This window comes from Malaclemys terrapin, chromosome 6 (assembly GCF_027887155.1).
Source record: "Malaclemys terrapin pileata isolate rMalTer1 chromosome 6, rMalTer1.hap1, whole genome shotgun sequence".
Taxonomy (NCBI): Eukaryota; Metazoa; Chordata; order Testudines; family Emydidae; genus Malaclemys; species Malaclemys terrapin.
In genome coordinates, this window is record NC_071510.1 from 42139309 (window position 1) to 42616142 (window position 476834).

General features: G+C 41.0%; 4 protein-coding genes and 1 long non-coding RNA gene across 11 annotated transcripts; 2 read left to right on the forward strand and 3 right to left on the reverse strand.

The window, feature by feature from the left end:
• Window positions 1–840: 840 nt before the first annotated feature.
• Window positions 841–286935, reverse strand: GLIS3 (GLIS family zinc finger 3). 4 transcript variants are annotated; one of them, XM_054031224.1, is made up of 12 exons: window positions 286902–286935; window positions 256535–256640; window positions 228138–228617; window positions 188341–188548; window positions 178630–179755; window positions 75830–75991; window positions 72647–72757; window positions 51189–51330; window positions 33738–33906; window positions 18111–18292; window positions 4310–4492; window positions 841–2727 (listed from the first exon to the last, which is right to left on the reverse strand). In XM_054031224.1, the coding sequence occupies exons 3-12, from the start codon at window positions 228520–228522 to the stop codon at window positions 2591–2593; spliced, it is 2805 nt and encodes a 934-aa protein (XP_053887199.1). In that variant the 5' UTR covers window positions 228523–228617; window positions 256535–256640; window positions 286902–286935; the 3' UTR covers window positions 841–2590. The 4 variants fall into 4 exon arrangements, with proteins under 4 accessions (XP_053887199.1, XP_053887198.1, XP_053887200.1 ...); XM_054031223.1 differs by lacking the exons at window positions 256535–256640; window positions 286902–286935 and adding an exon at window positions 240465–240951; XM_054031225.1 differs by lacking the exons at window positions 256535–256640; window positions 286902–286935 and adding an exon at window positions 240184–240202.
• A 44886-nt stretch (window positions 286936–331821) lies between these two features.
• On the forward strand, window positions 331822–408110 carry SLC1A1 (solute carrier family 1 member 1). Its single transcript, XM_054032573.1, has 12 exons — window positions 331822–332127; window positions 360336–360476; window positions 382501–382593; window positions 384371–384485; window positions 386866–386908; window positions 388356–388463; window positions 389953–390137; window positions 391376–391483; window positions 397354–397476; window positions 398062–398256; window positions 399004–399138; window positions 405989–408110. The coding sequence occupies exons 1-12, from the start codon at window positions 332037–332039 to the stop codon at window positions 406233–406235; spliced, it is 1584 nt and encodes a 527-aa protein (XP_053888548.1). The 5' UTR covers window positions 331822–332036; the 3' UTR covers window positions 406236–408110.
• On the reverse strand, window positions 349671–385148 carry LOC128839517 (uncharacterized). 2 transcript variants are annotated; one of them, XR_008445464.1, is made up of 3 exons: window positions 384763–385148; window positions 382266–382342; window positions 349671–351135 (listed from the first exon to the last, which is right to left on the reverse strand). It is a non-coding gene; the product is annotated as an uncharacterized LOC128839517 (long non-coding RNA). The 2 variants fall into 2 exon arrangements; XR_008445463.1 differs by lacking the exon at window positions 384763–385148 and adding an exon at window positions 383062–383152.
• Window positions 408111–433090: 24980 nt separating the features above from the next.
• Window positions 433091–467974, reverse strand: SPATA6L (spermatogenesis associated 6 like). Of its 3 annotated transcripts, none has more exons than XM_054031383.1 (13): window positions 467709–467974; window positions 465660–465797; window positions 462077–462125; window positions 461821–461862; window positions 457624–457748; window positions 451440–451517; window positions 450029–450301; window positions 448173–448284; window positions 445412–445455; window positions 442682–442875; window positions 437703–437796; window positions 435459–435575; window positions 433091–433584 (listed from the first exon to the last, which is right to left on the reverse strand). In XM_054031383.1, exons 1-12 carry the CDS (start codon window positions 467745–467747, stop codon window positions 435477–435479), a joined length of 1287 nt encoding a protein of 428 aa, XP_053887358.1. In that variant the 5' UTR covers window positions 467748–467974; the 3' UTR covers window positions 433091–433584; window positions 435459–435476. The 3 variants fall into 3 exon arrangements, with proteins under 3 accessions (XP_053887358.1, XP_053887356.1, XP_053887357.1); XM_054031381.1 differs by having other exon boundaries at window positions 450029–450304; XM_054031382.1 differs by having other exon boundaries at window positions 433091–433974; window positions 450029–450304.
• Window positions 467975–468031: 57 nt separating this feature from the next.
• On the forward strand, window positions 468032–476201 carry LOC128839450 (uncharacterized). Its single transcript, XM_054032479.1, has 3 exons — window positions 468032–468074; window positions 473227–473373; window positions 473655–476201. The coding sequence occupies exon 3, from the start codon at window positions 474864–474866 to the stop codon at window positions 475770–475772; it is 909 nt and encodes a 302-aa protein (XP_053888454.1). The 5' UTR covers window positions 468032–468074; window positions 473227–473373; window positions 473655–474863; the 3' UTR covers window positions 475773–476201.
• Window positions 476202–476834: the final 633 nt, after the last annotated feature.

Below are 476834 nucleotides of genomic sequence, written 5' to 3' on the forward strand. Positions count from 1 at the left end.
ATGTGAGTTAAGACAAAGGGCCAAATTCATCCCTGGTGTCAAAGTTCGAATACAATAGGGATTAATTTTACACAGAATTTCCAGATTTATGCCATACTCTTATTGTTACTTTTGTATAGTTTTTGTGTGTAAGTACTTAATTTTGTTTAAATGTTGTATACTTTTTACTGATAGAATAGAGGAAACTCTCCCAATTAAGTGTATATGTCTAGATGTGATAGAATATAGAGCAGGGGTGGGCAAACTACGGCCCACAGGCTGGATTCAGCCCGCATTCGGCCCGCCAAATGTTTTAATGCAGCCCTCAAGCTCCCGCTGGGGAGTGGTGTCTGGGGTTTGCCCTGCTCCAGCCGGGGAATAGGATTGGGGGCCGCTCCATGCGGCTCCCAGAAGCAGTGGCATACCTACCCCCCACCCCCGGCTCCTACGCACAGGGGCAGCCAGGGGGCTCCGCTCTGCACGCTGCTCCCCACCCCAAGCACCACCCCCACAGCTCCAATTGAAAGGATCCCCCTCCTGTCCTCTGAACCCCTCGGTCCAAGCCTGGAGCACCCTCCTGCATCCCAAACCCCTCATTCCCAGCCCCACCCCAGAGCCCGCATCCCCAGCAGGAGCCTTCCCGCACCCCATCCCCCTGTCTCAGCCCTGATCCCCCTCCTGCCCTCTGAACCCCTTGATCCTAGCCCAGAGCACCCTCCTATACCCCATACTCCTCATCCCCAGCCCCCCCCAGAATCCTCACCCCCCCCCCAGCACCCAACCCTCCCGTCCCAGCCAGGAGCCCCCTCCCACATCCCAAACTCCTCATTTCTGGCCCCACCCTGAACCAGAGCCCACACCCCCTCCTGCACCCCAACCCCAATTTTGTGAGCATTCATGGCCCGCCATACAATTTCTATTCCCAGATGTGGTCCTCAGGCCAAAAAGTTTGCCCAGCCCTGATATAGAGAGTCCTCTGAGCCTGGTGTTTTGCCAAATTCATCCCTGGTACAACTCCAGCAAAGTCAGTGCAGTTAAATCAGGAATGAATTTACCTGACAGATCATAACAGCATCTCATTATAAGCAGGTGTTTGGACAATTTTTTAAAATGTATTTTTCTAAACTAATGAGTCCTTTGGAAAAGTTTTGGTCTATTCTGTGAATAATACGTCAACAAATTTCAGCATGCAAACTTGCTGGACTGCAAAAATTTCTTTGGATCTTAGTCCTGCATATCGTGTCAGGCCAAAGCATATATATATATATATATATATATATATATATACACACATTAAGAAACCCCAAACGCTTTTATTCACAATATGGATGAATAATTTTAAAATAAAGTTTTAAATAAGTGATAAGAAAAGCTGCTTTCCAGGAGCACAGCAATGACAAAATCCACATCTCGACTGATTAACTTCATTCCCCACCTTGCCCATACACTTGTGGCTTTTAAGATGGCCAAACTGATTTGCTTTCAGCCTGGGCTAAAACTTACAGGCCAGCCAAAGGTTAAAAAAAACACAACTTAACAACTCAGTTGTAGATCTCTGAATAACCTAGTACAAACATCAACAAACCCTTAAATATAGCATGCCTTATGGAAAAGGCCCATAAAATTACATAAGGATGAAGCCAATAGGAATCAATATAAATTTAATAGGGTTTCATACAAATTGCTTTAAAAAAGCTACAGAATTTAATGGAGAATGATATCTTTTCTACAGGTTATTTTTAACCTTCCTATAGCATTCTACATCAGGAATATAACTCTCTTTTAAATTGCATATGGTTAAAAATTCTATTGAAAATTTATCATTATTTATTAAATTCTCCATAGCAATGCTAATAAGGGCTGCTCAAATATAAAGGAAATCCTAGTGCCTTTTTAGTTAAACTCTTCTTATTCATTGTATAAAATGTTAAAATGGAAACAATATTGAAAAAGGTAGTAATAGCCATTCTGGAAGGTTTAAATTCTAGTGGAATGGAACAGGAAACCAAAACAAGGATTGCAGGAAATCCAGTACCAATGCTCTTTGGCTCCAAGAAGCCCCAACAATGCTTCTAGCGGGTGGTGCCATGATGCGTCTCAAATTGCATCTCAAATTGTTTTCCCTTTTTTGTCTTTGTGTGTATCTAGCTATGTAAGCACCACAGACAAATAGGTTGTGCAAGAAGGTGAGCCTTTTAAAATGTTTGTAGTGTTCTCTGGTTTTAGTTCTTAGATTCTCCCCCCCAGCAAAACTGCATTCTAAAATGATTTTGCCGATTCGGCTTGAAAAGATTACATCCAGCAGCAGGTTACTTATTCAGTATTTGAATTCCCTTTGGGGGGGGAGGGGGAAGTAGTGCTGCCGTGCAGCAGATCAAAAGAAAAAGTAACAATTGCTAAAGTTTTGGCAAAGTTTTCTTGTTTTACCAACATTTCCCCCTTTGTTTGGCTGTTTTTATGAGGTTGAGTGTCTGATGATTGCATTTCCTCCTCTTTCTGAAACATACATACAGCAGTCTTATGGAGGAATGATATTTGTAACATTTGTTCTTGACTATCAGAAAGGAAAGATGATATGCAATAGAGTATTTGTAATTATAATTAGATCATTTTAGCCTTCCGTATAGACAGAGGAAAGCTGGCTAGGACAACGATCCACTGCATTTATCTGAAGGAAACTGGCGTCCTCAGACCCATTGCGCAATGAATCACCAAAGATACCTGTTGACCCTGATGGAAGATCATAAACTGGAAAAGAGTACAGAAATCATTAATTAACACCGACCAACTGTCTGTAATAATTACACAGAAAAATAGCTGGAAATAGCTTTTAAAAAAAAATACAGGGGTACTTAAAGGTTCAGATGAATTGCTTACTGTAAGGGAAAACCTAGCCCCATTGAAATCAATGGTAAAACTCCTATTGACTTCAATAGGACTAGGATGTCACCCACTGTGTATGTATAGACACACGTTATATACATGCACACACAAATTATATGCACTCTGTGTGTGCGTGAATATATGGATGGACAGATCCTGCAGCTGCTCTACTGTGGAGTTTCCCATAACTGTGCAGTTTAGCTGAAGATCCTTTTATTTTATCAATCTGCCTACTGCCCTTGGTTATGGGATTTCGACACATGCAATGTAAGATTAAAAAAACCAGCAAACTATTGCAAGATTATTCTGCAGTGCAGAGGACCCTATCCTGCAAACACCAAATTTCAGTGGGACTGTGTGCAGCACTAGATGTGTATTCAGGAGAATAACTGCAGAGCAGGGTCCTTATTTTGGATTTTTAAATGCTTGTGTAGATGGCTGCCATGAATCTTAAAACTGGCAGTTAGGTATATGATTGGGCTTTTAAGCACCTCACACCAGGATTTAGATGTGTAGCACATTTTAAGTGAAATTCTCCCTTGTGCAGCGGGTGGCACATGGCCTATGTATCACTTATTAAGTCCCACTCAGGCCCTCAGGCGGTGTATCTACACTGCAATAAAACAATTGCGGCTGGCCTGTGTCAGCTGACTGAACCTTGCAGGACTTGGGCTGCGGGGCTATAAAATTGCAGTGTAACTGAGCCAAAGCCCAGGCTCTGGGACCCTGTGAGTGGGGAGGGACCCAAAGCTCCATCCCGAGCCTGGATGTCTATACTGCAACTTTATAGCCCCGTGAGCCCTAGTCAGCTGGCATGGGGCAGGTGCAGATGTTTTATTGCAGTGTAGACATACACAGAATAGATCATGGGCCTTGAGCGTGTACTCCACCCAGGTGTAAATTTGACCTTTTCAGGGTAGTATGCAAATTCTTATAGGGAGCTGAGAGTGAACGAGCAAATTAAATCTTGATAGAATTGGTATGTGCACCACGGACTATTGTTGTCATGCACATCTAGATAAATGAATTCCTTGACTAAGAAAATTATCTTGGGCAAAAAGGTATAAAGCAAAACCAATGGCTTGATTAGATGCTACAATGCTTCTAGGAGACTGCAGGAGCAAAAAGACTTCAGAAGGCTCAGAGGACAGTATTTCAAAGTGAATACATGAGCTAGTGCATGTCTGACCCTGTACAGGAATTCAGAAGCTAGAGAAACATACATACAGCCAACGCACAGTCTGTATGCATGCCAGATGTTATAGAGATATGCCCAAACCAGATCTCCATAGCTAACACCCCATAAAGTTCCAATACACATCGGAACTTTGGGGTGGGGGATCAAGCCCATCGTCTCTAGTTGTAACTGAGAAGTCAGCAAAGCCTGGTTACATTTACAACTGGAATGTAGGTGTACAGGTATTTCTAGTTCACAACAGTCACTTACCTGTAATACCAGAATGTGCTGAAAAAGCTCTGTGGAAAACATCAAACCCTGCCTGGCCCATCGATGTGGGAACTAGACAGTCTTCAAAAGGAGGGACCATATTACAAGAGCCTCCATGTTGTATGTTCCTCTGAGCGTCAGTGTAATGTGGAGGGCAGAAAGTCTGTAGTTGCCCATAAAAGCCTAAAACAAAGAGAGGAGAGAAGACATTAAGTTACCTTGATATTTTGTCTGGTTGGCTCAGATAGAGAGACAAAGAACAATAGCAATGACAAGCACAGTGGGTGAAACCCTGCCCATACTGAGGTCAATGGGAAAACTCCCGTTTATTGCAATTGTTTTTCTGCCTTAATATCCGATTCACTATAATGTTCTCTGCAGTAACGCTTCCTCCATTAGATTTTGTCCCCACTGGCTCCTAACTACTTTAAATCCATCTTTGAACTATCCTGGTTCTAACACCACTTTGTGGAGGCAGCAGTTGATCAGGAGTCATTATAGGGAGACTGATGTTTTCATGAAAACACTTCCTTTCTTCTACAGTCCTGTTCAAAGATCTGATATCCTGCAAACGTCACTTAGCTTCAAGTTCAGGAAAAACTCTCGTTAAAGATAAGGAAAGATTTGCCGGAATAAGGACTGCATAAAGCCATAGGATTTGTCCCTGGGTTTAAGGTGGCAGATTAAATCCTATCCAAGTGCTTGAAATTGACTCTAAGGCTGTTGAAGATGGTGGAGACTGATGTACGAGGCTCTGAATGATTGGGTTGCACTCACAACGTATACATACTCTCCCTTAGCTATTCCTGCATGTAGACATCAGGTCAGATTCTCAGCTGGTGCAAATCAACACACCTCCATTGACTTCAATGAACCTATATTGATCTACACCAGTTGAGAATCTGGTCCATTATGTCTAAATCACTTGAAAACTCCTCAGAGGTTATTTAAAAAGAAGCCTAGTGTTTATGTTCTTTATTGACATTTTAATGACTATAACGGGCATACAAATATCCGGTGAGTTAATGTTCTACAAATATGGGTATCAAGTAAACAAGAGGAAACAATCTAGTACAGAGTGGGTGAGATGGTAGTTCTTAGTGGGCAACAGACAGGGCGAACCTGAGGCCATACAATTTAGTAAGGCATACAATGGAATGAGCTATCCCATGGAATCCTGCTCCTCCCACCCACTTACAGATTTGCATGTTAGGTCAAGGTAACAGGATTATTTGCTGGGGTTCTGAACAGATAAGATATTTATTTCAGGTTTCTAAAATGTGCGCACCACGAGTTTTAAAGCATGTGCCAAAGATAAAACCACCATTAGATCAAAAATATTTACAAATTGGCTCAATACCAACAAAAGGCTTTTCCCCGCCATTAGATGCAAGACCCCTCTTTCCACTCCCTCCCTCCCCTAGACAAGCTTGGAAAAACAGATAGGGCTTGTAGCATGCTCTGTTGTAATCAATTTAGGCTCTGGCAGACTCAGAGGGGAAGGATGGAAGAAAATATCAAAGCTGAGGCCCCTACGTAAAAACACCCATTATCAGCTCTCTCTCATTTATACCAGCACTTACCAGCTTGAGTGCCTTGCCTGATCTGAACTGCTGAAGAATCACACAAGGAGAAGAGGAGTTTGAAAGGTAAACAGGGTGCAAACCACCGAGGACTTTATAGTTTAAATCCAGTATCTTTAAACTTCACCCAGAAAGTGTGCATGACTATCTCCTTGCCCATTAAAAGACGAGCCCAGGAGCAATACAACCTCAGAAGATTTTGTAAGCAAACAATCCATTGTCTAAGGGCTGGTGTGCCATTTCTCATGCTGAAGAATATGTAACAGTAAGTTATACCAAAAAGCCACTGCAAGGAAAAATCACCTCATCTCAAATAGCAACTTAAGAAATTTTCTGTATCTCAAGTTTCTTCCACAGAAGTTGCTATCAACAGAAATGCTGATGTATTAGGCTGACTCTTCTAACTAGTACAGTTAACTAACTGTCATATGACACAGCCCTCCTAGAGTAATTTTCTTTTAACTTCTTAAAGTAATTTTTTTTCCCCCTACCAGCACTAAAATCAGAAAAAAACCATCTCTGGACATATCTGCAGTAAAAAAGTGATCGCTGCAGATTTGGGGCTATGAATCAAATTTGGATGAAAAATCTCTTCTCAAGCTGGAAGAAAAAAAAATCAGTAGCAAACTGGTTAATTGTAGTTTGGATGAGATGTAAAGTGAAGATAACTTTGCCAATTTGTGGTCATTAAAGATCCCAGCAGCTTTTCCTTATAATATAATAGCAAAAAGTATTATAAGGGGGTGTTAAACTTGGCGTGATGGACAAATCTTAGTTTGGGTACTTACCAGGGACAGGCAAGTCAAATACATTAGCCCAGTAGTGCAAGCTTTAGTGCTGTTAAGCAGCCTAATATTGCACAAATATAATTCAGACAACGTCATAGTCTCAGTCAGAGCCAAACCAAATAATTATAAATGCGTATTCATGATAACAGAGACTATTCAGCATCCATCTCTGGCCTCTGCTGATGTTAAGGGACTATAGCAGACTCTGATTTTCCTGGAAGTTAGCTGGTCCTGGCAGGTCTATGGATTGTCTATCCCCTAAAGAGTAGACATCTTGGTGATTTGAGTGGTTAAGAGAAGATGCAGGGCCTGTTGCTGACCCCTAAATAACTAAGAAATGAATAGCCAGCTACCTGATGACATGGAAGAAGGTAGAAGACCTCCTAAAGACAGTTGAAAGTAAAGGGAGTAGCCCTTTATGGGATGGCATTGTCTCATGCAGGGTTGTATGGCTGATGTTCATTCTCATGATGTTTATATTTGGGAGGAATGTGTCTAAATATCATTAAATTATAGGTCACTTGAATATGAATATCAGCCTATTTGTCCATTACTAATGATTAAACAGTGCCCAACCTGATTCATCCAGCACTGACTTATTTATAAAGAATCATTTAAAAAAATGAATACTTAATGCATTTCTAAAACTGCAGAGACTATTAAAAAATAAAACCCTTCCGACCTAGGATTGCTTTACAGGAGGGATCTTTGCACTTCGATAGCACCCTGCATGCAAGAGCTCAAAGCACTCTGCAAAACTGTTGTAGTCTAACTACGATCCAAATATATTTTCATTACCTTTCCTAGGAAAATGTCTATAAAGGACATGTGCTAAGTGTTTATGCATGGATAATGTATTTCATAAATATTAGTAAAGCAGCAGAGAGGATACACTGGAAAACATGCTGTATCACTTTGTGTGGTACAATTGATTTCCTGCCAAGCTGGAGAAAAGATGTGCAATTTAGGAACTTTCTGATTCTAATTATTTTTCCTTTGAGACTACAATCCTGTGGGCTCATTGAGGAAATATACCGATCTTGGCATGAGTCGCGTGTACATGTTTCAAAATGGAAAATGTAATACTTAAGTGGATATATATGGGCCAATATTAAGGATGGAGAAAGCAGTCTGAACCTTCACTTAGAATTCAGAAGAGGACCTATTTGTCAGTTTGTAAAAGCAGAGAGGAGTTTGATAGGAAACTTAGGTTCACACACATTGAGATAACCAACCAATATGTGTGCATGCATATACACACACACGCAATTTTGTCCATGTAAAAGGTTACATGGTAGAAACGACAGCAAATAAAGTTTTTTTAAGTTGCTTTAAAAGTTTTGCTCTCAGATTATTTTCTTTGAGAGGAGAAGGGACATTGGCTTACCCTGAAAGAAGCAGAAAAACAATGCACAACAATTCTGACCTTTCCCTTAAAGCAGACAGCAAATGTGTGCTATAGGCATTGCTAACATACTGTGGGCTCCATCCCAAGAGAGGCTGAACACTCAACTCCCACTGCCTTTAGTAGGACTTGTGGGTTCTTAGCAACTCTTCGGACTGGGCTCAGTGTTTTGAATACTTTTGTATTTAAAAAGTTTAATTGGAACAGAAATGAGCCAGCTTCCAAAGCATGTTAGCTATTTACAATAGATCTCCCCACTGCTCAGTGCTGACATTTAAGAATAAAACCTGTAGTAAAATAAAAAAGGAAAAACAATACTTTCTATAACTCGATTTAGACCATTACTATTGACAAACTTAAAAAGTGCTCTTAAAAACAACTGCTGTCTCAACCAGCATTGGGCCACATTGTGAAAGTTTACTGTTGAGTCAGACCAGTTACCAGAAACACAATCATTTCAATCTACAGTAGTCAGAGCCAGCTGGCAAGGCCCAGTAAGACACATGCTGAAAATGTTCTTTCATTGCTCTGAACTCATTCTTTATTTGTGCCTTTTCACAGCATCCTATTCTTACTGCAGAACAGTCTGGCAATAACATTGACTATTGCAAATTGTAGCCTGGTGCAATCACTAACTGAGCCCCAAAGTAAGCATAACGAGCCAAGTCCTCTTGTCCCTCCTCACTCACTGTGAGGCAAAATAATTTTGTCTGAGCAAGCATTGTACATTTTGGCCCAATCTAAAGAGAACTGCTGTTTTGTGCAGACATAATGGAGAAAAAAATAGAGAAAGCACACAAAGCATTTAATTAACAAATTCATCAATCATTTTTAAGCTGGAAAGAGAGAAAAATGCTGTATTCTTGGAATGCCTGTAGATAATAAACACTGTAATGTTAAAAAAGCCTAATGAAATCTTCAAGTATTCAAATGTATGTATTTATATGAACACTTTATGTCACCAGCTTACACCCAGCTATTTTAGACACAACCCAGCTTAATGGAAATCAGTGGGTATACATCAGGGTTGAACTTGTCCAAACTGGCTTAGGTTAAAAAAAAAAAATCATGTTATTACAGATAGGAGATATATTGTGGGAGAATAGCAAAGTGAAAAATGACAGCAACATTTTTGTTTGTTTTAGCAAATGTAGTACTAGTAAGAAAAAAAAAGTGCTAGATGGACACAACCTGGCAGATTGTATGTCCAGCAGCAATATACCTCAGACAAGAAGGCAATTCAATCGCTTGCCATTCTTGGCCTCACAGCTGGGACTGCCCACAAGGGAGCTAAACTGTGGTAGTGGTTTCTGTGCTCTGATGCAACATCTTTAACAGAACGTCTAAGAGACAGGTTTAATGAAGTTCCAGTAGCAGAATCATTCTTTAGGTCTATGGTTATAGACTCTATTATTTGCACTGTAACAAAATTATTATACGCCTCAGTTTAGTGAGGGATACTGGGGATGAGGCATCAGACTGGAAGAAACCAGTTGGACTTTCCAAATCCAGCTGGAGTTTGAAGGATTGACAGTTAGGAAAAACATCTTTTTATACACTGAACAAGTTAATGTGTAAGTCACTGAAGAACAGTAAGTACAGAATCCACTATGCCTTTTTTTTTTATAACTAAACAGAATAAGAGTAGTAGTGCAATTTAAGTTGGAGTCTGGAGCTAACAACTAATAGTTTATTTTTATTTCTAGCCATTCCTCCAAGTTCTCACGACAAGCTGATAAAACAGCAAGCACAGAAACAAATAAGACTCATCTTAAAATAATTGTGTCTGATCTACATAAAAATGAACATCTAATTCATATCCTATCACAGCACACAAAGGAACCATGTACTGTAAATGCTGATTAATAATGGACCCAAAGCATTACCTTTGGCGATACCAGGGAAAGCTGAAGAGACAACTGATTTACTGCTCCCAGTAGACACTCAAGAATGTAATAAAATACATATGATAAGATAAAAAGCAAATGTAATTCCTGTCAAACCATTGTAACATTCCAAATGTTTATAGCAAAGGTTCATACTGTGGCACTGTGCCTCAGATGGTGTGGTAGGCCAAGTCAGCTTCATTTTGTTTTGTTTTATTTGTTTAACACATCAACCTCGTTACCAGTAAGCCAGATGTTTCTGAGTTTGTGTTTTATTTTAACTAACCACCACCTCCCTCTATTCAAATTTATTCAATACTATTAATTACCCATCCACTTGACATGGCAAATCCCAGCTGTAAACATTGGAATTATAGAACATAGTGTGTCATTAATACCACCAGGCATGGTGGTTCCACATAAGGATTGAAAACATTATCTATCTATACACACACACACACACACGGTTATTTCAATTGTGTTTCCTTTCTTTTAAGTGTTGTAGTCAAAGATTGATGACTTCCGGACACAAGGCAAGCAGTTATTTTCTGGCATGATAATGTTATTTCCTGAGAAAAATGAAATGCTTATAAACAGAATAAAAGTAATAGCTGTGTACTTTAAACAGTTCTTCTAACAAAACTTATCCTGTACCAAGCTGAGGGGCTGACCCTGAGAGGTGCTGAGCTCCTCCCATGTACTGAGCATGTCTAAAGTAGGGTGAAATGCTGACTCCATCGGCATTCATGGTGCAACTCCCATTGAATTAAATGGAGCTAGGATTTAACCTCATGCCTTATAATAAGCAGTGATGGGGTGGTGAGGAGGGAAGGGGTCCTGTGACCTCAGTATCAGTGGAAGTCTCTGGGACTGCAGGCCCCAAGGGGGCCCCGGAAGGCCAATGTCTCCTCATCACAGACACTCCAGAGACCAGGATTTGGTCCATATTTCACTGTGAAAAGAAAATACATATGAGTGCCCTGTAGAAAATTGAGATGTCTGATCTCCCCTCTGCACACAAGCACAGTGAGGACTGTTTTCCTGAAAATTTCAGAGGACAGTGGAGTTCCCTCTGTGAGAAACCTTATTTTGTAATACAGATTTCATCAGCTCTCTGCAGAATCTCACAAAGCCTTTCCTGATCCCATTCTCTGAAGGACATCACTGTAAGTGAGACACGGTGAGTGAAATAATATCTTTTATTGGACCAACTTCTGTAGGTGAGAGAGACAATCTGTCAAGCTACACCGAGCTCTTCTTCAGGTCTGGGAAATGTATAGGTCAGATATAGAGTGATCACTTTGTGAAACATGTTCACCCACAGGTGATGTGATGTTTTTGTTTTGTATCATTTTCCTGTGTGTGTTGATTTGGGAGTGCTGGATGAACACTTTTTACAATGCTATCACTCTATATCTGATCTATCAATCCTCATCCTCAAAGGAAACATGCACCTCATCTTGTGGTGCTATGAAATGGTGTTTCTTGGTGCATATTTCTACTATTTCCATTAGACCATGCAGGCTATCAAACTAGAGTGAAATGATAATTTAGTGATGTTTACGCTATTTAAAAAAAAGAGAAATGGGTCACATCCTGTATTGCCAGAAGGCCTCCTAGTTGTGGAATGACAGATGTTTTAAAGTGGTTGCTTTACGAAGTTAACAATTTGAATTACTTTTGTAGCAACTAAGTTTATTTTCTCTAAAAATCTGATGGTTCCCAAGACAAATAAAAAATGCATAATTGTTACTTTGGTAGCTCACTGAATAATTCATGGCAGGCAATATTTGGGCTTGTCTACATGGTGCGGTAGTATGCATCAGTGGAATGCGAATTCCAATGTGCATCGATGTGTCACACACTAACTGGCCCACATAGAACCTGCTGGCTTGCACTAAAAGTTTCCTAGTGAGCACTAACTTAGTCCCATTTCAAACAGTACTACAGTGACATGCAATAGGGAATGTTTAGTGCGTGCCAGCAGGATCTACACTGATCAGTTAATGCACAACATGTTAGCACGAAACAATTCAGACACCACTGCTGCACACTGCCACACTGTGTAGACAAGCCCCTTGTTCCACTTTTGGCAATTTGCTCCACTGAATGATAATCACAAGTCATTTTCTTCTTTCATTATTCAGCCAGCTCTAGCTACTACCATAAACCACAAATAGGTAACAAGTATGGTCCAGACTTGAAGTGTAACCAGATTGTTATTGCAGAAATGACCAAAATGATAGCAGCAGCAGCAAATATCATTGTACCGAGTTAGACAGCTCTACTTCCCAGTGGACTTTGCCTAACTGGATATTGTAAGCACAACAAGATCCTTTTACTACAAAGACATGGCTTTTCATTATGGCTAGCTCCTGTCCCTCATTGCCCCACCTCATTTGTTAGTTTCTTTAATCTATTATGTCTGGTCTTAAACTAAGGCCCCAGTCCTGCAACTGCACCCAGGCAAATGGAACTTTCTGGGTATGTCTACACAGCAAAGAAAAACCCCACAGCTGACTCAGGCTCAGGCTATGGGGCTATTTCATTCCTGTGTAGATTTCCAGGCTCAGGCTAGAGACCAAGCTCTGGGACCCTCCCAACCCACAGGGTCCTAGAGCTTGGGGTCCAGCCTGAGCCCGGAAGTCTACACAGCAATGACACAGCCCCACAGCCCAAGCCCTGGGAGCCCGAATTGGCTAGCATGGGCAGATCTGTGGGTGTCTAGTTGCCGTGTAGACATACCCTTTGTCTACAATAGCCCCATTGACTTCAAGAGGGCTCCATACGGCAACAGGGATTCACAGAACAGATCTAGCCACAGGATCAGGGCCTATAACTGTAGGTTCTCCAGTGTCAGGACTATCTTTACAGCACCTAGCACAATGGGGCCCTGACCTAGTTGTGGGGTCTCTCGGTGCTATCAATAGTAAACAAATAATTTCTGCTTCACAATCATTATGCTTCATATGCACAGCTCAATACATTGCCTAAACGCCATGTAGGCACTTCCAAACCCACATGCAGCAAGCAATTCTACATATTTTTTATTTCACAAGAGAAAGTCTTCAGATATGACTATCTTTCCTGTGGAAGGAAAGGGAATATTTACTCCCTCAAACAATATTCTTTAAGGAAAAGCTCTGTAGTGTTCTGATGTTGGATATCCCCAGAAACAAGGCATGAGATCTCAACAGCTGCCAATGTTCTTCTAAGAAACAGCAATACCACAAGGCAAGTAGCTCATAGAGTATATAAGATGAGTCAATCTTGGACCTCCCACATCATTTTTTTTTAAGAGTTAGTACTTTGAGATTTCCATGAGTTTGTAAGATGTTTAAGTTTTCAGCAAGGGAAACCATTTACAATTTGTTTTGTTCAAGAGGCTTGTTGGCAATGAAGTCCTTTCTTCCTTGGTACAGCCAATTTAAACTGAGCTGACAAGTTTAAGACTACATATTAAGACAGAAAAATGTCACCATTGTTTGGTAGCAGATTGAGCTGAAAGTTCAGTGGCTATAGTTACCGCCCTCTAAATCATGAAAAGGCAGGTTATGAACTGCAGAAGGCTGAGGCCAACAGAGCTTCCCACAGCTACCTGATATATACGAAATAGCCCAGGCTGATGAAGTAGCTCCATGGTATTCTTCTAATACATTATAATGATGTTACTTAGAAGATTGAAATCCTTGTGTTGCTACAGGAAAACATAGCTGTGAACTCTTGGGAAAAAAAATAATTTTTTTGAAATGCCAAAGGGAGAGTTTAGTCCAGTAGATCAGACTTACAGGATAAAGCTTTCAGTGTAGTGCAGGGAGTGTGATATAACTGTGTATAACTCTTGCTGAAGTGAGAGGGGGTACCCAGCTAACAGCACCCATGCTAAAAGACAGACTGTATAATGCCAAAAAGTTACTTAACATGTGAAATGAAAACATAATTTACATTTGTAACACTTGTTACTGTAACTTACAGTTTCTCTTGAATATATAGCTGATGAAATCACACCCACATCTCATTGATACCTGCTTTAAGTGCAAGGCTCAGCACTGCCTCAAATATGAGTTGCTATTGATTCCTATATGAAACCCACTGACAAATGAAAATTTCCAACAAACACAAACTTTACTGAGCAAGGCCAAAAGTATAAAGTAAATAACAGAGGTGGGTCTGAAAAAGATCTGGAAACATGTCCTGGCCCCCAAAGCTTGGGGGTGTCTCGATCAGCCCATGAGAAAGAGAGTGAGAGAAAGAAGAAAGCTGCACAGTGTGGATCCTGAGTTAGATTCAAACCCACAAACCCAAAGTTCCTCCATATGCTGGATGTTTCAAAACTAGGATTTTGGCTCAGGCCCATCTCTAGGGTTACCATATTTCAGCGAGCAAAAAAGAGGACGGGAGAAGCCCCGCCCTAGCCCCGCCCCTGCCCCTCCCACTTCCCGCCCCCCCTGACCTCCCAACCCTCCCCCCGTTCCTTGTCCCCTGACTACCCCCTTCTGGGACCCCTGCCCCTAACTGCCCCCCAGGACTATCTAAGCCTCCCTGCCTCTTGTCCCCTGACTGCCCCAACCTTTATCCACACCCCCACCCCCAGACAGACCCCTGGGACTCCCACGCCCCATCCAACCACTCCCCACCCCCTGACAGCCCCCCCCCCAGAACTCCCAACCCATCTAAACCCCTCTGCTCCCTGTCCCGACTGCTCCGATCCCTCTCCCCACTCCTGCCCCCTGACAGCTCCCCCCCAGAACTCCCAACCCATCTAAACCCCTCTGCTCCCTGTCCCCTGACTGCTCCGATCCCTCTCCGCACTCCTGCCCCCTGACAGCCCCCCCCAGAACTCCCAACCCATCTAAACCCTTCTGCTCCCTGTCCCCTGACTGCTCCGATCCCTCTCCCCACTCCTGCCCCCTGACAGCTCCCCCCCAGAACTCCCAGCCCCCTACCCCCCCGCTCCTTGTCCCCTGACTGCCCCCTCCTGGGACCCCTGCTCCTAACTGCCCTCCAGAACCCCACCCCCTACCTAAGACCCCCTGTTCCTTGTCCCCTAACTGCCCCCTCCTAAGACCCCCCCCCCCAACTGCCCACCAGGACCCTACCCCCTACCTGTACCCTGACTGCCCAAAACTTTCTCCACTCCCCCCAAAAAGCCCCCCCCCCGTTTCTTGACTGCCCCCTCCAGAACCTCCCTGCCCCTTCTCCTGCCCCCCTTACCCTGCTGCTCAGAACAGGGTGTTGGGCTCTGTGCGAGCCGGACACGTGGCTGAGCTCCCCAGCACAACAAAACCCGGTCCCTGGCCCTGCACAACAAAACCCGGTCCCTGGCCCGGACCGGGTTGCAGGAGAGAGCTGCCCTTGTATCAGCACAAAGTGCTCTCGCTCCCGTTTTGCTACCCTGCATGGCAGAAACCGCTCCCAGTTGCAAAAGGGGAGGGCTGCACTTTGTGCTGAGACACTTGCTCAGAATGCAGGGCGGAGCTCCTCTCCAGCTGCTCCGGAATCCAGCCCGGGACTTCCCTGCAGCCCTCCCAGCCGCTCCGGGGGAGGGGGGAAATCCCGGACATTGTGAGTGCTTTACAAATTCCCCCCGGACGCTATTTTTAGCACAAAAAGGAGGACATGTCCGGGTAAATCCGGACGAATGGTAACCCTACCATCTCTAATAAACAATGCACGTAATGGATTAGGTCTCTGGTCTCTCTTAAATGCTCTTTGTGCTGCTGGAGAGGCGCAATGAGGATTCGATGCTATAGGGCAGCTGCTGAGGATTTCCCTACCACAGGAAATGCTGAGCTGGTTTCAGGCCCCTCAAGCCATAAGGGGTATTCCAGGATGGGCTGGGAGTTTGTCAGAAGCAGGGCCTCTTGGAGACCATTATCCACTAATGACAGTTATTGTAGTGACAGCCTTGTTAGGCCCTGGAAGCTTCCAGAGTCTTGGGGACTGCAGGAGTTAGAACAGGGGTGGCAAACTACAGCCCGTGGGCCATATCTGGCCCACCAGCCATTTTAATCTGGCCCTTGAGCTCCTGCTGGGGAGCAGGGTTGGGGGCCACTCCGCACAGCTCTTGGAAGCAGTGGCATGGCCCCCCTCCAGCTCCTACATGTAGGGGCAGTCAGGGGCTCTGCTCTGCATGCTGCCCTCACCCCAAGCGACGCCCCTGCAGCTCCCATTGGCCAGGAACAGCAGCCAATGGGAGCTGTAGGGGCGGTGCCTGCGGACAGAGCAGCGCACAGAGCCGCCTGGCCGCGCCTCCACATAGAAGCTGGAGAGGGGACATGCCGCTGCTTCCGGGAGCCGCTTGAGGTAAGCACTGCCCAGAGCTGTACCCCTGAGCCTCCCCCTGCGCCCGAGTCCCAGCCCCAACCCAATTTTGTGAGCATTCATGGCCCGCCATACAATTTCCATACCCAAATGTGGCCCTCAGGCCAAAAAGTTTGACCACCCCTGAGTTAGAAAAGTGGAGTAAAGCCACTCCAAGTCCACTGAGAGTGAGACTAGATGATCTATTTATTCCTTCTGGCCTTAAACTCTATGAATTTATGACAGCTGCTTTGGCATACCTGGGTATCTAGTGGAATAACTAGTCCATTTCTCTTATAACAATGCTTTTGTACTGGATAAGCCACAAGTGGACAAGCTTATTAGCTAATGAAGAACACCCCACAATAAGCTGATGACATCCAGTTGTATACCTCATATTCCACAAATGTAACCAGTACCATTACAATTATGTCACAATGCCTACAAGAGATTAGCTCCTGGGTGAAGAGAAAGCCGGCTCAGATTGAACCCATATAAAATCACAGTGATGCTGGTCAGAAAGGGTAAATGCTTCAAAGAACTAGACTGGACTTTGTCTTTCCTTTTCACTGAAGACATCCATCCTTCAAATCAGTAAAACGCCTTGGGGTCTTGTCTGAGTCATCACCAAGCCTAGACAATCAGGTGCCATCAGTGGCAAATAAAATTTAAAAAAAAAAAGGAACAAGGAGAAGCAGCAGCCGTTGCCCCTTGTTCCTTCTGCAGCTTGCTAGGAAGATTTTGTTATTTCTATTGTGATGATAGTGCCAAGATATCCTGATTGAGGAACTGGGCCCCATTGTGCAAGGCGCAGTACAGCCTATAAAAAGACAGTTTCAGATTCCAGAGTAGATCAGGCTAATCCAGAGTCTGACCATCTTCTTGGCGAGCAACAAGGCTCTGCTCTTGGAGAGTAATGGTCAGGAGATTGCAAATACTCCTGTTCAAACAAAAGTCTTTGTTCATGTGCACATGCAGGCCATTTGCTAAACAGTCAGGTGAAGAAAGCATGAATGCTCATGAATGACAAAGGCCATGAAAGTGGGGGAATTGTATGGATGTTCTGAACAGATGTTTGCAAATACTGTTCTACATCATTTGATCAGCTCTAGCAATGACAGACCACAGAACATTTAGTGTGACATTTTAAAAAAACATGCTCCCAATTTGTGCATGCAAAAATGAGAAATTGCATGTTTAACTTAGAGGAAATATTGCTGTCCATGTCAACATATTTTCAACATGTTAAGGTAATTACCATTCTGACTCAACATCAGTAAAAATTTATTTTCAGCTGCTGTTAATTTTCTTCTTGGCTACAAAGACTTATGTTTGAACAAAGAGGGAGAAAGAAGCTGTTAACATAGTGCAAATGAGAACACAAACTTGAAAGAACATGTATGTTAATGAGCAAGATGGCCTTCATCACTCCACAACTGCAAGGGAGAAAAAATGTCTGATTTCTTGAAAACCTGATGACAGGTTGGGTGTGCAGCTGGGAGACAATGAGGGGCATAAAACTGGGTATGCACAACACAGAATTATTTTCAGCCGTCCTTCATTTACAGCTCTGAAAATAATTCCACACAGAAACCCATAGCCCCTCACTTAGGATGATGAATTCTGAAAATGTAGGCTGAGAATCTTAAAGGAGCTTAAGGCAGTTAAATACCTACTTCCTATTGATTTTCAAAGGGAACTGGGTGCCTCACCCCTTAACACTCCTTTGAAAATCCCAGTGCTAGTTCTCAAAATCTTTCTTTCTCCTCCTTTTGGAAGTTTAATGAGTAAACAACGACATAAAAACAGCTTCTAAATTCAAGATGACTTTCTTACCTTGGATGTGGATGCTGTTTGGTTGAAAAGAGGGGTTTGTTATTGGCTGGTATGTCTTCACATGTGTTCCCGCAGTCTGCAGGAGATGGGGAGTCTGGGGTGTCCGTCTCTGCATCATGGGAGGGGGAACTGGAATTCTCCTGGGGCTGATATGGTGGGGAGATGGAGCAGGAGCTGCAAACCTGAAAATCATGAAACAGATTGAAGTATGAAGCCTACAAAAAATAAGAGCAAAAAAACGTTTTTAATTATTTAAATCACCAAAGTGCTTTAACAATGGGCACTGATACAGATTTCTAAAAGAATAGAGTGCAGTCCTAAACACTCACAAGAGTCATGTTCCAGTTTCTCAGATTAGATGGATAAACTATACCTGATCAACAACAATGAAAACCCAGTCTGAAGCTTCTACCAGGCAAACTCCTCTTAACTTCCAGGGGAGAGGCTCAGACAGTCCAGTGATGAGGATCACATAGATACTTAGATGGGGTACCTGACATCAGAGCCACTGCTAAATTGCAGGACTGTATTGTGGGGAGGCAATGGGATACCAGTTGACAAATGGCAGTCCTTCCTTTTTAGAAGGGCTGCAATCAGCCAATTCCGGTGCTTCTAAGGGCACAGAAACTGGTTGATGGATGGTGGGGCATTGCCTAAAAGAAGAAATGCTGGGCAGAGGCAGTATAGGATCAGTCCCAAGTCCTTTTTATTAAGTATTGTTTTCTGTTGCATATAATGCTTTAACAGCTCTTGGAAATTTTTCCACTTTATATTCAAGTATTTTGAAATAAATTATCTTAAACCAATATAAAATAGACATTAGTTTTCATAAAGATCTTGCAGTGTTAAATGATTTCAAGTGGAGATGAGCCTGAGCTTATCAATAGTTGGATCTGGATCCAATTTATGAACTCCCAAACCTTGGGCATTTCCTGAGCTAATGCTTTGATTCAGTTGGGAAAAGGAGTGCAACACTTCAGAAGATAGAGCCTAAACCATATTATTACTTCTGCTACAATAAGGGTATGGGTTTTTTACCTGGATGTATTTATGGGCTTCATGGAAGGGTTTAAAGCCACGTTAGAAATAATAACAACTACTCCTTTGAATTGTACATGTCAAAGCTCTTTACAAAGTAGGTAAGTAATATTCTCATTGAAGATGGGAAGCCAAGGTGTAGAGCGGTTACAAGGCTTGGCTTCCTTGATTCACATGACCATGCTTCATCCATGTTGCCTACCCAGCAACAAATAGTGTTTTCTAGGCAACAATGGAAGGAGGCTATAGTCTCACAAATAATACAGTAGGAGCTATAATTATAGTAATATTACCACAGAATACTCCTGCATAAAGTCATCACATGAGCAAGCATATTGAAATCCAAAACACCTGAGTTCTTCTGATTTAACAGAGATTTCTGTCAAACATCTTCTACATGACTTGGACCTTATATGGAACCCATTTACTATTTTTTGGCAGATCCATAGCTCATGTTAACATTATAGCAAATTTCATAGTGAACCTTGTATGCTTTACTGCTTGTTCTATTTGCTTTCATTGAGTAGCCCTTTTGTTTCTTACTAGTTACAAAAAGAAGAACAGGAGTACTTGTGGCACCTTAGAGACTAACAAATTTATTAGAGCATAAGCTTTATATATGCATCCGAAGAAGTGGGCTGTAGTCCACGAAAGCTTATGCTCTAATAAATTTGTTAGTCTCTAAGGTGCCACAAGTACTCCTGTTCTTCTTTTTGCGGATACAGACTAACACGGCTGCTACTCTGAAACCTGTTACTAGTTACAGTTTAGTTTGTCTCTGTATTGATTCTATATTTACATACAAACTCAAATTTATTACTAAAAAGATGTGTCTGTACAGGAGAAACTATAGAAATACGACCAGTAATGGGATAAATCATGAAGTCCTTACTAAGTAACTCAGTCTATAACATGTCACATATTTTTGCTGCTGCAGGTAACTTCTGCACTATATATTTAAAATATATGCAAAGGAATGTGGGGACGAAGTATGTGTGTTTTGCAGTAACAATTGAGGCTAACAAAAGAAGAAATATACAGTAAGTGTTTATGAAAGAAAATATAAGAGGGCTTTTAAAAAGTGCTACAACTGCAGGATTACAGGTTTCCCAAGAAAGAGGAAAGACTGGGGTTAGTTTTCTGGATAGCACTCACACAGAAAGATTATTGATTTGCTGCCAGAGATCAACAACAATGCACAGACTGGTCTTTTTTTACGTTATTATTTAAAGAATCGTGGGATATCATCCTCTGTGTTTTCAAAATTCATTTGTGAAAACTAATCAATGAAAAATGGCTTTAACCGCCAGCCAACAACAGGGAAAAAAATCCTTTTCAAAGACTTAAAATGAAAAGCACCGTTTTAAAGATTTCACATTTGATTTAACATCTAAAAAACCTTCCAAAGATAATACACCTCTTTGTATAGCTAGACAGGGATCCTTTTTAGTAGACTTTAGTAGTCTTTATAATGATTTATGAATCACTTCATGCATTCCTGGCTTACTCATATGGGTGACTATAGTATCTACATATACTTCCCTTCTGCTTCACAAAAGAGAAACTTGGTCTTGTTTCAATCCAGATTTGTCCCCGAATAAATCACAGTGTGTTACTGGGGGAACTGCAAATTTAATTTTGTTTCTAAAACAATCAGGATCAGCTTGTAACTGCTAGGAAACTGCCATCCTGAACTGTGGCCATGCCCTGCAGCCCATGTAAACAGGAATAGCCAAATTTGTAGAGAGCTGCCTTCCTCCATGCTTTCTGGGATCTTCAAAACTAGAACTAGTATGTTCTAGGAGCCATTACGCAGTATGCCATTCCTCAGTGGGAGCTAGGAAAGGTGTCCTGTAAATGAATGATTAGATTTGAAATGGTTTCAAGATCTGATAGGGGGAAACAAGATAATTACGTTATCAAAGCTTAAATGACCAGATTAATTTATACAATGTGACATGCATAGATGATTTCTAATTAGTCAATATGGATCACCAATAAATGTAATAAATGTCATGGTAAGTGTTGGCTGGACCTGGACATAATGCAAATTAAGAGTACAGTATGAGCAAACGGCTAGCAAGCATCAATACAAAAAAACAAACCACTACCACTATCACCAAGAAACCATGTTTGGTATTAGTAGTTTTTTGCAAAGTGACATGCCGGACCCGACCCAGCACACTGAAAATGATTATTTGGAGGTGGTGGTGATGAGGGGGAAGTTTTTATATGTTTGGGAAAAGAATTTGTACAAGTGGTTTGAGATTCTTGGCCACAGAATTGACTATTGCGAAACTGTTTGTGTATCACAGACTCTAAGAAGTGATTTGGAGGGGAAAATCCTCATTCCTGCAATTCCACACAAAACAGAACTTCTTTTGTTAATCCAGGCTGCTGGATTCCCTACACAGAACCCGATGTCAGTATTATGACTGCGGTATCAATTGACTGTCCTTATTCAAGCTGGTTAGAAACAAAGCAAAAAGAAAATTCCCATTCGGGGTAAACCTGACCTCTTAAAGGTTTTTTGATGGTGCTCCAGTTCTTCATAGAAGTATTCGAAAGAAGTATTTCAAAGAGTTGTCACCTCAGAATTATCCTGGCTAGTGTTCTTTTTGGCTAGCATTCCTTTATTTGATTTCACACTGCCAGTCTCAATGGGGACATGGAAATACATGACTAGCCTAATAATATTCAACATTGTGCTTAAACTGAAGCCTCTCACTGAGTTTGCCTCACCTTCACTACCTGATCTTCTTGAAGTTGTCATGTCTACTGAACTCTCTTCCATGAATTCCCCTTCTCCTTCTGGTTCTGTTTTCTCTGTGTGAATCGTCTACATAGCAGTGAACTGGTTTCAGACCAATTAATCTCTGAACTAGTGGCAATGCACTGACAAGCATCGGATTGTGTATGCATTCAAATAAGGTCACAGGCATTCCCCTTGTTTCAACCAGAAAAGGGAACAAAGCAAATAATAGTTGTGCACTTTTACACAGTTTGTAGTCCAAGAGAGTCAACTGTATCCACTCAAGCGTGCACAAAAATTGCACGGATTCAGGGCAAATGGATGCCAGAACAGACTTCAAATATTACTAGGCTGGAAGGCGTTAATGGTTGCCATTGGCATGTCTGTGATCTCTAGACTACCATAGATCTGGTTAAAACTGATGAACGTGCTACCCACCCTTCATTCAGGCTATATGGCAGAAGCAATTAAGCTCCTTTAATGGATTAAGATACCTGGAGACAATGGAAGCCACTGTCCCAGGCACTAGCCATATGGAAGGCTGACCAGACACTAAAACCCTGCTGGCTGTTTTTTTCCTGGGGACTGATTGCAAACACAGAGGCTGGGTCTTTGATTCGTTGCAGAGAGCTGAAAGCAACCAAAAAGAAAGAGAAAAGCAGCAAAAAGCACACAGAAGCAGTAGTGAGCATGGCCCTGCTCCCTGAGGCACAGGACTGGCTGGAAAGGCAGGCTAGGAAATTGTGAGCAAGAACACTGCCTGCTGTTTGTTTCTACTGTGTTCAGGGAATCAGGACTTTGTGTACTTTGTAAATAAACAGGACTGCACCAAAGAATAACCTGACTCATAATCACTATTTCTCCTACTGGAAACAACCCAGCAAGGCTCTGAATATTGGCTAACTATTCAGACCAAGGGGTAATGCTAGCTACTTACTGATCCTGGTGCTACCACTTTTCACTCCCTATTATTTTTCCTAACTCTTCTCTTCTGGTGTTAGTTCAGAGCTGGGAGATAAAAATGGATCTTCAAGTCCAAGAAAATGATAATTAATTCTAACCAGCTCTTAAACTTCTGCCTTTCACCCTGCCCAACAATTAGCTTCCCTCAAGAAGAGTTTACTGTTTGAAATATGCAATTCCACTTATTCTGCACTATGGAAGTCTTGTGGGGGATTAAAAGAGATGACAAATCAAGAATAAGTTCCTGTAAAATAATAACAGTAATAATATCTAGCTTTTATATATCATGTTTCATCAGTAAATCTCAAAGTGCTTTACAAAGGGGGCATCAGTACCCCTATTTCAAAGATGGGGAAACTGAGGCACAAAATAGTGAGGTGACTTGCCCGAGGTCATCCAGCAGGCCAGGGGGCCAACCAGTGCTCTAGCCACTAGGAAACACTTCCATTGCGTGGCCACAAAAAAGTATTTTTGTTAAAACAAATTAGTTGAAAGGCAAGGCAAGCATGCCTATTTGGAACTATTAAATTGGAGGGAAAAAATGGTTCAACAATGGTTATCCATGTGAAAGTATGACATGTCATGTTATCAGGGACCACTAGTGAAGATAGAGTCTATGTTGGAAGTCACTTTATCTTGACTGCCTACTTTTCTCAACATACCAATAAAATTTAGGAGGTGTGTAGCTAGCTTGTGCACAGCCCAGGGCCGGCTTCAGGCACCAGCGTGGCAAGCAGGTGCTTGGGGCGGCCGCTTCAGAGAGGGACGGCATGTCCAGCTATTCGGCAGCAATTCGGCTGACGGTGCCTCACACCCACTCGGAGCGAAGGACCTCCCGCCGAATTGCAGCCGCAGATCGTGATCGCGGCTTTTTTGGGGGGGCGGGGTGGGGGGCTGCTTGGGGCAGCCAAAACCCTGGAGCCGGCCCTGGCACAGCCAATCATCTTTGTTTACTCTGAGCATAAGTGACCCAGTAACTGACACACTGGATGTGTGACAGCAATGGGGAAAACTCTATAAAGACTGAAGATTCAGCTGTACAACCGATATTTCCAATACTTTTCTGAACATAACAAAATATCTTTGAGCTGGTATGGTCATAAGATCAGGCTCTTATTAGATTTCCTGAACTTCCTTCTTTTTGACTGTGTTGGGGAAAAAATGTAAGCTGCATGGGGCAGGCTGTTGTCTACCTCAGTGCTTTGTGTAGTGCTCAGTACACTGACTGTGCTCAGTAAAAAATAATCAGGAACAGACTTTCTCTACATATGTTAGTATTTCTAGTCAAAGCTAGGAAGTTTTGGGCAAAGTTCCAAGGCAGTTCTCATATAAAAATTAAAATTCCCATGACGCCTTACATTCTGGCTTTCACCAACTCTCCACATTTTGCCATTGTGGACTAGTAAAAAGTCCTGTTAGTTCACAGTCTACTATACCCCAGTGAAATGCACCAGAATTCCAGGTGTCTACCAGATCTGTGACACAAAAAAACTTTTGTTTAAAAACATGTTTAAAGAATAATGTGATTTGTTGCAAAACAGAATTACGTGAAACTCAATGTTTTTCTAACAATGCCATGAATATACATGTTTTGCCTAAGGTTTTACAAAGACAAAAATAGCAAAATTTTGCAGCTGTGACACAACACTCCTCACCCCCAGAAGATGGGCAAATCAAAACTAGATTTTCCACTGAGCACACAAATGTCTGTCATCCAAATGTGGCTGTTTTCCTTATCTCCGTGCCCGCTACTGTCACCAGCTCCACTGGCAGCATCACTGAGCTACTACAGAAACATTGATTTGTTCTGCTAGCTGTTCCAACTTGGCTGGCCTAGCAGGCTGCATTTGCATCACTGTAGGACAAACCCTCTTTCTTGTAACCTCCAGGAATGAGGAGACAAATTCCCCAGCAGTACCTTTTCTATAGCACTGGGGAGAGAAGACCCTTAGAATAGTTTTCTCTCCCTGAAAGTGAGGCAAGCATGTGTTCCTGAAACCCAGGATTGACCCAGTTTCCAAGGCCTGTCCCAATGTCAGTTATACAAAAAGTCCCAGGATTTTGTCCCAATTTTTGTGTGCACCACAGGCAGACTGTGGCCACCTGAAGGAACTGTCAGTCAGCTGAGCTGGTGAAATTGTCAACAGAATGTATGTGCACCTATAGCTGCAAATACCACAGCGATGAGCCTGGTATAAATACCTAGGTAGATTATCCCACCAGGCCCATCACTTATTGACGCCTTTTCCTGATAAGGTTTCCAATTAAGCCCATTTTCTGCATGAGTCCTTGTCACCCATCCTGATTTTCATGGTGCACTCCCATAATACAGGGACTGTCCCAATTCTGAGTGGCAGGAGTCCTGCAAAGTTTCAGGGCCCTGCTGTGTGCATACAGGGCTGGGGCAGGCTCAAGTGACCATTGAGCAATTGAGGGAGGCTCCCTGATTTGTGACAGCAGAAATGGTGTTGATCTGGCTGCAATACTCCCAATCACAAAGGTTCAAAAACCATGAGTCAGATCCCCCAAAACAATGATAAAAAAAAAAAAAAAAAAAGATTATATAGTGTTTTGGGCCTGTCTTTTGATTTCCGAACTGCTCCACCCACACCCAATGCATGTGTGAGACACTTAGTGTTGCCAACATGCTCAGATTTATTGAGGTGATTTTTGGCCCCTGCTGCTGGAACCTTGACCCCTACATCTGTTCATCTCCCTTTCCCCCCCACCAACCAATTAATTCTGCCTCTACATCAGTTCTGCCCCTTCCAGCCTCAACCGCATTCCTCCTGGGGCTCTTCACCCCCTTTCCCAGACCTGGGCGGCTGCAGCAGGGTCCCCTCTCCCACTTTTATGCTGGGGGGGGGAGTGGCTCCAGCCTCCAGTGGCTCTTCATTCTACCCTCTGTCCCTTCCCAGGCCGGGTGTTACAGGGAGGGAGTGTGGAAGAGGAAGCAGCAAGGGAACTGTCCCTGTTGCTCATAGGAAAGGAGGGATGGAGGCCTGAGCTGCTGGGCTTTTTGGTGCTCCTTCTTTCCCCCTCCCCTCCTGTGAGGATGGTGTTGGCTTCTGAGGGGAGTGGGAAAAAGCTCTGCCTGTCTCCTGCAGCAGCTCCGATTGGCTGCTCTTCCCCAGGAGGTGGGGCAGTGGGGAAGGCAGACAGCTGGAAGGCTTTTCCTCCTCACCCCCATGCAGGTCTGAAATTGGGGCTGGTGCTTCTTGTTACATGACCAGTCTGGTTCCAGCCCTGGCTGAAATCCCATGACTCATGAAAAAAATCAGGAGAACTGGCAACACTGTGGCAGGCAGTTGCCAAGCCACTAGGAAAGCTGCCTCCACTACCCCATGAGTGAGAGGGGCTGGGAGAAGTGTCTGCTTCCCAGCCTGTTCACCTGAGCCCTTGTGAGGGGAAGGGGACAGAGACCACAAGGGAACTCAGATGGGTCTCAGTTCCAGCTCCAACATCACAAACTCTCTCACACACTTTACACTTACTCAGCAGAAAGGCCACAAACTGCATGGGCTATGGAGATTGAACTAGCCCTGCTACATGTAAAGGAAATCCCCTTCCCCTCATATCAGGTGTGAAGCATGCCAGTACATGAGAAGCTTGCCCTGATGCATGCTTTATTTGTAGTTAAACAGAAGACTTCATTCAGCAGCATTGTCAAGCTCATGTCTTCACCAACACTAAAACCATGCATTTTTTTTTAAAAGCTGCAGTTTATGGTTATGTGCAAATTATTTGACTTTTTGCTTAAATGTAACAGCAGGCAAGTGTTTCTACATTTTTCCTTCCTAAAAGCTGGCAGCTGTAGTTTTCCACATATAGAAAGGAGACGGTTGCTTGGTTCAGAAGTAGGAGGCATTGTTGCTAAGACCAACCTATCTTCATATGAGGAAATGTGCACAGAATAGTCAATGGCACACTTCTACTTCTGCCACCAGGACTGGTGTCTCAGTTTGTTACTGAAAATGTAGTCACTCTAGGGGTTCAGGAGTGAAGATTCACCCTTGACTGATTCCCCTCATCAGCAGTTGAAGAGCCTTTTCTTACTGCCAGTGGCTACTCTGATATGATAGCTTAACCAACACAGTGGGAATTGAACTAGGGATCTCCAGGACTAAAAGCACAAGCTACTACAGCTTGAGCTAGAGCTCCTTAACTAGGGCTATAACAACTGATATCCATTGTGGGTCATCACAGAGGGGGACCTATAATACAATGATTGGTGGGTTACATCTATGCTAGAGAATTGAACTGTTGGTAAGGGCAAGTGAGGGCAGATAATCTCTCTAAAAAAGAGACAAAGCATGGAAACAGACTAGAGAGAAATGTCAGGTTTTGCTAACTTGGCTAAGGCACGGCCCAAGGTTTGATCAGTTGCTCACCTCCACCCTTCAGAGTCTGTCATTGTTAACAGGCAGACATTTCTTCACTAGCAGAAAAGATACAGCCTCTTGGCAGACAAGTCTCCAACTGTCCAAACCATGGGAGGAAATTACTGTACTGATTTCAGAATGACATTGTTATGTGCTTTAAGTGGAATCTTTCTTAGAGCCAGCCTGTTTCATACCACATACAAGAAGCTTTGTAATATGTGAGCATTAGCTGCCTTGACTCTTTGGTTAGAACCACTTGGGGGCTCTTGCTTCTGGAGGTCTGGCTGGGAATTACTTGGTGTTTTATAGCGAAGCCATAAAAAGAATATAACCACATACTCAAATAAGCAAATAAAAGCACTGCTCCCACTCTTATTATAGCACTGCAGTAATAAAGTTGAATACTTCAATTCGAAATTCTTCTATTCAACCATTAAAAAATTCCTTTCAAGCTAAGATTTCTCATGCTTTAGGAATACAGGAATTGCTATACCAGGTCCATCTAGCTCAACATCCTGTCTCAGACAGCTGCTAGTATCAGAAGCTTCAGAGGAACATGAGAGAACCCTCATAGTGGAGAATTACAGAAAAGCCTGCCCATAGGGGAAATTTCTTCCCAAACCCAGTCAGTTATTGGGTCATTTATGTCCAGAAACATATGCCTTAAGAAGCAAAATGTAACTGCAGACATTATCATCTGTAAATACAGCTAATCCCTTTAAACTGGGCATTTGGGAAAGAATGATCTTGTGGCAGTGGGTTCCACAAGTTAATGATGTATTGTGTAAACAAGTATTCATTTTTATTGTTTTTAAGTTTGCTGCTATTTTTATTTAATTGAATGTTCCCTTGTTCTTGAATTCAAAAGGGGATGAACAGTAGGCCGCATTTACCTTCCCTCTACCATACAATATTTTGTATACCTTTATCATGCCCTCTCTTAATTAAACAGTCAAAATCTTTTCAAATTTGGTGAGTATTAAAAAAATAAAAACAAAACAATTAGAAAAAATGAGTTTTATGGTAAAGATTATATGTGAGATTCCAGTTTTATCCTAACTTTGCTACCACTACCTGAATTTTAGACAGTTTGGATATGAAAATCTGGACCAAAACCAATCTCGTTGATTTGAGTTTTGGCATGGAACTAAACTTGCACAAGATGTGTGCTTTATTTTTCAATTCCTCTTCCCACAACTGCGAGGCTCAGGTTCACAGGGCTTTATCAGCTTCTCTACAGCCTCCCTCCCATTGTCCAAAGGGAGAGAAAGTTGAAGAGGAACCTCTGCTTCCTCCACGTTTTCTCCTTCTTATTGTCCATGGGAGTGAAAGAAATGGGAGTCACTATGGCTTCCCTAGAATCCTGAGCAGGCTGCCCAAATGTAAGGGTCGAAGAGAAGTCTCCTTGGAGGATGAGGTGTGCACTTGTCCAGGGCAACCATCACTCAGGCAGGGGAGAAAAGAATGTGTGGGAGGGGAGCTTAATGTTGAAACAACACAGACTTGTGTGCATGTGAATGGGTCAGTAGATTCTACATTGAATGACATACCATTACCTATAATGGGGCATTTCACCTTGGGAGATGATGGATGTGAGTATTTCTGCGGCTGGAAAACAAGTGACAGCCTTGTTCTGTTATAATGGTAGAGAAATTTCTGCTGGTGGGTGTGGAATTAGGTAGCAGCAACTGTTTTTTTTTCTTTAAAATTTTCGTTTTTGTAATTGAATATTAAAAGCAAGAACTATGTTAATGCAACATTAAGGTTGAGAAGTTAATCATTGAAAATGCAGAAAACCCAGTAGTTAAGGTTCTCAGGGTAATACTGTAGAACCTCAGAGTTACGAACACCAGAGTTATGAATTGACCAGTCAACCAGATGCCTCATTTGGATCTGGAAGTATGCAATCAGGGAGCAGCAGAGACCCCAAAAAAAACCCCAAAATGCAAATACAGTAGTGTTAAATGTGAACTACTAAAAAAATAAAAGGAAAGCTTAAAAAAAAGATTTGATAAAGTAAGGAAACTGTTTCTGTGCTTGTTTCATTCAAATTAAGATGGTTAAAAGCTGATTTTTTCTTCTGCATAGTACAGTTTCGAAGCTGCATTAAGTCAGTGTTCAGTTGTAAACTTTTGAAAGAATCATAACGTTTTGTTCAGCGTTACGAACATTTCAGAGTTACGAACAACCTCCATTCCCGAGGTGTTCGTAACTGAGGTTCTACTGCATTAGTGGAGCCACATTGCCCACTTAGAATATGCAGCACCTCATGTACTACATGGGACAATGGCAACAAAGTCTGCGGTAAGAACTCCTAAATTCTGTGGCAATATTAATTTATTGTATCTCCATGAAATATCCTACATTCTCATCCCTTCCGCAACCAAACACACGACGATGACTCATAGTGGGCTGTACAATTCACCAATGATTATTCTCAACCATACTTTGTTCATGATGGATTTTTTTTGCTTTGTACACTACATGCCCAGTTCCAAGGGCCTCAGCAGTTACAACATTATCTAGGTGGTCCAGGACAGATTCTCCTTTCCCTTCCTCATGTGTGCCATGGAAGAGGGAAGGCAGAGATTGTGGTCTGCTTCCCTAGTTCATCATCTCAGCTCCCCAAGCCTCTAGGCAGCCTAGCTATCCAGCCTGCCCTTCTGTCTCCCCTTGCTCCCTGGCTGCAACCTGGACTCCAGCACTGGCTCCCTAAACTCTGCACCAGCCTCTCCTCACTCCTGCCTTGTTCTATAAAACAGTGATGTGAGCATGCACTGTAGTCCAATTAACTTCCCCTTGTGCTGAAAGGTCCAGAGCAAGAGGCAGCTGCAGGCAGGTCCCAGCAGGCCAGGGAGACAAAACAAAATGCTGGGCTCTTGGCTCCAGCTCAGTAATTAATTTTGTATGCAGAATTCTGTGATCTCTTGGAGAAAATTGCATATTCCACGCTTGCATAATCAGTAAGGCCATGGGTACACTATGGGTGCGACAATGGCTATGGTGCCATAGCTATGCCATTATAACCCTGTAGTGTAGATGCAGATAACAGCAACGGAAGAGGTTTTTCCATTGCTGTGGGAACTCCAACTCCCTGAGTGACGGTAGCTAGGTTGACCAAAACATTCTTCCATTGACCTAGCTGCGTCTACACCAGGAGTTATGTCAGCATAGCTGCAGCACGCAGGTGTGTCTGTTTTTCATACCCCTGAACACAATAGTTATGTCAAACTACATTTTAAGTTTAGACCAGGTCTAAGTCGGTGGGTCCCAGATTGAGATGGCTGAGGCAGTTCATACCTCTCAGAACTATTATTTCAGGATCTTTGCACAAACAGACAAGTTTATTCTTCACATTTTCAAGGTTATCACCACAACCATGAAGGCTTGACATTTAATTTTTTTAAATGGAAATGGAGATTCTGCAACAAGGGGTGAATTCTGTGGAAAATTCCATAATGGCAGAATACACAGGGTCTTGGCTATATGCAGTGTTTTGTATTATTTCTCCTGTTAAATATTTGCCTAAATATATATAGGTGCCCTGTGACCAACTTATCACTGCTGTGGTAATCTTCACTCTCCTGCATTTAAATGCTTCCTCTTAACAGTGCATTAATGTAGTTATTGGCATTTACTCAGTCTTGAATCCAAAGTAGCCCCAAACAGAGATGGAGAGTAACAATGAAACAGTTTATGAAAATGTGTATATGGTTAGTGGAAAAAAAAATTATTGCCTGTATCATCATAGTGTCCTGAGGCCACAAACAGGATCAGGGCCCCAATGAGGTAGGAACTATTTATACACGTCACTATTAAAGTGCTTTGACAGTGGTCTCCCCACAGTAATCTTCTCAGAAATGTGCTAATAAGAGGATCCAGACTTGCTTTTTAAACAGCGATTTTAATGCTTATAATAAATGCTGGACTGACCCTGCTAGTGGTCTAGCAACAAAAGGCAGCGGAAACATCCCAATAGCATTTGCCAATATCCCTCAACTCCGACTGACAGGAACCCACTTCTACAGGGAAGAGGAATCTATATATCATTCACTCCTTGGCCCTTCTCCTAACAAGAATACTAACAATTTGCAGCAATGATGATTGTGTTTGTGATGAGGCACCTCCACTAGAAGTGGACTGATACTACCCGCATAGAGCAGGGGGTCTAACCCCTTTCAGCCATGACTGAACTAACTGAACTCAAAGTGGCAACCTAGACATGAAAGACACCTTAGCCCAATCCCCCAAGCCATCCAGTTCCTCCATCTTCAAGATAAAAGGCAGAGCTGTAGTACTGTTTTCATCATGGGGGAATTAGGTCCATTTATCAGCAACTGAAATCTAGGAAAGTTCTTTTTAGGTTTATATTGAACTTTTTATGCTTTTCTAATTACTGACATTTCTATTCCTCAAGAAAATTAAACACCTTGTGATACATTAGTGAACTATAGAAGTGTGTATTTTAGTGTGTTGAAAATTATGTAAAATCAGCAAAACTATATTTAAAAATTTCCATAGATATATAGTAAGAATAGAATATTTATATTAAAATTAGAGTGTAATATGTGTACCACTGAATTTATATCAGAATTATGTTTCTACTGAAAACCTATTTACCTAGAACTCATGCAGTATAGTCAGAATTCTGATTTAATATACTAAGTGGAAACCATTAACAGCATGCAATATCTGTTCAATAATCATTTAGGTAATATTTAAAGATGAAAACTGGATCCCTATCAGAGGATTTGCTTTTATATCACTGAAATATCCAAAGTAATAGAAACCATAAAGATGGGAGATCTTGTCCGTAACCAGCAATGAATGACTTCTGACTATGAATCATAGTCTTTTGTTACTGAATTAGAAGTCAAGTCCAGTCATCACACACTAGTCTCACAATAAGGAAGATATCAACTTCCTGCAAAAATATGAGCTTATTTCAGTTGAGAAAGCAGCTTGAGTTTACACCAGAGTTTTCAAAGCTGCAAATATCAAATAACATGCAAATCAGGGTCCCAGTCCTGCGAAGTGCTGATCAGTTCCTGAGAGGTGCAACGTGACCTGAACTCTAAAAATTCCCTGTGCTTGAGGGGCATTTATAAGTTCACTGGAGGCATGCAGCATCTTGCAAGTTCAGCTTGCAAATTTTCATGATTAAAAAAATTCCTCCTACTAAACATGCTGAGAACAAATACAAACACATGCAATAGAAGTTCAACCCATGTGCGTTACACTTCTCGAAAGCCAAGTCAGTCAGCGATAATCAAACTGACAACCTGCCCACTTCAACATGTTGCCAAGTAGCACAAGAATATAAATGCTAGTGAGGCTCTAATAGTCATGGCTCCCAAGCCACTTACATAGAGTAACTCAATAATTAACATTTTCATTCTTATTAAGAAAGAATCTCCATCTCTCCTCCACCTTGTCTTTTCTCCTTCAATGGGATTTTAAATTGGAGAGACACTATCCTGATTCATAAGCTTGGCAGAATTCAATATTTTTTTTTTTTTGTAATTTCAATCATTAATAGCGATGTTTACTTTAAAGCATTGTTTTTAGATGATCAATTTAACTTTTCATGGTTGTGCAAAAATTACAGGATTTAAGCATTTTTAAAATTTTATCTATTTAAATTTTTACAGTTGCAGGAAATTATTGGGGGGTCAGACAATAATTGTTGACAGTAGACATTGAGATTCAAAAGTTAAAGGTTTCTAACTATTAAGATGCAAATTATCAGCATCAAATGTCGAAAAACACAAAGTAAATATCCCTAAATCAAACTCTAATAAATTCTCACACAACATTTTGCTTGCTTTGCTTCTCTGTAAATGTTGATAATCATTGATGGAAATATATTTTTGTTGGTTTGTGTATGCAAAGTGAAATTGATGTTTACTGACATTAATCAATAAAAATCTAATCCTTCCAAGCCTACTTACAGTTTATAGCTTTCAGATAATGGACTTGTGGATAGGAGACTTGACTAGCAGTCTGGAGACCTGGGGTTCTATTATAGTTCTGTCACTGATCTACTCAGTGACCTTGGGTAAGTCACTTCATCCCTGTGTCCCCTCCTACTATTTGTCTTGTTTATTTACAGTGTAAGCTCTTCTAGGCAGGGACTGTGTCTTACTATGTGTTAGCACCTAACGCAACAGGACTCCAATGTTGGTTGGAGCCTCTGGGCACTATTGTAGTACAAATAATACATTTTAAAAAAGTAAGAATCTCTCTAAAACTACCAGTGAATGTAGCTAAGTAAATCCCAGAGGCACAACTATATGCTCTGGGATTTACTTAGAACAGTGGTCACTTACTCTACATTTGTTCACGAACACAAAATATATGTTAAAGTATCATCATAATCCGGCTGCGCTGTTAACATTCTAAACAAACAAGAGTAACAATAAAACTACTACTAAACTTAGTAATGTTCAAAGTCAATTGCTTCATTTTTAAAATGAATAAAGATAGTCTTACCTTTCAGTGCTTGAGTCTACAGTTGAGAGAGGAGGTAACTGGGATGGTGGGTTGCAGGGACTACTCTGTACATTATGCCCTGGAGAAGGGTGACTGACAGGATGTGATGGTGGACCACCCCCAGCAGCCGTTCCACTCCGACTTGAGTGAGTACTGGAGAACATTGTAGCTGAAATCCGAGGGAGAGCAATATTCAGTATCATGGTAGGCACAACATGATTTCAGTGATCAATCAGTACTATCAGGTAAGTGATCACCCTTTCTACAAATGATTTAATGCTAATTCTTAGAAACCAACTTTTTTTCAAGTCTTACTTTCTGTTTGAAAAAATGTTACTGGTCCATAAAAAAACAACCCAAACTATGTTATAATGAAAGAAACACTGGTTGGGTTTTGAAAATATGCACGCGATTGGACAGTTCACAATGGACAGCTGTCTAAAATCAAAAAGGACAACATTATGGACCCAGTCCTGGGAGTTTTGCTTGAATAAACACTGCAAATCTGGGGTCTATTATTTTTTCATATTGCAGAACAAGTTGTAAAGCTATAAAGCATAGTTCTTAGAGCTGATCTAAAAACTGATACAAAACATCACAATTAAAAACAAATGTTTACTACTTTTTGAAAATTTGAATACTTTCATAATTTTTCAACAAATAAAAAAAACTACTCACATGCTGAAGGGTTAACTTAAAAGCATTATAGATGTTCCTCCCTACATCCTAATGAGATGACCTAAAAATCAGTAGCTTCATTTTCAGAGATGCTATAAATGAGGATGCCAGCAATTAGCAACTGTGTGAGGACTGTAGACAATCCTTGTTGTCTTGCGGATTGTTTCAAAGGCAAAGAGTTTCCTTTCAAATGTAAAACACAGATGTTTTTACTTTTGGCAAAGCAAACCAACAGTAAACACAGGGAGAGTGACACACTAACTTGGCCCCTGATAAACTTAGGTGCTTTTTACTGACATCTGCATCAAGTGATGCAGTTGATTTTGGGTGAAAAATAAATACTTATTCTTCATCAAAAAAGATAAAGAGTACAAAAAGCGTATGGCTTAGCGAAACAAAATGGAGAGATACATCTTCAAGTTTCTGAGCAGAGGAATTGTGTAGGATAACACAAGGTATATGATGGAGAAATGAGATGAAATTAAGAAAATTAAAATGTAGGCTGCATATTAAGAAAAACTACCTAAAGGTGAGATCAATTAGACTGCAGAATGGTTTCCAAGGGAACTGTTAGAAGCCACATTGCTTGAGACAAAGCTAAATTGGAGAAAGTACTGTAGGGAACAAGCATGCAGTGATAGGCATATAGAGTGACCTAAGAGGTCTTTTCCATCTCCAACATCTATGTTTCTATTTAGAGACCTTAATCTGCTGACAAAGAAAAAAACTGCTTGTTTTCATCTGAGTAATGTAGGGATGTATAATATCCCCTTAGCGCGCACACACAGAGCTCCCATAACTGTTAGTGTGCCGAATTCTGCTTTTGGATGTGCACGTACACAGCTCTTATCAATTAACAATTAGCCATTGATATATAGATGGACCAAGTCCTGACCCACGCACCTAGTGAAGATGTTGACAAATAAATTCGATGTTCCCCTCTGGAGCTTTCCACAGAGCTGGTCTCTCTTTCTCCCTGTGTGCGTGTGTGTCTCCTTCCCTATTTATTGCAATAGTGGTGTTTTCTTTGCCCTAAATAGGTTCTGCATTCCACCCCTGCTCTGTCTTTCCTGTTTCTTGATAGTCCAGAAGAAATCCACCCCTTCTTTCCCCACACAGAGTAAGGGAAGCCTGCTGAATACAGACCCCTTCTCTAATCTCAGTGGTCAATGTCTGGGTGAGGTGCAGTCATGGACTCTACAAGTGGGCAGAAGAAGGGCTTGGTTAGCTTTATGGATGCTATGGAGCACTGTTTCAGCATCCATGGAAGACAGCAGCCTCCAAGTCATGCCATGTTATGTCACACAGCTTTGACTGCCTCAAAGCTGCAGGAAAGCTGGGGGCCAGCATTTGGCCCTGTGATATCAGATGCATATCAATGGGAAGATATTTATGTGCATTTCTAGAGCACTCATGGCTGTAGTATCTATGCATATGTGTACACAGCAGATGGATGGGTAGTTCTCAGGTTGGGTAGACATACACGTGCTAGCTCTGCTTGAGCTAATGCACGAAAAACAGCACCGTGGCTGCAGTGGCACAGTTGGTGGCTCAGGTTAGTTGCCCTAGTACAACTCCATGTGAGGTCCTAGGTACGTACTCGGATGGCTAGCCCAAGTTAACACCCATGCCACCACCGCCATACTGCTATTTTTAGCGTGCTAGCTTGAGCAGAGCAAGTGCAAGTATGTCTATATGAGCTAGGAACTTTCCAGCTCTTGTGTAGACATACCCTTAGATCTGAATCTCTAATTTCTCAATATACTGTACAGTACTATAGTAACTTCCAAATTATGTGGAGGGTCCTTAGCATCATTATTTGAGAAAACAAATCTTTCTGTTGTCAGTTTTTCTTAAGTAATTGCCTTTTGCTGCCTGATCTAAGTTAAGCACATAGTTTGAATAGCATGAAACTTAGTAAACATCTGTGACAACAAACATTGTTCTTACCTCCAATTTACCATAAGCTAGATTTGCATAGAAACATTATGAAAAAGGGCTTTATTTAACAAAGTGTTCCTCAGTAAAAAGTCTTTTTCCTGTTTCTTCAATAAATATGAAAGTCAATAGTTTGTATAATACTCCAACATAAATAAAACCCATCAAAAGAAATTCCCAGGAATAAATGCCATGAAAAAGCTATTGTTCCCCCGGGATCCTTAAGAAGCTCAGCATAGTTTCAGATAGATAGCCTTTTGGACTTGAATGTGAATCTGAGATTGAGTTACACCTTTTTAGGTCATCTAATTTTGGTAATTACATAGGAAAAATTCATGCTGCCATTTTCAAGGTCTCATCACAGGTGGATTTACCAACACATAAAGATTATCCAACAGGCATCTCTCTTCCTACAGATTTTCTCTGTGTGGAGCTGCATTCTTATGTATTCTATTGACATGCAGTAAAAATGAAGTGGATGGAGGGAAAAAGAAACCTGATTCATGAGTAAGAAAAAAGAGAAATAGCATTTTAAAATATTACAGAATTTATACTATAAAAAATTCAGTTTCTTCTCTTAATGGAGCAAGAACCCTGTAATTTAAAGGAACATGTTTAAAATGCAAAATTACCACCTTTCTTCTTGCAAACTACCAACTATGGTGTAATTTATTACCATGGATTTATTACTGTCAAATCAGTGCTCTGTCAATCTATTTCTGCCCCAAAATGCCTCTCTTCCTACCCATGCCCACAAAGATTTTGAGGCATGGTTGAAAATACTTCCCACTTAGAAAGGACAGTATAAACCTTTTGTTTTGTGGTTCAGCTTCAATTAAAGGTGCATATTTGCTAGCGTGTTTTTTTTTTTAAATCACTATATTTAACATTCCATTTGTATACGGAATAATTATATCATCCTTGTGAACAGGATATTTGGCATCAGAATAGAAAAACATACATGGCCACCTGGCTGCATTCAGGTCACATTTTCCCCTTCCCCATGTCTATCTCCCCCCTTTCAGCTCCCCTTTTTGTGTTTCCATGTTCAAAGGCCTAAATCCTCCTCAAAGGTATTTAGATGCCTAATTCCCATTTGATTTCAGTGGGAGTTAGATGCCTACATATGTTTGCCTGGGTCAAAGTCCTTTACAAACAAACATTAATCTTCACAACCTGGGAGTTAGGTTAGTAAGTATCATTATCTCCATTTTACAGCTGGGGAAACTAGGCAGAGAGCTTAAGTAACTTTTCCAAAGCCACAGAGGAAGTCATTGGCAGAAGTGGAGTGAGAACGCAGGGCTTCCTAAAACCACTAGACCATATTAAGGAAATCAAATAAAAGCTAGCAACGTGAACTGAGATTTACAAACCTAGCTTTCTGAGTCTTTTTGGCTTTTCTCTGATGCGTGTGTGCCTGGCATTTCTTTACGAAAAATCTTAACACTCAGCAGAGATTTTCAGGCAGTCCACAAGCTGAAAATGAAGCCATACCTCCTTCTTTACTAATGATACTCCAGATCACCTGGTCTGATGGTCTCTTACCACAGAGGAACCAGGCAATTGTATTCTTCCACAATAAGCAAGAAAATTCTTTTTTTCTTTATAAAAAAATCTTCTGAAATTTAGTTTTTTCCCAGGTTTTGGCTGATTAGGTTTGAGCTACTATTTTTTTTTTTGTTGTTGCTATTAGTGTTTCCTGTCAGAAGGCATGCAATTTGCCACATTTTAATATTTGGCTCTGAGGTAGCAGCCCACTGCAGAGTGTTAGCTCTATCTTCACCTTGGAGGTGGGGGAAGATATAAAATGGCAGAGACTCTTTCCACTGCCATAGAAAAGCCAACTTGATGTTTCAATGTGTTACAGCAAGTTATTGGACAAGGATGCTAGTTGCCAAAAAAAGGTCCCCAGGGTCTGAAACCTAGGGTGGGGGGCAGGCTTCTGATTTTGAGTACCAACCTGAGCCTGAAGTCTGTACTGCTATTTGTAATGCCATATTGAGAGCCCACGTCTGTAGACGTGGGCTCTGAGACTTGCTGCCATGGGTTTCTGCTTTCCGTGTACACATAATATGAGTAACAAAATAAAATCTGTCCAGTACGTACTGCAATAACTATGAGCCTGCTGTGATACAATATGTAATATGTCAGGGATGTGTGAGGAGAGGTTAAAGTTTACTGTCTAGACCCTTCAGTGTTAGCAAAGGGTCACAGCTGGTTTGTTGGCTGGCAGGCATTTGTTAAGTCCACAGTACTTTCTGATATTGCCAGTGATTGGCAGCTGGAACAATTGATTAGGCACAGCAGTTGAACATATTGGAAATTCTTATTACTTTTGTGATTAAGAGATGGTGAAATCCCCAAAGCAATAAAGTTTGTGATCTGGATTAAAACCTGAGGTTCTTGCTTCAACTGAAGGTCATTACATCATAACCTTGCCTGACTTACTTGTTCAGTGGATTGTAGTTTCTTTTCACTTTGGTTTTCTCTTAGCATGAAGAAGGGAAATAGAAATAACACAGTTGTCGCTTGTTACTTTACAATGGTAATGCTAATTCACCAATACACTTAAGCTTTCCTTCCCTCACAATCTGAATGAAAATCATTATCATGTAATTCACATAGCACCAGCAAATTGCATCCAAGTGGAAATAGCTACATTAAGAACTAAACTTCTAAAATTCAAAACTAAAACTGGTGAAGAAAGGGACAAATCTGAAGGATATGTCTGCATCCTGCATAAAATATGTAAGATATTAAAGTTAGTGAGTCCTTGTATATGTACAAAATAGGCCTGATCCTGACAATAACTCTCATTTAATGAGAACCTTTGGTGTTTGAGAAATTCAGAACTGGACCTCAAAAAATGTTATTCGAAGCTAAGGATAATGGGTCAAATGTAGCCCAAATTCTGTAAACATTTAAGCACATGCCTAATTTTATACACAGGAGTAGTGCACTGACTTTAAATGGACTACTCACCTGCTTAAATATAAGTAATTATATAATCATAATTGTTTGCACAATCCTGGCTTTACCAGAATATTTCAGCTAGATCATACTAAATAGTAACAACAGTAAGCAACCCTGATTTCTGAATATATATCAATGAATAAACACAGCAAGTTTGGTTTTGCTACCATTAATGGCTTCACATTATTCATAATTTGAAAGTATTTGGACAATTGCAGGGTATTCATGAAAATGTTTGTGAATATGAAATATTAGCAGGAAACTCTTGACTACTGTAATCTCCCAATTCCTGACCTTGACAAATCCCATCTTGCCCCATGTAAACCCATTCAAAATGCTGTCCAGGAAAAGCCTCAGGACAGAAAATAATGAAACGTCATATCTGAAGAGGTAAAGATGATGTTGAATTTGGCAGGCCCCGGCTTTGACCCACCTTTTTGTTCTCTCCTGTAATGCCTCTAAGGTTAGTTAAGTGTGCTCCATTCCCTGCCTCTTCAATAGTAGGTCACAAAAGATAGTTGGTCCTACAAAAACAGTGTTTCTTCTTGACTGTAATTAAAAGGTAACAATTGATTTGTTGCCCTGACTACATCACCCCCATCTTTTCATCCCTCCGCTGGCTCCCCCTTGTCCACTGCACAAACACAAACTACTTGTCTTCACTTTGATAGCCCTTCATGGCTTAATCACACCATATTTGCCATCTTTTAATTGGCATTGAGCTATTGCCCCCACCTCTGCTATGTCAACATGCCAGCCTTTATCACTCAGAAGGCCAGTTTTCCTACCAACACCTTCATGTTTTCTCCCATGTTGCCTTTTATCCACAAAGTCACTATATTGATTTCCTTCTAACGTCTCCTTAAAATTTACCTTTGTCATGATACCTAATGATTAGGCAGCTGATGTGCTGCAACAGCTGTGTATGCTTATAATAATAATTGTCTCAGTGTTTCCTAGTGCTCCTCTTATCTGTTTGTTGTATCCACCTGTTGCCTCAGATGCCTGTTAGCTGTTTGGGGCATGGAGCATCAGTTTGTTATATGTGTGTACAGCATCTAGCACAATGATCCCTGATTGGAGTACCCAGGCACTCTACATTTCAAATAATAATAATAAACCAACACTGAAGCACATGTGTAACATTACTCACATGTGTAAAGCTAAAAAAATATTAGGAACCATTAAGAAAGAGATAGATAAGAAGACAGAAAATATCATAATGCCATTATATAAATCCATGGTACACCCATACCTTGAACACTGTATACAGTTCTGGTCACCCCATTTCAAAAAGGATGTATTAGAATTGGAAAAGGTACAGAGAAGGGCAAAAGAAATGATTAGAGATATGGAACAGCTTCCATGTGAGGTGAGACTAAAAAACTGGGACTTTTCAGCTTGGAAAAGAGATGATTAATAGGCAGGGCCGTCATAGGGGGGTGTGGGGCCTGGGGTGGAAGTGAAGAATCTGTCACTTCTAGGACCGACCGTGCCCGGCACTGGCCAATCGCACCAGCGGTCCACAGGGCCCCCCAAAGTGTGGGGCTCGGAACAATCACCCTGATTCACCGTACCCAAGGGACAGCTCTGGTAATAGAGGATATGATAGAAATCTATAAAATCATGACTGGTGTGGAGAAAGTGAATAAGGAAGAGTTGTTTACTCCTTCACATAACACAAGAACCAGGGGTCACCCAATGAAATTAACAGGCAGCAGGTTTAAAACAAACAAAAGGAAGTATTTCTTCACACAGCACACAGTCAACCTGTGGAACTCATTGCTGGGGATGTTGTGAAGGCCAAGACTATAACCGTGTTCAAAGAAGAACTATATAAATTCATGGAGGATAGATCCATCAATAGGTATTAGCCAGGATAGGCTAGGATGCAACCATAAGCTCAGGGTGTCCCTAAGCCTCTCATTGCCAGAAGCTGGGACTGGATGACAGGGGATGGATCACTCATTAATTGCCCTGTTCTGTTCATTCCCTCTGAAGAATCTGGCATTGGTCACTGTTCAAAGACAGGATACTGGCCTAGATGGACCATTGGTCTGACCCAGTATGGCCATTCTTATGTTCCTAAGTTAAGCATGTATGAAAGTGTTTGTAGGATTGGGCCCTAAGATTTTTCTTAGAACAGTGGTTCACAACACTGTCTTCAGGACAATGTTGCAAAAATCTTCTGCAGAATCTAAACTCTTATTACAACAATTCTGTCTTTCTGGTGCAAAGAAAATCTAGCAAATGCGAACAGCTGCAGTAATCAGCTTGCTTCATTTTAGAGCACTGGAGAATGTGCAATTCATGACATTTTCAGAGAGAATTTATAAATTACACATTTTGGTTTATGTGAAAATGTGAAACTGCTGAATTTTTGCCACATATGGCACAATGAACTTAAAAACAAAAAAAAATTCTATATTACAACATTTAGGATTTTTTTTGGCACAAGAAATGCTAGGATATGGGGTACAAAATATTTTAGGATATAGGGATGTAGTAGAAAATATATCATTTATAAATTCTGACTGAAAATTTCATGATACTATAACACTGAATAAACCAGAATGACTAGGCTTATTTTAAATGACAACATAGGGCTAGATCCGTGAAGGGGGACTTACGCTCAGCATTGCAACACCTAATGTGTAGGCCCTCTGCTGCCCACTTGATGCCATAGCTGCAATTTAGGCTCCCAGGCTCCTTATACGATGTGTGGGGAGAGCTAGGAACCTAAGAATGGGATTCACAAAAGCCAGCAAGCTGAGTGGGGAGCTGCCTAAGCTAGCCAGTAGGAAATGCAGAGAAAAGTGATGGAGCCTAAGCCCTGCTCCTCAAAGGGAATTAGGTGCCTAACTCTGGCCCAGAAGGAGATGCCTCCCTCCACTTGTGATTCTCGGCCATGAATGCTCTCCTGGAGTTAGGTGCTTAAGCTGGGCCAGCCCTTTCTCACCAAAAAAAAAATGAGGAGGAGATAGTGATGGTGCCACCCTTATGCCCAAAAGCCCAGTGTGCTCACGTAGTATGTGGGAAACTCAGGTTCAAATTTGCCCCAGGCCCCGGGTCCCAGAGGGGCCCCCAGGAGAGTTTTCTGGGGCCCCCACAAGAGTTTTCAGCGGGTCTTCGGTGGCAGGTCCTTCAGTGCCGCTGAACACACCCAGAGCGAAGACCCGGAGCTTCTTCTGCTCCGGGTCTTTGGCGGCAATTTGGCGGCGAGGGTTCCTTCTGCTCCGGGTCTTTGGCAGCAGTTTGGCGGCGAGGGTTCCTTCCACTCTGGGTCTTCGGCGGCAGTTCAGTGGCGGGTCCTTCACTTGCTCCGGGACCTGCCGCCGAACTGCCCCAAAGACACGGAACAGAAGGACCCCCGCCGCCGAAGACCTCAGGCCCCCTGAATCCTCTGGGCGGTCCTGAACCACGGAGCTATAGGCCGAGTCTCACTCTCACTCTGGTCTGAGGAATATTTAAGTAACACTCCTGCAAATACATATGCACATGCTTAACTTTACACCTATGAGTAGTCCCATCAACCTCAATGGAACTACTCACAAGTATTGGACTTGCTTAAGTGTTTGCAGGCTCAGGCCTTCAATTATTCTGAGTCAAAGTCTACTCTGCCTTGCATCAGTGCAACACAGAACAGAATTTAGACCAAGGAGAAGTAAATTTATAGCTAGTGGTGAGGTTAGCCCTAAACATGCAATTTATATAGAAAACAGTAAAAATAACAAGTTTTCCTAAAATCTAGAGGGTTTATAAAAATATAGTAAATCTTTAGATTTTAATAATTGCTCAAATATTATAGCTTATGAAAAAACATTGTTATAATTATATATTTTATACTATTGTTATTATAACTGTTTTCCTATAAAGAAAACAGGAAGCATGTATATAATAGTTTATAATGCTAATTTTATTTTTTGGATCTGTTTTTACCTTTTTTTGGTAATATAAGAACCTTACATGTACACCAGTGTATTATTAGGATGATTATGCTCTATTGAAACTTCTTATATCACAATTCAGAATAGGTTTTCATTTTAGGCCTTGATACTGGAAATTTTTATGCATGTGCTTAACTTTAAGTAATTTCAATGAAATCAAAGGGACCACACACACGTAAAGTTAAAACACATTTGTACATGTTTGCTGAATCAGGCTCTTCAAAGGAAAGGGATTGTCTACACAAAAACGTAGTGCACAGCAAGCTGAGGTATGTGCTATGAAACTTTTTGTGCACGGTAGCCGGGTCCACATGGCCAGTAGTGCATGGAAACTAGTGCGCTGTAGATTCATACAATGGCTTCCCTTGCACTAAGTGACCATGGAGACAAGCCCTAAGTCATTTTTATGCATGATTATACTTTAAGCCATAATAATGTGCTAGTCTCAAAGTTTTTCACTTTTGCCATTTCTTAAAAGAAAAAAGAAAAAAAAAAAAGAAATGGTCTTGTACAGTTTCTGAATTAAAAAAAGACTAATGACTTTACTAGTGCATTCCTCTGAACCACAAAACTACAATGTTTTTTTAAATAAAAAAATCCCTTTATCCCATTTTCTAAAGCTAATTAAATGTAGGGATACTTAGGACCTTTAAATATGCAGTTTAGCTTTACAATTCAAGTCTAAATTAATGTTTAGTGGACTTATGGCCTGATTTTCAGAGGTGCTAAGCATCTGAAATCACCGAGAGCTCTGGATACGCAGCTCCTCTGAAAGCTAGCTCAGTGCTTTAAAGGGACATCCCAACATGGAGTTTTTAAATTGACTTATTTAAAATGATTCCAGTTTCTGATAGAAAACCCTTTAAATATTACATTCTGAATCAAAAAACGTATATAAGTGTTTTTCTGCTCCCCTGTTGATGGTTCCAAATATCTCTTCAGCATGGAAGAAATTGAATATACATGGAGAAAAGTGAAAATAGCTACAAAGAACGTGCTTTCAAATGCACAAACTGGGAAAAATAGAGAAAAAATATATTTCCACTAATTTCTTTCAGTAATAGTTTTCTTAGGCAATACTTGTAACTTGAGTAGGTACAACATTTCCAAAGAGAAATGTAATTTTCCAAATTGACAGTATCCCCACTATATATTTGCATCCCTTGGAAGAAAAGTAATTAAAAAATCCCTTGCTTTTAAATATGTATAAACTATTAAAATAACTCCAATTGGTAAAAAGTTTGATGAAGGCCACTGGTGACAGAGACATCTGCTCATGTCTATAATTGGAAAACAGCACAGACATATTTCAGGTGATATGTCCTGTGTAACAGTTTACAGTAAAAGTGAGTATCATCGATTTTCTGCTTCAGATTGTGTCAATCCTTTTTCTCCTCGACTTGAGAGTGGGATCATTTTTGCTGCTTCCATTTGTCAACTGGAACAGCAGCTTCTCTAGGGCACCACAGCCAACTTCATAATGTTTTCCTATTCTCTGCAGCATGAGTAATTTTAATATTGCCATTCCCCAAAAATCCAGTCTCTCTCTTTTATTGTTATTTCACCTTTTCATTATCCAGTAGCCCAGATAAGTAATTAATGAAATAATTTCTTCCAAATTGATTGGGTGGCTGTCAGAATGAAATGACATGGCTTCGTCTATCCCTGACATAAAATCCCAAGCTACCTGTCTTCTGTGCACCAAGAAAAAAGCAAACAAATGTGTCAACTGATTGATAGATGCAGCAATGAATAAACAAATGCGTTAGAGAAACCAGTCTATTAACTAACGAGAAATTACAGCTCGTAAAAGCATGATGATGAACTCTTAGTTTACAAGAATTGCTGTTCACTAGGAAGCAGAGACAAATAGCGAGAAATGAAAATTTGCCGATTTCCTCCAGGAATCCAAACAGTCACGCAATATTGCCAACCCAAAGCAAAAATCATGAATCAGACTGTAACATATCATGAAATAGGATTGGAAATCAAGCTATTAAAATACATTTATTTTCTTCACTACCTTCTATTTTTTTTTTTTTTTTTTTTTTTAGCCTTAAGGGAGAAGCTACCTGCCCCAAAAGATCTCAGGTTCAAAATTCAAACTTAAATGCACACACAGAAAAATTGGCTGCTTGCAGGGGACTCCGCTTTACCTCTCAATCTGGTTTAGCATTGACTCTTATTACTTATCCTTTCACTTTCTCCCTCCCCAACTCCCTCTACAGTCCCCTAACTGCTCCCCATTTCCCCCTGATGTTCTTCTATCCCTCATACACATCTCTTCCCCTATTCCCCATCCACCTCCTCAGACTCCTCTCATATTTCACACATGCCCATTTCCTCTTGTGATTATTTCCTGCATCTAGATTCTCATCTCCCTCCTCTTTACTCTACATTACCATCCTGCACCTACACTCTCCTCTCCTGCCTCCTCACAATCTCCCCAGTCTGCCCCGGCTCTTCACGTCCGCCCTCTAAATCCACTCCCTGACCCTCAGATCTTCTACCACTTCTCTTCCCTGCCTCCCAAATAGAATCATAGGATTGGAAGGAACTTCGAGAGGTCTTCTAGTCCAGTCCCCTGAACTCCAGGTTAAGTATTATCTAGACCATAGCTCAGTGGTTTGAGCATTGGACTGTTAAACCCAGGGTTGTGAGTTCAATCCTTGAAGGGGGATCTGGGGCAAAATCAGTACTTGGTCCTGTTAGTGAAAGCAGGGGGCTGGACTCAATGACCTTTCAGGGTCCCTTCCAGTTCTATGAGATAAGTATATCTCCATTTATTATTATTATTAACCTGCTCTTAAAAATCTCCAATGTCGCAGATTCCACAAAGTCCCTAGGAAATTTATTTCAGTGCTTAACAACCCTGACAGTTAGGAAATTTTTCATAATATCCAACCTGAACCTCCCTTGCTGAAATTTAAGCCCATTTCTTCTTGTCCCATCCTCAGAGGTTAAAGAGAACAATTTTTCTCCTTCCTCCTTGTAACAACTTTTTATGTACTTGAAAACTATCATATCCCCTCTCATTCTTCTCTTCTCCAGACTAAACAAACCCAATTTTTTCAAGCTTCTGCATATGTCATGTTTTCCAGATCTTTAATCATTTTTGTTGCTCTTCTCTGGACTTTACCCAATTTGTCCACATCTTTCCTGAAATGTGGCACCCAGAACTGGACACAATATTCCATTTGAGGCCTAATCAGCACAGAGTGGAAGATTTACTTCTTGTGTCTTGCTTACAACACTTCTGCTAATACATCCTAGAATGATGTTTACTTTTTTTGCAAAAGTGTTATACTGTTGATTCATATTTAGCTTGTGATCTACTATGACCCCCAGATACCTTTCTGCAGTACTCCTTCCAAGGCAGTCATTTCCCATTTTGTATGTGTGCAACTGATTGTTCCTTCCTAAGTGGGGTACTTAACATTCGTCCTTGCTGAATTTCATCCTATTTACTTCAGACCATTTCTCCAGTTTGTCCAGATTATTTTGAATTTTAATCCTATCCTGCAAAGCACTTGCAACCCCTCCCAACATGGTATCATCTGCAAACTTTATAAGTGTATTCTCTATGCCATTATCTAAATCACTGATGAAGATATTGAACAGAGTTAGACCTAGGACTGATCCCTGCGGGACCCCACTTGATATGCCCTTCAGCTTGTCTGTGAACCACTGATAACTACTCTCTGAGAATGAAGTATCTAAAGGGTAGCCATGTTAGTCTGAATCTGTAAAAAGCAACAGAGGGTCCTGTGGCACCTTTGAGACTAACAGAAGTATTGGCAGCATAAGCTATCGTGGGTAAGAACCTCATCTGACTTGCATCTGAAGAAGTGAGGTTCTTACCCACGAAAGCTTATGCTCCCAATACTTCTGTTAGTCTCAAAGGTGCCACAGGACCCTCTGTTGCTCTCTGGGAATGGTTTCCCAATCAGTTATGCACCCACCTTATAGTAGCTCTATCAAGTTTATATTTCCTTAGCTTGTTTAAGAGTAAGTCAGGTGAAAGTATTAAAAGCCTTACTAAAGTCAAGATCTCCCACATCTACCACTTCCCCCCATCCACAAGGCTTATTACACTGTCAAAGAAAGCTATTAGGTTGGTTTTATACTATTTGTTCTTGACAAATCCGTGAAGACTGTTACTTATCTTATTATCTTCTAGGTGTCTTCAAATTGATTACTTAATTATTTGCTCCATAATTTTTTCAGGTACTGAAGTTAAGCTGACTGGTCTGTAGTTCCCAGGTTGTCCTTATTCCCCTTCTTATAGATGGGAACTATATTTTCCCTTTTCCAGTCTTCTGGAATCTCACCTGTCTTTCATGACTTTTCGAAGATAATTGGCAATGGCTCAGTTATCTCCTCATTCAGCTCCTTGAGTATTCTCGGACGTATTTAATTGGCACTGGTGACTTGAGGACATCTAACTTGTCTAAGTAATTTTTAACTTGTTATTCTCCTATTTTAGCCTCAGATCCTACCTCATTTTCACTGGCATTCATGAAGTGATATATCCAATTGTCACTAAACTTTTTGGTTAAAATTGGAACAAAAAAGTCATTTAGCACTTCTGCCATTTCCACATTTTTCTGTTATTGTTTTCCCGCCCTCACTGAGTAATGGACATACCCTGTCCTTGGTCTTTCTCTTGCTTCTAATGTATCCCTCTATCCCCCTCACAGTGACAGAGTAGAGGGGGTGGCCATATTGCCTCCCGGCAGCCTGGATTCAATTGTATTGGAAATACACATTGTCTTGATGAAAATGCAGCAGAGGATCATAAAAAGCTAAAAACCCCACTCTGAATAGCAAAAACCCCTTGATAAAATCACAAGATTTGGCAACACTAAGTTTCTTACCTAGCAGCTTTACTCCTGAGCTTTCAGTTTCTGCACTGGGGCTTTCTCTAAAGTCTATTGATATCAGTGGCCTTTGGATCAGGCCATAGTGGCCCAGTTGCATTTCAAACTTGTGTTTCAGCATACAACAAATGTATTACTGGAACTTAAATGGAAAGTAAACTGATTATTCAATATGGATAAAAGTACAAAAGTTTGGATGCTTATGCAAACCTCATCCAAACTTCCTGAGTCTATAAAACTGAGCTAGAAATTAATGAGATTTCCAGTATTTCTTGATTTGAATAAGTCTGGAAATATTGATTCTCACAGTATATTGTCACTTTTGCTCCCTATAGGACCATGCAAAAATGGGGAAAAAAATCTAATGAAAGATGCTGGAGTCAGAGGCCATCTATTTAGCCACTAGTAAAGCATGTTAGGGAAACTACTAGCTCTACTCCGTGTCACTAGGATCCTAAAACACCAGTTGCAAGGGTGAGGGGAGTTCAGTTTCCATGACTATTTGGTCCTTGATCTCTCTGCTGAGACTGACAAAGAGAGTGCTAAATTGTGTCATTTATAGAGTGGTGTAGCCGGGTGGTCACCCGCTCCTGCCCGGAAGGGCTTAAACCAGCCCTTTGAGAGGGCTGTGGCAGGGGGAACAGCCCAGGCTGAGTGGGAAGCAGGCTCAGCTGGGGCCATGCCCCAATCAGGGCCCAGCTGGCCCTATAAAGGCTTGAGCCTGGAGCTCAAGCAAACACTCTCTCTCTGCCTTTAGATGGAGAAGGGCCTGGCTGCTAGGTTGCGTACCTGGGTACCTAAGGTGGAGTAGGGCTGGAGGAAGGCAAGAGGAGCTGGGCAGCTCCGGCCTGGAAACCCCCCAGGCTGCAGGCCTAGGGTAAGACCAACTGGGTACTGGGGTTGCAAAGGGGCAGCCCACGGGTAGGCAAAGGCAGCAGGTCCAAACCCCTTTGTCTGTGATGAGTGGCTGATACACTGCAGTCTGCCCCAGTGAATGGGGGCTAAGTGATGACTGGCAGTAGCCAAGACTAAGGCAAAGTGGGGATAGCAGGTGAGGGTTCCCCTGGGAGGGGGAGAACCAGAACTGTGGGGTTACTGCCAGGTTACCCCAGATAACGGGGCACCGGGTCCTGGGAGTAGAATGAGGGAAGGTGGCTCACCGGCCTGCAGATGGCGCTCCGGAGCTGGGACGAGCTAATTCCCACAGACAACCAGCAGGAGGCGCCGCAGGGCTGAGTCCTGCAACCTTAAAAGTGGACAACTGTTGACTAAGAACTGGACTGAGCTCACTAATTCATTTGGCCTACGACACTGGACAGCAGAAACTTCTGGTCCTTCCCAGCCTGCGCTGGATTTGAATCCGCAACCTAGAACTGAAAAGTTCAACAACACACTATAACACAGATTTGTAAAAATCTCAGCAGCTCTCACTGAGACATTTTTGTGAGAACGTGCTGAGCTCTTCTGGAATTCTGGCACTATCTGGCCCCAAGTCAGTAAGTCACCAATGAAAGATAATTTTTTGGGCTGGGGGAAATAACCAAACCTTTTCTTTCCTGAAAAAAGTTTAAGTTTGTATTCAGATGGATGAAGGTCCAGCAGATCAAGTGATTTATTCAAACTTCTTCAATATCCATCCCCTTCTCAGAGGGCAATAAAAGAGAATCAAATGTACACAAAATTATGTTAGTAAAGTAATTATGATAGAGATTCCATGTACACAAATGTAACTTTGAATTTTGACATTTCCCTCAACACTCAGGTTGAACGAGATTGAATAGACTACATGCATTAAGGCATTAAAAATTAACATCATATGAAGTAAGACAAAACAGTTCTTATATGAAAAGGGCCTGAGTTGTAGTCACTGTAAGAACCACAACTTTCAATTTCCTGACTTTTCTTTGTGTAAATCTCAATCATAACATTACACATCAAACACACATGAGAAAAATGACATTAAAAGTACTATATAGTTCAACGATAGCCTTGGGAAAAACAAATTGAGAACTGGCATGTCTTACCGCAAAATGAAACTACTATATAGTGTGTGTGTGTGTGTACACACACACATATATAAAACAGTCTTCATTCTCACTTAGCTAACAGTCTAATTGAAAACCTCATTGGCAAGTGAAAGAGTTAGCTGAATCTTACAATAAGGAGGAGAACATTATTTAAAATAGCCACTTTATTTTGTTATCCTCCTCACTTGCCAATGAGGTTTTCAATTAGACTCTCAGCTAAGTGAGAATGAAGACTGTTGGGAGACGCAACGTTATTCTAGCTGCTAGAATAATAGTGAATACTGAAAAATAGGTGTCTTTTCAGTTATCTAGATATTTCATACTAAATGCTGAAATGTCATTCACTGCATGTTACAGATGATCTTGAACTTTGGAAAATATTGTCACTTTTATTTTCTTAATATTTCAATATTTGCTTAAATTTGAACAGCTATACCACTGCAAATCAACCTCAGTCATTATTTGAGCGTGAAATTCCCAAACACTTAATTGAAACTATAAAAAGGGCTTGTTATGTAAACAATATAGATATGTTTATTGGTGGATTTATATTTACCTGTAGGACAGGGTTTATGATATCTTCTAACAAAATGCCACATTTAACCTAATTTATATACCTTTATTAGAAAAATGATATGTAGCCTACGAATAGCAAAGAGGGAAACATTCCCTTTCAGTTCTAAATCGAATTTAATGAACTTAAGGAGCATATAAGGAATGGGTGAATTGAACCTCTGGCAGGAGTCCAATTCCCATAGAGCAAACATATTCCTTACTGTGGTATGTCTTTTCATGTGCAAAATGAGACCTGCTAAAAAAGACTTAAATATCAGATAGAGACATACCTTTCTAATATACTGTACATTGTTCTGTTCTTCTCAGGAGCAGTTTAGGAAGCAAAAGAGGTGGATTTTAGAGAGTTTTCCACACATTAAAAATCCCAGAAGTATACATCAAGCATACTTAACTTTAAATGTTCTGGGATCATTTCCTTTCTTTTTACTATACCTGTGTAGATGTCATGAATAGGCCCTGGCGATCGTCCCATGGTATTGTCTGCAGCATCATGTGGTGAAGGGGCTGGTTGGAGAGGCTGAATAGTGAGGCAATCGTTGAGGATGTCCTGGTCAAGCTCTGAGCTTGATCGCAACTGAAGCACAAGAGATAAGAAGGAAAAACCATCATCACAGGAAAATGATCACCAAGATATTGGGCAGTGATAATGAAGAAAGGCTGAGGGGTTGGAGGAGGAAACTGAGAGAGAAAGATTCTTCTATATACAATCCTGAGAAATGACTGTTCCATTACTGCAGTGGTTCTCAAAATATGGGCCACAAAGCATCCTGATGGCCCACAGAAGGAAATATTTTAAGAACCAAGTGAGGGGGATGGAGCGGGGGAGGGGCAAGCAAAAGAAATTCACAAAAGATGCTCTCTTCTTTGCACAGTGCTCCACAGAATTGAAATACTGGCTTGACGGCTGCACATTAGAGAAACTATCAAATGGGACCAACATTTCCTTTATGAGCAGGGAAGTGATGTGTACAGTATAAACATTTGTAAGATGTCTTAAAATAGTGATCTCAACCTGTAGCTCTAAAGACACATGTAAGGTTTTGTTACTCTTATATACAGCTCGTCTGGAATTTATGGACCTGATTCTCATTTACACTAAGACCACTTTGGCAATATATAGTGGACATAAAGAATTATATTTACAGAGCTGAAGCTGTAAAATGGCCTTAATGTAAATGAGAATGAGGCCCTATGGGTCTAATTGGAAGCACCTTTCACTTTGCGTGGTCTCATGAGAGGCCATACAGAGAGTGCTAAGTAAGTGGGCTATAGAAATCCAGGATCTAACCCAATTCCTCCAACAATCCAGCGGAGGAAGATAAGGAGAAGAGAAGCAACAGAGGAAGAGAGAAACATCCCTGTTCCTCCCACATTTGGGAATGGGGAACCAGAGAAAGAGGCAACAGTGTTGAATGGACTTATGGAGAGCCACAAAATAGTCACAGTGCATGATGCTGATATTAATTTGTGATTTCATCATGTTGCAGGTCAGGCAATGTCGTGCTGGGATTGATCTGTTGGTGGCTTCAAGCAATGAGTCTAGGGTTTCCCCAGCTCTTCAAGGATGAGCTTCGTTGTCTCAAAGCCTTAAAAAAACATTGAATCATTCCCCACTCTGTTAGACCAGTTTTAAGCAGCATGACTCCTGCTTTACATTGGCATGACTTATTGACTTCACTGGATTTTCAATGGTGTCAAACTGGGGTAATGGAGCGGAGAATCAGGCCCATATATTCAAAGCAGTGTGACTATATTAACTATAACAGAGACAAATAACATTGAAATCATAAATGAGGAGGACTGTGATTAGTTAAAACCATTTGCTCGGCCCATGTATACTGTACATTATTTTCCTCTCTGAAACAAAAAAGTTATGCAACAGTGGTGCTTAATATTCCTAAGGGTAAAAGATCTTTGTAAGGTATGTATGTATGTATGTTTTTCTGGAGTTTATCTAAAGCCCAAAGCATAGAAAAAAATTTCAAAGAAAAAAATCAAGTTTAATATGAGTTCTGGAAATCAGTTTTCATTTATCGCCCATATTTACAATCTGCTCAAGGGCCCAGATGTTTTTTCTACTGTAGCCTGGAACCCCTGTCTGCTTTCTATTACTTACTAGTTCTTATGCCATTACTGCTACCAGCAGTAATATGGCCTTTTATGAAATTAAGTGCATGTGTACTCCTGGGGCCAAACATATTTAAATTCTTTTCATCTACAGTTTTCTTAACATAAGAAGCAGAAGTCGTGCTAATTTCTACCAAACCTGATTCATCATCATAATAATATAAAATAAAAATAATAATAAAACAAAGACAACCATCCTTTTCAAGAAAGATTTCAAACCAATGTTTACACAGAGTGAAGATTTCCAGAGGTTCCTGTGTAAATTGCTTGTTTGCAATTAATTGGTCCTTTTTACTTCATAGCATGGAACTGATCACCTTTTTCTTTAGGAACCACAGGCAGGTACAATTAAGGGAAAAGTAGTTAACAGAACTAAGAGAAGTGTAGTTTGAGTATTTACACATTAGATATGCATGTTAAACAGAAATGTCAACCAATATACATAAAGTACATTACACACATTTCTCTCTATTTTGCTTTGTTTGTGACATGTGTTTTCTATCTGGCACTGGGAATGATTCCCTCAGGACAATCAGTGCTAAAACAAAATTTTCTGACTTGCCCAGCGATCAGGAATAATTCTTATAAAAAACTCTGGAAGAAAGCTGTGTTCTGATTGTCTGTCTGCAGAGGGTTCTGAACCCATGTAATTATCTCCCAGAAAGACCACACTGATTCATTACGTTCAGCTCACATTTGGAAGGGTTTCTTCACAACTATGAGGACTAAAAACAAATGAAAGCTTAGATTCTGGAGAAAGAGGTGGATTCTGCAGTCAGTTGCACAGTTGCACAACAAAACTATAAAAAGGTCAGTCATGAGACATACTGCACACCCTTGCAAGGGAATAAAGGTGTTAGGGGCACCCTGTCTTCTCCATGTAGCCTACACTGTGGGGGGTGAGGGGAAAAGAGAAACAGTTGCCACAGGTCTGCTATTTTCCTTCCTGCAAAGGTGGCTAGGAAACCGGCAAGAATGCCTGGGCAGCCTTGTCTCCACCCCACTAATGCATCAGGCAGTGCACCGGAACCATTGCAGAGGGGGGATGTTATCTGTGCCAGTAAAAGGGCAGGTACAAGCTATATCCTCTCTGGAGCAAAAGAGATGGTGACTCTCAGCATCATAGTTTCAGCTGGTCAAAAAAATGTATTTTATTTCTTGCAAACATTTTTTAAAAAGTAGTCAAAAATTTCCACAGAATTTTTCAGGTTTTCATAGAAAGCCTGAAAACTGTAATTTTTTGGTTTACATTGTCAAAAACTAAAATTGATTTTTGGAGTCATTTTTTCCTGATTAAAACCCCCCAAATGTTGTTAAAAACAGAAATTCTCTTGTGAAAATTTCTGTTTTTTGTCAACCAGCCTATTTTCATAGAAAAAAGTGAAGAAAAAATGCTGACCAGCTCTATGTTGACAATCTAATTTCTGCTTTGCTTCTGTGAGAGTATATTTACATGTGCCCCTTACTCAGGCTGGGTTATAGGGATATCATCCATTCTTAAAGTAGTTTCTGAAATAACTGGACTTTGATTTGACTATGTAATAAGTCTCACTTCAAACTTGCAAATCAAATATACTGTATTCCTGGCTGTGACAGAGTCCATCTCATATGAGCATCCAGCTAGTCATCAGTGCAATTTCATTGTGACTTAAAACATGCCAATCATTCTACCCTTGAGCAGAGAGGCAAAGGTACGGTCTGTAGCAAGTTATCTTGCTGAGTGATAAAATTAATGACAGACATTCTTAACACACTGAGCATAGAGGTTTCCGGTGTGCCATTTCTTGGCCTGAATTCATGGCTGGCCCAGGTGCAAGTAAACAACCCAGCTGCTGAGCTGCTGCACAACCTTCCTTTATGAAATATTTGTTCCAAATGATAGATTTTCAACTTTAATAATTAAATCACCCAGCAGACTTGACAAGCTCTGTACTTAGAAACTTGAGCTGCTTCCATCACAATATGGGGATTTCTTTTAATATATAAAAACAAGGCACTGTCAACAGCGATTTACATTTGTTCCTCCCCCCATCCCCCATGACAGTTCTGCTAATGTTTATAAGCTCTCAGAACAAGAGATGGAAATTCTACTCCTGCCATTTTCTCATTTCAGATATGATTGAATAATCACCCAAGATTAAGTGAGTCAAGTGGAAGTAATTAGGAGGGAATAAGGGCCAGATTCCTCAATTTTCAATTTCATTGTATTTGAGTCTAAAAGCAGAGGCATTACGTTAGTTTGATGCATGACATATTTCCAAAGAAAACTCCTAAGAATCAAAGACCTTTTGTTTTGCATTTCTCTAGCCAATGTGTTTTATCTGGGTTGTGCATGTTTCTGCATAACATTGGTAGGTTCTTCTTCTTGTTCAACAGGAATCAGATGCCACAAAAATGTGTGTTTATGAAGAGTCTTGGCTATGAGAAAAGTAGTTTAAGATTTTTAAAATAGGATTCGTTTTCCCCAAACCATTTAAAATAGGATCATAATAACTTCAAAACCCTGCCTGGTATTCAATATTACTGTAGCATTTTAACATCAGTGCTTCTTCACAAAGACTGGGCCTCTCTCACCACAAAAACTTCCCAGCTTAATAATTTATGTCCAAGAAGTTTCAACCTAATTATTCTGAAAGCAACTTGTATGGGCTGTATGTACACTTGTATGCATAACAGAAGATCTCCACACATAGGGTCAAGTATCAATAACAAATGTGGCCACTTGTCTGGCACTTGTCAGATCTACTGTGGCTGCCGTGTCTTAAATGGCAAAATAAAACTGAATATCAATATTTTTAATGGGGAGAATTCTTTACACTAAAATGTCATAGCATTATAAAACCATTTTCTATGTATAGATATAAAGTGAGTTGCATAATTTATGAATCAATAATGACAACAACCCCAGCTGATAAGGACTGAGTAAGGCTTAGTGGTGGTCAAGTATGCCTATCACTGTCTGCCTGGAAGATGGTAGTGATGGAAGTGGAGCATGATCCTCTACCTTTGCCTCCACACATTTTGTGAATTTGTCTAGGAGAATATCCGGAAGTTAATATTTGCCTGAAATAGTACAGAGCCAAATCTCATGCCTGCTAGTCGAATGGCACTGATAGAGTACACCAATCTGACCACTGGAAAAATAAAAATTAAACTTGAAGCCAAAGCTATGTAAGAGTGTTTATTCATGCTATATGTTTGCATGGTAGATCACATGCTGTTCATACAGATCAACTTCATCAAGGTCTAATGCTCCCATGCACAGGACTAAATCATGCTGACAGTGGAAATTCTGCAAGTTTGTACTTCCCAAGTTTTTTTCTAATTCCTCCACTCAGAAGTAATATAGAGCTGCGAAACAATATAGAAGGAAGGGGTCTCTGTCGTGAAGCTCTTCGCCTCTATTTAATCACCTGAGATCTGTGCAACTTTAACAGATACATATACACGTTTTAAACAGCTTTTGCCGTCTGTTCTAATTAAAACACTTGACCAGTAAACAGAATGGAACTTAACAAATAAGACTAGTCTATCATCCACTGAGAGTAGCATTATATTTCAGTATAAAAATAAAATAAAAAAAAACACCTTATATTTACTACTCTTCACCAATAACTGATACTGAAGACCAGGACATGTTGAATACTAAGATAAAATATAATTCATTTTTGTGATCTTTCCTAAATCAAGAAAAAACACCCTAGATACTTCTTTTACTTTTGTATTAAAGATAAATCTAAAAAATAAAAACATCTGGTACCTGTGCACTAAGTTATCATTGGCTACTAGAAGATTATTTTTAAGGTAACAAAATACTTTGGTTTTGGAATAGTTGTGCAAGATAAGAAACATTGCTTTCTCAAGACTAAAGAATGTTGGAAGGAGAAAGACTGAACTGAATTTTACTATTACTGTGTATAGAAAACACCGCTTTCTTATAGATCAGTATATTCTAAAACTGTCATTGAGCAACTCACATTCTTTCTTGTCAGAAAATGATATAGAAGCAAGAACACCATTGAAAGAAGAAATTTCAGCTGGAGCAGAGCCTGTGGAACTTTCCAAAAATCAGAAAATAACACTGAAGCTTCTCTTTTTGAGAAGTCAATTAGAAATCCAGTGAGATCTGTCTTAATTAACCATTTACTGGATCAACCAAAATTGCTTGCTTAACAGTGGTTGTCATCTAATAAAGATTTATTAGCATTCTACAACATAGGCTTGGGGATCCTTTGGGGTAGTCTTGTAAGCCAGGAGATTATCTGTTAAAGGTGGTCTCTTCTGTAATTTTCACTGTATTATAGAAGCTCACATTTTCATAAAGGAAGCTTTCTTTGCTCTGCAGTCTAGTCATAGACATGAAAACTAAGAGAGACACACATACAGACACACACAGCTTCTTACAGAGCTCATCTCTGATAGTTAAACCCATTCATATTGCCACCATCTTATGTAAAACACTGCCTACAATACATACAATCTGTCCCATTCAAGCTGCTTTTCTTTGCGATTCAAATAAGTTCCTGGTCTTTGTTCATAGTGACCAGCAATCTAGCAGTGTAGTCCATGCCATTTTAAAAAATCATCTGTACTATTCTGTGTCAGATTGACTTGGAAATATACATAGCTACTGTATGTTATTGTCTAACAGCTAGTTTCTCTGGATAAATGCAACCTGACAAAGAGCCCAGTTATGCTGAATAATTGCTCTACTCCTTTGAAAAGAGATGTGCTTGACAGATCTCTCTTTTCATGTGAGTGGAGTATCTTCTAAGTAGGGTAATGAACAAGTGCTACATCCATCTGGGGGTCCATTGAGAGTGAACCCATCTTTTTTCCTTTGTTATGTGTGAAAAGTTGGTATGAAAATCTATATACAAAATAAAGAATGTTCTTAGTAACAGAAACACAGACGGGGTCAAACCAAAACCCAGATCTAATCACTTCCAAATTTTGGGAAATGTCATGGCCAGATCCAAATTTTGCAACATCCCCTCTTTCTAGATTGATCTGAACCAAAACCCCTGTATCTGAATCCTCACTCCCCAGCTTTGGAGGTTTGCACTGGGATCTAAATTTGATGTTTGGGCCAATTTCTAATAATAAATAGTTGAATTTTTGAAAGATTATTTTGACCTGTCATTGGAGCAGGACAAAACCTGGCAGTTTTGTCTAGGAGAGGGGTCCCCTGAACCTTTTTTTAGATTTTGGGTTCATGGGTTTGTAACCCTGTGAAACATGTGGGTAATATATGTATTCATTTTAAGAATGAATGGGTTTGGTGGTTATTGTGTTGCTGGCTAATATGTAACAAAGGGTTAAATCACTCGTAGGTAGCTGTGGCCTTGAGGAATCCAAAGACAACGTCACAATGGCTGTAGACAGAAACAGATTGTTAGTACTCAAATGGACACTAGAGATGTTAAAGGTCTTTGAAGCTCACCTCCATTAATGTGGAATCAGGATCTGGCTGAATCCCAGGATGTGAGTGGGGAGAGGAGAGGGGAAGGTTTCAGCTGGAAACTTCGGGGGAACCAGGGCAGCAAGTCTTTAACAAAGGACTTGGAAACTGTGTTAAAGAGCAGCCTGGTGAAGGGAGGCAGTCTGCAGAAAAACAGACTGTAACATGGCCCCTGGTGCTGGGGCACCACAGATAACTGGGGGGTCATCTAAACTTTCAAGGAATGGTTTCAAAGCTTAGCTAAGTCAATAAGAACATAGGCTGCTGTTGTTTTAAGACTTTCGTCTCTGTGATGTTTCTATGGATAAACAATACTTTGAACAAGTTGTTCTCTGTTACTGCACGTTCATATTGGTTATAGGTAAGGCTACGATTTAGTCCCGGGTATTTTTTGTAAAAGTCATGGACAAGTCATGGGCAATAAACAAAAATTCACGTCCCAGGACCTGTCCATAACTTATACTACAAATACCTGTGATTAAATCTTGGGGGGGGGCCACTGGAGGAATGTGGGGGGGGGCTGTTACTGGGGAGGGGGCGCCCAGGGCCAGTGGCACCAGACGCCGGGAGCCACAGACCGTGGCTGTTCCAGCTGGCTGGCTGGGGACTGCGGCTACTCCAGCATCTGCCCAGGGACCGCTGCCAGGGCCACCGGAGCAGCGCTGGGTGTGGCTGTCTTGGGGGCCCCCCAAGTAACAGCCCCCACACGCTCACTCTTGCAGAAGTCATAGAGGTTGTGGAAAGTCATGGAATCCATGACTTCCGTGACCTCTGTGACAGACACAGAGCCCTAGTCATCAGACCCCAGAGGGAAGCCTAAGCATGGGCCAGAAGCCAGTTGGACTTGCTGAGGATATGGCTGTGACTTGGGGATCCAGTCTAAAAATGGGGTGAATCAGGGGATTCCATCCTGAGGGAAGCGCAGATATGTGCCTGTCGTTTCGAAAGTGTATCCACAGAGAGACAGAGTGAGGAGTCAAAGGTACAGTTCACCCTTGAACCATAACACCCCCCACCCCCAAACACACATTCTGCTATGAGTTTCAGGTTCTAACAAACTCACAGCTCAACCTACAACACAGCCAAACCCCCTGAGTCTTACTGAAACTGGAAATCAATCTGGGGACTCTCAAACAGGGCCAGCTTTGCCCAAAATTTCACAAGCCTCAGTGAAGCTGTCCCAAGTTTTGGGTATCTAAGAAAAAACATTACGCTTCTACGCTCCCTTTATTCAAATTGCTCCTGAAAACACACTACTTCCATGAAGCCTAAAGTGAGTCGATTATATTCTTTATCTATAATTATCTTAATCATCCTTACTTTACATACATTAAAAAAAAAAAACAGAAACTCAAAGATGTGCACATCCTTGAGGAGGCTCAAAGCAGGTGAAACTCAATCTGTTATCTAAAAGTGCAATTCTAGTCTGAAAAGTGATTAAATAAAATCACTTCTCACTCAACTGAGCTGGTCAATGTGTGTATTCAGTGAGGTCTGCTTTCTTTAAGGACAAAAATATATTTCATTTTTAACTCCTGTTAGCCTGTATAGCCAACACAATTAAGCAAGTGAGAGCTGAATTCTATTCTTCAATAGAATTGTTTACTTAGTTCCAATCAGTTACACTTGTGTAAAACCAGTGAAGGCAAAAGGACTGCACAGGTAATACCAAGGACCTAATGTGGCCTGCAGAACCTTTATCACTCATAATCTGTGAGATTGTATATGGCACTAACACAGCAGTGACCATCAGGTTCTATAGCTCATGGACACAGGATTTCAGTGGGAAGAGTTTGATAGCTGCTTATATATTTTATACCCACAGTTGCTGAACTATTTACTGACAAGTCTTTGCGACAGCGTCATAGGAATATGCATAAAAATAGCAGGAAACAATCTCATATAAATCCTGAAGGGAGAGGTGAAAGGCATGAATGAAAAGGGGCATAGTTTGATAACAAAGGTGGAATACAGGTATAACAAACATTGCTGCACTTGTCAAATAAGGGATGTTTCAGTTGTGCTTTGATTCATTTTCTTTTTGGTTTGTTTTTTGGCCATGTGACAATATATTTATTTCTTCAAGTATGATGCTAGCTCTTCCTCCTTGAGCATGTACCACTACTCCATATCGCCAAAGCCTATACCAGCACAAGGGAAAGCTCAGGATTGAAAGCAGTGATGGAAAAATGTAGTAAGAAGTAGTCTATCTGTAAATATTAATGTCACGGTGCTTTGCTAATCTCCTGATTATAACAACTGCAGCAACCCCAGTAGCAAGATGAAAAATGCAGGTTGCTTTATTGTCTCTGTTTCCTAGAGATCAGAAGAGTCCTCTATACACCACCATTAAAATACCACCCCCATCTCGGAGCCTTCTCAGTGGGCACACCAAATACATTCCATGGTTTCTCAAGTCACAGCAACTGCTGCAATGATGTAACAACAACAAGAAATGGGGGTGTCAGCCAGAGCCAGACCTCTAATCACTTTCAAAGTATGTTTTGTTGTTTTTCATTGGCCAGGCTCAAAAGAACTGGTCACTCGTAGTCTCAAAAGTTTTACAACAAATTGTGTGATTAAATTCCTTAAACACTTCTGCCCATTACTAATCCCTTTCTTGCCAATGTCCCTTTCAGGAAAAATTGCTGCACTCCATGGTGCCTGATTTATATTTCATTTTGAGAACAGGAAGTAAAGGGATTAAAGTTGAGGATTAAAACACTTACTCTTTACCGCATTTTTTGTGCAGAATAGTTTCTTAGTTGCCATGGGCACTGCTCACTGACCCTTACCCTCTGAATGCACTTCTGTTTGCATTAATGACATATTTTAAATGGACTCCATAGAAAACAAGTTGGGGGAAAATATCCTTAAATTCATCTGCTCTCACAGCAAGAAAATAGATTCCTCCCCCCTCCTCCCTTTACTCAATTCTCTCCCTTTTGCAGTATTAACAGTGAAATCTGAACTAAGAGTTTGAACAAGAGCAACTTAAAACTGAAAGACAGACTCAGAATTACACAGGGCTGGTACTTTAGGAGCTGGAGAAAAGCTGTTTGCCCTGCTTCTGAACACCCGCCTTGTTATGAACAGTTTCTCCAGATACATGTAGGCTAATAATCTACAACATTGCTGTTTGCTGTCACTAACACAACACACTAATAACTGCTGAATATCAATAGAATAACGTTTCAGCCCTTCATGGTGCTTGCTTTTCTTGGCAATCATTCTGAGTGACAGAGAGAGGGGAAAAAAGAGTGAGTTTATTTGCTGCATTTGTAAGGCATTCAGCAAAAAGGCACTAACATTGTTTCCACAGGGAAAGAGATCCTTTTAAAATACTGGGGAAAGGATTAAAAAGACTAAGGCAAGAGAATGAAAAAACTAACTCGAAACAATTCTGTAGCATGAAATCTGAACCAAAGATTTCAGCAAAAGAAAAACCCTGGACATCGCGCTCTATCCATGCTCGCCACTAAACCCAAACACTGGCATAAAACTCCATTTACTCAAAGTCTATGCAAACAAACAGGTAACTTCAGCCGTACTGGGGTGAAATCAACATATACTCATAAAAGTTAAACAGAGAATTTGGCCCTACTGTGAAACAGTGTAAACAATGAACAATCAAGATGACATCACACAGCATTATATGCTGCTCATATTTATAAAACCGGATCTGTATTATTTGTGGAAGAAGGATGTATTTGTCAAAGCATCCCATGGCAGACAATAAAAGTAAACTATCTGTCAAGCCTTTTTAAATGTTTTTAATTATAGGCTGGAACTAGGGATGCGGGGTATGCTGCAAACTCTTGGCTTGAAGTGGGTTCCATTATATACAGAGTTTACAGTTTGGTTCAATGACTCTCAGCACCCCCACTATAAAAATTGTTCCAGCACCCCTGTTACAGGTTAATGTAGAACTATCATATGTCTTATAGCCTGAGGAAATATTGTTCAGTAAAGGAATGTCTTTTGGCTCCCCTATTTTTATTCTACCCATTTTGCTTGTTTTTTTCATATTTTAAGACTACAGTCTTATATATTTGAGGAAGTCAGACATAAAGGGAACAAAAGACAACCTGGTAAGGGATACAGAGCTTATCAGGATGGCCAAGCTCCAGAGGAGTAACAGTGATCCAGATTAGTTCCTGAAGGTGAAATTGACCTATGGTGCACAAATTAGGCACTGCATCACTTATACCATTTGTACTAGGAATGCATTGTGGGGGAAGAGGGTTGGCTGTTGGATGATGTAGCTAGCCAGTGTATCTTTGTAAAATCTAGGAGCTACAGAAGGGGTCTCTCTACTCAATGCCAGCATAGACTGGCAAGGAGGGCAATGGTTGGAATTAGTCAGGGAGTGGCCACATAATCCATGTTGATGAGGCTCTTGTGGCCCCAACACATAAGGATTGTGGAAGGGTTGTGGCTACTATGTCAGCACACATGAATAGCAGACACAGGTAGGCTGGAATTCAGCCCATGTGTCTTGATCTCAGGGTTGTAAGGGTGGATTTCACCTCCCCTGCCCTTCACCTGCATAGAGCCTAGATACTTGGACTTTATGCAGGGTTTTAGTCAAACTGAATTGCCTCAAATCCTAGTGACAATGGGCCAAATTCAGAAGTGATGTGAATGGCTGTATAAGAGATCCCTTTTCACTGGGAAATAGGGCCCCAAACCTCTGTACATTTTCCTTCCAGATAGTCTGAGTCACAACAATCCACCTCTGCTACCTCTGTTCTTCATGGTCATCTGCAGTATTTATCCAACCATTCTAGACTTCCTGCAGATCTGAAGGAAGTTGTCTTTTCTGATTATACAATTATCAGCCATATTGAAAAATGGTATTGATCCCTGAGCCACTACATTTCAATCTTGTTTATCTGCTTCCTGTTTGTTCTCAGGCTCCCTTATAACAGTGTTCACATCTCAGAGCCTTAATTTCACAAAGAACACAATCTCAACAGCCTGGATATTTAAAAAAAGCATTAATTCAGATTTACCAACATCAAGCTAAGCTTGTTTACTCCCCAATAAAAATCAAGGTAGAAGCTTAGAGGAGACAAGGGAAACTATGTACCCAACTAGAATAGATCAAAAAATGGAAAACATTTTGTAGTGAAAAACTTTGAAGTCATATTCATTCTGCAGATTTTGAAAAGGAACAGTTTTTCATGTATGTGACATTTTTATCGTATATTTTCATTGTAAATATTTGATTTTGAAAATTTTCATTTTCAAAGTTTTTAATTTTTCATTTCCCTCCATGTTTTTCAGTTTTCTTGTTCTTCCTCCCTTTGTTACAATTTGCCACTGAAAAAATAGTAAACCAAGAAAGACTAAATTTTTCATTTTCCAGTTTTGTTAAATAAGTTGAAAACATTTAAAAACTAAAATTTTAATATGGAAATATGTACTTTTGAAAAAGGCCATTCTTTCAATGACAAAAAAATTCATTTGAAAAATTTCCAACCAGTTCTAGCCTGAGCTACCATTCAAAGAACTAAAATGCATCTGAGAGTCAGTTCAGGAAATCCTGCTTTTAGTACAGCCAAAATTTTCTCCTTCAGGTTTTTTTAAACACCAGAAAAAAGGCTGAGCAAGTGTTCTTCTCCCTCCCCACCTCATTTACTTCCACAATTTGACAGAGCCAATATGAGAAACTCAGAAAGCCACTTGATGGACTTCATGGGAACAATAGCGTATGAAGAGCTTTTTTTTCCTGGGCTGTTTGTTTTATGAGCTCACTGAGAGCAGCTGTGCAAAGCCCCCGGTTTTCACTTTGCTAATTCTGGCACCAAAAAGGGAGATTTTTCAGGAAAAACGGAACCATGTTTGTAGCAAACTTGGCAAATGTTTGTATATTCAGTCCTTCCCCAGACCCAACTCCTCTGACAAATAAGATGTTCTACCTCCCTAGCATCCTAATAGTGACATTTGGGAGACCCCTGACTCTTTGGTGAAATAGAAAGTCAGGTGTTTTGCGACATCCATCAGACTAATATACAAATCCAATAAACTAACTCCAAGTAACTTCTAAAAACATCGGAACAATTTTTTGAAGTGTCATGTATCAGATACTGACTGTATGGAGTCAGTGGAGAAGCAACAAATAGCCTTAAAATGAAGAAAGAAGGGATAGCAGACACATAGCGCAATTGTTGTGGGAGAGACAAGAATGTATACCAGATAAATAAATAGCTGCCCAACGGTATCACTGTTTCATTGAGATTCACATTCCGCACTAGTGACACTGTTGTTCTAATCTTTAGCTGCTCAGCTGAATGACATTGTGTATAACTGTGGAGTACCCAGAGCAGCAAAGGTGGTAGTCTTTCAAACCTGCATTTACTAATGTTACAGAACCAGTAAAGATGGTAAGTTACCTGGCAGAACGAATCCAGGTTTGGTTTCTTTAAGAGCAATTTGAACAAGCTAAAATGGTGCAGAAACAGCTCCATAAGAGAGAGTCCTATTTAGTATCAGTGCAATGAAGCGGTCAATGTCTCAAAGATTGCCTTATAATAAATCTGAACTAGAAGGTCTAATGTTAAAAATAGTAAAGTTTGCAAATAAGGAACTATTAAAAGACATGGTATCTATATAAATAGCTAAGGACTCGATCAGTGGTTCCCAAACTTGTTCCGCCACTTGTGCAAGCCCCTGGTGGGCCGGGCTGGCTTGTGTACCTGCCGCGTCCGCAGGTTCGGCCGATCATGGCTCCCAGTGGCTGCGGTTTGGTGCTGCAGGCCAATGGGAGCTGCTGGAAGCGGCGCGGGCCGAGGGACGTACTGGCCGCCGCTTCCAGCAGCTCCCATTGGCCTGGAGCAGCGAACCATGGCCACTGGGAGCCGCGATCGGCCGAACCTGCGGATGCGGCAGGTACACAAACCGGCCTGGCCCGCCAGGGGCTTTCCCTGCACAAGCGGTGGAACAAGTTTGGCAACCACTGACTAGATGTTTGATCAAGATAAATAAGACAGTATTAGGTCTAACTTAGCTCTCACTTTTCACTTCAGGGCTCTCTCTTGTGGATTTATGAACCCCAAGAGAGGTTCTAAATTCATCGTAGGTGGTCTTGTTTACTTTAACTATTTAAATGACTACCAGGACTGTTTTACTGATATCACAACATAGGCGAACTTAACCTAACTTAATTTCTTTCTCTCTTTAACAATCTTTCAATATTTTTTGCAGAGATATGTTACATCACTGTCTTAGCTAAATAAAAGTGTCATGAATAACATTTGTCCATCAGTGTAATTATAAATACATTGGAAATTGTAATTAAAAGTACAGCCACTGCAGGAAATGAAGTTTATATCTTGGAATTATAAGACTGACATTGTCAACTAGGCTATCTTGTCCCTGCTTAATATTTATGGGAATTTAGAGGTACTATTTTGGCCACTGGAGGGCTCCAATAGGTTTTCCTTAATGTGACAGAAATATATTTAAAAAGACTAAAAAAGTAATCCACTTTGAAGTTGAAAGGGGATTTCTTGGTTCATGCCATGATCTACACACACACACACAACATTGAAGAAGCCCAGACTCCATTTACTGCATGGGTTACTTTTTTTTTAAAAAGTGGGAACAATAAAAATGAACAAGAATTATCATACATTTTACAAATACACTTTCCTTAATCAGGGCCCCTGGTGAAATAGTATATCGTATCTCAAGTATGTCTATATGAAAAGGATAAAGTCCTTATGTTTATACAGGACTGTAGTTCAGCTTTCCCATCAAATTTGTCTTATAAAGAAGTAATGATAATATTCATTTTCTAACTTGGCTTTGAGTCAATGCTGGGTCAACAGAACGAGCTGTGGATTTTGTTATTGATTTAGTTTTGTCATTTCCCATATAGTAACTTCAATACAGGAGTCTAATAAAGAAAAGGGCTATAGAATGGTCATGCTCAAGCACATCATCAATTAAACAGATGTAAGAAATTTCTGTGCAGAACATTCCTTTGAAAATGTTAAGTTTACTGACTGCAAAAAAACCAACAACAAAAACTTACTCATGTTGAGCAGTACCGCACTTCTTTAGTAATCTCCCTGGCTTCAGGGAACTAATAGAGGAATAAAGAACTACTCAATATGAGCAAAGATATCAGCATCTGGCCCTTAGTCATAAATTTCAGACAGGATTTTCCCAGAGTAAGGACTGCAGGATTTGGTCCTTAGACATTAGAAGGATTTACCTCTACCTAATATAGATGAATGGATATAAAAATTATCAGATGCCTCAGTTCATACTTTTCAGACTGCAGTGTAATAGAACAATGTTATAATCTAGAAATGGTTGCCAGATTTCATGAAATGTAAGGTAAAAACAAATATTACGAGGATTATCTGGGGCAAATATCCTGCACCTTCTATCCTCCTACTTTTCTACCTCCCATTTTTTCCTATTTGTCTATACACCTCTACCCCGATATAACGCGACCCAATATAACACAAATTCGGATATAACGTGGTAAAGCAGCGCTCCGGGGGGCGGGGGGGACGGGGGGGCAGGGAGGGGGCGGGGCTGCGCGCTCCGGCGGATCAAAGTAAGTTCAATATAACGCGGTTTCACCTATAACACGGTAAGATTTTTTGGCTCCCAAGGACGGCGTTATATCGGGGTAGAAGTGTATTTGCATGAATCCTCCTCACCCATTACATATTTGTCAGAAGAAATTAAATAACGACAGTAATTGTTTCTTCCTTCTACCTAGGGTTGCCAACTTTCTACTCACACAAAAGCCAACGCCCTTCTTCCTCCCCTACCCCAACCCTCCTCTGAGGCCCCGCCCTGGCTTCACCCCTTTTGCGAGGTCCTGCCCCTGCTCTTTCCATCCTCCCTCCCTCTGTCGCTCGCTCTTCCCACCCTCACTCACTCACTCATCCACTCATTTTCACTGGACTGGTTCAGGGAGGTGTGGGAGGGGGTGAAGGCTGGAGGTGCAGGCTCTGGGGTGGGGCCAGGGATGAGGGGTTTGGAGTATGGGAGGGGCCAATGGGCTGAGGCAGGGGTGTGGGATGAGGGAGGGGTATGGGCTCTGGGTTGGGGGTGTGGGTTCCAGGGTGGGGCCAGAAATGAGGGGTTCAGGATGTGGGATGGGGCTCCAGGCTTGGGTAGGGGGTTGTTGTGCAGGGGGGGAGGAGGAGGGCTCCGGCTGGGGCTGCAGCCTCTGGGGTGGGGCTGGGAATGAGGGGTTTGGGGTGTAGGAGGGTGCTCTGGACTGGGACCGAGGGGTTCGGCAGGTGGGAGGGGGGATCAGGACTGGGGCAGGGGGTTGGGACATCAAGCAGCTCCCAGAAGCAGCGGCATGTCCCCCTCTGGCTCCTATGCAGAGGCACGGCCAGGTGGCTCTGTGGAGCACGGTCCCATCCACAGGCGCTGCCGCTGCAGCTTCCATTGGCCATGGTTCCTGGCCAATGGGAACTGAAGAGCCAGCGCTTGGGGTGGGGGCAGCGTGCGGAGCCCCCTGGCTGCCCCTATGCATAGGAGCTGGAATGGGGACATGCTACTGCTCTGGGAGCCTCATGGAGCCATGGCAGGCAGGGAGCCTGCCTTAGCCCCACTATGCCGCTGACCGGATTTTTAGTGGTCCAGTCAGCACTGCTGACCGGAGCCACCAGGGTCCTTTTTCAACCAGGAGTTCTGGTCAAAAACCAGACACCTGGCAACCTACTTCTACCCCCAAATGCAAAATTTTCCCTGCAAAAGTCACACAGTCCTGAGGTCAGACTGGGCAATATTCAGTCCTAGGCCAGTGACAGCCTTTCTTTACATAAAAATCTGTTACTTCATGACACTACAGGGCTAGAAACTGGAGCTTCATTCCTTTGGGATGGAGGGATTCCCAACTTCCCAACAGAAAGCATAACACTTGCTTCTAGCCCTGGAATGGCCCGAAGTATTGGATATTGAAGCTGGGACATATTTATGTATAGAAAGCAGATATTATGTCATTTTTGGAGCTTTCACCTTTAAAAGGCCAGATTCTCATCATTTGTGTAGGTGCACTGAAGTCAAGATGCCACAGGATTGTTATATAATCATGAATGGGAGATGAAATGATCCTTGTGACTCTGTATTAATATGTTATCCATACTACAAAATGATTAGTGAAAACATTAAATGTGAAACATTTAGTTGCTTTAGCATATATATTTCTGAAGAAATAGTTCAGATACAGAATGTGTATGGGGACAGAGGAATGGTAAAGGTAAGGGAGGAGAGAAAAGAAAAGAGAAAAGCAGAGTCTATTAAAGAGACAGAAACAAAGATAGAATGATACTGGGACCAATTTTATCATAGCATATGCACCCCAAACTCCCATTACAGTTTATGAGAGTTTTGGTTGCATATCTTTAAAAAAAATCACTCCTAGTGAAAGTGGGAGATAGAATGAGAGGGGACATGGAAAGCGAGAACAGGAAAAAAGGAATAAAAATGGAATGGGGGAAAGGAAAAAGCAAGAAAACACAGATTGTAAAATTACTTTTTTGTTCATTCATTTAGAACTATTCAAATTGCTGAATTAGATCAGGCCCAAGTCCTATGCTGTCTGCAACAGTGACTTGGACCAGATACTTCAGAGGAATGTACGAGAAACCCCCAGGGACTAGTTATGGAATAATCAAGGTTCTTTCTAATCTCATTACTATGACGTTGACTTCTGTCCTGAAGCATGGGGATTTATATCCCCTATAAATCTGGGGATTTTTTAAAATTTTAATGAATGTACTGTGGATACACTCATCATCCACATAAATATCCGGTACTTTTTTGAAACCTGCTAAGCTCTTGGCCTCTATGGTATCTTGTGGTAATAAGTTCCTTAAGGTAGTTGCACATTGTGTAAAAAAGTGTTTTAAAATTTGTTGTCTTTCAGATTCACTACACTGAATTATTACATTTCCCTGGCATAAAAGGAAGTGTTTAAAGGAGGGGATAACACGGAAGTGGGGATGTCTTACAGCTGATTATAGGTCAGAGGCATTACAAGCCAGTATCCAACCCTCTCCCAATCTGAGCACTATCTGTACTTCCATATTGCTGACTTCCATAGGCCATGCTTAGGGATAGTTGAACCAACTGTTTTTAGGGAGATGGACTCCAACCATGGAGGCTGCATTTTTAATTTTGTTTAAAGATACTCTTATGTGTTATTTTTATCTCCAATTAAAATATATAGAAAGAAAATATTTTGTGTTGTTATTGTATACAGTTTTCTATGCATGACTGAAAGTCATTAAAGACTTTTTAAATAGAAGATTATCTGAATTGCATTTTAGACTTCTTTGATCAGATATTTGATATTTCTGGCTTTGCATTCACTCTCTGTTCTGATTCTCCTCTTCCCCCCATCCGCTTTCTGATGTCATGTAGGGAATTTCTTAGAAATTTCACAAGGTGAAAAACTAGATGTAGATAAATTTTTGGGTCTTATTTTCAATATTGTATTTAAAAAATAAAATACAAACTCTTGCTCCGATTTGTTGAACAGCATATTATACATAGTTTTGCCACTGACTTCAGTGGGTCAGGAATTCATTCCCTTAATAGGAAAGACTTCAATTTACATCAATAGGGGTTTTGCCTGAAAAAGAACTGCAGAATCAGGCACTTTGCCTTGCACAATAGAGCACAAAATCACAGCAGTGAAAAGTTATTACATGATAGATAGATAATCTATTTTGATTCTCACTGCAACATCCCTCTGGTCTACGTTACACAGCAGAGGGAGTGGCAAGGAGCTTTGAGGATGGATTATGAAAAGTTGTGTGGAAGAATCAGTGTAGCTTCAGACTGACATGGTGAGTATAGTAGTTTATTCCAGGGCATCTCCATTGCCACAAATACATTTTCCCTACTATTTAAAATCTGTGTAACATCAATAACATATTTTAGTGTACAATCTTGGATAGCTAGCAACTTAAGACACCAAAATAATGCCATTTAGTATGTAGGGGGAGGTTAAAATGAGGATTAGAGGCAGTCAGGCAAGATATATTAAATGAATCTATGACTAACAGGGTGTGACAGCAAAGGGTTTCATTCTTTTCAATAGAATAGTTCCCTAGGGCGGGAACTATTACTCCACTGTGCCTTTATCACCTTGGAACTTTTATAGTTATTTTTGATGAATTCACATTTTTTTGTAAAGGCTTTTTTGACATTAAGCCAATTTTCATTTTTAATTAAAGTCGTAAATAATCTTAATTCTGCCTTAAAAGGTTTATTGTTTCTTACTTTTTATTATTATTATTATTACCGCCAGGAAATATTTCAAATACCAAAGCATGATACGAGTTAGCAATTATAAGTTCTCAAAGGTCCAGTAACTACGCTGTACCCTTGTAAATATTATACACTGCGACCTCAGTGTATGTTTTTAAACATTTGGCTTGATTGATGCCACATTTCTTCCTTTGTTTTTTTGCTGGGTTGACTTATTTCCACTTCCACATATTAACCCATCTCAGATAAATAAATCCTTATCAAATGGATTGGATGAAAAACTAAACAACTTTAAGTTTAATTCTAAAAAAAATGACCATGTGAGGAGTTAAAAGGGCCAGCTTTAATCTGTTATAAGAGAAGAATGGAAAATGAATAAAACCATATGGGAAATGTCATCCTAAGAATGGAACCCCTCATACTCCTGCAATTTGACACAATTATGTACAGAGCATACCATATTATTTTACATTAAATTATGTAATGTTACCTAAGAGTTTAATACCCTCTGTTCAGATACATTATCCAAGTTTTATTTAATGTGTCATATGTAAACTTGACAGAACATTCAGGCACGACCACCGCTTGCCTCACATGCTGACACAAGGCAGTAAGTGGGGGGCACATAACACCCCTTTGCTCCTCTCCATGGGCTATGTGCCCTATGGTTCACAGTGCAGCCAGGAGACCAGTTTACACAGGACCACCACCAGCCCTCCTCCACACATGGGCAAGGAGAGGGCAGGTAGGGGTGGGTCAAGGTGCCAGCCAGCACAGTAATGACCACTAGGAGATTACTTTTCCCCTGACACAAGGGGGAATTAGGAAGTAAACTATAATTCCCAACAATTAAAATTCATTCCCTGATCTCTGGGAGCAGCACAGATACATGCTCAGGGCAAACAGTTAAATCACAATCTAGCCCTACATTTTGCAGTTTGTAAGACTATGCTTTAGTGTTTCAGACACTGTCAAAACAAAAAATTTTACCATTCAAATCAAGGGCAATCCATGCTGTCACCCAAGTTAAATATAGCCCCTTCTGTAGGGGTTATGACTCTAGGGTTTTAACTCTCTCTATATTATTCTAAGCCTACGTCTACACTTACTGGGGATTGACGCTGCTGCAATTGATGCAGCGGGGGTAGATTTACAGGGTTTAGTAAAGACCCTCTAAATCGACCGCAGAGCACTCTCTGGTTGACTCCAGTATTCCACTGGAACAAGAGGAGTAAGGTAAGTCGACAGGAGAGAGTGTCCTGTCAACACAGTGCGGTGTAGACACTGCAGTAAATCAACCTAAGCTATGTTGACTCCAGCTATGTTATTCATGTAGCTGGAGTAGCGTAACTTACCCCCGTAGTGCAGACAAAACCATCTCCATCCTCATCAGTTTTTTAAATTAAAGCATTGCACTTATCCTCATTGGTCTAAAACAGTATAACATGGTTTATAGTAAAAATGGGCTTGAGATGTGGGGAAAAAATCAGATCATGTCCTCAGCTAACTTTTTTTCCCATGGGACTGAGAAACCTGGGACTCAGCATTGTGAAATAGCTTGAGGTTTGAAAATGGCTGGGATGTATGAAAATATACTAATGTTTCTATAGGTCAGTTTGACCTACCATCCATCAATCCTCAATATACATCTATCGATCTCAGATTGGCAGCATAAACTGGATGTTGCATCACAATATACTTACGTGGTGAAAGAATTTTACAAATAAATCTCCCTTCTCAAAATTATTTTTCTATATACTGAGTTACATATATTTGTTATGATGAATCATTATATCAACAGATGATAATCTCTGTTGGACTTCTAATAAAACAATCAGCCTTATTGAGTTAAAACTGAAAGTATCATCTATGCACACACTGGATTTACAACTTGTTCATGGATGGTTTCTTTAATCAAGCAGTCCCAGACCAAGGCTCTACAGTTTCACAAGTGCTGGTACTTAAGATGTCTCAATACTTCTAGTGTTACAACATTACCCTCACTATATAATTCCTATGCAGAACAATCCTCTGGGAAAGTTACCTTTTTCCTGGCCTGTTGGTCTTTGGAAGAATGTGCCTTTACATGCTTTCTCAGGGAGCTTGGGTCTGTATATCGCTTAGTACATCCTGGAATCTGACATGCATAAGGTTTCTAAAACAAAAACAAACCAAAAAAGCACAAAGAAAAATTGGTTAAACCACAGATTATTTTAACTGGGCAAAATCCATTTGAAGTCTTGCTATTGATTGGCTACGCTGAGCAGTACCACAGGTAGAATGCCCAGTAGTTTAATGGCATGGTAAAGAGGAAAGGAAGGTTTGCAAGCAAGAGAAAGTAAATGAATCTTTTCTGATGTTTAAATGCCTATTTTTAATTTTACCATGCCATATTTCCTTTTACCTTATTATTCTTTTTATCATTATGAATGAGTATCTCCAGTAGTACTTACAATTATGTCACCCTCACAGCAATCTTTGACTTAGTCAGAAATTACATTCTTTAGTAAGTCAGGTAAAGAAACTGCAGTAAAGTCCTGGACAGACTGCTTAAGAGTTATAGAGGAAACCTGCTTCAGAAAGACAGAGAATAAGAGAAAAGGTTAGTCTACTATATGACAAAGAGAGGAAACAACAACAAAGCAACCTTTAAACACTACAGTTCTAAAACACTGAAGGCAATAAAAAGGAATATGCAAAGAATATGTATTTTTATGTAAAGGACAGGACTGTTTTTTTCATCTCTTAATTGCTAATCACAAATATACAATATTGCCAACATATACAATCCTGAAACGTCCAGGTCCATGAACGTTGTTTTTAGATTCACTAAAAGTCACATCTACTTGCTCTAACTTGCCTGCGCTCTAACACCCCTTAAGGTACTTCCTGAATTGTAGTTGCACTACAATATGGAATGTCTATAATATGTAAATATTAGAATTGTTGCAACTATTATTGCAATTATTTTATAAATTTAACTCTTTACTTTGTTCACAGAATATATGCAAACAGATCACATTTTTTACGAAATTGTGAACTGTCTGTATTGAACATTCTGTTCACTATTCATTATTTGAAATTTGCTATTTAAGTTGTGCGACTGGTCAGCTAAGTCATATGCTATTATTTCTGTTTCCTGATGGTATGCCTTTTATAAACTCTGTCTGCTTCTGCTTAAAAATAAATTTTATTTTGTTGTCAAACAAATTTTGTTTATTAAATAAATCTTGGCTAAAACCCCATAATTCACAAACAATATTTTGGTTGCATAAAATTTATTTTATTTTATTTTTTCCTAATAGAGTTTTGCCCTTAACTTCTTGATATGTACTCTCAATCTTAACTTTGCCTTAGTAAAACTTTTATCTAGTGATAACTATATGTTATTATTGATGTTTCTGATTATTGGAGTCTTGAGGATTGTGGAAGAGGGGGGAAATTTACTCCCTCAACCACGGGCAGGTTGTGCGGCTGCAGCTTAGCTCCTTCTAACTACTTATCTGGCTTATGTATGCATATTTATCACTTTAAGGTGACACATTTATTCTGTTTATTATCTTGAAGCACTATGTTTTAGATATTTTTTTCTAAGCAGCATTTTAACTGGCTTCCAGAAATTACAGGCTCTTTGCAGTGAAAATAATCCATTTCTGATGAGAAGAATGGTTCCCTCCCACAGAAAGCATTTCAGAGTGAAAGCTACTTTAAGACGGATCTCTTCAGCCATTCTCCCTCCTGCAACTATTGAACTGATGCAGGAAGGCCTAAAACTGTCCATTCACTAAATGAGAAACTTTTTTGTTTTGTGATTTGGAAAACTGAATCTAGCTGAATGTTCTGCTTTCTGGTAATGTTCTTAGCAGCCTCTCATTGCACATTCATTATATGTTGTGACATGGAATAACTTCTTATCTACAGAACCTGCAATACCACATAATGAATACCTATGTGTCTTAAAATAGAGCAGAACTTGATAGTAACCATTAAGGGCAAGATTCAAAACCCAATGGAGCCAATGGAAAGATTCCTGTTGACTTTACTAGGCTTTGAATCAGGCCCTAAGTCAATTGTTTATATTACATACCATTTTTTAAAAAGTAGCATGCCACATTTGCACTGATCACTAATCTACCAGTAATAAGAGTTAAGAGCCCAAATAAGGCTTGCCTTGCCCAAGTGAATAGTCCTGCTGAAGTTAATGAAGTAGTGTAACTAAAACAGACAGGTCTTTGCCCTTAATGTGTTCTGTATTTTGGGATATATTCTTGTGGAAGATACATTTTGATTTTCCAAAGTCTTGCTCCTATCTGAATGGGTTTTCTTATGCACTGTGGTATCTCTGTAGGCAAAGGCTAATACGTTCATCATCAGACTATTCTGTTATGGCCCAGGCATTTATGTCTTAATTCCAACTTCAAATTGTACTGACTGGAGATAGCCCTGATCCAAAACTTCACACCTGGAAATCTCCAAACTTCAGACTCAAACCTGGATCCAAATTCCACAGTGGTCCATTATCCTGTTTCCAAAAACTCCAGAATTTTGTGGTATTCAAAATCTGGATCCAAATCTGAATTTTGTAACCTTGGCCCATCTTCACTACTTACCTTTATATACCTCAGTCAGTAACCAGAGCCTCCTCAGAACATATAGGCCAGCAGACTAACTGTTTCTGTCACAGTCAGTCCCAGTGTTATTACAAGCAAAGGAAATGGGGAAAACTGAACACAACTTGGTAACTCTCCTGACTGACACTATGTCAGGGATGGCCAAATTTACTGACCCTTCGAGCCACATACGACAATCTTCAGAAGTTTGAGACCCAGAGTACACCTGCCAGGGGCCAAGGCTTGGGACTTCAGCTCCACTCCTGCCAAGCAATGGCAGACGCGCCCCGCAGGGCTGAAGCCCCAAGACCCTCCTCCCCGCTGGGCAGAAGCTCCTACCTCCCTCCCCCCCACCCAGTGTGGTAGGCGGAGAATGTAGAGGGGGTGGAGGGGTTTGCAAGCTGCACTTTAATGGTAAAAGAGCTGCATGTTGCTCGCAAGCTACAGTTTGGCCATCCCTGTACTATGTCATCTCTGCCACAGCTCAAACTCTATTAACTGACATCTCTTCCTATTCTCCCATCTCCAATTATATACAGTATTTGATGCGATCAGCTAAGAGAAAAAGGATTTAACAGGTTAACACGAAAACGAATTTGCGATCTTTTATTTCTTACAGTGTCCAAGTGTGTCCTCTGATGCTTGGCTCGATCGCTGGAGTTACTGAATGCTTTCTGACAGCCTGGATGCTGACAAAGGTAGGGCTTTTCCCCTGTGTGGCTTCGTAAATGAATCTTGAGATTTTCTAGTCTGGAAAAGGCCTTCTTGCAGCCCTCAAACTGTATAAGAGACAAGATTTTTTTTTTAAAAGAAACCCACATTTGAATGCCTTCATCTTTTAAAATCCAAGTGTAATTTTTACTTTGTAATTTAAAAATATTCAGTCACTAAATTAAGCATTTGTCTCAAAATGTACTGAGAGGGATTTCTCAAAGCACTCAGCACTGACCTATCTTCCTCCATTGAAATCAAAGGAATTTTTTCCATAGACTTCAATGGGAACAGAGTAAGGCCAACACTAAACACTTCTGAAAATCCTGTCCCACTGTTTTGTTTTTTCTTGTAGAGATGGGTCTGAACCAAACTTCCGAGCTGAATACCCTCACATTTTTAGAGAGTTTATGTCTTTTCTTCATAGCTCTGGCCATTTCATTTCTGCTCACATTAGTGACTAAGATGAGTCTTTACCTCTATTTAGACAATATAGCTCTGGGAAATGGAGCTGGAATTTCTCTCTTATAACTTGTTTACATGGCATGGCAGTGTGACTAAAGAGGTGTAATTTCTAATGCACACCAGCATGTTGTGCACTAACTGGACCATGTAGACCCTGCTGATGTGAACTAAAAATTTCCTGGTGCTCATTAACATAGTACTGTTTGTTAGTAGGCCAGTTAATGCACAACATATTGATGTGTTTTAGAAATCACACCGTTCTAGCACCCATTGCTATGCCGACAAGCCCTTAGGTACTTATATTACCCCTATGACTACTGTATACGAGCAACTCACAATCTTTTAATGTATCTATTTTCATATCACACTGTGAGGTCAGAAACCACAATTTTTCCCATTTTGCAGCTGGGGAACTGAGGCACAGACAGTGTAAGTGATTAACATAAGAATGCCCGTACTGGGTCAAACCAAAGATTTGCTCAGGGTCACAAAGGAAGCACAGCAGGGAATGAACCCCAGTTGCCCTAGTTCTAGGTTAGCACCCTGACCACTGGACCATCTTTCCTCATGGTTTTGTTCCAGCTTGCATATCATCAACAGAATTGAATAACCAAAAAAACTTCTCCAAAGCAAAAAACCCCATATAACCCACACCCTGTGAAACCCTAACCTTCACTGCCTTGTTAGTGTTTTTTGTAATAAAAAAACAAAAACTAAGCTATAATCACCATGCAAATATTATTTTACCTTTCTATTACAGGTTTTTGTATAAGGTACTAAAAATAAAGAGTTCATAATTAGACTCCATCAAAACAGGATTTAATCTATAAGGGTAACAAATAATGGAATACTGTTCCTTTCCCTAATGAGCTACTTAATCTACTCAAAACAGAAGTGCATCTCCCAAGTGCTAACACCAGTTCTTTCCTGATCAGGCTTCCACAGCATCTCTAATGTTAGGGAAACTAAAAACAAGGATTTCTGTGACATCAGGCATTTTTATATATGTATTTGGTTTCAATTAGACTCCATCAGTCAAGAGCAATTAATGCAATTAATCATAGCTGCTGTATGTTTCATTGCACAGTATTAGAAGCTATCTCCCAAATTACATGCTAGTTTGCTGTTCTTGTACATTTGCAAAGATAAAAATGCACTAGCATAAATGTCAAACATGTATAATACTGCAGATATAATGAGCGATTTCCAGAGTTCCTCTTACTAATTCATTTCACCTAGTCTACGAGCAATAACTAGAATAGGGGCAACTTTTAACTTACTCTGGAGTTCTATAAATAACATTTGTTATATTTTATTTACTGTATGAATGCTTGCAGAAGTAGAGATAGATGAACCATCAAAATGACTGACCATAATTTGCATTGGTTTGTAATTAATTAGAACTATAGTGAGAAAAATAGGGATCTCAACTTTTAATTCTTGGAATAATAAGTAAAGGATCAGATAAAATTCCACAGAATGAAGAAGCATAAGGAAAAGATGGAGAAGGGAAACAAAAAACTAGAATGAGGTGAATCTCTGGGCCTTGCTTCACAAGTTTTTTTTAAACCGTAGAAAAATAAAAACTGACTACACATTGCCCAGGCAAATTTAGGAGATGGGACAAGTTATATAACTCTGATTTAAATGCTACAGTATAAGAAGAGGCATACTCATTAGGGATGAGTGAGCCAACCCAAGCCTTCACCTTAAACTCAAACACAATGCATTTTTTTTCCAGATTCAGATAAATTCAGAAATCTTTCCAAACAATACAGTTTTCATTTTCACCCATGCCTTTGCTTCCTTGATTTACAGAACCAGAGATGCTAGTGATGAAATACTGAAGGGGAGGCTTTATTCAATGGTATTTGTGGCCAAGTTCAAACACAAAGTGGGAAGTATTTGAAGTCTCAGAAAAACAAGTTTTTGCAACACTTCTAACCCAACTCTGACAACCCAATGATTTTGAACATTTTTGTGGGGGGGGGAGCAGCAGGTTATCTAGATCTTGGGGTTCTTATCCAAAGTGAACCTCCAAAGCTTTTGAGGCTCTCCAATCACAAACCATCATCCAGAAATTCAACTGTGCTTGTAGAGGCAGGGGAGGGAAGCAAAAATATTGATTGTTCTAGGTCAATGAAATCTTGAGGGCAAGAGTCAAAATAGAAGTCACAAATGTAAAACATAGTGTTCCTCTATAGTACTTCCTTACTCTGAAATATTTTAAGATTGCTTGATTTCTCATGAGCCTATCATGAACCATGGAATTTCCCTTATATTTATTCCAACCACTGTTACAAAATTTTGTGAGAAAAACAGATGAAAAAGGAAAACATAAGGATGACAGGATTGGTACGAAAGAATAGCCAGTATTTTGAAAAAAAAAATCACTCAAGAACAGGTAGGTGGTAGCATTAGCGAAAATCACGGACAGTAGAAATTATATTATTTTGGCAAGTCACTAATGGTTCCAAGAGGAAAGTTTAGAACAGAACAAATTTCCATTCAAATGACATGGATTAAACTGTATATAGCTGTAGTATAAACTCTATTTTCTCAAGTATCTTTCAATCTTATAGGGTGAAATTCACCCCACTACAGAGATTCCAAAGAAGACCCCTGTACTGCATCAGCCCTGTGTTAATTACTTAGGCCTCGATCCTGCAGATAATTAAGTAAAATTAAGCATGTGCGCAAGTGTCTATAGGATTGGGGAATTAACACAGAGTTTATATCAGATTATGGGGTTAATTGAGAAATGAGGTGAATTTCACCCTAAAAGATATAGACATTAACATTTTTAAGAACTCTGCATTGTTGAGTAGAACTTGAAAATAATGAAAATATATTGAAGCTTTTTCCCCTCATAGTACCTTAATTCATGCATATGACATTCACAACTCTAGATATTGTGAATTCTTCTTTATCTTTTACTAGGTAATTGAGCCTGAAGTGTTGGAAAGTCCTTTTTCAGACAATACAGTATAAATGTTAATGCTGAAAAAATATTCTGAAATTTAGGGAATCTCTCATCCTTTAAAAGACAAAAAGCTCTGAGAAGGATATTCTTTTGAACTACATACAATATTGCATATTCCTTGCTAATAGGATTTCTGTTAAATTATTCCACAGAAGCCATGATTTGCTGAAGAAACAAAAAGTCAAGTAGATTGTAGTTGTATTTTCAAATGGAAATCTTCATAGTTTCCAAGTTATTAAGTGTGGTTGTGGAAGAGGATGTAACACCTTTACCGCAATTAGTCAGTTTAGTAGGTGCCATGCATCTGACATTCTAAAACTGAATAACACTCCTAAACATAATCCTGATTCAGTCAGATTTTCTGGAAGTATTAAAGTTTTGTGGAATTAATAAAAAAGCCCTTTGTAATGTTTTCCTAATCTGCAATAAAAGAATCATAGTTACTATATTTTTCTTTTTACTGTTCCATGCAAATTGAAACCATTAACCAGCTCATAAAGACAATTTCCTGGCTCAGCATGCTTCTTAATGTTGACCTAGAGTTTTCTTTAAAACAAATTCATTGGACTGTTCATTTATTTATATATGCAATTGTTTTGTTTCTCTTTACACAGACATTGTATATTAGTTATCAAAATTAGAAGTTTATAAACATGGGTAGAGCATATTAGTAAAACATTGAGTGGATTGTGGCTTCTTTATGACATCTACACTGATTTCATAAGAAATTTATATACCCACATACAGAGGCTCCATCCCCTCTATTTACCGTATGTGTGAATGCATACAGAAAAACAAAGTTTAAAAGAACATTAAATTTACAAAGGGAAGCACTCAGAAATCAGGTCCCTATGTAACCTTAACTCTTCTCCCCGTGCATATGCATTATAACGTTGGGCTTGATTCTCAATTACACTCAGACCCTTTTACACTAATCCAACAGTGTAAAGGGGTCTTAAAGTGAGTGTAAGTGTAATTTATGCCCTCTTTGGTACCCCTTTACCCTGCCACAAAAGTGCATAAAGTCTTCTGTGTAATTAAGAATCAGATCAATGGTCGTTAACTTATATGATCAAATACTGTTTTCCATAGGCGCCAACTCCTTTTAAGATTCGTGTGTGCAAGTTATCCAGTCCTGCTGATTTAAAAAGGTTTTACATCCTGCCTAAGAAACGTAAATAGAAATAGAAAACATCAGTGAAAATAACAGCTTTTCTCTTTTTCCCATTCCAGACAATAGGAAAAATAGCTTGGTTAGTTTGGCTTCATATAGATGTTGAATGATATGAGGGAGAGGAGTGAGTCTTGTGGGACTCTGAAAATGAAGGCTTTGGACATGGAAGAACAGTGGCTCATGGAATGTGTTTGGTCTGAGAGGAAGAACCTGACACACTTTCCTTTCATCTCATCAGCCTCTTGGAGGCAGGGCAAGATTATCTGGTGATGACATGCACCAAAGGCTGCAGCAGTGAGGTCCAGCAGGATAGGTGTGGAAGTACTTTGCTGCCAGTGGACAAGAAGAGATCATCTACCAAAGCAACATGTACTGTCTTTATATCTTCTGCTGGCTTGAAGTTGACCTAAGGATACAGGCAAAAGCAAGATGTCCCTGGAGACTGTTTTTGCTTGGTTCTTGTTTAGCTTGCTTTGAAAAGGGAAGGAGACTTCCATACTAGGCAATAATTTGTTCTTAGGCTCACCACAGACATGGAAGTATTTTGTAGATGTTTCCAGAATAGATTTTTGGCTAAGTTATAAGCATCTGAAAAAGGCTTAAGATTGCAAATACAGACGATCCCCGGGTTACACAAGACCCGACTTATGCAAATTCACACTTACGGAAAAAGTTCCATAAGCCAGAAATAGGATTTTCGAGTTAGGAAAATTTTTGCGTAACGTACGGTATACATTTCCGACTTATGCAAAATTCAAGTTACACAAGGCTTTCCAGAATGGAATGACTGCGTAAGTCGGGGGACATCTGTATAGGCACTGCTATAATACACACACACAGAGGAAGATATGGGTACATATAATATAGAGGCATATAAAAAGGTGATATACATATATGTATTTATAAAAACATAGTACCATACACATGAGGTTCTGAGATTGTCTTGGAATTGTCCCATGGTCACATTTTTTTTAAAAGCTTCCTTTGCAGCAGATAAAGGAGAAATTAATGAATCCAACAGCCTTTTATATCAATCTGCCATTAGTATTTTAGGTAATATGATACACTGCCCAATTATGCTCTTCTGTGTAACTACTGAAGTGAGTGGCATGAAAGGAATGAAAGATTTCCCCTCCTCCCCCTTTTTTAGAGTATGGAGGGAACAGATGTAGAAACTGCTCCTTAAATTGCTTTCAAACAATGGTGATGCATTTTAAACATTAATTAAAAGCCTTTTTAAAAGCATTTCCCTTCCCCCATAGCATTAGCAGAGTACTGCTCTATAAAAGGCATGAGGGCTTTTAAAAAATTGAGAGTAAGACCTCATATCAAAACCTTTTAAATAGCTTTTTATTCCCCCTGACTCTCTTGTCTGGCAATCCTGTGAGTGACACATAATTAGTGTCAGACATCACTCAAAACGCTGACATCAGGTGCTCACCAACAAGGACACTGCATGCCACAGCTGAGGTTTGAAAGGCTGGGTTCATTAAATGTGTGGTATGATTTTAACCTTTAGAGTACATAAATGGGGAAAATATAACACCCAAAGCTACACTTCATTGTAGAGGAAATATTTCTATCAGAGTGCAAGCACATTTTATGAAATGGTGCTTGTTTGGTTTTTTTGTATGCACAGTGCTTGTATAGGACTATATTATCAAACAGTGTATAGGCTGGGGGATTTCCTCCCTTCCAAGTTAGGCTCTCTGAAATCATAAAAAGCCATGGCTCCTGGAATTCATCAATTCCAGTAAACAACAGTGGGCTATGTGTACGCTTACTGTAGATGACTACAGTTGGTGTTTGCCAGACAATTCACTAAGTTCCTGATCCAAAGCTTATTGAAGTCAATGGGCATTTTTTGTTGACACCAAGGGGTTTTGGATCAGCCCTTGAAATGGCTGATAAATGCTGTTATCTCTGCTGCAAAAATAAGTTGCAAATTCCAGCAGAATTTGGAGACCCTGAATATGTGAGCATATATACAAAGAGAAAAAAGTTACAGACCACAGGAAAGCTTGGAGTAAATCATAGTTGGTATATTTCTACCTTTCATGAACTCATACACTGTAATAATAGATATATTTAACACAGATTTACATAGAAAACAATGCTTTCTCTGAGTCAGAGAGAATAAATTATGTAACACTATCAATGGAATAGATCAATCATATTTTAAGGAATTTTGTTGTACCCAAGTTGTCACTGCTGTAAACCATCTAGGGAGCTTTGCACCTGAGAAGTAAAAGATTTTGTCTGTGAATAAGACACAGGGTCAATAAAAACAACAAGGAGTCTGGTGGCACCTTAAAGACTAACAGATTTATTTGGGCATAACCAGACTCCTTGTTGTTTTTGTAGATACAGACTAACACAGCTATCCCCTGATACTTGACACCATGCAAGGGTTAGTAAATTATATCCTAATGTGATTTTAATTTTCAAATCTAAAATTCTTATGGCTAGACTGTGGACAGAAAGTTATATTCTGCTGTTACACCTGCACATCTGCAATGAAATCACAGCGAAGAACATGGCACATTGTTTAGAATGTTTGAAATGTGCTACTTTTGCGGGCAGTTACAGCTGAGTGCTTCCTCCCATGTTTCTCTTTGACAAACGCTCACTTTCTCCTGTGGATTGCCTCAGATGTTTCCAGCCATGGACTGATTGAATGTATCATTGAAATACACGTTTAATAGTTCCTCTAAGTTTCACTGTGGTGTTAACAATTCTGGAAGGAAAAACAGAAAAAGGGAAGCAAGGATCCACATCAATGGAAGAGCAGTACCTGTAGAGGGCTGTTCCCACACCACAAATTTCTCTTTGCATGTCAGCTCTCTCTACCAACAACCCTTTATACTTAGTATGTTTCCAATAAAAAAAAATATGAAACATGCATTGCAAATCTCTTCTTTCATATTTCATATATTCCAGAGATCTTCATATTTCTCTTAGTTATGGCACCCTCCTCCATATTCACACTTGAAGACAAGCACTGCACTTCCGGGAGAACCCCAAGGATATAAAATATGCTCAACTGAAGCAAAGTACTGTAAATCGGATGTTATTTATCCCACAAAATGTAGGTGTCACAGACTCATCCACCGTGGAAATGGCTGTTGTTTTCATTTGTTTTAATAAGCCTGGCCATTTCAGCCCTGGAAGACATTCCTGTTGTTGCAGAGCAAGTAAATATTATGACAAGTTTCTTGGAAAGAATCTACTACTGAACACATCATCTGGTAATAATTCAAAAGACACACGATTGGAAGCCAATAGAGGAAGAATGAACAACTGGGGAATTGGTTTATTGCTTCCCTGTGTTTAGAGGGTGTCTCTAGTCTTTTTTGTTTGACACTCTTCTCTCACTCCCTCTTCCGGTAGTTTCCAACATGCTGTCCTTGGTATTGCTCACATGTAATCTTTGTCTCTAAAACCCTTTTATAACAGAGGTTGTCCTGTGTATTCTTACAGCTTCCCCTATCAAAAACCTTCTCCCTTTGTTTAAATCTGTTCACTATTGTAGCTAATATTGCTGTCACTAAGCTCTGGAGATGTCAGTCAGAATTGGGAGCACTTCTTCCTGACAATGGATGGGATAAGAGAAGGGAAGAGTAAGATTCAAAGGAAAAGGAAAAGACATGATATAGGAAAGGAAAGGAGAAGTGAACATAACATTCACTCGCTAACATCTAAAATGATTTACAAAACACATGCAGCCTGAATGCTTTTTAGCTTCCCAATAAAGAATCATACATATTAGAGATGTAAGTAGGCAGTGTAGTTCAGAGCTGAATGTGGATCCAAAGTTAAGTTTTGGTTTGGCTCAATAGAGTGCATCCAAGAGAGAGTTGGGTTCAAGACTTCAAATCCAGATGGATTTTCACAGAAGTTCAGGTGGCAATGGGGCTTGGACATGATGTTCATGTTGGGGAACTTCTCTGTATTACAGTATTTTGACAAAGTGAGCCTCATGAAGGGCTAGGTTCTGATCTCCATTACCCTGGAGTAAAACTAAAGTAACTCCACTGAAGTCAATGAAGTTCTCCAGATTTACACTAAATTCACTATATTCTGTATTACACACACACAAAACAATCTGAATTGAAAATACAAAAAAAAAATAGCTTTCCTGTAAATATTATTAAAGTAGTTTGAAACTACAGCTAATTAAAATATAGGGCTTTGTTGTCGTAGATTTTAAAGCTAGAAGGGACCATTATGATTATCTAGTCTGACCTCCTGCATAACACAGGTCAAAGAACCTCACCCGGTAAACTCTGCATCAAGTCCATAACTTCAGTTTGATCTTTGAAAGTCACAGTCTGCCTCCCTCCTCAAAGGCAGATCACGGAGGCACTCTGTCTGCCTTAGTCATACATTGGTTAGTAGGTCGAAGCATGTGTTTTCACTCCCCTCTAGTCCTGTGCATCAATCCTGATGTCCAACAGCTGGTCAGTAGTGGGGAGAGCAGAACCATGGCTGTGGTTCCATTGGTGGACTCTCATGTTGGTGGCAGTGTTTTGACTCCCCAAACTGCTCGGCACTGTGTATACCAAGAACTGAGACTGTGGCAGCCTTTTGCACAATTGCACAAGGTGTGTGTGTGAGGGGAAGGCTCTTTCCACCCTCCACATGTCTATATAGAGCTAGCTGCAGTCTGGTCCAACTCTATTAGTGAACTCTTGTTATGATTCACAGAGTCGCTGTTTATTTTTCTTAAGGAAATAATGTTTTTTAAATAAAAAAAAATCCGTCATGGAACAAAGCCAAGAACAAAATGAAAGCAGTGAGTGCTCCTTTTGATCTCTCAAGAGCATAGTATTTGCTTAAAGAAAATATGCTGGAATAAAGTAAAACATGTTCATAAACACCAGCTTTGTGACCAGGAAATGTATGTACTTAAGGGAGTTAGCCTTAAAAAAATAGATGTGTTTTTATGGTTCGAATTTTTTTGACAGGCTGAAACTGATTTTAATTAAAGGGTCTGGTTAAAGAGTTCTTATTAAAACAATTACATTAGGCACAGTATAATTGGCCATTTAGTTATGTACATTGATGTTAAACTTGAAATGCTTGAGATAGAAAAGCACAATATGCACAGGATGAGGTATCTATATGAGAAAGAAATATGCTTGATCAAACCTCAACCTTTACTTAGAGATTCAAGGTTAGCTGGAAAAATGCACTAAATAATATACTGAAATTAGGTGTGTTTCCTCATTTTAAAATAACTATTTCCACTGCTGTTGCACTGGCACTTTTTTTCCCTTCAAGAACCTGAGAGGACAAAGGATGTTTCCTTACCTGAGCATAATTTTAATCTATACATATAAAGACATTTCTTTAAATACTAAAAGTTAAACTGTGGTTCTGCTCTGGATGGTAACTGCTATAATGGCCCCTTTTTACTGAACAGGTCTGCCTGTCTAGGAATATGCAGAACCATATTTGCTGTTTTCAGTGACAAAAATAAATTTCACATTCTCCCTTATGCAGGAATAATCTCAGTAAAACAGAAAAGCTTGCAAGTTTCAAATAATGGAATTTCTTTGGAATTCTTCCATCAGGAGGCAAGGTTTGCCCACCTCCAACACCCTTGATAAAGTAGTTAGTAGTTCCACCCTCTTCTCCCACGGTTCTTTTATAATCCACAAAGACCATAACATTAAAATGAATGCTTTTATTATCTTGTGCATGCGAATAGAGCCAACGAAGGATCAAAAATGTGACGAATCCCTTATGGATAATAATTCTTTGTATTTCTTTATCACCTTCCCATCTGAAGCTCATTATAACCTTTAGCCCAATGGTTTGGGCACTCACCCAGGATTAGGATACCCCAGTTCAATTCCCCCTTCTGTCTGGTGTGGATCCCTTGAATTTGAAAAGGGATCTCCCACCTCTCAAATTACTGCCCTAACCACTGGATTATGGGATATTCAAGGGCGGGTCTCTCTCAATCTCTTCAGTTGAAGCTGTTCCCCGGTGTATAAATAAAGATACATTGAGACAGAGAGAGAGAAAGAATTATTGAGTGAATCAAGTGGTTAGGCATAAAGCAGCTGCAGCATACTGGCCAGTTAATCTGGGTTACAACTGTTGGCATCACCATGCTGGTGCAAAGCAGCCTGAAGGTACACCCTAGTTTCCTGCTCCCTCCAGTCTTCCACATTCCCCTGCACACCTCCCCACAAATTCCCCATATCTTTCAACCCACCAACATCCAAATGTATGACAAAGATCCAAAGGGGGAAATTATTCATGTGGTAAACTTAAAATGCAGTGGGATTACTTCCTCTTTGTATAACCTCAGCTTCATGATTCTTTATTTCTGATGTAAGCAATGTTCAGTGATGAAAGTGAGGGGATGCCAAATTTGTATGGAACATAGGGAACTTTGCGGCTAAAATGAGTGCTGCCCCCCAAAACAAAATGTACTTGAGAGGTTTTTCCCTTCTATCTATAACTCCTCCAGGCCCTGCACACACCTCTTCGGTTTCCTCTTTCATCCCTTTCTGCTGAGTACATCTGGTGCAACAGACAGTTTTTAAAATAAAGTTTTAGGATTAATAGTCATTTCCCACCATTATTCTTCATAAGTGAAAATTTCTTCTTCTAGAGATGCTGGCACATGAGTTCTCCTCCAGAGAAACACATCAAGAATTGCCCTATTCCAAAATGGCCATCATTGCTAGTTTTTCTCAGCAAGACCGAGGCTGCAAGCTGCCCTCAGTTAAGGCAGTCTTCTCAAAATGGCCACCACTCTCTGGTAATTCACACAAGTGAAAGTGAGTCCTGTAAAATCTTGGTACTCGGTGCCAGACCTTTTTGATCTCAAATGTTCTCTTCCCAGATATTGGCTATCCAATCACAATTCACCTCTTACAATTTTTGTGTTGATAGGGTGCCCTATGAGACTGGGATATAATCAGTGCAGATGGAATTTTAGAAGATAGTATCAGCAACCTCTAATGACCATGTGCAAACAGTGATTTTCACAGATATGAAATTCAGCCAAATGAGGGTGAACTTTTGCAGAAACAGTGAAAAATACTTTCCAGAAACCAACTCTATAATCCTAACAATTTTCAAATTCTTTATTCAGAGCACAGAAATACTAGAGCTCTTCAAAGAAACAGCTGGGGGAGGGGGAGAATTAACATTAACCAAGCTGCTTGCTTTTCCCTATCCTCATCCTTGAAAATGACTGAATTGTTTTCACTGAGACATTAAAATAAAATCAATTCAAGGAAGAGAGCAAGCATGAAGAATTTCAGACTGAATAGTTAAAGTTTGGCAAAATTATAAGCAACTGAAAACAGTGGTTTATAATGCAAAGAGTTAGGCAACTTTAGCTCTGGTCCATATTGTTGCCAGCTCATACTATAATGATTCTGTCATAACAGGATGCCCAATTCTACGTTTTTTGGTACATGAAACATTTCCACTGAAGTCAATGGGAATTTAGGATAAACAGGGAATGTCAAATCCAGGGCTGGCTTTGGCTTTTTTGCCCCCCCAAGTGGTCGGCGGGGAGGGAAGGACGCGGGTTGCCCTGCCGGGCTTGCTACAGACCTGGCACTGGCTGGGGCAGACGGAGCTTGCAGCCCGCTCCCAGCAGGGCTCTCCCCTCCTCCGTGCTGCCGCCCCCTACAGGGCGGCCGGATTGGCAAACAAAACAAAACAAAACAAAAAAGCGGCCGTGCCGCCCTAGGATTGGGCTGAATGCCGCCCCATTGAATCTGCCGCCCCAAGCACGAGCTTGCTCGGCTGGTGCCTGGAGCCGGTCCTGGTCAAATCAGTCCCTTAATATATTTTTCTTTTTAGGTCAGAATCCATGATAATTATGGTGCCTCATCACAACAGAACATTGCTTACTGAAGAAGACTGCAGTGCCTAGCAGGTGCAAACTGTGGGATGTTAGTTATTTATTAAAATATCATATCAGTATCCTGCCTCTATGCTCTTACCTGTAACAACTTAATTAAATTAAGCAACCTAAGACTTGGTGTGAAGTACATTATGAGTTCTATATTAAATACAGTCTCAGCTTCATTCAGTTGCCTCTGGTTAAAGGGGAACCAAAGTGTGGTTCCAATGTGAACTAGTGTTTAAAATCCAAACACAGTCTCCTCCTACTCTGGACACAGCTACTTTTCTTGCTCTATTCTTCTTTTGCAATGTGCAAGTGCTCTTCTTTTTCATTATTCTTTATTCTTTTATTATTCATTATGCTTATTCATCCTGTTTGTTAAGAGAAAATGAGAGCAGAAAAGTACAGTTGGAGAAAACAAGGCAAAGGACTGTATTCTAGTAAGTGGGAATCCATCACAATAACAAACAGGCTAAGGATGTTTCTTTTTTGCCCCATAAGTAATCCACATGCAAATTTCCTGCAACATTCAATATGCACTTCCCAGCTCAGAAAATGTTTTCTATTGTTTGCTGCTTAGCTCCTTCAGCTTTTTCCAATTAGGCCCTGTTTGTTTAGGAAAAAAAGTCTAAAGAAAGGATTAAGCTGTATATCTTATGGAGAAAGAACATATATTAGAAATTCTTTTAGAATCTAGAGTATGCATTCTTTATTCTTCTATCCTGCTGGGAAGTGTAATAAGAATAAAGGAGAAAAAAAGCTTTTTTGCTTCATTTGATTTGCTCAGCTGAAAACATGCTTTTGACTATCTGGAACTAAATCCAAAATTCATGACAATTCAGATAATAGTCCCACGTGTTATAAGCCTCTGAGTAAAAAGCAGAGTTGTGAAAGCTTAAAAGAACCCACCTGGTGAGCAAACTTTCCAGACTTGTGAGTGCAAAGAAGAGAGGCCAGAATATGTGAGAACATGAAGCAGGACCTCTATTGTGGGACAGTGGGAAGAGATTTTGGGTGCTGGTGTCAGCAGTTCTGCAGACGTGTATGGCCCTGAAAAGACAATAACTTTTAAAATACCCAACAAATCTGACTATCAGATACACATCTGTATGGTAAGAAGCACGATACAGGGAGGACAAGACATCCAGGGACAGGATTTGGGAGAGACATAGCCCCATTGACTACTGTATACTTTTTCTTTGTTGAATGATGAACTGAAATTTGATGGTCACACTGCCAGCTTGAAATTAAAATAAGGAACATTTGTGTGAAAAAAGGGAACCACTAGACAGTGCAACAATAGACACAGAGATGTTTTACTTTGTTTAAATGAAAAGTAAACTGACCTGGACGTACCAAATCAAAGCTCAAAGGGCTTGATTCTCTTCTCACACAGATGTACACAAGACCAGAATCAGGCCCACAGAGAGTTATGGTTGACAGCAAGAGGCACTCTAAAAAAGTCACTTTCCCAGTTTTTGGTGGGAGTTTGAGAAATCTAATCTGATCTGCAGAGGCAATATCTGAGCTCACAGAGGAGGAAACATACACAAAAGGAAAGATAACTGCAATCCGTTTTTTCTTGGCGTTCTTACACTATGGGAACACGAGGGAAGGAGCATGAGCTTTGGATGGTGGCTCAGGTTCTTACCAGAGAGTACATTTTCCTATGAGACTCCATTTAGTGGCACCATGCAGACAGCTGGATGCATTGGTTTTCAATAAGTGGCTTGTTTGGGTTATATTACTTTAGTCCCAGATAATTCACAACTCTGCAGCCTCCGCAGACGCCATGCTACCAACAACTCTCCTCCGCTTTGCTTGCCTGCTCGGCTCCAAAGCAGTTGTAGAGGCACAAAGCTTCTGGGTAAATGGCCTCAGGGACCCAGAGCTTGGGGTTGGCCCACTATCTGTACTGGGGGGAGGGGAGAGGGGAATGAACTCTGCCCTACAGTGAAATTATCAAGGAGGAGGAACTCACAAGGGAATACTCTGGCGAACCTCTTCCCATGGGAGAAGATGATCTGGCCTTTGTTGTATAGAAAATGTGTGGTTCTGTTTTGAATTAAGTATCTAAAAGAAAATTTCTCTCAGTCAGTTTGATACATTCCAGTCACTTTAATGTTTTCAGTTCCAACTTACTGAGTGTCCAACTTGAAGCGAAAAACAAAATGCAAATCAAAAGCCACATCAAAGATCTGCCAGCTATTGCAGGGTTGGCTATGAAAACATTTTAACCAAACAGCACTAGGTTTGAAAACTCAATAGCTACCCCATGACTTTATTTGGCAGAAGTGTCCTGTGTGCAGTAGCCTGCAAATGGCTATGGAAGAGGCTTGGATACCATTTTGACTAATTCAGCAGAAATTTTGTTCCCCTATGGAACCATTTTTTACCATTTTCACAAAGGCCGTTTACAGAGAGCCAAAAGGGGCTGAGGCAATATTTGACAGTTCATCCATCCTTGCAAAACCCTAGGGTGATGCCTCCTGTGGATCAGCTCCCTGACTCCACCAGTCACTGGGAACACAAGCACTGCCTTGCAGGCCTCGTGCTCTCTATACAGGTTAGCGATAGGAACACACCAACCCCCAAGTCCTCTGAAGTGCTCAGCCCCTGCTTCCCTGGACAGTCACAGAACTCTCAGATTCACTACTCCCAATGGAATAGTGCACACCAGTTTACTAGAGTCACCTCAGGATCACCACTCTGCTTAACACATAGCACTTAGATACATGTATAGCAAAAATATATGTTTTTTATCAAAGAACTGCTCAGATGGTAGTAAGAATATAGGAAACAAATGGTTACATACAAAACAAAATCATACATATTTTCTAGAGCCAAAACTTTACTCCCAAGACAGTCCCCTGTTTCCAACAGGACATTTTACCCCAAGTCCTTTTCCCTGCATTTTCAGCTGGGTTGGCTTAGTTCGCCCTTTCATAAGATTAAGCCTACTGGTGGCTTGTTCTCACAGACTGAAGGATGCCAGGGTGTCTCTCTGCACTTTCAGATATATGAGACCAGACCCCTGATGTTCACCTGAAAATAGGGTTTCTCCCCCACCCCCACTGTTTGCCGCTTCTTGTTAATTTCCTTCTGAAGTCTCTGCAAGCTCTTCATTGGCATTTGACTCAGTATGCTAATAGACTTCTATTGTAAGACACACAATGATCCACCAGGGAAATAAGTGTTTCCCACCTCCTGTCTGGAGAAGTTTGTCTCAGGATACGCTACCTCTGAGTCACCTACCTTTAACTACAAGGCCTAGATAACATCATTTTCAGCATATACATCTAACTCCTCACATCTTTTTTGTACTCACATCTCGTAATGATTATGACTACTGGTGTGCCACAGGCTTTCATTAGGGACCTTACATGACAGTTTTTTGATTAACCCAGGGGATCTGTATACTCCTATATACCCCAGTTCCTCTGCCAATTGACAACAAGAGGTTTTGGGGTCACACCTAGCCATGCTTCATTAGAGCGAAGGCCTTTTTTTGGGGGGATACATTCTTATTTTTCACCTTAGCAACAAAATGCAAAACACAGACAATAATGACAGGTTTCAGAGTAGCAGCCATGTTAGTCTGTATCCACAAAAAGAACAGGAGTACTTGTGGCACCTAGTCTCTAAGGTGCCACAAGTACTCCTGTTCTTTTTACAGACAGTAATGAATTCCTATACCTAGCACTTAGATTCTGTACGCATAGGTACCTTGGAAATACCTAACACAGAGAGATGGCTCAATAAGAAAAGTACAAGCTGATCCTGTGTAAGCCATAGTGCAATGCAGACAGTGGTTTAAGAACATTGTGTCCTTCTATACAAATGATTGGTGCTTCTGGGAAAAGTGGCACCATAATGGGTTTGCAAACCTAATTACTAAATGATATATTGGAATAAATATTCATGGCAATTAAAAGAAAAAGAAAAACAACCAGAATCGCCTTCCTTTGCAGCATGGGGCACAGGTCACTTGCAAGTTTAAGCTTGTGTAAATGGTGGATTCTCTGTAACTTCAAGTCATTAAATCATGATTTAAAGATTTCAGTAACCCAACTAGAGGTTAGCGATCTAGTACAGGAGTGGGTGGGTGAGGTTCTGTGGCCTGCAATGTGCAGGAGATAAGACTAGATGATCATGATGGTCCGTTCTGGCCTTACAGTCTATGAGAATCCTGCCCTAGAATTCGGATCCTGTAATGGATTCTTTAGAAGCTGCACCATGAGGAGGAACTCATTGTCTGCTGATCAGCTGTTACATGAGGACAAGACCAGAGGCCTAAGCTGCATAAAGAGTGACTCACATCCGGGGGTGTGCCTGTTCTGAGCTAACAGCTGTTATGACCTTGTAATCACAGAAAACTCCCTCAGTGGGATCTGAAGGACTGTTCATTGGCCAGAGCCCTTGTTGGGGTTGGGGTGATTTCTGGTAAGCTTATTAGCATGAGTGTAGGTTTTTATTGTTTTAATATGTTTACTCTGCAATGTTTTTACCTTAATAATAAATGTACTTGCTTAAAAGGAGCTGTGCAGTAATTTATAACTGTGGCAATTACACTGTTCATAGCCATCAAAGAGAAAAAAAGGGAGAGCAGGCCTGCTTAGGCAGTCTGACTTTGCTGGGAATTCACAGTAGGTATGGAACTGCGCACCCTGGGAATACCCCCAATCAATGGGAGAGAAATGCAGATCTGTGCCCAAGAGAGGTGACAGCTAGGAAGCCAGAAGCCTGAAAGTGGATGCCTTGCTGAACCATGGAGGGGGAATACAGGTGCAGTTGCCCTGAACTATGACAAAGGTAACAAATTCATGTTGTTAGTATGGAAGTCAGAGATACTGAACCTTTGAGGGGAGCTGAAAGAGTTTGTAGGCTTCGTAGAAGGAGTAACATTTGGAAAAAGACTTAAAGAAGAGAGGCTTGAGCCACAGTAGACTACATCAGGAAAGGGTTCTTGGCAAAGGATGCCAGATGGAACAAGGCACAGAGACATAAGTGGGAGGAGAAATGGGGCTGGTTGGGTAAAGAAAAGGAAGTACGTCTGAAAGAATATTGTCACTCAAGTAAAGTACTTGTCAAATAATTATTTGTACTATAGATCCAAATCTATAACTGGTTGAATATTATCTCTAGAACAAATAATATCCTGTATTACTAGATGAACCACATCTAGGAGACAAGGGAGAACAAAGGAAACAAGGTCAGAGATGTAAACAGGGGTTAAGTTATGCAGGTCCTTGAAGGAGAGGAGAAGGTGCTTTGAATTGGAACAGACTGAATTAATGGATGGCTCAATAAGTGAACTGACTATAAAATGAGTCTGCAGTCTGTGAAGTTATGATTTTATTTTTATCCATATGGAACATAATTTTCCTCAGTGTATCTCCCATAAACTAGGTAACTGCATGTAGATCCACTGTGAATATTCACAACATTCAACAGTCCTTGAAATATATAATTTCCTTCTGTGGAGGAGTGTTCTGGGGAAGATACAATAAGATGCAGAACTACTTTTACACAGTTTGCAAGGCAGATTTGTGTGTCTATTAATTTACAATATATACTTAATTCTATTTTAATGATTCACGCCTTTAAAATGAGACAAGGTGAGATTATAAAGATTCTACTGATATAATTATAAGAGCACCACACACAATCTAATTAAAGATGAATGGGGAAGAAGAAATGACTCTGAGTTTACGCATTTATGAAAGAGATCGGTATCTGGCCACCGGAATTGAGTGGCAGAGTGAGAATGGCTCTATATCTATATTAACACATTCATTTCAGGGTATACTTATCTAATAGGTATTGGTCATGAATAGTAGTATACATAGAGGTGATCATCTCCGTATAAAAACTTCTATCTCATGCATGAACTTCAACAAAGGTTGTGTGTGTATAAATGAGGGGCAAATCTGAAGGGTCTGTAGGTTTTGCGGGGGATGAGCATCCAAGAGTTTAGATCCTCACATGAACTATCTCAATCTCCTCAGTCCACTGAGCTGGAATTCTCATGAAGCTGGGCTCTCTCATTAGATTTTCAGTACTTCTTACTTCCATTTGGGCTAGTGATGTTGCAAGAGCAATTAAACTACAGCATTTAAACCCCTTCCACCTTCCCCTTTGCATGCCAGCTACTACTGGGGAGTGCAAAGATCCACAATAATTAAATTAATTTTAAAAGAGTTAACTGAATTTCAAGTCTCAAGAAAGATTCAGATTGGGTTCAATGGGGGTTTTTGGTGACATGCAAGGTCCATTCTTATTTTAGCTAAACAAGTTGAGGATAGCACACTGTGCAATTCAGGAAGTTTTCAGAAAGGATGACCTGTTTTGTCCCACATTGTTATCCAAAGCAAGAGTCTGACCCTACTGATGAGAAAGAGATCATCTGGAGCCCAGGAGGTTCTATACCCATTATGGTACTCCCTTAATATGGTGTATCCTGTGGAGCCAATCAACATGACTCATGCGACTGATGATAAGGAGCACCCATCTCTTCACCAATATTAGGACAATTTATAGCACTGTTTCAAAAAATTTTTTTTTAAACCTTGAGACAATAACAATGCCTGGGCAGTGGCCTTATGCTGCTACAATGTTGCAGACAGTCTAATGGTACAACTGGTACAACAGATACTGTATGACACTGGACAGTGAGAACTCCTGGGTTCTATTCCCTTCTCTGCCATTGACCTGTGTGACTGTAGCCAAGTCACTGAACCACTCTGTGCCTCAATTCCCCAACTGTAAAACTAGGAGAATGTTTCTACATTTGTAAAGAACTCTGAGATCCATAGATGAAAAAAGATGCTGTAAGTTCTAAGTATTATTTATTTATAGAAAGAAGAACAGGAGTACTTGTGGCACCTTAGAGACAAATTTATTAGAGCATAAGCTTTCGTGGACTACAGCCCACTTCTTCGGATGCATATAGAATGGACTATATAGTCCATTCTATATGCATCCGAAGAAGTGGTCCATTCTATATGCATCCGAAGAAGTGGGCTGTAGTCCACGAAAGCTTATGCTCTAATAAATTTGTTAGTCTCTAAGGTGCCACAAGTACTCCTGTTCTTCTTTTTGCGGATACAGACTAACACGGCTGCTACGCTGAAACCTGTCATTTATTTATAGATAATTTAATTTTAATTACATAGTTTGCAGGCTTAATAAACACCTTTAAAAGTCTGCTGTGTAAGATTTTTTTATATAGAGGAGGGAGGCAGAGATAAGAGGAAGAAACAGGGTCAGAATTAGGGCCTCTGCCTTTTAAGAAACTGTCCTAAAATGTTCCATGTCTGGTGTATGCTCATTCTAGGATCCCTAATCGAAAGTGCTAATGCCTCTGTCACCATCATCTTTTTCTCCAATTCATTTTCTCTCTCTTTCCAAGCTTGCTTATATACTCTGTAGTCTCAAATACATCTGCTATAACTCGCTGAGGTTAGGACTATTTTCAATATCTATTATGTCACCATGATGTGTGCCATGTATAGACCAGGCATTAACACAATCAGGTAAGTGCATACCAGCTATTACCGTTTTACATTCGTGATCTCTATTATTTGACTCTAGTTGCTTTGTTATATAGTCTGAAAACCTGGATAAAATCTGAAAGATAAAAAAGGCTTGCATATAAATGTCTCAAAACACATACACTTTACCTGAAACACTCTAACTGAAACACTCTAACTTACTACAGTCAGTGTAGTTCTAAAGGGCTCTTACAAAAGATTTCCCTTTGCTTTGTTCCTGAGTTTATAATATGAACATTGCTTGAAAGGCCCAATTGTTTCCTTCGATGTCCTGATGTCCCGCCAAACAAAATTGAATTGATTGAAATACAGCCTGTTGATGCTTTTGTAAGACTATAGAAGCTGATGGCAACCTTCCACCCCTTTTGCTGAATGGTGTAATTGGCCTGCCAGAGAGGATTTGGGATTTTTAACACATTCCCTGTTTGGCTGAGATAACCAATTATTCTGCCGTTGCTATCAAGGCTGCGGACTTTTCTTCCTTGGGGTCATTAAGCTTGTCAAAACTAATTTGTCACCACAACTGCTGACCCTCATTGCCTCTGACAGCAGCACAAGTATCACACTAAACAGGACCTTGCATTACAAGAAAGTAAATGACTGATCAGAGCCCACCATGTGTTCTGAGTGTATGGCATGCAGTGGCCTTTTGACCTCACAAGAGGTGGAAACAGAATCAGTCAAATGGCACCAGTCATACAAACCATGTACTAATCATTTTGTAAAATAAGTAAACAAACAAACAAAATGAATACAGACTTGGAGGCTGAATCTGATCTGCAGCGATGTTATTAAGGTCCTATTTTTAAAAAAAGTCACCAATATTGGAACATTTCCATATCCTGAGGAACTGGTGACTATGAAACCAATTGTACAAAAAGGTGTTTAAGAAATTAATTGCTCAAAATAATATTTTTGGAAAGCTATTTAGTATGATAGCTTTCAGTGGAAGATATGGGCCTAACCCTGCAGTTCTTTGCACGTTCTTTACAATGGGAGTTTTGCCTTGATAAAGGGCTGCAGAAAGGTTCTTTGTCTATCATGATGCTTTCTATTAAAAAAATATTTGCCAAGAGTTATCCACAGTGGTGCAAATTCTGCCTCTATCACACTGGTATCAATCTGTTACACTGGTGTAAACCTAGGTTTAGCCCCACTGAATTCAGTGAAGATGCACCATATTTTCAGCTGTGTAAGCAAGAGAACCTGGCTCTTTACATTATCTTAATAGCTTTAGTAGTTCAGGGCCTGATTCCAATCTTACTTACACTGGTATAACATCATTGACTTCAGTAGAATACCTTCTGGTTCCCACTCATAAGGAATTAGAATCAGGCCCTCAGTTACTGTATAGTTTGGAAAAGTGATTTTGCATAGACAATAGAATGTTTTCAAAATGTCTTTTTAAAGTGCATTTCTAATGGCTTGCAATGGTCAGTGTTGAAACATTTTAGCTATTAAAATGCATGGTCTGCCTATCTGAGCTAGATCAAGACAGCAGTTTTACAGCCTTAGGCCCTGATCCTGGGAGAATTTTTGTACTCACTTAAGCTCACACATGGTGAGTAATGAGCAATCCTTTTGATTTCAATGGGATGATTGCAGTGCCTTAAGTTAATCACGTGAGTAAATCTTTGCAGGATCAGGACAACTGAGACAAGCTCTGCAAACACAGTGATGAGGAGAATTGCGTGGTCTCCCATATGAAAGTCTTCTTAATTTCTTTTATTTATTTGTTTATTTATTTATTTTATTTTATTTAGCAATATTTTTTCCTCAGTCTTCGGGAAGAAATCTCTTTAATGCAAATAGTCAGAGGCAAAACACCACTGCAAACAGGAACCAGTCTTAAGAGACAAAGCCTGCCTTTTGCCTGTCGGAATTACATTTATTCACACACGTTTGAATGACTTACAGTTCATCACTGATGTAATGACTTTGAACAGCAGTATTTTTATTTAAGAAATGGTTGTAGAATAAAAGAGGAAGAGGAGAAGAGACAAAGAAGAAAGAAACAGAGGGCAGTGCTGCATAGGATCCCGGCATTTTGTTGAGTCCTAATGATGTCATTCAGCATTTAATCTCGGGTGACAAGGAGGTTTTTTCCCTCCTTTCAGCAAAAGTACCGCTAAAATCTTGGCAAACCCCATGTTAACAAAGCCCTGCATTAGAAGCCAAGGTCTGGATGTGAATTTTAAGTTGTTCCCCTGCCACCTCCCCCCCTCCCCACCCGTGACATATGAGAGCAGACACAATCAAAAAATTATGTTTAAAAAGCCACATCATTATTTTGAGTTGTTTTTAACTGACATCTGGGATGGTGTCTTACAAAAAGTCTATTACCATCACAAGCAGAAAAATAAATAAGGGCAAGGGTAACTGTGGTATGAATAATGGGAGAATTGCCAAGTATTGCAACTTGCCAAACACCACAAACAAAAGCTTTAAAAATATGTGTGTTCTTTGAATAACATCTATTGCTGTTAAAATCAGGCTGGTGTGAACCAATTCGGGGTGTGTATGTGTGTGTGTGTGTGTGACAGATCCTCTTTGCCCCCCCCTGAATTCTGCCCATTTCTAAAATGGAATCAATTCTTTTGGCAATTTGATGAACTTTTTCTCTCTTTTTTTATTTTCATTCAATAAAATTGAAGTTGGGACTTGATGATGCCATAATAACAATGAGAATACAGGTATTTCTGTCCCAAGCAGAAGGAAGAAGTATTAGAAATCTCATGAGAACTAGTTCTCATGAGATTTACAGACAAATTTTGGAGAGTCAGAAGGTCTGGATGGTTCTTATAAGTATCCAGAATTATTTGTCCATGTTTACATTAACCAAAACCTGAATTCTGAACCTTTGGTGTTTGTCTATCACTATTTATAAAGACGGTTTTATTGGCTGGGATTAACATCTAAGCAACAACAGCTAATGGGCACATCTGAAGGATACTATCAGGCCTCAAATCACAGAAACCTTTTTGCACATACTTAACTTTAAGCATGTGCTTAAAAGTGTTGTCCTGAAGTGGGGCCAAAAGTTTTCCCATTCCTACCTACTAGAATGCTACTTGTACAGCTCAAAATTCTCAAAATGGAGAACAAAATGACACAAATATAGCTAATTCTCACATCAGTGTTGATTTACTTTACATCCATAATAGACATTCAGGTTAATTTTGCAAAATATTTTAACTACGAAAAGAGAGAGAAATGTCTGAATGTATCTGTTATACATATTACAGAAAAATATGTGTCACCTTAATTAAGCTAGTTACTCCACTTAGCTGCTGTAGAACCATGCAAAACTAAGGCCTGATCTACACTGGGGGCAGGGGTGTGTGTGTGTCGATGTAAGATACGCAACTTCAGCTACGGGAATACCGTAGCTGAAGTTGACATATCTTATTCCGACTTACCTCCGTCCTTAACGAGATGCGATATATCAATCCCCGATAAATCGATCGCTACCTGCCGATATGACTGGTAGTCTGGACGTACCCTTAGAGTATATCTTCACTGCAGAGTTAACTAGCGTTCTTATTCAGGTGTTGTCCCTAACCCAGCTCCTGTCCACACACAAAAGCCTCAGACCTGAGTTTATTAATGCTTTACATCCAGACTAGCTGGCCTGGCTGGACATATAAGCTAAAGCCACAGGGCTGCTGTCACTCAGGCTAGTACGCACTTTGCAGTGAGGATGCAAACTGAACCAGTTGAGTGCTGATAGTCCTCCAGTGCTTTCCCAAAATACCCACAGTGTGCCCAGGACAGACATTTTCTCCTACAATTCACTGGGAAAGAATCACACAACGACTCATCTTACTGCAGCTAAGAAACAGGGGGTATGTCCCCAGAAGTCCTAGCAGCACACGTAGGTGAGTGAAGCATCAATGAGGACACAGTCACTCAAATACGGTGTTGCAGTGTGGCTGCTCAGATCCAGGCTACACTTACCTGAGTGTTCAGACTCGGACGCCTATCACCTAAATTAACTCGGCAGTGAAGACATATCCTTAAAGGTTCAGTTCACATGGGGTTCAATGACTTTCTTTTAGATTTTGGTTTCGTGTTGCTGTCAACCACCTGAATTTCATTTTGAGTAAGAGGTTCAAACATTTGTTGCTCTCCCTCATTTGCTATGTGGCAGGCACCCAGCTAGTGCAATGTTAGAAATGTATGTTAGAAATGTCTGAACAGACAGAAAGAGAAACTCAGCCAAAATTGCGGAGTTCTGAATGATGTTGAAACAAAATCATAAACACAGCATAGTAACTACTGAAAAAAATCGGATTGTTCACTCAGACGTTTTAACGAGTTCTCTTTGGTCAAGCTTATGTCCCGTATGTGTTCACTTTAAACATTTGTGCAGTCAAGTTATATTGGCACAAACATCTACGGAAAGTCAGTTTCAAATTCGCATGCATGTCTGGGATCAGTAAGGTCTGATTCACCATTGCTCTGGACTTTGTGTAGTCATTTACACCAGTGCAAAATGAGTGCAAAGTAAGTGTAAAGCATTACCAGATCAAAAAAGTATTATTTTGGACCCACTTTCCATTGGTGTAAATGACTGCACTATGTGCAAGGCAATGGAGAATCAGAGACCTATAGCAGAAAAAATCCACAAAAATGTTATCTATTTTTTTCAAATAATTAATATATCTGAGGAAATCATAACCTGCTCATAGATATTCTCAGAAAAGAAAAATGGTTACATTTATTAGATAAATTATTTGCTCAGCTCTAACTATAAAGCCAACACTGTATACAGACCTACATTTACCATAATGATCTGACTCACCCTTGAAGAGTGACATGCATTCAACAAATTTTTAGAACACCTAGCCAAGATTTGTATTTATGGTGACGCTGTTCAACCTTTCAAATACAGAAGCACAAATCAGCTGGCTGTAGCCTCTAAGCACAGACTTAGTAATTTTAACTTCCTGAGATTTAGGATTTAAGAGTTCGAACTATCAAATATGGAGAAAATCAGTGATTTAACTGCTTTTTCTCCTCAAACTTTTGTGGCACTCTTTTTGGATAGAAACATGAATGAAATTTGACTGAAAGTTCACTTATATTTCCAACTGTCAGCAAAAAAAACCTAACCCTGTAATACTTACAATTTCAAGGAAAACTTACTCTTGCAAAAGGAAAATATACTGGGCAAAATTCATTCCCAGAGTAGCTCTAATGGCTTAAATGGAGTTAAGTCAGTAATGAATTTGACCTAATGGGCAGTGACTAAAATAGAGGAACGCTGGATGGGCAGGTCACCAATTATGGTGGCCATCAAAATAGGACTCAGTTCATCTGCAAATATAAACATTTTAATCAATTTCATATTTTGGGTATTCCATGGTGGGTTTTTTTTATTATTATACTAGATATAGTTAAATATAGTACAGAAAACAGACCAATACATAGATTATAGTGGCTGTTGGGAGGTATAGGCTCAGTCACATGTAAGTGATTGAATATTGTCCTTTTCGTAGTGGAGTTTTACTTTCCTAGTTGTCTGTGTTTGTCTCTAGGCTCCTGAAGAACATGATGATATGCTCTTTTCTATGTATTTGGACTCTTACTAGCAGCTGATGACTACAACAGTGTAGTATCATGCTGTACATTTAAATGGTCGTTTACCAGGCCTATTTTAAGAGCATATTTGCATAGTTTGAACAATTCATGAATCAAGTACTAGGGTACGTCTACACAGGGCTGAAAGCCCTGAGGCATGGCCACGGCTGGCTCAGGTCAGCTGACTTGAGCTCATGGGGCTCAGGCTGCGGGGCTAAAAATTGTTGTGTAGATGATAGGACTCGGGCTAGAGCCTGAGACCTGGGAGGGTGGAGGGTCCCAGACCTTGGGCTCCAGCCTGAGCCCAGCTGTCTACACAGCAATTTTTAGCCCTGCTGCTTGAGCCCTGGAAGCCCGAGTCAACTGACCTGGGCAAGTTGTGGGTTTTTTATCCTGGTATAGATGTATCCCTACTGCCCAGCAAGTCTTATTGAGAATTACCTCCAAGTCAAAATTTTATATAGCTCCTCGTCCTTCCGAATTGTAGAAAACCACAACCTGGCACCTGGTAGGTGAAGGTCTTTTTCTAACTATACACTGCAAGTATTTAACACTACACTTTCTAAGAATTGTGTATGGTTTAGCAACCTGGCTCCTATTAGCCTCTTGAGGAGCTCCTCATGCACATACTAAAATTCTATAGAGCTCTGATTCAAACAGCACACAACTAAAGCTCTGATTCAAACAGGTGTGCCTGCAGAGCCTGATCCAAATCCCAGTGAAGTTAAGGGGAGTCTTTACGGTGATTTCAATGAGCTTTGACTCAATCCCATATGTCTATAGGACATGAAAGACCAAAACTGAGTGGGACAGCACATACAGAAATTAGCTGAATGTTGAAAATGTATCCTTTCGGGAACATGTAAAATCCAGCTAAAGGTTCTAGTGTGAGAATTACTAAACTCTCATTATGCAAATTTCTAATAAAAGAATTTCATTTCACTTGAAGTTGGAACCTGGCACCAACAATAGAATTTTCATGCGTAATACATACTTTTACCTTCCTGAAAATGGAAAGAGTCATCACTGAAGTGAGCTTAGTCTCCATCACCAGTATGTTATGTGGTTTTTTCCACTCTGTTACAAAGGCATTACTTTTAGTTTTGATGACTTAACCATGTTTTGTGTCAAACCCAAGTTAAGCATTTAACCAGCTTTGCGTTGGTTGGCCCCTACATTTTGTCACTAAGAAGAAGTGTAATATAGGAAAATCATTTTATAATAAAATACATAAATATTTATATTTGCCAGCTATGTGGTGTTTTTCATCACTGGATATAACCTATTTAGGAAGGAGTCGGTGGGCAAAATGGAAAGAGGAGCAGCACTCTGTGTCAAAAATTGCATGATCTGTTTCCGAGACACTGACCAACCTGAAGCAATGATTTTGAATGCTTATGGATTAAAGTTCTAACCAAAGGGGTACTAACTGGTATCTGTGACAGGCCACCTAATCACACTAGGGAATAGGATGAGCTGCTCTTTTCACTCCTATCTATAAAATGTAGGAAAAAAAGATCATCAGGGACTTCAATCTGAGGGATACATGCTGGAGAGCCCATGTGGCTAGAACTAAAACATCCTTGGAAATTTTAACATTTATAGTTGACAATTTCCCAACTCAAAAAATATTGCCTCCAACATAGGGGAATACTATATGAGATCTCATCTTGACAGATGAAGAGGAATTAGTAGTTTCTGAGGAGCAAGTGATCATGAGTTGATTACATTTGTTATGTGCAAACAAAATAAAGTCCAAACAAGTAATATATGCACTTGGGGCTTTAAAGGGCCATTTTCCCAAAGCTGAAAAAACTTCAGTGAGGCTAGGATTTCACATCAGGTCACTGGGTTCCCAGTCCAGTGCTGTATCCCCTGCACCATGCTACCACCCTATGATATGAGATGCCTTCCTCTATGTGATATAGCAATGCCTTTGCTTGACTAAGATATCATTAAACAGTACCAAAAGATAAATAATTTACAGCACTTGGGCAGACATATTTTATTGCTTACAATATAAAGCCCTTATGTGCTAAACTCTCTGAGGGACACAGAAAGTTTCTGCCCTAAAGAACGTACAGTGTAAAAAGACAAGAACATGAGCCCCAATCCCTTCCAAAACTAGCTGTTTTGGACAAGACTTATAGCACAGGACAAACTGAGTAGCTGAACACTGCACAACATTATTCTCAGCTGCACAGCCAGAATCTGAAAGTGATATTTCCAGAAAGTTGTTCACAGTTCAGCCATTGTGTAGTCACAAGTTTGCAGGTATTTTATAGTAACCATATGCATTCACACTGTTCCAACTCTAATTTTAGGATATACTTTTTAATTGTGTTGATAACTGATTAATGTGACCAATATTTACTATGGTTACATTGCAGTGAAGTTTTCTACATCCATTATCTGTGTTGTATTTAGTCATTAGTCTTGTTTGCTTTCATTAGCAGCCTGGAAACCAAATTTAATTTTAGTTTTCATCTATTTTAAGTGCAAAGAGCTAGCTGTTAAGGTAATTTGAAAATCATTATAATTGTGGCTTCCCATATAAGCACAACTATAACTATGGCTTTTGGCATCAGTTTTTAAGAGATTTTCTAAAGCTGAGAATGTGTGTGTGTGTGTGACTAATGTCCATTAGGAAAAGGGGGGAAATAGATGCAAACAAGCTACAGTAGTTTGAGTCAAAATCTCAAATATGCCCTAGCTTTAGCATTTATATTATTCATCTGGGAATGGAGACAGACATCAAGATTCTGCACAAAAAAATCTGCAAGATACTTATTTGTTGTTTTTTGTAATCATCTTGGCCAAATTAAATGTTTTTAAGAGGGGACATCATTTAAGGACAAAAATTGACCTGAACGCAGGATGTGCTGAAGTTAATACACCTATTAGGAGAGGCAATGGGGACAGTGTAATCACACTGACATTGCAGGAAAACAGATATTTGGGATGTCAGCTCATTTTCTTTTATTATCAGCCACAGCCTGAGACAGTGTGCACTCTAGAATGCAGTATGACTCAATGTGACGAATTAAACGTGCATAAGGCGCATGTTACCATGTTGGGTATTTTCAATGTTTTCTTTCCTCAATGGGCAGAAGTGCTGCAGAACGTCTAGTGTGTCATATTAGATTCCAGTTTGATACCTCTACAGCCACCATGTCCCTCTAGAGCCCATCAAGCAGCTGAGACTTGATATTCATTATTCTAATCAGCTTGTTAAACACTTCCTTCACAAAGGTACTGGTGCCCTGCTATAACCCAGGGTCAGCTAAGGCGTGTATAGAGCTTTCTCAGCAAAGTAAGCATCAGTTATATTCCCATGCATGTGTAAATGTCACTCTAGAATAGCTTGCTTTCTAAATAAGCAATGATTATTTTATTTTAAAAACACTCATGGAAAATATTTTTTTTAAAATCCATGCTGTAATTAAGATATATCATAAATGAAATGTGTGTGTCTGTTGAGATCATAAGTGCCAGGTTACAAAGCCAAAGTCTAAACATAATAAGCACTAATCAGAGGTGCACACAGTAGCATGATAGGTCTGCAGTTATCTGATTGGCACCCTTTAAATGCTTTATTTGGTATATTTACATTTGAGCCTGTAATAAAAGTACTTTGAAAAAAGGATTGTCTCATGTGTTTAACAGATTATTCTGCTTCAGCAATTAAACCTATTACACTCTAGATTTCTGAAATGTTTTGCTACCTTCCTGACTATTAAGTTCTGGGGGCTAAAATGAATTCAGTTACCTCTGAATGCTCTTCTTTAGCATGCCAAGTTTATACAGCTGCTGACAGGCAGATAAAGTATGTACTTACAAAAAAACCCCAATTAGACAGAATACCATTTTGAGTGGCACCACTATGCTGACAAAAAGTTGTTGGAGAAATGGACATACTGCTGTTGCCAGTAAAAGCTTAGCTTCAGGGAACAGCAGTCTCCTACCAGGAATATGTATGCAATAGATCTTGGGAACTGAAGAAAGAATTAGAGTGAAATCCTGGCCCCACTGAAGTCAATGGCAAGTAGAGTCAAGATTTCACCCTTAGGATCTATGCCTCTCAATCACTTAAATGGTAGACAACATCTGTTCCATGAGGAAGAATCGATGGATCAGTTAATGACTACAGTCAGATCCCCAACTAGATCACTGCTTTCCCAGAAAGAGGAAATGACATTCAGGGAACACTTTGAAAATGTTCTGTTTTGAGAAAATGTTACTTCTCAGTAGCTATTGTGAGAATCTACACTCTGTAGCTCCAATGCAATCCCACTGAATTCACTGGGGTGGCATGGTTATAATAGCGCAGAACTTGACCCTTTCTATAATTTTCTCTGCAGTACTTGAGAAATTGCATGAAAACCAAATCTTTGTTTCCCAAGAGTTAATCTTCTCTGAAGTCACAATCCTCAGTTCTATTTCCACTACAATCATGGCTTCAAGTGAGAAATAATGAGACACAGCAGAGGAACAGTTAAGAAATGAAGATTGTGTTTTAATGCAAGTGTTCTGGTAACAAAGAATGAGGGAGGAGAGAACAATGAGGAAAAATAGAAGAGGCAAAGCAACAGATCTAAACACCCTTGAACTCTGGGGAAGTTTGGATCCATGCAATAGCCCTTTGCCCAGTTAAGGTTTCCAAGATGGGTCCTCAAAGCTTTGTGATACAAATAGTAATAGAAAGGTGTGCTCTACTGCAAGAGCACAGTAGCTGTAATGATTAACAATAACAAATGTTTACGCCTAAAAATAATGGAAAATACATTTTAAAATCATGATGGTAGTCATTTAAGAAACTTGCATTTCCTTTGCAAATATATAAAAAAATAAGTGCACAGACAGTTCCAATTCTCACTCATTTGTAACATTTTTTTTAAAATGTTACAAATATAATGTGTAAAGCTCTTCAAGACCTTTGTTAAATTATAATTCATTAAAACAGCTCAAAGGGTTATGGGTTTACTTCACTCTTCTTTTCATAATATTAAATTTTATGAATGAGATTATAAGGGAAGCCAAGAAAGTCTAAATAAACTCGTGATTTCTACGGCTTTTTCTGAATACCATCTACTGGATACATCAGTAATCTAAATAATACTTGCTCTCTTTTACTAATCTTATTATCTGAGACTTAAGCCTTCCATGATGTATACATAATAATAGAAAATGTTGCCTTTATACTCAACAGAAACTGCTAGGTTACCTCATACTCACCTTTTACCATTAACAAGGACTGCCTGTGTCACTAAGTGAATTTCAAAAGAATGCTACTCTGCTCAAAATTCCTATTTACTACCTATTATTAATGTGGTTGATGCACTTAGTGAAAAATGATATTTCTGTTAGTATGGGCCAATAGCTCTGGCTTATGCTGCCCTCTAAGTCAATCAGCACTATTCACACCTTTCTGAAAAGCAATTTTCCAGTAATAGAAAGGCAGGAAAGTTCACAGGGAATTTAGAATGAAACAGTTACAAGTTTAAAAGAACAATCTCAATGTTTTTTTTCATATATAAAGTGATAAAAGAGTGTAGATTGCAGTTTGAATAAGAATTTGGAATTCCCTGTTTACAACTTCTCAGTATGACTGAAGCAGAAAAAAAGAACATGATAGTAAAAGTATGCGATTTATTGAGACAATTTCATCTTCTTACTCTGGGTAAAATTACACTGGTCTACAATTTTTGAGAAGTTGTCTGCTTCAGAGATAAAATGTGCTATTTATTATGTATTTTGATGTGCTGAATTCAAATATGTCAATTAAAACAACTGATTGGCTACTGTTTCTAAGATATTTAAGTTTTTACATTTTATGTCTATGTATATTGTGTAGATAGTAGAGTTTTAATCATAAATTGTAAACCTAGGTCTTTTCATGTGTTTATGGTTGCTTTACATGATAATATTTCACCTGTCCTGTTTATGTAACACTTTAAAAATCAGCAAAAGGGTTATCTAAATAAAATTTATTATGAAACAAAAGGCAAAAAACTATTCTGTACATAGTTTAGTCCTATTCAGTGTCTACTCGGCGCTTCTTGGCTTGTCTCTTGTATTCATTAAATGGAGCATCTCTTGTCACTGTCCAGCAATAGTCTGCAAGCATTGATGGGCTCCATTTGCCCTGATAGCATTTCTCCATTGTTGCAATGTCCTGATGAAATCGCTCGCTGTTCTCATCGCTCACTGCTCTGCAGTTCGGTGGAAAAAAATGTAGATGAGAGTGCAAAAAATGTATCTTTAGTGACATGTTGCAACCAAGGCTTTTGTATGCCTTGAGGAGGTTTTCCTCCAACAACCTGTAGTTGTCTGCCTTGTTGTTTCCGAGAAAATTTATTGCCACTAACTGCAAGGCTTTCCATGCCGTCTTTTCCTTGCCACGCAGTGCATGGTCAAATGCATCATCTCGAAGAAGTTCACGAATCTGAGGACCAACAAAGACACCTTCCTTTACCTTAGCTTCACTTAACCTTGGAAATTTTCCACGGAGGTACTTGAAAGCTGCTTGTGTTTTGTCAATGGCCTTGACAAAGTTCTTCATCAAACCCAGCTTGATGTGTAAGGTTGGTAACAAAATCTTCCTTGATTCAACAAGTGGAGGATGCTGAACACTTTTCCTCCGAGGCTCCAATGACTGTCGGAGTGGCCAATCTTTCTTGATGTAGTGGGAATCTCTTGCACGACTATCCCATTCGCAGAGAAAACAGCAGCACTTTGTGTATCCAGTCTGCAGATCAAGCAAGAGAGCAACAAGCTTCAAATCACCACAAAGCTGCCAGTGATGTAGGTCATAGTTTATGCACCTCAAAAGTTGTTTCATGTTGTCATAGGTTTCCTTCATATGGACTGCATGACCAACTGGAATTGATGGCAAATCATTGCCATTATGCAGTAAAACAGCTTTAAGACTCGTCTTCGATGAATCAATGAACAGTCTCCACTAATCTGGATCATGAACGATGTTGAAGGCTGCCATCACACCAACGATGTTGTTGCAGGCTACAAGATCACCTTCCATGAAGAAGAATGGGACAAGATCCTTTTGACGGTCACAGAACATGGAAACCCTAACATCACCTGCCAGGAAATTCCACTGCTGTAGTCTGGAGCCCAACAGCTCTGCCTTACTCTTGGGTAGTTCCAAATCCCTGACAGGGTCATTCAGTTCACCTTGTGTTATGAGGTGTGGTTCAGACAAGGAGGATGGGAGAAAATGTGGGTCCTGTGACATTGATGGTTCAGGACCAGAAGTTTCATCCTCTTCCTCGTCTGACTCAAGTGAGAATGATTCTGGTGCATCAGGAACTGGCAGTCCTTCTCTGTGGGGTACTGGGCGTATAGCTGATGGAATGTTTGGATAATGCACAGTCCACTTTTTCTTCTTTGACACACCTTTCCCAACTGGAGGCACCATCCAGAAGTAACAATTGCTGGTATAATCTGTTGGCTCTCTCCAAATCATTGGCACAGCAAAAGGCATAGATTTCCTTTTCCTGTTCAACCACTGGCGAAGATTTGTTGCACAAGTGTTGCAGCATATGTGTGGGGCCCACCTCTTGTCCTGATCTTCAATTTTGCACCCAAAATAAAGGCGATAGGCTTTCTTAACCATAGTGGTTATACTGCTCTTTTGTGATGCAAAAGTCACTTCACCACAAACATAGCAGAAGTTATCTGCACTGTTCACACAAGTACGAGGCATCTCTGCTCACTTTGGCTAAACAGAAATGTGTCCCTTTGCAAAATCAAACACTGACAAATAAGAGAGCACGACACTGTATGATTTCTAGAGCTGATATAGGGCAATTTGTTCAGCAGAGTGATGTAAGCTTCGTTATGATTGCATCATCCATGACTTCTAGGAATAACATGATGCAATTCATATCATGTCTGACGCAATACCAGCTTCAGATTGCATCATTCATTGTTTTGCCTAAAAAGCAAGTACTGTCCAAACCCAGTCATAGATTTATTCATAGATCCAGTCAAAGATGTATTTTAGTCATTTCTGGTTTAAATTGAGATCCCTTCCCTTTATAACTCACTTATCCTCCGCCATTCCCAAGTCAAGGGTTGTATATACTGACTCAATAGCATATCTTGAAAACTAGAACCAATCAACAATTTTAAGCATCGTTTTCATTCTCAGTGACCCAGAATTAATAAAGTTTGACTACATTTATTTCAGAAGCATTTTGGCTGTAGAGCAGTGTTACTACAATCTATCCAATTGGACAGTGTATATTTTCAGGGCTTTTCTAGGACAAAAGATAGTAGGAGAAGCAAGCGTAAAATATGCAGAGTTAATCTTCCAAAAGAAGGATTCAGATATTTTGAAAATATCTTATCCCTCTCCATTTACCTCAGATAAAAAAGAACTTTCAAAATGTAGACAGTCAGACCATATTGCTGGGTCTCAAATCTTCACTATCTTATTTCTGAAAAGTGGTTTAAAGGCAATATAGCATTTGTTTGAGATGGAACTCCCACTAGTATTATGGGATGATGCACTATTGCTCAAAGGCAGATTGTGATTCAAGCGTTTCAGCTAACAGAAGACTGCATTAAGAGTCAGTCTACGCTCTCAATCCATGGTGGAGCTCCCTTTGGTATCAGTGGATATTGATACCACATTCCATGAATAGATTGTTGAGTTCTGGAAAAGCTTACCTCAGTTTTGGTTCAAATTTGATCAGAGATCATCTCCTGAGAAGCATCTCTCTTTAAAAATGAACTGAGAAATATGTAATGAAAATTACTTTGGCATCCTTTGTAACTTCTGGGATGAACAGGCTGGGCAGTTTTTTGCTAACTATTTCAGAATGCCATGTGTAAGGAAACATAAGAGAGGAAACTGCTTAGATGTGAGAGAAAGCTGCATGTCATAAACCTGCCTTTCAGATGTAGCATCATACAGGGCAAAGTGTGTTCCACATGCGAAAAAAAATCACACCTCTCATTTTCTCTTGGAAGCCAGCATTACAGACAATGGGAGAGATTCTCCGCTGGTATAAATCAAAATCAGAATAGCTACACTAAAGTCTGTCAACAGATAACCCCTCCCCCCATAGATGCTGGAACAAGTGGTGCTGGGGGAGCTGCCCCAGCCCTGGTGTGAAGTGGTTTCCATTATATACAGGGTTTACAGTTTGGTTAAATGGCTCTCAGCACCGGCACAATAAAAACTGTTCCAGCACCCCTGCATCTTCCCCCCGCATAAGCCCTTCCCAAAACCAAACCAAACCAATCAAACAAAAGATGCAATAACCAACATTTGTTGTGGGGTGATATTTTTAGAATTTGTTTTCCCATGATGGAATCCTTCTTTGGGGTAGCTGTTAAAATTCTGATGGTTTTCAGCAGAATTTTATGTAGGCTTTAGATAGCAGTTTCCCGTTAGCAAGACTATCACTGTGCTTTTGGGAAGGATAAATACTCAGAAAAGGTTCTACATGTAGAATCAAAAATAAGGTACCTTCAATGAATAAGACACGATTAATCCTCTGGCCAGGCCAGACACTGGTCCAATTCTGATCATAAAGCATACTGCTCCTATCAAGATTTTAAAGCTAAAATTAGGGACACATACAGAGATACTGCTGTGAACTCTGTTGAATACATTAGAGCAGGAGAGCTTTTGGGAGGGACAGAACAAATGTTATATATTTTGCTAAAGCACAGGAAATGCATAAGGTTTGGGGGAAATCATGTATTTCCACTCCTGGAGGCTGGTTATTATTGAGTCTGGATGCTGTTGCTGAAAGAAGGGCTGGAGTAGGAAAAGATGTTGCTGCTGAGGAGGCCAAAGAAATGCTCCTGCTGAAACTGTGCAGTGGCAGGGAGAGGAGACAACACCCAGAGGTGGTGGACTTTGGGGGCTTAGCTGGAGGGCCAAGTCACCTTTGCGACCTGACTTCACAGAAGACAGAGAAGAGCTTGGGCAATAATCTGTCCAGCCTCTCTGGACTGGTGAGTCCATTGGTTCACGTAAGACATGACATGTAACCATTGCAGACTTCTGCCTGAGCTTTCAGAGAGCCTAATACAATAGCTTTAAGATGTGAACCGCCCCATTCATCTCTATGGGTGCTAACTCGGATGCCAAATTAGATACTTTAAATGTCACTATTGTTAAATATTTCACTGATCAAAGCATGTAAGAAAGGAGGGAAAATCGGGGCCACCCAGCAAGAGGGCAAAAGAGGCAGTTTGCTTCTGCTTTGAGAGGGCCTCCAAATCTAGTGCCATCGTGACTAGTGCACGGGTCTGCAGCTCCGCTCAGGTGTGGGCTGGCCAATCCTCCGGCATGATGGAGAAGCAGCTGGCCAAACCTGAGTGGCACTGTGCCTCTCATTCAGTTTTGGCCTGGCTGTCCCTCTGTCATGACAGAGGAGTGGCTGGGCCAAAGCTGAGTGGCACTGCAACTCATGCAACAGGTCGCAACATGGGAGCCATGGGAATGGGGAGCCAGGACCAGCCCCACAGCTCAGTGTCCAATCCTCCCACCTCTCCTGGGGCCTCCCTCAGTGATAAAGCTTTGGAAGGGTGAGGGGGCCCATTTCAGATTCTGCCCCAAGCCCAAGCCCAAGTGAGGAAAATATCGTGAGACCTGCACCAGCACTTTTCAAAGTGTACATGAAGGACTAGCTGGGAGGTGCACAGATGTATGAATTAAGATATGGTAATTGCAGAGGTTGTAACTGAGTTCTTTGCCCAGACTGGGGTAGGGGAGAGGAGGGGAGGGTGGGGTGGAGAGTGGGTGCTCAGCTTTCATGAGCATAGGAAATGCTGTACTACCACCATAATCATTACCTAAAAACTCCATTGATATCTTTGCTCTTCTATCTGCCAGCCTTGCAATCAGTTTGTACTAAAATAAACAATTATCTAGTGGTTTAATTAAAATCCTAAAACATATTTAATTTATTTTTAGTGAATTTGTTAGCAACTGCTACTGTTGAGTGATTAATAAATTATTCTCAGAGATAATAAAGGATTTATTGCATTATTTTTGGCACCCAGTACAGTTTGGCAGCAATTGGCATACCAAACAAATAGACTACACACACAAAGTGCATGTGTATTTTCATATATAAATACATAAATTCCCAGATAAGAACTACAGTAACTGGAGTTAAAGTTGAGTGTTTACATATAACTAACTTATGGGTAGCAAAACATTGGAAGGAGTTGCTATTATACCCAATACAAGCATTACAAATCTAGGAAATTCAGAGCTAAGGTTAAAAGAAATCTAAACACGTTAAAGCATGGAAATGCTCAGTTAAGGCCCCCCCAAAAGCTTAACTACACCCTGCACTTTCCACACCATGCAATAAGCGTAGAAGTATGATTAGTACATAGTACTATTTATAGTGCCAGGTTCAGAAAAACTGATTTTTTAAAGACACATTAGGCTTTTTTTTTTCTTCATTGTTCTTTTTCTCCTGGTGTGTGTGTATACATATACACACACACACACACACACACAGATTACATATAGTCACTCCAACTTTAATTAAATATTGTAACTAAAAATGGTTTAATCAACAGTTGAATAACTTAGTTCAAAGCACAATGAGATGTTAGACTGCGTCAATAGTTCTCTAGTAAAATTAAACATTTCAGGGGTTTATGAAACATTCACTAAAGCTATTCCACACTGAAAGATTAAAAATAGTCCCAATTGAAATGAACCACATTTAGTAAATATGACTAATTTCTGTGGGACTACTTATGTGAATAAAGGCTTGTAATACCAGGCCCTAATTCCTTTTCTATGGTCCTTCAGTTACCGTGCATGCAAAACTCCTATTTACTTTAATGACAGTTATGTGGATTTAAGGGGCTGTGAGATAAAACACTCACATCTAACTGCCTGGAGATGACTGGATACTGTTTTCAAGTTACTGTATGTAGAAACAGAAGTACATCAACTTTGCTCCAAGAGAGCAATTTATAGGATGGAACAAGAACAGGCATCGCAGGCTAGGTCCATCCACTTAAATGTCTAAATATTTGAAACCGGAAGTTCTCATTGTCAGAGTAATTTCTGATCATTTGGATACCTTATTGCATGCTCATAAACATGGAGTAAACCATGGGAAAAGACTAAGGCCATCGTATTTAAACAACATCTGTGTTTTACTCTCACCTCAGGGGGTAGCAGGAAATGAGACTTGTTTGTTTTAAGAACATAAGGTATTTTGTTATTACTCCCTCAGACCCACACTGATAACATGTTTTGCATATAATACCAGAAAAGGGTAGGGGGTAGAGTAAAGGGTCAGTGCATTTATCAGTTTAAAAAATTAGCATCATGCTTAAGTAAAATACTGTAATCAAGGGTTTAAAAATGTGCTCATAGAAAATACTAGAGACTGTATCATCTGTTTGAATCACACACAGTGTCTGGTTCTGTATTCTTCTGTTTCTTGCTTTCTTGCTCTCAGGTTTTTATTCTCACTTTCCTGTTTCCAGTTTCCACCACATCAGCTAATTAAATACCAGAGTGGTGATTCTCTGCATTCCAATGACCATTATGGGTTTTCTATGTGGTCTCTCTCCAGCCCTCCTGTCCAGCCAACAGACAAGTTGTGCACTGCTCTACTGAATTGAATCAATCTGTTTTATTATGGTAGTGCCTAAGGACCAACCAAGAATGGCTCTCCATTGTGCTAGACACTGTACAAACAGTAGTAGACAGTCCCTGTCTCAAAGAGCTTACAATCTAAATAGAGAAGACTGGCATAGGTGGAGGAAAAGATATAACAAACAGAACGAACGATGTGATGGTAGCAAATGGCATGTTAGTTCCATAGTGATGGGAGGAAGGGTTGGGGATAGGTTTAGTTAGCAAGGGATCAGGTAAGTGGAGGGAGAGGTGACACTGAAGGGAAGGGGGCAGCAGGGCCAGGACAGGGGAGATGAAAGTAAGTGGGGCAGGTGTGAAGCTGAGGTGAAGAGACTGTGAAGGAGAGGATTGGAATGGACAGACAATCAGCCCAAGGCAGAGACAGTTCAGTCAGAATTATAAGAGTTCTCTGAATGTCCAAAGATCCTGGCTTTGGCACTTCTGCAGCTGCTCCTATCAGCTGGAGTCTCTGTCTGGCTCCTCTCTGCAATTTCCCCCCAAGTTTACATGGTGAGGGAGAGGACACCACCGGGTCCTTGTTTCCCCAAAGTGTGTGTGTGTCTTTCTTGCACAGTTTTGGTCCAGGGATGCTATGCTGCTGGGGAGGGTAGCCTCTGCTGGGCCCAATTTTAGCCCCGCCCCACTGGAACATTGATGTTGAAATGTGGGAAGACCTACGGAAAGATGACCTGGTGGATCAGCATAGCCCCTAAAAGTGGCAAAGGAACCTGCTAGTTATTGTGTCCCAAGCTACCCAGGACCTTAATGTCCTAGATCATTTTATAAAACATTACAGATTTACAACATTATATTAAAACTATAAAGGAACAGACACAATATTAAACAAAACAAAAAAAAAACCTAACCAAATTAAATTGACCATTTTTCTTTTTGTAGAATGGGATTTTAGTTTTATTCTCCACCCTTCCTCACTCACTTGGCTAAGCAGTTCTCCCAGGGTTGAATACACTGATATTGTATGAGCAAGGATCTCTCTTTTTACATAGGAACTTGATTTAGTCTTAAGAAAAAGTCTAGGAAATGGTAAGAATTGTTCCAGCCCCTCAAAGAACTTGGACCAAACCACATTAGGGCCACAGATCTAACAATCTTTCAGGCTTTTTTCTATATATAAAATTTGCATACAAGGAAGGGATAGCTTAGTGGTTTGAGCATTGGCCTGCTTAAACCCAGGGTTGAGAGTTCAATCCTTGAGGGGGCCACTTAGGGATCTGGGGCAAAATCAGTACTTGGTCCTGCTAGTGAAGGCAGGGGGCTGGACTCAATAACCTTCCAGGGTCCCTTCCAGTGCTATGAGATAGGTATATCTCCATATATTATTATTTAAGATGGTCACAAACTAGCACAGGTAGCCTTCATATTGTTTTAGCACAGTGGGATCAAATTGTCAGGCAGCTAGAAGGGCCAGATCCCAATGTTTTATTAGCCAATTAACCTCTGAGCCTTTTTTTTTTTTTTTTTGAGTTGACTACAGCAGAAAAGAAAGTAAGACATCAACTGACAATTCAGCTCTTTTGTATCCTCAAGTAGGGATCGAGGAATGAATGATTTTACATCCACAGCCACCAAGTTTTTTGAACATTCAAAAGTGGGGAAATGCCCCCACACTGTTCACTGTTGCTAAGTGAGCACGGGTCTAAGGAGAGTGACAGTGCTGCCAGTCGGCATCTGCATGGTGCCTCACTGCTGCTGCACTCTAAGGGAACTGCTCTGAAGGGAGGGTCCAGAGGGGACTGCACATTTTCAAAACCTCAGGCCTTGGGGTTTCATTTCATCTTGGAATCTCCAACACACAATGTACAACTAGGAGTAAAATTTCTTAAAATCTCTAATCAAAAAATTATATACATCCTTCCAAAAAGTGACTGTAAAAATGACTTTGAGACATGTTGGACCTGTGCTATGCAACCAAACAACTTGATAATCTGTGGTAAGTGATGCTGGGAAACTGATTCTTTAGAGTTAGAATATCATTGTGAGATTCATCCTAATGGACAAGAGTCTTCATCCCTTGGTCAGAATCTCTCCAAAGGTTTCCTCCATTTTCACTTTTCTCTTTGGGGCCCTACTTCTTAGTCTTCAACCTTCAGGCTGAGGAGCAGACAGGGTTTCTTTTGGAGTTCAGCAAATGAGAACTTAATCCTTGAAATTCTTTCCTCTCCTTTGAATCGTAACTAAATAATTTCCCTTTGATTTCTTCTTTGGAATGAAGAAGTTAATTTTGACCAGCTTCTCAAAATAAGGAGCAATAGAATTACATAACTAATTTTGATACATGCTCTTTGTGGACAATTTGTCATCCATTTCACACTTGCAATTACTGGTTAAAAAGGAAGCACCCAAAGCTCCTGAACAGATTAAATAAGGCTACTTAAAAAATTCCTGCCATGAGACACTCTCTCATATGCCTTATATGGTTCTCATCAATGCTAAATCCATTTGTTGTGTCTTTTGTACCCTTTTGTGTGGAATTGCAATGATTATTGATACTGTGCCTTCCAAAATGTCAAATGCTGCTGCAGAAGCCAAATTATCATGACTGATAAAAAGATCCTAATTTTCTTTAATGTGTGTTGAAACCTTACTTATAAGAACTACTAGCTTTTATCTCTGCCAGATGTATATTTTCACAAATTATAGTATATTTTCACTGAAAGTTCTCCAAAAGTATATTTATTTCAAAACCAAGAAATGATATTTTAGGCGAATGAGATTCACAAGAAGGTATTATTATAGTCACCAATTTCTAGAACTGTACCAGAAAAAAAAAAGTACTTTGGCATTTTAAAATACATGTACAGCAGATATCACCACTATATATGAAAAGCAGATTGTCAAGGAACTAACACTCACCCTGGTGCCATTATGCCTGTTTTTGTTCTAAAACTCATGTAGTTCACTCATCCATTCAACCAACAACCAGATATTACTAATAAGTAGTGCCATAATTAGTCATAAGCTTAAATTCTGTGATCTACTCCACCTTCATGCTTGGCACTTGGTTTGTCTAGTAAGCAGGTTGTGTTAGATTCCACCCATCTGATGTGTGCAACCTCAACATTAATGTTCCACAAACAAAATTGCAATATCCTCCATTGCATCACTAGTATAATAAGAAAGCGAACATGTGCCTCCTGGCTGCTATTTTTGTGTATCAGCATTTCAGAGCATAATTACTGAAAAGAAAATAAATAGAATTCCAGCATCCCTGAGTTCATGCAACGAACGGGGTTTTCCAGCCACTTTCCTGGATTGTAAATATAGACTTCTCAACCAGTAAAGGGGGAATGTCAAAATGTTCTGTGTTCAGATTTGGGTGTCTTAAATTAGCAAACCAGCTGAAAATCACATAGGAATAGATTCTCTTCTGCTTTTAGACATGGCTGAAATACTGTGAATGAAAATTGGTTTTCATAGGGTATCTGCAAAAGCACACAGTATAGGAACATTTCTAAATCTTACAAGGAGGTTGCTCCTCTAACTCAGAGAGGGGGATTCGCACAAGAACTTGAATCTTATTCCACCTGCAATGCAATTGCTTATTCAAAAAATAATAATAATAAAATTAAAAAAAATCCTCAATTGGCCTCTGTGAGCTCATTATGCCTTTACAGAATAGCACATTTAAATTCCTTTGTTTTCTTGCAGTGCTATTGTATTTACTTGTTAATGCAGAGAACAGAAAAGAACATGACATTCCAAAATGCACTCTTTCCCATGATTTATACTGCCTCTAACAGCATGTGGTAAATCTCCTTAAGGTTTTAACACAGCTGCATAAATAATAAAATAAAACTGTTTACTAGTATATCTGGTTGAGTAAAAGAGTTTGAATATAAACTACGGTTCCCCTGTAGGAGTATTTTGAGACTGTTCTTGGTAAGTCATGCACACTTGTGGCCAATCAGCAGCACAACTTGCTACGGCTGTAACTGTAGCAACTTGTAAAGGCTTAAATGTTTTACTACATTTCTGCAACATTTATAGGTCTGTTCCATTCTTTTTCAGTAACAGTGTCCCGTAACAGAACAAAGGAGAGTGTTTCCCTTTGTTTCTTTGGCTGAAGTAGTCTAGGCCCTTATATGACGAAGAAACAAAAGAGATTCTGGAAACAAGAATCATGGGCAACTCAGATATGAAAAATCAGAACCAGTGGGGTGCTGCCATGAGACAAAGTAACAGGTTGAAGATTTACTGCATATTGCCAATGGAGAGGTATTATACATAGTACGTTGCATACTGTAAATCTGATGACTATACCGGGTCTGATCATCCAGCCATTGACTTCAATGGGATCAGGATTGGGTTCACAATATAATCTATAACATCCAAAAGAAGCATATACCCAAAAGGCTACTTAGGTTTATCCAAACAGCCGTGATCATGTGCAAGATGAGTTGTCATTGGCTGAATTTTCCCTTAGAGTTGCTACATTGAAGGTATCGTATTTTATTATTTTAAAATTTTGTAGATAGCCTCTGCAATGAAAGCAATTGAAATCATTTTTTTTGTTCGAGCAATTGTCTGCTTAAAAAATACCCCAAACAACCCACAAATCTTTTACGTAAGGGGAAAGATAAAAACTGAGGAGAATGTTACTAAAGATGCCAGGAGCTCTGGTCTTTTGGCACAGAGATGAAATTGTTCCAAGAATGCAAGATTTATGAATATGTAATATTTTGCTGCAAAAGAAAAAGTATTTCAGTTGGAAGCAACATATTGAATCTCATGCAAAGGAATGATACCACAACAGAGTTCTGTGCAGTCAAATTTGCTGCTAAATATTTTCTCTCAATTCTTTGCCTTTCAGATGCTAATTAGAATTTATATAGTCTATTTTTAATCATTACAATTTCGATTGCACATTTATTTTTAGTTTCTAACTCTGAGGAAAATTACATTATGAAAAAGAGGACTAACTCTCTGTAGTCTTGTTCTAATACTTTACACAGGAGAATATAGAATGGCTGCAGGGCTAAAGACAAGTGCCCAGTTTGAAAAAAGGATTAATTTGGGTTTAATCAAAATAATGAATAGCATCATGCATAAAAATATATAAAATACATAGGCAGACCATATACAGTGTATTTGTCACTATTAAAAAGTCAATATTTAACAATTTACCAGATCACCTGAGATAGCCTGCTGTTTCCTATTCAAAGTACAGGGAAATAACTGGTATCTAAGATATTACTGCATGGTAACTATTAGTAAATTCTGAGTTTTTAATAGTGACCATCATATTGTCTTGGCAAGATTTTCAGAAGGGTTCAGCATTTTCAAAAGTGTTCAGTAAACTGACTTGGTAAACTGATTTCCATTGACTTCAATTGGGGCAGAGTTAGACCAACAGTGAAAGCTTTTGAAAATCTCATTCTATTTTTGAGCCTCAGTTTGAAATAAAATGCTCATTGAACTTGCAAAAATATATGTTGGTATGAATTTTAAACATAAAATGCCTGAGGTCTCAATGCAAAAGTGCACAATATCATGTTTAAATTTGAACGTGGAATTACTAAGGTTATGCATGCAGATCAGGTTGACTGAGTATGCAAATAAATGTTAGGCGGTGCATTCACCTAATTTGAGTGGGTAGTTGTGATAATTTCATGCACAAACAGGGTCACATATGCATGCATATTTTTGCATAGACTTCATATTCCCCATTTTGAAAATTTGGTCCATTCTCCGTAAAGGTATATGACATAATATATTTATAAATTGAACATAAATTTGGTACTGCAAACAAAGGGAGTCCATTTGTATTAGAAGTTTTCAGCCTGTGAGAAATGGGAATTTTCTAAATAAAAGAAATATGATGAGCTACTGTAACACTTGCTTCCTAATGCTAGTTTCCTACACTTCATTAAATATTAGTTGGAATACCCAATAGCCAGGAGTTTAGGGCACTCATCTGGGAATGTAGGAGACCTAGGTTCAAGTCCAGATCTGTATCAGGCAGAGAAGAGATTTTGAACTTGGGTCATCTAACCCAGGAGTGACCAACCGGTGGCTCCGGAGCCACAAGCAGCTCTTCAGAAGTTAATATGCGGCACCAACTCTGGGGCTGGAGCTACAGGTGCCAACTTTCCAATGTGCTGGGGGGTGCTCACTGCTCAACCCCTGGCTCTGCCACAGGCCCTGCCCCCTCCCATGAGCTGCCATGCCATGACTCCTCCCACTTCCCCCCAGAGCCTCCTGCATGCCACGAAACAGCTGACTGGGAGGTGCGGGGAGGGAGCGGGAGGCGCTGATCGGCAGGGCTGCCGGTGGGTGGGAGACACTCAGAAGGGGGAGTGCAGGGAGAGCTGATGAGGGGCTGCTGATGTATTACTGTGGCTCTTTGGCAATGTACATTGGTAAATTCTGGCTCCTTCTCAGGCTCAGGTTGGCCACCCCTGATATAACCACTAGACCAGGACACACCCATACCAATGTTCCCAACCTGCTTGTTCATAGCTATATTTGAGAAGGGGGTGCAAGCCCACTGATGTGCTCTGAGCATGCCTACAGAATCCACGTGGGGGGGGGGAGAATACCCAGCCGGGACTCCAAGCAGCTTGTTAGCTGGAGGACAGTGTCAGTGCTTAGGCAGCACTGTGCAGGCCCACGGATGGAAACTTAGGGTACGTAAGCATGTATGGGGTTAGGCAGCAGCTGAGTAGTGGTTATGAGGATGTCAGTGGCACCTGAATGTGGGACCTAGGTGCATATGAATCTATCCCTTAGTTCCCCATTTAGGAACTCTCTGTTTAGTGATAGTGTAAAAAATTTCTCCAGGACAAAGCGGTACATAAATCTGAGCCTTTCCCAAATCTGGATTCACCTGCTGATTGAGCCCCAAATAGGAAAATGCAGATACTGAAGGAAAAAACCCAATCCCAAAACAGACTAGAGTTGATGCCCCTGGGGAACATTTTTTATTTCTCCCCCCCCATGTTGATAGTGTAAGGTAAGTATAGGTTAAACATTTGTTAACCAGTGTTATGCCATATGTGTGTCCCTGTTTAGTTGAAGTGTCAGCTGAAATGTGAACTCTCTCTGCAGTTGCCTGGTTGCAGCCTTCTTTTACACAAATACTCATAGATAAAAGGGCCAGTGTGGGGGAGGAACCACTTGAATCATGTGCTCTGATTCTATGTAATCTGTCTGAGCACTCATTACATCAGCTTCAACCTGTGAGGGTGCCTCTGCTGCTCCCTTACGAGCAGGGGGGCTGGAACAATTTGTATAGTGGGGGTGCTGAGAGCCATTGAACCAAACTGTAAACCCTGTATCTGATGGAAACCACTTCAAACTAGGGGGTGCTGCAGCAGCCCCAGCACCCCTAGTTCCAGCTCCTATGTTTACTAGTCTATTCCCCCATCCCAATTATTCTTACTGTTAATCATTTCCCATACCTCTGCACCTAATGAATCAGGAGCATTCAGAAGGGATATGCGCTTTTTTTTTTTTTTTTTTGAGGCTTCTTTATCAAATATGTCAATAACGTCTCTAAACCTAATCTTTTCAGGGTCAAACTATGCATCTTTTCAGTGTCAGACTATGGAACTGTATACCATGAATATGCCTGCTATAATGTTCCATGAACCATATTTTAACCACAAAGACTAAAGAGCTATTTCAGCAAGGAAATATTTGAATGCCTAATCATCATGGCGAATTTATTCATTTCCTATTCAGTTTGAGCCATGGTTACTTATTACCACTAATGCAGAATTCATAACAAATGTATATAAAATAAAGGAGCGCTACTAGTATTTTTCCGTTAAAATATATTTGTTCTCATTGTTTTAACTGGCAGGGTTTGTTCCCCCTTGTTTTAATGGGAAGCTTTAAATGTGATAACTTAGGTGTTCATCAAGCAGGAATGTGGTTTACTAAAGGGAAAACACCAAAGCTCTATTTATTGAGAATCATACAATGAATATTCAGGGAACACTTCCTGCACAAGCCTGAATATGATCTGACTGACTAATTTAAACTCAAGTACTCAGTATAAGTTATATTTAGTTATGTTATGTTCAATATTATATTCTGACTGCGTGTGAGGCTAAAATGGATACGCACATCAATAAGTGCATGTATCCAATATGTGTGCATGGAAAATACTGTAAATGTAATTTGTGTAAGTTAAAAGGAAATTTAAAAACAATCTTACCACTTTTCAAAAATTAAGGACACAAAAATAATGTTTAAAATCTACATTTTCCAAACAGCTATAGACTTTAGTGTCAGTTGATCATGCGTGGGTACAGTGAGCATACAAACCAAAAGCATTCCTACCTTTTGTCCTACAATCCATCATATTTCCATGTTGGGTAGTTAGTTTTGCAGTTACCTAGACTTCTGCAACTGGCTCCATGGGGGCATGCTCTATGCAGGCAGATCCTGCAAGTTTGGTCCCTAATTTATGCACGCCTATACCCATTTGAAGTGCACTAGGTGCCTGATTACTTTTATGAGCATGCCCATGGCTGAAAACGTGGCATTATGGGCCTGAAACCAAAGTCCTTCCTTTGACTTTATAGGACTGTAAATCAGGCACCACTAACAGCCAAAATATCCCAAAGTACATAGCTGTTTTTTATTGCAAAGCAGCACTTGTTGCTTACAACTGACAGATTGCAGCTGAAATGCACAATGGGTAATTTACAAAGATCAGGGGCCACATGTTATACATATTCCAGACAGGGTCCTGTGTCAACAAGTATATATCTACAGTACAGGGAATAACTCAGCTCCCAAGAGACATCTATAGTTCTTGTATTAAAGAAAAAATTGCACATGAAGTTGAAACAAATAAGTTATTTTAAGTATGTAAAGATCAAGAGGTCAGTGTATAAAATAGTTGGACCTCTACAGGATTGCAAGCATAATTTAATGACTAAGAAGGCAAATTGTAGATTGCTAGAAAATTAAATTATTAGCCTCAATGTTAATTTAAGAAAGAGAACAGAGGCCAGAATCAGATATCAGATTTCGCAGAGGAAAAGAAGAAATGCTGAAGGAAATTAGAATCATACCAGAACAGATCAAGAAATGTATGGAGAACAGCAGAACTTCAAGATGATCTTATCAGGTTAGTCCAGGCCCAAAGGCATAAAAGCAAAAGAGTTTTAGCCAATGGGTAATGAGGTTAGTTAGGGAAACTGATAGTTCTGGCAAGAAGCTAATTAGAAATATTACTTTAAAAAGTAGTCAGGGAAGATCAAAGCAACTATCAAGCTGTAACTGACTTTGGTAGTGGGGGGAGATATTGAGAAAACTAATAAGAGTAACACCTGAAAAAACATTTTACTTAGCATTGAATCTTAAATGGGCAATCATGCCCAACAAAGTTATCACATACATCAAAATTAAATACACAAATTGTATGCAAATTTCATATCAACCATCCCTAAGCTTTGGACAGAGAAGTACAATTCAAACCAGGGATTTAAAAAACATAAAAACAGTACTGTATATTAGCCATCAGTTTTCATGTTTTTCCATATATTCGGCATCTTCCTGACTCTTTTGCTTAACTTCACAATCTTTTGGTATCACTTAAAATAAAAAGTTTACCTATTTGCACAAATTTTTCATTAAAACTGGCACATTAATTGTTCTAGATTTCTCCTGTTCATATCTGTATCACATGGTTAACTTTGCAAAAATGTGGCTGAACTTGTCACCCACCCAATGCTAGTGCATTACGTCACACAGAGCATAAGGTGCAAGTAGTAAGGCACTTGATCCCCTGCCTGTGAAGCAGTCAGAGGGAATCATGGGACAATATGCAAATGAAGGTAGAGTTACACAAGACAGAGGTGGGGTTATTCAAACAAGCATCATACACAGACCCTATGGCAGCAGCGGGTAGTAATAACACATATGCCCTAGATACCATAGTCAGCACCAGTTTACTCTGCCAGCTGTGTGCAAACACAGCAGCCTACGTAAGATGTGGTAACTGACCCTCTTAGCACCCTCTTGCGAACAGAAGGGCAGGCCCAAGGACAGCACTAGCAATCCCAGGCCACACTGAAGAGACAAGTAACTCGCTCAGGGCTGCATTATGGAAGTGAACACAGACTTTTCCACGAATATTGGGATCTGTGTCGGCCTCACTGGGTTGTGATGTTGAACCTGCTTCTTTTATATCCTTTTTATGCACACAGGGCATACTGCCAGGGCATGATTTGGGATGTGGCTTGCATATTGTGGGGGCAGCCAGCTTATTACACTGTCTCCAGTGTGGACTATAACACTGTCAGCAGGATATAATACTGGGTTATAATCTTGACTTCTGTTCTGAATAATTTTAACACCCATTTAGTCTAAAACTGATCTCATTTCTTAGAAAATAAATGCATTTTAAAATGTATTTTTCAGCTTCCTTTTGTTGGTGGTGTTGATCTGGTTTTTGTTTTGTATTTGAAAAAAAATCTCAAAAATGGTAAAGGAAGACAAAGGGTGTTCATACTGATTTTATCTGAACTTCAGGGAAGCCCTCCAGGGATACCATAGATACAGCTTGGGAGTGAACTCCCGGGGGGATGCCAGCACCCCCTCTAGAGCATGTCTGTTTGCAGACAACTAAATATAGCCCTCAGCTTGGACTCTGCCTGGCTGAAAAGTGGCTCTCCTATTCCAAGATAGGTGGAACGAACTCTATGTCCATAATCGACTAGATTGTATTGACTTGCCCATATTTATCATAAATTACATTATTAGGCCTCTATGGAGAAACCAACTCCGCCAGTACCGGTCCCAAGCCCAGATCAAAAAGGAGGAGGGTTGGTCGATAGGGTTGCTTCCTGTTACCGTAAAAAAAAAAAAGTTCTAGCTATAGAAACTACTCTCATAAACCAAAAATCACGGCCTGAGGAGGATGGAAAGCGTTCAGATGCGCATATGACAGTGGATGATCAAATCCATCAGGAAGTTGCCCACTTGATGGTCCAAATTCTGACGGCCAAAAAGAGTACATCCATAGCTACCGGGAACGTATGAACTCTAAATTGTGCAGGAAAATTAGCACAGGTAATCAAATAAATGGATAGATATAAAATTGACATCCTAGGACTTTGTGAAGTTAGATGGAAAGATCAAGGTATGACGCAAAAGCTAGATGCATTTCATCACAAATGTCTGAGAAGAATATTGGGAATAACATATAGAGATAGGAAAACGAATGAAGAAGTCAGAAAAATGACTGGACAAGCTACCGGCTCACAAATAATTTACAAAAGAAGACATCGGTGGCTGGGACATGTGCTGAGAATGGAAAAAGAATGCTTACCAAATACCACCCTTGAATGGAAGCCAGAAAACACAAGAAGAAAGAGAGGAAGACCACAAATAACATGGAAACGAACAATTCTGAACGACATCAGGCACCTCAACATGAAATGGGAAGATTTGGAGAGAAGAGCAGTTAACAGGCAAGGATGGCAAATGAGGGTAGCCCAATGTACAGCAAAGCACGGGATGGACTAAGTTACTAAGTTAATGGTAGAAATTGCATCTTCCTGTGTGTTTACTAAGAGCCTAACACAATGGGCCCAGACTCTCCGATTGGTACCTCTGGTTGCCACTGCTATAGAAATAATAATAATAATCATTCATAGACAGTACACATGTTGAAATACAGAGCCCTTTTAATGTCTACATTTACTAAATAATCCAAGTATGAGTTTGATAAATTAACCCATTGATTTTTGTTGAACACTTGAGAAATCATCACAGAATGGAAATTGCTTATATAAGATCTGAGGACTACAGCATCTCATAATATGCGGTAACCTTGCTTTTCAGATGTGCCAGCCAGGGAGACTTAGACTTGCTGTTCACTGGGAAACATTCAAAAATTCTCACAGGATGAGAAAACTGTTTCTGGGCCAGCTTCAGCTGCAGCCCCCACAGAAAAATGCATTTAATCCACAGTAGTCTGATATAAGCCATAATAGATTTTATACTAAATTGCTTGGCTAAATAATATATATTTCTGGCTTCTAACCTGCTTTCCTAAGTCTTACATAATATTGGCTAAACTGTTTGAGCCCTGCAATTTCAGTGACAAAGTGTTAGTCGTCTCATCATACCTACTATGCTGCTCTAGGTTTTGACTGGCAGAGAAATGAATAAGAGGCCAGTTCTGGATGGATAATCAGCAGACGGAACCAAATGGTAGACAGACAGCCCCCATCCCTGACTTAACTACAGATCTTTACATGGCCATAGGGTGACCAGACGTCCCGATATTAGGGGCTTGCCTTTGTCTTATATATGCAGCTATACTCCTCCCCTGCGTGCCCCCCACCCCCCTCAAAAAAAAAAAAAAAAAAAACGGTCCTAATTTTTCATGCTTGCTATCTGGTCACCCTACATGGACACAGGTGCAGGCCAAAACACTAACTATATTTGGCAGAAACATGGATATGGAACCAAACCCCAGCCAGATCTACATGCAGAAATCTATCATAACAGGAGTATACAAAGTATGTTGTGCTGCCCTTACAGTACACACATATGCCCCAACTTTTTCCATTTGTGCAAATTTTGCAAAGAAAGAACTGAATTTCACCCTTTGTTTATGAGGTTTTTTAAAAAATCTAATCAATTACAGAATGATTAGAAGGAATCAAATAAATAAAATGATGGGTGCTATATAAGACACTAAAATAGATAGTGTGAAAAAAGTAAATGTGAAATCCTTTCACGATACCACCTCATCCTATAGAAATGGAATGAAAAATAAAACAGAAAAACGCTATAAAACTGACCTGTAAATAAACAAATTCCAAATAAAGAGGGAACACATTGTTGCCAGAAAGTGTTGCACAATGTTGCTGATATTGTACTGAGTACACTGGTTCTGTTTTCAGTTCTGGCACACACACACATTTAAACCTGGAAATCTCTCTGCTATTTTGCCCCTGTGAGCCAGAAATGTGCCTGTTAGGTTTGCCATGGAGAACCTGCAGAAACAAGCAACTTCTAGAGCAAGTGGGAAATTCAAATTCTTAAGAAACCTAGTCAATGCAGGAGCTAAAACAAGAAATAACTAACATACTCTAAATTATAGTTGGGCAAGAGCTGCAAAGTCATGATCTGCATTCAAATTTCCAAAAAGTTCAAAGTTGTCTGTAAACCAGGCTTTTGGTTTAACCTATTAATGGCCCAAATTTGCACTCATTGCTGAAGCATTGTTGACGACATCTACCCCGAATAAATAGTGCAGGACTGTGCCAATAATCCACAACTGTTCAGATATATATTTTTTTTATCCTGTTAAGTTATTGTACATGCACATTACCAGGGATAATTTAGACCTACAATTCAGAATACAGTCTATACAAATTAAGTGGAATGACAGATACTTATAAATGCACACTGCAAATAAATAAATAAATATAAATACTTAAAGGCCACATACAGTCCTTACCTGCATGTTAATCAAGTGTAGCATATAGCCCAAAGGTAGGGCCAGATCATGCTTCTTATGAGAAAACCATAGGTGGGGCAGGAAGGCAAGAATAGTCTGTGAGGTTCCTTCAAATTCTTCCCATTGGAGAGTAGGAATTGCCTATCTCCACTGGGAGAAGCAGAGGTGCAGCTCCCAGAGCCATGGAGGTGAGTACAGATCACAAGGATCTGCTGGAGATAGGACCATCTGCACAAAGGTGTTGTGCCTCCACCCTTGTTGTTTCAGAGCCCTGTGTGGCTTTTCCCTGACACCACAGCTTCCAGACAGCCTTCTGCTGCATCAACTTTCCTATGGAGTTCTCACGGGTTGCCAGGAAAGGCTACTGTGCATTAGCCCCAGACCCATCTCCCTCAGCTTCTCCCTCCTTACCCTGGCACAGATCTTGGAATGGCTCTGTGGAGGCAGCTAACATGTCCTCTTTTGTGCAGCTGGGGGAAAATCCATGCCTGGAAGACATCCTCCATTTGTGCATCTGCGGGTAATTTTTCACACAGTGACATATGGGAACACTTCACTTAATAGTCTGTAATTTTACCTTTTGACATCATTGCCAGAAAAAGGCCTCACATCATTGCTGACTTTCTTTTCAATGTTCAGTTGATAATTTATTCAATTTAAATCTTCCTCTTCCTTTTAATGTTCCCAACCCAAGTACTGGACTGGATGAGCTGAGCCACACTAGCCTTCCCACAGGGATCAATAAATTTCTAAAAGCTGTCTGTGCTGTGAGGAAAGCCTAAAGTCTAAGGGCAAGGCTCCCTCTGCTTTTAAGATTACTGTGCTATGCTTGCAGCATTTTTCTTAGTCTCCCTTTTGTCGAGCACTGACACGGCCTATTCTTACAGTTGCACTGTTGTTATGCATACTTTAAGAACTCCTACACATGTCTGTGTTCAATCATTCCTTATTAAGTGAGACATCTAAGAATACTGCCACTCACAATTTGTCATGTTTTCTCAGGGCCTTTGATGACTGCATTGTTGTTCAAAGCTACTACAATCCCATTAACAGATGGCAGATGATAACTACACTGAACACAAACACTTAAACATTGGAAGGAATGATTGGGGTCTCATTGTTGGACAATGTAGCCCAGGAGATTTTCTGATACATGATCTGTAGCCAACATTCACAATGCATAACGTTTTCAATGTCAAAGAACTCTTATACAATTGGCCACCACAGGCATATCATCTGGTCTTGAGTGCTGGGAAAGAGGCAGATCAGACCCTTCTCTCCTAACACTCTCTTTTAGGAACCAATAAACCATTCCAGAAATATATTTTCAGGGTTTGAAAATGGCAGATCCTGTTAAAGATACTGTCTGTCTCTGTCTGTGTGTGAGAGAGAGAGAGACCAACTCATTACCGTAGGTAATAAGGATATGTTGTTCTGAGTGGGAACATATAGTTTTTAATCCTACACCTCTTCCCTGATATAACGTGACCCGATATAACATGAATTCGGATATAACACGGTAAAGCCGTGGGGGAGGGCTGGGCTGTGTGCTCTGGTGGATCAAACCAAGTTCGATATAACGCGGTTTCACCTATAACGCGGTAAGATTTTTTGGCTCCCGAGGACAGCGTTATATCGGGGTAGAGGTGTAACTTATTTGGGATAAATACAGCATTTAACTGTAATGATTGTTAACAAGATAAACAATCCGGTATTTGAAAATAGAAAATTCTCAACTCACAAGCTCTATTGTTGATTTTTTTCTTACCAGAAATCCAGTCAGGCTGTGTTGTCTAGTGTTTAGAGCATGGGATTGGAAGTCAGGAACTTTTTAATTCTAAGCCTACCTCTACCACTAACATATTGCATGGCATTGGTCAAATCTTAAATTTCCCTCTCAGTAAAATGGGGTACTATTATTTACAGACCCACCTTTTGAAAATGCTTTGAGATCCATGAATAAAATGTGCTGTATAATGTGTAAAATATTTTAAAATCATTCCCCAGTTAAATGAATGAGTTACAAAGTGATTGTTAGCCCCTTGGGGGAAAAGTTTTTTAAAAAGAAACAATTCTTCCATTGTGGGTTTCACTCTCACTCCCCCCACCCCCTATCCCCCATCCTACCTCCTGAAATGATGCTGACATTTAAAGTGCCATCAGGCTTTAGCATTAACTTAATTAACAGCAGGGGGGAGGGCAAATCTGTCCAATGAATCAGGTGTTTGACATCACTGTATTAGAGGTTCAAGAAATTGTATGTAAATAGACCTTATAACATTTTTCACTTCACAGAAGAGGTGGGGGAAACAAACTTTGATAGGTAGACTCCACTGGTCAAACAGTAAACTTAAAAATGAGCAGAAGTCCTTTTCTTGTAAAAGGATAGCAAGAATAGCATACTACTTATGAACTTCAAGGCTCTCAGTCAAAAAAAAGTTTACACCAAGTAAGGAACAGCACTTCTCGCCTTCTCTAATCCAAGTACTGTTGCACTTATCCCTGGTGTGACAGCAGGATCGCCCAACCAATATTTTCAACACAGGAATTTTTGAAAAAGTTTGTCTTTTGGCTTGTGCTAAACCCTGCATGCCAGAAGTACATGTTATGGATTGGAAAATCTATTCATTTATGTTCCCGTTTAAATACAAATGCTATCTCATAATCTAGAAGTGAGGCAACACTACTTGGCAAGCTAACTCCTATCACACGCACTTTTAACCAAAGTTTTGATGTTTTCAAATCAACAGCAACTTTTATCCTTGAACCCAGTACAGTAAATCTAAATCCTGTTCCAGTTATCCTTTTAGTATATCAACCACAGGCTATATCCCTTGTGCACCCAAAGGTCCCATTGACTTAAATGAGAGTTTTGTCACATAACTTATGCAGGATCAGACCATAGACTTATAAAAGTGTAGCCTACTGGTCAATGAGTGTTATGTGTAGACCTGATCATGAGTTTTCCAACAAAACTTTTTATTGGAAAAATGTCAATTAATCAAAATTGGAACTGTTTGCAGAAAAGGGTTAATAGTTTTGATGAATTTCCCACTGTGAAAAGAAACAACTGAAAAAAGTTTTGAAATTGTTAAAATGAGATATTTGGATATTTTGTAAATGAAAAAAATCCATTTTTCAGACTGAAACAATTTTGCATTTTGAGATTTGTTAATTAATAGTAAAACTATAAAAAATTAAAAAGACAAATCAAAGCAAAAGATTTTGATTGACCTGATCCAATTTTTTTCAGATTTTTCAGTTTGTGAATATTTTTGAGATTTTGACTTTTGGTCCCAATTCAGGTCAGGAAATTGTTTTGAAATATCGAAATTTTTAACAAGATAGAAAAACTATTTCCCAGCCAGCTTTAGTTATGTATCCCTTCTGTGCCCAATCCTCAGAGGACACAGGTCTGTTACAGTTCTCCACTTGAAAAGCTGGCGCTTTAGCTCAAGCTGTAGCAACACTTTCCTTTTAGCTCTGCAGATCCCTGATTCAACTGATGATATGTCAGCCAACATGGCAGCCATCACATAAGGAAGTATCCAGAGGAAGTATGTAACTCATTGGTCAGCATGAGTTACATGTCTCCTTTGTGCCCAATCCACAGAGGATGAGTGTCACAAAGCCTGGCTGTTTAGCTCAAGCTATAGAGATGCGTGGGTTTAGCTATAGAGTGCCCCAGGTCAATGCTAAGTGTGTCTTCCAAGATGGCAGCCATCATAAAAGCATAAATGCTACCCAAGGAGTTAAAACAATTTAAATGAGGAGCACTGTGATTCTATTGCTCTAATTAGTACAACTGCATGTTACAAGTTGGCAACAGCAGTGAGCCAATGAGCCTGTCATCACATCAGAAAAAAATAATTGTGATAATGAAAATGTGGATGACAGTTTTCTTTGAGTTAACACATGTGATCACCCACATACACAAAGACATTTAGTCCAGTTTAGATCAGAACTTCTTAGAAAAAACATGTTCTAGAAAGGATTAAGCACTCTGTGTTCTCTCTTAAGGATCCTCTTTCCCCCTTTTTGCTACTCAATAAGTCTGCGGAAAAGACAGAACCATCCACAGGACATCTTACACAGGGCAAGGAAAGCATTGCAGGGAGAGATATTGCATGAATTTGTTCAGTGTCTCCATTACCAAATACATGTATCAACAGTGCTTCTGACAACCATTTTGGCAATACACACACACAGAGCTTGTGGCAAGCTGATGTCCAAGAATGTTGGACATCAGGAACTAGATGCTTTAGGAGTCCCAGGACTCCTGGGGATTCCTAAAGCATCTAGTTCCTGATGTCCAACATTCTTGTCTATGGCCCGGTCAAAAAGATTTGTTGCATTGCCCCTGAATAGAAAAAAGGCATTGCAACTAACCCTTGGTTAGAATTAGGGCTGTCAAGGGATTAAAGAAACATAATTGCGATTAATTGTGTGATTAAAAAAAATAATTGCAATTAATCATGCTCTTAAACAATAATAGAACACCTTTAAATATTTTTGAATGTTTTCTACATTTTCAAATATATTGTTTCAATTACCACACAGAATACAAATTGTATAGTACTCACTTTATATTTATTTTTAATTATAAATATTTGCACTGTAAACAACAAAAGAAATAGTATTTTTCAATTCACCTAGTACAAGTCCTCTGGAATGGTGGCTGAAGCATGAAGGAGCATATAAATGTTTAGCATATCTGGCACATAAATACCTTGCAATGCCTGTTACAAAAGTGCCATGCAAACATCTGTTTTCACTTTCTGGTGACGTAAATAAGAAGTGGACAGCATTATCTCCTGTAAATGTAAACAAACGTGTTTGTCTTAGCGATTGGCTGAACAAGAAGTAGGACTAAGTGGACTTGTAGGCTCTGAAGTTTTACATTATTTTGTTTTTGAGTGCAGTTATATAACAACAACAAAATCTTGTAAGTTGCACTCAGTCTCACCATGCAGTGCCTCATGTGTGGAAGTTATCCACAAGCCCCATTTCTAAAAACAGTGTTGGGCATTAAGAGATAGGTAGTGCAGATGGCACATAATGCACTGATATGACCACAGTTGTCGGAGGGACGGTATTTGGACACTTCAGAACCATTGGACAAAATCAGCTTCAAACTGTGAAAAAACTAAATCACTAGGACAAAAAGGACACACCATTCCTTGCAGCCTACAACCTGGCAATGGCTTTCTTATGTAGTGTAGACCCATTCTAAGAATCCTGGGCTTCTAATGACTACAATTTTTGTATTATATAGGCAAATAAAGGTGATAAATAGTTTTTAAGTTTACTAACCTACTGGGAATGGTTCTAGCAGTTAAAAGGTGATAGGTTCACTTACAATAAGTTAATGAGCCCCATGAGCTTTTGAAATCACTTCCAATTTATTTTTGCTTGCAGCAGAGAAAGGCCAGAGAGTACGGGTACATATTTTTGTAGGTATAGTATCAATATTATTTCTATTTCCAAAAGATAGGTTTTTATTCAAAATATGTTTTGAGAGGAATATTTTAAAGCCATTTAAAGTTTGTTTCCTGATACTGTAAAAATATATTTCCATATTTGAAACAGCAAATGAAGCTTTTACAGTGTATTAAATATTTTACAAGGAATGAAACAGGAAAACTCTAATCCAGTACTGAAACCTATGAACTAATTTTAAGTAACGTTGAGACAGAAATGTCAAGGTAGATAAACATGTTGTGCCCTCTGAATCCCCCTTGTACCCTTTAACCCATTACATGTGATCTGACCATTTTGGGAAAAAAGCTACTTTTTGTTGTTTTATTCACTTTAATATTTTCAAGACATGCTGTGCAGGAAATTAAACTTCTATAGCCAGATTCTCCTCTCTCTTACACCAGGGTAACTCAATTATTTCAATGGAGTTAATTCTGATTTACTCCAAAAGTGAGAGGAGAATCAGGCTCACTGAATTTTCCCTCTGGTAGTTGATTTTTATGAATGTTATTGTTCATAAGAACATAAGAATGGCCATACTGGATCAGACCAATGATCCATCTAGTCCAATATCCTGTCTTCTGAGGGAATGAACAGAGCAGGTCAAATATCGTGTGATCCATACCCTGTAATCTAGTTCCAGCTTCTGGTAGTCAGAGGTTTAGGGACACCAAGAGTATAAGGTTGTGTCCCATCTTGGCTAATAGCCATTGATGGACCTATCCTTCATGAATTTATCTCATTCTCTTTTGAACCTAGTTATACTTTGGCCTTCACAACATCCCCCGGCAATGAGTTTCACAAGTTGCTCACATGTTGTGTGAAGAAATACTTCCTTATGTTTGTTTTAAACCTGCTGCCTCTTAATTTCATTGACACCTGGTTCTTGAGTTATGTGATGGGGTAAATAACACTTCCTTGTTCTTCACTTTCTCCACACCATTCATGATTTTATAGACCTCGAGGGTCTATAAAACCTTATAGAGTTGCTAACTTTCTAATTTTTGAAAACCTGCCCCACCTCTTCCCTCGAGGCCCCGCCCCTGCTACGCCTCTTCCTCAAGGACCTGTCTCTGTTCCACCTCTTCCCCCCATAGCCCCACCCCGCTCTGCCTCTTCTTCCCAAGGCCCCACTCTTAGTCAATCCTCCCCTCCATAGCTTGCAGCTCTCTCCTCTCCCACTTCCTCATCGCTTGATCTTCTCCATCTCCCTCCCTCCAGATGGCTTCCTCTGCTCTGGAGCTGGGACAGGAGCAGCAGCCTGACATGGAGCCTGGTGCCTGCCTACCCATGAGATTCAGGTAGGAGGCAGCCCCCACTGAGCAGGGGCTGGTGCAGGTTGATAACCTGGCACCACCCCTCACAACCCACAGTAACAGGACTTTTGGTGTCCAGTCAGCACATCTGACCAGACACTGCCAGGGCCCATTTTTGACTGGACTTTCCAGTCAAAAACTGGACACTTGGCAACCCTAACATATACCCTCTCGGTCATCTCTTTTCTAAACTGAACAGTCTCCGTCTTTTTAATCTCTCCTCATATGGAAGCTGTTTCATATCCCTAATAATTTTTGTTGCCCTTCTCTGTACTTTTTCTAATTCTAATGTGTCTTATTTGAATGGTTCAGCTAATGTTGAAAGGCTAGTACGTTTCAGAGAACATTTGAGAACAGGACAAGTTATGTTTCCTTTTAAGTTGAATGACTACGTAACATGCTGTGTACTGTGCTTGTTCCAGGATTCTGATAAGCTCTTACTGAAATCAGTCATTGTGGTAATTTTGCTTGACAACTCATTAGTTTCCTGTTAAATCCAGCCTGTTTCCCAATATTGTCTTTCCAGGAGTCTGAGGTGCTCCCACAGCATGCTCTTACTAATCAATGTTAACACTGTGAGATCCTCTCATGAAAGGTGATGTAGATAAGTGCAATATGCTTTACCAACATTAAGTAAGCCTCAAATTACAACAGCGTAGGTATTATATTGTATGATCCAAAACAACCAGAAAGGCTCCTAATATGACCCCAAACTCTCCAGGTTTCTCTTTCCCTAAGGCTTCTTCCTCTAGCTCTGCCGCAGTTCCTTTGCTCTCCGTAACCAAGGGATACCTCTCTTCAGGTACTCCTGGAAATTCCCTAGCCATGCCCCCCCTTCAAGTATGGTCTCCTTCAGAGCTCCTTTAAGCCAACTTTAACCTTTAAGCCAGGACCTAACCACATCAGCTGACCATCCGGGGCTCATTCACCTGCACATCTACCAATGTGATCTATGCCATCGTGTGCCATGTACATTGGCCAAACTGGACAGCCCATGTGCAAAAGAATAAATGGACACAAATCTGACATCAGGAATCATAACATTCAAAAACCAGTAGGAGAACACTTCAATCTTTCTGGTCACTCAATAACTGACCTCAAAATGGCAATTCTTCAACAAAAAAACTTCAAAAACAGACTCCAACGTGAAGTTGTAGAACTGGAATTAATTTGCAAACTAGATACCATCAGATTAGGCCTGAATAAAGACTGGGAGTGGTTGAGTCATTACAAAACCTAAACTTAATTTCCCCAATACTAATTTCTCCCTACTGTTACTCACACCTTCTTGTCAACTGTCTGTAATGTGCCATTCTCTTACCACTTCAAAAGTTATTTTTCCTCCCTTGGTAGCCTGCTGTTAATTGATTTATCTCGTTAGACTGACCTAACACTTGGTAAAGCACCCCCATCTTTTCATGTATTTATACCTGCTCCTGTATTTTTTACTTCATACATCTGATGAAGTGGATTTTAGCCCACGAAAGCTTATACCCAAATAAATTTGTTAGTCTCTAAGGTGCCACAAGGACTCCGCGTTTTTTTTGCTGATACAGACTAACAAGGCTACCACTGAAACCTATAATTGTTACTTTCTCTGATGGACCCTTCAGTAAAAGCCGGGGCGAATAAATCAGCCATGCAATGCACCCTACAGCATCACTAACTTAGGCTCTGTCAGACCAATGGAGGAAGAAAACAGACACAAAGGCCCTCCACAGAGACTGCCCTGTCCCCAGCCTCCAATGAACATCGCTAGGTGTTTCATTCACCTCAAGTAACCCAGATGCCATGGCACTGAGAGAGAGGATCTCTGGAGTAACCAGCACAAACCATAGCGGGCTTTATAAATTGAAATCTACACTTTTAAGTGAATGCAGAAACAAACTAGAAAACAGGGTAATATACAGAGCACTGGCATGTTGGCCTCCAAACATAAACACTGTTAAGTGGGCACTAACTTTGGGAAGTTTCAGTGGTCCATATCCCTGATTCCAAATGCAGCACATCATAGGAATCTAGTCTTGAGAGGACCCAGGTATGGATAGTTGGGGTAAAATCTAAATCTAAAAGGAAATAGTGCAACTTCCTTGCTAAGTGAAAAAGAAAGGATTGTAATACAAGGGTAGCATACTTTCTCACTCAGAGGATCATCCCATTTAATCTTAATTAGTCACACAGCCCCATCACTGTAGTATCTCAGCCCCTCACAATCACATTCAGCTTCATGCCACCCATGTGATGTAGGAAGCTCTATTATAAGCCTTTTACAGACAGTGAACTGAGGGACAGAGAGAGTAAGTGACATACTCATAGTCACACTAGAAGTCTGTGGCAGAGCAGGAATTGAACTAAGGTCTAGAGAATCTTAGACATGCACTCTAACCACTGAACCATCCTCCTAGCAGCTTCTTCAGTAGCTGCTATTATCCGGCAAGCATTGCCTCTGTCTGGGCTGGATTTAGCTGAAGCCAGCCAGCTCTCATCCAAGTCCTAACTCTGATTGGACACTGGGAAATTAGAGAACCATGCCATCTAGGCCCAATGAAAAATGGAGTGATCATCCACCTACTGATGAGACTGCATCCAACTGTATGTCCTAACAGCCTTGGAGAACAAGAACAGGTGACAGAACAGAACCCAGTGGATTACTTCACAAGAGAGCTCTTGGAACAGTTGAGCAATTCCCTAATACAAATCACTAGGGTAAGAAGGATGGTCTAGTGCACTGTCTCTCAGTCATCTAGACTAGTGACTCCTTATTCAAAGTAAAAAAAATTCACAGGCCCTTTGCATGTCCTATAAAAGAAAGAATAAAAATGTATCAATGATAACAATGATACGCCTATAGTGTGTGAGAGAGAGAGTGTGTATGTGTGTTGAGATTTGACAGAGTACTTGACCTTGAAGGGTGAGGGTGTATGTGGGGAATGGAGGAGCGATATTTCTTTGCGTTAGATTGTAATAAATTTTTCAATGTCTTGTGACCCCCCCGATTGCTTTCTGAGACTCCCCTCAGGGCCCAAACCCACTGATTGAGAAACACTTGTCTAGTGGATAGGGCAGCAGATGGGGACTCCGGAGACTTAGTTTCAATTCCTGGCTCAGGCACAGATTTTCCTTGTGATCTACCTTGTGCCTCATCTGTAAGATGCGGAAAATACTTTCTGATCTCACACTGAAGTGGTGAGGATAAAATCCAATAATAATTATGAGGCACTTAGATACTATGGTGATGCGGGATATATAAATACCTAGGTAGATTATAGTTCAAAAACACTACTCTAAACATACATAGTGGGGAAATGATTGCAGGTCTATTTATACAGTGAGGTACCAAGGGGGAGATACATTTCTCAATAGCTCACATACCACATTTTTTTCTGGGTTAAACTGTAAATCACCTGTATAAATAGTACATGATGCTTTTATGAATTAAGCCCTTAACTGGTAATGCTCTGGGGTTTGCAACTCTGAAAGTGAGACTCAATAAATCATGCAGATAGAGGGATCACTCGTTATGTAATTAATCAATGGTTTTATTTTAAGGTGATTAACATCCAGTCATCTTCCACTTTTGACATTCCAAAAATATTATTCCCTGATTGATTGTTTCTTTTGAAGCTCTGCAGAGAGTTGCACAACTCGTTACCAAGCAATAAAGATCTTTTTGTTGACACGCACGGAAACCTCTAATTATATGAGTCATTGTAGTTTTACAACTGAATAAACTGTTAACTAAATTGGAAAAAATTGTCATAGGAATGATAAAGGCTGCTTGGGAGTCTGACACCAAATGTTCCCAACTATTAACTCATGTCTTGTTTAAGTGAAGCACCTGCTTGTAAAGAAATAGATGACTGAAAGACTAAAGGTGAAATGTGATACAGCCCTTGACAGGCTGACTAGATCTGATTAGAAGAAATCATCTGGGTATGTCACTTAATGTGACAGCAGTTCGTTGTGCTGCTTTTAGAAAATACTTTCCCAAGCCTGAGCAAAATGTTTGATCATAAAGGGAGCTCCTTATATTCACATACAGAAACTTACAAGTATATTTTAACTGTCTTTGTAGTTCAGAAATCACTGTTATCTTTACACTGAATAGTTTTCTGGTTTTTGTAATGTATATCTTCAACCCATGTCTTGGATTTTTCTCTCCTTGTGGACCATGTAATCACTGAATTTTAGTAATGCGAATTTAGCCCCAACAGCAAAATAGTTCAAGAAAGTTTCCTGACAAACAGATCAATGTTATGTTGTGAATACTAATTTTTCCTCCCAACAGAAGAAGAAAATGCTTATATTTGTCTTCTATCAAATAACTTTGTGGGAAGCAGATTCATAATTCTGGCTGAAGTTCATTTTTTGAAGCTAATCACATAAGGGTTTGTTATTTTTAACCATCAGTAACAATTTTTTTTATCGTGTTCCCTACTTCCCCTTTGTGATTGATCTCGCTGGAGGCCCACTGCTGGCTGCTGATGCAGTATTTCACTTCTATCCAGTGAAGACAGGTATATAGAATCTGCCCTTCCCTGGTACATTACTTTGCAGCTTCAAACAGTGTAGCTGTTTCATCTGATTAGTCAATATGTCCAAGGGCTACATTTCCCACAAAGGGCCCAATTCAAAAAATCTTATGGCTAACTTCAAAAAGCCATACATGGTTCAGAAGCCCAGTGTAATTACTGATGAACTGAGTCACATTCCTGATATCAGTTCCCCTGTCTATGTTCTTATACATCAGAAAATGCAGAGACTTTCTTCTGGAATCAAGCATATAGTTATAAAAATTCCCCATAAAACAACATGTTAAAAGGTTGATCTGGTGGCCTTGTGGTGAGAGATATTCATTACCCTCTGAGAGAAACTAGTCTGAGCTGCTGATGGGGGAGCAAAGACTGAAAGACCCTTAAGGGAGGAAAGAGCTAATCATTCTACAGAAACAATGCTAATGTGCTATGCGGGAGTCACGACCAGGTCCACTTTGCTGAAGCAGAGGAAGCTAGGGAGGAAATGAGGGACCTCCCCTTCAATAAACATCAGCCAAGACATGATGGTCTCACAGTTAGGTGCATAAAGACATGCATACTTTGTGCACATAATTACTGGTGAGTGCTTGTGCAAACTGAATATGTGCATGCAAAAACGGCCATTATGCATTAAACACCTGATTTGCAGGTACAGGAACAGTAACTGTAATCCCAAATTAGGCATTTTTGTGCATGAAGCTATTTACTATGGCCAAGATTTTCCAAAGTGACTGGTGAATGTGGGTGTCAGAAATCATGATGGGGATGATCAGGCCTAGTGGTCGAAGCCATGGCAGTCAGGCCAAATGGCCAGAGCCAGGGGGTCAGAGCCAGAATCTGGAGTCCAGAGCACGGTTGGAGTGAGGCTGGCCTGAGAGCAAAACTGAAGCAGGACTAGGAACAGACTGGAGTGAAAGCAAGACCAAGGCTGGAGCAACCTAAGGTTTGGGGAGTCTGTTGCCACCATCATGCAGAAGAGAGTTCCAAACTCTGGAGCGATGTTAAGCAAACTTTGCTGCTGTTTCTCCTATGGGGCTTAGATACCTGCCCTGGGTATCACCAGACCATTTTCTGGGTTGTGGATTGGCTGGAAATCAGCACCAAAGTGACTCATCACCTTACAGGTTCTCAGCTTGAGACATTTTAAAGGACCCTCATTTTCAGAAGGTGCTGAGCAACCACCCTGTGAAAGTCAGGTCTCTTCAAGTTGTCTCCAGTTGGGCGCCCAAAAACGGATGCACCCAAAGTCACAAGTCACTTGGGCCTAATTTTTGGCCCTGACTTTTTTTCAAAATCTGACCCTTACAGTGGGGAGGCAGTCAGAAAACTGACTTAGTAAAATAGCTTTGTGGTATGATACATACAGTGTTGGCTTTCTAAACAGCTTGAGGATTTCCTAGTCTTATTTGATTAATTTACTCACAAAGGCTTTGCAACAGTGCTGCCAGGTGCAAGAGAGCAGCACAGGTCTCATTTGAAAAGGTAGCTCTTATTATCACATTCAATATATATTTCTAGATAGATGTTATAAACATCCTGAGAAGCCAAATCACCCAGATAGTTGGGGAGGCTTTGCTCCAAGTTGCTACTTTCTTTGGATTAAATATATATTTTTTATAAAGTTCCAGTTTTGATGCCATTGCCACAAATACCTTTCAGGATCACTACCATCTTTTTGTAAGAGTTCACATTTAAACATTTTACAAGAAGGGCAGTTTAGAACAGAAAGTTTTAATGACCCCTTAGAACCTGGTATTATTTACTGTGTAAATCCTTTTTAGCTGGCAGATTATTCACTTGTTAGACCAGATCCAAATGTTAAAATTCCTAATCATTTTTAAAATATATTTACCCTGCAGTATGCAGTTTTAAAAACCTCTTTATTCCAGCAGTTTTAACTTTTTTTTTAATTGGCAAAAGTCCCTGCAGATTTACTCCTACACTGATTTATTTTTAGTAATCAGAAATCATTTTAAAGGTATGACTATGAGTAGAGGGGAAAAAACATTTTAAAACAGTATAAATCTAATGGTTAGAGCAGAGTTGTTGGGAAATGAGATTCTTGGGTTCTATCCCTGTGTGTCCCCAGGCAAGCCACTCTGTCCCAATGGGCAGATTATTCTACAATTGCTTATTATAGGATTTCTTGCACCTTTCTCTGAAGCATTTGGTACTTGCAAGATCAGAGACAGGATAATGTGGATGAAGAGCCATTGGTCTGATCAGGCATGGCAATTCCTATTTTCTCATTCATCTTTAAAATAAATACCTTGTTAAAATACATACAAATTAATGGGCCTCTCACTTAATACAGAGCATACACCAGTGTAATTTACTTGACCGAAATGAAGTGATTCCTAATTTACAAGGATATAACTGAGATCAGAATCTGACTCGTGATCCTCACGGACATTCATGGGGCAAGAGTCTGCAACAATAGCCTCTCCTGACATCCTCAGACCTCCTATTGATCAATGAGAATTCTGTGCTTATAGGAAAGCAGAATATGAGAATAAAGATGCAACTTGTAATTCTTGTTACAGTTTGCTCAATTGGGGCCCAAATCTACTCTGATCCAATAATGTAACCCCAGAGAAACGCCACTTAAACCACCCATGTAAATGAAAGCAGAATTTGGCCCCACATTTTTGCAAAGGTAAGGACTTCAACATAGCCATGCTTTAAACTTTTCCCAAAACTCCCAAGCTGCCTGAGCCATAGGTAGAGGATGAGTGGTAGAGAATAAAATCTCTCTAGATAAAAGGCAAGCTCAGGAAGTTTTTACTTTCAACATTGTTGTTATATTTCTAACAGAGGGAAGCAGTGAGAATCATTTGAAGTCATGAAATGAAGCCACTCAAAAAGGCCAATCTCATAAAAGTATACTTCAGAAAGACTCACTTCTGCCTACATATGTAGGAACTTCTAGGGAGAAGAGAGAGACCTTTTTAACTATTACAATAAATTGGCAATGTAGCCCTTCCTCATTGGTGGCATGGCTACAATTAAATAGTCTCTCAAACATCAATAGAAAAAGAAATACCTTCTAAAATAAGAAAAATATCATCTGTCTAAATAACAAAAAAGCTTCTTACATACAGACATAGGGATACATTAAGGCAGAAAAAGACATCAACATTTGGAGTATTTTTAGATATTATGTAACATAGTACATCAGTCTAGTAAAAAATACTTTAGAAGAGTTTAAATGTATCAAGGAAATAGCAGCTGCAAAACAGGGATAAAACTTAAATAAAGTTACAAGATCATAAGACCTTTTCAAACACCCAGTCAGACCAGTTTGTTTTCACAATGATTTTAAGTCACATTAGTGGAAATGAGCCTGTATTTCAGGGGTATAAAAGCTTTCTCAGACCTGTGATCAATAGGTGGCAGTATTTCGTTCAACATCTAGCACCTCTGCGTCTCTAAGTAAACTGCCCCTTCTCCATACTCACAGATTAATTTCACCATTGTGCATGACCCACTTTCTTTCTCTAGGGGAACTCTGAATGTTACAGCTGTAACCACCAAACAGGCAGCTATACTGCAGGGATGAATATTAAAGAGGCTTATTGCACAAACTTCCTTGCCCAGTACTTTTTTCTTGTTCCTGAACAAAATATGTGGTTGTGTTATCCTTTTAATCAAAATTGTAATGCCACCCTCAAATTGCTTCATTGCATTCTTTCATTGTAAGTAGTCAAACATACACTATGACTTAGGAGTTCACAGACAGGCATTTTAGAACTTTCAAGTGTCGGCATTTAACAGATTGAGCATCTGAAGTAAGCGTTAAATGTGAAATGACTGGTTCATTAGTAAGGGATTCTGCTGCATCTTTAGTAAAGAATTGCATCACACACACTGATAAAGGGTCAATTTAACTGCTTCACTGCTGCACATCATGAGGAGTATGGAACGTCAAGAAACAATAATCTCGAGTTTTGTGCACTATACCATGTAGTACAAGTTAAAGTAATTCAGGTAGTTACAGAATACAGAGTACCTAAAATCTTAGCACAGATCCTGGAGCATAGGGCCAGCAATCTAGTTGTAAATACTGCAAATTCCTACAAATGGCAAAGTCTGCATTTAAGTGGCATCTGTTAGCATGTCTATAGTTAAAAGTGTGTCATCACTTTCTTGATATACCCAATATTCAGGGACACATGGCACAAATTCTGTCATCCAGACAAAATGAACGCAACCCTTTGGCTTTTTGGATTAAGTCAGCATGCTAGTCATCTCCTATTCCATTGACCTAGAAACCCCCCTCACCCATACTTTCAAGAGAAAATATAAATGTTTAAAGTACAACTGAGCTTGACCCCAAACCCTAGATTTAAACACATCCAAAACCACAAGCAAATTTGCATTCAGATCCAAACCTGCTGGCCATTCCTATCTCTGAGCTAAACCAAAACCCTGATCCAAACAACCCTGAACTTTGGAAAGTTCAGACTCAGATTCAAGCTGTGAGATCATATCATTAAATCTGCTGGTACCAACCAGAGTTTAATCACAGCTGACTGTCTCTATGCTGAGTATGGTTTATCCTGGTCTACACTGACCAGTAAATTGTGATCAGAATCATGTCAACTGACTGAATACTTCACAATCCTGTTCAAACATAAGAAGATTTTGTAATGGAGACAAGCTTTAAGATAACAAAGTTCAGCTCAGGGCTTAGCTACTCTTAGGGTTTCTACTTCAGACTGCTCAGATCACACCCTAAATCCTTCTTCCCCAGAGGGTCATCCTATCTCCCTTATACCCAGTTGAGCAATGAGTCAATGGCTTCTGAGTCACTAGAACCCACTTAGCCCTTTCCCAGTAGGACCAACCTTTGCAAACAGTGCCAGCCTCCAATAAGTGGGCTGTTCTGTCTTCTTCCAGTGGGATACTACAGTGCACCCACGGGAGCTGGTAAATCAGTTTACCCCCCTTTTTAGACTGCCTACCCTTTTCTGTTTGCACATTCACTACTTTGTCACCAAGAAGCAGAAAAAAACAGCAGCAGCAGCTAACTGACACTGTTCCAGAGCACCTAGCACATTCTTCATAGCCTTATTGAGGATGCTGGGCCTCAGAGAAGTGAATCACTGGTTGCCATGTTGGCTCCTGCTACACATCCCCCACCCAGAAAACTCATCCCTGCTTTAATTAAAATAACATAAACAGAGTTACACCAATGACAAATTTGGCCCCAATATATTTAATTAAGAAGAGAGATTTGAATGAGCTTTAACCACAATTTCCTGGGTGGAGGGTGATTTAAGCTTTGTATTTATATATCATGTTCTGTGTATGAAACAACACTTTGAGGTTAGAATTAAAGATTACAATGTCACTAGTTTATGTTTTAAACTAGATATGGAGAAGGCAGAGCAACCCAACAGTTCTTGGCAACTAGTACCTAATGAGTTATCAAAAGACTTAAAAATTAAGAAAAACACAAACAAACCAAAAAACCTCCAAAACAAAACAAAAATCAAAAACAAAAATAAACAAAACAAAAACACAATAGCAGGAAAGATGGGATCTCAGCATTCTGGGATTTCCTGAACACTTGTTTTTAATAAAGACCTCATGATATTTTTCATTAACCCTGTTGTTCTGGTCAGATGCAAATATGGGTAAATTTCTGTTTACCAACAATTTCCCTTCTAGTTTCACTTTGATATAATGTTACTCTTTGATTTCTGCCTCACCCTATAGCATAGTGTTATTGTCTGTTGTTCAGCGATGTGTGAAAGTTATTACTACATTATGTATATGTATATACACACCCCCACACACAATTTGTTAAGCACTTTGAGATCATTTTGGATGAAAGGTACTTTATAAATATTAGCCATTATCATTTCCTTGTTCTAGCAGAGCCAGAAATGCTGGGAGAACAGTCACATGCAGTATTTCAGTACTTCTACTTTCAGTCCTGGCCAGAACCAGAAACGGCAGAGGCATACACAAATCAAACTAACATCTCAAACCTCACCATTAAAAACATAAAACAAACAAAAAAATCTACCACTCTTCAAGTTGGGTTGGAGTTTTGGGTAAAATATCCTGCTCTTTTATTGTATCTGAACTAGCTCACCCATGCCTGATAGTGGAAACTGGACTCAAATGTGTGTTGGGCACAGCCTTGAACAGGGAGATGAAGCAGCTGCCCTGTGCTAGAAGAGTTCAAGGAGGAATTGCCTCTCACAGATTCCCTTCCTCGTTTCTTGGTGCAGGGAGAGAATGCCTTGGCTGCGCCATCCTTTACGATAGGTCAGCCTGCTCCCACCAATACAACTACCCAGCTTGTGTTGGAACTGCAATTGTTCCTGGCTCTTGCACAGAGTACAAAAAGGCTTTGTGCCTTCCCATACACATACACACATCATGCAAGGGTCAAGGACAAACTGGCCTGAAGATTGGTTAGCCTCTTTTAGAATGACAGTATAAAGAATGTTGAATTTCTTAAATATTTGTTCAACTCCACGCCATATCAAAAGGTCTTTGACACATATTGATAAGTTCTATTAACATTGCTTTCCCATTCTGTGAGGTAATGTGTGATGTGGGGCAAGGTACTTTCAGGATGACAGGCTAATGATTTAAGTTCAGGAGGACCTAAAAGATTCTTTAAAAAAAGGAAATACACGCTGAAATAAGAACATCCAAAAATAATAAAATTAGGTTAGCAACAGCTCCCACAGCTGACAGACAACAAATCAGTTGATAAGTTTCAATAGCTACATGAAAGAAATATACAATAGTAGGTGTTCTCAGGACAGAGATATGATTAAATAGTCTGTGGAAGAAGCTTACCTGAATTACAATAGCATGCCTTCAGTTTTCTGGGAAACAGAAATAACTTTAAAAAAAGGCACAGCCTAAACCAATGTAACTTTTATGGTGGAAAACAGCCAGCATGACAGGAAGTGGGGGAGGGAGAAAGCTGCATATCTACCCCTTTTCTTAGCTAGCATTGTGTTGATTACAAAGTATTAATGGAACTTGTTGAATGTTGTTCCTTGGAAATTATGGTCAGAGGGATGAAACAAAGCCTTTTGGAATAGAAAGAAAGAAAGAATCTGTATTTAGATTTGGTTAAATGATGTGATTCAATTCCAGTGACAGGAAGATTAAAAGGTCAGCACTGAGGATGTGTAAAAAGGACCCCCTCTCAGGGTCAGGGTGAGAAAGGGGATAGAGTTATAGGTTTGAAAGAGAAGGTTTTAAGTGAAAGTTTGGTTTGGGGGCACAGTTATTTTTATTTTTACCTAGCTTTATAAACATGGTTAGTTTCTCGATTTGTACTCAGTGCAATACTGTGCATATTGGGCATTGGTCAATTATTTTTCTGTCTAAGGTACTTCTATGGCCCTGTCACAGTAGTATATGAATGCCTAACAATCTTTAATTTATTTCTCCTCAAAACACTCCTGTGAGGTAGAGAAATATTATCCCCATTTTACAGATGGGGGAATTGAGGCAGAGAGAGACTAAGTGACTTGCTTATGGTCATACGGGAAATCTGTGGCAGAGCAGGGAATTGAACTTGGGGCTCCAGAACCTAAGCTAGTGCCCTAACCACTGGACCAGCATGCCTCTATTTTTGTGATCTTTGGATTTATTGCTTGTTTTGCACCTGCTCATTGTTGCTATCAGTAAACAGAGTATTTATTTCATAGCTCAGACTGTTCTGGGATGTTCATTTCTTACTATTCTCTTAGGTGATGTGTCTTTCCTGCTTTGGCAATGAAAAGAGGCATAAGAGCTGGCATGCTGCCAGCCTATGTAGCATGTGGGTCTCTCACTCACATGATTTCAAGGGTTTAGCTTCAGTGAATATAATGAAAAAGTATTACTGATTTAGTCCCAGATTCTGCCACCCTCATTCATGCTGAGTAGTAACTACTAGGGCTGTCAAGCGATTAAAAAAATAATTGTGATTAATTGTACTGTTCAACAATAATAGAATACTATTTATTTAAATATTTTACATGTTTTCTACATTTTCAAATATATTGATTTTAATTACACCACGGAATAAAAAATGTACAGTGCTCACTTTATATTTTTATTACAAATATTTGCACTGTAAAAAACAAAAGAAATAGTATTTTTCAATTCACCTAATACAAATACTGTAGTGCAATCTCTTTATCATGAAAGTTGAACCTACAAATGTAGAATTATGTGCAAAAAATAACTGCACTCAAAAACAAAACAATGTAAAACTTTAGAGCCTACAAGTCCGCTCAGTCCTGATTTCTTTTCAGCAAGTTTATTTATATTTGCAGGAGATAATGCTTCCCGCTTCTTGTTCACAATGTTACCTGAAAATGAGAACCGGTGTTCTCATGGCATTGTTGTAGCCGATATCGCAAGATATTTACGTGCCAGATGCGCTAAAGATTCATATGTCCCTTCATGTTTCAACCACCATTCCAGAGGACATGTGTCCATGCTGATGACGGGTTCTGCTCAATAATGATCCAAAGCAGTGCAGACCGATGCATGTTCATTTTCATCATCTGAGTCAGATGTCACCAGCAGAAGGTTGAATTTCTTTTTTGGTGGGTTGGGTTCTGTAGTTTCCAAATCAGAGTGTTGCTCTTTTAAGACTTCTGAAAGCATGAGCCATACCTCATCCTTCTCAGATTTTGGAAGGCACTTCAGATTCTTAAACCTTGGGTCGAGTGCTGTAGCTATCTTTAGAAATTTCACATTGGTACCTTCTTTGCGTTTTGTCAAATCTGCAGCAAAAGTGTCCTTAAAATGAACATATGCTGGGTCATCATGTGAGACTACTTTAACTTGAAATATATGGCAGAATGTAGGTAAAATAGAGCCAGAGACATAAAATTCTCCCCCAAGGAGTTCAGTCACAAATTTAATTAACGCATTATTTTTTTAACGATCGTCATCAGCATGGAAGCATGTCCTCTGGAATGGTGGCCGAAGCATGAAGGGGCACACGAAAGTTTAGCATTGCTGGCACATAATACCTTGCAATGATGGCTACAAAAGTCCCATGCGAACACCTGTTTTCACTTTCTGGTGACATTATAATCAAGAACCGGGCAGCATTATCTCCCATAAATGTAAAAAAACCTTGTTTGTCTTAACGATTGGCTGAACGAGAAGTAGGACTGAGAGGACATATAGGCTCTAAAGTTTTGCATTGTTTTGTTTTTGAGAGCAGTTATGTAACAAAAAAAATTGACATTTGTAAGTTGCATTTTCACGATAAAGAGATTGCACTACAGTACTTGTATGAGGTGAATTGAAAAATACTGTTTCTTTTGTTTCTCATTTTTATAGTGCAAATATTTGTAATAAAAATAACAATATAAAGTGAGCAGTGTACACTTCGAAGTCAATATATTTGAAAATGTAGAAAAACATCCAAAATATTTAATAAATTTCAATTGGTATTCTATTGTTTAACAATGCGATTAAAACTGCGATTAATCGCTATTAATTTTTTTAAGCGCGATTAATTTTTTTTAGTTAATCTCGTGAGTTAATTGCGATTAATCAACAACCCTAGTAACTGCACAACACCCACACATGAATCTGACACTCATCCCTGTCCCTACTCTTTGAGCTTTACACGGGGGTGTTAAAGGGGGTGCTAAAGGGGCTGTATCTTCATATGTGTGTAATCAAAATAGTTGATAATAATTGCATCTTTCTATGCTATCATAAAGTGTAGTCATGTCTCCAAACAACTTACATGGCTTTCTCCAGAAAACTGTGCATCTGTTTGGGTGGACAGGATTCATGGGCACTAAGAAGAACAGGTATGCATATTGAATGGAGAGTTGCTCTCCTTGAAATTGCATGTCACAAAGACCGTGGATGAAATCTTGGCTCCATTTAAGTCCATGGCTAAACCTCTTATTCTGACAATCTAATTTGGCAAGACTGTTTAGACTTCCAATATATTAATTATTTTCATTCTAAGAGTTAAGTATTTCAGAAATGTCCTTATTATTTACCATGTCCTCTTGCTTATTATCTTAACATACAATAACATTACAGCTCTCTCTTGTTATACCACCTTCGTTTTGTTTAGGCATGACAATGAGACAACCCAAAAATGTGCAGTAGGAAACAAATCTGATATTCAGTGAAAATGCTTAGTGGAAAGACAGACAATTGCTAAGTACTTTTTTAAATACTGTAAAATTGCTGCATTTTTAATATAACTTTTGTATAATATATACATCATTGAGATAAATACATCTTTTGTTAAGATATTAGTATTCCAAAACATTAAATTTTTGAATCAAGTGACTATACATCTCTTATTGTGCATGGCTATATAGATAAGGGAAGCAAATTAGGCTTAAAGAGGTTTAAGAAATAACCACCATCAGTTACTTCAATGAGGACAGCAAATGGGTGATTCCTAGGTTTTACAGCCAGAAGGGACCACTATGACCATCTTGACTGACGTCCTGCATAACACAGCCTATAGAATTTCACCCAGTAATGCCTGCAGCAGAGGAAATTATTCTTCCCTATTGTGTAAAGTGAAGGTTATAGAGCCCAGTAACTGTGATTTAACTAGAACATATCTTCTAGAAAAAACATCCAATCTGAATGTTGATGTTGGAAATTGTCAGAGAGAAGGGGGAAACTGAATCTCAAATGATTAAATTCACTTGTTTGAGAAGTGAAATTTCAAATCCTCTAATAAAAAATTCTCATGAACTATTTTTCCTTATTTGTTTGCTATCTAATATTTACTTATGGCACTGGATACATGCCATGGCAAAGATGTGAAAGTGTCAGAACTCACTTTCCCACAGTAATGTTTGTTGATGTTGCTTTTGCTATCATTGCAGGTAGGCCTTTAAAAAATGTGACTGGCCTTGTGGAGTGTACACTTTGGGCTGCTATTGATTTTGGGTACTGCTTTCAAAATCAAAGGGGACATAGAAGCAGCACTAGATTATGTCCATACAATCTGTTTAACTGTTCCACTTATACTCAGGGAAGGGACACATCCCACTATCAAACACATATACCTAGAAATAAAGTTAATGGGCCAAAGGCATCCCAGAAGTAAACAGTGCAAATCTCAGGGGAGTTGTGGGCAAATTAACTGTTGATTTAAATGGTGCTGTCAGTGGGTTGGAAGAGAGGTAAAATAGTGTGACTTGCACCAATTTGGCATTCATTTTGGAGTATGCAAAATGAATGGAATGTACATGCTAAGGGGGCAAAAGACCACTAACAGAAGGATGTTAAACTAAGTAGGGGACAATTGTCAAAAGTTGGACTGTGTTGGCTGGGAAGAGGGCAGCTGGTGGATGTCTGATTCAGCAAATCCCATAGGCAGTTTCCGCAGGCTGGGCTCCTATAGAGCACACTGTGAATATTAAACCTGCCTTCCATCAGCAGAAACTCAAGGAAAGGCAGATGCTGGTACCACTTCTTGGCCTATGTCAAGTAGTTCCCCTGCCTCTACCAGGGCACAGTAGCTAGTCTGGCAAAAAAGAGAATGAATCTGGACCTTGATGTCTTCCTGTGATACTTAATATCTTAGTTTAAAGAGCTTGGTATTTGTAAAACACAAGTCATGCCAACTAGTGACATGTTCTGCTAACATAGGTCCTCATACCACACTGGTATGATACATTTCTTACAGCCCAATAAAGCAAAAGGTGATGAATGATTTTCACCATAATTCAATCTGCTACCAGTTAGTGAAACTAATAGACAGTGAATAATGAAGGTGAATTAGGTTTACTCAAGATGTCTGGGTTTAGTGACAGCAAAGGACATTTAATTATACGTTGTACATAAGAAAAGTGTGTGTGTGCTTTATAATTATTCATATACCTCTCTATATTGTAGTAATTATCTTAAATAGAGGTTGTGTGACAAATGTATTGCATATTGTATTCAGGCACTATTAGAAAGCACCCAAGAAAGTAATTCAAAGAATACCTACTGTAACACAACATTATTTTAATTCAACTGCAAGGTAAGCACACAGAGGGCCAAATTCTTCCCTCAGATATGCTGCTGCAATCCCATTGACTTTAACTGATTTGAATATTACAATGCTTTAAATGCAGAATTACCACTCTAGCTGGAACATCATCTGAGTTCCAAATTCCACCCTGACACCTGTATAACTCTGACCAAAGTCAATGGGGTTAGGTGTGTGTGAGAGCAGAATTTAGTCCCAGTATGCAAAAGGGCTGTGCAGCATATTCTTTCTTTCTTTATATTTATAAACATATTAAAAGGTGCTTATCTATATACTATGGCATCCTTGATATAAACTTAAATTGTAAGTGCTCTTACCTCTTTCCCTCTTTATATTTTCTTATTAGCTGAAACTTTTTTATTATTATTCTTTTAAATACAGTTGCAGAATTATCAAGCATCTTTTTGTATTTTTTTAAACAATCAGTCAATTGCAACCTCATTAAAATGTAAATGTAAAATGTATGTCAGAATTAAATGTTTTGTTATCTCTTTTATGTACTTAACAAATTTTTAAAAAGCATGTTCAGGCAAAAGCATTTAACAGGTGTTACACTATTTAAAAAAAAAAAAAAACCTCTTGCAAGCAAGAATTGTGAACGTATATAGCCAAATCTAATCATAGAACTTCAGGGTTGGAAGGGACCTCAGGAGATCATCTAGGCCAACCCCCCCGCTCAAAGCAGGACCAATCCCCAATTAAATCATCCAACAGATTTTTGTCTCATATCCCTATGATAGTGTGCCCATCACACTAGACTCCTCTTTTCCCCTGAACACTTGAAGACTTACAAGCTTGCTTTTAAAAAATGCTGCTGGCCACATACTGTACTTGGGTGAATCTGTGAAACTACTTAAAACTTAAATATTGTCAACTATCCTGAAGAAATATTCATCTGTACATCTCCACTTGAACACAAATGTATTCAACTTGCTGTACCACATAATGCAATTGAATTTTATTTTTTATAGTTTGGCCCTTATAAGTACATTTATGAAATATTTTCATGTGGATAGCTGAGACTTTAATCTAGCAGAGAATGACCTAACAAGAACCCAAGGCTGGAAGCTGAAGCTAGACAAATTTAAATAGGAAATTAGGCACAACTTTTTATCAGTGAGGGTGATTAACCATTGGACAAAATTACCAAATCTCTTGATATCTTTATATCAAGACTGGAAGATATGTCTGAGCTATACACAAGTTATGCGTTAGTCAAAGACAAGTATTGGGCTCAAGACAGAGGTAACTTGGTGAAATGTAATCGTCTGAGATATACTGGTGATCAGACTAGATGATCTAACAGTACCTTCTGGCCTTAAACTCTATGAGTCTGTTTCATTAAAAAGCCTATAGACCAAAGCTGGAACTCTGTTTTGTTTAGTTGCCCTGAAATAATTGCATATCCATTTTACAGTTTTGCTATATCACATCATACCTGGGAATTAAAAGTATAAAACTGGAGACAGGGCCGGCTCCAGGGTTTTTGCCGCCCCAAGTGGTGGGAAAAAAAAAAAAAAGCGCCACGATCGCGATCTGCGGCAGCAATTCAGCGGGAGGTCCTTCGCGCCGAGCGGGAGTGAGGGACCGTCTGCCGAATTGCGGCCGAATAGCTGGACATGCTGCCCCTCTCCGGAGTGGCCGCCCCAAGCACCTGCTTGGCAAGCTGGTGCCTGGAGCCTGCCCTGACTGGAGACAGCAATTACACTGCCTTTGCAACAGTTTCTGTGAATGAGCTGAAGTTTCAAAATCTTTCAACACTTTTTAGGGGAGTCTTTTTCTCTATGTTTTGATCTTCTCTACCTTTTTGTTGTTTACAGAAATGAATCCATTAATAACATGGACCAGCATAAGTTCTGTATCCTTCCATATATGTTTAAATACGTTAGTAGTTTTAAATGTGGAGGGTGGGGGAACAGGCTGGTGGGTTTATTTGGTATTCTTAATCTATAAACATTTCTTTTTAGACTGGAATTTTTGAAGGTCACTAGATTGTGATGTAAACTAGTGTCCCAGAGGGTAGGGGTAGGTTGGCCAGTATTTGTTCCCTTAAAAAAACAAACAAAACAAAACTCAGATTTCTTGAGAAATACAGTTCAACAATCATCTCCTATTTTGTTGGGACCAGGTATTTCTGGACTCACTGTACTAAGTAGTAAATTCAGACGTAAGTTTGAATGCCTTTGATTATCTGTTTAAGTCAGTCCTTTGGAGATACATTTTCAATGTGATATATGATGCCCAATGCATTCTTGCACTGAACATTCACCCCCTCTTCATATTACATTAACAGAGTTACCTTGTGTTTAACATCAGAGACTTAACTTACAGTACATTGCAAATATTCATATATCTACGTTCTCGGGGGGAGAGGAGAGGGGTTGTGTGTGTGTGTGTGTGTACAACTCCACCAATGTATCACTGAGCTTAGCCATGAATCTCTTTCAGTCCCATCTACACAAATGTGACATTATATGACTGTTTGTTACTGTATATTGTCAGAAATACAGAATCTTGAAATGAACTGCTATGCATAACTTTTACAAAGCTGCCAGCTCCACACTACCCAGGATTCCCAGCTCCACACTACCCAGGATTCCCCCTCTGGTGGGAAACCCCCAGTTAAACAGGCTTTATGGCCTCTTTGTATGGTCTGAGCTGCATAAAGGGACCACATCATAGGGGAGAATTTGGCCCCAAGCACATTAGAATGAAAGTAATTAGAACAAAATCCTTGACTAGGGCTCCAAGGCACTGTGGTAATACAAATAACAGCAACAGAATAATGATAAATATGTGTATGTAAATTATAGAAAACAGTATGATAATATATTGCATTACAGTAAAACTCCTCGTTACAAACTAATTGGGGCTTGACAAGTTCAGAATATTGAAAAGTTCATAAAATTCAATATCTCAAAATCACAGTAGGTGCATGTGTTGTAGTATGGTGCACGCATTGCTTTCTTCTTGTCCTTCAAACCACTACAAAGTGATTTCCAAAGCACTGAAGGCATCAGAATGGGAAGGGATGTTGACTTGTTCTTCATCAACACTACTTTCATGATATGATTTTTTTTTCCCCGTTGGGAAAAATGGTTTGTATAATTGCTCATTCGTAAATGTGGTAAAATCAAGGTTCTACTGTATTTAAGTAGTATATCGTTAAGTGCCACAAAGTAGTGCTATTGTACTTAGACTTCTAAGGGGTTGCCTGCATGCTGTTTGTGACAGCCTCTCTTCCAGGACTGGTGTATATATATGAGTAAAGAAAGCTATACTTAGAGTATTCCCAGATTCCTCATTACTGATTTCTCCTCCACTGGGAAGCTGACTTGCAAGGCCCATAGGAGCGACACTGGTGTCAAGGGGCAAAAGTGATGATGATGTAATTAAATACATTATCCAGTGCACATGCATAAGGAGATAATGTTAAAGTTATGCATGCAACTATAAATATTGCATTTCCTGACTTTGGAGTGTTTAAATATACAATCTTAATTTCCTCTTCTAGTGTTTTGTATGGAATACACACCTACATACATTGGATGTCCTATAAATAGAGAGCAGATTATGCCTGAATAATTTGCAAAGGAGCAAATGTGCTTGGGGAAAAAAGGACACAAGGAGTTTCCCTCTTTCCACCTCCAGGCATAGTTATAGTCCTTGCATTCCTCTAATTGCAAAGACTGCCCAATTCTGGTATACATGATGACACTTGGCTTTCCAAAGGGGACAGAGAGGTGGTAGCCATGGACCTACCCCACTGCATTTGGCCTCTTGCAGGAGTATAAGGAAATATGTGGCACTCTTCCTTGTGGTGGTGTGCTCCTGGACGCATGGTGCCTGCCTGGGGATAGTTCACCTCTGCCCATATACTACACTGATAAATGCTTTAGAAATCCAAACAAAGATTAGAAATGACATGATAACTTCATGTCTGCTTTACTCACACCACTGAACCCTATCATTATATTTATATCTCTTGTTGTGCCTGTAGGGTATTATATCAATTAATCAGTTACATTAATGATGAAACGTCCTAAAGCTACACTTAATGAACTATGCTTAACAAAGCAGTCTTTTTTTTTTAGCAATTTGTAACACCACATCAAAACCAAAGGAAAATATTAATGAAACCCCTAGTTAATAACAATCAATCACATTGACCCTTGCTTCTTAAATATCCTGGCACGAATACATAATCACAAAAATGGTCCTGAGCTGCAAAATTTGGATAAGTGGTTGAGTACAAAAACCTGTCTATAGATGTTGCCTATAGATGTATAACACCAGTGTCACGGCTCCCACTTACACCAGTAATGAATCTGGCCAATTTTGTTATTCTCTGGAAGGACTGCTGTTGCATTACCATAAGTTCTAATTTTGATCAGTGAATATCACAGGTGATATCTTGCCAAAATCCAACAAAATAATTACATCTCACAGTAATGGGTAAAGATTCATGGGCAAACTACAATGTCACAGTGTCAATGGTTGTCAGCACCAATTAACTAGCGTTCTATACATTTTTCCAATATTTTCAACATGCAGTATGTTTATGAATAACATGAAGATACTGCATAAGTTATCCTTCAAATAAGAGCACTAAAGAGGACTAAAGGAATTCTGTCTTAGAAACAAATTGTGACTACTAATAAACATGTTCTACAAGCAGACAAGCCAACAACCATAAGTCTTCTGAAAAACATCATGCAGAGATATTAGGTTAGTGCCTCTGACCCATGGTCATGCTGTATGCTTCTGATTTATTAGCAAAAATCTTCTGACAGTACATAACTAACGTGCTGAGAGGTATAATGAATAACTCTTTGCTCTAGAAGAATTCACAGACTTTGATCAGTGTCCCATGAGGCAACAGGTCAAGATGAACCATAAAATCTGATTAGTATCAACTATCATCAGCCCACATGCTATAAATATTAGTTTGTCATTTTCCACCTTTCACTACTGAGCTCTGCTAAGCCATCCCTAGCAAAATACACTAAGAAATCAACACTCACTTCTGACAGTGTGAACCTGGAATCTAGTCAGACATTTTCTATTCGATAACTGTAACATTTTTCATCTATAAATATGATTTCACAGGAAGACAAAAATGTTTCAGGCTGACATTGCCTGTAATCACAGTGTATTTTGCAAGTCACTTGGAGGACTTGCATGTTAACTGCATGTGTTGTCACCAATTCCATAAGACACTGTAGAGCTGGAATGAAGAAGCCCTTCAACCATTATTTCAAAATACAAGCAGAGAATTTCTCTTTCAAGTTGGGCAGGAGATAATTTTAATATTAAAAGCCTGAAGTTGTCCATTGAAGTGTGCTATAAATTCAAGTACAGAATACTTATTTGTCGGTGAACACATTCCTCAATCTTATAAGGATAGGCTTGGATTTAATAGGTCTTTCCCATCTGTGACTTCTGTGAGCCTACAAAATATTCCTAATAATTATAAAAGTTGATGAACCAGTGACAAATTGAACATATAATTTTTTTCCCCCAAAAAATAAAAATAAAAATCCAATAGTGTCAATTATATTTTGTGCCTGACCCAGCAAGGTGCTGAATGCTTGCACCTCCCATTGATTTGTTAAGGTGCAAATTAAATGTCTAATGCTTACCTTACTTGGCAGTGCACATGGCAGAATTCGGGTACAGCCTCTCCTCTCCCTCAGAACATTGAATAGAAGGGCTAAGAAACCACAACCCACTTGTGCAAAGTCTGATTCTCATACTTTCTAAACTAGGCCAAATACAAACCAGTTTTCACTGGAACACTCAAGGGTACTTCTCCGTAAATACTAGTTCCCTGCCAAATGTCAACTTCCCAGCACCAGCCATTTCAGTTCTGCAGATGATCAAAAAGGTTACAAGATTTTTTTTAATAATTGGAAAAATGTATTCCCTACCACACATACGTCCTTATACTCAAAACCAGATGAGCTGTTTTTGCTCAAATTTACCAAAATAATCACATTTCAATAGACACTAGGCCTGCAAAATTTCAGCCTGAGAGTTGAAACTTTTGAAAGTCATGCACAATTGAAAACTGGGAGTTATAAAGGAAATGCTTAGACGACCTTAACTACAGTCATTAGTGCTTCGGCTATTGTATGTTTTAACATTGACAGAAAACGAGAAAAATGTCATATCTGGGGATATTATAGACAGAGCTGCTAGTTCTGCCTACAGTTAAGGTTGCCCTAGAGTTAAGGTTGCCCTACATTTGCCATCATATTATCCTGTTTTCAGTTGCTCATAATTACAACAAACATTAACTGTTCGGACTGAAATTTCCTGTCTCATGTGTCTGTCTTAGGCTGAATTATTTTGGAAACATTCGGCAAAAATGGTTCAGCCATTTTTCAGAACAACATTAGGGCAAATATGTTGTTTTGCTCATGTGAATAAAAATTCTTCCAACCATTTTGTTGACAGAATCTAATGCCTATATGCTTTGTAACAAGCATATTTCTGTTGAAATTTGGCAGAGGGGTGGCCTTTGTGCCAGGAATGTGCTTTTTGCTCTTCTCATGAAAACCCACCTATATTTGGCCAAGTTATTAAAAAAAAAGTTTGCACATGCTCAATAGAGACTGGTAGCTAAGTATAGACTTTAAGCAGGACTATAATCCATCTATTTTATAATTTCATTCCTGAATTGAATTTTCAGATTTGTCACAATAACTCTTCATAGGACAACTGAATTTTATTAGGGTTTTCCCCCCAGTAAAAAAAATTCTCAGGAGTGCAGAATCCTCCTTTCTCCAACTGAAGTCTATCAGAGTGCAGCATGCCAGCACTTCTTTAAAAAAATGTGTACTGTTTTTAATCACATTGTTCTGGACTCCTCTAGCTAAACAACCAACAATTGCTACACTCTAGAGTGATAATACCTCAGACACAGGTCACTTTTGAAACTAAAAAGTTAAAAACTTAAATCAGAAAAACTTAAATGAGTTTCACACAGGTTAACTGATGTAACTGCTCAGAACCATCTATGCAATGCCTCTGCTTTGTTGTTTGGTATTCTGATATTTTTATTTCAGATTCATTTGACATATATGGAGAGAGATGCCACAACAAAAGAAAAATCAGATGTCCAGGATAAATGCACAAGCTGAATGTGTCATGGAAATGGACATTATATTGATTTATATAAGTTATGTGGATGTCACTTCAGTAAAGAGCTACATCAAAAAAATGTAGTCCCAGCTTTACAAACTGATCTCATGACTCTGCAGAGCTACAAATGGAAGCTTTATCCAGTAGGAAAGGGAGATTCTCAAATTCCCAACTGGAGCCTGGCAACACTCATTCTAACTTTGGAAAGACCTATGATATTGGACCTTAAAATTATAGCATTTGTATGTATAGAAACTATTTTAGGTACTTTTTAGAGAGATATATGGCTTCCTTTGAGTATTCTAGAACTGGACTTCTCAGTTGAGAAGAACTAGAGTAATGGCAGATGTGAAGGTCAAAAACTCAGTTCTTTGAAAAAGAGTGAGAGAAGCTGGAGGAAGAGAAAGGAAGAATTGATGAAAGAAAAAAGTGGCAGGCAGTTAGAAAGCACTCACCAAATAGTATACATGGAAAAGTAAAAAAATCCCTATGAAAAAGAGGAAATCCCCATATAACTTCCATTACAGACACATATTACTGTGCTGAATGCACTTCACACCTTTTAATGGAACTTACTTTCTAAATAAATAACATTAACCAAAAGCAGAGTGATTGAACAAGGAAGTATGGAAGTAGATCTTATTAGTTCCATGATTTTTATGGAGACTTTACTATATATTTATTTCACTGGGGAGTAGGGAAGTCAGAGGTCTGGTTTGTAAATAATTTCCTGAGTGTAGCATGGAGTTTTTAAACTTTTTTAAAGAAATGACTTTAAGAAGGGACTAGAAAAAAGAGCATGGATATCGCTTATTGGATTGGAAATCAGGACTCCTGGGTTCTATCCCTTGTTTTGCCATTGCCCTGATGTATGACCTGGCCCAAGTCACGTCACTTTTGTGCCTTAGTTTTCCCAAACAGAAAACAGGGATAATGGTACTTTCCCCTCATTTATAAAGTGCGTTGAGATGTATAGATGACAGCTGCAATATGGGGTAAATCCTTCAAGGTGCTGAGCAGTCCTCTGACATGCTGAGTGCCCTTAGAATGCCACTGAAGTCAGCGGGAGTTGAAGGAGACTTACTTCACTGGATCACACCCGATCAGACTCTGTAAGAGCTAAATATTATTACTAATCCCCAATTTGAAGATTTCAGATTATTCTCTTACCTCACTGCGAATTGCTATTTGCAGGTCTGTGAATTGTTCAGCTTGAAGGGTACTGTAATTATATTGATATACCATTCAATGACCTTGGCGTATTCTTAATGAGATCTACTTCAGTGACACAACAATTACTGAAAAAGCTAGATGAATGATTCAAACAAAGGAAAACTGCTAACGTTTTCCATGATCAAGATCAATGTGCTTTGCAACGCAGAAACAGAATAAAATGCATTATTGCCTAAGTCTCTTTATCCACCACAAAGAGTAGCCCATACGTGTACAGTACATCTGGCAACAGAATCAGGTAAACAAATTAGTCTGGGAGATTAATTGTTTGTGAATTAAGGCCTTTGCAACAGTTCTTTCAACAGACTGAACACAATGCAGACATGACTTTTATTTTTAAAAAAAGTCAGAAATCAATATTGCTAAACTTCCTAGTTACTATTGTACATTGGGTCACAAGGAAAAGTCACCCATCCCCCCCGCTGTCCTTTTAGTGATGGCTCCTTGCCATTGGTTTTGGTGCTTAGTAGTACACACAACATCAGACTGACTAAGTCATGTGATTTTTTTCCTGTCCATAACTTACTGATAAGCTTTACAAAATTAAATAGCAAAAAAATGTACCAGTTGATGTGCTTATAAAATGAACATGGAAGAAACTTTCTTGCATGGGAATGTTTTTATACAGCTGATGGCAGTTTTAAGTAAGAGAATACATCCTGTCACCTGTTTGATTTAGCAAGACATAAGTGGGTACTCTAAGAACAGCCAGCCAGTCAATTGATTTAGTGCTGAGTGAAGCTAAATTGCCAGGCAATGGCAGCCATTTTCTGGTTAGGTCAGCCAAATGCCAAATGCCAGCCAAATGCCATAATAGTACTAAAACCTTTCTAGCATTCTGTTATTTTGGCTCTGATGCTAGAATTATGCCAAATTAAATGACAATAAAACCTTACTCACTTTGAGCTTGATTCTGCAGTCCTTGATTATGCAAAACTCCCACTATTGTCAACTGGAGTTTCTGTATGAGTAAGTTTAGAAGGATCAGACCCTTCATGTGTTTATAACTATCATTTAGTTCTAGTTATTCTCAAAGTGAACTGCTTTATTTTCTGTCTGATTTTCCTTCATGTATCATTCCTGAGTCAGCCAATTTCTCCACAGAATCTACTGTTTCTGTGAAAAAGAATCAGTACTGTATCACTCGATTATTTGCTGTGTCCTGAAAATGTATATCTATAGCAACCCTGCAAATTATACACACATGTATCTGTGTACCACCTAGTATCCCTGCTTCGTATGATCCAAAAAATAAACACATGAAAACCAGAAATAAGAAGAGAATAAAATCTGCTGACTCTCTCTCTTAACATATGGGGACTTTGAAATAACATTATTTAACAGAGGGCAGCCTGACTAAAACTGATAAAGTTTTATTACCATAAGCCATAAAGACCATGTTCTTGTACAAAAGCCAAGATGCTGATATTTTGTTGGCCAACTGAATGATTAGGAAACAGAGCCAACACATTTTAGATAGAAGATATACTATTAAGATATGTTCTTGGGGAATGAGAAGCAGAACTTTCTGAAATGGTTATTCTTAGAAATCTAAATCTCTATTTACATATGGCTGGTGAAGCAAAGCAGAATTTAAAGAGCTTCTTCACATAAAATAATGATTCACACCTAGATGCAAACTTGCACTCGCACACTGAAATGTATCGTAGAACCGCAAGGTTATGAACACCTCATGAATTGAAGTTGTTTGCAACTCTGAAATGTTTGTAACTCTGAAGAAAACGTTATGGTTGTTCCTTCAAAAGTTTACAGCTGAATATTGATTTAATACATCTTTGACTTTACTATGCAGAAGAAAAATGCTGCTTTCCCTTTATTTTTTTAATAGCTTAACTTTAACACAGTACTGCGTGTGGGTGTGTGGGTGTGTGGTCTCTGCTGCTGCGTGTTTGTGTACTTCTGGTTCCAAATGAGATGTGTGGCAGTTCATAACTCTGAGGTTCTACTGTACAGCTAATCAAGTCAGACCACACTTTACAGTTCCTGGGGTAAGCTCCTAGTTGAAACACACTGCAAGCCCATGTACTCTACACCTGTGTATTTGGCAGAACTACAACCTATCCTGCTCTTGAATACCTGCAGTGATGGTGTCAAAACCTCCATCTGAGCAAATAAATTTCACTGATAAATTGTTCCTGTGGTTAATGACTTTCTTCTAATCTTTTCTACTTATTTCCTGGCCCAAGCAGTCGTGTAGCAGAAATGGCCACAAAATTCTTCTTTTGCTGTGAAATGAACAGGACTTCGCAGAGAACACAACTGAAACAGCTTCTCTCTCCTTCTCATAGGGACAGCTGTCAAATCCTTTGTTTCCCTCTATTTCCACCCCACTTCCTGCCCCAACGCTGGCCACAGAGCAGTTAGATGTGATCAGTATTGTACGTACAGTGAATTTGCAGTGTCGTGGTCGCCATGTCAGTCCCAGGATATTAGAGAAACGAAGTGGGTGAGGTAATATCTTTTATTGGATCAACTTCTGTTGACTCTTTCACCAACAGAAGTTGGTCTAATAAAAGATATTACCTTGCATAGTGAACTGTCATTCCTGTAGCATGAGCTAGATATTTGTAATAGAGGGATTTTTCAGTAGAATCAAATGCTAGTAATACAACATGGTGTATTGATGGTTATTCATTTTAATATTTAAAAAAAAACATATGCTTCCAATTTTTTCCCAGTTTATTCCATGTTGCCACAATTGCAATGTGCCCCAGAACTGGCTTGCCAAAGAAATTGGGCCGAAGTGTGAAGATTGCTGGAGACTTTAAATCAGGCTTGCTGCAAAACACATAGGAACTTGCATAAAATCATGTATCCAGAAGCTCCCTCCCCTCATGTACAATCATATATCAAGCATTTCACTATCCTCCCAGCTGTACAATCCTGTCTGCAATCATATCAACAAATTATTTATTTTGGGGGGGGGAAAGTAAACCATTGCAACTATGCAAATTACTGCAAGTTCAGTTATTTAAAAACAAACACATGATTTTGAACAGTTTGAACTGTGTTTGGACATTTCAGATTATATTTACAGTCAGATGTTTCTATGAACAACAAACTGTTTGCAGAATGAAGCTTGGTATCAGTTTTAAAAAGTAATTAATCATCCTAAAAATAATAAAATATTCACCGTCCCTGGTTTAAACAGTCTTCTAGCAGATCTCTGTTTATCTACAGTTCAGTGAAACTAAATGAAAGAGGAAAATCTTGACATTGTAACTGCCTGTGGTATTACTGGAAACAGAAGACAGTACCTCAGGGGAAGGTCTTTTATCTTCAGCCCCAGGCTAATATGGATGAAAATATTCTAGGTCAGCAATTCTCAAATGCAGCTACCAGGGGCTTTTCTTGTGGCCACAGCCTCCTGGGTGATGATTGGGAGGGAGGGGGACAAAGCAGTGGCCCTTCCCCCAAGGCCACCAGCAGGGGCTTGTCCCAGCCCACTTCTGGAACCACTAACACTGTAGGAGCAGGCAACCAGTATGAGTTCTCCACCTTTCTGGGGGCGATGGGCTTGGGCTTCAGCCCGGGGTTGGTGGGCAACAGGCTCAGGCCATGCGGCAGCAGGCTCTGTCCCCCAGCTACAGGGCTTCGGAATCCGGCCCTGGGCTCACCCCCTCCCCCCACATCACCCAGGACCCTTGTTGTCTCCTCCAGCCCCCCATCACCTCTGCGCCCCTGCCTCCCTACCCACCTCCCCATCCACGACTTAATTTGTCCCCCAGCTTGCCAGGACTGAGTAACTCTGCTGTGAAAAGGGATATTAACAAATACACAGCTATCACTTTTTACTAGCTAGCAAGTCTAAAAAAGAAAATCAACCAAAAAGAGCAAAACAAGCAAAGCACCTTATTTGTGTTTCTATTCTGTTTAGGTCCAGTAAAGAATAGAGACAACTGTATATTATTTTTATTATTAAGTCTGCAAAAAAAAAACCTACATAAATAAACTACAATAATTTGGACATGTATCTGTGCATATTTATTTGTTTTTCCTAAAGTTAATTAAGTATTTTAGGAGAAATTGTCAGAGCAGCCACTAGTAAGAGATGAGGCCACCAAAAAATTGTCAGAGCAGCCACCCTCTGAGGCCACCAAAAAAGTTGCTGTGAGAATCCCTATTCTAGGCAAACAATAAATACAATACACTATCACTGCCATTAAGGATCTGGGACATGGTGCCTTTCATTTTCTGTTTGTCCTCTCCCTAAATTTTGCTGGTATTTTCTATACAAATCCAATATTACACAGACTTTCTGTATAATTTTAAGGCCTTGATTTGTTTGACAACATTTTCAAGTGCTATATATTTGGGGCGGGGGGAAGGGGGTAAATTAATTATATATGGTATTTATTAGGTTATAGCCTTGAATGAATAAATTCCCTTGGAGATTTGAAACAAGAAATTATTTGTCTGGGAGTCAGTTCTGGCTATTTTTTTTTCTTTGTAAAGATTTGAATCGACTTAAAAAGAAAAGCCTATATCATGTTACTGAATTAGATTTACAGTGTGTTAAGTAGAATTATGTGTTTCTCTATACATTTAACTGCAGAGCTGTGGGTTTTCTTCTGGAAAATCTAGTGAATAATCAAGCCAAAATATTGACTGGATTTAAGCAACAGAACAAGAGAGAAAGTAAACTAGGAGAGTATGAGTTGCTTTTTATACACTGAGAAATGAAAATGTAAAATTTACTATTCATAAAGACTTTCAAATTATCTTCAGTAGGCTCTGTTTTAATTTCAGAGAAGTAGGCCATCATTCTTGAAAATTTAGCCCCTGTACTTTACATGCATGCATTAATACTGTAGCAATTTTCCTCTATTTTAAGATTTCTTTTAAATCAAAGCTGAGATGAAGAATCATGCAAAACACAGCACTGAAGGACAAGAATGGATCAAGTAACAGAAATAAGTATGGCACTGAGCCAGATTCTGATCCCTTTGAGACAAGTTTAAATCAGGCACTTGCAAAACAAAAAGCCCACCAAGTCAGCTCTATGGTGCCTGGAAGCCTGGAGGCTGTCTAACAGGTAGATTCTCCCCATGTGTGGGTTCATTGTGACAGGACCATCTCCAGCTCCTGCTGGGTTCCAATAGGGGAAGGCAACTTTAATTTCTGCCATCAGCACAGTCTGCAGTACCCTTGGACACAAATTAGTCCAAGTCATCACTGCCACTTTTCAGCCTGAACTGATCATCTGCAACACCTCTGGAGGGGAGTTTGTGTCTGCCTTACTTTATTGCAACCATCTCTTCATGAGCTTTCCACCATCAGCTGCCCTTGAGCCTTGGTTTATACCAACAAAACACAGCATAAATCAGAAGTGTATTTACCTTTAGTCTTAGTTTTCCTAGTCCTACTTATGTGATATTTAATGGTGTTCAGACAGCAGGATGATGATCAATGTGTAAGAAACCTAGATAGAATAAATTTAAGCCATCTATGAGGAGTTCCCTTCCGGCTATCTTCCAGACCTGGATAGATACATCGCAGGAGCCATTTGCTTTGCAGTATATGGCTATGGTATATATGGTCGTGAGGAGCATATGAGAGATAAGGGAATTAAACTTCGGGGCTGATCACCATAGGTGGCTAGATGTTGAAGAGGGAAGGATATGTTTCTACAGAGATTATCACCCAGCAGTGATTTTTCAAGATGCATGGTGATGCAGTAAGGAGCGCTGCCAGCTTTTTTGCCGCCCTAGGCGGCGGAAGGTCCCGCCCCCAAAATACCGCCCCCGACAGAGGCGGCAGAAGGTCCCGCCCCCGAAATACCGACGACGACCGGGGTGTCCGAAAATCCAGCCGCCGCAGTCACCACCCCCCAAATGTTAGCTCCCTAAGCGACCGCCTAGGTCGCCTAATGGGTTGCGCCGGCCCTGGATGCAGTCTCATTAGCTGAGATTAGAATTTCACTCAGTGACCTTTTGCCAATTCTTACCAATACAGATCGGAATTAGCAAACCTCTACATTCAAAGGAAATGTCAACTCACACATGATACACTTTTTAGCAAATTCCCACAATTAAAATAAATCAATGAAACTGCAGATGGTTGATGTTTGCTTTTAATTTTGAATTAAGTTGCCTGTTGTTTCATTAATATTCTATGCTTTTGAGCCATGGGTCGCAGAAATTCATTTTTCTGAATTTAAAAGTCTGGGAAAGTATTGGTGACTCACTGATATATTTTGATGTATTACCTCTGCAGAACTACTCATTATAATGAATTCTGGAATATCCACTCAACCCATATGCATCTTTCCTTGACGTGTTCTGCCATAATGGGCCCAAAACAAAATCAGTATCACAACTAGCAGCTCAAATTCTTAATTCACACCATAGATTCAGATCTCATTGACCCAGACAGCCAGTCCTTGCCAGATGGTCAGAGAGGAACAAGCCTGTCTTTCACCACGGGCATGCTTACTAACAGGAGTACTACAGATAAAGTTAATAAACCCAACAATCTATTAAGTGCATAAATGTTCCTTAGTTCCATTGATGATGGAGTCGCAGGTTTCTATAAACATAAAGTGCAGACCTCATTGTCACACCATGTAACAACTTCTGTGCTGGATTGCCATCACATAAACACCTTAAACAAGTTTCGACAAGTGAGGCTGAATCACTTGAGGAGAGCTGAAAGATCACAGGACTGAAACTTTGTCATACTGATTATCTAAAGCCACTGCAAAGAAATCCTTGCATTTTAGTAAGCAGGCAAAGTAGGCTTTTCGCCAAACAAAAGAAACTTTGTCTTTCTATTATGTGACAAATCCTAATTAGAATCAATGATATTTAATTGTTGGCCCAGATAAGGGTTTTTGCATAGCTGCACTTTCTTAAAACACAGATCTGAATGCTACTAGGGAAATATCTCCATCAGCTTTGCTCTTTGATCGACCTTGTACAGGAATCGTGGCATTGCATGATGTTTACATCTGATCTCCTTGGGGTAATTTTGAAAGTGTAAACCACTAAAGAACATAGTAAAGAGCCAAAGCAATTTCATTTTGTGGGAATGTATTTATTGAAATGTACCAAAAGTACCTAGGGAGGCCTATTATCATTTTTGTCTTAAGCATATGCTAGTTCATGACCAAAAGAAAGCATTCCATGAGGGAAAGGAGGGGGAAAGCATTCATAACAACCCTTTGTACCAAGAAAGCTACTTTGTGAACAGACGGGAAATATTACATTTCAGTACCACAGGCAGCAAAACAGAACATAGAAAAAGAATTGCTTAGCACAGTGACATCTCTCTTAAACCATTCACTTGTGATCTTGAACTTTGTCATGATGTGTTAATCCTCAAGAGCTGAGCACTTGTGGGATGAAATTGCTGTCCATCCTCATAAATGACGGTGGCAGCAATGAAAATGGTGAGCAAAGTACCAAACCAATATTAAAAAGACACTGGAAAATGAGTATTCTAAACGGGTAATAAACAGTTCAAAGAATTATTGCAATGCAGTTGAACCCACTTACAGTGAACTCAGATGTAGTTAACAAAGTTGGCTCTAGGTATGTTTGTTGTCCCTAGGGGAAGGTGGTTTTAGCACCTCCATCACCATAGCTCCTTACTAGCCACCTCCTATTAATCTTAGCAATGCACCCAGGCCCTAATATGTATCCCCATCACTGCCTCCACCAAAAGGGCACCCTGTTTCCACTCAGTCTTACTCACAGGGCTGGTGCAAGGAAGTTTCGCACCCTACACGAAACTTCCACCTTGCGCCCCCCCACAGCCCTGCAGCAGCTCCCAGCCCCCCCCCTACCCTGAGGTGCCCCCCCCCCGGCAGCAACTCCTCCGCCTCCCCGAGGAGCCATGCAGCAGCTCCCTGCCCCAGCTCACCTCTGCTCCGCCTCCTCCCTGAGCACGCTGCCCCCTCTCTAATTCTCCTCCCCTCCCAGGCTTGTGGCGCCAAACAGCTGATTGGTGCTGCAAGCCTGGGAGGCGGGAGAAGTGGAGTGGCGACCGTGCACTCGGGGAGGGGGCGTAGGAACGCTGTAAAAAAAATTGGGGGCACTGCTTTTTGGCGCCCCCAAATCTGGGTGCCCTAGGCAACCGCCTAGTTTGCCTAAATGTTAGCACTGGCCCTGCTTACTCAGAAATACAGTGGACATGTTGACAGCAATTCAATAGAAGAATGACACTGAGAAATCAGCAGCAGTCTTAGTGCTATTATAGCACCCTGTTGTAGTGGCCTGCTTAGGACCCATCTACACTACGGTGCAACCATGTCAGGGGATCCCATTACAAGCTGGTTCCATTTTGTAGGATAGATATTTAAACCATGTCCCTGAACCATGCTAAAGCCTTGCACAGTCCAAATCCTTTGGAAACATGCTTAAGTTCCCATTTATACTATAAAATGGAAAAGTGTGGTAACTGTGTGGCATCAGTACTGTAACCTGCTTCACTGACATGGTTGTGCTTGTAATCCAGACAGGCTTTTAGCTTATGCCTAATGCCCACCCCAAATAATGAGACCAAGTATAGTGAAATAGAATGAAAACCTCAAATTATTTCAATGCTTCAGAATGTGCAAACTGCAACTCAGGTTCTAGAGAAGCTCCAGCTAAAGAGAATTTGTTCTGACAAAGATAAACAAACAAACAAACAAACAGATGACAGATTTCATTGTTAGAGAATTCACTGTTCGGAATACTTTAGACTTGCCTTTTAATTAACAAATATACTGATATTTTTAAAAAGATACCTTGTTCGGGAGGAATAGACAGTCCTCCTCCAGAATGCTCCCATTTCCTTTCATTCCCAATTCAGACTGTCTCAAGCATAAAGTATTTAAGAAATTATATCCTGGGGAAAGATATCCCCTAAAGGTCTTATCCCCCTGCATTTCAAATATCACACATTCACCTCTGTGCTATTGCAACATGCAATATAGCAGGGGTTGGCAACCTCTGGCACACAGCTCGCCAGGGTAAGCACCATGGCGGGCCAGGCCAGTTTGTTTACCTGCAGCGTCAAACCCTGTCAGACAGGTGGGATGGAGAAAGGACCAGAAGAGGTAACAGTAAATCAGAATCTGTGCATTGGGAATGCTGCAATCCTTCAATCAGAGTAGCCCTGACATGCTACTAAAATGGAGCATCACAATAAAGAAATTAAGGATGGAACAGTCCTCTTTGATAGAAGAGTGGGTGATATATTACATACCATACAAGCTGAAAAATGTAGGCTGCAACATGATCAAAGAGACCCATTCTGCCCTTAATTCTGAATTTCCTGGGTGTTATGGGTTCTTAACCCCTAGATTTTTTAGTCCATGCATGGAATTACCCACAGGGGCCTCGATATGCAAAGCCTTATGCATGTGCTTAATTTTATGTGCTTGAGTAGTCTCATTTAAATCAACTGAACTAAACAAGTGCGCAACTGATTGCAGGATCATGCCCATGAGGAACCCATTGAAGTCAATGGGACTGTCCATGTACATATAGTGTATTCTTGTAGGAATCTCAGGATCAATCCCCTCACTTGAATTTCTTTAAACGCTATGTTATACACATTCATTTCACTATTAACAGAAACAGTCTAACGTAAACTGGAATGCTGAAAAAAAATTAAGGTTACCTGAACTTTAAATAAGGAGCAGTGATCAAAACCCTTACGAGCAGTTAATTTGCCTTTGGTTTGCAACATATTTAACTAATGGAAAGTTATTCATGTGCACATACACAAAGACTATGGCATCTGTCCACTTCTTAACTATTCCATACAAACAATCAGATAGCTATTCCATAAGATTTGATCTTCAGCATTAGTTTTTAAGACCCACATTCACAAGTAAACCTTCATATTTGTCCTTCACTGTGCATACCACTGAATTTCACTGTGAACACTTGAGATAAACCAAAAGTGTCACATGTCTAGAACGTTCTTTGCAATGGGCTAGAGCATTAATTCTTAATTAAAAGCTTAATCCCTAGCAAATGAGTTGTCAGTACTCTGAGCAGAGGCTGACAATTTTTGTTTTATCTAAAACTGTATTTCCTTTTTGAAGTAAGAGACGTATTTCACAGTATTATTAACTAGTAATTTTTTATGTCTTCCTTTTTTAAAAATGCTATATATTTTGTGGGGGTGGCTTCTGTCTGTTTCTGGTGTAACAAATGGAGTCTGGGAGATACAAGTATCATAATTGGGGCTTCAATTTATCCAAATGGCTTTTACCATTTATCTTTCTAGAAATGTATTAGACATGTCTAATTAGACATGTCTACCAATAAATGGAAAGCTAAAAAAGCCTGTTTGGGGGTTATTTTTCATCATTTATTCATGCCACTCCTGATACAACTTCAGCCATTAGCAAGCATTGCTCTCCAAGGGCACGGTAAAGCTGGCAACCCAGATAGAGACTGGAAGTTACAAGGAAATAGAAACCTCATTCCACAAATTCTTACTCACATGACTAATCCTTAATTCTATCAAGCAGTCCACAGAAGTCAATGGAGCTACTTGCTTAAGTAAGACCTACTCACAAGTTGAAGTGTTTGAAGGATTGGGCCCATTATCTGTTTTCATCATAAACTAATGGATACATCTAATTTCATTAAATTTCCAGCCCAATTTTGTATATTCAGGTGGTTTGGATCCAAATGTTTTGATGCTTATTCAGACAAATCTCTGAATTGAAACCTCAAATATAAACCAAAATTCAGATTCAAATTTGTAGCTCAACCCTAACTCTATAATGAGCCAAATCCAAACTCCAAACCTAAGTCCTCTGAAATCTGGGAAGCTTTGAGTTTGGATCCGGATTCCAAACCTTAGGTTCAGGAGCAATCAGATAAGGGGTTTTTGTTTGGCCCATTAGAGAGAGACAGAACTTGGAACCAACTCTAGAACCAGATCCATAATTCAGGATTTGAAGGTTTGTTTCAAGCTCATTTCTACTTTTGTTTGACAAAAGCTTTATTGAAGCATCTGAAAATCTGGAAAACATTCCTCTAAAACACAGCACAAGAGAATGAAAAAAACAACATATAAATTAGTGTACTGCTATCCACCCACTTTCTATAGTGAAGTAATTATTTAAAAATCTAGTACTGATCACAGAAAAAGTGTTGGTACTATTTGGATATTCCATTTACATTCTTGGTTACTTTACATTCATGTTCTGAATTACAATGAAACAGAAAAGAAGACAATTTGGACACGTTTACAAAAATCTGAAATTAATTTTCTACAGATTAAAAGTCTGTAAAACAGAGAACAGCTTTTCAGGTAAACCAGATCAAATACCTCCTTATGGGAAATGAAATTTAAAATACCATCAAATGGAAGATTCCTAAAGTGTGTTCTGTGATGTGAAACTGGGTTTCACAAATAACCTTCCTGAAGATGACAGTGCCGCATCTGGGACTTCTTTCTGTATTTTTATATATAGCATGGATAACTATATGTATATACTCTAGTCTGGGATTTTTAGATTACTTTAGAGAGCCTATTGACAATGGATTTGGGCAACTAACTCCCTGAGGTTCCCTTGAAAATCCCACCAAAACATCTAACACAGTAATTGGGAGTAGTTGTAGTATCTCACTAATTGTTCTGCTCTGTGACTACATTATCTATTTCACAAACAAAACTGTGCTAAAAGAACATTATTTAGATCGCAATGTCAAGCTCCTGGAAGTTAGAAAATGCCAGTTTTACAGTGGCCTGGGCAACCTTAACGGTTGTCCCTTGCATGTCCATCCTGTGTGGTGAATGAGGCAGAGGTCCTGTGGAAAAAACAGTACGTGATCATATAATTGAAAATTGTATCAGAGCATATGCACAAGGGGCAGGATTAATGTTGCCTGGGCAACCATAAACATGGCATTTTTGAACTTTCAAATGGTTGACTGTGCAACCTAAATAACATTCTTTAAACATTTTTAATATATAATTTCCTAATTTTAAAAAGATAAAAACAAACTACTATGTACGATTGTAACAAATCCCTCATCATGCATTTTCAATGAGGTTTGAATGCTGAAATGTCAGCAGTGCAGCACAGATGTCAACCACTACAGAACTCACTACATTAGCAGTAGAAGGATGCTATCACAGAATTGGAGGTGAGCCACTGGCTACATGTGCTAGGTTCATGGGCAGGTCACAGGGAGCCTGGACTGACTCTCTCTCTTTTCCTGGGAAGGTAGGGTAAGCTCCTGCAGGATGTAGTACCCCCAGAGACGGCACGTACTTTGGGGAGTGGGCTCCTAGGCATTCCCAGTGCAGTGTCTGCTGTTGCTGTAGCTCCTGTGGCTTTGCTAGCAGCATGAGTCCAACTCTTAAGAACGTCTGTGTTCAGTTGTTATTTTGGCACATTGACAAAACTTTCCTCAGGAATGCAAGGATGAGAAAGGAAAAGCAGTTTTTAACAGTTTACATTTCTGCCAAACTTGAACAGAGTTTCATGGGAGAAAGAAAGGAACATCTCTGGCCTGAGGGTTTTCTCCCTGCCAAATTTAAAAGTCCAGTGGAGGTCTTAGAACATCTCAAAAAAGGTTGCAGTAATCTTTTATAATGGAAAGTGTTAGATGACCTCAATATAGGATCTGCTACTAAGCTTCCCCTATAATATAGATATCGTAGTCTACACACTGAATGCATGGTATATGCTGTACATAATGTATATTGTATATATGTAGGTACATTATTGGATCTCATTAGAAAATGGAAGAATTTCCATAAAGATTTTGCAAAAAATTGTTTCTGATTTTCATCAAAGTTTCATTTTTATGGAAATTTTCTGAGCAGCTATTATTCAAACAATACATAAATGCATCATAGAAGAGGTTTCCTTGTGTTTCAGTTAGTAATCACTCAAGTGTTTTAGGATCTTAGTCTCTCTTTGTAAACATATCAACTGTTTTATGTGTTTGCTAGACTGATGTGTCATGTGATATATTCTGGAAGCCAAGATATTTCTGATATGTAACAGATGTTTAGTTGATGTTGTTTCAGACCTGACAGGGGGAAATTACTGTTCATTTTATTTATTTAAATCACATCAAGCATATTAGATAAAAAGGAAAATTCAATATTTTTGTAATTATCCTACACTTCAAAAATATTAACAACAGCAGTAGCAGCCCATGGGACTATCCAGGAGGAACTAATGTCATGATTTGTCATGGTGGCAGCTGTATTTACCAGCTTAAACAAGATTTGGTCATTGAAAAATCTACAATTTAAAGACCGAACTATGAATCTTCAACTCAAATGTCATCTCCGCCTTACTATATGGATGTGAAAACTGGAAATCCACCAAAAAGAACAGATATCTGAATGCATTCTAAAGCAAATGCCTCAGGAAAATATTAGGTATAAAAATAGAATGAATTTATAACAAATGCCAAGATTTATCACAGAGTTCAATGACCTCTTATCACCAAACATTTTTTCCAGAGAAGAAGATAAAGTGTCTGGGACAAGTGTTAAGAATGAAGCCAGAGCATCTGTCATGGCAGGCTTGCCATTGGGCATCTGGAGAAACATGAAAAAGAGACTGATTGAAAGAATCCCTCTGTCAAAAACTACTCAGAGAGGGAACACTTGTTGGATTTAACAACACAGAGGACAAAGAGCGATCCAAGACAGATAGGGATGGCAGAGCCTGGTTCGTGCCCTTAGCAATGTCTGATGGCACAGGAAAGATTCATTTTCAGAGCTGTAGTGTGCTTGAGGGTGGTTCAGGTGTTATTAGAAGCAGAAAGGTTGTATTTTGTTTCAAAGGGAGAACACCTCTATTGTACCTGTATAAAAATGTGAAGAGAGAGCCTGAAATTTCTAACTGCATACTTCTATTATTACATTAAAGTAAAATATTTACGCTTATTATTTGCATAACACTGGCAATAAATTAATTAACTACCATGCATAGCTGCTGAACATTTAAGTACAAAAAGCATACACTCTAGGAAAAACACAGGGTACGAAATAAACTCACATGTACAGTAAAAGTCATTAAACAGTCAGCATTTGCCAAGTGCTATTGTACAGTTTTCACACAGTTACCACAGAACTTGCCTTTTCTAATATCGGAGGAAACTGGAAACCTCAGATACTGCTATGTGGCAACTGCTGGCAAACATTGCTGGGATTTTTAATGGCAACCACAGATATAATAGTCATTGGCATGTCAATATCAATTTTTGATTCAAGTTTCTCTGTCTCTCTTTACCAATCAAACCAGAATTTTTTTTATTTAGAAAAATTATTTTCTCCTAAATAAAAGCGAATAAAGGCGTACACTGGCCAAATTTGAATGTGAAACATTTACATTTAGATATAAGTTTAGATAAAGGCAATCTAATCTCCCAATTGTAATGTCCTGGAAAGATTCTTTTGGTTTCTTAACCAGGTAATTGGAAAATAGCAACAGGAGCCCCTAAAGAATCCATCACAGATTTACATGTTAGGACAGAATCTCATGAGAGAATGGAGTAAGTGTTAAACACTGAATGGAATTCCTTCTCCAAACACAGTCAACAGTGGGAAAAATCCCTCCCGTGCATGAAGCATTCTCCAACTTAAAAAAAAATGTACTAGGATATTTATTAGCACAGAAAAAATGTACCGGAAAGGGACAGCCAACTCTAGTGCCTAATCTGAATGTGCAGTTCTATCAGTAGATCCAGCCAAATCTATACAGGAAGCCTAACTTACAGGGTAGCTTAAACAGGTGCAGAACAACTCACTGTACTTGCAGTAAGTCTAGTCAGGACCAGTCTGCAAGTTTCTTCCACTACACCCTAGTTTCATTGTATGATCACTTCCTTATAGTCACACAGGTTTCAAAAAATAACTAGATAAATTCATGGAGGATAGGTCCATCAATGGCTATTAGCCAGATGGGCAGGGATGGTGTCCCTACCCTCTGTTTGCCAGAAGCTGGGAATGGGCGACAGGGGATGGATCACTTGGTGATTGCCTGTTCTGTTCATTCCCTCTGGGACACCTGACATTGGCCACTGTTGGAAGACAGAATACTGGGCTAGATGGACCTTTGTTCTGACCCAGCATGGCTGTTCTTGTGTTCTTATGTAGACCTCTGTAACTGTTGCTTTCACTGTTTCATGGCTAGTAGCTCTTGGTATGATAGTACAATTATATTCTGGATTACTGGGAATGAAATCCCCAGTGCATGTCACTAAGTTTGAATCTAACAAACACAATCATTAGCCACTCATCATATCTACTGTCAGCTGGTTGACTCACAGCATACACTACTTTTACTATATCTTTCTGAATCATAGCAGACTGCTTAGTCATGACCAGATGCTATCAGTGGCTCCGTCATCTCGTCTTGTGATATGTTACACGCTACTCCAAACCTCTATTTCATCAACATAAAGAAACAAGCTCATCCCTGGTATAAATCCATTTAATTTAATGGAGAAATTTTTTCTTGGCACTAACCTTACCTATGCAACCTTGTGCACTTAGATGTTTATAATCATTGGAAGATACAATATTGCAGGTTTAGCAGTTCCTTGATTTTTTTTTCAGATGTATAACTTAGCATAGAATTATGAAAGGTTATTTGTAGGAAGGAAAACTGAATTCTCTAGTTCATCTTAACCTTAACAATTAATTAGTCGGCATTAGTTCTGTTGGCCTTGGCGTAATATAGCTTAGAAGCATCTTTGACCCTATATTGTGTTGATGGTACATTGAAAAGCAATGTCATTACAGTACTAGGAGATTCAGTAAAATAGTCAAATGCACCATATATTACATTGACAATGGACTCCAACAGATAGACAGGTGCACAGAATATGGGATGATGAATGTACTGACCATGGCCTTTTCTGACACATGAATAAAAGGAGGATTTTTCTCCATTACAGACAATTGCCTGGTGCTAAGAACCATCATTTCACTGAAATGTTAATGCAGTATGACATGGTTAGCTTATTGCCTGAGGGTTATTTCATTTCCTTCTCTTACTGTCTCTGGAATGCCCACTCCTCCTCTGAAAGGATCTGACTCATCCACAGCCTCTTCATATCTCACTCCCTCCAGCTCCTGACAAAGTGCTGGATCCCTTAGTCTGACATGCCATCTGCAGCTGCCCTCTCTTACGGAGCTCTCTCCTTTTCTCACATTCCCTGCTCTGGCTCAGATCACTGTGGTGGTGTCAGGCTTCCCTTCTCCCATTCTTGGTGCTTCCAACCCCCCTTCCTCCCTCTTCCCATTCTTTATTCTCTTTTGAGCAAGACTCCAATTGACTCTTCTCTCCCTCTCCATGTTGCTGTCATCTACACCCACCAACTCCCCCCCCCCTTTGATTGTAGCTCCCTGGCTCTCTCTCTTCCTCGCTTCTTCCTCTTCTCACAATCTCCCACACTTCAGTGACTTCAGCTTCCATGTTGATGACTTGACCAACCCATAGCTGCGTGTCTCCTTGCCTTCACCTCTTAATTCAACCTACATCCCAGGTCATCAAAAGGGCCATTCACTTGACTTGGTCTTCACCACACATGGCTCTCTCTCTCTGATCTCTCCATTGCTGACTTCCCCTTCTCTGACCATGACCTGGTCTATTTCAGCATCACCCATCAGTGCCCTGCCCCCACACCTCAACCTTTCTGTGATGTCCAGATCATCGGTGTTGAAGACTTTTAATCTGCTCTCAGTCCTCTCCTCCCTGCCTTCTCTTCCCTTTCTTCCATTGTTATGGTTGTTGATTCTCTCCAATCCTCACTCTTCTCCACCCTTGACTCTTTGGGGTCTGCTCTGCCTACTCCCAGCCTTGGCTCACCTTCAACACTCACTTCTTCTGTTCCTGCTCTCATGCTGCTGAGCACCTCTGGAAGAAATCCCATGACCAGGTTGACTTTCTCCGCTACAAATTCATTCTCCCACTCTTTCAGTTCTGCCATCTTGCTAGTTAAACAGCTCTATATTTCCAACTTCACTGAATCCCATGCCCATGATCTCAGTCACCAGAGAGGGAAATCTCCTCCACAAACATAAATATGCTGATGACTCCGAGATCTACCTCTCTATTCCAGACTTCTCACCTTCTGTCCAAGTTAAAAACTTGGCCTGTCTCTGACATTCCTTGTGGATGTCTAGCCATCAGCTCAAGAGCAACATTACTAAAACAGAGCTCTTACTCTTCCTCCTTTCTTTCCCCCAACCCCTCCACACCACCTCCATTCTTGGTCACTTCACTCTGGACAACTCCGCTATCCTGCCTTTCACTCAGGCCTGTAACCTGCCTGTTAACTTTGACTCAGATGTCTCTCTAGGTCTTCATATCCAGGCTATATCTAATCCTTGCAGATTCTTTCCACATAGTATCTGTCAGCTATGACCTTATTTATCCATCCACACAGCAAAAGCTTTCATATAAGCTCTCATCATCTCAGCTCTCGATTACTGCAACATCCTTTTCTCTAGCCTTGAAAAATGCAATCTTGCCCCACTCATATACATTCAGGATGCAGTTACAAAGATCATTTGATTGAGCACAGGAGAATAGCACCTTCTTATTAACCGAAAATAAGTTGAGACATGGTATGTTTGCCTCTAAAATTAATCAGGCATAATTCAGAACACCTGCAATTATACATTAATGCATAGGGCAGAAATCCTGTAAAGTTGGAAAGCACCAACTAAAAAAAAAAAAAAAAAAAGGTCTCCATTTTGCCTAGTCTCTTCCCTACATGATAATCGTGCTTTGTGTTGCCACATTATATTTCATGCTTCCAGTGACATGGAAGAATATGCTACATACTCAGAGTTCATCAGGTTCAGGAACATTTGCTATATACAATCATTTCTACCCAGTCTAAGGTAAAAGAAATGCTATTCATTTTAAGTTTGAAATTATTTTTTTTTGCAGTGCAGCAAATCCTTCCTGTTGTCCTTTGGGTTACATTGTGCTCATAAAACATTAATTCATTTTTAGTGTTTCTAATAGGTCTGACATAAATATTGCATCTTTTAGTCACAATGAAAAGTTCAGGCACCTTACAATGACAAAAAAGCGTTAACTAGTCTTACCAATGTTTTTATTACACCCTGTAAGGTTTTTACTGGTACAATGTTAAGTGAAGAATTCCTCTCCATGTATTATACCCACAAACAATTACTTGGAAGCAGACTGACAATAGCTTCCTTGGATTGATTTATGTTCCACTTGATATAGAGAAAACCCAGTAAGTTCCTCCTAGTTGAATACCCATCAGCAGTTATTCCGAGAAAATATATGTTCATTTGTTGTGAGGTGTTACACTGATAGTTGGGAGACACCTCACTGATGCTAGTAGGCATAAGAGTTGCCTTCCATTCAGGCTAGATGAGGGGGAAAATTACATGTCCTTTTGTTTCAAGATAGCTGAAAGATTAGAAGCCACCACCCAAAACACAGGACACATATAAGGCTGCTCAGGAATCTGAGCTATGATGTCAGAAGGGTTTCACTGTGGGTTGAATGTAAATGCAAGGATGGGGGATTGATTTGCTTGCAACTGTGTCTCTCTAAGAGGGAGAAGGAGCACACAGAGCCGCACCAAGGTAGCCCCAGACACAGCCAGAAATGCCCTGGTAGTGTGGCCCTGCAGAAAACCCTTGAGAGAATGCTTTTTGAGTAGAGTGCTGGCTGAAAGATATGTAGAACTGTCAGGAAAAAAAGCTGTCTCCTGTTCTTTGAGTCCTACTGTGGTCAGGGGAACAGGACTTGTGTACATGTTTTATAAACACACAGGATTGTGTCAAAGAAATACCTGATTCTATCATCTATTTCTCCTCCTAACAGAAACAACTACCAAGATCTTGAATATTGGCTAACTGCTCAGGAAAAAAGTGTTAACCTGAGGCAAGACAATTTAATTATAACCAGTAATAAATATTCCACAGTACTTATCATGCAGGCAAGTTCATACTCTCATGGTATCTACTCCTTGCTTTATGAAAGTCTCACGTGTCTTTCTCAGGTTGGATTCAGAAATCATTCAGATAGGCAGAAAAAGTTATTTCTGGTCAAATGTAAAGAGTTGATATTAGAGAACACCTCTCCCTAACTATGTAGGTGGAAATATGGGCAGTCGTTCATTCATTCTAATTTTTTTTAAATTCTGTCTACCAGCAGAAATTAGTGCAGAATTAAACCTTATCTAAACTTTCATAAGCAGTGAACTGTACTTCTACCCGACAGGATCTGTCACTTTAGACTTACCGTGCATTTGTTTGGCTTCTCTCCTGAATGAACTCTCATGTGAATCAGCAGTTTGTAACGGGCATTAAATGGCTTGTATCGTCGAGGGCATCCTGCCCAGAAACAAGTGAAGTCCTCTCCCTTTCTCTGGTCTATATGAACCTTTTCTATGTGCCGCACAAGTTCCTCTTGCTGGTCATACAGAGCACTGCAATCTATCCAGCGACAGCAGTGTTTACCATTGAAATCATCTAATTCACCATCCTCATCCAACAAAGGGCCCTGGGCAGAGGAAGGCAAGGCAAGTTGATGGGAATGGTTTATGAGGTCATGCTGATGTCGGTGTTGATGTGCATGATAAGGGGGTGGTGGACCTTGTGGTGGAGGAGGTGGTAGAGGGGGAGGAGGAGGCATGTCAATTGTGCTGCTTGAAAAATCATCCACACGTTCACTTTTTAACATGCCCCTTGGCTGGCTGTCTATCAGAGGCATACCTTGTTGAACCACCATGTTGTTCATGACTGCCGACTGCAAGCTACTTTGTTCCAACTGCTGCATCCGCTGGTATTCCACAGTCCCATTTTCACCGTAACCTGAGAGGGTGATGTTGCTGTTAGCCACAAGAAGACCTTTCTGAGTGTTTGGAATAGAGCAAGGCTGGGGAATACAGCTTCCTCTTACTCCCAAGAAATGCCCATAGACCTCAGGCTGCGGGGATATGTTCGCTGGCGATGTCCTCGAACCATTGATGTAGGCAACCAGAGAGGTTGGAGACGTACGGATGATTGTATTGAAGTCAATCCCAATGCCATCAGACAAAGGCGAGAGAGAGAGGGCTCTTTTTTTGGAGCGGGCTGAATGAGATCTGGTTGAAGAATGGCGAGGGCTTGGGTAAGGGGAATGGTTATTTTCCATACCAAACAAGTAAGAGGGTAATGAGTTAGATACACTGTTGTTGGACATGGATGTTCCAGGTGGCATACTCAGTATGTCCCCTAGCTCACTGCCATTTTGAGATCCTTGGTTGGAAGGAAGGGAAGGAAGAATCCTGTAGCCATGAGACCACTCATGTTTCACACTCAGTGTTGACTGACTTTCTGACAGACTTAATGTTGTAGAGGCCAGAGACTCACGTGACATGAGGGACCTGGAATAAAGGCAGGAAAAAGAAAGACAGGGGTTTTAGAAAGTCACCTTAAAAGTTTGGTTCATAAATTTATATATTACTAATATACTAGTTCTTCTATTTTCTCTCAATTGACATAGTCTCACATAGTGTCATAGCAGGGACAATTTTTTTTAAAGTGCCCTCTAATTTTATGTTTTCAAGGGTTTGCCTGCTCAGTTACTACACCTGCAGGCACACACAGGCACTGCATGCATATGCTGGATAGTTCAGAAGCCAACTGAAAATCTGTAAAGCACTTTAAGAGTCTTGGATGAAAGTTACTCTATATGCCCCTGGATCCTGCACGACTGAAGTCAAAGGAACTTTGTCATTGACTTCAGTGGGAGCACAAGGAGGCTCTGAGTGCAAAACATTATGCTTCCACTTCTTATTAAACAGATATTAACTTCTGTTGAGTTGACCTGCCTATCCATCCTTTTTGGTGGCAGGTGTTGGTGGAGAAAATAGGAAGCCGATGAATAAGCAGACAAATAAGTATTAAACACAAAGGAAATTATAGACTGTAATGGATGCAAGATGGTAAATATCACTCTTTTTTAAGGATATAACTCAAGCTTAAAATGCAAATAATATCTAACTGTACAAAATCACAATAAGTGAATTAAAATAAAGAAGAGCAACAGTTGAGGAGTTTTAGTTTTGTTTTTATGATGTTTCCACAGCTAAGTCAGAACAAGTGTTTCAGAAATTCTCACCTTCCCAATCTTGTCATATAAATTCTTCCCAGAAATATCAGGAAATTTGCTTACACCTGGGATTTCTTAAGTGTCACCCTAACATCTTAAGCCAATAATGGCACTGGTTTCCACAAAGAGGCAGGAGGAAGAGAGGCAGGGTGGGGCTACAAATCCCAGCTCCAGCACAGACTTAAGCAAGTCAGTTAACCTCTCTGGGCTTCGGTTCCCCAGCTGTAACATGGAAATAGTAGAACTTCCCATCTTGAGGGTGTTGGGAGGATAAATTCATTAATATTTGTGAAGTACTCAAAGAGAGATGGGGTGATGGGGGCCTTATAAGTACCTAGACATACAGGCAGATATCATTGGTTAAGATAGTTATAGCATATGGGTTCAAGTTAAATTGCTGGATTTGTTACTTTCACTGCATATTTTGTGTTTTTAAGAAGCACAGAGTTTTGATTAAGGCACTGGACCAGTACTCAGGAGATCTGGCTTCTACTCCCAGTTCTGCCACTCACTTCTTGTGTGACTGTGTGCGAGTTACTTAGTCTCTATGAGTCTCAGTTCCCTCTCTGGAAAATTAGGTTAATAGCTTATCTACCGCACAAGGCAGAGGCTAAATTAATTAAAGCTTGCGGGGGGAGGGGAGTTTACAGGCTACGATGAACACCATAAGAAAAGTACTAAATAATGAAAAAATTGTCAGAGCACTTAGCCCCTGGGATAAGCATTTCTTTCTGTAATTTAATCTAAAGAACTATGCCTACCTGGATGTTATTTACATATACTGCCATAAACAATTGGTTAATGTTATTTTACTATGCACTTTTATTGTTCAAAAATTACAGTAAGAAAACAAAAACAAAAAAGAGAAATAAACCTCATCTGATATTTGCATTTACACCTCTACCTTGATATAATGCTGTCCTCGGGATCCAAAAAATCTTACCGCATTATAGGTGAAACCGCATTATATCGAACTTGTTTTGATCTACCGGAGTGCGCAGCACTGCCCCCCCGGAGCACTGCTTTACCGTGTTATATCCGAATTGGCGTTATATAGGGTTGCGTTATATGGGGGTAGAGGTGTATTCCAGATATTGCTATGGCAGGCAATACCAGGTGGAGCTATTACACATAGTCTTCCAAGTTCTTGTTCTTAGGGTGCAAGCAAGTTTTGACTCTTGGGAAGACATGCTGCATTGCCGTTCTGTTTGAGTTATGCTCAGTCTTTGTGTAGATACAGTTTCAAGAGAGAGGGAGCTGTGCAAGCACCAGGAGAGATTGTTCTCTGCCTTGGTATCTGATTAGAGTCAATTCTTGAGGAAGAGTTCTGCCCTAGGAACCAGGCACTGGGGTGGGGCTGAGATTGCCCTGCATGTTTTTTGACCATCTCATCTCAGAACTGGGGTATGCGTGTAATTAAAGGAAATGACAGTGAGAGTATACCCAGACGCCACATCTCTAATCTTTCCTCCTCTGGAAAATCAACTTACAAAGCCCCAGAATTCTGCTATTATTTGGAAGAGGTACAACACTAATGTCATAATGGGACAATGGTGTCAGAAGTAGGGGCAACACTCAATACAAATAAAGCCAAAATTCCATCTTTAGTTGTACTGGTACTGAATGTATGTGAAAAAGATATAGATATATAGTTCACAGTTTTGCTATCAGTTTTGATTAAGGCTAAATCCTAATCCCATTTAAATCAATAAGATTCTTATCACTGAATTCAACGTGAGCAGGAACAGCTCTAAACAATGGCTGGTGTGATATTTCCAGTGAATGAGGTAAAGTTCACCAAAGCTTACACAAATGATGCAATTGTATGCTGGCTGTCCTTGACATGATTCTGTTTGATACTACAACTTTTCACCTCTGAGATTGATAAATTTTTTATCAGATTAGTCAAATTGGAAGAGTGTATGAAACACTAGACAAGAGAAACTTAGATGGCTTTTGACACTGAATTCTACAGTTATATTGTTTACAGCTGAAAAATCCTCACTGTGTTTGTTTCTACTGAAACATTTACTCTCCTTAACCTGGGAGGCAGGGCCTGTTTGAGTTCTCCTGTTGTTTAACATAACAAGCATTTTACAGTGGTCAGGAGTCAATTGATCAAAGGCATCAGCTATCAGTAATTTGGGCTCATTGAGGGCTAGACTGTACCACAAGGACAAACCACTCCAGGAGCATCTCAGGAAAGAAACAGACTCAGGGAGTCATAATTGCCTCCCTGCTTCAAGGAGATAGTAAGTTGCAGCTCCCAGGGACTCTCTCAGCTCTGCTGGCTGATGTGCTTTGTTGGGGTAGGAGGTGGAGCTACCTATTCACTGCCACTCCTCAGCCAGCTGTTTCAGAGTGGGAAGTAAATGGCTTTGCAGCATCCCGAAGTTGCTTCTGCATGCCTGGTCCCAAGGTCCAGTAGACCACACACTAATGTAAGGGGAGAACTCTTGCTTTTGTTTAGGCACCTGCAAGGGCCCAAATTCTAGGCTGCAGTGTAGCCCTGAATACTACTATGATGTGGCCCTAAACAGATGTACTTACTCTCTGCTGAATAAGCAAGTAAAGTGTAATAACATTTGATTTTTACATGGTAGGCTGAGTATTTCTCTAGAAAATAAAATTGGGGATTTTTTAGCTTAATTAATTTGGCATGGATATTCCTCCTTTACATATAAACCAAAAATTGCCCATTCATAAACCAAAAAATGTGCATCAGGCTCAGGCGCATTCAGAAAGATATTGAAATGTTTTAAATGCAAATGGATGCTCACGTTAGTTTATTTTTAAAAAATGTTGCATTTTATAAAATTAAACTTGATTATGGCCAGAATTTCAAGGGTTCAGAATTCACAATTAGAAACAGACTGTCAGCAACCAAAATGCTGAACTCATTTGAAAATCTGTCCCACGCTGATGAGTAAATACTTACAGGGGACACTATATGTACTACTGTAAAGACTGAGCATCTGAAATAGTTATATAATACAGAGATCCAGATCCTCAGTTGGTGTAAATTGGCACAGCTTCATTTACTTCACATTATACCAATTGAGGATTTGGACCAGAATCTTTTAAGTTTACCTACAAGGCATTTCTATTTATGAATATAATTAGTCATTCTCCCTATAATTTGAAATGCAACAGTACTGTAATATCAACTGCTGATTTGAACCTTAGAAGTAAATATGAAACAAGAGTGAAAACCTTGTTTTCCTTTACTCATGTATGATCTTTGTTTCCCCTGAAAGAACTCCCCACACTTCCTAGGTCCCAGTACTGGTCCCATTGGGAAAATCAAAATGAAACATTTTGTTTTGGTCCATTTCAACATTAATTTGCATCAGGCTGAGCTGCCAGAGTGCATTATGGGGCATCACAGGAGATATAGGCCAGCCCAACTCATACAGAAGAATGGGGTCATGAGGCCCCCAATTACAACACACATATGACACTGCCGCAGCTTAAGCAGATGCAGTTTAATGTTGAACCAACCCAAAATGAAACATTTCAACATCTCTGAATTGAAACTTTTTGGAACAAGTTTCAATGTTTTGTCTTTCCATTCCAATTCAGGACAAAAACAAGTGTCAAAATATTGGAATTTCCGGTGGGATCCATTGGTGTTAGTTACTGGCATGTTATTAAAAGGAGAAATACAGGACCTTGAATTCTGACAGTTTTATGATTTCAGTTAATCTTTAGCAAATGTCTCTTTAAAATGAAATTACTCAAGTGAATTAAAATTCGGCAAAAGATGAGCCTAAAAATGGATACTTGGAAGGCACAACTTAAACTCAATAAAAGTGACACATTTAAATACCTGAGTATATACATATACAAAACACGCAAATATGGCTTTAACTGTAACTACATTATGACTGCTGTCACATTAATCATGATGGCTTTTGGCTCAGAGGCATGGCCTTGGATCTGAATGGCTGACAGTGACACACACTGGATGAGCAGTTAATTTGCAAGTTAGAAAACATATGGAGGCCCTACAGGCACAATCTTCAGTGGTAAAATGATGGAAATGCCCTCTTCACAATATAGCTTACAAATAGATGAAAACAAGATTTCAACCTGGTCAAATACTAGTATTGTTTTTAACCATTTCAAGATAACTCCTGAATTTGCAGTGAAGTAATGAGATACAGTAGAAGATATTTTAAAAAACAGTAACAGTTAAATTTTGTAAATTAAAAAAAATACATTTCAGCACTGAACACAATGGTTAGACCAGAGGTAGGCAACCTATGGCACGCGTGCCAAAGGCGGCACGCAAGCTGATTTTCAGAGGCACTTACACTGTCGGGTCCTGGCCATCCCTCCGGGGGGGCTCTGCATTTTAATTTAATTTTAAATGAAGCTTCTTAAACATTTTAAAAACCTTATTTACTTTACATACAACAATAGTTTAAAAAGAACAGGAGTACTTGTGGCACCTTAGAGACTAACAAATTTATTAGAGCATAAGCTTTCGTGGGCTACAACCCACTTCTTCGGATGCATATAGAGTGCATGAACTGATCAAACTGTCTGTACTGAGCTATCTTGATTATCACTTCAAAAGTTTTTTTCTCTTACTTAATTGGCCTCTCAGAGTTGGTAAGTCAACTCCCACCTGTTCATGCTCTCTGTATGTGTGTATATATTTCTCCTCAATATATGTTTCACTCTATATGCATCCGAAGAAGTGGGTTGTAGCCCACGAAAGCTTATGCTCTAATAAATTTGTTAGTCTCTAAGGTGCCACAAGTACTCCTGTTCTTTTTGAGGATACAGACTAACACGGCTGTTACCCTGACACAATAGTTTAGTTACATGTTATAGACTTGTAGAAAGAGACCTTCTAAAAACATTAAAATGTATTACTGGCACGCGAAACCTTAAATTAGAGTGAATGAATGAAAACTCGGCAAACCACTTCTGAAAGGTTGCTGACCCCTGGGTTAGACACACAGACAAAAATTCTTAAAAGTACCTAAGTCATTTACGAGACTAAGTCTAAATTTCAAAAGCACCTAAGTGACTAAGGTGTTATTTTTCAAAGTAGCAGCCGTGTTAGTCTGTATCTGCAAAAAGAACACGAGTACTTGTGGCACCTCAGAGACTAACAAATTTATTTGAGCATAAGCTTTCATGGGCTACAACCCACTTCTTCAGATGCATAGAATGGAACACACAGAAAGAAGATATTTATACATACAGAGAAAATGAAAAGGTGAAAGTAGCCATACCAATTGTGAGGGGCCAATCAAATGAGATGAGCTATCATCAGCAGGAGAAAAAAAAACTTTGAAGTGATAATTGAGATGACCCATGGAAGGTGTGAGGATACTTAACATGGGGAAATAGATTCAATTAGTGTAATGACCCAACCATTCCCAGTCTCTGTTTAAACCTAAGTTAATTGTATCTAATTTGCATATTAATTCAAGTTTGTCTCTGTCTGAGGGATTGGAGCAAATGTGGTTGTATCTTCGAACTTGGCTGTATAGGGTGGTGTTTATTAAAATCATGGTGGAATTCCTCGAAAGCTTCTTTTCCATGGGTCCATGATCATCTGGACCCATGGAAAAGAAGCTATCGAGGAATTCCACCATGACTTTAACAATTCCCATCCCACCATCAACCTCAGCCTAGACCAATCCACACAAGTGGTCCATTTCCTAGACACTACTGTGCTAATAAGCGATGGTCACATAAACACCAGCCTATACCGGAAACCTACTGACCGCTATACTTACCTACATGCCTCCAGCTTCCATCCAGGACAAACCACACGATCCATTGTCTGCAGCCAAGCTCTAAGATACAACCGCATTTGCTCCAATCCCTCAGACAGAAACAAACACCTACAAGATCTCTATCAAGCATTCTTAAAACTACAGTACCCACCTTCTGAAGTGAAAAAACAGATTGACAGAGCCAGAAGAGTACCCAGAAGTCACCTACTATAGGACAGGCCCAACAAAGAAAATAACAGAACGCCACTAGCCATCACCTTCAGCCCCCAACTAAAACCTCTCCAGTGCATCATCAAAGATCTACAACCTATCCTGAAAGATGATTCCTCACTCTCACAGATCGTGGGAGACAGACCAGTCCTCCTTACAGACAGCCCCCCAACCTGAAGCAAATACTCACCAGCAACCGCACACCATACAACATAAACACTAACCCAGGAACCTATCCTTGTAACAAAGCCCGATGCCAACTCTGTCCACATATCTATTCAAGTGACACCATCATAGGACCTAACCACATCAGCCACACCATCAGGGGCTCGTTCACCTGCACATCTACTAACGTGATATATGCCATCATGTGCCAGCAATGCCCCTCTGCCATATACATTGGCCAAACCGGACAGTCTCTATGCAAAAGAATAAATGGACACAAATCTGACATCAGGAATCATAACATTCAAAAACCAGTGGGAGAACACTTCAGCCTCTCTAACCACACAGTGACAAACTTGAAGGTGGCAATTTTGCAACAAAAAAACTTCAAAAACAGACTCCAAAGAGAGACTGCTGAACTTGAATTAATATGCAAATTAGATACAATTAACTTAGCTCTAAACAGAGACTGGGAATGGTTGGGTCATTACACTAATTGAATCTATTGCCCCATGTTAAGTATCCTCACACCTTCTATGGGTCATCTCGATTATCACTTCAAAGGTTTTTTTTCTCCTGCTGATGATAGCTCATCTCAATTGATTGGCCTCTTACAGTTGGTATGGCTACTTCCACCTTTTCATGTTCTCTGTATGTATAAATATCTTCTTTCTGTGTGTTCCATTTTATGCATCCGAAGAAGTAGGCTGTAGCCCATGAAAGCTTATGCTCAAATAAATTTGTTAGTCTCTAAGGTGCCTCAAATAAATTTGTTAGTCTCTAAGGTGCCACAAGTACTCCTGTTCTTTTTAGGTGTTACTGAAAATGGTACAACTTCCTAAGTCACTTAGGCACTTTTGAAAATTCTACCCAGTGTTTATACAACTAGTCTATCAGGGACATGCTATATTAGTAGTAAAATGGTCTATATAACAGTTCTTTTCTTTCCTTAATGTCTATGATTCTAATATTTTCATTTGCAATGCCAATAGCCATATTTTAAATTACAAATTCATGGAGACACTGCACGATGCGTTTGACATTAGTATAATTTGGTAAGCACTGGCACAACATACAAAGCACTGTACCAGACATAAAATACAGTGAAACCCTGCACCAACTGGATTTATTATTAGGAGTTTTGCTGTTTCCATCCCACAAGTCACCTACTGAGCTACAATTTTTCCATTGTCAAAAAAGTAATTTTTTTGCAGTTATGAAAGTCTTCATTCAGTAAAAGAACTACAAAGCATGGAAGCTTTGGACCAAGTTCTGCTCTTAAGTTTGTTCTATACCTAAAAGCTATGTGGGCATAGTTATGTTGGCCTGGGGTGTGAAACAAAACCCACACCCCTGACCAACACGGATATGCCAACAAACCTCCCAGTACAGATGCAGATATGTTGACGGAGAAGTGCTTCTGTCGACATAGTTAATGTCATTCAGGGAGGCAGTGATCCCACCTCAACAGAAAAATTCCTTCTGTCACTGTAGGCTGCAGCTACACCAGGGGACTATACTGGCATAGCTATGCCACCATAGGCTTTGTAGTGTAGACATAGCCTTAGTTACAGTGCTGTAAATCCAGACTAGCATCATTGATATAATGGATCAGAGTAACTCCATTTACACTTATCAGAACAGGTTGTGTTTAAGTACTTAAATGACAGTAAAATGAATATGCTTTTTTGTAATACTGAAGAGAAGAAATGTAACTCAGGACCTTGTATCTGATGGAGGTATATTCAGGTTTGAAGCATTCATAGCCCTCTGTAAGCTAGGACTGATCTGGTTGCATGCTGTTGAGACCTGGTTTGCAGGAGGTGATATAGGTCCCAGTCGCTGAACCATCATGGGACTGCTGGTGACAACTAGATTGCTGCAGCTGCCTTTTCCAATGGACTTGCCCCGAGGCCCATAGCCAAGACCTCCTAAAAATAAATGAGGCAGATTAGTTTTCATGTCTCTTTTACACATGATAAGAACAGAGAATTCACAATTATGTTGTGCCCATTTCTGTGGTACCAGTGAGGAGAAATTATAGGAATTGAGCATGTAAGATGATTGAGGGCCCTATAATTTTCTGCAAATATATAAAGCGATGTTCTAAAGTGGAATCAGTTATGCATGCTAATCAAACAAGGACAGAATGAGAACGAACAGACTTGAGTAGCAAGAGGGACCATCTAAGGTTAAATATTGGGAAAACCACTGTAAGAACAATCTGTGTCAAAGAGCAAGCTGCTGAAGAAGGTTACACAATCACTTTAACTGGAGTTATTCAAAGTCAGACAAGACATCCAGGAATAGTTGAGCCATAATTAGGGACTGGTTGAGTCCATCCCTGCAGAGCTCTGGGGGTCTGCCCACATGCACATCCTGCATCCAGAACCCTGCTGGGAGTGAGAGGCACTGCTCCACTGCACCGCTAGTGTCAGTAGCTATATGAAAGGACTGGGGATAAAGGCAGGCCCATATCTCCTTAGCCCACACAGACAGCAGAGGTGTAGAGGGGAGTGCATGTTGCACGCTGTGCAAAGTGAGACAGACCTGCTGTTGCAGCCTGCAGTCTAAAGGAAGTTTGGAGCCCTGGGAGAAATTCTAGCTGAGTCAGAGTTTCTCTTAGGGCTCCCACTGCAGAGAAGAACTTCCCAGAGCTCCTTCCTACCACACATAGTTAGTTCTTTAAAAGCCTTTAATCAATATTGCCATGATTCAAATTGATGGACTATTATACAGCAGTATGGGAAACTATCAGGATTGTAGGCAAGTTGGACATAACCACAAAACATTCAGAATATTTTGTGTCCTAAAGATAATGATTTAAGACTACAGAAGGGAAGTTTAACAGCTCACTTTTGTTCATAGAAGAGAAGATGAATGAGTTTAAATACATGTCAAGTACATGAAAGGCAGATGACATAAAGTAAATAATCCCACTGACATTACAGTTAGGTATAAGTACTAAAATTATTTATATCTCTATTTGTTCTTTGTTCCAAATCCTCCCCAAGCCAGAAAGGAGAACACAAGGTGAACATGATGAGAAGTCCTGGATCTTATCTCCCACTCCATGAGGCTTCCACATTAACACAACTCCTACTTTCTTCCTATTTAAAATAGTTATTTTTGCTGCTGTTCCCTCCTTTTAACCAAGAGTTTTCTGTGTTCCCATGTGAGGCACAGGGTCCATGCGTACCTAGGACTGACTGTTGGTTCAGGCTCAGAGAGAAGGATACCACCTACTGAATCACCATTTCCAGCAGCACCTGTGTGTGTCCTATGGATTTCACCAGCTGCTAACCTGACTGTGTTTTGCTTGTGCAACCTGAAAGGATCAATCCACAAGGCAGCAGGGCTACATATAAATTACAAGCATTGGCAACTTTCACACTCTCTTTCCATCCCTAATCTAACAGCAGAATGGCAGTAATTTACTAATGATCTGACTGGCTATAGTTTAATACTCTGCCAAGCTGTTCTCTGCAGAACAGGGAAAATGCATTAAAAACCACCATAATAGTCAAAGAGCATGAAACAGGCCCTGAAATGCTCCAAGTAAAAATGTTAAAAATAGCACTGAAGCACCGGAAGCTTTTATAGAGTTCTTTATGAGTGGGGATCACATTCATGGAAAGGGGGTTGGAATCCCTGAAAGTGAGTATCTAAAGGTAATTCCATATAGCACATCTTAGCACTACCTATAGACTCATAGAACCATAGGGTTAAAGGGACCGCAAGGGTCATTTAGTCTAACCCCCTATGAAGATGCAGGATTTGTTGGATCTAAACCATCCAAGACAGGTGAAAACCTTTGAAAACCTCCAGTGAGGGAACTTTCATGTATCAAAACAGCAGCTCTGTGGCTGTAAAGGAAAATCATGCCTCACCAATCCATTAGAATTCTTTGAGGGGGGTCAACAAACATGTAGTAAGGGTGATCCAGTGCATATACTATACTTGAACTTTCAGAAAATCTTTGACAAGATTCCTCTCCAGAGGCTCTTAAGCAAAGTAAGCAGTCATGGGATAAGAAAGAAGGTCCTCTCATGGAGCAGCAACTTGTTAAAAGACAGGAAACAAAGAGTAGGGATAAATGACCAATTTTCAGAGTGGAAAGAGGTAAATAGTGGTGTCCCCCAGGGACCAGTGCTGTTCAACATATTCGTAAATGAGCTGAAGAAAGGGGTAAATAGTGAGATGGTAAAATTGGCAGATGATACAAAATTAATCAAGATAGTTAAGTCCAAAGCAGAGTTACAATGGGATCTCACAAAACTGGGTGTGTGGGCAACAAAATGGAAATTCAATGTTAATAAAATGAAAAGTGAGGTGCACATTGGAAAACATAATCCCAACTATACATACAAAATGATGAGATCTAAATTAGCTGTTACCACTCAAGAAAGAGATCTTGGAGTCATTGTGGATAGTTCTCTGAAAATTCAATGTGCGCGGCAGCCAAAAAAGCGAACAGAATGTTAGGAACCATTAGGAAAGGGATGGATAATAAGACAGTAAATATCATAATGCCACTATGTTCATTCATGGAATGCTCATATCTTGAGTACTGCATGCATTTCTGATCACCCTTTCTTTAAAAAGATATATTAGAATTGGAAAAGGTACAAAGAAGAGCAACAAACGTGATTAACGGTATGGAACAGCTTCCATATGAGAAGAGATTCAAAATACTGGGACTGTTCAGGTTGGAAAAGAAACAACTAAGGGGGGCTATTATAGAGGTCTATAAAATCATGAAGGGTGTGGAGTAAGTGAATAAGGAAGTGTTATTTATTCGTTCACATAACACAGGAACCAGGGGTCACCCAATGAAATTAATAGGCAACAGGTTTAAAACAAACAACAGGAAGTACTTCTTCATGCAACGCACAGTCAACCTGTAGAACCCCTTGCCAGGGGATGCTGTGAATGCCAAAACTATAACTGAGTTAGAAAAGAATTAGATATATTCATGGAGAATACTCCCATTAATGGCTATTAACCAAGATGGCCAGAGATGCAACTCTAGGTGTCCCTAGCCTAGAAGTAGCGAGTGGAAGACAGGGATGGATCACTTGATGATTGCCCTTTTCTGTTCATTCCCTTTGAAGTACCTGGCATTGTCCAATGCCAAAACACAGGATACTGGGCTAGATGGACCATTGGTCTGACCCAGTATGACCATTCTTATGTTCTTATGTACACCTGCCTCTGGGGGTTACTATGAATTCTTCCCAGGGAGGCTCAGCCAAATCCAAAGAAAACAGAGAGGGATTTTTTTTTCTTTCTTGGCTAATCATTTGCACTTAGTCCTAAGCAAAGAGTAAAGAACTTAGTATTTAATAGATGTCCCTATGTTTTGGCTGAGTTCCGACTGGAAACAAGTCAGGAAAATAACATAGGTTGCCCCCTGTCCTCTTGGCAATAATATGCACTTTTTTGCACCACACCAAAAATAATTCATCAGCTGCTGTCATTTTATAAGGTTTTTCCATCTTGGGGAAGCCCAATGAGTTTTCTGTATCATAAGGGACAAATGGGTTTCAAAACAACAACAAAAAACTGGAAAAGCATGCTATAGTAACAGATGAAACCAATTGTAATTTGCTAGTATATCACAACTGTGAATGCTTGTACAGCCTCTGTATATAGGGGAAAGAAAAACAGATTAAGTGATTTGTAAAGAAAATGCATAATTTAGCTCGGTGAACTTGTTTTTTAGCTTTGAAAAGAAGAGCCCTGCTTCAGAAACCTGGCAAATGCAATCTGATATTTTCTCAGTGCTACACACCCTATGCCACTCTCTAGAAATGTTAAGCAACAATAACAGCATCCACTTTCTTAAATTCAAGGAGAGAGAAGCAAGAAACCAAAGACTATGAGATTATCAGGTTTCTTTGGGGGGACAGGCCATATTTTTGTTTATCTGGTCAAATGAAAATTTGAAACCATACAATTAGACTGTTGTTTATACATGATTAACCATGAGCTCATTGGAATTTACCTGCCAAAAAAGTCAGAAAGGTGATCAGTGCAAAAAGAAGCTGTTAAACAAAGAGACACAAGCCCCACAATACATTACATGGCATTTTTCACTTGTGAGTAAAGGGTCTGGTCTTTCAGTCCCTATATTCATGTAACTGTTAATGGGAAACTTTTGCCTTTCAATTCCTCTAACTCAGAACTGGAAGGGAGTGAATATTGTCTGTGGCTTTTGTTTTTTTGAAGAAGGGATGGGGTCACAATCTCGACCATCAAAGAAACATTAGTTATCAACTAGGAATCTGCTATCATCAGCTCTCACCATTTACGTTCCTTTGTTAACCCACGGTGAGTGTACCAGTGGGTATAAAATACTACCAAAGCAGAAAGATAGCATTTTACACTCCCTTTACACAGATGTAAATGGTGACACAGGTTCAGTGGAGAATCAGCCCTATCTTCTTTAACTCGAACTGAAATCAATGGGAGCCTTTCCCCCGACTTCAGTGCATTTCGGATTAGGCCTCAAATTCTAAGGAAAACTAACATTTATGAAACAGTGAATAATATTCATTATTTGAAATGATAAGAGGATCCTATTTCGCCTCTCACTCATACTGGTTTAAATCAGGAGATACTCCAGTGAAGTCAATGGAATCATACTCATTTAAAACTGGTGAGAAGGCAGAATTGTTCCAGAATTGGCTGAAAGGAATAATTGCAGATAAGTAGTGAATAATTTATTCCAAATCAACATAATACATGTAAATCAAAACAGTTTCCCCATCAATAATTAACATTAATAATTAACAAGTGTAAACAGTAAAAATATTTTATGGAAATATTTTAATCCATCCATTTCCTCATTCCTCAGCCTGACTATTTCCTTCTTTACCCTTTGTATTTGGTTAATAGCTAAGCCTCCCTCATCTCTGACATGCAATAATACGCCACTGCAATCTTCCCAAGAATGTGGCCAATATGTACAGAATACAAGAAAATCTAACTGCCGTACCTTGGCAAACTGAACTTCAGATAAATAGATCTTCTTGTTTAAATCATTCTCATACCATTTTGAGAGGGCAAGAGGAAGACTTTTTGTTTAAACATATTTTCTTCTAGCAGGAGATGTTGATGTAAAAGACAGTTAATTTTTTGTCCCCAAGTCTTGGTATCTGCTAGTTGTGTAATGTTACCCACATCATATCCTCAAACAATGCAACTATTTTATCTTGTTTTTCTAACTGAAAATTATTTTTAAAAATCGACAAATGATAGTACATCAAAAATGTCCAACTAGGCCAAAACTGTTTTAATGTTCAATATTTTGAATTAGACACCACACCAAAATCCAAATCAGTCTTCCAATTAAATAAATGGTGTATTATCTTAAAAAAAAATTTAAATTAATCATTCTTGCATTGTCCAGTCATCACAGAAAACCCAAACAATTCTTATAGTGATGCACTTCTGAGCTATGCAATATTACGTAAGATTTTTGCATTAATTTAATTGATCAATATGAAAATGTATATATTGAAAGGAGAGCATCATCTTAAAAAAAACATACTTCAGTCAAATTCTTTTACCTAATATTGGTAGAAGTGACTCCTAAGATGACTGCAACAGACAAAAAACATTTTCTCTATTTTTTCAGTCTGTTTACCTTGTGCACTTGATAGCACTTTGTGAATACTCACAATTTCCCCTGTATAGTCAGTCAGTTTTGCCTGTTGTTTGTGTGGGTCTCTCATCCAGCAATAAAGGAGGGAAAAATATTTTCCAGAATGAGATTGTGAAACTATAAAAATTGGCAGGATGACTCAGGAGCCAGTGTAGTACCTGAAATTATTTGAACACATTCTTTTAATCGGCTACATTTCAAGTCAACAGTGCCCCTCTGAACTACCTTCCATCACTCCCACACTACAGCGTAGTTCTTCATGGACTGTATGTCCTATCTAATGCGTACACCTTTGCTACAGCTAAACACTGCCTGCAAGGTTCTGTTCATATGGATCACACAGAAAGGCCATGAGCCTTTACAGTGGTTGCGGTTGGAAAAAATCCTGATGGGACACTTAGAAGGGGAAAAGCCCACTCCTGTGTTTCAAAGCTGCCTACCAACTCCAGTCAGGTCCTTCCCCTAGATCCTATAACCCCACCATTGCTGACTTCTGGGGAGTTGGTGACTATCCCCATGCTTCCTCCTTGAGCACAGTGTCCCCCTCCCTGACATTTTCTAGCTGCATGAGCCACCAGGTAAGAGCCACTGCCCTCCACATCTATCAGGCTCTTCGGAGGACAGAAAGCAGCTTGTACCTTCCTCATAAAGCAGAGAAGGAGGGAACCTCCCCTCCCTGCCCCTCAGAAGACAGCAATGTTAAAACTGGAGTGGTGGTCTCCCTGAGCCTTTTAGGAAGAAGCAGGAGAGATGGAGGAGGAGCCCGAGGATGGTACCTACTGCATCAATCCAGGTCTGCGAATCTCTGAGAACTTGGGACTGGTTCACAGGTAGGGCTAATGCCCAGAACTGAACCTGACTTCAGGAGGGCTCAGGGGTTGTAGCTGAACTACACTACATTTAGCCAAAATTTCATTTGATCTGATAAACATTTCTGAGATATTTTTACCCACATACTTCAGAGTACAAGCCAGCCACTAACTCCTTTGCCCAGAAACAATTTTACTGCGTGTCACGTGAAGCATGGTGGAGGTTCTCCTAAAGAACCCAGCTCCTGGAGTTATGTGACTATATGAGAGTCTCTGCTTTTTTATTTTCTTCTCCCATTCAGTTTCTAGCCCTCACAGCTACAGAGAAAAGCTTGACACATAACCCAACTGCATCCAACAGGCTCAGAAACCAGAAAACAAATAAAAATAACTGAATTTTTAAAAAAATCTCATGATTCTTAAACTGATTTTTTTTTTTTTTTGAGGCCTTACTCCTGAATTTTGAACACTTAGGATTGGCAACACTGTGTTAGAAAGAAACTTCCTCTGAACCATGTGGTACTGGCCACATTCAGAAACAGAATATTGAACTAGACAGACAGATTGTCTGCCCCGTTATGGCAATTCCTAACTCTTTGGCAATTCTTAACTGTTTACACAGGCCTTATCTTTACTATCATGAACAATAGTCCAGGTAAAATACAGTCAGCAGAGATCTATGATTACATTTTTTATTATGAGAAAATTGTATGTTCATAAAGTAAAAGATCTTCATTACTTGGCATCTTGGAAAGGCAGTTTCCTTTGCTACCAGAGCACATTTGGTAAATTAGCTTGCATTAATTTCCAAAGCTATTTGCAGTTCAGTTCCATGAGGTAATCAGGCATGTACTTTCAGCAGTGCAAATGTGAGACGAAGGAGACTGACAAAGCATCATGAAGAACAATGTCTCCCTTCAAGTGGAACTGGGGTAAAAAATTATCCAGCACTGACCAGTGCAAACAATACCATGCAGGTAATTAACTTGGCTGGTTCAAAGCAGACAGCAATGAGATCACCTACTTGGAAACAATTTTTAGCGTCTGAGTTTAGACAAATGAAAACACTGGGTTTTCTAATGGCTAAACTAAGAATGCACAATAAAATGTGAACTTTGTGAGGCTTCCAGGAGAAAATGCTGTAGCACAAAGACAATTTGTCAGAAAGTTTTTTCACTTAGCTCTGGAGTCCGCATATAGATTTATAACATTTCATATTAATTATGTATTGGTATTTACATTAGCAAGACCTGCATTGATAAAAAGTTATTTTGGAAGTGTTGTTTTGTTTGGGATTTTTTCTCATTTTGCATAAGGACAAATAAGTTATTGGTTAACTCCACATACCAGTCAATGTTAAACTGAAGGATTGGGAATCTTTTAATGCTCTTCTTTTTCACTATCAGTAAAGCTGCAATGAGTAGCTCTTAATTAATTATCAGCAATATTGGATAAAATGAGCTCTATGCAATATCAGTTTATTGTCTAAACTGATTTGTCAGCTGTTCCTGTTATTCTGCTTGACATGACATAGTGCACGGAATATCTGTGGCCAACACCTATTTCACTGCTGTATATGTACCCTATGAGCTTTACAGATAGACAACTAACTCAGACATTTTCAGGTATAAAGAACTTTTATTCTTGAAAGATGAATAAACTACTTTCTCCCACCCATTAATGACATACTATCGATACTATCCAGGCCTGATTTTCTTCTCACATACACCAGTATAAATCAGAATAACTCCACTGAAGAAAAGGGAGTTATACAGGAGTTAAAGCAGTGTAAGAACAGAATCTGGCCCTCCATCTCTAGATAGCAGAGTAAACGTAGGACAATTACAAATCTTCATCTCTTATTACTAGTCAGAACTTTAAAGTTTAGTTGTTATAATATCAACACAAAGAAAACTTTGAATATCATCAAAATGAAAACAAACACACATGAAAGAACAAGGAAGCGTAATGGAAGTCAGGACAATGGTTCTCATTCCTGACTCTGCCACTGATTCCGTGTCTGATGTTGGGCAAAACAAGTGTACAGTATTAGGGCTCACTTATATTTGCACCATTTATCATGCAAACTAAACTGCTTGAGCGGTTAAATACAACACATATCATGAAAACTTTGGGCTATATAATATATTGAATAGTACAGCTCAACGAAACATGTATCAGAAAGTCACTTTGAAATTAAACAGAGTTGCAGATAGTCACAAAATAAAGCTGGATGTAGCCATGATGTATTGGAAGATGTCACATCAGTGGAATTCATCATCATGTATTGATGCGACATCACCAGGAAGACACTGCAAAGCAATGTTAGGACATTAGACAATGACCATGGGCAGCCTGATTTTTGTAAAGAATGATTTTTGCAAAAAATATCTTTAATAATTTCAAAGTGAAACTATACTATCTTGTACATAAGAACAGCAAACTATGGACATAAACAACAAGCCAACACTTTACAAAACCAATGTCTTAGACTGCTACACCATTTCACCTCCCACAACACCTCCCAAGCAATATCACTTACTTTTCACTGTACCTCTGTGCTTTTCTTTAGATAGAGGATATATTTTTGCAATATCACATGAAATTCTTCAGGTTTGTCATTAATCTTATATATAGGCTGCTCATATGAGGCAATTTCTGTCATGCCAGCATCCCAATCTTTTAGAAGTGGGACACAAGAGCTTTTCCATTTTGGAACAATCACTCTTTTTGTACAGCCACGGGTAACTGGAGTTCATTTCTGAAAAGACTTTGTAGTTTCTGGTAGCGAAACACAGCTCTGACTCTGACAGGAACTTATGATTCCTTGCTCTCTCCAGAGGTCAAAATTGTGCCTAATAAGTACTAACCAGTGCAAGGACAGCCTCCCTGGTGTGCACAGGGAGAGCACATGTTGCAGCACCTTTAAAAGAGTGCAGTATGTACTCCCCTCTGCAGTCAACTAGCTTAGATGGCTTGTGTGGAGGAGGACATGACCCTGCTTCAGCCAGTCTCCCACCAACATAGCGCTGTCCATACCTGCTCTTATGTTGGAGTAACTTATGTCATGCAGGGGAGTGGTTTATTCACACCCCTGAGTGACATAAATTCTGCCAACATCGGCTGTTGTGTAGGCAGAGCCTCAGAAGCAGAACTCCAGTGGTCTGTTACAATTTACACCAGCTGAGGATCTACCCCCAAAACACTGCAGGGCTACTGCACAGGTGATACAAGAATAGAGAGGTTCATTGCTCCTCCCTCACCTAGAGCAAGGCCCATTCTCACTCTTCACATTTTAGCAGGACAGTCCAATCTTATTCTCACCTCACCAACACAAATCATTGTCTAGCAGGACACCAATGAAGACGTGTGCAATGAACAAGCATACAATTAATGATTTGTCAGATTTTAAATTGTGATTGTAATAGAAAATTTCTAGTGAGTCTTTTAGTATAGACCAGAATATTGGAGTACTGTTTCTCAGTAAAGTATCTCTCTCTCTCTCTCTCTCTCTCTCTCTCTCTTTCCCCAAGAGACTGATATGCACAAGTAGGACAAAACAGGCCAACTGCCACCACATAAGTTGAGAGGATGAAAGTTTTAACATTGACAGAGTTACAGGAAATGGCAGAGGTGTTATGCATGCAGGAATGCGTAAATAACTTGACATTACACTAAATCCCTACCTGCTTCCCAAGTTAAAGACATTGCGCAAGGATGCTACGTTGCTGTAACTTTTAAACCTGGAGTGCTTGAGTTAAATATTCCACATCTGAGCTTGCAGGAAATTTAAGTGGCGATTTCCTCCTCCATGCCAGTAATGCGAAAGTGCTGCTGATGTAGGTTCCATGTGGGATCAGGGACAGAGCAGGGCATTTTAAAGAGACAGCTTCTTTTTTCTTATAGTTATCACCTATGCATAACCTCTGCCTAAAGCAAACCAGCATTAAGAGCAAAATTTAATGTTGTTTCACCTAGAAGATTATATGAGTATGTTATCCTAGATGTCAATTTAACCAGGCAGAAATAATAAGCAAGCAGCCCACATAACATATGTATTCTAAGGGCTTTATGCTCAGTTAATTAGTTTAGCTATTGCTTTCATGGTTCATTTACAAGCTTCATGCTTCATTAAATATCAATACATCTCATCGCCTCCAAAAAACTTTTCAGTAAAAATACAATTGTCTTTTCAAGTGATAATCCTGTTAACTGATATATACATTTCAAGCATGTCTATCAGACACTATCAAAGTTTGAATTTCTACAGTAGCAGTATCTTGAAGCGGTAGGCAAATCTCAGGCTAGGCTAAAATGGGAAAAGAAATATTTTTTTAGAAGTGAATGTCTTTTGTATAGAAAGACAAAGACGTGTAGTTTTCAATATTAAATAAAGCAATGCCCTGATCGCTACATGCTCTGCTCAAGCCCCTCCATGATACCAGCTTAGCAGTTCTTGGCATTCCTGCATGGAAGAAGGATAGTCTTGGCTTTCCTTTCTACAAATCAGAGAGGCTCAGTTCCTGCAGAGGTAAGCCGTTTTACACAACATATAATTAGCCTGTGGAATTTGCAGCTGTATGGTATCACTGAGGCCACAAATTTAACAGGATTTAATAAAGCTGTTAATGTGGCCAATGAGAACATTCCCAGCGACATTAGTTAGGATGAACAATTTTTATATAAGGGACATAAACCCTTGTGCTTCAAGACATATACCAGCCTCCGAGTGGTTTAGGAAGAGCTTCACAAATGGGCAGGTTATCCATAATTGCCAACACTGAGGATTATTGCACCTTCCTTTGAAGTTTATACAATCATCCTCACACTCCATGTTGTTTTGTGGTCACTACTGCAGATTATATTAATACAAACAGAAAATGGTCTCATTCTAATAGTCTTAATTACACTGACTTTTACAGGCCAGCCATTATCAGCATTCTTCAATTTATGATCTATTTATGTTCCTTAAAAGCTGAAATGTTACTACATCGTGACCCACACAAAACCTTCCACTTGTCTTTCCACTCTTATCCCATCAAGTCACAGGGAGGCAAACCCTGGGAAAATTATACAAACCACCACAAATATTTAAAACATGCATTGTCCCTACATGCTTCCACTCATCCCAAAGCTTTAGGCATTTCTCTTTCAGTTTTATTCTTTCATTAGCCCAAGGCATGCTAATTAACTGGAATTTCCCAGGGCTTTTGTTGTTGTGACAAAAAAAAAAAAAAAAAAAAGCAAGCTCATTCCTTCATGTTAAAGTGCGTCCATCTACCTTCCACAAAGCTAGTGGGACTAAGAGGTAGGATTAAGACCACTTGAATGAATCAGGCCCTGTAAAGACTACTCCAGTTCCTGCCCTCGGTCTTCATTCTTGCCAAAACTGATTTATGGAGAATGACATCTTAACCACAGCTTTTATTTCACCAAGCAGGAGGCTGCTGAGTTTACATTGTTTGGGATCTGAAATTGGCTACTGAATAACATCTAATGTAAAGATGTAGGAAACAATACTGGCATACCAAAGCAACTGTGTGCATATGTGTATGGGGTGGAGGGTGAACAATCTGAAAGATTACAAGAATTTTTCATGGCTGGACGCGCACAAAAGCCAGGCATATGCATGCGCTGCACTAGAATAAAACACCTTTGTTGAAAAGCCAGAAAGTACTCCTGATGGAGACTGAAATCTTGTAAAGAAGTGCTGTAACCAGGGGACTGTGGGCAGTCAGAATTTTGTTTCTCTCAACTTTGCCTCTAAAAGTAAAGAGCAAGAGCAGCTTGAAATACATTTAATGTAGCCAACTCACCATATGACTATTGGTACAATTTTCAAATGTACCTAAATGATTTAGGAGCCTAGGTCCCATTTGCAAAAGTGACTTAGGCATGTAGGAGCCTGAGTCTCCCTGGAAGTCAATGGGACTTGGGATCCTAAATCACTTCAGCACATTTGAAAATGCTATCCTATACAGTTATGTGATCATCTTTCATTGTAGGATTTATAGTGCATTTGCCATGGTATTCTGGCTTGATTTTCATTAAGGGTGGACACACAACTTTCCCTGAAATTAATGGGACCTGAGGGGGCTCGGCATCTCTCAATATCAGGTCCTGTTAATAATTTAACTATTGATTTATTATTTTATTATCTATAGCACTTGAAATGTACATAAAGCTTCTCAGTTTGTAAAATATATATAAAATTGTTAATTACAGATGACATGCACCCCATTCTACAAGACACAAAACAGAGGCTACCCTTGCCTCTCGGGCAGTTAATTAAACACTGCACATATGCGCACGCACATGCCTTTAGCTCCAAGGCCCAAATGAATTTCAGTCTATTTAATTCTCCTGGGAAATAAAATTTAAAATGAAGAAAAAACTAGGGTGACCAGATCTCCCGATTTTTGGGTCTTTTTCTTAAATAGGCTCCTATTACCTGCCTCCCTCCCCTCCCCGTCCCAATTTTTCACATTTGCTGTCTGGTCACTCTAGAAAAAACGGCATGAAAAAATCATATCTTAGCACATAGGTAAGTCTCATAGCTATTCACACTGTAGATGCTTTACATTGTATCTACAGCTGTCTACCCTTCAAGCAGGGGTGTGATTCCCAGCTTGAGGAGAGATACTCATGCTAGCTCTCATCCAGCTAATGTGTTAAAATAGAGTGGAGCAGCACAAGTGGAGGGATGGGCATGCCAAACCCCAAGTATGTGCCTAGGGTCTTTGAAGGGTACCCTATCTTATCTGAATCTATTTGCATAGCTATATGTAAACTTCTCATTGTAAACTACATATTTTAAACAGCAGCATATGGTTGCTAGCACAGTAGCACCATGTCATTAAAAAGACTGGAGGTGGATGAGGGGTTTTAGCAGTTGGACTGGGCAGTGCTTTGGAAACTGGGATGGTTGTGAAAAAAGCAAAGGCAGTAATGGGTGGGGTGGGGGGAAGATAGCAGGAGTACAAAAAGGAAGGAGGAGAGATTGGGATGGACAAGAAAAGCAGCAGTGGTAAATCCTACGTTGAAACATCCCGCTCCGTCTACCTCATTTGACTTCACAGAGTCTGTGAAACGCCCCTCTCCCCAAAGGAGTTGCTGCATCAGCAGTTCAGACACTGTGTACGCACTGGCAAAGTGCAAGCACTGAACAGGCTGTGGTTATATACACACCTATCATTCCTATTACAGGCACTGACATATGTCTGTACAGGTGCTATGCAGATCTGTCTAACATTCACAGTGCATGTATAAGTAGAGGTATACTGCAAAGCATATTATCGAACCTTGAATTGAACTATGTAGGCATATTCCAGGCAAAAAGAGACATACTGAAGGCATATGTCTGGTACTTAAAAGGTATTGCTGCAGGCACTGGGCAGTCACTACTAGATAGTAATGTTCCTTGTAGCTGCATATTTTTGGTGAAATAACTGGACTGGGGAGCACATAGCAATAACAAACAGTACTGAGTGTCTTGAAGAGCAGGCACTGACAAAACTAAAAATCAGGAAAAAACTAGTAATTCTTAAAAACTGGCCGATCTGGGGAAGATGCTCTTTGTTACTTATGGGGCAAATTTGCCATAATAGCTTCTGTCTTTTAGTAACAAAGAGAACAGTTGCTGTGAAGGATCTTGGCTAATCTCAGTCTCTTTTGTGATTGGGTTATCACAAAACATACAGCAGTAAGCAGGGGAGTTCAGACACCACAGTGAATATGGCCCTGGAAATGCCACCAGTTACATAGCTTTGGTGAAGATTCGTTTGCATTTTGTTAGTCATGTCCATATAGGGTGACCAGATGTTCCATTTTTAAAGGGACAGTCCCGTTTTGGGGGACTTTTTCTTATATAGGCGCCTATTACCCCCCGCCCCTGTCCTGTTTCTTTACAGTTGCTATCAGGTCACCCTATGTCCATACAAATTTAGACCCTCCAAGCAAATCATTACATAAATGGATACTAAGTTGCGATATTTTAAGCAATTAAGATATTCTGTAGGAGAGACAGGCCAAAATAATTCTTCGGAGAATCAAGCAACAGTAAACTCTAACATACAGGGTTAAAAGCAATAACATACCTTCTGCAATAAAAATAATTTAAACTCTATTATCAGCAAATTATATTGCACCTTAACATCTGAATAGTTTGCTATTGATGCCACATAAAGCATACATGCTGAGTTTTTCTTTTAATTGTTCATAAAAATAACAGTGATAGAAATTCTAGTAGTTAACATCCCAGACTCCTTCTAACAGAGTTGTCATGTTCTGCTCCAGAATAATCTGGGGCTTTTTGAATGTTCAAAGAATATAAGCATCTCCTGTATGTTATTTTTCCAACTTCTTTACAAAATTATTTCTACTTATTTAACATGTCTCTTCTATTTGGCAGTATGTCTCTAATCTGTGAATTAACCTTCTTTCAAACTCATTTTTAACACATGAATCTCCTGGAAGACTCTCTTATGGAAAAGTCTGAAAACAGAATTTAATTGGGATAAAATGAACTAGTTTTCCATAGCAATTATTCTAAAAACCTAGAGAGTATAATGCAGAATATATGTTTTTAAACCATTTCATAGAATTCTATAGCAAGGATATAATTTTCTATTAAACTCTATAAAGTGTTTATATTTTCTACTAAGTTCTATAGGACTTTTCCACAAAGACTAAAACGTGAGCTTCTCCAATGGAAAACTACAATTTTTTGCTTCATGCTTTAAAGAAAAGCACATTCATAGATTCCAAAGCCACAAGGGACCATAAATTGTTTATATGCTCTGGAGACACCCTCGCAGCTTAATAGATACTAAGGTCTCAATCCACAAAACATTTACGCATATGCTTAACCTTAAATATGTGCGCAGTCATTCAAGTCAATGGGAATACTTGCATGATTAAAGTTAATGTGCATACATATTTTAATATGCTCGCTCTGCATAGCGCATTTGAATGTTTTGATGGGCAAGAGGAGAGCCGTTCACTCACAGTGAGTAGTGCCTTACTCCACTAATAGCCCCATTTCTTTCCATAAGACTATCTTTGGTGTAAAGTAATATTCATCATGAATAATGGATTCACAATCTGGCCCTATAATATTTTCTGGATCAAATATTCACTATCTCTGACAAAGGCAATATTTAAAAACAATGTTTTCCTATGAAACTTGTGTTTTTCAAACTCCTCTAACTAAAGAGCCACAGTCCCTACAAACTCCAAGTTTCATGCTCTCAGACATTTTCATAACAGCTCAAAGAAGGACAATGTAAAAATTAACCCTTCTAACAAACTAAAAGTTATTCTCCTTACTTACTATAACCTATGGTATTGGTTCTCTGCAAGACAAAACTTGCAATTTCTATTTTCTACTTCCATTCTCAGACACCGTCGGCCTGCTTTCTCTCTCATCAGTGCTGTTCCTCACAAGGGGCTCCTGGGGAAACAGGCTGGAAGGCAGAGGAAAATCTGTGGGGAGAGATGGGGCTCAGGAAGATATGGGGAGGTGAGTGGGGCTGTAAGGGGACAGCAGCAGAACAGGACTCTGTGTAAGGTAAGAGGACAAAAGGGCCTCAGCTCACAAGCACACTATGAAGCAGCACTCTGGATTGCTAAAGAGGCTAGATGAGGGATAAGGCCTGTTAGGGACAGGGACAGAGTGGGAAATATTGAGACTGACAGGACTTTCATATTGGCCACCAGACTGCCGTGAGATGAAAGCAGCTTTCTGTCACTACCAACCTGGGCTTGATTTGGATCAGCAATAGAGGTTAAAGATTTTACAACTCCTTATTAGAGTCACGATCCATCTAATCCCCTTTGTCTTTTAAACATTTTCTGGGGCTGACTCAAAAAAATGTTCCACATTTCAAGTAGCAGTGAAAATGCTCATAATAGTCTGAAACATTGAGATATTCAACAAGCCAGACCTATTTAATTTAATTCTACAGGACATGCCATGAGGCAAATGAAAGTCTCAGAGTTTAACAGCTTCCATATTTAGTAAGAAAAGGGTTTTTTTTTTTAAATGAGGAGAGGAATTCAAAATAGTCAGAGGAAAAAATGTAACGAACTAATGGCATTAGATGCTATGTAAGACTCCAGTTACAGTGAGCTGTTAAATATACAAAATTATGTTGTGAAACAGCTAATTTCCCCCACACACACACATCAGCAGCTAATACATGGCCTGATCCAAAGACCATAGAAGACAATAGTGACTTAATTGAGCTTTGTGTTAGGCCTAAAGTTCGTATGATCACACCATCTTTACAAATGAATAAAGAAATGTTGCACCCATTTGCTTTACTTATGGTTATTTTAAAGTACTACTTACATTTGTAGAAATAGTCTGTTTAGCAACTGTTATAAATATAAAATGCATAAAAATGCATATACATAAAAATTTATTTAAAAAAGGCCACGTCTCTTCCTTCTGCATTTTTAAAAGTTTGCATACAATCAGGAATCTTTTAAGATTTCATCTGCTCCTACCAATGACTATCCCTCACTTACAAACATCCTGTTGTTGACACCATAATCATTTCTATACCAACCAGTTATGATATCATAAACAACATTATTAGCCAAAATCTACTTAGATACATGCATGCAGTTTCCCTTAATTTCAGTGAGAACATCATGCTTGCATCTGAAGGCAGAATCTATCATGGAGATTTCAGATGAGGGGCTAAGCAGCAGAAGTAGATGAACACTTAAAAATACCAAAGATACCTTTTTAATGCAATTGTTAGTATGAAACAAGATAAAAGAACTATTGAAAATATACAGCATACAGATATCTATATATTTACATATATCTTTACATTTTTAAGGGTAATAATCTAAACTTTAACTATACTGATTCAGTACTACACTAATAGTTAGACATGAAAGTGTAATATTGTCTTTACAATGCATGTTTTACTCCTGCTAACATTAGTGTTAATGGCGGGTATGAGCTGACCTCTCTGATATGGATATGGCAAGGGATAAGGAACTCTGCATTCTTCTCTGTCTAAAACTTCTTCCTGACACTCATGACAATGGGGTTGGAAAGAGGTTCTGAAGCTGTGAAGGGGCTTCTGAGCCATTTCTCTACAGGCTGGAAGTTAGTGAAGCTGGGATGGGGTTTCAATCCAGGTCAGATCAAGTGACATGGTCTGACTAAATGCTCCACATCTCCTCTATTACACAGAAAAGGTTCCTCCTTTTCTTCCATCCCATTAAAACTTACACTCCAATATTTTCATCCATAGAGCCAGTATCCTAATTGTGGGAGGATTTGGGGAGAACGAGTAATGCTCTTGCTTCCACCATTACCCAGCAGCATGCCAGAAAAGGAACTCCTTCCTGCAAACAGTCCTCTTACTACATACACTGAGCTCCCAGTGAAAGCAGAATTTCTCCTACATTACAACAGTTTTTAATTTATTTACTAACAGAAATCTTATAAAACTTGTTTTACAATGTAAATAGAGAGAAACTTAATATATACACAATACACAATTATGAATTGGCCTATGGATGTTCCCATAGCTGTAGTGATGAGACCTACTACCAGCCACCTTCTTCAACTTTGTGTTATTGATCACATATTGTGGTCATGTTTTTCTATTCTTCCCCTTCCGTCTTGTGAGTTGTTAGTGCTGGTTAAAATCTTTCTATATCTCATGTTTAGGTCCAAACTTCTGGATATTTTTACATTCAGATTCATAACCTGTCACTTCTCTTCCACCACCTTGCTATGGTAATTCTACCAGGCACTAGGAGAGGAGTGATGAGTTCCTTCATTTCTTTCATAAGATGCAGAGTTTACAAGACAATTTAACAAAAATACTAAGGAATTATCTGACAGCTGACTCTCTATTATCTGATTTTGGAGCATGTCCATCATACATGGAGAAATTTTCCCATTTCATTACATTCTCTCCAGCATTTGCTTGTCCCTGTACACTAAATTTGTTTAATTTTAAGGGGAGTTAGGTGCCACTGATAAACAATATTAACATCATTTTCTTTTTTGTTTTTATTAAGGCTGGGGACCACTGTCCCATATTTTCTCCCATTTCTCAATTTTGGTGTCTATGTCTACATCAACTTTCCATCTTTTCCTGAATATAGTTATTTCTTCTAAATATACGCTTAACATATGTAGTAGTTTTTCAGATTCTGTCAGTTTTCCAAAGGTTTGCCTTTTTGAGGCGGTGGGGAAGAATGTAGGTTCTGATATATTGGAATATTAGAGTCTTTTGTGAGTTGTATTTCTTTTAGTGATCTCAATGTATTTTTTCCTAAAGAGCTGGCCAAATTGTAATATACCTATAAAAATTCTCAAATGTCCTAATTACCCAAGCTTTTACTGGGGTTAAATTCTTTTAAATTCTTTATTGTCTGCACTGGGTAATAGAGTTAATGTGTATGGACTTCGTTTTCTAAATAAATTATTCCAAATTTCTATTTTTGCTTTCAGAAAATGATGGTTTATATACTAATTTGGGCCTATAGGTTTTCTTTGTCCAGGAGATCCCATGGAGTTGATAGCATAACAATCTTGTTCTATCTGTACCCACTCTATGGGTTAGTGTTATTTGGCACATCAGGTTTCTGATCTGACAAGCCTGATAATAGTACTTAATGTTTGGTAAAGCCAATCAGCCCTTTTTCCATGGTCTTTGTAAAGTAGGGGTAAGTCTACGCTGCAAAAAATCCCCACAGTGCGAAGTCTCAGAGCCCTGGTCAATTGTGGCTTCCGATGCAGGGTTAAAAATAGCAGTCTAGACATTCCTACTTGGGATGGAGCCCAGGCTCTGAGACCCTCCTGCTTGCTGAGTTTCAGAGTCCAGGCTCCAGCCCGAGCAGGAACATCTACACTGCTATTTTGAGTCCCGCAGGCTGAGCTCTGTGAGGCCATGTCAATTGACCCAGGCTCTGAAATTTGGCATTGTGGATATTGCTTTGCAGTGTAGGCATACCCGAGATTGCTCAACTCTGGGTTTGTTATTTAACCAAATAAATTTGGTTATCATGGATTGACACTGATCTCAGAGACTTCCTTTGGAAAAGAGAATTAATTTAGAGTAATATATTCATTTAAGCTGCCACAGTTCTGCATAAAGTTTCATATTTGGACCAATTTCCCAGATCTGTTTTGATTTTCTTAAACCAAAGGAGTGTCATTAATTTTACATAAGTCTTGCCATCTTTTAGAAATGTATATTCCCAGGATCTTATTGAGTAGTTACCCATTTGTATTTACATTTACCTTTTATATCGTTCTGTAGATCAGAGGGCACACTTATAAATCAGGAGTTCTGACTTGTAGTTTATTTTAAATCCTGACACTTTGCCAGACTTTACAATTTTGTCTTGAAATTTGGGTAACGTGAGCTGGATTTATAACAAATATCATGACATCATCTGCATATAAAACTAACTTGTGTTCCCTGTTTCCTATTGTAATTCCATTTATATGAGGATTATTTCTGATCCATTGGGTGAATGACTCCATTACCACAGCAAAAATAAAAAAGACATTATAATTGGCATCATTGGTGTCTCTCTCTAAGGGGGAGTTTTTCTGATCAATATCCGTTTACTCTCACAGTAGCGGGTGGGTTGGACTGTAAGACGAAAATCTAAATGTGGGCCTAAACCAAAGGTATCTACAGTATCTTTGAAGGACTGCCAGGTCACTCTGTCAAAAGCTCTGCTTCTAGTGATAAAAAATAGATGGCACTCATTGATAGAGTCTGCAAAGAGGATCAGGTCTAATATTCTGAACATTATCTGTTAACTGCTAATATATCTAGGTAATAATGTTCTTCAGTCTGTTTGCTAGGACTGAAGCATAAGTTTTTGCATCTTAATTAGATTTTTAAAACATCTTTCCTGTTCCTTGAAAGGTAGGTGACCTTCATGCTATGCACTTTAAACAAATACCCGCAAGTCCTCTCGGTGCTGCCAAAAGTGGTCAAAGGTTAACAAGAAACACTGCAGATCTTATTGAACTGAACCAATGCTAATTAATAAAGACACTAGCGCTAAGATGATTTTTTTAAAAGCACTATATGTTCTGAGAATGCTGATTAATGAGAGAATAGTTACAATTGATTAGCTGTAGTTTGCAAAGCAACTGCAGATTTATTAATACATGTTCCAACAGTAATCTTCAATAAATATACACTGTAGATCAGTTACATTGCAGCTGAAACTGTTCTTAGAAACCAGGCTTTAGAGATGTCAGAATAGGATATAACAAGGTATACTTTAATACGGCTATTCACTATTCTTGGCAGCCAAAGTAAATTTCCCATTGTTAATGTCAGAGAGTGGAGAAGACTATCCTGCACTGATATTGAATACAACATGAACTGAGGTGAATGCTAAAAGATCATTCTGGCTTCTTTAAAATGTCTCCACAGTAAGAATATAGACTCCTTTTCTACCCTTGTAAGTAAAACCTCTAAGATGAACTAATAAAGTCTTTGATTTATTTTCAGTTTTCTACATCATATGTTTAAATAAAAGGATTTGAAAGGACACTGCTGAGCCAGGAGGTAAAAATGTTGAAAGCACTAGCGTCCCTTAGGTACCAAAATCCCATTGAAAGTCACCTAAAGGCTTCTGAAAATCTTACCTGTAGTCTACAGAAAAGATCTACTTTGAAAAATGTATATTGTAAAGTTGCATGGGTGGGCTTTTCAAAGCACTCAGAGTAGGCCTGACTCTGCACCTACTGAAGTCAGTCTTAAAAATATTAACTTCAATGGGAGCAGAGCGAGTGTTTTTGGAAATCTCACCCTGTAGATACTTTGTGTGCCACCTTAAAAGCTATTTTAAAAATTCATTGTTCCCACGTAGAATAAATATAAAAGAAAATATGGCTTTTGTCTCAAGCTTGTGCATAAACGAAGTTGTGGTTTACACTATGGAACTGTTGCTCCTTTCTTGCTAGTGTAAAATCAGGGGTAACTCAGGCCTACAGCTAAAACTTAGGTCGACCAAGCTACACCGTTGAGGACTGTGTAAAATTTCCCACCCTGTGTGACACAGTTAGGTCGACCTAACCCCCACACTGTAGATGTAGCTGGATCAATGGAAGAATTCTTCTTCCACTTTCCTGGACCTAGGCAAAGCCACTCAAATTAATGGAAAAATTAATCTGTGATCAATTAGGCTCTCTGGGTGTGTTCATTTTAGTTCATTTAGTGTTTTAATCCATTCAGGGGCCAATTTCTTTTAAAAATTACTGTAGTGCAATTCTTGTAACCAGGAAGTTGCATCCAAAAGCAGAATTTGGACCTAGAAGTATATCTTTTAGGATCAGGAAGAGAAGGAGGATATGCATTTCCTGATTGTCTGAACATGAGGAAAATATGGCAGGGAGGAAATGGAAAGTTCATGAGACTTCAACAAAAAAACAGGGAAATCTATTGTGCTGCATTTCTAATTTAAGCCTGTATGTTTTATTATTTTACCTTTGTATTTTGTGGGCCTGATTTAGAATGTTGCAGCCTTTATTTCTAATTGACATTTGTAATTCACTGTGATAGTATGAGTTGCAGGAAAAATTTTCAGCCATTTTGTGGCATGTAGATCAAAAGAGGTGTGGGGAGGGAGCTGGTGTTGATGGTGAGCTGGGTGTACTGCTGAGTTGCACGGTACTTAGATCTGGAAGTTGGAAGATGCTGCTTTGAAGCCTAGAGAAGGCAAGTCTACTGCACCTCAAAGTGTGGGAATGGTGGGAATAATAAGCCCATCTGTGTTACGTGGAGAGGGGGAAAGGAAGGGAAGGGGCAGAGACAGCAACCACAGCAACAAGGAAGGAGAGGTTAGGCAGAAAGATTCTCATACCGCCTCCTGCCCTTGCCTCCAAGTGAGTTGTAGTGCTCCCGGGGTTTTGAAGCTCTGAGCTGGTGTGTGGCCCCTTATGACACAACATGCATTTGGGTCATAAACTTCCAATTGCTAAGAACTGCTACTCTAGCTAGAGGAAGTGAAAGCTTTTTCTTACAATAAAGATCCCAATTCAGGTTTTATCTGGTCACTCCAACAGATACAGCATGATAGAGGAAATCAGTGTTTAAAGTCTCTTTTCTCCTGAGTTTGCAGAAAATCCATCCCTGCTTGGCCTAACCATTTGACACACTAATAGCCTGAAACAGAATATGGGTCAATTTTACCGCTGCTGCCTTTTCACAAAAAGGCACTTTTGAAAGCCTTTATGACAAGATGATCAGAGAGAAAAATTTCTTTCAGGAGCAATTACCCTATTCTGTGTTGGGATTTGTTCCATTTAACTTTCATCATGAACTGTAATGTGTGTTGAAGCAGGACTGGTATTTGAACAGTTAGGACAATAGAAAAAGCATCACGAATTGGGTGTCTTAGAAATTATTTTTCTCTCTTTAGCTTTAAGGAAATAAGCGAGAATACCACAATAGGTTTCTATTCACTACACAATATGTATGTTTGAAATTGACAAACATTACATGTGATTATCCTACTTGTCTAACAGAAAGCTAATGTATCTGACTGTTTTAGTGACACCCCTTAGTTGAGGTTAAATTAATTAAACAAATAGCTACCCAGGTGTGTTTATTAGGCACTTTATGAGCTGGGTTCCATCATCCTTAGTCATAATGAGGCATACCTTACTCTTTCAGTAGTTCCATTGATGATGAAGTCCTATCTTTTTACACTATAATTTTGGAGATAGGGAGTGCCTTCCTACATGTTTGTCCCGTGATTGGGTCTAAACAGTAAAGGAGATTTTTTCAAAACTTGAGGTCTATGTTCACCCACAAAAATGTATATGCACAGCCACACAGCTGGTTGCATGTACAAACAAGCTAATTGCATATGTTGCACAAGCACACAGTTGATTGAGAGTGCATATACGGACAGTATATAAATGTATCTTTTCACATTCAAGTACTTTCCATATGCTTATGCAAATTTGTTACTTGTGTGCATGCGTATTTTTTATAATTGAAACATATGACCAGAATTTTGAATATTTCTCCCTAAATTTTTATATTATTTGAGCCTGCAATGCAACATTTTGGGCCTAAAGGACAATAAATGACGATGGAAGTGCTGGGGGGCGAGGGGTTATGTCTGTCAGTTAACCAAATAGCAGTAAGATACAATGGTTCTGTCTTCCCTAAGCACTGCAAATGATCATTATGAAAGTGAGCATAGAAGTGTCTGTCTTCACACACACCAGCTGGACTCCTGCCATTGTCTCTTTTCCTTCAAATACACTGTTGTTTATAACAGATACAAAGGATGAGGATGAGAGCATCATAACACTATTAGCCGTGGTCTACACTAGGGGAGGGGATCAATCTAAGTTACGCAACTTCAGCTACGTGACTAACATAGCTGAAGTCGACATATTTAGATCGACTTTCCGTGGTGTCTTCACCGTGGTGAGTCGACTGCTGCTGCTCCTCCGTCGACTCCACCTGCGCCCCTCGTGGCGGTGGAGTACAGAAGTTGAAGGGAGAGCGCTCAGGGGGTTGATTTATCATGTCTAGACTAGACGCGATAAATCGATCCCTGCTGGATCGATCGCTGCCTGCCGACCCGGCAAGTAGTGAAGACATAGCCTTACTTACATTTTGATAAACAAAGACCTCTTCCTCCTTTACAGTGTTGTCATAGCCATGCTGGTCCCAGGCTATTAGAGAAACAAGATGGGTAGAGTAATATCTTTTAATGGACAACTTCTATTGGTGAGAGACAAACTTTTGAGCTTAAGTTACACAGAAGAAGAGCTCTGTATAAGCTCAAAAGTTTCTCTCTCTCACCAACAGAAGTTGGTCCATTAAAAGATATTACCCTAAACACCTGTACCTCTTCCTCCTGGCATTTTTGTGCATTAGGTTAATTTACAATGAACCAGAGATTTTGTTTGTTGTCAAGGACACTGATATGAAATCAGTAGAAAAGAAGCAGTGTTCACAACTTTTATTGTTAGGAAAACAGCTATCAAGTCAAGTTTGCTTTCTTGAAGGTCCTGGGCTATATCGTGGCATGAGAAGCAGAAATAAATAAATAGAAATTATATAAATCGGTCTTTATCCCTGACAGCAAAGAGGAGAAAATAAATCGTAGCTCATCTTTCCACATAATTTCATATTGACCTAGATGAGTGGGGCTTACGGGTTAGTACAAACTGCAGCTGCATATTAGCTTTTTGAAGCTTTCCAAGTTCCTCAAGGAAAAATGTGTAACTTTCCTGACTCCTATGTCCTGACTCCACTCTACTGTACAGATCACCATGTACTGTATTTTAATCATTGCCTATGTATATGCAGTGGCTAATTTTCCAAGTGTATGCACCAATATATGTTGCATATTGATTAAATAAATGACTGCCTCACCCATTTGTCCTCTTTAGGAATATCTGGACTTCACTTCAGTAAAGAAAAGAATAGGATTTGCAATATTACTGTAAAATATGGTCAAAGGCAAAGTGGTCAATAAGGACATCATCTGGAGCAGTCTTGCCCATGGTCCAGGGGTGGGAAAGGGCGAATCAAAACTTAGATGCCTTAAAAGTGCCATCGCAGAGAAGTATCACAGTTTCATCACATGCTAGCAATTTTGCACATAAAAGTGTCAAAACTTAAGAACATTTTTGTCATCATTTTATTTGTCCAACAAATTCAGCAACAGAGATAAAAGATATCAAATGCATTTTGTTGCTGCAGTTCATTTTTCAGCACTGTTAAGGGAATACACTAACCAGAATATAACTTTGTATTTGAAAACTTAATTTTTACAGCAGTTGTAAAACTTTTGCTCATTGTACAAAAGAAAATAAGCTTCTGATTTAATTATTTACTATAAGCATTTGCATCACACCCATCACAATATTATTTATGCAACAGTACAGTCTACAGGCCATAACTGAAGTCAAAGCCCATTGTGCTAGGAACTGTACCATCATAGTAAATGATATGCTGCCCCAAAGAACCTACATATTTTCTTCAGTTACTGAGTAAAATCAGATTATGGAAGTGATCAGGAGGAAGAAACAGATTTAGTTCAAGGGTCAACAGGTGAAGTTTTCTCTACAGTTATGTAGAACTACTGAGAACAGAAGCAAAAGATTTGGATTTAATTTAATTATTAAGTAATTTAAAATACTGGGGCAGAGGTGGGTGTTTGTGGAGGCACAAAGGAGGTAAAATGACTTGCTCAAGGGCACATAGCTAGTCAGTAGGGAGTCCAGCAACAGAAGCCAAGGATGAAATCCCGGCATCACTGAAGTCAATGGGAGTTTTGTCATTGACTTCAGTGGGGCCAGGTTTTCATACCAGGTCCCCTGAATCCCAGTAGCCAATCCACTAGACCTCACTGCCTTACTGGTATCTGTACTATCACTGAGAAGGTGTGTGTTTTCTTTTAAACACTTAAAGAAAAGCTTGCCCATTAAAACAAAACATAGAAAGGTACTAATTGCAGTGAAAAGCATAACATTCTAGTTCATTTTGAAAATAAGGTGCTTTGTAGGTTATAGCATATACAACTCCAAACGACATATACAGCTGGGATGGGACTTTAGGTGCAACCCCTAGAAAGGACAAAAGCCACATGGTACAGAAATGTAGGTGCTAATATACCATGAGAAAGGCCATGCTTGCACTATCCAGTGCACTAAGAAACAGGACACACCGGAAATCGCTGAAGACAGTTATTATGCCAAACAGAATCCCAAATATTTCAACATGGTCTTTTAAAAATGAGTCACAAGACCCAGACCTGCTCCCATTGAAGTCAATGGCTCCCTATCAAATTCAACTGGAGCAGGAGCAGGCATATACAGTAACTCCCCACTTAACGTCCTCTCACTTAACGTTGTTTCGATCTCTCGTTCCCTGCTCAACTACGGAACATGCTCCATTTAAAGTTGTGCAATGCTTCGCTATAACGTCGTTTGGCTGCCTGCTTTGTCCACAGCGGGCAGCCCCCCAATCACCTACCCTACGCCCCCCCCAGCGCCTCCCACCCACCAGCAGACCCTACGGATCAGCGCCTTCCCCCTCCTCCCCCCGGCCTCCTGCCCATGGCAATCAGCTGGCTTGCGGTGTTCAGGATGGAGGGAGGAGGAGCGAGGACTCGGCACATCTCCCCCCTCCCTCCCCTGCCTCCTGCCCGCAGCAATCAGCTGGCTTGCGGTGCTCAGGAGGCAGGGGAGGGAGGGAGAGCCTGCGCGCTGTGTCCTCACTCCTCCCTCCTGAACACTGCAAGCCAGCTCATTGCCGCGGGCAGGAGGCAGAGGAGGGGGGGGGAGCGAGGATGCGACATGTGGAGTAAAGGGGGAAGGGGAGGAAGAAGAGGCGGGTTAAGGGTGGAGGCTTGGAGGAAGGGGTGGCGTGTGCGGGCCGAGGGTTGAGCCCCACACCCTTGGTGCTTGAAGAGTAGGGGAAGCTGCCTCTGCTGCTGCACAACTAGCTTCTCCTAGCTTACAGCACCTTCAGCCTCCTTGCCTGTCTCATCTCCGGTGCCAGTGGGCTGTGCCTGTGTGGGGTAAGGCGGGAGCACCTCCCAACTATAGTACTGTACTGTATGGCAAAAAAAATTCCCTGGAACCTAACCCCCCCATTTACATTCATTCTTATGGGGAAATTGGATTCGCTTAACATCATTTCACTTAAAGTCTCATTTTTCAGGAACATAACTCAACGTTAAATGAGGAGTTACTGTATTGAATAGAGAATGTACCTCTTAGCCTATCAGGTCGGCCCACATTTTTGGACCAAATTTTGTTCTCATTTACACTGCTACCATCTGAATGATTTTGCACACATGAGAACTCTGGAAGGCCATATTTGCACTTCAGGCACAGAGCAGCTGTAGCAAGAATGGCTCCTCTTTACTTCCTATTAAGAACAGCTGAAGCAAAGGCAATAGCTGGGAAACCTGGGATTCCTTCCCTCTATCTTCTCCAAACATGGTGGTGACAATGAGGACCAAATAAAGCACTGAGATACCATGGTGAAGAACATGGTATAATATAGCTAAATAAATAGAAATTGTCCAAGGAAGGCACAATACAAGTGAGTACAAAAGTGGCTTTCAAAAACCTGCATTTGCACACGTCTGGGTAACTGTGCACAAAATTGCCTACAGGACACCCAGTTACTCAGTTGGGATGCACACATGCCTAATTATGCATTTTTTGCACGTTACCCCAGTGGAATTATGTGCCGCTGCTCATGCACAGAATTTATGTCTCCTCCAGATTTCTTTGCTTCCCTGCAGAAAAATGACTCTCTGACAGGGAAGCAAAGGGAAAATACAAGAGCAGTCACATGACCCTTCCCAGCAGTATGTTTTGGGGGCCTAGGACAGCCTGCAGAGAGGTAAATCACTGTGGGGCAGGAGGCAAGACTGGGGAAGACCTGGCTGGTGATTCCTACCCGGCGCTGGGCTCAGCTGCTAGTCCTCGCTGGGTTAGGTAAGACGGAACTTCCTCTTCCCCTGCACAACATCCAGGGCTGGGTCAGACCCCCCCCCCCCAGATTTCTCCCCCAGCTGCAGTAAGCTCTGCAAAGTCTTCTCCCTCCCCACTCCTGCTTCCTGTACCCATTGCTCCTCAGCTGCAGGGGGAGGGATCCCTGTACAGGGGAGATGCTCCCCCATCTGCCCAACTCCCATGCATCCAAACCCCCTCATACTCAGACCTTCCCGCCAAGCCTCACCTCCCCCATACTCAAAACCTCTCTGCTGAGCCCCACCCCCTGCAACTGGACCACCCCGACGAGCCATCTGCACCCAGATTCCCACCCCACTAAGCCCCAGTTCCCCAGTATCTGGACCCCCACTGAGCCCCCCACACCCAGACCCCCCTGCTGAGCTCTTTCCCACCCACAACCAGACCCCTCCACTGTGCCCCAGCCACCTTCACCTGGACCCCCACCCCAGAGTCCCATTACTGTTGCACCCAGAACCCCCCAACATGCCCCTGTGCATCCAGATCCCCCTGCACCCAGATCCCCCACTGAGTCACCTGCACTCAGATTGCCCCACACAAAACCCTCAACCCATACCTGGATGCCTCCACACTAAGCCCCTCCACACTTGGATCCTGCCTTGCTGAGCCTACCTGCCCACACTGGGTGCACCTAGCACAGATGGGCAAGGCCCTTGGGTGTTTCTGGGGCAGGCCCAGTCCTTGAGCTGTGTCAGGGTTGGGTGTAGCCTCACCGCTGAGTCCATGTCCCGGGGGAGCTGCACAGTGATTTCCCATCTCTGTGCGACCAGTGGCCTGTGCTCCCCAATGCCATGCTGGAGCCTCCACATTTATTTGACAAATAACATTTGCAGAATTTTAAAATATTGTGTGCAGAATTTTTATTTTTTTGGCGCAGAATTTTTAATTATTTGGCGCAGAATGCCCTTGGGAGTAGCATGTGCACCTATTTCCTTTTCCTGTGAAAATGCAGCCCTGAAATGTACTTAATACTTTGTGTTAATATAATGCTTTTCATCCAAAGATCTCAAAGTGCTTTAAAAATGTGGAGGAGTCATATTATCCCCAATTTATAAATGAGGAAACTGAGGCACAGAGATGTTAAGTTACTTACCCAGGTTACACAGCAAGTCTATAGCAAAGCAGGGAATAGGACACATGTCGGAGTCCTTGTCTGGTGCCCGCTACATTAGACCTTGCTACCTTTTAGGTAGATATTATAGTGATTTCAAGAATTTGCTGATACACCAGTTCTAAATTGCAGCCAATGGAAGGACAGTTAAAATGTGTACCTCCTGTATGAACACAGACATTGGAGTTGCCACCTATTGGAGAAAAAGCAGAACTGAAAATCACTTGCTAATGTGGAGATTCTCAAATAAGGCTAATGAAATAAGATAAATAGTTGGTTGAGCGTTTTTTTTTTGTTAGTTTTTGTTTGTTGTGCTTTTATCTGGGTTTTAAAAAATGTTTAAACTTAAGGAGCCAATTTTTCCTTTTTGTCACACTAGTGTAAACCGAGTGAGCTTGAGTCACCCTTTGTAGTGTAGAGGGATGTAAAATACATACACACCCATCCACATCCCTGCACCAGTGAGAGCTGCTGAGCCCCAGGAGAGAGCAGCTGGCATCTGAATTATCATCATTCTCCAGAGATTATACTGGGGAAGGCATTGCTAATTTACAACCAGTGCTCTTTAAGAACCCCACCACTGAGAGCTGCCTATAGAATTTGCTGAATCAGCATATCATTCCCCCTTGCAGCCTGCTCATGCCTCCTCCATAGCCAGTAATGCCAACTTTGGGGGCTTCATTAGCCAGCTGCAGGCCTCCTGCAGATCAGAGTCCTCAGGCACTTTTCACTGCTGTAACCTGCCCAAAGTGGCATAGGACAGTGCTGAACAACACCCTCTGCCTTCAGTTGGGTTGCACCACTGTAACAGTAGAATTTGGCCTCAGGAGTTTGCAGATATGTGTTTTGTTTGATTGGACTTTTCTGCTACGCTGTATTTTGGATACATGTGATTTATCTAAAAAAAAATTTTTTAAACCTAATTGCCATAACCTACAAAGCACCGGAAAAAAAGGTGAGGGATTGAATATAACAGGAGTTAAATTAAATTCTAACATAGAATGGATAAGTGCTGGAATTATGCCTAATACTCTTGAGGGATTTTAGAGTTCCAATATAAAAGTAGATCCATTTTGGCACAAGGCCTAATACTCTTGAGGGATGTTTGTAAGTTGTCTGGGGCCTTTTGTATGTGTGTGACTATGTGTTTGCTAGTTTCCTTGTCTGTTCACATTTTCTTTAATTTAAAACAAACAACCAAACAACAACAAAAAGAACCAGAAGTTCATGCTTGAGATCATTTCTTTTAGACTCCTCCTGGGATTCACTTGGGTATTGTGTGACAATATACTTGAAAAACTGCACATCAAATACATCTTTTATGCTCAAGGTGTCTCAATAGTTGAATTAAATTTGAAGCATGACAAATGCAAAATAAATTGCATTCTGAAACATCCTCTGCCAAAGGAACCTCTTGCAACAATAATGTACCCAGTACAGTTTAAATGGAAATCAGGGGAAATATACCTCAAATACACTCTATCTGCAGTATGCCAAGCCCCACCATATATCTTTTCCAGCATCTTTACCAATCCATACAAATACTATTGTATAGGTTGTTGTAATTAAGCTCTGAAAGTTTCATGCACTAAATTGTGTTCTTTTGGCAAAAGCCAAATCTGGTTGAAGAATTCACCCAGGCCTCTTTCTGTTGTCTTCAAATGCATCTCCCAACCAACTGCCAAAAGTCCCCATTTGTGATCTCCTTGTGATCAAGTCTAGTTTTGTTTTTTTAACCATGTCAAGTCTGCTGAAGTATGTGGATACAAACCAAGATCAGTATCATTTAATCACTTCACTGCTGCTTAAACATTGTCAATAATCAGGCTTATAAACTGTTGAAAACTGATTAAAGAGAACAACTGGAAAAAAAGTAAGACCGCATTAAGCTTTCCGTGTAAGGAGCTCTACAGCATACTGATGAACTTCTTTTTCAGATTGTGCCAACTAACACATAAAAACAACAGTACTAAAGAGCAAAATAACTCTGTAAAAGATTTTGAATGTGGCTCAAGCTGCTTACTGATTAACACTTTTGCACATAACACTCCTCTCAAACCTGTGAGGTTATTGTTCCTGGGAAAACAAGCCTTTGTTGACAACTAGGGACAAATGATCCTTACTGACCAAGTTCACAGTTCTCACACAGCTTAACAGTTTGAGAGCTGCTCCTTTTTCCACAGCTAGTCCAAAAACCTTGGCATAATTGACAATTTTTTTTTTTTTTTACAGTGAGGAAGAGTCTTAGGGCTTGTCTGCATGAACAATTAGTCTGCAGTAAACTGGGGTGTAAGTCTACCCCACAACAGCCTGCCACAGTCTAACTGTTCATGTGCACTTTGCTGACATGTATTAACAGTTCATTAGAATGTTATGAGCTGGTCACAGACTGACAATATCCTGGATAAACCTGATGGAATTAAGTTAAACCTTATTGAATTAGATGTAATAACTTTGGGGTCCATTGTATTAAAATACAGTTGTTTATGTAGTATTTTGAGATTGTATGTAACTTTGGGTGCTAATGTAATTCCTTCGGCTATCAGCTATGAACTTATGACCTTAGAAGAGACCCCCTTTGGTGGGGTTTGAATGACTAATCACCTGCCAGAGCCCATGTTAAAGTTGGGGTGATCTCTGGTAAGCTTATTAGCATGTGTGTACATGCTTTCATTGTTTTTAATATGTTGTCTCAGAACTGCTTGTATAGGAAATGCCATGTGATAACTTATAACTATTAGTTATCACTCTGTTATTAATCTCTGAAAAGAAAGCAAGCAAGCCTGTTTAGGAAGCCTGTCTTTTGTTGGGAATAACACAGTAAAGGCAGGGAACCATTCAACCTGGAGATAACCCAGTCAGAGGAGAGAGAGGGTCTGCACACAAGAAAGGCAACAGCTGGGGAGCCAAAAGCCTGAGAGTGGCTGCCCTTGCTGAACCACTGAAGGGAAATATAGATGCAGTTGCTCTGAATTGTGACAGACTAGATCAAAGTACTCTCATGAACTGTTACCATGCATCAGCAGAGAGAACAGCGACAGTTAGACCACAAAAGGCTAGTATGGGGCAGATTCGCATCCCAGCTTGTCGTGGTCTAATCGTTCATGGAAACAGTCTCTTAATGACCTCATGTATCAAGCATGTCCCACTTTATTGCACACAGTTTTCAGCAAAAGTATAACAGAAATCAAACCCACAAATCCACAAGGAAGAAAGGAGAGCAGCAGAATATGGACCCTGGACTTCAGGAAAGCAGACTTTGACTCCCTCAGGGAAATGATGGGCAGGATCCCCTGGGAGAACAACATGAGGGGGAAAGGACTCCAGAAGAGCTGGCTGTATTTTAAAGAATCCTTATTGAGGTTGCAGGAAAAAAACATCCCGATGTGTAGAAAGAACAGTAAATATGGCAGGTGACCAGCTTGATTTAATAGTGAAATCCTTGCTGATCTTAAACACAAAAAAGAAGCTTACAAGAAGTGGAAGATTGGACAAATGACCAGGGAGGAGTATAAAAATATTGTTCAGGCATGCAGGAGTGAAATCAGGAAGGCCAAATCACACTTGGAGTTGCAGCTAGCAAGAGATGTTAAGAGTATCAAGAAGGGTTTCTTCAGGTATGTTAGTAACAAGAAGAAAGTCAAGGAAAGTGTGGGCCCCTTACTGAATGAGGGAGGCAACCTAGTGACCGAGGATGTGGAAAAAGCTAATGTACTCAATGCTTTTTTTGCCTGTCTTCACGAACAAGGTCAGCTCCCAGACTGCTGCACTGGGCAGTACAGCATGGGGAGGAGGTGACCAGCCCTCTGCGGAGAAAGAAGTCGTTCAGGACTATTTAGAAAAGCTGGATGAGCACAAGTCTATGTGGCCGGATCCACTGCATCCGAGAGTGCAAAAGGAGCTGGCGGATGTGATTGCAGAGCCATTGGCCATTATCTTTGAAAACTCATGGCGATTGGGGGAGTCCTCGCTGACTGGAAAAAGGCTAATGTAGTGCCCATCTTTAAAAAAGGGAAGGAGGAGGATCCAGGGAACTAGAGGCCAATCAGCCTCACCTCAGTCCCTGGAAAAATCATGGAGCAGGTCCTCAAGGAATCAATTCTGAAGCACTTAGAGGAGAGGAAAGTGATCAGGAATAGTCAGCATGGATTCACCAAGGGCAAGTCATGCCTGACTACCCTAATTGCCTTCTATGATGAGATAACTGGCTCTGGGGATAAGAGGAAAGCAGTGGACGTGTTATTCCTTGACTTTAGCAAAGCTTTTGATATGGTCTCCCACATTATTCTTGCCGGCAAGTTAAAGGAGTATGGGCTGGATGAATGGACAATAAGGTGGATAGAAAGCTGACTAGATCATCGGGCTCAACGGGTAGTGATCAATAGCTCCATGTCTAGGTGGCAGCTGGTATCAAGCGGAGTGCCCCAAGGGTCAGTCTTGGGGCTGGTTTTGTTCCATATCTTCATTAATGATCTGGAGGATGGCGTGGATTGCACCTTCAGCAAGTTTGCAGATGACACTAACCTGGGAGGAGTGGTAGATACGCTGGAGGGTAGGGATAGGATACAGAGGGACCTAGACAAATTAGAGGATTGGGCCAAAAGAAATCTGATGAGGTTCAACAAGAACAAGTGCAGAATCCTGCACTTAGGATGGAAGAATCCCATGCACTGCTGCAGACTAGGGACCGAATGGCTAGACAGCAGTTCTGCAGAAAAGGATCTAGGGGTTACAGTGGATGAGAAGCTGGATATGAGTCAACAGTGTGCCCTTGTTGCCAAGAAGGCTAACGGCATTTTGGGCTCTATAAGTAGGGGCATTGCCAGCAGATCGAGGGACGTGATCATTCCCCTCTATTCTACATTGGTGAGGCCTCATCTGGAGGACTGTGTCTAGTTTTGGGCCCCACACTACAAGAAAAAAGAAGAACAGGAGTACTTGTGGCACCTTAGAGACTAACAAATTTATTAGAGCATAAGCTTTCGTGGACTACAGCCCACTTCTTCGGATGCATCTTATATGCATCCGAAGAAGTGGGCTGTAGTCCACGAAAGCTTATGCTCTAATAAATTTGTTAGTCTCTAAGGTGCCACAAGTACTCCTGTTCTTCTTTTTGCGGATACAGACTAACACGGCTGTTACTCTGAAACACTACAAGAAGGATGTGGAAAAATTGGAAAGAGTCCAGCGGAGGGCAACAAAAATGATTAGGGGTCTTGAGCACATGAGGAGAGGCTGAGGGAACTGGGATTGTTTAGTCTGCAGAAGAGAAGAATGAGGGGGGATTTGATAGCTGCTTTCAACTACCTGAAAGGGGGTTCCAAAGAGGATGGATCTAGACCAGGGGTCGGCAACGTTCGGCACGCGGCTCGCCAGGGTAAGCACCCTGGCTGGCCGGGCCAGTTTTATTTACCTGCTGACGTGGCAGGTTTGGCCGATCATGGCCCCCACTGGCCGCGGTTCGCAGTCCCGGGCCAATGGGGGCGGCGAGAGGCGGCGCATGCAAGCGATGTGCTGGCCGCGGCTTCTCGCCACCCCCATTGGCCCGGGACGGCGAACCACGGCCAGTGGGGGCCGCGATCAGCCGAACCTGACGCGTCAGCAGGCAAATAAAACTGGCAGCTCAAAATTATGCCATTGGCATAAGATCCCTAGAGGACTGGATGTAGTAGATTAGAACACCACTCTGACACACTCCCTCCCCTTCTTGTCCTGCCCATGCCACGCCCCTTATGCACCCCCTCTTTCCTCTTACACTGGGTATAGGAGGGGAGGATGGTGTAGCAGCAGAGCAGCCACCTCCATCAACTGTATGCCAGCAAAGAGTTTCCCTGCTTGGGGAGAATTCTCCATTGGCCATCTTTTGCTGCTTTAAGGCCACTTTGTGCTGGCCTTACTGGACTGGAAAATCCAGCCCTAAATTTGTAATCGGCAAAGTTCTCACCAGCATTGCAGGAAAAACTGCAAAGTCATTTGACGTTATAGACCGTTTCTTTAAATATTCATCATTTTCAGAGAGATTTTTATTTTTTGCCACGTGATATCTGAGTGCATCAATGCGCAAATTCATGACTAAGAAGATTTCTGTCTCACCTTCACATCTTCTCAATAATTTTATTGAGGCATTGTTGAGTTTGAGTCCTTGTGAAATTGTAGTTTGGAACATGAAAAGATAAGACTATCCCCTTAAAGACACAGGTCTGTTTACCAGGCCAGAATAGGGCTCACATACCACCTCATTCTGACGACTGTAAGCCCAGTGGGACTCCAAGAACAGGAGGTTCCAAGCATGGAACTTATGAAAATTGAACTCCTTCAAGCAGCACTGTGTACAGCTAGTTCTTTTACTTGTTTGTCCCACAATGAAGCACTGTTTGTGCCCTAAATGCTGCTTTCAGTGAGCTGTGAGTGACTCTTGGTTTTCAGAGCTGCTGAAAGTCTTAGCCATGACTACATCAACCACTTATTAGTAAAAGGCAGATGCTGTTGGAGTTTAAAGACAGAGGGCTTGATACTGAGTTTCCATTAAGATAAGAGGAAGTTTTATCATTGTCTTCAGTGGTGCAGGCCCTGGGTTTGCCCAAGTTAACAACAAAAATTAAGTATCTAGTTGAGATTTTCAAAGCTGGCCAGGGGTTAATTCTAATGGAAGATGCGTAAACTAAATCCCCTCACTGTTTTGAATATTAAGACTCCTGTTTCTCATCATCTAACCAAGTTCATTGGCGAGCATTTTCAAAAAACACTAAGTGTTGGCCTAACTCTGTTTTTATTAGTCAGTGGGAGCTTTTACTACTCAGTGGCATTAGAGATAGTCCTGAAAGCTGAACACTTTTGAAAATCCTACCCAGAATAGGCCTTTATGTCACTTTACTCTTCAAATTCATTATTCTCTAATAAAATTCTCTAACAAAAAATTATAAAAATTGTCAGACCAAAGAAAACCATGACGCTATTCAGAGCTGTGGTGGTATGACCACATTCTTTGTGTTCCTTCTGAGCTATTTTCTTAGTGTCTTGACGGTGCTTTGAATTGGGCTGGTGATAAACTATGTGTATATTTCCTTCTAGTTCAAAAACTGTCACTACAATAAAAATACTACGGGCTTTATCCAAAGCCCACTGAAGTCAATGGGTTTTGATTTAGACCCTAATATGCATCTTTAGGTGCTACTATCATACAAACATGCAACAAAGAGGCAGTTCCTACCCTGAAGCATTTGCAATCTAAGTATAAGACTACAGACAAAAGGTGGATAACTAAAACAGAGTGGAGGAACCCAAGGAAACAATGAGTTGACACTGGTCAGCATGACAACAGTGGTCACCGCAAACTAACTGCCTAATCATTATCGAGATTTTTGGAGGCATCACTGAAAACATCCATAGTTTTAAGGATGGATTCGAAGGAGGATAATGAGGTGTCTTTTTCAGTATTTACTATGAGCTCCTCCCATGCATTAGGGGAAGCATGGGTGAAAGCATGGAGATGCTTGTAAGAATATTATAAAAACGGGCAGTCAAGACTGGCATCATTTGTGGAATGAAGATGACAGTTAATATCTCAATACTGTGTAAGAGACAATAAGTGGGTTGGGGCTATAGGCCTCAAAAGTGCAAACAAGTAGTTTGTGCTTGTTGCAATGGAGAAGGGGCAGCCCGTGGAGGGATGCAAAGAAGGGGGTGAGATGGTCATAGAGATGTTCCAGGAGAATGATCTTTGCAGCAGCATTTTGAACATCCACAAACAGTGCCATAGACAAATATGATGCTTTACCAATAGATTAAAGATAGCTCCTTCTCCAAGAAGGTTACAGAGTAGATGTAAGAGCATTAATTACATTTCTGATACAGAGGTTTCTAGACAGGAGTTTACATGCAGGATGTGAAATTAACACACAGCATAAGAAGCAGAACTGAAGCATAAAAATAGTCTCCCTATTCCCAAATATAAGTTTTTTACTGAGATCTTACCTTTAAAATCCTACTATGTTATGGTTAGCTGTGGAGGTAATTCCTTCTCAAATAGAAAACACAATATTCTGTTGCCAATTATTGGCTAATCTTGCAGTATGGTTATATGCTGAGAAGTAACTCTAAAAACAGTATTGTGGGTTTCATGATTATGGTCACACAATGATTTCAAGATCAACTTTATGACATTTCCAAATGGAAAGGTTTTTTTCTAAGTTCCAGTGTTACAATCTCACCATGGGATATAAAAGTCACGCTTGTTTATTTTTGGTTCTTGCATTATTACCATTCATAAAAAGTCTGCAAGTGTAACTTAGATAACAATTCTACAGCTGATATACAGACCAAAACAAAATCCAGGTTATTTTCACATAACTGTTGACTATGTAAATATAGGGATAAGAGGAGTAAAAATATAGAAAATATTTATTTTTGCCAGAAAAGTAAACAGCAATCAACTGAAAAAGACTTAGGTAGCAGATATGTTATGTAATGACATGCCATTTGTACTGAGTCATTTTTCTGAGCATAACTACACTTTACAGGGACGTTGTCAACTTGATTATGTGAAAATGGTACATTTTTCAAATTTACTTTCCTGAGAGATCTCCCTTTAAATAATATATCCTGGAGTTTTGGTAATTATTATTTATTTTAATTATAAGACTTTTCTACTCCCTGTTGATATTTCAAATGGTCTTTTAGGCAGGCCTCAAAGCAATACCAAACAGGCCCAGGCCCACTTCTCTTCCTTCCTGCCCTAATCCATTTCTCTCAGCCCACTCCTGCCTGCTGCCTCTTAAGTGTCACTTTCAGCTTTGCTGATGCGGTTACTAGTGAATATCCTTTTGAAGAGCGTGGGTAGATTAAAAAAAATAAATACGTGAAACTGATTGTTCACAAAGTGCTGTTAAATACACATATTTAACAATAAATTCTATTTCGTAATATTTTTATGTACTGAAAAATCCCACGATGGCCAATATTTTCTTTATTAGATGCCTTAACACTGTACTTGTAGCCATATTATGCAATCAGTGCCACAAATGAAGTAAGGTAATACTTAACTAAAGTAAGAGACATACAATAGTGCCTGTTCAGACTTGCCTTTCTTATCCAGAGAATAAGAAAAAAACTTTATGTTATGGATTCTTACCATACACAAATGCATTACAAAACATTCCTCTTAATAGAACAGAAGGTGAGTACCATTTTGAATAACATTTCCGTTTGAACTTTTGCAACATAATTACAAAATAGAAATGTTCCCTTTATAGAACTACTAGTACCTTGAGCAAGCATCTTTTAATGTAGATTGTTACCGTTTTCTTTTCTTGACTTCAGCACCAATACCTATATATATAACTTTACTAAAAGCAATTCACATACCAGGTAGCCCAAAACATTCTGCTTTTCCTTCCATGCCAAAGAAAAGATCCTGACTTTTCAACCCACTTTATCTCTTATTTAAAAGAGCAGGGAAAGTTTTTTTAAAAAATCCAGTATGCCCAATATGCCTGTTATGAGCAGATGTAGACATGGCATATTCATTAAAGTCAAGAAACCCCTCAAATACTGCAGCCACATACTTAAAGTTGTGAAAAGAAAGAGACAGCTGAAGCAAACTTGGAATAAACAGGATACCCCACCCCACCCCCCAAATTTTCACTCAGACCAAAAACTTTTCCTGATGTTTGAAAAAGTTTAACTTTTTTCCTTCATTCAATCTGGAATTCTCTGCATTTCCAGGACTGGAAGGGGAGGTGCCAAAATACCTAAAAATGGTACTCACTATTTCCAACCTGAATCAAATCCCCAGTTCCAGCCTTGTTTTGCAGACTTCAGAGCTTCATGTACTTCAGATAAGCCTCTGAAGTAGCAAATGCCTATCCAAACAGAACTGAACTCCACACCTTGTGAGGTTTGCGTCACTAGTTAGAATGATGCATAAAATGGTTCCCAATCAGTAAGTCCTGGTTGAAGGGTGCTCGGTGGCCAGTAGCCCTTCAAAGTATCTAAAGAGCTTTACATACTGTGCAGCACCCTTACTTCAAAAACATCGACAACATTGCTGCTTCCATCAATGAGCAGTTGTTAGTCATTGACACGAGGCTGTGCTCTTGTATCCACTATAGAATTTTTCCTGTAGCACTTGCACAACTTTGCTACAAAAGCAAATAAAATTACTACCTGGACTTGTTGATCTAAGACGTTGCAGTAGCAAAGCAAAGTCAGAAAACATTGATTACATGTTCACTGGCATTTTTTACACAACAATTTTGGGCAATCACTAGATATTGCAACTCCTGTGGTAATAATCAAACTATGAACTATTTAAATTTTTGTCCAATACTGTTAAACATGAGATAGCAGCAAAGGAAGGATCATAATCAGAAAAATATTACTAGTAACATTAGAAAATCGCTCCTACCTTTAATTGTGCTTGGGGAGAAGGTGTTCCCAAACTCCTGCTGCTTCGGTTTTAAAGACTGTGGTGCTGGCAGCCCTGGAGGCTGTGGGACTTGGAATAAAGGCTTCCCATTTGTAACCACTTGTCTCCTGGGACTTAAAGCAGGGAGGTGGATGGTACTATCAGTGATGTTGCTCTGAGGAGCTACTCCGCCTCCAAGGGGCATCTTCAAGTGGAGGCTGGTAGACAAGTTTCCAATAGCTGGGCTTGGGGTACTGCTATTTGAAGATGGGCAGGGTGTTCCTGCATGAACTCTGATAGGTGGAATTTGCTGTCCGTTGATCATCCCAGGACCATGGGGAGTACCCGAGGTCCGATGGCTCATACTGCATGACCTCCCATTCATTGTCAAGGAGTTGCAATGATCAAAAGGTGTTATACAAATCCACAGATATCAATGACATCAGGCCAAGGTCAGTATGTTATCCATAGTGATTAAGCCTGTTAAAAATACATAAATAAAAATATTTTACACTGTAGTAAATAATATATGATGACAGGACTGTGCACAATATTTAACTATATGAAAAAATATTGTTTGTGAGCAGCAAAGAATGAGCAATATACAGGCAATCAAAGAGAGAGGACAAAGCTAAATGATGACTCAGAATTGTAATAAGAAAGCCTGCCCCTTCAAAAGCAGAAGTTTACAATAAGGTCAGCTGTCTTCAGACTAGATAAACTAGCCATGAAAGAGAGTGAATGCTGAGCAAGTCAAGGAAGTCAGCCTGGAGTGAAAAGCAACTGCTGAGTGGAAGTCATCATCAGGATGAGCACCACTATCCCTTCTGCCAGCTCTTCACTCTGTTGATTAAAAAGGTGCTGAAAACCAAAACACAGCAGCCAAGCAATATTCAGACACATATAAGACATGAAAGAGATGCCAGTTGACATTCTAAAGGTCAGAAACCACAGCAGACCTGATCGCAGAGAGTTTTTTCTCTACTACACAGCATGTGACTCCACTAGGAAAAATACTGTAAGAGTGCTCTACTGTGCCAAGTTCATAAAAATAATTGCAATCATTGCAAAGATGGATCAAGATGTAAATCTTATAGATTCAGATTATTTGTAATGTCCTAATAAAGTGTAGAGCCAAATTTTCAAAGGCAGCCTTTTAATTGTGCAAGTTTTTCCCAGAGTATTTTTCCACTTACATTTTTATGAATGTTCACGTATACAGACACAATCAGATCTGTGAACAGAAGCAGCATTTGTGGATGCAAATCAGGTGGTTAAAGATATCACACAAATGGGATAATTTGGGTCCCAGTTCAGCAAAACATTTAAGCACATGCTTAATTTTAACCACCAGATTCAGGTGTTTAAATTTAAAGAACATGCTTAAGTGTTCTGCTGACTCAGGACTTAGATACCTAGCTAACTGTTCTGCACAATTGCAGTTTGCACACACAAAACTGAGGCTCAAATTACACACGTTTATATTCATCCAGACACACAGGACTCTATCTTGCAAAAGACTAAGAACCCTGGCCCTGATCCAGCAAAACACTTAAACACATGAGTAGCCCCACTGAAACCAATGGACACAGGGCCAGACAGTTCATGATTGAAGTCCATAACGCTACGTGACACAGAGGCCACTTGACAAAGGGCCCCCTGTTCTTTGCAAACAACTCGTCTCGTACCTGACAAACTCACTACACCAAACACATGTCTTGCAGGGTATTTATTCATAAAGTGAAGTATCTACAGAAAACCCATAACTTATGAAGACTCATTATCATTGCAAGATGTATGTACAGGTAATATTTAAGGCGGGGTGGCAAACTTTTTGGCCTGAGGGCCACATCGGATTTCCAAAATTGTATGGAGGGCCGGTTAGGGGAGGCTATGCCTCCCCGAACAACCAGGTGTGGCCCGGCCCCCGCCCCCTAACTGACCCCCCCTGCTTCCCACCCTCTGACAGCCTCCCTGGGACTCCTGCCTCATCCACCCCCCACTCCCTGTCCCCTGACCACCTCCAGATGCTCCATCCCTGACTGCCCCCCACCAACCCATCCAACCCCTCCTCTCATTCCAGACTGCCCCCTGGGACCTCTGCCCCATCCAACCACCCCTGTCCCCTGGCCACCCCCGGAACCCCGGCCCCTGATTGCCCCCTGCAGCCCCATCCAACCCCCCTCTTCTTCCTGACTGCCCCCCTGCCCCCATTCAACCCCTCTGTTCCCCCCCAACCACCCCATCCACACACCTCGCCCCCTGACCACCACCCCAAACTCCCCTACCTTCTATCTACCCCCCTCCACTCCCTGCCCCCTTACCGCGCTGCCTGGAGCACCTATGGCTGGCGGCGCTACAGCTGCACCGCCCAGAGCACCAGGACAGGCAGCCATGCCGCCCGGCTGGAGCCAGCCACGCCATGGCACAGCATAGAGCACCAGGTCAGGCTGCGGCTCTGCAGCTGTGCTGTCGCCCAGAGCATTGCGCCAGCAGTGCAGTGACCTGAGGCTGCAGGGGAGGTGGAACAGCAGGGGAGGAGCCGGGGGCTAGCCTCCCGGGCCAGGAGCTCAGGGGTTGGGCAGCAGGGTCCCGCGGGCCGGATGTGGCCCACGGGCCATAGTTTGCCCACCTCTGATTTAAGGAATAATGTAACTATATTGAAAGTATGCTTTATGGTCTTGGAGTAAAAGTTAGTCACTATGGGATAATATTTTTTTGGTGATGACCCATTCAGACAGAATGGAGTTGTTACCACTCTTTGGTTAGCTGGTGGTATAATGCAAGACTAATTGTCTAGTCTTACTCCATCCCAAGACTATCCATGGAAACCCATCAGAGACAACTGCAAACAATCAAAACCAGCTGGAAATAAAAAAAAAAAAAAGCGGGGGGCGAGGAATGTTTCAATAGATATGGGATCTCCCAGAGACAAAAGACTGTTTCAGTATATCACAGAGTGGGAAGAGACACTCTGTATTCATTCACTGAGGAAATATCTTGTGGAGCAAGGGTGTTTTCATGAAAGTTTGGATCCTGTGTCCTGTAAAGTCAACCAATTCTGCAACAGACTGAACTTTGGAGAGAAAACTACTTTATTAGATAGGAAAGGTAACCGTTAGTAAGGGTAAACCCAGGTTCACGTTTTATGATTTTGTTTTGTATTGTAACCATTTGTTTCTACCACTCTGTTTTGTTTCTAGTTGAATCTCTACTCTTTCTAAAATAAAGCTATTTTTGTTTTAGTATAAGTGCTCATAAGTGAGGTGTCTTATACAGAAATGGTGATTTAAAGTTCGACCAGTAAACTGGGGCACATTGCTCCTTTGGGGGCAGAGGATCTGGGATTTCTGTGAGTAGCAGTGTCAGGAGCTAGATATCACAGGGGAACACTTCAAGGGGACTCGGGGACTCGGGTGCATCTCTTGTTAATCTGGAAGACAGAGACAGGGTGGCAGGGGCAGCTCTATGTATTTTGCCGCCCCAAGCATGGCAGTGAGGCAGGCTTCGGCAGCATGCCTGCAGGAGGTCCGCTGGTAACGCGGATTCGGCGGCATGCCTGCGGGAGGTCCGCCGGTCCCGCGCCTTCGGCGTACCCGTCGCCGAATTGCCGCCAAAGCCGTGGGACCGGTGGACCTCCCGCAGGCATGCCGCCGACCCACAGGCCGCCCCCCGCGGCTTGCCACCCCAGGCATGCACTTGGTGCGCTGGTGCCTAGAGCTGCCCTTGCAGGGTGGCATAGCCCACAGAAGAGTGTTTGAGTGGCTGAAAGCTAGTGATGTCAGGGAGCTAACACCCAGTTACCACTAGCAAAACTCCCTCATGCTGGAGGCAGGAGTAACAAGGTGACTCTCAGTGCCAGGTACCCAGAGAGCCATCACAGACTACTCTACTCACATGCTTAGAGTTAAGAACTTCAATTCTACAAGGTCAAAGCACTATGGCCCTGTTCTGTCCAAAAAAACTAAACATACATTTAACTGCTTTGATGAATTGGGACCCTAGTGCTCAGCACCATGAAGATCAAGTGCGTGTGTGTATTTTATATATATAATGTTTAATATATATCAATTAGATGCATACATATATACACACACGCATACACATATTTCAGTTTGTTATTCGATAACAATGGATCTAATCCTATTCCCCTTATTTTTCATTGTTATTTTTTATATTACAAGAATGTAAATTAGAAAACATTGGTTAAAAAGCAATATCATTTATTTTCATGCATGGCTGCAGCATAAATCACATTTTGCAATTCAACCAAGGACAGACAGAGCTGAATGTTCTTAGATTCCCAAGGTTCATTTTAGTAAGCAGAATGTACTTTGCCCTAACACAGGTGACTGGCTCTTTAGAAAAGAACTTATAAACAAAAAGCTGTCATGTTGTTGGCAAGGCTGTACACTACAGCAGTATAAATCAGCAGCAAGTCAAAATCATTCTTGTCTATAATTTTTAACTACATTAGAAAAGTGCAAACATAATAAAGAGGAGATTATACATGACAGATTTATTAGTTTTGTTCAGCAACAGTGTATTTAGATTAATTGACAGAAGAATATTTCTATACAATATATATACCTAAAGGGCCCTATCAAATCCAGGTCAATATATTCCATGTGTTTTTAATACTCTGATTTCCTTGTTATTTTTTCTGTAATACTGTATGCTACAATAAGATGCAATACTTGGATTTATTTTTGTCATACTTTTATCACCTGTTACTGTTTTTCACACTTACAAAAGGAATTTACTATACTTCACTGGATTTCAAGCTAACCATTGTACCAATATAATTAATTCATTTCAATTATACTTAAGTTGATGTGTTCACTTGATAGGCATGTGTAACTTCTTTTAGTACTGATTGAAATTTATGTGCATGGAAGAAAATACACCCATTAGTCAACAATATTAAAGAGACACTGTCAAAATAAATATATATTTTAAAATATAATTATCAATTATCTGTGCGACTAAAAACACCTTAAATTTTCCAAAATAAGCCAATTTTTAAAAATCTAATTTACTTTTCACCATCTCTGCCTCTTTTTCCTTTTTCATACATACACATAAGTTATATTTTGAACTGCAGCAAATTTACAACACCTGCAGAAGTCCCCCATATCCTCTGTGGTGAAAGCAATTGCAGATAAGTCATTTAGCTTCTCTGCAATTTCTTCCTTAGTTTACCCATATTTCTGTTACAGGTACTTACCTGCCCCCCAAGACCGTAGTATCGGACTGCCTCACAATCTTTAATGTATTTATCCTCACAACATCCCTGTGAGGTAGGAAAGTGCTATTATGCCCATTTGACACATGGGAAATTGACACACAGAAAGACTAACTGATTTGCCCAAGGTTACAGAGGAAATATTTGGCAGAGCAGGAAACTGAACATGGGTCTCCTGAGTCCCAGGCTAGTACCCTTTCTCCCCTTTACGCCCAGCTAACCTAGCAGACCCACTGATTCTCTTATAGGTTTCCTGATTTTGATATACTTTGAGAATGTTTTTGTGTCTTTGGCTATTTGCTCTTTAAATTCCCTGTTCACCCTCATTTCCATCTTACACTTTACCTGGCATAGTTTATGCTGTATTCTATTGGCTTCACTAGGCCTGGATTTCTGTTTTCTGCAAAATACCTGTTTGGTTTAAAAAATCTCCTGAACTACGCCATTTAGCCCTGGTGGGGGTTTTGTTGTTGTCATTTGTTTTTTCCTCCAGCCCATCCTACTTATTTTTTTGGTTAACGGTGTGCATGACTTCTGTGACTGTTTACATATACTTTTGTAGCCTCCATGCCAAACATAAGGATTTTAATTGCTGTAGTTTTTACTGTAGGGTATTTTTAATTCCCTTCCTCATTGGTAAATCCACTGGCCTAGATTTTGTTATGACTTCTCTCAGCGATGGTGAAATTAATTTTATTGGGGTTATTATTACACAGTCAGTCAACAAGTGTTATATTTTGGACCAACTCCTGTCTGTCACTTCAGGCTAACTTGGAGGAGTACCCTTGCATGCACTCAAATCAGTGTTCCAGGAAGCCACCATTTATGCAGCTGAGAAACTGCTTCTCTAAACCTTGCCCCATTGTGATATTTGACCAATTTACATCTGTAGCTGAAGTCATCCTTTGCTAGTTTTATTACATTTAGTGCTTGTGTACATGGCAAATTAAATCAACGGAGCTATATCAGTCAGAATTCACACTCTTCATTATTTCAGTTTAAGTCAGCGCGCACACTCTCTTATTTCGGTGTCTTTACATTGATTTTGTTAAACTGATAAGGAAACAACTTAAGTTATATTGCTATAAAAGCACTGTTATACAAAAATAAGAGTGTCCACACAGAGACTTAAACCGAAATAACTAAGGATGTAAAGTACAACAGATATTGCTATTTTGGTTCCATTAACCATATAGATAATGCTTTAATTGCTCTTTGATCTCCCTCAACATTATGCATACAGTATCCCTCTTCTGATCAGGAAGCCTCTGATGAAAGGATAAAAAACTGGGCATGTTTAGTCTTGAAACAAGACAACTGAGGGTGGGAGCTGATAACTGTCTTCAAATATTAAAAAGAGGACAGTGATCAATTGTTCTCCATGTCCACTGAAGGGAGGACAAGAAGTAATGGGCTTAATCTGCAGCAAGGGAGAATTAGGTTAGATATTAGGAAAAACTTTCTAACTATAAAGGTAGTCAAGCTCTGGAAAAGGCTTCCAAGCAAAGGTGTGGTATCCCCGTCACTGGAGGTTTTTAAGAACAGGCTGGGCAAACATCTGTCAGGGATGATCTAGATTTACTTGGTCCTGACTCAGTACAGGAGGCTGGACTTGATGACTTCTCAAGGTCCCTTTTAGCCCCACATTTCTATGATTGCATAACTCTGCTATTATTTGTATGTGGCTTCAGATTTATATCCATACACATTCTACTGTACGGTCTTTATCACTTAGAAATATTATCTGACTAGATTCTATGGAATCTTTTATATATAGTGCTACTCCTCTCCCTCTACAGTTTAGTCTGTCCATCCAGATAGATTATAGTCAAGTATTATAATATCCCACTGATTTTTATCATTTAACAATATTTCAGTCATGCCTATTACTCACACAGGCTCCAGTTCAGCAGAGCATTTAAATGTGTGCTTAAGACCATCCCTACTCAGCGAACCACTAAAACATGTACTTAACTACAAGTCAATGGGACTTAAGCACATGCTGAAAGTTAAGTGCATGCTTAAACGTTTTGCTGAATAGTAACTGACTGTTGAATCAGACCCATAACCACCCCATAACATAGTTTTAAAAAAAATCCTTCTAACCATATTAATCATGGAAAATGTAAGTATACTGCAAAAAAGAAATCATGGAATACAAAATTATAACTGAAACATGTAAATACAAATGTATCAAATGTAATAGCTTCAATCAACTTACCAGTTCAGAATTTAGAAACACAAAAATATTACCAATAAAATGAAAACTGTCCTGAGATTGTATTAATTTATTGGCCAGATTTTGCTTTACTGTAACATCATCAGATATGTGATATAAACATGATCATTTTATTTTGTTTATAGTTTGAAAATAACATTTAAAAATGGGTAAAGTCCATTCTTGGGTCTATTCTTCCTCCCACTGATGTCTGCAGAAGCATGATTAGGCTCACTATTTTTAAAACTATATTTTATTTAGCTGACATCATTGTTACTAACAACATGACAACAGTTACTCAAAATGCACATGTCTGACTCATGAGTCTACTCTCTCACTAAACCACATAGTATGAGTTAAATTCAAGCTGCGGGACTGGAAAAACTGAATCAATTCCTTCATAAAGAGAAACAAAAGATGAATTCACAAATATCTATGCCCCTACTACGGTACGCATACGCAGTATAAATACATTGAGGATAGTCCTCTGGGAAGATAAAACTCATTGACTTCAACAGAAGTAGAGTTAGACCAATGCTGAGGGTCTGAAAATCTCACCTGTACAATTTCATCCTATAATCCCTATTAAGGAAAAAATTCCCAACAAAGTCAATAGTAGTTTTGTTTGAGTACTCTAGATAACATTGTTTGGAAGATACTCAGAAAAAAGACTGATTTTTTCTGAAGTGTCTTCTCTCTGGAGATATTCAGACTTTTAATCTTATGTTATGCATTTTTTGCATTGCATCTCAACAAACTAGGATAATAAGTATTATTAACCAAAGATTTCTTGACAAAAGTATTAAGATACAAAACCACTACATGATGTGTGAGTTTATATTGCTCTGCACATAACATTACCTAACACAAAGCCACAAAAGCAAGAAGACTGAAAGTGAAGGCATCAAACAGTCCTTATTATCTACTCCTCCACCCAGAGACACACACCTCACTACTGGCAAAACCAGCATATACTTCAGATAACACACCACAACCATAAACCTCTGCCCTTGTAGGAATGCAGCCTTCCAGCATCCCTTTCCTAAGCTCCTCATCACCACTTACAAACCAGCCTTCCTCCAGACTCTCTCCCTACTATCTTTTCTGCACAGGTCTTTAAAAAAACACCACCACTCAATTATGTTTGGGTAAGGGGGTGTTGGAAGGGAACGGGGCTGTCATGATGGCCACTCAAATTGGTAGGCAAAGCTTCCCCTCTGACAATAACACTGTTCTTCACCCTACAGGTTTCCCTGTTTGCTTCTTGACTGTCCATTTTAGTTTGAAGTTGTCAGCCATAAGAGGTATTCAGATAATATGGCCTCAATCAGTCTTTCACAGCCATCAGTCAGTCAGAAACCCATACACATTACCCCCATTGAAATGGTGAAAAGTCAGTACCCTCCTTCACATCATCTCCAAGGCCTGATGAGTCACTTGGGTAAAATCCTGGACTCACCCTGAGGAGAGGGATTGGATGCCACTAAGTGCTACATGTCTGCCTCCAATTTTTGGTTTCTTCCTCTGAAGCATCAGAAGCTGCAGAATCCAAGTGGGCCGTGCGGGCTCCTGCAGTTTCTGTGTCACAGATGCTGCTAGGGACAAGATTTAGCCTAGAGTAGGCCCAAACTTAGAAGCTGATTTTCCTTAATATATGAGGATGTGTGTTGTGAATTGGAGGTCAGGATAAAGCCCTTTCTAGGGTTATCTGGCTCTAGTTCAAGGATCACACAATGGTATTGCTATTAAGTCACTATTAAAGACTGAAATCCACATTTTTCCTCCTTAAATGGCTGTAACTTACCCATTACAACAACAAGTGACTTTTAAACCATGTTAATTCAGTTAAGTATTAATTTGAATAAAAATTATTTTAAATCTCCCAGAGCAGAATTCTTTCATTCACACTAGTATGAATCTGAAATAACTCAGAGTCTATCCCTGGAGTAAATTTACGCTGAGGTACCTGAATAAAATCTGGCCTCTTAACTTTCAGACTCCATCTAAACAGATATAATCATTACAAGAAATAAAACAAAGTACTGAAGAAAGTACACGAACCCACAGAGGGCATTATTCTCTAACGCCCTTTTCACATGAGAACACACATTGTGCTAATTACAGCCACGTTTGAAAACTTATCAAGTCAGTTTTAAGCAGAACTATGTCAGACCCCTAATTCCAAACACACTTGTAGTGAGCAGACTGTGGATCTGTGATGTGGAGAAGTCAACAACCCCAAGCCCAGTCTTGCAAATCCATACTCATGTGAAAAGTCTATACTCCCCATTCACAGTCCCATTAGCTTGTCTCCACTACCGCCCCCCACCCCAGTCTTCCATTGCCAACCACCCAAGCTAGCTATGGTGAACTCCAGTGCAGAAAGGACAGCAGCAGCTGTGTATGTTTTTGCCACCCATGTTATCTACCCTACTCAGAACAGGCTTAGATGACAGGGTGATAGACTCACAGGCACCATTGGCACCCCCTCTACACTGGATCTCCCACTGTAGCTAATGCAATGGTGAGAAATATTAAGAAAAACAGCAGTGGAGATACAGCCTCTCTCACGTTCTCTTTCCAAAGCTTTTAATTAAAGAGTTAACAGTTTCCAACAAGGTCAGAAACTATCTTAGTGTCTCAGAGGAGAAGGAAAAAAATATCCAGTTGAAGTCTGGAACAGAAATGACAACTTAGCAAAGTTTAACAAACAGAAAGTACCAGTGACACAAAAAGGCCTGAAGATTAAGCTGTCACTTTGGTGAGCATTAAACGGCTCTGTGGCATTTCTTTGATGTGAGTGACACTTGTGGTTGCATCTGGACTACAGAAAACGCAGAGTTGTTGTTTTGTTTTGTTTTTAAAGGGGAAGATTTCTACCATCTGGAGAGAAACCACAGTGTGGAAGGGGCAGAATTTGGCTCTAAGGAGAGCTGGGAGAAGCTTTTCATGATTTTGACAACATTTTTTCAGGAGAGCATTCACAAAAGCTCCCAAATAAACCTGTCCATCTATTTTGACCAGCTGCAGCCCCCTTCCTTTCCTAAAAGCATTGGTGCAATGGGGTGCCCACTGAAGCTGTTCACCCCTTGGCTCTGGTTTGCAGCTGAAATACCAGCACCAACCCTGGCTGCAGTGAGACCCTTCCCCAGCTCCCTCTCCTCCCTGCTGGAGGGGGACAGGAACCCCCTGGCTCTCACTGTTCCCTGCTGGAGGGGAAGGGCAGTGCCCTCGGCTAATGGCTGGGCACGGGGACTATCCCGAGCTCCCGAGACTGCAGCGGGGAGGGTAGAAGCAGATCTGCAGCCACGCTGCCTGTGGTCAGCTCCCCACCCGCGACCCCCTAGCAGCAGCACTGGCTACCGAGCGAGCGCACCAGATACCTGGACTCAGCCTTGAACGCGCTCCTGGTTTAAAGGAGGGAAGGCGCCCTAGTAAACTGACACGACCGCTCAGGTGGATTTCTCACCGCTGGGGCCACCATGGGCTTCTCAACCAGGCTGCGAGAGTCCCTTATCTACTGTCCTCTCTGCGGTGCTCTGAATACGGCATTTCAGTACAGCAGAAACTGACATGTGCTTAGAGAAAATTAGCCGACCCCTGCCAACAGGTATCTATTAAATGCACCATCTATGTGGAGATCGTACAGGTACCGGTCAGCTGCCAAAGCGTAATTATGAGATATTTGCAGTGTCAATATCTCCCCAGTGCTTTACTCTATTCTCTGCCCGCAAACAAACGCAGAGGAGAGCATCAAACAGTCATTTTCTTTCCAGAGTTCAAAATTTCCTCCTCAAGGTATTAAGTCTCGGCTTAATCATCGACACGATGACAAATCCCCAGGAGCCAGAGAATACTTGTACCAACTTTCCAGACATTGCTATTTCTCTCTCTCTCTCTACAGCAGACTTCTCAGTTAAGTGAGTAACTTCGAAGTAATTTCACCACAAGATTTAAACAAACAAACAAACATTGAGAGAAGATTGCTGCAGACTCATGCTTTCCAAAGGCAGAAAAACACCAGATAATTTAGAGGACTGGAGCTGAGAACCAGGATAAAGTCCCTTTCAGTGGGAATGAGACATGGGAATAATATTTGACACGAGGCATGAATAAAATGTAAAAGCATGTTTGCTGGAGAGCTGACAAAAACAGAGCGTTGAAGGATCTTACCTATAATTGTTGGGTGTGTGTACATACCCCAACTCCAGTATGTATATTTACACACACACACACTATAAAACAACGAATATATATTACAACTACACTTAAAATAAACTATAACTAATGAAGACTTAATTGCCTGCATATACATACACAGTATTTATGAGACAGCATTCCTCACGTCTTTCATTCACCCGGTTCTTATTCTTCTCTAAAGCCTCCTTAGGTCTAAAGTTTACACTAGTTACTAGTTGACAAACTACCAAGCCTTTGCTTTGCCTGTAAGATTTCAGGAGCCTCATCTCTTGTCAATTAACCCTTCGCCTCCTCCTGCAAATAAATCTCACACCCATCTATGGTCAGATTAAAGCAGCCACCGCCCCTTTCATTTTTACACATTGTCGTTCTACTATACATACAGCCATGGGTACATTTCAGATTCCTTGTGGGAAGTTGTACTCTGCCCACCTCTCAGCTGATAAGTAAAGCACACTCTACCTTTCCCTCTGAAATACACTTCCCCATGGAGAAGGAGAGGGGGAAAGTGTGTATACAAAACAGTTTAGACTCCACAGGATTGCTGCTGCTGCCGTGGTGTTTTTGCTAACGTGCGTCTCTTAGCTTTGTTTGATGGTAGGTCAGCGTTTACTTTTGTGTGCGTGCGCCTGCAAGCAAAGTTCCTATGGCAGCATCCACTTACCAGGTAACCAGGTTTTCCACAACAAAGCCCAAGGTGCATATTCCTTCTCCAGGCAGAGCCTGTCTCTCCTCTAAACAAGAATGACAGCAACTACTTGCAAGGAGAGAGCCGAATAAAGAAAAGCAACTTTGGTTCCCTTCAAACACACTTGAGCGAGGCTATCCACTTGAGCATGAACAATTTCCATCAGGGCTCGGGAAGGGTCATACAAAGAGAGGAGTGGGGAAAGTTGCTTTTTCTTTTCTTGGGGGGGAATCTGGTTTTACAAAACTTGAGGGGCTCGCCTCTCACTGCCGGGTCGCGCAGTCAGTGTCCGTAGGTGAGGAAAATGAAGTTGACTTGTTTGATGACCTTGCTAGCTCACTGCTGTAATTTTGTTCCGGTGATGGGAGAGGTGCTGTCTGTCCAGGCTTGTCTGGGGAAGAAGGGGTCCGGGCTGCAAGCGCCAGGAATTGGGCGGCCCCTGCTCTCCGCTGGTTGTATCAGTGCTGTGTGGACAGGGGGATTGCAGTACAGGGAAGGAGGCGGGGGGTGAATGCTTAAGGGCCGCCAGCCAGCAGCCTCCCGAGTGCCAGAGCCTAGGAGGGGAAGGAGGGGGCAAGGGGGCGGGTAACTCCTGGTCAGCCGGTTGGCTAATTCAAAGGCAGAGTGTGTCTCTCCCCCTCGGCACTCACTCTGACTCACACACACGGGGAGACTGGGAAAGAGAAACTAGGAGACTGACAGGCTGGTGACACTTCCCTGCCTTCCTGGGCATTCTTTATGGTTGTACTTGATCTGGTGTAAATAAGGGTAGATCTGTTTCCATGTAATCCCCCTGCACTGCTTCCTGGTTCTGGAAACATTGAGAGAGAACATGGAAAGCCCAGTAGCCCCAGAAAGGACCAGACAAATAGGTAGGCTGGTTTCTGACCATCCCTCCCAAAAGAGTTCAGGGGTATGTTCCCAGTGTTTTGGTTCAGCCCATTAAAGAACTAGATCCAGCTGTAAAATTTGATTCTGGTTCAGATTCTCAATGGAGCCAGGGTATTGGATCAAATCCTCTGCATATTATACTGCATACCCACAGCCACACACTGTGCTCGATTCTCTTCTAGGGTTAGCCAGTGGAACCAGGCGGGTGGGTGCTGTGGAGGGCAGAGCAGGCAAGCACAGCTTAGAAAGTGGACAAAGCCATCCTGGGGTGTGGGTGTAGTGTCAGTCTATAATAGGGCCAGCCTACACCAGGATAAAAGACATACTAACACATCAGCATGAACACGTGCTTCTAACACCTGTTAAAATGCAATTTGCCTTGTCTTCACTAGGCTTTTAAAACCTGTTAGGTAATGTTTTTTTTTTTTTTTTTAATTCACTTTTTATCCTAGTATGGGTAGCTCCTCAGAGAAGCAAGAAATAAGCTTCTGTGGCTCCTGGGGCAGTACATCAGAGCAGAAGCCCCAGGATAACAATCATGCATTCTTAGTGATGGGGATTATATTTAGAGCAGATCCCAAGAAAGGGTAGCTGTGGTACTGTGGATGCAGCTGCCTCGACAGACAATGGAGATTGTAAATTCTGCATTTACAGGGGTGAATCAAGCCCATTACTGTGCAAAGAACTACAGAGCCATGTGATACATTGTATTGGTCAGGTGCTTATGGTCTCCTCCTATGCACTATGCCCACTAAATATATCACCACCAGCACACTGCCCACTACTCCATCTTCACCAGGGCTACTTCTAACATTCCAAACTGCTGAGCAGCTGCCAACACCTGCCTTTAAAAAATAAATCCTGGAGAAATGTTTCCTTTTCCCCCAAAGGTGGAGTTTGCCCCCAAAATTACACTGGCTTGAGGCCCCAGACAGACAATGTACAATCTTGTACCAGAGATAGGTTTAAGCTTTAATATATCACAATGTTTCATAGATAGAAAGAGGAGCATTAAGCTTTTGGAAAGAGGAGATGGCCAGATTTCCAATGGGACACACAATATTTGCTTGGAGTCCCAGAAGTCTTTAAACCATGATTTGAGGACTTCAATGGCTCAGACATAGGTTTGATAGAGGAATAGGTGGGTGAGATTCTGTGGCCTGTGTTGTGCAGGAGGTCAGACTAGATGATCATAATGGTCCCTTCTGACCTTAAAGTCTATGATAACGTTCCAGAGATATTGGACCTTAGCAGCACGGCATAACTATGTATGAAAACAGAACTTTTAAAAGAGGTTTGTTTTTTTAAAAAATGTATGTTCTAATTTCATCTCTTAGGCCTGGAGAGGCAATTAGAATAATGGGGGTGAAATCCTTGCTCCATTGAGTCCCTTGGAGTTTTGCCATTGACTTTAGTGGGGCTAGGGTTTCACTGATGGTAACTAAAGGCTTGATCCTACACCCACTGAAGGCAGTGGGAGTGCTGCTATTGACATTGGTGGGTGTAGGATTGGGACCTAATGCAGCCTGGATTTAAAAGCAGAGGTTTTAAGAAAAACAGCGTAAGAGTAGCCACTGGAGTCAGTGGATAAAGATCCTGTCACCTGATTGGGAAATTAACTGTTTATAACCCTGATGTGAATGAGACTAGGAAAGTTAAGTCTCTTTTGCCAGCACTCCTAAGCCTCACCCCCTTTTCACCTTTTAATGGCCATGGAAGAGCCCTACAGTAACTCCCACAGACTGTGCGTCTGTGGGAGTGGAGACTGACTCTCCTGAAAACCAGGAATAGCAGTGCATAGAAGGCTTGAGTTCCCTAGAGGTAGCTCTGCCACGCATTCCCTAAGGGGACGGAATGGAGGGGATGTTAGAATATGTTAGTATCTGGACAATCTTTCATCTGAAAGAGTTAACTTACCACTGAGTCAGTGTCTATCTCCTTCTGGGGCTTGCCCAGCAGGAAGTCATGCATAGTTTGTACTGGGGAGTGCTCTGCAAGAGTTCTGTGTGCTACTGCTTGTATGTACTGTGCACTCATCACCTTCTATTATCACTGAAGTGATAGCATAAGAACAGAGCCCCAGGAGAGCAGCTCCATGCTATGCATAGAACACTGAGTTGCCTTCATCCAGCCTTGAGCCTATGGCTTGTGAGACTTAATTAGAGCTAAAGCTCTTTTTCCATTAGTCTGGCCTTATTTTTACTTCTGTATATTAATTTAAAGATGCCTGGAAATGTACAAGAGGAGGATGTACTTTTCCATACTATTCTCTTTAAGCTTCCTGGGTCTGTGCAAATTTACTGAAGATATTGATGCATCAAGAGTTCCCATAAACTTACATTGTTCTGCAGTCTATTTATTGCTAAGTACATAGATGCCCCCAGCAGTGAGTGGATTAGCTCTTAAGTGTAACTGCCATATAGGACATTTGTGGTTTTATGCAAAAAGTATTTGTAAGATATGCTTCACTTCAAAACCACATTAAAACCATGAACAATTCAAGGAGCATTTATAGCTTATATAGTAGAACTTTTTTTGTGGGGGGGCAGACAAATATTTCACAGTATCTACTGTGTTGACTATATTTGTATTGGTACCATATGCGAGAATTTTCCATTAAGTTATATTTTTATTGGATCCCATCACTAAGAATTCACGAGGTTTATCCCTGGACTTACATTGGAGCCAGTACAAATTTGTTTATTATAGATTTATACAATGAACTAACTTCTATTAATAAGGAAATTTGCCAGATAAAGACTAAGATAACTTTAAATTTATGACTCAAACCTACAAAAGCAATGGAACAAACACTTTAAGCGATAAGGGGTACCATGTCAAACTCCAATGACAGAGCATCACCTTAAAGGGACACTGACAAGACTGTCAGGAACCAAATCTGACCTCCCTAAAAAGCTACTGTCTGTTTTAAAGTGTCTCCATATATGGAAAATAAAGTATTACTTACAGTCAATGGAGTCTGATTTTCAGATGCTGAAATGAATTTATTAGCACTACTCTCAGTGGGTTTTCAAGCACTATGATTTACTACTTGCACTGCAGTAGCATGCAAATGTATCATCAAGGATTGAGGCCTCATTGTGATAGACACTGTATAAACACACAGGAAGAGATGGCCCCTGACCCAAAGAGATTACAATCTCATTTGAAGCAAGATGGAATGTGTCACTATTCCACATCACACCCAAAGACTGGCCTAAATTTCCAATGTATTACACAAGCCATTTAAGTTGGTTGAAAACTGACCAAATTAGACATGTTAGCAAAGCTACATGTAAACATACCCAGAATGCTTTAACGGCTGAACAGCCAACAATCTAGTCAGTCAGGTCCAGTTTAAAGCCAATATTTAGTATATGTGCCATTACTGTAGATGTGCATATGGGAGAAGCCATGCTATTTGATTCATTTTATTTATTAGGGTATTACACACAACTATTGGGAGCCTGAAATGGCTTAATGTAGTCTTTCAGAAAACTAGCCTCATCTAGCAGACCAGATACATTTTCTCCATAGTAAAATTTTTTCTCCCTTATTGAGAACCCATACCTAATAGAAATAAAAATAGAATCTATGTGAGTATCCGTGAACTCATTTAGTTGCCCCACTAAGACATGGCATCATGGTGTGCGGATGCTGAAAATAAGATCTGTTTCCTGTGCCCCTGGTTAGGGCCAGACCATGCTCTCAAGTTTAGACCTTCAGACCTAGAAAAATCTTTTTGTTAGGTGCCCTATGTTGAAAATTGTAATTAGATGCTGTAACAGGGTGCACTGACCTTTAAATAAGGCTCTAGTCTACAGCTGATCAAAAAACAGTACCATTTTTCACCAACATTTTAAGAAGGAACATGATGAGGAAGTGAATTATTTTCACTGAATTCTTTTGTCAAAAATAAAATTGTCAGTTTGGACTTCTGTTACCCTGGAAAGGGCAGAGCTTAGTTTAGCCAGAGGGAAACTGGCAAAGGAGAAATGGAGAAAGTGGCTACATCACCAGAGGACCAGGTAAAAGATGTGTGATAGATGGCTTAGGTTTAGCTGGCTTTTCATGCCTGTGTGCTGTTCTTACAATGTAATACAGGGGTAAGTCTGAACATTCTGCTCTCAAAGCTGGAAAAAAACTTTGCTTATTCTTTCAGATGTTTGTGGCACCTTGACCAAAAAAAATCTTGCTCGCTGATTCAAAAGTCTAATTCTTTAATTTTATCTCTGATCTTATCTTCTGTTTCAATAGTAGTAGTCATGTAACTGATACAATTTACATTAACTAAGGTGAAATGATAAAAGAGACTGAAGTGCACCCTATGTAAAATAAGGAATAGCAGGTACCCAGGATTAAAGTTAAATCCATTCCAAAATGCTGCAGTTGCATTCCCCAGTTTTCAGTGGGAAAGCAAGTCTTGTGTCTCACCACAGGAAACAGACTGAAATGCTTGAGAGGAGCATATATGCAAATGCATCTTTCTCCCCATTGTTTGTCGCTCCAGCAGCTCTCAACCAGAAACCTCTTCCTGTTCCTTGAACTTAGATGTTTAACATCTAGATGTGGCAGGACTGGAGGGAACCAAAAGTCTTTATTCAACTTGACTGTGGTCAGTTTTCAGCTAATAGCTAGTCCTACAAATGGGGCATGCTTAAATGCGAGTTCTTGGGTCAAGGTCTTATTCTTCAGCTTGATAAGTGCTAGCCAAAGCCTGTACCTCTGACTCAGTCCTTATGTTAAATCAATGAGAGTTTTCCATGAATAACTACAGAATTTGGATCGCTAATTTTATTCTCCATCTACTTGGCCAAATTTTACAAACAATACCATCATAAAGAGTCTTATTTGCTATGTAACCACCACCATCTCCCTCCTTTCTTCCTTCCCCCTTACAGTACAACCACTCTGTTTTAGAATACCTCTGTAAGATTTCTAAATTTCCTATTACCATCAACAAAGCCAGCTTCTTTTCCCCTCCACTCATGTGCAAGCCTAAATTTGAAGTCACCAAAACAACAGAACACACCAGTGGAAGCTAAGACATATGCATTTAGAACTCAACATGAGAGAAAGCTGTGTTAGAAAACAAATGAAAAAACCCACACATTTTTATAGCACTTTCATCTTGAAGCACTTAAAGTACTCGACAAATTATGAGCTTGATTCTGCAGTGTTCTTATTCAGAAAACACTTCTGCTAACACATAGGAATCAGAGCATTAAAATTCAGGCCTATTATCTATTATACACAAACATACAGGGGAATCTCTTCAACCAAATGTAGTTGCCTTTGGGGGAAAAACACAACAGCCGCTTAACAGTATACAGTGACCCTATGAGACCTTTTAGAAACAGGAAATTAAGAATACTGTACCCAACTGAAATTGCAAGGGATTTTTAGATTCATAGAAGATACTTAGCTAAACTGGAATTGAGATATGACGTTGGCATGAACACCTCAGTTCCTACAAAAGTTTGATCAGATCTCTAATGACCAGGGGTGTCAATCATTTGAGTTATAAATCTCATATAAAGACACAGGAATAACAAAATACAATTGGCAGGAGAGCTAATGCAATACTCGATGGGGGACCAAAAGTTAATTTTTAATACACAAACTTTCAGACCTCAAGGTATGAGCATCAAGTGTATTTTCAAATAGGAGAAAGAAGATGGGGGACCAAAATTTTGCCTAGACTCAATCTGCGTGTCTAAACATAAGTAGGGTTAGACCTGGTCTATACCACAAAGTTTGGCTGACATAAGCTGCCTTGCGTTGACCTAGTTGGGCACGTGTCTATACTTAAAATTTGTCTCTCTCCAACATAAGAACCTCACTGTGGTGATGCAGTAACACTCCCTGCCCAAACAGCAATGAGCTATGGTTGATGTACTGAAGTCAATGCAGTCCAAGTGTAGACACTGCATTACCTATGTTGACCCTAATCATCCGTCAGCAGCTGTTCCACGATGCCTGACACTGGCCGTTCTGTTTACAGTCATGAACTTCACTTCCCAGAGCTCACAGAAACCACAAGCCCATCTGCCCCCTCCTTTAAAACCCTGCGAATTTTTGAAATGGCTTTTCCTGATTGCCCAGCTTGGCAAGCAAATCTAGCAGCTCTCCACTGTTGTGTGCAACTGGCCAGCCAATGATGCCAGCTACATGCTCTAAACGCAGTCTGGGCTGGAGTAGATAGGAGATTTTGGATCTCCTGGGCCTGTGGGGAGAAGAGGCTGTGCAGTAACAACTATGGACATCTATGAGCAAATCACACGGGAGAAGCAAGAGAGGGGGTATGAGAGGGATCAGCAGCAGCGCTGCATGAAAGCAAAGGACCTGCAGCAGGCTAACAGAAGGCCAGGGAGGCCAACAGACCCACCACTTTTACAAAGAGCTGCATGCCATACTTGGTGGGAACCCCACCACCACTCCACACACCACCCTGGATACTTCTGAGGAGCCTGAGTCACAGGCCCCTGCCGTGAACAGCTAGGAGGAGGATGCGGGACGTGCAACTTATGGGGGTCTAGCTATGCCACAAGCCAGGACCTGTTTTAGACTCCATTGCAGTCCTAGCTGTCAAATACAGGCAAGCCTGATTCAGGGGAAGGAACCTCAGGTAAGTGTGTAAATGTATTTCCCATTATAATGATGCAAACTGCTAGAAGAGATAGCAGTACAAGAAAGAGAGGCGGGGCCAGCTCCAGCATTTCTGCCTCCCCAAGCAAAAAAAAAAAAAAAGCCACGATCTCAATTGCGACCGGTGGCGGCAATTGGGGAAAAAAAAAAAAAAGCCGCAATCGGCGGCGGCAGTTCCTTCGCTCCTAAAGGGAGTGAGGGACCTGCTGCCCCTGAATTGCTGCACATGCCGCCCCTCTCCCTTGTCCGCCCCAAGCACCTGCTTGTTAAGCTGGTGCCTGGAGCCGGCCCTGAAGAGAGGTACAGTTATCTGCTTTTCATTCCCCTGCAGAGTTAGGCAGGGGAGCATGTGGAGCAGTTTATGTACACAAGGATGTGTATTGAATCCTTGAGAGATCTTAATGAAATTTTCACTCTGCAATCCTCTCCCAAAGGATCCTAGGGATGGCAGCCTTATTTCTTCCACTGCAGTAGAACACTTTCTCAGATCAGTGCCTGGTGACTTTGGCAGGCACCATTACTGTGAACAGGCTAGGGGCATACAGGCCTGAGCAACTTTGGGATGCCAGTATCAGCTGTGCTCTGTGCCTTTGTTACCCTGAGAAGTGAGATGTCAGTAAAATCACCCCTGGCCGGGGAAAATGGTGCCAGTATTCAGTGCCATTGCCCTAGATTCAGTTTCACGTAACCCAGCAATTCACTCATTTCCGTCACCCCTAGGGGCCATTCTCACTATGGCTGGTGCTGTGCACAAGTACTCTGAAGCAGAAGTGTCTTAAGCATGTGTGGTTTAAAACTTTGGGAAGCAAGGGAAGGGAGTTCAGAACCGTAACTTTTGCTTTCCATTGTGACTATTCTGACAATGGTACCTCTGTGTGTTTTATTTGTAGTTGCAGGCTTGAGGGGTTCTCCCTCCACACCTATGGAATGCCTGAGCCTGATAAGGAGGAGAAAGAGGATGAGATGTTCAGTGAGAGCCTGCAAGCCAGTGCTGCATCAGACCATAAGCAGAGGGCCTGGAGGGTGAATATTTCAAGCTGAATGGAGAAGGAAAGAGTGGACAAGAGAAAGGTCCAGGAGTCCCAGCAGGAAAAGGAGAGGGAGATGCACTAGGGGGCTTGTCTGGCAGTAAACACAGATGCTGCACATTTTTGTGGACCTATAGGTCCACAAATCATAGGCTTGTCTCCCTTTGCATTCCATAGAGCACTACACTTTAGCACCTCCAAACCCTCCCCTGCCCCTACATTCCTCAGGGCACCAGAGGCTGCAGCCTTACCCCTACCACTCCACAGCAGGAGACTTCACATACACTGACCTGAGACAGCCACAGTTGCTGTATGTGTAGTCAAATGAATATGAATGTTCTTTCCCTTTGTTAATAAACTAATGGATCAGAACTTAAGTTTTTAAAGTATTTGCTGTTAAATTGCACAGACTTTTTCTACTGGTTTTGTTACTCAATAAAATTCTACTCTTTGGAACATAATTCATCTTTATTAGTTCATAACGTATGCTACAGAATGCCTAGCAGTGTTGAAAGCACCCACTTACTTGTTTTTGTACTGTGTGACAGAACTCATAGGATTAGTGACGAACAGTATAATAGTTATAAACATACAGCAAGGATCAGAAAATTAATAGAAGCACTGACAGTGTTATGTTTCAGGGTAGCAGCCGTGTTAGTCTGTATCCTCAAAAATAACAGGAGTACTTGTGGCACCTTAGAGACTAACAAATTTATTAGAGCATAAGCTTTCGTGGGCTACAACCCACTTCTTCGGATGCATATCATATGCATCTAATAAATTTGTTAGTCTCTAAGGTGCCACAAGTACTCCTGTTCTTTTTGACAGTGTTATATACACAGGTGCACACCAAGCACCATATAATTCCTAACAAACCCCAAAACTACTAGTTTAGCCAACACAATTTATGTTGGCATAAATGTATTGTACTTGGTATATCACATGTGCATGCTTGGCTCCTTGTGTCAGTTCTGCGTGTACTCACCAAGAGTGCTTGCACAGTGTGGTGCACCATAGGTAGATATTCCAGTGTACAGTTCACCATCCAGTGCACTGTCTTTCGGGAACTACTAAACTACTTTGTGCTATACCTACAAAGTCAGGTATAGCATAGTTCACAATGTATTACTGTGGCTCACTGTTAACATACTCTTTCAAAGCCTCCCTCAGCCATCTAGCTCTGTGCTGAGCTCTTCTAACAGCCTTTGTGTCTGGCTGTTCAAACTTGGCAGGACAACCGCCCCACCTCCACCCCAGCAGCATCATTCCCCCTTTGCCTCACAGATATTACTCAGGACACAGCAGGCTGCTATAATCATTAGGATATTTTTCTTACAGAGATCTAATCTTATGAGTACACAATGTCATGGTCCCTTCAATCTACCAAAAGGACATTCAAGTGTCTTCCTGCACCAGCTGATGCTGTAGTTGAATCTTCCCTTGATGCTGTCAAGGAGGCCTGTTCACAGCTTCATGAGCCAAGAGAGCAAGGGATAGGCAGGTCCCCCAGGATCTCTATTGGCATTTCAACATTCTTTCCTAATCAGCAGATTACCACGGGCAAAGTCCCTGCTTGCAGTTTTCTGAACAGTCCTGTGTTCTTAGAGACACAAGTGTCATGCATCTTCCCTGACCAGCCAACACTGATGTCAGTGAAGCATCCCTGTTGGCCCTCCAGCACTTGCATAACCATGGAAAAGTAGTTTTTTCTGTTAGATGCTCTGGGGCAAGGTGGGCTGGTGCCTAGGATACGCATGCCATTTATCACACCACCACAGTTAGGGAATCCAATTGCTGCAAATCCATCCACTATGTCCTGCACTTTGCTGAAAGTCAGTCTTGTGTAGCAGGAATGAATAATGGCCCTGCAAATTTACATGACAACAGCCCCCACAGTGGACTTTCCAACTCCAAAATGATTTCCCATGTACTGGTAGCAATCCGGTATCACAAGTTTCCACAGTGTGATTGCCACTTATTTAATGAGTGTTTCCCTCATTCTAGTGTCCCTGCACTAGGGCTAGGGTGAGCTTGGCACACAGATCCATGAATGTGGCCTCTCTCATCCAAAAGTTGTGCAGCCACTGCTCATCATACCAAACCTGCATTATGATGTGATACCACCAGTGGTTTCTCAAGCCCAGAAGGGGTGCTTCACCATCTGCATCTTTTCCATGAACTCCAACAACAACCTTAAGTTGGTTTTTGCTATATCCCACACCTATCTGTCCTCCATGAAACTGTCCTCTTCCTCACTGATGTAGTTCTTCTTGCAGCACTGGAAATGCTGGAGAATAGTGCAGCCTGTGCTTGCAATGCTCATGACAATAGTGCAGAGCTGTGCAGGATCCAGGCTTCTGTCAGAGATGGTGGACAGAGAGGAGGCCATGCAGGTTCATGGGATTTTTAAAAAAGGCACAAAAGTTATGGGATATGGTTGACTTTATGGTATGGAGAAAGTTTCATGTTTACACCTTTCTCCCAGTCACCCCTGTTTCTGCCTCACCGTGCATTGACAAAACTTCCTGAAAGACAGTGCACTGGATGGTGGTGAACTGTACACTGGAATATTTACCTCTGGTGCACCACACTGTGCAAGCACTCCTGGTGAGTACACGCAGAACTGACACATGGAGCCAAGCATGCACATGCACAAGTGATATACCAAGTGCAATACATTTATGCCAACATAAATTGTGTTGGCTAAAGTTTATAGTGTAGACATGGCCTTAGGCTTTGCTCTGAGTTGGCAAAACTTATGGAAAATTTATACTCTGCCATACATGCCTAATACAAACCCTTTGGATGGTAATGTTCTTATTTCAATATCAGGAGCTGGCATGAACTCATCCTACCCCCTAGTATATGCTGTCTTGACACTACATATAGTACAGTGATTACACCTTTAATAAGCAGCAAGGAAAGTAATTTCCCACAGCCCACACAGAAACATTAGAAGGAAATGCTGAGAAAGTGGAACCACTATTTGTTTGTCCTATACTAAGATCTTCTGATATTAATAATGATTTCTTGTGTAAGCTCCAGCAACCTGAGATTGTTTGTCTGATAAGTGCAATACTGAAACTCACTTTTCTTGTTTGTGAGCACCAGCATTTTTCTAATCACCTCTGTGGCACGCACATGGTTAGTCTTCTGTTTTCTCTTGTTTCTATACCTTCAGACTTTAACCATACTTTCTGGAGTTCAAATTCTTGTTCATAGTCTATTATAAATATATCCATACACATAGCCCATTCCTGGAAATCAATGGAAGTTTTGCCTGAGGAAGCACTAAGGTCCAGAAAATGCGTGTTAAAGGACAAAAAAAATCCTAGAGCGACATGGGACTCAATACCCTAACTGTGCAGTTGTCCACAGATCTGTGTGAATCTTGGTACACCTGTAAAGGGCAGGACCAACCATGCAGAGTCCAGTGCCTCTGCCCAGGCAATCACGTTTGCATGGAACACTGCTTCTGCAGGAGTTGTATTCCCACTGGCCAATCACCTTGTGCAAAACTCTCAGCTCTGAACGGCATGCAGATGTGGTGCTTAGGCACAGATATTGTGTTGGCTCTCTGCCATCTCTGGAAGGAAGCATGTTGATCGATGGGTGGTGACTGCTCCTCAGTGCTACCAACACCAGCCTCCAGCCCCCAATCCCTAGAGCTCTCACTTGCAGGGGAGGGCGGGAAAGAGAGCAGGGAATAATGCTGCAAAATTGGTATCTCCCTTTCATATTCCACATCCACTTCAGATGTACCTGATCTGTCTCAATGCAAGGTAGCATTGTGGACAATCAGGTCCAGAGTAAGGAGAGCAAGATGGGCCCATCACTTTCAATATGTTGATTTCTAGTGTAATAGTTGCTATCTAGTGTAATGGTTAGAAGATAATTTTCTGGGCTGATTAGCCGTCATTCTTTTGCATTAACTTATCATGGAATCATAGGGCAGATGCATGCACTATGTAGCCAGCTACAATTTCCAAAGCTTCATGGCCTGGGCCATTAGGTGAGAATTACACCTCTACCCCGATATAATGCGACCCGATATAACATGAAAGCAGCACTCCAGGGGGGTGGGGCGGGCTGCGCACTCTGGCGGATCAAAGCAAGTTCAATATAACGCGGTTTTGCCTATAATGCAGTAAGATTTTTTGGCTTCCGAGGACAGAGTTATATCAGGGTAGAGGTGTAAATCCTTTTAAAATCCTTTTAAAAGCTGTAAATAAGAAATTATTGGGGCAACTGACCTTGTTTTAACTAAATATCACTCAGACTTGTCCAAACAATATTAGAATCAGATCATAGAAGTCTAAAACACATTGACTGTTCCTTCTATCATTCCTTTAGAAAAGAATCTATCTAGCTTCTGCATTTAGGTGCCCATCAAAGTTAAAAAAGCCATACATCCTAAACGATGCTGTGCATCTTTTCATTATTTGATTTCGTAGGCAATTATTTCTAATAGACTAAATGTCTTGTTTATTCCTAGGATTATTTGCTCCATTTGAGGTTTGTGTCTTTTGTTCCTATACAGTTATGTCTATTTATTAGAAAGATCCCCCTCCTCTTGAAGTTAGTGACAAAACTGATTTCACTGAATACAAGCTCAGGTTTCAGGTTGGAGCTGTTCACACACTAAGTCTATGTTTGCACATATCTGAAGTAAGAAAGATGATAAACAGGTATCAAAATGTTATTTTTTTTCTGACATTGCTTTTGGGTCTACATACAAGCATGCACACATTTCTGAACCACAAGAAGTTTATCTAGTGGTGGGTGCAGTGGTTTGGAAGTCTGTATTCCTGCATTTGCTCTTTACCCTCCGACTTTTGCCAAGTCACTATTAAAAAATCTCTGTATTTCAGTTTACTCATCTGTAGAATGGGCATAATAATGTGAAACTTCATTCATTCATGTTTATATAAAAAGTGCCCCAATAAATGTAAAATACATTAACAATATGATATGGTACCTATCAATAGTTCTTCACATTACTATCTTTATTCCTCTTAAAACAGGGCTCTAAGTAGAGGAACAGTAGAAACAGTTCAGGTTATAAACTCTTGATCAGGCAGATGATGTGCAGTGTGAATGACTAAAGAATGCAGGGATACAGCTAAATAAGTAATGAATCATATAATGCCACTTTAGCAAGCTCAGTGGATTTTTTTAAATTTAGCACCAGGATACTCCGGACTGCAGATATGCATAAGTTCAGATACTGTAAAAACAGTAACAGGTTTATCATCAGTGAAAAGTGTCTTCCTGACATAATTAAATACATTTACAAACACAGTCAAAACTATTTTAATGATATTTTGTGAATCGTGTATCCCCCCCTTAAGAAATACTCCATCACAATGTTGCAGGCAATTTCTGTTACAATCGCTATAGATCAAATCCTCCTGTCTGAATTTAAAACTCCTGAGTTCATGTTGAAAATACAACCCTGATTGGCCCTGGTGGAATACACTTTCTAGGACTTCCAGAAAATGGAATTGAATTAAAACCTGGCTCACGGACACATTTCTTTAAGTCATCTTAGTCATTTTAGCTTGCAAATGCTCCCTCACTGACTTGGTTCAATGCATTTCCTTTTGCTACACCAAATTTCTGCCCTCTGATATGCACATGCAGTTCATTGACTTGAGTGGGAGTGGGAGTACAAATCTTAAGGGATAATTTGGCCCTATCCATGTCTATGTGTTCTCCCTCCATTGCTAGGAGTGTGTTTTCGTCCCTGCTCAATGCAGTTTTTCCCCCATTTAATTTACTCTATTAAAGACAGTTAAAGCCCCTTTTAAAATTTCTAAGCCTATAGTTTGGCTGTAAAAAATTCTTAATTCATCCACTATTCATTATAGCTGGAGAAGTTTGCATTTCCGCAAAAACCACTGGCGTTCAGAGTTTCAGCTGAGAACGTGCTTGGATGAGTACCACTCTTCAAAGTGTTCAATTACATTAACACTACAATAGCAAGCCCGTTAAAAGGTTACCTTTAGAAAAAGCCTGCTAATGCTCTTGAGCAATAGATTGAAATCCTGCCCTGGTGATTTAATGAGGTCTCCTTGCCCCCACATACACCAATAGAGAGGGGAATGATTATCCTAATCTTTTTAATGCTCTCCTACAGTGATAGATGATTCTTGGGAAGCTGTATCCAAACAAAAACTCGTTTGTTGTTGTTGCTGGGGTTGTATACAAAAAGGGTGTTTGCTAGAGCACCCCTTTTGTGTGCCAAATCTGACCGCTTATTGTTGCGCAATCCGGAGATATGCAATTTATTTTAGAAAAACTAGAGCACAGAGATTCAGATCTTTTATGAATAGGAAATTGAAAAAATCTGAATAACTGATAGGTACATGGCATTGTTTCCTTCTTTTAAAGTAATTTACTTAGCAAGGAATAAACGTTGTTAACTTATCAGCACCCAAATACCTTCGTGAGCCTCGACACAAACTAACATATTTTCAAGAGAAACAATATGTCTCAACCTGTAGAGAGGGAAGATGCATGCACACACACAAAAATAGCCCCATCTGCCACCCACCCAACTTATACAGTACAGGATTCTAACTACTCAAGATTAAAAAACAAAACCTTTATGCTTCCTGGAGTTTTTGGACTTCCTAAAAAAAGGTTATTTATTTAGCTGCTGAAAGAATGGAATCAACTTTACTATATACAATTATATTACTATATAAAACAAAAGACATGTTTACCCTTGAAAACAAAACAGAAACCAATGCCATAATGTTGTATGTTAAGTAGCAACTGCTAGTGTTTAAAAAAAAATCAGCAGCTGTAATTTCTAGCTCTGCCATTTTACAGCTCAATACAGCTTTTACAACGAAACATTTATAAGGCCTGCATAAGTAGTCAAAGTAGTTTGACTTCAATGAAATACTCAAATACTTAAAGGTAAGCATGTGCTTAATCATTTTGGAAGTCAGTTGGCTCTTCAGTCAGTTTTTGTGGGTTTTTTAAAGTCATAAACTACTAACTAGTCATTTAAACTGCATGGAAAAAAATGCCACCTCTGCCTCTGGTTACTATATTGCAGTTATAATTCCTAAGTGCTTGTGTGTTACGTACCATATTGAGATCAGTAAATGATTTCTTGGGTTCCTATAATTATTCAACTCAAGACAGAGCAACTATTGTAACATTAGCTCCATTTTGAGATTAATCTGCTTCATGCTATATATACACTGCCTTCAATACATGGATAACGAGAGAGATTGATTAGCTCAAATAACAGCCATAAAAATAAATGGATTAATTTTCTGCCTGATAGTCAAGCATGACATACACTTTGGATTGACCTTTTGCTGTTATAAAATGGCTCTATGTAAATATCTATGTTAAAAATGTCTGTAATAGTTATGCATATACTCAGACATATTTATATAATAAAAATGTAAGTGTCTCGGAACCATCAGAGTATACACATTGCCAATTTATGTAACCTACCTGCTCCTATTGTTGTTACTCTCATATTCCTTTCTCCGTTCCTCTCATCATGTTTGTTACGTCCATTTGATGTCTTGTCTTAACTGACTGAGACTTCTGGGCATTCCTACAACACAAACAAATCAATAATGATATTGTTGTGCAAATTAAAATAGTGCTACAATAACAATATTTGAAGCCAGGTGATCCTGCTAACCCAGTGGCAGAGCTCTGCATTAAGGCAGAGAAGACCTGAATTTTATTCCTGACTTGAGTTTCTGGCTTCCTAGAATGGTAGATGCTTATAGTGCTGTAGATAGAGCATCTTTAAGCTCTGAGGTGGGAAGTAGTTCATGTCACTAGTAGTAGTTCACGAACACCTCTAGACTTGTAAGGAAATGTTTGGATAGGCTCCAAAGGGAATCCACCCTAATCCTCCTCCACCAAAGCGACGTGGGCTTTGGTCTTGAGAGTGGAGAGTGTAATACAGACATACAGGTCTAGAAGGGAGACAGAGGACCCCAAGGGGGAAAAATACAACATATTTCTTCCTGCTTTGGACAGACTTTTCTCCCCTCTACTTGCACTACTACATCCAGGCTTCCCCTGAGCTATTTTTAAGGTGCCTTTCACTGACTTCCAAAATGATCCTACCACTCTTGGATCAATTCTACTCTCAGGTGTTCACTATTAGCGTGGGCAGAACTCTTCTTGGCAGGCTGGAGTGCACTGTAGAGCTCATTTTGCTGTTTGTCTGAGAAGATGCAAAATGCACTCCGCTAATAATCTGGGAGGCTGGAAAAGGACCCTTATATGTAAACCTGTGTAATAAGAAAGATAGTCTGGTACTTAAGGCACTGGCATAGAACTCCGGAACTCTGGATTCAACTCCCAGCTCTGCTACAGACTTCTTATATGTCCTGGGCAAGTCATTTAAATTTGTCAGTTCCCCATCTGTAAAATGGGAATATCATTTCCACTGTCTACCTTAGCTATATAGACTACAAGGCCCAGATTTTTAAAAGGTATTTAGGCATTTCTGCGCTCACCATTGCAATACCTCACTGATTTAAGAGCCTATGTCTCATTTCAAAAGGGATCTAGACACTTAGTTGTCAAAATCCCATTGATTAGGACCGTGTTTTACTATCGATTTGTCTAGGGTCTAACACAGTGAGGCCTGAAGTTGCTACTATAATACAAATTTAAAAATAATGTAGGGTGCAGATAGGATCATTAACCATCTCCTCTAGTGCTCGAGTACTAAAGGAGGATCGTGTCCCACTTGTTTCAAAAGAAAGAGGTTCCTTACGCCCCTTATCCCCTGTTGTACTCCAGTACAGCAGATAAACCCTTTAAATATATTTGGAAAATAAATCCATGAATAAAAGTAATCACAGATTCCTGCTACGGTGGAGCCTGTTTGCTAAAATGCTACCTCATTCTGTCTACCTGAGCACTCAGCGACTACTGGTAAAGCCAGGCTGGCTTTGTAATGTTTTTTTTAACCACTATGTGCACACTTTTGAACATGATTTAAGTACAATGAAAATTATTTGCCAACCACCTTTGCCAATACATAGAAAGCTATGATGTTGTTTCTATGGAAATTGCAGATCTTCCTTAAAATGGAGGAAAATGCAAGGTAGATGTGAGAATTTTATTCTAATTTAGAGATCAGGATTAAACAATAAAATGCATGGTACTAGTATCAGGTTTTCTTTCATAGAAAAATCAAGTTGAAAATCTAACTTTTGTTAATGCCCTCCTCTCTGGTACATTAGGACTTATTTATGCGGGGTAAAAGTCATTTTCATTTGTCACTCTACAAACATGCATGAGGTATAAACATTGCTTGAGACAGATAAGGAGTCTTCAGCCTTCATTTAGTATTAACATTGATTCTATTGTGAAACACAATGTTGCCTCTTCTTCACAAGTGAGTTTGCAGTGACCTCTATAGGATAGACATAAAATAGATGCACTTGTGTTCCAAGCTAGGATACGTGAAATAATAATCATGCTGGACCACTTTGTTCCCCCACAGATCCATGTACGGTGGAGATCCTCCACACACAGATCTTCCCATCTGTGTGTGGAAGGAGAAGGAGGATCACCAACCTTGGTGTCAAGATGCATCCAGTCACAAGGAACCCGCTGAGATGCAATACCTGTGGCTGCATTAAAGTTTCTAAAGAACGCTTCTACTCTGTGAAACCCTTTTTTGGGATGGGTTGCAGGGACAGCAGCCAGTGGAGAAGTCCAGTGGAGCAGAGGTTTCAGTGGAGCACCACTACCAGAGAAGTGCAGGGCAGAAGGCCTGATCCTGTAAGCACCTGTGAGGTGTTAAGCACAGGTATAAACAGGGGGAGGGGAGGGCAGAATTTGGCTGAAATTTCCACAGTCCAGCTTCTGCAGGATGTTCAATTCAATTTACACCCTGGGTGAAGAGCAGTGAAACTGAATGGTATCCCACTGTACGGCTGGCACTGTTAGTGTAGAGACAAGAAACGGGAGCTAATTTGATTTCTATTTCCTTGGACAGTTTTGGCTGAGCAATAATAGAATGTAATTCTTCAAATCAGAGATCATGGAGAGGAGCAAAGGTACATGAACACAAATCCCAATCACTATAGATTTCCAGTTCCATTTCTAAACCAGAGAGGTAAAGTCAGCTGCAAATGCACATTCATACCTGGGGATGCCTATCTGACTCTTTTGAACTTTGTGCTCATCACTAATCCAGACAAACAATGGTAAATGGTTCTGATAAAAGATTTCACCAAAAACCACATAGCTGAACCTCATGCTTTTGCTGCTGTCTAGAACAAATAAACCATGCATTAACTATTAGGGCCAGATCCTCAGAGGAGAAATACTTCATAGGCAGAGGATATCAGCCTTATATTGTGAAAAGCCCACACTTCAGACACTATTAATTTTGAAACGATAAGTATCAAAAAGCAATAGAGCTACATGTCTGCCACTCATACGTACATATGCAGCCACTGATTTTGGTTGAAGACAACACTAAGATACAGTAAAAGCTGAATTATGTGGCACTTTACCAACCAGAAAGCACTATAAACTAGCATTTCTGATCTACATTGAATGTCCGGTTTATAGTCCAGTTGGCGCGGGGCTGGCCAGCTCCCCACGTGGCTCCCCGCAAGCGCCGACATGTCCCTGCTGCTCCTAGGCGGAGGCGCAGCTAGGTGGTTCTGCACGCTGCCCCTGCCCTGAGCGCTGGCTCCGCAGCTCCCATTGGCTGGGAACTGCAGCCAATGAGAGCTGTGGGGGCAATGCCTGCAGGCAGAGGCAGCTCACAGAGCTGCCTAGCCACTGCTCCATCTAGGAGCAGCAGGGACATGTCACTGCTTGTGGGGAGCCACCTGAGATGACCGCCGCTCGGATTCAGCACCCCACATCTCCTCCTGTGCCCCAACCCCCAGCCCACTCCCACACCCAAACTCCCTCCCTCTTAGTTAACCAGAATTTTTGACTTATCGGCACCCTCCAACACGCCAGATAACAAAGCTTTTACTGCATATTGAACTGAGAAGTGCATATCGATCTTGAATCTGACTGTCAGTATTTACCTTGAAAGATAGTCTCAGTGTTGAAGAAAAACAAGCATTAATATGTATTTCAGTACTTTTTATGTTCAGTTCACTTGAATGTTAGACAGTGCTTAATGTGTGCCCGGGCTGAGCCCTGGCACCTTTAGGCTTGGCAGTTCAGAGCCCCAGCACCTCTGGGCTTGCCACATCAGTTATTAATGTAAAAAAAATTCTTGAGCCCCAGCACCTAATTGCTTGACTCCCAGAACCTCTGTCATTACAAATTAAATACTGATGTTAGATAGTAATAATAGTAGGGGGCAGTAATAACAGTGGTGCGGCAATTTATAGATCTCAATTTATAGATGAGGAAACAGACACAGAAAGGTTAGTTACAGTGCTTAATTTGTGTCAGGGCTTGCCAGGGCTGAGCACTGGCACCTCTGGACTTGCCACATTAGTTATGAGCCCAGCACCTCTTTCATTACTAATTAAGCCCTGGTTAGTTACTTGTCTAAGGACTAAGAGGAGATTAGCACCAGAGCACAGAAACTATAAATTCATTCTCTTCTATACTTATTCCTTTAGTTTATCTGCATACAGAAATCCTATTGATTTGTTAAGTCATTGATTTCAAAGGACTGTATTTACAAAAATCCTTGCATTTTACTAATACAAGATTGCACTGCAAGTCAGGACTAGAACTCTGAACTCCAGGCTGCTAGCTGTGCTTGATCGAACAGTGGTACCAATGCATCATCTTATTGTGATTGAATTAGTACAAAAGGGAACGAAAGCTGCTAGTTTTTTCCCCCACTTCACCTTTGAATGTCCTGCAAGTAAGAGTATTTTACAATCAGGTTCTGAGTTCACTTCTATTAGAAGGCATTCTTCTTAGCATATGCATAATGTGCCTCATGTGGCACATAACCAGAATTCATCACTGAATTTGGTCCGCTAGTTGGATCATTAGCTTCTCCAGCTTGGGACGAATACTGATGAGGAGTGCGATGTGAATGCTTATTCATGCCCTCCATTAGAATGCATTGGGAAATGCCTTATTCACAGTTAATACGTAGGTATAATGGCCAGGGCCAGCCCACAACATTTTGGCACCTGAGACGGGGAGCTCTAATGACGCTCAAATACCCCCTCGCTTGAGCCAAAACTTTGAAAGGTCTCAATTCTGCCTTCTTCCTGTTCTACTCCTCTCATGTACTGCTCTGCTACCTACCTCAATAAAGGAGAACTAACAACTTAAAATGCCTTGTTCAAAAATGTTAACACTTAACTTTCAAATGCCTGAACAGCAAATGTAACTTTTCTTGTCTGCATAGTAAACACAGGCATTTTTATCTGTTTGAATATTCAGAGTGGTGCTTTCCGTGCCTTCTTAGTTGCAAAGATTTGAACTGCTTCCTGAAGGTCCACAGTCTGGGCCAGCTCATGCTCTATTGAGATGGTTGCAAGGCCGACCAGCCTCTCCTGTGTCATTGTGGAGTGTAGATGTGTTTTTATTAACTTCAGCTTGGAGAAGATGTGTTTTCCACTGGCAACTGTTACAGGAAGTGTTATAAGTATACACAGAGCAACAAAAACATTTGGAAAGAGGGTGGTCATCTTATTTGTGCACATATATTCCAGAATAGCCTTTGGAGTTGATCCTGCTGAAATGTATCTTGAAAGGGCTTTCAGTTCATCACCTAAATCACTCGCATCAATATCCCGCATATCATCATGTGTCAACACTGTCTCTAGTGCCCTGCATTGCTGGTGTAGGTCTTCTTCAGGTATAGTGAGGAGTTTTGGAATATCATACAACATCCCAAATATATTGCTGTGTTCCTTGAGCTACATGAAACGTTCTTCAACTGACTGTATTGCACAATCTAGCAGCTGGTTAAAGAATTCAACTTTGAATTGTTGTTTGGGGTCTCTTATGGGATTATCCCGTGCCTCGTAATCAAAATGTCGTCTTCTTCAGTGACTCTTGTATTCTTGACTGGATGGGAAAATAGAAGTTGGCAGAGGAACTTCACACTGAAGCTATGCACTCTTCAGAACGTTTTGAAATCCCTCATCTGACCGGTAAGACTGTAGGTATGACTTTGCTTTGTCCAGTTGTTCCATTGCTCCAGATATATCAAGGTCAACACCTTGGAGTCTCTTGCTTATAACATTTATTTCAAACAGTATGTCATGCCACAACACTAAGCCACACAGACAATTAAAGTTATGTATGTTTCTGGTGATTCCATTTCCCTCTGCCACTGTTCTCCCATGAACAGTTCTGTCATAGCATTATCCTCCATAATGGCAACTATAGCATCATCAATCTTCCCAATTTGGTGTTCGATAGGAAAGTCGAATGAAGGCGATAAAGCCTATCATGTGGCACTCAGTGGTTTCAGTGTCAGAGAGGATGTTCCCAGATATTTCAAAATTTGCCATCGATGAGCTGATGTTTGAGTTATGCCAATATAATCCCTAGCACAGACACTCATTTTGACATACATGCTAAACCAAAAAGGCACATATCACTTGGGAAAGGGTTTAAACTATAAATTAATAAAAAGTCACTTATATCAGAACAGAGTGTCCACATGGGGAGTTACCAGTGTAACCATGTAAACAAGGCCTTAAATGGGCAGGACCACATTTTTCTCTTTTCCACACTGCTAAATAGGCCTCCCATCTCCATTAGCTCACAACACACCTCTGGCCAATCCAGTTTGCCACAAATTATCAGATATGCTGCATGAAGCCTCCTTGCCTACTTATGAACCAGAGCAGCCTCTGGCAAGACCCTCTAAATGGATGCTACTAACAAGGGATCAAGGCCAGGTCTATATTACAAATTTTTGCTAGAATTGCCAGTCAGGGCTGTGATAAAGGATGATTTGTGACCAACATAATTGTGCTGGGAAGAGTCTTTAGTGTAGATGCAGTTATAGTCAGTCACCAAACTTTCAAAGTATCATTGGCGGAAATGATGCTGGAACAAGCTAGTTGATAGCTTAGAACAATGTTGCAGACAGATTACAATACACTGAACCACAAAGCCGAGGAGTCATGGACAAACTGTTGATGATTGGACCGTAGAACCAAATGAAGAATGGGAAAAAAAGGAAAAGTACAGTGGCTGAGTCATCACCCAGTTAAACAAGGGCCATGTTCGCTGCTCAGAAACCAAGGCAGGAGTGAAAAGTATGTGATCTGAACAAATAAAAAACAAACACACAGAACAGGGAATTACATGAGCTACTTGAAAGATAAGATGGAACATAACAACGTTACCTTAGGATAGAGCATTTGCAGTAATGATGCAAGTAAAAAGATATAAGTGGGAAATCATCTGTCTATGCAAAATGATATGGGAAGGCAATGGAGAATTCTCTCATGATGAACACAGGATACTGACATCAGGAAGAAAAGATGGTGGATATCAGGATGGAGTTGCATTGGTGCTGAAGCTAAAGGCAAGCCCGGCTCTCAAGGCATTTAACCCGATATCTCTTTGTATGCTGAAGAGGAGATTCAGAATCAAATCCTGTGCTGTTACACTTGAACTATTGTATGTGCTGACCTCAGCAGAGCCCAAGGAAGAAACTGATGAATTTTTAGAATGATCCACAGGAGAGAGAATGAAGACGTACATGGAAGTGGGTCTTGCAAAGAAACAGGTGTTTAGACCAGGACGAAGTACCATATATCCATTATTTGTGATAAGACAAATATCAGAGAAGTATATAGAACACAACCAAACTTATTACAACAATTCTACAGACTTCAGAGGCTTTTAATAGCATTTTGCAGAAAGGCTTATGGCATCCCTGAAAAACTGATCAAGCTGCTAGAAAACATCTATAGCAAATTGGTGAGGGTAGACAAGAAGCTGATGGAATTATTCAGGACAACCATACGAATGAAACAAGGATGCACACTATCGCCAGATTTGTTCATTTTGGTATACTGGAAGCAATAATGGCTGTAGCACAGAGAGGAAATGGATGGGATCACGTTACTAATATAACATCAGCAGTATTGACATGACAGGTCTCATATGCACTGATTTTTTTGTTTTTAAATCAAAATGTCTTTAGCCTTTCAGATCTCTGAGCTTTCTGAATGCAGTAGCAGCTAGTTAGTAATAATGAAGCAATGGAAAGAGATTCACACATTAATCATTTGTTTATTTCTCACTGAAAGGTGCTCAGAAACCAAGGTGATGAGTGCAGTGTAAAAACATGAATTGTTTTGCAATTGTAGCCTGGGGCATGTCTGCGAAGTTGGAACCTCCTCCCTTTCTCCTGGTTCAGATTTGGGGTTTATTTCTTTGCTTAGGCGAAGTCTATAGGGCTAGTCTACACTACCCGCCTGGATCAGCGGGTAGAAATTGATCTCTCGGGGATCAATTTATCGCGTCTCATCTAGACGGATAAATCGATCCCCGAATCGACACGCGTACTCCCACTTCGTCAGGAGGAGTAAGCGCCGTCGATGGAGGAGCCGCGGCAGTTGATTTGCCGCCATCCTCACAGCGGGGTAAGTCAAATAGGATATGTCGAATTCAGCTACGCTATTTGCGTAGCTGAATTTGCGTAGCTTAAATCGATCCCCTCCCACCCCCGGTGTAGACCTAGCCTAAGTTAGGATTGCTGAACTGGTGTAGCTGTACTGGTAAAATGCTTCAAGTATGGATGCGGCTCCTACTGGCATATCTTATTCCAGCATCCCTGAGTGAAACAAACTATGCTGGTAAAAGTGCGAGCTTTGTCATAGGAGACTTTATGCACTTGGAGAGACAGATGCGCCCTTTCCCTAGTAGTTTTGCCACTAGCTACCCTCACTAGGTTTAGCATGCCAGCTGAGGCAAAGTCATGCCAGTGTGTGGTGCTGCTGTGCACACACAGCTGCTTGGAGCCTCTTCTGAGAGTGAGTTGCCTGGACCAACTGCAAGTGAACCACCACTTGTGGGTGCAGCTGTCTACTGTGCAGGAGGTACTGGCTTTGGAGCTCCAACCATGCACTCCTACTCCTCCATTCAAACTAGTGTGCTAAAAATAGCAGATTGGCATGCTCCCAGCTGCTGTGTAGGTATACCCTCCATATACTGATGGATCTGGCTTACTCTGCTGGTTTCCCATGGTGTTTCTTCTATTCACTACCAAGAAGGGAAACAAACAGTTTTATTTAAATATAGAAATAAGATATATTTCCCCAGACTCTCCATTATACAGGTCATAGGGAATACTGGTGGGTCAAAATATTGGCAGCATCTCACTGTAACCATATCATGAGTGGGAAAGCAAGGTTAGCTCACTGTGACATTTATGATCCCCTAATTCTGATTATTAAATATTTTTTCTTCCATCCTGAAGTTTCATTTAGCTAAATCTCTTCAGTTAGGAGTGTTTGTTTTCTCAAGCTGTGAGTTATGAATTTTCTGGCACAGGCTACTCGTAATAGCAACTGCTTTTTCTTTCTCGGGCTAGAGAGCAAAATTTCTTTTGGCACATAGCTGAACAAACAAAGCAACAACAAGATGGAAAATATTAGCATGAAGTACAGTGGACACAAGCACATTTTCCTAGAAACTGAAATAGTTAATTTACAAGCAACCAGAATGACAAAGACTTTGCCAACACTCGAGGGCAAATCCTCAGCTGGTGTAAATAGCTATAGCTGAGGATTTGTCCCTTGGAGTTTTTTGCTAGCATTTCCCACCGTTGCTACCAGCAGTTTTGCACCACCAGTGGCAGCAGCAGAAAGAGCTGTATAGACAGAGCTTCAGGTGTCCACTGGCATTTTAAACATGTGGGATAGCCTTGGCAGAAATCCATGTTTTTTAACTATATATATATATATATATATATATATATATATATATATATATTTCTTGATTTTTTTTAAATCCATTTAAATTCACAATTGTGGGAAATACGGGGCAGACACAAATTGTCAACATTGCAGGTCAAAACATACAAAATAAATATTCTTAAGTCAAAGTTCAAGCAGCATTTTTCCTTGCTTTGCCTGTTCATTTTGATCATTGGAAATATTTTTGTCATTTTGTGCATGTACAGTGAAATTGATGTTTACCGACATTTACTGATAAAAATTAGGGGTGTCAAATGATTAAAAAATAATCACAGTTAATCAGGAGATTAAAACTGTGATGAATTGCAACTTTAAAAAAAATCACACTGTAAAGCAATAATAGAATACCCATTAAAATGTATTATAAATATTGAGATTTTTTTTACATTTTCAAATATATTGGTTTCAATTACAACACAGAATACAAAGTGTACAGTGCTCACCTCATATTATTAGATTATCTTTTTTACAGTGCAAATATTTGTAAACAAAAGAAATGTATGAGGCAAATTGAAAAATACTATTTTTGTTTTTTTTAGTGCAAATACTTGTAATAAAAATATCAAGTGAGCACTGTACATTTTGTATTCTGTATTGTAATTGAATCAATATATTTGAAAATGTAGAAAAACATCCAAAATATTTATAATCAATTTTAATTGGTATTTTATTATTAACAGTGTGATTAAAAGGGCTATTAATCGTGACTTCTTAAAAAAAATCTAGTTAATTTGTTGTGTTAATCGCATGCATTAACTGCGATTAACTAACAGCCCTAATGAAAATCTAATCCTTCAAAGCCTAACTATGGCTTGTATTTTCCAAGATGTTCAGTGTCAATATAACTATTCTCCCACTAAAGTGGGGAATTTGTATGGACTTCAATGGGAGCAGATTTAATCATTGCTGAGCCCTTCTGAATATTCCTCCCTATGCTGTATAAGACAGCGCACAATATGCCATCAACCACCAGAACCCTGTCTCCATTAGCACTTCTATGACTGCAATCACTGATGAAGCTGAAACAGTGGTAGCAACAGCAAAAATAAAACAAAAACAAAAAACACCACACTCTTACTGTATTAAATGGTTATAAAAGATTGAATAGAAGACCAGGCTTTTTTTAAAAAAACTGAAGTCTCAGAAGATATCACACTTTCACTATTTGTTAGAAATATTTTTGCTGTCATTTTGTGGTCATTCTCCATGCCACTGTTCTAAGCAACTGTGCATGCACTCAAAAGAAGTGGTATGGTTGCCTCTGTGTGGGATTTACAGTGTATTATACTCAGAGCTCAAGACCAGAGCTGGTCAAAAAACTCGGAATTTCCATTTTGCTGGAAATTCTGACCAGAAAAAAAAAATGGCTCCAAATTAGAACGAAGAGTTCAAATTCTGAAATGTCCTGGAAAATGAATTTGTTAAAATTAAAAAAAAAACTAATTTTAGCTCAATCAAAACACTGTTTTACTAAAACTGAAATGTTTTGTTTCAGTGATGATTTTTTAAACATTTTGTTTAATTTCACATTTTAAAATTAGGGCTTAATAATTGTGAACGTAAAAATCAAGTTTAATAAAAATAAAAACCAAACATTTATAAACAAAATAATTTAGAAACAAAAGCAAAGTGTTCCATTCTCCTACATTCAAAATGCTTGTTTCTAATTATTTTTAAATGAAATTTCATCAAAATCGCATTTCTGGAGAAAGTTTAGATTTCAACAAAATGGGGTTTTCCCCAAAGGAAAAAAATATTCTGCTGGAAAATTCTGACCAGCTCTTTTCACTACTAAGAACCCAAGGATTTCAAATCCTCAACTTGCTGAGCTTCTTCTGCAAGTACTGAGCATCCTTGTTTCCCCCGGGCTCAGCAAGAAGATTTTGGTACGAAATTACCAGGAAGAAAATAAGAAAGGGTGGATAAAGGTGTTGCCAAGAAAGGACTGGATCAGTGACACACATGCTAGTGACAGGAGAGGTAATGAGGAAACATTGTTTAACAATAAAGGTTCAGAGGAAGGGAGGTCCTGGAAATAGAAACTCAAGATGATGTAAATACAGGGAAGGTAAATTGTTGCATTGTTTACAGGCCTGATGATAATGTATTGTAGGTGGAAGTGTTTCTGTAGAAAGCAAACTGTAAAGTTCAGACCAGGAACTGGAAGAGGGGCAAGTACCAGAGGCATCTCCTACTGGGCACATCCACCTACAACACAGCCCTCCCACAAGCCACAATTTATTTTAAAAATCAAAAGACTTGTCAGTGCACAGAAGCAGCAGCTATTTTGTCTTCAAAGTTGTTGTAGCCTGTACAGAGGGGAGACATGCACATGCACATAGACTCATAGACTTTAAGGTCAGAAGGGACCATTATGATCATCTGGTCTGATCCCCTGCATGATGCAGGCCACAAATCCGTCCCTACCCTTTCCCTTGACTCTGCTGTTGAAGTCCCCAAATCCTGTGGCTTAGAGACTTCAATTGGCAGAGAATCCTCCTGCTAGCAATCCCTGCCCCATGCTGCGGAGGAAGGTGAAAAACCTCCAGGGCCTCTGCCAATCTACCCTGGAGGAAAATTCCTTCCCGACCCCAAATATGGCAATCAGTAAAACCCCCGAGCATGTAGGCAAGAGTCTGCAGCCTGACCCTTGTTAGCCATTATACTATTTACCTGCCATGGCACGGTATTCCTTTGACTAAAATCATGTTTTTCCTTTAAACCATTCCCTCCATAAACTTATCTAGCTTAATCTTAAAACCAGACAGGTCCTTCGCCCCCACCTTTTCCCTCAGAAGGATGTTCCAATATTTCACCCCTCTGACGGTCAGAAACCTTTGTCTAATTTCAAGCCTAAACTTCCCCACGGCCAGTTTATATCCATTCGTTCTCGTGTCCACATTAGTACTGCACACACGCACAGCGCGTCCTGTGATGTAAACTTTATTTGTTCTTTCTTACTGTTGCTTTTCTCAATAAAATAAGTACCGGTATGTGAAATTGTTGTTCTTCATAAATGGAAATATACCATTGAGAGATTGTGGCTGTTCTCACAAGACCCTCTTGGGTCACATCCATGCCAGACAGGGCCACCCAGAGGATTCAGGGGGCCTAGGGCAAAGCAATTTTGGGGGCCCCTTCCATAAAAAAAAGTTGCAATACTATAGAATACTATATTCTCGTGAGGGCCGGGTGCAAATTGCCCCACTTGCCCCCCCCTCCCCTCGGGCAGCCATGATGCCAGATCTAGAAAAATCTATTTTTGGATGCCATTTAGACCCAAAACCATAGGATCAGATAGAGAATTGGGGATCTGAATTGGAAGGACACTTGAAATTCAAAGGCTAAAGCAGAATGCCCTTGCCTTTATTCTGGGAGGGAACAACAAGTTAAAAATGGAGGGCCTTATTGAATAGAGTTCATGTAGTTGCTGGCAGAATTCATACAAGAATTGAGATCAAGGGATACAAATGAAATTTGGAAAGTGGGGAAGCAAAAAAAAAAAGTGACAAACTTATAGCTAGGGGCCTGATTTACCAGTTCATTAAACTAGTTGTATTCCAGTTTGCCTTTAATGAATCAGTGGAGTTTCCTTCCATGTAAAGTTGGTGTTATGGAGTGATACTGTATTTACTACTGAACTGTTTTATTAGTGTGTAAGAATTCAGACTACCACTTCAAAATAAGAAAGCAGATATGGGAAAATCCTGGGATAGCTACAGAGACTATTTACTTCCAATTAGACTAACTTACCACAAGATGTCACCAACACCTAATAAAAGTTTAGGAAATAAAAATTAGGTTTATTTCAGCACAATTTTTGCAAAGTGATTTAGAAAATATGCACACTGTTCTCTTTGGACAAAGCTCACCATTGGCATAAAACTGGGCCCTTCTGTTCAAGATCAACCACTTCCCAATTCATAGTTTACTTGTGACACATAGCTTTATATATTTGCAGTATTATTGTTGTTGAAGAGGTCTTCTACAACATGTGAGATCCCATTATTCTTAACAATCTGTCCCAATATATATCTAGCTTAGACACTCCGGTTACCTTCCCCAGATCTGAAGAAGAGCTGAGTGAAGCTCAAAAGTTTGTCCCTTCCACCAACAGAAGTTGGTCCAATAAAAGATATTGCATCACCCAGCTTGTCTCACAAGGCTTCATAATCTTTCATAAATGCACACAAATCAGTGCCCCCAATTTGCCATGCAGCTCCCTAACACAACAATTTATAGTTAAGGTGGAGTCACCATACATTAGTGGTGCCTGATCCTGGGGAACAATGCCTTGGGACAATTACAGTGTTGTTATAGAATAACTGATCATTAAATATGGGCCTTGGGTCTTTAGAAACCCAAACATAACATGGGAGATTTTCAAAGGTACAAACAGGAGCTTACTTTCAATGGGAGTTGGGAACCTAATTCCCCTTTGTGCCTGGAGTGGGGGGCGTGGGAAGAGAAGGAACCACACACACCTGAGCCACTATTGCCAAGGACTGAAATAAAGGACTGTTTGTTTTTAACATTAATTTTGTGAAGAAAAAGTTCTCAAAAGGATGATACATCGGATTCGCTTTTCTTCAAAAAGTACACTTTGGGGCATGCCCTTAAGACTTTGTTCACTGACCCTACTCTTTTTAACACTGGCTATTGTGTAGAAGTTTCCAGCCCTGGCTATGCATTATTCTACTCAGGTGTTTACTGCTGCTCAGTACAGTCAGTACAAGATATCTGGAATCAATGAGACAGAGAGAAGAAGTGACTCAGCACTTCTTGTGCCTAGTCTACAGAAGTCTGGAATCAGGCACCTAAAAATTAAGATGCCCACAATCACATGCCACCTCGGACTCTTTGGGGACTGGACTAGATGGGGCATTCAAATGTCATCATACAGCAGAGGGAACACATAGGTACCTCCTTTGATCTTTGCCTCATTGCTCCTAGGATATTTCTTGTTGTCTAAAATAGAATAACTAAAATCACTAAGCAGATGCTGGGGTTAGCTGAGCTGTGGAGAGCAAAGGCCAGATTGTGATGGTGAGTTTAATCCCCCTTTACACTGTTTCATCCCTGGACTGCTGCTCTGTGAAGGGCCAGTTCACCTGCATTGTGTTACAGCAGTTGTCCCCAACATTAACTCTAGCAGTTACAGGGGGCCAAAACACACAGCTGAACATCAGCATAACCCAGGAATATCACAGCTCCTTTTTCCCCTCTGTTACAGTGGCATCAAGGGGTGAGTGTCACTTTACACCACCACCAGACATCATTCTTACACTGTAGTGATCTTCCCTGAGCTGGTTAAACTGTCTTTAGTGTCAGATTGCCTAGGCAGAGTGGTGTAAAATGAGTATACCACACCACAGATTCTGACCCATTACACTTATATATTTTAAAAACAGTGTGGGGGGTGATATGGGAGAAAAATCTCAACATAATACCCCAGGATGCTGATTATTGTGTAATAATGTATTCTTGGCAATTGTTTCATCATGTCCTACCTCCAGCATGTTATTATTGCACAATAACTCGGGCCTCGTGGTGTCTTATTGCTTAAGTAACAGATAGCAGGGTCCAGATGGATACATGATTACAGAGAGTGGGACCAGTTCATTTGCACCAAATCCTCGTAGAAAATAAGTTAACAAAACTTGCGTGCACTTCTGCAGTGCACTGACTTTAGAAAAGACAGAGTTATTCCACATGGTACTAGTGGATTAAGGGATGAAAAGAGAGGATGCTCAGTTTAAGTTAAAATGTTTTTACCAAAAGATTTTTCTAATAAATCTAGCAGTTGCTACTCTGTGCCAATAAGAAATACACCAAATCGGGTGGTTCAGTCCAGCAATTCTTATTTGGGTGAAATTTTTCTTGAAGCCAGTGAGGGAGTTTGTCTGTACAAGGGTTCTTAGACATGGCTCAACAGCGTGGAGTTAGAGCTATATATGCAGTGAAGGAGGTAAAGATACAAAATGCCAGCTTTACTTAAAAATAGCACTAATTAAACATCCACATTAGAGATGGGTCAGAGCCACACAGTTGTGAATAGGGGTCAAACCCTGTCTTTCCAAAATCCAGCCCAGATTGCTGGCTTGAGCTCACCTCTAATCGACACTGGGTAAAATTCATCACCAGGAAGAGAGCCAGCACAAAGCCAATGCATCACTTAAATCCCACAGAGATCAGACTACTCATCTAAGCTGTCTGACATGGAAGCTAAGTTTTCCTTTCCCCCAGCCCACTGCATACATGCATTTCAGTTGGCTCCCAACTGCTATAGCTCTAGGACAAGACCCCACCCCAACTACCTGTAGGCTGTCTACACTAGCACTTGCTGTGGTATAATTTATGTTGCTCAAGGGTGTGAACCCCACCTCCTCAAGTGACGTAAGTTACACCAACTTAAGCACCGGTGAGAACAGTGATATGTCAGTGGGAGAGCTTCTCCCGCCAACATTACTCCAGACCTGTGAGTGGCAGTAACTGTTAAGCTGACAGGAGAGCTCTCTCCCATTAGAGAGCTTACAGAGGCTCATTTGCATCACTGAAGCGCCACCACTGTAAACTCTAGAGTAGCTGTAACCTAAATCAAGTCCTTTTGTAAGTACATTTGTGTGTCCTGTCAGTAAGAATCCCTGCTCTCATATAGCTTCCACCATGCCATTCTGGGTGTTTTGCAACTGGGCTGCCTCCACCCTTAGGCCCAGGTCCAACAAGGCAAGTTAGACAAATAAGTAATATTATTCCCATTGTAATGCCACAGTTTCCCCTTCATAAAGGGGCGGGGGGGAATCTGCCAAGCTCAGTGACGGAGTCAGGAAGAGAACCAGGAGCCCACATCTGCTGCTCCCCTGCCTCAACAAACCACGCCCTCTCCCTTAGATGTCTGCAATACCCTGCCAGTCACCAACCTCTCTGTCTCCTTCCTGCTCGCTCTTAACAGGGAACCTGAAAATCTGTAAGTTGAATGGACTTAGTTGCACATGTGCATAGGTCCATGTTCAGGGCTATCGTCCCATTACTTTGTGGGTAAAATATTGTATTAAATAAGCTCAGTGACACAAGATGGGTTCCCCCCCTTAATTGTATTATAGTGGTTTCTGCACTAGTTGCCAAGATCTTGGCTAAGGGTTTTATGTCAATCACTAAAACTATTAAATCAGCATGTTAGGGCTGCAGCAGTCGCATTTTGCTTAGTTTATACCAGAGAGTGATGGCGGCTAATTGAGGGAATCTGGCAGCCTGTTTCTGAATGCTGATTTATATAGGTTATGGTGGCCTTGGTGTATTAAGAGGTAAGTCTGCCTTCACATGGGGCATTTTCCTCAATCATTAAAATAGACCAAAATAGAGGGGAAATTCACCAGTTCTCATCATGGTTGTTGATATTGTAAAGCGAAGTGTCAATGCATCATCTGGGATGGGATATGTCACAGGAAAAAGAAAATAAATGTACCTGATAGGAGAGTCCATGTCCCCAGCCAAGTCCACACTCAGCCAAGTATGTATATTGGGGAGTTCAAGCAAGAGATGAATATGGAGCTGTGATAGGGGAATGTGCCATCCACACACCCCACTATTGCCAAAAAGGGAGAGGGAACTGACAGAGCCAGGCTGTTTCCCCTGGTATCTGATAAGGGAGGGGAAGCCAGGGGCACAGTCTTCCTTTTCCCCTGGAAAAGGAATGAGGGCTGGAGGGGGCAGACTCTCCCTCTCTGACCTCTGGAGGGGAGGGGGAATTAGCAGATACTCTGTCCATCTTCCTCTTTTCTTCTCCAGGAAGATAGGGAACAATTATATTGAATTCTTCTTTCCCACCTCATGAGATGAGGGAGCTGTTTCACCTACTGGTGCGAAGGCTTGAAACTCAAGGAAGTTGGAGCTCAAGGGAATCCTCAGCCAGGCATCAGCTCTTCCTACTCTCCCAACTGCTGAGTCCAAGTTTCCCCATTCAGTGACGATGCAGAAGGAAGGAGTATTCTATGAAAGCACAGACAAGTAAGAGGAACAGGGACTGTCCTACTTTAGGTAGAGGAGGGGAGCTGCACTCCAATATATCCACTGTTCAGCATCACACATTTGCTGGGCTGATGAGTGACTGCCCCCCCCCCCCCCACCCCCTGTGAGCTCATTGACTCAGTACCTCTAGCTTGCTGGCCAGTTTACAGGCCTCTGAGGTCGCTGGATCAGTACCTCTAAATTTGCTGGGTTTATGTCAAGAAACAGGTTTTTGTGAGGTTACTGGCTCCGCAAATCTAGTTTCCTGGGTTTATGGCAAGGGACTAGCCTTTCAGAGGTCACTGTCTCAGCCCTTCTAGTTTTCTGGTATGTTGTCAAGTTGCAGGTCTTTATAAGTTCACGGACTCAACTCCTCTGATTTGCTGGTCTGATGTCAAGGGACATGTCTTTATGAGGTTACTTGCTCAGCACTTCTGGCTTGAGGGGATGATGCCAAGGCCCAGATTTTTAGGAGTTCATGGGCTGAGCACTATTAGCTTACTAGCATGATGTTGAGGGATTGGCTTGTGTGAGGTTACTGGCTCAGCAGCTCTAGCCAGCTGGTCTGATATCAGGACAAGACTTTGATGCTATTGGATTAGCACTCCTAGCTTGCTGGGCTGAAGTGAAAGCATGTGTGTGAAGCTATTGCCTGTTTTCTCTGATTCAGGAGAGGAGACAGCAGTGCCAACCTCGCCCTAGTTATTTCTCTTTCAACCTCGAGTTTGCCCGTTATGTCAATTGTGTTCACTTTGCTATAAGTTTTCCTTTCCCAAGGGAAATATTGCTTTGGAGCCACATAGTTCAGTTTATAGCAACCAGACTGGAAATCAGAGATATTGCTTAGAATAAATTGCACAATCTTTCAAAACGTTGTGTTGCAACATAACCTTCATGTAAGGAGGTGACTGCATTTGTCTCATTTGATATACATGTATTCTTTGCTTGATTTCAGGAAAGGAGTTGTTCTATCATTTTGGTGTCTGTCTAATCCAGTTCTCTCATTGTCACTTACCTTTTGGCTCCAATGCAGATTTTATTTTCCAGCACTGTGACTTTTATCAGTGACTGTTTTTGGCACTAGGGGAGAGGTTCTTAGATCATGCAGGATAACTTCCAAAGCTGTTTCAGAGCATGGAAAATTTCCTTCTCTATATTTTTTTTTTTTAAACAAAGTAGGATATATGCCATCTCCTTAGATGTTGGCATATATGTGCCTGGTTCTCCACTGCCTTGTCCATGTGTCCCTATGCAAACTAAATATAAAGTGTTTCCATAGTGAGCTAACGTTTTACCCCTACTTTGTACTGGTGTCAATGACTACATACAATGCAAGACAGTGAAGACTCAGATCCATTATTTTCAGAATTTATGGGATGATTCTGCTCTCAGACTGGTGAGAATCAGAACTCTAGTAAAGTCAACTGAGTAAGGGTGATATAAAGCCACCCAGAAGAAAATCATGCCCCCGTATTTCAGTTCTGGAAATGCAGAGTTGTTGGCCCCAATGTGTCACTGATGGAAGTATCATCTCCTCAGGTTAGCTAGTTACAAGCAGAAGGGGTGAGGGGGAGAATGGCAGGCTTTCATTAGGAACTGCCCTACTGGATCAGACCCAAGGCCCATCTAGTCCAGTAGCCTGTCCCCAACAGGGGCCAGTACCAGATGCTTCAGTATGTGTAAGAAACCTTCCTCAGTAGGCAAATGTGAAAGGAAATTATGCCACCTTAGGTCTCAGACTTTAGTAGTTAGAAATGGGTTTAAACCCTGATGTTTGAAATTTAACACCCTTTCCAAAATATGTTAACACTAGTTATCTGTATAAATGTCCAATCCCTGTTTGAATCTTGCTAAATTCTTGACCTCAACATTTTGTGGCAGTGATTTGAACAGCTAATTGCAGTCCAATTGTTTGAAAAAGCATTTTCTTGTGTCAGTTTTAAATTGCCCACCTTTTAATTTCATTGAATGGTGCCTTGCTTTTGTGTTATGGCAGAGGGACAATAGAAGTCACAGATCTGCTTTTTCTTTAACATTTAATTTTATACTTTTATTGTTTCTCCTCTTGTCATTTTTTAAAGTTAACAATCCCATCCCATCCCAGCAATACAGATACAGGTGAGCAACCGTTTTCATGTTCTCTCCACGGGTACTAATGGGGAAAGCGGACTAGATGATACATCTGAGGGAAGGGAGCAGAAGGAGACTCCACTGACTGGAAGGCCTGAGATGCACTGTCCTAGGGATGGGAGTTCAACGACCAATGCTCCCAAGAGAAGGAGGCAGGTGGTGGCGGTCAGGGACTCCCTCCTATCTGCTGTCCTGACTGGGAAAGCCAAGAAGTGTGCTGCTTGCCAGGAGCTAGGATTCACAATGTGACGGAGAGACTGCCGAGACTCATCAAGCCCCTGGATTGCTACCCCTTCCTGCTTCTCCACATGGGCACCAATGATATTGCCAAGAATGACCTTGAGCGGATCACTGCAGACTACATGGCTCTGGGAAGAAGGATAAAGGAGCGTGAGGTGCAAGTGGTGTTCTCGTCCATCCTCCCTGTGGCAGGAAAAGGCCCAGGTAGACACAGCTGAATTGTGGAAGTCAACGAATGGCTACGCAGGTGGTGTCTGAGAGAAGGCTTTGGATTCTTTGACCATGGGATGGTGTTCCAAAAAGAAGGATTGCTAGTTAGAGATGGGCTCCACCTAATAAAGAGAGGGAAGAGCATCTTTGCAAGCAGGCTGGCTAACCTAGTGAGGAGGGCTTTAAACTTGGTCTCCTTCCCCTGGTGAACCTAAGCCATGAAGTAAGTGGGGAAGTGGGAGACCAGGAGGAAGCATAAGCAGGAAAGCACAAGAAGGGAGGACTCCTGCCTCATACTGAGAAAGCAGGACAATCAGTGGGTTATCTTAAGTGCCTATACACAAATGCAAGCAGCCTGGGAAACAAGCAGGGAGAACTGGAAGTCCTGGCACATTCAAGGAATTATGATGTGATTGGAATTACAGAGACTTGGTGGGATAACTCATATGACTGGAATACTGTCATGGATGGATATAAACTGTTCAGGCAGGGCAGAAAAGGTGGGGGAGTAGCATTGTATGTAAGAGAGCAATATGAGTCTCTGGATTAAGTTTAGAAGTGTAAGCAAAAAGGGTGATGTCGTGGTGGGAGTCTGCTATAGACCACCAGACCAGGGGGTGGAGGTGGACAAGGCTGTCTTCAGGCAACTAACAGAGGTTACTAGATCACAGGCCCTGGTTCTCATGGGGGACTTCAATCGCTCCGATATCTGCTGGGAGAGCAATACAGCGGTGCACAGACAATCCAGGAAGTTTTTGGAAAGTGTAGGGAACAATTTCCTGGTGCAAGTGCTGGAGGAACCAACTAGGGGCAGAGCTCTTCTTGACTTGCTGCTCACAAACAGGGAAGAATTAGTAGGGGAAGCAAAAGTGGATGGGAACCTGGGAGGCAGTGACCATGAGTTGGTCGAGTTCAGGATCCTGACACAAGGAAGAAAGGAGAGCAGCAGAATACGGACCCTGGACTCTAGAAAAGCAGACTTTGACTCCCTAGGGAACGGATGGGCACGATCCCCTGGGAGAATAACATGAGGGGGAAAGGACTCCAAGAGAGCTGGCTGTATTTTAAAAGAATCCTTAATGAGGTTGCAGGAACAAACCATCCCAATCTGTAGAAAGAATAGTAAATATGGCAGGCGACCTGCTTGGCTTAACAGTGAAATCATTGCTGATCTTAAACACAAAAAAGAAGCTTACAAGAAGAAGTGGAAGATTGGACAAATGACCAGAGAGGAGTATAAAAATATTGTTCAGGCATGCAGGAGTGAAATCAGGAAGGCCAAATCACACTTGGAGTTGCAGCTAGCAAGAGATGTTAAGAGTAACAAGAAGGGTTTCTTCAGGTATGTTAGCAACAGGAAGGTGGTCAGAGAAAAAGTGTAGGCCCCTTACTGAAAGGGGGAGGCAACCTAGTGACAGAGGATGTGGAAAAAAGCTAATGTACTTAATGCTTTTTTTGCCTCTGCCTTCACAAACAAGGTCAGCTCCCAGACCACTGCACTGGGCAGCACAGTATGGGGAGGAGGTGACCAGCCCTCTGTGGAGAAAGAAGTGGTTCAGGACTATTTAGAAAAGCTGGACGATCACAAGTCCATGAGGCCAGATGTACTGCATCCGAGGGTGCTAAAGGAGTTGACGGATGTGATTGCAGAGCCGTTGGCCATTATCTTTGAAAACTCATGGTGATTGGGGGAGTCCCGGATGACTGGAAAAAGGCTAATGTAGTGCCCAGCTTTAAAAAAGGGAAGAAGGACGATCTGGGGGAACTACAGGCCAGTCAGCCTCACCTCAGTCCCTGGAAAAGTCATGGAACAGGTTCTCAAGGAATCAATTCTGAAGCACTTAGAGGAGAGGAAAGTGATCAGGAACAGACAATATGGATTCACCAAAGGTTAGTCAGGCATGAGTTGCCCAATTGCCTTCTATGATGAGATAACTGGCTCTGTGGATGAGGAGAAAGCAGTGGATGTGTTATTCCTTGACTTTAGCAAAGCTTTTGATATGGTCTCCCACAGTATTCTTGTCAGCAAGTTAAAGAAGTATGGGCTGGATGAATGGACTATAAGGTGGATAGAAAGCTGGCTAGATCGTCGGGTTCAACAGGTAGTGATCAATGGCTCCATGTCTCGTTGGCAGCCGGTATCAAGCGGTGTGCCCCAAGGGTTGGTCCTGGGGCCGGTTTTGTTCAATATCTTCATTAATGATCTGGAGGATGGCATGGACTGCACCATCAGCAAGTTTGCAGATGACACTAAACTGGGAGGATTGGTAGATACGCTGGAGGGTAGGGATAGGATACAGAGGGACCTAGACAAATTAGAGGATTGGGCCAAAAGAAATCTGATGAAGTTCAACAAGGACAAGTGCAGAGTCCTGCACTTAGGACATAAGAATTCCATGCATTGCTACAGACTAGAGACTAAATGGCTAGGCAGCAGTTCTGCAGAAAAGGATCTAGGGGTTACAGTGGATGAGATGCTGGATATGAGTCAACAGTGTGCCCTTGTTGCCAAGAAGGCTAACAGCATTTTGGGCTGTATAAGTTGGGGCATTGCCAGCAGATGGAGGGACATGATCATTCCCTCTATTCGACATTGGTGAGGCCTCATCTGGAATACTGTGTCCAGTTTTGGGTCCCACACTACAAGAAGGATGTGGAAAAATTGGAAAGAGTCCAGCGGAGGGCAATAAAAATGATTAGGGGGCTTGAGCACATGACTTATGAGGAGAGGCTGAGGGAACTGGGATTGTTTAGTCTGCAGAAGAGAAGAATGAGGGGGGGATTTGATAGCTGCTTTCAACTACCTGAAAGGGGGTTCCAAAGAGGATGGATCTAGACTGTTCTCAGTGGTACTAGATGGCAGAACAAGGAATAATGGTCTCAAGTTGCAGTGGGGGAGGTTTAGGGTGGATATTAAGAAAAAATTTTTCACTAGGAGAGTGGTGAAGCACTGGAGTGGGTTACCTAGGGAGGTGGTGGAATCTCCTTCCTTAGAGGTTTTTAAGGTCAGGCTTGATAAAACCCTGGCTGGGATGATTTAGTTGGGTATTGGTCCTGCTTTGAGCAGGGGATTAGACTAGATGACCTCCTGCGGTTCCTTCCAACCCTGATATTCTATTATTCTTTTTCTTCGCTGTTCATCTGAGATTTTTTTCCCTGCTCTTGATCATGCTTGTCACCTTTCCCTGAACCCTCTTCAGTTCTGCGATATCTATTTTGAGGTGGTGACCATATTTCAGATGAGGCTGCACCATCCATTTATGTGAAGGCAATTCAATGATCTCCTGCAGCTTTGTGTCCTCCTCATGCTTTGAGCATGAAGCCAGTTTCTTGAAGCTTTATTACTCCAGTGTGTTAACTATGGGACACAGTCCAATATAGTCAATTTGGGGACACCAGATAACTAGTAGTTAGCTACTGTACCATGTTAATGATAGACAGAGCAGCACTATCCTCTGGTCAATTTTAAATTAACACTGTTAATGTTTTGCAGACATGGAAAGAAAGGCATTCAACTATGACAACTGTTAACTCACAATATTGCACGTGCTGTATATAGAAGAGTGTTTAGAAAACAGAAAGCTGTACAAGTGACAAATACTGCTGCCTGTCACTCTTTAAAACAACCCCCAAAAGTTTCTCATTAACAAGTTTGCAATCCTTTTATAAATTAATCCTGTTATATTTGTTATGGCAGTTTTTTCTCCCCATTACCTCTGTTCCTTTTTTATTATTATTAATTATTATATTAAAGAGATTTTTTTTTAAACTTAACAGAGGCTTTCCCCTTCTCTGCTCCTCTCCATGCATCTATGTTGTAAAAAATGTCCTTCTCTTGTTCCCTTCCACATCAGGCATACAACTTTTCTCCCAGAATAATATTCATATTCATTCTAGGCCTGATTCTACCTCCAGATAGATGAATCAACTCACCGCTGGAATGTCTTCTCACAGCTAGGCATGACACAACAACCTTTTCTCCTCTAATGCCCTCTATGGACAGCAGTTCCAGCCCTGCCATGGCCTGTCTTCTCATGACTCAGCTTTCCAGATAGGTCATGTTTAGTCCCACCGCTCCTGGGGTAACAGCAAATTCAACAATCCCTCCATCTGATCTGCCCCTCTCAATTCTAGACCCACTGGTCTGTATGCCCTTTTCTCAGAGATTCCCATAGCCCATGTCCCCTTCTCAGGGACTTCATACCAGTGGGTGCTAGGGGGAATCTAGGCTGCCCTCTCCACTGGGTTCCAGTCCAGGGACCCTAGGCTAGGCAGTTAAGGTTTACTCCACAGACTCCTTGCTGCCACCTTGGATTTCTTGCTATCTCTTTCTTGAGCTCTCTCCTCACCCTGGTAGTGCCTTCCTGTTTCCCCACATGTCTCTCTACTCAGTTTCCCAGTAGCAAGGACAACAGAGTTCTTCCCTGTAGCCCCTTCTGCTTCAGACTTCCTGTTTATAGAACCATCCAGTCCCTCCCCAGATGGATTTCATTATTAATTAGGCCTAGCCCAGCTTACAGGTGCAATCAGGTGGGCAAACTGAGCGCTGAGACTCCTGTTAACCCTTTGTTCATCTATATGGGGTAGACACTCCATTACATTCCCTTATTGACATTGAGTAGAATCTTACTCAGCAAGTAGTCTCATTGATTTTAATGGTATTCCTTAAGAGTAAGGTACTACTCTAGGGGAGTAAGAATGGCAGAATATGGTCCTCTATTTGCTCTGCCTTCTTTCAACAGTCATGTTTTTCAAGTTAGGTTCTGAATAAGTTATTAGAGCTGAATCACTAAGTATCTTGCCACTAGAGCAGGAGTTTCTCAATCCAAACCCCCTGGGTGTTAATGAATGTTTAACCCATTGTAATTCATCTGTTTAACTAACACTATTAAAATCAGATTCAGAAATACTGTATTGAGAGTGGCTGGCTAAAACAGTCCTCTTAGCATACAATTAATGACCATATGGTCACAGTCTGCATTAAGGACCAGTCCTCATCACCTCTCTAATTTCTTGCATACATTGCTGATTGAAGCCAAGATGGATAGTCTTAGGATTTGTCTACAGAGCTAGTTAGTGCACAGCCACCTGGGGTGTGAACATACAGTCCTGTGCACTAATGGGCCATATGGGACTTTTCACCATGCAATAAAAAAAGTGCAGTACAGAAATTACACATTTCAAACGGAAGTTACAAGCCTTCTGTGACAGTCCCATATTGGGCAGAGGGAAGGGCCCCAACTGCCTTAGGAAGAGCTCTGGGAGGTCTTGCTTGCCAGAAATTTAGTAAGGCCACAGCCAGTGCTCTACTCCACTAGGAAGTGCAGCATGTGTCCCCTGTGCCCCCCTCCTTCACAGCCCCATTTCTTGTGCCTCTGAGAATACTTACAGGGAGCAGTCTTTGTACTCAGGAAAGCTCAAGGACTGATTTGGCCAGTCCTGAGTAAGGGGCATAAGGAGGAAGCAAGGGCGTGGCAAAGGAAGAAAAGAACACTAGAGACTTCCAAGAGACAGACACACCCTGGTTACATCTACTCTTGGAGCTAGGGATGCAATTCCCAGCTCAGACACACTCACACTAGCTCTCATTGAGCTAGCATAGCTGAGGTAGCACAGTCCATGGCAACACAGACTAACTGCTGCAAATACATATCCCGGGGCCCAGCGGCGTATTATTGCCTAGGCCGACAAGGCCTAGGCCAGCAAATTTGAGCACCCATGGAGAAGCTTCCCTCCCTGCCCCCCCTACTCCAGCTCACCTCCACCTCCTCCGCGAGCGCGCCACAGCGTCCTGTTTCTCTCCCCTCCCTCCCAGCGCTTATACTAGTTTTACACTACAGCTCTATTGACTTCAGTGGAGTTACTTCTGAATTACACCAGTGGGGAAGAGAATCAGTTATATGAGAAACCCTTGAGGAAGTGAAATGGAGATAGGACATTAGTTCTGTGTTCTCCAGTTGGGCATGTATATTATTAAATCATGTTTAAGTGCTTTATCAGCAGTATAAGAGTAAGCAAATTTATGACAGGCATCAGGCTCTTACAAACTTTTAGTTAAACGACAGCCAATTGTCTGAGCAGCCCTTTCAATATGCAGCTCGGTTTAAACAATAAATGGCTCTTGCCAACCCTTAGGCATTGTACAGTTCCAGACAATATAATTATTACACAAAAAACTGTCAAAACATTAAAGTTGAAAAGTTAAGTCATGCTAGAATTAAGACTGCCTGTGCAACCTTAATTCAGCTCCCTTGTGTGTCTGCATTGATATAGTCCTTAGCTGCATAATCATATGCTATTTGTCACAGGACCCCTGGCTCATTCAGTGCCCAGGATGGATGTTGTCATTGAATGAGCAGCTATTCAATATTTTGTTTTCTCTTCATTGTTCAATGTGTGGCCCTAGTGCTTTATTTACTGCATACTATTCAAAACCCTTTCTGAAGGTAGATTTATTGGCTTCTCTATTGCGCTTGCTCATCACTGTAGTGGCAGAGTGTTTCAAAAACATTAACCTTCTTTTCACAACATCTCTGGGAGCTGAGGGGGTGGTATTAACCGCCATTTTACAGGTGGGGAACTGAGACACAAGGGACCACTAATTTTGGGTGCCCAATCTGAGAAATTTAGGGCCTGATTGTTCCACGTACAGATCATTATACTGCACTTTATATGGTCAAAGTACAGTGCCCATTTGCTTCAGTTGCAGCAGTGAGTGCTCAGCACTTCTGCAAATCAGATCCCAAGTCCCAAGTCTCAAGTTGGGCACTTAGAAAATGAGGAACACACATGACCTCTTCTGAAAAGTCTGGTTGAAGTGACTTTCCTAGCCTCACATAGGAACTCTGTGGCAGAGACACAGCTCTCCTAGGCAAAGCTTTAGCCAGGAGACCATCCTTTCTCCTGCTGCGGTTCCCTGCTTCATTCACTGAACATCTTCCAATTTCAGAAACAATGGTCTCCTTCCCTGATCAACTCTAACTTATCCCCAAAGCAGGTCCATCCTGTGCACTGAATGAGTCCGGGGTCCTGCAGAAAAAAAAAATGTAATCATTTAATTAAAGACTTTCATAAGGTCTATGCACAAGAGGGTTGAATCAGGTTGCACAGGCAGCCTTAATTGTGGCATTTCCTAACCTCTGAGTGCTTCGACTTTGCAACCTTAGTGTAACACAGGCCCATTGGCAGTTCACTACTCTGTGTCAGCAACTCTTTTCAGGCCTGACATACTCACTACACCTAACACACTGTTGTCATGATATATACCCGAAAGGTGGCATGTAATATATCATTGAAAAACAAATAACTCACTGGATCATTAATATCCTTTCATGATGCATGTACAGGGCATGTGCAAGGAGTTATGGATATCTACTAGAATTATGTTTAAGATCTGCTTGGCAAGCAATTCATAAGCACAGTCTGCCCTCGACAAAGGAGTGTGTATGTGTCTGTCCAGCCTGGTCATCAGGCAGACACAATGAAGGTCCATTTACATATAAGGTAAACAAAGCTATCAAGCTAACAAGTGGGGGAGAAGATAGCCTGGTGTTTACACTCCAGCAGGAGAGAGAAGCTTTATCTGGGCTATAAATACAGGGGACTGAACCTCAAATGATAAGCAATCAAATCAGCTGCATGCATACAATATTACTTTATTATAAAAGTGCATCAACTAAGGTCTTTTACAAAAGCTAATGACACACTGGATTAATATAATTGTGAAATGTATGTATTAATACTATGAGGAATTGTGAATACTCAGTGATATCATGCTTTGAAGTCTGTGACTAAACAGGGAGAAACAGGTTCTCCCAGATAGATAATTGCTTTCTTTCCTGTCTCCAATGAAATTAAGCAAGGTGTGACCAAAACAGTGGAAGCTCCATTTACATATGAATCAGAAAGGTGATGGGAAGTTCACAGGAAGGAAGGAACAGTGTGAGATCATCCTGAGTCTAGGGACAAAGCAGTGAGTTTGGAAAAAATATAAGGAGAGAGAAGAAGCCATCTTGGCATCCATCACTAGATGTACACAAGAAGCCAGAGCTCTTGCAAGCTGAGAAAGATGGGTCCTTCCACCAAGGGGATAGAAAACTACCTTGAACAAATATGGTAAGTTGCTGAAGTTGGTTTTAGCCATTAGAAAACATATTTACTGTTTGTAAGCCTTTCTAACTTCTTTACTTCTGGTTGGTATCCCTTAACCCATGTCCTTTTGTTAATAAACTTGTTTTACTTTTAATCTAAACCAACCCAATGCTGCATTTGAATTAAAGTGAATGTTAGTTAACGCCAGTTAATGTGGCAAACTGCTGGGTATTGTCTCTTTAAAATTAGCAAGCAAACCTTATTAGTTCTCTGAGTAGCTCAGGAGAGGGCTGGATCCTCCAGGGCAGATGATTTGGGGAAAATTTAGGACAGAGTGTGTTGATCACTTGGCTAGTAGTAACCAAAGTTGGTGGAGACCAGGCTGTGGTGTAACAAGCTGTTTGTCTGAGTCAGAGTTGCTGAACTAGGGCTGTTTAAACACACAGACACTCAGTACATGCTGGCTGGGAGTCTTCAGTTTGGGAACTACAGCAGCAGAGCATTTAAAGTATGGCCAGGTTGCAGGGTAGGCAGTGATATAACTCCTTACTGGTCTGGATTACAGCCCAAAACGTTGCACTTAGCATTCCTCATTCTTTGCCATGTTTCATACTGGGCAGTATCTGGAACAATCTGTTGTTTAAAAAAAAAACTGCTGTTCACAAATACTTTGTCTTGTACTTCAGTGAAGGAGAAAAGAATGACAGAAGCGGTCAATTGTGCTTTCAACAGGTCAATATGGCATGACCCCAATATCCTACATGTCCTGACAGTCCATTTACAATTTGCTTTTTTCCTTTGAAATTAAGCATCATCACAGCAGGATTATGATGCCATCTGTTAGTCCTTTGCCCTGTTGTGTTCCAATGAAAGCCCACTTATCCAGCACCTGTGGTGACAAGCAGGGACCGGTGGCTAGGCTATATATTACCAGGTCAGAAGATAGACCTCACTGTTTTCAAAGTTCACATTAACAAAACATTTACATTGTTTGTTGCTGGTGCAGGAGACTACACCTTGACTGGCACACAAGATTCCACACACAATTCTCTCCCTCTCTATCACCAATGTTTGGAGCCAGTTCTCAAAGTGGGGGGAAGCTTGGAAAAGGAAGCCAGTTCAGAGCTAGAGGGAGGGTTCTCCTATGTATGGCACAGAATGGTGTCAGTTCTTGGAACAGAAACCAGTTTGAGGGTTGAGGAATCCTCCCAGTACATTAAGCCAGATCCAGGAATCGGATTAGGAGCAAATGCTGGCTCAAGAGCACTTCCCCTGCATCGGTCACCAGCAGAAAGAGCCTAGTGACAAATGCTGGGAGAAGGGTGATACTTGCACTGTGAACTAGTTTCACTGACATATTGTGATTATAGATGCAGCCTTATCTTTTTTTCCCTCCAATGTGTTACCATAATTTAAACTGCTTGCTAAGCATATCCAGTCACTTCCAGGTACACTGTATAAAATTGCACAGCCTTCCTTGTCTGCAATTCAGCCCCTCTTGACTCTTTTAGGAGCAGTAGTACAAAAGAACATTTGTGCTAGTGCAGAAAGACATGGAAGAAAGATCTAGGCATAGAAGTAGCCACCAATTTCTCTGGGAACAAGTGGCATCATACTTATACTTTCACAAGCACTGTCATTTGCGGGTGTCTGGGCCAAGGCCAGAAGCAACAATAAGTGTGGGACAACTTCCTATGGTCAAAAGGCAGAGAAAGAAAGGACAAGTGATTTTTCATAATGTTTCCATTTTGATTTCCTATAATGGGTCTTTAATCAGTCAGAAACAGCATCCAATGCCTCCTCACACATATCTGTGGTTTTATCTATCAGCTGAGTGTAGTGCCACTAGCCTAGGCAGCTTACATGGCTTGGGAGCAAGTTTTTATTTCCCACTCATTAAAATGAGCTAGTCAGAAGGGGATGGCATTTTAGCCTAGGGACAGAGTAACAAATGGGGTTAATCCACCACTGACAAAAAGTACAAACATCTTATTAAAAAGGTATGTACAGAATACATAAAAAAAATACAACCCATCTAACCATAATTTTGTTACAATGTCCTTACACACCTTATGGCCAGACACTCCAGAGGAGAAAAGACTCTCCACTCCCTCTGGGGGTGAAAAGGGAAAAATTCTTCCATAGAGAGCTTCATTTGCATAGATTACCTACCCACTGTTTCTCTAGCGACATTTGGGGACACACCATAAATTACATGATCTTGGATTGGGGTGTGTAGTGGGCTCCCAGAAAGGGGAAAGAACTCTTACCTTTTGACAAAGAGCTCCCTTCTGTGCAGCCAGGCCACTGCTCAGGGGTCCTAATGCTCTTGGTTACCTCCCACAGGGAATGTGGAACAAGGACTTTGCTGCAAGAGCAATCACAGAGAACAACAACAAGAGAGCTGAGTGGACTCTGGTGGGATCCTATCTACCCAGCACCTTAACAAAGCTGAATCACTAAACTGGGTTAGGGGAGGGTGCCTCCAGGCAAGCAGCTCCCTTTGGACTAACTGCAGGGGTCGGCAACGTTCGGCATGCGGCTCGCCAGGGTAAGCATCCTAGAGGGCCGGGCCAGTTTTATTTACCTGCTGACGCGGCAGGTTCGGCCAATTGTGGCCCCCACTCGCCGCGGTTCGCCGTCCCAGGCCAATGGGGGCGGCGAGAAGCCGCGGCCAGCACATCGCTCACCTGCGCTGCTTCTCGTCGCCCCCATTGGCCCGGGACGGCGAACCACGGCCAGTGGGGGCCGTGATCGGCCGAACCTGCCGCGTCAGCAGGTAAATAAAACTGGCCCGGCCCTCCAGGGTGCTTACCCTGGCGAGCCGCGTGCCGAACGTTGCCGACCCCTGGACTAGAGGCAGACCTGCACAGAGACACAAGGGCTATTGTTACTCACTGATCCCAATCATGACTGGTGTTTGGTGCGTAGTGAGGTGATGTGGCCAAGGGACTGTCATCTGTGGGACATTCTCAAGGGAACAAGAAGGGAGTTAGATGCTGCCAAAATTACTAGAAGGAGGGTATTTTACTCTTTATTTGCTATACGTTTTCTGTTGCTGGGTTTTCCCAAGTTTATAACTGCATTCCCTTTCCACTAATCAATATTCCTTGTTTGTACAGTCTTGGCTTGCTTGTGAGCAAGAACATTCTGCCTTTTAAAGGCCTCCAGGGAGGGTGTATTTAGTTTTCCCAGGTTTCTGGATGGGATTCATGAGATGGTTTAGTCATTTGTCAAGAGGGAACCTAGCTACGTTGAACGCAGCCCTTTTTGATGCTGTTAACCACGTGGCAAAGGTTAACTAGGGGAAAAAAAAAAGCTCCAACTAGAATAACTGTATATAAATACTCAGCTGGCTAGGTATTAGAGATCAGATATGTTTGCCATCTGTCTACCTAGCATTTATACTATGCTCAGCACCATGGTATCTGAGGACCTGGGATGTTTCAATGCCAAGATGTTTCAAAGCTTGACAGTTATCTGTCTTCATCTGATTTTTCACATGGAAACTTTTCCTTTTCTTTCACTGCTTAGGCTTAGTTCACCTCCCTGCATGCAGAGAGCTGCAAGTTGCAATCTCTGCACCTGTGAAATGCTCTGACTTCCAAGGGAGATGCATCCCAGGTTAGATACAGGTGGTGTTTTGTACCCCCACCTTCCCTCAGAGTTTCCCCATAAGGCCTGTGCTGGCTGCCTGTGAGCCCTCTGATAGAGCAAATATGATGGGTCACTTTAAACTACAATAAAACAGATTTATACCAGCTGAAGCCTCCTGCCCTGCATTATCCCTGCAGAATAACCCAGGATGAAATGACACACCCCTTTATTTAATGGCAGTATTTAGGGACATATTCTCCCTTCCCCATACACATGTATAACCTCTACTATAGCTGCAGTGAAATGGGTACACAAAGAACCTTTGTTGTATTTCAGTATTGCCCAAAGAGCAAAGATTTGCTGTCTCTAGCTTTCATGAATTACATCAGCACATATCAGGCACTGGTTGCTATAGAAGGCTCATTAAGCAGATTAATTATTTTGACGAGTGCAAACAAAGGTGGTGCTAGCCCATTGGGGACCCTCAGCAGTAATATTTTTGTACCCCCTCCCCAATAATAATAAAAAGCAAATAGGCAGGGCACCGGGCATTGCTTAGTCTGCTTATGCCTAGTGCCAGCTCTGAGTGCAAAACATTTAGTTCTGTGCCTGCACTGAATATTCAATAAACAGCTAATCACAATTTTTAAAATTCTGGCACATACCTTTCCTACATTTTTACTATAGTGCTGCATGTTCTTGGACGTCCGTTGGGGAAAACACAGAAATGTATTCAGTTCGGCTAATGTTTACATTTTCTTAATGGCCTGGTTTAAATTCACAGACGGTGCATAATATGAATCTGACAAAACGCACATGAACTAAAATAACGTTAACAATTTAGACAATCTAAACAAAAAGGAAGTCTGGAAATACAATGCTTATTCACATCTAACTGGACAATAAGTCTACAATATGACTGATTTTTCCACTGTCTGTCACCATTTAGTTCTTGGGGTACTTTCATTTTAACCAGGGCAGATATATCAGCTCTGTTTAGATTATACTCTTGATCCTTCAGTCATCATCTTTCTTGGGTTATAACTTCAACAGAATCATCAACTAAGCATTCTGGCCTCAGTTTGTAATGGGATGGGACACCCCTAAGTAGAGGTGCTGGGCACCTCCTGGCTTGAAGTAATAATAGCATGCATGGCTTCCATCATACATAGGGTTTACAGTTTTGTTCAATGGCTTTCAGCACCAGACCTATAAGAGTTGTTCCAGCATCCCTGTCTCGAAAGGAAAACCTAGGTGTTGTAGGAAATGTTAACTCAAGAGAGGCCCCGCTTTCCTCTGAGTTAACATGATATATCACCACGTACTGTGTGAAAAGTGGCAGATCACTAGTGTCTGATCAAATACCTATACTATGCCTAAATAAGGGCCTGATTCTGTAGTCTTCGTTTAGGCAAAACTCCCATTTAAAATAAAGACTGAGTAAGAAAGTAAGATTTGGCCCCTACTAAATTCCCCCAGAGTATCTATTAAGTAGAGTTAGAAAGTACCTTCATCTCTAAAACACCGGGCCAAACCCTGAAGTTCTTATTCACACCTTATAAAGCAAAAATCCTGTTTAAGTGAGTAGGAATTCCCCCCCTGCTATTTGGATGTCAGTGAAAATTTTGAGTATCAGAGGGGTAGCCGTGTTAGTCTGAATCTGTAAAAAGCAACAGAGGGTCCTGTGGCACCTTTGAGACTAACAGAAGTATTGGGAGCATAAGCTTTCGTGGGTAAGAACCTCACTTCTTCAGATGCAAGTAATGGAAATCTCTAGAGGCAGGTATATATCAGTGTGGAGATAATGAGGTTAGTTCAATCAGGGAGGGTGAGGTGCTCTGCTAGCAGTTGAGGTGTGAACACCAAGGGAGGAGAAACTGTTTCTGTAGTTGGATAGCCATTCACAGTCTTTGTTTAATCCTGATCTGATGGTGTCAAATTTGCAAATGAACTGGAGCTCAGCAGTTTCTCTTTGGAGTCTGGTCCTGAAGTTTTTTTGCTGTAAGATGGCAACCTTTACATCTGCTATTGTGTGGCCAGGGAGGTTGAAGTGTTCTCCTACAGGTTTTTGTATATTGCCATTCCTGATATCTGACTTGTGTCCATTTATCCTCTTGCGTAGTGACTGTCCAGTTTGGCCAATGTACATAGCAGAGGGCATTGCTGGCATATGATGGCATATATAACATTAGTGGACGTGCAGGTGAATGAGCCGGTGATGTTGTAGCTGATCTGGTTAGGTCCAGTGATGGTGTTGCTGGTGTAGATATGTGGGCAGAGTAGGCATCGAGGTTTGTTGCATGGGTTGGTTCCTGAGTTAGAGTTGTTATGGTGCGGTGCGTGGTTGCTGGTGAGAATATGCTTAAGGTTGGCAGGTTGTCTGTGGGCGAGGACTGGCCTGCCTCCCAAGGTCTGTGACAGTGAGGGATCATTGTCCAGGATGGGTTGTAGATCACTGATGATGCATTGGAGAGGTTTAAGCTGAGGACTGTAGGTGATGGCCAGTGGAGTTCTGTTGGTTTCTCTTCTGGGCCTGTCTTGTAGCAGGAGGCTTCTGGGTACACGTCTGGCTCTGTTGATTTGTTTCTTTATTTCCTTGTGTGGGTATCGTAGTTTTGAGAATGTTTGGTGAAGATCTTGTAGGTGTTGGTCTCTGTCTGAGGGGTTGGAGCAGATGCGATTGTATTGCTGAGCTCTGTGACTTTATCCTCATGCACAATTATTTCAAATTTGGTGACAATATATACCTCCAGACCAGTGGCACCGCTATGGGCACCCGCATGGCCCCACAATATGCCAACATTTTTATGGCTGACCTGGAACAACGCTTCCTCAGCTCCTGTCCACTCATGCCCCTTCTCTACCTACGCTATATTGATGACATCTTCATCATCTGGACCCATGGGAAGGAGGCCCTGGAAGAATTCCACCATGCTTTCAACAGCTTCCACCCCACCATCAACCTCAGCCTGGACCAATCTACACAGGAGGTCCACTTCCTGGACACCACCGTACAAATAAGCGATGGCCACATTAACACCACCCTATACCGAAAACCAACCGACCGCTACGCCTACCTTCATGCCTCCAGCTTCCACCCCGGTCACACCACACGATCCATCGTCTACAGCCAAGCACTGAGGTACAATCGCATCTGCTCCAACCCCTCAGACAGAGACCAACACCTACAAGATCTTCACCAAGCATTCTCAAAACTACGATACCCACACAAGGAAATAAGGAAACAAATCAACAGAGCCAGACGTGTACCCAAATTTGACATCTTCATCATCTGGACCCATGGGAAGGAGGCCCTGGAAGAATTCCACCATGCTTTCAACAGCTTCCACCCCACCATCAACCTCAGCCTGGACCAATCTACACAGGAGGTCCACTTCCTGGACACCACCATACAAATAAGCGATGGCCACATTACCACCACCCTATACCGAAAACCAACCGACCGCTACGCCTACCTTCATGCCTCCAGCTTCCACCCCGGTCACACCACACGATCCATCGTCTACAGCCAAGCACTGAGGTACAATCGCATCTGCTCCAACCCCTCAGACAGAGACCAACACCTACAAGATCTTCACCAAGCATTCTCAAAACTACGATACCCACACAAGGAAATAAAGAAACAAATCAACCGAGCCAGACGTGTACCCAGAAGCCTCCTGCTACAAGACAGGCCCAGAAGAGAAACCAACAGAACTCCACTGGCCATCACCTACAGTCCTCAGCTTAAACCTCTCCAACGCATCATCAGTGATCTACAACCCATCCTGGACAATGATCCCTCACTTTCACAGACCTTGGGAGGCAGGCCAGTCCTCGCCCACAGACAACCTGCCAACCTTAAGCATATTCTCACCAGCAACCACGCACCGCACCATAACAACTCTAACTCAGGAACCAACCCATGCAACAAACCTCGATGCCTACTCTGCCCACATATCTACACCAGCAACACCATCACTGGACCTAACCAGATCAGCTACAACATCACCGGCTCATTCACCTGCACGTCCACTAATGTTATATATGCCATCATATGCCAGCAATGCCCTCTGCTATGTACATTGGCCAAACTGGACAGTCACTACTCAAGAGGATAAATGGACACAAGTCAGATATCAGGAATGGCAATATACAAAAACCTGTAGGAGAACACTTCAACCTCCCTGGCCACACAATAGCAGATGTAAAGGTTGCCATCTTACAGCAAAAAAACTTCAGGACCAGACTCCAAAGAGAAACTGCTGAGCTCCAGTTCATATGCAAATTTGACACCATCAGATCAGGATTAAACAAAGACTGTGAATGGCTATCCAACTACAGAAACAGTTTCTCCTCCCTTGGTGTTCACACCTCAACTGCTAGCAGAGCACTTCACCCTCCCTGATTGAACTAACCTCGTTATCTCCACACTGATATATACCTGCCTCTAGAGATTTCCATTACTTGCATCTGAAGAAGTGAGGTTCTTACCCACGAAAGCTTATGCTCCCAATACTTCTGTTAGTCTCAAAGGTGCCACAGGACCCTCTGTTGCTTTTTACAGATTCAGACTAACACGGCTACCCCTCTGATACTCAAAATTTTCACTGACATCCAAATAGCAGGGGGGGAAATGTCATGCCCAACTTGGACAAAAATTTGGCTGATATGACAAATTTTGCAGAGAACACTTCATTCTTGGAAAGGCAGATTCCAGAATGATTTTAATTTCAAATAAAATTTCACAGCTGTAGTGTCTATTTAGAAATATTGACAGCCTTAATCTTATTACCATGGTAACAGTGAGTAATCAGCAATGAACATTTTCTTTCATACATAAATGGAAACAAGATTGAACACAAAATGAAATACAAACTGCAGCAAGGCCAACATGACATGAGGCAAACATGCTTTCGGAGAATTGTGCAAACCAAATTCTGCTCTTAGCTACAAAAGCACATGGAGGAACGCTCTCAGGTTTGGTGGAGTTACTTCAGGTTTGCACTAGTGTAAATGACAGCAGAATAAGGGCTTTACAAGTTTATACTGCAGAATGGCCCAATACATTTTTTGTTTGTTTGGGCAGCTACACTTATTTTGGTGTAAGTGAACAAGAGCCAGAATTGTACTAAAAAATGTACAAAGCAAGAGCCTAGCCACAAAAACAATTTGGAAAAAAAATTTACATCACCCCATGAGAGCACAGAGTTCTCCATGTTTGGTGGTAGGCTGGAGGCATGGGTCTATAGACACCTCACTTATCAATCTACTGACTCAAACTCCTGGCTGTAACCTGGCTTCTTTCACAGAAGGCAAAACAGAGCTATACTTTCTTTCCTAGTCAGACATCCACTGACTCATTTTCTCCTTTTAAATCCCCTCTCCCCACCTGCAATCTGTTACAGGTGTAACAAGCAGGGCTAATTGGATCCACAAGCCCTCATTAACCCCCTTCTTGCTAACGTGGGGCCATGTGCCCCATCAACAAGGGAATAGGGCTGATAATGGAATATCCCACAATAAAAAAAAAATTAGTTTATTTATAGGCAATTCTCTAGTACTTAACAAAATAAGCTTTTATTTATAGATTTTGGCTCAAATCCAGTTCAGGTTAGTTGTAAATAAAAGTTGTTGCCCTTTTTGTACCTATTTGGAGTCTCAGACCAACTGCTAGTGAAAGAGGGTCCATATCACAAACCCCACAACAAGCACCCTTGTTAGGAAGTCATAGCAGGGAGGACAAGGAAGTGGAAACTGAACTCCCCTCTCACCCACAACAGGTCAGGGTCAGGGTATTACAGAGATGCTTGCACTGCAGCTGTTTGTTTTGGAGTTTTAATGTGGATAAAGAGAGCTTCACACTCCAGAGCTGTCAGTCAGACATACTTCATGAGCACTACATTTAGTTGAAAAGAATTAAAACTTGCCTGAGTGAAGGGCAAAACTGAATTGCTCACCACTTGAATGACAACTGCTGAATGGCGGATTGACACTGAACAGGAACCTTGAAGGTGTGGAAAATGAAACTCAAAGATACTGTATGCAAGTGGAGGAGGTAATTATATTAAGAGCAGCAATTACAAAACACACCTACTCCCAAAGACAAACTCAGTTGCCAGAAAACCAGGCCTGTTCTCAGAACTTGCTAGATATTGAGATACACGTTCATGGTCACAAAATATCATTGTGTCCTACAGCTCAGCAGGATTCAAAAAAGGACTGGATATTAGTCAGTATAACAAGAACTTCCAGAGTAGTAATAAAGGATTTTTTAAAAAAAGAGAGAGAGAAAAGGGTGTGTTTTGAAAGGGATATAAACCCTCATGCTGCAAGGTATAAGCCAACTTCTAAATCAGTGGTTCCCAAACTTTTTACTAAGACAACCCATCAACAGCTCTCTGTCCCAACACTGCAACCTTAGTCCTGGCCACATGCAGAAGGGAGGCCTCAGGGGGTTGGGATTGGAGAGTGAGCCCACCCCACAGACACCTCGCAGGAGCAGCTCCTGTCCCAGTGCCCCGCTTCAGGCGTTGCAAGCTGAGGCACAGGGCTGCAGCATTACTCAGATTTGGTCTGGATGCCTCTTCATCATGATGAAGGTGCAGTCAGACCAAATTTGAGTGAGTGGCTCTGCAACCCCATCCGCCATGTTGGGACACCCAGAGTTGGGAGCAAGTCCCAGCCCTGTGGGACAGAGTGAGTATGGGAAGGGCTCACTCTCCAACACCCCCCAGCCCGGGCCTCGCCTCTGCCCTGGGAAGGGAGAAACATATATTTGCCTAGGGCCCAGTGACAGGTTAATATAACTCTGGATGTGGCAACCCATATAGAACCTTCCCACAATCCACTGGTGGGTCGGGATCCACTGCTCTAAATAACGGGTATGAGGCTGAAACTTTCCCTTGAGACAGGTTATCCCATAACTGCCTACTGCAGGTTTTCTTGTACCTTTCCTGAAGCATCTGGTACAGACCACTGTCAGAGACAGGATAGTCTGGACTATCCTGGACTAGATGGATTTTGGGTCTGATCTAGTCTGGCAATCCCTGAGTTCCCATGGTACCAAAATCAGAACTATTTTGGCTTTTATGGAAGAATTGCTAGCAAAGCTATTGGGAATCAATACTAAGGAGAACTCTGTGTATATAGAAAATAGTTAAAGGATGCTTGACATGCTTGTCCATAAAACAGGGCTGTGAAGGCAATCATAATGGAGGATTTACAAGAACACGAGAGACAGACACAGATGCCCAGCTACTATACTGAGAACAGAATGTCTATTTTTCCAAATCTGAGCCCTGTTACTGAATCTTGATGGAAAGACAACTACTGATTAGAAGATAGATTAGCCAGTGCATACAAGCTTCAAGTCTTTTCTCAAGGTAAGAGAAAAATAATGTGTATTTTTTGGGACACAGCCATAGCTAACCAGTAACTTACATGTTCAGCAGGAAATTCAACACTGCAATTTCAGCTATATGTGTTAAGTGTCAGTTCCTATTCCCACCGAAGTCAATGAGAAGTTTGCCATGGACTTCAGGGAGATCAGTACTGGGCTGTGAGATGGCACGTGATATTTCAGTTACCTTACCTTTTTAATTGGCTATGTTGGATCAGTTTGCTTACTGTAATTGGCTATATGCTGGAATGTTTTGGTCATTTTGTTGTATTAAGTATTTAGGAGAAAAATGTGTTTTGTTTCACAGATGTCATTCCCAGGCATTTTCCTTACTAAAGGAATCTCAGACACGGTGGCTCAGATCCTGATCTCCAGCAAAGGAACACACAGTGGAGGTCATGGCAGGAGGGGTGCAAAGATGGCTTTTGTGCTCATCCAATCCTGGACCTATTATATGCCAGTCCATTCCCCTGACATAAATTAGTGCACCCCAAAAATTGATCTAAGTTACTGCCAGCAATGAACAGTCCCAGTGGGCCAATATAGCATCTGGGGGACAGGAGGGTGCTAGGATCCTCTGGCTACAACCCCTTCTTGCTGGCCACATTCCCAACATGGGCAGCAGAGAGGAAGGCATACAAGCCTCTAAGGTAACTCTATGCCACTGAGGCTAGGTCTACACTAGCGGTGGGGTCGACCTAAGATACGCAACTTCAGCTACGCGAATAGCGTAGCTGAAGTCGGCGTATTTTAGGTCGACTTACCTGGCCGTGAGGACGATGGCAAGTCGACTGCTGCCGCTCCCCCATCGACTCCGCTTCCACCTCTCACCACGGTGGAGTTCCAGAGTCGACGGCAGAGCGATCGGGGATCGATTTTATCGCATCTACATTAGACGCAATAAATCGATCCCTGATAGATCGATCACTATCCGCCGATCCGGCGGGTAGTGTAGATGTAGCGTAAGGGAATCTCTGTCTACTGGAGTGAGCTTCTCACAGCTAGTTATGTTGGCTGAATGGGCAGAATGATCTTGTGATGTAGTGTAAAGCAGTCATACCAGACCCCAAGATCAGTGCCAGTATGCTTCCCATTAAAGCAAAGTGCTTAGCTTCCTTCTCACTGAATTTTATTTTCCTTACTTAGGCTTCTATATACGGAGCTAAACTCTCCCTGAGTTATATCCTAGTCTCAACCCTGCATTCATTGTGTACCTAAAACTTCAGATGTCTTTACTTTGAATTTTGAGTGTGCCAGGACTGCAGGATTTTTCCCACATACAGCTTTATTGACTTCCACAAGCCGTTAGGGTGAAATTCAATGTGCAGTGTAATGATTATGGACCAGATTCCTGCTCTCAGTTGTGTTCCCAATCCCCATTGACTTAAATGGGATTTGTGTGACCTTAACAAAGGACAAAATGGGGCCCTATAGATGGCTTACACTTGATGGCCCTATAGATGGTTTACAATTTTAGCTGTGTATTAATATGTTTTAATTAACATAATTCCAAATTCTAGCATAGACACTGCACAAACATTTGTCCCCGGTAAAGCTGAGCAAAATTGGAATTTCCATCCCTTGGTGAAATATTAGATTTTCACAATGTTTTTTGTCCTGAATCAGTACAAATTGAAGCATTGATTTTTTTTCATGGAATGATGTATTCCAAACAATTTTGATTCAGAAATGCCAAAACATTTCATTTTGAGTCAGTTCATTAGTATAGAAACTATATTTACCTATATTTATGGTGGCTCATTGCCTCACTGGAGTTGTAGTATGGGTTCAATGTTCCTTATTCTCCCCTATAGGCCAGTCTCTCTGGCTGGAATACATCTTCCACAATGCATCTGCAGCCATGTGACTCCCATGATGCACAATGTTGCTCTGTCAGTGGTAGGCCTTATTGCATCATGGGAGATGTAGATCAGGCCTCCAAACTACAGCTCTCTTGAAGCAATGTGTCAAAACAGGAAAATTCCATTAAACACTGAACTGACCTGAAATGGAATATTTTGTTTAATTTTTCCCAGCAGAAAATTCAAACATTTTGGCAAAATTGAAGTTTTCCCATGGAAGTTCTCAATTTTGTTGCGGAAACTACATTTTTTGTTGAAAAAAATTTCGAACAGAAAATTCCCGACTAGCTCTCATTGCAAGCCTGATTTTCCACTGAAAAACAGAAATAATTCCACTAAGGTTAATCAATGGAATTATTGTTCAAGAGAGAAGAATCAGGTTCACAGTTTAGTACTTATCAGCACCTAAAAGTTGTCATGTTATTCCAAATATCTGTGGCCAAGAAAAGCTGGAAATCTCAAAGGAGCAAGAGTTATGATGAATTTTCCAAGCTCTCCTGTTTCTGTTAGGGTTGGAAATACAACCAAGGATATCCTCTCTCATAATGGAGAGGATGAGGGCAGAAAGAGTCAAGCTTGATGGGGGCAAAAGGGCAGAAGAGTCTGTACCCACTAGAGAACACTCCCTTCCCAAGCCTGGAACAGAACCCAAGATTCCTGAATCTGACCATTCCTTTGCTGTCAGCAAATATTTGTGAAACCCACTAGCAAAGTGTATCACTCCCCTCCTGCTCTAGTGCTGGTCCACACAGAGGATGACAATTACTGCTATCAGTTACTCCGTTAGCTCACCTGGAAATATGCACACTCAAAACACATGTTAAAAGTATATTGTTAGGGTTGTAAAGTCAAGCACTTAAAGTTGGGAAATACCAGAATTAAGGTTGCCTGTGCAACCTTAACTGGGTTCCTTTGTGTATATGCTTTATGATAAGACTCTTTAATTACATGTTCACATACTATTTTTTCCCACAGGACCTCAGCCTCGCTCAGTGTACTGGATGATCCTGCTTTGGGAATGAACCAGAGTTGGGTTAGTGAAGAAGACTTATCAGTAGTAACCCTGCTCCAGTTATTGTAGAAGCTGGAGGAAGTATACTGAAGCAAGGGATTATATGAAGAGAAAGGATGTCTCATGGTTAAGGCATTTGAATGCTGCCCTGGAGAATTATATTCTATCCCTGCCCCTGCCACCAAGTTATTATGTGATGCCAGGCAACTTACTTAGCCCTACTTTTCATTGGTGGTCACTAATTGTGTGTTCCTCATTTTCTTGGTGCCTGAATTGCCAAAGTGATGATCACTCAAAGCTGCAGCTGAAATCACTGGGACCTGTGCTTTAAACATATAATATGTTAAGTAGTCTGAAAAATCAGGCCTGTATTTCTCAGATGGAGTACTCAAGCGTAGTCAATATTTTTGTCTTTATCTCTCTGTGCCTTGCCTCCCCATCTGTAAATCTGTAAAATGGGGATAATATTACTCCAGCCCTGCCATGCTCTACCTCTTCTTATGACTCAGCCCTCCAGCCAGGTCACATTTTGTTTCCAGCCCATTTCAGGGTAACAGAAAGTCTAACATAAGAGATCCTTCTTCCCCCTCTTGGGCTAGTCCTCAGCCCATCCTCAAGGATCAGTCTCCAGCCCCACTCAGTAGTCCTTATATCACGCTTGTTCACACCTTCCTCAAGGATGGTAGGGAAACCCAGACCCGTTCTCTGTTCTGGGTTCCAGCCCAGGAACACTGTATCAAGCAACTAGGTCTGAGCCTTCACAAGTAGTATAACCTTGATAATATTCATCACCATATACTTTTTGACAGGTTTCCATGCCCCATTTAGGGCTTCTGTCCCGCTCCCCATTCCTGTTCCAGTCATGTACATTTTTGGTGCTGTCGGCCATTTTGATTTTTTTAAAATTATTTTTCTGTGTTTGGCCAGGGGAATGTTGTATGCTTGTGAGTTGACACATTTGGTTGCTTGTTTAGAGAAAAAGTTTTCAAAAGAATAGAAGGAGAGAGCTTTAAAAAAAGGAGTTTAAAAAAAAAAAGCTTTTTGGTTAGGTTGAGTAAGGAGCGCTGTTACGAAAGAATAGAAAGATTGTTTGGTTAGGTTGAGTAAGGAGAGAGGGTTTTAGAGAAACAAATAAAAAATAAAGCAACAAGAGAGTTCATGTTACTGAACACATGCAGAGCGAAGCATCCTACCCCAATGACTGCCGGTAGGGAAATGATAGCTGCTCTGGGTGGCGAGCCTCAGGAGTTATCCCCACCTCTCGGTCAGACCAATCAGAAACAATTTTACAGCTTTGTCATAGAATGCATTTTTCTGAACCAATCCTATCGTACCAAGGTTGTAAACAAGAGCCTTGTATATATTTTTTTTCTTTCAGAATAATTTAAACTGTTTTTACCTCATCATGCGCTTCTGGCTCTGCATCTGATGGCCACTTGCTACACACCAGAGCTGTGATCATGTACAGTCCTGGCTTGGTTATCTGTAAAAAAAAATTACATTTTAAGCACATGATTGTAATAATTTTTTCACATCTGGTGAAACTTTCAGATGCTTTTACCGTAACAATGTTGCCATCTTTCCATGGCTCAGGGGCTATCAGTTGGCTCTCGACTTCGCTATCCTCCGACGATACCTCGGCAGCCATGTCTTCATTTACTGGCTCTTCTTCCATTCCTATCTATAAAAAGCATAAATATATTTAATCATAAAATATAAAACATTTATAATTTTTCAACATTTTATTATAAAATAATATAAATCACCTTACCTCCACCTTCAAGTCTGCTTCCTCCAAAGCTGGCAACAGATTTTTTCGCACACTACTCTTTTCCTCTTTTACAGATGGTGATGACTCCGTAAAGTCTTCTTGGTTCTTTGGTTCAATTTCAGGCTGAAACACGGGGTTCAGCATCGGCGCTGTCTCTTTAGCAAAATAAGTGTAAATGAGGCGTCTCTTCTGAACACAGCTAGGGGCACCCAAAACCAATTCAGGCTTCTTGGTGTCTGTAGGTGTCTTGTAAAAGGACATGGCCATAGTGTCTAGCCTCCCAATTTTAAAACTACAGTTCGCAAAAATACAGGGTTTTATACACACAGGCAAATGCTCATTGGCTAGAGTTTTTCAAATGATCCACCCCGGGATAGCCTGCTTCTGAAAGGCTCAGAGCAGAGGGGAAAATTTACTTCTCGTGTCTTGCTTACAACACTCCTGCTAATGCATCCCAGAATGATGTTGCCTTTTTTTGCAACAGTGTTACACCGTTGACTCATATTTAGCTTGTGGTCCACTGTGACTCCCTGATCCCTTTCTGCAGTACTCCTTTCTAGGCAGTCATTTCACATTTTGTATGTGTGCAACTGATTGTTCCTTCCTAAGTGGAGTACTTTGCATTTGTCCTCATTGAATATCATCCTTTTTACTTCATACCATTTCTCCAATTTGTCCAGATCATTTTGAATTTTAATCCTATCCTCCAAAGCACTTGCAACCCTTCCCAGCTTGGTATCATCCACAAACTTTATAAGTGTACTCTCTATGCTATGATGCAGATATTGAACAGAACAGAACTCCGAACTGATCCCTGTGGGACCCCACTCGTTATGCCCTTCCAGCATCACTGTGAACCACTGATAATTACTCTCTGGAAAAAGTCTTCCAACCAGTTATGCACCCACCTTATAGTAGCTCCATCTGGGTTGCATTTCAGATGCACTGCTGTTTCCCTGGGTGACTTCCTATCTATTAGTCATTTTTGTTACTTTCCTGAAACATGTGCCTAACATAGCTTTACTATGGTTCCCAGGGCTCTGGCTTCTCCCTAGGTCCTCCCAGCTCCTTCTTTCTCTTGCTGGAACTCCAACCCGTCAGGACTGCCCCTCTGTTCCCTACACCAGCAAGACAAACCCGTGAAACAAAACGCAGAAATTGGGCTTGTTTTTGGCTAAGGGTATGTCTACACTACGGGATTAATCCGAATTTATATAATTCAAATTTTGGAAACAGATTGTATAAAGTCGAATGTATGCGGCCCCACTAAGCACATTAATTCAGTGGTGTGCATCCATGTACCGGGGCTAGCATCGATTTCTGGAGCACTGCACTGTGGGTAGCTATCCCATAGCTATCCCATAGTTCCCGCAATCTCCTCCACCCATTGGAATTCTGGGTTGAGATCCCAATGCCTGATGGGGCCAAAAACATTGTCACAAGTGGTTCTGGGTATATCCTCCCCCCTCTCCAGGGAAGCAATGGCAGACAACCGTTTTGTGCCTTTTTCCTGGGTGAATAGTGCAGACGCCTTACCACGGCAAGCATGGAGCCTGCTCAGCTCAAGAGAGCAGTCATGAACATTGTAAACACCTCACACGTTATCGTGCAGTTTATGCTGAACCAGAACCTGCAAAACCAGGCAGCGAGGAGTAGGCTACAGCAGCGCGGCGTCAAGAGTGATGAGGATATGGACATGGAATTCTATCAAACCGCGGGACCCAGTGCTTTGGAGATCATGCTGTTAATGGGGCAGGTTATAGCCGTGGAACGCGGATTCTGGGCCCGGGAAACAAGCACAGACTGGTGGGACCACATAGTGTTGCAGGTGTGGGACGATTCCCAGGGCTGCAAAACTTTCGCATGCGTAAGGGCACTTTCTTGGAATTTTGTGACTTGCTTTCCCCTGCCCTGCAGCGCCAGAATACCAAGATGAGAGCAGCCCTCACAGTTGAGAAGCGAGTGGCGATAGCCCTGTGGAAGCTTGCAACGCCAGACAGCCACCGGTCAGTCGGGAATCAATTTGGAGTGGGCAAATCTACTGTGGGGGCTGCTGTGATGCAAGTTGCCAAAGCAATCACTGAGCTGCTGCTACGAAAGGTAATGACTCTGGGAAATGTGCAGGTCATAGTGGATGGCTTTGCTGCAATGGGATTCCCTAACTGTGGTGGGGCGATAGATGGAACCCATATCCCTATCTTGGCACCGGAGCACCAGGGTACCCAGTACATAAACCGCAAGGGGTACTTTTCAATGGTGCTGCAAGCACTTGTGGATCACAAGGGACGTTTCACCAACATCAACGTGGGCTGGCCGGGAAGGGTTCATGACGCTCGCGTCTTCAGGAACACTAATCTGTTTAAACGGCTGCAGCAAGGGACTTACTTCCCCGACCAGAAAATAACCGTTGGGGATGTTGAAATGCCAATAGTTATTCTTGGGGACCCAGCCTACCCCTTAATGCCATGGCTAATGAAGCCATACACAGGCAGCCTGGACAGGAGTCAGGAGCTGTTCAACTACAGGCTGAGCAAGTGCAGAATGGTGGTAGAATGTGCATTTGGCCATTTAAAAGGTCGCTGGTGATCGTTACTGACTCGCTCAGACCTCAGCCAAACCAATATCCCCATTGTTATTTCTGCTTGCTGTGTGCTCCACAATCTCTGTGAAAGTAAGGGGGAGACCTTTATGGCGGGGTGGGAGGCTGAGGCAAATCCCCTGGCTGCTGATTACGCACAGCCAGACACCAGGGCAATTAGAAGAGCACACCAGGAAGCGCTGTGCATCAGAGAAGCTTTGAAAACCAGTTTCATGACTGGCCAGGCTCCAGTGTGAAATTTCTGTTTGTTTCTCCTTCATGAAAACCCGCCCCCTTTATTGACTCATTCTCTGTAAGGAACCCACCCTCCCCCTTCCCCCAGCTTGCTTTCAAAGGAAATAAAGTCACTATCATTTAAAAATCATGTATTCTTTATTAATTGATTATAAACATAGGGAGAGAACCAACAAGGTAATCTGGGTGAGGTTTGGGAGGAGGATAGGCGGGAAGTAAAAGGCCACTGAAAAAATTCAATATAATGACAGCCTTTTGGTTGGGCTGTCCACTTGGGTAGAGTGGGAGGGTGCACGGAGCCTCCCCCCCTGCGTTCTTACACGTCTGGGTGAGGAGGATATGGAACATGGTGAGGGAGGAGGGAGGTTATACAGCAGCTGCAGCAGCAGTCTGTTATCCTGCTGCTGTTCCTGAAGCTCCACCAGATGCCGGAGCATGTCCGTTTGATCACGCAGCAGCCCCAGTGTTGCAGCCTGCCACCTCTCATCTCGAGCGTCCCTCATGACCTCACGTTCACTGGCATCTTTCCTAAATTTAGATATCATGTCCTTCCACTCATTCAAATGAGCTCTTTCATTGCGGGTGCATTCCATTATTTCCGTGAACATCTCGTCTCGCGTCCTCTTTCTCCGCCGCCTTATCTGAGATAGCCTTTGGGACTGAGGAGGGAGGCTTGAAAAATTTGCAGCTGCTGGAGGGAGGGTTGAAAAAAAGGAGAGACGTTTTTAAAATGATACATTTTACAGAACAATGCTTATACTCTTTCATGGTGAACAACACTATTCACATTACATGGCACATGTGATTTCAGTACAAGGTCACATTTTCCATCTTAATATTGAGTGCCTGTGGCTTTGGTGTTAGAGATCACAGACGCAGGTCCAGGCAACAGAATTCAGCTTGCATGCGGCCATGGTAAGCCATTGTCTTTCGGCTTCTGCGCCCTCCTTTCCCACATATCAAGCAAAGCCCGTTGACTGCTGTGGTTTTCCTGTTAACCTTCAGCACCAGAAAACAAACTAACCCCACCCCCATCCAATTCTCTGGGATGATCGCTTTATCCCTCCCCCCACCGCGTGGCTGGTAACAGGGAAGATCCCTGCTAGTCAAACACGAAAAGCTCAGGGCCAAACCCTCCTTCCCCCTCTCCCCCCACACTTGGCTAACTGCAGGGAAGGATTTCTTTTTAGCCGCAGGCAAACAGCCCAGTAGGAACGGCCACCTCTGTCCCCTTAATTAAATTCCCATATTTCAACCAGGTTACCATGAGCAATATCACTCTCCTGAGGATTACGCAGCGAGATAAAGAACGGATGTTGCTTGAATGCCAGCAAACACCAGGACCATACTCTGCCAGGCTTTGTCATGCAATGATACCAGATTACTTGCTGCAAGCATGGCGTGGTCAAATGTCCTACCATGGAGGACGGAATAAGGCTGCACTGCCCAGAAACCTTGTGACAAGGCTTTTGGAGTACCTCCAGGAGAGCTTCATGGAGATGTCCCTGGAGGATTTCCGCTCCATCCCCAGACACGTTAACAGACTTTTCCAGTAGCTGTACTGGCCGCGAATGCATCCCAAGTCCTCAGGGCAAAGTAATCATTAAAAAACGTTTGCTTTTAAAACAAGTTTTATATTTTAAAAGGTAAACTCACCTGAGGTCTCTTCCATGGGGTCATGGTCTTGGATACTGGCTTGGGAGGGTTGGGAGGGTACTTCAGTCAGGCTGAGAAAAAGATCCTGGCTGTTGGGGAGAACGGAGTGCTGGGTGCTCTCCGCAAGCTTGTCCTCCTCCTCCTCCTCTTCCCCATCCGCAGAATCCTCAGGTGTAGCTGATGAGATTATCCCCGCCTCGGAATCCACGGTCAGAGGTGGGGTAGTGGTGGCGGCCCCCTCTAGAATTGCATGCAGCTCAGTGTAGAAGCGGCATGTCTGCGGCTCTGACCCGGAGCGACCATTTGCCTCCTTTGTTTTTTGATAGGCTTGTCAGAGCTCCTTGACTTTCACGCGGCACTGATCTGAGTCCCTATTGTGGCCTCTCTCCATCATGCCCTTGGAGATTTTTTCAAAAGTTTTGGCATTTCGTCTTTTCGAATGAAGTTCTGCTAGCACTGAATCCTCTCCCCATATAGCGATCAGATCCAGTACCTCCCGTACGGGTCCGTGCTGGTGCTCTTTTTCGATTATCGGCCTGCATGGTTACCTGTGCTGATGAGCTGAGCTATCTGTGGTCACCTGTGCTCTCCACGCTGGGCAAACAGGAAATGAAATTCAAATGTTCGCGGGGCTTTTCCTGTCTACCTGGCCAGTGCATCCGAGTTCAGATTGCTGTCCAGAGCGGTCACAATGGTGCACTGTGGAACAGCTCCTGGAGGCCAATATCATCGAATTGCGGCCACACTAACCCTAATTCGAAATGACAATATTGATTTTGGCGCTACTCCGCTCGTCAGGGTGGAGTACAGAAATCGATTTAAAGAGCCCTTTATTTCGAAATAAATGGCTTCGTTGTGTGGACAGGTGCAGGGTTAATTCGATTTAACGCTGCTAAATCCGAATTAAAGTCATAGTGTAGACCAGGCCTAAGTTGGCTTGTGAGTTGCTTGTTGGCTAGTTTTTGGCTTGTTGCAACTTGTTGCCCCCCCCCCTTTTTTTTTTTTTTTTTGATCAGATCCTGGCAAGCAGGGGCAAAGGGGGACAAGCAGGGGCAAGGAGAGGGAGAGATTCGGGTTCACAGCAGGCCCACCACAGTCCCAGACTGCACACCGGGGAGGATCTAGTCACATAGAGTGTTGCGGTTCTTAGGGATTGGCTTGTTTTTGCCTTGTTTTGAAATGGAATTAGCTTGATTTTTGGCTTATTGTGAAAGTTGAGGTGCTTATTTACTGCATGAAAGTTGGCAACTGTGTGCTACACCCTTTCCTTCTTCAGTCTACCCTAACCCTAACCTTTCCCAGAAAGCTGGAACTTCCTTCCTCTTCTCTCCTGGACCTCCCATATAGCTTTCACTTCCTTCTTTTATGAAGACCCAGCTCCTTCTCCACTGAGTCTAATAACAAATCAAACCTGAAGCAGCCTCCAGGTGAAGCAAGGTTGGCTGATCTCTCAGACTCCTTGTTCCCTTGTCCTGTTCAGTAGACACCCCATCACACAGGGGTGCTGTGAAAATTAATTAATATTTTTGAACCACTATAGTGGTGAGCACTACAGAAAAGTCCATGAAAAAATTAGTAATTTTCTCTTCAGAGAAGGCGTTGAATAGTGTGTGATAAATAAGGCATAGGGCCACACATTAAACAATGAGGAAAAAAAAATATTGTCCAGGCTGTGCACTGAATGAGGCAGGAGTCTGTGGAAAAAATAGCATGTGACCATGTAGTTAAAAACTATGGCATAATGTATACACACAAGGGAACTGAATTAAGGTTACACAGGCAATATTAATCCTGGCATTTCCTTACTTTTTAGTGCTTAATTTAGCAACCTTAATAATGTTTCTAACTGTAGTTTTTGTGTGCAATAATTTATTTACACTGTAATAGACAGTTTGAGAATAAATATATCAGGATTTATATTTTAAATATTTGGATGGTGTTGGTTTTCCAAATCAAATTTACAGAAACGATAATTTTCCTTGTTGGTATCACATGTATACCTGACCTTGCCATCATTAGCCCCATTTACAGACTGTTATAGGAATCAAAAACAGATCCCCTGTCCCTGATCCACCCTCTAAGCTCACACTCTTCATGCCACAACTGTCTTTCAATTATATATCATCCCTCTGGATTATCTAATCACAGCCTAAAATCAGCAGTGGATTATCTTGTTATACTAAATCTTGTTTGCAAGGAATCCCATCTGTATGGCAAGCTCTTTAATGGTTCTCCATTAAGAGGATTGGGATGCATCCATTCCTGACTGTATCCTAATTACATGTTGAACATTGCCTATAGTCACAACTTTGGTTTCTTGGCATGACAATGGGCATATTCCTCTGAAGTCAAAGATTTACTAGAATGAAGAATCCTTGATGCATGCCTCAGGTTATAATTCACCCCCAGCTAATCAAGAGTTCATACTCTGTGGCAGTTTGTTAGGTTTGCATAACAATGCAGTCTAGTGAAGTAGAATGAAAACTACCCAATTTGTTACCCAATTTGCTCTGCTCCTCCTCATTTCCTTGAACTTCTGCTTACATATTTTAATTTTCCCCTTTATTAAGTTGTCTTCTTAAAGTGCTTTTCTCAGCACAAACTACACAGAATGTTGTTTAACTTCAAATTAATGGAAAACAAATTATTCTCTCCCTCTGCAATAACCACATGATGCACTCTGAAGATTCTCAGATTACAGTTGCTTATTACAAATTACTAGACACCATGGAGGCCATTCAGCCAGCAGTTTCCTTCGCTAAATCTCCACTACACAGATCACCTGAGGGATTAGCACCTGGGTATGAGCACCTAAGGTAGCCTTGAGCAGCTGAGAGCATCCCCACTGCAAAGCTTTACCCGTGTTACAGTGTACTTGCTGTTTCTCCACTTGCCCATGTTTGTCTGAGAGCATGTCCCATCCTTTTTTATGCTGAGACACTCAAGGTTTCTTTCACAGTCAATGGTGTCAATTGCAGGAGAACTTGTTTATCCACCAGGGGGAACTGTGGGAAGGGAATTGGAGGACTATCAGCTTGTGATGTTGCCTGTGTCCTCACTGCACAGTTGGTGGGTTCCAGCCTGAATTAAACTGGAGCCCAGGTTCTAACCTTCACCCCCATCTGGGTAAACTAGCCTAGGCTTAAAGCACCACCAGACTGAAATCAGAGGTTTTTTCTGTTTGGATGGTTGGGGGGATTGAGCTAAGAGCCTGAGTTAACTGTGCCATGAAGACAGACCCTTTAAGAGCAACCCCCTTCTCCTCCATCACTACCAGTTTCTCTAGTCCAGTTGCCCTGACACCTGTCTGTATATTTTCCCACTCCTCACCTAAGGGAACATGAAGATGCACTGAACAAAGATGACTGGTTTAATTCACATAATTGTATCCTACCTTTCACTATAGCTCTTTCAGATTTGTTTGGAGAATAGCTGTTATCTTCATAAGAAATGAATAGCACTATTCAGTATTATTTGGAAAAACATATGACTAGTTATTAAAAAGAAATCCAGCCACACAGGATGTTGTTTCTACCTTTGCATCCTGACTTCAAAAATAGATTAGCATCCTTACATGAGTACTGATGCAATATATTTCAGCTAAACCAAGGTTTGGTCTTTGTATGTATGACAAGTCACCTTCATTTCTATTCTTCAAAGGGTTTGCCACTTTATGCTGTTTGAATAATAAATTCATTATTTTCTTTTTCAAGAAAATTGCCTAGATTCTTAGGAAATCCAGATATCTGTGGACACAAACATCTTCACAACATGTTCCACGCTATTCCTTGTGCACTGACCACCCTTCATGAACTGATCTGTATAACCACTATTCTCTTCTCAAGACCCACATCTGCTAAAATGCCTATGAGAAAAATGTCTGTTAAAGATGGCTTGAGAGACAGGTGGGGATGCCTTCATCTGTTTATAAGTTTTTTAAAGTGTCGTGTATTTAATTATATATCTCTCCCCACATTCTTCATATGTCACTTGTCTTCTGTCCAGGAAAGGGACCGTGTTTTGACATGTATTTGTATAGCACTTAGCTCACAATGTGGCCCCAATCCTGGCCCTTTGAACACCACAACAATCTAAGTATCATTAAATAATGCTCATCATTACCTGGCACCTAAAACGTGTGTTGGGTCTACTTAATGAAATCTCTTGAAAAATGACTTTGTTGGACTAGACCAAATATTTTCCCATGAATAATCAGCACACTGATCACAGAGAGAGAAAAGAAATATATTTGTGGAAACTGTGCACTGCATGTTGTCCTATCACATAACTTTTTAAGTAACTGGTACATGGCATATAATGCAGGGAGCAGCAGCAGCAGTAGCAGTGGAACACATACGTCTATAAATATGGTAATGTCCCTGCAGCTAATAGACTATCAGATTACCAGTGTGCTTTAATGAACCTATAAATGTCATGCTTTATGTATCAGTGATGATAGCAACATGAAAGGCACTCTAGTCACAATCACAATTCCTTCCAATTCTTTCTTTTCCTTCCCTGCTAGGACACTCCGCTCCCCGCTCCCCCACTCCACACCCTTTCTACCAGAATCGGATGCCCCTCTTTCACAAACTTTGTGAGTTATTATCTGGGAGCTCATATACCATCAGATTATCCTCTCTGTTTCATAGTTATCTTGGTATGGCAAATAAACAAGCAGATGCATTAAAGTATTCATTGATCTGTGAAAATAGTTCCCTAATTTGGTGCTATATTTTAGTTTATTTCTGCCACAACCAACACCTCCTGTATTTCCCTAAGTAATGAAACTGGCATACGGCTTACACTGTAGATGGAACATTAGAGGCATGTACCATATCTTCCAAGGGAAAGAGAAAAAGAGTTCCACAAGTTGGACTCTGAAGGTCTTCTGGAAATTAGAAGGATAACAATATCCCTCTAACTGTCTTGATCAGCTAAATACATAGGTAAAGATAGAGTACCAATAATATCAGAGCTCAATCCAGCTCATTGAAGTCAATGGGAGTTTTGCCACTCATTTCAAAGAAAGCATAATCAGAGTCATTGTAGGACAATCTTCTCTTAATGGAATTCAGAAGAAATACCAATTCCTCTTTCTCGCTCTTGCTCTCATTTTTTTAAGCTAAATGCCTATCCACTTATTTCTTAGACCAGCTTTGTAACTGTGATAGCTGGCATAAACTTTGGTGGCAGTGTAATCAAATAAGTGCCTAAGAGTACAAGGGCAACTCTACCGAGCATGAAGGGGGACCCAGACAGAGATGCCCAAAGTGCCTTGCATGAGAGTCCAAGTTCACAAAGCAATGTTCCAACAATATAACAAATATGCAAATAAAAAGTGACAAAGTGGCAGTAAGATCAATACACATGATGGGATAGGATCAGGGGGAAAAAACATTAAGGACTATTCTAATTAGTTCTAGGGGAGAGATGACATCTGACTAACAGATGCAGGCCAACATTTTCAAAAGGAACCAGTGATTTTGGGTGCCCAGCCTGAGACACCTTAGGCCTCATGTTCAAAGTGCTGAACATCAACAACTGTAGGGAGCTGCAGGTGCAAGACATCTGAAAAATCAGGCCCAAGGTGTCTGATGTTAGGGAGCCAAAAACTGGAACAAATTTAACATTTTTAATATTTGGCCCTTATTGTCTAGCCTTGTAGAATCTCCAAGAACTGAATTATTTGATTAGTTAGATTTGCACGCAGTGATACCAACTCTATAAATACTACAATATCACACACACTATTAGAAGTAGTCACCTTCTTTAAAGATGTCTTATGTTCATGAGGGACAGCACAATGCTAATCCCATTCATTCATAAAATATTACAATTATAAAGTGTATGGGCAACACAGAAAAAGTCATAATAATGTTACATAAACATTTGTAAATAAATTACTTGGGGGAACAACTGGCTGAGAAATACCTCTTGTGTCAAGCTGTAAACCACGCAGGGGCTGATTCTGCAAACCCTATTCACACTGAGTAGAATTTACTGGCCATTGAAAGGAATGAGACTATGCATGTGAGAAAGTAGTATTCAGAGTGAATAATGATTACAAGAATTAGGCCCATAGCATTAATTAAGGTATTGCAATAAAGTAGAATGAAATTTATATTAATATATGTCCTGTAATAATACATTATAATTATAACAGGAGAGTTAATATTTTTTACTGGACACCGGCTCAGTGGATCTTTTCTCTTGCTGAGAAACCAACAAAGGAAAAGTAGCTAAGACAGTCTGTCAGCAGCCAGGATGGCCCAGAGGTAAGTCCCCTTCTGTCCCATTTTGTGTGAGATCTTTAATCTTCCTGTTTTCCACCTTTTATTGCCCTTTAACTTTACTCTTCCTATGGAGCCCCTGTGTCAGGCTTTACTACCTCTTGGCTGAGGACTGCTTTGGTTTACGGCATTAGGCAAGTAGGAGGTGCGAGTGCAGGAAATGGTCTGAGATGGTAATCTATGCAATGGTAGGGTGCCAGCTGCAAGATCTGCCTGGAAGAACAAAAGTTGCCAAGCTTGTCAGGAAAGTTAGTGATATGGTTATGGAACTCACATTTCAATCTGTGACTGAGTGGCCTCAACAAAACTAGGAACACATCTGTTAATACTGTGATCTGTGTATCATTATATACTTGCTTCACTTGTCAAGTATTTTTAGCACATTAGTAACTAGTGAGTTGGAGTCGATTGGGTTCAAGGTGGGAAGATGTATTTTTCCAGGTATTTCTCATTAATAGTTTTTGAAGAAAACCTGAAAAGTGATCTACTGCTGGCAGAGAGTTACTAGCAGGCAGGCTTAAATAGGTTTCTACAGAACTAGTCTTCTAGGATTACTGTAAACAGAGATGGGTCTATGTCATGATGGTTCTGTGGTCATCCAGATCTAAACTTCTCTACAATGTGAGGTAAAATGGACCAAATGTTCTAGTTTGAGCTCATATTTAATGAAAAGGTATTTTTCCATGAATGTTTCCCCTATTTGCAACTGTATTTTTAGTTTGAACATCTGTAGAAGCTTGCAATTTATTTCTGTTTTGAAACAATGATCACTGATTATCATTCTCTCACCCTTATCCAGAAGGATGTCCCGCACCTTTATTTTTTTCTTTCCCTTCTGCACACCCCCTGCACAAAATATATTTCTTGCCTTGTAAAAAGGCCCAAATATGGACACCTAACCATAAACAATCCATACCTTTGGGGAATGGTGAAATCTACCCTCTAGCAGGGAGGAAAGTAAAGAGCAAGCATGGTGAATCAAAGTGCATTGGCCCAAGATCAGCAGGTCTTGCTTCATGGATCTTGGACCATCTATGTGCAGCCATGCACTCCCTCCTCCTGACTTAAGCAACAGCAGCATGACTCACAAGGCTGCTACTGATTGCCTCAACACCCACCTGCCATTGCACTTACCCCTTCCCTTAAGAAATACAGCAGCAAACTTCCCGACCATCTTACTCATAGATAATGTAACCTGCCACAGTAATCTGCAAAGCACTTTTTAAACACTCCACTTCAAAGCTTTCTCACTGAATAGTAGCATCTGCTGGTAATTTACTTGTTGCATTTTTCTGGCAAGAAAAACCATTACAACCAGAAAACAGCCTAAGTATGGATCTTTACTTTACTCAGGTTAATGTCAAGATTTCATAAGAGAGAGAGTTCTTGCAAAGTGCCTAATTAGGGTAATTTCACTGGTAAGACTGGCACATAGACGATCTTCAGAACTTAACTGATACCCTTAGCTCAATGCAGTTTATACATTTGAAATCTCATGTTCTGAGATTTTTCTGCAGTTTCCTCCAAGTTAAATTCTCTGCAGCTTCCTGCACCTTGTGATCTTTGTGCAGTGCTACTGTGTCTATAAACTAAGTGACCATGGCCTTGGTGAAAGTCATTTGACAGAACAAATCTCTCCCCACATATCTTATAATTTCTTCTTTACATCTCTGTAATATATGAGGTGACATAAGCTAATAGAAGGAAACTATCACCAATGAATTATGCACATATTCGTTTATCACAAAAGGAGGAATTGTTTGATGGCAATCCTTAATGTACATTATATCTCTTTCTCTTCCATGTAAACACATACAGATGATACACTGACTTGTCCTTGGGATGGTGTCACACAACAGAGCTGATAATAAGTCATTCACGACCACACTGCTGACTAACACACCCAGAAAATCTAGACATATGCAATACAATACTGCAAAGACCAATATCCTAAACTATTTCCATTTGCAATGCAGGATGTATTTTTAATTTAAATCACTTCAGTGGTCTGAGTAGGTCTTCAGTCCTAATCAGGGTGGAGTCAGATTACATAATTAGTAACAATACATGTCACAATTTAACTGTCTCACCCCTGCTATAAAATAAAGTGACCTTCCTTCATGTTATATTATGTTCAAGAGGAACACCATAATACTAGTCCTGTCCCTGATAAAAGGCATGTTCTGCCTTTCTCTGCAGGTTCATATCACACTGTCATAGAATATGGGAGAGAACTACAGTGACATATCCTCATGCAGTCACAGATCCATGAAACTGGGTTTGGTTTTCTCATTGAGGACATCTTTATTTGTCCTACTAAAATGTTTAACCAGTCCCTATGAGTGAACATATTAGTCTGAAATGGGCATAGCACTTGAAATTCTGCTGCACATTTTGAGCCAGATTCATTATTGCCCTTAAGCCCCTTTGTGCAAGCAAAACTGGTGGAAAGAGGCATAGGGCAGGCAGAATCACCCCCCACCCCTCCCTCCAGTGAATAGCACAGGCACAGAGGGCCTCTGTGCCAAATACAGAGGCAGCTCTGCTCTGCCCCCTCAGAAGCTTCTGTTGCTGGGGGCATTCTAAAGTCATCCATGGGCATATTGGAGGTTGGCTGGAGTTGGAGGTGTGGCTGGAGTGGTCCTGTCCCCTGAAAATTCCCTGCTGCCAAAAGCCACATGGAGATAATGGCAATGCTGGGGACTGTTCATATCCTATGCCAGGGATGAACTGGCCCCACAGTCCCTGAACAGCGGTGCAAGCCACCTGCTCTCAATTCCTGCACTGGCACAGGGATGAACTCAGATGTTCATATTTTAGTCTTTTGGTAACTTTCCTAAGTGACAAAAGCAAATACTGTACTAGGAACAGGGATCACACTCAAGGTATTATGCCTCCTAAGGAGGTAGGGAGTCCTGTTATTAGATTTTTCCTGTGTTATCTGCAGTGTTTTATCTTTACAAAGACTGTTTTATCTTTACAAAGACTATTTTATCAGTTCAGAGTTTTAGAAAGGTTTGTTTATTCTCACAAAGCATTTCAAGTCAGGACTGTGAAAATATGATAAACCTATAGTCAATAAAGTTAATTATAAACCTATCAGAATGCTCAGGTTGAAGTCCTGATTTCCTATTGATAACTTCCAGTCTTTATCTGCTATGAAAAGATAACTGTTCTAAAATAAGCAGTGACTCCATGACAACATGCTATTATACTGCTCAAATTTTAACCTTTCAACAGATACAAAGATAATTACATTAATTTTCTTTATATTTTTATATTTCACATTTTAATGCCTTTCAGGTCAGGGACTTCTCAGTAGTTAATTACCAGATGGATTAAGGCCCTGAGGCAAAGCCAAGGGACTTCAAATTTCCCATCATCTGTCCATTAATAAATAAATAATAACGTAGTTATACTTAGCATTTGTATAGCACTTTTCATCTGTAAATCTCAGAGAGCTTTACCAAGGTAAATAAGTACCATCATCCCCATTTTGCAGATAGTGAAACAGAGGTGCAAAGAGGTGAAGTGATTTCCCCAGGATTATATAGCGAATCACTGGATAGAGGGGGAGCACTAGTGATGCCTAAGTATCTTGTGAATGAATATAAACAATAATTCCTTGGAATACTAACAGTACCACTGAGATAACTACTTATATAACTTCCACTAATATATAGTCTTTTGTATAACTAACAACTGTCCACACTGACTGAGCATTCACTAGGCTACATCGTACTACATTTATTTCTGTACCTTCCCTTATCCCCAGTAGACACTCTGTGGAGTAATTGCACTGGGATAGTTCCTCAGCTGTGCCAGTCTTTATCTCCTAAGATAATGGAGCTGCACTGGTTTACACTAGCTGGGAATCTGGAGCTTGTACACACTAGCGCTTACTTCAATATAACTTACGTCGCTCAGGGCGTGGAAAAGCCACACCCCTGGGCGATGTAAGTTACACAGACCTAAGGAGCAACAGAGGGTCTTGTGGCACCTTTGAGACTAACAGAAGTATTGGGAGCATAAGCTTTCGTGGGTAAGAACCTCACTTCTTCAGATGCGTAGTGACTGTCCAGTCTGGCCAATGTACATAGCAGAGGGGCATTGCTGGCATATGATGGCATATATAACATTGGTGGACGTGCAGGTGAATGAGCCGGTGATGTTGTAGCTGATCTGGTTAGGTCCTGTGATGTTGTTGCTGGTGTAGATATGTGGGCAGAGTTGGCATCGAGGTTTGTTGCATGGGTTGGTTCCTGAGTTAGAGTTGTTATGGTGCAGTGCGTGGTTGCTGGTGAGAATATGCTTAAGGTTGGCAGGTTGTCTGTTAAGCATATTCTTTACTCACCTGCAGGTCCACCAATGTTATATATGCCATCATATGCCAGCAATGCTCCTCTGCTATGTACATTGGCCAAACTGGACAGTCACTATGCAAGAGGATAAATGGACACAAGTCAGATATCAGGAATAGCAATATACAAAAACCTGTAGGAGAACACTTCAACCTCCCTGGCCACACAATAGCAGATGTAAAGGTAGCCATCTTACAGCAAAAAAACTTCAGGACCAGACTCCAAAGAGAAACTGCTGAGCTCCAATTCATTTGCAAATTTGACACCATCAGATCAGGATTAAACAAAGACTGTGAATGGCTATCCAACTACAGAAGCAGTTTCTCCTCCCTTGGTGTTCACACCTCAATTGCTAGCAGAGCACCTCACCCTCCCTGATTGAACTAACCTCGTTATCTCCATACTGATTTATACCTGCCTCTGGAGATTTCCATTACTTGCATCTGAAGAAGTGAGGTTCTTACCCACGAAAGCTTATGCTCCCAATACTTCTGTTAGTCTCAAAGGTGCCACAAGACCCTCTGTTCCTTTTTACAGATTCAGACTAACACGGCTACCCCTCTGATACAGACCTAAGGGACAGTGCTATGCTGGCAGAAGAAGTTCTCCCACTGCCATAGCTACCGCGGCTCAGGGAGGTGGAGTAATTATGCTGACAGGAGAGCTCTCTCCTGTCAGCATAGAGCGTGCACTAGCAGTGCTACAGCAGCACAGCTACATTGGTACAGCTGAGCCACTGTAGTGATTCTAGTGTAGACTAGCCCTGGCCCTTCGCTTCTGGTCAGTAAGAACCAATCCCTACGTTCCGGCTTCCAGGGTTTGTGCCAAGCGTCATTGTTATCTCATCTCCTTTACCATAGGAAACTTTCCAAATGACAATGATCCTTCCAGATTCACCAGCCCCGCTTCTCAGCACTAAGGATGGAATTTGACATGGCCTATATCAGGGGAGTCTAAGTGCGCCCGCGTACTGGCCGGCAGATGAGCATCCGCTGAAATGTCACCAAAAAGCAGCGTCATCCAGAGGCTGTTTGTCGGCGGCATTTCGGCAGTGACGCCTATTGACATTGCTGCTTGTCGGCGGCATTTCGGCAGATGCTCGTCCGCTGCCATGGTCCTCCGTGGCTTGTCGTCTGGCGCCCACCAGACGAAAAAGGTTGGAGACCACTGGCCTATATGTTCATCCCTCTTAAAGTTGTGCAGGGGAGCAGTCCTGCCTATGGAGCGTTTCTTCAAACAGCCAACTACTGTTTCTCCAATATCATTCATGAGGAGATTCTTACTATGGAACACATAATGTACTGCTCATAAATATTCTCCACCAGCTGAGGTTGTGCCATCTCCAGTACTAACAACCAGTTTTCTCTCCAACTGTCAGTGCTTTCAGACAAAGATAAATCTGTGTGGAAAAACCTGCATAGAGGTAATGAAAATCACAGAATTTCAACTTGCAGAGTTTCTTCCAGAGCATCATGCAGTTAAACAGGCAGGGGCAAGACCCACCAAATTCATGGATGTCCTGAGATGTCTGGAGAAATCCCACAATTCTCAGGACACCTGTGGAAAGCAGAGGTTGTTGCATAGAAGACCAATACATCCATAATGTACTCAGGTACATCGTGTTCCCAATAGCATTGGCCATGCCACTATGAACTCCCAGCTGCAAACTGTCCCCCAGAAATCCATTCTTAAGAGCAATTTCAAACATGGAGGGGAATATACATCCAAATTGCTGTCTGTGTCAACATTATCTTCCATAGTGCACAAATGTAACATCTACTGTATATTGGCCTAAACATCATCTAAAAGTAGCTGATAACAAGAGTGTTTTCCAGGAGGAAATATTAAGCAAACAAATCCCAATCAAATCATCCTACTACATTTCCCTCCAGCAGCAAAAGAGCCTTTTAATTCTGTTTATGCATATCTCGATAAGCGAGGGAGACTGTCAATAGTTCTTCTCTGACCTGAACCCCCTGATAAGGTTTTAATTTTTTTCATTGTCTGTCTAATCGTTTTTGGACATATCACATTGTGTAATCTCTTTGAGAAGTAGGAAACCAAGTATATGATTCAAAACCACCTCTCCCAGGTCACTTACTATATTCTGCTAATCATAATTTTCACAAACGCATTCCGTCTTGACTGCCACAGGCAACACTGAGCATTCAGTATGCAGCAGGAATTGTGAGAACTTAATTACATGACCGGTGCAACCATTCCCAAATTATATCAGCTTCTGTCAGTCAGGGCTGCCCAGAGGATTCAGGGGGCCTGGGGCAAGGCAATTTCGGGAGCCCCTTCCATAAAAAAAAAGTTGCAATACTATAGAATACTATATTCTCGTGGGGGCCCCTGCAGGGCCCAGGGCCTGGGGCAAATTGCTCCACTTCCCTCCCCCTCACTCCCAGGGCGGCCCTGCTGTCAGTTGAGACTGAGCCATTTCAAATACTTGTCTTTGTAGACATTCACCAGAAAAATCTCTGTGTGATTAATTAAAACGGGTTAAACAGCACAAGCCGAAAACCTGGCCCTCACCCAAATCAATTCAGCATAATTTTTCTTCTCTTGCTCCCCATTTCTCTCCTCCCATCCCATTTATATTCCCAGACTTCCTTACCTCTACTATTAGTCAGCAGTCATCTGTACAGTCCTTTACTTTTTGATAAAGCAAGTCACACAACTTCTGTCAATGCTGCAGCCTGTTCCCTCTGCCAGAGACTGACTACGTCATCTCTTTAAGATACTCAGCCTTTGTCAAGAAAAAAGTGGAAGTGTCATGTTCACATCTCCTACATGGCTGAGCTGTTAGCATTCCAGAGAATTACAAGGCACTACCACCCACAAAACAATATGGAGTTGCATGCTTTTTTTTTAATCCTCACTGCAAACACCACCCAAATTTAGACAGGTTGGCTACAAAATCATTGCTTAGCTATGCCCAGAATGGATTTTATGGGCAATGGCCAGTACTGAAAATAAATTGAAACGTTTGGCCACATGGCTGTAATTATTTTTAGTATTCTTCGCAGTCCAGAATTTTTGAAAGCTTTCCCCATTTTGGCCTCTAGATCTTTTGGGAGTGTGAGTTAACCTGTTTTGTCAAACTTGCTCAACACAGTACAGATTAATGTTCACCCACTCATCCATTTCTATGTGTTACTGAGTGATTTAAGCTTTAAAACCCTCTTGTCATTTGCTATCATTATCTTCTGCAGGGAAAGCATTCTGCTTCATTACATTATGTCTTCATTAAAATAAAACTTCAAATGGCATATGAGTGAACAAAGCCCTCCAGTTCCATCTACGCCATTTGTAAAAAGTGGCAAAGAGCCCATTGCCTCCACAAATCAGTAATTATATAATTATATTAAAGTAGCTACATGTATGACACATCAATATTATATAATGAGTCATTCTGCAAAAGTGCAGGAGTGGCAATAAAATATTATACTGTCCTTCACTCTTCATTTATCATTATTCTTAATGCACATTTCACAATATGGAAAGGAAAAAATGTCAACCTGATATGGCAACATAACAGCATAATCTTTTTCGTGGAACAATTTGCTATTCCATGAGCAAAACAATATTTGCTTAACACACTATTATTTCTCAGTTTCCTGGAAGGAAAGAATTCAGTGCAAGCATAAGCAGGACCACATTTTCTGTTTGTTCCTGGAGCTTGAACACCATTACTATTATTAAACAACACTTGCTCTGAGCTGGAAGAGCATTCCCTGCGCTCAGGCAGGAACAAGTATAACTAGGCCATCTCTGATAAGTGTTTTTTCAACCTCTTCTTAAAAACCTCCAGTGGCAGGGATTCCAGAACCTCCCTATTCCTCTGGAAACCTATTCCAGAGCTTAATTATCCTTATAGTTGGAAAGATTTTTGTAATATCCAGCCTGGATCTCCTTGCTGCAGATTAAAGCCATTACTTCTTATCCTACCTTCAGTGGACATGGAGAACAATTGACCACCGTCCTCTTTATAACAGGCCTTAACGTATTTCAAAACAGTTATCGGGTCCTTCTTCAATGTTCTTTTCTCAAGACTAAACATGCTGAGTTGTTTTTTTAACCTTTCCTCATAGGTCAGGTTTTCTAAACCTTGTATCACTTTTATTGCTCTTCTGTGGACTCTCTCTCCAATTTGTCTGCATCTTTCCTAAAGTGTGGCGCCCAGAACTGAACATAGTACTCCAGCTGAGGCCTCACCAGTGCTAGGTAGTGTGGGACAGTTACCTCCTGTATCTTACATATGACACTCCTCTTAATACATTCCAGAATATTAGCCTTTTTTGCAACTGCATCACATAGGTGACTCATATTCAATTTGTAATCTACTATAACCCCCAGACCTTTTCAGCAGTACTACGACCTAGCCAGTTATTCCCCATTTTGTAGTTGTGCAATTGATTTTTCCTTCCTCAGTATAGTATTTTGCACTTGTCTTTATTGAATTTCATCTTGTTGATTTCAGACCAATTCTTTAATTGTCAAGGGCATTTTGAATTTTAATTCTGTCCTCCAGAGCGCTTGCAACCCCTCTCAGCTTGGCATCATCCACAAATTTTATAAGCATATCCTTCACTCCATTATCCAAGTCATTAATGAAAATATTGAATAGTATCAGACCCAGGATAAACCCCTTTTGGATCCTACTAGATAGGCCCAATGCAAAAAGTCTGCATCCAGGTAATCCCACAAGCATCACATACAATTTTTTTACCACTTAAATTAGGAAATTAAAGTTTCAAAATATTTCCTCTGTTGGAAATTATTTTAATTATTATACAAGCTAGGACCCGTTCTACTTCCCTTTTGAAATCTATGGTAATACTCTTGTTAGCATCAATACCAGCAGGAACAGGACTTAATAAAAGTTATGAGAGATTTGGAGTGATTTTTTTAAGATATAGTAGGGTCATTAGTAAGGAAGGTTTTTTAAAACAATATGTAAATTAATTATTCTGGGTTTTTTTAATAAGAGATAAGGAGCTGGCACTTTTGTGACATGGCTCTCAAAGGGAAGAAGCTATTATGATGCGGCCAGTTAGTTTATGCAGAAGTGGCGTGGGTTTGGTAGAGAAAAGCTATCCAGCAGAAGCTGTCACCACCAGGCAATATACGTGCAACTTAAAAGATAAATACCCTAGAATACATTAATATATAGGGCCAAATGTATCCCAGCTATAGCCCTATTGGCTTCAGTGGAGTTGAACGAGGATGGATTTGACCCATAACGTTTTATCATAGCCTTATTAATTTGGCATGACTTCTATAAAAATACTATTTAGCCTTTCATTGTTGATTGCAGGCCAAATCCTGCTGTTTTGATTCATGTTGAAACACATGCTGATCAGCCAACCTATTTTGAACACACTCAGCTGTGAAAAATACAGAGAAGGGTTAGTAATCTGATAAGGGTATGGAGGGTCTTTGCTAAAACAGCAGAAGAAGCTATGCAATCTGGAGGAGAGGTGGTTACAGGGAATCTTACTGCAGTATAAAAGTACCTAAAAGGGGATCACAAAATCAAATAAGGATCTCTGTGTGAATTTAGAAGCAGCAACAGGAAAATATATAGACAATCCTATAAAATTAAAAAAAAGAATATAGATTAAATACATAGAAGGATACTGCAGATGCAACTCACATTGATTTAAATGGGAACTCGATATGCAGACAAGCTGCAGTTTTAGGGTCTTTTTCCCGCACATCAAAAGGTAATAATCAGCATTTGGTAATCTCTGCCCCTGGAGGTAATAGTAGACTCTACCCAAGGTTGTTTTTATTAAAAAAAAATAGGCAATTTGACACTAAAGTTATCTTGAGGGTTTAAACTTGATTATGTCATTAATTATGGTGATTGTCAAATTTGAGGTCATGTCATGAGAGGCTCAGGTCCACACCAATTGGGTGGGATCTGAGAGCTGCAGGTGCTCAGCATCTATTGGGGTCCTAATTCAGGGAATGCTTACTTGCATTCCTGAAATGGGGCCAGGATCAGACCTTTTATTTCCACTGCCTGTTTTCTGTTGGAAAGATAAGAATAGAGCCAATGCAAGGCTATTTTGATGAAAGCTAAATTCTGTAATTTTTAGACTAAAAGATTGTGTTTAACAGGCTCATTTTTAGATAATTCTACAAAAGATTGCAGCTTTCCTCTTACCCTGCTCCATGGCCAAAAAATATCATCAGTCACTTTAGTGAGAAGAGCAAGCTGGACTCATGCCAAACAATGACAACTGGAAATGTTTTGAGTACTTACAAATGCCATATTTTTTATTAAATTATGTTTTCTGAAGATTAGCTATATTAGGCAGAAGTGAAATTACCTGATAATTTGAAATTTCCTAGAGGTTGCCAGGCTTCATGATAAGAATAATTGATGCAACCTTCCAATTTAATGGACTTTCCATTAATAAAAAGGCAGAATAAATAATTCTGTCAATGGCTCATGTAGGACATTAACAACAATTTTTGGCAATTTTTTCCAAATGCTTTAGTTGCATCAATGTATTTCAATAAATGTAATATTCACAATGGAAGAATTCTCCTTGAATTCAGCACTGCCCTGAGACAGCTGTTCATATCCAGCCCTGGTCAGTAATTATTAAAATACATTCCATCTGATGATGGTTTGGTGACTTGCATTATGTGAAATGACTTTGGTTGTCTCTGTCCAGTTCTGAGTAGACATGTCTCCATCACAAAAACAATCACAGCTGGTAACGACTGCAAACCTGGCAGAGAGAGTGCAAGGACTGAATTGGCAAGAAAACTCAATTGTTCTTTCTCCTCTAAAGATGATGCCTTCAGGTCAGTTTTGAGGCACAACGGTGGGAAAGGTTGCACCATGCAATACCTGTTCTGTGGCTCAGTACAGGATTTAAATCTCCAGTGCCATCTCTCTTAGATACTTATATATCTCCCATCACTGCAGTACCTGCGCACCTCACAACCATTAAAGCATTTATCTTCACAACCCCCCTGTGAGGTAAAGAAGTACTATTATCTCCATTTTACTGATGATGAACCGAGATTCAGAGAAGATAAGTGACTTGCACAGGATCACACAGGAAGTATGTGTCGGAGCTAGGAGCTGAACCTGAGTCCCATGTTAGCACCCTAACAACCAGGACTCATGTCTGTGCACTTTCATAGAAACTATAGAAAAATAGGGCTGAAAATGACCTCAAGAGGTCATCTAGTTCAGTGTTTCTGAACATTTTTGATACCAGGGACCAGTTTGTTGCCTTCCTAAACTGTGTCATGGAAATCTCAGGGACCGGCGCTGGTCCACGGACCGGCCATTGAGAAAAGTTGTTCTAGTCCACCCCATGCTGAGGCAGGATTAAGGTCATCCCTGAAAGGTGTTTGTCTAACCTGTTCTTTAAAACATCCAGTGAGGGGGATTTCAAAACCTCCCTAGGTAACCTGTTTCAGTGTTTAACTACCTTTATAGTTAGAAAACTTTTTCCTAATATCCAACCTAAATCTTCCTTGCTACAAACTAAATCAATTACTTTTGTCCTTGCTTGATATGGAGAACAATTGATCTCCTTCCTCTTTGTAACAACTTTTTACATGTTTGAAGATTCATTATGTTCCCGCTCCCCCTCCCCACCCCCGCCCTCAGCCTTCTCTTATTTAGACTAAACTAGCCCAATTCTTTCCACATTTCCTCATAAGTCCTGTTTACTAAGCCACATATTTTTGTTACTGTCCTCTGGACCCTCTCCAATTTGTCCATTTTTTCATGAGCATAAACAAAAAAGTAATGACACATTGACATGATCTGATTTGTTTTTGTGTGTGTGACACTAAGCACCCCCGTATTCATACCCTATGCACTATCATAATAATCTTTGTACAAAATACAACGTATCATTTGAACGTAAGGTATCATTTGGAAATTAACTCACTGATCATTAATATTCTTTCATGATATATGTATGTGGTGGGTTTTAAGATTTATGGATATATGGGAGAATTATGACTAAAGTGTGTTTAAACAGGCATGTCCGAGTAGTTGGTAAACAGATCTGCCTTACACAAAGAAAAGGCTATTTGATTCTCTGACCCGCCCAATCTTCAGGCAAAGACAATGAAGGTCCCTTTACAAATTAGGTAAACAAAGCTATTAAGCTAATATATGGGGGAAGAAAGTGCATGGAGCTTTCTTTACCACCAGACTCCATGTCACCTTCCTAACATCTTGAATAAACTTTAGTTTGAGGGGTTTACTGGTCTATAAAGATAGGGGCTCTGAACCTCAACTGATAAGCAATTGAGTCAATTTATACAATATTATTGTATTACGAAAGTGTTTAGAGTGAGGTCTTTTCTGTAAGCTAAGGACACAATGGTGATTAATATAATTATTAATATAATATAATATATCCATGTGTATTATATATGAGGAAATATGGATACTTAGTTATATTATGCTTGAAAATCTGTGGCCAAATGGGGAGAAACGGATATCCTGCCAGATAGGACAGAAGGCAGCTATCTACCTGTCTCCAGTGAGATTAAGCAGGGTGTGAGGCTGGCAGACCAGGTGCCAGCATAGGTCCTGGAACTAGGCGTGTTGGGGGGGCTGCCACACCCCCTGGCTTCAAATGGTTTCCATCATATACAGGGTTTACAGCAGTGGTGGACAACCTGCAGCCTGCGGGCCGCAAGTGGCCCATCAGGATAATCTGCTGGTGGGCCGCCAGACAGTTTGTTTACATTTGCCCACAGCTCCCAGTGGCTGCGGTTCGCCGTTCTCGGCCAATGGGAACTGCGGGAAGCGGCACGGGCCATTTGTTTTATTTTTTACTTTATTTTATTTTTACTTTATTTCAGTGTTGTGTTTGAAGGGAAGAGTGTATTTACCGCAGTTAAGTTAATAAGCTGTGATGTGTTCTGTGTCATTCAAGGAAAAAAACTAACATTATTTCTCTGAACTGTCCAGGAGAGGGCTGAACATTCTAGAGCACACGGTTTGGGGGAAATTCAGGAGTAGGGGTGTGTGGGGGTCACCTTGCTGGTTGTAACCAAGAGTGGTGGAAGCCAGAGTGGGACTGTGGGACTGTAGACAGGCTGCGGAGCTCAGAGCTGCTGAACCAGGGTTGTCTAGCACACAGACACTTCAGTGTGTGACATGCATGCTAGTAGGCTAGTTGCAAGCATCCCAGGCTGGGAGCTACAGCAGCAAAGCACTGTAAGTCACCCAGAGTTGCAGGGCAAGTGGTGACACAACCACTCACTGGTCTGGATGCTCCTCAAACCTAGTCACAATCTGGTACATCTGGAGATCTTCATAGGTGTGAACATTTTCCCCAAAAGACAGGCTTGAATGAAATAACTATTAAAGAGGTCTACAATTTCCCTATAGTCTCTCTATATTAAACATACTGAAAATTTTATCAAAGTCTTCCACACATTTAATAGTTATTCCAGAATGTCTTAATGTCACACAAAATTCAAAGTGTCTTGTTTAAATAACATACAGCCTTTTCTTTTGCTCAGCAAGTGTGATAACTGGGTACACTAGCTATATGGTTGATAACCACCCAAATTATTTGCGGGGGTTGGTCATTTTCCATAGCTGTGCTCATTTTTCAAATAACTTCAGTATCTCAGGAGTGATCTATGAGCCTGTAATTCTTTTCCATTTTATTGGAATTCTTTTATTACAGATTCTTTTCTAGCTCCCCATACAGAAGTTGAATCTACATCCAAGATCAGAGAATCATAGAACTGTAGGACTGGAAGGGACCTTGAGAGGTCACCTAGTCCAGTCCCCTGCACTTATGGCAGGGCTAGGTATTATCTAGATGATCCCCAACAGGTGCTTGTGGAATCTCCGTCACTGGAGATTTTTAAGAGCAGGTTAGACAATCTCTCCAGGCAATTTATTCCAATGCTTAACTACCCTAACTACAGAGCCAATCTCTGTCATTCTATAATAACAAGATCAATATTTAAAAGCCTATTCATTAGAAAGTTTAAAACATCTCTATTTCACCTGCATAAGTCTCTTTTTAAATGATTCCTTAATTTTGTATGGATGCAACAAGTTATCCACATTGTGTTCTTAAATTCATGACCACTGAAGTACATTTGATGAAGCAGGCAAAATATCTAATGTTTTAGGATAGCAGGGGTCTATCCTGGCTTGATTAAATCTTGGTAGGAACAGAAAACTAACAGAATGGAGCAGAAGCAGTGTCCTACAATAGTAAATAAGAGGTACATGGATCTATTCAGTATGATCAAATAGGAATATTTGACATCTCACCAGAAAGTAAAATAGTGAAGAATATTTTATGTTTATATGGCACATTTCTTTCTGAAAGATCCCAAAGCATTCACACGTTGTATAGCATAATGATTTAGATAATTATAAAGCTGTACAGCACTTCTGGAATGCATCTGCTTCCCAAGTGGCAAAGAATAGCCAATCAGCACAGTGCCCAGTACTAAGGCCAAGGGCACTGGGGTAAATCCCTATTTTTTACACCCAAAAAAGTGCTATGAAATCTTTAATGTCCACACAAAGAAGCAGACAGGATGTTGTTTTTAAGAAAAAACAATGAGGAGTCCTTGTGGTACTTTAGAGACTAACAAATTTATTTGGGCATAAGCTTTCGTGGGCCAAAACCCAAGAAAGATACTCATACACAGAGGAGACTGTGACGTTACACCCCATATTCTTCATAGAAATATGGTTCTGATATGACTATGGCCTAACTAAGATATATTTTATGCAAGATGGATCTTGTAAGGTATTGGAAAGGTTATGATTTATTGAATGTGATTATCCAATTTGTATGCATGTCATTTTTGTATATAAAGTTAAAAATATTGACTATGTAACAATTACAACTGTGTGTGTATTTGGGAGACACCCACCAACAACTGGCCATCACAGCCTTGATGGGTCATTAGGAAGAAACAATAAGACTGTGCAGATACTAATCTCTCTCCTTCCTGATAGGCGTCCTGGGATGTTGCTGTGACACTACCAGGTCAGGTGATAAGAGCACCTAATACAGTGTGCCACCTTGGACACTGCTGGTCCTTTTCCTTGGTAGGGGATGGGGATCAAACAACGGTTTCCTGCCTTTTAATCTGGACTCTCCTCCATTGCCTACCCAAGAAGAAGGGCTGCTGAAAGTACCTGAAGGGACAAAGGAATCAACCTGGGGGAAAGGCAGGGGTGAGTCCAGACTGAGACAGGAGGTCCAGTCTGTAAGAACTAATAACTGGAACTCTAAGCTACAGAAACTCTGCAATTTGCCTAAAATAACATTTAGGGTGAGAAATTACTTCTTGAAACCAGTCTCTTCAAGATCTTAAGCTTAGTATGCATGTTTTGTTTTATTTGCTCAGTAATCTGCTTTGTTCTGCTTGAATATCCCTTATAATGACTTAAAATCTGCCTTTTATAGTTAATAAATTTGTTTTGTTTATTATTAAACCCAGTTTGTGCAATTTCTAATGTGGGGGGGACAAGAAGTTGTACATATCTCTCTTCACATTGAGGGAGAAGGCAAATTTTTATGAGCTTGCGCTGTGCAGATCTTTCTATACAGCGCAAGACAATATACCTTTGGGTCTGCACTCCAAGGGAGGTGGGCACCTAAGTGCTGGGGCATGTCCCTTAAACTGAGTCTTCCCAGAGTTGATCTCAGTGTCTGTGTCTTTCTGCAGCTGGGTATGGCCCTGCCTGTGTGTGTGTTAGAAGAGACTTAAGAACCTGGCTCAGCAAGACAGACTAAAGGGGGCCCAGGCTGGCGGAACAGAAGGGGCTCAGTGAAACCTCAGAACAACAGGTGGCATCCCAGAACAGGGGTCCAACCTGTCACAGTGGCATAGTCGAGCAGGACCCAAGAAGCAGGTCAGGGAAAGTGTGGGCCCTTTATTGAATGAGGGAGGCAACCTAGTGACAGAGGATGTGGAAAAAGCTAATGTACGCAATGCTTTTTTCGCCTCTGTCTTCACAAACAAACAAGAGGAAAGTGATCAGGAACAGTCAGCATGGATTCACCAAGGATAAGTCATGCCTGACTAACCTAATTGCCTTCTATGATAAGATAACTGGCTCTGTGGATGATGGGAAAGCAGTGGACATGTTATTCCTTGACTTTAGCAAAGCTCTTGATACAGTTTCCCAAAGTATTCTTGCCAGCAAGTTAAAGAAATATGGGCTGGATGAATTAACTATAAGGTGGATAGAAAGCTGGCTAGATCATTGGGCTCAACGGGTAGTGATCAATGGCTCCATGTCTAGTTGGCAGCTGGTATCAAGCGGAGTGCCCCAAGGGTTGGTCCTGGGGATAGTTTTGTTCAATATCTTCATTAATGATCTGGAGGATGACGTGGATTGCACCTTCAGCAAGTTTGCAGATGACACTAACCTGGGAGGAGTGGAGATACTCTGGAGGGTAGGGATAGGATACAGAGGGACCTAGACAAATTAGAGGATTGGGCCAAAAGAAATCTGATGAGGTTCAACAAGGACAAGTGCAGAGTCCTGCACTTAGGAAGGAAGAATCCCATGCACTGATACAGACTAGGGAACGAGTGGCTAGGCAGCAGTTCTGCAGAAAAGGACCTAGGGGTTACAGTGGACAAGAAGCTGGATATGAGTCAACAGTGTGCCCTCATTTCCAGGAAGGCTAGCGGCATTTTGGGCTCTATAAGTAGGGGCATTGCCAGCAGATCGAGGGACGTGATCATTTCCTCTATTAGGCATTGATGAGGCCTCATCTGGAGTACTGTGTCCAGTTTTGGGCACCACACTACAAGAAGGATGTGGAAAAATTGGAAAGAGTCCAGCGGAGGGCAATAAAAATGATTAGGGGGCTTGAGCACATGACTTATGAGGAGAGGCTGAGGGAACTGGGATTGTTTAGTCTGCAGAAGAGGAGAATGGGGGGGGGATTGGATAGCTGCTTTCAACTACCTGAAAGGGGGTTCCAAAGAGGATGGATCTAGACTGTTCTCAGTGGTACTAGATGGCAGAACAAGGAATAATGGTCTCAAGTTGCAGTGGGGGAGGTTTAGGGTGGATATTAAGAAAAAAATTTTCACTAGGAGAGTGGTGAAGCACTGGAGTGGGTTACCTAGGGAGGTGGTGGAATCTCCTTCCTTAGAGGTTTTTAAGGTCAGGCTTGATAAAACCCTGGCTGGGATGATTTAGTTGGGTATTGGTCCTGCTTTGAGCAGGGGGTTGGACTAGATGACCTCCTGAGGTCCCTTCCAACCCTGATATTCTATGATTCTGTGATAGTGTGCACAGCTTATTGCCCTGAAACACTGGTGCTGATTTTAAGTGAGTTTTAAGCATGTTGGCTAGAGAACAGACAAAGTGGTTGCTGGTTTGTTATTTTCTGTTTGATTATTTTGGGTAAGGGAAGTAGAGGCAGAAAATCAGCAAGATGAGTGAAAACAGTATAATGAGTTTGGGGACATTGCTGAATATTTCATCACCTTTGAGAGGCTGTGTATGCTCCATGCAATTCCTGAGGATCAACAGATGACCACTTTGGTTGCAAAGTTGACTGGGAGAGCTCTGGACATATTCAATAAAATGCCAATTGGTGATGCTTCCAATTATGGTAAATTTAAGGAATTGGTTTTAAAACAGTTTCAGATTACACCTGAGATTTATGGAGTAAAATTTAGAAGCCTTAAGAGAGGGGATGGATTAAGTAATGTGGCTTATGTGTACCAACTGAGAGATCTACTGGATAAGTGGGTAAAGGGAAAAGGTATTACAAGCTTTGAAGCAATGCGTAATTTGATTGCTAGGAACAGTTACTGAATATGTCTAATGAAGATGTAAAACAATGTTTATGGGATAAAAAGGTAGAGACGGTCAAAGAACTTGCAACTTTTGCAGATAAATTTATTAGGAATAAATCACAGGCAGAGGGGTTTAAGCTTGGTGGGAAGCAAGGTCCTTGTTTTACCCCTGGGAAGGAGGAGGGTGGATGGGAGGCTAGACACTCACTGCCCCAAGTTCACTCCTCCAGTCCTCGTCACACTGAGGGAGAGGGTGAATTTTTATGAGCTTGCGCTGTGCAGATCTTTCTATACAATGCAATACATTTTGGGGTCTGCACTCCAAGGGAGGTGGGCATCTAAGTGCTGGAGCAAGTTCCTTAAGCTAAACCTTCCCAGAGCTGATCTCAGTGTCTGTGTCTTTCTGCAGCTGGGTGTGGCCCTGCCTGTGTGTGTGCTAGATCCTCAGTGTCGATAGCACAAAACTTGCGTCACTTGGGGGGAAAGGCTATTTCACACCCTTGAGTGACATAAATTAGATTGACTTAAGCAGTAATGTAGACCTTCCCTCAGTCTTTTCTTTAATGTCAAATCACACTATACAGTACATGCCTATAGCAAAAACTATAAATTAGTGTCTTCATCCTTTACTTAAGTATTTCTTTGTTCCAAATTGTATTTGTTTTGCGGCTGCTTTCTTTTTTATAACACAAGTATTCTGCCAGCTTTCATTTTAAATTGTCTATAACCTTTTTTATTTTTAATTAATCTAACATGGTACTTATTCATCTGTTTCCTTTTGAATGATGAACCTGCAATAAAGTTAGTTGGGAAATTTCCATCTAAATTAAATAGATGATAAAATAGATTTTCCCCCCCAAAAAACCTAAGTTTTCTACCTTCCAACTAGTTTTCCCATATAATCATTAATCTGTTCTGCCTGGGAATAGCAAATCATCCAAAATTTATACTGGAAAAGTTTGTAAGTTACAATATTTAATTTAAGCAAATAACAAGAAGAGTAGTAATTTGCCACCTCACATTCTGCACCACTACAGTTGATACGTTAGAAGATTCGGCTTGATGGTAGCAGCCACTGTCTTTCTTATACTTGCCAACTGACTTAAACAAAATTGGAAAACCAAGCCAGAACCAATATATTTACAAATATATATTAGAGGAAGCCTTCCCATAGTCCCACTAGGCATGGGATCATATTAGTACATGCAATAATCATGCTTACAACATAGAATGTTTGCCCTTTTTTCTATTACAGTGTCAACATATCACATGAGAAAGTGGATAATGTTTCTTCAGACTTCTAATTTTTAAACTTACTAGCATAAAACCCCAGTAGAAAGTCCTATGGCTCTTTCTTTTCCCTTCTCTTCCCCCAACTTTTTCTGACACAAATGATGAAGCAGAGTATTTCACCATAATTGGAAAGTTTCCTTACTCAATGAAGCATTCCAGAGGTAAGAACCAGTGACACCAGGAATGAAGGTAAAGGAAAACCCGCACCCACTGTAAAGGAAAACCCCCACCCACTCAAAGACTGATTATATTTCGCATGTCTGGTATACACAATAACTCTGCCTCACGCTCCTCTCTCTGCCTCCAGTGCCTCCACTGCAGACAACTGCAGGCAGGAGTTGCTAGAGCTAAGCTTGCCATTGGTAATGGACTGCAGTATATAGAGTAAATATGAGCAGTCTTTGAGTGGGCGGGGGTTTTCCTTTACAGTGGGTGTGGGTTTTCCTTTACCATCACTCCTGGTGTAACTGGTTCTTACCTATGGACGTATGTAGTAGTACTACATTGGGTTGACCACTTGGTCACCAGAAGTGGTCTACAGCTAACACTCGTGTAATCACTGTGTGTCACTAGGCTGAGTCAAACTCTTGGGTTATATCTACACTGCAATTAGACACCCATGGCCGGCCCATGCTTTAATTACAGAGTAGTTAGGGCTTGGGCTGGAGTCTGACCTCTGGGACCGTCCCAGGATCCTAAAGTCCAGGCTCCTGAACGTCTACACGGCAATTAAACAGCCCCTTAGCCGAGTGCCAAGAGCTGGCGTCAGCAGTCAGCTGGCAAAGGCCAGCACATGTGTCTAATGGCAGTGCAGACATACCCTTGGACAGGACTAGCCAGCTTTAGGAAAATGTTTACTATTTTCCCCTAGTCCAGCTCACTGAAATGGCCTTTAAGACATGTCCCTATTTTTCTTCCCAAGAAAGCCAATGCAGGTGTAAAGGCCAGTGGTGGAAGGGGTTTGTGACGGTCTGGAAGAAAAGTGGAGAGATTTGTGAGCGCAGGAGGGGGGGGGGCACCAAAGGCAACTTCGCTGTGTGCCCCCAGCTTCTCCTGCCAGTCTGTATAACTTACAGCGGGCGGCGGGTCTGGAGGCGGAGGGGCTGTCACCGGTGTGCGCTTGGGCTGTGTGACCTTGGGCAGGCCCCCAAGTTGGCCCGGCTGGTCCCTGGGGAGAATGACACTTTGCCAGGAGCTCGGAGAGGCGCAGGCTGTGTCGGAGCTAGAGCGACCCCCGACGTACGAGGCAGCTGAGCCAGAGGGCGCGTGGGTGCAGGGCTGGCCAGGCGGGCGCGCGGGGCTGTGGCGCGGCCAGGTGTGTCTGCCTCCTGCCTCCGCCCCACGCTCCCTCCTCCCCCGCCGGGGAGCCGCAGAGCGCATCAGCAGCCACACTGGCGGAGCGGCGGCAGCAGCAGCAGGCGCCGAGCTCCCAGCGCAGCAGCAGCGCTCCGCTCAGCGCTCACACCCCGCCGCAGCTCAGCTCAGCCCGAGCCGCCGGAGAGCCGCCGCCGCGATGGCGAGGAAAGGCCGGAGGGGCTGCGACTGCCAGCGCTTCCTGAGGAACAACTGGCTGCTGCTCAGCACTGTCTGCGCCGTGGTGCTGGGTGAGTGGGGCCGGGCGCGGGGCGGGCTGCGGGAGCTGCGGCATCCTCCCGGGCTGGGATTGGGAGGATGCTACTTCCAGCCAGGCGGGGAGGCAGCAGGGTGATTTCCGCGGCCCAGCAGCAGGGACCCCAGCCCCACCTCTCCCTCCATCTAGTCCTCTCCTGCCTCGTGGCTAAGCCCTGCTCTTAATCGTGGTCTTCAAAGGGGAGAGAGGGATAAAGAGCCGCTCTATCTAACAGTCCCCCATCCACGCAGCCCTGGGGGGCTTACAGTCCGATTTCTTCCCCCCGCCCCCAAACACCTTCCTTTGGGGCTTTCTGGGGCATGTCTCCGTGGAAACAGCTGCAGGAAAATCAGCATCCTAGTTTAGCCAGGCAGCGGCACGTTTGTGATGATACTGGTGGATGTTACGATCTCGCAGCGCAGCAATCCGATTACCGTATTTTACATTCACACGGTGTGTGTGTGTGTGTGTGTGTGTGTGTGAGGGCCAGTGCTGGAATGTCGATAATTACAGGGATTCATTTCTATAGCGCAGCGTACCCAGGGGCCCTATCCTGCGTTCCTTATGCACCAAAACGCTACTATTAAAATCAAGGGCGCTTTGGATACACACGGAATGGAAGATCAAGGCCCTAAAATTCCTCCCTGAATGTCTGGCAAGACACATATGTGCTTTAATTCTCCTTCCTGGCATATATCAGGGATCATGTTCCCTCCCCCGCCCCCTTCTCCAAGATGGAGAGTTCTTTCAGTGTAATTATTTACTGGGGGCAGACACTTCAATCTCATGTAGGCAGGCTCTCTTTCAGCTCCGACTTGCCTCATTGTAAAATAAATAAAATAAAGACCCTTTGTGGTTTTCCTGCCGGGATTTGCTAAATAATTAATTTGTCATCTCATTTACTTGCCAGATTGTATGGTGGATTTTTAGAAGTGTAAATTACTCTTATGTAGCCAATGCACTTCTCATAAAATATTAACACCTGTTAATGTCAGAAACTTAAAATAATTAATAATTTGAGACAAATTGATGTTAGACTGAATAAACATTTTTCTGTTCCTACATATTGGCTTTCTTATTGGTTAAACTGTTTTTCAATGTTAACGACAGAACATAATCATTACACTATAAAAATAAAACCACAGCTTGAACTTTGCTGTTCTGCTTGTTAAAAACAGAAGTTTTGTGCAAATTAAATAAACCAATTGCTGTTATAGCCACAACTAGAAATGGGGGGGGGGGAAGAAGTATTATGGACAGTCCTAAAATTTGATAGTATACTTATCTAGCCCCTGTCTATGCCTTTTCTGCTACTTCATCACAGTCTCCAATATTTATCCCACAAACTTTGAATAATAAAAATATAATTAATAATAGGCTTCTGAAATTTTTTCAGTCTGACATGAAAAATCTGCAAACATATCTTCTGTATCAATAGGGGGTTTAAAATATCATGTGAATGTAATGCTCATTAGTGGTATCAGACTGATAGACCCTGAAAAATTGAAGTCATTTGTGTATCCACACTACAGGTGCAACACACTGCAAGAAGCTTCCGCATACAGACTTGTCAGTGTGCCTCAAATCTGACAAGAGAAACCTCCTCTAGATAAAGAGGGGAGTTCATTCTCAATGGCCCATTCAGTGTTAGGCCTGTAGGCTGAGTCTATCAACAAAGATGCAAACAGTGGTGGTGTTTTTTTGTATTTGGACATCTGCCTATCCAGTTCACAGGCCACTGAACTTTTGGTAATCTCTGATGCTTAGTTTGTGCCAGCATCCTGCAGTGAAAAATTCTGCTTTTTGTTACCAATCCAATGTGCCATCTAGTTCCCTATAAAGTGGTTTCAAATGGATTTCAATATTTTAGGGAACTATCATCTTTTTTTTCCCCCCTGAGGAAAAAAATGGCATGAATTTCTGCAAATCAGAGAATGTGACCAGAGTGGCTGAAAGTGTGGTTATTCAAGTTTTGCATTACACATTTATAATATTTGTCACTGGCATATCTCCCACTGGTTTTCTTCTGGTTATTATTTTATAACTTTTTAGATGAGGACAGCATCCTTTACTTATTTGCTCCCACACGGATATGTTGCTTCCATTGTTTTGTTACTTATATTTGCCCTTTGGAAGTTTTTGTTTTTTTTTTCAGATTACTTAGTAAGTTATTTTAAGTATGTGTGTGTTGGGGAAGGGTATAATTATTATTATTTTGTGACTCTCCCCATATCTAGAGGTAAAATCAGTTTATGTCCTCATGCATGTTTTTGTGTGTGTGTGTGTTGTCATCTAAAGGCTAGATTTTCAAAATAGCTGTGCTCAGTTAGGCACCACAATAAGTGGCCAGATTTTGAAAAGAGGTCATTACACTGGATGCTGAGCTCTTTTGAAAATCTGGCCCTCAAGGACTATATACACCACCACTATTTATTATTATTATTATTATTATTATTTTATTATCCATACACAGTTGCTGCTCTCAGATATGTTTTTCATGAACTGGACTAGTTATTTCCTAATTATAGAAATGCCACCAAACAATATTCATTTTCACATTAGCTTCAACAAATAGAACTGAAATTTATGGTCTGACTGCAACCCCAGGTAAGCAAAATGCCTGCTAACTCCAAGGGCAGTTATACAGTGCAAGAGCTGAATGGGGTGCCAAAACACTGAGATTGAGTGACGTCGGCATTATGGGGAAGACTTTCAAATTACAAATAGGGGATGGGCATGCATGTGCCCTATGTGCCTTTGAAAATCAACAAACTAGAACCTTAGTATGTTTTTTTGATTAGTTACAAAATGACATAATATTAACAGAGTAAATCAGCTTGCTATAAAGCGAATCTTAAGGAACAAAGTTGCCTGTTGCAACAAGCTGCATGATAACTGCTATATTTTTAATGTTTCTTGTTGGAGGTATAACTTAGATACCACAACATCAATAAAACCCTTATCAGAACAATTTAATTTCATTATATGTCATAATAAAATGTCATTTCCTTATTACAGTCTGAGGAATGTTTGCAATATACCAGTGGTTCTCACTTTTGTACTGGTGACCCGTTTCACATAGCAAGCCTCTGAGTGCAACCCCCCTAATAAATTAAAAACACTAAATTTAACACCATTTTAAATGCTGGAGGCAAAGCGGGGTTTGGGGGTGGAGGCTGACCGCTCGTGACCCCCCAGGTAACAACCTCACAACCCCCTGAGTGGTCCTGACCCCCAGTTTGAGAACCCCTGCAATATACCAAAACTCCATAAGTCTCAGAATTGTAAGCCTTTCTTAATTAAATTAGCATACATACTGGTTTTCTGCATACTAGAGTACACAATTTAGTTAGGAAATAGCTTTTTTCTTTATCAAGATGGTTAGTTTGAAGGAGGAGTATAACGTCCCAAAAAGAGGAAGAGAATGTAATTCAGAGATCATTCTGATGATAGAAAAGATACCTGGTTTTTATAGAAAACTATATATATGATAAGGGATGGATATGAAGAATACTGCAAGTTACTCAAAAGAATGTTTAAATTGTTAAACTATTTGGGGAAGGCTCAGATGCTCAAGCATTTTATGTTGGTTTGATATATTTTTTGCCCATCATCACTAAGGAAGATAAGTAAGCTAAAGAACAATATCACACTCCTCTCTGGAGATTAAAAACAAAAACAAGAAAGGTTCAAGATTCTGGTGGGGTTTTCTTCCGCCTACTTGTAATATAATATGGGAAGCATTTAATTATCTGCCTGAGCTATTCATCTTTTCATACGAATAACATTTTTCATTTTTAGGAACCCATTTTACGTACTTTTGAATTTCTTTTTTTACAATCTGAAAAGAGATTTATGATCTGTGGTTTAAGATTGATGCAGAAAGCATTTTAGAAGCCTCATACTTTTTGTGTGTGAGTACATCCATCTGCATTAACTGAAGAGTAAGAATAAGGATTTTTTTTATAAAGGATTTGTGTTCAGAATTGTTTATTCTTAGTTTCTAAGAAATACTGTGTGTATTGAGTGAAATAACATGGACAACATGCTGTAATTTTTCAGATTTCAAGTAGAAGAACTTTTTGGAACAATTTTGGTTGAATTTTTTATGTTTTAGTTTTTATTTGAAAATGACTCTTTGAATTAAAACAACAGACTGAAGTGATTATTTAGAAAGAATACTTTTTCTGAACTGGCTTACAGCTTTACAATCCAGACTGAGAAAAGGGCAAGAGCAGAGAAGGGACTGAACTGTCTCTCTGAGCGTCATGCTTTTGACTTTGAAATTTCCTTTCAACAAAAATTTGTGTGCGTAAAATACAAATATTCAAGGAACGAGCACAAGACTGGCCAAGTGAATTCATTTATAAATTCAAAAGTAAGTTTACAGAAATTTTTAGTTTACAGAGATTTTTGAGATTGTTTCTCTAGGTGAACCAGAGAATTAATGCAGGTCAGATATCCTCTCTCCATTTTAGCAGTTCACATTTCTTTGCCAGGGTAAGCAGTTATCAATAGTGCTACCTCTTGGTCATTTGTGTTGTCTAATTGCAAGACTACACAAAGGTGTAGAGGTAAGCAAGTTAATCTAGAACACTACAATTTTACTTATAAAGTGATTATGTGTTTGGGCACCTGACGTTACATAGGTAGTTATTTAACTAATCAAGAAAAAAGACAATCTGGTCTAATTCACTCCTGAACTTGAGAGTGAAAAACAACCCTTCCCCTCTACCCCCACCATCTCCTGCAACATACACTAAATAAAGAGAGTCACAAAGCATATTAATTAAAGAGAATGAAGTCATTTTGTTTGGAGGACTTTTAGACAAGCAACTATCCCACTCTCCCCCTCCAAATTGTGCATCTGCTTAAGAATCAAAGCAACATTGACAGGTCAAATTTGTCCCAAATGTAGATTTTGTAAAAATAAGATTTTACAGAATTGAAGGCCAATAGCTAAAGAACCTATAAGAGAAAATGACCAGACTATTTTCATTCTCTAACCCCAGAGAAAATCAAAAATAAACAAAGAGCATCCATGATGGAAGTTACTGTTAAAAATTCTTTCACTTCTCAAACTGTAACATTATATGGAACATGGCCAACGAGATTTTAAAAATACGATTGCTATATTGACAGTGCTGCCTGTCGATGGGACTGAGGTGGCAAGATTGCCCTTCCATGGTCAATTTTATATCCCATTTACCAAAATGACTGTAACCACTGCATTTGTGAGAGGTGGGGAATAGAGTTTCTGTACTCTGCCATTAACTCCCTTCTTTTCTCCACACTACATCTGCCTATTCACTTAGACTACTTCCTGAATTCCCAAACAGAACTCAGACTACAAGGGTGGCCACTAAAGAGTTAACATTTTCTTACAGTCACCACATGTGAGGAAAGGTGATGATCAAAGAAGGCCAAAACACATGGCAGGGGTTAAAGAAGAGCTGGGAATGGGGTGTGGTAGGGTTTAGGGAAGTAGCAGGAGCTGTCCATGGTAGTTAGGGAGGCACAGCAATGGGAAAGAGACAGAAAATGGGTCGAGGAGGGGGAGAAGAGTTGAGGAAGCAGAGAAGGGGAAGGCAGCATAATAAGGGGGAATATAATTGATGGGGAGAGCAGGGAAGAGTGCAGAGAGAAGAAGACATGCTTCTCTGCAAAGCACTTGTTAGCCAGAACCATGGGATCCTGCCAGCGGGAAAAAACAAAGAAAACTAAATTGAGAATCCCTGGTTCATCTCCATGCTGGAGGCAGGAGAGAAATGAGCTCATTGAAGGCCTGATTCTGCACCATTGAAGCTAAAGGGAATTTGGTCATTGACTTCAATAAGAATGGGATCAGAGCCTTAGCTTGTCCAATCTTTTTATGAGAAGCATTACATCACTAGTGCCATGTTTGTTTTCCCACCTTGATCTCCTGGGAGGAGGAGATGTGCTAGGAGGAGAGACATTGGAGTAAATAAAAACAGTCTAATGAATGGTGAATTACAGAGCTATAATTCCTGCTCAGGATTTTGATTATTATACAAACTACAGGAACTTCATTTCTGTTTTTTACAGTATCACTTCAGTAGTATCATAGGCCCAAATTCACCATTGCCCACTATTTATTCTAAAATTAAAATATGATTATTTTATATTTCATAATAGTAACATATGTCTGTCTGATATAGTACACACAAAATACATTAAAAGAACAGTAAGGCTGCAAAATCAAGCACTCAACATTTAGGAAGTGCCAGAACTAAAGCTGCTTGTACAACCTTAATTTGGCCTGCTTGTGTGCATATGCATTGTGCTACAGTCTTTAATTACACAATAATATATTACTATTTCCTCTGGACCCCTGCCTCATTCAGTGCACAGGATGGATGATACGTCCTTAACAAGTAGAGAGTCAATCTTTTGTTGCCTTTTCATTGAACAATGTCTGACCTCTTGGTTTATTTACTGCACAGTATTCAAACCCTGCTCTGAAGGCAGAATTATTAATTTCCTCATGGGTTATTCCATAGCACTTGTAGTACCTCAGTGCTTCACAAACATTACCTTATTTTCACACCAAAATGAGATAAGAGGTGGTATTATCCCAGTTTTACAGATGGACAAGTGATGCACAGAGAGATTAAGGTAAAAAATATCCAGTAATTGTGGGTGCTCAATTTAAGAACTCTAGGACTCAATTTTGCAGAGTACTTAGCATTATATAGCACTTTGTATATTCAAAGCAAAGCTTCCATTGTCGTCAGTTGCAGAAGTGAGTCCCCAGCTACCTGACATGGAAAATTTCAATAGTAATGGTTAAAATTTGGCAAAGTTATAAGCAACTGAAAATAGGACCTTATATTGGGAAGTGTCAGGAACCCTTAATAATAGACCGAGTCAGACAAGGGATCATGTGTGGAATAATGATGATGATGAGACCTCATCTTTCAGGGATAAGATTACTAAATAGATGGCGTAGTTTCATGTCACTTATTAGACCTCCATTTTCCATTGGTCAATTAGTCACTCTTTGTAGTCATACATATTTTGTCCTGAGATCTCCCTGACACAATTTAGGAAGGCAGCAAGGCAGACCCTGGTATCAAAAAGGTTGAGAAACACTGTATCTGATAAAGGAAGGAAGTGTTATATTGAGGAAGTTTACTTTTAGAGTAGCTGTGTTACTTCACCAACTCATTTATTAGTAAGGCTCCATGTCTGTCATGGAGGTCATGGATTCCATAACTTTCCGTGACCTCCGTGACTTCTGCAGCAGCTGGTGCAGCTGGCTCCAGGGCTGCCCAAGCAGATCAGGCAGTCCCTGGGCCAGTCGCACCGGCAGCTGCTGGGGCAGTTTGGGTGTGGGTTCAGGGCTGGGAGTTGAGGTGCAGGGCAGCCAATACTTGATGGGGAGCAGCACGTCCCTGCAGCTCCTAGGCAGAGGGGCCAGGGGGCTCTACAAGCTGCCTCTGCCTGGAAGCACTACCCCTGCAGCTCCCATTAGCTGCGGCTCACGGAAAATGGGAGTTGTGGAGCTGGAGCTCGTGGTGGGGGCAGCATGTGGAGCCTCCCGGCCTTCCCTCTCCCTCCCCACCCCCAGGAGCTGCAGAGACATGCCAACTGCGAGCTGTGTGGAGCCCAGTAGGGAGCCTGCCAGCCCTGCCAACCTTCCTCCACCCCCAGCAGGGGTCCCAGGCCGCACACCGTTGCCTGCCTGCCCCCCAGCACCAGCGGGGTCCCGGGAAAGACCCCACAGCACCCGAAGTGCCCCAGACCGCCCCCCCTCACAGCACTCATGGCCCCCCAGCCCAAGTTTTAGTTAGGGATACATAGTACAAGTCATGGACAAGTCACGGGCTGTGAATTTTTGTTTACTGCTTATGACCTGTCCATTACTTTTACTAAAAATACCTGTGACTAAAACGTAGCCTTATTTATGAGATAGGAAACACACAAATTCCACCTTGATCTGGGAACAGTTAAAGGTAAAAAGAAAATTAACTCCTCTGTAGCTGCAAGTGATGGGTGTGTCTAACCAATCAGCAGATTCTCCTCAACCTCAATCCTTTAAAATGATAATTTGTCAACAGGCACTTGAGAATGTGTACAACTTCTGATTATTTCTTTATAGAGGAACCTTTACTTTGCTGTTATCAATGTTTTTATCCTTTATTTTTACTACCATTGTGCCTAGAGCTCCTAAGCAAGATCAGGGTCTCAGTGTGCTGGGTGCTGTACATACACATGGTAGAAGATCTTTCCAGTCCTGAAAATTTACAACCTAGACAAGACAGACAAATGGGGAGAAAGGAAACACTGTTCTCCCCATATTACATATTGGGAACTGAGGCACAGATTAAGGACCTAACCCAGAGCCCACTGAAGTCAAAGGGAGTTTTTTCATTGGCTTCAATGAGCTATAGATCAGACTTTCAGGTTACACAAGGAGTCTATGGCAGATCTGAGAAATGAACCCAGATCTCCTGAGTCCCTGTTAAAAAGGGGGAAATCTTGTTAAACAGATGCGGGAGGAAAAAAAGAGTTTACCTAAGATTTTGAGGAGAAACATAGCCTTTCTTCAAAGTAAAAATACTAGTTTGACAATCTTCCATGGGACATGTTCATTTAAGAAAACACGGTGTGAAAATCTCATTGCCAAGGGCATGAGACTCTGCCTCTGGGTGTAATTATATCTACTAGATTTTCTTACAAATGCCACTAATTAAATAGAGAGACAAGGTGGGTGAGGTGTAGTATCTTTTATTGGATCAACTTCTGTTGGCGAGAGAGACAAACTTTCAAGCTACACTGAGCTCTTCTTCAAAATTTAGTAGGAGTGCTACATATTTAATCATTGAAGGGCCTGCTGCAGTAAAATGTAACCTTGGCGTTATGAGTTGAGCAAGCCTAGAAGGCCATAGATGCTGAATTAGTGGCAGGCCATCTATGTAAGAAGAGGAGCAATCGACTATGAAAAAATAGCCTTATACATTTGGGCCACAGAGCCCTATCCAGGGAAAGGATCATTCTTCCATGAATGCTTCCTACACTTGGAGAAAACTCACTGCCTAACCTGATGCTGGGGGTGGAGCTACAGGCAAGTTAAAGCTAAGTCATCTGTTTTATTTATTTAAAAAACATGTTAAAGCTCTACATGTGTGTTTTTGAATATGGGGAACATGGGTTTGTCCCAGCCACTGCAGTCTTGGTAGATGGGGGCTACCCCTTATTAGGAAAAATCCTTTCCGCCCCATCATCGCTCAATCTCTAGTGTTTTATTTTGAAAGGCAGGTGAGACTTTTGTCTGTTGTCAGCATCTGTTAAACAAGATTTCCCCCACCTCCCTTCCTCCTTCTTTCCAGCTACCAGGAATTGAACTGTTAGCTTGGAATATCCTCATACATTTGGCCCCTATAAAGTTGAGTTGTTCTCTGAAAACTGCCTGTAAAAACGGCACAGGGAGATCCATGTCTACATTGGGGAAAAAAAAAAGTGTGTTCTTAATTTGAGTTAAAATAGCAGTGTTGCCGTGTCTTCACTGCTTTTAACTCAGGTTAGTAGTTTGAGTTCAACCTCAGACACCCCTACAGGCTTTAACTCGAGCTGCTAACCTGAGTTAAAAGCAGTGAAGACATGGCAACACTACTATTTTAACCCAAGTTAAGAACACTTTTTTTTTTGCAATGTAGACATACACCTGGACTTGTACATTGGCATTAGTAGTAAAAATTCTACAGTCCAAAATCTGACCTCCATGACACCTGTACGAAGCACATTGCCTTCACTGGGGGTTGCAAAAGAATAAGAATTTGGCCCTGCAGTGGGAACTTAATTGCCAGTTCTCTTGATGAAGCATAAGAACAGATAGACTCCATCATACTTTCTCTTAACTGTGTTGACTCTGCAGGGTTAACAAGAATAAAAAAAACTACAGATTTATTTTCACCACTCAAGTGAGCAGAGATGACTGAACGTATACAGGAAGCAAATGAGTTGAGAAATAAGATGACTTTTTTGTTACATTTCAAAGCACAGCAGCACTTTACAATCCACCCATGTCTGTGTTAGGACAACTAGAGAAATGCTGAGCACTCTTGGGGAGCCCACTGGTGTAGTTCCTATAAGAGCAACTGCCACGTGGGGGAAGAGACAGCAGCAGAACATTTAACATGGCATCCCTCTTTTGATAGACACTTGGTATTTCCCCTCGAAATGGAAGACAGCCTTCATGTCTGCAGTCCCAGGGAGCATATTGGACTCCTTTGGGCAAGCAGCTTCAGATGTAAATTTGGCCTGGAATCTGTGACACAATTGTAATTTGTAAAGTCTTTAGGCTTGGCTTGATAAACTTTTCTGCTTCAGAGAGATTTAAGTAAAACAAAACAAAACAAAACAAAACAAAACACTGTTCTGAAAAAATACTAAGAGCTCAGTGTTTGCAATTTCCATTTCCATTTCCTTGTTCTGTTACCTCTGGGTTCCCCTTTATCTTGGCTGTGGCTCTTTTCTCCTGAATCATTTCTGTGCACTTGCAAAACACAGCATGAAGCATATAAAAAAGGATGAACCATCTTTGGAAACACATTTGTGAAAACAGAACTGTTCCTATTTTTGTCATTAGGACAAAACAAAGAGATTATGATGAAGCAAGTGAATTACTGTCTGATAGGTTCGTGATAATGTTGGTTCTCCATTAAACATCTGATATTCACTTCCTTTCTCTAAATCTTCAAATACATCTTTTATTAATTTGGAATTTTTAATGAATGCAAACCAGACATCCTGAGTCAACGATTAGTCTGGAAATGTAATGAGAGGTTTCAGTTTCTTCCTGCTGTGATACTAAGTGTCACACACTCAGTAGTACCTCTTTAAACAGCCGTGATGCTTGTCTCCTTTTCCTTCTCCAAAACTCAGTACAATTCAATCCAATTCATTTATATGTAGTAGCACAGAAAGACAGAATCTGTGCTGTGAGTAACAAAACACAGCATCTCTAAAAGAGACTCTGGATTGACTATTAAGACACAAAACAGACTGTGGATGGCTTTATTTCAAAGTTTCATGCTAGTGTTGAGGTTCGACAAGCATCCTCAGACTAGAAATTTATCTACAGAACAAAAGCAAAGATAATTGAAGTTAAACTCAGTTCCTTTGCTGTCTGACAGCAAGTTCTGAAACATTTTTTTTCAAAGCAAGATTTGTTAATTCATTTAACAATTAAAAGATTCCCCTGCCTCTCATTTAAATTGTTTTTTTTTTCATTAGGGCTGTCAAGCGATTAAAAAAATTAATCTCAATTAATCGCACAATTAAAAAAATTAATCTCTATTAATAGCATGATTAATCGCACTGTTAAACAATAATAGAATAACATTTATTTAAATATTTTTGGGTGTTTTCTACATTTTCAAATATATTGATTTCAATTGCAACACAGAATACAAAGTGTACAGTGTTCACTTTATATTTATTGTTGATTACAAATATTTGCACTTTAAAAAACAAAATAAATAGTATTTTTCAATTAATCTAATATAAGTACTGTAATGCAATCTCTTTGTCATGAAAGCTGAACTTAAAGATGTAGAATTATGTACAAAAAAAACTGCATTCAAAAATAAAACAAGAGCCACTCGGTCCTACTTCAGCCAATCGCTCAGACAAAGAAGTTTGGTTACATTTGCAGGAGATAATGCTGCCCACTTCTGGTTTACAATGTCACCTGAAAGTGAAAATAGGCATTCACATAGCACTATTGTAATCGGCGTCGCAAGATATTTACGTGCCAGATGCGCTAAAGATTCATATGTCCCTTCATGTTTCAACCACCATTCCAGAGGACATGAGTCCATGCTGATGATGGCTTCTGCTCAATAACGATCCAAAGCAGAGCGGACTGATGCATGTTCATTTTCTTCATCTGAATCAGATGCCACCAGCATCTGATTTTCTTTTTTGGTGGTTCAGGTTCTATAGATTCCGCATCGAAATATTGTTCTTTTAAGACTTCTGAAAGCATGCTGTACACCTCATCCCTCTCAGATTTTGGAAGACACTTCAGATTCTTAAACCTGGGGTCAAGTGCCGTAGCTATTTTTAGAAATCTCATATTGATACCTTCTTTGCATTCTGTCAAATCTGCAGTGAAAGTGTTTGTAAATCAAACAATATGTGCTGGGTCATCATCCGAGACTGCTATAACATTAAATATATGGCAGACTGTGGGTAAAACAGAATAGGAGACATACAATTCTCCCCCAAGGAGATCAGTCACAAATTTAATTAACACATTATTTTTTTAATGAACATCACCAGCATGGAAGCATGTCCTCCAGAATGGTAGCTGAAGCATGAAGGGGCATACAAATGTTTAGCATATCTGGCACATAAATACATTGCAATGCCGGCTACAAAAGTGCCATGCAAATGCATATTCTCACTTTCAAGTGACATTGTAAATAAGAAGCAGGAAGCAGTATCTCCCATAAATGTAAACAAACTTGTTTTCTTAGCGATTGGATGAACAAGAAGTAGGACTGAGTGCACTTGTAGGCTCTAAAGTTTTACATTGTTTTATTTTTGAATGCAGTTATTTTTTTGTACATAATTCTACATCTTTAAGTTCAGCTTTCATGAAAAAGAGATTGTATTACAGTACTTATATTAGATGAATTGAAAAATACTATTTCTTTTGTTTTTACAGTGCAAATATTTGTAATAAAAAATAAATATAAAGTGAGCACTGTACACTTTGTATTCTGTGTTGTAATTGAAATCAATATATTTGAAAATGTGGAAAACATCCAAAAATATTTAAACAAATGGTATTCTATTATTGTTTAACAGCGTGATTAATTGTGATTAATTTTTTTAATCACGATTAATTTTGGGGGGTTAATCGCGTGAGTTAACTGCGATTAATTGACAGCCTTATTTTGTACATGAAACTTCAGGCCTAGATCCACATGCACAGTTCAAACTGATGAGGAATTTGTACATATAGATTAAGAACTTTATAAGAAATTTTCAATAGAGGGAGATTTGGAAGGAATGACTCTTAGGTACCTTTCCATGCCATAAAACCCAAAATGGAGTAAAGCCACTGAAATTGATGGATCATTCTCCCCTAGCTGAAAAGCAATAAGACCCCCAGTAAAATATTTCCTACCACTGATTTCCCACTGACAGTCTAAAAGAACCTCTGTAGGACTCCTTGTGCTGTTTTCCCATTCCACAAAAATATAAAGACACCTTCTGCCCATATGCCCCAGTAAACATAGATAATGCACCAATTGAGGCTAATCAAAGATACTTGCATTGTTAATCTACCTCTTCCTTTTCTTGAAACACTGTAACATTCTTGCATCTGACCCTTGCAAGCAATACCTCATCTGATGAGTACATATAGTCTCATGCCTTTAATTGCTTTCTAATGCTGAAGGGCATAACTATAACACAGATAAAAAATTGCCAGAGTCCAATTTATTTTTTTTAATTGTTCCTTGTTCGAAGTGTTTCACATTCCATGCTTACTAGTTGACTTCTTGAGAGACAGAGTGTAACACAGCATGTCCGTTTACAAAGATTACAAATTTTCCAACCCTAACACTTTCACAATATATTGCAAAACAAAGATTTCTCAGACCGCCACACCTTTTAGAAATCACAAGCAACCTGACCTTGCTTAATCAGAACTCCATTTCTAGGTCATCTCTTTGATTTCTCAACTTTGCTGCATTGATTAGTTTGAGTAATAGTTTCTCTACACATCACTATCGTGTGTCTTCAGTTTCTCAGTAAACAGCCTTTCCAATCTCAACTATTATAGCCAGAATAAAGGTTTAAAAAAAATTTGTTTGGGGTCAAATGAAACATTTTATTTTGATTTTGAGCTTTGTATGTTTTAATTGTTTTTTCATGACATTAAATGAGATTTCTAAATAAAAAGCCATTTCCAGCTGAAAAATTAAAACGGTTCATTTAGAACTTGTCAGAAAGAAAATGTTTTTATTTTCAGGGAGAGGTGTTTTTTTATTTTTTTAAGAAACACAAAAACCCATATGAATTCACAAAATGTTTTGGTGTCACCAAATCTGCATTTTTCACTGAAAAATGGTTCAGTCAAAGATTTTTGCCCTGCTGTACTCAGAAGAGGGCAAGTAGATTTGCCAGTCAATAGTTGAAGCCATGTGAGTGAAGGAGATTCTCCAAAAAAAGGGTGTAAAGTGAGATGGGAAGAAGGCTAAGAACAGAGACAGATGGTGAGTAACTCAAAGCTGATAAGCTCGTCTCCTGCAGACTGGAAGCTGAAATAAATATTATGTCTTGAGAAGACCCAGGTTTATTATTTGTCATCTATCTAGTCCTAGTAATCAAGAATAATTAATGACTAAAATAAAAATTAAAAATATCACAATGAATGACATCAAATTTTTAGAACAATAAAAATAGAGGTCTGAAACTTTTGCTCAAAAAAATTGAATCCAACCTTTTCTTTGTGGAATTCAAAAAAGTTTGGTTTACTGATTTAAAAGAAAACACCACTTAACACAAATGCAAAGTGCTCCACTTAGGAAGGAAAAATCAGTTTCACACATACAGAATGGGAAGAGACTGTCTAGGAAGGAGTACGGCAGAAAGGGATCTAGGGGTTATAGTGGACCACAAGCTAAATATGAGTCAACAGTGTGATGCTGTTGCAAAAAAAGCAAACATGATTCTGGGATGTATTAACAGGTGTGTTGTGAGCAAGACATGAGAAGTCATTCTTCTGCTCTACTCTGCGCTGGTTAGGCCTCAACTGGAGTATTGTATCCAGTTCCGGGCACCGCATTTCAAGAAAGATGTGGAGAAATTGGAGAGGGTCCAGAGAAGAGCAACAAGAATGATTAAAAGTCTTGAGAACATGACCTATGAAGAAAGGCTGAAAGAATTGGGTTTGTTTAGTTTGGAAAAGAGAAGACTGAGAGGGGACATGATAGCAGTTTTCAGGTATCTAAAAGGAGGAGGGAGAATGGGCTTAAACTGCAGCAAGGGAGGTTTAGGTTGGACATTAGGAAAAAGTTCCTAACTGTCAGGGTGGTTAAATACTGGAATAAATTGCCTAGGGAGGTTGTGGAATCTCCATCTCTGGAGATATTTAAGAGTAGGTTAGATAAATGTCTATCAGGGATGGTCTAGGCAGTATTTGGTCCTGCCATGAGGGCAGGGGATTGGACTCGATGACCTCTCGAGGTCCCTTCCAGTCCTAGAATCTATGAATCTATGAAACCAACAGGTCACGAGAGTTGTTATCTTGACCCATCCAAATTAACTCATTAGGGGAAGCAGGGAGATCTGATTGTTGGGAAATAAGCATGATGATAAGTTCTGTTCTATTTTCAGGTTGTGTTTGATCTATACAAAGAGCAAAAACCTATCTCTGGTGTAACTCATTGACTTCAGTGGAGTTACATCATGAATGAATTTAGCACCAAATAACTATGCTGTAAAGTTTTCTTTATGTTGCTGAAAAATGTCCATATTCAGATTAAAACTAAGGAGCAGTTCTCACATCTTTAGGAAATGTATGTGCATATATATACAGCACATAGAAAGTCCCCATGGACAAAACCCCATTCTTTCCTTCACTTTACCCTAACTTCCCAGCAGTATCATTTTATCTCAGTATTCTGAGCTCAGGGCCGGCTCCAGGCACCAGCCTGGCAAGCAGGTGCTTGGGGCGGCCACTCCGGAGAGGGGCGGCACGTCCAGGTATTTGGTGGCAATTCGGCGGACGGTCCCTCATTCCGGCTCGAAGCGAAGGACCTTCCACCGAATTGCCGCCGCAGATCGCGATCGCGGCTTTTTTTTTTTTTTTTTTTTTTGCTGCTTGGGGCGGCCAAAACCCTGGAGCCGGCCCTGTCTGAGCTACACATTTTAAATATTTGGAAGTGGAGTGAATATCGAGTCTACCTATGTCATATGTAAGTTCGTTGGGGCAGTGACTATCTTTTTGTTCTGTGTTTGTACAGTGCCTAGCACAATGGGGTCATAGGCCATGACTCTGTGGCTCCTAGGTGATACAGTAATACAAATAATAATAATTCAGATAGAGGGAAGCTAAGTTTACAGTGAACAGGAAAGACATTCAGGTTGTCTAAATGCACTGTAATGTAAACATTACAGTCTGGTCATAATAGCAGCATTGCAAAACTCTGCTCATCCCTAGTCCTGGAAAGATTCTTTCTCCCTCCCTACATGGGCAAATAAAGTATTTTTTAAAACAATCATCCTCGGTATGGGATAGGGTGGATGAGTAAAATGTGTGGCTTGGCTACTAAATTTTAATGCAAGGCTGCCTTATAGTGAAGTTGTTTTGAAAACAAGTTACTTTGCTACAATCCAAATCTTGGCCAAGTGTCTCTGTGATGTGGAATGTGGCTGGAAACTGCATGGCAATGCTGGGCTCTCTGGTTGCAGAGGCCTACACCCATTCTGTGAGTGACGGGAACACCTCAGTGGTTACCACATAGTGCTTCTGTAGTACCCAACTTTTCCCCTCACCAGAACTCCACCTCACCTGCGTTCGTGGGGAGCACTGTACATTCAGAGCCTTTCTGACTCTAGGCTTTTGGGCAGCTGGTTCCTTCCCAAGTGATTGACAGTTTGTGCATAGGTGCTGGAAGTAGGGCTGCTGCTGCACCCCCTGGCTTGAAGTGGTTTCCATCATATACAAGGTTTACAGTTTGGTTAAATGGCTCTCAGCACCCCCACTATAAAAATTGTTCCAGCACGTGTGAGTTTGTGCACAGGAACTTACGTGGGCTTTCCTGAAGACAATCTGCACCTGTTTCTGAATTGTCAGAGGGCACAAGCAGGGTCCACCGGGCTAAAGAACCCATTATGCCGCCCTGTTCACTTCCCTGCAACATACCCATCATTTATTTATTTTTTTAAAATAAGGATCTGGCTTTTGTTCCCCTCTCTTTCTTCATAGTATCTTCATGAGGAAAGTGCAGCCATGGTGGTCCAGTAGCCTCCATGTAGAGAATCTGTGGAGAGCTGCAGGGGTAAAACAGGGGATTTTATTTACCCAAGATGAACTTCCCTTTCTCTCCCAGAGCATGTTTGCATTGCCACCTGTGGAGCAGGTGTAGAGCCCTTACATCCTTCTTCAGTCTTCAGCTGACTAACCACATTGGGCTGGTGTGCTGCCAGGCTACAGGCATAAGAATTTCATTGTTTACTGCAGCAAAACCATGGGCTACTCCAGCAGAAGCATAGGCCAGCGTTTGGAGCTGTAAAAGGGTTTTACTGTACACATCTTTCTAAAGCAAGTTGGTAGTTTGGAAGATGCCAGCATTCTGAGGGTAAAAATCTGTTACTGCAATTTTTAAAATTGCTGGTGAGACTAAACCCTGACTTTGTGGGCCCATGCAGCTTTCTAGAGGCTCTCAGAACCTTGCCTGTGTTTCATCAGCATAGGTATGGTTATCATAAAGGGTACTAGTTGTCAAGTAACATGCAAAACACCATACAAGAATAAACAAATCTGAGCAGAGATGAATTAAGAGGTTTATTGTAATCACTTGTTACACACCTACATTTTAGTACAATGTTGTTGCACTGGATACACCCGAGTGATCCAGTTAGTTAGCCAAACTATTATAAATCCTCTAGTAAGACCAGAAACAAAATTGACCTTATAAAATATTAATGAAGGAGGGCAGATTCTTTTGCAAAGTGAAACAAGTTGCCTGTCCATGTTGCAGTCTAACATGTTAAAGTTGAACAGTTTTTGTACTGTCTTTCAAAAGATGTCAGTTAACAGTGGTTCCTAAACTTGTCAACCATATGAATGACTAATCATAAAAATAAATCATTTAATGACCTGTTGATATGAAAAAAACAGAACAAAACTTTGTCCGCTACAAGGAATATACACAAAGCTGTCACAGGATGTATATTACTGTGGTCATGCTTCTACAGCAGGGGTGGGCAAATTTTTTTGGGGTATGGAAATTGTATGGTGGCCAGGAATGCTCACGAAATTGGGGGTTGGGAGGGGGTGAGGGCTTCGGCTGGGGGTCTGAGTTCTGGGGTAGGATTGGGAATGAGGGGTTGTGGGTTCAGGAGGGTGCTCTGGGCTGGGACCGAGGGGTTCGGAGGGCAGGAAGGGGATCAGGGCTGGGGCAGGCGGTTGGGGCACGGGAGGGGGTTGGGGTGCAGGCTCCGGCCGGTGTTTACCTCAAGCAGCTCCTGGAAGCAGCGGCATGTCCCCCCTCCGGCTCCTATGCAGAGGTGCAGCCCGGAGACTCTGCATGCTGCCGTCTGCAGGCGCTGCCCCTGCAGCTCCCATTGGACCGCAGTTGCCAGGCAATGGGAGCTGTGAGGGCAGCGTGCGGAGCCCCCTGGCTGCCCCTATGTGTAGGAGGTGGAGGAGGGACATGCTGCTGCTTCCAGGAGCCACCCGGAGACCTGGCATGCATGGAGCCAGGCAAGCCCCCAATCCTGCTCCCTGGCAGGAGCGGGGCAAGCCCTGGATGCTGTAGCTCGAGGGCCAGATTAAAATGTCTGAAGGGCCGGATGCAGCCCCCGAGCCATAGTTTGCCCACCCCTGTTCTACAGTATAATGAAATATTAAACTTAAGTCTTGATGCCATCAGATAAACCCTCTTTTCATCTGCTTACAAAACATGTTTCAGTTTATTTGCAGCAGAGTCTCCAGACTTTTCCCAATTTATGATAGCAGCGAGAATCACCTGCTCTGCTCCAATAGCATTTTAGAATTCGCAATTATATGATGACAAACAATAATACTCCTTGGGTTTCCAGAGAGAACCCTGGAATGAATAAGAATTTGTGTTCTTTTACGAAACTGATTATTTGACCTCCAGAAATATTCAAGGGCCTCTTTTTCTCATGTTCACCATGGTTCACTCTGAAAGGCCCTTCCCCTACTGAAGTCAGTGGGAGAGCAGGGTGATCAGCAACCGGTACTTTGCAGCGTTGGTGATGTCATGCTGTCCTGAGTGAGAAGAATATAATATACAATATACTCAGCAAGGCCTGGGGTCAGTCACTTCTACTATGAATGCAAATACATTTTCCTTTCAAATAATTGTTTCATCCTTCCCCAGTGTCACAGTCAGAAATAACAACAGGCTCAACTCCTCCATGTGGTAGACTTCAGCTACATTTGTTTAAACACTAGTCCATATTACTTCTGAGTGGGAGCAAGGAGGATAAAGAGTAATGTAGGCATTAAATGTAATGACATTTTATTCACAGCAGCATAAACAGTTGCTAGATTAGCATCTAACACAATATAACAACAATACAAAGGAAATAGTGTCTGTCACTCCAACATATCACCGGGGCAAATGGAAAATGGTAGATACATTAGAGGATTTGTGCCTCCTAATTCAAGGCCAGATTAGAGTTGGGCCATATGTGGATATACAGGAGGGAGTGCAAGGAGCCTTTACTCACTCCTCTTGTGCAGCCCATGTAGAACCCAACTATTGTCTTTGTGTTTGGAAGAAGTACAGGGGCTGTTTCCTCCATGGAACCCTGAGGCCATGGCCCTTCCTTGTTGCACCAGGAGAGCTAGCTGACTGGCTGTGGAGATATGAAGGCACATGGCTGCAGTGATGCAGCTCCACAAAGGCCCCCATGTGAGCTGTGCTGTTTAAGCACTAGGGAGTCCTGAGGAAGCAGGAGCTTGTTGACAAGGCACCTATTTTATTTTTTTAATAATTCCTAAATTTCTGTCATTTGCCAGATAACACAATGGTTAAAGGGAAGAAGCACTGTAACTGTAGTTATCTCCCTGCAAATGTTATGCACCAGTCCTAGAGAATGTTTCCAAAACAATAGCTATAAATAACAAGATGCAGAGACATACTTTAAAAGTGTGTCAGATTATGACAAACAGGTGAATGCCTACATGATGCCCCAAATGAGACAGACACATCTAAGTCACTTGGTTTGCAGTTGCACCATTTAGAGAGTTCCCTAATCATAGCTTATCTAGTCTCTGAGGTTCATACCCGCACAGAGCAGGCAGGTACTATCACCTACTTAGAGAGCTCCCATCCCTCATGGATTTTGAGAGGCCTCAGATCTGATAGGAGTAGCACCACAGTTCTGCTTTGCAGTGTAGCTAACTCTAGATGCTATCATTTCACACCATTTCCTGCTTCCTCTCCATTAGGCAGAGCTATAGGAGAAGCACAGGGTTCCCTCTTCAAGAGGCAGGACACTATACTCTACAACTTTCTGTGATTGAGACTCTTTTGTGATGAATTGGTGGGTAGTTACCCTCTCCTATCACACCTACTGCTATTAGGGGTTGGTAAATCATTGATTTTTTTCATTTTTCTGCAGTTCCAAAAATATTTGGGGTGGGGGTTGCGGGAGAGGGGAAATTGATTCTGGTTGAAGCCAATCCAGAAATTTAAAAAAAAAAAATCAGTAAATCAAAAAAGTCTATTTTGGGTTGAATGAAATGTGCTGTGCCTGTGCATTTATAAAGGGCTTGAGTCACAAAAGGGGGAGGAGAGGAGCCCATCTTATAACCATTAGCCAACTAGTTATAGGTGCTCAACTGGGATGTGGGAGATCTTGCTTCAATTTTTTCTTCTGCCTGATATGGAACAGGGATTTGAACTTCAGTCTCCTATCTCACAGGAGTTTGCCTAGGGTTGCCAATTTTGGTTGAACATATTCCTGAAGGTTTCATCACATGACATAATCCTTAGTTAAAATTAATCTTTAATTCCTGGAGACTCCAACCAACCCTGGAGGGTTGGCAACCCTAAGTGTGCCTGAATCATTGGCCTGTGGGGTATTTTGGAGAAGAGGTGACTCAATATCTCCTGTTGAAGCTGTTCCATTTTTATTTAAATAATTAAGTGGAGCAAGGAATTGAACCAAGAGTTCCCGCATCCCCCATCCCGCATCTTAAATACATCAGAAGTAGAAAGCCTGCTAAACAACCAGTGGGGCCACTGGACGATCGAGATGCTAAAGGAGCACTCAAAGATGATAAGGCCATTGCAGAGAAACTAAATGAATTCTTTGCATCTGTCTTCACTGTTGAGGATGTGAGGGAGATTCCCAAACCTGAGCCATTCTTTTTGGGTGACAGATATAAGGAACTGTCCCAAATTGAGGTGTCATTAGAGGAGGTTTTGGAACAAATTGATAAACTAAACCGTAATAAGTCTCCAGGACCTGATGGTATTCACCCAAGAGTTCTGAAGGAACTCAAATGTGAAATTGCAGAACTATTAACTGTCATCTGTAACCTAAAAATTGTCAGACACATAGATGAACATAATTTGTTGGGAAATAGTCAACATGGTTTTTGTAAAGGGAAATCATGCCTCACCAATCTACTAGAATTCTTTGAGGGGGTCAACAAGCATGCGGACAAAGGAGATCCAGTGAATATAGTATATTTAGATTTTCAGAAATCCTTTGCCAAGGTCCCTCACCAAAGGCTCTTAAGCAAAATAAGCAGTCATGGGATAAGAGGGAAGGTTCTCTCATGGATTGGTAACTGGTTAAAAGATAGGAAACAAAGGGTAGGAATAAATGGTCAGTTTTCAGAATGGAGAGAGGTAAATAGTGGTGTCCCCCAGGGATCTGTACTGGGCCCAGTCCTATTTAACATAATCATAAATGATCTGGAAAAAGGGGTAAACAGCGAGGTGGCAAAATTTGCAGATGATACAAAACTACTCAAGATAGTTATGTCCCAGGCAGACTGCAAAGAGCTACAAAAGGATCTCACAAAACTGGGTGACTGGGCAACAAAATGGCAGATGAAATTTAATGTTGATAAATGTAAAGTAATGCACATTGGAAAACATAATCCTAACTATACATATACAATGATAGGGTCTAAATTAGCTGTTACCACTCAAGAAAGAGATCTTGGAGTCATTGTGGATTCTTCTCTGAAAACATCCACTCAATGTGCAGCGGCAGTCAAAAAAGCTAACAGAATGTTGGGAATCATCAAGAAAGGGATAGATAATAAGAGAGAAAATATCATATTGCCGCTATATAAATCCATGGTACATGCACACCTTGAATACTGCGTGCAGATGTGGTCGCCCCATCTCAAAAAAGATATAGTGGAATTGGAAAAGGTTCAGAAAAGGGCAACAAAAATGATTAAGGGTATAGTATGGCTTCCGTATGATGAGAGATTAATAAGACTGGGACTTTTCAGCTTGGAAAAGAGGCGAATAAAGGGGGATATGATAGAGGTCTATTAAATCATGAGTGGTATAGAGAAAGTAAATAAGGAAGTGTTATTTACTTCTTCTCATAACCCAAGAACAACGGGCCACCAAATGAAATTAATAGGTAGGTTTAAAACAAACACAAGAAAGCATTTTTTCACGCAACGCACTGTCAACCTCTGGAACTCCTTGCCAGAGGGTGTCGTGAAGGCCAATACTATAATGGGGTTCAAAAGGGAGCTAGATAGATTCATGGAAGATAGATCCATCAATTGCTATTAGTCAGGATGGGCAGGAATGGTGTCCCTAGCCTCTGTTTGCCAGAAACTGGGATTGGGTGACAGGGCATGGATCACTTGATGATAACCTGTCTATTCATTCCCTTTGGGGCACCTGCCATTGGCCACTGTCAGAGGACAGAATACTGGGCTTGATGGACCTATGGTCTGACCCAGTATGTCCGTTCTTATGAGTGCCCTAAGAACCAAGCTATCAAGCAATTCTCATGCTCTCTTGCCCAATGACTATTCAAGTATTTTATAGAAAGTGGAACCACTGCAGCAGAAGTGGAATAACAAGACGGGAGAGAAGAAGAAAACACAACAGACTGAAACTTTGTCTACACTAGAGAGTTTCTACTGTTCCTAATATTGGTTCAGTTTCAGAGATGGTAGCAACAGCAATAACATGGACATTTTTAACTCTGTCCTTTAAATTTGCTCAGAACAGGTCTAATCAACATAGTGTTAAAACACTGGTGTGTAAACGAATCTGTCCTATACTAGACTATATTTCCTATATTGCATTGAATTTCCTAAGGTTAGAATTCCACAGTCAGAAAAGAGGTGCTGACATAATTGATGCTGATGACAGCTCAAAAAGGGATGGAACCTGTGATTCACAAATTCCAATACATAGGCAAATATGTGCTGCCTACCAAAATTCCCCCATTACTTCAGTTGAATAAAGTGTTCTTCTCATTTCCTGGTCCTAAATTCTAGTGTAGCATTTCTAGCTACATTTTTAATGGCTGTCCTATTTTAACTCCACAATGCTTTGGTGCTACACAGGTCATTAAGAATTAACTGCTGCTTACTTGTCAGAATGTAGACTGAATAGGGAAGTGGCAGCACAGCTGTTTCAAAATCCTGTTGAGAGAGGTAAGCCTCTTCTATGGCATTCTCTGAGTTTCCAAAGCAAACAAACAAATTACATGGGTGAGAGACTGAGGAAACCCCACCCCCATCTTAAAAATTTGAAAAAATGGCATGTAGAAGTGGAATCTAAAAAAGTAGAGAGGGTAACAGAAGATCAGGGAAAACAATTTAAGAATGGTGACCCAATTCCACTTTCCAGTAACCTTATTAGCATGGAAATCAAGAGGAGAAAATCACCCAGATATATAACTATTTCATGAATAAGTCACCATCTGGAATAATTAAAAAGACACTGTTCGAAGACATTTTTGTCACTGTTCCTACAAGTACCACCTAAGATGACTGTAACTGAAAGAGATTAAGGGAAAAGAAATATTTTCCCTATTTTTCAACCTGCTTGCCATGTGCCTCTGACAGCTTTTTGGATATAATCTGTTCCCTTTTCCCCCTGTCTAGTCAACTAGACCCAATCCTGGAGAAAGAGCACGTAGACTGGGCCCTGTGCAGAACCTGATTGAAGTCAGTGGGGCTCTGTGTGAGTGCAGGGGTCAACCTGCACCATTGTCTTTGCAGAGCAAAGGCCTTAATCAGTTTTCCCGTTTGTGTTGGTCTTTTATGCAGCAATGTGGGAGAGAAACACATTTTAAAAAATAGGAAAATGTGCTTTTGAAACCACAAAAATTGTCCGGCAGGCGCAAGGGCAAGTCTAGCACTCAAAGCAACTTTGAATCTGTTTTTTGAAACTGACTAGATTTTAAGTAGATGGTGTCTCTAACATTCCCTTCTCCCCAATCCAATACTGCCAGCCACTCTCAGTTCTTAATATTCCATTTGCCCTCTCACCTAAATATTGCATACTTAGCAACACTGAACATTTCCGTGGCAGAAGTGATGGGTTCTCTTCAGCTCATGGCTCAGTCTAACATCAGTTCCTATTCCCTAGCTAGCACCTCTTTATCCTTACAGTGGGAGATCAGTAGCTAATGGTTCCTTTTCCCATCTCTCCCCTTGAAGGCATTTTGGAAAAGTTAGCCACATTTGCCCCCCAGCCAGAACTCCTGCCTAGAGTAAAGGAAGTAAGAAGCAGATCTGTTAAATAGCAAGACTTTTCCCCTAAGGTTTTCAGAATTATTTTTAAAGACCAACCTTGCTCCAAGACTGTACCTATTCCATTCTGTATTAACAAGTATTTGTATAGATGATGGAGCTGTACTTTATATAGATTACACCTTATTTTAAATGTAAACTCCAGTCCTGAAAACACTTATAAATGTGCTTAACTTTAGGTATGTGAGTAATTCCATTGAAAACACTGGGATCTAAATTTAAACATGTACATAGGAATTTGCAAGATCAGGGCCTTAGTGACTTACCTTGATAAGTACACATTCAGAATTTTTTTTTTTTTTTTTTTTTAACACTTAGGGCTTTAAGAGCCTTCTTTGGAATTAACATAGAACTCAGACTAATTCTTTTCCAACACATTTCATTTAGTCACTTAGATTAACAGCAGAGAGTTTGTGTGTCTCCTTCCACTGATGAAGGACATTTACATAATATTGCAAATATCTTGAAGGCAGTTAAGATTCAGGGTGTTGCAGGAAGGTTAAACTGTCTGTGCTCACTGACACAAATAAATCAGGAATAGCTTTTTAGTTGCTTAGGATTTGGCTGAAAGGTTAACTTGCACATACTTAGAAGCAATTTAAACAAGGTAGAAGTTCATAAAGTTCCCATGCCTAGTTGCATGGGGTGAAGGTGGCTCAAAGCTGTGCCTTTCTGTGCTGCCCCCATCCTCTCCCTAAAGACACAGAACACCAGCTAAGGCGTTTTAAATCTGGTGCTTAGATCGGAAAGTCCTCACTGTAATTTTCAAAGAGCTTGGTCATATATATGTGCAGAACTTGCAACAGCCAAAGCAAAGGAAACCCCAATAAGCAGCAACATTTCTAAAATGTGTTCTTAATATTTTACATATTTAGAGCTGGATTTTTTTCATTTCCCCCTCCTTCTTCCTCAGAACCACCCCCACCCTTTCTTTCCATAACCTACCATTTTGCTCCCAAAGAAATGTGATAACTTTGGAAACAAACCTTCAGAGAATCAAGGAAATATTCTGTACACAATTTTTGTCAACTGATTAATCTTGATTTACTTACTGCTGTCACAGAAGAAGCAGAGTCCCAACCAAATAAGGGCCCTATCCTGCAAGTATCCACTTACTTCAATGGGCTTTACATCAGACTCTTAGACCTGGTCTACACCTAAAACTTAGGTTGACCTAGCTATGTTGCTCGGGATGTGAAAAATTCACAATCCTGAGAGACGTATTTAAGCTGACCTAAGCCCCAGTATAGACGAAGAATTCTTCCATCAATCTAGCTACCACCTCTCAAGGAGGTGGATTAATGAGTGATGAAAAAACCTCTTCCGTCACTAAGTGGCTATTACGCTACACTAGCATAGCTGCAGCTGTGCTTCTGCTGAGCTTATAGTTTAGACATACACATAGGCCTAGATTTTTAAAGTTATTTATTACACCGCCTACCTGACTTAGGGCAAGTCTACACTTAAAACTCTGCATGGGTGCAGCTTAGAGTGACCACAGAGCAAGTGTGAAAAATCAGAATACTTTTTCTTTCGGGGTGGGGGGGGTGTAGTTGCATATATAAGACAAAGCCCCTAATATTTGGATGGTCCCCATAATAATGGGACATCTGGTCACGGTAGTGCGGCTGCACCGATGCAGCTGCGCTGCTGTAACACTTTAATGAAGGTGCTGTAAGCTGAGGGGAGTGAGCTCTCCCGTTGGCATAGTTAATCCACCTCCCCAAGAGGAGGTAGCTGTGTTGACATAGCGCTGTCCACCCCGGGGTGGTGGGGGGGTTAGGTTGGTATAACTGCATCACTCAGAGGTGTGGATTTTTCATACTCCTGAGCAACGTAGTTATACCAGTCTAGGTCTGTAGAGTAGACCAGACCTCAGGAGCCTAAAAGTGACTTAGACATTTCAGAGCCTAAACTTTCAATCAGTCTTAGGAGCCTAAAGCCTGGTCTACACTAGAAAATTAGGTCGGTTTAAGTAAGTCAGTCAGGGATGTGAAAAATCCACACTCCTGGATCAGCATAGTTAACCCAACCTAAATCCCCTTGTAGACAACCGTTGGTCAATGGAAGAATACTCCTGTCAATTTAGCTACCACCGATCAGGAAGGCGGATTACCTATGTTGATTGGAGAACCCCTCCCATCCACGTTGGTAGTGTCTATGCTGAAGCACTACAGTGGCATTTTAAGTGTAGACAAGTCACTTTTGAAAATGAGACTTAAGCTCCTAAATCAGTTAGGTGTTGCAACAGTGAGTGGAGCAATACCAGAATACCTTAAAAAATCTGGGCCTAGTCTAATGAGTAGTCCCATTAACTTCAATGTGGCAACTAACATTAGTAAGAGTTTGCTGGATTGGGCCAGTCCTGCAAGGTTCTGAATGCTGAACTGAACCCAGTTGGAGATTAGGGCTCTTGACACTTTGCATGACCAGGACCTAAGTGTGCAGAGTGATTGCAAAGTTGTTGCCTTATATAACTATTCCCTTCAAAATAAAAACTATGGTGGAGAGAAGGTATGGAAAGGTGAGGAGAAAAAAAGAAAAGAAAAAATTATTTACCATTTTTGTTAAATTGTAAGACCAGGAGGTCAGATTGATCACAATGGTTCCTTCTGGCTTTGGAATCTATGATTCTATAATTATTTAGGGAAACAAGAGCTAAATAGCTGACAAAACATTGGTAAACGTGTTCTAGCCCACTGATTGTCATTTCTTAGTCCAGGTTAAAATTGAAAAGAAAGGGTTTGTTCAATCAGAGTGGCGGGATTAACTCTCTTGGACTAGGATTTGTTTTCAGTAATATTTACTATCTTTTACGTCATTCCTTTAAGCAGAGTAATCACCTAATTCATTTAAGAGAAAGATAATAAATACAGATGTGTCTGGTAATTTCTTTTAGCCATTGATTATACTCACTGGCTGGTATTTTCTGAGTGGTTCAAATGGTGGAATAATGCAAGCATAATTTGGTTTGAATAGTGGTTTAGGTTGATTGAATACTTGGTGATTATTAAACAAATGTAGGGACTACAATGATGCTGTGTGATTTTTCACATGATGTTTTTCTTTCTAATGATATGGAGTGTATGAACTAAAAATGTTGCTAATTTATATATATTTTAGTTGATATGGAGCAACCAAATTAGAAAATTCCTTACATAGCAGATCATCTTAGTTTCTTTTTTAATATACCTGTAGCATTAACTGTCATAAATGCTTCATTTTTTTAAAATTCCATTTGCAAACCCTCCTGGTAGAGGTAAATAGAGTAAGCTGTATAAAGTCCTGCTGGCCTTTTGGTTAAGGGACAGGGCTGAACCTCAGAAGACCTACACTAAGATTTTCCAGAAGATATGCTTAAAGTTAGGCTCTTGTGTCCTTATTTGGTTGCCTAAATTAGTGGTCCTCTCAACTTAGACATTTTATTTTATTATTTATTGTATTAATTTGTTACCTGACCATAAGGGAAAAGAGAAAAGACTGGGGTGTACGTATCTCAAGAGAAAAGACTGAGGTGTATGTATCTCTGTTGCTAACATGGAGTCATTTAAAAAGTCACATTACTTTGGAAAAAATAAAATTGGTAGCCGGTTTTGTTTTATCCATTTTCTATAATACTTGTGTTTTCTTCTCCTCCGCCTCTATGTATTTATGACAATCTACTGCATAATCCTGAATATGTGTTATGTTTTTAATGTACCCTCTAGGTATTGGGGTAGGAGTTCTAGTACGAGAATATGGCAAGCTCTCCAACCTGGATAAGTTCTACTTTGCATTTCCTGGAGAGGTTCTGATGAGAATGCTCAAACTCATCATTCTACCCTTGATCATATCAAGCATGATTACAGGTATGACTAGAAATATGCTGTTTGTTATAGTTCTTCAACTACTGTTTGATTTTTCTTCTAATTTTTTTATGAAAATAAATTGTAAGAATATTTTCTTAAACTCTTTTATCTGCAATCCCAGATTATAAAAATTCTATTTAGGTGAAATGTTTCTATATAGAATGTGAATGGAAATAGAAGATTAAGTCAGAATGTGAAAGAGAACACTGCTAAAAAACAAATGTATGATAAAACTCTCCCATAATCATTTGCAGGTTTTGTAAATCATCTCTCCCACCCCATTCTTGATGGTGGATTAAGTGCTTCCCAATTATGGGTCCAAATCTGCAAATTCTAACTCTGAGTACTCTCTATGAATGCACAGTAGTAAGTACTACAACTAGTAGTAAAATATTTGCAGGATCAAGCTTTAAATGCAGAAGGTGACAGAACTGGCTGTCAAATATGCTCTAACTACAAGGTTGTTGTGGTGTTTTTTTCATTTGTTTATTTTGTTTGTTTTTTATTCTCTCATTTTTTGTTCAGGAAACAAAAGCTCAAGTAGTCTTCCTTTAACATTCCATAATAAACCTACCCATGTTTGCCAAAGTGCTCTACTCTATCATCTCCACACAGTCTTTGCTTTTGGCTTGTGTTCAATATACCCTTAGTTGTTTGGCTGGGTTATCATGGAAAGACCTTAGGGATTTGATTGAGGAGAGGAAGATCACCTTGTGAAGAGTGAGTGAGAGAATGCTGAGCATAGGGATGGCATAAAAGAAGGGCTGAAGACAAGATTGGTAGGAAGGAATAAAAGCAGCAGTCAACGGCGTGTATGCTATAAGGGACTCAATCCTGAGTTTATTGAAGTCCACGGCAAAAATACCATTGATTTCAGTGGTGCAGGATCAAATGCTATGCAGGAATTGCCAGGAAATGAGTGCAGCAATGGAGGCAAGAGTGAAGTTGGCCAAACCTTGGAGGCATGATTGTGGTGTAAAGGGGAGAGGAAGCCAGTGAAGGGATTTGAGATGAGGAGAAACAAGAGCAGCAGCAGCAAAGTTTTTTTTTTTTTTTTTTTTTGCGACATTATTTTGGATACACTAAAGGGAGACCAAAAAGGAAGTTGGAAGAATCAAGATGAGAAGTGGCCACAACACAGACAAGGGTTTTTTTTATCAGAAGTGATTAAGATGAAAGAGGAGATTTTAGAGATTTCCCAACAGCCAGGATGTGGGGGGAAGAAAGAGAGGAGTAAAAATGCCCTGAGTTTTAAATGATGGAGAGATTGGTGGTGATTTTATGGTGCTGGAGATGAGAGGGAGAAGGAAGGAAAGAGGAGTTTTATTTTTTATCATGTTGAATTTGAGTAAGTGACAAGAATTCCAGGAAAAGCTATCAAGAGGAAATAAGCCCTTTCCTCTTTTCAAACAAGCTGTGAAATAGGCTCACTCCTTTGAGTGGTGGATGAAACTGGACCTGGATTTTCAAAATAAGTGATATAATCTGGTTAATTTGTACAGGCTTCAGAGGAGCCAAATTAATTATTCATGAATAAGGCTACAATTTAATTGTGAGTATTGTTAGTAAAAGTCATGGACAGGTCATGGGGCCGTGATTTTTTGTTTTTTGCTTGTGACCTGTCCATGACTTTTACTAAAAATACTCATGATTCAATCTTGGGAGGGGGTGCTGCAGAGGGAAATCCAGGGGCCCGTTGCGGGGGAGGAACCCCAGGGGGCTGCTGCTGCTCAGGCCCCGCCAAAAGAGGAGTCCCAGAGGCCCGCACCCGCTCCGGCCGCCACCAGGATAGGGGAGCCCCAAGGAGCCCACAACCACTCCAGCAGCTGCTGGGAGGGGGGAGCTCTGGGGCCAGCTGCATTGGCAGGTGCTCGGGTGGTCCCTGGGGCCACCCGAGCAGCGGCTGGTGCAGCTGGCTGTAAGACTGCCCAAACAGATGGCTGCAGAGCTGCTCCAGCAGTGGCCGGCATGGCTGTCCCCAGGGTTTTTTTTTTTTTTTTTTTTTTTAAATGGAGATATCCCATCTCCTAGAACTGGAAGGGACCTTGAAAGGTCAGCGAGTCCAGCCCCCTGCCTTCACTAGCAGGACCAAGTACTGATTTTGCCCCAGATCCCTAAGTGGCCCCCTCAAGGATTGAACTCACAACCCTGGGTTTAGCAGGCCAATGCTCAAACCACTGAGCTATCCCTCCCCTCAGCAGCTGGCTCCAGGGCCCGAGGGTCAGCCACACTGGCCGCTGCAAAAGTCACAGAGGTTGCAGGAAGTCACTGAATCCATGACTTCTGCAACTTCCATGACAGACACAGAACCCTATTCATGAAACGAGTTCCTGCCCAACACTTCTGTTAGTGACATAATTTCCCCCCCATATAATATGCTTACCACCTACCAGTCCCCCCAAAATATCAGTAAGCTGTATTTGTAACTACTATTGTGAACTCAGAATTCACCGTCTATAGACTGCAAAGGCTAAATTCATAAAAAGAGACCCGTGTGAGCTGTTTTGCTCTTGCCTTGGCAGATTCGGTTTCCATTGAACACAAGTGCATATTTGTCATACAAATGTGTCTGTTTCTCAGCACAGAACTCAAACAGCTTTTGCTAAAGGAAAAGGGCCAGACCGTGTCATTGCCTGGGCAATCGACATTCCAATTCTTTTCAGTAGTTTATATATTGCTTTAAGTTCTGTAACTCCTGAAGATATTGACAGTAACTTCCAGTATCCAAATAGCTATGAAGTGCTTGCTAAGAAAACAAAACAGGCATGTCCATGCAAGGTAGCTGTTTACACTGCTATCACTATTTTCCTTCCTCCTGCTGTGCAAGACATTGAGTGGATACTGCTTTTGTCACATGTAAAGTGCAATATGATAGTATTGAGAAACTGTCGCAGACTGAGGTGTCATTAGATGAGGTTTGGGAACAAATGATAAACTAAACAGTAATAAGTCACCAGGACCAGATGGTATTCACCCAAGAGTTCTGAAGAACTCAGATGTGAAATTGCAGAACTACTATAATTAAAATCAGCTTCTGTACCAAATGAGTGTTGAATAGCAAATGTGATGCCAATTTTTAAAAAGGGCTCCAGAGGTGATCCCAGCAATTACAGGCCGGTAAGCCTGACTTCAGTACCAGGCAAACTGGTTGAAATTATAGTAAAGAACCAAATTGTCAGACACATAGATGAATATAATTTATTGGGGAAGAGTCAACATGGTTTTTGTAAAGGGAAATCATGCCTCACCAATCTACTAGAATTCTTTGAGAGGGTCAACAAGCATGTGGACAAGGGGGATCCAGTTAATATAGTGTACTTAGATTTTTAGAAAACCTTTGACAAGGTCCCTCACCAAAGGCTCTTAAGCAAAGTAAGCTGTCGTGGGATAAGAGGGAAAGTTCGCTCATGGATTGGTAACTGATTAAAAGATAGGAAACAGAGGGTAGGAATAAATGGTCAGTTTTCAGAATGGAGAGAGGTAAATAGTGGTGTCCCCCAGGGGACTGTTCTGGGACCAGTCCTATTCAACATATTCATAAATGATCTGGAAAAGGGGGTAAACAGTGACGTGGCAAAATTTGAAAACATAAATGGTTGTTACAAGGAGGAGGGAGAAGAATAGTTCTTCTTAACCTTTGAGAATAGGACAAGAAGCAAGGGCTTAAATTGCAGCAAGGGGGATTCAGGTTGGACATTAGGAAAAACTTCCTAACTGTCAGGGTGGTTAAGCACTGGAACAAATTGCCTTGCTTATAACACTCCTGCTAATACATGCCAGAATAATGTTTACCTTTTTTGCAACAGTGTTACACTGTTGACTCATATTTAGCTTGTGATCCACTATAACCCCCAGATCCTTTTCCACAGTACTCCTTGCTAGGCAGTTATTTACCATTTTGCATTTGTGCAATTAATTGTTCCTTCCTCAATGGAGTACTTTGCATTTGTCTTTATTGAATTTCATCCTATTTACTTCAGACCATTTCTCCAGTTTGTCTAGTTCATTTTGAATCTTAATCCTATCTTCCAAAGCATTTGCAACTCCTCCCAGCTTGGTATAGGCCACAAACTTTATAAATGTACTTTCTATGCCATTATGTAAATCATTTATGATCTGGTCTCTGGATTTTCCCTTGATACAGGATACACTTTAAAATAAATTGACCATGATGGGTAAAATCTTAACCCCAATGAAGTAAATAGCAAAACTGCGAATTATTTCTTCAATGAGGCAAGGATTTTACCTGATGCATTTTCAACATTGAGAAGCAAAATCCCCACTCCCTTGTGTAAATGGAGAGCTTGGCAAGAGATACTTTTCCTCTGCTGTCTTGGTTTCACAAGCTGTAAAGGAGAGATGATAATACTTGCATGGCTACCTCACATAGGTGTTGTGAGGATGAAGGGCCTGCTCCTGTTGAAGCTAGTCAGAATTTAGCCTTTGATCTATGGGGAGCAGGACTGGGCCCTAGTAACTAGTCAGTGTAAGTGCTAGGTGGTAATATTATTTCTGATGTCTTCCTATCTCCCCTGATAAAGCTTTAGAAAATCTTATTAAAATATGAGAAATGTAGTTATTAGGCTGTCAAGAGCTCTGGGAATATAGGAGATTCAGTATAATACAGTGTTCTTTTTAATTAATTTTAGTTTACCTCAGAGACCAAGTTGTAATTATTCCCATCTCCCCATAACTAATTTTATTGGCTAGCAGATATAAATTTGACTATGTCCAAAGGGCCCATTAAAGATAATTTGGCCCAAAATATCTAATTTCTTTGGTGCTCACTGAAAAATTCATCTTTCAAAGTGCAATGTTCCCTAAGATTGGTAACATTTTGGACTTTACCTGTATACAGACGTAAACCTCTTAATCAGCTAGAGGAAAAGAATGATATTTTACTCAGATTTGCCTAATAATGTGTCATTCACCTGCAGTAATTCTTCACATAAAGGTTATGGTTCTGCCTAATAGGAAATAATAAGAAAGTTATAGAACTGGCTAGAAAGGGACTAGATACAGTTCACTAGTGATTAGAGAAAGGGACTTGGTTAATGGATGGAATTAGTTATAATTGGGATGAAAAACTGTTGAAGAGGAAGCAAGTGGGGAGTTTCTGGGCTATTGGGCGCTTGGTTTACTAGAATTAAAAAAACTTCCAGAAGGTATGTAGATGCAGGGCTTCATCTATTAAACCTGTTTCCCAATAGAGCTCATCTAATTAGTTTCAGCCTCTATTCTTCACAGACTTAAATTTACAAAGTGGTTGTTTCGCAGTCTAACTCTAGTAAATGTGAAAGCTGCTGATGAATACTGCAAATGCGTGAATAATGTTTAGTGACTGTCAAACATCAGTGCATAGAATCATCTGATTTCATATGCCTTAACAGAAAGGAAGCGGTAGGAAATAAATGATGGACTGAAGTAATGAAAACAGATCATTCTTCTGAAGCAAAATGTAAATATTGTCAGCTTTGTGCTGATTCACCTAATCAAAATTTATCTTTCCTTTTAAGTGTGTAAACCCCGATTACCACAACGGGTGCAAACCCCAGCTTGTCCTTGTTTGTTGGTCAGCATCAGTGCAGTGGCAATGATTGCCAGCCATCGATGACTGAATTGGGGCTATTCCAAATGCAGACTAGACCTGAGTAAAAATCCTTTTCCCCTCACACTTGGCTCAACTTTCATTGTTTGTTGTGATGATACCATTTTACTAGCTTTGAAGTCAGCACAGAGTGCCCCAGAGCAAATAAGACCTGCATTTCTAAAAAAATGATAAACTTTTTTTAAAAAAGGAAAAATTGTTTGTACCCTCTTTGTCAATCACAAAGGAGCAAAATAAATAAATAAATAAATAAGCACAAGTCAATTTTTTCCTGTAGTGTTTTGAATTAGGTAGTATCCCTTTAAATAGTTTTGACCCTTTAGTGTCCCTCACTGTCTTCTGTAATTCAGAAGCCACTAGAGTCCTGCAGAGCATCAGTGTGTATATGTAGCTAGGCCCTACATATATATCATTAGTAAACAGTTATTTGGACCCCACTGTGCCCAGCTGGTTACTTTACATCATGTCTATTGTGTAAAGAGCAAAAAGACACATTTCCCTTGCAAGTCACCTTTACATTTGGGGCTGAAGGATGCCAAAGGCAAACACCCCATAGTGTTCAGTGTTACTGAGGCAGAGAGAACTGCAGTGTCATGGGCTATTAATAGACAAGGATTTGCTTCCATTCTCTTAAGACTGTACAGCCAGTCCTGTCCCATCAATATTGGTTGCCATCATCAAACATAGGCAGGCTCTGCATTATTTAAGGTTTTTAATTATAATAATAAAATTTTGAAGTGCTGTTCTGGTTCACAGAGCATGATCACCACCAACTCTCAAGGGCAAAGAGTCTAGAGAAAGCAGGCTGCAATATCTGCAGCCTTCAATCTCTTTCCGACTCATGTCACTGAGGATCTATTGCTTGTGTCAATCTGATCAGACCAAAAGTTAAAGCAATCCACTGTGCTTTACTGGCTTTCTTTATGTGCCATGAGCTACCCTCTTCCTTTTCTGTATTTCCTTATATGTAGTAACATTAATGCCACGAGCAGGTAAAATACTGTCTTAGAGTTTCCTTGGTAGGAGCCTGTAAGCTAATAATTGCCCATCTGTTCCTTTAACTACTGGTAATGCCTGTCTAAATAAAGCATTTTCAGGGCTTGCCTCGTTAGCAGCATTCACATCATATTTTATGTGCAGTAATTGGGGATTGGGTGTCTACTATATCCATTAACTAACTCTATGTTTTCCTGTGAAATCAGTTAGCCTTTTTTGTTTGGCAGTGATGTGTTATCCTCCCTCTAATTTAGACTTTTAGTACATACCACATTCTAGGTTCACATCATGGATTCAGAGCCATATAAAGTCTGGTTTTGTTTAATGTATTCCTTAGTTTTATGTGAGCTAAGTACTATACTAAGAGTTTTGTTAAATGTTAAAATGTACTGGAGAATGATCCCCTATAACAATGTGGGAATTAATAGTACAGGTAACCAGGTTACTAGCTATCATGAAATAGTCTATTTTGGAATATGTCTGTTGCCAGTAAAGCAGTAAGTATATCTCTTTGTGTGGAGCATAGGAGGTATCAAAGACTTTACTTAACTTAGTTATTGTGTCCCTTCAAGGGACAATAGTCATTAAGTTGGACTTATCTAGCCTCCAAGACCTGATTAAAGTTCCCTACAAATGTCATTTGCAAATGTGTTAGTTTTTTCTCTTTTTTCTTCTAAAGTTGGATTCTGTCTCCTATGTTTTTGTCTTATGTTTTATTATTGAAATGACAACTTACTGAAATTTTGCAGCAAATGTTTCAGCAGTGAGCAAATTACTTTACATCCATCCATATAAAGCTTGAAAGTTGGTGAATTTGCATATTCAGTATGCGATGGTACTTTTGTGTATTCAACACATATTAAACTGCTGGTTACTAATTAGTTTCTCATATCTTTCAGGTATGGAAAAAGTTATTTGAAATGCTATATACTTATCTTTTTCTAATAATTATGATTGATCACTTTTTCTATTGTCTGTTTTTAATTCATTTGTGTCTTTTATTCTGAAAATGTTCAGTGGATACTTTTAAAAAAATCAATTAGTGAGTGAGTTTAGCTTTCCATGAGTTGTCAGAGCAAATGACAAACATTCAAGTGTCTTCTTTATACTCTACCAAAACTATCTCTTGCTGCTTGGTTATAACTGACAGTATTCTTTCATTCTGTTTAAAAAAAAAAAAAAAGCTAGGTAGTGCATTCTTGATTGGACAGCTAGAATGGGTCTCATTCTTGCGTCTAATTCTATTCTAGAACAAGCAGAAACCAATATGTGACGAGTGTATAATCCTTACCTATGCATTTATTTGTCAGCAGCCTTGCAGTTGAGATCCCACTCACTGTCAGATATGCCAAAAAATCTACATCAGCATCTTAGTGCAAATTGCTCAGCCCATACTACATGCAGAGGCACACTACCTTTTTCTTAGTTATTTGGTGGCGAGGGGTTAAACTAAGGACTGAAACGATCCCCAAACGTCCATTATTATTCATTGAACAGTGAGCAGTCCTATACGGAGAAAAGCAAGTGCCAGGATTTTCAGTAATGCTTGGTTAGATTCCTAAGCCTATATTTAAGTTCCTAACTGAGTGGACTGATTTTGAAAAGGGCTGCCCAGAGGGGGGGGCAAGTAGGGCAATTTGCCCCGGGCCCCGGAGGGGCCCCCACGAGAGTTTTTCAGAGCCCCTGGAGCAGGGTCCTTCACTCGCTCCGGGGGCCTGGGCCCCACGAGAGTTTTCTGGGGCCCCCGGAGCGAGTGAAGGACCCTGCTCCAGGGGCTCTGAAAAACTCTCGTGGGGGCCAGGCCCCCGGAGCTTCTTCGGCTCTGGGTCTTTGGTGACAATTCGGCAGCAGGGGGCTCCCCGCCGCCAAAGACCCCAGGCCTCCTGAATCCTCTGGGCGGCCCTGGTGCTGAGCACCCAACAGCTTCCATTAACTACAACTCACAATCTGGCAGCCCATCACCTTCATCATAAAATGTTTCCTTAAAATGTTAGGGCCAAACTTCACCTTTACAAACAAATGTAAACTATGTGTTTTATTAGCAGTAATAGAATGCCTCAACACTAGAAGGGTTTACACTGAATTTTGCTGTGAAAACACTTAACAACTGTGGAGCAGTGATAATTACACCAGTGTTTTAAAGCTCTTTCATAATTCTTAGGTTGTCTAGTCCTGGAGAATGAATGGCCTTAGTCTAGACCAGATCCCTCTCTTCTCCCCTGCCCCCTGTGCAAGCCCTAGTGTTCCATGAGTAGAGATGGTTGGAAAATGGAAGGTATTCCTTTGTTTATTTTTACTCCCCAAAATGTCTTGTTTTTCCATCAAAACATCTTTGACCTGAGTTTTCTGACCACATTCTGGCTCCAGTTCAGTATGGTACTTTAGCATAGTAAGAGCATGTCTACACCACAAATGGAGGTGTGATTGCAGCTCAGGGAGGCATACCCATTCTAGCTTTAATTTAGCTAGCATGGCTAAAACTAGCAGTGAAGATGCGGTGGCATGGACCCCAGCAAAGGCTAGCACTGTCAGTGTGTGCCCAGGGTTCCAGACAGGTTTGTACAGCCCATGTTGCTGCATCTTCACTGCTATCTTTGGCCATGCTAGCTAGATTAATGCTAATGTGAATATGCCTATCTGAACTGCAATCACACCTCCAATTGCAGTGCATACATAGCCTAAGACACAAAGAAAGAAGGATTTACTGTGCAATCCAGATAAGGGAATAAATTTAATTTTCATTTATTATACTTCATAAAGTCAAGATTCATGGCCATCATGGAAGTGATGAGTTTTTGGAAGGGGTGTGAATAAGGAGAGAGTGGTGTCATTGTAAACTAGGACTGGAAGATGATTCCAAATATGGGGGCAGCATAGAAAAGACAGAGCCAGAAATGGGAAAAAGGAAATTGACAGAAAGGTAAAAACTGGCATCATTGAACAGTAGGAGTAGGCTGCTCTTAATTATGCTGGTTTGTAATGGGTCACACTGTCTGGGATTAACTGCAGCACAGCACTCTCCAGCCACACCCTTTCCACTACTGAGGGTGGTAGGCATGCAGCATAGAACTATTGTGGCAACTTCATGCTGCTGGGGGCATAACTTTACAGCAGGGGTAGTCCTTGGGGTTTGTTTCCACACTCCTTTTATGCTGTTCCAATGTACAGCAAACTCTGCCCTCCTATGTTGTGAGTCTGGTTCAGTTTTGTATTCTATATTTCCACAGTTTTGTATTCTATATTTCCACATTTACTTCTCTCCTTTAACCTACTTGTCTTACTAATGTAGACCAGTTGGTTGGTTGGGGGGGTTTTCAATGTTGAAAACTGGCCATTTTATGGCATACACAATCACATTCCACTTCAAGTCAACCTGCAAGATAGCTCAATTTACAGATATGGTACACTCTATTTGGTGAAAATATTTCAGGACACTTTATGCAATAACACAGGTGCATACTCCTGCCCAGTGAAACTTTGTATAGCGTTATATAGCCATATCTTCTATACTTAGGGCTCGATTCTCATTTACAGTAAAATCAAATAAAATGCTTTTAAAAGAAAAGTGTAGATTACACCCACTTTTAGGAACACTGCCAGAATGGTGTGAAGGGGCCTTAGTGTAAACGAAAATAATTTCTCTAACTTCATGAATGCAGCCAGAATGAGCTTTCACGCCAAAAGCATAACAGTTAAACTACTAGTTGCATATGTCATTCTGCAGACTATTTGAATGTACTCTCCAAAACTCAGTTTACAACCCCCCCCCCTTTTTTTTTTTTTAAAGTTCATCCACTCTGAGTTTGTGAAAGGAGACAGGATGAGTTACAGTCTAACTGCTGGAGCAAGAAAAACTGAATGCTTTATAATGCTAATTGTATATTCAGATGCGCTAATTTTAAGGAAACCGACACTACCAGTTGTTAAACCAACTATATGCAGGGAATCCTTTGCTCAGGCTGCTTCTTCATCTCAGCTCATCCTGGCCATATCTAGATACTGCAGGGATCTTCTAATTGTGTGTGAGCTTGAATGGACTTTATGGTGCAGTAGTTAAACACATCAGAAAGGAGACTGCAGTTGTAGAGCCAGGCACACGGAGCACCAATGGGGATGCTTCAGCTCTGCAGCCTACCCATTTCCTTCTGACCCATTGGGGATGTTTTGTGGGGTTCTGTGAGGTTCAGATTCTGCATATGGGGAGGGGGACAAACTGGGGAGAAGGCTGATTTTGTGTAACAAGAATACTGTACAATGTGTAGTGTTATTACCATGACAAACTTCAGCACCTGGAATGGCAAGACAATCACTACTACAGTAGGAGCTATGCACTGTGACGTGAATGATGTGATCTTTGAAGCATACATATTATACAAAATCTGTTACGGTTCTTCTGCGAGTTCAAGGATTCCCCGTGCACTCTAGGGGATCTCTCAGCCCCATAGTACAAGGGCCAGTATACACTGCAGTCAGCGGCATTTCTGCTCCCCACTGCAGCAGGATGACAAAGTTATACTGCTAGACTGAGGGTTTGGACAGAAACAGGTTTACTAGCTATCCCTGTGAGATACTGGGTGGGAGAAGCAAGGCAATGGACAGCTAATGAAGAAACAGTAGGGAGGAGCAGGTCAGTCATCTACCCCTGAAAATATGAGGTGAGTGTGTTCTCTTCCTCTCCAGGAGAGTGGGAGTCTGGGGCCAGTTACCAGAGGAGTATTCTAGAGTCAGCATACTTCTCTCAGACCCGGGCATCTGAAGGAGTTGGCACTCGGGACGGGGGTAGTGTGCAGAGACCCCATCCCCAGGGGCCGCAGGGACATGCTGGCCGCTTCCAGGAGCGGTGTGGAGCAAGGAGGGGCAGGAAGCCTGCCCTAGCACCGCTGTGCTGGCGGCCAGGGGCCCCCGGGCCCTTTTAAATCACCCATTCCCCTGGCCAATTGCCCTCTTTGCCCCGCCCCGCATCGGCAGGCCTGAGGCCAGGGATTATTTGCTCCCACTGATGGTCGTGAGGAGGGGAAATGCCCAGGCAATGTATAGAGGGCCTGCTGATGTCAGCAGCAGGCTAGATGGGTGAAAAAATATTTGTGTTATTTGCAATGTAACATTTGATTCACCCATTCTTTATTGTCAGGGCAGGTGAATACAACATTCGCCCCTACTTAGATACAGTGGTATTGTTCATTTCCTAAAATGGCTTTGAGTTCATCCTGCTCTACTCAGTCAAAAAGGAGACCACATGCATGAAGACATGCAAGCTGAATGCACGTGTCGCTGGAGAGCTGAATTTGAGATCACAGACCTTTCAAGAAATTGCAGAGTAGTGTAAAAGACCCTTCTCCGTGTGAAAGAATATTTGCATCTATAGCCTGATGTAACATATGATAGCAGGAATTACATGAAAACATGGTAGAAACAATGCTTGCAAAGTCTAATATTAAATTTGCCAAATTTCACTGCAACTAACATCCATATATGTTTGTTACTACTGATTAGCATTAATGTCCCATGGAAGATGAATATAAACTTGAATTCTTTTATATAATAAAAGGAGGAGGAGTATATTTAATAAGACTCCAACACTGGACATAGAACCCTGGATTTTCAGTTCCTAGAGATAAAGGAGTAACTCTCATAGCGGGTAGCAGTAGTAAGTAAGTAAAATTTGGATAAAAGTGAGGAACAACCCCTGGATTTGAGTGTTTACAGGTCTTTTGTGTGTGGGTAGCTCCAGTGGTCACCCTTAAAAATTTAGTAATCTCTTTAGATAAATTTTCAAAACTGATTTAATGATTTAAAGTGCCTCAATTTTAGGGTAACCACTTGCGATGCCTTGAATGACAGGGCCAGCCTGGGGGGTGATATGGGTGGTTGCCCTAGCACCACCATCCAGGGACAGCAATCAATATCTGGGCACACTGCCTGGCTGCTCTGCCATTTTTTGTGTTTTGGCTCGGTTGCTCAGGGGGTGCCAGAAACGTTTCCCACCATGGATAGCAAAACACCTACTGTCAGCTCTGTTAAAGGGACCTGATTTTCAGAAGTGCTGAGCACCCATAGTGTAGCATGGAAAGAGAGTGAAATAAATTATTAAAGAATCATTTGTAAGCCCCTAGAGGTTAATAGAGTTATAAGGTATAGCTTGTATAGATTTGTTGAGAATAAATCATGCTAAACCAACTTAATTTCCTCCTTTGACAGGGTTAGTGGCCTAAAGGATAGAGAGGAAGCAGTAGATGTGATATATCTTGATTTTTAGTAGGGCTCTTGACACAGTCCCACATGACATTCTCATAAGCAAACTAGGAAAATGTGGTCTAGATTAAATTACTTAGGTACACAGCTCGTTGAAAGACTGTACTCAAACAGTAGTTATCAATGGTTCACTGTCAAAATGGGAGGACATATCTAGAGGAGTCCCACAGGGATCAGTCATGGGTCCAGAACTATTCAATATTTTCATTAATTAGTTTGATCATGGAGTGAAGAGTATGCTTATAAAATTTGTGGATGACACCAAATTAGGAGGTGTTGCACACTTGACAAATTGGAAAACTGGTCTGAAATCAAGATGAAATTCAGTAAAGACAAAATACCACACTTCGGAAGGAAAAATCAAATGCACAGCTACAAAATTGGGAATAGCTGGATAGGTGGGAGTACTGCTGGAAAGGATGTGGGGGTTATAGTGGATTACAATTTGAATACGGGTCAACAATGTGATACATTTTCAAAAAAGACTAATATCATTTTAGGGTATATTAACAGGAATATCATAGGTAAGACCTGGGAGGTAACCGTCCCACTGTACTGGGCCCTGGTGAAGCCTTAGCTGGAGTGTTGTGTCCAATTCTGGGCGCCACGCTTTAGAAAAGATGTGAACAAATTGGAGAGAGACCAGAGGAGAGCAACAAAAATTATAAAAGGTTTAAAAAATCTGAACTATGAGGAAAGGTTAAAAAAACTGGACATGTTTAGTCTTGAGAAAAGAAGACTGAGGGGGGACTTGATAACCGTCTTCAAATATGTTAAGGGCTGTTATAACAAGGACTGTAACCAATTGTTCTCTATGTCCACCAGTAGTAGGATGTGGGCTTAATCTGCAGTAAAGGAGATTTAGGTTCCTTATTAGGAAAACTTTCTAATTATAAGTAGAGTTAAGCTCTGGAATAGGTTTCAAAGGGAGGCTGTGGTTTTTAAGAACAGCTTGGTCAAACACCTATCAGAGATGGTCTATGTTTACCTGGTCCTGCCCCAGTGCAGGGGGCTGGACTTGATGCATTCTCAAGGTCCCTTCCAACCCTATATTTCTATGATTCTATGCCCATACTAACAAAACAACACTACATTTTTGTTACTGTTATTGCCTGCTGAAAAGCACTAACTGCATTTTGAGATGTCTTATGTATTTCCCCCCATTCATGCTACTGTTCTGACAGCCTATAAATAAAATTTAAACATACGGTTCTGTTTACATAGGATGTCCATGGTGGCATTTCCAGGGCTTAGTATTTGGAGGTGACAGCTGGAATGGCTAAAATAAATAAATAAAATAAAGCAGCAGCAGCAGAAGCAGCAGTAGTGTTGGTGTGAGCTGAACACTGCTCTAATGGTTCCCTGAGCTGCTGCAGAAATTTCTCATTTCAAGCAGTGAAGCAGATGCAATTTGGTGCAGTTTTATCCATGGATCAGCCTCTGAATTACTATGCAAATATGAAGAACAGGAGTACTTGTGGCACCTTAGAGACTAACAAATTTATTAGAGCATAAGCTTTCGTGGACTACAGCCCACTTCTTCGGATGCATATAGAATGGAACATATAATGAGGAGATATATATACACACATACAGAGAGCATAAACAGGTGGGAGTTGTCTTACCAACTCTGAGAGGCCAATTAATTAAGAGAAAAAAAACTTTTGAAGTGATAATCAAGCTAGCCAGTACAGACAGTGTGATAAGAAGTGTGAGAGTACTTACAAGGGGAGATAGAGTCAACGTTTGTAATGGCTCAGCCATTCCCAGTCCTTATTCAAACCGGAGTTGATTGTGTCTAGTTTGCATATCAATTCTAGCTCTGCAGTCTCTCTTTGGAGTCTGTTTTTGAAGTTTTTCTGTTGTAATATAGCCACCCGCAGGTCTGTCACTGAATGACCAGACAGGTTAAAGTGTTCTCCCACTGGTTTTTGAGTATGCAAATATGGATAATAGAGGCGTGAACAAAGGGGGACGAGCAGGGGCATGGGGCCTGGGCAGAGGCACAGAGCTCCTCCAGCCACAGGCCGTGGTGGGGGCACAGATCTCCTGTGACCCTGGGGTCACGGTGGGGAGAGTGAGCTCCTCCGGCCCCAGGGCCTCAGTGGGAGCCGACAGCTCCTCCTCCCCAGCCGGGGCACAGAACGTGCCTCTCCAAAAGCGGTCAAATTTAAATTCCTGTGCATGCTCCTGATAATAGACACGATGCAAACAGATGCAATAGTTCATTCTGCCCCTCAAGGGCCCTTGCTTCTATTTGATATATTTTACAATGGCAAATTAGGTTCCAAAGGATGGGGGGAGGAGGGAGGGAGCTGCCCCCTATGATGCCCCAGTGGGCATGTCCCTAAATGTCAATTATTTCCCTACAGCAGTGTGATTTGGTTTCTCTACAGACCAAATACAAATACCATGCAGGATTTTGGGTGGCTGGTGGTTGTTGGCCAGGCAGTAAACACCATAATCTTTTCATTAAAGTAATAGAGGAAGTGGGATGGTCCTTTGATTAAGTCTTTTGTCTCAGCAGTCAATTCCACACAGAGCACAACCACTTGCTGTCTGTCTGGAAACTGGCCAAGTGAGCAGTATGAAATCAGTCTCGGTATAGAGAGAGTTTAAGTATTGGTCATCAAATGTGGCACCATTGAAAAATGCAGTTAAACAGTCTGCCTTTTGCTGATTCTACTTAATGGCCAATTTATTGTGTGGGCTAAGTGGGATGGTGGAAGAAATGGATTCTGTAGTTTCCACTAATCTTAAATTGACTTGTTTCAGTCTTGCTAAGAGAACTGATGAGAAATATGCAGATATGCATTTGATGATGACTTTCACTATTTCTACAGCAGAGGTGGGCAAACCTTTTGGCCTGAGGGCCACATCTGGGTATGGAAATTTTATGGCAAGCCATGAATGCCTGATGGGGGAGGGGAACTCTATGGGGTGTAGCCTGGGGGGGCTCTAGAAGGGATGTTACTGAGCAGGGGCAGGGAGGGCTCCTGGGGTGTGGCACAGGGCAGGGGCAACTCTACAGGGGTGGTACCAGGGACTCCTAGGGGCCCTGCCAGCAGTGACACCAAGGTAGCCGTACCAGGCACCACCATGAGCGGAGGCACCCTAGCTGGGACGAGTGCGGCCCCTGGCGGTTTCGAGGCTCTCAAGGGTGGGGCCATAGGAGACCGTGAGGGGATTAGGGGTGCTGCCAAGTGGTGGAGGGGGCTGCCACATGGGGCAGGGTTCTGATCCTGGAAACAGCATGGTGAAGTCGTGCCTGCACAGTGTGGCTCTGCGTGCCGGAAGATGAGGCTTATCAAGGAATTATGAATTGGGGGCTGGGGAGCACTGGGTGGGCAGAGCAGGGCAAGCCTCTGACCCCGCTCCCCAGTGGGAGCTCCAGGGCTAGAAGTGGCCTGTGGGCTGTAGTTTGCCCACCCCTGTTCTAGAGTCACAAAAAAAGTTGTAGGTTTCAGAGTGGTAGCCGTGTTTGTCTGTATCAGCGAAAAGAACGAGGAGTACTTGTGGCATCTTAGAGACTAACAAATTTATTTGAGCATAAGCTTTCGTGGGCTAAAACCCACTTCATCAGATGCACGCAGTGGAAAATACAGTAGGAATATATACACAGAGGACATGAAAAAATGGGTGTTGCCCTACCAACTATAACGAGAGTAATCAGTTAAGGTGGACTATTATCAGCAGGAGAAAAAAAAACTTTTGTAGTGGTAATCAGGATGGCCCATTTCCAGCCATTGACAAGAAGGTGTGAGTAACAGTAGGGGGAGAAAGTTAGCATGGGGAAATAGGTAGTAGCTCGATGTGAGACTTGGTCTTGGACTGGGACCACTACAAAAGCAGTTGCATTAACATGGACATCATCTGTAAGGGGCAATGGAAAAAGAAGTCTCAAGAATTTAGGCCCTTGCTCTCAAACAGAAGAGCTCCTGAGACAGGTGAAAGGAATGAGAAATATGCCAGGACAGAGCTGCTCATCCACCGAAGAGACCTTAAATATCCTTAGTATATAGCTCCACCCGGCTTACTTCAAAATCTCTAGGAACTTTTGAATTAACTAAGTAGGGTTCTAATAAAGCAGAGTTACACAAATTTGGCATGGCAGTATAATGAATGAGTGGCAAAGTTTAGGAAACAATAAGAAAGTTATAGAACTATTCAGAAGCCTAGAGGAAAGGAGAATAGGTGGAGGTCATTGGTGACTGGACAGAGTGAGGCTTATGTAGGTAGTGGGGCAAAGAGTTGTCTGTCATTGGAAAAAGAAAAGAGGGGAGTGCATGGAGTTAAAAACAATAAGGGATTATTATTTAGAAACCTCTGAAAGAAAGTTGTCAAGCAGCAAGACAGAAAAGACTGGTGCCCATCTCAAAAAGTGTAAAAAACTGATCTCTTCTGATTCTTCAAGATCAAATGTACTATTGGATGAAACTTTGTCTATTGAAATGCAAGATCAAAACAGTAATGATCCTGCAAAATATACCAGCAATGAGATGTTAAAAGTTTTCAAGCAGCATTTTAACATCAGCTTCATTCAGGAACAGTCTCAGATCCTCTTTGGTACCAAAAAAATGGCAAAGATTACTCAGGATTATTCCATAAAGTAAAATGAAATGCAAAAACTTGACTTTGAGGAAACGGAACATTTCTTTTATAGTAACACATCACATTCAATGTAGCACAAACTGAGCATCTGAAACAAATGATTGATGCCCCAGCTTCTCAATGACTCTTGGTGGCACTTTAAGGAACATTGTGTTTCTGCATTTGCATTCAACTTTGCACTGGGCAAAAGGAAGACTTTGATCAGAACATATCATTCATTTTATACAAAAAGGGTTTTCAGAGAGCAGCAGTAATTTAACAAAAGAAAATCAGAAGAGGTTTTGGGGAGATTTGAGAGATTACAGGTGACTGACGCTAGTGTCCAGAGTAAGTGGAAATTTGGCTTGATGTAATTAACAAAGAATTGGTATAACACAAATGCAAAATTTTAAAAATGGAGCAGAGAAGCTATGAGTCTTTTCCATTACTTAGCCAACATCACTGATCCCAAATGCAAAAGTCAGAGATTGAACCCGGAAAGGAAGAAACATGGCAATTGTCAATGTTGCCAATTCTCATGATTTTATCTCAAGTCCTGCCATATTCCAAGCTCCTGAAGTCTTGTAATAAGGTAAGAATCTCACTTTTTTTAAAGTTAAGTCTCTAGCCCTCACACCTGAGGAGAAAAGCAAGAAAAAGTGACCTCCCCTAAAAGCTCAAAAACTAGAAGGTAAATAAAAAAAAGCTCAATTTTTTTTTTTTTAATTTCAATCTAATTATTTTTGAACGACTATAATACTGATATACTAAAACCTAAAATTCTTTCCTTCTCTTCTACAATTGAAGATCCATATTTCTACTCTAAATTTATGTTTGCAAAGAACTTTGCGTTTTAGTCCATTATGTCAATATGTGGACGTAAAATCCCAGAAGAAAGGACAATTGATTTCAGAATGTTGTTACATTTTAAGATGCCTGCATTCTGCTCCAGCACATTTGATACATAGATTTATAGATTACAAGGCCAGACAGGACCATTGTGATCATCTAGTCTGATGTCCTGCTTAATACAGGCCATAGAACTTCCAGGAATTAATTCCTGATTCAAGTCAATAGCTGTGGTTGAACTAGAGCATGTCTTTAGGAAAGCATCCAATCTTGATTTAAAGACTTCCAATGACTGAGAATCTACCACAACCATTTTCCTCTATACAGTACATTTTCACTCTGTTCCAGTACACTTGGATGGTTTGATCAAAACTTGATACCTATCAAGGTGCTAAAAAGTAAATAAAACTGGTAAAAATGTATGGTATCTATGGGCAGATACAAAAGTATGGTAGGGCTATTATTGTATTCTTGTATTTTACTTGCAGAATTGCAAGGTTTATGTTTTTGATAATGTGTTTGCCACATTTGAGCAATAAATATGCTTATGAACTGAATCATATAGTGTGTTTTCTGTGTTTCATTTTATAAAATCTCCAAGACTCTCTTCAATTTTTTCCACTGGGATTTTTTAGTGATTTTTTTCCCCCCGAAATAAAGTTGTTTTTTTATTGGGGGGGGGGGGGGCAGAGGGACTACAACACTCTTGTGCTATGCCAGTATGGTAAATTACTCAATCACTCCTTGCTAATGGGCGCTATTGCATTTGTGTGAGAATTGTTTTCTACTTTTTAAAAATAAACTGTACACTGCGTTTTTCTATGTGAAACAAATCCCAACAAAGGAAAAGTGCACATTTTAAACATCAGCCTGAAATACCAGTATAGATCTCTGTCTCTAGACCCTGTCTGTGGGAGTTGTCATGAAATACTGCTTCGCTCTCGAGGTTGGTGGTGTAATCATAAAATCTGAAGAAAAAACATTTTTCTGTAAGTACTTTTTTAAAAGTACAGCTCTTCTCTGAAAAATGACTGCATGAGAATAGCATGTTCTTACTCAGAGCAGCTCACCATCGCCTCAGCTTATGTTACTGGCACATATATTTCTGGACTCCTTTTTAGGTTTGGACTACTTTTTACTGCTATTAACACAGCACACCTAGCACTGCAATGGGAGAGTAAGCTGAATTCTAGCATGGCTTGCTCATCAGCAACAGAATTGTTAAATGAGTTAAAAATACGCCACTCTAACTCCATTGAACACAATGGGATTGCATAGGAACATCATTTTGGAGCCAACAGAATTGCTGTGACAGGAACTTATCCTAATTCTAGAATCTTTATTATTAAATATATGAGGGAAATAACCTAACGTGATTTTCAGCTCTCAGGTTGAGTTAGCAAGGCTGGCAGATTGAAAAGAATCTTAAATCAGAGCCTTGTTTTTAAGAAACACCATCCCTTTTAGTGTTTATGGTAGGGTTTATATTTTATCACTACTGAAGCCACACTTGGAGGCCAGAACTGATACTCAATGCGACAAGGTTTAATACAAAATACATAGTTTTCTAAACTTTATGAATATTTCCTACCAAAATATGATTGTCTTTTAGCAAAAATCTATCCATTTGCTTTTTACAAAATGGTTTAAAACCTTGTAAGTGAATTTATCATTTGTGGGAGGTGTGGGGCTGACAACCTGGGAAACCAAAATCCTTTTATTATACATAAAGCCAGTATAAAATTCATTATCACACATACCTCAAGAGCACTTATAACTATGATATCCAAGCATGGACAGTGGCAGTGCAAACTCCCCCACTCTACCCTATGTATTATACCAACTTCCTGACATGAAAAGTGAAAAATGATAGTCTGGTCTCCCTGCACATTTGCTTCTTTGATGGGATTCCCTCCACAAAGATGCAATCAGCACTAATTGTGGTGCTGTTTTTTCTGCTGATGACCTGAGAATGCTGGGAAATGGGCTCAGCCCATCTGCAATATATATATATATATATATATATATATATATATATATATATATATATATATATATATATATATATAGGGCTTTTTACTGCGCCCAGAAGGTTTGTTTCATCGTACATATAGTCTTACTGTACATAACCTGGTTCTTCTCTGTTCTCTGTTAGGTTTTGTAATACCATGAAAGTCTGAGTAGTCAAATAGTTATGGGTCTATTACAGGAGTGGGTGGGTGAGGTTCTATAGTCTGCACTGTGCAGGAGGTCAGACTAGATGATCATGATAGTCCATTCTGACCCTAAAGTCTATGAGAAGAAAACAACATACTAAGAGACTCTCCATACTTTTTTTAAGTTGTTGTTTATATATATTGTGGAAAACAATTGAACAGTACTATCAGGATATTATCTAAGCACCTGATGCTCAAGCTATTATTATCATGTGCATAGAATGCATTTGCCACAATCTTTGCTGTGGATAGAGGCAGGGCCGGCGCAACCAATTAGGCGACCTAGGCGGTTACCTAGGGCGCTAACATTTGGGGGGCGGCGACCGTGGCGGCCAGATCTTCGGCCGCCCCGGTCGTCGGCGGTATTTCGGGGGCGGGACCTTCCGCTGCCTCTGTCGGGGGCGGGACCTTCCGCCACCTAGGGTGGCAAAAAAGCTGGCAGCGCTCCTGGATAGAGGTCCATATGTGAGATTTTTCTCAGTTTTTTGTCTTTGAAAATATTTAAACTTTCACTCACTCACTTTTCTGAGGTTAAACATCATGAGTAAGTCGTTTCTTTTCTAGTCTGAAGGGAAGCCAACCAACCTCTGAGAATCTGACAGCATATACTGATGAGTGCAAACATAAGGGGATCTCAGAGGTATAACAGATATATACTAGTGAGTCATTAACTAGCTGTGGTTATAGATTATTGAGTTTCAGAACCTGTTTTGGTGCTTGTTTTACAATTGTACCCTGGTTATTGAACTTAAGATATGTGGGCATGATTGTAAATCTTTGAAATAGTTAAATCTTCACTGCAGAATTGCTTTGAACTTAAGAGAACCCCTCTCAAAAGCCTGGTATTTGATATATCATTGCCAGAGGTTAACATTTCTTAAAGGTGAATTCCTGCTTGACTCCTGCACCAACAAAAGCTATTCTCTCTTACTGGCAGTGGCAGATCTAAGCACAGTGGTGGAAGCAGCTCTACTCACTCCTGCCCTTTTCAGAAGAATTTAAGTTTTCATTTTTAAACAGAAAATAAGTTTTTTGCTTTTCTGGTTACAAAGAAAAACCTTCCATGGCAGAACCAATGCATTGTTTCTTGCCTGAGTATGCAGCCAAGCAGACTGAACCAATAGCTCCAAGTGGCATGAACTGCTTTCATGCTTTTCAGTGGGAACTAATTCTGAAGCCAAGTGGCAACTTACAAATCTGAAGTCTTTTTAAAGTAAATATTCAAACATCTTGGGAAAAAATTCCATTATATCTAGATAGGGGTAATGAGTCACTTACCTCAGCAAGTCAGCAAAACACTTAAGCTTTTCCCTGCAAGCTCCACACATGTGATGTCTCAAGCAAACACTGTAAGCCTGTTACAGAAAGTTTTCCAGAATATTATTAGTACTGGGTGCTTGCTAGCTGTTTAGGAAGATTTAGGATGATGAACTATTTCCTTCATAGAAATAAATCACTTTATATACACAATACGTTTAGTCTTTACAATCAGTTCATTTCTTTTTTTTCCCAGGTGTTGCTGCTTTGGACTCCAGTGTTTCTGGGAAGATTGGTTTGCGTGCCGTTGTATATTATTTCTGCACTACAGTCATAGCTGTAATTCTAGGTAATATCCTACACAGTAGCCTTTAGAAACCTTAAAATATTGTGTAATTAGAAGTTTACAGCATCATGCAAATATTGGGTTTTCACTGCTAACATGGAGATTGAGCATGGAGATAAGCACTTGAATCGATTCTCAGTGGTCCAACATCTAAAGTCGGGTAAGATCTTTCTCAGGGGCCTGTGACAAACCTGTAATGAATATGGGGATTTCAAGAAATAATCTAAAGGCCTGATCGCATACTTCTGAAATAAGTGGGAGTTTTGCTATGGATTTCAGTTCAGGGGCTCTCTGCCCAGGTAAAGTTTAATTATCAGCATGGTGTAATTGACTGAAAAGTATTCTGCCTTTTTGCAGGCCAAACATAAAAGCAGATAGAATCTTCTTCAACCAGAGTCCAAAAAGAAAAGTTATAAATTGAGACTTGTTTCAGCCACAGTCCTAGAAGCACAAATACATAGCGTGACTTACCGCCCCAGGGAGTGAGAAACCCTGCTGCTGCTTCCCTGCTCAGCTCCTTCCCTTTTCTTAGAGGGTTTCCCGCTCTCCTTCTCACTGCCAGGTTCCACTCCTGCCTTCCTGCAGCATAGCCCTCTTGTAGTCCACTAATTCTATGCAGCAGCCCAGCCCAGCCACCTTGCAATTCTCTGCACTCAGGGCCGGCATCAGTGGCCCTTCTTCTTAATCCAGAGGAGAGAATTAACCCCCTATATGCCAACTTCTCTGTAGGGTCAAACACAAGATCAAATTATGGGCTCAGATATCTCCCATTTATGGGAATAGTGTAAACTCATTCAAAGGCAGAAGTTTGCTCCAAGAATGACCCATTTGCACATGAAAAATCTACTTAACAGTTGAAAAAATGGGAGTGTAGATGCATGAGCCTGATTCATCCCTAGCAAAACTTCACTGATGTCAAATACCCAGATAAATTTGGCCTGTGACTTGCTGAGCTTAGGATAATACTTTACTTAGTTTAAATATGTGTGTGAGGAACTTTCAGTGAATAAATGCAAACCAAGATTGAATACAGAATAAGTTGGGAGTTGCTGGCTCCTGCTTTAGAATTTCTATTTCTGAGGGGAGTTTACACAAAGTTAGTTCTGCCTGTATCAATAAAAGTAATTCATTGACAGGGGTGTTGAGGGATCACGGAGCTACAATTTGATTTATTTTTGTTCGTTTATTTTGAACAAAAAGGAATACCATGACAAGGGCTTAGCTTTTATTATACCACAGTAACAATGCCTGATCCTGATCCCACTGAAGTCAATGGAAGTTTGTCATTGACATCATTGTGAGCAAGACTAGGCCCCATGTTTACAGCATGTTTACAGATATTTTTAGTTCTGTCTGTTTCTGAAACTTAGTCTTGTGTGAACCTAATGCTCTAGGCTATCTTTACAAAAGCAAATTCAGTTCTGTGGATTCATGGAATGAGGCAATCCCATTATCATCTGAAAGCAGTAATGAAAACTAGCTGTGTGAGGAAAAATTAGACCAGCTCTTGAAAACATCACAACAGGAAAAAGCAACCATTTGCTCTTAAAGTAATTCCTCTTGAAAATTATATATATATATATATATATATATATATATATATATATATATATATATATATATATATATATAGTTTTGAATAGATAATATACACAAGAAGAAGAATGTCAGAAGGGTTTGATTCTATCAATAGCATCATAGAACTGCCACTGCTACTCTATTCTATTGGTAGAACCTACTCTTTAAGGATTCCAACTACGTGGGTTTCTCTTGATTACAGGGATTGTGCTAGTTGTGACCATCAAACCTGGGGTGTCTCAGAAAGCTGATGAAATTGACAGAACAGGCAGTACCCCTGAAGTCACAACAGTGGATGCCATGCTAGATCTGATTAGGTGAGTTTTTCAGCTTCCATACTGTTGTTTCAAAAGGCTAAATGATAAAGCACAATGATTAAAGTGCATAACATACAAATGCTTCACAATATCATTTGGAAGAGTAAGGATACAGAAAAAAACCTATGTTCCCAAAGGTTAGATAAATGATCACATAGCTTTAGATGGATTCCTACAAAACAGTTTTGTAAAATACCCTTTTGCCTACACTAGTATCTGCCTGGGTTTCTTTTGCATATAAGGTGGCATACATGAGACACTTCCAATAATAACTCACCCAAGGATCCAGCATCAACATTGCTCCTGCAGTTTATTTCCTCTGCCTCCAATGGAAACAAAATTTTACACTTATTGTCTTAGAATGAGAAGAGTATCCAAAAAAAGACAGATCAAAAGGCTAGTTGCCCCATGGCAGCTCTGGAATTCTGTTTCTTAGAGCACAGAAGACTGCATAGTGTAGCTTTCTTGTCTCAATAAAGGAAGAAAGGTAATAGATACACTGCATGTACATTTCCTCTGCTTGCCTAGTCTACTGGTTTGCTGTGTCATCTGGTTTCAAAGCAATCTGGTTACTTGCCTTCCCTGTCCACGGTACTGTACGATGATGGATAAATGAAGTGGTTAGAAAAAAACAGCCAGGCGAAGTCTGTACAAAAGACCTGAGCTACTGGTCTCCCCAACACAATTTTTCATCCGTGGCATCAGCTGAATAATATGTAAGTTGTTGAGAGAAATGCAGACATCAGACCAATGGGCTTCTTTCCCAGTAATGGCTCAGTAATTATAACAATGTTTTATGGCTTCCCACCTCCCCCCCGCCCCACAATTACAGTTAGTCATTACTCAGAATCACTTACAACTGTGGATGCTTTTCTTTCTGTGGCATTTTTGCTTAATTTCTAATCTAAAAATCAACAGCTGAACAGCTAAGATAGGTGTTCTCATCACCTTTCACTATCAAAGAAACCAAAAACTGGCTGATGATTACAGCAAATCTTTACTGGCATGATATTCATAAAATATCTGTCCCTCCTCTACCATCTTCACAGCTCACAAGGAGGCCTGTGTGACACCACCAGGACCATAGTTCTTACTGGTGTCTCTGTGTCCTCCACCCCATAGTCTCTGACATTCCCAGTCTCTGTTCTCCTCTCACTTTGCAAAGCAGGAGCAGCAGGTGGCTGAAGTAAACCATCTCTCCCTATTGCAGCATAGCTGCAGCAGAAGCACTCAGCTGGGCTCCACCTGGTCAGCCACGCTGGAAAACTTAAGGTGGCCTGTTGCTCACCACTTCGGCAATGCATATGATCATGTAGGCATGGCATGCACAATGATGCTGTAAATGCACAAGAGGAGCATATGCAGGTTTAGAAAAAGTAATTGAATTACTTTTATTTTAGATAATTGTCCAGTTTTAGTCACAATCTCATGGCTACCGTTCTCATAAACCACCTGGAGGTCATGACCTAAAAGTAACGACGGAGATCTAAAATTCTGCTATGATGAATTATAGCAAATTTTGCATCTCAACTGGTTTTAAGGGCAAATCCTGATGTCCTGCTTCTGGTTTCACACAGTCTACACTCGTGCAGACTGCCCAAGACTTCAAAGGAATTTTGCCTGACTAAGAATCTGAAAAATAAAGAGAGGATTTTAAAAATGATTTGGAAGGGATATAAACCTTCATGCTTCAGGGCACGAGTCAACCTCTAAATAATGGGGCTAGGAAGAAACTTTCCATTACAGAGTTTCTTGCCACTTCCTTTGATGCATCTGGCACTGGCCACTGTCTGAGACAAGCAACTGGATTACATTGACCTCTGGTTTGATCCAGTATTGTGATTTCTGTGTTCCTAATTTTTTCATTAAATGAAAATGGTTCTTGATGTTGGAACATGTGGGAATCTTCCAACCGCCAAGATTCATTTTGGAATCCAGGCTTATAACAAAAAACCTGTTCCCCCACCATAATGTTAATAAACATCATTCCTCTTCCTGCACGCCTCTGCCCAATACATGGTGAACTATATAAAAATGAGTTTAGAATGATTACTATACTCATGCAAATGAGGGAGACAGCACAGTAAAGAGGAAGGATCCTGGATCTGGTTGTTCATCAATTTAAATGTCAAATACTGAAAAGTGACCCTGGAATTCCACATTAGATTAAACAGCCACCCGAGCATTATAAATCTTGAAGCTTTGTCTTGGCCAGTGCTTCAAAGCTGACAGTGATAAATTCACAACTGTTTGAGAAGAGTGATTGTGTACAACAGCAATACACCCCATTCTGTTTTTCAACTAGCTGGCTATTTTATTTTGGAAAATAGATTGTTTTTAGTACACCATAACATTGTAAAGTCTTTAATTTATTTAACAGGAATATGTTCCCAGAAAACCTCGTCCAGGCTTGTTTTCAACAGGTAAGGTCAAATATTTTTTGTTGTTGTTGCAGTTTTTATTCCCACCTGTTCAGTTCTTCTTATTTCCAAGCCCTGAGGATGTTCCTTTGCATTGCAATGTGGTAGGAATTAGTTATGAAAAATCAGGGTGGCTCTTGCACAATATTGAGACAAATGTCTAGTGGAAAGAATTATATTGTTAAAAAATCTCATTTTCCTTTCCACTGAAATAGACTTTTTATTGCTGGCTCAAAAAAATTTATTCATCCCTTCCAAGACCCACTGCTTTGGGAACTAGAAGAACCACCAAAGCAATATGTGAGCATAAAGTTTGCTCTTCAGAGATAATGGATGGCAGAGGTGTAATAATTTTGTAATTACCTGATTGCCTTGTTCTTACAGTTCCACTGAGAAAATCTTTAAACTCTTCCTCTGTCTGATGAAATCTGCATGCACACACCCCTAACTCGCCCCATACATCTCTTTCAAATCTGCTGTAGATGGATGGAACTGATGTCTGGGTGTCTACTCTGCATGATATACACAGATTATAGTTGAAGGATCTCTCTTGAGAAAGAATTAGACCTAGAAGAGTTAAGGTTTTTATTGGTGCTACAACAGAGATAAAAAGATCCAACAGTCCTGTTCCCGATTCATTCACATCTAAAACTGGGGAAAAGATCTTTGAGGAAATTCACAAATATATTTGTTGAACCTCATGATGTTGTCTGCTTCCCTTTTTTTGCCTTCCTCAACAGTTGCCTACCAGAGTTATTGCAGGGCAATAAAGCTCACCTAATACACAACTAAATTTTTCCCAAGAAAAGATGTTAATCTTTCTCTACAAAATAGTGTGTGTGTGTGTGTTTACAGTAGTAGTAATTTTGCATGTAGATTTTAAAGGACAAATCCTGCTCCTTGCACCAGTCTTGCAAAAGGCTTCCCTGAAGGACGAGAGGGGAAGGAACCCATCTTTGTACCCTCATAGCTACAGCATCTCCCTCGTGGAGTATATGTTCTCCACTAGCAAATGAGGAATAGCTAGTGGAGCTACATAGTTGCTCTGGCTCCATCTTCACTACCAACCTCTCAACAGTGACTCTCAGAAATTCCCCTTTGAACATCTGCTCCACTACACCCGCATATTGCAGATCTCTTGTGCTGGGTTCAGGAATCCTGCTCTGTCCCCACAGAACTGCACAAGTTTCACACTGTGCACCAGAAGGGTGGGGAGCAGACTTGGCATGATAGTATCTGTGTATGAGTGTGCCCCTTTCCAGTAGCTCATATGGAGAAATTCAGTCACTCAGTCATTTGAAAGTTTTACGTGTTTGTGTGTAATTGCTGGCCAAAAACCTTATGAAAGTCAGAATTGCATCTTTTCCTCAGAATTACTGGGTAGATTTGCCATTGTTAATTTTCCTAGTGCTCCCAAATAAATGTTATCATTTCCTCCCACAAATTTCAGTATAAAACCAAACGTGAAGAAGTGAAACTTACAAATGAACTGGAAAAAAACAGCACCACAGTTACAGAAGAGCCTGTTACAATTGTCATGACAACAGAGGTTTTGGAGGTGCGGTTTTTATTATTGTATTCTGTGTTACAAAGAGAGGTATAAGAAATAGGGAAGGATTTGTAGACTGATATGTGGTTTGTTCAATATAATAATGATCTGGAGGAGGAAGTAAACAGCAAGTTGGTGAAATTTATCTTGGACAAAAATAAAGTAATACACAATGGGGGAAAATAATCTTAAATTCTCATGTGATGAACTCTAAACTTGCTGAATCACTGAAGGAAATAGTCATTACGAATGGCTTGCTCAAGATATATGCGTAATGTGCAATAGAGATTAAAGAAGCAAATAAAATAGGTGTGGGTATTACAAAAAGAAAAAGAAAAGAAAGTGACCACATGATGGCATTCTGATAAATGGCAGTAGTTAAACGTTCTTGTGTTTTGGTAGTTCCTCAAGAAAAATATAGTAGAGAATGAAAAATAAAGAAGAGATTTAACAAATATGAGCAGAGGTATGGAAGACTTACATATGACGACAGCTTGCAAAGACTAGGGTTAGCCTGGAGAAGAGAAGAGTAAGAAGGGATTTAATAGATGAACACAGAATTATGAGCAGAACAGTATAATTAATATTGATCAGATCCTCTTTTTTTAAAACTGTCATCTCATAATATAAGAGCAAAGGGAGATTTATCTAACTTAAATGCTAAAGTGGAAGGCAGTGGAGAATCAGGCCCTGTGTCTATTTAACTTTTTCCTCATACAATTATACTGCACTTAAGACCCATAACTAATTGAACAATACAATTTAGGTCTTTCATTGAAATATCATGCATCAGATTCTACCTCATTATACTCACGCAAATCCACTAACTTCAGATGAATTATATTCATGTAACTAAGGGCAAAACTGGATACCTTGAACATGATTCTCAATTGCACTAAGGCCCCTTTACAGTGATCTGGATATTGGCCCCTGCACAGAGAGCCTCCCTGTCTGGCACAGAGTTGGCATAAGAGCTGTACATCAGCCCTGCTCTTAATCCCCAGTGCAGGAAGTGAATCATGTTCATGTTGGGGGTGTCTAGAGCACACTATGCTATAGTTATTCTCTGCTTCCCAGGGCCCTGGGAAACTGTGCAAATTACACCAGCCCTGGGGCCACTGTAACTTATCCTACAGTATGGACAGGTCCTTGCATTCATAGGAGCTGAAACTAGGGGTGCTGGAGGTGTGGCAGCACCCTCTGGCTTGAAGTAGTTTCCATCATATACAGGGTTTACAGTTTGGTTCAATGGCTCTCAGCACCCCCACTATACAGATTGTTCCAGCACCCCTGCTTGCATAACTTAGGATCATAAAGGCATCTTAAAGCCACCTTAATCCCCACACACACACATACTCCCTGCTGCAAGTGTGAGACCAGAGAATCAGGCGCCTTGTTTTTTCAGTGAAAGATCTAAGATGTGTTTTCATTTTAGGACTCATGTAAACTAAATATACTGTTCCTGTTAAGTAACACTTTTCTTGGTTTCAATCTACAGAACAAAACCAAAGAATACAAAATAGTGGGCATGTATTCCGATGGCATTAATGTGCTAGGCTTGATTGTCTTTTGTCTTGTCTTTGGAATTGTTATTGGGAAAATGGGAGAAAAGGGACAAGTTCTGGTGGACTTTTTCAATGCACTGAACGATGCTACAATGAAAATTGTTCAAATAATCATGTGGTGAGTACAATGATATCCTGATATTTTCTATTACCTCCTTTAAGCAAGTTTTTCCATTAACTTTAATGGAAGCAGGACCATGCTCTGTGTTTATTTTTTTATATCGCTTCTTACAGCAAACTACTTTAAAAGTAAAGTAAGTCTAATAAATGGCTTGCAAATTCAAAATAAGAAACAATAATATAAGCCAGTTTAGAATTTGAACCCTCATTTATTCAGTATTCACAAATACAAGGCGGTCATGTAATTTAAAACTTCAGCATCATTAACCCAATACTAATAGGTTTTGTGAGATTATACTACATATACTTTGGACAAGGAAACCAGATTACAAACACGGGTCTTGATCTTGAAATTGGAGTAAAATCCTGCAGCCTGATCTCACAGCTGTTCAGTACTCCATCATCTGTAATAGGACTTTTTGGAAATCAGATTGCAGGATCAGGACCATAATTTTCACCCAGGCCTTTATAGGGTTTGACCCTGAAAACACTTGATAATGAGAGTGTGTTGTTAACTACTGTGACCTGAAAAGGACCGCCACTCCTGGCAGTATGCACTATTCACCCTAATAAGAGTTTATAGGATTGGGCTGTAAGCATGTGAGATCACATGTGAACAGAGCCAGAGGTGATCTGGCTGTAAAGCAATAGCTTTTGCCTTAATTAAATGGTAGTTCTGTTCTTTATTACACAATGCGAAGACCAATGCATTGTCTTGATATATTAAAATGTATATTTTTATATAAAGATATAGCCCCTGATTCTGCACTACAATCCATGTGAGAAGAAGGGAACTTTCCTACCTCAATCTCTTTGCAGTGTAAGGTTATAGGCCCCAATCCTGCAAACTCTTACATATGTGAGTAAAGTTATGCACATGCATAAGGTTCTGCAGGATTGGGGCATAGTCTGTAATCCCTCACCCATCTCTCCAACCTCTGTTAATATGTCTTTACTCATTACATGTAGGGCTATGGTTACTGCTATATTTACTCTGACGCCTAAACATGCAAACACTAATGTTTTAATATTAAAAATCACTTCTAATGTAGTACATTTGAAAGTGAGTAAATTCAGCTGTATTGCAGAATCCTACCTCAAATTCTCCTTTATTTTTAGAGTGATGAAAATAAATCTTTCTTTTGCAGAAAGAAAATGTTATTGTGCAAGATCTGTGTAGCAACATCAGCTTTACAAAAGGATGCATTTTTAATTAAGCTGTTTTGTGCACCCTAGGTATATGCCACTTGGCATTTTGTTCTTGATTGCTGGGAAGATAATAGAAGTTGAGGACTGGGAAATCTTTCGCAAACTGGGTCTTTATATGGCTACAGTACTAAGCGGGTATGTCATTCCTTGAAGGTAAAATGAAAATGTATGATTTGATTGGACCACACTTTATTAAGTTTTAATTATCTACAACAAACCAGCCTCTGCTATACCCAGACAGAGAATGATATAAAAATAAGATCTGAGAAAAGATCCCATCTATAAAGTCATTTGAGGATAGTTTGCATTAGAAGTGCACCCTTTACTTTAAACTATCAGCTGCCTTCCAGCCAGGGGTGCTGGAACAGTTTTTATTGTGGAGGTGCTGATGATGGAAACCATGGTGCTTGGTGTTTGTTATTAGTGCTTCAATCCAGCACCCCTAGTTCCAGCACCAGTGCTTGCAGCATAAAATGAAAAGGTGCATATGGAACTCAGTACTTTCTCTCTCTCTTAGCTGGCTCCTCAGTAGGTATGTTGCTTTAGAAAATGGGGTGATGCCTCCACTAAACACAGGAAGGATGGGGCCGGGAAAGGAAGTCTCCTGGCATGAAGAACCCTGCTGCTCCCACCAACTTCTTATTGGCGGACCAGGTTTGCCAACCTATTGACAAGGTTGTGTTGCCCTCCTCAAATTTGGTCGCTCCCTGGGGATCACTGGGAGGCGAGAGTGATCTGCATCGAGGACCTGTGCCCCTACACCAGCGGTAGCCTCTGGTGGCCTATCCCCAGCTCCATTGTGTGGGAGAGGGAGAGGAAATGGTGCCAGGGAGGCAGCTGTGCCCTGTTTCCACACAGAGCAGGCAATTTGCATCCAGAGAGTCTACTCTGTAAATTCATTTGGAGGCGTGATCTGAGACATTGGTTCTTCAAGACAAGAGTAGCTGACAAAGCCACAAAAGCAGCATTTACTCTCTAGTTTTAATCCAGGGCAACTCAAAGAAAAAAAAAATCTATTTTAGACCCCATGACTCTGCAAAGTGCTGCTCATGTTTGGACACTTACGCTACACTAATCCCTTTGCAAGTCTGGGGCCTTAGCAAGGACAGTTTAACTACTGTAAGCAATTTATCTTATAGCAATAGATAATCCACATCTCTGAGGAATATCCCACAAAGAACACTGTTAGAAAGATAAATACATGCTTAAGGTCCCATTAAGTTAGGTGCATTTAAATGTCTGTTTCCAAGGCACTGAAGCATAGCATTCAGATTGTGTTGGTTCATTGCCTTAAGCTTCAGCTCTTCAAAATTTCTTCAGCATACTGAGGATTTATTCATGTTTTGTTTAGAGGCCAGATCCAAAGCAGCTTCAGAGTTTCTGCCCCTTTTGTATACAGGCACACGCTATTCTTCAAAAGCATTTCACAAGCTGGGGGGAGGATGATATAAATGGGTTTAGCACAAGCCGCTCTAAAAAGAAATGGAAAGATCTGATCTTTATTTTTTTGTGAATCTGTTAGATACTGGGTTTTTTATTTCAAATGTTTTTTTTTTAATTGTTTACACTTTCATGTTGGGACTAGCAAGAAATAATTTTAAACTTCAAATAATGATTGTTTGAAATGTAATATAAATATTCAGAAATGGAATATTCGATTCTGATAATATTTCAAAATATTACACTGCAGAAGATTGTGTTGAATACATACAAGTGGAACATATAATGTTTTAAACTTTTTGTAAATTTCCATTTTAGTTGTGGAAACATTGTCTGTCAGTTTTACAGAGGAGGCAGAAATTGATGATTGCCAATAATTTGTTAATTCAGATCTAATTCTTCTGAGTTTAATTATAAATCAAACCATGAGCAGAAATTAGGCAGGAACATATAGAAAGATACAGGGTCAGTCCAGCAGTTTTGTAGATTAATAACTCCAGATAGCCCAGAGAAGATATTCACTAGCTGGACTATTACTGCCCTTTGACTTCAGTTTTATCTAGAACACTAAATATTATTATTTGTTATGTGGTAGCATCCTAAGGCCCCAATCAGGCTCATGTCTTCCTGGGTGCTGTACAAACACACAGGTAGAGACACTCCCTGTATTGTTACACATACTATCTTTCTGTTTAGATAGTAGCCAAATGCACCAGGGCATAATGGTTTGTAAATAAGTCCCCAAGTGCTCCTTCGAAGGTCAAGAGCTCTGACTTTTCAGCTTTGCAGAGAATAGGCTCTCACTCTGCAAGGCCCAGTGATGCACACTCCTTGACTATGCAGGAACTTATGGGAAATTCTGCAGAGAGCCATGCTCTAGCTGCTATGGAGAAAGGCAAAGGGCAGCACATTCTCTGCAACTCTGAACAGAAGGGAGAGGGTTTTATGACCGGATTCACAGAAGTGAGGGTGGCAATGTATGTAACGGGCATTAGACAGCAGGGGTGAGGGAAAGCTGCCTGCTCTTCCTTCTCCCATCTTTAGGCAGCTAAATACCTAGCTCCCTTTTACTATGTAGGAGAGCACATTTTTTTCAACACTGCCTCATCCTCATTACTATATTTTCCCCTAGACCCAGCCGGGTTTTCATTATTAATCTCTTCCATTTTGACCTTCTTTCTTGTTCTTCTCTGTCTTTATATTTTGGTCTCCTCTTTCTCTGCAGCTTTCTGTTCTGCATTTTCTGCAACCATCTTTTCATCTTTTCATTTTTTCCCTATGCCTTTCTTTGGGTTTTATCCATGTGTGATGTAGAACGCCCTCAACTTCCATTGCATTCACCCTTTATTCTTTGTCCCTGTCTTTGTACACTCCTTTCACTCCATCCCCTCTTTCCTTCTCCTGTCTCCAGCTCCCATTTCCTATCTCATCTCTTCCCAGATTTCTTTCTTCTGTCCTTCCACTTTTTAATGTGTTCCTCAATCACCCCATAATGTCTCTTTCTCTCTCTCTATTCCACTCCCCCAAATCCCTGTATAATTTCTCTCACATCCCCAAACGTCTTCATGTGTTTCTGAACCCCATTAGGTCTCACTCTCAGATTGGTTGTAATGCATCTCACCCCCAATGTCTCTCCTTCAAGTCATCCAAGGGTACGTTGCTCCCAGTGTCTCTCCCGCCCAAACCCTAATTGGTTCCAATGTCTCCCTCCTTCACTCTCTGTCTTCCCCAGTATCTCTCTACCCCAGTGTGTACTTCTCCATCTCACAGATGATGTGTCAAAATGGGGACACTTTATCAGCCTAAAGAAAGAGGAATTGACCTAAAATGCACCATGAGCAGGCCAGAGGAACCAGGGCCCAAAGAGAAGCTGGGGAGGAGAGGACAGGGGACTAAGTGGTATCCCTGTAATCTGCTCCTTCTGATCCTTTAAAAAGCAAAGAACTGCTTAAATCTTGATGTTTATCTATGTTCTTGGGCAACAGACTTCTATCTCAGGAAGAGCTCTATTTCCCAGGACTTCCCTTCTCGCTGCTGATAGGGTTTTTTGTTTTTGTTTTTAACTGTAAAAATTTTATTATCAACTGAGAGAGGAAGTTTTTTGGAAATAAATTTTCATAAATACTAGAGCAAGATATGACTAAATTCCTGGCATGAGTACTGAGATGAGCACAAACATATTTACTTGGGATAATTCTGATTAATTACTGATTCTAACAATACCTAAGAATACAATTTTCAAAAGTGCCTAAGTCAGTTGGGAGTTGTTAAGCCCTAAGTCACTTAGGTCCTATAGAAAAGTTTACCTTTAGTAACTGTTTGTAAACACCAGCACATAACATTCTTTCCATTCTCTCTTTATTGTTGTGTTGGATCTAAAATATTTTTCTGCACATAATCATAAAGGGCTTGATTTCTTTTCTGTTAAAAACCTGGTTCAGACTTCTTAGAGACAATCATTCTGTCCAAATTTGACTTAAATGGTTAGATATATACCTTAGTTTTGTTTTTCACACTTATGGTTTAACCAGCTCCCTAAAATTCTGCTTTCGTCCTGTTTATAGGCCAATGATCATTAAACTTGCTTTTACCAGAATGTTGAAAAAGTTCCTTTTTCCAATATTACAAAGAGTAAAAACTTTCTCCATCCACTTCTTAGCCCCCAGAATCTCTCAACACTTCCATTCTGCTTGCTGGACCAAGCACTCACATTACAGATTTAAAACTATGAAGTCCAATGGTGTAAAACAGATCTCTCCCCCTACAGTCTGATAACTTGCCCATTTTATGTGCCACTGTAAATTTCTGTTCCGTAGGTAGCTATTGCTGTGTTAATTGTCTGATTTTGGCAGAACAAGTGGTCCCAGATGTTCTCAATATCTTTATCAGCTGCTGTGAGATCATTAAATGGTGTTGCAAACACATTCATGCTCCCAAGAACATCCTGTGATGGTACTATAGGAGTTCCAAGATTGTACATGCCATGTATATGGTCTATGCCTTTTCCAGGATCTGACTGTTCCTATCTATGACAATTGCTGTTGCTGTGATGGCATGTGACCTTGGAATGCCAGAAGTATTTCACAGATCTTTCATAAACATTTCACTTCAAATATACTTAACATAAGCTATATATCTCCAGCCTCATAAGAACAGCCATACTGGGTCAGACCAAAGGTCCATCCAGCCCAGTATCCTGTCTGCCGACAGTGGCCAATGCCAGGTGCCCCAGAGGGAGTGAACCTAACAGGCAATGATAAAGTGATCTTTCTCCTGCCATCCATCTCCACCCTCTGGCAAACAGAGGTTAGGGACACCATTCCTTACCCATCCTGGCTAATAGCCATTAATGGACTTAACCGCCATGAATTTATCTAGTTCTCTTGTAAACCCTGTTATAGTCCTAGCCTTCACAACCTCCTCAGGCAAAGAGTTCCCAGGTTGACTGTGCTCTGTGTGAAGAAGAACTTCCTTTTATTTGTTTTAAACCTGCTGCCCATTAATTTCATTTGGTGGCCCCTAGTTCTTATATTATGGGAACAAGTAAATAACTTTTCCTTATTCACTTTCTCCACACCACTCCTGATTGTATAGACCTCTATCATATCCCCCCTTCGTCGCCTCTTTTCCAAGCTGCAGCATACACATTCATGAACTCTATGCTCAAATTAATAGATGTGTGCTAGGCAAGTATAGTAATTAATACATCCCGGGGCAAATTCTTCCTTCAGATACATGCCCACAACTCCAATTAACTCCAGCAGGAGTTGCTCACATATATCTGAGGGGAGAATTTTGTCCTTCTTATTCTATCAGTACAAATAAAAGTGATCTAAGTAACAGTGTTAAATGACAATCCTTTAGCTCTAACAACATTCAGTACTGTAGGGCCATATACCTCTCATTTATACCAGGGTAAATCAGGAATAACTCAGTTGAATTTAATCGAGATTTATGCTAATTTAACAGTAGAATTTGAACCAAATTTACATATGCAATTTCCCACAGTACAAAAATGTGATGTTGAAATGGATGTAATCAAAGCCATTATGAAAACTCATCTGTAAACCAAATTTCCCTTTAACCCCAATCAGAAAATATTTCCAAAGGTGATATAATACTTTTTAATAATGCTAATCCATTTTTTAGCTCTAGCCTCTAGTCTTAGTTATAAGAATATTTTGGACTTTTTCATTTTTTTCAACACTGCCTCTGTTCTTCTGTTTAAATATTCTTCATTTATTTTATTTGTTTTAACATCTTCAGTTTGACTTTGATCCTAATATATTAATTAGTTCATCTGATTTCATATTGTACATTGAAAACAGAGACATATAATGCCTCCTCCCAAAAAAAATGTTTCAGGAGAAGTGCATCTGTCCAAAAATTACTAACATAAATTGGGCATAATTTGCCCTGGAATACATGCATGTAATTATCATTGAAGTCAATCTGAGTTGCACACAGGTATCTGAGGGCAGAACTGGACACTGGTTAACACCTCCTCATTAAGACCATGAGATCAGATAGATCTAACTATTTGAACAGGCTGTTTTCTTTTGCAGACTTGCAATCCATTCCGTTGTAGTTCTGCCACTGATCTACTTAATAACAGTAAGGAAAAACCCTTTTCGGTTTGCCATAGGGATGGCTCAGGCACTTCTGACAGCCCTCATGATCTCCTCCAGGTAATCAAAATAATTTTTTTCCCTCTAGCATTAATATACTTTGTAATCATCATCTCTTTAGTTTATCTGTTGCTCTGATTTTATTGCTGCCTGTGTTTCTCATCCTGATCTCACATGAACCATTGTAAATCCATTGGGTGTAAACCTAGAGGAAGTATTACTCTTATAATTATTTTTCATATAGCACCCAAAAGTGTGCTGTTGACTACAATGGCGTTATCCTGGATTTATACCAATGCTTTTGAGATTAGTGTCTAGTCTCTTGTGTGTAAGTCCAGGAAATAGTGCTGTAAATTAGTTCATTGCTCACAAAATATCTGAAGCTAAATTGTTTCATTGCTTTGTGTTATTTTAAGGATAATTAAAACTTTCAGTTATTGTTCCAGGAATGAGAAGAGATGGGAATTACGATTTCAATCCAAGGGACAAACTGTACTTTCAATGTATGTGCACAACTCTCCTTCACACCCTAGGGCAGAATTTGACTGCAGTTTGGCTTAAAAAAAAAAAGGGGCACATCAGATTAATAAAAGAACAGGCATTCTAGTAGTGTGCTGCTTATTTGTTTATTTATTTATGACCCAGTTCAGCAACTCTGCCTGTCACCTTTCGCTGTGCAGAAGAAAAAAACCATGTCGACAAAAGAATTACCAGATTTGTTTTACCAGTCGGAGCTACAATCAACATGGATGGAACAGCCCTCTATGAAGCCGTGGCAGCTGTGTTTATTGCACAACTTAATGACTTAGAGTTGGATGTTGGCAAAATAATTACCATTAGGTGAGGGTGATACCAACATGAGTTATGTTGTTATTTTTGTTACTGAATTGTGGATTTACTTCAGGCACCCTAATAGAATCTTGCTGATTTCACACCTGTCATTCACACCACTGAGCAATAAGGGTCAAATTTTCACCTCTTCCACAAATCTTCAGTAAATAAGCCTTGCACCTAGGACTTATGTAGGAATTTGGGGTGAGGAACGAGGTAGCAGGGCATGGGGCCGCAGTGTCTGGAAGCTGTAGGTACAGTAACAGCTGAGGCTTGCAGTACACCCCCAACCTGGACATTTTGTCCAGTAGATCTGCATACTTTGCAATCCCATTGGCCATGCCCCCCACCCCTCCTAAGTTCCTCATCAGTGCTGCTGTTTAGACAGCTCCAAAGCATACTGGGGTATATGTACTTGCCCTGTGCAGCAGAACCATGGCAGCTTCATAGCCTGTACACCTTTTTTGCCTTTTGTACAAGGGCAGGCCAGGATCTACCCCTAAATGTGATCAGCCACTATGTCAACAACAATGCTGATAAAAACATCTGCAAATGATAGAAACCCACTGGGGTCCTGGATCCTACATGCCTCTATGCAGGTATAACTCCCAGTGAAGTATGGGATTAGTATGAAGAAGGATTTTTAAAAATTAGTTTTATATTTCAATGAGCACACAATTCTGAATGTAGCAGAGAAATCCACTCAGGAGAAGGACATTTTCAAACTGTCTTTTCCCTGATTTGTCTGGGATTTAGTGTCACAGCTACTGCAGCCAGCATCGGAGCTGCAGGGGTCCCCCAGGCTGGACTAGTCACCATGGTGATTGTGCTGAGCGCAGTTGGGCTGCCTGCTGAAGATGTTACCCTTATCATAGCAGTTGACTGGCTTCTGTAAGTTTAATATATTCAGCATTTAATTATTTCAGTAGTGTATTTTATACATGGTGCATGAACATCTGTGACCGGACTTTTAACCCTGAATTTATTTCTCCTTCTAACTAGGCTGTTCAATAACATGTTTAAAAATTAACTAGAAATAAAGTAGGTTAGAGATAACATTGCCACACATCTGATTTGTAATACAATTATATAAACAACATCATAGTTAATCAAAACAGCTAACAGTCTGATCAGATCTGGGCCCTTTTTATTATTCTGTTATGTGAAAATGACATACAAGGCCAGATTTTGATAAAAACAAGGACCAAGATCTGTACACTCTATACATACAAAAATACTCACACCAGTTACCACAATTGCATATGCACCTCAATGGTTAAATACCTGTTTATACACCCATGTGCCCCAATTCACCAATGCAGTTATGGTAACTGCATATACAGAGTACACAAGAAAATGGCCTCAGTTCATGAAAATCTAACTCAAAATATACAGACTGCAAAATGTAACTAAGAAAAGAACTGTAAGCAAAAACATCCATTTCAATCAGAGGTATTTGTAAAATAATGTTATGATAGTTACATAATTTATTTGCAGTAATCAGATGCAAGCCACAAACATAACATTCCAGCTAATTTTCACAACGCAAACAGTTTACTTCTGTGATTTTTGTTTTGTTTTAGAGGGGAAAAGTTCTAAGCACGTGTCCAAAGTACAGTCGCACAGGGCTTCTGCAGTAGCAACTTCTTTCCTGTGTGAGCTGCTCTCCACGCTGAAAGATCAACATGGGCATGTTCCCCCCCCCCCCCCCCACACACACACACACACACCTTGATTCCCCCTTTCCAGCTCATGAAAACTTTCCTGATCCTGTTAAGTTATTTTTCCAGGGGAGAGATAAAGATCTTCTGGGAGCTTGTCATGTGCCTTTTCCACTGACTCTAGAGGTTTGTTTACAGACCTCTCTCCAGGAAGAAAGGTCTCAAAAGTGTTGGCCTTGCCCACTTGGTTATTTTGGGGAACCCCTAATGCCAGGTGCTGGACTGATGGAGGAGAAAGTATCTTCTGATTAAGAATGAGACACCCAAGCCCCAGGGAAGCAACATGATGAGGTGCTGGAGTAGGATCCTGGGTCCTGACTGTCATGGATGTATAGTGTTAGTTGGAGCAGAGCAGCCGCTCTGTGCCTCAGTTTCCCTATCTATCATTTGGAGATAATGGTGCTACCCATTTTGTAAGAGGCTTAGAGACCTATAGGTGAAAAGTGTGACCGAGTATTACTCTTAAAAAAAGAAAACCATAACAGGAAAAATCTCTGACCTGTGAGCCACCCACTTTGTGCAGCCATCCGTTCCTCCTGTGTGTCACGGTCAGACAGCTGATGGCTGTCAGAGTTACAACAGGATGAGCATTTTTATTCCTGTATTCCCAAAACAGCCAGATAAAGTCTCTCCAGGGTGTTATTAGATGTCAGCTGCCTTAATGTTGCCTGAGACTCTCTGGAGTTGTAAATCAGTATCTGCAAAGTGGGCTAACAGATGGGGGAACAGTGGAATCCTCTCCCAAAGGTCCTGTCTAGACTAGGAAAGTAGTATAATTTATAAACACAACTTAGCTCATGTTTTTATACATAATCTATGTCCTAGTCTAGACATGGGCATACAAGCAAGGAAGAACCACTGATGGTTTATGCCATCTTCATCGAGCCACAGAAAACAAATGAACAGGGCAGTGGGATTGTAATTTGTTTTTATTATGATGTACATTTCTGAAGTGTTCTGTACTGTCAGGGTCCCATTAAATTTAATTTAGACATACAAAGCTCCCCTCAATGAACAAAACTCCCATCCCCTCACCAATGGACTGATGCGATTTCCTTGTTGATGTATCTCATAGACCTCCCAACAGAGGAAACTTTCTTAGGGGAAGGTTTATCAAAAAGTACAAGTCTCACACCATTCTCTAAAGGTCACAGGACTCCATTTCAGCCTGGCCTCTGGCAGTAGTGAATTCCACATTTAAGGGCCCACCAACTAAGAACACTGACTCTCCCACATGATAGAACCTGGTCTCTGTCATCTTCAGTGCTTGCCATTGAGGGGTATGGAGAGAGTGGCAGGTTCTAGCCTATTTAGGGCTTTACTGATAAGGTCCAGAACAATGAAACGGATCTGGTATTAAGCAAGTAGCTGGTATAGCATGTGAAGTATAGAATGGATGTGCTCATGTCAGCATAGCAGGCAGGCCTAGCCTCTGCCTAGCAGGCAGGCCATTGCATGTTGAACCAGCTGTAGCTTCTGGATGACTTTCAGGGTCAGTCCAAGGTAGAGCATGTTGAAATCATCAAGTCTTGTGATGATAAAATTATGGGCCCCTGTGGCTGTGGCTGTGGCTGCATCCAAAAGGTAAGTGCAAAGTGTCCTAGCCAGATGAAGATGTAAAACCAGCACTTCTGGTTACTTCATAAACAGCAACAAGACAAAAAGGGCTTTGTGGTCATGCACCGCCTTGACAATTGGAGAACAAATGCCTTCTCTTAGAATGTGAGATCATATCTCCCGCTAGATTCATAAGGCTACGAACACCAACTCTGTCCTTTGTGGACTGATCTTGGGGGTGATGCAATGTTCTTTCTTTTCCCAAAATGTCCCAAGAAGGGAGCAGAATCTCCAGGAAGTGACCAAGTATCTGAATCCATTAATCTGAGCGACAACAGCTCTGAATAAGAAACAGAAGAGTGGATGAGGGAGGCTGTGGCATCCTCTTACCTGATGACTCATGGCCATCTCTTTATCCTCTCTCTCTGATGGCTGTAAATTCGGTGTGGGAGTTTAGTCAGTGCCATGAGGATACCCAGGCAGTGTCAAAATGATCAGTAAAGCTCAGTCATATACCATGCTATTGAGTTTAAGTGCCTTGATTTAAACAGTTCCAAGGAACTTGGCATATAATTGAAACTTTTGATGACTGATCTTCTCCAGGGGGACAACAAGGAAGACTCAAGGGCCAGAAAACATTGAGGCTAAGATCTGTCTGAACTCTTTCTGAGAACAGCGTAGAATGTTTCAGCTGCTGTTCCATAGTCTCATTGCTTACGTTGGGTGGTGCTCTTGGTGCCAGACATTGGGACTTTCTCAATAAATGCAGACGAACAATGTCAAATCTTCCAGCGGAGAGCTCTAATCTAATGACAAAACAAACGCCAGTCTTGGGAAACTGGAGGACACAAGAACCACTGCTAGATAATTTGGATTGTCCCAGTTTTCATATAAGAAAAAGACAACAGGTTGCATGTGCCAGGGAGAATTCTAACAGCATCGACCAGGCTGAGACTCTGGGCTCTCCGCCCACCAGAAGTGATTTGTGCATCGGCCTCAAAGGAAGCACCACTGGGAAGCAATACTGTCGCTCTTCTGAGTCATCAGCTCTTTAGCCCTTTCATCATCTTTAGCTTCCAAGCAGCCATGCTGATATTTTCCTTGGAAATTCTGATCCAGTACTTGGGGGGGGGGGCAGTTTCTTCCATGTCCACCTGCAGTTAGGGATAACCTTTCTTTTTTATCTCAATATGGCAATTCATCAAGTCAGACTGATGTTACTCAAAAATTATAGAGAAAGGATGCATAGAGTTACAGCATCTCAGCCAGTTTCTTTGTCTTTGTCATGCTACTCAGTCTTTTCTTTAATATACTGTACTCAGTCTACCCTTTATCTGATGATAGAGACAGATGCATCAAACCCACAATGGGGAGCCAATCTAGGAAAACTCACACAACCCACCTTTGTTTGCATGAAAAATGTTTGGAAGAGGTCAGAATGCTTTTACCAGAAAACCCTCCTCTGGGAAGTGCCATGCCCTTAAATAGAAAGATTTTTCAGTGCTAAAGTTGCTCTTTAGATGGCTGTTACTGTGCTAGCCATAGTAGTAATGTGACCAGTCCCAAACCATAAAACCTTTATAATACCACATACCATATATTTCATAGGGCAGATTTTCAAGACCATACCTTTGTACCCTGGAATCCCCTAAAGAAGTTTGTTGTTGCCATAGCTGTTAAACCAGGACCTGTGATCTTCTAGTTAACATCAGCAATGTGAAATTACTTGAAAGGAAGAGAATCTAAAGGAGAGAGCATCATGCACAAGAAAAGATGGGCTGTTCCTAAGAATTCAGTATAATCACAAAATTCTACACTATGTGCTTTTAACCAGTGTGCTGATATTTACAGCCAGTTAACTTTACTGCACAGTGCCTGTAAATTGGTAATATTCCACTTCTTTTTAAGTTAGTGTTTTGTGTCCTATGCAGATTCTTTCCTCCCTTGAACTTTGGATTCTGCAATCTTACGTTTATCTGCACTGAAATTTGATTTCCTACCATTCTTAAGCAACAGTGTTAGTACCAATAACACAAAACTGGATCCATAAAGTAAAATCCCTTTATCAGCAAAGCTCTAATGATAATGACTAATGATAGCACCTGCATGGCAGAGAAGAGGCAGCTGCTTCTGCAGTATCTTGCTCTGCAATGAGTCTGTGCCAGACAAAATATTTTTCTGATCCAATCTTCTTAAATAGATTAATTCATTTTTTAAAATGTAATTAACATCAGGCTGATTTTTCCACTAGTGTGTTCAGATGGGGTTCAGCATGGGTGTAGTGCAGGACAGGGCTTGGGGAGCATTCCTGTGCAGAAAGCAGCCAGAATTTTCCAGCTGCGCTCCCCAATGGGGAGTTGCTAGCCAGCTGGCAGCAAAGGGCTGTGTTTCTGAGTGGGTTGAGTTAGCAGCCAGGCCTCCGACACCACCTCACCTGGAAGGATTTACTGAGGGAGCACATGCTATAGGTCACAGCCTCAGCTGGTGTATATCACATAGCATACCACCAAAGTCAGCGGAGCAATTTTACACCAGCTGAGGACCTGAGCCTGTGTCTTTCAAAAGCTAATGCAAGGGCTGCTCTTCAGTGTGCTCCCCCATTTCCCAGAAGCATTCCACCTACATTATGTTAGCATAATGCCTTCAGCTACCACTGCTCCTCTCCCTTCCTGCTCCCAGCACAGCTCCACCTCTAAGGGTACATCTTCACTGCAGGGTTAACTCGGGCGCATTTGAGGGGAACATTTGAGTGACTTTTTATTTGCAAGAATAGTCACAAAACTACCATGAATAAACATTTGTTTAAGTATTACCGCCTGAGGCACTATCGTGGCCATTTTGAAAAGCTTCTTGCCTCCACCCCATGCACTGGCATCAACATCCCTCAAAGTCCCAACCATGCAGAGGTCACATGGGGAACAAACAACAGACACACTAGTTTTCACATTCCCTGTCCCAGTTCTGTGCCAATTTACATCTGGCCCCAAATTTCAAACTACACTACATGGCAAAGTATGGTCACTCCTCTGCCAAGTGGTAGCATTATAATTTATTATTAAGCAAATTTGGGGCCTTTCTGGTCAGTTTCCCATTGGAGGGGAAACCAGTGACATGGTGTCCAGCTATTTCTTAGTGTAATTTGTTTTATGTACACTTCAGACACCTGTTTTTAAACAGAGATAGACAAACAGCAGACAGGCAAGCCCCTCTTTCTGGACTCTCAGCCAAAATACCAATGCCCACTTCCCAGGGAGCAACTCTGCAACGAAAATTGATTCCAGTTGGAACAATTAAGGCAGAGAGCAAATGCTCCAGCTGGTCACCAGAGCTTCCCTCTCTCCCTCCCCTCCCACCCCCCCACCCCCCAAAAAAAGAACTCATAATAAAACAACCAACAGCACAGCATTTCTTCAAAGACTGGACAATGCTCACATGAAAAAGAACTTGTAAGTAGAGCTGGGCAAAAAAATTTTGAGGAATATTTTTTCTCCCCCAAAATGCAGTTTTGGCCAACCACAAACTGTGTCAATTCACTAAATAATACTGACCACCCTGCTCTGCTCCCCTCCCATTCTCCCTCCAAAAAGGCTTTTCAGGACTCTGATGCATTGCAGCAGTGGCTTCTTTTATAACTTTTAGCCCAGTTGGTAGGACACTCACCTGGGTTTGAGAGGCCTGGTTACAACTCCCCCCTTGGCCTGAAGTCACCCACATTGCAAGATAGTGTCCTGACCATTAGGTTAAGGGATCTCTCCTGATTAAACTGTTCTACTATGTATAAACAGTCATTGGAGCAGGGACTTCAACTTGGGTCTCCCACATTCTACTAGCACTCTAACTAGGTATAGAGGCATTCTCACTCACTTTTCCTGCCCCACTGACTTCATTGTCAATACGACAGATAATGAATTTGTTTAGTCCTAAATGGACTTTTTCAATTTGCCAAAATGTTTCACAATTTTTAGATGTAGTTTGACCTGAACTGATTTTCTTTGCTTTTCTTTTCTTTTCTTTTTTTTTTTTGTGTGTGTGTGGGGGGGGGGGGGGGAGGATGGATGGGGTGGAAACAGGACAGAGAATCAAAAAAATCATGTGTTTGCCCAGCTCTATTTGTAAAACTACATGTAACATCGCCACCTGGTAACTTCTGCTATAACAGAAATGTAATGTTACCTACTGTTTCTAAAAATCACTTTTTAGTACCAATAATTCCAAGTTTTTTCAAATAATATTGCCTAGAGGAAAGAGTGAAAAAATTCTGCTCCTAATTCCTACACCAGTGAAAATCCAGAGTAAACGCACTGGAGTTACACCAGTATAGCATCTGGCTTAGTATCTACAGTATAGTTTAATTTTAAACTGATTACTAAAAAATATTTGTATTTAAATGACATACAGTTTCTAAGAAAGCACATTGGAACCAGAAATCCTGGCCTGTCTAACCCAACATTTTTACTCCATAGGGACCGGTTCAGAACAATGGTAAACGTCCTTGGAGATGCCTTTGGTGCAGGGATTGTGGAGAAGCTCTCCAAAAGAGAGCTAGAGCAAATGGATGTCTCTTCTGAAGTCAACATAGTCAATCCTTTTGCCTTGGAAACAACAATACTCGATAATGATGAACCGGAGACCAAGAAATCCTACATCAATGGAGGTTTTGCCATAGATAAATCTGACACCATATCATTCACCCAGACATCACAGTTCTGAAGCCTACAGTTCCGCTGGCACTGAAGGATAATTAAGAAAAAGCTAATAACAAACTTGAGTATGTTTGATTTGATACACAGACTTCTGTTTTTTCCCCCACTGTTTGGATTCGCAGCATTTGGTCCCTGTGGGCAAGTTGATGAGACGGCATTAAGGCAAGTTGTAAAATATGTCATTTTTTAATCATGTAAGATGGATGAGGCTTTGGAATGCCTATTTGGAATCATCTAGTTCATAAGCTGGATGTTAGAACCAGGCCAGTGAAGTGAAGCAAATGTGCTTCTCTCGGGCAACATGCAGTGTTTCACACCTCTCTTCCATTCTGCCACTCTGTGTATGGAATTCTTGTTAATATTTTTGTCTTTCACATTTTTACAAATGACGCTGCATATAAAACACCTACTGTAACTTGATAATGTGCCAAATTGTTCACTTCTGCAGCTGGTTTGAACAATACATGGGGCAAACAGTTTTAGAAAGAAAACAGGCCTTAAGGGTTCTTCAATAAGCGTTTTAACATTTATGAGGTTTTACATTGCTTTTATTTTAAGCATTATGGATGTTGGAAGTTATTGGTCAAGGACAAGCTTCTAATGTTATATAGTTGATTTCCCCCCTCCCCCCCATGAATGCCAGCAGAGAGCAGAACTGAACTCTGCATGTGAAGCAAATTGCTACAGGTTTTCTCTTATACTTGAATAAATTATTGAAAAGTGAAACTCTCTGCCAAGTTAGGTCCACTTTGATAGTTTATTAAAACATCTCCATTGAAAGTAGCAAGAAGACAGCTTCAGTATTGTCCATTTTTTATTTTAGCCTAGTATTTCTCAGCTGCAGGGCAGGCGGAGGTCATGAAGATGAAAATAGCTACTCATAGGGTGACTTCCAAATCTTTTCCGCTTGGAAAAAGAAGGACATACTATCAAGTGTAGATGAGGCACTCCTTTTTCTAGAGAGATGCTACTGGCTAGCTAAGCTTTTACACAGCTAGTTGGTTTGTTTGCTCCTTGATTGAACAAGTGTAATTTTGCAGCTGCAAAAGCCCTACACCCCACCATTTCAGTGCCAAGCCCTACCAGCTAAATCATACTATTTTATCAAAGTTCCTGGACTAATGAAGCCATGTGTTTTACTTTGTTATACAAAGTGACGACATCACCATGGGCTTCTTCATAAACACATTCCAGAATGTCAAGCATTCTATACAATGCTGGATACGATATTTCCATGGTGCAACATCATTCCCCGGAGGGAGGAATCGCTGTTAAGAACAAACTGTTTGCCTTGCATATCTACATCGTGTCGGCCATCTGATTTGCAAAGCAAATTGAAATTCATACCCAAGAGTCTCTTTTTTCTTAAATAAGCTTGTAGTAAACACAAAATTGCATTTACATGCTGTCAAAATATTCAAGTTCCTGGATTGTTAGATAGTAAATTCAATCCTACACTTTTGTATTTACGTAAACCTGGAAATGTGCCAAAGAGAACTGAGAAGAAAATAATCCTTACGGTAGGTTTTGATAAATTGCACCTTAAATTAAATTTGCGAGACATAATCCTGTATGTATTTAAAATAAACATTGTAAACTATAACACAGTGTGACTCTAAAGTAAAAATACTGATATGTTTATACAAAATAAAGGAGTGTACAAACTAAGTAAATCAATGCTTTACCGTGTGCAGAACTAGTATATAAAATCTTCATTTGTACAGCTTTGTTAATAGGAGAAAAAAACCCACCAATTTCCATAATTGTCTATAGTGTGCTTTGCCTTTTTTTTTTTTTTAAAGTCTTTTTTTGTAACCAGCCTCTTATAAGGCACTATGGATACTGTTCCCATTGTGATCTAAATAAATATTTATTTATTTCATTCTTTCTCCATCCTACCATCCTCTCATCATCCTTCTGTGGAATTCTGTATTTCTCCTGTTATGGCAGGAAGAAACAGATGAACTGCTAATACACTACTAAATCGCTTTTGCTGGCAAACATTTGTTGTTTTACTATGTATGGATTGCCCTTTTCAGTAAGGAAAGCAGACTGTTCCCTCAGGGACCCAATTTTAAGACTGCAAGCAAAGCCTTTACCTACAGAGGGGCTAGGGGAAAGGATCCGCCTATCCAACACATGCTTTAGCACTAAGGATCCCATGCAGCCAACCTGCAACTGATACTGCTAGGTATGAGGAGCTACAGCACCAGACAATCTACCCATATACTGAAGATATTGTTAAGTCCAGGGATGCCCATCCTCACATGCAGAGCTGGCGCAACCCATTAGGCGACCTAGGCGGTCGCCTAGGGCGCTGCGATTTGGGGGGCGGCAACTGCGGCGGTATTTCCGCAGCGGGACCTTCCGCCGCCTCTGTGGGGTGGGGGGGTGGCATTTTGGGGCGGGACCTTCCGCCACCTAGGGCGGCAGAAAAGCTGGCGGCGCTCCTGCTCACATGTAGTTTTGACCACATAGCTTCTTAGTGTGTGAACCACCAAGTGTGAGCCAAGCGCTTGCCTTCTCCCTCCACATTATCCTACCAAGATTCCACACCAGAAATCATTTCCCTTGCGTGCAGGTGTGGATTCCTTCTTCCAGGGTTCTCCACAGATCTGGCCCCCCACACAAGGGAAACAGAATGTTACTGCTGCCGTAGGCCTTATGCGACTGCGCAAGCAACCTCAGAATTGGACCCAACATTCTTTAAATGGCACACGTGGTTTTAGCCATGCCATTTCCACTGAAATCAGTGGGAGTCTCGTGTTCAAAATCATGCACAGCTCTTAAAACCCTTCAGGCTGGATTGTCCAAATTTAGTGAGACTGGAGGTCTCAATGGAAACCTTTCCGGGAACCAATGGAGAAGACAGGGACTTCAACTAGTTAGCATATATGATACATTTATGTAAATTTTAGAAGATAAAAATGAAGCCACACAAACATGACGTGCTATTTACTTATACATGTATCTTCCTTGAGAAGAACAGAAATTGCTTATTGTTTAACTTCACCAGCAAAAAACCTCAGACTAACAGCTTTATCCTTCTTCTGGGTTACAGGGGTTCAAGCCCCATTGGACCACCAGATTGCACCTGGACACCTCTCCTTTAGAACACTCTGTGTGTGTGCACACAGGTGCATGTACGCACACCACCAAGTCTCACCAGTTCTCCTGAGGGGATGGGGCCATGTTCCTAATGTTACTTTGTAAAGGCTAATGCTAGCTCTACCATGGAGCAGAGGTTCTCTGTTCCTCCTACGTTGCGACTGGTACCTGAGCAGGTATGCAAAGGGATCATCTGGCTTAGGGATGTAAATATCAGTTTAAAAAGTTAACCAGTTAAATGATTAAAATTATATTGTTTAACCGGTTAAGTGTTAACTGATGTCGCTCCAGTGGCAGGCTAGCGAATGGTGGCAGGGGCTGGGATATTTTAAATAATAAATAAAGAAAGAAGAGTGGTGACGATCATGGATTTTCCTATGACCAATTCCTGGCCCCACCAAAGTCAAAGGAATAACTCCCACTGGCTTCACTGAAACCCAGCAATTACCATCTAAAGAGCCATATTTTGCCCTCCGTTTTCACACAGAAGTTCCCACTGAAAGTGAGTTGTGCCTAAAAACAGGTCAGAATGTGACCCAAAGGAATTTGCTGATCTTATTTAGCCTTGACAACTAAAAGAAAGTGGCAAATACCATTCTAAACAAAGCCTTTTTCTCTCTTCCAAGCCTGCTTCTTTTCTCATCACCACTTTTACTCCTACATTGCTCCATTGGCTTCAGTGGCATTACCAGTGACGTATGGTGGTGTTAGTCAGGAGGAAAATCAGGCCCATAGACTTTCACACAATAACACACACACCATCTGTGCGCTCTTACTATATGCTTCTGCCTGAGAATACGTCTCCAGGGTACACAGAGAAGGGTGACAGTGGAACTAGAGCATAGAGCATTTCAATCTGACCCTAAGTTGTAAGTGTATCACCACATAACCAGTCATGGTCTCCCTCTGTAACAAGCACTGGATCTGTTACTGTAGTAACGACATGCTGAGCAATTATTAAATGAAATGAGGAAGTCAAAGTAACTCTGTGTCCAGTCTCTTTTTCTTAGCAAATGGGTGTAATTCTTTAAGTTATGCTCCCACATACAGTAGGTAAATCCATGGCAATTTCATCATGATGGCAGAAACAGTTTTACTGTTACTATCTATTATTTGTATTAAGGTAGCACCTAAGCTCTGGGCCCCATGCCATATAGATGAATACTTTAAACTCCATCCACTGCTGGTCATCGCTGCAGTTGATAGCATGGACTCTGAGCATTTTACAACTCTCCATTCTGCTTGCTCATTGTTTTCCTGCTGCAATAGCGGGGATTTTTTTCCCCACCTGTAGTTCTACAGTAACTCCTCACTTAAAGTCGTCCCGGTTAACATTGGTTCGTTACGTTGCTGATCAATTAGGGAACATGCTCATTTAAAGTTGTATAATGCTCCCTTCTAACGTCATTTGGCAGCCGCCTGCTTTGTCCACTGCTTGCAGGAAGAGCAGTCCGTTGGAGCTAGCTGGTGGGGGCTTGTAATCAGGGTGGATGGCAGCCGCCCTATCAGCTCCCCACTCCCCTAAGTTCCCTGTGCTGCAGCTGCCCAGCAGGCTAGCAATTGCTGGCATTGAGCTGTCCCTCCCCCACTGCCATGTGCTGCTCCTGCCCTCTGCCTTGGAGCTGCTCCCAGAGACTCCTGCTTGCTGTATGGGGGGAGAAGGGAAGTGGGAGGCTAATGTCAGGGTGTCCCCCTCCCCCCTGTTCCTGCACCCCGCTTACCCCATATTGCAGGGGAGACACGTGACAGGGTTCAGGACGGAGGGAGTTTCCAGGTAGCAGCTGTGGTCTCAGCAAGCTGATCTAATTAACAAGGAGGTGTACTTAAGACTGGAGTCAGCTACTTAAAGGGGAAATGTGCATCTCTTGCTCTCAGACACATGGTGTGTCTCTCTGTCTCTGTCTGCTGTGCTCTCTCCCCTCCCTCCATGCCTGCTGTCTTGTAGAGTGAGTCTACATTAACAACCAGTTAACCCTTGAGGGCTCAGCCAAATGCTAGTTCATCATTTAGCAGTAAGGCATTCCCTGCAAAATATCCCACCCTGACTTCACCACCTCAATCCAGCTTCACAATCACCATTGCTGTGTACCAGTATTAAATCGTTTGTTTAAAACTTATTGTGTGTGTGTGTGTGTGTGTGTGTGTGTGTGTGTGTGTGTGTGTGTGTGTATTTCCCCATAAGATTTAATATAAATGTGGGGGTTAGGTTCTAGGGAAATTTTTTTTCCACCAGACAGACTATATATATATAGTCTTTTGTCTGGTGAAAAAAAAATTTCCCTAGAACCTAACCCCCGCATTTATATTAAATCTTATGGGGAAATTGGATTCACTTAGCATCGTTTCGCATAAAGTCGCATTTTTCAGGAACAGAACTACAACGTTAAGTGAGGAGTTACTGTAGTATATTAACTAGAAGTAAAGCTGGGGTTCTCTTTCTGAGCCTGGAGTGCTAGCAGGCCATCCTTAGGAGGGTACAGGGCCCGGGGCAGAAGTGACGGATTCATCTCTTCCGGGGCTGACCGCGCTGGCCAATTGCACCAGCCTGCAGCTGGGGTGGCCCAGAGTGATCTCCCCGATTTGACCTACCCAAGGGATGGCTCTGATTGCTAATGAATACAAAAGTCACAAAATGGCATCCTACATCGTTAAGAAAAAAGCATTTGTCATGCAAGAAAACCCATGATTATTAGTTACAATTTACTAAGCACAAGGGGACAGATTCCTAAAAAGTATGGGCACTTATGGATGGCTTAATCTTGAAATCCTCTCTCATGTGAGTAACAGTAACAGGGTTAGGCCCCTGGTCTTTATAAAATGAAAAGGCAGCAGCTCAGAGCTACACATCTGCAGTCAGATGGGTAACTAGTTATCCTACATACATGTTATTGTGGTCTAGGGTTACCATACGTCCGGATTTTCCCGGACATGTCCGGCTTTTGGGGACTCAAATCCCTGTCCGGGGGGAAATCCCAAAAAGCCGAACATGTCCTGGAAAATCCAGCGCCGCTGGGCTGGGGGCTGGCCCAGGGCCGGGGGCTGGCAGTGCTGGGCGGCCGGGGGGTGCGCCGGGCCGGCAGTGCTGGGCAGCCAGGGGGTGCGCCGGGCCGCCGGGGACCGGCGGTGCTGGGCAGCCGGGGGGTGCACCGGGCCGCCGGGAACCGGCGGTGCTTGGTGGCCCGGGGGTGCACCGGGCCGCCGGGGGCCGGCGGTGTTGGGCGGCCGGGGGGTGCGCCGGGCCGCCGGGGGCCACCAGGGGCCGGTGGTGTTGGACGGCCGGGGGGGGGCGCCGGGCCGCCGGGGGGGGGCGCCAGGCCACCGGGGGCCGGCGGTGCTGGGCGGCCGGGGGTGCGCTGGGCCGGGGGCTGGGGCCGGGGCGGGCAGTGCTGGCCCGGGGCCGGCACCCCAGGGCCCGAGCCGAGCCAGGCTGGAGATGCTGGGGCCGGCCGCTGGAGGGGGCCAGACTGGGCTGTGCCTCCTCGCTCTACCCCCCCAGCTTACCTGCTGCCTGCTTCAGGCTTCCCGCGAATCAAATGTTCGCGGGAAGCAGGGGAGGGGGCGGAGTTGGGGCGGGGACTTTGGGGGAGGGGTGGAGTTGTGCGGGGGCGTGGGCGGGGCTGGGCCGGGGCCAGGGCCCCGTGGAGTGTCCTCTTTTTGGACACTCAAAATATGGTAACCCTATTGTGGTCTCTAATGTGATACAGCAGGGCCAGAGGGGAGCAGGAGAGTGATAGATAGGAGGTATATAAGCCCCAGGATGATCAGGGCCTTATTCCCTGTGGACTGAGGAGAGGAGACTACAAGTTAATTAGAGCACTTGGAGACAATTAAGGCCCTGTCAGAGACCTAATAAAAAAAAACCTGCTTCAGTCAGACAGGAGACGGGACAGAGAGCTGACAGTAGTCTCGCGGAGTACTGTAATTGACAAGAGGATCAGAGTACCAGGGGAAGGGAAACCCTGCCCAAGTAGAGCATAGGGACTCCCCAGGCACAGAGGACCAAGAGAAACCCTGCCCAAGGGGAAAGAGGGTAAGAAGCCTGTGAAGCCAAAGGGGCTGGGACCTGGAGTAGGGGGTAGACCCGGGTCCCTTCCCCTCTCTCCTCCCCCCTCCACCAGGGCACTAGCGGAGCCATTGATGTCCAAGAATAAGGGCAAGGGGCGGCGCCCTGACCCATCACACCAAGGAAAAGCTTTGGACCCACCACAATAGCGTTGGCCATTTGCCACACCATTTGCACATCACATATTAAAAACCATGAACCAGCATGGCTCACACAGGACAGGAATAATAGCCATCCTATCGGCCACAGCAACCCGCATGGGACAAACTCCCAAGGGCCCGATCCTGCATTTCTTGTGCAGCCCAAACAATAATTGAAGTGGGCAAATGGCGGATTGGGCTCAGACAATTCCTAGTGTTCTGAACCTAGGCAGGAGAATCTTGAAATCAGTGTTGAGATCAGTGGTTGAGGAGTCATTTCAACTGCACCTTTAGTTTTCTGCTGTCACCAAATGGGTCATACAGTGAGTAGCAAATGAGCGAGAAAGCAAAGCTGGTATTCATTAGATGAAACTCTGAGCAACCCATGCAGGCAAGAGAGAGTTAGGGGCAGATCCCCAGCTGGGATAAATGTTCATAGGATCTGCCCCTAGTCTCCACACATTATCCGTAACATAACAGGGAGGACAGTACCTCCTTAAGAAAGACAAGCCAGCTGAATTCTTCATTGACACAAAGCCACTTTTTACACAGCACTTGAAAGTAGTAAATCTCGTCTCCAAAGAGCTTGCAGGGCATATTCTTGTAAAGGATTCTACTTGGCACTAAGCCTATGCTATTGCTGCTTGACAGTTACTTAGGACTTAATCTATAGATCCTTCCTCTGCCAAGTATTCCAGCAGTGGGGTCATGACTGCTGAAGGAAAGGAAACACTGGCAGCTTGGAGGCACTTGTGACAATCTGGCACCTGAACTCTTGTAGAATTAATTGACCAAGAAAACCATTTGGGAAAAGCTCTCTCATCAAGGCAACTCCAGTTTGAGAGCAACAGTGATGCTGAGAACAGCCTAGACCTGACCGCCTGTCCTATACCAGTCATCTGGATGCATGGAGGACCTCAGCCACCCGAGGCTGCCAGCTAGACTTGTCCCACCAGCATTTCATCCATTTAATTTTTTTTTTAAATAAACTACTTGTAGAAGAAACAGGGCCTGAAAGACTGTGGCTGTAACAAAGCGTAGGAAAGCCTGGCCTTGTACTAGGCAGGGCTTGAGCATTCTTGGTGAAATCCTGGCTCCACTGAAGTCAATGGCAAAATTCCCATTGGCTTCAGTGGGGCCAGGACTTCACCCTCTGTTTCGTTTGGTCAGCGAGGGTGGTAGTGTGCAGGGGGTTGGGTTTTGTTTTTTGTTTTCAGCAAAGGTGATGTCAAGTGCGTCAGAAGGATTAATTCTCTGCTGATTTTATTTTAAAAAGAACTCCCTGGGGCTCTGCTACCCAGTTCCTACAGACAGCAGTGCCATAAATGGAAAATTAGAAAGGCTGGACGAAGGGGTGAGCAATTTAGACCCCTCCCTCCACATACTCAATTCCTTTTAATCTACTTTACATTTATTTAGAACAAATAATAATAAAATTAAAATTACAAAAATGGAAACAAAGTTCTTCTTCAGGTTTAATAATAGCTCCTTAGTACATCTCCTTCAACGGGACTACTCATGAAGCGAGGTTCTATTCAGTGTGAGTAAGGATATCACAATCTGACCCTAAATTAATCCCTCTCTCTGTATGAGCTCTTACACTGAACAGTACCTGTCACCATGTGTCCCTTTAAATCATCCAGGAAAGTTGTGCAGTAAGGTACCAGCCAGTATAAATGGGTGTCACAATCTGGCCCTATCATTTCCATTTTCTGGAGTTGATGCCCCAGGCCCCCAAGCATTGGTTAGTTCCTACTTTTCTCACAGCTGTTTGCCACCATCCTAGCACCTATATGGACTCTCTCTTCCAAAATTATTGTCATTTCTGCTCCAGGGAAAAACCAGTTCCAGCTGTTGCATCAGACACTCCCTTAGTCAGAAGCCAGATGTGTCAACTCAAGGTGCATCCCAAATGCAGGTCTTTTCTCTGTAAGGATGAAGGGCCATTGACAATCACTAGGACAGCTATGGGTTTTTTTTAATAACTTTTAAAAATGATGGTACTGTGTGTTTCTGAAACTTCTGTGTGCCATTATTTATCCCAGTAAGACTAGCTAGCAGCACTGGAGAGATTGCACTGACTTCCACTGTGGTCTTTTGCAAGTCATCTATATCTGTGCTTTAGTTTCCTTACCTGTAAAATGGGGATAAAGCTATTTAACTGATCAGAGTCTTGCGAGGATTAATTAATGAGAGAAAAAGACACCGCTAAGAGAAAGACACTTCTTTCTAAATGCAGCTTGTCACACTGTGACAGGCGAGGTTTTTTTTTTAAGGAAATGTTTTTGTTTGTTACAATCCAAGCTCATAATTCCATTACCAGGGACCTGTTTCACTTGTTCTTAGTTGCCCAGCACCATATTTAAGTCCTAAAATGGATGGATTTCCTCTGTGGAACCCAGAGAAAGAATCACTGTTTGAAAGAGGGAGGTGTTGTCACAACCAGAGTGCTGTCATTCTAGCCCCTTTGCTGCTGCTGCATCGCCCTACTTGGCTTTTTGTTGAAATCCATGGAACATCAAGATGGACGTGACACATCTGGCAGCACTCTGCAGATCAACGCAAGTCAAAAATTGATCAAATGTCATAACTTGAGTACTAAGATTTTAGATTAAGAGACCAGATTCTGATTTCAAAAGCTGCACTGAAGCTAGCCTATTTTTCCTAAATCTCTACCATTTCCCCCACTGCAACAGCCCCAATTGTGCTCCTTTGTAGCCCATACACTGCCGTTTTAGCTACGGTGTCATTTAACTCTGCTCCCAACAGTGCCAAGAAGGCCAGTGCCCTGCATACACCACTGCTCCCATTATTGCTCCCATCAGTGCAGCGGCAAAGGTAACAGCAACTGCGGGAAACGTTAGGGTGGAAAAGGCAGTGTAGACAAGACAAGACAAGCCAAGACAGTGTAAATCCTGCTCACCAGTGAAGTTGCACCAGATTTACAGCAGTGTAATAGAATCAACCCAAGATGTTTGATCAGAGGGAGAGACCTTTGTGTTGAGCTAAAAGTAGAAATGTGGCACATGTGGAAAGATCAGTGACTGCAAAGAAGGAATGTTCCCTAAGGTAGAAAGATAATGGTGTGTCTCAGAAAGAACCCCGACAGGTAGCATGGAGGACTGAGTTTCAACTGAAGAAAAAATTGCTGCGATAGGTGAAAAGTGCCTGGGTCTGAATTAAAGGCAAACAAAGAAGAACTGAAGCGTGAGAGAGCTCTGTGTGCTTAGAATAGCTCAGGATTTCTTCCAGCGAGCAAGAAGAATGCAGTTCACTGTACTTCAGGTTGGAATGAAGTCAACTACTGTATAAAGGGGAAAATGTGTGGGCTACAGACTGGACAAAATATGTCAGTGTAAGGGCAAACAAGCTGAGACTGCATTGGCGCAAATATTCTGTTCACAGCATATATGCCATCGTGGATTCCATTTCTGGAGAGCAACTTCTCTTATGTATATTAACAGGGTTTTGTTTTCCATCTAGCTTTTGGGGCAAGCAGCAAAACTCTGTAGAACCTAGATCTCGGAGGCACTATCTGTTGGCATTTCAGAGATCAGGAATCAAGTATGGGTTGCTGTCCGGCCTATGCACAATACAGAAAAAGAGTAAGAATGGACAAGTGCAGGAATGGGAACATAGGGAAACAGGGATGCTACATTGTATGGCGAGGAATGTATCAGGCCAGTATACAGAGCCTGCTCCAGTTCAAAAGCTGCCTGTTTGGGGCATGTTGAAAACATTTAAGCAAATCAAGATTCCTGGGGTGCACATTTCAATGTCCATGCTCAACGTTCAGTGCTTTCCCAGCTCATGTTTGAGCTAAGAAAACAAATGAGGAGATGGACTTGCATTGGGAAACACAGGACCCCCATTTTTCTCTTACTTGTAAGAGTGAGAATGAGGAGTGTCCCCTCTGCCATCAGTGGAGGTATACCAGTATAAAGCCGTGTGTAAGCAGAACCAGGGCTAGGGAGTTTTCTTCTGGGCGTACTGCTAGGAAAGCAGTGCATAGTAATGCAATTTTAACACCCACCCAGTAGAAGTACCATTAATAAATACTTTCTTTTGTATTAACATCTTTGTGGCGGTCAGTCTCCCCCTCCCTCATTGTCCAACTGCCTTCCAAATAGCAGGTGTGTGTATATACAGCCAATTTTTTTTCTCTTTTGATCAATGTTCCTTTCCTGATGATCAGAGTAAAATGTCATGGGCCTGCCAAGGTAATTCTTTGTCTTTGTTGCCAAAATTTTGTGTTGTTTGTCCCAGTACAGAAGGGTGTTAGGCAAAAACATAGCACTTTCCACTCAGTGAGCTTACGTTAAATACTGCAGTGCACATGGGAAGCAAGACAGCAAAGGAAACCAGACATGGACCTTCATTTACCCCAAAAACATAAGCAAATCCTTTATCCTAAATGCAATGACTGTGTCTTTTTGGACACTACAGGCTTTCAACTATAACAGAAAGTCCCAGGAACATTGTTACAAGGTATTCCAAGTAATAAAAAGTAGACATGATAAATGTCTTCTATTTATCTCTTGGCATTATGATTTGTGATCAATAATGAAACCATAATGTCACCTACCACAATACTCAAAGACAAATCCAGGAGAGTAGAGAGTAACCCAGTTCAAATTAGAACAACTTTCACTCCAAATTGCTATTGTAGGAACTATTAATTTTAAAAGCAATATAACAATCCTCCAGGGCTGCTGTACCTTGCCAATTTATTTTCAAATAAGAAATTATTAGATGGTGTTGCCCCTCTTTCTGCATTTTTAATGGCAATTTTTACAAATTTTAAAACTGCAGAGCTTTGGTTTCCTTGCAGCTACTGTCTATTATTGTAAATGGATGAGGAAACTTATTAAGCCTAAAAGATGATGCCTGTGCCACAGTATGCCTTTATAAGAGAATATTGCTAATACAACAGCCACTTAGTACTATATGCCTGTATTCATTCAAGGGGACTCCCATTATACCATGGAGCTAGGGTGATGCTTAATCAATTTGTGATGGCATCAGAATCTTGAGATGTGTATATCCGCCTCTATTAGTATACAATTTACACCCACCCACCATAAACATGACATACAGAGTGTGCAGTGTGACTGTGCTGGCATTGCAAAAGCACCATTAACTTTTGGAATCTCCTGATTTTTTGTGCATTTGATCTCACAAGCTGCAGTAACCCTACTTTTCTCCATTTAAGGTTCAGTCCTGTTCCCACTGAAGTCCATTACTTCAAGTCCCATTGACTTCAATGAGAGCAGGATCAGATCAAATAAAGATGAAATGTCATTTGTATGTTGTCATCTGAGGTGTAATTATTTCACATTTCCATCCATGTGGCTCATTTGAAGCAAGAGTTGCAACAACATATTAATCTTTTAAATTTGCTAATACCGTATTTACTCTCATGTGCTGTATATTGTCCCTCGCTAATCTAGAGTTAGATACGCATAGTTTGAAAACTTTTAAGCTAAACTTTTTTTTTCCAATTTTCTGATGATTATTTACACTTCTTTGTATGGACTGTGCATTCTGTAAATTGCTGACTTTATTTCACTCTTGACGGGCATAGCATACAGGAATGCTTAAAGGCCTGAGCCAGCAGCATATTTAAGCACCTGACTAACTTTGAGCACCTGGTTAGTCCCCCTGACTTCCATAAGACAAGTCACATGGTTAAAGTCATGCACATGCTTAAGTACCAGGATGAATCAGGGCCACAGTACTGAACCTACAGGGTCATCATTCTCTGACAGTACTATGCATTGACTTGCATGTATAGCAGAAAAGTTCAACAATCCCGTAGGAAAAGGTCCTCTCCTGCAGTTACTCAGACAAAATGCCCATTGACTACAATGGAAGTTCTTGATCAAAATCCAGTCAATGGGACACAACTGAGCTGTAAATATACCAGAGCTCAAGTGCTACAGAGACCTGTGCGAAGTTAAGGAGACCTGGGGGAGGGGAAATCAGCTTTTGTGCTCAGGCATGTTCTTTATTTTTTGGTTCCAGGAGCGTCCACAATGGGCTAGGCACTTTCCAAACATGAGCAAAGGCATGGCCCCTGTCTTTCAAAGATTACATTCTTTACCAAATAAATTATGACGGTGGTGTTTGTTGCTGTTATTAGGATTACTACAGCACCCACTCAGAGCACCTACTCTGTGCTAGGAGCATACAGACTCAGTCCTTGTCCCAAACAGTTCACAATCTTAAGACAACAAGCAACAGACAAAGGGTGAGGGAGAGGGATAAACACAAAATACATTTTTAAAAATTAGATATCAACTGTCTGCAACTGCCCCCCGGCCTAGCCATTATTAGTTGCCTAATAACTTACAGGCATCACAGTAGATGTTGGTCTTGAGGAGGGATTTGAAGGAGAGGGTAGAGACCTTAGAGTAAGGTTAAATGACTCAGTACTGCCAACCAATTGTAGGACTCAGAAATTCAATCCATGCCCACTCTTGGCTAGCTTTACAAAATACTACACCCTACGACATTTAGCAGTTCATGTAAGATGATCTGCAGAGTCTAGCTCCCTCCTATATTACAAGTAAAAACATTTGAAAACATATGGTCAGATGCTTAGCTGCTGCAAATTGGCACCGCCAAATATTTGGCCCTTAAAAGATACCAGAAAATGTCACTTGCTTTCTTCAACAACAAAAAAGAAATCTGGGCTACTAGCACTGGAGTCAGATAAGACAGTGTAAGGCTTGATATGACAAGAAGTTACAGACTAAGAGTTCTGTAACATGACATTATGTAGTAAGAGTAGTTCAACAATACTAGTGATGTCTATTGACCTGTTTGCTTCTTAAAACGTGTGCTTGTGGAGGTGGGAAATTCAATACAGATTTATAAACTTGTTTAACTACATTGTGAGAATGACAAAGTGTGGAAAACTCTACAGTAGATATTGGAAAAATTATGCAGTATAAACATTTACCGTAATACACTATAAATCTAGTAGGTCTATACTTACCTCCAGATCCGGCGGTAAGCAATCCATCTTCTGGGATCGATCCCGGAAGTGCTCGCCGTCGATGCCGGTACTCCTGCTCAGCGAGAGGAGTATGCAGCATCAACGGGGGAGCCTGCCTGCCGCGTCTGGACCCGCGGTAAGTTCGAACTAAGGTACTTCGACTTCAGCTACGTTATTCACGTAGCTGAAGTTGCGTATCTTAGTTCGAAGTGGGGGGTTAGTGTGGACCAGGCCTTTATCATACATGACTAGTTTCCATTCTTGATTTGAAGGCACTAGTTTTGTACGCAGTATTTTGTGCCATTTCTAAGGAACTAAGAGTTCATTTGCACTGTTAGTTATGATGTTCAAGGAAAAATGAGGCAGCAATAAAGCAACATGAACCTAATACAGTGAACGTTATGTATATATGAAATATTTAATCTTTCTTGCAGCAGGTGGAGTAAATAGCTTTGCTCTCCGAATTTAATAGTGTTGCTGCTATAATTCATTCTTGAGAACTAATTATGAAACAAATCTACAGATTTACTTAGAGCCTTAGTCATAGTTTACTTTTTAAAAAGTGGGGAGGGGGCAAACAAAGGGCCATAGAATCATAGAACTGGAAGGGACCTCGAGAGGTCATCTAGTCCAGTCCCCTGCACTCAAGGCAGGACTAAGTATTATCTAGACCATCCCTGACAGCTGTTCGTCCAACCTGCTCTTAAAAATCCCCAATGATGGAGATTCCACAACCTCCCTAGACAATTTATTCCAGTACTTAACCACTTTGACAGTTAGGAAGTTTTTCCTAATGTCCAACCTAAACCGCCCTTGTTACAATTTAAGCCCATTGCTTCTTGTCCTATCCTCAGAGGTTAAGAAGAAAAATTGTCTCCCTCCTCCTTGTAATAACCTTTTATGTACTTGAAAACTGTTACCATGACCCCTCTCGGTCTTCTCTTCTCCAGGCTAAACAAACCCAATTTTTTCAATCTTCCCTCATAGGTCATGTTTTCTAAACCTTTAATCATTTTTGTTGCTTTTCTCTGGACTCTCTCCAATTTGTCCACATCTTTCCTGAAATGTGGCACCCAGAACTGGACACAATACTCCAGTTGAGGCCTAATCAGCGTGGAGTAGAGCGGGAGAATTACTTCTCGTGTCTTGCTTACAATACTCCTGCTAATACATCCTAGAATGTTTGCTTTTTTTGCAACAGTATTCCACTGTTGACTCTCATTTAGCCTGTGATCCACTATGACCCCCAGATCCCTTTCCTCAGTACTCCTTCCTAGGCAGTCATTTCCCATTTTGTATGTGTGCAACTGTTTGGTTCCTTCCAAAGTGGAGTACTTTGCATTTGTCCTTATTGAATTTCATCCTATTTACTTCAGACCATTTCTCCAGTTTCTTCATATCATTTTGAATTTTAATCCTATCCTCCAAAGCACTTGCAACCCCTCCGATCTTGGTATTGTCCGCAAACTTTATAAGTGTACTCTCTATGCCATTATCTAAATCATTGAAAAAAATATTGAACAGAACTGGACCCAGAACCAATCCATGCAGGACCCCACCCGTTATGCCTATCCAGAATGACTGTGAACCACTGATAACTACTCTCGGGGAATGATTTTCCAACCAGGTATGCACCCACCTTATAGTAGCTCCATCTAGGTTGTATTTCCCTAGTTTGTTTATGAGGAGGTCATGCGAGACAGTATCAAAAGCTTTACTAAAGTCAAGATATACCACATCTACGTTTTTTTCCCACCCCCATCCCCATCCACAAGGCTTGTTACCCTGTCAAAGAAAGCTATAAGGTTGGTTTGACACAATCTGTTCATGACAAATCCATGCTGACTGTTAATTATCACCTCATTATCTTCTAGGTGATTGCAAATTGATTTCTTAATGATTTGCTCCATTATCTTTCCGGGTACAGAAGTTAAGCTGACAGGTCTGTAATTCCCCGGGTCATCCTTATTTCCCTTTATATAGATGGGCACTATATTTACCCTTTTCCAGTCTTCTGGAATGTCTCCCGCCTTCCATGACTTTTCAAAGATAATCGCTAATGGCTCAGATATCTCCTCCTTGAGTATTCTAGGATGCATTTCATCAGGTCCTGGTGACCTGAAGACATCTAACTTGTCTAAGTAATTTTTGACTTGTTCTTTCCCTATTTCAGACACTGATCCTACCTTATTTTCACTGGCATTCACTATGTTAGACGTCCAATCGCCACCAATCTTCTTGGTGAAAACTGAAACAAAGAAGTCATTAAGCACCTCTGCCATTTCCACCTTTTCTGTTATTGTCTTTAACCCTTAGAGTTCCTGTTATTTCAGACTGCATATCAGCATCTGTTTCTACACCCTTTTTTGCAGAGAGATGAGAGTTCTTTACAATAGTTCTAATCTGTATCACTGCACCCTATAAACTGTTCCAGCCCCTTCCTCTTCCAGATATTGCATCCAAATGGAATTTTCATGTTAAAGATTCTTAATTGACAGACAGGAGAAAAATAGTTGGAATTCTGTGGTAGACTTATTCAAGAAATATGGGAGTGGAAAGAAGAAGCTGTGTCCTTCTCCTGCTATGTGGGATTTTACTCCTTCCAAGGTTAAGTGACACTATTGATCAAAATGAATTGAAAACTACAGCTCTGTGGCTGTGCACCGTGGAGTATCGAAGTGGAAATAAAGAGTTCTGCCATTGCTTTTCATTTCTATAAATCACTTCCTACAAGGTGCTGATCATGGACAAACATTTAAAGCAGCAATTTTTAAAGAAGATTACTTTGATCTTCTTCCAACTGATCAAACATGAAGTAAAAATTCTGATTCCTTTGAGAGAAAACATTAGGATATTCCAAGGTCATCTTATTTTATCTTTGCAAAAAGCACCAAAAAGCCAAAACCAAAGTTAATCGGATTCTACCACTGAAGATAGCTTCCCCCTCTTCCCCAAATGAAGTCCTATGACACCAATGAAGTAGTCAAGTCTTAGCTAGAGCCTGCAAGGTTTATTTAGGAAATAATAATAGGTTTTCCTAGGGTTACCATCCGTCCGGGTTTCCCCGGACATGTCCAGCTTTTTCAGCTTTAAATGGCCGTCCGGGCGGGATTTCTAATAAAGTAGAAATGTCCAGGATTTCCCCCTTCCCCTCATGCAGAGTGCAGCGCGGCTGATTGGACGGCTAGGCCTGACTGAAAGCCAGAGTCCCTCCTCCTCCCCCTCCTCACCCGCAGAGCAGCGTGACAGTGTTTGGCTGCACGTGGAGCTCGCAGCTCTCCCTCGGCCTGGGTGGGGGGCTGTCAGGAGAAGGGGGTGTAGAGAGCGGTTGGGGCAGGCAAGGGACAGGGAACAGGGGGGTTAGATTGGTCGGGAGTTCGGGGGGGCTGTCAGGAGAAGGGGTGTAGATGAATGTCACCACTGCAAATCACTGACATCCCTCTTTAGAGGGTGTTTTAGTTTTAACCCAAATAAGAGGGTCATCTCTGCACCAAGATGGGAACAATCCATCTTGGGATGCAAAGAGATACATAAATCTGATCTGTGATAAATAATCTCAGAAAATGACAGTTTGGAGACAGTTTTCCTGGTTCAGAGAGACAGATAACAATGAAATGGAAATGAATGGCCTTTGAAGTTTGCCTGCTTTAAGAAGAGAGATGAGACAAAATTCCAAACTTCTTTTGCTTCTCATTAGGTGGAGACTTATCTCAGGAGTTCAACTCCACATGGAATATGGAAACAGCATATCACCTGTCCCAAAGGGAATTAATGATGAAATAAGAGCCTAGAGCCCTCTGAAAAAGTGAGTGTCTGGGAGACTCAGTTAATTATCTTCATTGCTGTCACCAGTTTTTCCAAAGTGTGATGAGTGATTGCAGATTACTTCAGGGATGTTGTGAACTGGCATATCAAAAAACTTTAGGGAATGAAAAACAACAGTTTCTCAAGCAGGGCAAAATTATGATTGGCCCCTCTCTTTACAATGTCCTTGCAGTACCATAATTCTGAACTATACTTTGTAATTAAATGGCATCTCAGTCTTTTTTTTTTTAGGCCACCAATTGACTGTCCTTAAAGGAACGCAGTCCTATGAAGTATCTCAGGCAGCTGTTTAAATACTGAAAACATGAGCTTGATTGTGCTCTCCATCGCTGTTACATAGGTGTGACACCATTACTCCTGAGTTATACCAGTGTAAGATCAAAGCACAGACCAACTAACATTTAAAAAATAATTGTTTTGAGTCTTTAGCGACTCAAGCCAAACAATGCCAAGGAACCAAGCATTAACTGAAAACTAATAATGCATATTTCTTAAGATGTACAAGGTACCAGCTTGGATTTGCCTTGTTTTAAGCAATGTCAATACAAGGAGTGAAACAGATTGACAGTGTCTTTTAATAAAGTTATGGCTAAATCCTGTGCACACAGACAAGTGGTAAACTGTGACTTCTCTTTTTCTTCTGAACTGTTTGTTTTTCTGTTCTCTAGTCCTTCCAACCCATCTCTATCCAGTTTGTCCTGTCTGGTATTTAGATTGTGAGCTTTCTGGGGCACAGAATTCTTCCGTGATACTTGTGGCGCACACACCAGCACAATGGAGCCTGATTCTTGATTGGAGTTCCTAGTTATTACTCTAAATAAATAGTAATAACAGCAAGAGTCAGATGTTCCTGCAGATTACTCTATATTCAATTACAGTAGAACAAAAACCACTGCTATGGCACCTACCCTCATTTAGAAGAATGAATGAATAGCCCTAATACAACTAACATGCAAATATCCTATCCCTGTATAATAAGTACTAGAGCTGGCAAATAACATTTGAACAATTTATTCCAATAATTTCAAATAATTATTCAGATTTATCTAGCAATCACTCTAGCAAGTATTTATATAGACAAGGATCACATTGCTTCTGTGTATAGCTTGTCTTAGGTCTGGGGCCTCTAACATACAGTAGTAGACAATCCAAGTAATTTGCAACAAAATTGACACTGTGCTGTAAACTAGCCTGAAGCATACCTTGACAGCTCAGTTTTATCTACAGTTTTATATGCTCTCAGCCTTCACTACTAGACTGTGAATCAGCTATTTTAGAACACTCTTGAAACATGCTAAGATGAAATAGCCAACGTCTACAGTAGCAAATCTCACTATATGTGGTGCATTTTAATACTGGGTATATAAAGCAGTCACACCCTAGTTAATGAGCCACAAGCAATGTTCATATTAGGGGTCCAATGGTCTGACAAAGGCAGTCACGGTGACAAAGCCATCACCCCTGAAGAAGAGAAAGCTCAAGGAGGGGGAAAGTCACTGAGGGGTAACCCCAAAAGATTATCCTAATGGTGTAACATCTCTTCCCTGAAGCCCAATAAGGGAAACAGAAAGCACACTGAAGAGCTAGGTCTTCCAGTCTCCCTGCCCACAACATTACAGAGTGAGACTTGGGCACTTGCTTACCTGTTTAGCTCTCCTCTGGATCCAGGAGCACACTGTGCTTGCTCACTGTTGGGAGATGCCATTTTGGCATCAGGTGAGAGGACCCCATGCCAGTGTCACTGATTTATAACCTCATACAGCTCCACATGGTGGCAGAAATGTAGTAGTGCAGCGTTCCATTGAGATGAATAGGAAGTTGCAAAAGCTCTGCTTTTGTTTCTTTATTTTTCTTTCCTTTGACTTGTCATTTCATGGGTGAATGGTTTTGGTTTCCCTTTACTTCCACCTGGTCAGAGAAGACTGGGATATTGTGTCAATAGTGTCACAAAGCCAAACATACACACACACACAAAAGCTAATGTAATGGAGGAGATGAAGTTCGAGGCTCAAAGCCATTCTCCTTCCTCGGGGCGAAGCAGACCAGGACAAATCTATTGCAGGCCAGAACTATGCAAGGCACAGAGTTTCTTAGCAAAACATGGATGCATTGTAAGGGGCAATTCTTTCCTGAACTGAACTATAGCGTGATTCAATTCATTCAGTGATGAATATTTAAATGAAAACACACAATTCTTTTTATTATAGAGCAGAACCATGACTTGTTTCCATCCTTCCTGCCACCACTAAGGTGAGTCTGCAACCCCCAATTTCCATTCCTTGGGCCAGATCCTCTGCTCTGCCAAGATCTCTGTGCAGTCAGCGAGGCAAAGCCAGGATTGTCCTGGTGTCGGGAACTCTGGGACTGGGGGGGCTTGCTATGTTGCTCTTACACCAGCCCCTGTTGGTACACACATTGCCCACTGCCACACAGGGTGTGAAGAGGAGAGATGCTGGGGGTGTTGTGCCTGGCTGCAGGTGGAAGGGAGCAGGGCCACAGAGTGATGCTCTCAGCCTCTCCCTAAATGGAGGAATGGTCCCTAGGGAATTGCTCTACATAGTGTCAAATAAAAGCAGCTCCAGGACCAGGGGAGGCATAAGCCATCTTTGCCTTCCCTCACTTAACTACACCCAGCACGTGCTTAGTGCAAGTGAGGCACAGCAATCTCTTTTTAATGACAATGTTTGGCCGGGCATGCTGCCTCAACTCTGCAAGATCAATCTGCATTACCTCCACCAATAACCTCTAAGGGCTTACCCTCCACTCAGGATATACATCAATATGGATTACTGGGATTTGTACATGCTCTTGAGTTTTGCACCAATGTCAAAACTGGTCCCCAGTGTCCTGAGTTCCTGCCTTAGCTATGATATATCATGAAAAGAAACTTTACCCTCGGACTCAGAACGCCAACTTTCCATATTTATTGTATCTCTTATACATTTTTACTAGAGAGAATCCAAAGCACACTTCATCATAACAAATAATAAATTAGTTGTTGCCAGATTAATACACCTGAACAAGAAACAACACCCCAGAACCAGATGCCCATCACAATATAAAACTATGATTTAAAATATTTTGCTGTAATATTCTGTCATATTTCATTTACAAAAGTAAAACATATGCTTATGAATCTTACGTTAACTAACTTCAGAGCCAGGAAGTGTCTTACAGACTAATTTTAGAGCTCTTTAGGTTCTAAAACAGTCAGGAAACTGTTTCCTGTCAGTTAAATTGACTACTGACTTAAAGATGTACATTTTGAAACACAATAAACCTGCAACATCTCACTGCTGTTTTTACCATTAATCTGTATTGTTTCAAAATATGCAGATCACTCATTCAATTTACCAGAAGAACGTAAGAATGGCCCTACTGGATCAGACCAAAGGCCCATCTAGTCCAGTATCCTGTCTTCCAACAGTGGCCAGTGCCAGGTGCCCCGATGGGAATGAACAGAACAGGTAAACATCACGTGATCCATCCCCTGTTGCTCATTCCCAGCTTCTGGCAAAAAGATTTCACCTGGAAACTGAGAGACAAGCTGGGTGGGTTTTTGTTGTTGTTGGGAAGAGGTGTTTTTTTGTTTACTTGGGGGGTGGAGAGGGCTTGTACATTATCCAGTGTAACACAGATTGTGCCAACCTAATTCTGCCTTTGATTAAACACATACAGCCATACTGAAGACACTGAGTTTGCACAGGAAAAAGGGAAGGCAGAGTCTGGCCCTGCAGCTAGAATATCATTAATAAACCTGTTGATTATGTGAGAGACAGAAACTAATCCAGCTCATTCACTCATAGCTGTGCTGGCTCTACAGTACTTAGAGAATGAAAAGTAATAAAAATATATATTTTCCCACTGAAGTAAGCATCTATGATCATGAATATACACAAGCAGTAGATCTAACGAATTTGAAGTAATTTTTTTTAGAGTAAAATTGCATGTTAAGGACAAAATACTTGAAGGCGTTTCAACCATTCTTCAAATTTGCACACTTGTATTTTGGTGCTTACTTTTTAGATAGTGCAAAACTTGAACAAGGGTGCACAAAGTGTTTGCATGCACAGAGTGAGTAGCTGAGGCTCATGTGGTGCTGAGCACCTTTCATTTCCATTCACTTCAAAAGGAATTGAAAGGACTCAGAACCCAGCACCTAACTCACCAATCTACCCGCTTTGTATCTGCAAATACATTTGTGCATCCACAATGGAATTTTGCCCACCTGAGAATTAAAAGGCAAAAAGTAAGTGCATAAAAACATCAGCACACAAATTCAGAGGCCATTTCAAATAGCTGGCCCCAAATGAAGGAAAACTAAAGCCAACATTTGGTTTCTGTTGCAGTACTTGTGTTAATCTTATTTTTACAATGTTCAGAACATCAGCAAAGTTGGAAAACCCATTAGACTGAGGATGGTATAAGGCTGCCATACGGGGAATAGTCTTAAAGAAAGTAAGACAAACTCCACTTTAAACAAGACTGAACTACTAGCACCCCAAAATATAGAAAACATCCCGAAGGAGCAATCCTTCACTGGCGGGAGGATGGAATGGATGACCTGTCTTTCTCCAGGTTTGCTTGCTGTGATTCTGTGACTCTTGGGTTCAGGCTAAATTAACTCCTGTTGATGAAGGGAATCCAGAGTGGGGATTCAACCTGGAGAAGGGCACTCAGCGGAAGTGAGTTCTTCCAGGGAAGGGCTGATTTAATCTCCACCCAGACATTATACAAGACCTGCAGGTGGAAACTGCAGTGGAGATGTGCTGCATAAACTTCTTTGGGCATGTTCTTTCCCTGGCCAGCATCAATCACTCTGGGGACTTAGCTGTCTGGCTGCATGGCCCTCAGCAGAGAGGAGACTGTGAGTACATCATGCTTTCCACAACCTCCCCCCCACCCCCCCAAGGCCGACTTTCTGCTGCAGGGGGCCTTCTCATGGGTCTGCATGTGTGCAGATCCTATGTTAACCTGGCCCTCGGTTTCTGGACTAGCCATGGCCAGCAATACTACACAGTTCCTGGGGCCGGGTGTCCCTCATGTCACTTACAGTAGCTGAGAGAGAGACAACAGGCTTTGCTGATTTGGTCCTCAGGGGGTGTAATAGAATTCTTACTAAAGAATGCAGGTGCTAAGTGAGACATTATATGGGAGAGACAAGGCACAATGAGGGTGGGAATGATGGGAGCTGCAGGACCGACGTCAATTCTAGTCTTGGCCAGGCAGGGTCAAACCTACAGGGGTCATAGTTGGAAAAGATTTATTAGACCTTCTGGTCCCTCCCTCTGCCAGTACCAGACTTAGCATCTCACTGCTAAAAATAATATGCAAAACTTCCACATTTCAAATAAGGGAGTGCTGGTAAATAAAACAGCTGTGTGTTGGTTATTACCAGCAGCTGACATGGGACTGAGCTAATTTCTATAGATATGAGATCATTACCCTGACTTTTCATTAGCTCCTGATTAATTCATGAATGGCTTTTCTATTTCTGAAAAGCATTTCATGGATTGCAAAGAAAAAGCCTTCAAAGCCAAAGAGAAGTCAGCATCATGCGGTTTGGATGAATTCCACACAGCAGCTGAACAGCCTAAACAAAGTGAATGTTGAAGTCTGCAAATGATGTGATCCTTAACACTCCTCTACCTCAGCAGTCTATAAAATGCCTCCAGTGAGAATCTTAAAGGCTTTAAAAATAGTTTTTGACCCTGCTAACCCTTACTCCATAGGCGCCGACTCCGTGGGTGCTGCGGGGCTGGAGCACCCACGGGGAAAAATTGGTGGATTCTCTGCACCCACCGGCAGCTCCCCGCCCTAGCTCACCTCTGCCTGCTCCCCTGAGCGCGCCGTCCCCACTTCTCCTCCTAGCGCTTGCTGCTGTAAAACAGCTGTTTCGCGGCATAACAAGCTGTGGGAGGGAGAGGGGAGGAGCGGGAACACGGTGCGCTCAGGGGAGGAGGCAAAGAGGCGGGGCTGGGGCGGGGATTTGAGGAAGGAGTCCAATAGGGGCAGGGAGGGGGCGGAGTTGGGGTGGGGACTTTGGGGAAGGGGTTGGAATGGGGGTGCAGCAGGGGTGGAGCAGGGGGTGAGGGGGTGTGAGCACCCATCAGCACCAGGAGAAGTTGGCGCCTACGCCTTACTCACATGAGCAGTCCTATGATGCAACAATCCAGCCCTGAGCAAGAAGTAGCCCACAGGGAACAGATAACGAAGAGTTAACTCAGTCACTTATCCTAATTATAATAAAGTCTAATATGGATGCCTAAAGGCAGGATGCACACTACAGAGCTGATTCCTTCCATTCTCCTACCCACTGTCCTGCAGGAAAACTCAAGCATTTACTTACTTTCCTTTGGAAACTACTGTCCTAGCAATCTGGCCTTGGACCTTAGAAGAAGGCAGCAGTGCTCTCACATGTGGGGATCCCCTTGGGAGTGCTGCTGATTTACGTCTTCCCTCCCACAGCTTCCCACAGTGGCAGATGTAGTACAGTATTGCAAAAAGCAACAGAGGGTCCTGTGGCACCTTTAAGACTAACAGAAGTATTGGAGCATAAGCTTTCGTGGGTGAATGCCCACTTGCGTCTGATGAAGTGGGCATTCACCCACGAAAGCTTATGCTCCAATACTTCTGTTAGTCTTAAAGGTGCCACAGGACCCTCTGTTGCTTTTTACAGATTCAGACTAACACGGCTACCCCTCTTTTACTTTACAGTATTGCAGACTCCCATTCAGATGAATGGGAAACTGAAAATGGTCTTTTTCTGTATTTATTTATTCTGTTCTCATTTCTGGATGGTGTCATTTGCCCTTTACCATCTCTTTGTCAGTCTGTGGTTTAAAACGCTTACACAAACCCATGGGGCTGATAGACTGAAGCCAAAGGGAGCCATCAGTCGAGGGCAATAGAGCTGGTTTCCAGAGACAAGACAAGGCAGTTCATATTACGACTCTGAAAAGGCCAGATCTCACCAACAAAAGTGGGCTTCTTGATAAGGTTAAATTATTATCTGAAATAGGGTGTTGTTCTAATGGAATATTACATAACATGGATTTTGTTATAGAACAGGCTCCCGACTGGGCTCAGTTCATTCTCTCCTTCCTATACAAAGCGGAGCTTACAGCCTATGGATCCTACGTACAGCTATAGAATAACCAGACTCGCTGAATTCAGTGAGGCTATCTGCATGAAATGCAGGCTACTAAATGTTCACATTGGAAAGTCTGCCATCACCTTTAGCAGACTAACTAAAAGAGCAAGGAACAACTCAAAGCTTACCATTAAGACCAAAATGCTAGTGTACCAAGCTTGCGTCCTCAGCACCCTCGTGTATGGTGGGGAAACATTGACAACTTATGCTCATCAGGAGAAAAGGTTAAACAGTTTCCACTTATGTTGTTTACGCCAGATACTCAACACCAAATGGAAGGATAAAGTCACCAACACAGAGGTTCTTCAAAGGGCAAATTTACCAAGTGTGACAACCCTGCTCAAGCAAAGACGACTGCACCGGCTGGGCCATCTGAGTAGGTTGGAAGACGGATGTATACCCAAGGACATGCTATACAGGGAGCTATCAGAGGGAACAAGAATAACAGGAAGTCCCAAGCTTTGTTATAAGACACATGCAAGCGAGATATGAAGGAATTTGGAATTGATCCTGACCAATGGGAAATCTTGGCAAGTGATCGTAACAAGTGGCGTCATCGTCTCCATCAGGGTATCGAAGTCCATGACAGGAGCTGGCTCCTACAGCTTGAAGAGAAAAGAGCCAGTAGGAAGCAAGGAGCTCCCAACCAAGATACATACATTTGCAATAACTGCCAAAGATCATGCAAATTATGGACTATTCAGTCACATGAGACATTGCAAACTATCTACATCATAGGCTGCAATTCCCACCGTCTCTCACAGACGAAAGGATGCCAACAACCAACCATCTGCATGAGTATAGAATAATAGAATATCAGGGTTGGAAGGGATCTCAGGAGGTCATCTAGACCAACCCCTTGCTCAAGTAGGACCAATCCCCAGATTTTTGCCCCAGATCCCTAAATGGCCCCCTCAAGGATTGAACTCAAAACCCTGGGTTTAGGAGGCCAATGCTCAAACCACTGGGGTTAGCTGGAGGTCAGACTAGATGATCATGACAGTCCCTTCCCTTAAAGTCTATGAGTCTATGAGGACAGTTGGACTCACAGTCTTTAGTTAGGCTCTCATCCTGCAAAGAAAGAGCTTGTGCTTAGCTTTACGAACTGTGAGCAGTCCCATTCACCGCATAAAGCTAACCATATGCATAGATCTTGGTAGGATCAAGGCATTGGAAGGGAAGATGCCACTGTTTTCATTCTCACTCTCTCCAATGCATATTAGTAGGGCTATAGCAGAACCTCTAGTTTCACTCCAAAGATCTCTTATAATTCCTTTCCAACATTTGCACCTATGACTTTCTGTGATTTCTCTGTACCCTCTGTGGGCTTTTTTTACTTGGCAAGCCTCTGACAATAATACTCTTGTATTAATATGAATAATAACTTAGCATAACACCATATATGGTGCTTCACCAGACAAGCCTGCAGTTAAACATGCAGAAAAAGGTTCTAGATGCTATCTTCATAATTTTATTACAAATTCAATTTAAATACAATTATTTTATATAATACAATTATTTGAAATATTTTATTAAAATAAATGTTTCAAGAAAGGATACACATTTAACACAGGTTCATTTTAATTGGTTGTCTGAAAAAATGTATGCCATACAGTAATTCAGTATTCAAAGGGTCTTGTTTCCTCTCTATACAAGTGCACCAACGAGAATGATGTCCATATATTGAGAAGAGAACTGACTTCTGAAAAAAGCAACTCATTCTAGATAGTCAGTTCTAATGCTGGAACAGTCACAGGTAAGGTAATTCCAAATGTGATGCTTGCAGAAAATTCTGCCAACAACCAAAGCCCAAAGATCTGCAGCACCATTATTATTATTTTTAGTCCTTAATGAGCTAATAGATGTACACGCATATGAAAATGATATCTGAGCCACACACTGCAATCATTTAATCAGCCGTGCTTATCCAGCACAATACAGAGTCTCACTTTAAGAAAGAGATTAGACATAACACCACACAGAAAATGAACCCCTGATCAACTCTGAGATGGAGACGTCCGTCTCAACTCTTCAAATTGGAGTCCAGCAGTTGTTGAGTTGTCTCTGCTAAAGGAGTTAAAGTGTATATTACAAAATAGCTCCAAGAATTTTTGTTTAAAAAAATCATTTTTGAAGTCTGTTTTACAGGCAAGTAGTTTTTTAGGTAATTGTAAATTGTAATCTCAGAGAAATACGATTTTGAAAAACTATTTTAAGTTACAGGACACAAAATTAAGTCCTCTTAATGTACTTATTAATTCACCTCCAGTTAACAATGTTTCCCAAACAAAGAGAGCCTAATCCTGCACTCCTAATTTGGGCAAAACTCCCACCCAATCTAATGTGACTTTTGCCTGCAGGATTTGGACCAGGATTATTATGCTTTTGTGCAGATCTTACCTTGCTTCCGAAGAAGGGGATTCAGTCACTCTGTGGCACCACCCCAATTCTCTGTTTCTGCAGTAAGCCACATATGGAGAAGGGCAGATGGGACAGGGTGCTATGCACATTATCCCCTTCAAAACTGCACAGAGTCAATTGAAAAGGTAAGAGAGCCTAAGGCTTTATTACTTTTTCTGTAGCTTGCTTTTGTGCCATTGACCCCAAAATCCCTGGAAGGGATGTTCAAGAGGGAGTGGCCTGGGAAGGAAACCCTGTTAAAGAGCCTCCATTACAGCTGTACTGCCAAGGAGCTTGCTAGGGCACCCAGGGCTAAAGTTAACAGGGTTGAATTTGTGCATGATTAACTGAGAGCAGAATTTTGCCCAGTTTTCCATTAATAAAAAATGTTAATATCCCATCAAAATGAGTGACATTTAGGTTAAAAAAAAAGCAAGCATATGATGGAGAAGAAAATATTTAACATACTCTTTAGGGATATGTTGACAGGTGTGTTTACTCACAGGATTTGTCCTTTAAAATCCAAATGAACTAAATCACTTTGGGCCAAATTCTGAAATCCTTAATTGGGCAAAGCTCCCCTGGCCTTAAATGGGATTTCACTCAATGTAAGCATGATAGAATCTGGCCCTTCGTCTGCTGGCTGAGAAATGAAACCACAGACTGCTGTTTCACACAGAGTCAATGGATCAAAAATTAAGTCTCCAGTGAAGAAAAATGTTTGAGAAATAGAAACATATTAAAGAGTGGTTATGGTCAGAAAAGGGGCTGTGTACAAATGCCATCTTCTTACTCATCAAATCTGCTCCCTGTATGTATCTTGAGCCATGTCACCATACACTAGAGACCTCAGTAATTTTTCCTAATTATTTCCTAATTCCTAATTATTAATAGTTGACCAGTTTTTTACTCCTGCTAATAATGTAGAGGTAACACATCTGAGGAAGACTGAGCTGGATTCTGTTCTCTCTTATAACAGTGGCTGAGATTTGCAAAAGAGCCTAAGATTGTTAGGCACCCAAATCCCACTGAAATTCAATGGAAGTTGGGCACTTTAACTTGCCTAGACCCCTTTGAAAAACCTAACAAGAACTGTTAAACAAAGTTCCAGCTACAGAATCTTTGCTGCCAGTGCTGATGTACTAACCAGAAAGAACCTCGCATGACTTTCAGATCCCACTATGATGTTTGCAGCATTGGCAATTGGTAAAAAAAAAGAAAGAGAGAGAGAAAAATGTTTTTCATGTAAACTAATGAAATGGTATCCTAGAGAGATGGCAAACAAGGAAATCCATGATGCCACTTTTAGAGTCACTTTTTTGAGTATAATGGCTCTTAAAGTGACTGGGAGTTTAAGAACACAAAAAATATAGCTTATTTTGGCAATTACAAGTAAATTGCAGTTGTATAGTCAGGAAATAGGGCTGCTTAGCATACTTTTACAACAGATTTTCCTGCAGGAATACAAAAATGTATAAAGTTCCTGGATCCGAAATAATCCCAGTAAATCTAAAAGTGAAGAGAAGCATTTAGGCACTTACCTTTCTGATGACAGCTACTTAGTAATATCTTTGCTCCAGTGAATCATCCTGAGGGGAACTCCTCAAAGAGATGGACCTTCTTTCAAGGACATCATCAATTTCAGAATCAGTGGCTCCCTGAAAAAGCCTGTCCGATTAATTTCATTGTTCATCTTCATAAGCACTGTTAATGTCCTTAGCCAAAAGCAAACCTATCAGCTGTTTCCAGGGGAGTTAAAACAACGTATTACTATAAGTTCGGGGCAATAAATCTAGGAGATTGTGCTCTATATTTCCCAGCGTTGTTGGCTGGAATCATGTCAGTGAGATAGCAGCAAGTAACACCAGCTTCCGTAAACTCACTGAAACGATGCCTCCATCTAGAAGTTTTTGAAATCACGCAACAAGAACAGTTCCTGGTTGATACAAGGCATAACCTGAAAATAATGGGATGAGCAGAGACAAAATGACTGCAAAAGTTTTATGAGCAGAAAATAGCTGAGGGTACATGAGTACTTTGAATGTAGGGTTCCAAAGAGGCAGTGTGGCTCAGTGGACTGAAAGGGAAGTTCTCCTCTAAGCTCTGTCATTGATTTACTGTGTGGCAAGTCACTTAAATGTTCAGGCTCAAAGTCATCTCTGGTGTAACTACTCTAAAGTAGATGGAGTTGTAGCAGGGATTAATGTGGAACTGGGAAGTGGATTTGCGCACTAGAGAGTATAAATGTTGGCTCTGTTTGACTTCATGATAAACATCTTTCTAAGTGGAGTCAAGGTCAGTTACACTGAATGGCACTATAGCTACGTCTACACTACACACCATTTTTGGCAGCATGTGGTGTACATGTAGCTACACACCACAGTGAAAAGAACACCACATCCACACTCTGATGTGTAGCTCCATGTGTCAGTGAAAGGCTCTGGCAGAGGCAAGGCAGTGGGGAAAGGCTTCAGCAGTGGGGCAGCAACAGGACACTACTCTGCTAAAAATAGCAAGTGTAGAAGGAGAGGCAAAGCTTGGACATGTAGAGAGCCATGTAGAGTATGTAACTCACATGCATACCCACACCCTTCAGATGCGCCTTTACTCTCCTCACCTAAGCCATGCTTCACTGTTTACACCGCTACTTATACCTATGCTAGAATATACAGGGGATGTACACTACAGGCCACCAAAAGAAGCATGCAGGGCAGATGCACCCTTTGTGACGTCAGGATGTGACAGCAACTGTTTTAATTTTAAGATCCAGAGTTCTTAAATATCCCAGTGAAATGAAAAGTTTGATCCTGCAACCCTTATTCATGCAAGTTCTCCTGTTGACTTCTATCATCCTGTTATGAGGTTAGTATTTATTATTATTAACCCCATTTTACAGATGAGTAAAGGGACACTGAGAGAACCAGTTTCACTCCTTGTGTAACTTCAGTGGGGATATTCCTATTAGTAAGGGTCAGAAAGTTGGCCTGGGGAGCGGGCATCATGGTTCAGATATACATCCTTTCTCTTTTAGTATCAATTAAATGTATTCTGTGCATTTGTTAACTTAGAAATAAGCCAAACAGTGTGGAATGCTTTGAGTAGCTCTGAACATGTAGGTATTTGTGCAAGGCAGCCATGGTAAAGCAGGGCTGTGAATTGCCAATCACTCCCTTAGATCTATTTAAAATTGCATGGGATACTAGGCTAGATCCAGGAATGCTGGATCCCCACATTAGCAAAGAGATAGCTGTCAATAATGGCATCCAGCTGGCCACTGTGCAGGTTAGGCTCATACATGAACACAAGTACAGTGGCTCACTCCTCAAGATAGTTCAGAGTGCTATTCATATGGACTAGCTGCAGAAAACGTATCAAAAAAGCCTTTCTGCTTCAGCAACTGTACTGAAACCATTTCCTTTTGTTCATTCATCTCTCCATGCTTTAGGGTGTGTGGGTTCCAACATTATTACACCTCTTTTTATCCTAAGTCACCCTGACATTCTCAATCCCTTCTCTGTTACAGCCATGGACACCACTGCTGCATTCGTGTTGTATACAGAAGTGGTGGTGAATACCAATGAGACAATACTTAGTTCAGACCTAGCCAGACATTTTTGGGTGAATACTCTGGATGCTGAAAACCCAACTGGAACATTTATATTATATGTATGGGGGTAGTGGGAGACTGAGTGGACAAAGAAACCTATAACCTGGGAAGGGCAGATAATTAGGTGACACTGTCATATCGGCACCAGCTGCTCTTGAGTTGTAATATTAATACTCACAAAGGAAAGTCTCTGCTTTGCCTGGTTTGAGGTTAGGAGATTCTGCACTCTCTTGTGGATCTTTTCCCAACTGAAATGAGGATTGGAGTATAATCTGCAAAAATGTATCAAAACAGTTACATCCCAAATTCTCCTCTGCCATAAAGCCTTTTTTTTTTTTTTGCCAAGTACCTTATTCATAATGTCCTTTTTCACACACTGATCCATTAAATGTGGAGCTGACAGGTATAACCAGTTCAAGAAAAAGCAAGAGAGTTTCAAGAGGTGTTTGACCCTCTAGAAACACAAAATACACCTCTTCCCCGAAATAATGCGACCCGATATAACACAAATTCGGATATAACGCGGTAAAGCAGCGCTCTAGGGGGGCGGGGCTGTGCACTCCGGAGGATCAAAGCAAGTTCGATATAACGCGGTTTCACCTATAACGCGGTAAGATTTTTTGGCTCCCGAGGACAGCGTTATATCGGGGTTCAGGTGTATGTGATGTCATTGAGAATATGATGCACTATTTAAAGGACGCACTTAAAATGGGACTCAGCAATCTTTTGACTGAGTTCTTCTTACATGGATGTGTTAGTAGTGTACAAATAAAGAGAAGAGGAGAACCTGACGTATTCTAATAGTGTATCTTAACAGATATTAGTGGCCAAGGCCACTGTTCAGTAAGGCATGTGAGTAGTTCCACTGACTTCAACTCACATATTTAAAGTTAGAAACCTATTTAAGTGTCCTGCTGATCTAAAGCACAACAGGTATTTTCTTCCTTCTTCTCCTTCTTTCCCTTTTCTGATCTTTCACCCTATCTTTGCCCTTCTGTATCTTTATGAACCTTTTCCTCTCTCATTTTCATTTTTGTCTCCCTCACACTCATTATTCTCAAACATGCAATAGTTTTACCGGCGGCTGGTTTCTCACAGACCACCCACCTACCCCTTCACGCTATTTTTCTTTTATTCTGCCATTTCCTTCAGCTTTTTATTATCTCCATTCATCTCTCGCTCACTCACCCTCTCTCCCTGCTCACATTTGGTGATACTTACTGCTCATTCCCATTCCTTCACTTGAATTATGTTTCATTTTCCTTTTGCTGACATTTTCTCCTTTCTCCCCCACACCAGGTTCCCCACCTCATTCTTCCCCTCATGCTCTCCCCATTTTTCCTAACTTTTTCCCCGTCTCCTCAAATATTTTCCTTTTCCCTGCCATTCTCTTTCTCTCCCCTTTGATGCTGTCTTCTGCTCTCTTGCACCATCCCTCCTCCCCCCACTGCATACAGCAAAATAATCCAAAGAAGTCTTCCCCTTCCCTGTTGGCAGCATTCCCTCCCCTGCACAGAGTGTCGTCAATCAACTATAACATCTTTAAAAGGCTGCATTATAGATGGTTCTGCCGTGTAACTAAATGCACAAATTAACGTTATCACTGAAGCCTCCAGGCAATTTGGACATTCGGTTTAAGTCATGCCTAATATGTTCTGCAGTGCAGGATTTGTACTCTCTTGGGCAGGACCAGTGCATTGATAACAAGCAGGAAATGAATAAGCAAAATAAAATTTGCAGGCAATGTCACCTGCTGGTTAGAACAAAAGGCCAAACCTCTGGGTTCCAGCCTGCTCTGCCACTCCCTTACTTTCAGGTGAAGACACTTAACCACTGTATGCCTCAGGTCCCCACTTGGTAAAATGGCCTAATGCTGTTTTCCTAACTCACAGAAGAGGTGTGAGGATTAATCAATGTGCATTAACATTATTGAGAAGTAGTGCAGCTACACCTGCTTTGATTATTATAAGCAAAGGCAAGACTGCTCCTTTATTCCTTGGGAGATAAAGTCCAGGATAAAGATGATTTTTTCTTTTGTCCAAAAGCTCATGTTAAAGTAAATGAACATGAAAAGCACCACAATGATTCTTTTTATAGTCAATAAACATCAGCCGCCAAGGAACAACACGTAGTCGTCAACAAAGTGCAGCGCTCAGCACCATACTTCCATTATGCGCAGCAATTCAGAGAGCAACTATGCTTTGCAACTCCAGTAAAAGAAAACAGTATTTTACAGAGCTGATCCGCAAAGTGCAGAACCAACATATTGTTTGCAGGGCTGCACATAATGATAATGAACAGAAAGAATCCAGTTCTTTAAGTGCAGTCCAGGTGATCTCCAATGTTAATCTGATATCATTGTCTCAGTTTAGCCCTGCAGTATATTGCACCACAAAACTATCTCCACAAGCTGCCATTTCATAAATTGCCACACAACCTTCCAACAACAACAACAAAAAACACCCTTAGGTTTAATGAGTTAAACTGTTCAAAATCCTATTCTGAAAAAGCTGCCTAATTCGTTTGTTTGCTCACAGAGATAACCAATCTTGATAAAGCTCCGACACAAACCACACGTGTACCAATAACGTTCACACTGCTGTGTATAAAAAAACAAGTTTTCAAAACACAGTCTCTACACACACAATTTTTTTTTTTGGCACATTAGTATTTGCAAGTGATTTCCTAATGGAAGCTCTGTCTCCATGTGCAAAATGGGCATAAAATACATTTAAATTGGATTTGAACATATAAATGATATCACTTGACACATCCAAGAGATCATGCACACACAAAAATCACATGGGCTGGCAACTGTGTGCACAAAAAGAGGCCACTTTGAAAATTTGACCCCACAAGTTCATCTTACCCTTGTGGCCATAATTAAGAGTTACATGCGAGATTTGGAGATTTGGACTTTGCTGAATTGGTCAAGACCGCTTCTTCCGCAGAACAATCATGCTACTATATCTGTGAAATAAGGGGCTGTCATTTTTCTAAGTTAAATTATTTTAGTAATTTAGTCTACCCAGAAAGAGAGGCTAGGATAGGGGGCTTGAGCAGAGAACTGGTCATGCCAGAAAACCATTAGAGCAGCATAAAGGAAGGAACGCTCTTTATTAAAGAAATAGCATGTAAAAGGATGCTTTATTAATCAGAAAACACCACAGCTACTTTTGTACCTGTTGGGTTGCATAAGTAAAGGAATTGGATACTTAACTTTTTGAACTTTAGGCATCTGAATATGAAAGTTTAGTCCTAATCGCCCATTTATATTATAGTTAAAATTGTTTGAGCACCTAATCACAACGCTTTGCAATACAATTTGTCCCATCTACACAGACAAACATATTAGAGGAACCCTCTTACAACACTATGTTTTTTCTGTTCTTGATGATCCCTTGAAGATAAAGAGTCACCAGTGCTTTATTTTCACCTGGCATGCAATGGAGGGGAATTTAGCCAAATTAAGCCATCCTAAGTCTGAGGCTAGTCAGCACCTCTTTTTTCACACAAAAGCACCTATTTTCCCATCCATTACACAGACCTGTAAATGGAACATTATCTTTCTGGACTCTTCAGCCTACATACTACATAGAACCCAGCAGTTAGAGAATCAGTACAAACTGGACAAGGAATAATCAGCAACAAGCCATTCCTAACAATGACCCTGATCCAGCAAAACACTTAAGCATGTGCTTAACTATAAGCATATGAGTATTCCCAGTGACTTTATTGTAGCAAAACTGGGACTACTCACATGCTTAAGTTAACTAAATGCTTAAGTGCTTTGCTGGATTGATGCCTAATGGGAAAATGATTTAAAAGTTATTTTGATTGATATCCAAAATACTCTGTGTATGGAGGGTTGCGGGGGGATGGGAGGAAGGTGGGATTAACGATTATTCTGAAAGACCCAAGCAGAGCACAACTGTTCCTTAGATTTTCAGATCTTGGGGCAGGGACTGTCTTTTTGTTCTGTGTTTGTACAGCGCCTAGCACAACAGGGTTCTGGTTCAATACAAATAAACAAACAATAATATATGTTCTTGACAATTTTTCTCAGAAAAAGACCATTTTTTCTGTCCTGTTAAGTTTCCCATGTGCACTCTAAAGCGTAGAGCTTTTTCCATTTCTTCTGCAAAACATACTGAACTAGCTTCAGCCTCCCCCGAGGCAACATGTGGCTGCCAACAAACTGTTCTAACCTCTGACCTGCATGTTCTGCAATGCAGGACCAATGGACACTAGAGAAATTATTCTTCTTGTACTTTTGGCAACAAATTTCCCCATTCAGCCGAGGCAATCAACAGCCCTTAACATATTTCAGGGTGATAGCGGACTGAACTCAGCAACGATATCAGCCTTAACTTCTATCAGGTTAAAGTAAGCCTCAGTCTGTATTTATAGATAGATACATTAAAGGAAGATTGAAAAGATTGGGACTGTTCAGTTTTAAAAGTCAAATATCCTGGGACATGATACGGATAAAGATTAATGAATGGAGCAGAGAAGATAAATCCTAGCTCTTCTTTCTCACAATATAAGAACAAGGTGGGCAGTCAGTGAAGCTTAAAGGCAACCGATTTAAAGCTGATGAAAGGAAATACATTTGTTGTCTGTTTTTCACACAGTGGATCAGTTGTGTGTGGAACTAATTGCTACTAGATATTATTGTGGCCAAGAGCACATTTTATGGCTAATAAGAACATCCAGTTACATAAGGTATGATTTAAAAGATCTTTACAGTACATAAGCCTCACCTATCAGAACATAAGCCATTAACCATTAATTAACTGGGGTTAGGAAGAAACTTCTTCTATGAATGTATTTTTCCCCAATTGTTCACAATGGGGTTCTTGTACCTTCCTCTCAAGCATCTGGTATTAGTCACTGTCAGAGACAGGATACACTAAACGAGAAGAACCACTGGTTTGTTGCTGTATTGCTATTCCTATGTTCCCATGTACGTTCGCACAGGTCTATATCTTTTAGTAATCACTGAGTACTGTCAAAATGATCCACAGAAACATATCTGAGAGTCACAAACTCGACACCCTCAGAAAGTAGCTTGGATGTTTTTGGTCATTCAACATCACTGCTCCTACTTACAGTATCATGTTACTCAATTACAGATTTTTATACAGGATCAATAACCTGTGTTGCAGAGGAGAGGGACTCCGAACAGGACTAGGTGATCTGTAATGTGGGGAGGTGGCAAATGACGCTGTGCGGTGAAATGTCAAATCTCCTTGAGTAGGAGAACTGCCTGGGTAATTTACAAGTTCATCTGTTTCAAGAGATGATGAATTATGTTCAGATGTGGCCTGTTCATCCGGTTCCCTGATAACCTGTGGAACAAAGAAACATTTTTCTTTAGTTAGAAAGGACACAGGGAGGAGGGCAAGGGGGGGGAGAGAGAGACGGAGGAGACAGTCTACAGTATTTTGTTGCATTGGGGGTGTGGAATATCAGGCTGAAGTTGAAAACTCATAATGCCATATGTATAAATGGACTGTTTTAAGTATGAGCAAACCCCAAATCTGGGCAGGTAAATGGGAACACTTCAAAAATCTGGACCAAACAGCAGCTCTTATTAGTTGTGAGCCTCATTTTCTAATAATAAGCAGAATCAATCACACTGTTGGACAGCTAACCATTAATCACTCACAAAAGCTAATAAAAGTCAACATTTCAGCCAGTCAGAAACAAGTTTATTTGTGAAAGTGTAGCGTAGCGTAGGAACAGATAAGCAAGCTATTTCTACTGTAATGCTCTAAACCCTAATTGTGCTGTATTAAAATGAAGCTCCTTCCCACAGTCAGTCATCTTGACTTTTGATGTTGCAAGGGACTAAGTAGAAAAACAACACAAAGAAGGACAGTGAAAAAGGCCTATAAAAAACCTGCACCTGCCAGTTGGGAGTTTTTTGGAATATTGACTTCAAGGTGCTTGTGATAGGACAACAAAGAGGTCTGTCTACAGAGCTTATAATTAAATACAGGGCCAGAGCTTGTGCAACAATGTCACTCAAAGCAAACATCTCCATTCTCTCAGGCCCTGAAGCAGTCCCACTTTGGATACTGCTCTTCAGTTCTCTGGCTGGGTAAAAAGGAGAGCAGAATTTGGCACACTTTCTTTAGAAGAGCCACCTGGGGCAAAAGTACCTCATTCCATTGTTTGCCACAAAAATATACCTGTAAGATACTTTCCCATTTACCGTTCAAATCAGTCAGTGATGAAGCAGTGTAACACAGTTCAACAAGAGACAGGGTGACTTCCAAATGAGCTCACTCATCAGATATTCTGCTATGGAGAAAGACTCAGGGGCACTGTAAAAGGACGAGACTTTTACTTCACTCGTAATGCAGCACAAGCACAATGGAATTTGGTCCAAACTCACCCCATCCCTGGTATTTGCATTTAGTCTTAACTAATGCAAGGGCTGAGGCAAATTTTAGCCCGAGCTCCTTCCTGAGCAGCCTATGCTTCAGGATCCTCCCTGAAATAGCTCTGGTCAACCATGTGACTCTCTCTTGGCTCAGAGAACTCCTCTTTAGCCTTTTACATTCCTGAGGTCAAGCTAATGAGCTCCTCCTCGCCTAGCCACCAGGGCGAGTCAGCTCAAATCGCTTTGCTCCCCTGCACATGGTCCTGTGTGCTGACACCTGGTCATAGATGCTGATGGATAAGCCAGTCTCTGATCACAATCTTTTTTATTCTATGGGTGGATTGTAGTGCCAGGAACTAATTCTGATAGTGCTATCTTGATTAAGCCAGGTAATTGTGGTGCAACTTTCCATAGTACACCTCAATCCTGATCCAAAATACACATATCTATTTCAACCCCATACATCCCTTTTGAGCCAAGACTCCTGACTGTGCCAAAATCAGAAAAAAATATAATCACAATTGGCGCTAACACATCTACTACAGTGGCCAATGATTGAATGGGAATGGAGAATGGACAACCTTTTTCCTCCAATGTGGTCTTAGATTTTGGCACATTGGTAGGATTTAAATATTTCAAAGTGAATTTAGTACTGGTGAAAGGTGGTAGATTGAGAGCACCGGAGATGGAGATGTGTATTGCAGAACAGTAACGCAAACCCTCTGATGCTATCCTATCGATGTGCCTCAACCCAGATGTGTAGAGACCATGTAGAAGTAAGATAGTTCACATTTATTTCTTGGCCTTTCTGCTGAAGTTGCTGAGAAGGATATCAATCAGAGTGGTGGTGGATTTTTTTATGTGAATACCAGTCCAAACTGAGACTATTAACTAATTGCACAGAGACATACAGTAGCTTACCAAACAGCTGTCAGATAGAGTAATGACTTCCTGTTAATACTGCTCTGAGACTGAATTGAAGTGATGACTTCAGGGCAAATGGCGCCATATTCCATTATTAAAACTGTATGTTTGTCTAGGCCATGATTTCTATTATAATAGATTTCCATGTAGGTTTGTCACAGCCTTAATATCTAAAGTCATGGGTCTTTGTCACCCTGGCCAGATCTCTAGTGAGCTAGATTCTTCTAAGGAGCTTTACAAATTTGGCTCTGTAGATGTCCAGTATAATGAAGTATGGGTAACTGGCCTGATTTTTAAATGGTTTCAACCTATTTTTATGGCAAAATAAAGAATTTTTGCTGAAAACAATGTGACCTGTAACTTTTTGACATTGTGTTCTACAAATTTGTGAGATTTTTTTCCACCCCATAACCAGAGCAGAGCTTTTCTCATAATTTCTCATTACAGATAACCAGACTTAGCCATTACTATCCCCTGAGCCATCAACTGCCCTCATTTAATTCTCTTTTTAAAGTATGTAGATTAAACTACTAACAGACGAGATGTAATTTTACAGTTATTTTTTAAATTACCTTAACTGAGGAATTTGATGCTTCACAGCTATCAAAAGATAAAGCTAAAAGAAAAAAGACATTTCAATGGCTGATTATTAGCATTTACTCTTACATTACTACTTTCACTGTTCATCAACAAATTAGCATTGAACTCAAAACGTAATCACAAGATGACTAAAAATGTTCCTTGTAGAGTATAGGAATATAAGAGCTGCCATACTGGGTCAGACCATCTTGCCCGGTACCCTGTCTTTGACAGTGGCCAGTACCAGAGCTTCAGGGGGAGCGCAGAGGGGCATGGATCAGCGTTCATGTCACACTCCCCATCAGTACCCAGTCCGGGCCAGGGAAACCAATGATCCTACCAGCAGACCAAATTTGGTGATGAATCCTGGTCACGTGCCACTTGAGGCATGTTGCACATACACTAAGAAGAAGGGGGAGTGTACACAACAGAGCAATTATGGAGTGATCCACACCTGTCTTGCACACCCGACTTCTGGTAGTCAGAGGTTTAGGGTCATACCGAGCATGGTGTTACATCCCTGACCATCTTGGTTTAATAGCCACAGATGGACCTATCCTCCATGAACTTATCCAGTTCTTTTCTGAATCCAATTACACTTCTAGCCATCACAACATCCCAAAGCAACAAATTCCACAGTTTAGCTGTGTGTTGTGTGAAAAAGTACTTCATTTTGTTTGCATTAAACCTGCTGCCTATTAATTTCATTGGGTGACCTCTGGTTCCTGTATTGTGGTAAAAGAGAAACAACACTTCTCTATTTACTTTTTTCACACCAGTCATAATTTTATAGACCTCTATCATATCCCCCCTTAGTCATCTTTTCTAAGCTGAGTAGCCCTAATCTTTTTAGTCAGTCCTTATAGGGAAGCCATTCCATACCCTTGATCATCTTTGTGACCCTTCTCGGAACCTTTTCCAGTTTCACTATATCCTTTTTGAGATGGGTCAATCAGAACTGGACACAGTATTCAAGGTGGCATTATGGTATTTTCTGGCTTATTTTCTATCCCTTCTTTAATTGTTCCTAACATACTGTCAGCCTTTTTGACTATCACTGCGCACTGAGCGGAAGTTTTCAGAGAACCACCCATGGGTGACTCCGAGATCTCTTTCTTGGGTGGGAATAGCTAATTTAGAATCCATCACTGTATTTGTATAGCTGGGATTATTTTTTTCCAATATGCATTACTTTGCATTTATCAATGTTGAATTTCATCTGCCATGTTGTTGTCCAGTCACCGATTTTTGTGAGATCCCTCTGTAACTCACTGCCACTTACAATTTCTACAGCCTAATGTAACAGTCATAATTTAAAACCTCCCATTGGTCAAAGGAATTGCAACAGATGACCTAGTCTCTTTAGACCACCAACTGCAGAAGTAATACATAGTGCAGTGATTCTCAACCAGGGATCCAGGGACCCCTGAGAGGCTGCGAGCAGGTTTCAGGGGGTCTGCCAAAATAAAGCAGAGAGCAGGACCGGCATTAGATTCACTAGATCCCAGAGCGGAAAGCTGAAGCCCGAGTCCTGTCACCTGGTACTGAAGCCAAAGCCCAAGCAACTTAGCTTCATGGGACCCCCTGTGGCGTGGGGCCCCAGGCAATTACCCTGTTTGCTACTCGGTAACACCAGCCCTGGCTTTTTATCTACTGGATATGAAGAAAATCAGATAGGTGGTGGAGTTTTTATAGCATGTTGGGGGGGGGGGCCTCAGAAAGAAAAAGATTGAGAACCCCTGACAGTGGATATGCTGAGGTTAATTCAAATGACCAAGAAACTGAAATATTATGGTCCAGATTCTCTCCTTTGCCAACATCCGTTTGGCACAGAGAGGAGGAACTGTCAGGATCAGGGAGGGGGATCTGAATGTCAGACTTTGTTGTCTCCATCTTGTGAATTATTACTAATGAGAAAGTCTCTTCAGGCACTGAAGTTTTGCCAGGTGAAATGCACTGGAGGATCATGTCCTCAGTCCTACCTGTGCTGGCTCTGCAGGGCTAACAAGAGCAAAGAGAACTATAATCATAGCATTGTTAATAAATGCAACAGATATGAGTCTAACTACCTTAAAGGAAATATATGAGTAAGAAGGTGGCATTTTTACAAAGTCACTTTTCCGAGTAGAAGTGACTATTTGAAGAACTTCCTCTTTGAGTATATGACTTTCTTTCTTTTCCCAGTGTCCTGATTACTTGATGAATATTCAGCTTGTGACAAGGATCAGAACAAAGAATACAAAAAATTATATATCTTCATGGCCTCAGGGGGCCTGATCCAAAGCACATTGAAGGCAATGGGAGTATTTCTACTAACTTCAATGGCCTTTGGACAAGTCCCTTAGAGAAAAGATTTCCTGTCTGAGGTAGCACACAACAATGGAGAAGAGGAGGTAATGTTGGTCTGTGGACAACAACTCTTTCCTTCAAAAGAGCATGCTACTAAACAAGAGAGAAATCAGCTCCCACGCTAAACTGTCATGTAGTATTGATGCATACTGTAAAACAGCAGCCATGTTCCTCTATCCCAGCAATGGCTGCAATTCAGCGGTGAGCATATTTTTGCATTTCAGGCCAGATTCTGCCACCCATACTCACTCCAAGTAGTGCTTCAATTCTCAAACAGCCCCTTTGAAATGGGAGTGGAAGAATGCAGGCCATAGTTTTCAAACACCTTCAGAATTAGGATAAATGGTGCTATTACTTCTATAATTAGCATCATTTTATTTTTTATTAAAAACAAATTATAAGTACCTCGTTTCAATTGAAATTCAAGCGAATTCTTTGCTGAGCTCACATTTTGTTTTGGATTTCGATAAGGTAACTGTGATGAAGATTTTTCACCAAATGGGTTAGAACTGTCTACCTGAAATGAAAGAGATATGGTATGAGGTAATATCTTCTATTGGACCAACCTCTGTTGGTGGAAGGGACAAGTTTTCGAGCTTCACAGAGTTCTTCTTCAGGTCTGGAGAAGGTTTCCAGGGGCCCAAGCTAAATACAAGGTGGGACTGATTGCTAGGTTTATACATGTTGTAGGAGACCACTTAAAATGAAGTGGGCAATTAACACTTTGGTAGAAGTAGGCCAATCGAGGGTTATTAGGCAGCAGGATATGTCACAAACAGTTGTCATGGACCATAAAACCAGTGTCTCTACTTATATATTCAGTGTGTGACAACAATCAGAAACACTGCAAACAACTATCTAAAATGAAGGAATAATATGAAGCTTCATTTTTTAGTCTGTGAAAACTAGGTCTGGACATGAACATATTTGCAGCTGCTTACAGCCTATAAAGAAAAGAATAAAAAAATATTGTTTCTTCCCTTCCCTCCATTTCTTTCTTTCACAACTACAAAAATATACAAAAGAGGCAAACGATATACACAGCACAGTGCAGACATTTCAGCAAAACCACCTAGTTTAAAAAACACTGGGATTCTGACATTACTGATGTTTTCAGAATAAGGAAATGACCAGTATGTAGACACCATCTTGTTATAAAAGAGGTAGTGGCTGTGGCACTAGAACATTGAGTTTTCTTTTAAATTTGTGGTTAGGACAGTTTTGAAAAATGCTTTCATCTTCACGAAGACTCAAAAAATCTTTCATCTTCATGGAACAGGGGACTCAAAAAATGTATGCCCTTCATGGATTGCAACAGGGTATCTATAGAAATTTAAAACATTATAAATGACCATTTAAAATAAAATTAAACTACAAACTGGGGAAAATGATACATAGATAATGTAGTGGATTGGCTGGGGTGTTTAGATAGATAGGTAGATAGATAAGTAACTAGATAGATCTGTCTGTCTGTCTCTCTGCCAGGATCTAATTTAGGCTTCTCTACAATACCCATCACCTTAACATATAAAAATACTGAGATACAGCACTTTTAAATCCCCCACCCCTTTTTCCATATATATACACACACACCTCACATGGCCACTGTGATGCTTAGTTAGCTAGTGTTTGTAAAGTACTTTGAGATCTTCAGATGAAAGGCCCCATCAGTTCAAAGCCCACTGAAATCAATGGAAGTCTTCCCACTGACTTGAATGTTCTCTAGATTCGCCATTTAAGAAATCCAACGTATTAAAAAAAATGGGGTTTGTTATATCTTGCTACACTAATGGTCCATCTAGTCCTATGTCCTGTCTCTGAGAGTGACCAGCACTGGATGCTTTAGAGGAAGGTGGAAGAAATCTTATGATGAACCATTAAGGAAAAACCTAGCCCATGAAGACAACTTCTTCCTAACCCCAGACAGCTAGTGGTTTGTTGATGGCCTAAAGAATGAGGGTTTAAGTCTCTTATAATTTTTATCCCATCTAAATGGGACTTTGGATGTCCTTATTAATCATACAAATGTCTAATCTTTTCCTGAATCTGCTAACTAGCTGACCTCAATACTATTTAGTGGCAGTGAGTTCCACAGATCAATTAAGCATTCCTTTTACATTTACAAATTTGCTGCTGGTTAATTTCTCTGGGTCTCCTCTTGTTCTTGCTTTATGAGGAAGGATAACAGGAGCACCCAATTTACTCTAATATCATCACAATAATAAAAAAAATTAACTTAGTACAGCAATTTTAAGACTTACGTGTCTAACAACAAATGGTGGCCTGGTTTCAGCATCCAGTTTGTACCCAACAGATCCCAGGCTTAGCCTTGACTGCTGCTGTTGGTTTTCTTTGCAGAACTGATACAGGTGCTTTGTAGCATTTGGAGATGGAGAGCGGGATCTTAATAACCTTGTAAGACTCTTACAGATCTTATTATCCTTTTTCTTTGTTGTCTTATATTGTGCTGGTGAAATGCTCCTTCGCCTGGGTGATACAGAGGCAGATCTTTGTATCCTCATTCTGTTTCTGCCCTGCTAGATAAATTAATTGTCTCATAAAGTAATTATCCAAGCAGAAACACGTACAAGCTATTTGCAAACCTCTCTGTAAAAGACAGTCGGCTGAGCAGGGTTTAAAGTCAACGGGAGGCTCCTACACATTTGAGAGCAGAATATGGCTCTATGTGGCTACAAATTAAAACTGAGGAATCTGTGACTCTGTGCCGAGAAGCGACAGAAAATCAATAACAGAAAGAAGGGAGAAGGACTCAAGCCTATCTTTTTTATCTATTTTACCTTTGTTTGACAACTTCTCATCCAGGGCTTGATCCTGCAAGATGCTGATTGCCCCGTGTGGTGCTAGTAGTCCCAACTTCTATTGAATTCAACTGGAGTTAAGAGCATCTGTAAAGAAGCATTCAGCAGCTCGAAGGATTGAGACCTAAAGTCAAAATCCTGAGGTAATGACTTCAATGAGAGTTTGTTTGAGTAAGGACCTGAGCATTTGGCTCTGAAGAAGCAGTAATTCTGAATGAGCCAAATTCTGCAACCTTTAATTGAAAAAAACTCCCTTGACTTCAGTGAGAACTTTGTTCCAGAAAGGACTGCAAAATTTGGACGATAAAGAATAATTATCTGGTAATGTACCTAACCCTGCTGGTGCAGAGGAACAAATGACACTGGAGATTGTGTCTTGGCTAGTTGGTTATAGCTCAATCCAGAGAAAACTTAAGCTATGTTGGGAGGATTGGGGGAACCAAGCAGAAGAAACAGCAACCAATAGCTTGCAAAAATGAAACCCTCATAGCCAGAAGCAAACCATTGTCAGTAAAGGCCCATGGGTCAGGGAAATCCTTCCCACCACAGATCACGATCAGCCCAGTCTAGCCTCTTTTAGGAGACAATGCAAGCCCCATTCTTTCGTGTTGGCCTTTCCCAGAATAATCAGCAACATCCTCCTCCTGACAACAACCACCAAATAATGAGCCCTCTTGTCATAGCAGGTGAGCTGAGGGAAGAATAAAGAAATTTTGCCTTTCAGTGCAGAATCGGTGTGATTCTTATTGCTGTATGAGGCACTTAAATGCAATGGTGACAGGTGCACTGTGACAGATCAGATCAAACACTGATGTTTCTGTCCATGTTTGTGTCCTTTATTTAAAGTACTTACATAAAACTGCTTTCTATATTGAAGTGGAAGCTCAGTAATGGTTGTTCTTGTAGAAAATTCTATTTTTGGTGCAATTCCCTTAAAAATAATAAAGAGGTGAAATCACTACAAATAATGTCACGGTGCAGGTGTTACAGTTTTACAGAGATAAGCAACAGCACCTCTAATTCACAGACATTTCCTCAAGCTTCTTAATTGTTATTTCAGAATCAGAAGTGACTAGAGGAAGCACTAAAACCAAAAAGGGGTAATAACAGATAGCAAAATGAGAATGAACTTGCAGTGCAATATGGCAGCAAAAAGAAGCAAAGTGCTCTTGGGTTGCATATTCAGGTAACATGATATTGAGCAGGGAGGCAATGGACCCTCTTTATGGATCTAATCCTTGCAAAGTGGGGAAAGATGATGGTCGAGGCCAACAATGTAGAAAAATATGTAAGATACTAGCACAACCCCAGAGAGATACCCCATTCCTCAAAGAGTAAGAGCTGGGATGAAATGGGAGAATAATTCTTTTTATAGATTTGAGGGGGCAGGCAGCTCTTTCCTGTTTGTTTAACGGCTGTATTTACTAAACACCAGTCTTCCTAATGGACCCTTCATGCTCCAAACAGCTGTGAAAACTGAATCAATATTTCAGTTTTCCTTTCAAGGCAGGTGAAACGGTGACAAATATTGCAGAAAGACAATTATAATCTGTAATTAATAAACACAATCTGTTAACTTGCAATCAGCTTTGGAATTTGTATTTAATGTAGTTCCAATTTCTTTAAAAGCAGTAACTATGAAGTCATCGTAACTGTATGAACATTAAGGACCAAATTATACCTGCCCCTTCATTTGTGCACTGAGATGGCGAGAGACGGAGCAAGAAGCCATAAACTTTCTGCAGTGTAAGGGTAGTGCCAGCTAGCAGTGCCTGCGAGGTTCAAAGCCCTAGAGAAAGTGCATCTGCACAGGGAAAAGGCAGGTCAGGGCCCATTCCTGTGCACAGGCAGCAATTGCAAGCAAGGGACCTCTGTGGGAAGCACTGGCTATACCTTTATGAGGACTTCTACACACTGCCACTTACGTTGGTATAACTAATGTCGCCCAGGGGTGTGAATAAGCCACTCCCCTGAGCGACATATGTTACATCGACCTAGCTGTCGGTGTGGACAGCACTACTGCCGCTGATGGGGGCTGGAGTAATTAAGTCAACAGGAGAGCTCTCTCCCATGGGCTTAGAGCACCTGCACTAGCAGCACTGCAGAACTGCTGTAAGCTCTATAGTGTAGCCAGAGCCTAAATGTATAGCAGCAAGTCCTGCTGCTCACCACACTTCTCCCCCTCCCTCACATCACTCTACCCTCTAAGAGGCACAATTTAGCCCTAAAGGGAGACATTCAACTTTCAATCTAGTCTGTTTCAAAACTGAGTTACGTTATGTCTCCTCAAATCCATTCAGCCCGTCATGACTTTTAGCTTAACTACAATGACTTTAGCTGGATCAGCACAACAAAATTAACAACCAAATGATCAAGTTAGCACAGTTAGAGGCTTCCTTGATTACAAGATGCATTCAGGCACATTTTATTCTTAGGTTCAATCTCCGGTCAATGACACTTGCTACTAACGGCCAACTGAAAACTGTTTTGAACTCCTTAAGGGTAGCAAATTTGAAGGGGCAAGAACTTCTGGGACTGTGTTGCCAACACTGCAGAAAAAATCAAATTTATCTGCTTGAAGCTGCTATTGAACATTTGGGTGCCAGCAGCCTCAGCAGGCTATAGAAATCAGCATTCCTATTGTTTCAGTGCTTTTACTCCACATAGTGGCTTAGTGACTAAAGAAGAATCAATCCATTATGACAATGTACAAACTGACAATCTGCTAGGCCACTTTACCCAGGTACTGAGTGAGGAGGGAAAGGAGAGGAATATGTCAGTTGTTGTCTCTAAAATTATATTTAAATACTATAAAATTTGCAACAAATGACAGAGTGCAGGGACATTTAACAAAGCTTTTAACCACCATGCCACCTGCTTTCAGGACATATTGACCTTGATGGAAATTCCGTTTTCATTGTTCAATTGCATTACAGTGGAAGAACATGGGTCTTTGTATGAATTTAACTGAACTAAATAAGCCCAGGCACATAGAGGCAGCAAAGCACATGCCAGAACTTGATGTAGAAACATGTGAATGACTCAAGAGTAGAAGACCTTCCAGCCCCATCAGACTATTCTTTTCTGGCTTGACAGGGGACACTTACAGATTCACTCACAGTTACAAAAGGCAGCACTAATGGAGCACTTCACTTGTCTTACTCTGTATGAGCCTGATCCAAAGCCTCTGAGGTCAAGGTGTCTCTCCATTTATTTCAGTGGGCTTTGGATGAGGCCCTATGGTCAGATCTAGATTTCTAGAAGTCCACTTGGACACTTCACATAATATTATTGAGTATTAGAATTTTCTTCTCAGTTTCTAAATGAATTGTTACATACTCCCAGTTCTGACTCATTGTCTCAGAGTGGTGGAGGCAGTGGCATTTAAATTTATATTAAAGGAGGGACAAAATAAAACACATAACACCAAGTGAGAGTCAGACACACTAAAAATAAGAGAATAAAAATGAGACACCTGGTCACAGCAGCATAAAACTGAACAAGCAGAATGCAGAGAAATGCCGTAGACAACCACAGCAGCAACAATATTTAACTTTAATTTTCTTAAGAGAAAGAGACAGTCCCACAACTGAATCAACCACTTTTTAGTTGAAAAGCCAGAGCTGAATTCTTAGGTACCAGTGGACAAGTGACTTTGCCTGAGGGGAGGACACTGAAGATGTAATTAATTTCAAGACAATAAACTGGAATCCTACAAAACTAGCGTTTTACAGAGTCACTTTCCACAGTAGAACAGTATTTAAGGTTGCATGTTTGGACTTAAGTTTTGCATTTCCAGATTTGAAGGTTTAACTGTGCAACCTTAATACTGCACTAACATAGCTTTACAGCATTTAATCTCTACATATTACAAATGCTTTATGTTGACTGTAAAATACTGCAAAACAGATAATTTTCTTTATTACACAGTCTCACAGTCTAGAAGTATCAAAGTGTAATGTGGTGGCAAGGTTCTTCTGTTGATCCACCCTGTTGGCAGATGATGGACCCCTTGGAGATGCTGCTTGATTCCTGCTAAGTCATTGTGGCAGATGTGGCTCATTAACTCTACCCTATATGTGAAGGAGGTGACAGAGGCTTTGCACATAGGGAGCCCCTGGGTCTAGGACAGAGAGATCTCTGTAGGGAACCCTAGGAACAGCTACGCTTAGGAAGATGCTTACATTTACTTGCTGATATTTCAGTTGTCAGTAAAGCCAAACCTCACAAAGGAGTGGACATGCAGAGTGGACATGATTCTGCTTTCATTTACAATGCTGTAAATCGGGAGTAAATATGGTGAACTCAATGGATTTACAGCAATGTAACAACAGCCTGACATAAAAATCCCAGTGCCCAAAGATTCTGTTTAGAGAAAGTCCACTAGGCCACCCAAATTCCTGTGAAGATGGATCGCATGAAATGCAGTAAAGATAGGAAGGGACACATTCAGGGCCCAATCCTGCCAGCCTTACTCATATTAGTGGCTGCAGTTATTTCAATGCAACTGCTCATACGAGTGAAGTGTTCACATGAGTCAGCCTGCAAGTTGAGCCCTTAGGTAACATATAGTATCAATATAAAATTCAAATGATGTACAAAAATACATTCAAATTATGAACTAAGTCAGTCAGTCAGGATCATAATATGGGACTTAGCAATGTGATCGAAAATTGGGATGGCCCAGCGCAGTACATTTAACTTTTGACTTTTGCTTTGCTAGGACACAAAGGGTTTGCTCATCCAGTTTTGTAAGTCACTAAACCATCCTGTCAAAAATATAAATGGGAGTAAGAGAAGGCCACTGTGTTAGTAGTAAGTCATCAATATAATAGTGAAAATCTAGACTATTGCAGTAAATAATGTCACAATTAAAGTATGAATGCAATGTACTCCGCAGAGCATTATAAACAGCACAAGACTGGACCCGGAAAATCAAGATAGCTAAACTGAAAAATGTATACGTTGTTAACAGAAACAATCAGACACAGCAAATAAGAGTAGTTAGATACACCTAGAATGTCTCATGGACTAGAATACTGAAAAAATTAAGGATGACAACAAAAGAGATGAATGTGGTATCAAGAACACAGTAATGTATTATAATAATTAATAGAATTAGTTTTAATAAGACAACATTAATCAAAACCTAGCTATTAGCTGCTATAATCTTAGCTAGTATTAGTGGAGCCCCACTTTAAATAATTAAATCTAATGCTGCCTTCTATTTTTTGCCCACATTGAAATCTCAGCATGAAGAAATGCAATGGGCTATTTTTACACATTCAATCCTTGTAGTCCAAATACTTCTTTATAAATGAAGTTCCAGCACTGGTCCTACAAGGCAGTTGGGAAAATTTGAAGGGGAGCTGTACAACATCAGTACCAGTAGACTGACTAACTGAGACAGACAATTAGAATGAGAGAAAGAACAGAAGTAAGCGTGTATAGGAATTTTAACTCTCAATCAAGGCAATGGTAATTTACTTTCTTTAATCTTAATTATAGGGAACATCAGGAAGCTGAGGTTAATAAAGCCATTCAAAGGCTTGTTACCTGAAACATTGACTGCCTTAAAATTGAGAAATTATTCTTCTCTCATTACTGTGGCAACCTAATAAAATATTCAGATTTCCAACACCACATCAAAATACTCAACATGATCATCTCCAGATAATCTGCCCTTGACCTGTCCCCGGCCGGAGCGGCGAAGTGGGGGGGGGGAGAGAACAAACCAGCCGGCCGGAGCAGCAAAGGGGGTGGGGGTGGGAAATAAACCTGCCCGGAGGAGGGGGGAGACAACAAACCGTCCGGAGCGGCAAAAGGGGGGGTGTGGGGGCCCAGGAAACAAACCTGCCCCTGGCTGGAGCGGCGAAGGGGGAGCGGGGAGAACAAACCGGCCAGCCGGAGCAGCAAAGGGGTGGGGGGTGACAAACCGGCTGGCCTGCCGGAGCGGCGAAGAAAATAAAAAATAAAAACAAACAAAAAATACCTGCGGGGTGGTGGGAGCATGGGTGCAGGGGGACTCCCGGCCCTGCAGACCCCGGGCAGCGGAGTGCGGGGGTGGGGGGGAGGGAAGGGGGGCGGCCAGGGCTTCCTTAAGAGGGGCACTTGCCACGCGGCCCCTCCCGCTGCGCCGCCTGCTGGGAGGGCTCCGCGTCGCTCCGTTCGGCAGGCAGGGAAGGACACGGGCTGCCCTACCGGACTTGATGCAGGGCGCTCTCCTCCTCCGCCCCCTACAGGGCGGCGGAAGCAGTAAACCAAAAAGAAAAAACCTGCAGGGGCGGCCAAAGCGGTGAAGCGCAAAACAAACCAAAACCAAAAAAAAAAAAAAAGGATTAGATGGAATGCCGCCCTTTGAAATCTGCCGCCCCAAGCACGAACTTGCTCGGCTGGTGCCTGGAGCCAGCCCTGCTTCTACTGCATAATCCAATCAGTCTCAGTGAAACTGATGAGAATTTTGTCAATTTTATTCTTCTGTTCCTGCTTCAGAAAACTAAGAGCATCAGGAAAGACAGGCACTGGACATATTTACAAGGACAGAAGACCCCCCCAAAGAGACGATTTGGAGAAGAGTAGAATAAACTAAGGAAGAGAGAGAGAGTGTGTTAGCATGTGTGTGCATGTATGTATGTGTGTGCATGTTTGTGTGTACATGTGTGTAAATGGCTAGGAAAGATTATGCCACCCCGCACAGTCAATGAGCAGCGCCCTGGAAATTTACCCAACACCCTGCCCTTTCACAGCAGCTGAGGATGGGAACTTTGCGGCTGGGCCCCTCACCCATCTTTTACATTGGCCTCTGGCTAGTAGGTTTAATCTTCAGTCAAGTAATGCCTGGTACTTTTTTCAAGACACTACAGAGTCATACAAGGTGCTTAAGCATGTCTCTCTGTTCAAGAGCAGTCCAAATTCATGTCTCAAACTAAGATCCTCACAAAGTAGCATGCCCTTTTACACTAGCCTGCTGGGCCAGACCTCTCCCACTTTCTTCTTTTCAGCTACCCATTGCAAACACCCACTTGGAGACAACTTACTGTGAAACTAGGAGATGTTTTCATTAGTAACTCTCTCTCCACACCAGGATACACAGGAGTCAGCTTGGGCTCTGGGAAGAGAAAATCTCGAGTATTCTCTTCATAAAAAGCGAGACTGTCCCCCACTGAAAGAGTGAAAAAAGGAAGAACTGTTTCCAAGATGGTTAATATTTTTTGAAAAGTCACACATTCTATAGCAAGCCCTTCACAGAGTGTGCAAGCCCTCCCTGGCTCACTAGGAGACCTGCCCTTCTTTCCACATTAGGAATGATTCAGTCAGAAGTACATGAGGTCTTTGGGATAGGTGTGCACCAGCAGGAGTGTCACAGGGAATCACAAATGGTGGTATCCCCTGTGGATCTGCTCTGAGATTGTATGAGGAGGTGCACAAGTCCTTCGGGGCTCGATGTAGGAAGCTTTCAGGACAGCGGCACTTTGCTCCTCTTTGGTATATTGCCCTGCTCCAAATGGCAAATGGGGGACCCTCAATTTGGGCCCTGAGCAGCCAGTGTAATGAAAACAACAGAAACACTGATAATCACTGAACACTCTCTGTTCTGCTATGTGCTCATTTTTAATTTGTGAAAAAGGCTCCAGTAAGGTCGGTCATACTTCTAGTCTTAGGGACTGAGAAAATAACTGCTTTTAAATCAAATGACTTGTTAGTCTCATTTCCATTGCTCTGACTACTCTGCTTCTGATTAATGTCTCTATCTTGAAAGTGAAATGAAGGAGGCAGAAGGGAGAGAGGCCATTTACTCCTCCATCTGTAATGAAAGATTAGGCTTAGCACAGCAACACTGGAGCTTGATGCCATCTTTAACACTCCGTTTGTCACCAGTGCCCCAAACTATTTTGGGATCGGAATAACTGCATAACCTCAGAGACAAACGATCCACATGTATTGTGGGGAATTTCCAAAGCAGTGGAACTTCGGAGAGCACACCAAATTCAAATCTGTCCGTCGCTTATCCTTTATTAGGGCCCAAGCTCAGGGGAGCTGAGCACCATCGATCTCACTGATGTGATTAGGAGAAGAAAGCATTCAAGATTCTGCCTTTACCGAGCATGGCCCTTCCAGAATAGGCAGAGTGTATCTGTCTATCCATACAGGGCCAAATCCTGATCCCACTGATGTACACTGGGAGTTTTCTTAATATCCTCATGGCATTAGGATTTAGATCATTAGCATTTAGAGAGAGCTCTACTTTTTTGAAGCACTGTACAAACTACTAATTAACCTAATTAATTGTCTATTTAAATAAAATCAAACAGGAATACTTGTAATGGGCTTATAAAAATCATATTTACATTCTTATGTTTGTTCAGTATAGCTGTCGTCATAAAGTGATTTGCAGTGTTGTTGTAGCCGTGTTGGTGCCAGGATATGAGAAAGAGAAGGTGGGTGAGGCAATATCTTTTACTGGACCAACTTCTGTTGGTGGAAAGGACAAGCTTTCGAGCTATACCGAACTCCTGTGGTCTGGAGCAGGTAACCAGAGCGTCTGAGCTTAACACAAGGTGGGACAGACTGTTAAGCATAAGTGGGTAATAAAAGGTTAAGTTGTTAAGCATAAGGAGTTCACTCATGCTATGGTCCCTTTATGCTTAACAATCTAATCCTTTATGGCCCACTTCATTTTAAGGGGTCTTCTATAGCATGTGTGTACCCCTCATTTTAATAACCTGTCCCACCTTGTGTTTATCTCAGACACTTGGTTACCTGCTTCAGATCTAAAGAAGAGCGATGTGTAGCTCGAAAGCTTGACCCTTTCACCAGCAGAAGTTGGTCCAATAAAAGATATTACTTCATCACAAGTGATGACAGGAAAAATAATAGGGGTTACTTACCAAGGTAACTTTTGTTCTTTGAATGTACTCTCTCCATACAGCCACAGTGCAGGAGTCACATACCCAGCCACCCAACCATGAAACCCTTTTGAGTACTGCTGAGTCCAGCATTCAATTGACTTAGAGTATAAATATCCCCACCCTTCTAACCATCCTATTGTTCTTCTCTATTTCTAGAAGCCCATGACATTGAGCTCTGAAGCAGAGGGGAGGAGTGCGGTCAGTATGGCACTATATAAGCTATATATTCAGAGACAAAGGCCACTTTGATAAGCAACTCGTTTTTCTCCTTCATCACATTGCTTTCCCAGGATAGAAGACTAACAAGGAGATGGACTGTGACGCACCATTTGCTAAACTGTGACTGAGGCACAACCTTCCTGAAACCCGCATCTAAACTTGCTGCAGTGTCAAGCAAAGACCAGTTCATGAACCCCCAAGTAGTAGCCCTGCAAATTTCTGATAAGAACATGTTCTGAATACCTGCCAGAAAAGTTGCTACTCCCCCGCTTGAATCGGTTCTGTGACATTCAGATACAAGGACCCTGCCCCACTCATAATGAGACTAAAGGCAAAGCTTTATCCACCTAGAATATATGTCTATACTGCAGTTAGACACCTGTGACTGGCCCATGCCAGTTGACATGGGCTCACGAGGCTCAGGGGCTGTTGGACATTCAGACTTAGTCTAAGGCCCTCCCACCTTGCAATGGTCCTAGAGTCTAAGTTCCAGCCCGATCCCAAACATCTACACTGCAATTAAGCAGCCCTTAGCCCGAGCCCTAGGAGCCCAAGTCAATGGGCATGGAACAGCCTCAGGTTTTTAATTGCAGTGGAGACATACCCTTAGACAACCTTTGAACTAAAACACCTGAACTTCAGACTTTTCTCCAAAGGCCTATTGGTTTCATAAAAGGCTTTGGGCCAGATTTTCAAAGACCTTAACTCCTAAGTAGGCACATAAATGAAATACTAACATTTTCAAAGTGTTCAACATTTTGAATGACCACACTGGGAGCTACTAGGTGCTATGCAAGTTTTGAAAATCTGGCCTTTACTTCTGTCTAATGAGCAGCTGCCAGTTCTCACTCTCTAGAGGGTGCAATCAGGCTTCTGATGGAAGGTGATGAAGCTTTGGGAAAAACACAGAGAGATGTATCGCATCAAATGAAAATCATCAACTATTTTTGTTCAAAATTTAGGGTGAGGGCTACGCTGCAATTTGTCCTTATGAAAGATGCTGCATATTGTAGCGATGGTGTATTAACGCCTGCAGCTCTGATGCTAACACAAAGAGTCAAAAAGATAGAAAACTACAGTAAAAGGTAATAAAGAGGGCAAGATTCTTAATCCTTCTCAGCTGGGTCATTTTTAGGGGCTCTCTACAACTCCCTCTTGGGCCTCGTTTACACTAGAAAATAGAAACATGGCAGCAACCAGTTTCACTGCACTGGTGCTGACCCCGGTACAAGACAAACTGGAATCAGTGCTGGTTTCAATAACAAGCTTAAAAGTTGGATTTGTTAAAAGTTGAGCATAATCCCTTCATCCACCTTTCTGAGTGAAGAGAGAGTGAAAAAGATACAAACTTCCCATTGTAAAAAAAAATAATCTAACTACATATTTTTGCAGGGCTACAACAAAAAACAGAGCTCTACGTTATTATTCGTGTTATATTTACATATCATTGATGAACCATAATGGTGACAGAGATGAGAAAATCTGGAAAAAGAAATTAAAGTAATTTGAATACTCCTAACAAAGCAACCGGTAATATAAAAATGAATTAAATATATTATATTAGTGGTAGAGCACCACCTATTTTTTAGTAATGAAAACTGCCAGTGATTTTACCATATATACAATTGTTCCATATTTGATTACCTTAAAAAGTAGGGTTATTCTGCCACCCTGTGTCCACTTGATTTTTCTAACTTATAAAAACCATAATAAAAAGTTGTTATAGAGCCAATACTAATATTTGCCAAATGGAACTCTAAATTATTATTCATGTTACATTTAAATATCATTGGGGAACAATAATAGTGACAGAGATGAGAAAGAAATTAGATCAATGACAGGGGAAAGAAATTAGATAAATTTGAATATTTCTAACAAATCAACCAGTAAGTCACTAGTCAGAAAATGTATCTTAATTTCGCTGGTAGATAATCAAAGTGTATGCAGAGTTGGGGTTGGGGACAGCAGATAGTTGAAGCCCCCTAGAAGAGGAGATGGGAAAGAGGAAGAAAGTGGGGAGGCAAGGCTCAAAGTTAACACCCACTAGGATGCTCCTTTCAATGTCTAATAAATCGCTATTTTGTAAAATATTTACTAGTCCATTACCTGAAGATACTAGTTGAATTAATCCAAACGTTGTTACATTGCCTAGAAGAAGATAAATAAATGATGTCAAGGTGGCTGAGAAATGATAATATATTCAAAATACTCCTGTAGCATAACAATAAAAAATAAGGATAGATAGATAGATAGATAGATAGATAGATAGATAGATAGATAGATAGATAGATAGATAGATTTGGAGCAACTACACTGTCTTCAATTATACATGCATTCAGAATGTTCTTTAAATTATACTTACTTTCAAGCATCTCTGTTACAGCAGCAGGGTCTACAGCACTTTCAAATACCTAGAGGAAAGTAATACAGAGTATATTCGTCCTTTATAATACAAAAAGCATTTTTATAATCTAGCATTTATATGAACATTTTTATATATTCAACAAATATTTCCCTACACCATGCTGTGTTGTCATTAAGCAAATCAAATAAACCTGTGGAAATACTATATATTTTACTGCGTGTTACATGTTTATTAATGTCAGCTGTAAAGTACTGCAACAATTTGTTTAAAAAGTTATGTAAAGTCTTGAAAATCTTAGTTATTTAAACCTGAAATTTCACACACTGTAGCCTCTGAGTCAGACTTAGAAGTGAGTCTAAAGGGTTTTTCAGGAAATCTCCCACTGTTGCACTAACATTAGTATAGTTCTACTACTAGAAGCAATGGTGGAAGAGCTAGTATAGAGTGGACACAGGGTTTTTTGGGGGAATACAGGGTTCTTGATCAAACCAGGGGCCTCAACCCACAGTGCGGGCTACCATCACCCTGAAGCTCAGGACAAGCCCTATATAGACAAGAGAGGAGTTCAGGCGTCTAGGCCAGTGGTTCCCAAACTTGTTCCACCACTTGTGCAAGGAAAGCCCCTGGTGGGGCGGGCCGGTTTGTGTACCTGCGGTGTCCACAGGTTCAGCTGATCGCGGCTCCCAGTGGCCGCGGTTTGCTGCTCCAGGCCATTGGGAGCTGCTGGAAGCAGCGCGGGCCAAGGGACACCACTTCCAGCAGCTCCCATTGGCCTGGAGCAGCGAACCGCAGCCACTGGGAGCCACGATCGGCCGAACTTGCAGACGCGGCAGGTACACAAACCGGCCCAGCCCGCCAGGGGCTTTCCCTAGACAAGCAGCGGAACAAGTTTAGGAACCACTGGTCTAAGGTAACAATCCTATTTGTTTTTATGTAATTTGTAAAGACTGTACATAAAATCAGAACATTTTATGAACATGAAATGAATATAAATACATTTTACTTTGCTTAATTTCATCCCATTACTCCTAGCCACAATTTGCTGGTCCACCCTAAAAGAGATTCCTCTGCCTTGGGGTGAAAACGTGACCTCTTTGAAGTCAATGTGAGTTTTGCCATTGACTTTAATAGGGCCAGGATTTAATCCTTAGTATTTTACCTCTTTCAAGCAGCTGTGGTCAGCTATATCTCCACTGAGTCATCTTTTAACCCAGCCCTTAAACATTTTTGTTGCTTTTCACAGAACCATAGAAATGTAGGGCTAGAAGGGACCTCAAGAGATCATTTAGCACATCCCTCTGTGCTGAGATAGGATTAAGGATTTTTTCTGTTTTCCACCCAATTTGTCAACATCTTTCAACTTCTGATAATATTGAAACTTTCAGGACAGTACTTCAGTGATAGGCTTTTTGGAGGAAGGAAACTCAAAAGAGAGCATCTTCGCTATGAAAAAAGGTATGGTCTTATGTCGTGTAAGTTAACACCTGATAATAAAAATGAGGTAATATCTTAGCGAAAACAAGGCAGTTTGTAGTTTTCATACATGTTAGCAGGTCAAAGTAAAGACTATGTGGGAGCCTAGGATTTATCTTGACCTGCTAACACTTGTTAAAACTATAACTCCCTTGTCTTCACAGGATTTTACTTCCTGTTAGTTATCGCGGATTAGCTAACACAAGGTAAGAACACACCTTTTTTCCTAGTGAAGACAAGGCTCATTTCACTCTCAAGTCATCTTCAACTGTCACTGCAGGTCTAGGAAGTGAAAGGCATTTAATCGTATTCCTTAAAAAGTGGAATCTTATGAGAGATATGGTAAAATTTATTTGTGGAAACAGAGCCACACAGAAAGCTGTCTGCAAAAAGCAGGGATTCTCCTAACAGAGCAGAGCAAGAGCCATTAGGGAAAGAACAAAGGTAACAGATGTGCTCTGTACTCTTAAAAAATGTCTACATGTGTATTAAAACTATGTTACCTGTAGTGGTTTCAACATAGTTTTCTTGTCACTATGGGCAACGCCAAACTGTGCTAAAATAATTTTTAAAAACCATCATCAAGCATAAATCACCATTCATTAATATGATAGCCAATGAGCAGAGAGAGTATTTTTTAAAAATCTTTTATAAACATTTTAGAGTTGGCCAAATCATTTACTCCTGTCATAACTATAAAGGGAAGGGTAACAGCTGTCCTGTGTACAGTACTATAAAATCCCTCCTGGCCAGAGACTCCAAAATCCTTTTCCCTGTAAAGGGTTAAGAAGCTCAGGTAATCTGGCTGGCATCTAACCTAAAGGACCAATAAGGGGACAAGATACTTTCAAATCTTGGGGGGGGGGGGGGGGGAGTTTGTTTGTGTTCTTTGTTTGGGAGTGTGTTCGTTCTCGGGACTGAGAGGGACCAGACATCAATCCAGGTTCTCCACATCTTTCTAAATAAGTCTCTCCTATTTCAAACTTGTAAGTAAATAGCCAGGCAAGGCGTGTTAGTTTTCCTTTGTTTTTCTCAACTTGTAAATGTACCTTTTACTAGAGTGTTTATCTTTGTTTGCTGTACTTTAAACCTGAGACTAGAGGGGAGTCCTCTGAGCTCTTTAAGTTTGATTACCCTGTAAGGTTAATTTCCATACTGATTTTACAGAGATGATTTTTACCTTTTTCTTTAATTAAAAGCCTTCTTTTTAAAAACCTGATTGATTTTTCCTTGTTTAAGATCCAAGGGGTTTGGATCTTGATTCACCAGGAGTTGGTGGGAGGAAGGAGGGGGGATGGTTAATTTCTCCCTGTTGTAGATCCCAGGGGGGTTGGAACTGTATTCACCAGGAGTTGGTGGGAGGAAGGAGGGGGAATGGTTAATTTCTCCTTGTTTTAAAATCCAAGGGGTTTGGATCTGTATTCACCAGGGAATTGGTGAAGGTTTTTCAAGGTTTCCCAGGAATGGAATCCATTGAAATGGTGGCAGCAGAACCAGAGCTAAGCTGGTAGTTAAGCTTAGAAGTTTTCATGCAGGCCCCTACATTTGTACCCTAAAGTTCAAAGTGGGGATCCAGCCTTAACAACTCCCAAGGAAATTCAGGCTGAAGGCTTGTGTTCTTGATTATTTCAGATTTTAAAATGGCATGTAAAATGTTGGTTAAAGCGTTCATCTGTCACTTATTTGAGTTATTATATTTAATTCTGCCAGGATCATGAAAATCAGATGACAGTCATCCCATAGAGGAGATGTTATTTTGTTTCCACAGAAATGGGATCGCAACCAAATAAATACCAAGCAAGAGAACTATCACACTAATGTCCTTTCTGGGATTATATAGGATTGTTTGCCTGGGAGCACACTCCAGTTTAACCAGTGATCCACAACCTTGGGTGTTATTGCCATGAATAAAAATTCAGATAGCAAAGTGTTAAATTTTAGAACCTGTTCCCAGTTACAGTACCTCAAAGATATAACAGATCTGATTCTTTGCTACCTTGCATGGGAATCAAGTGTAAAATGATACTAAATCAAAATCTTCTACTAACTATCCACAGTGGAAGGCAGTAGAGAATCAAGCCCAAAGCATGTAATAAGTGAGAATCACCTTTTCAAACCACATCTTCTCATGAAACAAGAGAGGGAAAATTGGAGGAAGGCACTCTGTCTCCTTGTATTGGCCCATGATGCAGACACTGAGGTAAATGTCATGCTTCTCCGGCAGGAACACACCAGGGCAAGTGATCTTATGAAAGAGAGAAAACAATCATGGTGATCAGAATTCTTTTAGGGCACCCTTCCCCACTCTGTCCCATCAATGTGCCTCATGCACAATCTGCAGGGACTACCATTATGGTCAAGTAGGTAGTACAATATCTGTGCCCTGGGCTTCTCTGTTGACAAGGTTGCCAGTTAGGGTCCAGTTCTATCTTCAATTACACCACAGGTGGGAAAACTACGGACAGTGGGCCACATCCGGCCCGCGGGACCCTCCTGCCCGGCCCCTGAGCTCCTGGCCCGGAGGCTAGCCCCCCACCCCTCCCCTGCTGTTCCCCCTCCCCCGCAGCCTCAGCTCACTGCGCTGCCGGCTCTGGGCGGTGAGGCTGCGAGCTCCTGGGGCAGCGCAGCTGCAGAGCCGTGGCCTGACCCAATGCTCTGTGATGTGCGGTGGCATGGCTGGTTCTAGCTGGGTGGCACGGCTGCCTCTCCTGGTGTCCTGGGCAGCGCAGCTGTAGCGCCGCCAGCCACCAGTACTCCAGGCAGCACAGTAAGGGGGCAGGGAGCACCGGGGGTTGGATAGAGGGTAGGGGAGTTTGTGGGTGTGGTCAGGGGGCGGTATGGATAGGGGGCGGGGTGGTCAGAGGTCGGGGAACAGGGGGGTTGAATGGGGGCAAAGGTCCTGGGGGGCAGTCAGAGGACTGAGAGCAGGGGCAGGGTGGATGGGGCAGAGGTTCCGGGGGTGCTATCAGGGAACGGGGGAGAGGTGGATGGGGCAGGAATCCCAGGGAGGCCGTCAGGGGGCGAGAATTGAGTGGGGGTCAGATAGGGGACGGGCCACGCCTGGCTGTTTGAGGCGGTACAGCCTCCCCTAACTGGCCCTCCATACAATTTCGGAAACCTGATGTGGCCCTCAGGCCAAAAAGTTTGCCTGCCCCTGAATTACACCAATGAAAGTTACAGCTGTATAACTAAGGGCAGAATTGAGTTTTTGAAGTGGGATTATCAAAAGTGGCTAAAAGTGTACGTCTACACTGCAGAAAAACACCCGTGGCTGGCCTGTGTGAGCTGGCCCAAAATGTTTTCTTTAGTTTTGCTCCTTTTTATTTAAAAAAGTGTTAATGTGTTGTGCATTTGCTGGTTTTATGTTTCATATATTTGGGACTTTCTTTTTTCAATAACTGTATTTATGGTGATGAAATTTCATGGATTTTAACATTTTACTGAACAGAAACTGAAATATTTTAATCTGATGCCAGAAGAGGGAATTAAAAGGCTAAGAATGAGAGAAATGTTTAAAAATAACTATTTGCAAATCTGATGAAACGCACTATACAAAAGATAGATTATTATTATCTGCTCTTGCTAGACTCTGAATTGACACAATAATCCCTAAAAAGACTATTACACAATTAATATTGCACACAATGTTGTAGGACTGAGTCCTGACATTTACCTAACCTTTACCATTAAACCCCTTTCCCCTTGATTTAGATCACACCCTTCTGTGTAACTCCCATTGTTTCCACAGTACAGGCAGTGTGCATCGTATATGAAATCAGGGCTGCCATCCATCATGTCCTAGGGCTGAAGGGCGAAGGCCATGTAAAAGCAATTAGAAGGTTATTTCGTTCTGCTTCACAGAGTGTTTATTATTACCGCATAGAATCCTTTAAACACGCAGTTTCCTTTAAGCGCTCCTGAGAAGGGAGAAGACAGAGCTAGTAGAGATAACGCACAGTTCTGGGGACAGGGGCAGCGAAATGGTATTTGTTCAGGGCAGCGGGGTGGTGATGCACGTCAGGGCTCTGTGTTGTCGCGTGTACTTGCCTGGGAAGGTTGCATGTGCTGCTCCCACCCCTTGGAGCCCTGTGCACTTTTTGCCCTGCCCCTCCCTCGCTCGCTGCCCTGGCTAGTTCTGGCCCTGCACCCGCCTCACCGCGTGGATCTGCAGCTCCACCACCACCTTCAGCGGCATCCTGGGGGGATGCGGGCTGGTCTCCCCGCCTCCGTTCACAGGCCGGCCGCGCCCCCGGCCCCCGCTGTCCCGATCACCCCGCGACCACAGCTGTCCGGAAGGGGAAGCGTCGCGTTGCCGTGGAAACTCAAACGTTCCAACGTTCGCCTTCGGAACGCGGAGGCAGGCGGCGCGCGCCCTCTGGGGCCCGGGGAAGCGAGGCGCAAGCGAGGCTATAGCTAAGGCTCCCTGCGAACCGCGAGAAGGGGCGGGTTGGGGGAATGCTCCCCAAGCGACGCTTGAGGGCGGGATGCAGGCGTGCCATGGAGCCTGCCCAGAGCTTTGCATGTAACCACTGTGTGCAATCTACGTGCATGCGAGGAGGGGGCGGGGGTTGCGTGTAGGGCTGGACTACGTGTGTAACACGTCTATAACATTTGTAACACACGCATATATTGTGTGAGTTCTGTAGATGTGGCATGTGTGTAGTGTTACCATATCTGGTAACTAAAAAAAGAGGACCCTCCACGGCCCTGGCCCCGCCCATTTCCCCACCCCTTCCCCACCCTAACTCCGCCCCCTCCTCCCTCCCACTCCCAGCCAGGGGGAAAAGGCTGCCCCAGTGCTACCGGCTTCAGGGTTTGCCGGGCAGCCCCCAGACCCTGCGCCCCCAGCCAGTGCTTCCCCAGCGCAGCTGGAGCCCAGGAGGGAAGGCGCCCAGCCGGGGGCGCAGGGTCTGGAGGCTGCCTGGCAAACTGTGAAGCCGGTAGCGCTCGGGCTTTGGGCAGCCCCTATGCCTCCGGACCCTGCGCCCCCAGCCGGGCACTTCCCCTCCCGGGCTCCGGCGCCGCAGCGTCCGGAGGCACGGGGGCTGCCCGAAGCCGGTAGCGCTCGGGCAGCCCGGCTCTTAAACAGAGCCGAAGAAGAGCAGAGCCTCCAGCCGAGGCGGCTCTGCGTAACTGACACTGTGTAAGTTACACAGAGCCGAAGAGGAGCATGGCTCTGCTCCTCTTCGGCTCTGTGTAACTTACACAGTGTCAGTTACGCAGAGCCGCCGCGGCTGGAGGCTCTGCTCTTCTTCGGCTCTGTTTAAGAGCCGGGCTGCCCGAGCGCTACCGGCTTCGGGCAGCCCCCGTGCCTCCGGACGCTGCGGCGCCGGAGCCCGGGAGGGGAAGTGCCCGGCTGGGGGCGCAGGGTCTGGAGGCACGGGGGCTGCCCAAAGCAGGTAGCGCTCGGGCAGCCCGGCTCTTAAACAGAGCCGAAGAGTCGGGGAGGAGCAGAGCCGCCATTTTCCTGGACATGTTCGGCTTTTTGGCAATTCCCCCCGGACGGGGGTTTGACTGCCGAAAAGCCGGACATGTCCGGGAAAAAGAGGACGTATGGTAACCCTACATGTGTGATGTATGTGACATGCATGCATAAACACAAGGCTGTGTGCATATAGTCATAGAAATGTAGGGTTGGAAGGGACCTCATAAACCCATAGGATTCCACAGCCTCTTTCGGTAACCTATTCCAGCCCTTAACTAACTAGCCTTACAGTTTGACATTGTAATTCGAGTGTGTACAATTGTGTGAGTACATGATGCAATGGGTTTTATGTACAAAGTTGTGTGTATAATGCAATGTGTCTACGCAATGTTTAGTGTAGGGCTGTGGATATTAACATGTATGTATAACCATGTGACAGTTTCTCTTATAGAAAGTCCAAATTTTACTTCCTTCCTGCCCAACAACTTTCTGGAAATAGTCTCCCTTCCACTTGACCTTTTACTTGTGCAGCCTCCACCCAAAGCAGATTATTTGCTGTAAAGGGTAAGGCTAATGAGACAGGTAATTTGTAACATATTGAACTTTGGAAAAACAAACAGAAGTTTTTAATCTTTTTAAAAGTCTAAACTTTTGTCCACATATATTACAAAACTAGTTTGGTCTAAAAAGAAGTTACCAAATTGGTCAAGGGACCGTTGGTGATCCAAGCTGTAATTGCTAATGGTCTGAGCACAACTGTTTGGTCACATGGAGATGTTTTTTCTCCTAAACCCCAATCCTGCAAGCATGTACAGATGTGCATAGTTTTGCTCAGATGAGTAGACATCAGTGATACTATGCACACAAGTAAAGTTACACATGTGCTTAAGTGTTTGTGTAACCCACACACCCCCTCTGTGTGGTGCTCTGTTCCATCTAGTAGCACCGAGACCACTTAGAGAAAGACTGAGTCTGCTCTATGGCCTTAGCTAAGAGGCAGATTGCTTTTAATTCATGTGGTAGAAACTCGTGCATTTAGCTCCAGAGATCCCAGATTCAATCCTACCCACCAGTGTTCCATTTGCAGGATTGGGGATTTTGTTTCCCACTTCTAAATCTCATTAAAATACAATACTTGACTAATATCACTTTCTAATTTTGTGGCAAGTACAGCAATTGCTTACTAAGAGGTTACATAATTGTGAAGAGGAGTGGGGGTGGGAACAGGATCCCACAGACAATCATTCTATTAAGATATGATCCAGCCCATGAAAAACGTTGGAGAGTCCCTGGTCTAAAAACTTGTGATTTGTTTTATATATTAGTGAAAACTAGTGCATAAAACTACTTAATGGGTAGGCGAAAACTTTTTAATGATCTGATTGCCACGTCACCAGAGAGCTGAAGAGTTTGTGGAGGGCTAAACAGGTGTGGGTGTGGGCCTGGAGGGGTGATTGGACTGGAGCCGGGGGCTGGACTGAAGGAGACTAGAGGGGGGTTGAGGGGGAGCTGGATCAGAACTTCAGGGAAGCTAGGCAGAAGCTGGAGGAGGCAGGGGCTAGATTGGGGCTGTGGGAGAGCTAGGGGGTGGATTTTGGAATCAGGAAGGGAGTTCCTATTTTATTCTTGTACCAGGGCCCACCAAGGCCTTGCTATGTGCTGAATTAAAAAGTCTCCCAGAATATCAAACTCAGTAAGAGGTCCTGTGGAGATGGTATGCTGAGTTCTCAGAGGCCATCAGAACAGAACCCAGGTAGTGTAGTCACAGCTCATAATAATACAACAGAGGGTCCTGAGGCACCTTTAAGATTAACAGAAGTATTGGGAGCATAAGCTTTCGTGGGTGAGAACCTCACTTCTTCAGATGCATCTGAAGAAGTGAGGTTCTCACCCACGAAAGCTTATGCTCCCAATACTTCTGTTAATCTTAAAGGTGCCACAGGACCCTCTGTTGCTTTTTACAGATTCAGCCTAACACGGCTACCCCTCTGATACTCATAATAATAGTTAAGGTTGCTCAACACTTTACATAAGACTCGGTTTTCAGTTCCGTATAACTTTGCCAAACTAACTGTTCAAGCTGAAATTTCCCATGCCTGATGTTTGCATCAAGCTAAATTTTGTTGAACAATTTCAGCAAAAGTAGCTGACACATTTCTCAAAATACGTTTAGGAGAAAATTAGGGCTGTCAAGCGATTTAAAAAAATTAGTCACAATTAATCATGAGAATATCGTGCAATAGAATTCCTTTTTAAAAATATTTTTTTATGTTTTCTGCATTTTCAAATATATTGATTTCAATTACAACACGGAATACAAAGTGTACAGTGCTCACTTTATTTTTGATTACAAGTATTTGCACTGTAAAAAAAACAGAAATAGTATTTTTCAATTCAGCTAATACAAGTACTGTACTGGAATCTCTTTATCATGAAAGTTGAACTTACAAATATAGAATTATGTAAAAAAAACTGCATTCAAAAATAAAACAATGTAAAATTTTAGAGTCTGCAAGTCCATTCAGTCCTATTTCTTGTTAAGCCAATCGCTCAGACAAACAATACTGCCCATATCTTGTTTAAAATGTCATCTGACAGTGAGAACAGGTGTTTTCATGGCACTGTTGTAGCTGGAATCGCAAGATGTTTACGTACCAGATGCACTAAAGATTCATATGTCCCTTCATGCTTCAACCACCATTCCAGGGAACAAGCGTCCATGCTGATGACGGGTTCTGCTCGATAAGAATCCAAAGCAGTGTGGACCGACATATGTTCATTTTCATTATCTGAGTCAGATGCCACCAGCACACAGTTCATTTTCTTTTTTGGTGGTTCGGGTTCTGTAGTTTCCCATTGGAGTGTTGCTCTTTTAAGACTTCTGAAAGCATGATCCACACCTCGTCCCTCTCAGATTTTGGAAGGCACTTCAGATTCTTAAACCTTGGGTCGAGTGCTGTAGCTATCTTTAGAAATCTCACATTGGTACCTCCTTTGTGTTTTGTGAAATCTGCAGTGAAAGTGTTCTTAAAATGAACAACATGTGCTGGGTCATCATCCAAGAGTGCTATAACATGAAATATATGGCAGAATGCGGGAAAAACAGAGCAGGGGACATACAATTCTCCCCCAAGGAGTTCAGTCGAAATTTAATTAACGCATTTTTTTTTAGTGAGCGTCATCAGCATGGAAGCATGTCCTCTGGAATGATGGCCGAAGCATGAAGGGGCATACGAATGTTTAGCATATCTGGCACGTAAATATCTTGCAATGCTGGCTACAAAAGTACCATGCAAATGTCTGTTCTCACTTTCTGGTGACATTGTAAATAAGAAGAGGGTAGCATTATCTCCTGTAAATGTAAACAAACCTGTTTGTCTTAGCAATTGGCTGAACAAGAAGTAGGACTGAGAGAACTTGTATCAGGGTGGATAAAAAAATCATTTTTTAAAGATTAAAAAAAATCAGATTTTTTTTTATTTAAATCGGATTTCTTTGATAAAGTGCTTTTTGAGGAGAAAACCTATCTAAAGATAGTTTTAATTAAGAAACGTTATAGCTCAAAGATCTCATCATAGAATAGGGATTATAAATTTTAATTCTATAGTATGAGACAATATATTCATGTTTAAGAAAAGTTTTGTAAATGAGTTCCAGTAGTTCATGGATTAGGGATCAAATTTTATGGGGTTCCAGGGGCTTCTGGATGGATTATTCAGGTTAATCTTTCTATCTACCCAATTGGACTCAGTGCTCATTCTAGAAAATACCATCGGAGGTGCTTAGTTTTGCAATTCTCAAACTGTGGATTTGTGTCTCCAGAGATAACATGCTTGTTAACAGCAAAAATAGTTTTACATAAATATATAGAGATGAGAAATAATAGACCTCAACTCTATTGTCCCTCTGCAAATTGTGTACACAAAGTCAGTCCCTTACCTCTCTCTAAAAGTGCAAAGTTTCAAAAAGTTAAATGAATAGAAGATGAATTGGGGCAGAATAGATCTAGACAAGGAGAAGAAGTTTGGAGATAAATGTGAGAAGGGTGGGACAGGCAGTAGAAAAAAAAAGTGAAACTGTTTGAGCAGCATATTCCAGAAGTCTTGAGGTCTGAGTGTAGCCTTCATTGATTTGAGATCTACCATACCATTCTCTCACTAGAAGGGAAAATCTACAATAGCAGCAGGCCATAAAAGAGACCTAGTTTGGGAATATTTTAATGAAGTTTCTCTATCTGTGGGTAAGACAGGCATGCGTGCAAAATGCAAACAGTGCAACAAAGAAATGCAAGGCCTGGTTGCCCAAATGAAACAACATCATGAGAAGTGTTCCTTCTCAGGAGGAAGCGGTGTTGAAGATGATGAAAGGAACATATCTGAACATGCAGGATCTTCAGGTTGGTAAACTTTTTTATTTCATACTTCTTTCTTAAGGACTGCCTGTCTTCCTTCTAGACTATTCTTGAATTCTCATGTTTGAGCAAAAAATATAGTTGTTACTCTATGGTATTATCATTTTAGATGCAGTTGTGAAAAAATAAATAGCTGAAATAGGCAGATCTTCCTTTTACAATTTCACCTTTCAAGTAGTACTGAGTGCCAGTGAATGCAATAAGTAATACTAAATGAGCAGTAGGGTAGTAATAATTACATAACTGCATTGACTTATTTTGTTTAGGAGAATCCATCCTCAACATACAGGACTCTGAAGACTATCCACCTTCAAGATAACTCTGAAACAAAAGAAAATGATGGTTATCTGCCAATGATAGTGTTTCAGTCACATCATGTATATCACATAGCCACAGTAGCAAAAAGAAAAAAAATTGCCATCATCCAGAAACAACCATAGATAAGTTTGTAATAAGAACCAGCAGATTACAAAAAGAGGTAACTGATGAAAAAATTGCCCCGTTTGTTTATGCAACACACTCTCCTTTCCGCATGATCAAGAACCCATACTTCATTAACATGGTTCAGTCATTAAGACCAGGATACAGTCCACCCAACAGAGCAGACATCGCAGACAAATTGCTGGATAAAGTGTATGAAAGAGAAATTGAGCAGTGTGCAAAAGGTCTAGAGGGTGAAATTGTTACCCCGAGACTTGATGGGTGGAGCAATGTCCACGATGATCCTGTTGTATGTGCTTGTGTGACTACAGAAACAATTGATACACAAGGAAATGCACATACAGCAGAATACTTACAAGAAGTAACAGTAAAAGCTATAACAAACTGAAAAAAAATTCTACCTAGTACACAGCTTGGTCACAGATAATGCTGCAAATGTATCTGTGACAGTCCACGCCCCTCCGGTGCAGGGCAGCAGGGCCTAGCAGCCAGAGTCTACAGAGCCACCCTCCGGTGCAGGCCAGTGGGGCCTACTGGCCAGAATCTATAAAGTTGGGGCACCTACTAAGGGGTGTGGTGACCCCAATGGAGGGGACCCACGCCCATCCAACTCCACTGGGCCCCAACCCAGGGCCCTAACAGCAGCATCACAGCTTGCCACTGACTCAGCAGGGGGGTTCTACCACAACACGCTGAGGTTTCCCAGATGGGAGGTACCACTTCACCACCCTCCCATGGTCACTTCCTACCAGAGTCTGCGTTGGGGTCTCCCATGAGATGTCGGGTTCTCTGTGGTCGGCAGGGCCAGTCTCCTGAATGGCTCCTCCAGTCGCCAGGCTGCAGCCGGGCCCAGGGCAGCTCTGATTCCCAGCACAGTCAGGGGCTGTGGCTGGCCCGCTGCAGATACTTCCCAGACAAGTCCTTCCCCTGCAGCCTCCAGCCCAGAATGAGCTGGGTTCTCTCCCTTTATACTGCTTGAGCATTTGGAGCTTGCCCAGTCTCGCCAGGGAGGCGGGACTTCCACTGTCAATAATATGGGCTTAACCCTGTTTCTGCTAGTGCAGGTAAGCAGACTCCATCACAGTATCCAAGATGAGAAGAAATTTAGAAGAGAGTCCCAAGCTAATAACATACAGTGCTCATTTGATGCACCTCCTACCAAAGACTTCAGTGTTCCAGAAATAAAGGCTAATGTTGTTAAAATTGCAAAATACTTCTGTAACAACCACTTTGCAGCAGCTGCTCTGAAAAAAGTGGGAGGAACCAAGCTAACTCTCCCACAAGACACGCCATGGAATTCAGTAGTGGACTGTTTTGAGCACTATATCAAGAACTGGCCTAATCTGATGACAGTTTGTGAACAAAATCGTGAAAAAATAGATGGCACTGTCACAGCCAAAGTTCTCAACATTGGGCTTAAGAGAAATGTTGAACACGTGCTGAGTACTCTGAAGCCTATTTCTGTAGCCTTGAAAAAAATGCAGGGAAACAGCTGTTTTATTGCTGAAACTGATGAAATTTGGAAGGAGCTGAGTGAGATCTTAAAAAGAGAAATATGCAATGACAGAGTTAAATTACAAGCATTAAAAAAACGAATGGGACAAGCACTATCTCCAGCTCATTTTCTTGCTAATATTCTCAATACTCGGTACCAGAGTCAAACCTTAGCTGCTGAAGAAGAGAAGTTGGCTATGACATGGAGATCCAGCAATCATCCCTCCATAATGCCAACTATAATAAACTTCAGAGCTAAGGGTGAACCATTCAAGAAATATATGTTTGCTGATGATGTTTTAAAGAAAGTCACACCAGTGAACTGGTGTAAGTTACTAAAACACTTGGATTCAGAGACTGTTGAAGTGATAATCTCACTTTTAACAGTAATAGCTTCTTCTGCTGGTGTAGAAAGAATATTTTCTTCCTTTGGACTAATTCATTCCTAATTGAGAAATCGTTTGGGACCTGAAAAACCAGGAAAGCTTGTTTTTCTTTTCCAGATTATGAACAAACAGGAAAATGAAGGTGAAGATGACTGAGTTAGCTGCAGAAGCCAATATTTTAAGTTTCTCATATTGACCTGGCTGACATAGTCGATTTAATTTTTTTTTAATATTTCATTTAACTATTTTAGTTAAAAACAATTTTAACAAACACAAACCTGATTTTAAAAAACTTGAATGTTTAACTAAATTCAAAAATTCATGTGCTTGTTTTGTTAAAGTATTACATGTTTGCTGTTGAAGAAAAAAAATCCAGAATACATAAAGTTGTTGTTTTAGTTAAATAAAACAATTTAAATGTCTGTCTGGTGATGTTCTCCTCCTAATACAGCATGGCAAGAAAATCCTCCAAACATTAATGATTAACCTGTTGAATTGGAGATAGTTCACCTCCTAATGACTTCATAAATATCTGCTTCAATTACCTTTGGTAAATGAAATAAACAAACAGCTCTTCACAAACTCCTTTTGTTTTTGGCAAGCCAATTCAATCCCATGGTCATATATCTGTATGGGGGGGGGGGGAAATCAGGGGTAGGAACAGTGGGGCAGAAAGCCTACAAGAGGGATAGGGCCGCTAGAGACAAGCTATGGGGCAGAGGGGAGACAAGCAGAGACAAGATGCAGTGGCAGAAGCTGTGGGGGTGGATAGTGCCCAGTGTGGGGAGCAGATACAGACTGTAGCGTCATAGGAGCAGAAATAGGCAGTGGGGGTGGATACAGGGCCGGCTCCAGCTTTTCTGCCACCTCAAGCGGCAAAAACACGCAGTGGCACTTCGGCAGCAGCTCAACTGTGCCACTTCTTCTGCGGCAGTTCGGCGGTGGGTCCTCCCTCTCTTCCTCTTTGGCGGCAATTCAGGGGCAGCTCAAAGAGGAAGAGAGGGATTGAGAGACCCACCGCCGAATTTCCGCCGAAGACTCGGACGTGCCGCCCCTTTAAATTGGCTGCCCCAAGCACCTGCTTGCTATGCTGGTGCCTGGAGCCGGCACTGGGTAAGCAGAGAG

What these genes read in the sequence shown, in the direction of transcription:
- GLIS3 (XM_054031224.1), bottom strand. Translation starts at nt 228,522, where the DNA reads ATGAATGGGAGGTCATGCAGTATGAGCCATCGGACCTCGGGTACTCCC. An exon ending in CTCCCCAAGCACAATTAAAG is followed by an intron (nt 188,549 to 228,137) that starts GTAGGAGCGATT and finishes ATTTATTTTTAG; the next exon opens with GAGGTCTTGGCTATGGGCCT. An exon ending in AAACAGCATCCACATCCAAG is followed by an intron (nt 4,493 to 18,110) that starts GTAAGAAAGTCA and finishes TCTTTGTTTTAG; the next exon opens with GCTTTTATGGGCAACTACAG.
- SPATA6L (XM_054031381.1), bottom strand. Translation starts at nt 467,747, where the DNA reads ATGCCGCTGAAGGTGGTGGTGGAGCTGCAGATCCACGCG. An exon ending in TGTAACAGAGATGCTTGAAA is followed by an intron (nt 461,863 to 462,076) that starts GTAAGTATAATT and finishes ATCTTCTTCTAG; the next exon opens with GCAATGTAACAACGTTTGGA. An exon ending in CCCTCTCCTCTGCAACACAG is followed by an intron (nt 437,797 to 442,681) that starts GTTATTGATCCT and finishes ACATTTTTGCAG; the next exon opens with ATTATACTCCAATCCTCATT.
- SLC1A1 (XM_054032573.1), top strand. Translation starts at nt 332,037, where the DNA reads ATGGCGAGGAAAGGCCGGAGGGGCTGCGACTGCCAGCGCTTCCTGAGG. An exon ending in TCCAGGCTTGTTTTCAACAG is followed by an intron (nt 386,909 to 388,355) that starts GTAAGGTCAAAT and finishes CACAAATTTCAG; the next exon opens with TATAAAACCAAACGTGAAGA. An exon ending in GGCAAAATAATTACCATTAG is followed by an intron (nt 398,257 to 399,003) that starts GTGAGGGTGATA and finishes TCTGGGATTTAG; the next exon opens with TGTCACAGCTACTGCAGCCA.
- LOC128839450 (XM_054032479.1), top strand. Translation starts at nt 474,864, where the DNA reads ATGGGCTTAACCCTGTTTCTGCTAGTGCAGGTAAGCAGACTCCATCAC.